We start from the raw sequence: 576,716 nt of genomic DNA, 5'->3' as shown, positions 1-576,716 counted from the left end.
CTGTACTGCCCGGACTTGAAGTACACAGTGAGAAGTGAGCTTGTAGTGACATCTAAGCGGTGAAGGTGGAGGCAAGGGAGTGTGACTCAATGGCAGAGGACATGCTTATCGTTCCTGCAAGGCCCCAGGTTCAATCCCTAGCACCAAAGAAAACCGACAGCTAAAGTCAGCAGATGCCAAAGGCATTTATTTCCTGTCATTAGAACACAATTCTTCAGAGTGGACTTCAAAGACATCCATAGACGACACTCATGGGAAACAGGCTGCAGATTATCCTACAAAAATGAAACAGTCCTTGCTTCCCTCAATTCCTGAGTGTGACTCTTTCTACCTAGATATTGTTCTGAAGTTATTGTTTTAATTCCTAAAGTCATAACTTCAATATAGAAATTATATAAACTTGAGTCTCATTAGCTGCTATAGCTGTCCTAGCCAATGCTGAATCAGCTCAGGCCCTAGAGGAACACAGAGCAAGGCTCCCACAAGCCTCTGGCCACATCAGCTGAGCAATATACAACCTTGTTTTCTGTGTGTCTGTGTTTACAGATGCCGTCTTTGCTATAAAGCGCTCACTCATTAGCAATGAACTCGGAGCCGGTGGTGTCATAGTTTGTGCCCAAATGAAGCTTTTATTATAACACATGCCTTTTCCCCATAAGGCGCATCACAGCCTCCGTGCACTTAAGGATCCTGACAGTGACAAAAACACCCCAGCACTGCAGATACTCCACAGCCTATGATGAGGTCATGTCCTGATAAACCCATTAGGACTTGAAAACAGTCTAAGCTGAAAATGCGTGTACTATGCTCACCTGACCATCGAAGCTCAACAGGGCAGAACACTGTGTAGCACCAGCGTTCACTCCTCTGACCGCAAGATAACTGGGGGCTGGGGTCCACAGACACCATCCCACATGCTGACGGAGGATATTACCAAGCACACTCGCCCGGGGAAAAGACCCAACTTCAAATCTCCAAGTCGTCTCTACTGAATGTTCAACGCTTTCACATTATCGCAAAGCTGGAAAGTACGAAGTTACGGTAGCCAGTCACACCCTCGGCACCATTTAAACTGCAAAAACACCAGCAGAGGGCTGGAGAGACGGCTCAGCAGGTAAAGGGGCCTGTTGTCATGTCCAACAACCTGACACCTGAAACACACAGGGTGAAGAGAACTGACTCCCCAGAGGTGTCCTCTGACTTTCACACGCCCACTGTGGAAACACACTTGCAGACATATATATGCAAATGAATGGATTAACTAATTAAAAAATACTGCCAGAAAGTTGTGATGTTAACTAAACTGTGAGGAGGACACTTCTTTACAGAATAAAAGCTGACAGCGGAAGTCACTCTTACCTTGGTGGCCCTCAACTGGAAACTCTGGTCTTTCAAATGACCAGGAGGAACAAAATCTAGGACTATCTCCAAGTTATAATAAATTTGAGTGAGGAGATGAATCCTCAAGCTTCAAAAGCCAAGGATGGCTGTAGGCTAAATTACTTTTAAGAATTACTAGATAAATATGGTGGCGCACCTAGCTCTCGAGAGGCTGATGCAGAAGGATCGTGAGTTGGAAGTTAGGCTGGGCTACATAACAAGTTCAAGGCTAGACTGGACTGCAAAGCAAGATCATGAATTTAAAAAAAAAAAAGTTACTGGGCACTGATCTTTGTGCCACTGTGCTGTCCCACAGGCAGGTCCTAACAGAGCTAAGCCATGGCATATATGGTCCTGTCCTTGGGGAACTGACGGTCCACAATGTTCCTCATCTTGTAACCTCCTGTGCGTTCCTGGGAACTACCTCCCAATCCCTCTGCCAGTGAGCCTCTAAGAGACACCCCAGGGTTTGACAGCTACTGCACCCATATATGGGCCCTCTCATACCTCACAGCAGCACAAGCTCCTGGACCCAGGAACACCATGCTGGAAAGGAAGAGGCTAACACATCAGCTGGAAGCATAATAAATAGCCTGGTGCTCAACTCAGAAGGAGTTCAAGGAGCGGAGCGGGGCATAACTCTTCATACAATCCCAGCACCAGGAAGCCTGCAGCAGGAAGATTGCAAGTTCGAGGACAGCTTGGGCTACAGAGAGTTTCAGACCAGCCTGGGATACAAGAGTGAAACCCTGTTCAGGGAGGGCCTGCCGTAGTGTTTCTCCAGCTCAACATATTGATTTACTTAGACACAGTTTTATTGCTGTCACATCCGGAAAAGGGATGAACAACTGAACCTCAGAAGTGATGAATATTCATTATCATGGACAGGACTGGAGGAGGGTGAGTAGGAGAAGGCTCCACCCATTTCAGCAGGAAACATACTCTGCATCCTGCTTTTACAGTACTTACAGAATGTGCACTTGTATTCAAATGTATAATAGCATTAGCTTAGCACTGGGGTAACCATATACCTGGCTTTTTAAAATATATTTAGACCCTTACAGACAGAGAAAATTTAATTTAAACATATACACATATTTTTGCAGGAATAAATATGATATCCCAGGATAAAATTCCACAGGGATAGAATATTGATTTAAAGGAAAAGAAAAACAGGTAGAAATTCCAATGGTTAAAAAGAGCTAGTACTTTCTAAGCAGATAATGGCAGGTATCAAATGTCTATGGCATTTGGCTTCCATTTAACCGGTTACAGTAAAAATGATGATGTCACTGTTTCACTTAAAGATGTCAACATTCACAATAAGAAAATAACATTCTTTACCACTCTTAAGTTATGATATAAAAATATTCAGCTGTCCACTGGAAGGCTGTGTGGATTGATGGCTTCATGGAACTATTTAGGGATGACTGAGGAAAAGAAGACGCAGTGCCCATGAGAAGGAAGCCTACCACCTTGGTTCCAACATGCTCCAGGTCTTAAACATTCTGAGAGGAGCTGGACATCTAAGTTTCATTGTTAGAATCAGCCTGGTTTTCACATATTGGTTCTTAAAATGCTTCGGCAGAGTTCAGGCCAAACAAAACGCACTTCTAGGCCAACATTTTTCTTTGACTTTGCCTCTAAGCAACCCTCAACATCCTGTATCAACTTTTCCATACACTTAAAGGGGAATCTGCTCACTCAGGAAGCCCTCACAGAACACCTACTGTGTGCCAGGCACTCTCCTAGGCCCTGGGAGATCAGGGGAGACACCAGCCCTGTCCTTAAGGAGGTCATAGCATGGGGCCATACTGACAGACAGGGAAATGTTTGCAATGTGTTGGATTAAATTCCATGCTAGTTAGCCTGTGTACACTGGCCACAGGGCCTTTGCTTATATTAAATCAGAAATAAATGGTTTTAATTGCAAAGAAAAACCAGAGCTAGAAGAAGTTCTGCTGGTGATTCACCGTGGATATCTTGGAAAGACACAACAAACCAGAATCAAGGCCATGGCTATCCTAGGCTGCCTGAAAGGCATGAACGCACACAGTAAGATCAAAGCCCACCCCTCCTCATTTTCAGTTTTTATGCTAAAAACAGGCATATGATGGAAATAAACCACTGAGACAAGATTCAAAAATAAGTTTAACTGGGTACAAAAACTCATTTAAAAAAAAAAGTTCTTATTTTAATCACTTTTGTAAGGCAGCTGAAAGGTACAGACACCAGAACTCAGCCTGGGGAGCAATCAGTTTAATCTGCCGCTTTGAAAGATTAATTTACACAGAGATTACCAATAGCTGCAGATGAGCTGGGTCGGATGGTGGGGCACGGCGGAGATGAAGGAAAAACTGTGAAATCACACAAACACAGCTGCAGGCCAAACATGGAGATGGCGGAGCAAATCTCCTTCCCGGGTCCCCAACAGAACGCTAAAGGACAGTGCTGAAGTTAAACACCCAACCGTCAGGAACAGCATGTGAAGGTACACCAGGCTAGGAACTGCCTGCGGCCAGGACAGCAGGGATCATGTGACCTGACCTAGGGAGCCACAGCAGTTTGGACAGAAAGCCCAACCAGGTGGCTGGGAAAAGGACAACGGACCCATTGTTGATCTTTCCTCAAAGCAGATTCTAAGTGCTTCTTCAAGCCACTTCAAGAGCCTGTTCTGCTAAGCCCCGGACAGGCGGCAGAGACAAGACAAAACTGAAAGAGAGATCAAATATGGTCACTACAGGGGCCTGGAAGAAAAACGTGCTCCATGCAGAGCGACCCCCACCCCCAATATACAAAAAGGAGGTTCATTTGGAGACCCTTCTGGGAATTCCGGCTGCAGGAGTCAGAATTTGAACACGTTATCATTGAGAACAGCAGATTAAACCCTCAATAGCACTCACCGGAGGTGTGGCAACGTGGGCAACTGTTCCCAGAGCGTTTAGCTCTCCAGGAGGGAGGGCAGAAGACAGACTGGCAGGGAAGAGGACGTTAGGGCTCCCCCACTTTAGTCACACAACCGCGGTTGTGTTGTTATTGTTTGCATGCAAAACGTCTGCGGGGAAGGTGATGAGGCCAGAGAGAGCACAGAGGCTGTCTGCACCCTACGCTTTATCTCGTCCCATGTATCCTCCCTATCCGACTGTTCTGAACGCATGCTTTCTAATAACTTATTAGTAAAGCAAAGCAAAGCGTTTCCCTGAGTTTTGTGAACTGGCACAGCAAAGAGTGCAACCTGAGGAGAAACTGAGGGAAAGCCTGGATGTACAGCCAGTGGGTCAGAAGTACAGGCCTCACCGGGGACTTGTGACTGGGAACAGTCCTGGCAGCCCTTTGCCTGCAGGGCCTGTACTTAACGTAATGTAATGACATAATTAAGTTGGTATGACATGCTACTGATGTCTGGAGGACTGAGAATTGTTTACCATGAGGAGAAGCCATACACATCTGAGAAGTGAAGTGCCGTGTGTGAAATTTTCAGTTCTGCCCTCTACCTCCCGCTGTTTATATCCTTCTACCTCCCCTCAAAGGTGTTCTGGCCAGGAGTGTTTATCCTAACCATTCTCCTCCCCTCAAAGCTAAAACTCCACATGCCTCAGGAATTGCCTCATATCCTCACCCTTCTCCCAAGTCTCCCTCATCATCCCCGACAGAATTTTAGTCTCCAATTTCCACCTTGCATAGTGTTGACCTCTACTTACAGAAAACTAAAAAAGGGTCTTCTCAAGAGCTAGGCCATGATCCCAACTGGAACACTTACCCAAAACTTAAATCTCTTAGCCAGTCTCACTAAGGTCCTAAGGATACACAATAAGAACATCTATAAAATGACTGGCATTTTAATTTCACTTCCCCCCTCTCCTGCACTCATGTTCCAAGTCATACTTATTTAGGTTTACGAGGATCTGAGTGAAGTAATTTTTGTCTTTTTTCAAAAAGCTTGGCACAATAGATTATGCAGAGAAAGAGCTAACTGAAAATGTACTTCCTGTAAAGGAAATTCTCTTTAAAATTGATCTCATTCAAATAGAGAGAAAAATAGTGAATGCCAGGGATGGGGGAAGAGTTGGGGAGATGTGGGTCAAGGATACAAAATTCCCATTGGAGGGAATACATCCAAAAAATTAAGAAATAACGAGAGGGGTGTGTGTGTGCATGTATGTGTATGTGAGTATGTATACATGTGTGCAAGAAGAAAATTCTACCACAAGCTGTTGGAATTCCAAGTGGGCCAGGCAGGCTGGTGGTGGACTCCTTTAATCCCAGCATTCAGGAGGCAGAGGCAGGCCATCTCTGAGTTTGAGGCCACTCTGGTCTACAAAATGAGTTCCAGGTCAGCCACATACAGAGAGAAACCCTACATAGAGAAACCCTGTCTCAGAGAAAAAGGAGGAGAAGGAGGAGGAAGAGAGGAGGAGGAGGAGGAGGAGGAGGAGGAGGAGGAGGAGGAGGAGGAGGAGAAGAAAAGCATTCCAAGTGATAATCCAGTCACAAATGGGCAAAATCACTAGACTCCACTTTCCTAAGATCCCTAAACCTGTCAGGCTCACAGAGACAGATAGCAGAATGATGGATTCTGGGGACTGATGGGAGAGGAAATGGGGACTTCCTGTTTAATGAGGACAGTCTCTGGAAAGATGATAAAGTTCCGGAGAGGGATGGTGGTGATGGCCGCACAACGTGAACATACTGAAGGCATGGAATCAGACACATGAGAAGGTTAAGATGATAAATTTTTATGATCTACACATTATACTACAATAAAAAGAAAAAGAAAATTTACTCAATGAATATGTGGATTGGCTATTTTATAACTACTGTGGGTGCTATTTTTCCAAATCATCTCCCCATTTTAATTTATACTGTGGGTAGTAGCTAGCCCATTCATTTCATATAGCTGTCACAGATTTTTCTGGGGAGGCGTTATTTTCAACCTGGAAAGAGTCGATCTCAGTCATCTAAATGTATTTGCATCTGTGGTTACTATATGCTGTGTGAAGGAAGTATCATTCCTCTCAAACCCACCATCAGGAACTACAGGGACTTTTTAATAAGCCTCCTGGGTTCCACCAACCAGCATGCTTTGTTTTTCTTTAAGAAACATTTGAAAACCATCATCCTGAAGAGGCATATTTTATTCATGCCAGTTTAAGTAGGGACAGCGAAGTATTCAGTACTCAAAATGGAATGAAAAAAAAAAAAGGTCAGGATAAATTCCCAACAGCATCTGGAAAGTTGGCAGAAGAATTAAGAATGTGGAGGCACCCCTGTGATCCAGCTGGGATGAGATCGCCTTGCTGTGGACACCCTGAGAGCAAGATGAGCCTCTAAAATTGATTGCTTGGGGCATTTTCTCTGTATATGATACCAACAACGTTAAAAGCCCTTTAGGAATTCCCAAAGACAGAGTCTGCTGGAACATTCATTTACAAAGCCAGGCTAGCTTAATCAGGAAAAAGTACACCTTTAGCTTGTCCCCAGAGTCCCATCCAGCCTAAAGTTAAAGTATTTAATTTTACATTGAGAATAACAAGAATCCAGGCAAAAAAAAATCTGACTTCAGCCCTGATGCCCAAAGACTGAAGATACAAAGACACACCCTCCCTGAGAAAAACTTGGCCTTAATCTTGACAGGAAACAGGTAGTTTCTCAGTATGAGGGTCTAGAACAGTGGCTCTCAACCTTCCTGTTATAAATCGATGTAAATATTTTTGGAGATAGAGAAGTTTGTCAAAAGGGCCATGACCGACAGGTTGAGAACTACTGGTCTAGATTCAGCCAGTGCTAAGCCTGGAATGAACTCTGTCTCTTTCTCTGTCTCTTTCTCTCTCTCTGTCTGTCTCTCTATCTCTGTCTCTCTCTGTCTCTGTCTCTCTCTCTCTCTTACTCTCTCTCTCTCTCTCTCTCTCTCTCTCTCTCTCTCTCTCTCTCTCTCACACACACACACACACACACACACACACACACATATCCCATATGTACTTCATGCACACACCTTGTATTCACACTCCCTCAATGTTGGGCTCTGGTAATATTAGTCAACCCTTCATCGAAGACTACTCATCTGCTTCTTTCTTGTCATCTGCTTTATATTTTGAGAAAAAGACTTATTCTAGATCAGACTGCACTGGAACCCACTTTGTAGCCCAGACTGGCCTCAGTTTCAAGCTCCCAGTAATTCTCCTGGTATTATAGGCATGTGCCACCACTCTGGGCTCCCATTCGTTTGATTCTCAAAGTTCAGACTATGTTCAACCCCCTGTATTCACCTATCAGGAACCTAAGGGCATTCTGACTGCTCCATTGTGGTGGCTGGACCAGGCTGGGCCACTCAGTGCATGGCCTTGGGCAGGGTCCTCACAACCTCTGGGCTTCCTTATTCTCATGAGTCAATTGTATATTACATGGGCTGCTTCTGCTTTCACTGACCTTGACCATGAGAGCCACTGAAAGATGGTGGCACATGCATCCTTCAGAACTGCTAAGCCCATGCTCTCCCCTGCCCTGAACCCTGGATTTATCCCGGCATCCCGAGCTAGTGCTGTGATGCAGAGAAACATGCTTAGACTGCCTCTGTGCCTGTTTCTCTGTATGATTAGGGGACAAAGAAATGTTGACAGCCAGGTCTAGTGGTGCAGGCCTATTCCCAGCTACTAGGGAAGCTAAGTCCGGAAGATGTAAAGTTCAAGGCTAGCCTGGGCTACAGGGTAAGTTCAAGCCTACTCTAGTCAATTTCCTGAGATCTCATCCCAAAAATGGAAGGCTGGAGAGGCAGCTCGGCAGTTAGAAGCATACAACTGCTCTCACAGGGGACCCCAGCTCCATTCCTAGTACCTGCATCTGGCAGCTCAGAACCACCTGTAACTCCAGCTCCAGCAGATTCAACACCTTCTTCTGGCCCCCTCAGTCACTTATACTCACATGTATATAGACACACTTACACTTTATCTTTTAACTTCAGACAGCAAAGACAGAATTGGGAATATAGCTCATGTGTAAGGACCTGAGTTCAATCCCCAGCACATCAAAAAAGGAGATACAGAGATAGTGGAGACACACACACACACACACACACACACACACACACACACACACACACACACACACCATCTCTTCCAGCTCTAGAATAGCACATATAAGGAAATCTCCTTTGGTAAGAGTGTCTGTGTTTAAAAAATAAGAAAAAAAAACCCACGGAATTTGTCTGGAAATCTCACCTACTCCGAGGGAAAAAGAGACTGAACTACTCCAGAGATTCTCAGGTACTTCAAGGTGGACCGTGAAGATTCCTCATTGGCCTTGAACATGAATATACAACAGGGTGCTGGTACGTCATAAACGGTCACAGCAGTATTCACATCATGGAGTCGCCACCCTTTGGTCACCCACATGACCCTGAATGAAATTACACCCAGGACCACCAGCCACCTCACCTCACACAGAAGGGGTGGTACCTTCTAGCTGAAGATCAAGGAGGGCATCCACTACAAGTGTGTGTGCTGAAATTTGCTCCCTCCCTCGACCTAAATCCAGACGGAGGGCATCAAAAGGAAAGAAAGAAAAACTCCCAAGACAACAGATGACCATCAAAGCCACAGATTTCGCTGCCACTTTGTGCTGTCCTCTTCTCCAAAACGGGAGCAGCTTCAGAAGATGCTACCTGACAAGGACATAGTTCGTCAAAAGAGTCTCCTTATAAATAAAACTTTCAAGCCCATGGCCATTAACACTCACCCAAAGGAAAATGGACCATCGCCAAACAGGAAAGGGCAAGTTACTAAAACTGGCCCTCCAGCCTCCAAGAGGCCCGGCAGAATTCTTGCTGTGAGCAGGGAAAAGGAAGTGAAGTCTGGTCACTCTGCCAGCATGCCGAGAGACACAGTAACTAGGTCACGTTCTCACTCGGGCCTGGATGAAGCCACTTGGCAGCTCCGGTGTCTCCATGTACTGTGCAAAGGATGAACATCATTCTCACACTCCGCATCCCCCCTTGAAACCTCCTGGCTACGCAACCCCCCGAGTGATGCAGTGTCAGGATGTCCTTGGACTCCATGATATCCCGAGGAGCCTATCCCTGGAGCAGTGGGGAGAACAGAATGTCAGCTTCGATCTCAGTGCCTAGGGCTGGTACAGCATGGAACACAGGGACCACCAACAACAACCTGCTCCTCTAACCCTTCATCCAGCTCCATGTGCATTTTAAGCAGGAACAGGAACACAAACTCTGATGACACCCTAGTATGCAGAATGCTCCAATCTGGAGCTGGCATGGATCCCTAGAAACCTGCATAATTAGCCCTTTCTCTAGCAGATGCTAATAAACTCACCCAGACAGCCCATCTTGAGTCCTCTCCCAGATCACCCACCAAACAGGAAGGACACGGCGCCCCCGGAGTTCAGTCCTTAGATAGTGTGATTTACATGGACAGCTTATGTGCCTGCATACTTAATGGCAACGCACTTCACAATTGAAATCCCAAGCCTCACCTTCATCTAAGGCTCATGGAGCAGGTTCCCCTACCCCACTGGCTTTTCAGAACACTCTGAATGCTTCTTCATCAGGACATAGTTACAAAATCACATCAATGCCTGCATCTCATCATTTCCCAAACAATTCGATGTTTTCTTAGCATCACAGACAAACCTCGACATTGCCTGAAAATTGCCGGCACCTCTATCCTGAGGCAATCGCAGAGCTGACTGTGAGGACCTCCAAGATCTCCCAACTAAGCATGTTTTAGCAATTTATTAATTTAAAAGGCATGCTAGATGGGAGTGTTTTTGCTTTGGCTTCTAACCTTTGCAATTAGCAAAAAAGGTAATTCTCCTTGTGCCTTTTAACAGCCCCCAACAGAGATGACAAACAGTCACACTGCCGAAGAAAGGTTTACCGGTGAAAAAAAAGCACACCAGCGAGACCAGGCTTCCCTGCTTCTGGCCAATTGAACCTGACACCGTTGTTGGCGGACCACAGGACCTAAAAGCTGGAGTCTAGGGGGAAAGCTGAAAGCCAGAAAACGAGAAAACGCTGTAAGTTTCAAAGGTGACTCCAGTAAGAGTCTACACTACCAAGGGCTCAGCACTGTCCTCCCCAAGTCCTGCTAAGACTTGGAAATGACCTGAATGTGTCCCTAAAAGGCTTATGTGCTGGGAGCCTGGTCCTCAGCGTGGTAAGGTGAGAGGTGGTGGGGCCTTGAAGAGGTTAAGATTCACTGGGAGCTCCCAAGACTGGTCTCTCGCCCTGGCTCTGCCTGCCTCACCTGAACCACCTTCCCTCCCAAGTTCTTGCCAACTGTCCTGAGGTGATAGAGCTAAGGGCCCCTTGCCAGAGCTGTACTGCTTCAGCCTCTATAGCTACTAACTAAATAAACCTCTGTGTGTGTGTGTGTGTGTGCGTGCGCGCCTGCCTTTGTGTATGTTATACAAGCATATGTATATATGGGGGGCGGGGGGTTCCCCTGTGCATGGGGAGGCCAAAGGCTGATGTCAGGGTATCTTTTCCAGTCAATCACTTCTCGATCTGGTTTAGTTTTGTTTGTTTTTTGTTTGGGGGGTTATTTTTGTTTGCTTGTTTTGCTTTGTTTTTGTTTTATTTTGTTTTGAAACAGGGCCTCTCACAGAACCTGGATCTCACTGTCTCGGCTAGACTGGCTGGTCAACAAGGCCCCGGGATCCATATATCTTTGCCTCCCAGCACTAGGGTTACAGACTTGCATATACATCCAACTTTCTATGTGGGTCCTGGAATCAAATTCAGGTCCTCGCGTTTCCGCAGCAAGCGCTTTCCCCACTGAGCCAATGACTCCCCAGTTCCACTAACTTCGTTAATGAAGAAACTACTTCAGGATTTATATTCTGGTAGACAGTAAGGCAGAGCACAGTGGAACATGCCTGTTTACCCCAGAGTTCTAGAGATTAGGATCACAAGTGCAAGGCCATCTTGAGCTATAGAGCAAGACTCCCATCCCAAAGCAGGGGAGAGATATCAGCTATTAGATATGTAAGTATACAATAATGTGTGCTTATATGCATCGAGACTCCCATGTTAAAGCTGGGATAATGTCACTATCCTGAGACTAATAATAATTATAAAATAAAGTAAGTGAGAATGAAGTTATCAACTTGGTTAATACCTGATTATTCCAGAAAATTGAGAATGTACAGTATGGTAAGAAGGAGAAAATTGAAGTCATCTACCATGTCAACCCCTCAGGATAAGGAGTGTTAATGTCGTTAATGTGTGTGCCTTCAGGTTTCTCCCACACATATGACAAATGTTCTTTGATAAAATTAGGATCTTCTTATCTCATACATCCTTCTTCACCCTAAGCAGTATCACCAATTATCCATATCCTAATTCACAATTTAGCACTGACGGCTATCCCATTATATCGCTGCACCATGGCTTATAAGTCTCCTGTTGAGTTGTTTCCAACCTCCAATTATCATAGCTAGGATGAAGAAGATCACTTTCTTTTTCCTACGAAAGTTCATGTGTGCATGTCTTACATGCTCATGTTGGGAGTTGGGGGGAGGTGTGCATGTGAACATGTGTATGGGTATATGTGGAAGCCAGAAGACAACTTCTGGTATCATCCTCAGGAAGGCTGCCCTCCTCCTCCACAATGTCTCTCGTTACCCTGGAGTTCACTCAACAGTCTATCCTGGCTGGGAAGGAAACCCAAGAATCTTGTCTTGGCCTCCCTACCACTGGGATTACAAGCCACCAGACCTGGCATCTTCATCCCACATTATCCTGCCCCATCATCCTCTGCCTTATGCCCTTGAGACATGGGAACTTGGAGCTAGGCTGGCAGCCAGAAACCCCAGTGATCCTCCTGCCTCTGACCTTCATAGTGGAGGTGGTGAACGGCACACAAGGACCACACTTTTTACTTAGGTACTTTTCCGCAACTTCTACAGCAAGCATTCCTATCTTCTGGGCCATCTCTCCACCCCCTGCTGTGAATTTTAACTGCAGACAATGGTATGTCTGTCTAAAGAATACAGGAATTAACCCAAGAAGGTCAAGGTAGTGATCTTCCTTCTAGAAGGTTGCTGGACACACACCCTAGATCATTTATAATCTTCTGTACAGTACTGAATGGCAAGACCAGGCACTCTTGTCTTATTCCTGACTTTAGAGGAAAGACTCATTCTTTTGCCATGAAGAATGAGATTTGTTGCACAAATAATTGTTTTTCTTTTTTTGTGTGAGTGTGTGATCTATGCATTTGGTTTTTTGGTTTTGCTTTGTTTTTGCATGTGTTTAGATCTAGATGCGTATGGGTGCACATGTGTTTGGATGCATGTACACAAGTGTGTGTACCTATGAAGGCCTGAAGTTGTCTAGAATCATCACTTCTTGCTCTTCCCACTTTGTTCATTCAGGCAAGGGCACTCAATCACACACCGAGCTCACCAATGCAGTTAGTCTTGCTTGCCAGTTGGCTGAGCGACTCCCCTCCCTAGGCTGGGATGACAGGCAGAACCATTATCACATCACCAGACAGTTACTCACACTTTGAAGATCCAAACACCAGTCCTCAGACTTGCCTGGCAAGTACTTAACCTCTGAGCCCTCCCCTCAGCTCCAGATTTTACTTATTTATTTATTCGTTTGCTTATTTATTTTAAGAGACAGTGCCTTACCATGTATTCCTACCTGGCCTGAACCAGGTTAGCTTCCAACTTAGAGATTCCCCTGCCTCTGTCTCCCACTGCTAGGATTAAAGGTGTACACCATCAAACCCAAGCCAGAATTCTCAAGTCAACTTATTTCAAAGGCTTTTAGAAGGCTCTCTCAGTGTATATGCATTCATAAGCTATCCTAAGCATGTTCATTTCCCAATGCACAACCTCCTCAATGTTTATTTCTCTAACAGAACTTTAACATTTGTTATGCTTGTCAGAAAGGGGGAAAAAAATGACATGTTGAAAAAAATTCCAGCAGTTGCTGAAGTCCGGGTAGAATTGAAATGGACATAGTTAATAAAATCCATGCCTGTACCTAATGGAATCAGCGGCTGCTCACATGTCCAAGCGGTGAGCACCATGTTAAAGTTCACCTGGCATCTCCCTACACTGCCAGCCAGCCCGTCCGACTCACTGCGGAAAGGAAGACTTTATTCTGAGCACGTCCTGAAATTCTGTATCCATTTTTCCTGCTTGGATGTTCTGTGAGTTCTCATTCTGTTACTAACCAAAATTAGTTTTACCACAAAAGGCTCTTCATGACAACAAAAAAAGGAGAGAGAGAGAGAGAGAGAGAGAGAGAGAGAGAGAGAGAGAGAGAGAGAGATCTATTCTAATTGTAGCTAACTTTGTAAACCCTAAAACAAAGAGGGATTTGGTGGTTACCTAATTTGATTATTTAGGCAAATGAAACACTTGAGACAGAAAACTGCATCCTGGACCTGGATTGTGTAGGCTGACTCCCCAAGTGCATTATACGAAAGCAGCACCTTCTTCACTGGGGCACGTTTAGAAAGATCAGAGAAAAATGGCTGGACTATAAAAGAAGGAGGTTAGGACCCCGGATCTCCTCATCACTAGCTGCGTACCTTAAGGGATGTTCTGGAGAGTAAAGGATAGCTTACTCATGACAAGCCTAGAGCCCAGAAGGTGACAGTGAATGATGCATTAGCAGGAGCATGTTTTAACTAAATTCTTCCAGAAATGGTCCAGTCCTTTTAGGTTTCTGGTTTTCAAACTCTTGTAGTTAACCCTCTTCCTAAACCTGTGTATAGAGTTCTGTGATAGCAAGCTTTACTCACACACACAAAGCTGGCTCCTAGCCCCAGCCCTGTAAAAAATAAAATAACCTTTCTTAATAACAGTAGGGAGCTGTTGCTTTTTTAATATGGCAGGAAATACATCACAGTACACAGAGAACTGTGCTTCCTTTCTCCCTCCAGTGTTCCCTACGCACAGTCTCCCGTAAACTACCCCAAAGGCTGCCAGGTTCATCCACGTGTAGCTTGGAATCCAGTGTGAATAAACCTGCTGGGTACCATAAGGAGTTTACAACGTAGGGACTCCAGGGAAAGTCCTCCTCCACCTTCTGCAGGTTCACCTCGATAAACTGACGAGGATGAAAGGAGCAAACGCTCACAAACTCAGTAGCATGCAAGAAGAGAAAAACCACAACCCAGAAGGGAAATTCAGAGGCGTGATTATCTGTCTGCTGACATTACACACCAACTTATACACCCCCTTTGCTACACAGAGAGGGGAGAGGGGTGGGTGCCGATCCTGGGGCCTTGGAGATGACTACTCTGGGGGCAACATGCTTTGGAGTTTGAATGAGCCAGCCTTCATTTCTTTAGATAGATGAGCAGAGTCGGAGGCAGAGAGGTCTGCAATTGTGTTCCCTGTTGCATTCTAGACTTAAGGCAGGGAAGAGGAATCCCAGAGTTTCCCTTTACATCACTTCTTCAGTCTGCCAAGACGCCAGATTCAGAGGGAGTTGTTCAGCACACGTGATTGTTATTACACGATTCAAATGCAACCTGGGAAGAGCATATAGCCAAAGATTTGGCATACATTTTAAAACACGGTTTCCATTAATACAATCCAACTATTACCTTATGCAATATTTTCCTTAATGGGATAACACAGGGGAAAAGCCAACTGAGCGTGTAGTATAATGAAAAACACATATTTGGTATCTGTCCCTCATTCCTGGTATAGGGCTCCTAAGCCTGTTGTAACTTCTGAGAGACAGAGGTGAAAGGTTCATCTTTTGTCATAATACTTGGTCTTAATCCTGGCTCCTGACGGAAGAGATCCCCTGACTCTCAGGAGTGATGGGGGTGTTAATGAGAGGGTGGAGGCAGGAAGGGACTCTTGGGTAGCTTCTGGATGGTGGTGGGTGCAGCGGGTAACCCTCAAACAGGTAATGAGACGGTTGGGCCACTAAGCCCTACCCACCAAGCTCAAGGAAGGGAGAAGGGCTGGATAATGGGCTCTGAGATTTAGGTTGTTTCCTGGTTGGTGTACACATCTGTGTGACTGCCAGATAGTATCCCATAAATTCACAGTGACTGAGGCTTCTGCATCCAGGACATTTCTGTCCTCAGCCAAAGCACCTGCTCCCCTGAATGCCCATCTGCGTGTTCACCAGCACCCCATGCAGCCTCTTTCGCGATAGACTGAAAAACGTGAGCAAGGACTTCTGGAATTCCAATAGTCACAACAGCAAACTGTCAACCTAGGGAAAGGACGACAGGAATCTTCTGGTGATAGCTGTGCACTCAGGACAGATCACAGCCTGGGGTCTGGACCTGGCCCAGAAGTTGGGGCCGTCTTTTCGGACTGAGCCTGCCACTGTAGCCCTACAAAACCAGAAGGAGTTGCTATTAGAATCAACCTGTGTAGCCGGGCGGTGGTGGTACACGCCTTTAATCCCAGCGGGGAGGCAGAGCCAGGAGGATCTCTGTGAGTTCGAGGCCAGCCTGGTCTACAGAGCGAGCTCCAGGACAGGCACCAAAACTACACAGAGAATCCCTGTCTCGAAAAAACAAAAACAAACAAAACACAAAAACTTGTGACACTCAACTGATGTGTGGAATGGGAGTGTCCATTGGTGTGGGAGAACACCAGTTGTCAAAACATGGTGACTGAATTCAAAAACCAAGGTGGTTTTCTTGTTTAAAATGTGTTTGGTTTAGTTTGGTTTGGTTTTTCAAGACAGGACCTCCAATTGTCTATGTAGCCAAAGATGGCCTTAAACTACTGATCCTTCTGCCTCTACCTGGATTAAAGGCATTCACCGTCCAATTTACATGGTAATTGGTATCAAAATCAGGGCCTGGTGAATTCTGGCCAAGCACCCTACCAAGTGAGCCATATCCCCAAAGTTTCACTCTAAACTCCCAAGCTACCTAGAAGGCCACACCCACAACCTAAAAACTAGTCCATCGACGGCAGTGCTAGATTTATCATTCTACCAATGAGAAAGCTCCTGGCACCAGCTAATTGGCACATCTGGAATTATCTAATTACCTAGACAGAAAACTGATGCAGTTGCAGAAGAAACTGGAGCCATTCCCCAATGCCACACCCTCCCTTTGGAGAACTCTGCCTGCACCATCCATTCCGAGAAGCGCAAGTTGTTTCCTTAGAAAGGCTTGCAAGTGAGTTTCGGACAACATATTTTCTCAGCCACGAACATTAAATGCACCTCACTGGGGTTTAGCATCATCCTGGCAAGCAGAGGCAAAATCAGGGGCCCAGACTTGGTCTGCTTCACAGAAGTTCTTACAAGAAGAGCTAGACCCAGATACTTATTCTGTAATCACAGCCCGGCCACCTCCTGCAAGTCCCCAGTGCCAGGTTTCTCTGAGCTGAGAACTCGTTAACAGACAATGTAAATGAAGCCAGCATAAAATGTCTACTGTGTGCAAAGACAGATGCACACACACACACACACGCACATGCACACATACACACCACACACACACACGCACACACACACACACACACACACACACACACACACACACAGGGCTCTCACGTGTCAGCCACCAGAGACTACTAATCAACAACTGAAAATTACCAAGCAGTAATAAAAAAAAAAAAAAAAAAAACCAAGCCCATGCTAATTGAGCAGATAAAGGGTTCCTCCTGTGTTCGGTCTCCGGGAAGAAAAGCAGCCCTCTGGAACACAAAGCCAGAACAATGACAAAACAATCATTAGGCACATCAAACAATGCCCACGCCATGTCACGCTGCTGACTGGAAAGGTTGGCATGGGTGAAGCACTGAAGCTGAAGCAGGTGCCATGCTAAGAACTCCGTGTTTGTTAGCTTACTTCATTCTCCCAACAGCTTGAGACAGTTTACCACACTCCGTCCCTGACTGGGCTACAAATACAGCAGCAGACTGGAAGGGAAGAAAGACAGAAACCATCTCACTCTGACAAAGGAGCCCCTCTCTGAGTTCCTTCCTCTCCTCGAGTTCAGCATCTGGAGAGGTGTCTCAGTCAGCAAAGGGTTGGCTGTACCTGAGTTCAACCACCAACACCCACGTAAAAAGTGGGGAATGGTGGCACATGCTTGCAACCTAGTACTGGGGTGGTGGAGAAACACAGAACCCTGAAGCTGGCTGGCCAGCCAGGCCTAAAAACAAGGTGGACTGCCCCTGAGGAACAATACCTGAGGGTGACCTCTGGCCTACAAATACTCTCATACAGGCACACACACACACACACACACACACACACACACACACACACACACACACACACACCTGAACAGATATACATATATGCACACAGCCAAAAGAAGATTAGCATCTGAAATCCCAAGGAAATTATGGAATGTCCCCTGGGAACTCTGAACTCAATCTGTCACCCACATGTGTGGCCTTATTGAAGGTCTCTAGGCCTCTGCTCTCTGGAGTTGACCAATGAACAAGATGTTTGCAGGCCCTCTCCAGCTTGAACATCCTCAAGCTTAGAAATTCCAAAATGCCCTGACGTCCCCTCAAAGTGAAGCAGGGACCATGGGAGGCACTCTTCTGCTGAGCCCGCTTGCCAGAGGAACGTCATTCATTACAGGTTCTACAGTGACATGTGATGTTTTTCCAACTTCCAGTTTCTTAAGAAACAGTACCCAAGATATCTCTTTGAGGGATTCCCATTCTCAACCCAACCGACCTGCCGGGACCACACTAGGAAGAGGGCCGCTTAATTCTTTGCCTTTATAAGGTACAGGCCTATTGTCAGAGCTCAGTGTATACAAAAATGACCTTCTTTTGCTATTATTGTCAAGGCACAGCCCGGTCTTTCTTTTCACTTCCATCTCCATTTTTATTTCCAAGTCTAAAGGGGAAAGGAAGGCTTTCAAACTAAATCAAAACGGAAGAGGTTTATGAAACGCCTTGGCTACAGGAAAGCCCTTCCGTTCTCATCTGAACCTCAAACTATTCATGCTAACCCCAAAGAGACGGAGAAGTGACCAGCTGGCTAATTTTATCAGTACTAAACCTATGAGCCTTAAATGAGTTCAGAAACGTTCTTAAGCATACACTGACCGGGCAGCATCTGCCCCTCTCCCCAGAACGTCACTCTGTTTTATAAGGACAACAATCACATGAAAAGCAGAAGTGACATGATGTCATCTGCTTCATAAAAGGACTTTCTTTGGCCTCCTTTCTGTTGTCAAACTACATAATTGTTGTATAAACTGAGCTGTGTGTGACAGGTTCCTTGAAGCACTAGCAACCTCCACTCTGCCATTTAAAATCATCGATTCCCTTCATCGGCGGCTGGAAAAGGACTCACTCACCGCTCTGCTGGATTCAGACCTGAACAAATAAAAGAGCTCTACCTAGATGCTCACCAAATGCCAAAAGGATTTGTGTGTGTGTGTAAATGTACGCATAAACATGTTCTTGTGGGAAGGTGTGCATGTGAATGTAGATGTGTACACATACGTCAGCTCATGTGTATGGAGGTGAGAGGTCAACCTCAGAAACCATCCCCATTGTTCTTTTGAGACAGAGTTGCTCATTGGCCTATAGTGTGCCAACCTATCTAGGCTAGCTAGCCACCTGTTTCCAAAATCATCCTGGTGCTGGGATTAAAAGCCCATGCCACAACAACCAGTGTTTGTTTGTCTGTTTGTCTGTTTTTCCAATGTGAGCTCTGGAACGTGAACACAAGCCCTCACACTTGAACAACAAGCACTTTGTTGAACAAGCCGTGTCCCCAGCCCTCTGACGCCTCTTTACTGGGCCCCCATCTCGCCTTCACTGCAAGCTGCCTCAGCCAGATGCTGACACATCTGTCACTCACACCCCTATTCCCACACTCTCCGCAAGGAGGCCCTACACTTCACTGTTGGGGAAGCACAATGCAAAACACAAGGGGAGGGACTCGGAATCAAGATTATACCAAGAATTTGGAGTTGGAAGGGCTGAAGAGATGACTTATTTGGTAAAGCATCTGCCAGATAAGGAATCGTGAGTACAGGAGTTCTAATCCCTACCAGTCAGTAAAAAGCTGGGCACAGTGATTCATGCACTGGGAAGGCAGACAGGGGAAGATCCCTGGGACTCACTGGCCAGGGAGTCTTGATGATCAAGGAAGTTCAAGCTTAGCAAAAGACCTTGTCTTAAAAAATGACAATCAAGGAAGATACCCTGTGTTGGCCTCTGACCTCTACATGCACAAGTGCGCACACACACAAGTGCACACACATACACGCACAAATGTTCATAGCCCACACACACACAAAGAATTTCAAGTCGGAAAGAGTATTCAAGACACTAAATGTAGCATAAAGCCCTTTGCATGTGGGTCTGTGCACCTGAGTAGGTGGAATAACTCTGAAACTTGTCCCAGAGGGAGATACGTCCAGAACCTCAGAGGTCACACTGGACTCCAGAAGACTAAGGCGCGGGCACCTGTGAGCTCAGGTGCTCCTGCTGGAAGCGTGCTCAGGATGAAGGGCAGGCAAAATTGGAATCAAACCGGAACGTTAAACAGCTTGGCTTCTGATACCTCTGGATGTTAACTCAACATCAGATACAGTTTTAACTGCTTCTTATTGCTAAGAAGTTCCTGTGACAACAGGAAAAGGTCACCTTCCACACAAATCATTAGAGAAACAGATTTCAAAACATATCCTAAACAGAAACAGTGAGTAACCGCCAATCAAGCTGCCAGCTCTTTCTTAACAGAGTAAATGCTCCACATTTTTAATCTTCCTATTGCTTTTCTCCTGGTGCTTTCCAATTATTGAGAATATAAAAAACTGCTTGAGGTACATAATATATGATGAGTCATTTATACACAATAATAATGATGATTCTTCAAAGTTAAGGAGCCCTGAGAAAAAGTCACTGGATTTAATAACATTTTGAGTAACATTTATAATACATTGTGATATGAAAAGAAAAAAACTACTTTAGAGTAAGAATTTTGAAAATTGAATAAAATAAAATACCTTATGTGAGGGTAATGTGCCTGGCATCAAAACATATCTGTCCTAGCCTCCTAGATATTTATGTTTATACCCATAAACTAGTGTACTTCCCTCAGGCTGGTCACAGAAGCCTCTCTGCACTGAATGCTGGTGAACACAGAGATTCACGCTGGTCAACGTGTTGAGAACACATGACTGGTGAGTGCTTAGCCTTAGACTGGATGCCCATATCACCCTCTTCAAGGTTCAGTGAACACGGTGGAAAAGAAGGCGGAAAGAATGTATGAGCCAGGAAATAAGGATGGGGCCATAAAACACTGCCCTAGGCTGATGGCATGGTCATGGCATTCATGAAGTCAGAGCATCTGTGGCTGCTGAAAAAGACAAACACAAGCCAGAACCACTAAGGGTTTAATCATGGATGGGAAAGGGCTCCCAGGGCACAGACCCACTCGAGGGAGCTCATGACAGCCAAAGGCTGTTGAAAGACAGGAAGTAGCATAGCCACTGGTGACTTATTTACTCATGCTCCAGTGGCTAACTCCACACCACGCCCACGTGAGCAACTCTCATTAAGTCTAGCAGGTCACACACACAAAAAAAAGGACATGAAAATGGAGTGGACACTTGGTAGGAGGAGGGGTGAGTTGGTAAGGGTAAAGGGGTAAGGGGGTGGGACAAGTATAAGCAGAATTATTAAATACATGTAGGAGATTGTCAAAGAATAAGTTAATTTTTAAAACTTATCTGTCATAGTTGAGATAAGTGGCCAGCTCAGTACCAGGTCATACAAAAAGGACAGGGACTGGCCAGGTGGTGGTGACATGCCTTTTATCCCAGCACTCAGGAAGCAGAGGAAGGCGGATCTCTGGGAGTTCAGGGCCAGCCTGGTCTACAGAGTTCCAGGACAGCCAAGACCACATAGAGAAACCCTATCTCAAAGAAAAAAAAGGCAGGGGGGGCAGGGACTGACATGGTGGTCCTGTACATGTTTAGTCATTTGAGAAAACTAACCAGACTTCTCTGCATTTCTGGATATATGACTGAATTTCCTGCGGCCCTTTGTCGACGGACACCTAAGCTGTAGATGGCATGCATGTGCCCAGTTCCGGCGACCACTACACTGTGCTTCCTACAATCCTAAGAAAAGGCTGTAGTTGGGTTTTATTTAGGATTTTGTTAAGGCTGCCATTGCCATTGTTGGTGTACATGTGAGTTATAAATCTCCGCTCTCTGGATGTGTTACAAATTACTTTCTTTGCCTGGAAGATAACTCAGTCAGTACAGTGCTTGCCTTATATGCAAGGCCTGACTTTAATTCCCAGAACCCACACAAAACTGTCAGCCCTGGAGGTGCACACTGCTGGGTGGATGGCACTAGCCAGCCTGCTAGATGAGTCCCAAGCCAATGAACTCAAAATACAAAAATGTCTGAGAACCTTGTCCCAAAATACAAAGGTGGAGAGCAGCAAGGAACAGCAGCTACAGCTCTTCTCCAGTTTACATAGCCTGTGCACACAGAGAAAAGGGAGGGGGGAGGGGGAGGGAGGGAGAGGGAGGGAGGGAGGGAGGGAGGGAAGGAGAAAGAGAGAGGGAGGGAGGGAGAGAGAGAGAGAGAGAGGGAGGGGGAGAGAGAGAGAGAGAGAGAGAGAGAGAGAGAGAGAGAGAGAGAGAGAGAGAAGGGAGGGAGAGGACCTGCTTCATTTTGCCAGGATAGAAACAACAAAACAGTAACAAAATGTATTCTTGACCCATAAAATGGTTATTAAGCCCATTTCTTTCCTCAACACAGGGTTTTTTGACAAGCACACACCAGGTCAGTTTCCGGACCTACACTCCACTGCAGATTGAGATGAACCCATCTTCCAGGTCGGGGCTCCAGGACAAGCCCAGGGGAAGGGTAAAATTCTGAGCATGTGACAGCAACAGAACCAAAGACTCTGCACAGAGCCCCTGGAAGGTCCCCCAGGGAACCTGTAAAAACAAACCAGTGCCGGGGGAGGGGGGGGTGTCTATAGGACACATCCTGGAGGAGAGGCACAGCCCCATCTCAGTGTGCTGTGAGCCGAACAGCCTTCTAGAAATTTCTTTAGACAGATCTAAGTTCAAATCTTTCCCGGGGACTTATCCAGTCAGTTCTCCTCATCTGTCAGTCAGGATTTAATCCACAGGGAGGCACACTCATTAAATGACCTGTCACAAAGCCACGTGTCCAGGGAAGCAGTGGCCAGAAGACACTCAAATACCGGAAGCCTCACTTCTCTTTACCATGCCATCCTCACACCTTCCCACTACACCAGTCCTTTGACCTCTCCAGAACACCTAGTACCACAAAAAAATAGATGTTGGCCAAAGGGAACTGTGGGGTTCCTTTTTACTAAGAAAGCTCGGCCAAGGTACTGAGGACAAGGACTTTTACCTCAGAGTCAATGAATCTGGGACACTGAGACAAAGAGCCTGTCAAGTTTTGAGGAATAAAAAATCAGGAGGTACTAACTGTAAATGCCTAGAAGTTTCTCTTTCAACAGACATCACATTTTTCTGAAGAAAATTAATGCAAACCAAAGCATCATCTTCTGGCTTTAGGTGAACTGGCATGCAAAAAGAAAAAAAAAATGCAATCATAAAATTGTTAAAGTGCCGGGGCTGGGGATTTAGCTCAGTGGCAGAGCGCTTGCCTAAGCAAGCACAAGGCCCTGGGTTCGGTCCTCAGCTCTGAAAAAAAAAAAAAAAAGAAAGAAAGAAAAGAAAAAAAATTGTTAAAGTGCTCAGTTTATGAGGGGAAAAATAAATAAATAAGTAAATAAATAACGAAAAGCTGTGGAGACAGCTCAATCATCGAAGTGTTTGCCACACAAGGGGGAAGACCTGAGTTTGATTCCCAGAACCACATTAAAAGGATGGGTGTGGTGACACATGCTTGTACTCCTAGCACTGGAGAGACAGGGACAGATGGATTCTGGAATTTACTGGCCAACTAGCCTAGCCTCATCTCAGAGCCCCGGGTCACAGTGAGAGACACTGTCTCAACAAACAAGGTTGACAGTTCCTGAGGAACCACACCAAGGCTGACCTTTGGCCTCCATATTACATGTACGCATATATGTATGCACATCTGCGCATACATCTGCATATATGTATGTACAAAACAGAAAAGGCCAAACACACACTGTTGCTGGAGATAATCTCAAGACCGTAAGAAGCCACACTGGAAAGGATGGGAGAATGCTAAGCAGGAAAAGCAACAGAAAAAAAAAATCAAGGGATGCCCACAGACACAGCCAGCCTTGGTTACCCAATTAACAGAAGGGTGGAACCATTCATAACCATTCATCATTCACATTCACCTTCCACGCTATGGAGCAAAGAGCCGTTTTGAAGTCCTACTATACATCCTAAAGTTATTGCTCCTCCCATTCATCTTCTTCCCCTTTCAGATGAAGGGCCTGAAAACTGACTAGCGAGGAAGTGAAGCGAAGCCCATGGATTAAAGCTTCATGCTGGATAATCTGAACGGTGAGGAATCCAAACATGGCAAATGGTGATGATTTAAAGAAGAAATCCGGAGGGAGAAAATCTGAGGGAACATTCTCCGGGGCTTAGGGCTAATGAAAACATTTAGGAAAGCAGGCTCCCTCAGTGACCGCAGAGGTGCTTGCACTGCTTAGGACCCAAACTCTGCAGTGGTCAGTGTGCTGGGTATCCGGGGAAAACACAGAGGCAGCGAGGGTGAGAACACGTCTCTGCATGCACAGGGCTTCGGGTGGCACCAGAGAACAAATGCACAAAGGAACGAAACAACTGCTGGGGACCCAGAGCTCAGGGTGGGAGCATCTGACAGGAACGCACGAGGCCCTGGGTTCGGTTACAGGGAGGGAGGGAGGGCGGGGAAAAGCAGGGAAGGAAAAAAGTCAGTTTGTGGAGCTGAGGCAACAGCTCAGTTGATAGTGATCACCCTGCAATCAGGGGGGTCTGAGCTCAACCCCCAAAAACACCCACAGAAAAAAAATGAAAAAGCTGGGCATCGTGGTACACATGGTAACCTCACCGCTGGGGAGGTGGAGACAAGAGCATTCCTAGTCTAGCCTATCTGGCCAACTCTAGGCCAATAAGAGACCCTGCCTCAAAACAAGCAAACAACAACAAAAAATACCTAGGTGGACAGCTTCTAAGGAATAACACCTAGAATTTGACCTCTACATGCATGCAAACGTGTGTACAACACATATGAACACACACACACATACATGACAACTGATCCTCAACAGTATGAAGGAACATGGGTGGTAAAGACCACAGGATACTGCATGTAGCCACAGAACTCAAGCGAAGGGACCAGAAAGCCATTGTGGCCTTTCTTTTCACCTGAACTATATGAGCAACCGAGGGCAGCCATAAGACTGATGCTCTCAATCAGGACCCAGCATATTCTTCATGTGGCTTCTTCATAGGCCATTGTGATGACAGAGTCCAGCCATCACAGGCCACGGGGATAACATGCAAGAGTCTCCCAGTATTACTCAGCCCAGAGGCACTCAAAAACTGATGACTGAATGAGTGATTGAATGCTTCCATCATGACTACCCAGCCTCCTCCTTGCCATAATCCACATGACCATCACTCTTTAATTCCAGTCCAACCCCTTGTGATATTTCAATGTCTTCTCAATCTTTCTCTAAGCTCATCCCAACAAAGCAAAGTCTTTTACAATGATCTCTAAAGGGCTGCTGTGATAATTAACATTGATTGTCAACTCAATAGGATGAAGAATCAACTAGAGACAAACCTCTAGGCATGTCTGTGAGAGAACTGTCCAGACTGGGTTAAGTGGGGTGGGAAGACATTCCATGTACATGGACTGGGGACTTGGATGGCATGAAAAATGAAAACAAGAGCTGTTTCTCTCTCTCTCTCTCTCTCTCTCTCTCTCTCTCTCTCTCTCTCTCTCTCTCTCTCTCTCTCTTTCTCTCTCTCTCTCTCCCTCCCTCCCTCTGTTTCCTTATGTATCTGCTGCCACGGCTTCCCCCATCATGACAGACTAGAAGCTAAAACAACCCTCGCTGCCCTAAGTTGCTTCTGTCGGGTATTTTGTGGCAGGAACAAGGAAAATAACCAATAGCTCTTTAATGCTTACTTTCTTATTCTTGAAAACATAACGTAGGTCCCAGGAATGAATTTCCGCCAGTATTTCTGAAGGCACCAGATCAAAGTCTTTCCACTGAAAGTAATCACATGATGGAGTCTAACATCCACCTGCTTAAAACTCATTTGCACCCTTCATTTTGCACCCATAATATGGAGCATTCCTACATCCCCCCAAAATTGGTTATGATAAGATCCTCATCATAAGCTGGAAAGATAAACTGTGATCTTCAGCTGGGCATGGTGGTCCATGCCTTTAAACCCAGTCTTAGGGAGACAGAGGAGGATCAAGAGTTCAAGGTCACCCTGAGCTACAAGAGATCTTGTCTCAAAACATGCAGAGGAGTAGAGGGCAGTGAAATAGTTCAGTGGGTAAAGGTGCCCGCTGCCAAGCCTGGCAGCCTGAGTTCAATCTCTGCCACCCACAACATGGAAGGAGATAAGCCCCTGAGTTGTCCTCTGACCTCCACACAGTGACATGTATGTGCCTACACACACACACACACACACACACACACACACACACACACACACACACACACACAAATGTAATAAAAATTTTAAGACAAAAAAATTAAAAATTAATGTAAAAAGCAACTTGGTTGATATAACTCAGTCAAGGCTCTAAGTGGCACCATTGAAACTGGAAAGTCATTGATCTAATCAAAGGCAATGTTGCTTTTCTTCCACTCATCATTCATTTCCCCAACAATCCTTTAAGCATTTACTAAGCACACTGGTATTCCAGCTGAGCTAAGTTCTGTCCCTGGGTAAGACCTGCTCCCTGAGGACACGGGGACATGTGTACCCACATCAGCATAGGAGTATAGGGACCCAATATATGCTGCCCTTGGTTCCAACTGCCTCCCTGGCTGGCAGACACATGGCCTGGGATCCACAACACAGCACAGCGGGAGGAAACCAGGCTGAGAAACCAAAGTACTGACTGCTCTCTGCATTTTCTCAGCAGCCCATCCCATCCTCAGAATAATTCACACCTGCAAAGTGAACCCCAAAGCCACAGGCGTGTGAAAACAATGACCAAGGCAGGCAAAGCCCACAATGCAGCGTGTCCTCTGGGAACCATGGCTGCCTCGGAGCTGGGGCCGGTGCTTCCCAACGTTCACTTTCTACACCAGCGTGACATGGTGGGAAAAATCTCAGCCAAAGAGCTCATGGCCTGAATATTTCCTGGCTTCAGCATGAGACCTTGGACAGGTCACTTCATCTCAAAGCTCCTGGTTTCACAGCCTGGGTAAGAAGACTGCTGGGCCTCCTGCTCTCCTTGCAATAAGAAAGTCACCATCATCTAATTGAAAGATGGAATGATTCTGAAAATCTTCTCAAGGGAATGTATCAGTCACCTCTGTCACCGTAACAAACACCAGAGACCAAGAGAAGGGGCTCTCCTTGGGCTCATAGTTTGGGCAGTGATGGGTTGATAGCCACATTATTCTTGGAACTGTTGTAAAACAGCACATCACGGTGGAGCAGATGCTCGCCTGGTGGCCAGGACCCAAGAGGGAAAGAGAGGCAGAACCTGGAGTCCCGTTATCCACTTCCAAAGACCTCTCTTTGGGACCCAGCTTTTGAAAGTTCCATCACCTTCCAACAGTATCAAGATAGGAACAAGCCTTTAGCACGGGAGTGTTTGGTAGGCATCTAAGATCCAAACTATAGTGGCTGGGGCTATAGCACCTGCCTAGCAAGCATGGGACACTGACTTCAATCTTCCATGCCACGTAAATCCCAGCACTTGGAAGGTGGATACAGGAAGATCAGAAGTTGGAAGTTATCGATGGCTACATAGCAAATTTGGGGCCACCCTGAGCTACATAAAAAAACGCTATCTCAAAGAGGAAAAAATGTAGCTAAGAAGTTGACTGAAAGGTATGAGGTATTTGTACTTTGTCAGAAGAAAGGGCTGTATATGGAATGGTATTTATTTTGTGTCATCTGTCAGGAAGCAACTGAGAAGCCACGTTCCCATATCTTGCCCTATCAGGGACAGTCAGCCACACTTGGACATGACTATTGTGTATCTCCTTTTTCTCAGGTATATTATTAGCTCTCTACAAGCCAGTTAAGCAGGATCTCATCTTGGCACCAGGTTCTGTCACACTGCTGAGGCTGGGGACATGTTTATAAGTGGTGATAAGGGCAAAAGAGGTGACCATGACAGTAAGTCAAAGAATACGATCACCACAACCACCAAGCTGGCACAGAACACTGATACACTTCACACGGCCAGTCACCCGTGGCATTTAACCAAGACTGCCACTACCACAACCAGAGCCAATAGCAAACCCATGCATAGTGGCCCAACCACAGCCGCTGGTAGAATGACAAAATACCAATAATATCACCAATCAGCAAATAGTCACCATCCTACCACAACTAAGAGGCTACCTCCATTAGCGACCTCTGGGACACCCATCCCCTTGAGGAATTGAGTGCCCAGGGTTCATCCAGCCATGCAGTTACTTCTTTATACCTGCTGTTAGGTGTGTCCCCAGAACTCACATGCAGAGATTGAATGCACAAAGCCATCCACTAACAGTATTTGGTGGTGGGGTCTGTGTGGGGGCCTGTGGGAAGTCATCAGGATGGAGTAAGACCATGGGAGTGGGTCTTCCATAATTTCAATAGTGGCTTTCTAAAACAACAACCCCTGTGTGTGTGTGTGTGTGTGTGTGTGTGTGTGTATATATATATATACACATATTGACCTGTGCTACTTGGAGACTTTCTGGAAGGTCTCCTTCCTGAAAATAAAGCCCACCAGATACCAATCACATGCATTAGCCATGCTCTTGGAGCTCCAGAATTGGGAGTCAAGTAAACCTCTTTTCTTTATAAACTACCTACTCTAGAGTTTCCTGTTATAGCTACAGAAAATGGACCAAGACAATACCCTTCCATGATTCTTGATACCTTTCAAATTCTCTCACCAGATAATATTTGTTTTCATAATTTCTTTTTCAAAGTCTCTCTTAAGGTGTCAATCACTTAAAATCTGAGACTGAAAATAATAATGATAATAATAATAATCACCTAGGTAGGGCCAGATGAAATATACTAAGAAACTTTGGGAGCAGATTCAAGGTCACTATATGACCAATTTCTATGGAAGACCTGCCCAAAAGATAATAGCTACCTTTTCAAAGGTGAGCATATTGCTAACACACCTGGGAAAAGCTCATTCACAAAGCTATAATCTTTATAATAGAGTAACACCTTCTGGGTGACATAGGCCTCCCTGTATACTCTGCTTCACACCTGGCTTGGCTCATTTGGGACTTATAAAATGTCTGTAATGTGAGCATATGATTCACATGTATCAAGGCAATCAAGTCACACAGATGGTAAGCTCAAGATTTTGGTTCCTAACTGACAGAGCTAAGCAGAAAAGCCTGGTTCGTGCCCTCTACATCCCCATGTTATTTGTCCAAGGAGAACTTTGCTCAGGAGTCTTGCAAGTGGCTTACTAAACCATGAGTGGCATGAAATGGACCCAGATGGGAGTGTCTTGGTAAGGGCTAAAATCAGCAATCCCTCCCTACCAGTAGTTATGACACACTGCTGTTCTGCCACAAGCATTCATCGAAGGGTGCTGGTTTGGTCCCCTTCTTTATGATCAGCACCTCCTCTATGTTATCAGCTTTGTTAGCATCATGAGATGGGAAGAAAAACTCAGAATCAGGAGCCAGAAGCCTCATCTCCACTCAACAGCATTTTAACCTGAGTCACTCAACCCCTACGACCTCTGGTTTTCTTATCTGTAAAAAGATGATAACTATAGTTCATTTGCTATGAAGCTATTTGAAGAATCAGAAGGAACCAGAGCTATAAAAACTACTTTGCACACTGTAAAACAGAAAACTGCATGGCAGTACGTCCAAACAGAATCATGGGGTGTCGGGAGATGGCTCAGCAGGTGAGAAGGATTTTTTACTCTGCAAAAATGAGGACCTGGGTTTGAATCGCTGGCATTCACATGAAAAGCCAGCCATGGCCGGCAGAGTTGGAACATCAGTACTTGGGGACAGAGACAGGCAGATCCAGAGAGCTCACTGGCCAGCCAGACTAGTCAGAAATAACAGTGAATTTCCTGTTCAGTGAGAAATCCTGTCTCAAGGCAACAGAACTGAGAGTGACAGGAAGACACCCAACATCCTGCTACAGCCTCTTCAGGCACATGTATGGGTGAGTATGTGCACACACATGTGCATGTTTCATGTCCATGCAATGCACACTAAAATAATTAATTCAATTAAAATTAAGCATGGTGTTTATCTCATATCTCCCATGCATGAGACCCTATGTTCAACCACCAGCACCAAAGCATGGTGGTTCACACCTGTAATACTAGCACTTGGGAGATGAAAGAAAGAGAATCGGGAGTTCAAGGTCATCCTTGGCTGCCTAGAGACATCAAGGCCAGCCTGAGCTAAATAAGAACCTCCCCTCTAAAATGTGTGTGTGTGTGTGTGTGTGTGTGTGTGTGTGTGTGTGTGTGTGTGTGTGTGTTTGTGAGGCATGGACCTATCATATGATCAGCACTGGCACTTCTGTATATGTGCCCAAAAGAATTGAAAACATGGTCTTGAGGAGAGATTTGCATATCCAGGTTGATAGAAACATTATTCACAGTTGTCAAGAAGTAGAAACAGTTTAGGTCTAATGATGAATAAATAAGCAAAAATGCAGTATATTCATACAGTGAAACATGAACACTTTACAAGTTTGAGAGTCCCACTGCTTGCTACAGCTTAGGAAAACCTGAAGACATTCTAGGTAAAATGGGCTTAAACACACAAGTCCACAGGCCATTTATACAAGGCATCCTAAAGAAGTCAAAACCAGAGAGATAGAAAGTGCAATGGTGATTGTCAGTGGCCTGGGGAAGAGAAAGAGGAAGAGGAAGGTATTAGTTAATGAGTACAAAGGTTCAGTTTGGGAAGAATAAAAACTTCCATAGCTGGGTGGTGGTGGCGGTTACCCAACACAGATGTTCTAATGTGGACTATACAGTTAGAAATGGCTACAATTGTTTAAAGTTATACATTTAACCACAGTTGTTGAAACAAAAAGAGCAGGAAGCAAATGTGAAGCTTGTTATTACATCATAGTTGTAAAAGGGGCCAAAGGGGCCACACAAAGCCAACACTTTTTTCACCTTTACTAAACACCAAGTCTCTTGTGTTCATCTCATGGTCTCTGGGGCTATCTCTCAGCCTGAGCAGGACCCCAATTACCATGTAAGATTTCACTCTCTAGAGGAAATTTGCCTCAGAGAACAACCCTGAAAGCTTAGAATGAAATCTTAAAACAGACTCATGGTTCTTGGTGTTTCGTACCTGTTAATGTGGTCTATAACAAGGGGCTCATTAACCAGTAACTTCCTCTTTCAGGGGCTGCCCAAGGCTTTACTTATTTAATATGATGCTTTTGGGATTCCATCTGTAACACTAAATCCAACTCATTGCAAAACTGGTTCCAATGACCTGAGGTGTGCTCATGAAAGACAGAGAGACATCCTCTCAACAGGCAGCGCAGGAACAGTTGAGTTCCCAGCAGACTATGACACAAGACACTGATACAAACAAAGGCTACAATAACAAGGACAATGTCCAGTTTGGAACCCAGCTCCAATGCGTCAGAGCCTGAGAAATTCGGAGCTGTTGAGATCGTCTCCCACTTCCCGTCTCAAAACCCCAACAAGGACAGCTTATAACAAATTCTTCCCTGTGCTTATGTGGTGCCAGCACAAAACACACTAAACTAAATGCAGTACATAGGTATCTTAAACTATACAACGACCTGGGGTCTAGCTCAGTGGCAGAACACTTGCCTATCACATGCAAAGCCTAGTAATGCCAGAGCTTCTGTTTGTGCCTGGGTGACAGAATCTAAAGTCGCCTGGCCTCTGGGGGATTACCTTGACTGCACTAATTGGGGTGGGAATACCTGCCTACTGTGAGCGGCACCATCCCCTGGACTTCATAAACGGAGAAAGGGAACTGAGTAGCGGCATGCATTTATTGTTCCCTGCTTCCTGCTTGTGGATGTGATTGGGAACAGCTGCTTCCAGTGCCTGATGCCTGACTCCCCTGCCATCATCCACTGTCCCACTGAACCGAAGGGTGAAATGGACCCTTTCTCCATCAAGTTGCTTTTGCTGGGATAGTTTCTCATATCAGCAGGAGAAGGAACTAAGATACTGGGCACACCTGCACATGAATGTTTGTGTGTGTGTGTGTGTGTGTGTGTGTGTGTGTGTGTGTGTGTGTGTGTGTGTGTGTGTGTGTGTGTGCAGGTGCACATGTGTATGTAGGTGGATGTGAACATGTATGAGCATGTTGTTGAGGCCAAAAGACATCCTCAGGCGTCATTCCTCAGGTGCTATCTACTTGTTTTTGAGACAGCGCCTCTCATTGGCCTGGAAATCATCAAGTAAGCTAGGCCAACACGCCAGCATGCCCCAGGAATGCATCTGTCTCTGCCGCCCAGTTGTCTCTGCCTGCCCAGTACAGGATTTACATACACATGCCTTCACATCCAGACATTTTTGGTGGGTTCTAGAGGTCAAGCTAAGGTATTCCCAACTGAGCTATCTCCCCAGCCTCAAACATTGTAAACTACACAACTGTGATGAAATGACATTTTAAGTAAGTGACTTCAGTCATCCAATTAAAATACTATTCTCAGAGCTGGGGATACAGCTCAGTGGTAGAGGAGTTGACAAGCATGCATAAGACCTCGGGTTCCATTTGCAGCACTGCAAAAAAATAAAAAAGAGTGTTCACGTCTGTGTGCACATGCGCGTACGTGTCACGTGCAGTAAGAAACAAGGCGGAAGCAAACAGCTGGCCTAAAGGAACAGCAGACTGGTGCTGAAGAAGAGCCACAGCAGCGCGAAGACCATTGGGCATCTACGAGAAGAAGACTCTTCCACCAGCTGATGCAGACTGAGTTTTCAAACTCAGCCCAGGAAACAGGAAGAGAGTGGAAAATCTGGTTAGCCAGCCAGAGGAAAGGATGTAGCAAACTAGGTCACTCCAGCTTATGAGCTGGCCTGGAGAATGCTTTCAGGCTGAGTCTTTTGGTTAATGATAGCACTATATGGTTTAATCACCTCCTGCTGGCAACAACTGTGAATGGTCCAGTGCCGTCTCCAATAGCGTCTGTGGAGCAGAGACTAATGGGCCAGCTAGTGTCACCGAGCCTGACCTCATATACTGTTCTTGGTGGTTCCCGAGCACTCTCCAGTCCATCTTCATCGCTACCTTCATGTTAGGTCCTCTTAGTACCTGGTTTTCTGGAGGAAGCCACAGGGCTCAGAATGGTCAAGAAAGACCAAAAACCACACAGCTAGGAAGCAGTGGAGCCTGACAGAACTTGCACTCACTCCCATGTAACCTCTAAACCAGGTTCATCGCTGCTCAATGTACCTTGAAGAACAATCAGCAGGTGCTCTGCCCTAGCTGAATGAGAGCTTGTCTGTGGTTGCTCAAATTAATTTTTCTGAAAGGTTAAATACACATTCTCCATATTTGCCACAAGAGCGTCCAAAAATCAATTTCCAACAGATACTAGCATGCTCTTCTCCGCTGGTCCTGGCCTGGATGGACCTTAGGTAGTCAGCCCAGCTGCTGAAAGCAGCTCCAGTCTAGATGTCATCAAACCCCTAAACAACCCAGGAGGCGGTACCTTCTATCTCCACCTTGATCCAGAAAAATTAAGGAAACACCTAGTGTCACAGAGCTACCAACAGCTGTGCTGATGTGAACTTTTTATTAATTTTTATTGCCTCCCCTACCCAGGCTCAGCAAATAAACTCTCTTAAATACTTGTCCCCAGGATTCAGTGCCAACCAAGAACAGCATCTGTAGGGCTGCAGAGATAGCTCAGCTGGGAAAGTGTTAGACCTGAGTTGGGTTCCCAGAACCCACATTAAAAAGCCAGGTATGGTAGCATGCACTTGTAATCCCAGCGCTGGAGAAGCAGAAACCAGGCGGGTCCCTGGACTCACTGGTCAGCCAACGTAGCCCTACCTAGTGAATTCCAACCCAGTGAGATGCTCTGTCTCTTAAACTAGGGGGACAGGCACGCACATGGGGTGGGGGTGGGGGGTGTCCCTTCATTAACTTTAGTCCAGGTGAAACACACAGCATCATAGCAGAAGTCATGGAATCAATGTGGTCTGCCACAGAATGAACTTGACCTGTGGCATGCACTTGGAGGTTATTCTTGGTGTGATTAGAGCCGAAGGATGAACTTTGTATGCATTGTATATACGTTGTCCAATAAAGCTTCTTTTAAAAAATCCTATAGAATCTAATGAAAAGCCAGCCAGAAGAAGAAGTGCTCTCTAGCACCACAGGAAGTCAAAAGGGCATAACCGACATGGACTGAGGAAAATAAAATGTTGGCATCCCTCCCAGAGTCCACGTGTCCTCCTGTTTTAACTACATAAGCCCTGAATTGGCCATAGTGGGTCAGAAAAGAAACCTGGCCAGCCTGACTCTGCCACCAGGCTTGTGTTAGCCACCTATTAGAAATTCCTTCATTAATTAAAGGAATGTGAATCCAATGGGCTCTGGGTTCCCTGCTGACTCCTGTGAAATTGGAGCTGTAAGAGCTCAGACATGAGGTCCAGGAGCCTGACGCCCTCAGGCAAGTTGACCAATAATATGACAATTCACCGCTGATCTACCACCTAAGCCTTTGGAGAGGGGAGAGGAAGAAAGGAGGGAGAAGAGAGATTGGACTGGATTTGAGGAGATTTATCTGGGGAAAGGAAAGATTAGAGGGATTTATGGAGACCCGGGCAAAGAAAGGTTCAACAAGTTAACCCCTCGCATCCTCCTAGAGTGTGTGAGTGTCGGCCCCGACACCAACCAAGCGAAATTACTGAGCACTCAGTTGACAAGCTTAAATCACAGATTGGGACTTGAGACCCAGCCACTCATTAGTTCCTCTGGGGAAGAGCTCTAGCCCACAATTCCACTTCCCAGACCCCAGTAAGCTCCACATAGGAGCACCAGAGTGTGTAACCCCAAGACCGCTCCCCCATCCTGCAGCACTGTTTCCACTCACCTAGGGTGCAGTAGGAGAAGGTTCCTGGTCTCTCCACCTTTGCCCTTGAGCCTGAGAGTCAGCACTCACCACAGCAAAGCCAAGCATCACTCCTCTGCTCAAGCCCCTCCAATCTGGAGCCCAAGCTAAAGCGACCCAAGCCCATCCATCACTTCCTTAGCCCCTCCCCCTCCCCTCTCACTTCCCTCCCAGCCTTAGCTGGACTGGAACCATCACAGCTTGACTTCTTCATCTCTTTTCAATTTGCCTAGCACATAGCAGGTATTCCAGGGGTAATCTTAGATGCATAAACTGAATATTTATCATGCCTCCAAACCAACAGAGAAATCCAAACTAACAGCAAATACTGCAGCTGGGTTAGCCTCCCAGAGAGACCCAGGCTTCACAACCCTCCTTCTCTTTCTAATCTTTCAAATGATCTTTTAAAAAATTCTAAAAAATCTGACTGATCTCAGAATCTGCAGATAACCAGAAGTACAAATATGCAAACTACCCCAAGGAGTTTTGCATTCTTTATACACACGGACACCCCACCACCACCACCACCAAAAAAAGAGGCAAATCTATTTCCCATCTAGGGTTGCAGACAAATCAATTACTTTTGTCCTAAACAGGTGTATTTATTGAGCAATTTCAGCAGTGTAAGGATGAGACAGGTAGGAAATACCCATTTATTCTCCTCCTAAAGCGGCCCCCAGCAGGAACTTGGGTAATGGAAAAGACCCATTGCCACTCCCTCTACTCGGGAAAGCAGCTGGCCTGGACTGTTCCAGCCTCTGCTTGAATGGTCATAAAAATGTCCCTCCGTGGGGTTGGGGAAACAACTTGGTTGGTTACAATGCTGGCTGCACAAGCCTGAGGACCTGAGTTTGATCCCCAGCGCCCACATAAAAGCTGGGCATTATGCTCCATCGCCCAGCACTGGGGACAGGCTGGCTAACCCAGCGAAGAGGTGAACTCCAGGCCAATGAAAAACCCTGTCTCAAAAGCCAGGGTCCAAGGTTGACCTCTAGCCTCCATGTGCATGAAAACACACATGCTCACTCACCTGCATGAACACACACACACACACACACACACACACACACACACACACACACACACCAAAAAAAAAAATGGCCCTCCAAAGAGGTGCACGTAGTCACACAAGGCAAACCCCGGGGAACAACAATTAGAAATGCCTTCCAGATACAAGTGAACCACAAATACTGAGTTGTCGGGGCATTTGAAAACCTTCCATATCCTTCTCCGAATGCTGGACATGAAGTTTCTGTTTTTTCAGAAGGTGCTTAAGGATATCTCTGGGGCTAGGGAGGTAGCTCAGTCAGTAAAATGTTTGCCTTGCAAACCTGAGTACCTGAGTTCAATCCCCAGAACCCACATTTTTAAAATTTTAAAAATAATAGAAATAAAACGCTAGGCATGGCAGCATGCACTTGAAAGCCAGCTGGAAAAACAGACCACAGGCTGGTTCCTAGGGCTGCTGACCAGCCAATCTAGCCTTGTGAGTGAGGTCAGGCCAGTGGGAGACACTGTCTCAAAACAAACAAACAAACAAACAAAAAACCAGCGGTTGTGGCCTGAGGAAAAACAGCCAAGATTGTTCTCTGCCCTACACACCTACATGTGATGTGCACATATGCATGCATCTGCACATAGACGCAGACACACACACACACACACACACACACACACACACACACACACACACACCCCTCCAGCAGAGATGACTCTAACAGCCTAGCAAACACGCCAACAGAAATGTTTACCATTCCTAATTTGCTGTTACACAACATTTATTTGCTCTCACTGTGTGCCAAGGATCTGAAAACATGTTGTTGATTAATAAACAGTAATTAAGTCTCACCACCTCACTCAGAGATACAGTTAGGTTCTGGGATCCCCCTTTGCAGGAGACTGAAGTGAAGCATAGGGGTTGACAGCATTTCCTGGGGCCTGACTTGAAGGTGCATTAGACATATCCATCCAGGAGCCTGCCCCTCTCCCCTCCCTCCATCTCCTCTTCAACCCTCCTGATCCAGTTACCACTCGCTGGGCCCCCTACTCAGCAAGGTCCCTCTAAGCACACTGACAAAAGGCCCTGACCCTCTTCTTCTAACATTAGACATTCCAGCCTATGAGGAGAGATACCAGATAGACTGCCAAATACAGGATTACAAAACCTGCTACTGAATCCTCCTCTGGGTTTGTTTTGTTTGCTTTTTTACAATGTTTTATTTCAAAAGCATTTTGACCAGTTTCTGGCAGGGCTTTCCTGCCTTAGGATCTTAAAGATATTTGGTAAAAGTGTGGGGAACAGTATGACTGGAGCTACATGGATCTTTGGGCACTGACTCCAATTATTCAATTATTGTTGTCTACACCTCTGATTCCTGCTGGACTTCATTATAAATAAGAGAAAAATTCTAGATATAAAACCCACACCGAAGGGACAGAAAGTAACTTCTACAGTAAGACTTAGGCCAAGGTCACTAGACTTGGCTCAGGGTGAGCCAGACATCCTAAACTTGGGACCACTTCTAGCAAGTTCAGGGAGATGGTACAATGGTGATGATCCAAGAACTCTGAAGTCCTTGCATATTTAGATAGGAGGTTATTCATGATAGTCTCTTATGTGTGTCCTTATTAAAAGTGGCCTTCTATATATGAAAACCTTTTTTTATAATTATTTGTAGTCCTGGGATGTAACCCAGGCCTCACACATGGTAGGCAAACACTCTGCTACTCAGCTACATTCCCTATTCTCAGGTTAAGTTATCATTTTTTAGGCTATAAAGTAGCTGAACAGCATTGAGGATCACGGAGAGTTGTTCTGGAAATAGAAAGATGTCTCAGTAAGGAAAGGGTCTGCCACAGGAGCATGAGGACCTGAATTTGCATTCCCATCACCCACATAAACGCTGGGCATGGCCGCCCTCATCTGTAATCCCAGTACAGTTGAATCCCTGAAGCTCGTTGGCAGCTACTGTAGCCAAATGGATAAGCTGCAAGTTCAGTCTAAGACCCCGTTACAAAAGGAAGGGGACATCCAGTGTCGACCTCTGGCCTCCACATGCACTCCAACACACGTGTGCACACACATGCACCTCTTCTGCCTAGCTCTGAACATTATCTCCATCACTTAGTAGCTAGCTCGTTAGCTCACGGTCTCTCTCATGCCTCAGTTTTTTTGTCTGGAAATTATGGGTAGCACTACATAATTATGTCATGAATTTTGTGTGTGTGAGTTAAAACGGATTAATACACACAAGAAACTTAGAATAAATACCTAGTGGTTAATATACTTTTAAGAATGTCAGGGGTTGGGGATTTAGCTCAGTGGTAGAGCGCTTGCCTAGCAAGCACAAGGCCCTGGGTTCGATCCTCAGCTCAAAAAAAAAAAAAGAATGCCACCATAATTATCAATACTATTATGTCATTCATTTTTTTTTAAATCTTGATCATTGTATTTCTAGTACCAACCTAGGTACCCTGTCAGCATTACACCAGAGAGTTTCTTTGCCAAGAATTATTTTCAAACAGAAGGGACCCTAGGAAAAGAACCAGCTCACAGGAGCACAGCTCAAGTCCATGAAGCTGTTGTGCCTGAGCTCGGGTCAGCATGAAGTCAAGGCCCTGTCCTTCCCAGAAATGGACGCCACTCCAGTGAACCCAAGCAGCATGCTACACAGTACAGTCTGTTCGAAGCCAGCTCCATCTCAGCAGCCTGGCCACTGCAGAGGTGCAGGCATGGCGTCTGGCTTTGCCAGTGAGGACAGTCAGTGAAGGGAGATTGTTACGTGAAGGCTGCAGGCAATGGGTTCCTGCAGGTAAAAGACATGTAAGGGGATCTGTTCACACAGGAGGGTATTCCTCAATCTCCAACCACGTGCCAGGTCCCTGCCGGACAAGCAGAAGGTACATTTCTGTTTGCCTGTTAACTCATGCATCTCAAAGTCACAACCTCAACCTAAAATACAATTTTGAAAAGTTGGGACCAGACGTATCCTCTTAACTGGGAAAGTTAAAAGCTTAACCCTCTTTACTGAAAAGCTAAAAGCCCCCTTGTTTTATTTCCACAAAGACACAAAGTAGGTGCACAGAGATGCCTTCCCTGGTGCACAGCAGCAGCAGCAGCAGCAGCAGCAGGGTGACCCTGTTCTAGAGCTCAGCACACTGCACAGGCTGGCCCCAGGAATCTGGGAGCACAGCTGAAAATGTCACCCTACAACTTCTCTCTGGGGGACCCACTTCAGGTGGGGGCGGGGGAGGAGAGGCATGAAGGGAAATCATTAGCAATATTTCGCTGTGGAACTCTGAGTTTAGAGCAGATTTTAAAAACGGGGTCCTGGAAAAGCAAAGCAAGTGCAGAAACAGGAAGGTTGAGATGGCATAAGGAAAGACAGAAAAGCACCCAGCCACACAGACATGCCCGGGAAACACCCCCTCTTTTCTCTGTGTCACCAACACCTCCTAAACCCCAGCAAAACGCTCATTCCAGGCAGCCCGTGTGTAACTGTATCTGTATGGACATATACTGATCAAAACCAGAAGCTGATCAAGTAGGGGGAGAAAATAACTTGAACTTCAGACTCATTTGGCAGCGCTGAATTCTTTCACAGCCCTTGTACCTATCTGAGGCGCTTCAAAACAAAACAAAACCAACTCATGCGCAGGAAGGGAACTGCAGCTGTGCTGAGAGGCACATGTTCAGAGCACTGATGACACACACTTTTGATTATTTCTGCTTTCTTGAGATGTAACCATCAAGCATGAGACTACATTACGTGAAGCCGCGCAGAGAACCGCCTCTGAAGACTCACTTAACCCTCCTCTCACCCGGACATGCATTCCAGTGCGTGCGGCTGACCCTATGTGAGATATACACTCAGATGAGGCTCTGCCCACATGTCACTCTGAATACTGCGAAATTCTTCCCTCTCACCATCCTGAGGCCATCCAAAGTCTTGCCTACACATAGTACGCGCATATGTCAATTCCATAGGATTATATGATGTAAGGGCAGGACCAAAAGCTTAATTTCCTCGTGATCACTTTCGTCGACCCAGTGCGCCCATACATACGGTAAGTGCACACAGCCAGTGATCAACGAGATCCACCATACTCAGCCCACAGTCACGCGTGGGGAGAAAATCGGTGGAGGGCGGTGGTGGCAAGGGAAATGGAAAGTCGCCCGCCCGCGTGGGCTGTTCTCTGCGCGCCCAGCGCTCCCCTCCCCCGCCCAGGAGAGGTGTCACCCGTGGGCGCAGAGGGTCCCCGCAAGAGCGAACCATGGGACAATGAGGACACGCAGCGACCAGTCAATTTCTGCCGCGGCGGTGGCGGCGGCGGCAGCAGCAGGAGCCGCCGATGCAAAGCTGCCGCCACCGATGCCACTTCCACCCTCTGGTCCCCAGCACCCACTTACGTTCCGAGGGTCTCCTTGAACTCGAAGATCTTCTTTATGTCTTCCGCTTGCTTTTTCCAGGAAGAGCTGCTCTCGCCGTTCTCCCGGGCCATGGCAGACTAGCGCGGTGGGGCGACCGGGGGTGCGCTGGGGAGGGGCGCCGGGGGCGCGGCGCGGGCGCAGGGGGATGCTGGGCGCGGGGATGCAGAGCCGGAGGATGCGGAGCGCAGGGAGACTCGGGCTGCGGCAGAGCTTCCTCTTCGGCAGTTTCCTCTTTCGCCTTGGCTGCTGCCGCTGCGGTCCCTCCCTGGCTCTAATTTCTGCTGCTCTCCGGCACAGACTTCCTGCCTCTGCCGCCGCCTGCCAGCCTCACTTTCTGCTACTTTCTTGCCTGGCTCCTGCTCCCTCCCCGCCGCCCGCCCCACTCCTCCAGCCCGCCTCCTCCCGCGGGCTCCCCGCCCTCCCCGTGCACCCGGCAGCCTCCCCGCCTCCCGCGAGGCGGCCTTCGGGGATGTCCCGCTCCCCTCCCCACGAGCGCCGTGCCCTGGGCGCCGGGGTGCTGCACTTGACCACGGGGCGACGCACGCTCCTGGGCTGTCCGCGCACCCAGAGTCCCCCAGCGAGGACCGGTAGGAGAACCCGGCAGGTGCAGGGCGCTGGAACGCGCGGGGGAGCCCTAGCCTTTGGGGAGCTTTATTATGAAGTCAAGGCTGGGGGCGCCCGGGCTTTCCCTGTTCGGGCAGGAGGGGGCGCCTCTGCGTGGCGCTCGGAAGCTCCCGGCAAGGTGGGGATGCGCGGCTCACGGAATCCGGGCGCCCAGGGCGGGGCGCCTTCGCACGCCCAAGAGCCGGTGGCCCAAGCCTGCTGTGCCGGAGGGCGGGTGGGAGCTGGTTGTCAAGGCAATGGGCGGCGGCCTGGATGGAGCCAGCGGCCGGCGGGCGTTGACTCCCGGTCACAGCTTTGCCCAAGCCGGCGCTCCCAGAGCTCGGCAGTCTCCTCCCGACACCGCTGCTGGAGCTAATTCGCATTGCACCAAAATCGGCCTCAGGTCAATTTCGGGACCGCTAAAGGGAGCCTCGGTGTGTACGGGACAGGCACTCCTAGGGCAGGCAAATCCTTGCCTGGTGGTCTCTTTGGAAGCAAAACTCCTGGAGATATTTGGCGGCCAAGTGACGAGTGAATGCGGGACACCGTGGCTGCCCTAGCCCAGGACTGGAGTGATTGGGCTGGCTAGCGTTTGAACCCTTCTGGTTTGCTCTTTCTCGCTTTGCTCCTTCCTGATGCTCTGCGGCTGTGGCCAAAGCCTAGTGATTCTGTGGAAGGGCAGTGTCTGGTGCCTTTCCTTACCTCCTTCCCCCACCGGCATACCCCGCAGAGGGCTTACTTAGTAGGTAGCAGAGGCAAAGAAACAAAGAATTTCCTCGGGCCTCTGACCTCCAGAATGAACTTTGACCTGGCCAGCTATTCACCTGTTAGACAAGGACAGCCAGCAGGGTTCCTTGGTCTTGTGGCCTGCCACTGGCAGGGACTACCTCTGGATCGGAAAATTTAAGTTTTCTTTGTAGCAAGATTTCCTCTCCCCGAGGGCCGCTCTGCTGAGTTGAGTAAACAGCCCTGTCTCTTGATGAGGGACACCTGTCCCATTTTCCCAGGACTGTTCCAATTTGAGAAGGGGGAGGTGTGAATCTGCTTTCAGAAAAAGAATCTTCCCCCATCACCTCCCTTTTGGGTCGGAGACTGGCCAGAGGCTCTGCCTTCAAGCTCTCTGGTGACCCCCAAGGAGGTCAGAAGACAAACCATCTCTCCCTGGAGTCTGAGTGCTGTTTTCCACCTTTCAGTGGCCGTTAGCTCAGGAGCAGAAAGGGGGACACCTGAGTGGTTGTATGATCATCATGTTAAGTGTATTTACACAGGCCTAGATGGTGTAGCCTACTACACACCCAGCCTGTGGGATCTCTCTCTCTCTCTCTCTCTCTCTCTCTCTCTCTCTCTCTCTCTCTCTCTCTCTCTCTCTCTCTCTCTCTCTCACACACACACACACACACACACACACACACACACACACACACACACACACACACACACGACACACACATTGTGGGGGTGGGAGGAGAAACCACCTATTGCTCCTAGGACCAAAATGAACAAAACGTGAAATTAAATCTAGCACAAGACAAAATGATGCAATCAAGAGGAACAGTAAACACAAGACAGAAGAGGGTGCTGCCAGCATAATATAACAAACTGACTTACAGTCAACTCCTTTTCACAAGTAGAGGGAATGTGTTCTAGAATAAAAAAATTCAACACAGTAAATAGATAAAGCAGTAAGAATCATCTATCATCAGGCATTATTTACTTAAGTAATGTTATCTGTAGTACTTCTAGGCAAGGTACAGCTCTGTGGGTCTGTTTACACCATTACCACAAACACATGAGTAATGGGTCACACTGTGATGTTATGACTGACTTAGAGGTCACTAGGCCGTAGGAATTTTGCAGCTTCATTATAATCTTCTGGGACTAACCTCAGAATGCTATTATGCCTATGTGACTACGGTTGCTGTTGTAAACCCAGAAAAGAACCTACAAACTCAGTATGTAAGAAAGAAAGAATTAAGGAACTTCTCTCAAAGATGGAGACATCCCCATAGTCCAGAGCATACAGCATCCCCATATATATATGAACTCTATACAGAGATATGCAGTAAGGACAAGCAGAAGTCTACTTCGAGCACAGCTGACACTCTCCCATCCCCCTTCCTGGTTGTTTTTTTTTTTTTTTTCTCCTTCTCCCGCTCTTCCTCTGTCCCATCAAAAAGAGATAATTTCACAGGAAAAAAATCAAAGTACAAGGAAAAGTAGCGGGAAGGGCCTGGGAGGTGCCTCAGTAGGTGAAGTACTTGCCTTGCAGATGTGAGGACCTGACTTTGATCTCCAGAATCCAGGTGGGTTTGGGGTTTTAGGTTTGATATTGTTTTGTTTGTTTGGTTGGTTGGTTGGTTTGGTGTTGGTTTTTTGTTGTTGTTGTTTTGCAATAATAATAATAATAATACACCAGATGTGGTGGCAAACACTTGTAATCCCAAGGCTGGGAAGGTGGGGATAAGTGGATCCTGGGGTACAATAGCCAACCAACCAGTCAGCCTAACCTTCTTGGTGATTTCTAGGCCAGGAAGAGATGATTTAAAAATAAGAAGAAGAATAAATTAAGTGGGTAGTCCATGAGGAGTGGCACCTGAGGTTGCCCTTTGCCCATCACATGTGTGTGCATACACTGGAGCATATGGACACACACACACACACACACACACACACACACACACACACACACACAGGAGGCGTGCCTTTTCCTACCAGGCTCTTGGCATCCCCATCACTGCCTGTATTACCAACATACATTCACTGTAATTTATACCTGGTGACTGTTCCATAAAGCAGTGTGGAGTAGATAAAGAAAGAGACCTAAACACTGTTTGATACTTGTATTGCTGGTAGCAATACTGTGAAGAAGCTTGCTTTCTTGTCCAAACTCCATAATGATGTTGGTTCATTGGTAAAAAGCTATTTCTGTCTGGACTAGATTCCTGAGGGGGGTGGGGACTAGCTTTTTATTAGAGAGCTGGCAAAATCACACCCAGAAGAGCAGATCCAGTGGCTTGTAGACAATCGAAATGCCAAAGGCACATTCGTTTGGGCTGAATTATTTTCATTTCTCCCTTACCAGATGCCATGTAAAATAAACAAAAGCTCTTGATCCTGGAAAGAGCAATTAAAAATCAAACCTTTCATCCTTTTAGAATGCTTCAGGGGCTAGAGAGATGAGATGGCTCATTGGTTAAGAGCACTGGCTGCTCTTCCAGAGGATTAGGGTTCAATTCCCAGCACCCACATGGTGGCTTACAACCCTATGTAACTCCAGTCCTAGGGGATCTGACACCCTCTTCTGGCCTCTGTGGGCACTGAATGCATGTGGTACCCAGACATGCATGGAAGCAAAGCACCCATATATATAATATTTTTAAATAAAAATTTTTAAAGAATATTTTAACCTTAGTGCTGTAAACACCACAGTTCTGTTTCCTAGAGGGCCGTGTTCACACTCTCCTCCAACATAGCTGACCGCTCCTTTCACATTTTTCTGGTGGAAGAACTGGCAGCTGCCATTCACCTTCTGGATTGCCTCCCTAAGTCTATTCTCAATAAACTACAGTCTGTCAGTCAGCAGGTGTCAGTTACTCCACAACTCTATTTCCAAAAGCTTTGACAGAGGGCTGGAGAGATGGCTCAGCAGTTAAGAGCACTGGTTGCTCTTCCAGAGAACCAGGTTCAATTCCCAGCACCCGAATGGCAGCTCACGATTGTCTGTAACTCCAGTTCCAAGGGCTCTGACACCCTCACACAGACATGCACCCTGACAAAATACCAATACACACAAAATAAAAAAAATAAAAATAAAATCTTTTTTAAAAAAAAAAGCTTTGTCATTTATTTGGATTACTAAGGCTTGGGTTCTGCTATAGTCTGAATGGTAAAGGTACTGCAAAGGTCCATGTTTTAAAGCCTTGGTCCCTACTGTGACATTACTGAGAGGCAGTGGAACATTTGAGAGGTGGGACCTAATGGAAGTACTTTAGGTCATGGAGGTATAATCTTGAAGAACAATATGAAATACAGGCCTCTTCTTCCTGCCTCCTAACCAAAGGCACACAATGCTTCTAACATGACATGTGTCTTAGCCAAGGCCAGAGGGAGAACTGGTGTACACAACTGTGGGCCTTTGTTCATAGGTTCTTTAGTAATACAAGTTTATCATTTCATGTGTTTAGGGGCTTTTCTCTCCCTTTCTTTGTTTGTTGTTTACATGGGGTTTTGTGTTGTTGTGGTTAGTTGGTTGGTTGGTTGGTCGGTTGGTTGGTTGGTTGGTTTTGTTTTGTTTTAGCTTTGGTTTTGGTACTGGAGACTGAAGCCAGTGCCTCACAAGTGCCAAGCACCTGCCACTGAGCTACACCCTTGGCCCATCTGGTATTTGTTATAGTGATGGGATGATGAGTAACAGAGGTTCAAAGTCTTTATATTTTCTTAAAGCCCTTAACATTTGTTTAGTTAAAGAGCTCAAGGAAAAGGCATTTTAATGACCCATCATTAAAGGGTTACTAATTTTACACTCAAACTTTCCAGCTAACCCCTAATTTATATGACCCGGGTTGAGTACTGAGAAAATGGTATTGGAGAAAGAAAGACTATGCTACCCTAAAGCAAATGCTCAGGTTAAATTTGAAAATTGCTAAATTACCCCTCTTCAGACTATTGCACCTAACTTGATACACCAGCTAGGCAAGCTGGATGATGGAAAGAATTAGAAACTAGAAATGAAAGCCAGGTGGTGGTGGTCCCACCCCACCTGCATCCCAGCACTGGGGAGGCAGAGGCAGGTGAATCTCTTTGAGTTTGAAGCCAGTCTGGTCTACAGAGCGGGTTTCAGGACAGCCAGGGCTTTTACACAGAGAAACTCTGTCTTGAAAACCCAAAGAAAAAAAAAGAAAGAAAGAAACCAGAAATGAGGCCCCAGTTCCAGGTCTTCCACTGGTTTGTGCATGTGCTTGAGTGGAATTCAAAATAGTATGTAGACAGGCCAATGGCATCAACTAGACAGATGATTCTTAGACCATCTAAATCAGTGTATGTTTTCATATGATGAAAAGCTTATCCACAGTACTATTACTTTATCTCTTAAAATGTAATAGGTTTCGGTTTTGGGGTTTTTTTTTTTTCCGTTGTTGTTGTTTGTTTTGCTTTGCCTAAAAAAATGTATTAATCAGAGGCTGGAGAGATGGCTCAGCAGTTAAGAGCAATCACTGCTCTCACCGAGGACCCAGCCTCATTCCCAGCACCTACCTGGAGGCTCACAGCCTTCCATAACTCCAGTTCCAGGGGATCTGACGCCTCTTCGGACCACTGCAGGCACCAGGCACACACGTGGTCACAGTCGTACATGCAGGCAACACACCCATACATAAAAATAAACACAAATCTTTGAAGGGGCGAAGGGAAGAACACTTGGCTGGCATATGTAAGGCCCTCGGGCTGATCCTAACCTGGAGGGGAAAAAGAAAGAAAGGAGGAAGAAAACAAATAAAACAAGAATATATGAATGACCAATACCAAATGTCCTGATAAAAATTGACTTATCTCCGAAGAGATACTTGAGTTTTCTTTAAAAAGTCAATTCACATGTATTATGAAGATAGACATTTATATTTCTGTATCCACATATCATCCTGTTGCAGACTTTTCTTTTTTTAAGTATTATTACTGAGCGGTAATTCACTTTCTTTTTCACTACTTAAAAAAAAAACAATGTTTTTTAGATTCATTTTATGTGTGTGAGTGTTTGCCTGCATGTGTGTATGGGTATCACATTCGTGCCTGGTGCCTGCCAAGGTTAGAAGAGGGTGTCAGAGCCCCTGGAACTGGAGTTACAGATGGGCATGAGCACTATTTCTGTGCTGGGAGTCAAAGATGTGCCCTCTCAACCACTAACCATCTCAACCACCAAGCCTCCTTACTTAATATTGTTAAGATAGGCTTTCACTAAGTTTCCCAGATTGGCCTTGAACTTACAGATGGCCTGCTTCAGCTTCCTCAGTGGTTGAATTACAGGCTGGTGCCCCCAGACCCAGCCCTTTTGCAGGCTTTCTAACGCCCATGCCTGGTGACAGCCAGTGACTAGGGTTAGAGACAGGAGTTCAGTTGTGCTTTACTTGCCTGGCATGCATAAAGCCCCGGGTGTGATCTGTAGCACCACAGACCTAAAGTAAATAATACAGTTTCAAAGATGCACCTGCAATTATAAAATAAAGCTGGGCTGAGGAGTGTTTACCATGTAAGCATTAGGATCTGAGTTTAATTCCCCCAGAAGCCACATGAAAAAGCTGGGCATGGTAGTGCATACCTGTAATCCCAGTGCTGGGGATGCCAAGGCTTACCAGCTGGCCAGCCTAGCCAACTTGGTGAGCTCCAGGTTTGGTGAGAGACCCTATCTCAATAAGTAAAGTGAAGAGTGATTGAGGAAGACACCAGACATCAACCTCTAGATCCCCATACACACACACACACACACACACACACACACACACACACACACACACACACACACCTGCATGTTCACAGACACAGACATGCACACCCTTGTGTGTACACAGAGACATGCACATGCACACCTGTGTGTGTGCAGAGACATGCACATGCACACCTGCATGCACACACACACACCACAAGAACAACAATATATGGATAAAATTAAATCCCAAAGGAAGGGATTTGTAATATAGGAACTTCACAATAATAGTTGAGTTCACATTATGCAACAGGCCCTGGTCTAAATGCTTTGCCAGTCTTCAGTTCTTAATCTCCACGCCACATTCTGAAGTCATTTCATTCCCCTTCTACGGAGGAAGAGACAAAGACTTGGTAAAGGTAAGTCACATGTCTCAGGTCACATAGCATGAGTGAAAGAAACCCTAGCAGCCTGCTCTAGAGCCATGCTCTCAATCAGTACACCACAGAGCCTCTGACAGCAGGAACCATACAAAAATCTTTTAAAGAGAAAAAACACAGAAAAGAGAATTTATAGGTCAAAATCAAAATAAGATTACTATATCTCCAGAGGTACATTTTTATTATCCAAACCTTTTTCCAAGTTTCACTTTCCTTCCTTCCTTCCTTCCTTCCTTCCTTCCTTCCTTCCTTCCTTCCTTCCTTTCTTTCTTTTTTTACTTTTTATTGATTCTTTGTGGTTTTCACATCATGTATCCCTATCCTATTCATCTCTGTCCCTTCATATCTGCCCTCTGCCCTTGCAACCTCCCCCCAAAATAAAATATAACAAGATTTAAAAGGAAGGGTGAAATCTCATCATGGAAGCTGTAATGTGACACATGAGTCACCCAGCAAACCCTTTTGTCCATACATCTTTACTTGCGAAGTGTTCACTGCAGAGTCATTGTCTGGTTCGAGACCTCTGGCTTCTGCTGCTACACTATCCATACTGGGCCCTCACTGGAACTCCTCTTGGATATCCTGTTGTTGCCCTGTGCTGTGGAGATCCTGCAGCTTTGGGTCTGCATGAACGGCCCCTTCACATTCTCCAGTTCATAGATGAAGTGGATGTTGGGTGGTCCAACTCAGAGCCCTGGTTCCAGGCCTAGGTGGTAGCTGGGTTGGTCAGCCCACCAGCTCTCCACCACTGCCCCAGCTAGCTCACTCAATGCAGCAGGCAGTGAGGGGTGGGGCCAATTCTCCTGCTCTTATGGCCCAGAGGGCCTGTCACCAGCACCCATACCACCAGGGCCAGCTCTACTGTGCTGCTCCCAAGATGACAAGCAGGGTTCTTTCTCTTCCTTCCTTCCTTCCTTCCTTCCTTCCTTCCTTCCTTCCTTCCTTCCTTCCTTCCTTTCTTTCTTTCTTTTTTTTATTTAACCACAAGGGACTTTTAAATAAACATAGCCCCTTAGGTATTTACGTAGAGGACATTATCCTGTGTCTGTGTGCCTTAGATCTAAGAAAAGTGCACACTTTCCCGGACTCTCTCCCAGATGTGCATTTTCTTCTTCTGCTGACTGGCACTGAGACACGATCTTGTCAGTTCATATTAGAGTTAAGAGTCTATTCTTAACAACTCAATGAAGTGCATTTAGCAATACGCATAGATGTGTTTTTAGAATTAAGAACAGTAAATATGCTGCTGCCTCTCATGTAGAGAGCTAGCCCTAAGAAATGGGATCTCCTCTGGTTATCTACCTGGAACTAATGTTTACATCATGTGCTATAGGCACTGAGAATCTTACCCATTTGCTGTGGTGTGTATGTGTTGTATGTGTATGTTCATATGTGGGCACACGTGTGAATGCACATATGCATGTATATATGTGCTTGTGGAGCCAGGAGGTATCGACCTGGTGTACTTCTCAAAACTTCTCCCCCTTATTTTGTGTGTAGTTTTTATTTTTATCTATGTGTGTCTGTGTGACTCTATGCCATGTGACCTTGTTCCTGAGGTGGCCAAAGAGAGGGCTGATCCACTGGAGTTACAGGCAGTTCTGAGATGCCCAGTGTGGGTGCTGGAGCAGATCTCAGCTCTTTAGGAGAACAGCAGGTGCTCTTAACCACTGAGCCATCTTCAGCCTCCACATTATCTTTGGAGACAAGATCCCTCACTGAGGCTGAACCTTGTTTCTGCTAGACTGACTGGCTGCCAGCTACAGAGCGGCTTCTGTCCCGTCCCCCTGTACTGGGGTTACAGATAGGCCACCCCACAGGGCTGGGGATCTAACCTCATGTTTTCACAGCAAGCATGTGACTAGGCCACCTCTCCCGCCCACACTTTGGAATTTAATAGTATATTCTAAATAGCTGAGGAAGATAGAATTGCTAGTCTGCATGGATACACTATGAAAATGAAAGACATTTAACAATGTTTCCTTCTACAATGTAAAAATCACTCTAAAAATAAAGAAAAAAGAAAATCTGTATACTCATCTACATAAAGAAAATTTTTATTATCCAAGCCACATTTTCAGTTTTGTTTTCTTTTTTCTTTTTTTCCTTCATTTTGTAAGCAGAAATAGACTTAAACAACCACTAGGGACTTTTTATTTATTTATTTATTTATTTATTTATTTATTTATTTATTTATTTATTTATTTGGCTACACGCTGTGTAGCCCTGGCTGTCCTGGAACTCAGAGATCCACCTGCCTCTGCCTCTCGAGTACTGGGATTAAAGGTGTGTGCCACCACGCCTGGCTCTCTAGGGGCTTTACACAAAACACTTTTGAAGTTTTCCCTCAAAAAGTTCATCTCTCTTTTAAAAATCTTTTCCCATTTAAAAAAACTAAATTGAGCCGGGCGGTGGTGGCGCACGCCTTTAATCCCAGCACTCGGGAGGCAGAGGCAGGCAGATCTCTGTGAGTTCGAGGCCAGCCTGGGCTACCAAGTGAGTTCCAGGACAGGCGCAAAGCTACACAGAGAAACCCTGTCTCGAAAAACCAAAAAAAAAAAAAAAAAAAAAAAAAAAAAAAAAAAAAAAAACTAAATTGTAAGTATTAGAAGAAGAAAGTATGATTTTAATTTTTTTCTTTCAAGTAATTGAAGTATATAGATAATAATGTTGGATCAAGGAAAAAATATTTAGTTTTAACAAATATCTTCCACAATTTGGCAAATGCTAAATTTATCAAATTATCAAGCCACTGTATATATTATCTTTTACCTGGGAACGTAAGGACTATAAACTTCTTTCCTCAAGGCCTCCTCCCCCGACTCCCTTGAGCAGGGTTGAGGATTGAAGCAAGTTTTGTACATGACAGGCAAGCAAACCTTCTACCACTGAGCTACATCACCAGACAGCCTAACACTGAGGTGCAGCCCTCAGTATGTCCTTCAGCATTTCTGAGAGCCTCGATTGCTCTGGGAGGCGTTCATTGAGCTTGTGGCTTAAAATAGACACTATGAATAGAAAAGGAGTGGAGTACAGTTCTTACCCTGGAGATGTTTAAAGTCTAAAGGGAAAAAAAGTACATAAATAACAATAATAAAATAGATATCAGCTCCATAAATAACAATAATAAAATAGATATCAGCTCCATAAATAACAATAATAAAATAGATATCAGCTCCATAAATAGCAATAATAAAATGGGATATCAGCTCCATGGTGGTCAGTCTTCATTGTCAACTTCATGGGGTTTAGAGTCACCATGGAAATCCATACCTGGGATGTTTGTGGGGTTATCTCCAGAAAAGTTTGACTGAGGAGGAGTGTCCCACTCAAGTGTGGGTGGCACTATCCCATGGACTGGGGTCCCAGACAGAATATAAAGGAGGAAGCCATCGGAGCACAAGCAAGCATTCATCTCTCTCCCTCGGCTTCCCAGCCTCAGATACAATGTGCCCCCCTACCTCATGCTCCTGCCCCATGCCTTCCCACACAATGATGAACTGTTCGCTTGGGTGGTGAGGCAAAGTAAACTCTCTCCTGCTTACATTGCTACTGTCCAGTATTCATCACAGCAGCAAGGAAGGTACCTAGCACAGGCAGTGATAGAGATGCGGCGCACAGCAATCGGTGCCAGTGCAGGCTGAAGGGTGCCAGCATCCAGGAGGCATCAGAAGCAGCTGTGCAGGAAAGATGCCTGATAAGGACGGTCTGGAAGGACCAGAGAGAAGCTGCCAAGCAGGCAAGGGTAGGGTGTGGATTTAAAGATGGAAAAGCATGCAAAAAAAAAAAAAAAAATACCAAACCAATAATGGTGAAACCCTCAGAATAGCATAGTGTTTATTCCAATCCCCAAATTATACTGGGTGATGATGACAAAGATTTCTTTCTCACATCTGTCATGAGTTGATTAGGGGCCTGAGTGCAGCACAATCTCAGACTCTGCGAGCTGCTACGTCTAAAGGAATCTAATTCAGGTCTTGAACTAGCAATTAATTGTTGTATCCCCAAAGTGACACATATCACTGCCACTTACAAGTCATTGGCTGCTACCAGTTGTATAGCCCCACCCAACATATAGGAGCCAGAAAGTGGCAAGTCCGTCCTATCATTTGTACCCAGGAGATGGAGAGGTTGAAACACCGCCATCCCTTGGCATTCTCCAGGGATCGGTCCATGGATCTTCCTCCTATCTCCAGGATACCAATATCTGTGGATACTAGAGTTCCTTATGGCATAATATTTGCATAAGACCCACACACTCCTCCCATTTACTCTAGTTGACTTAACGGTACCTAACAAGATGTAAATGCTGCATAAATAGATGTTACACTGTACTGCTAAGGGAATAATGACAAGGAAGAAAGGTCTCTACATGTTCAGGACAGATGCAATTTAAACAAACAAATATTTTCCATCCACAGTTGGTTGAATCTGCAGGTGCATGGACACAGGATTGAGTATATTTGGCAAACACTGCTAATGCCACCAAAAAAGTATCACATTAGCCTCTGATTTCAGCAGGCGTGTGGTGTGCATTGGGTTAGAGAGCCTGGCAGGAGGTCAGCAGCCGATGAGCCTAGACAAACTTAAAAGATCTATTTGGGAAAAGGCCTGGTTTAGACAAACATGACAATGCTAAGTGCTTTGATGAGTGTGACAATCAGGACTTGCAGCATAGCAGTACTCTACACTGATTCTGTCACCAATAGGGAGGACGGGCCCCTGTGGTTACTTTTCTGCCCTTGGTATGACTTCACCTTAACCTCAATAAATACTGAATGTCTTTAAGGAGTTCAGACCAGTGACTGCAGAGAAAGCCCTGATTGCTGCCTCTTGAATTCCTACACTGGGCATCAGTAACGAATCTCAGTTTCTAGCTTTAAGGGGTCTTCAAGTGTGGGTTGAAGTCCTGAGGATTTGTCAGAGACAGCCAGATTACTCAGCCTAATTAGCCAGAGTTCCAAATGCAATCTACCATTGTGACATCCCTCCAGGTGATACGGTCTCACAGCGAGGGTTCATTCATGATTCCGCAGAACTGTGCCTTAGCATCCTGTGGCTGGTGAGTGGGCTGGTGCCCTGCTAGTAACTGACTGCAGATAGTGTGATGCAGGAAGCTAGTCAGAAAGTAATTGGCTCCATCAGTCTGCCTGGCGAGAGCTGTTTGCTTGTTCAGGCTTTTGCCTTAGGGCTACAGCGAGAATCAGCCTGCAGGATACAATAGAGATGGATTTTGTTTGTTTGTTTGTTTTAACATGACTTAGTCTAAAGAGAGGCACCACCCTGTGCCCCAGAGTTGGGTGCGCTAAATACAGAACCGAGCAAGGTGTTGTGAAAAATAAAAGAACCAAGATCTCCTCTGACATCTCACACTCTGCTTGACTTCAGGCATTTCCCGGCACTTTTTTTAGCCAGGAATAACATATGGGGACAGCGAGATATTTCTGCAAAGCACTTGGAACCTAAAGAGAAAGGCAGCCGACAAACATACAGTATTGATAATATGCATCTTTTTTTTTATTAAGTGTCACATCTGGCTGTTGGGGGGGTTGCTTTCCATTTGGATTACAAAATAAATTATTTTAAAGGGAAAAAAACCATCCCTGAATCACCCACCTACAAGACTTGTACTAGATGGGTGCATTTTATATTAGATGTAAATAATCCTGGACTGTCAGAAGACTCCAGCAGAGGTTCTCTAGCTGGAGCAAAACAAAACCAAAAAAAAAAAAAAACAACCTATCAATTAACAAGACCCTGTCAGTACAGCATTCTCTGAGTGCCTTGACTCTGCAGGCATCAGCTCTTTTAAATAAAACCTTTGCAATCTCTCACTGTTCTACATATATAGTTCATAGCATGCCCACAGACATAGGTTCAATCCCCAGCACATACAGACTCTAGCAGCAGAAACATATGGCAGTTTTTCTACTTAAGCCGTAGACCTATCCATAAGATCGGTGTTTTTATTTGGGGAGTGCTGGAAAAGGAACCCAGGGCCTCGCAAATGTTAAGCATGCACTCCACTACTGAGCTATACCCACAATTTTTTAGTAAAGGTAAAATGACTTATATCTTCTTAAATAGGAAAGAAGGTGAAGGGGGGAAGAGACTGGGTGTGGCAGCCCACGTTTATAGTCTCAGCACTAGATTAAGCGGAGACAGGAGGATTCCAGCAAGTTTGAGGCCAGCATGGTCTACTAGGGAGTTCCAGGTCACCCTGAGGTTACATAGCAAGACCCTGTTACAAATAAATAGAAAAGAAGAAGGAAGGAAGGCAGGAAGGAAGGAAGGAAGGAAGGAAGGAAGGAAGGAAGGAAGGAAGGAAGGAAGGAAGGATAGGATAGGAAAGAAGGAAGGATAAGAAGGAAGGAAGGAAGGAAGGATAAGAAGGGAGGAAGGAAGGAAGGAAGGAAGGATAGGAAGGGAGGAAGGAAGGAAGGAAGGAAGGAAGGAAGGATAGGATAGGAAGGAAGGAAGGATAAGAAGGAAGGAAGGAAGGATAAGAAGGGAGGAAGGAAGGAAGGAAGGAAGGAAGGAAGGAAGGAAGGAAGGAAGGAAAGAAGGAAGGAAGGAAGGATAGGGAGGAAGGAAGGAAGGATAGGGAGGAAGGAAGGAAGGAAGGAAGGAAGGAAGGAAGGAAGGAAGGAAGGAAGGAAGGAAGGATAGGAAGGACGGATCGGACAGCTGGTAGAGTGCTTGCCTAGCACCATATAAACCAGGATGGTGGTACACTGTAACCCCAGGGGGGTGTAAGAATATAAAAAGTTCCAAGTCATCCTCAGCCAAGAGGTGAGTTTGGGGCTAGCAGGGACAATAGGAGATTGTCTCAAAAAGGAGGAAGCAGGGTGATTCTCCTCTGAGTTGACTGGGCTGCTGTGGTTTTTCAGCTTGTCTATCATTTCTGAATGCAGCTGAAAGATGAGAGAAAGTAGCCATCCACAATGTTACAGAGCCACACAGTTGAGCCAAGTGCTTCCCAGCAATCCTGGTCTGGCTGCTTTTTCCAGAGTTCACGGAGGCATCTGTGGAATTTACACCTCAGATGGACACAAGCATTCTGGGAGCCTCTGAGGATAACTCCTCCCGAGTGCAGGTACACTCTCACCAAGGCACGGGGGCCCTTACACTGACAGTTGGGAGAGATTTTTAAATTGTCAGCCTGGACGGGAGCCTTTCTCTTGATGAAACTTGTACTGGAACTAAGCAAAGTGAAGAACTTGGGCCCCTTAGCCTTCCCTTCTCTGCCTCCCTGGAGAGCCCCAGGCATCCAAATCTCAAACATCTCCCGGTCCCCTGAAGGTTACCGAAGCTATTTCCCGCTGAAGCAGCCAGAAACAACACCAGAAGTGGGTTTATTTTTACCCTACGCTCTGTCATCGATCATTACTGAAAAACGAAGAGACAGGTTTTGGCTGAATATCCTGTGGAATATTCAAGATCTCCATGCAGAGTCTGGCCCTCTGCCGGCTGCATTTATCTCTTTTGGAGTGGTCCCCTCCCTCTCCTGCCAATGTCCCTCATTAGCAAGATGATTTGGATTCAAAACGGGACACTGTCGGTCTTGGTCAGGCACCAAAGGGATCCTGTGATGACATCATAATGCAGCACTTGTGACGTCATAGCTTCTTTCATGAAAATGCGTCTTTACATTTTTAGAATGTCTTTTTAGTGGGGGGAGGGCATGAGCATGATGGTGAGTGGGGAGGTCTGAGGACAGCTTTCAGGAGTCAGTTCTCTCTTTCTACCGTGGGTTCTGGGGGTTGAAGTCAGCTGACCGGGCTAGCACAGTGACCCCTTCTACTCACCGTGCCATTACACTGGCCTGTAGCAAACCTTGAGTGCCTTAGATGATCTATTTAACCAAGGGGACTGTAGCTTGGGAAACAAATTTCAACTTGTTTTGTTTTTGTTTTTGTTTTTTGATACAGAGTTTCTCTGTGTAGTTTTGGTGCCTGTCCTGGATCTTGCTCTGTAGACCAGGCTGGCCTCGAACTCACAGAGATCCGCCTGGCTCTGCCTCCCGAGTGGACCACCACCGCCCAGCTTCAAATTTCTTCACTGCAGAGGCTAAGGTGAAAAAAAAATGTTTTAAAGGGGAGTATTTTCTCTGGATTTAAGGATAGTTTGGTTTTGGGAAGTACCTTTTTCCTGACTCCTAAGATGGAAATCCTATTGCCTTCTGATGAGATGCTTTTCAGGACCGTGAGACACACACAGCTGGGACTCCGCAGCACTTTCTCCACACTACATCACATTGTTCTTAGTTTCCCGAGTCTTCGGTTCATGCAACTGTGTCCCCTCTATGTCATCTTCTTTTCCAACCTAGCAAACTTGATTGGAGCCTCTCAGAGCAAATCCAGATGCCAGATGCTGTCGTGTGTCGCAGGTCCAGGCCCTGCCCTGGCCTTTTGATCTCCTACTTGCATATTTAATTTCAAGCTTCCTCCTGTACCATATTTAACTTCTTCATAAGAAGTGCCAAACTAGTACCTGCCCCTTTCAAACACAGAAATACTTCTTTCAGAATAGCTTTTGACAGATAAGGAAACTGAGGCATCAGAATTTTCGCAGGGTCGCGGGCCTGGGTCGAACACAACACAGACTACAGTATAGTCCCAGGGAGAAGTGGAGAGTGGTAACAGCTCTCAGTGCCAACTTCATTGGGTCCCAGAGAACCCAAGTTAGGCCCGGTCTGATAGGGTGTCTTCAGTGAGATTAGCGTTTGAATCAGTGGATTCCGTACCCCAAGGCATGTGGGTATCACATAATCCACACTGGGATCTGCATACAACAAAAGGCAGAGGAAGGAAGGCACCCTTGGATTGGGATTTCCATCCTTCACTTTCTTAGTTCTCAGGCCTTCCGATGTGGACTGCAATTATACCATGGGTTCCTGGGTCTCCAGTTCAGACAATAGATTATAGGATTTGTCAGCCTTCAGAATCACATACCTTCTGGTATCTCAATACACACTGTTCGTTCCATTCCTCTACAAAACCCTGACTTGGGCTACAGAGATGGCTCAGTCAATAAAAGTACATGCCATGCAAATAGGAGGACCTGCGTTCAGATCCCCAGCGTGCACTTAAAAAGCCAGACTGCATGTCTGTAACCCCAGTGCTGGGGGGAGGGGGGAGGGGCAGAGACTGGCAAATATCCGAGGCTCACATACCAGCCAATCTACCCACTCAAACTGGTGAGCTTCAGATTCCAGTGAAGACCCTATCTCAGAAAAATAAGGTGTAGAAGGACTAAGGAAAACATCGACCTCTGGCTGACACACATAACACACACACACACACTCACACACACACATCTGACTCATGCTTGGGCTTTAACTGAAAACCGAGGTTTACCATCCATGATCTTTAGAATTTGTACATTACAAATCTCATCCAAAAATCTTCATGACAAAACTTAGGCTTTGCACACAAATTCATGTGTTATGTGAATAAGTACTAAAGCCTTTTCAGTATAGAAACACCTGGAAAGACGGTTCAGGCCTGTGGATGTCACTGTCTCCGGCAGAGAACAGCCCAGGGGTGTGGTCATGCAGGAGAGGAGGTAGTTGTTGGCCTACCAAGGCCTAACTGGGACAAACAGCTGTCCTGTTGAGAAATGAGAGGATCACAATCAGGTTCTCTGCTCTGCCTAGTACACTGGCTGCTCACACACTCACCTGGACCATTGTTGCCCAGGCTATCCCTCAAAGGGGGTTATGTCACTGGGCAATTGAAACCCAAGACGCTGGGTATGTGTGGTTGGGAGTTTTGAGTCTGGGCAATCTGATTCAATACCCAATAATAACACGGAACTCCACCACTGCTCTGAAATTCCCGAGCTTGCTTCAAGATGTCACCTGCAGTTCCCAAGCACAACACCCCAGCTTTCTTCCTTACCAGTCCAGCACATTTATCGCTAAGTAAACAATCTCAGCGTTAGGATTCTCTCCCAAGCCCTCCCAAAGCTCCTAGCAGAAGGTCAGTACTGGTTTTTCCCCTAGTGTTTGGCTGACTCAGATCTCTTCTCTCTTCATGGTTGCCTTGAGGAGGCCGCAGTTCCAGGTTTTCTGGTTTCAAAATAAATTGGCAGAAATCTGAAGCGATGCCAATACCGCCCTCCTGCCCGCAGGCAGCTGGGTCCCAGTGGGAGGTCTCTTAGCAACCGGGCTCAAATCAAATATTTGGGCGTCTGGACACATTCTGATTGGAATGAGATCATGAACAAAAACTTCTCTCTTTCCTTCAACCCAGCTACCGAGGGTTACGAAAGGATGCTGCGCCCCTGTGCTGGCTCCCTGAGCTGGGTAAGTGTGACTCATGCGAGCCCTTCAATTAGAGCCCATCCACACACCATCGCGGTCCCAGACTGGCAGGCCACAGCTCCGACTTCTATTTCTGGCTTCCTATATACTTTTCGTTGTTGCTGCTGCAGCTACTGTGCCTGCATAAAGCTCAAAGTTTTAATGTGATCCCGTCTGGCCCTCGGCACACAGCCCTTTCCGAAAATCAGATGTTCCCAGGATCACAAGGGCCGCAGAGGCAAGTCCAACTCAGAAGGTGCCCGGAGGAAGGAGAGCTTCGGGTACTGTCCTGTTTCATCTGCCATGTCGTCCTTCCCTCCACTTCCCCTGCAAGTAACAAATGGCAAATGAGTGGGAGAAGTGGGCAGACAGATGCCAAGACAGCTCTGCCTGCATCTTTTATTTTCCAACCTCAAATCCTGATTTCACTCTGTTCTTGTTCGTTCAGGGAAAATGATCTGCATGGAATCTGGCTTTTGTTGCTATTTGAAATAAATATTTTTATGTACAGGGGAGGCTTTATTTCTGTTTTTGTCTATAAACTGAGCTTTTAAAAACCTAGTCTTAGCCGGGCGGTGGTGGCGCACGCCTTTAATCCCAGCACTCGGGAGGCAGAGCCAGGCGGATCTCTGTGAGTTCGAGGCCAGCCTGGGCTACCAAGTGAGTCCCAGGAAAGGCGCAAAGCTGCACAGAGAAACCCTGTCTCGAAAAACCAAAAAAAAAAAAAAAAAAAAAAAAAAAAAAAAAAAAAAAAAAACCTAGTCTTTAGCCAGGTGGGTGTGGTGGCCCATGCCTTTATTCCCAGAACTTGGGAGGCAGAGGCAGGCAAGATCTCTGTGAGTTCAAGGTCGGCCTGATCTATATAGTGAGTTCTAGGATAGCCAGAGCTACATAGAGAGACCCTGCCTCAGAAAAACAAAATTTTAGTCTTTTAAAAATTAATTGACAAGCCGGGCGGTAGTGGGGCATGCCTTTAATCCCAGCACGCAGGAGGCAGAGGCAGGCGGATCTCTGTGAGCTCAAGGCCAGCCTGGGCTACAGAGTGAGTTCCAGGAAAGGTGCCAAAGCTATGCAGAGAAACCTGTCTCGAAAAAAAAAAAAGTTAATTGACATTTTCTTACATGTATATTATATATTCTGGTCACACTTGCCCCTCTACCCTTCTGAAATCCTAGTCTCTGGTTGAGCCCATGAGAGATTGGTGGGTGCCTCAGCCCAGCATGCTCAGCCTGTGGGTACTCCATTGGTATTGAGCAGACCACTCCAGTCCTGATGTGGGTTACTTCTGTGTACACAGATGTCCAGCCTCTTCATTCAGTCCTAATGGCTGCTATCATGATGTATGGCCTTTATCACTTGGTGCTTGTGCATGCTTGCATGCACTTGCCCACTCATGTGCTTGTGCAAGCAAGTGCACATCGAGGCCAAGGGTGAATGACAGATGTTTTCTCAGTCATCTCCATCTTGTATTTTGAGACAAGATCTCTCTCTGAACCTGGAGCTCACCAATTCTGCTAGACCGGCTGGCCAGGAAGACCCCGGGCCCCTCCTATCTCTGCCCCCTAACTCAAGAGCCACAGGTGTTACCATACCACACTCTTTACATGGGTTCTGAAGATCCAGACTCAAGTCTTCATGGTTCCATGCAAGTGCTTTACCAACTGCGCCATCTCCCCAGCCTCCCTTGTCACCTTTTAAAGGCACAGCTAATTTTAAGTAAACTAAGTCAACACTCCATGGATTTAACTGACACTCAAACCACACAGAACTGTCACTTTTTCTTTTGATAGCAATGGAACATCGGTATCCAGAAAGCAGGAAGGTAGTAAATGGGGTGCCATTGGTCTGTCTCCTCTTGATGGCTTTGTGGCCTTGGGCAGGTAAAACCATCCCTCCAAGCCTGTTTCCTTGCCCAGAAAATGGGAGTGGCAGCATTCTTTGTTAGCTGGAATGCTTTAAGATCACCAGGCAGGGAGTGACCACAAAGAATCTGGCACAGGGGAAGCCAATCCACAGTCCAGATCAGAATTGCCATGGCTTTTTCACTTGAAATATAGAGTCTTTGGGTCATTGGGTTGTGACATAAAACCATGCTTGGGTTATTTAAATGTCCTGATTATAAATTCTTATCTAAAAAGCTAGAGGAGTATAATAGGAGCTGGCATCCCAGCTTTGGTGGTTGAGGGGAACCCAGGTTTACTAAATCAACCCTTGGTTTAAAACAGACAACAGACAGACAGGCAGACAGACAGACACACACACACACACACACACACACACACACACACACACACACACACACACACACACACACATGCCAATGACTGATAGAACTTTTGTTTAAATAATTCTGATCAGAAGAAATATTTAGGATAAGGACTCTATTAAAACACCACATTAAATGAAAAACTAAAACAGAACCAAGTTGACATTGGTCAACTTTATAAAATAATAAAAAGGAATAGGGTCCTTACATAGACATAGTAGATGCTTTTAATAACTTAATCTTGAAGCATATATATATGATTTTCATATATATATGAAAATCATATATATATGATTTTCATGACAGGGTTTCTCTATGTAAGAGCCCTGGCTGTCCTGGAACTCACAGAGATCCACCTGACTCTGCCAACACACCCAGCATGTTTTTGTTTTTAAATAATAGGTACTTTGACTGAGTACTTGGTTATCTTTACAAAGTAACCCTTTCCCACAGTTCATGTTTGCTGTGCAGCTTCTCTGTAGCAAGCATCACTGGGGGGAAGAGACAATAGGGGTCAATACACCATTTCCATAATCCTGGAACTTTCGTTCTACCTTGGGACACAGTCAATGAACACTGTGCTGTTACTGTACTCTACTTTATCCAAACAAAAGCTTTCACTTTCAAATTGTACAACCACGAAGATTAGTTGGTAGGGTTTAATCTGTGTGTCTAAGCTAGAAAGAGGCTAAATGGGCTAACCCCAGCCAGCAGCAAATAACAGCTGGGATGTGAACGGAAGTTACTTTGTAGGTCTCCTTTGGCCACAGTAGGTTGAGTGATTAAGATCGTCCCTCCTACCAAAGGCAGCTTGCAAAACTGGATGAAATCTTGTTTAATTTTCTTAAAAGCATCAAAGCCATAATGAGATAGTGAAGAAACATCTGCCAGAGTCAAGGAGCAGACAAAGCCAAAACAAGTTATTCCTGCTCACAGAGCTTCCAGCCTGAGGCGTGGGTCAATCCCAAAGAAAAGCAAGCTGGAGATGAGCTCTTCGCTTGATGGGTAAGGGAATAAAATTCCAAAGCCCAGTGACAAAGTTCAGAATCAAACCCCTCTTCACTTTAAGCCAGGTCCTCAGGGTTGGGGGACATTTATTTTATATTCATCTTTACATATACTCCCAACTCATACCTGACACTGAATCAGGGTCTGGGCTATCACAGGAATTCAGCTGTTAATTCACAAATGAATAAATCAGAAGACAAAATGAAGCAACTCTATGAAATACATACCAAAGTCAGGGATATTGACTACCAGGAAGGTCTCAGCCAAATGGGAGGTGTGGCAGCAAGGGGCAGGAAGCTGAGGAGTCCCCTCTTGACCCACATGCACAAAGTGCAAACTAGAAACAGCCTAAGTCTTGTATGTATGTATGTATGTATTTACTTAATTTTATGTGTAAGAGTGTTTTGCCTACATATTTGCTTATGCACCATGTCCTCATGCCCATGGAGGCCAGAAGGTGGCATTAGATCCCCTGGGACTGGATTTACAAATAGTTGTGAGTCACTGGGAGGGTGTTGGGAATCAAAACTGGGTCCTCAGGAAGAGTAGCCAGTGACTTAACCACTGAGCCACCTCTCCAGTCCAGGGCTGTCTTTAAAACCTTGAAGTCTCCTCCAGTCACATACTTCCTCCAACAAGGCCACACCTCCAAAGCTTCCCCAACCAGATCCACCAAACGGGGACTGACCATCAGGTCCAAAAGAAACTTGGGATAAATGGCTAACTGTGGTGCCTATTAGCATACCAAAGCACATGCTGGCCTCCTGGCTCTCTCCCATGTACCTGTTACAAAGTCCATGCTGGCCTCCTGGCTCTCTCCCATGTACCTGTTACAAAGTCCATGCTGGCCTCCTGGCTCCTCTCAGCTCTCACCCTGCTCCCTATCATAAGCCTCTCCAGCTCATGGGCTTCCCTTCCCCCAGCTTCTCATTCCTGTATAACCCAGCCTTTTCGGCCATGTTCTCTCTTGGTTCTCTGGGCTTTCTCTGGGTCCTCTGTCTTGGTCTCCTTTGCTTCCTCTCTCTTTTCTTCCTCTCTCACTCTCCCCACCCTCCTCCTCTCACGGCCTGGTTCAGTCTACTGGCCCTGTTTTCTCTCCCTTCTCTGGACCCTCCCAGATTCCTCTCCCTTCTCTGGACCCTCCCAGATTCCTCTGGCTGTCTTCTCCCTCATATCTACAATAAAAACCTTCTCCTCAACCATACCTTGGAGAGAGATCATGTCCTCGTTTTATGTATCTAGTGCCAAAACCCCCACTTTATACAGGGCCTAAGAGTTCAAAAAAAATGAGTCTGTGCAAAACATTTTCATTCAAGCCGCACAGTAGGCTGACCCCTGGGAAACAGAAGAACTCAGAATATAATTTATTTAATGCCCCCCTCAGTGCCATTATACATTATCTGTGGCAGTTTCTGAAACTACATTTTTTTTCCAATCCCTACATCCTCCCCCACCCCCACCCCCACCCCCACCCCACACACAATCAATTTAGGATGAAAATAGACTTATATCTATTTTTATACAAAATCAATAGCTTTTGAATTCCTTGAAAAGGTATAGCCAAGCTTGGCGGCACTTGGGAAGCTGGGGCAAAGATTGCCAGTTTGAAGGTAGCCTGGGCTACACAGTGAGTTCAAGACCAGTCTTGGCTCTATAGTAAGACTCTGACTTGAGGAAAGAGGAAGAGAAAGGGAACAAGGGCATGGACAGGAGAGAAGAGGCAAGCTACCCTGTCCTTAGTACTTCACACCAGCACCAACCCCTTCTACACCTAACCAACCTCCCTTGGGGTCTCTAGGTCCTATCCTCCGGCAACTTATAGCATCCAGTCATCCATGAAGACAGGCTCCCTGCTTGGGGTGTGGGAGCACACAGGTGCAGGTGCTAAATTGCAAATCAGGGTGTGAGATTCTAGATGTGGCACCGAAGACTCCCTCCTGTTACCGTCTCTTCGTGCACCAGAGATCTGGCGCTCACTTCCCGGGTCCCAGCACCCCAGCTGTAAGATCAAAGATTTAAAATTGAGCCACCCATGGAGGAGTGGAGGCATGAGTGGGGACAGTGGCATTTCCCAGACTTTCTAAGTAATGGGGAAGTATGTGTATAAACTGGTGACCATAATGGCTGCTCCATGGTATGGCTAAGGGAAAGGGTTTATTGTAGAGATGCGAGAGAGAACAGCCAGGGGCGTCTGGAAGAGTCCAGAGCAGAGAGAGAAAGAAGCAGACTGGACATGGCCTGGGATATCTGCAAGGGATGGGAGAATAGCAGGGGATAGAGAATAGAGAAAACACGGTGAGAGAAGCAGGAACAGAGACAGACAGACAGACAGAGAGAGAAATATAGCGATAATAGTAGGGTTATAAGAAGAATGAACAGCTGGGGAAAGGGAAGCCCATGGGTTAGAGGGAATTTAGGGTAGGGAAGGAACTGTGAACAGGATACCAGCTTGGACTTTGAAATGTGTAACAGGTACTTGGGATACTGTGAGCTTAGAGGACAGCATCCACTTGGATATGCTAATAGGCACCGCAGGTAGCCATAGGGCCACCCAGGGTCCAGACTGAGCTCATTTCTATTTGGAGTTTGGGGAACTGGAGTTTCCATCGGATCTAACAATTCGTAGTGGACCATTGTTTTGTTGGGTTCTTTCCCAGACGTCCATGCAAAGAGGACCGCTGCCTCAGCCCCTAGTGCAGTGCTTCTCAACCTTCCTACTGCTGCAACCCTTTAGTACAGTTCCTCATGTTCTGATGACCCACACACACACCATAAAATTATTTTCATTGCTACTCCATAACTGTAATTTTGCTACTGTTATAAATTGTAATGTAAACATCTAATATGCAGGGTATCTAACATGCGACCCTTGTGAAGAGATCTTTCAACCCCCTAAAGGGGTCGTGACCCATAGGTCAAAAACCGCTGCCTGGAATCATGTGCTCTGAGGGTCTCAACCACATTCTCCCTGCTCCCTGCTCCTCCACTCCTGGGTCCACCCCTGTCAGAAGTTGGAGGGGTAGAGTTTACACAGCAGATCCACCCCTAGCTCTGGCCCCAAGCTTCATGGGCTGCACCAGTACAACAGATCCCAGCAGCTGCTGAAAGGCCAGGCAGCAGTTCCCAGAGCCACTCTGGGGGGCAAACCAGCTCTCCAAACAAGCTAATTAGCAGTCAAAATGCAGCCACTTCAAGTAGCTTTCCAGCCAATCTGAGCTGACAGCAGAAGGACCCCACAGGCAGTCACTGGCAAGGCCTGGTTCTCTTTCTCTCCTTTCTACAACGCCACCATGTCCTGATGTCCTTGTCACCTCAAGAGCTTAGAAGAGCCTCTTATTCTGAACATGAAATGGTACCCAGAAGTAATTCCATCACTACTGTGGGAGCCGTCACAGTTTCTGAACAGCATGCACAGTGTGGAAAACCTGTAGTTCTAGAACAGAGCATTGAGCTTCCAGAAGACCTGCCCTCCATTGAAGCAGTCCTGTAAAGATCCTCTGACCTCCCCGGTTGCCGTCTACAGAGGAAGCCAAACAGTTGCCGCCTTCAAAACTGATGAGTGGCGAGGAAAGAGAAGAGTCATGTCACAGGGCCTGCCCGCGGTCACGTGACTTTGGTGCTCCGTCCGCTGGGCGCAGAGTTAAGCCATCTTTGCCTCTTGTGGGAATGAACTCGTACCAGTTTGTCTATCCACACCTTTGGTCAGCCCTCCGGCCTTGTGACCAGGAGCAGATATTCTGAGACTGTCTGGGAGCTGGCGACAGCAACGGGAAAGATCAAAGCTCGCTGGTGTAGACTAGCTGCACCTGTGTTTCATAGGCAGCGGAGAAGCGGGGAGGTTGGACGAAACCATGGAGTCACTGCTTGTATTTAGCAATTCTGTAATTCCTACAGAAACCAGAATCATAAGAAATCCCAAACAGAGCCAGGCGGTGGTGATGCACGCCTTTAATCCCAGCACTCGGGAGGCAGAGGCAGGCAGATCTCTGTGAGTTCAAGGCCAGCCTGGTCTACAGAGTGAGATCCAGGATAGGCTCCAAAGGTACGCAGAGAAACCCTGTCTTGAAAAAAAAAAAAAAAGAAAAGAAAAGAAAAAGAAATCTCAAACAGGTGATCCATGGGCCCAGGAGAGTCTCTAGATGTAACTTGTGCAGCCACAGAGGGTGTTTGTTGTTTTCAGTGGTCAATGTTTAAAATACAGGTTTCTAGGGGTTGGTTCCATGATTAGGAGCACTTGTTGCTCTCGCAGAGGACTCAGGTTCGATTCCCAGCACCTACATTGCAACTCACAACCACCTGAAACTCTAGTCTCAAGAGATCTGACACTCTCTTCTGACCTCCTTGGGAACCAGACATGCATGTGATACACATATATACATGCAAGCAAAACACCTATACACATAGAATACTAAATCTTTAAAAAAATGTCATGTAGCTCTTATACCAAACCCTGGATCCCTGCCTTGGAAAAATGAGAAGCTTGAGAAGCACCTCTGTTTAGCTGTCACCACGGAGAGCTGAATAGTCCCACTGGCTTAGGCAGGGACAAGCCAGGGAACCCGTTAGACCAAAGGCACAGCAAGGCTTCATGGGCCCTAAAGCTTACACATTTTGGATCAAAAACTAATTAAAAAATAAATCAAAATTCAAAATACAAAGCTAGGGGCACCTGGAAAGATGGTTCTGTTGGCAAAGTTTTCTTGCACAGGCATGAGGACTGGAGTTCAGACCCCCTAAGCCACCCCCAGAGTCCATGTAAACACTGGGCCTCTCTGCAGTCTGAGTTCTGGGGAGAAGGAAACAGAAGGACCCCAGAGTTTGCAGTAGGTGACCTCCAGGTTCAATGAGAGACCTCGTCTCAAAAAATAAGATGGAGCCGGGCGGTGGTGGCGCACGCCTTTAATCCCAGCACTCGGGAGGCAGAGGCAGGTGGATCTCTGTGAGTTCGAGGCCAGCCTGGACTACCAAGTGAGTTCCAGGAAAGGCGCAAAGCTACACAGAGAAACCCTGTCTTGAAAAACCAAAATAAATAAATAAATAAATAAAAATAAGATGGAGAGCTATGAGGAAGACATCTGACATTGACCTCTGGCCTAAACACACACACACACACACACAGACACAGACACACGCACACGCACACGCACACGCACACGCACACGCACACGCACACACACACACACACCAAAATGGTTAGGTTTTCTCCACAGGCCTAAGCAAATAAGAATTCAGGTCGCTCTTCCACAGTAAATCCACCACAGTCCCACCCATAGCCATACCCAGTGAGATTCATTATAGGTATCTGCGTCTGTGACTTTCTGCCTGTACCTTATAGCCACCCGCCCTTGCTACCCTCCTAGCTCTGATGTCCAGTATCAAATGCAGCCAGACCCTTTAAACTCCAGCAACTCAAATGAATTTCATTTCACGTGAAAAGCAGTAAAGAAGCCATTATTCTTTACAGTTTCTTCTTTGCTAAGATAGATAAAAGAGGCTGAAGGCTGAAGGTGTGTCTTGGTAGATCACTTGTTCAGCATGGTGAGACCCTGAGCTCCATCCCTCTGCCCCAGGAAAGAGTCCAAATATCTGTCTAGCATTAACACATCAAAGAGAAGTATGAAAAGCAACACAAAGCAAGGACAGGGAGAAATGTCTGTTTAGTCTACAGTCTAATTTCTATTCATTCTGGAGTGCTCCTGGAGTTAACAGAGATTACCTCTAGTCTGGGCTATCAGTCTCTAAGTGGATTTGTATTGAAAGGTAAAGGAGGGACATGGGGAAAAAATTTCCAAATGCACAATCGGCCACATTGCCACAAAGAGAGTAACAAAGAGACTGGCTGTAGTACTTACTGAGCACCTGCTGTATATGAGTGCTACCGTAGTAGACATCACTAGCGACTGCCCCAGAGGTTCTTCCAATCTAGTTGCAGAAACAGATGCCCATGGAGAAAGCTAGAAAACAGACCTGTAGCAAACAAGCTCTTGCAGGAATTCAGAAGCTGGACTGGGCAGATATCCCCGGAGTAGAGAGGACCTCACGTGAACCCTGGGAGCTAGAAGTATGTGAGTGGTGTTGGGAAGCTAGCGGTGGAGAGAAGAGCACATGCCCTAGGAAGATGTCTGCAGAAGGAGGGGGCTATCGGGAGGAGTCAGAGCCTGGGCTCAGGAACCACTGGAAATAGGAAGAGAGGCAGAGAGCCAATATGAAGGGACCTGAATTCTAAATGAAGAGTTTTGGACTGTCCACTGCAGTGATACGGAACAATGAATACAATAAAACTACATGTGGGACCTGTCAGTTCACTGATAAATTTGGCTGCTCATAGGATTCCTGTAGAGAAGACAGAAAAACCTAGAATTCACCAGTAATCCTATCCAAGATGACTAGTTAATTTTTTTGCTTATTGTCCTTCTGTTTTTATTTCTAAACATATTTTTTCAAAAATAGAGCCAATGTATCTCTTTCTCTCACAGTTCCATAACCTGAGAACTCATGTATTTGTTCTGTGAGAATAACATATTTACTAGTTACATAATATTCCATTTTTTTATCTTCTATATTATTAATGATTATTCTCTATTGAACATTTGTTACTTAACTAAATAGGTAACCAATTAATTAATAATGCTGCAATCAACATCCTAGTGTATAAATATTGGTCTACATCACTCTAATTAAGTCGTGAAATAAAATTAAGTATACGAAATATTTTTAGGAACTGATATATATTGACACACTGCCCATGGCTCCAATGGATGCCCCATGCCCATGCACATGTGGCCAGCACTGACTGGACTCACAGAGTTAAAAATAAACAAATAAATACAAATTATAAAAGGAAGGCATGCAATTGGAAGGGAGATGTGATGGGGGTCCTAGGGAGAGTTGGAGGAGGGGAGAGAGGTGTGGATTTCATCAAGATACATTGTGTACATGTATGATATTTCAAATAATAAATATTTTTTAAAGCTTGCCAGTTTACACATTTGTCAGTAGTAAATGAAAGGGCTGTTTTCCTGTGTACGCACCGTAGCACACAGCTTCTTAAGCATGAGTTGCAGTCTCATGTAAGGTCACACAGTTTTGATGTTGGGGGTCGTGAAAAATGTGGCTGCAGTAAAAGATTTGTGAATGTACCATAATCAAGAATGAATTCAGAATCAAGCACACAATGAATCTGACTCCCACCTGCTCATGTCCACTCTGCCTGTGCATGCCATCTCACCAAATATCAACCATTACTGCCTGAGAACCCTAGCTCAGAGTCAAGATGAATGTAAGCTGTGTACTGCAATGTTTTACCAGTACACACAGTGTTCTGCTCTTCTAACGGCGTAGTGGGTTCATTATGGAAAACCAGGGCTTCTCACATTTTTTTCCTACTGTCATTCCTGAGCATAAAAGTATTAGATTTTGAATTGTTTTCTGTCCAGAACATTTGATTTCTAAAATTGCTATTTGAATTGCTGACTTAAGATTTATTTTTAAAATTGTTAAATGAATTTTGGCTTGGGATTAGGACAGAATTTCCAACAATATCTGAAATGGCCCTAAACACACTTCTGCCATTTTGTACTATATATTTATGCAAAGTGATGTTCTCAGCACTGACAATTACAAAATCAAAATATTGATCCACTCTGAAAAACATTGAAGATGCTCTGTGTCCTGCAGAATCAAACATTCAGCCAAGACTTAATGCTTTATGTAAGAATAAGTGCATCCATCTCATTAGTATGCAAATTTGCTTTCATGGTTAATAAATAGTAAAATTATATTTATACCAAAGAATTGTTTCAAGATAAATTTCTTTATGATTTATTATCAGTAAATGTTTGAATTGTAGACTTATTTTACATACCCATATACCTGGGGTCACATAAAAATTCCTTGGGCAAAAATGGTTCATGAGTAGGGAAAGCTTAGGGAGCCCTGTCCTAGACTCAAGTACTTTTTAACATCTTTGCTAATTAGGAAGTGAAAAATGAATTCATGAAATTGCATCTAAGTAACCACTTATAATATTTGAGTCTGAATTTTTCAAAATATATTTTTGTTAATGAATGTTTCTTTGAAATATCTCTATTTTGGCTCATTGTTATCTTTATCCAAAGCAGTTATTATTATTACCTGGTTTTCTTCAGTACAAAAACAAACAAACAAAAAAACATGACAAAGAAAAACAAAAGGCTCAAGAAGCTGGGCTATAGTAGCCATGGTGGTGTATGTAGTTCCACCCCCTTGTGAGGCGGAAGCAATAGATTGAGTTTGGAGTTCAAGGCCAGCTTGAGCAATATAGACAGATGCTATTAGAAAAAAGAAAGAGGAAAAGAAAGGAACAAAAGGGGAAAAGAACAGAAAGAAAAGGTCTGGGTAGACAGCCCAGCAGTTAAGAACACTGGCTGCTCTTGCAGAGGACCCAGGTTTGGATCCCAGCACCCACATGGTGGCTGACAGCCATCTGAAACTCAAGTTCCAGGGATCCAAGCTGTCTTTTGATGCCTAGGGGCTCTGCATGTACATGCTGTCCATATATACATCCAGGGAAAACACCTATATATGTACAATAAATATTTTTTTAAATAAAAGAAAGAAGAGAAGGAAGAAGGAGGGAAACACATTTGATGGGCATTCATTATAATGCGTGCTTTTAATATGCTTATATTGTGACCAAAACTGGTTTTTTATTAAATGTATATATGTATTTCTAATGTATTCATTTTCAACTTTTCATCTATTCCACTGATTTTCATTATGATATCTTCAATTCTATGATCATTCATGTTTTCATTACTGTTTTCTTAAAGTTTCCTTTTATGGATTACTTTTTTTTTTTTTTTGGTTTTTTTTTTTGTTTTGTTTTTCGAGACAGGGTTTCTCTGTGTAGCTTTGCGCCTTTCCTGGGACTCACTTGGTAGCCCAGGCTGGCCTCGAACTCACAGAGATCCGCCTGGCTCTGCCTCCCGAGTGCTGGGATTAAAGGCGTGCACCACCACCGCCCGGCATTATGGATTACTTTTTAACCTATCTTGAATTCAATTTGATGTGACTTTACCCTTGGTAGTGAAGGTAAACGCTTCTTCATCCTCCCATCAAGGTTCATTACATAATTCATCCTTTTAGTAATCATTTGTGAAGTTCTTCTATCACAGACTTTAATTCTATTTCCTGGCATCTGCTTGCATGATTATTGCTACAGTTTGTTTGATCTTAAATGCCTTCTGAAGCCCCTGTGCTAAAGGTTGGGTCCTCAGCTTCGCACTCTCAATGGAGCCTTTAAGAGTTGGAACCTAGTAGCTTTTAGACCACTGGGAATATGCCTTTGAAAAAGATTGTAGGGCCCCTAGTTTTCCTCACCATCTCTTTACACTCCTCCCACCACAGGTCAGCTTTCTACCACCACACCAGTATGAAATACTGCCTTCCCACAGACCCAACTGCTGCGGGATGGTCTTTCCGTACGCTGTGAATATGTGTTGCTCCCATTGGTTAATAAATAAAGCTGCTTTGGCCTATGGCAAGGCAGGATAAGAGCCAGACAGGAAATCCAAGCAGAGGTACAGGAGAAGAAGGGTGGAGTCTGGAAAGTGAGATCCTGCCTCCCATGGAGCAAGATGCCAGCAGACCTGTAATGCCACAGCCATGTGGCAAAACGTAGATTAATAGAAATGGACTAATTTAAGATAAAAGAGCTAGTTGGCAGTGAGCCTGAGCCATAGACCAAACAGTTTGTAATTACTGTGTTTACTTCCTGCAGGACACAGGAAAACTTCTGGCTACACCCAAAAGCAAAATGGGCTCAATCAGCCCTCAACTGAAACCTCCAAACCTAATGCTCTCAGCAACAGTAGTGGAAACTAGCAGTTTCTGTGTTCTGTTCATGGTTTGCCATTCCTTCCAACAAAAATCTTGATTACTGTATTCTTATTATACCCATACAGTATTCTGTTCAGTTTTATTTTCATGGTCTTAGTTACCTGTGGTGAACCATAGTCCAAAATATTACATGGGAAATTCTAGAATGAGACAAATCCTAAATTTTAAGAGTGTTGTTATAATAGTTTTATCCTATTAGTTATTATGATTAATTCTTTACCATGTGCCTTAGTTATTCTATCACTGTGAAGAGAAACCATGACTAGGACAATTCTCATAAAAGAAAGCATTTAATTGGGGCTTGCTTAGAGTTTCAGAGGATTAATCCATTATTATCGTGGCAGGCAGGCAAGCAGGCAGGCATGGGACAGAGCGCTTGTATCCTGTATCCCAATCCACAAGAAGGCAGGCAGGCAGAGAAAGAGGGAGGGAGAGAGGAAGAAAGGAAAAGAGGGAGGGAGGGAAGGAGGGAGGGAGGGAGGGAGGGAGGGGGAAAGGGGGAGAGAGAGAGAGAGAGAGAGAGAGAGAGAGAGAGAGAGAGAGAGAGAGAGAGAGAGAGAGGAGAGACTGGTATAGGCTTTTGAAACCTCAAAACCACTCACACCTACTCCAACAAGGCCACACCTTCTAATCCTTCCCAAAAGGTTCCACCTAAGCTTACAGATAAATGAGCGTATGGGGGCCACTCTCATTCAAACCACCACATCATGCCTAATTCATAGAATGAACTTTACTATGATTATGTATGAGTAGGAGAGTATGATACACAACTCCATATTCTTTGTAGTTTCAGTCATCCATTGAGGGTCTTGGGACACATTTCTTGCAAACCCAGGGGGCTGCTGAGGGGGGAAGCTTGTCCCTGCTTTAGAGATCTGGTGTGCTTTTATAAATAATCCCCCATGGCAGCAAAGATCATCTATTTCTCTCGTTTCTTTTTGCCTAGTTATTACTCATGTAAAAGACAAATGTTCTTCAGAGAAACAGATGTCTGGACTGAGCCTAAGAAAGGATCTCACAATTCTATGCCTCTTTTTTGTTGGAAAAAAATAAAAATAAAAAGCATGTCCTGATTTTGCAAATGGAACACTTACTGAGTTGGAAAAATTCAAAACAAAACACTAGTAAAATCAGACCATAAGCTTGCTTCATTTTTAAAATTGGGAATGGATGTGTTAACCTCAAGGGCGCCAGCATCCATAAAGGGAATGGATGTGTTAATCTCAAGGGTTCCATAAAGAAAAGAGAGGTTCTGATCATATGGACGGACTTTCCTAAATATAAACTGTTTAGAATAAGCACAGAGCCCGCAGAGATGGATTCTTCCTACCCTGCTCTTTAGGAGCCACACATGAATCCTTAGCTCCCCTTTGAACGTCATCTACTGGGCTCACATCATCATAAAGCAGTGGTGGGCACCAACTCCTGTGCAGCACCCTCTGTGAGCAGAGAAACATTTAGGGAACACTGCTTCATCCAAGTGTCCAACTTTGCACAACAGCTTGAATTGTAGCCTTTGCCGCCATTACAAACCGGATCACAGCTGCGTCTAACCAGCCTTCTATTCAAACATGCTGCCAAAGGGACTTGGGCTATAGATGCTCCCAAGCTGGGGGAGGCTTTCTTGCAGCCCCATTCAACAAGTCTTGGGAGAAGAGTGTGCTGGTTCACCAGAAAGCTCTAGGGAAGTTGTGGGTCTGCACAGCCCATCACCGTCCCTAGAAACCATGTCTATGTACCCATCCTCTTAGGTGGAATCAGGACAACTTGCCTTACCAGCTAAGCATCAGTAGAGGCTCATAAAGGCGTAGTAAGTACTTTATTCAGTGAAGCTCGAACATCAGTAGATGTCCCTTGGCAGTCAATCATTACATGCTTTTGGGAGGAAGAGAGGGAGGGAAAGAGGGAGGGAGGGGAGGGAGGGAGGGAGGGAGGGAGGATTGTGAAAGGCAACATAGATCAGTGCTCCAGACTAAATAGTAGTTCGTTGTTCAGCATGGGTTTTGTTGTTGGTTTTTTTTTCTTTAAAGACAAGGGCCTCGTTATGTAATCAAAGCAAGCCTGATTTGTAGCCATCCTCCTGCCCCAGCCTCCCCATTGCTGGAATTACAGGAACGAGCCACCATACTTCAGTAGTAGTCTTTATCAGTCAAATTTATGATCTTAGAAATACAGAAACTTTCACATGCCCTGAATATGCATGTAAATATATCTATCTTGAACTGCAAAAAATAAAAATAAAATGTTACAACAAAATTGTAAAAAAAAAAAAAAAATGTAATGAACAACCTGCTTCACATCCTGGACTCCTTAAGGCTACAAAGGAAGCCTGGTGTTGTTTCTTTGGGTGAATTATTGAGGTTGAGATGAAGGAGAGGTGCTGTGGGATGGTCTGTATATCAAGTGTGTTGCTGATTGGTCAATAAATAAATCACTGATTGGCCAGTGGCCAGGCAGGAAGTATAGGCGGGACAAGGAGGAGAATAAAGCTGGGAAGTGGAAGACTGAGTCAGAGAGACACTGCCAGCCGCCACGATGACAAACAGCATGTGAAGATGCTGGTAAGCCACGAGCCATGTGGCAAGGTATAGATTTATAGAAATGGATTAGTTTAAGCTGTAAGAACAGTTAGCAAGAAGCCTGCCACAGCCATACAGTTTGTAAGCAATATAAGTCCCTGTGTTTACTTGGTTGGGTCTGAGCGGCTGTGGGACTGGCGGGTGACAAAGATTTGTCCTGACTGTGGGCCAGGCAGGAAAACTCTAGCTACAGAGAGGGATGGGTGGGATGGGGGAAGTGACCTTATGGGAGAGCCAGTATGCTAATGCTCGCCTGTGAAGAATCACACTGGGTGAGGGGGACAGACCACTGGGGCATATATAATGTGAGTTTTTCAAAATTGTCTTTGGGTTGGGTTCTTATGGAAATTCATGCTCCTGAAGAACATCTGAAAAGATGTCATCTACACCCAAGCCTCCTTCTAGCCCTAAAACCACATGGATCTAGGGGCAGCTGGTCTTTTCCAAAAAGGAAGTCTGAGTGGGGAATCAAGCCATGTACAGCAATTAGTTAGGTTTTCCTTCATTGACAATCATGCCTTCAGTCCTCTGTATACACCATAAATTTGTGTTCTACACCACTGCACACCAACTATTGGCCGTTACTAAGCTATTGTGGGTACAATAATGAAACACTTCAGACACAGTCAAACCTCATTAAATCAGAAGGAAGTCTGATCAAAATCACAGAAAGATTGGCCCTGGCATTTCAAAGAGAAGGGCGACAACCCTAACTAGCGGGTTGCATACTAACAGCCACCTCTGCAAGGGCCATTTTAATAAACTGGGAAAGGAAACGAACTTAATGAACTGTATATCCAAAGCACAGAACATTCAACAAAACCATTTTCTCTGGACCAGCCCCCACCCCATGTTTTCTTATTCACTTGCATGTCTTTAATGAAATGGACTTCTTCAACTGGCTGATGCTGGCTTGTTGATTCCAAATAAGGAGTGTCTGAACTAAATGAGTCTAACTGTAGATCGAAGCTCATCACTTTACCATTCACTGTAAGCCAGGTTTGTGCAGCCAACCCCTGGTCACCTACTTGTATAGCCTTCATCTTACCGGGTCAAGGAGGCTGATATTTTGGGTTGGGTTGAGTTGGGTTTTTTATTTTTGTGTTTTGAGACAGCATCTTGCTTTGTAGCTCAGGCTTGCCTCAGGCCTGCCCCACCCCTCACCCCAAGTGCTGGGATTACCTGTGTGTGCTATCATCTCTGGCTTTAGGAGTTTGGTCTCTAAATTCAGTCTCATTTCTCCCTTGCTTCCCAGGCTCTGAGCTCTTCATTCAACCCACTTCCCTCCCAGCTGCCAAACCCTGAGCTGCTAGAAACACAAAATGCAAATTTTTGTCCATAATCATCCAAACAAACCCAGTCAATCCCAGCAATGGATTCCAGAGGCAAGTGGGAATTTTTGCAAGTTGCCTAGTATGCAGATTCACCCAGGAACACCCGCTTCATCCTTACTGAGGACCACAGCAGCTGTAGACAAGCTAGCCTAGTGGGCAGGAAAACAAATCTTCAAAATGAGACAAGCCGGAATTTCAACCTCTACTCTACCTGTGGTGTAAGTCCATCCTCTAAACTTTGGTTTCCTTATTGGTAAAACTGAGAGAATGCACACAAAGAGCTGGACATGCTGCCCAGGACATGGAGCAGATGCAAAAAAATAAGAGCTATTGGCAGCAGCAACTCTACAATTCCTTACAAGGAGATACTGTACTCAGCCCCTTCTTAATAAGGGCCAGAAAGGACACAATTCTCTTCCATCTCCCTGCTGCCGACCTGTGAAGGGAGTATGGAAAGTGCTCCCATTCAAGTGACAAGTAATAGTTAAAATATTTGATAATCCCATGAGCCACCCAGTAAATCAGACCTCCCACGTGGGAGCTGATTCTTGAAACAGCACAGCTGTCTCCAGAGGGTTATGTGTGAGGAGCCACTGGAAACTAGGCCAGGTCAGGTGGATTGTCCAACACATACAGCTGGAGGCCTGCCAGAGCTGCTAATGTGGAAGAATGAGTGAGCCCCAGGATGTACAGGGAGTAAGCACCCTTTTAACTTAGCTCAACTCCACAGAGGCTCAACCCCTGCCCCCCCTCCCCCCCCCCCCCCCCCTGCTAATCACCAGCAGCAGTGACTTTCCAAAGGAATCTCTTTCCAAAAGTTTGAAGAGAAGTTGACTTTGGGAACTGGAAATACATGTTCTTCCAGAAGGTGTTGCAAGAGTCATTTGGATTCTCTAATCAGGTCCCCAAAGTCTCTACCATCAAAGGTATAACTGAAGTAGAAACCATGAACTTGAGCTGAGATAGCCAGTGACCTATTTGTTTGAGTCACAACAGCAAAGCAGCAAAAGAAAGCTTCCATGTGCCTCAGTTTCCCTCTCTGCAAGTTGTGCAAGTATTTCACATAGTTGCAAAGATAAAGCAAGTTGACTTGCATAAAGCATTTAGATCTCGTGGTGCATGCTCACTGAATAAGTTGTGATTATCATCAAATCTATGAGGTCACGATTAGGTGCTTCAGGTGGCTTGGATACCCAAGTATCCAAGAAGAGTTGGGGCTTACACAAGAGCCCTGTGGCCAAGGAGAAGGCAGTCAAGGGGCCAGGCTCCTAAGGCCCTTACAATGTTCCACGTGTGGCACTAAAAGCTTAACAGGTTTCAGGGGCTTCCTGGGGACTAGTTTGGGAATAGTTATCACTTCCAGTTCATCCAAGAAGAAACTTGGACCCAGGAAAGCAAGGAGATTTATTTAGCAAGACTGATGTCACTTCCTTTTTCTACCATTAGATCCCGTCTCATGGTCCCACTCTGGTGCTGTGCCAGAAAATGAGTTCCCTTTGTAAGCAGGATGTTTGTCAATTTTCATCTTAAACAAAGTGCTGCTGGGTGGTGGTGGTGGTGGTGGATGCCTTTAATCCTAGCACACGGGAAGCAGAGGTAGCTAGATCTCTATGAGTTCGAGGCCAGCCTGGTCTACAGAGCTAGTTCTAGGACAGCCAAGGTTACACAAAGTAACCTGTCTCAAAAAAACCTACATAAATAAATAAAGTGCCAAAAGACTCACACAACAGAAAAGAAAAAAGGCTTAAAATATATACCTCCAAGGAGCATCCTTCCCTCACTCTGACTCCCCAAGAAATCCCAATGCCCTAGAGCATTTGGCCAATGTCTTCTTGGAGGAGCCTCTGAACACTGGTACTGTTCTATTGACTCCTGAATCAAGAGGTGTTATTAAGTAGGGGAGGGGAAAATTGGGGTGATCCGGGGCAAAGACTGGCACCAACACTTCTAATATTCATAAACATAGCTGTTGCTTCTACCTATGCCGGTAATTCAGAAAGGAGTCCTCACTGGTCATGAAGACACATCATTGAGGAACTCACATCATCATTCTGTTAGGAGACAAAGAAAAGAGGCTGCAGATGCAGCTCAGTGGTAGAGACCTGCATCCAGGGCCCAGTACCACAAAGAGACAGACAGAAATAGGATTAGGAACCAGAAGGAGGGAGAGGTGGGAGTGGGGGAGAGAAGAAGGAAGGAAGGAAAGAGTCTGACAAAAGCTGAGCCACTGGAGACACAGAGGCAAAAGGAATTCATCAGGACTTTTAAGCCAACAGGCCTGGAAAATTCAGTCCAGAGAAGATGAGCAGGGTGGAGAAATGCAAGTGCATCTGAGGATGAAGGATAAAGCTCTTGTCATCCATAGAAGGTTTAGTACTGGCAAGAAAGCATTGTTCTAGCTGCCTGGAGAGAAGGAGAAAGACAGATGAGCATTTACAGCTAAATAACGAGAGAGAGAGAGAGAGAGAGAGAGAGAGAGAGAGAGAGAGACAGAGAGAGACAGAGAGAGACAGAGAGAGACAGAGAGACAGAGAGAGACAGACAGGGACAGACAGAGACAGAGAGACAAAGACAAAGATGGAAGAGGAGGAAGAGGAGGAGGAGGAGGAGGAGGAGGAGGAGGAGGAGGAGGAGGAGGAAGAAGAAGAAGAAGAAGAAGAAGAAGAAGAAGAAGAAGAAGAAGAAGAAGAAGAAGAGGAAGAGGAAGAGGAAGAGGAAGAGGAAGAGGAAGAAGAAAAAGAAAAATTTCCAGCCTTTTGGTCTCATGTAGGACATCTGGTTTACTTAAGTGAGAAAAAAAATTTTTTTCCTGAAACATGGCCTCATCTATCCCATGTTGGCCTCAAACTCACCATTTGCGGAGGATGGCTTTGACCTTCTGCCTCTTACCCACCAATCCCACTGCTGGGATTATAGGCGTGTTTCACCATACCTGGCTTTATTCAGTGCTGGAGTTCAAACCCAGGCTACCAGGTATGCTAGGCAAGCACTCTGCCAACGGAGCTACATCCCCAGGCACCGAGTAAACAAATCATTAGTGGGTATCGACCAGGGGCCCAGCACAGGGAGTGTTAGGAAGAATTTGATGGCTGCCATTCACTGAAGCATCTTAGCCCTGGGACAGAGGTAGAATCTCTTCACTGGGCGGAATGACTCATCTGAGAAGGCTCAAGACGAGTTCTGGCCAAAACCAGAAAGCGTTTCTCTCAGCCGTTTCCCCAGAGCTCAAAGCTTTATTTTAGGAGTTGAAAGTCATAAGCCTAGGGATTCTGAGGGGGATTCCTATTTTGACATTCTATCATTTTGTTCTTAATGGCTGTATTATTGCTTTTCTCATGGCTCTACTTGCCTTTTCACGGTTTCCAGTTTTCCCTTATTGCCGTGGTTGTGAAGAAAACATCTTTAAAGCCTTGAAAACCAAATTAAAGTCAGGAGTTTTGTTTTGTGTTTTTTCTACTTAATATTTTTAAGAACCGTTTCCAGAGAAGTGCCCTGGCACCCAGTCAAAACTCCTCCTCATAAACTGGAGAACTTTCTGGAGGCCGAGTATCACATGTTTAACAATGAAATCTCTGCTTCATACATGATTTTTTTTTCCTTTTGTTTTCTTCTTTTTTTTTTTTTTTTTTTTTTTTGGTTTTTCGAGACAGGGTTTCTCTGTGTAGCTTTGCGCCTGTCCTGGATCTCGCTCTGTAGACCAGGCTGGCCTCGAACTCACAGAGATCCGCCTGGCTCTGCCTCCCGATGTTTTCTTCTTAAATAAGCAACTTTCCTTCAAAGGTGCATTTTACTAAATCCACAATTTGTTGTGCAGATGGAAATGGACCAAAATATCTTGGAATAATACGAATGAAACGATGGAGGTTCTGTTTTGTTTTTTATTGTTGCTTGATTTGGCTTCTTTTCAGTTTACAAAAAATAATAAAGCAAATATATACTCAGTTCATTTGGGTTTCCTTTGCTCCACTGTTTGTGAGCTTGAGACAGAGTCTTGCTATGAAGCCAAGGCTGGCCTCAACCTTTTAATCCTCCTTCTCCAGGGCCCCAAGTGCTAGCGACAGGCATGCACTACTACACCAGGGTTGGATCATTCTAATGGCAAAATACTGCAGTAAGTACTTTAAAGTAATATAATTAGTGGAAACAATGCTTTATTTAACAATTTTCATTTAAAAGTTAACCTTCTTGAATTCACCACATTGCCTCCTAGAATCAGCCACCAGTTTTTGAATAAGGAAGAAGAAAACAAATTTTAATCCTTGCCCTCAGGGACCTAAATTCTACACGTGGATCCTGAACTATTCTAATGAATACAATGAAATAGTACCAGCCTTGATTAAACCGTCCTTGGATTAGCCTAAGAAATAAAACAAACAGGAAGATTATTTGCCTTAAAATTGTAATTGATTTGATCCTTAAAGCAACTTACACAAATGGACCTACTGGGTATTTTGTTTGGTTGCTAGCATTCAATCCACTTACTCCACGTTTATTAAACACCATGCCAAGTGTGAAAATTTACCAGTGGGCAAGTGACCCTGTGGCTTGTTTCAGCTGGTGTATTCTACCAGCTTCCTTTGTGATGGGGTGGAGTAACAATGGGGGGGGGGTTCCCTAGAGCGACTGTGGCAGCCAGTTCTTCATCACTGTGATAAGTACAAGAAATTATTTAAAAGGAGGAATGATTTCAGTCCATGGGCATTTGGCTTGCTGTGTTCTGGACCGTGATAAGTCAGGACACCATGGTGGAAGAATTTGGAGGAACAGAGTCATTCACCTCACAGAATGCAGGAAATGGGGAAAACAGGGAAGAATTTGGGACAAGACATGGCCTCTAAGGACACGTACCCAGTCATCTACATTCTTCAAGTAGGTGCCACCTCCAAAAGATCCCATCATCTCCCAATACTGCCATCAGATGAAGATTGTCGATGGATTAATTCACTGGGAAGTCAGAACTCTTCTGAACCAATCACCTCCCAATGGCTGGATCCACCAGTTCATAACCACGCCGTCAGCACCTGAACCTTACAGGGAAACTTCTTATCCAAACCCGGCAGCAACACTGAGATAGGTTCCCTTCTCCCCATCTTACAGTGAACTGTGAATCTGGAGGATGTCCAAGTGTCTGAGATGAATCCTTCTTCTCCACTCTACCATTTTCTTTGACAGAAACTCTTAAATTTGCAAGGAGCTGGTTCTATTTCTGCCTCTAAATGGCTTCAAGTGTCCCCTGGTGTTTCTACTTAGTGAGTCCCTCTCTGGAGACCAAATGTCAATTAAATAAAGTCTGATATACCCCACAGTTAAGACCATGCAGAGCAGGGCTCTTCAAAGAGGAGATTTACACTGTCTCTCTTCAGGAGTGGGATGTCTTGGGGGAGGCATTGGTAGAGGTTGTGGCTAGTGTGGTGGCCTTTGGCAATTTCAGCTTCCAGGTGCCCAGAGATGTGATCTTCTCCAAAATTAAATCTGTTAACATGGAAATGTTCTATTTATGAGATTAAAAGGACCCAGATCTTCTCTAAAAGTACGTTGATAACTTGTCCTTCCTTACATGAAAGGTAAACATCTTTCTTGGAAAGTTCCCAAAGCTTTGGAAATAAATTTCAGTGTATCTTTTAGGAGGCCTCTCATAAGCTTTCATTTCAAGCTCTAGGATATGTATTATCAATTCTTTTCAACTGATATTATTGAGCATCTACTGTAAAGGACATATGCCAGGATGCTGATAGATACAGAGCCTTTGATTGGGAATCGGGACAATGATGGGACTATATTGAACTGAAGTTTGGGTAGTGTATGCCCAGATCTATGGGAATATAAAGAAGCAAGCAGTCACCTCCTGAACAGATCTAAAACCATCAGTGAGAATTCCCCAACTGAAGGATGGCACCCTTCTAGACAGGGGCAACATCATGAGCTAATGGCCATTTGAGGAAGTATGGTATTGGGGGAACTTTACTGTAACCATGCATAAGGTACACCTAGGAACTTGGAAGAGATGAGAATAAAAGACAAGGTGGTTGAAAGGGCCCTGAGTATGCATCCTGCTGTGCATGTATTACACAGCTGTTACAAACGGGCACATGGAGGCTGGTGCGTTGGCTCAGTGGCTTAAGACGTTTGCCACCAAGCTTATAGCACCTGAGTCAGCTCCTTAGGACCCACAGGGTAGAAGGAAAGAGCAGACTCCCACAAGTTGTCCTCTGACCACCACACACACACACACACACACACACACACACACACACACACACACATACACACACACACACACACACACACACACACACACACACACACACAGATAAAATGTAATAAAAATATGTTAATGGGTAAACAGGTATGCAGGTACTCCTGATGCACATAATCATGGGTTCCCCTCCCTCAGGTGAGACTGGGGGAAGAAACCTACCATTGTTCTTCCTGTGAAGGCAGGACTGAAGAGAAAGAGAACAACTCGGTAGCAGAAGAGGCTGAAGGTCTTTGGTGACCAACAGTGTCTGCCTCTTGTCAATGAAGCCTGCTTCTCACACCGCAGAAGAAAGCAGAGTACTTCTTGGAGGACCTTGTTCACAGATCCCATCCCTACTCCAGAAGCCCCTCCACCAGAGCACCCAGGAGGCCCTCTGCCGTAGTTTGGATCAAATATGTTCCCCGGAGTACCACATAAGAGAGACTCAGTCTCCACAGTGGCACTATTTGAGGAGGTAACAGAATCTTTACACAGTGGTGCCTTGTGGAAGGCACTTTGGTCATTGGACACTGTGCTTTCAAGAGGATTGAGGGGCTCTGATCTCTTCCTTCCTTCTGCATCCATCGTGCATCCCCACCATGACGTGCTGCCTCACCACAGGACCAAGAACAGCAGACCAATCAACTGAAAACTGAGGCCAAAAATAAGTGCTTCCTTTTTTAAACTGACTGGGCCGAGTGTTTAGTTACAGTAACAGAAAGGCTACTAACACCCTCTCAACACCAAGCTGCCATCAGATGAAGTTTGAATGAAGGGGGCCACCCTGTTTGTGCTGGGCCTTCACTTTAAAAATATGAGCGCATGCTTATCAGAACTTCAATCGTGGTCCTCACAGTCCTTAAAATCCTGATTACCATCATATGTGTACTGTTTAGTAGCCTATGTGGCCTTGCAAAGTCCCTGAGGATAGTACAGCATATGAATGAGAGGTGTCATCAAATGAGAACTCATTTAGCCCCGGGGATGTAGCTCCGTGGTAGAGCACTTGCCTAGGATGGGCAAGACCCTGGGTTCCATCCTCAGAACCACAAGAAAATGAGAGGAGAAAGAAATCAGAACTCACTACAGTTTCCATGTGGGCTTCTTCCACAGATGCCACCATCTTGGTGGTGTTAATGTCTCAACAGAGTATTCATACCATCTTTCCAACCCTCGTCCTGAGTGGTTGAAAGCACTGAGTACAAATCCACGTTCCATTGCTGCTTCTGGACTGTAGATAAGTACTTCACTGAATTCTTGGGCAAGTGCTTTTCCTTTCTAGATTTCACGGGGGGGTGGGGGGGGGGGGGGGTGGGGGGGGAATGTTCTAAACTCAAGTGGTTTTGGTCAAGACCATTTGAAAAGACTCAGAATGGATTATAAATTCAACATGATATCAAATGTCAGCTGCTATAATAGTACTATTACCTATTACCAAATCTCATCAGATAACCCAGGTTTGCAGTTTTGCATAAAAATAAGAGCCCATGTTCATAGTCATCAACAAAGTCAACCAACAGAAGAAAGATATTCAGGTTTCCAGTTAATGGCATCAATCTCATTTCAGATGTATCATCTTAGGATTTTTTTTCCCTTTTTTTGGCAGAACTTCTAGGTCCAAAGCACAGTTCAGCATAAGCAAAGGCCTGGCTCTTCCCCAGCATACTAATCAATGAATTAATTCTCGCCAGCTGTTAACCTTGGGCCTGACACAGTGACTTGGCTGTGGCAGCATTAGGGGCCCAAAGCCACTGTAGAGAGCAGCAGGGGGCCTCCAGTCTCCTGAAAGGGTAATGACAGCTTACCTGTGCTTTCCAGCATTCTAGAACCTTCTATGGAACACAACAGTGAGAGAAAGGGAGTGCACTGAACTTGAGGGTCACAGCCTGTGACGCGGGTCAAGTCCAGCCACCTGCCCTCAATAAGCGAGTTAAAGAGCCACATTGAAGTAGAAAGCAGAAAAAAGATTTACTCCATGTGGCCACACTGGGAGGAGAGACAAAGAGTCCAAGGAATCCCCCAAGTTGATTTTCATGCTTCTGAAGTAAGATTAGGGTTAAAATAGATCAAGGATTTGCACATCGAAGCAACCCTGGTCAAGGTATGGTCCCTTCCACCACTAAGCCATCCTTGTCTGGATTTCACTCTTATAAGGCAGTATGACAAATGGTTAGTTCTATGTGAACTCTCTTTCCTAGAGATGCATTCCCCTTCTGACTGGCAGCTTTTCCTTCTCTCAGCATAAGATTCCTTGAGAAATTCCCACTTATTTGGGCCCATTGATTCCTAGATCTAGGTACTTTTATTACCTGACCTGCTTTTTTTTTTTTTTTTTTTGAGACAGGGTCTCACTATGGGGCCCTGGCTGGCTGGCCTGAAACTCACAGAGATCTTCCTGCCTCTCCCTCCAAAATGCTGTAATTAAAAGGGCCAGCCTTGCCAGGCAGTGGTGGCACACGCCTTTAATTTCAGCACTCTGGAGGCAGAGGCAGGCAGATCTCTGTGAGTTCGAGGCCAGCCTGGGCTACCAAGTGAGTTCCAGGAAAGGTGCAAAGCTACACAGAGAAACCCTGTCTGGGGGGGTGGGGAGTGCCAGCCCCAACTTACTTCTAAACATTCACTTTTCAGAAATGAATCTTTGCTTTCTAATCTTTCACTAACACTTTTATTGTGATTTTTTTTAACAGACTTAATTCACTTTATTTTTCTTGTATAAAAACCTTGGGGGCTGGTGAGCTGGCTCAGCAATTAAGAGCACTGACTGCTCTTCCAGAGGTCCTGAGTTCAATTCTCAGCAACCACATGGTGGTACAGAACCATCTATAGAGGGATCTGATGCTCTCTTCTGGAATAAAGGTATACATGCAGATAGAGCACTCATATACATAAAATGAATAAATAAATCTTTTTTTTAAAAAAAAAAAACCTTATGTGGAGTCTCTGAATGGAGACTCTGGTGTGGATTTTCACAAGATGGCCAGTGAATTCCTGACAAGGAGACTTGGTGGACGCAGTCTCTTTCCAGAGGTCAGGGTTAGGTAGATGTAAGTCTTAGAGATAGCGTCAAAGGTGGCATTGGCAAAGGTGGCCAGGGTAGCAGTGCAGCCCTGGCTGATGTCTAGCAACCATCAATACCAGCCAACAGCAGCAGATAATTGGGCACGAGAACGGAGATGCTGCTGGTGCCTCTGGGGGCAGGGATGATGGATACCAGCAACAGAGCCACAGCAGCCTGTCACCTCACATGGAACAGTGCAGGAATTGTCAATCTTGTCATTCCCATCCCCCCACCCCACCCTGTAGCCTCTCTGCATGTCAGGAGCCAAGTAGCCTAACTGATTCTCATGGGAAAAAGCTGTGTACCTAGCCTTCCGTTAACAGTTTCAATAGCAACCATTTTTCAACAAGACCACAGTATGTACCTTTTGATCAACTCCCTAAAACATAATGGTTTGCTGTATGGTCCGTTGATCAGGCCCTGGAACAAAGAGACCTTTTCCTGAACCCTACCTTACCCTAACTTCCTCCTAGTAACTTTCCATACCCCTATCTACTTCTCCTAGCCCCTAGCATATATAAACCTGATTCCCCTTGCAATAAACGAGACCTTGACGTGACTCAGACTGACTTTGTCTTCTTTTATGCGCCTGGTCTCCTTTCTCTCTCGCCCCCATTGATCTTTCAGGAGGTGCCTCCTCAGGTCTCATCAAATAACCTGGCCCGCGGGACGGGGCATCTGCACAGGGACAATGGAAAGCTTGGCCAAGATGATGGTCTCTAGAACCGCCTTGGAGCATTTAGTAGCAAGACCAACATGACCACTGTAGTCCCCAATAGTGACAAAAGCCTTGAACCTGGTCCAATGGCCAGCTTGCTTCTGCACTGACATAATCTTTAGAACCTCATCCTTTGGGGATGTGTCCAGGAAAAAAATGCAATAATCTTAGATTCCTTGATGGGCAGGGAGAACAGGTAGATCTCCTCCAGGGACTTGATCTTCATGTCCTTGACCAGGTGGCCCAGCTTAGAGATGGGGATCCAATCCTTGTCGTTGACTTCATCTCCACCTTCGTCAATCACTAGTACTTTACGGAGTACCATCATCATCATCACTGCTCCAGCTGCTTTATGGTTCTGGATTCATCTCCGTTCAGCCCCTAGGAAAACAAGCATTCCTTTCTGTGGTGGCGTTTTCCTCAGGGCACACTTGAGGGTTGCTGAAGCTGGCACTGGTTTGTAAATTTGGAGCCATTTCAGACAGGAGGGGGCATTTCTTGACATTCAGCAAGGCCCAGCAACCAGACCTGTGCCAGTTTCTTGGCAAATTCAGGAAGGGTGACCATGACCTGCCTTTGCTTATGGAACTGACCATCTACATGGTAATTAGTTACCAAGGCAAGACAGTGTTTACTTATTTATTTATTTATTTATTTATTTAATTTTAGTTGTCTGGGAATTGAACCCAGGGCCTTGTGTATGCTAGGCCAGCTGCAGCCCCCAGCCAAGACTATATATTTAGCCAACACACTGATGGTAGAGCCTGTATCTGGGAGAGCTAAGAAAATCAAGTCTAGTGTGACTTGACATCATGAAGGGAAGGCTCATGAAACATTAGAAACTCCATGCTAAGAAGGCAGTTTGGGTAAGCAGAGGCCAGGCAGTAAGCCACAGGGTGGCGTGTGCTGGGACAGGCGAGGAAAGAATGTTTAAGAAGCCAGGCCATATTGCTAGGAATTCAGTGATGATGGCTGGAGGTCAGCCCAGCGGTGGATAGTTGGGTGAGTGGGGTTCAGTGGTGGAGAGTTGGGTGTGTGGGGGGGGGGAGGTCTATCCCCAGAACCATAAAGAAAAAAAAAAGCATTCAGAGATGAGTCTAGAAAAGTGAACTTAGCCGGGTGGTGGCGGTGGCGGAGCGCACGCCTTTAATCCCAGCACTCGGGAGGCAGAGACAGGAGGATCTCTGTGAGTTCGAGGTTAGCCTGGTCTACAGAGCAAGATCCAGGACAGGCACCAAAAAAAAAAAGAAAGAAAGAAAAGTGAACTTATTCCGAATTAAGGAAGGTGGTAAAACCTACTCCCTCCCGGCCGACAGGGAGGGAGAGCAGCTCGCCTAGGGCGGGAGTGCAAGCCTGGAGCAGCTGCCACATGATGAAAGCAATGTTTCACCAGGCAACCAAGTTCCTCGGAAAGATTTTGAGGCTGGCTAATTGCTAGGAAACCAATAAACACATGGAATCGTGTTCTCCATCTCCCAGACAAGCCCACATGCCCTGCTTTACCAATCCTTTGCGGTTTTAAACCATCTAAAACAACGTCTCCCGTTCACCTCAGCCATCAACTCGTTTTCCTGCTTCCTTTAATCCACATGCGTTTTCCATTGCTTCACACAAATTCCCCCAACAGGAAAAACTGCTCCACCCTCCCTCCAGCTAGGGAAGTCATCTATCTCTACCTGGAACAAGACCATAGTGTGGCTCCAGCATGTTACAGACTGGGTGATCCAAAACAGCAGCTAAGCTTTCTAGACCACTCTCCCGACTGCTCACCGAGTCCTTCCTGAGCTGGGCGAACACTCTTCGGCCTCCTGAGGAACCCGGGCAGCGGGCTCCCAGAGTGTTAAAGGGGACAAACCTCCGTCTCTCCTTGGAAACACGGATGCTCGGACACGGGAGTCAGCAGGGCTGTAGGCAACACAACTGAACTACTTCTGCCGGGCGGCGGTGGCGCACACCTTTAATCCCAGCACTCGGGAGGCAGAGGCCAGTGGAGCTCTGTGAGTTCGAGGGCAGCTGGGGCTACAGAGTTAGTACCAGGACAGGCGCCAAAGCTACACAGAGAAACCCTGTCTTGGAAAACAAAAAAAAAAAGTACTACTCCTGACCTAAGGAGGGAGACAAAAGAGCTGCTGAACTTGCAGGGAATCACCTGAAAAAACCTACTGGGGTCTCAGGCCTTGTGGTCCTTGCCTCAGTTCTCTTCTCCACAACCCCGCCTGGCAACTGCGGGTAGAGCTCAATGGTTGTCTTAGTTTGCCTCAACTGTGAGCCTCGAGTCGGAAACCGATAGAGGAAGTGCCTGTATCAGTCAGCTCGGCCTGTTGGCATGTTTGGAAGAGCGAGGCCTGGGGAGACAGCTCAGTCAGTAAACGACCAGCTGTGCAAGCACAAGGCTCTGAGTTTAATTCCCACACAAAAAGTTAGGTGTGGTGGTGTGCACTTGTAATCCCCAGGACAAAGAGGTAGACATAGGAGGGTCCCTGGGGCTTATGGGCCATCGGCCTATCCCAATCTGCAAGCCCCTGACCCCATTGAGAATCCTTGTCTCTGGAGTGAACAGGTGACTCAACAGGTAAGAGCTACTCCTTTCCCAGAAGACACTGGTTCAGATCCCAGCATTCACATGGTGGCTCACAAACACCTATAACTCCAGTTCCAGGGGATCTGACACCCTCTTCTGGCCCTAGGGGGTACTTCATGCATATGGTAGACACACATACACACACAACCAAGCACACATATACACATAGATAAAAATAAGCATTTTAAAAAAGAAATCTTGTCTCATGAAAACAAGATGGACATCATCTTCTAAGTAACAATATTGCAGGTTGACTTCTGACCTCCACATATACATATACACATGTGCACATGCACACATATGAACACATACACACACAGAATGTAAAATATTATTGAGAAAAATTAAATGCTCAAATACATGGATAGTGTTCATATTTATAAGTCAGAAAACTCAATTTGTTAAGGTATTTTCAGCTTTCCTCAAATCTGTCTGTAAATTCAATATTAATCCAATCAAAATCCTTCCAAATTATTTTTTTTCTGAGACAGGGTTTCTCTGTGTAGTTTTGGTACCTGTTCTGGATCTCACTCTGTAGACCAGGCTGGCCTCAAACTCACAAAGATCCACCTGGCTCTGCCTCCCGAGTGCTGGGATTAAAGGTGTGTGCCACCACCGCCTGGCATTTTTTTTCTTTTTCCAAATTATTTTTGTGAAGATTAGCAAACTGGCCCTAAAATATGAAAACTTATCCAAAATGATCTGGGTAAAAAAGAAAAAGCAAGCTGGGAGATTTACACCACTCAGTATTAGGACTTACTATAAAATTGTAAGAGAGCATGGTATTGGAGAAAAGATCAATAAACAGATCCACAGAACAGAAGACAGAGCACAGAACTTTGTCTATGTGTGTATATCCCTGCATACAAGATGTATAAAATGTGTCAGTTGATTTTCAACAATGATTCCCAGGTGATTCAGTGGGGAAATTCATTTTGACAAATTATTCTGGAAGTATTAAATGTCCACATGGAGAAAAAAATAAGCCCTGAGCCCTGATCTAAACAATGCTGGCCATTATCTATACATTCTTATTTTTATTTTTATTGCTAACTTGACACAAGCTGGAGTCACCTGAGAAGAGTGAGTCTCGAATGAGAAATTGCCTCCATCGGGTTGGCCTGTGGACAAGCATGTGGGGCATCACATAAGAATTATTTAAGATTGCTCTTAGATCCCCAAAGTCAAAACCAAAACTAAAACACCTCTAAGGAAAAGTACCTAGGACATCCCTGTGATAGGGAGGTCTGTAGCAGTTTCTCAGTCAAAAGAAAAAAAGGAATAACCATGAAAGGAAAGACTGATAAGTTCAACATAGTCAAATTTAAAATAAGCTTGTTCAAAGTATATCATTAAGAAATTGAAAAGCACAAGCCACAGTCTGGGAGAAAAATGCAATATGCACACCTGGCAGTGGTCTTATATCCAGCATATAAAAAGGACTCCTCCAGGAGATGGAGAAATGGCTCAGCAGTTAAGAGCACTGGCTGCTCTTCCAGAGGACCAGGGTTCAATTCCCAGCACCCACATGGCAGCTCACAACTGTCTGTAAATCCAGTTTCAGGAGATCTGACACCTTTACACCAATGCTCATAAAATCAAGTTAAATAAATTTAAAAAAAAAAGGACTCCTCCAATCAAAAGTTTTCAGGCAGCAGGAGACTCTAACAGCCGTTCCTCAGAAGCTGCTGTATGCAAATGGTATATGGAGGGTGTGCAGAGTCCTTAGTTCTCAGGTAAACGCAAAGGAAAGCCAGAGTTGCATGCTACTTCCCACTCACTCGGGGCTGAAACGAAAGAGACCAATGCTAGTAAATATTGACAAGAAACCCTACCAACTGGAATTTGTACAGTATTAAAGGGACAATAGTGCCCCACATGCTTGTCCCCAGGCCCGCCTGATGGAGGCAATTCCTCAACTGAGACTCTCTTCCAGGTGACTCCAGAGTGTGTCAAGTTACCAAAACAATCAAAATGTACTGACACTGACCAGCATTGCTTATATCAGTTTTGTTGAAAATAGTCCGGAAATTAAAAAAATACAAATGTATATAAACCAGATGACTTAAGACATTTTGATGCATTAATATAATGGAATACTATTTAAGAATAAAAAGGAGGAAATTGCTAATACATGGGACAACATTCCCAAATTTCAAAAGTATTGTGGTTGAAAAAAAGATGCCAGACACAAAAAGTAAATACTAAATTAAACTAGTCTACCTACATGAAAATTTAAACTAGACAAGTGAACACTAACTGGTAGAAATTAGAATGCTGGTTGCCCCTCTTGTGGGTAACTAGCTGGAACTGAGTATACAGGAACTTCCTGGTTTGACAGAGTTTTTTATCTGGAGGAGGTGGATAGTACGTGAGTATGTGCAGATGTCAGAACTTATCAGACGGTACACCTAACACCTACATGTTTTACTATGTGAAAAAGACACCTTAATCTGTTAGGTACTGAATAAAGAGATGTGTCTTATATGTCTTTTTTTTCAGTCCCAGGCTTAAGGTTGGCAGCTAAACCAGCCCCTAAACAGATTAGCTGATCCCCAGTTCTGTGTGTCCTGCAATATAGTTCCTCATTGGGCTTTGACGGTTCTCTACAAGGTCTCCTGGATAGTGGGAACTCATCTTATTTGCACAAAGCATCTTATTTGCATAAGGTGAGTTCTAAAGGAACCCTTATACACTATTGGTGGGGATGTAAATGAACCCCACCACTAGGGAAATTAGTAACACAGTTCCTCAAAGTGTAAAAACTACCATATGATCCAGCTGTGGCACTCCTGGATATATACTCAAAGAAATCAGAGGCAGAGGACAACAGAGATACCTGCACACCCATGTTTACTATGTAACTATTCACAACAGCCAAGCTATGGAATCAGTCTAGGTACCCATCAATCGGTGGATGGATAAAGAAGGTGCGGCACACACATCTTTTTAAGGAGCAACATTCAACCATAAAGAACAAATTTCAGCTGGGTGGCAGTGGCGTACGCCTTTAATCTCAGCACTCGGGAGACAGAGCCAGGTGGATCTCTGTGAGGTCCAGGCCAGCCTGGTCTACAGAGCGAGATCCAGGACAGGCACCAAAGCTACACAGAGAAACCCTGTCTCGAAAAACCAAAAAAAAAAAAAAAAAAAAGAACTAGTCAGCTGAGGAGATGACCTGTGGATAAAGCGCTTGCTGCACAGTCATGAGGACCTGAGCTGAGATCCCATGTGAAAGCAGGGCATGGCAACCTGCGTGACCTGCTGGGGGACAGAGGCAGGCAGCTCCCAGAAGTGCACTGGCTACCTAGTCTAGGGGAGAGTGGCAGAGGAAGGCCCTGAGTGACCTCCACAAGCACATGAGTGCACGCTCATGCACACGCACACACAATAAAAAACAAATTAATAAAACAACAACAAATTTCTGTCACTTGCAGGGAAATGGATGAAACCAGAGACTACTGTGTTAAGCAAATTAAGGCAGACTCCAAAAGACAAATTTCTCCTGGTCTCTCTCACGTGCAGTTTAGATTTAAAAAGAAAAAAATCATGGAAGCAGAGAGGAAATTACTTGGGAAGAGGAAGAGAAACAGATAGAGCTAGAGGAAGAGAGATTAACAAGAGGGGTTGGTATGATCAAAGCCCATTCCACATCTCTGAAAATGTCCCAGTGAAACCCACTATTTTTAGTAACATATGCTGATCTAAAGCACAAGATGTGTTCTAAGAAATGTCCACTGGATTGAAGAGCGTGGGGGTGAGCCGAGAGACTAAGGTATCTGTGGTTGTGACCGAAGGCCTTCTAAATGGTGCTAGCAGAGGTGTGATCTGGGAGTGAGGAGACCAGGGCCAGTAACTGGGGCAGAGTGGGCAGGACAGAGAGGTTACATCATATCAAACACCATGGAAGTTTCAGATAGTTCGCTTTGGGTCCCAGGACTGACTCCAGGGTCTCCAGCATCGTAAACACAAGCTCTGTCATGCCACCCGAGGAAATATATTTTAGCAGGAGAAACTAAAATATGAAACAAAAGTTGGCAGAATGCTTAATAAAATGCCTATGATATACTCAACAGGAAAAAATCCAATTATAAAAATTACATCTACAAAAATTTTAGTAGACTATCTCCTTCATCCCTCTAATAAATTATATGTGACCACAGAGAGCCCTAAAAGTATCAAGACAATAAAGTTGAATTGATGTGAAATGACTTCAGTTTTTTTTTTGTTTTGTAGCTGCCTATAAAGTGTGTGTGTGTGTGTGTGTGTGTGTGTGTGTGTGTGTGTGTGTGTGTATTCATATAGCAGGAAAGGCCCTCTTATCAAATCAACAAGCCTATTTTTTTTTTCCTCTGTGTAACCCTGGCTGTCCTAGAACTCGCTCTGTAGACCAGGCTGGCCTCGAACTCACAGAGATCCACCTGCCTCTGCGTCTCGAGTGTTGGGATTAAAGGTGTAGGCCACCACCACCCAGCTAAATCTAATTCTTGATAGAGAAGAGTATTGGCCCCTGTAACCCATTATTCAGGAAGCTGAGGCTATGACTTTGAGATCAGTTTATACTATATAGTGAATTAAAGGGCAATGTGAACTTGACAGCAGGTCCCTGCCATGCTCCAGAGAGGGCAGAGCAGAGAAAGAGAAAAAGGGAAAATAAAGGGAGGCTAAATCAGGCAGATCCCTTCCTTCTTGGTTGACCGTGACCCCAGCTGTGAAGCTTGTCACTTCCTGATAGTAACTGTGCTTTGCTTGTGGCAGTGGGCCTCTGAAGCCTAACTCAAAGCACCATCTTGTAAAGTTTTCCACCTTACTGTTCATCATTACCTGTCTCTATTGCTCCTGCCCTTACAGAGTCTGTTCCTATCTCTACTGCAGGTAAATGAAGGGTCTAGAGAAGACAGACCACACTCTGGTGTGCCTTCTTCAATCCCCTGCACCAGCTGCTACCCAGAAGCCTGTTTCCTGTTAGTTCGAAGCCCTCTGCCTCTGCTAACCAGGGTGATTGAACAGGACTTTGTGTTTAATTGTGCTGTGTGTTGGTTTCATCCGTAGGACCCCAAGGTGGTTCTGATTTGCCTTTAACATGCTTGATGGAACCCAGGCCTTTGCCCAGGTTAGGCAAGCTCTCTACCACTGAGATCTATCACAACTACAACACCAGTATTTGGTTTTATTTTCATTTTTTAAACAAGGTCTGCTCATTGGAACCCTGGCTGGCCTCAAAGTCATGATGATCCTCCTGCTTCTGCCTCTTGAGTGCTGGATTACAAGCATATATCATCATGTGCAATTCCCAATACCAAGTTAAGATAAGTGGTTTGGTTTTTTTTTGTTTTTTTTTTGGTTTTTCGAGACAGGGTTTCTCTGTGTAGCTTTGCGCCTTTCCTGGAACTCACTTGGTAGCCCAGGCTGGCCTCGAACTCACAGAGATCCACTGGCCTCTGCCTCCCGAGTGCTGGGATTAAAGGTGTGTGCCACCACCGCCCGGCAAGATAAGTGTTTTAATCAGTAAAATTGGGACCACAACCGAGTTACCACTTCAAACTCAGCTACTGTTTGTAGGAGAGAATATTCTATTAATTTTTTAATATAAGTAGCTAAAGGTAGTTGTGAATAAAACCTTATTATGAATGTTCTAGCAAACAAAACCTGTGACATTATCCATCCCAGAAGCTAAGGTATAATTAAGTCCATGATTGTTTTATTCAGTGGAGCATCTAATCGTCTTCTGATCATTTCTCTACCACAAACAATTCTCACATGACCTACTGATCATGTGTTCCAGGCATCCCGTATATTTTGGGATCTGACATCTATTACCACCAATTAATAACTCTTACCATGAAGAACTCCGAGGTTCCCATGGCAGTCCATCCTTCTCTTAGCTGGTCACAACTGCTAGCACGTTCTCCCTTGGGCTCATTCATAATTCCCACTCCTGACTGCCACGTGAGTTCTGATCAGCTCTTGCCCTCCACAAAGAAAATCAACTTGCCCCTTTCTCTTATTAGCTAACCTTCTACCATATGACTCAACATAAGCTGAAGGTTGTTCTTCTTAGACCTGGAAGTTGACAGTTTGCCAAGGAGCTGTTCTGTTTTCTGGCACTCTGTCAGAAATGTATGCTTCCTGGGTCATTCAAACAATGTGAAAGTGCTGGAGTTTGGGCTTCTGGCTGCTGTTCGGCCCATGTGATCAGGAACACAAGAGGAGCAAATTAATCTTTTGGGCTCCTGGTGGTGAGTCATGAAATCCATAAAAGGTCCAACTTTTGGCCCCTGGCATGGAAGATGGATAGCTTTTCACCCTGACTGTGATCCCCTTTATCCTCCAGAGGCAGAGCCTCTCAGAAGGACCGCTGATGAAAGTGTTTACTCACCCTACTATGAAGAAATGCCCTGCTTAAGTAGAAGAGGGTGGAGAGATGGCTGAAAGAGCTAGGCTGAAAGAAAAACACCAAGTTTTAAAACTTAATTATGCTTCAAGACAATAAAATAATTTGTTCAAAATGTTTATGGGAAATGAGTTTGAATTTAGATTCTTTCTCACTCAAATGATCAATAGCATGAGGGGGGCAAAAAAAGAACTTCGTTTTCCTACCCATGTGCCCACCGTGAAAAAGTTAATCAAGAAACGACTTTGGCAAAGCAAAAGAGAGTTGAAGAAAGAGAATGAAAGAGGGTCAAAGGAACAGTGTCAGTCAGATGTGAACCAGAAGGGGAAGCCATTAGGCTGGGCAAGCAGAAAGTTCTAGAACCAGAAGACTGAACTTCTGGGCTCATTTACATTTAAAGAAAGGCCCTTCTGGAATAATTCACAGCCCTCTGGAAATATTTAGTTCCATTAGCAGGGCCTTTGATCCATCTCATCTTCTTCCACAGTTCCAAACCCACTGACATGGATCGGTGGCACACACTGTGGTCGGCATCAGCAATTTCCAGACCCCAGCCTGGTGCTTTGCCAAATGATCCATCTCTAGCCATCTCCTAGAAAACTTCCTACTACAAGGAGAAGAACACGGCTGAATTCAAAGATCTTGAGCTTGTGCTATTTTTTTTGAGGCAAAAATTGGTACATAAAACCATACTGATAAGTAAGATTGTATTTTTCAGAACCAAACAGACAGAATATTTAAAATCAAGCATTCTTGCAAATTCAGGACAAATGGGACTAGTATTGTTCTGGGGTACGTGAGGAAGAAACACAAGATGAAAATCCGAGGCACTCACCCGGGGGCTCCCTGGTGGCTTCCTTGCCCAGGGACCCCTCTCATCAGTTTCCCCATGCTCCCAGAGACTCACGCTCCTCTTGACAGGGTGAGTACCCATGGTGTTCCCACTGGCTCACACCTGGGTTCACCACAAGTCCACATTTCTTACAGATTAGTTTGATGATTGCATATGACAGCCTGGATCAGGGACAGGTGGCCATGTGGAAAGCGTCAAACCCAGCCTCTTCTCTCTTATCCCTGCTTTAGCTCAGGCCCCACATTGTCTGCCCTACCCAGCCAACAAGTTCTGCAGCTGGCAGATGTCTGGGAAGCTCAGGAGTTGTGATGCTAGTACGATCTTGGGAGTAGAGTGGGGTGGTGGGTAAAGCATCTTACTTAATATCTGAAGTCACTTAGCCAAGTGTTTCTGCCTACCTCTTACAACATTCTGCTTAGATTCTGGTCCAGCCTAGGTGTAATGACACACACCTGTAAAGCCAGAACTTGGGAGGTAGAGGTAGGAGGATCAGAAGTTCAAAGTCATCCTTGATTACATAGTGAGTTCATGGCCAGTCCAAGGCCATGAACTCAAAACAAACAAATAAATAGTCTGAAAATTCAAATTTTCTATCTTATTGCAACCTCTGTACTGTTTTGGTGTTTCTTATAGGGTGGGACCCTCAACAACCATAGAGCTAATTGGTGTACCTCTCAATGAATTCTGAACACATTCCCTCAGAACAGCAATTCTAATGGTTTACACGCACAACATACACTTCTAGCCCCACCTCTTGTTTCCAGGGCTCCTTCAAGTGACTCATTGGTCTTGGCCACCAGAATGCCCTGGTGACAGCTGAGAGACAAAGATAAGAGCTCCAGGCCTCCCTTCCCTCAGGACATTGTGTCATATTCAGGGAGTTCTGCCACAAGAAGTTGATAAGAGCTGGGCAGACTCACTTCCCCACAGAGATTGTTTCATACCCAGTGATGCTGGTCCTGAATCCAGAGAGGCAGCGGTGCCTTACAAATATTTACCTTGCCACACGGCAGCAGGGAGGCACTGGAGAAGGGTCTAGTTCACTTTAAGGACATATGCCTCTCATTCCACTCTCTCAACAAATAGAGGAAAATGTGGTCACTGTCCCAGAATTGAAAATCATGTGACTACTGAACTCTTTTAATTTCTAACTCATCAGCTAATCCAGGATTTGAATCCCGTGGAAGTAAAATCAGGCTTGCTTGCACATGTGTAGCTAACAGCACTTACCTTGGAGTTCAGACTCCTCCTTCCCTGCACAAATGAGTTGTCACAGGCTCCACAGATTTTTCTAGAGATGCTGCCCATTTTCCCACAGACGAATGAAGGAAACCAAGGGTTTGAGGCTTAAATCAACAACTACAAAACACAACAGAGAGTGGACACAGCACATGACCCTCCAGCATACTCCACTGGAAACTGGGGAGAAAATCCAGTGTCTTCAGAGACCAACTTAACCAGGATTTTCTCAGAATAAGGAGTCACAAGCCAGGTGTCACTTTAGCAGCTGTGAATAGAAAAGACTTAGCTGAAAGGCAGAGCATGGTTAAAGGATATAAGAGGAGAATCTCCATCATTAAAAACTCATACAGTGATTCAGACTTTTGTCTCCATGGAAACAACATCAGCTCTGCCAAGTGTCCCCACTTAGGTACAAGGACCTAAAGTAGGGAAGGCCTTTCATTAACTACCACACGCCCGGCGCCCTCTTGTGGTGTCTCTTAGTAACAAGGAGCCACAGGTTTTTTTTTTTTTTCCCCAAAATTGTCTATAGTCGACAATTTTGACTAGTTTAAGAAAACACCCTGAGCTTTCCCTTCCAATTAAAAACTGAAAAAAGAGCCCACAATGTGTTCTCCCCTGGATCGAAGAGTTAATAAATATCAGTTGTGATTTCCTCACCCCGAAATCAGCAATCTTTAAAAAAAGGAAGAAAATTTGAGGAACTTGACAGTTTTACAGAAAAATATTCTTTAAATGACAATTACCCCTTTAACTGGAGAAAAAGCTTCCCCCAGAGTCTCAGGGTCTGGGCACTGTTGTACTGTCTCCTGTCTGGATGGTTCAAAGGGAAGAGTGTATTCCAGCTACAGTCATGGACGGAGAGGTATCACACAGCCTGGGAGGGAACCTGAGATCTGAAAACATGGATCCTGGGTTCCTACTTGTTTTGACTTTCAGAAAGGAGTAACCAGTGTATCTTATGAGTACCAGGTGCAGGTGATCCACTTGCTTATGAAAACACCTCATAATTGACTATACTAGCCAGAGCAGGGTAGAATCTAAGGTTCTACATTCGACAGTGGCTATCAGTGCTCACATTTACACACTACACCACACTGGTTAGAGGTGGCGTTAAGTTCTCCATTTTGTGCGGTTATGATACCAACGTGTTTGTTGACAGACTGTCATGGGAACTAGGCTATTCTCGGTGTTTTGTTACCCCACCCAGCCTCCCAGCAGACAGACTCCCAAATTCAGTCACTATAACAAATACCCGAGACCACCAAGTTAAAGGGAGAAAAGGTTTGGCCCACGGATTTGATGTTCTAGTCCATGATCAATGGTATCATAGCTTTGGACTTGTAGCAGGGCACTGCATCATGATGGGAGTGTGTGGTGGAGCTAAATACCTCACCTCATGACTGGCACATAAAAGAAGGAGGAAGAGGCCAGGATTTCCCGGCCCCCTTCAACGGCACTTATCCAATGTGCTGAGGCATCCCACTAGGGCCTATCTCTTAAAGCTTCTTCCACCTCCCAAAAGTGCCCTTCAGGGACCAGGCCTCTATAAGCATGTCTAACCTGGGACCCACAGCCTGCATGCAGCCCCATTCTGCTAAGTATGGCTCTGAAAGTACCCTAGCACAAAATCAGAAACTTAGTGAAAGCATTAAGAGGGGTGTGTGTGTGTGTGTGTGTGTGTGTGTGTGTGTGTGTGTGTGTAAATGTGGAGGCGGGAGGACAGCATCAACTGTCATCTTCAGATGTCAGTCTCCCCTGTTTGACACATCAACTAGGCTACACTGACTAGGCACTGAGGCACAAGGATCCGCCTTTCTCTGCCTCCAGAGTGCTAGGGTTACAAGTACACACCAACATGCCATTTTTAAAGTGAGTTTGGGGAGACTGAACTCAGACCCTCATCCTTACAATGCAAAGTGCTTCTGCAACTTTTCACTTCAGTCTCAAGAAAATTTTTGCAAGTTTTGTGTAACTTAATTATACATTTTTTTTTCAAGCATGAACTTCATAGATGATCCTGCCACTTCATGCCTGCAACATATGAACCTTTGACAGTTTTGCAGAAGAACATTGATTGGCACAAGACCCACAGATTTTTTTCCTTTGGAGGTGGAGGGTATAAAGTTTTTATCAGTCCAACTATAGCATTCATTAGCTTGTAAAACCACACAGCTCTCCCACCAAAGCTTTATATGTCCTTCTCTTCCTTCACAGCCATATCAGAGTAGAGTTCACAGAAGATGCTCAGAGGAGGTTCATGGCTGTCTGGCAGTTGGCATGCCTCATTGATGAGCATCAGAAGAAGCTAAGGCCACAATAGCATTGAATAAACGAACACTCTGTTGATTATATTACAAAAAAATTTAATCAGAATTCTTATCCCAACTCTGAGTTCTTTTCTTCAAGATTAAGAGCTAACAAGGATTTATAACTACCTACTGGTGTGGACCAAATACAAAGATTCTTGAGGGCAGATCTGGAGAGCCAACAGGACTGACAGCCAAGACAAGGGCAAAGCTTTGATGTGACCCCAAGCCGCCTGCCTGCAAGTAACTTCCGGGTCAGAGGGGCATATGACTTCAGCTGTCTGGAAACCAGATGCTGGCCGTAACTAAAAAAGTGGGACAAGGAAGGCCACAATGCCATCTGGCAGGTAAGAGACAGAACTAGGGTGTGGTTAGAGGAAAATAAGATCAAAGCAACAGGGTTGGGAGTCAGCCAGCCGCTCCTGAGGAGGGGGGTCCTTCAAGGGAACCTAGCGCCACCACCACCAAGGAGCAAAAATTCTGGGGAAGAACCTAGGTGGGGAAAGGTAGGAGACTGTGCTGATAGATCAACTAATTTGGGGGTTCTATAGCTCTCTCTCTGAACTCCATCCCATAATTTCACTGTTCCCTAATAATTCCTGGGTGAGAAAAGAGATCAAAAGTCTAAAGCCAGGAGATTTGTCTTTTATTACCGAGGATGAAATCAGGGCCTTGGGTGTGCTCTACCACTGAACTACCCTGCTGGCCTGAAACACGCATTGTCATTGGTCTTAGCAGCCAACATAAAATGTGAGGTTGAGGCCAGGTGTGGTGGCACGCCTTTAATCCTAGCACTGGGGAGGCAGAGGCAGGTGGATCTCTGTGAGTTCGAGGGCAGCCTGGTCTTCTACGTAGCGAATTTCAGGACGGCCAGGGCTCCATAGAGAGACCTGTTGCTGGAATCTAAGCTGGGATGAGAAAGAGTGTTAAAGCTGTCCTCTGCCTTGCGCACCGACGCAGCTTGTGTGTTTCTGATAGAAGCAGTGCATGAGGCTATTGACTGGAAGGATGGCTTACAGAGGTTTCCGACTGTGTTGCTGAGTGGCCCTAGATGGCTCAGAGCTTATAAGTATTTTATCATTTTTTGTAAATTCGTATTTTCACCGTGTCCCCATCTTCACCTTGGGTATTAGCGTGCTAGGGTTAACAGAATCTCATGGACTAAGTGGCCTGAACAACAGTTACTTCACTCACGTTCTACAGGCAGAGAGGTCCACTCTCAAGACATCAGTGGAGTCATTTCCTGAAGCCTCTGTCCTTGGACTGAAGATGGCCACCTCCTCTATGGTTTTGTCATGTCCTTCTTTTCTGCGCATGTGCACCTCTGGTTGCTCTCTCGGTGTCCGGACTTCCTCTTCCACAGCCAACAGCCATCCAAATGGCCTCATTTGAATCCACTTCTTTAAATATAGTTACGTGCAGCCAGTAGTGGTCGCGTATACCTTTAATTCCAGCACTGGAGACAGTTGTGAGCCAGAGGCAGAGACAGGCCGATCTCCGAGTTCAAGGCCAGCCTGATCTACAGAGTGAGTTCCAGGCCAGCCAGGGCTACACAGAGAAACCCTGTCTCAGAAACCAAAAAATAAAAGTCACATTCCCAGGTGCAGGAGGGTTGGTGAGTCAACATACAAATCTGAGGAGGACACGGTCACTTTTAACACCGTCTTCCTTTCTTGTCTCTCCCCAGTCTTTGTGGAACATCCTCAAAGTAATTAGCCACTAGTTTGGACAACGTAGACTGTGTTTCTCTGGCAGTTTAAAGAAAGAAGAAAATTGAAGGCACAGCGGGGGGGTGTTGGTTGGGCACAGGAGAAGTTTATAGATAAATGCACGAGGTTTAATATTTAAATAGTAGTTCTGAACCTTAGCAATATATTAGAATTACTTGGGGGATGTTTGGAGCTTGTGGGCTTCAGAGATTTCAGTTTAATTAGACTGATGGGATCTTTTACCATTGAGACACATATGCACTTAAAACTCTCCAGGAGACCAGAACACACAACCAGTGCTCAGGACTGCTGGCTCAGTGGATGGATGAGGCAAAGGAAGACACTCTAGGAAAATAGGAAGGCATAGAACAGAGATCTCCAAGCCAGCATAACCTGGAATACTTGAAGGACAAGCACTCTGACTGCTCAGAGCTGAGGATGCTTTAGGGTAGTGGTCAACAGATTTAGATAGGCCAGAGTGAAAATATAGTAGGGCTGGTGAACTCTGGAGACATGGAGGAAAGACGGGAAGTTGGTTGAAACCAGGTTAGCAGTCCCTGCCAATTACTTACTAGACTAGTAAGTGTAAGGATATGAGTGCTTTTACAGGCTGGGGTGATGGGATATAAATGCAGAAATGGGCAGAGAAAACACTGTGAATGAAGATTGGCAGGGCTTGAATACGGAAGCTGGGTGGTGGTGGTGGCACACACCTTTAATTCCAGTATGCAGGAGGCAAAGGTAGGTAGATCTCTGTGAGTTCAAGCCCAGCCTGGTCTACAGAGCAAGTTCCAGGACAGCCAAGGCTACACAGAGAAACCTTGTCTAGAAAAAAAAAAAGTAAATGAATATGGGTGTTGTGGTAATCTGAATGTAGTTGGCCCCCATAAGCTCATTGGGAGTGGCAGTATTAGGGGGTGTGAGTTTGTTGGTGTAGGTGTGGCCTTGTTGGAGAAGTGTGGATCAAGATGTAAAATTGAATTCTCAGCTCCTTTTCCAGCACCATGCCTGTCAGCACGCCACCATGTCCCACCTGATGACAACGGACTGTAAGTGAATTCTCTGAAACTGTAAGTGAGCCACCCAATCAAATGTCTTCCTTTGTAAGAGCTGCCTCTTCATAGCAATAGAAACCCTACCTAAGACAGGCGGTAAGAGAAAGTTTGAGGTGCAAATGACTCCAATGTTTCAAGGCTGATGGTCAAGAAATATGCTGTGGGCGGGGGAAAATGAATTGTGGTGTGGAGGTAAGAACGTGAACTTGGTCAGCTCACAAGCTGTGCTCCCTGGGATTTCATCTTCCTCAGCAGAGCCAACATCTTATCTGTTCATATTCATGATGGCTTGGGTGGGACAACCACTTTTGTTGGTGAGATCCAAGTGAGGGAAATTGGGAACACCAAAGTAGTCATCCAGCTGTGAAACTGCATGAGACAGGAGTTAGGAATGAACACCAAGGACACAGGGAGGGGCCCTTGAGCACTCCTGAGCCCTCCCCACGGTAGGTTCAGAGTGTCTAATAAAGATTGGTAAACGACTCTTTCATTCTACCACAGAGATACTTCATCAACCATATTCATTGCTTCTCTGTTCATAATGGTCAGAAATGGAAACACTCTAGACGTCCCTTAACAGATGAATGGATAGAGAAAATGTGGTACATTTACACAACGGAATATTACTCAGCTATTCAAAAATGAAAACATGAAATTCACAGGTAAATGGATGAAACTAGAAAAAAATCATCCTGAGGTAACCCAGACCCAGAAAGCCAAATATGGTTTATATTTACTTATATGTGGATATTAGCTGTTAAGTCAGTGATAACCAAGCTATAGTCTGTAAAACAACCGAGGTTAGGGATAGAGTGAGGGGCTTGGGTCATGGCAGATAGAGCTCCCTAGGAAAGGGAAATAGAATAGATAGTTCTGGATGGATGGGAAGGGTTGGAACAGGAGGATTGACTTGGGGAAAGGAGGAGAGAGGGGACACAAGGGAGGAATAGAGGGAGAAAGAGCTAAAATTAGGAGCCATTTGAGGGGTAGTGTGAAAACCTAATACAGTAGAAGCTTCCTAAAATATATACATATATGAAGGCGATCTAAATGACATTGACAAATAACGGGGGAGACAGAGCCCCAATTGGCCATCTCTGGTCACCAAATAAAGCTTCCATCACCGAGATTTGGTTACAGCTAATTGAGTTGTTGGCCAAAAGGGTCCCATGGGAACCCCCAAACAACCCAGACTGTTGCCAAGACTAGAGGTTGCTCTCCACAAACTGACAGCAAGGCCTGATGGCTAAAGACAGCACTTATACAACTCATTGAATGGGAAGTTGACCTGGTGCCTACACAGAGCCTTCACCCAATGTTCTAGTATCTTTGGTACAGGAAGGTACTCGGCATGCTACAAAAGGAGAAACATAAACACCAACCCAGCCACAAACCCTTTGATCTACAATGGTGTCCTGCCTACAAGATGTGCTAGTGCAGTGATGGTTCAAAGTTTGTTCCCACTAACTAATCAACATCTGGTTTGACTTGAGGTGCACTCCTTAAGACGGAACCCATACCCAACACTGCTTGGATGACCAAGAACCTGAAACCAGACACCCCAGGGACATAGGGTAAAATCAAATACTACTGTTCTAAAAAATAATACAATGTAGCAATAAAATAACTCCTAATGACATCCTGCTATACTCTTCGTAGATCAGTGCTTTGCCCAGCCATCATCAGAGAAGCTTCCTCCTACAACAGATGGGAACAAATACAGACTCACAGCCAGACATTATGCAGAGAGACAGATGTTGGAACACTCAACTCTAAATGGGATGTCTCCATCAAATCCTTTCTCTCAGGGATCAGGGAATCCTGGGGGAAAGGAGGCAGAAAGAGCATCCTTTGCGAATATATTATGATTTTCAATTTGGTGCTTTTTTTTAATTATTACTATTTTGGAGCTGAGGACCAAACCCAGGGCCTTGTGCTTGCTAGGCAAGCACTCTACCAATGAGCTAAATCCCCAAACCCCAGTTTGGTTCTTTTATGGGATTCCTGACTGTGTGAATGAGTGGGTCTTTGAGTCAGAATCTGTTTCTCCTGCCTTTTCTTGGGTTCTTCTCCTTATGTTTGTTTGTTATGTTCTATTCCAATGCATTTCACTTGGTTTATCTTATTATATTTTATTTTATTATTATCCTTTAGAAGTAGTGTTTGTTTTCTAATGAGACAGAGAGGGGAAGGGTTCAGATGAGAGGGAAGGTGGGCAGGAACTGGGAGTGGCAGAGGGAAAGGAAACTGTAATCAGCATAGATTATGGGGGCTGTATTTTCAATAAAAGGGAAAAAGGAGGGAGGGAAGGAGAGAGAGAGAGAGAGAGAGAGAGAGAGAGAGAGAGAGAGAGAGAGAGAGAGAGAGAGAGAGAGAACTGAGCATCTCTGGCAGACTTCCACAAAGCATCCTCAATCCCCCTGGCCCACATACACTGATGGCCAGCTACTATTTTTGGCACATACGATCACTCCATTTTCTGGTAATGATTCAGTTTTCCTTTATGGAAAATCCCCTGTCTGAGGGCATACCGTCTTATTGACACTATTCATCAAATGCTGTGTCCCGCTCTGACTAGGTTTCAAAGACAACACTTGGACACGAAACCTCAGGAATAACATGAAACCTTTTTTCTGCCCTGGACCTTCCCAAAGTCTGTCTCCATCTGCCTTGTTCTGTGGATCTCTAGGGAAGCAAAGTCCACACTGTTCAAGCCAATATTAATTGGCTTCACATAAGCAGGGCCAGCCCCACCTCATCCTCAAGTCTGAATCTGGTCACCGGAAGCCTGCATCTCTCTAGTGGCTGAGGCCTGGAGTCGCTTTCCATAAGGTTTTTCTGGTCCCTGTTCTCTCTGTGGCCTGCTGCATCAATTTCCTGAGAATTCTCCAAGGTACATCACAGCCTTCCAAGACTTCCTCCACTGCGTAAGTCAGAGGGGTTTTCCTGTTGTTTGAAGTTGAAGATTACAAACTGTCCATGTCTCCTGCCACGATACATCCTGTTCTGGGCACATAATTCCAGAGATCCTCACTTGAATTTCAGAGAAGGTAACTCAGCAACAACGGATGGTTGAGAAGGCACCCTCTGACATCCTCCTGAACTCCATTGACTTCCTCAGGTCTAAGTCCCTGCCGAGTCACCTTCTCCGCAAACCTACCTGAGATACAACCCTGCATCTCTTCTTGCTTGTGTCCTTTTGCTTTCAATGACCAGATTTAAAAATCACCAAGGAAGGGGCTAGAGAGATGCCTCAGTGGTTAAGAGCACCTGCTGCTCTTACAGAGTGTTGGAATTCCTGGGCACTCCCCAGCTGCATGGCCACACATGCGCTGTTCAGAGTTTAGTCATTCCAGGGCTTTACGCCCTATGTAATCCGTGCGCTGCGTGGTTGTGTAATTTACATGCAGCATGATCACTCAATCTATGCCTATGAATGGGGTAGTTCCATAAGCCCATTTGCGCATGTGCAGGGGAATGCATAAAAAGCGGGTCACAGAATCCTCCCCCTTCTTCTTCTTCCCCCTCCCCCTACACATGTCTTTTCAGCAGGTCTGACCACATTCTGTCCTGTCCCTCCTCCTAATAAAACTCTTATAGTGAGTTTTGGTGTGCCCTGTGACTTTTCCTCACAGGGAAAAATCTCCACATAAAACCAATACAGAGGATCTGGGTGTTGATTCCCAGCACCTTCTTGGTGGCCCACAATTGTTTGTAACTCCAGTTCCAAGAGATCTGACAAGCTCCTTCTCTGGCATGAGGCATGCACATGGTACACAGACATACATGCAGAAAACATTCATACATATAAAAGAATAAATAAACCAGGCGGTGGTGGTACATGCCTTTAATCCCAGCACTCAGGAGGCAGAGGCAGGTGGATCTCTGAGTTCAAGGCCAGCCTGGTCTACAGAGTGAGTTCCAGGACAGGCTCCAAAGCTACAGAGAAAAAAAAAGAAAGAAAGAAAAAGAATAAATAAATCTTTAAAAGAATAATTAAAGGAGTTAGAGGTGTATCTTAGTGATAGAGCATATGTTTAGCATGCCTGACTGCTGAGTTACACACACACACATACACACATACACACACACACACACACACACACACACACACACACACACACACACTGCAAAACAAATAAATCAACAACACATTGCACAAACCTAAGGATGCTAATGCCATTATCATTACCAGTACATGCACAGGAGCCATATTTTTCTTGTATGTGAATAGGAGATAAATTCTGGCTAAGAAGTTTGTGCTTTCACTGGACAGAGATATATGCCTTTACCCCGGAGAAAACAAACACCCTGAAAAGCGATAATGTCACTCGATGTGGGTGCACTGTTTTTCATCTTCAAAGCAATTTGTAGACATTAAAGAATTGACTGCCAGCTCTTCTTAGATAAGAATAAATATATTCTGCTGGGCACAACCCTATCCACGTCTTCAGACCTAAGCAATAGTCTGCTGATACACTGTGGCTGGACAAGACCGCTTCTTATGAAGGTAGATGGGGTCGGGGGTGGGGAGGGGGAAGCCAGAGGAATGAAAAAAGCAAGCGAGAAAGAAACACAGAAAGACCGGCAATCCATCTACTGACTGCTGTGAGTCTGGAAGGACAGTTTGGAGAATCCCTGCAGCAGGGTTCTGGCCTGGCTCTGCTTCCATTTACCCCGCTCTGTGATTGCACACTAGTCTCCAGAGAGATCATGTCATTGCCGAGCATCCCTAAAGCTGCAGCCTGTCCTCATCTCTGATGCTCCTTCCTCTGTGTGCCTGGCACACATGCCTCCTTATTCCGGATTCAGGAGTTGCGTGACATAGCCAAGGAAACCAGTATTACCCTAGCATGTGTGTGTGCGTGTACACATGGGATGCTGGTACTTTTTCTTGCTCTCTGCTCCCCTTCACTTTTCTTATTTGGGGCTGGGGGCTGAGAGCTGGGGAGGTCAATACTGCACCGTGCCTCTTATAAGGTTCGATGTTTTGCAATGATGCAGCTGGAGGGAACACAGTGAGAGTAAGGTCTGGCTTACTTTTCATAAATCATCCCACCAAACCAAAGAGGAGCCTGCACCTGGTTAGGGAAACACTGGCAGAACTTTGGAGTAGCTGGGCACCCGTGAACGGCACACAGGCTGGATGTGAAGCTAGGGCTAGGTCTTCTCCCAGGACCCGCTCATCCCTTTCTGTGGGTAGCTGTTTCAAAAAACAGTCCTTCCTGGCAAGAAGGGGGAGGTTCACAGGACACAGCAAGCAAATGAAACTTAGGAGGCTCAGGAAGCGACTTGAGGTTACTCTTCACTGTCAATTTGACTGAATCTGGATCATTTAGGAAATATACTTCTGGGTATGTTTGATAGAGCTTGCAAAGAGATTTATTAAGAGGGAAGACCTAGTATGGATCTGGGGGTGACCAGGGTGTCAGATGGAGTAAAAGGGAGAAAAGATCAAAGTCAGATGAATACCAGGATTCTTCTCTCTCTGCTTCCTGGCTGAGGACACAGTGTGACCAGCTGCTCATGCCCCTGCCTCCAAGCCTCCCCCACTAGATGGACTATACCCTCCAAGTGTGAGCCAAATTAAGCCCTTCTTTCCTTAGGTGGCTTTAGCCAGTATTTTTGTCTCAGCAATGGGAAAAGTAACTTAGATCTCAAAGAAACCCCAGACAGGTCTCACTCAGTGCCTGTGGCTCCTCCCTGCACTTCCCACCCTCTGTGGACGCTAAACCTCTCCCTCCCAGGGGCGGGGCTTCGCTTCCCTTCCCCCAGCTTCTCTGATTCCTATATAAAGGCAGCCATTTTGGACATGTGGTCTCTTGCGCTCTTTGCTCCTGGCTGGCTCGGCTCCTGGCTGGCTTGGCTCCTGGTGCTCCCTTGGTCTGCTTGCTGCATCCCATCTCCTCTTCCTCTCTTGCCGCCCCACCAGCACCAGCACCTAGCCCGGTTCAGTCTGGACCGTTCCAGACACCCCTGACTGTGTTCTCCCTCATATCTACAACAGACCTTCTCCTCAACCATACCCAGGGGCGGTCATGTTCTCATTTTTTCATTCAGTAACCATTGTGGGAAACTGGTACTGAGAAGTGGAGCCTTTGCTATGATAAAGTTGCCCGTGTAACTCTTAAGCCTTCAGAACTGGCTCGTGGGAAGAATGCAGAGGAGTTAGAGCTGCCAGATAGAAAAAAAAAAAAAAAGCCCTAGAATGTAATCGGAGCATACGGGGTCATTCTGAGGGGTCTAGATGACAAGAGTGTCAACAGAAATGCGGACAGTAAAGGCCAGGTGTGTGAGGTTTCAGAGGAGAACAGGACTTCAGGAGAAACTTAGTCTAACCCATTCGTGGTAGATTCTGGCAAAGAATCTAGTGGTGTTATGTTCGAATCCTAGGAATTTGAGCGAGGCTGGATTCAAAAGTGAGTTGTTTGGCAGAGGAAATTTCAAGACAATGTAACTCCTAAGTGGCATGGTTACTGCTCACTGCTCTTATCCAGGTTTATAGGGAGACAAAGCAGAAAATGTGAAAATGAGCAGTTTGACAAGGAAAGAAGCATTTAAAATGTTTAAATTGGAGGCAAGGGGGATGAGAAAGAGGAATTTACAATATTAGTGCCATTAAAGAGAAAAACTTCCTGGCCTTCACTGAGGTGGGTTGGGGCAATAGGAAAGATACCCTAAAAGTAAGATCCCACCCATCAAAGACACCAACATGTGAAAATGGAAACTCATTTGAAAGGGAAGAGATTGAGCTAAGAATGTTGCTGAACTAACTGCCCAGGAGAAAGTGTTCTCTGAGATTCAACCCAGTTCACAGAGGCCTCTACAGCAGAGACCAGACTACATCTTGAGCTAGCAGCAGAGCTTAGCAGCATAGGCCATATGGTTTTGCAAGCATGCAAAAATGTAAGAATCATGGAATAATGCAAGCTTATACCAAACCCACTGGGCCCAGGCAATGTGCAACAGAGTTGGATTCCTGCAGGGATTCTAGAAGGTCATAGTGTAAAGCTGTACAGGCCAAGTCTACATTGTAATAGAGACTCTAACATGTTGGATGCCAGGACTGTCAGATATTTGCTGAGGAAAGCTATAGGTAGGTAGAGCTGGAGTAAGAGAAAAACTATGTATGCTGTAGGAAGCAGAACTGAAGAGTAGGAATACCTAACCTATAGGAGCCCAGATGATGTCACCAGTTGCTACATATGCTGGACATTGAGCTATAGAGTTTGGTGTTTACTCTTGGATTTCAGTCTTTCTTTTATTCAGTCTTTCCTTTCTATCCTCCCTTTCCTCCCTTTTGGAATGGAAAAGTTTACTCTGTCCATTGTATATTGAAAGTATGTATTTAAAAATATAAAATAATATTTTACAAGGATCATAGTTGAATTTTGTCTTGAGTCTCAAAAGACACTTTGAACCTTGAGCTATTAAACAGTGTTAGAACTGTTTACATTTTGGGGACTCTGACCAATGAACTAAATTCACTTTGCATAATGGGATAGTGATGAGCCTTTGAGAAACAAGAAAGAAACATTATGGTTTAAAGTGATGTATTTAAATGGTAACCTGACAAGGAGTAGACTTGTCATGTTTAATTTTCATTGTTAGCTTGAATGAATTTGAAAACAGTAGAGAGACACCCTTCTGGGCATGTATGAAAGAAGTAACTGAGGAGGAATGAATGCTCTGAAAGCAGGTAGCATCATTTCATGGACTGGGGTGCAAGACTGAATAAAAAGGGGGGGAAGGAGAAAGCCAGCTGAACACAAGCATTCATCTCTCTGCTTTTTGGATTCCAGTTCATGAAAGCAGAAACAACCTGTACTAATGTTTCTCAAAAATCTAGAACTGCTATAAGACCCAGTTATACCACTGCTGGACATGTATCCAAAGGACTCTACATCCTTCCAGAGACCCTTGCTCATCATGTTCAATGCTGTCACAATAACCAGGATATGAAACCCAACTAGATGCCCATCAACAGATGACTAGATAACGACAATATGGAACCTATGCACAATGAAATTTTATTCAGCCATAAAGAAAAATGAAATTTGCAGGAAAATAGATAAAACTAGAAGTATGTTAAGTGGTATAAACAGGCTCAGAAAGAGAAATACTTCATATCCTCTCTCATATATGTCCTAGCTTCTAATTTTTATATACATATTCATGTTATAGGTCATAAAACTAGAAGGCGGATCATGAAAGGGAAGAAAGAGATTTTTTAGGAAGTGGGGTGTATGGAATAGAACACGTGACACGAAAGTGGAAAGAATTCTGGGGACAGGAGGACACAGCAGGTGTGGGGGTGGCCAGAGAGGTAGGAGAGAGAATCAGGGGAGGAGGACCAGCAGAAACCAAGTATGGGACCAGAGAAATGAGTCAGTGAGTGCAAGCATGTGCAAGCTTGCTGTGCAAGCATGAGGACCTGAGTCTATAGTATGTTTCTAGAACAAATGGCTAGAAATAATAACTGTCCAAGTGTATTCATAGTTTAAGAATCAGTCCATGAAGTGTTGTGAATGCCATAAAGTACCAGATTGATGACTTGGCTTAGTTAAAAAAAAAAAAAAATGACAGGAGCTCTTTGGTAACCTTTCAGAGTGGTGGTCCCACAAAGTGAATGAAGGAGACTGGTAACATAGAGCTGGGTGTTGAGTTACTCATTGGTCAGTAGTTTCATTGATAGATAATTCTCGGATAACAGGGAGATCTGAGTGTTGAGTTACTCCCTGGTCAGTAGTTTCATTGATAGATAATTCCCAGGTAACAGGGAGATCTGGGTGTTGAGTTACTCATTGGTCAGTAGTTTCATTGATAGATAATTCTCAGGTAACAGGGAAATCTGAGTGTTGAGTTACTCCCTGGTCAGTAGTTTTATTGATAATTCTTGAGTAACATAGAGAGCTGAGTGTTGAGTTACTCCCTGGTCAGTAGTTTCATTGATAGATAATTCTCGGGTAACAGGGAGATCTGAGTGTTGAGTTACTCATTGGTCAGTAGTTTCATTGATAGATAATTCTCAGGTAACAGGGAGATCTGAGTGTTGAGTTACTCCCTGGTCAGTAGTTTTATTGATAATTCTCAGGTAACAGGGAGATCTGAGTGTTGAGTTACTCCCTGGTCAGTAGTTTCATTGATAATTCTTGAGTAACATAGAGAGCTGAGTGTTGAGTTACTCACTGGCCAGTAGGTTCATTGATAACTAGAAAACATCTGCATGTGGTGGGGATGGTTACAATTACTTTTTCACTTTGAGTAATTTTAAAATGTTCTGACTGAGTGAGCGCACCATACCAAGAACTGTGGAGAAACAAGAGAAACCACACTTGCCCTTTCTCAGTCCTGTAAAGCTGAACAACATTGTAAGCACAAAAGGAATAGTAGTGATGAAATGCTATGGGAAATTCCAATAGGGGTCACTTTACAGGGGACATGACACTTGAGCCTGACCTTGAGCCAGCCTGGCCTCTACAAACTAGAAGCCTGGGCTGGGGAGGGCAGGGGAGGGCAGGGGAGGGGCAGGGGATGGCAGGGGAGGGCAAGGGAGGGCAGGGCTGGGCAGGGGAGTGTAGGGCTGGGCAGGGGAGGGCAGGGGCAGAAGAGGGCAGGGGAGGGGCAAGGGAGGGCAGGGGTGGGGAGGGGCAGGGGAGGGGCAAGGGAGGGCAGGGGCAGGGGTGGGCAGGGCAGGGGCGGGGGAGGGGCAGGGGAGGGCAGGGGCACATACATGGTGAAAAGATAAGCAAAATGGGGTTGGGGATTTAGCTCAGTGGTAGAGCGCAAGGCCCTGGGTTCAGTCCTCAGCTCCAGAAAAAAAAAAAGAAAAAAAGAAAGATAAGCAAGATGAAGATAAGCTATGTTGAGTCTTCATGTTCTGAGGATTGGGGCAACTATGGTGTATTGTAGAATATTATTTTAACTACATAAAGATGTGTTACATTTGTTTATACTGCAGAATATCACTTTAACTATGTGAAGGTGTGCTACATTTGTTTATGCTGCATTTGTTAACTTAAAGATGTGTCGCATCTGTTTCACCTTGCCTGCCTCAGGCACCTGATTGGTCTTACAAAAAGCTGGACGGACGATAGCTAGGCAGAAGTGGGATAGGCGGGGCTGGCAGGCAGAGAGAATAAACAGAGGAGGAACAAGAGAATGAGGAGAAAGAGGGGGACACACCAGGGCAAGAAGCCAGCCGCCAGGCAGCCGCCAGCCAGCCGGACTGGAAAAGCAGTGAAAGCAGGATGTAGAGAAGGAAGAAAGGTAAAAAGCCCTGAGGCAAAGGTAGGTAAAGAGAAACAGGTTAAGTTAGAGGAGCTAGCCAGAAATGAGCTAAGCTAGCCCAAGCATTCAACACTAATAATAAGTCTGTGTCATGACTTGGGAGCTGGTTGGTGGCCCAAAAGAAAAGGCATGGTACAATGGTGCAGGGCTCTGCATGCTCCGGGGAGGTCTGTGTTTATCCTATGAGAAATGGGAAGCCACAGGGGGCCTTGAGCTGTAGAACTTGACTGGCACTTGTGTCTCTGAATGATCAAGGCCCTCATCAGACATCCCTGGACTAAGGCTTTTTGAAGTGGGCATCTAGACTTGAGAAGACTTTGGAACCAAGTTTGAGGAAAGAAAGGTGTTGTGGTGCTGTATAACCATCCTGAATAAAGCAGTAAGGCAGGATTTCCTCTGGGGCTCATCAGTAGGGTTGATGGACCTTCTTCTGCGATTTGAGTAAAACCTATGTTTTTCATGGAGTAGTGTGGAGCCATAGTGTAAGGGCACATGCCTGTGATCCCAGCGCTAGGGAGGCAGATGGGAGAAGATTGAGTTTGAGGCCATTTGGTCTACACAGGAAGATCCTGTCTCAAAAATGAACAAATACTGACCGAGGGCACAGCTCTGTGGTAGAGTGCTTACTTGGCACGTGCAAATCCTAGGATTCCAACCACAACACTGCACAACAAAAACCCAGTTGCCCAGTGATTTGCTCCTTAAAAAAATAAAACAAAATAAACTAACTGGTTACCTTAGCAACACTATACTTTTCAAAGAAGATCTGCTGCAATCTGATACCAGAGCTATCCCCTGCAAGGACATATCTTCTGTGTGACAGCTTTGATGTGTGTACTGGGTGCCTACCATCCCCACTTGTCTCAGCTAGTATTCTTTTGCTGTGAAGAGACACCATGAACAAAGAAATTTGTCTTAGTTAGGGTTTCTGTTGCTGCGAAAAGACACCATGACCAGAGCAACTCTTATAAAGAAAGCGTTTAACTGGGGTGGCTCACTTACAGTTTCAGAGATTCAGTCCATTATCATCATGGCAGGGAGCACGGTGGCATGCAGAAATGGTGCTGGAGAAATGGCCAAATGTCCTATATCTTGCAGACAACAGGAAGTCGACTGTGACACTAGGTAGTATCCTGAGCATAGGAAACCTCAAAGCCCACCCCACAGTGACACACTTCCTCCAACAGGGCCATGTCCCACGCCCACTCCTGTTGTTGGTTGTTTTTTTGCTCTTTGTCTCTTTTGGGGCCGCTAACCAGCTCCCAAATAAATCACACACAGAAGCTTAGTCTTAATTATGAATGCCCGCCCTTAGCTTGGCTTGTTTCTTGCCAGATTTTCTTAACTTTAAATTAACCCATCTGTCTTTTGCTTCTGCGCTTTTACCTTTCTGTATTTTTGTATACCTTTCTTTCTTACTCCGTTGTTGATTATGCAGCTGGGTGGTTGGCCCCTGATGTCCTCCTCCTTCTCTTGCTCCTAGATCTCTCCTATTAATTCTTTCTGCCTGCCAGCCCCACCCATCCTTTCTCCTGCCTCGATATTGGCCATTCAACTATTTATTAGGCCATCAGGTGTTCTAGACAGGCACAGTAACACAGCTTCACAGAGTCAATTAAATAAATGCAACATAAACAAAAGTAACACACCTTAAAATAATATTCCCCCCAAAGAATAAAAAAATAAAAAAGAGAAAAAATAAATTAAAAAAAGAAAAAAAAATGTAAAAAAAATATTCCCCAACACACTCCAACAAAACCACACCTCCTAATAGTGCCACTCCCTATGAGATTATAGGGGCCAGTTACATTCAAACTATCAGATTCCACTCCCTGGACCCCATAAGCTTATAACAATATCATAATGCAAAATGTATTTAGTACATTTCAAAAGTCCCCATACTCTATCCTAGTCTCAACAATATTTTAAAGTCCAAAGTTCAAAGTCTCTTCTGAGATTCATGCAGTCTCTTAACTGTAGTCCCCTGTAAAAGTCAAAAGCGAAAAGCAAATCACATACCTCCAACATATAGTGGCACAGGATATATATTACTGTTCCAAAACACAAGGAAGGGAGCATAGCGAGGAAATACTGGACCAAAGCAAGACCAAAACCAGCTGGGCAAACTCCAAACTCTGCATCTCCATGTCTGATGTCAAAACACTTTTCAGAAATCCGACTTGTTTCAGCTTTGTTGACTGCAAAACACTTCCTTCTCTTGGGCTGGTTCCATTCTCTATTAGCAGCTTTCCTCAGCAGGTATCTTGTAACTCTGGCGTCTCTAACATCTTGGGTTCTCCAAGGCAATCCGGGCTTCAACTTCACGGCTTCACACAGTAGCTTCTCTACTAGGCCCCCATTCAGGGACACCCCCTGACACAGGCCTGGCTTCAGTGGCTTTCTTTTGGGATGAAGGCAAATTCCATAACCTGTTTCTTCTGTCCTTAACTCTAAAGCCAGAACCATGTGGCTGAAGTTGCCAAGTTCTGCTGCTTACTGTGGCTGGAACATGGCCCCCTCATTAAATTACATCTTCACCAGCTTTTTTTTTTTTTCCTTCACTGCCTAACTTGGCTGTCCTGAAACTTGCTCTGTAGACCAGGCTGGCCTCAGACTCAGAGATCCACTAGCCTCTGGCTTCCAAGGGCTGGGATTAAAGGTGTGCCCCACCATATCCAGCTCTAAGCTTTTCTTTAGTTCCTTTTCACAAGTTGAAAACTTAACTGGGTGGGATCTTACCCTAAGGTCACCACTCCCTATATTCCATTTCTTTATCCATTTTTCTCCTTGAACACAGGATTTAGCTCCCTTCCATTTCCTGATGCCATTCTTCTCCTCAAAATTTACTTTTTGTAATATACCCTGCTTAGCTTGCTCCTTTTCATTATAATCATCATTAGAGTTACCACTAATAACCACACAACAGAATCTATACTAGGCTGTTTTGAGATTTCTTCTGCCAACAGAATTAATCCAAAACTCTTAACTTTAGCCCCAGGCAGACTCTTTGGCAAGGGCAAAAAGCAGCCACTTTCTACACCAAAATATCACAAGAATGATCTCTAGGCAACATACTAAAATTCTTCTCCTCTAAAACCTCTTAAATGGGCCCCTGACAGTTCAAATAACTCTTAACATCTCTGTCTTCCATGCTCCTACTAGCATGGCCTATTAAACAGTGCTTAAAGCATTCCACTGCTTTTATAACCCAAAGTACCAAAGTCCAAATTCCTCAAAGCAAAAGCATGGTCAGGCATATCACAGCAACATCCCAGTCCCTGGTACCAACTTCTGTCTTAGTTAGGGTTTCTATTGCTGTGAAAAGACAACATGACCACAGCAACTCTTTTTTTTTTTTTTTTTTTTTTTTTTGGTTTTTCAAGACAGGGTTTCTCGTGTAGCTATGGAGCCTTTCCTGGAACTCACTCTGTAGCCCAGGCTGGCCTTGAACTCACAGAGATCCACCTGCCTCTGCCTCCCAAGTGCTAGGATTAAACACTAGGGAGGCAGAGGCATGTGGATCTCTGTGAGTTCGAGGCCAGCCTGGTCTCCAAAGCGAGTACCAGGAAAGGCGCAAAGCTACACAGAGAAACCCTGTCTCGAAAAACCAAAAAAAAAAAAAAAAAAAAAAAAAGGCATGTGCCACCACCACCTGGCTCTTTTTTTAAAAAAATATTTATTCTATGTATGAGTGCTCTATCTGCCTTTATGCCAGAAGAGAGCATCAGATCCCTCTGAGATGGTTGTGAGCCACCATATGGTTGCTAGGAATCAAACTCAGGTCCTCTGAAAGAGCAGCCACTGCTCTTAACCACTGAGCCATCTCTCCAGCCCCATAGCAACTCTTATAAAGAAAACATTTAATTGGAGTGGCTTGCTTAGTTTCAGAGATTTGGTCCATTATCATCATTGCAGGGAGCATGGTGGCATGCAGGCAGATATGGTGCTGGAGAAGTAGCTGAGAGCTTTACATCTTGACCCACAGTCATCAGGCAGAAAGATAGACACTGGACCTGGTGTGGGCTTTTGAAACCTCAAGGCCTACCTCCAGTGACACATTTCCCCCAATAAGGCCACATCTACTCAAAAAATGCCACACCTCCTAGTCCTCCTAATCTTTCTCAAACACTTCACCAACTGGGGACCAAGCATTCAAATAGATACACTATGGGAGCCATTCTCATTCAAACCACCACACTAGTTATCCAAGCAAACATGTCCAGGTCTTGCTATGAAGGGACCTTTACAGATGTACTTAAAGCCTCTATCAGTCAGGAGAGGATATCTTCCTGGGCCTGACTCAATCCACTAGAGGGCTATGAAAGCAGATCTGCTGGGGGATGTCTTTTGGTATGCTATGAATATATGTCGTTCCCATTGGTTAATAAATAAGCTGCTTTGGCCTATGGCAAGGCAGCTTAGAGGCAGGTGGGAAAGGAGGGAGAGGAATGAGAAAGGTGGAGTCTGGAGAGACACTGCAAGCCGCTGCCAGAAGAAGCAAGATGCATGAAGGCACAAAGCTGCATGACAACTTATAAATAGAAATGGGTTAAGTAATAAGAGCTAGCTAGTGAGAAGCTTGAGCCATAGGCCATCCAGTTTGTAAATAATATAAGCCTCTGTGTGTTTACTTGGGACTAAGCAGCTTTGGGATGCAAATGGGAGAAATTTGTCCTGACTGCAGGCTGGGCGGGACACAGGAAAACTTCTGACTACACAGATCTGTGGCTTTTCTGTAGGAGAGGCAATCCTACCTGGACAACAGGTAAAGCCAATGGCTGTGAACTTCCAGACCACGTTTCCCTTCCTGCCTGCCCACAGATCTCCATTGCTCAGCCAGCCTCTCAAAGGCAGAGGTCAATCTCTTATGACAAGTACACACACATAACAGGGACATTTTATATACACATGCATGTGTTATAGATGTTTATTGCACCCTAGTCAGCCTCTCTGGTTGAATTCCAATACATAGTTAATTACCTTGTTTATGAAAGCTGGCAAATTATGCTGAGGGACATGTACTGTAAAGGAATTAATTATATCAGCATCATGGTTAGAAATTACAGTCACTAGTAAAGCTGGGGCTTTTCATTTCTTGCAGTACAGTCAGTAAATATTGTGAAAGAGCCCCTGCCCTGCCTGAAGGGTGGGCTTCTAATCTTATTTGATATGACTTAACAATGCGTTCTCAATCAATGATCCCTAGAAACTGAGTGCAAAATCATTCTGAGGAAAGTCTGTGTGCTTACCAGATTCTCAAAGATCCATTTCTTACCAAAATAGAATAACAATGGTGTATGTTGAAGTTATGTCATTTATACTCATTTTTCCCAGTGAATCTATCTCTATACCTTATGAATGGGACGTCAGTCTTTCTATTGCTTACCTTGTTCAAAAATTGCTACTGGCATTTTAGTTGTTGTTGTTGTTATTATTATTATTATTATTTTAAGAAAGGGGTTTGGAACAAACCACTTGCAATCAGGAGAAATCCAGTTTAAGTCTTTACTTGATTAAAAGTCCATAAATACAGGGTGAGATGATAGCCCCTAAGAACACTACACATTAAATATAGTCTCAAATAAGGAAGGTAGTCATTGATGCAGAAAATACAATTTAAGTCATCTTCAGTTCATATTGAGCCTGAACAAAATTAAATGATGATAAATTAGAGAATTTCAGTAGTTCTGTAGAGCCAGCTTGGTGGTGGACACCAGCAATCCTTGTGCTCAGAGGCTGAGGCAGGGGGACAACAGTTTAAGGCCAGCTGAGCTATACAGGAGGATTCTGCTCAAGAAAATAATAAAACAAGGGCCGAGGAGATGGCTCAGTGGGTAAGAGCACTTGGTATAAAAGGAAGAGGACTAAACTTAAAATCTCCAGCACTCACATAAAAGCTAGACATGGCCATGAGCACCTGTAATCCCAGCATTGGGGGACAAGACAGGCTGACTCTGGGAGCTTGCTAGCCAGCCAGCCTACTTAAAACTCTGAGTTTCAGTAAGAAGATCCTGTCAGAGAGAGAGAGAGAGAGAGAGAGAGAGAGAGAGAGAGAGAGAGAGAGAGAGAGAGAGAGAGAGGAAGAGAGGAAGAGAGGAAGAGAATGGTAGAGGCAGACATTGGACACCTGTGGTGGTTTTAATGAAAACGGCTCCCATAGATCTACAGGGAGTGACACTAGTTGAGAGGGATTGGCCTTGTTAAAGGAAGTGTGTTGATGGGGATGGACTTTGAGGTTTCAGAAGCTCAAGCCAGGCCCAGTGTCACTCTCTCTTCCTGCTGCCTGCTGATCCAGATGTAGAACTCTGTTACTCTCCAGCACCATGTCTGCCTGTGAGCTGCCATGTTTCCCACCATGATGATAATGGACTAAATCTCTGAACTGTAAGTCAGCCCCGATTAAATGTTTTCCTTTGTAAGAGTTGCCATGGTCATAGTATCTCTTCACAGCAATAAAAACCCTAATTAAGATAATACCTTTCTCTTGCTTCATTGTGCATACACATGAGTGCATATATTGCCCCCTGCCACACACACACACATACATACACCACATATATACACAAAATCAGACAGGAAGAAAAATTAGATTGCTAAATATCCTTCATTTCTTTTGTTTGAAGAGAGATTTGTACTGGATATATTTGAAAAAACAACATGAGCGGTCTAAATCCACACTAAACAATCCCCTTAGGACATTGAGTCATTTCATAAAAGATTATAGTGAAGTTGTTAGAATCAAAGCAGATTCATCTATGACCATTTTAACTATGACAATGAAAAATAAAGCCGGAAAGTTTGAAGAGAGTGTTCTCACAGTTGCCTGATTAGAGTTAACCAATCACGAAGATTCACAACCTTGCACAGAAAATAATTCTGTAAGCTGTCTATTCAGTTTTGGACTGTTACAAAATTTGATTCAGCCTACCTGTTAAATTCTATTTACTATTTTGTAAAATCTTCACCAAGATAAGTACTGGAATCATTATACCCAAGAAAATAATCTTAATTTCCTTTCCTAACTGGTTATTCTCTCATTCTTTCCCATTCTTAAAGGAATAAAATCATATTTGTACTCATTTTTCATTCCTATGGCAAAATGCCTGAGGCAAACAAAAGGAGAAAGGCTCACTTTGGCTCAGAGTTTGAGAAGTTTCCATCTATGGCTGCTGGGCCTGTGTTTTCGGGTCTGTGGCCCATCTCTGCAGAAGTGCATGGGGGAGGATCTCCATTTACCTTGTGTGGTGTAGCATTTACCTCTGAACTGAAACATTTCCATCCTGCAGGGAGGATTGTTAAGACTAGGAAGTAAAATAACTGACAAGTCTCAGGAAGTCCCTGAAATTTAGGGTTCGCAAGGTTCCTCCCTCCACTAGGCTATATACACAGAAGACTGCTGGGGAGAGAAGGGACTGTTTGGCTTGTTGAGCTGCCTGTAAGTCATGCAGAAGCTTTTGAGTCGACACCTAGGGTAGGGTGGGCTTTCAGTGATGCTGCTGCCTTGAGTTGTGCATGCTTCTGTATGTCACCCTAACAAAGGCCAGGTGTGGTAGCACACACCTTTAATCCCAACACCCAGAAGACAGAGGCAGGTGGATCTCTGTGGGTTTGAGACCAGCCTGGTCTACATAGTGAGGTCCAGGACAGCCAGAGCTACATAATAGAGAGAACTTGTCTCAAAGACAAAACAAAGCAAAACAAATTAACCCTATTGGTTCACCAAGTTGGACTTTAATCTGTTGCTTGTTCCCTCCCTATCTGGGGTGAGTAGCCATTTGTTCATGTCTCCTCAGGAAGTCATACAGCACCTTCAGACTGGTCTACTGTTAAGGAGAGGGAGAGAGAGAGAGAGAGAGAGAGAGAGAGAGAGAGAGAGAGAGAGACTGAGGAGATGGCGCATTCTGGCTGCTCTTTCCAGAGGACCTGGGTTCAGTTCCCAGCACCCACATGGCAGCCACAACTGTTTGTAATTCGCTCAGGGAATTACCCTCTTCTGATCTCCACAGGCACTGCACACACACACACATGTAGGCAAAACACCCAAATATACAAAACAAAAACATTTTCTTAAATTTTTTTTTCAGAAAAAGGAAGAGGAGATGAGGTAGAAAGAGTGGGAAGTGACTAATATCCCAACATTCTCTTTATATCCCAAATAATCTAACTTCTGTCTAAAGATTCCACCATCTCCCACGGGCTATCAACCACTCTTTTAGCATATGGAATTTGGAGATCATTTAAGATCCAGACAACTTAAGAGAGTATGCTCTACCCACTCATCTACATCAGACAGTTCTGTACCAGTCCTGGCCCCTCTTTCCCCTGAGCCTGTTAGCCCACTTCCATTGTGGTAACTGAGTCCCCAAGGGTTTGCCTGAAGACTGGGAAGCGCAGAACCAGAAAGTCACACCTGACAAGGTCCACATGTTCCATCATAACATGGCAACAGTGACGGGACAAGGTGGAGCACAGGGAAGGGTGTGGGGAGGCAAGAGAGGTGACCTGGAAAGCAGGAACTGATCTACTCTTGTGAGAAATAGTCAAGTCTCTTCAGGAAGACATGAAATCCTCCTAAAGGCCCTACCCTTCACCACTGCTACAATTGAAACCAAATCCCAATGTGAGTTTGAATCCCCAGCACTCATGTGAAAACCAGCATGGTGGCATCAAGTGTAGCCCGTGCTCTGTGGATGTGGACAGGAGGATAACTGGGGCTTGCTGATTGCTAGCTGAGCTCTAGGTACTGTGAGAGACCCTGTCTTGAGGGAAAAGGTAGAGAGCAATGGATAAGGTGGAGAAAGGACATCTGATGTTCTCCCCTGATTTTCATGGGTGCACATGAAGTTCTTGTGGCTACTTTCTGCTCCATGTGTCTCAACTAGAGTACCTCTGCCTGACAAGTTCCTCTTCTCATCAAAGTGGACATCTTCATTAGTGTTCTCTGTTGGTCACTGTGTCAACTATTACTTGTTTGTTTTAGTTAGGGTCATACAGGCAAGGACAGCCTAAAATTCCTAGGCCCAATAAACATTTGCTGAATGATTGAGTCCCTGGTATAGTACACAGAACTTAATACTCTGTTTGCTTTTCCAGTTTAATTTGTATTCAGAAGTGTTGCATTATTTTAGGTTTCTCCGTTTAAAGGAAGTTACATGTGAAAGAATTCTTTACATAAGACTCATTGTCTAGCTCCATAACATGGAACTTTTAGCCACTTCTACTATTTCCCTACTGTGCCCTACATTCTTCCTTCTCAAGCCTCTTCTCAATGCATACACAATATGTCTGATTATGAATGAAGTGGTTGTTGTGTAGTCTACTTTTGTAACATGCCAATCAAAACTGTTCTTTATAAGCCAAGACATCCATGTTTATACAGTAATCTTATTTTTAAAATGTCTAAACACAGCTATGCCACTGCTCAAGATCAACCTGGTTAATGGTAAACACAAAACCACACTGCCCTATCTCACAAGGCTATTGATTTCTTCACTTACTTTCTCTTTGATTCCTTCATTCAGATGTGTACAATGAATCTGTACTTATGTTAATCTTTTTTTTTTTTTTTTTGAGACAGGGTCTTACTGTGTAGGCCTGACTGTCCTGGAACTCACTCTGTAGATCAGGCTGGCCTCAAATTCACAGACATCAACTTGCCTCTGCCTCTCAAGTGTTGGGATTAAAGACACGTGCCACCAACACCTGGCTTTTTTTTTTTTTTTAACTTATGTTGATTTTTAAAAACAATTCTTTGTTGAAAATCCCAATGCAATAATAATAGTTGGTCCTGCTTGAAACTCATCTGTAGGAAAATATTAAGACTAAAAAAATTTACAGAAAATTGTTAGAACACAAAGTTTTGCCCTGGTTTGCAACTATTAAGTTTTGAGACATGCCCTCCTCTGGGCAGCAGTTTTCCTGTACGCTAAAGCAAGACACTAACAAAGGGCGAAGGAGCAATCATGGGAGGGAGCAAGGCGAAGAAACGGCTGAACGATCTCTGAGGTCACCACGCACTCCAAATTCTTGACTCAGTTAAATGGAAGTTGATCTTAGTACAGAGGTCCAGAGTAGACAGATAATATTGTCACACCGTGACAGGCCCTTCCCACCGCTGTACTGCACAAGAGCTCTGCACATGCTAGCTCATTTAACATCTATAAATATTTGATTATTCACTTCCCACTTTACAGTAAAGAAAAAGTAAAGACCAGGAACACAACCATGTAAAGTTACACAATGTTCTTGGCCACCAAAATGACAAATGGCTGAGTAGAAAGTTGGATGATTTCAGAAAGTGCAAATCAAAATGAGACTTAACATGGAACTCTTGGCAAAGCTTACTGTATTCAGGAGGCCCCTGCTGCGTGTCCTGGCCAGCAGCAGAGTAGACTGGTTTACCCGTCCCTTTCCAAATCAACAGTCCTTGTTTCTCATCAGAAGGCAAGATTTCAGAACTCACTATGCACCCACATTCCAAATCTAATACACCTCAAAGAACAAATCAGAGTAACCATGGAAAATTCAAAACTAACCTTTTGCCAGGCATGGTGGCACACATCTATAATCTCAGCATTTCGAAGCAGTGACAGGATTAGGAGACCAAAGCTAGTTTTGGTGTCTTAGTCATGGTTTCTATTGCAATGAAACACCATGACCAAAAAGCAAGTTGGGGAGGAAAGGTTTTATTTGGCTTACATTTCCAGATCATAGTCCATCATTGGAGGAGGTCAGAACAGGAACTTAAGCAGAGCTGGAACCTGGAGGCAGGAGCTGATGCAGAGGCCATGGAGGGGTGCTGCTTACTGGCTTGCTTCCCATGACTTGCTCAGCCTGCTTTCTTGTAGAACCTAGTACCACCAGCTCAGGCATGGCACCACCCACCATGGGCTGGGCCCTCCCGCATTGATCAGTAATTGAGAAAATGCCTTACAGCTGGATCCCATAGAGGCCTTTCCTCAACTGAGGCTCCTTCCTCTCTGATGACTCTAGCTTGTGTCAAGTTGACACACAAAACTAGTCAGTACACTTGGCTATCCAGTGAGTTCAAGGCCAGCCTGAGCTACATAAGACTCAAAAAGTAATCAACCAATCAAATTGAAACTAACCTTTAAGCAGTCAAAAATTATATTGGAAATGAGATTATTTCCTGCATATTATCATGCATTTAACATTTACACTAGGATTATTAGTTATATTAGGTTTACTAAGGAAACAACATACGCATTTGTGATGGCTATTTTTGGTTGTCAACTTGACTGTATCCAGAATGAACTACAATCCAGAAATGGAGGGCACACCTGTGAGATTTTCTGCTTGAAGTGGGTAAGTCCACTTCTAGTCTGGACCTTTGAGGTAGGAAGATACACCTTTGATCTGGGCCACACCTTCTGCTGGAATCCTATATAAGGACATGGAAGAAGGAAGCTTTTGCTCTTTGCCTGTTTGCCCTCCTCTGGCTAGCACATCCATTCCTTCACTGACATTGGAGTCTTCTTCAGAATGCAGAAGACCAGCTGAGACACCAAGCCTGTAGGACTGAGCAACTGCTAGATTCTTAGATTTTGCGTTCACAGGTAGCCATTGTTGGACATGCTGGACTGCAGCCTGTAAGTCACTGCAATAAATTCCTTCTTTATATATATTCATTCTGTAAGTTCTGTGACTGTAATAACCCTAATAACAACATTTTAAAGCAGAACAAAGGGTAAATGCCATAGTTTCATTATCAGGAAAATTGATGTAAAAGTTGAATGTGTTTTATACCAAGAATTGTACTGTTTATAATGCCTTGCCATATTTTGCCTGGGTCTTTTGATCTTGTCTGGTCTGTTTTCCACACCTCCATTTTTTTTCTTGTGCATGTGTGTGATGCACCCACAAGTGTGTGGGTATGTGGTGCCTTTGCATGTACCTCCTGAGCCCAGCAAGATGTTGGGTGTCTTCCTTCATCACTCTCCCTGGGCCTGAAGCTTGCTCTGTCAGTCAGGCTGGCCAGCAATGAGCTCCCAGGATCTGTCTTTGCCCCCCAATACAGGGATAATGGGCAAACACAGCCACACCTCACATTTTACATGGGTGCTAAGGATTCTATTCAGGCCTTCATGCTTGCACAGTAAGTGCTCTTACACACTGAACCATCTCCCCAGCCCCTTCCATCTTTTTGAACCAGTGACGTACCACTTGACAAAGGTAGTTTCCAGAGCTATGTTTAAATCAACTCATAACACGAATTTCCCTCTATCGTGGGTTGAGGCACTGCTGAGCAACTGAAAAAGAGCAACATTTCAAAGCACATTTACCACAAACAATTATTTCTTAAAGGCGGTTGATATGCTGAATTCAAAGACCAAGTGCTGAGCATATAATGCTATAAAGATAACTAAATAACAAAACAAAACATCTTTAAATCATTATGCATGATGTCAAACATGCTCAGTAAGGGGAATCTGCTTCACATTTGTGTGTATGTACATATATATATATGCATCTTGTATATGCAGAAACATACCTGCAACATTTACAATATTCATTGCAGCACCTTAGACAGACAGCCTGGGAAACTAATGTCTGTTTCCTTCCACTCACCTGGGCAGACAGCGAGTCCAAAGCAAACGAGGCTCCTTTTAGGCAGGAGAGAATAATTACTAAAATGGTGGGTTTTTAATAAAGCGGCTCTATCACCCTCCAAAGTCCAATATATTTTTAAAAGGCCAAATTACAATGAAGTCTATGATAATTTCACTAATACATGTTGGAATAATTATCATAAATTAAAGATGTCATGGTTGCTTGATAGTGAGAAATCTCATATTTGTCCTTGTAAGTATGCCCACACTGGAGTTAAACTCGAAGGAAAATTAGAATTTTCAAGTCAAGAAAAACATTTCCTATCGTAATATAAGATCCTACTTTTACATGGGAAAGTAAAGAATAATCCACTTCTTTTTTTTATTTTAAAATTTGCTTATTTATTTTATGTGTGTGTGTATGTGTGTGCACGTGTGTGTGCACATGGTGTGTGTGTGAGTGCAAGGACGTCAGAAGGCATTGGGAGTCAGTTCTCTCCTTCCACCATGGTGTCCAGGGATCAAACTCAGGTCAGCAGGCTTACGCACCTTTACCACTGAGCTATCTCAGTCCACACTCAGGTCGCAGGCTCACATACCTTTACCACTGAGCTATCTCAGTCCACACTCAGGCTCACGCACCTTTACCCACACTGAGTGATCTCAGTCCACACTCAGGCCGCAGGCTCACACACCTTTACCCACTGAGCTATCTCAGTCCACACTCAGGTCGCAGGCTCACGCACCTTTACCCATTGAGCTATCTCAGTCCACACTCAGGTCGCAGGCTCACGCACCTTTACCCACTGAGCGATCTCAGTCCACACTTCTTTACTTTTTAAATGAATGATTTTAGGTCAGCACACAAAATAATGTGTTTCGGCATGGCAACACCAGACACATATATCATTATAGTTTGTTCTGTCATTCCCCTGCCCAGCTCTACAGGCCCCTGCCCTGACCCTCACACTGGTCCCTTTCCTTCCCTCAGCACTCACTCCTGCTTTCTCTTTACATGACATCTACTACCCTCCCCTTCCCACATCATTCAAGCTCTCTTCTTCCCTCTCACCATCTCTTACTATTTCTGTAAAGCATAACTCTGACCACTGACCTGACAGGTATAAAGATGGAAAGAAATGTATTTCATAAAAGTCATTTTATTATCAGAACAGTATGCTTCCTTATGTTTAAGGTCTGTTTATTATGTGATTTTTTTTTTTTTTACGAGTACCCAAGTGCCTTCATCTTTCCCCAGGTGAACATACAGGAATATAAAAACCTATGACTTTGCACACTGCCCTCGACACCTCTGTCTCGTTTGAATCACTGGGAGCTGTGTTTCCTTCTTCTATTTATTCTCAAGGCAGCACTCAGTCGTCCTCTTGCTGATTTCTTTTCTGTAAAGGAAACCAAGAGTATGTTGAAGAAGCATATTCTAACTGGAATGTTTGCCCAGCCAAGGTCACTGTTTCTGTCAGAATGTGTCATTTTCTGGAGGTCTTCACAAAAGCTGTGGCTACAAATTATGGAAAAAACATGCTTTAACTAATTTGACAGTGACAACCCTCAGGCATCTGAATACTTTCTTCTTCTCTTTCTTACATGGTGCACACACTCCGACAAAGAAACATACATGGAAACACATATATTCACAATCACCATGTAGTAGCAGAGGAGACTTGGTCTTCAGGCCCCACGACAACATACATACTTCAAAGCTGGCAGTATGCAAATTTTTCAAAATGAGTATGTGTCATAAAAGTATCTTCTGCCATCCCTTCAGCTTGTAGTTCCTATTTACTTACAAAGTGGCCTAATTCTTTCACTGTGGTCCTTTAATTCATAATTAGCAATAAAAGTCCAGGTGGTCTAGGACTAAAAGGAAATGTCACAGAGCACACTTGAACCCCAATTGAAAAGGATGGCCAGCACATAAACTTCCATATACTCTACCAGCTTAAGAAAATCAATGAGCTTGTGAGCATCCTCCCCGGTGGAAAGGTCCACGAAGTCCTTGGGTAGTCGGTAGCTCAGATAGGGGCTGGGCTGTACTGTGACTTCACTGTTTGTACAGCGGAAAGCTGGTGAATCCTTTACAGAGAGAAAACAGCAAAGTCTGTCATTGTTTTTTAAGGTCTATTTTCCAAACTTAAAAATGACACTAGCACAATCTCAATGCCATTGTTCTCTTCTGTACTACAGAAGGAAGAAAACAAGATCCTAAAGTAAGAGAAGGTGCCAGAATTTAAAATAATTCTACATGGTCACTAGAAAGGGAATAGAAAGCCTTTCAAAGTAGTGTTCCATTTAGAGCTGAGTGGTCTCTAAGAGCTGCCTGCGTACACCACGGTGTGCTGTGGAGAAGCTCCTGAGCAGGACAGGGCCCAGTATTAGTACCCTCGGTGTCCAAGCACTCTCATACAGGCCAGAATTCTGTAATAATTATCATTTTCTACAGGTGTGCAGTTGGGAGGTATGCTCCTGCAAGTACTTTGCCCTTGGGGAAGTAATTTGCCCTTCATCGTGAGGGCAAATGAGTACCCTGGATTCCATAATCTTTTTATACCCCTCTTAAATCATCTGCCATCACACTGTCTATATGAACTGCAAGTTCATAGGTCACTAGTCTTCCAACTCATTCTTTAGTATATTTGGTCAAGTCTTGCATATGATATTTACATGTTGCCTTGTGCCAAAAAGGACTCCAGAGACAAAAGGTCTTGGCTTTAGACTTCCCAGGTGGCAGTTATCTAGGTGAGGATGGTTGGTGTCCAGCAGAGGAAGACAAAACAGGAACCTGAACAGGTTGGGACCAGGTAGCCCTGAAAAGTAGGCCACACCTTACACAGATAACCCAACTACTTGAGAAGTGTCATGTGCTCTGTGCGGGCTTTGTTCTGGGAATGGGAGATAGAGTGGGGGACCGGGAGACAGATGGTCAGTAGTGAACAAATCAATGACCAGACTATGTCAAGACAGTGAAGGAGTTATGGAACCAAAGAGCTATGTGCTAAGACAACGATGACCATTTTAGAGGGATGATCTGGAGGCTCTTTAGAGAGGGGCCATCTGGGCTGCAAGATGAACAGGGAGCAGAGCAGGCTTTGGAGCCCGTGGAGATGACTAGATCAAAGACTTTCAGGCAAAGCTGGGCTTTTCAGGCTTCTTAGGTCTCTAGAGTAGAGGGGAGTCTGGGTCTCTATGGTCCAAGGACAAGCAGGGCAAATACTATGGAAAGAGCCAGGAACCAAGTCCTGTCAAGTCTCAACCTCTAAGATTTAGAAGTAAATGAAAGACTGTGTGGAGAACAACCGTGTAAAAGCACTTCTGTTGAACAACTATGTCTCTCCTGCTTGGGTAAGTAATTCCGTCTTTCGGTTTAACAGCTCATTACTCTAAAATACCAACAGTGACAAAGTTCCTTCACTGGTTGATATGACACACACGAGCAGTGTCTGGCACTGTGTTAGCCCACAGATGTACCAAGGACAGGAGAGACACCATCCTTAGAAACCCTGAGTGCAGGAGGTAGCACATCAACAGGTGCTTGAAATGGTTTGGCAAGGACCACATTTGGCTAAATATCGATCTCACTCAGAGGTGCAAAGAGAAGGCCAAAGAGGGCCCAGGTCAGAAGAATGATGAGTAAGGGAAAGCTGAGTGAACTAAAACTTGCTCCTCATAAAGGCAGAGAAGCAGCTGGAAGAGCAGGAAGAGAGTGTGTATCCCTCCAAGAAAGAGATGGTGAGAACAGGAGGGCACCTGCCAAGCATCAGTAAGAGAAGGGCTGTGTGTCTGTTATCAGAGGTCAAAAGTCACTTAGGGCCTTTGCCAAAGGCAGGGTCTACGGAGTGCCAGAAGACTAGGAATGTGGGGACAGGCAGCAAGAGACTAGGGAGGTAGGCTGTGATGAGACACAGCTCCCAAGCTCTTGCAGCAGTTCCCTAACTGGATTTAGTTAGAGTTGGCTGTTGAGCAAGGGTGAACAAAGGCAACTTAACTGCAGCCTCCATTTAATAGAACTCTTCCTCTCCCAGCAACCATTTACCTTGCCTGTAGCTCCTCAGGCAAGCATGTTTAAGGATAGAAAAAGGTAATACAAATCTGTTTAAAGAAAGGTTAGCTGTGAAGATGGGGAAAAAGGATGAGTGTAGTTGCATAAATAAATGTGGTTAAAGAAAAAAAAAATTAAGATGGGAGCTACATGAACCTGGCTGAACCCTAACAGATAGGAGTAGACAACAAGAGGGTGAAAAGGCAGAAAAGAAGAGGGTGAAAAACACAACATGCTAAGTTCAGCAGAAAGCTCAGGTCTTAGGGGGGCAGGCAGGGGTGAGCTCAGGTCTTAGGAGGGCAGGCAGGGGTGAGCTCAGGTCTTAGGAGGGCAGGCGGGGGTGAGCTCAAGTCTTAGGAGGGCAGGCAGGGGTGAGCTCAGGGCTTAGAAGGGCAGGCAGGGGTGAGCTCAGGGCTTAGGTGGGCAGACAGGGGTGAGTTCAGGTCTTAGGAGGGCAGGCAGGGGTGAGCTCAAGTCTTAGAAGAACAGGCAAGGGTGAGCTCAGATCTTAGGCGGGCAGGCAGGGGTGAGCTCAGGTCTTAGAAGAACAGGCAAGGGTGAGCTCAGATCTTAGGCGGGCAGGCAGGGGTGAGCTCAGGTCTTAGAAGAACAGGCAAGGGTGAGCTCAGATCTTAGGCGGGCAGGCAGGGGTGAGCTCAGGGCTTAGAAGGGCAGGCAGGGGTGAGCTCAGGGCTTAGAAGGGCAGGCAGGGGTGAGCTCAGGGCTTAGGAGGGCAGGCAGGGGTGAGCTCAGGTCTTAGGAGGGCAGGCGGGGGTGAGCTCAAGTCTTAGGAGGGCAGGCAGGGGTGAACTCAAGTCTTAGAAGAACAGGCAGGGGTGAGCTCAGCTCTTAGGCGGGCAGGCAGGGGTGAGCCCAAGGCTTTGCAGACAACTGAGCTGAGTAACTTGTTCCTCTAGAGGGACTGAAAGGATCTGTTAAGAGGAAGACAGGAACAATGGCTGGAAGAGGTGGAACCACCTGGAGACTACTGAGATGAACGCTGACCAGGGACAGGCATCACAAAAGAAAGCAGAGGTCACACTGAAGAGACGCTGCTCTGGGTAGACATGCAGCCACTACTCTCTGTGAACACTCAGCAGGAAGCAAGGACCAGAGAAGCGGTGGTAAGAACTGACTGAGGGTCAAGGTTCTTCCAAGTGAGCATGACAGGCAGAGCGAAGACAACTAGAGTAAGTAGAAAAACTCTGCTTTCCAGGTAAAGGAATGAGCCACATGGACACTCACTCTGACAGGAAGTAACAGCTAGCAAAGCTGTGTCTACTGGACTCTGTCCCAGTGGTCCAGGTCCTGCCTACTCAATCCAGGGCGTGGTGAATGGACTGAAAAGGTTGGTCTTACCTGCCCCTGATCATCCCCTTCACTGAAGTCACCTCTTAGGTTGTTCTCAGATGTCAGCTCTTCCCAAGTAAACAACAATGAGTCTGTGACTTCCCCAAATGGATTAAAATCAATCAGCCATATCTTCCCCTAGAGCACAGACAGAAAAAAATCAGCTAAGTATAAAAGAAAAACAAACACAACCTATACTCTTTCATTAAAAAGGCATTTTCCTATTACGGTCCCTTAACTATCATCTTAAACTCTTGGGAACTATTTAAAAAAATCATTCCTCAGTGTCCCATCCAGGAGTCCCCTGTCAAAGCAGACAGAGCTAAGGGGCTGACTGATGTGGAGGGAAGAAAACCAGTCAGAAGGGCCCCATGAGGGCCCACTTAACACACTACAAAGAGTACAGAAATTTTATTTTTTATTTTAGTTTTCAATGTAGCATTTAGTTTGCACGTATGACAGATCTTGAAAGCACATGAAGGGGAGATGAAAAAGATTCTATCAGCTTTTGAAAGGAATTTCTTCTCTTCACAGACAGTCTACTAGACGCTCACCTAAGGGAAAGAATGCTCTAACTGTTCAACTGTGCCAGAGTCAGGGAGAGCTGAGCAGAAAGTGGCCAATAGAGACTTATCTGAACTGGGAATGTGTGCAACCCTAGGAAATCAAAGCCAGTGCATTTGGTCACAGAGCCATTTGGGACAAAGTAGACATGTTTACTTGAAATTTTTATCTTTCTTCTTCTGGATTGCTCTCTCTCTCTCTCTCTCTCTCTCTCTGCGTGTGTGTGTGTTGGTTAGGGGTACATGTATACAAGCCAGAGGGAGATGTCAGCTGTCTTCTTCAAATGCTCTCCCCTTATTTTTTGAGACAGAGTCTGTCACTGAACCTGCAACTCACTAATCAGGCGAGACAGGCTCAGCAAGTCCCAGGGACCGTCCTGTCTCCCTTCCCCAGTACTGGAATTACAAGCACATGCCACTGCACCCAGCTTTTCATCTGTGGGTTCTGGGAACCAAACTTAAGCCCTCATGACTGTGTGACAAGCCTTCTGAACTGAGCCTTCTCCCCAATCCCTGGTTTTCTACTGACATGTTCACTTATTATAACAATTAGATGTTTTATTATAAATGTGAAACTCTCATGTCTTGATCAGATAGCTGTATGTACAAATTTGGACATGCCAAAGGAAAGAGAATGCTGTTTTCATCTAGGCTAAAACAAAATGTTAGAGACGATGAGATACTTTAATAGGGCTTACTTCAGAAATATCCAGTCAATGGCACGGAGGCATTGAGAAGTTGTCACCACATGTCATGTGAGCAAGGTTTCTATTTAATATAACCCCAGGAGAAATCCTACAACTTTCTCTTGCCACTTGAGTCACTGGCACATCAGTCTGGCACCCACTTCTATATTCTGAGACCATGTGAAACAATACTGGCCATCAGTCAGCCTGGCATGGCACCACACTTCTTTGGGGGCTATGCGTAAGACAGCTTTAATACACTGCCTGTTTTAACAACATGGTTATCTTCCTCTCCAAATTCTTCCTTCTTGACTTTTGCTGGTTTGTTTTTTGAGACAGGGTTTTTCTGTGTAGCCCTGGCTGGCCTGGAACTCACTCTGTAGACCAGGCTGGCCTTGAACTCAGAGATCTGCCTGCCTCTGCCTCTGAGTGCTGGGATTAAAGTGTGCCACCACTGCCCGGTTCTACTTGACTTTTTATCACCAACAAAACTATCTCATTATCAAAAAGAGGAACTCTCAAAAGTGTGATACGGGCTGGAGAGATGGCTCAGAGGATAAGAGCAATGACTGCTCTTCCAGAGGTCCTGAGTTCAATTCCCAGCGACCACATGGTGGCTCACAACCATCTGTAATGAGATCTGGTGCCCTCTTCTGACCTGTAGTCATACATGCTGTATACAAAATAAATAAATCTTAAAAAAAAATAGAAAATGCCTTTTTAAAAAAAGTGTGATACCTGTTAGCATAGGAATATTGAGTTCTATAAACTAAACTATATCTCAATATAAAAACCAAAGTAATCTAATTTAAAGACAAAAACAAATCATCATTGGTAGCTGGCAGCATTTGCTCCAAAAGCCAGATGCCATTTCTAAAAGCCCCCAAAATAAAGTAAGGCAGCTGTATCGATGCATAAAACTGTGCAGAATTTTATGGTTGAACATGGTTTTTATGTGACATCTCAAGTCATCCTGAGCAGATAATTCCATTTAGGGAAATTCATAAGAAACAGTCAGACTAATGTTTCTTGTATCAACCAAATGACCACTCATCAAGCAAATGTCTCTGAACTAGGCACTGCATACTGCTTTGGAATATAAAGACCAATCAATAACAAGATCACAACACATTTCCTAAACAACCAAAACCCAACACCACCCACAATAAGGAGCACACTGGTTGGACAGAAGCAACCTCAGGGTGTTTACACCTGAGATTACAGCAGAGCACAGGATCACCTGGCTGGCTGAGGGACTGAGACCCACCCTGAATGTGGGCACAAAGTCTGAAGAATGGGGCCTCGGAGGGAGGGAAAATAAAAAGCAGACAGAAGCCCACAGTGCAGCACTGGGCCCATGCACACTCTCTCTGTTTCTCTGCTTCCTAGAATCCACGAGATGAGCAGCTCTGCTCTAGCACCTCTTTCTCTGATGTCTCAGTCACCAAAGGCTCACAGTGATGGTCCAAGTGACCATGGACTGAAACCTCTGAAACTGTAAGCCAAAAATCCATATTTCCTCCTTTTATTTACATCGTATGTTTCTTCAAAATAATAAAAGGCTGACACAGAAAAATTAGTGTTATCTAAGAACATAACTTCAAAGTATATTACTTAGAAACCAACAAAATTAGAAAGCAAGATATTTTAGCATACATTGTTGCTCAGTAACTAATAAATCAAGTAGCCAAAAAAAATAGGATTTTTCCATGTGATGAAGTCTACACACATATAAAAATAAACAAATAGCACAAAAGACTCCATTTTCTCCTAGTCAGTGCATCCGTTTATCACTCATTGCCAATACTGTTCATCAGTGTTGCCATCCCCTCCCCCAAATGTGTTGATTTTTAAGGGATCCTCAAGCACCATTTCTTCCAGGAGCTACAGATTTTAGCAACAAATGTGATCTAGATATAGCTACCAGTAGAATACAGCACGCACAAGCCAAACCTCCTTTGGCAAGCGCATACAGAAAGTTTCCAAGGGCATGATCAAGTTACAAAGCCAAACTTACAATAGCAAAACTCAAAATTAAACATATATTCTGTCCAGAAAGGAATGAAACTGCAAGTTAATAACAATACAGCACATCACAACAGAAAAGATGAGAGAGGGACAAAAATGATTTCTTTAAGAGTCTAAAATAAGAGGCAGATAGATCTCTGCGAGTTTCAGCCCAAATTGCTCCACACAGTGAGTTGTGAGTTCTAGACCAGGTAGAGCTACATAGCAAAACCCTGTCTCACAAAAAAAAAAAAAAAAAAAAAAAAAAAAAAAAAAAAAAAAAAAAAAAAAAAAAGAATGTACATAATGACTCTCAATTCTACCAGTATATTATCATCCCTGAGGGAGCTTCTGAAAACGTTTTTCAGTGCCCCATCTCAGACTTATTGAATGGGTGGGTCACCAATGTGCCGAGCACAGAACAGTAAGACTATAGCACTGAATCAACTTGCCCAACCACAATAAACACAGACGTGTCAAAGTGTCGCCAGGTACAAACTCATTTCAGTTGTATTTCATGAACCAGACCACTTACATACGTGAGTTAGCTTTCTACAAGAATAGCCACACAATAATATATTCAAGAAAGTGTCTAACAAACTCTTATATATGTGCCATTGAGTAACTGCAAATGAGTTTTACAATATGGTCTAAACCTCTGAACAGAAACTGTCATGATGTTTAGACTGGCGTGCTTCTCACTTTTAAAAATGTAACAAGCTACGGCAGCAAAAAAAAAAAAAAAAAAAAAAAAAATGTAACAAGCTTCAGATCCTCAAGATCTCAGCTACCATTACTCTTGTACTTGTCCAACTCACGTTAAGAAATTCCTCAACTCTTTTACAGGCTAAACAGCTGCATCTACCTGTCAGCCCTACTAAGTCAGTGATCAGGACACTTGCCAGGAACAGAAGAAGACAGCTTGCCAGATTCCAACATTTTCAACTGCCAGTGTATGAAATAACTGGTTTAGTATCTGTACAATGTGGGCAGAGAACACATACCTCACAGCATTATATAGAGAGATATGGAATTAAATGATACTAAAAGCCCTTTGGGAAAAAAGCATGTTCTAGACAGTAGACTGGGTTTATCCTGCTCTAATTGCCTTGATGCTGCCTGCAGCAGGCCACTCCTCACAAACATTTACATGTTTGCCACTTCCATGTCAAGATAATAAATTCCTCCACTGTCTGAGATTGTCTTGTTTGAAGCTTCCTGTCAGAATCGCAGCAGCTAGCACAGCACAGATTCATAAATGATGGCCCTGTGAGTGATCTGCCAATGTCTGTAGTATGAAGCAGAGCTGAGCGATAGCAGGGACTCTTGCCTGTAGGATCAGATTTCTATTCATAAACTACCCTCGCCTCTCACTTTTCTGAGGTTTATCTCCACAAAGCTGAAACTTCCTAAAACATCATTCCTTGTCTTTACCCCATTTCATCTATCCTTTTGTGTATGTGTGATGTGCATACATGTGTGATATGTGGTCACATTATGTACATGTATGTACACATGGAAACCAGAGGCTTACATCAAGCTATCTTCCTGGATTTCTCTCCGCTTCACTTACTGAGGCATGGTCTCTCACTGGATCCAGAGCTGACTGATTTGGCTACTCTAGCTGCCAGCCTGTCCCAGGAACTTCTCGTCTCTACCCTGGAGAGCTGTGTTTACAGGTGTTACACCATGACCTTCTATGTGGTTCTGGGGACTGAACTCCGATCATCATCACTTGCACCACAAACACTTTATCCACTGGATCCTCTTCCCGGCTCCTAATTCATCTCATTTTATAACCCTTTCTATTGCTTAGTATCTACCATCACTCTAGAAGACAGAGAGGTGAAGGACGGGAAATGTTTTGACTTAATAGGAGGAAACAGCTAACAGTTACTAGGAGGCATGATTCTATGGGCCACAGTCCCTTGGTCAAAAAGAATTCGAAGTTGTGACAGGCACCACAGTCACAGTGGAGCAGGAATGAGATACCTGATGGTGAACAGGCCAGACATGAGAAAATATATTTGCTATCTTCTAATAGCTCAGTCATCAAGTAGGAATCACAGGACAATATTCAGACCAAGGCTTCTCTGAGATCATGTGGCTTAGACAGTGAACTCTCTGCTGTGGGAAGCTTGGATTAAGTCAAGCCTTTGTTTTCTTCTCATCGAATCAGTTTGCAACACTTTTAAGATGTTAATTGAAAGTGTTAGAAATTTCTCAAAAGAAGACATACAGATGGCCAACAGACACAAAAAAATGCTCAAAACCACTCACCAGAGGTGTGTAAATTAAAGCTCCAATGATATACTACCTCATGGCAGCCAGAGCAGCTGCTATCCAAAAGAACAAAGGTAACAAGCGTTGGCAAGGATTGGGGGACAGTGAGTCCTCATATATTGCTGAGAGCAATGCAAGCTATCCCAGCCCATGAGGAACAGCATGGAAGTTCCTCAAAAAGTTAGAAATAGGCCTGCATCTCAGCCTGTAAAGGCTCTTCTTTCTGACAATGCTGATGAGCTGGGTTTGACTCCTGGAACCCACATGGTGGAAAGAGAAAAGCACATGCAAGCGCATCTGCACTCTCACACATTATCAATGTAAAAATAAAATAAAATAAAAATGGAAGCACCGTCCGACCCAGCAATCTCAGTCCTTGGCATACATCCAAGGAGGGGAAGTGAGTGCCTGAAGAAACTGCTGTCCTCCCATCTGTATCTTCAACACTACTCACAACAGCCTGGAAGTGTGGACAGCCTAAGGGTCAATCAGCTGATAAATGGATAAAGAAAATGTGATCCAAATACACAACAGAATAGTGTTGAGCAATAAAAAAATAAAAAAAAAAAAAAAAATTGCTAGCCAGTTGTCTGAGCCAATACGGGTGAGCTAGAAAGCTTTACATAAGTGAACTAAGCCAGGCAAGGGCAAATACCATATGATCTCATTCATATTTGAAATCAAACCTGGGATCTCACAGGAGTCAAGAGTAGAAAGGTGGCTACCAGAGGCTGGGTGGAGAGCAAGATGGGCAGAAGTTGATCAATGTACAACGTTAATAAAGAGGAATAAGAAGTTCTGGTGTGCTACTGCATATCAGAGTGACTATTAGGATGGTCAACCTTTTAACATTGAGATAGGATATTGTCACTTCAAATGTACGGGGTCCCATTCATAGCTATCCTGGGACACATGTGACCACAGGCTGCAGTTTGGAAATGCCTACTAGATAATGATGATGTACTGTGTGGTTCAATGAACCAAGAGAATTTTGAATGTTCTTACCATAAAGAAATGACAAATACTTGAGTAGAAAGATGTTTACACAGAACTAAACATTACACAGTGCAGACATGTATTGAAACGCTGAATTCGTTTAATTTTTACATTTTTATGTATTAGATAAAAAATAAATTTAAGTTTAAAATGTCAGCCTGGGGCTGGGGAGATAACTCAGTTGGTAAAGTGCTTGCCTCACAGCCATGGGGGCCCAAATTTGATCCCCAGAAACCACAGAAAAATGTCAGGCATGGTTGGCACACATGTGTAAGCCAGTACTGGGGAGGGGAGACAGGAAGACCCCTAAGGCTCACTGCCCAGCCGGCCTCATTTAATTGATGAGATCCAGGCCAATGACAGTTGCTGCCTTGGTGGAGACAGGCAGCATTTCTGAGGATGCTACCAGAGTTTATCCTTTGTCTATGTGCACAACCCACATCCACATGAATACACATAAATACACATGTGCAGCTTTCACACACACACTTGAAAAAATTTAAAGGATAAATCTATTAAAGGAAAAAATAAAGAATAAATGTAAACAAATTCACATCTTTAGTCTAAAGCAAGTCATACAAAAAACCTTTCAGTTGGCTTTTAAAAAAAAATTAAGGCCGGGCGGTGGTGGTGCACGCCTTTAATCCTAGCACTCGGGAGGCAGAGGCAGGCGGATCTCTCTGAGTTCGAGGCCAGCCTGGGCTACCAAGTGAGTTCCAGGAAAGGCGCAAAGCTACACAGAGAAACCCTGTCTTGGAAAAAAAATAAATAAATAAAAATAAATAAAATTAAGTACCAAATGACAAATTCCTGGCCACTTAAACTGTGTACAATGAATCATTTTCAGCAGAGCCAGGTCTCCCCAAAATTGTGAAGAAAGACATAATGTAGCCACTTATTTATCTACTTGTTCTTTTACTAGTCCCTGCATTTAGGGCACATGGTCATAATCCTAACACACAGGAGCAAGGGCAGGAGGGTCATGAGTTTAAAGCCAACCTGGTTCCAGGACAGCAGAGCTACATGGAGAGACTGTTGCAAAACCAAAAATACTGAGTTTATTCGTGTTGGGTATACTACTGTAAGGAACAGCCTCGGCTTGAGGACACATATCCTGAGCAGCAGGCCTTTCACAACCTTAATGGCTGGGAACTATTCTCCTGATTTTAAAGCAAGTTAACTACAGGCTACTTACCCTACTGTCTCTGTATATATCGAACACAACTGCAAAAAAGAAAAAGCTCAGTTACTAATAAACTAATACTTTTATAATTAATATCTCTTTTTTAAACTCAAGTACGCTTTATTACTAACACAGCAGATCATTAGCCTTGAATACTTACTACTTCTAAATCTCCAAACTCAGTCAGTAATGGTGGCCCATGCTCCTTAGCACTGGGGAAACTAAGGCAGGAGGATTGCTGCAAGGTAAGGGTCAGCTTGGACCAGTGGTATCCAGGCCAGTGGACTACAGTGTGAGACTGCCCCAAAATCACAACCATTGACTCACTGATGAAATAAAATTCCAGACATAAAAGCGCCCTGTGCTGTGTTCCTTGTGTGACTGCCTCCTCCTTCTCTGCAAACGAATGCCAACATCATCTAAACCAGCTGCTTACATGGGCAGAGGAAGCTATCACCAAAGAAATACTAATAAAAGGAGCATCCATCACTTATCTGAGACGTGAAATGAGTAAAATTTGTCATGAGAAAGCACAAAATGTAATTATGAGACAGCACAATTCATCTTCTTTTTTAATTAAATCTGCTATGGAACCCAGTCGTGGCAAGTAGAAAAGGCATAAATCATAGGTCTAATTCTAGGTTATTCAAAAAACTCTCAATATACCACAAACTTTCAGTTCCTCAAAACAACCCAGCTGTTTGCTCTGCAGTCACTGCTGTCTTTGATTATGCAGACAGAAGCTAAAAGGAGAAGCACTCTGCTCTCCACACAGATCCTGTGAAATGCACAAACATCTCCAAGCACGAAGAGAAAACTGCCTTAGAATCAAATAACATTATCTAATTAAATGAGGTGAAATGGACACAGAAATAATCAGGGATAACAACTGGTAATATAGTAACATGCTAAAAGCACGGACCTTTGAGCTGAGTGTTAAAAATGGACCATAGTGTGTGAGGCTCAGTAAGCAGTCTCACGTCACTGCACCGACAGAGAATACTCACAGTCTTCATCTAAGAATTTATACTGTATGTGCTTCTTGAAAAAGTCTTGAATGCATCTGCAGATTTCTTCTTTTTGTTTTGAAATATGGTCATAGTATTGCGTGTAGTCTCTTTGAGAAATACCTGACAAGAAAACATTCCACGCTGTTAGTATACAGTACTCCTAAAGTGCCAACATGTAATTCAAAGTAGAAATCATGTAGATCTCATTCCATTTCTCTGTCATTGGGCGATCCCTGTGTCTTTCTTGGGGTCCTGTTTTCCGGGTAGCCTCCCTGGTGATGTGAGTAGCAGACAATTCATCCTTGTTTCATGTCTAGTATCCTGCTATGAGTGAGTACATACCATGTTTGTCTTTCTGAGTCTGGGTTACCTCACTCAGGATGATTTTTTCTAGATCCATCCATTTGTCTGCAAACCTCATGATGCCATTGTTTTTTTCTGCTGAGTAGTATTCCATTGTGTATATGTACCACATTTTGTTTATCCATTCTTCAGTTGAAGGGCATCTGGGTTGTTTCCATGTTCTGGCTATTACAAACAATGCTGATATGAACATAACTGAACAAGTGCTCTTATGGTGTGGTTGAGCATTTCTTGGGTATATGCCCAAGAGTGGTATAGCTGGATCTTGGGGGAGATTGATTCCCAATTTTCTAAGAAAGCGCCATATTGATTTCCAAAGTGGTTGTACAAGCTTGCATTCCCACCAGCAGTGGAGGAGAGTTCCCCTAGCTCCACATCCTCTCCAGCAAAGCCGTTAAAGCTGGCCAAAAGACCAAACAGGTGAGCCCTGCAGCACAATGACTCAACTACAAAGGTCACGTGGACAAGTAAATCTTAAGCTCCGTACTGCCATGCATTCTTAATTTTGGAAGTAGTTATTTTATTAAGGAGAATGGAAAGAATTCAGTTACAAAAAGGCTTGTTGACTAAAACATGCAAGTGGCAATTCTAAACCTGTGCGTATATGCTTTTATTTTCCTAAGACAGTCTCTTCAAATCGAGATCCTCTTCCAGTGTGGGAGGGGTAAAACAGCCCTCTCACACACCTGTCATGTGCAGTGTGGGAGGGGTTAAACAGCCCTCTCACACACCTGTCATGCACACGCTGTATTTATAAAGCAGTCTACTTTTCCTGTTTTGGGGAAGCTATCTGTCTTCAGAGGCTGATCTTTCAAGCTACAGAAAATCAAACATTCCTTTTTTTAAAAAAGTGATTTCCAAATATACTGAAGGGGATGTTGTATGAAGCCCTCAATATATTTAAGTCCTAGGGAAAAGGTTTCTGCTGTAAAGAAAGGCTTCCAATTCCTTAGCCACACACTCAGGTCTCTCTCTTCAGCATTCTTAAACTAAGGAATATCTAACAGTTAAATGCCTACATTTATTTCAGTTAGGGAAATGAACGCCAATGTCACATTCAATGAACAGTGGCGAGCATTCAGTTACTCTTTGTCCCTTTTGTTAACAAACTTATTTTATAGAAAACATGCGTTAGCTGATGAGAACCAATGCAGAGACCCACAGCCAAACATTAGGCAGAGCTTGGGGAATCCTGCAGATGAAGGGGAGAAAGGATTGTAGGAGCCAAAGGGGTCAAGGACACCACAAGACAGCCCACAGAAACAACTAACCAGGGCTCACAGGGGCTCACAGGGACTGAACCACCAATCAGGAAGCCTGCATGAGACTGACTTAGGCCCTCTGTATATGGTTTACAGCTGTATAGCTTGGTCTTCTTGTGGAACTCCTAACTGTGGGAGCAGGGGTTGTCTCTGAGTCTTTTATCAGCTTTCAGGACCCTACTCCTCATACTTAGTTGCCTTGCCTAGTTTTAATACAAAGGGAGGTGCCTAGTCTTACTACAACTTGATATGCCATGTTTAGCTGATATCTATGGGAGGCCTGCCTTTTTCTGAATAGAAATGGAGGAGTGGTTTGGGGCGAGGGTAGTAGGGAGGACTGAAGAGGAGAGGAGGGAAATGAAACTGCAGTTGGGATGCAAAATAATAATAATAAAAATCACTAAAAACTGCACTGGAAAAATTTTAAAAGAACAAATTATCTTCAGCACTTAGCCTGAATAAGTGATAGCTAACAAAATAATAACCTCAGAGGTAAGAAAACAAGCAATGCACTTGTTTGTTGAATATATTTTCTTTTGCTCATGTAATAAATAGTGCCCTAATAACAAAACAAAGATTGTAGGGGACATCTTAGGACTCCCTGTAGCTTCAACTCTGGGCAGATTCTGTAGTAGAATATTATTTTAAGGTGTATTACTTTTGCTCATGTTGCATTTGTTTAGCTCTGTAAAGCTGTGTTACTGTGCCTGTCTAAAACACCTGATGGTCTAATAAAGAACTGGCCAATAGTAAGGCAGGAGAAAGGATAGGCGGGGCTGGCAGGCAGAGAGTATATATAGAAGGAGAAAACTGGGAGGAGAGACCTGATCTAGGAGCCAGAGAAGGAGGAGGACTCCAGGGGCCAGTCACCCAGCTACACAGCAAGCCATGGAGTAAGAGTAAGATTTACAGAAGTAAGAGAAAAGCCCAGAGACAAAAGGTAGACAGGATGATTTAAGATAAGAAAAGCTGGCTAGAAACTAAGCCAAGCTAAGGCTGGGCATTTATAGCTAAGTATAAGCCTCCGTGTGTGATTTATATGGGAGCTGGGTGGCAGGCCCCACAAAAGAGTATAAGATCCAAAAAATTCCAACAATAAGATTCAACACTTCTGGCCTCCATGGGTATCTGCACTATGTGTACATACCCCACACACAGAAACACACATACACATAACTAAATAAAATAAATCTTTAAAAAAAAAAGATTGTTAAAACTTGGCTAAGATGTTTACAACAAGCACTTTATTGCTAGTAATAGAAAACTTTCTTTCTTTTCTTCCCCCCCTCCCCTTTTGGTTTTTTGAGATGGGGTTTCTCTGTGTAGTTTTGGTGCCTGTCCTGGATCTCATTCTGTAGACCAGGCTGGCCTTGAACTCACAGAGATTCGCCTGGCTCTGCCTCCCAAGTGCTAGGATTAAAGGTGTGTGCCACGGCCACCCGGCAGTAATACAAAACTTTCTAACAGCAAGTAGGTAATATTACAGATATTGTGTGTTGAGCACAGTTAATAGCTGTGCCCTCCATCTCTAAAGTCCAGACAAGACTAACAGTGCTATCTTCCTGTGTGGAAATTGAACATATGATCAGGACCCTTAGTAACACAGAGCTCAAGACTCAATACCAAACAGAGGCAGCAGCTGGCAGCAAAACTGACCATTCCCCTGGTCACTGAAGTTATTCCCTTCAAAAGCTTGCCTTCTTTCCTTTGGTTATTTTATTTTTTAATGAAACATGATAATTGTACATATTTATGAAACAGTGTGACATTGTGATAGATATGATAAAAATAATAAATATTAATATATTCACATAATGAAATACAATTCAACCATAAAAGAACAAAATTCTAAAATTTACATCATAGTTCTCTTCCTTTTTTAAAATAAAAATATTTATCATTGATTTGTTTAACGTGTGTGTGTGTGTGTGTGTGTGTGTGTGTGTGTGTGTGTGTCTGCCTGCTCATGCACGTGTGAACACACACCTGTGAGCAGACAAGTCCGTGTGGTAGTCAAAGAACAACCTATGGGAACTAGTTCTCTCCTCCCACCACGTAGGCTCCACCAGACTTGGTGACCTGTACCCACTGACCACCTCACCAGCCGTCTTCTTTTGAAGATTACTTTGGAACTAGGGCTAAAACAGAGCACTTGCCTAGCATATACCAGGATCTGGGTTCGATTTCTGGAAACATGAACACATTAAAGATCCCCTTCAAGGATTAAAAAGAACTCACCAATAAGCTTGTTTTCCTTGACAAAACATCGGAATTCAGCCCCAGGAATTAATTCACACCATTTTCGGAGGACAAGCTGTAGATAAAAAGAATAAATATAACAGAAGTCTACAAGAAGACCCTTTCACACCAAGACCTTATTATGATTGCCTTAAAAGTGGTTTTGAGAAAACGAGGCCACTCAAGACAGGAGATGTGACAGGAGATGCAGGCAACAGAGCTGTGACCATTACTCTAACAAGGAAGATTTGTTCTGAAACACTTTAGGACAAAATGCATCCTTGTCAAAATTGTGTGTATATTGTGCACCTCTTGAAGAGTATCAAAAAATAAATAAAATAATTTTAGCACTGAGGCCCTGTGTTCGACTGAAAAACAGCACAGTGTTTTTAAAAGCTTTAAGATGGTCTATGAACTACTTATGAAGAGTCTCAGTCTCCCTCCTCTTTCCTCCACCCTTCTTCTCTCCTTCAAGAAAGGAAAGGACCAAAATGTTATCACGGACGACATAAATAAGTAGTGTTTCCTCAATTTTTCTGGTATTTAAACTTCCTGGTAATAACTTCCTCTTCTTAAAGAAAAGTAAGTTTTTTTATTAAATGTCTTAAGACTTCAAAATGCATTGAGTCCATCATTTATTATTGTGAGCTCTGGGTTGAGCCTTGCAAATGTGGTATTCTAAGGAAAGATGGTTCAGCAGTTAAGAGTACTTGTTACTCTTGCAGAGAACTTAGGTTCAGTTCCCAGCAGCCACATGGAAGTCCACAACTTCCCATAGCTCCAGTTCTAGAGGATCCAATGCCCTCTTCTGACCTCCATGGGCACCAAGAACACATATGACACATATATGATGGTACACATGTATACATGATACACATATGTTGGTATAAAAGAAAATGAAAAAATTAAATTAACAAAAAAAAAACCTGTGAACCTCAAACTAAAATATTATACATTCTTATGAATTAAAAGTTGATCTTGGGATAGGGTGTGTGCAATATGGCTATGTAAATTTTATTTAGCAACAAATAAGCAATTGTAGCACACTAACAGCAACAAATAACACACACAGTAGTTGATTTCTAAAGCACAAAGGATAAAGCCTTTCTCCTTGCCTAATCTTTCTGTTGTCCTCAGAAGCAACCAGAGCTGTCTGGTTCTTATTTGTCTTTCTAGAAGTAGTCCAGGAATACATAAGTATATAGCATATGGAAACACTTTTAAAAATACAGACAGAGGCATATGCTACACAGCATTCTGCTTGCAACATTTTTCACTTTAATTACTTGAGGAATATCACTTCCCTAGCCTTAACTCTCATGTCTTACCATGATGCTGCTGTATCAAAACAAAAGCAATACAACAGCAAAGGACTGGTAAGCAGATCTTAGCTTTAAATGACGACATTTCAACCAATATTATACCTCAGTGAAAGACAGTTCTTATGCAGCTAGCACCAAGTGCCAACACAGAGCAGGTGCATCACAGGAAGTTGTTCAGCAAAGCAGTAGGTGTAAATATGTAATACGCATACAAATAATGCTATAAAAGATTGGATGATGGCATGGGTAAAATACACTGTGGAAATCAGTGGTGGAAAAGCTCACATTTGCATGTAAAGATCCCAGGAACAGACACTATTAACTGTTTAGTGGCCTAATGATGAATTCAATGTTCTACAATAATCAGTATAGCTATTCAACACAAAGAATATTCAATACAGTGAGTATCAGTGGACAATATTTTTTCTTTGTAATGCTGGGGACAAACCCAGGGCCTAAAGCATGGCACACAAAGTAGGTTGTATCCCAGTCTGTAGACAAAAAATGTGTATTATATAGAGATGTCTAGAAGCAAATAATAAAGAAAAAAATTTAATCATGGCACTAATTCTAAGATATTATAAAACCAAATATGAAAATGTTCTGCAATTAACAAAGAAAGGTGATCACACTTGCTTCAAAATTTTCAGAAACTGTGTTTTAATGATGCAAATTCAAAACCAATCAAGAGTAATTACAAGTGATAGCCTACTATGTAGCATCTAAAGGACAAGAAAACTCCAGATTTAATTAATTAGTTAAGAAATTAGCTGTATTTAACAACAGTACCCATTTGGATATTTATATGTACATTTTCAAGAACTGGAGGAAAGCCTGGAGTTTGCAATGATTACAATCGCTACTAAAGCGGCGTCACTGCCCTCCACTCTTCTCATGTCCTCTGTAAAATGAGAGAATGATGTAAAGAGGTAGAGGGAGGAGGATGACTTTCCTGTGAGCGCAGTTTGGACCCTACTTTCAGGGCTTGATCTCCCTCCGGCTTGTGGTGCTGTTTTGAAGCTATGGAGGAGCTGGTAGGTGGTGGCCCTGGCTAGCAGACACAGGTTACAGTGCGGTGCAAGCTCTGAACCAGATTTGGTGGGTGAAAAGTACAAAGGCATTTATTTTATTCAAGAATGTGTATATTCTCTGTGTACAGTATTCTATATTCTGTATATATTCTAATATATAGCCTATAAATAGTACAGACTCATTTTCTTTCTGTGGTGGCTTGAACAAGATTTGAAAGCTTGGACACCAGGGAGTGGCTCTATTAGGAGGTGTGGCCTTGTTGGAGAAAGTGTGTCACTGGGGGTGGGCTTTGAGGTTTCAAATGCTCAAGGCAGGCCCAGAGTCTCTCTTCCTGTTGCCTACCAATCTGGATGTAGAACTCTCAGCCACCTCTCCAGCATCTGTCTGCCTGTGTGCCACCATGCTTCCCACCGTGACAATGGACTAAAACTCTGAAACTGTAAGTAAGCACCAATTAAATGTTTTCTTTTATAAGAGTTGGCCATGGTCATGGTGTTTCTTTACAGCAACAGAACACTGACTAAGCCTCTCTCTCTCCCTCTCTTGTTTGTTTGAGATAGGGTCTCACTGTGTGGACTTGACTAGCCTGAAAACTGCTTTGTAGACCAGGCTGGCCTTGAACTCAGTGATCTGCCTGCCTCTGCTGGGATTAAAGATATGTACCACCATGCCCCACCTGAATAATACATATTCTTCTATATGTAGGACAAATTTCTTAAATTTAAAAATTTAGTGTTTCTATGCTCCCAGAAAAATTAGTTCATTTTTTTTTATTCATTTACAAATAAACAGCACTATTCCATGACCTATGACTGGGACTCTTAGTGTCATAAAAGGGAAAAAGATGCTTACCTCATATTCTATACAAGGATCTGGAGAATCATCAGTACAATGAATGAACCTTTGGAGAGAAAAATGCAATTGAGTATATACAAAGCCATTGGGAAGGCCAAGTTACTCTAACTTAGCGAGGGATTAAAAAGGAAGGGACGGCTGGAGAGACGGCTCAGTGGTTAAGAACACATACTGCTCTTTGCAGAGGACCCAAGTTCAATTCTTAGAACCCACATCAGGCAGCTTACAACTGCTTGTAACTCCAGCTCCAGGGGATGGCTTTAACCTCAGATACATGCACATATACAGGCATACACACATGTAGACGTAAATAAATAATAATAATTTTTTTTATAAAAAGGAATGACAGAGTGACCGGGATGCCTCTGGGATCCACTGGTTAGTACAGGAGGAAAGCAGGTGGTGCACAGTGAGGACAGAGCAGACTGTTGGGGCAAGGAGAGCTGGAGACTGGGAAACCAGAGAGAAGCTGAACAAGCCACTAAGACGAGGAGACCCCAGAGAGAGGGGAAAAACAAAGGGATCTAAGAGCTGAGCCAAGGAAGGAAACATGACAGATGACAGAATCCTGGAAACAGCAACATCTAAAGAGTGAGTGACAGAAAAAACCTCAGGGAAGAGTAAGTGGGAAACATGAACTGGCACACTGAAAGGCAAAGGTTATACAAAGAAAATAGTGGCCAGAACAATTTTTAGAGGATGCCCAAAGTCGGGACTGGGGAGATGGAGAGGCCAGCAAGGGTGGGAGGTAAGAAAAAGGAAGTTTGCCCTTAGGAGCAGCTTTACTATGGAAGGCAGGACAATTCGCTGAACCCAGAGCTTGCCAGTTCAGCTAGACTGGCTGGCCAGTAAGCCCTATGGATCTCCTATCTCCCCAGAACTACAATTACTGGTGTGTGCCACCATGTCCAGCTGTTTACCTAGATTCTGGGGGTCCAAATGAACTCAGGTCCTCACACTCCCATGGCAAGCATTTTACCGAATAAGCCCTCTCAACAGCTTGTTTTTATTTTTCGTTTAACAGTGACATGAACCATTGGATATAGTTTGACAGATTGGGAGCTAAACAAAGGATGGTTGTGAAATGGCTTGTACATGTACATAACTTGTAATATATAATATACATAACTTGTAGTCATATATAATATACATAACTTATAGTCAAGAGGTATTTGTGAAAAAAATAAGCATGAACAAAACAGAAAGTACTTTCCCCCTTTGTGGCTATCATGGTTTGAATATGAGATGTCCCTTACAAGCTCCTGTGCTGAACACTTGGTCTCCAGTTGATAGTGTGGAAACTAGCAGGTGGGGTCTAGCTGACCATTGTGGGGATGGGTACTTGAAGTCCGACCCATTCTAATCCCTGTTCGGCTCTGCTTCCCAGGCACCATGAGGTTCGTACCTCTCCACCATGGCACTGCCTTACCACAGGCACACAGTCATGAAGCCACAACTCCTGGGATTAAACCCACACACTGTGAGCTGAACTAGACCTTTTCCCTCTTGCCTTCTCACAGCAGTGACGATTCAGCTAACACAGATGTGCTGGTGACCAAGTGCTCTACCAATGAAGACACAGAAATTCTCTGGCACCAAAAAAAAAAAAAAAAAAAAAAATCATTTTAAAGGTATCTTGAGCCTGGCGGGTAGTTAGGTATTAAGGTTCATGCTTAGCAAATAGGGAGACTTGGATCCATTTTGGAGAAGGGGAGTGAGCGTCAAGTCATTCAAACGCATACCCAAGTGTGAAAGCCTTTTACTTCACTGAATGTGTGGTCATGTTGGTACATCTGCAATCATTTGTTTTACACTGCAAACAGTAATAATTTTAGCATACTCGATTGGCTAAAGTCTAGAGAAAGCAGACGTTTCTAACCACTAAACTGGGAAGCAAATGATCTAATCTACAACACATTTCAAAAGGAAAGCACACAGTGTGCTTGGTTAAGCGGCCAGAGGACTGTTTTCACAGTAGTGAACGTTTACATGTGCCGAGTGCCACTAGAAGCCTTCACACTGCCATCCCATTGAAACCTTACAGTGAGTGATGTCATTATCATCTCCATTTACCAACTGAGCGACCAAGGCTAGAAGGGTGAGGTGATAAGTGGGAAAGAAGCATCCAGTCTCAAGCCACACCGTGTCTCCCAGGGACAGAGGTGCTGGCACTCTCATTGAAACTGTTAAGTTTAGTGAGTAGGCAGAGAGAGAGAGGTATACACACACACACACACACACACACACACACACACACACACACACACACACACTATACATACCGACAAGACTTTAGCTTAAAGCTGTACCAGTGTTAAGAAAAGAAGCTGGGCTGTGGTGGTGCACCCCTTTAATCCCAGCACTCAGGAGGCAGAAGCAGGAGGATCTCTGAGTTTGAGGGCAGCCTGGTCTACAGAGGGAGTTCTACAGAGAGCTACACAGAGAAACCCTGTCTCAAAAAAAGTTTAAAAAGGGAGGGAGGAAGGGAGAAAGGGAGGGAGGGAGGGAGGGAGGGAGGGAGGGAGGGAGGAAGGAGAAAATCTATCATTAACCAATCTTATTTCCATGAGCAAGTTGGAAAACCTGTTTTAACATGCTCCAGCACACACTGGTGCTATCTGAAGACCTCATTTTCCCTTGAAAGCAAAAATCCCTTGCTTCAAACTCAACTAAAGTATGTTACCCAAAGGAGCTATACTTCAACACCAGCTTTGAGTATTTTTAAAATTTCTTAAGCAAAAATAAGTCTTACAGGTTGCTTGATGTTAATCAAAATTGAAGCCATGAAATGTCAGGTTAATAAAGATTAATACACTTGTTCCATTCTTTAAAAATAACTACCCTTTCCCCACCAGGACCAGCGGCATGATAGACTAAGAATATTAATAGAGTTCCTACGTTTTGACAGCCAGTCACACAGAGACAACTAAGTACTCTGGATTAGATTACCCACAAAAATGAGAAGACGAGGAATTCAATGCATGATAACAAAACAGGAACTGCTTGGTGTGGTGGTACATGCCTGTAGTCCCATGACCCAGGAGGCTGAGGCAAGAGCACTACCATGAGCTCTAGGTTAGCCTAGACTACAGAGTAAGTTCCAGACCAGCCTGGGATAAAGTGTATAAGAAAACGAAACTAAAAAGGGAAGTAAGGAAGAGAGAGGAAAAAAAGAAGAGAGAGAGAGTAAGGGAGGGAGAAAGGAAGGAAGGGAACAATCAAAGGACCAGAGGTCAAAAAAAGAAAATAATAATCAAGGCCTTAGGTTCTATAGTAAGTGCCTTAGCTACTTTTCTATTGTCAAAACACCATGACCAATTTGGGGATCACAGTTCCAGAGGGTTAGAGTTCATGATCATCATGGCGGAGAGCACAGCAGCAAGCAGGCAGGCAGGCATGGCAATGGAGCAGTATCCGATAATTTACATCTTGATCCACAAGCACAAGGCAGGGAAAGAGAGACAACGGGAATGGTGTGAGCTTTTGAAACCTCAAAGCCCACCCCCAGTGACACACCTCCCTTAACAATCCTAATCTTTCCCAACAGTTCCAACTGTGAACCAGGCACTGAATGGCTATACTAGCTAGTCATCAAGCCCATGTCTCACCCCTCTACCCCCAGGGCCAGGGTTTCAGGCAGGAACCACCATATCTGTCTTTTAATTGGGTGCTGGACACCCAAACTCAGGTCCTCACGTTTGCACTTTATTGACCAATTCATCACCCCAGACCATTTTTAAAAATGCTTCTATATTCTGACAAATACTGATTCAGACTCTTAGTCATCATATTACTACTCAAAAGTAAGTGTATTTATATACATATTTACATTCTACCACCTTATAACATTATTTTTAACTGGTTTAACATTTATGTAATTTTTAAAATGAGTAGTTTGAGAACATATGTGGTACCGGAGGTTATTGCTGTAGCTTTTTCTTACTGAGATGATTAAACAGATGGCCAAGTACGTTTATGAAAGGAGAGGGTGGTGCTGAGCTGTCTAGAGGCTGAATAGAAAAGTCAACAGGAGCCTGTCCAGAGGCTCATCTTGAGCAGATGTCAACCATATCATAGTAAGACCTCTCTATTCAGAAAAGAAAAGTTGGAAAATTACAATATTGTGCTTCACACTAAATAAGGTCTAACTATATGAAAAAAATACATCATGGGCAGAAAGACAAAGAACAAATTTTGAGCAAGGAGAAATAATGTATTAAAGTTTTGGTGGTATAGCTTTTCTTGCTGTTCAGAAAGGCAAAGCAGAAGTTTTGGCATACAGATGCCATTTCTTTAGCGTTTTCAACTATGGTAGAAAGGGAAAGATAAGAGTGAAGTAAAGTGATTAGATATGTTCATTAAATTTTTCATTGATCTTTTCTCCAAAGAGGCAAAATACTGTATTTAAAAATTAAACCACCTATGGTGGTTTGAATGAGATGTCCTCCATGGTCACAGACATTGGAACACTTGGTCCCCAGCTGGTCACACTGTTTTGGGCTTTTTAGGAGGTGTGTTCTTGCCAGAAGAAGTCTATTATAGGGTGGGGTGGTGGCAGAGGTGCTTTGAGGTTTCAAAGCCCCACACCATTCCTAGTTAGCGTTCTCTACTTCCTGCTCATGGTCTACAATGTGAGCTCTTAGCTGCTCCTGCCAGCATGCCTTCATTCTGCCATCAGACACTAACCCTCTGGAACCATAAGCCCAAATAAACTCTTTCTTTAGTCATAGTGTTCATCATAACAAAGTAACCGAGACACCACCTAAAGCACATACACTGTCATCTAATAAATAAGGCTGAAAATAATAGTGGCAGTTATATTAGGTCTACTTGTGCACAAAATTTTACTCCTGAGACTTTTGTGGAACTCCATTTAGAATTATAAAAGTCTTATCAGCAGTTTTAGTTACCTGTGATTATAATCATTTATTTAAAAAAAAAATTCCAGCACAGCAGAAGCCAGCCAGCCGATCCCACCTCACCAGCTGGGCACTACTACAATGAACGAATGTGTGATGGAGAGGTGGGAAAGATGGGAAAAACAAAGCTGTATATGCACTGTGGAGAGAGGCAGGACTGGAGACGAGATGGTTGTGTGAGAGACCACTGAGGTTGACAGTGAACAGGCCATTGTCCAGCAGGGTTGGTGGGGTGGTGTGCAGCAGCATGGAGCTTACAGACACACTGAGTCCCCAAACACACCACTAGACTGTGGGATCCCCTGGCTCCGGTCAGTGATGGAGGCCCAAGATGAGGACAGTTCACTTTCTGGACTGGACCTCCTTGAAGGACCACTGTGGTCCACGATGCCACCAGAGGCCGTGTTGGTGTATGTGGTCCATGCTGCTGCCCTAGGCCATGATAAAGCCTGAGATGAACGTGGATGCATGAGGTCTGTGCCGCTGACTGAAGCCCTGGTGATGTCCTCCACCTTTACTGCCTCAGGGGGCCATGTTGATGTGAGTGGCCTGAACTGCCACCTGAGGCCATGGTGATGTCTGGGTCCAGGGTCCCACTGCAGCCAGGGTCTGTGTTGATGTCCATGGCCTGTGTTACCACCAACGACCACTCAGATATCTGTGGTATGTGCTGCCACCTGATGCCTTGGTCTGTGTTGTTGCAGGGGGTGGGGTGGGTGGGGGCGGCAAGGCATACTGACCTGAATGGCCTGCACTGCCACGTAAGGCCATGGTGATGACCAGGCCGTGCTGCTACCAAGGGCCATGTCTAGGCCTATGGTCCTATGGCAGCTGTGGTCTATGTTGATGTCCATGGCTGGGTCCATGATCCTACTACAGCCGGGGGCATGTCTACAGTCTGTGGAGGCCCATGATTCCATTTTCCCACTGACTGTGGCTACTTCTACTATGATACTGATGACTCCAGAAAATAATTGAGAGGGGGAGATGAAAGGCTTTTATGACAACCACCCCGCCCCCAAAGTAACAGCCTAGACAGGAAGCCACCAAAGAAAACTCTTGAAAAAGTGTGATGGGGATGCTGAAGTATAGCTCTGCACAATTGATGGTTTCTGGCAGGGGTGCAGGAGGGGAAGGACTCAGTTCTATTTAAGGGGCAGGCCACTGAGAGTTTGACCATGCCCCCATGAGTATATAAATAACACATATTGGACTTGAGTTTTTTTGCTTGTTTTTTCTAATTTTTTAAAAAAGATTTATTTATTATGTACACAGTGTTCTGTCTGCATGTATGCCTGCACACCAGAAAAGGGCATCAGGTCTCATTATAAATGGTTGTGAGCCACCATGTGGTTGCTGGGAATTGAACTCAGGACCTCTAGAAGAGCAGCCAGTGCTCTTAACCACTGAACCATCTCTCTAGCACTGTTTTTTCTTATTTTTTATTCTTATTTTTATCTTTACTTTTTTGGTGGGGCAGACATGAAAAGATTGGGAAGTGAGTGTAATTGGGGTACATGATACAAAATTCCCAGAGAATCAATAAAAATGTTACATTGGAAAAACAAAACAAAACAAAAATTAATAGCAATTAAAAAACGTTGGGTTTTAAAAAAAATTTAAGCTGGAAAAACCATGCTTACTACTCCTTTCAAACATTGTCTTGGGAAAAGTGAAGATTTAAAAAGTTGATTTTTAAAAAAAAGTGGCCTTCCTCATGCCCTCCTGCCTCTGCACACTCGCTGACCCACACCATTCTCTCAGATCATCCAATGATCACGGGAGAAAAAGACTGAGTATCTTATTCTTTACTGGTTCAGTCAAGCAACTGCTCTTTGTGAATTCAAATAAACATACAATACAGTAAGGGCTTCTTAAAAATAAAAACAACAACAATATATAAAATAAAAGAAGAAAAAGGAGGAGGAGGAAGAGGACTCAGAATACTGCCTGTGCAAACCAGTTTTTCCAACTTTACATAATAAGTGGTTGTGGTGTTAACTCACAGTTCTTGTCTACATTTCCCAAACAATGCCCATTCTTTGACCTCATCATGATCTCCATCATTCACTCATGACTATCTTATAACTGATTTAATCTTTTTCTCATATTCTCAACATTATTTCTTGTACAGACTTTCACATCACTAGTTTATTTGTTTGTTTTTGTTTTTCTGTACATAGAACCTCAGGGGGGAAAAAACTAACTTTTAAACTTGTATAGCAGTCTGAGGTAGAGACATGGTTCACTGGTTTAAGAATAGTTACTGCTCTTGTAGAAGACCAGAGTTTGGTCCCCAGCACCTATATAGAAAGGTTCACAACCTTCTGTAACTCCAGCTCCAGAAGATTCTATGCCCTATTCTGAACTCTGTGGTTCAGATATACACATAACTTTGAAAAATATCTTTAAAAAAAAAATTCCAGAAGTAAACAACTTCCAAATTTTAAGCTAAGAACCCTTCTGTATTTTGTTGTCTTGCTCCATACTACCGAAGATGAGACCTTGTCCAGGGTGTCTACTTCGTATATACTACCCACTTGTTAGTAATGTAGTAGCTATTTTAGTTATCAGTTTGACTACCTTGGTGTTGTGATGTTTATGTTCAAGTAACCCCATTTTACATAATAATAATAATCCTGAAATGCTAGCAAGTTAAATATGCCAAGAGAAGCCATAACATGCCTCCTGGAAGTAAAAAAGGTGGCGTTTAGCATAGTCACATATATATAGGAAAAAAAAAACAGTATGTATGGCATTTAGTACTCTCTATGGTTTTCAGGTATCCACTGGAGGTCTATGGGCATATGTCCTGCAGATAAAGGGGGACTTACTGTAATAACCAGTTTTGTGATAATACTAAGAAAAGTATTGCACTGAATGTAGCTAAGTGTAAACTGCTAAGACAAACAAATTTCCCTGGTCAAATCTGTTTCTCTTTAATCTGAGCCCTTCATGAATGGATTTACTTTTCTACCCACTCAGCTTTTTCTTCTAATTGTTATCTGAACATTAGGTGTTTCTTTTTTCTTTTTTTTTTTCATATTTGTCCTACTGAAGTGACGATCAATAAAACAATTAATGAAAGCAGTCTTGCGACTCAATAAGTTTAATCACAGAGAATGCTGATGTGTGGGCAAATAATGCAGTCAGCAAATATTAGGCAGATTCATTATGTTATAATTCAACCTCCACTTTTTTGTTTGTTTGTTTGTTTGTTTGTTTTTGTTTTTCGAGACAGGGTTTCTCTATGTAGCTTTGTGCCTTTCCTGGATCTTGCTTTGTAGACTAGGCTGGCCTCAAACTCACAAAGATCCACCTGCCTCTGCCTCCCAAGTGCTGGGATTAAAGGCGTGTGCCACCACTGCCTGGCTTCAACCTCCACTTTTTACAGTCACCAAGTAAAACACAGGAAAAACCGAAGCCAGAACTTGGCATTCTATGGGAAATTTTGCCTATAGCAGACACTGGGTAGATGTTCCAGCTATTCCCGCCTGGCAGCCTTGCTAACAGAATCTGATTGTCCAGACCCTAATGCACCTGTGCTTCACAATCACCCCGATATAGCTTGACTCTTGAACACCCCCTAAAGCCCATGTGCTAAGGGAACTCAGTTCATGTGTCATGGAGAGATAGTGGAGCCTCTAGTATGTGGGACCTCCTAAAGGAAGGCAGGTAACTGGGGTGTGTGCCCTTGACAGAGATCTTAGGACCCTGACCACCTCCAGTCTTAACTCTGTTTCCAGGTTGCTGTAAAGTGAACAGGCCTCTTCTATCACACATTCCTGCTATGATGTACTATGCTGCTACGGACCCAAAAGAAAATGGGGTGAACCAACCACCAGCTGAAACCTCTAAAATTGTGAGTCAAAATAAAGTTCTGCACAAGTTGTTTAACTCAGGTATTCTGTCCATGACAAAAAGCTAACTAACACATCCCTACTTCCAGGGATACACATATTGAATCATATAAGCAGCCCTCAAAGCACAAGCCTGGAACTGCCAGGAAACATGTTAGAAATAATATAGTCGGGGCAATAAACCCTATGTCTGTAAACTATTTTCAGATGGCTTTTGCGAACTTAAAACATAGGGAGGGACTGGATAGAGAGCTTGGCAGTTAAGAGCACACACTGTTCTTAACTCCTTTGTGGACCTGGATTCAGTTCTCAGCACCCACATCAAGCAACTCACAGCCACCTGTAATTTCACCTCCAAGGGATCTGATGCTCTTTTCTAGACTGTGTAGGCGCCTGCACTCATGTGCACATACTCCATCACACAGACATATACATAAAATTAAAACTTAAAAATATCCTGTGTTATAGCTGTTCTGCCTATGACCTTGAAGTACATGCCCTGGGGCGTGGCCTCTTGGTGACCCTTAAGACCTGAGATGCACGTAGGCATCGCTCTCTTGGCTCCCTTATGGGACTTGGATGCAGGACTGATTCAGGCAGCTAGAACAGCGTTCCAGAACCTGTGTCAATTCTGTTCTGTATAGTGAGTTTTCCCCCTTAATAAATTCTTTTGCCCGTTAAACAGACTCTGTGAATTTCTCGTTATATCCTTGACTATATCACAATATGATTTTAGTCAAGGTAAGACTCAAAATAGTGTAAACAATACAAATTTATTTTTATGATACAGTAAAAATTTGCACAGATCAACAATTGTGTATTAGAATAATCACTGATATCTCATTCTATTATATAATTTAATGGGAATTCTGAAAAGGACCTATAACTGACAGTAACCAGCAGGGGGCTTTGAACCACAGAACAGACGTAGGCCTCAGCAGAGTAAAACAGTGCACGATCTTGCCGAACCTAAAGGATTACACTCTTAATCTCTGAGAGCTTCTGAAAGACATTGTGACAAAAGTTCCTTTTGATTTTTTCTACTTTGTACTGCTAGGAATCAAACCCAGGGCACCAAGAAGGCTAGGCAGCTGCCCTACAGCTGAGCCACACTTCCAGGCACAGATCTTCATTGTTCACAAGTTTTACTAATAAAGAATTTTGTTATAATGACATACACACTGTTAAGTACTTGGCTTATTGCTTGCTATGCTAGTGATTATCAACACTATTTCTAGGAACACATCAGTAATGCCCAACTAAAGGGCTGGAGGCTGAGTGCACAGCAATTGTTCTCTCCAATACCCTAACTGGTGATAGTAGAAGCATGGCCATTTATGGGTGGGCACCCTAATCCAAGGCCTCACATTGACTTGCTGACTTTTCCTTAAAAGTCAAAAAGAACAAAATGTAAAACATGACTGATAGTTTTACCATCCACTGATGAACGTCAAAGCTGATTTTTAAAACCATCAGCTTCAAAATGAAAAGTAATGTGAAATTATTTTTGGAAAGGCCAAGATGTCCTCACATTCTTACTGCACTGAATACTAAAGGTCTGTAAAAGTCTGCATCAATTAACAGATACAAAGCAGTCTGAATGTGATAATAGTTCAAGTTCTCTTACTCAAAGCATTAGGTGTTTAAAAAAAAAGCTTTGGGGGGGGGGGAGTGAAGCAATGACTTTCTTTTAACCAGAGGAATCTGCCAGAATACAAATGCTGCTGCATTTATTAAAATGAAAACTGAAGGCCACCAACTCCCGGTAATACCTGTGCCTGTGCGGCCACAAAAAGTCAGCAACTGCATGTTAAAACAACACGTGAAGCTGGGCAGTGGTGGCGCTCGCCTTTAATCCCTGCACTCAGGAGGCAGAGGCAGGCAGATCTCTATGAGTTCAAGGCCAATCTGGTCTACAGAGTGAGTTCCAGGACATCCAGGACTACAAAAAAGGAACCCTGTCTTGAAAGACTAAAACAAAAACAATACATGCTTGGGTTTTTGTTGTTGCTGTTAATTTTAATCATTTCTATAAAGCCAGAAATGAATGGCTATAGAAATTCCTGGATAACTCTCTTCCCTCTATACGCTATTTTTTATGATGCCAGAGAATGAATGAAGGGCCCCATGCACGCTAACCATAAATATATAATGACTGAACCACACCCTAAATAATAATAAACTTGGGATACAAACACACTCATCAATGGCTACAACATATTGTTTTCTCTTATCAACACTATAATCCCATATACAGAGCCCAGGTATAACAGAGCTGATTGTGACTGTCAGGCAGTGGACATACCTAGCCATGCCAGGATCCCTTCAAAATAGGAGCTGAGGCTGAAGCAGAGTGAACTGCCAGAACAGACCCTACTGCATGGTTAGGAATAAGGGTGTGCATCCACATGCAAACACTGTATTTTTGCAGCTTATAGCAAACTTACAGACTAGTTTAACTGAGAAGATGTTTAGAAGATTAATAGGAGGGATGTCAAGAATGGCTGTTGTTTGGTGATGAGACAAAAGAAGATTGGGGCGCTCTCTCTCTCTCTCTCTCTCTCTCTCTCTCTCTCTCTCTCTCTCTCAATGGTTGGTGCTCTGCCTTGCTATAATTAGCAGCAGCAGCTCAAGTTCTGTTCTTTTTTTTTTTTAGACAAGGTTTCTTTGTGTAGCCCTGGCTGTCCTGGAACAATTCACTCTGTAGACCAGGATGGCCTCAGACTCACAGAGATCCACCTGCCTCTGCCTCTCACGTGCTGGGATTAAAGGCTTGTGCCACCACCCGACACAGCTCAAGTTCTTTAGCCACACAGTTATCATCAAGTAATTCTACTTAAAAAAGTAGATATATCTATCTATCTCCTCAAGATTTACTTTAAGGATCTTTATGGAAGAGCTTTATAAAAGAAAAGAGAATTGCTCAAACACATCATGCTACTAGTATCTAGTGGCAAACCATCGAGATCAGATAAAATAATGATAAATGTAAGCATTTAAAGACACAGAAAGACGTCATGATATGCTGATAACATACTGTCACTATACACTGCAAACAACCTACAGAGCAATTTGAACAACTGGATCCCAATCTTTAAGTTGAGCTGGAGAATTGGCTCAGCAGTTAAGAGCACTGGCTATTCTTCCAGGGGACCCAGGTTCAATTCCTAGCACCCATATAACAGCATACAATATCTATAACTCCAGCTCCAGATCTGATACCTTCTTTTGGCCTCCAAAGGCACCAGGTATGCATATGGCACACAGACATATACATGCAAGCAAAGCACCATATACATAAAACAAAAAAGTCCAAAAAAAAAAGTGCTAAATTAAAAAAAAAAAATGGGGCAGGTGGGCTGGCAAGATGGCTCAGGAAGTCGATAGAGGCAGTTGCTCCCCAGCCTGACAACCTCAGTGCGACCCCTGGGGTCCATATGGTGAAGAGAGAGAGAGAACCAAGTCCTATAAGTGCGACCCCTGGGATCCATATGGTGAAGAGAGAGAACCAAGTCCTATAAGCCGCTTTCTAACCTCCACAAGTGCTCTGACCTGTATACATACACACACACACACACACATACACACACACACAATATACATATGAACAAGTGAAATAATCCTTAATAGACAAAGACAGGTATATTTACATTATATCTATGAATCAAAAGAAATCTGGAAGTATATACAGTTGATTATATAATGAGCTCACTATGCTTTCCTGTTTTTCCTCATTAGTAGTTACTAATTTTTTTATAAGCATATTTGAATTTTATAACAGGAAAAAATTACTAAAATGTTTACTATACACACACACACACACACACACACACACACACACACACACACACACACACACACATATATTCTTGATAGTTAGGCATAGCCACTGAATAGGATTTGCTGTAAAAGAAAACGAAAGGTTTGCTTTAAAATGCCACTTGAGGGCCACAAAGCAGCTCATGACACAGAAATGTTACAGTACAGCTCTAGAGAGTAGAATTTTACCAACAGGAGGCTACTCACAAGACACTTACGGCTGTGTGAAGTCACGAGTGATGAAATCAGAACTCTTGAAAAGCAGGAAGATGTCACTGAGAGTTTTACACTTCAGAGAACTGTTCATTGCTATCCAGTATGCATCCTAAACAATAAACATGTGTGAGTTAAGACACACCCCACAGCTGCAGCACATAAATGAAAACAATAACGCACTTTACCTCAAGGGTTTAGAGAACACAGCCAAGCAAATTTTAGCAGAACCGTCAGATGTCAGATATACTTCTCAACAAAAAGAGCATGACCAGTGCACGCCAGCTACTCAGTTATGCATACTGAAGACCAAGACGGTTCAGTAGGTAAACACTTCCCAAAAGCCTGGATCACCTAAGTTCAGTCCCTGGGCTACCCATGGAAGGAGAACCAAGTCCTACAAATTGTCCTCTGACATTGAAGTGTGCGTGCACAAATATACCCACAAAACAAATAAACAAATACAATTTTTTTAAAAAAGTGTAGTTATGCACACTGAGATAGTAGGATCCACACATTTCAGCCCAGGGCAAAATACTTTCCAATGTTTTTCATGTTAACATGGAAGGCAGGTTAATGAAGTTACATACATCAGCTAAAAGATTCAAATGGTAAAGAAACAGCTACTCTCCAGAATAAAAGCAGTCATTTCCATCCTTCCTGTTTAGGGAGACCGACAGACAAACATCCAGACTTGGATGGTCAGCACAGTTAAGCCCCTATTTATTCGAACAGAAAGAAAGAAAGTGAAACAGTCTCAACCATCGCATCCTAAAACAGCGACTGTGCTGGACATGAGGACATATGGGAACAAGGTTCAGTGGGGTGTGACTAAGTCACACTTCCATAGACAGACCAGACACAGGATAAAATACACACTGAAAAACACTGGTGATTACCAAAACTACCCAATCATCCACACTACGTGGAAGAAAGCACCGGTGCATACAAGTCAATCAATAAACAAATGGACAAGGAATTTACAACCAAAAATAATCTTTTCCAAAATTCCATCTTAATTGGAAAACAAAGAAATTTAAAACATTACTCATACAGACATGAAAAGTTGACTGAGAAACTAACAATGAATTTAAAAAGTTCTACATGATATAAATTTCTCCCAATGAAAAAGACAATAACTTCTGGTTAAAGAACGTATACCCATCATATTTAATTCTACTAAATATGGTTTACAAATATGCTCTGTATGTACACAGCAAACCACACAGCTGAATAAAAAAAGAACGCAACTGTCAACTCCAAGGAAAGTAAAATATAAAATAAGAAAATGCTAATAATTATAGTAAATGTACAGCAGGTGAGTACATGGTGTTTGCAAAATGAAACCCAGTGGAAACACTGACTACTGGGAGAAACAAAAGGCACCCCCAAAACGAACATACACTTCCTGCCGCTGTGCACAAGCTCGTGTGTGGGAACCAGGTGTGCACTGATGCAAAGATCGGAGAACAACTTTCAAGAGTTGGCTCTTGCATGGCGGTGCTGGCGCACGCCTTTAATCCAGCACTCAGGAGACAGAGGCAGATCTGACCTCTGTGAGTTCGAGGCCAGCCTGGTCTAGAGAGTGAGTTCCAAGACAGGCTCCAAAACTACACAGAGAAACCTTGTCTCTAAAAAAAGAAAAAAGAAAGCCGGGCGGTGGTGGCGCACGCCTTTAATCCCAGCACTCGGGAGGCAGAGCCAGGCGGATCTCTGTGAGTTCAAGGCCAGCCTGGGCTACCAAGTGAGTTCCAGGAAAAGGCGCAAAGCTACACAGAGAAACCCTGTCTCAAAAAACAAAAAAAAAAAAAAAAAAAAGAGTTGGTTCTCTCCTGCCTTGTCGGTCCCCGAGATTAAACTCGGGTTACCAGGCTATCCCACTCCAGTCCAGCATACTTAGAACTTTTCAACAGAGAAAATCTTGCTCTACTGAGTAGGTGATGTTTAAAACATGCAGACGATGAAGAGAAGGTGGATTCTGGCACAACTGACACCACAGGAGGTCAGACTGTCTTTGGGCAGAATACATAGTATTGCTCAGACCCAGGGTAATACATGCAGAAAAATCAAGAGAAGAAAACAGAGGGAAAATATAATAAACTCCACAGATTTTTTTCTGGAATTAGGAATATAATCAGATCTTCCATGGAGCTATAAAATGAAATAAAGAGCAAAACAAACAAGTACTCAAATAATAAGATTTTTTTATGTGCGCCTACCCTTGGGGCACTCCAGTTAAGCTTAGGGAAGACATTACCCCCCAGCAAATTGATAGCTTCCTGGACTTGAGTGTTGAACTCAGGAAATTCTGGTGCCTACAGAGACAGAGAACAAACCATGAGCAAGTCAACAACACCAGACATGGAAAATATGATCAATAACTCAAGGTTGTAGTCAGAATGTTAAAAACAGAATTATTTAGGATACAAATTATTGTTCTTATTCCCCCACTTGATTAAATAAAATCAGCAAGGAAATAATATTTACCAGAAAGAGAAATAATCAACTTCTCAACAGGTACTTTCCAAAACAATCAAAACTCCTATCTCTGAAAACACAGCTGTCCCCGAGTACATGGTCCCTGAAGAACAAATCACTGGTTCTTTCTGAAGACTTACATAACACCGGCATCTAAAGCCATCTCTGATGCCATATGCCCTGAAATCCCACCACTTGGCAAGTAGAAGCAGGAATTAGGAACTCAAGACCCTTGGCTATATAGCAAGTTCAAGGTCAGTCGGGGCTAAGGCAGTGTGTAAGTGCGCTCTGCACAACAAGAATAAAGACTTCAGTTTAGACCCTCAGTACAAAAGCCAGGCATGGCTACCCACACCTATAACCCCAGCACTGGGAGGGCAGAGACAAGCAGACTGCAAGAGCTCACTGCCCAGCCAGCTCAAGTTTATTGAGAGACCCCCTTTTAAAGGCAATGAGATGAAGAGCAACAGAGGACCACACCCAGTATCTTCCTCTGGCTTCATGAACATGGACACACACACACACACACACACACACACACACACACACACACACACACACACACACACACACACGGACTAATGAGAGCTAGTATTTTTCGAAAGAAGAGACTGGGGTATTGCTTGTACATACACTCCGGGTCCCAGAAATAGCACCCAATATTTAAATGGGAAATGTTCAGTGAAAACAAAAAATACATGATGTGATAAACTATACCTAAATGCTACTATTTACAGGCAAGTTTTAATACAAGCAAAAATCCCAAATAGTACCTCGGTAAGTTAAAATGTCCTTTTCTTTTTGGTTAGAGACAGGCTCAGTCTAGTGTTTGTTTCAACCAGGAAGTGACAGAAATACTACTATTCAACAGGAAGATAGGCTTGACTGCCAATAGGCCCTGCCTTAGGCTTTAGGTAAATATCAAGGGGGATGGAAAGAGGACAATCTCTTCTGTCACTCTCCAACTGCATTTGCCTCTAGGGAGGGGGTTGCTGCCCCCTACTGGGCAACTGCAGGTTCTGAAAAAAATTAACCAAACTCCATAGTAGAAAAATATTCTGACAAAGTCTAAAATTATCTACACACTACAAAACCCAGATGGCTCCTATGGACTCTCAAAGATCTAGCTCAGTGAAGAAAAAGAAAAAAACTGAGAAGATTCTGGGAAAAAGGCCAAAAGAGTAAGTTCTTAAAAATGGAAATGTATCTCCCAATTAGAAACAACTCTGGTAGGTTTCGTTTGATTTGTGGGCTAAGACTTGATCCCTGGCCTGTGCGTGCAGGCAAGCACTCTAACACTAAGAAACACTCTCAGCTCTAGAAAGGGTTAATTGTAAGCAAGATGCCAACCTATAGGCTGGTTAACAAGTTCTTTCACTATTTGATAGACTGTACCATATCTCTCTTCCACTAGACTACCATCAACTCAGCTTAGACACAGTCATGAAGAGCTGTCTATGAACATTTGAGTTAGGAATCCTGTATTCCCACTTGTCTCTCCCTGTAGGATCACTGTAGGATTGGTGTCATGCAAATTACTTCCTCATAATCACCAGAAGCTGCTGGTCTGGCTGTCCTCGAGCTGTCAATAAAAGCCACTTATCTAAGTTCTGCATCAGCAGTAGTTTCTATAAGAGATACAGTTGGGGCAGTAGAGATGGCTCAATGGTTAAGAGTACTGGCTGCTCTTCTACAGGACCTGGATTCAATTCTCATCACCCACATAGCAGTTCACAGCTGTCTGTAACTCCAGGTCTAGGAGATCCTAACCCCCCTTCTGACCTCCACAGGCAACAATCAGGAATGTGGTGCACAGAAGTAAAAGCAGGCAAAACACCCATACACATAAAATTTAAAAATAATAATTGCAAAGACAAAATAATTTCATTTTCCCACTCCACAAAGCATTGCACAGAAGGACTGCTATATTTCATACATTTTGCTTTGGTTTTTGTAGTGCTAAAGATTGACTCCAGGGCTATGTGCACTTTAGGCAATCTGCAAAAACCCTTGGGTTTTTTGTTTGTTTGTATTGTTTTGCTTTTTTTTGAGACAGGTTCTCAGGTAGCACAGACTGACCTAAAAATCACTATGTAGTCAAAACTGGCCTTGAACTCTTGACTCTCCCTCTTGATCTTCATTTCGCTGGAATCACTGCCATGCACCACTATACCCAGGTCTGTTTATTACATTTTAAAAGATTTGACTGGTTCTCTCAATCTTCAAAAGCATTCAACCTTATGAAATACTAAACCATGAATCGTACAGAAAAATATAAATTATAAAAGTTGACATATAGCACACCATTATGTGATTTTCACTGTGAACAACTTGGTAAACTATAGCTAACTCATAATGATGAGAATGAAGTCCTATGGGTATCCTGAAAGGGATCCAGTTACCATCTCTCCCATCCCAGAGGATTACAATTCACTTAATACTCCTGATCATTATGCCTTTTCTTTACATTCTATTTTTAACCAGTTTTAAAACCTGCACCTGGTTCCTCCAAAAGTTAAAAGTAAAATCTTTAAAAATGTGTTAAATAAAGTTTCATATCTGCATCGGAATCACGATTTTTTTACTCTGAAAATGACTAATAAACAGGTGACATTAATATTATTGTTTCAAGCTCACAGCTCAATTGCCAGTTTTGAACACAGACACCAGTCAGTTGTCCAGGGGGAAGTTCCCATTGTGAGTGGGATAAAAACCCACACATTCATTTTATATCCCTAGACTTTCTGATATCTCATCAGCTGCCTTTCTAACCTCAATTCCGCACCACAATCATTCAAAGGCTAGGTTTCTTTTTTCCTTTTTCTTTTTTTGGTCCTAATTGTTTTTAAGAACTACAAAATGTATATAAAAAGTTATATTTGCTCATGTTCCTAGATTGAAACATTCAACAATCTGGCATATTTAACTCGAACCCTTAGGTGTTTTGCTTGTTTTACTTTTTCTTTATCTAGTGAAGCAAAGCTAAATTGTTAGTTGTAGATTTCTTTTTCTTTCTTTTTTTTCTTTGTGGAGCTGAGGATCGAACCCAGGGCCTTGCGCATGCTAGGCAAGCACTCTATCACTGAGCTAAATCCCCAATCCCAGTTGTAGATTTCTTAAAGGAAAAATGTTCCTGAGAGCAATAAAGATCCTGACCATCATTATAAACCTAGTGCATATTCTTCTACATTCATGACTTTAACTCAATAATACACATACTTATCCATAAATATGGCATTCTAAGAATTTTATATAATACTATCACTTGCTATGCACACTTTTATTTTTTTAAGATTTCATTTTTTTTTATCTTATGTGTATGACTGTTTTGTCTGTATGTATGTATGTACTGTATTGTATCCAAGTCTGGCACCATAGAGTCCAGCAGAGGTCAACAGGTCGTTCAGAATAAGAGTTATAGCTGGCTATAAGCTGCCATGTGGGTCCTAGGAACCAAACCTGGGTTTGGAAATGCAACCAGTGCTTTTGACTGCTGAACCATCTCTCCAGTCCCTATGCACACTTTTAACAACTTGATTTGGAGGAGGAACACTGAGATGAATTCAAGTTGCATTGTCTTTTAGCTGTATTTCCCAATTACAAGTTCACCATGGTGCTTTTGAAGTCTTGATTATTACTTCTCTTTGTTTTTGAGACAAGGCCTAGTTTTTCAGCCCAAGATGGAGCCCAGATTGCAGTCCTCATACCTGAGTCTCCTGAGCGCTAGGATTATATGCATGTTGATTCATACTCATTCTCTCTTTGGCATATGGGGGTGTTCCTCATTTGATAGCTTTTTAATTATACTAGTGAATGATTTACTTTGGATTTTCCTTCACTGGACCAGGCTTCAATATCTCCTCGACTAAGAGTTATCCATCCATGAGTGTTCCTAATGCCCATCTCTACTTAATTCTACCTGGAGAACCTAATTACTTAAATAGACATTAGCTTTTTATTGTAAAATGATGTCAAACTTCCAGAAATGTAAGATCAGCAAGAATGCTCACATACTATTCAGACCGTCTCCTTTTCACCCCATCGGCTTTATCATGGTTCCCCAAGCCCTATTCTCTATGCATGTCTATTTATTTATCTTTACATTGCGTAATGAATTCTTTTCCCATGCCATCTTAGAACACACTGCAATCACTAACTCCCTTTATCCCTAAATATGAATATTCATTCCCTAAAAAGCTGTTTAAACATTCTTTTACAAAAGAGTAAAGTGATCGCAATCAGGAGGCTTACAGAAATCGAACACCATTGCCTACTTTCTAGGTTGTATTGAAGCATGCCCACTGCCCTAACAGTCTTTTATAGCAAAAAAAAAAATCTGAACTTTTTTCCTTATCTAGAGTCCAGTCCGAAGCATCCGCTGTAGTTAGGTGTCACGTTTCATTAATTTCCTATAACCTCTAACAGTTAGTTCCTCTCTCTGTGGTACTTACTGTTCATGACTTTGATATTTTTAAAGAGTATATAGAGAGTTGGTTTCTGGTTCTTTTTGTCATGTCCCCATCATCCTTTTCCATTTCCTTAGTTTCTGGCATAGCAAGCTACTGTGGGTAATCTTACTTTCCCAACTTCAGTCCTAGGTTTCTCTAAGAAGTTTCAGTTTAGTGGTGAAGAGTATTCAGAAGCAAGCATAATGGCATGAAGTATGTTCCCTGCTACCATGAAGAATGACACTGATTCTGTACCTTCTCAGTACACAGGAGCATGGAAAACACACACACACACACAGGAGTATGGAAAACAAACACACACACACACACACACACAGAGAGAGAGAGAGAGAGGGAGAGAGAGAGAGAGAGAGAGAGAGAGAGAGAGAGAGAGAGAGAGAGCACTCTGATTTCAAGACTTGTCTATTTATTTATTGTATGAGTTTACATGCAATATGTGTGTAGGGGTGCCCAAAGGCCAGAAGCCATATAGCATGAGATCTCCTGGAGCTGAAGTTACAGGTGGTTATAAACCACCTGATATAGATGCTGGAAACTGAACCCAGGACTTCTATATTAGCAGCAAACATTTTTGCCCACTGAGCCATCTCTCCAGTTCCCACTGTTCTGATTTTAAAGTTTGTGTTTCTCCAAAATTCATATCAAACCTTAATCCCAACCACAGTGATATTGGGAGGTATGACGTTTGGAAAGTTAAATCATGAGGGGCTAGCTATACCTTCATAAATAGAGTTAATAGCTGCAGAAAGGACATCAGAGAATCTTCCAGCTCTTCATCTTCCCTGCCTCCTTAGCAATAAGGGGCTACCTTGAAGCAGAGATAACCTCTCCCCAGACACTATGTGTACCTTGTTCTTGGGTTTCCTCTGAGAAACAAATCTCTCTTGTTTCTAAGTTACTCAGTCTGGGAAGGGGACACATGACATGAGAGCAGAAAGAGAAGCTACTTGAGAAGAATGGGAGCACAAGGAGAGGGAAGACACTGGGGAAACAAAGAGCCAAGTATGACAACACACATGCATGGAGAGGTCATGATGAAACCCATCTCTTTAGATATGGGAAGTACATGCTTTCCATGAGCGATCCCCAGAAGTCACATAAAAACTCAAGGCCCCCATCAAGGTAGAGTGGGAATAGGAAGAAACCTGGGGCTTGCTGGTCAGCCAGCCTAGCCTAATTGACAAGTTCCAGCCAATGACAGACTCTGTCTCAAATGAAGTGAATGATGTTCTCTCTCTCTCTCAATCTCTCTTTTATTTCTTGTTTTTTTTCAGACAGGGTTTCTCTATGTAACAGTCCTAGCTGTTTTGGAACTCACTTTGTAGACTAGGTTGGCCTCGAACTCATAGAGATACACCTGCCTCTGCCTCCCAAAATAGCATTCTTAATAATGATACCCAAGGTTGTCCTCTGGACTCCACATGCACATGGACATGTGTGCATGTGCACCTATATACATGTGCACCTGCAAACATACACATAATGAATAAATATTAACAAACAGAAATAAATTGTCCAGTTATAGTAATACATTGTCTATCCATCTATATTATTTAAATGTGAGCTCATATACTAATTAAGATCCAGGTCAAACGTATCAGTGGATGGATGGCTCCGTATCCTAAGTATATACATAGCACAAAGTGGGTGGGTAATCAAAAAGAGGACATAAAGTTGGGGGTGGAGATGGCAGTGGGTCTGAGAGTCAGGAGGAGAAGTAGATACGAATATGACCAAAATGCACTGTATGTAGATATGAAATTCTCAAAGAGTTCATAGAAATATTTTATTTTAAAAATCCTGGCCACGGGGCTGGAGAGATGGCTCAAGCAGTTAAAAGCATTGCCTGCTCTTCCTAAGGTCCTGAGTTCAATTCCCAGCAACCACATGGTGGCTCACAACCATCTGTAATGAGATCTGGTGCCCTCTTCTGGCCTGCAGACAGAACATTGTATACATAATAAATAAATCTTAAAAAAAAAAAAAATCCTGGCCACATGTTGCTTCCCATTGAAGCATTTCTAGATGCTCCTGGTTAACTGTTCCCTCTGTTTTAAAATCCTGACCATCTCCCTCCTACCTTAAGTCATCCTTCTCCCTGGTTTACAAACCCTCTGATGGCAGAAACTGAATAAATACCTTTGTCCCACAGAGCCCAAGTTAACAGCCTGAGTATGATAGAATCACACTGAGCTGAACAGGATTTTCACATATAAGAGTGATATGTATGGCATCTGGATTAAACAAGACAAAAATTCCCATCTCCACATCTGTTGGCATGGTAATCTAAGGAAATAGCATCACTTTTAGACATCTCCATGTCTTCTCATATATCCTTGAAATTGTATCTCTTTAATTGAAATAAACAAAGTACTTTTGAGTAGTACTTCAGTCTCACTTGAAAGAAATAACTTTATGCCATTTAAATATCTTTGAATAAATGAATACAGACTTTCTACTTTAATTCCTCTTCATCTGGGAACCTCAGAGCTAATATCTGGCTTGATTCCATCTTTCAGGATCTAACAGAAGTAAGTTGAGCATCAAATATGTACTCTTGATATTTCTTTTGTAAGGAAAAGGGGAAGAGGGCAAACTATGCTTGCCTGTTAAGCAATGACATAAGCTGTTTCTACAAACAGTAAGTGATCACCCACAGACAGTGAGGCACCCCAAGGCATGCTCATCACACTCAGAGGCAGGCACTTAAGCCTTGAGGCCCATTCTTGTGCGACAGTGTGAGGCTGCCCCATGTTGGTGCGGCTTTGCTCTTACCGTAAGTGTCGTTGTGTTCTCATCATCGGACCACTGCATGGACGAGGAGAGAAAGAACACATTCAATTTAAATACCATACTGGGATAACAAAGGCAGTATGCTACCTAAAAATGACACACAGGAGACATCTGTCCCTGAACATGCTATATGAGGAGACGGCTCAGTAGGTAAAAGCACTTGCTACTCAAGCATGAAGGCCTGAGTTCTAATCTTCAATTCCCACGTAAAAAGCCAGAAGTGGCTGAGCATGCCTGGAACCCTAGTGTTGGAGTGGGGTTGAGGGTATCCCTGGGGCTTGCAGGCCAGTGTTAGCCTAGCTGAAAAGCAGTGAGCTCCAAGTTCAGCAAGAGAACATCCCAAGGAAATACAATGGAGACTGACAGAGCAGCATACTGGATGTCCTTCACTGGCCTCTGCAATGCACACATATGGGGCACATACATAGTATGCACAAACATATATACCACACACATACACCATGGATATGTATCGATGACATATCTATGTCAAAGTAAGACTTTCATGTAATAAAACGTAAGGTAAGATCTGTCAAAAGCATTTCAGAGATTGTCTAAATGAGAACAGATACTAAACAGACTGTTCTCTACTGACCTGTGTTTCTTCTGCTTCATTGTCACTGTCTGGCTGGGAACATGTTGGCGGATCTTCCCTAAGAAAACATAAAGCAAAATTTAACTGAGAAAAATACTTTGGTGCCATGAAGTCATAATTTCAAATGTACTGAATTTATAAATTAGTAAGTAAGTAAATAAATAAATAAGATAAATGCAAAACAGATAGCTTTAGGTTTGGAGAGTAATATAAACAAATGTTCACTTCTTGAGACAGAAGCTAATAAAAATATGGAATTAAAATAAATAAAAGCCAGGAGGTTGTAACGCACACCTTTAATGCCAGCACTCAGGAGGCAGAGGCAGGTAGATCTCTGAGTTAGAGGCCAGCCTGGTCTACAGAGCAAGATCCAGGACAGTCAGGGCTACACAGAGAAACTCTGTCTCAAAAAACCATAGACAGATGAATGTATGAATGTATGAATGAATGGATGAATGGATAAATAAATAAATGTGGAATTAATGGGAGTATACTGCCAGTAAGAGATGGCAGAATAAAAATGTTCTGCCTGCTCAGAAATCACTCAAAGCAGGAAGAAAAAAAAAACAAATTCCATCTCTATTAACATTGTAAGAATAATGTACAACTTTGATCCAAATATTTGAGGAAGTGGTAGTAAAGACAGGGAAGACAGACAGGATGAGGACAGATACAGAGGGGAAATGGGAAGAGCTATCCACACAGCTAACGGAACAGCACTAGGCACAAAACCAAGACTTCTTGTTTGTACAAGGAAAAGCATGTGCGATGGCATCAAGATTACTCTGGATCTACACAAGGAAAAAAGTAAAAGGCGGGATGGAGAGAGGAAAGGAGGCAGGCAGGCAGGCCCACAAACTTCCCACATATTTCTTTGCAGGGTTATTCTGCCTTTCCACACATCACATTCCAGAATATATTTCCCCATCCCTCTAATTTAGACTAGCTTCAAGACTCATTCTGACCCACACAATTTATCGAAAGCAATAGCACCTGATTCTGTACTAGGCCACCAGTAGTCCTCACAGCCTCCTCACACCGCTCTGTAAAGAAGCTAATGCTCGTCTTACTGAGGATGAGGAGGTCCACACGGAAAAGGAGACCCAAGTGACAGCTTTAACTGTCAGACATGTGAGGTAGTCCATCTTATGATGACCCACCTCAGCCTGGTCACCAAATGACTACAGCCATGTGACTTTAGCAAGACCAACAGAAGACTTGCCCAGGGCTAAAGGATGAAGAAGATCAATTTTTCCATATGTACCAGTTAACAAGAGCACCGCCCACAGTTGGTTGGACATTAGCAGATATCATGAGATTCCCGACTCAGAAACAAAGGGCTGTTACTCACAGGACAGCACAAAGCATCTCTGAATTAGTTCCCTCTTGACCCTCCAGTCTTACAGGGTCAGCACAGAGTGGCCCGAGTTTGCAGGACAACTGAAGGGCCGTCCTCTTAAGGAGTCTCATCTTTTACAAAGAGATCCAAGTACACCTGCTCCATGCATAACCCAGGGAGATATCTAAGCTGCTTTTATTCTGGAGGGAGACACCCTCTCTCCTCCTCAGGCTGCCTGCTATGTATAAACACTCCTGGAAAGATGGTCAAGAACAAAAGTTGGCCGTGATTCTGCTTGCAAGATATGCAGCAATGTGAGAGACGCTGCCAGGAATCAGTGACAAACAAAACGGGCCCTGGTTTAAGCTGCAAAGTTTGAGGTGCTGTGTTATGCTGCAATAGATAAGGGATCAAGACGATTATTATGCAATATGAAATATAGAACATAAAAATCCCATACCATTTACCTAGAAAAAAAAAAAGCAAAAACCAGAATGACGTGGGACTTTTAGATCGAAAGATAGCGAAAAGGAGAAAGACAGAAACATAGGATAGCTTCGGGACCTGGATCAAAATCCAACAGTCCCTTCTGCCTCTTCAAAAGGGCGTTTTTTAACAATGCCAAGGGATGAAGCAAAAGACCTCCCCCTTGCTAGATCACAGCACACCGCACAGCCAAGTGTAGACCCTTCCAAAGTGGTCAAATCATCCCCTTATGCAGCCTTGCTGGGTAAAGCAAGCTCAGATTCTTAGATCCTGAGTAAGTTCTTACTAGGAAACCTCTGTGGGTCTCTACAGGTACTACATTCTTGTTTCTCTTAGTTTACCATTTTATTGAAACAAGCTCTAAAATGCATACGGGAAAAGTTTTTGAATATATACATATATGAAAACATTTTTATTCCTATCTCTCATATTCATGTTGGTAGTTGGCTTAATATGAACTTCTAGGCAGAAAATTGCTCAAATTCAAACTTTGAAGGCACAATTCACTGTCTTTCAATATGCTCTAAGGTCCCATGTACTATGTTCTACAGTCCCAGCTTTGTGAGCTGTCACCTGTGCTGGGATGGGCATCTGGTGATGCAGCTGACTGTGAGTCATTTCTGCTCCTGGAAGTAACCCCTCCCCCATATTCTTCTAAGTGGCTCCAATATAACAAATTAGTTCACCAAACTGGACTTAGGTCTGTCACCAGTCCCCTATGTGGGGTGAGTAGACACCTGCTTACATCTCCCCATGAATGGTGTTACAGAATACTCTCAACTAACACTGTGCATTCCACATGGTGCTTGCCAATACCTGAGACTCGTGCAAGCATCTGACGGATGAAAAGTCAATACAGAAGGCTCTTCAATGTCCACAGCATGGAAGTGTATAAAATGTCTTCTAACATTAGGGGTCAGTACTACTGTGAGTTATTATATATACTACACTTGGGAGTAGCAGTTTCCTTTTCAGTGCACAAGATTCAACTCAGACTGAAACTTACCATGTTAGCCAGAACCCTAATACTGAGCTTGCAGTCTTTTTTTTTTTTTAATTATTTCCTTATCCTTTAATTACACCACACTAATGAGACTCTACTTTAACGATTTTCAAGTTATTAAAATGTTATCAATGGCCAGGGAGTGGTGTATCATGCCTGTAATCCCAGCACTCAGGAGGCAGAAGCAGGCAGATCTCTGAGTTTGAGGCCAGCCTAGTCTACAGAGCAAGCTCCAGGACAGCCAGAGCTACACAGAGAAACCCTGTCTTCAAACACAAACAAAAAAAGAAAGAAAGAGGGGGCTGGAGAGAAAGCTCAGGGGATTGGAGAGATAGCTCAGCAGTTAAGAGTACTGGCTGCTCTTCCAAAGGACGTGGGTTCAATTCCCAGCACCCACATGGCAGCTCATAATTGTCTGTAACTCTAGTTCCAGAGAATCTGGCAGCCTCACACAGACAAAACAATGGACATAAAATAGGAATAAATAAATAATTAAAAAAAATTTTTTTTTAAGAAAGAAAAAAACAAAAAAAGAAAAGGGGTAATCAATGCCAGAAATACAATCCAGAAAGCTACACTAAAAATCCAGCAGGCAATAACAAGGCCAACTTGCATACACAGTAAAGTTCAGGCCAGTGTGGAATATGATAAAACTGTTTCAAAAACACAAACAAGGGGGCTGAGGAGGTGGGTCAGGAGCAAAAGCACTTGCTGTGCAGCCATGAGGACCTGAACATCAATCTCAAGGACGTGCTTATTTGTTTATTTACTTTGAGATAGGCTTTCACTGTGTAGTACAGGTTGGCCTGGAAATTGCTGTGTAGACCAGGCTGGCCTTGAGCTCACAGAGGTCCATCTGCCTCTGCCTCCTGAATGAAGAGGATGGTATGCCTAGGCTAATCTATTCACCCATGCAAAAATGTTGACTTAATCGGTACACCATTTCTTTATGATTATAAAGAATTGTTTTCTGATATACTTTACCTTCCTGAAACCACCAGAGTCCCATCGTCGAGTAAATAGTCTTTCACATTCTGAGGAAGTGGGAGAATGACACTGGAAAAAAACAAAATATACCAAAAAAGGGCATCATTTAAAAGGACTAGCACAGAGGAGAGATGCAGACAGATTTTTGGGAGGGGAAGGGGCATCAGCTCATTTAAAAAAAAAAAAACCACGGAGACTTACTATTAATTAGGAAAGCTTGGATTATAGCTTAGGCTTGTTTCTAACTAGCTCAGTATATGAATACACACTTCAGTTTACATAATTACCACAGTAGTTCTTACAGTGAAATAAGAAAAAATACCAGCTAAATCCAGAAAACCAGATAAAAATCACAACTGATCAGAATGCTGAGAATGAGTGACTATGGAATGCTCACCTCTAAACGGGACATCTATACCACCCTCACTCCTGAGGCTCAGGGGACATTGCTAAAGAGTCAGCGGGTGGGGAGGAGCACTAGGGAATGCTGTTTTCTGGACAGGATGTGGCACTGCACTCATGAACTCCCAGCAGCTGTGGTTACCAACAAAAGATCAGACAGACAAAATCCCAGCATGAAGTGGGGTGGGGAGCTCACAAGCCCCACTCCCAGCTGAGAGCTATTGACAATCGATGGTTGCTGTGGGAAAAAGGGTCATTTTCTTAGGTGATGTGGCTACTGGAAGATTGCCCAAACTCCAGTGGGTGGCCTTACCCCCATGCACACACAGGCATCACTAACTGAACTGAGATATTTAAAAAAAAAAAAAAAATACAGGATAGGAAGTTGGGAGGTAGACTGTGTTACTTAAACCTGAGAGTATAAGGGGGAAATGGCATGAATAGGATCAAAATACATTGTATACATATATGAAGTTCTCAATGAATAAATAAAAATTATTTTTAAAAATAAATTTGCATAATCAGCTCTGAAGCAAAAATAATGAAACACTAAATAATAATTCTAAGACAATAGTCAGAAGGTGTATTTTCAGCACTAAAGCAGACAACGGCTGCCATATGCCTTCACTTGATTTGTCTGGATTGTGGAAGGGCTGTCTTGTTAAGTGCTAGTGGCATCACCAAGTTAAATAGAGGAAAAGGTTTCAAAAAGAATACATGTTTTTAGTCTGGACAGGTAAGAAGGCTTAGTGGGTAAAGGTACCTGTCATCAAGTCTGACAATGAGGTTCAATCCTCAGGACTCACATGGTAGAAGGAGAAAACGGACTCCTGTAAGTTGTCCTGTAACCTCCAGATGCCCAACACACACACACACACACACACACACACAAATTAAATAAATGAATAAATAAACATTTTAAAGGTGGGTTTAGGTAACACAGCTTAGTCATGGACTGCTTAGTGATGCCATAAAATCCCACTTATTGGCTTATTTCCACTATCATCTTCATATACATGGCATACATTTTAAGTGGATTAAAATATTAAATCCAAAAGGTAACAAGCAACATTTCTGTGTGTGTTTACTATATATTAGAAAGAGCAGCAGCAGTTTAAGTATTTTATTTTATGTAACACTCATGACAATCCTACTACTTGCTGCGTTTTCCAAATGAGGTTCAGGGAGATGAAGTAATTTGCTGAAGATGCTGATAGAACCAGAATTCAAACTCAGACAGATGGTTCTGACTCTAGAGTCTGACTGTTAATCACTGTATGCTTATTCTGCTTAAGGCGAAGGTACACTATGTCAGAGGTTACAACAGACAGTTACACAGACACCAAAGGATAGTTCTTAAGAAAATTCAGGGCCGGGCTGGGAATGGTGGTGCAGTCTGTATCCCCAGCACTTGGGAGACTGAGATAGGAAGGTTACCAGTTTGATAACCAGACTCTTCCAAAAAGATAGACAAAATGAACAAAAAAGGATTTTCAGCACAAAAATAACTGACAAATTCACAAGTGAACCATCTGTCATACCAACACCAAAGAAATAATCCAAACAATATTTCAGACCCACAGCTTAACTTTAATTATGTAAGTTAATGAAGGACTGGAATTTCAGCTAGGAAAGATAACTAGTGACAGACAGCAATTACTGCTGCATCAACAGCTCTTCTTTGATGTGACTGGCCATCTTCAAATGCAAGAATTATTTTATGTTACTATACATTCCATTATAACATGTATAACTAGAAAGAGAGCCTATGTCTGAATAGCATGATGGAAAAGAAATGTCTTTTGAATAACCTTGAAAGTTATTCCAAGAGCACTGGAAAGCAAGTGCTCTTCCAAGCCTTCAAAATTCAAAAAGAGGACAGAATGAAAAGGGAAAGATAGTTGATGTCCAAATAAGTGACAATCTAGGTAAGTCTAAAGGAGAAGTGAGTAAAATGCAGGAAATCCTACCTACCCATGGATACCCACGACCTTTGGAGATATATATACTATCTATCCCTGTTAGTGAATGAAAGCCTTACCTACATCTGGAGGCAATTCACCAGAGGCATTCTGCAAACCTGAATAGACTCCTTGTTCTAGGCCAGGGAATTAGAGGACAAGTATGATCCCATTCTCTTTCCAGATGGATTGCTGCTTCTCAGAACACTGGGTCATCAGTAGCAATGTTACCATCTAATGCTCCCTATACACTACCATAACGGAGCTTCACAATAGACTTAAGGTCGGGTCAGAATCCCTGCCCTCATTTTACAGTGATGGAACTCAGTAACTGTTACCAGTCAGGTTAGTCAATGGCTGTTGTAGAATATTATTTTAAGATGTGCTACATTTGTTTATGCTGTGGAACATTTGCTTTAATGATGCAAAGATGTGTTGCATTTCTTTACGTTGCATTTGTTTAACTCTGTGAAGCTGTGTTACTGTGCCTGTCTAAAACACCTGATGGTCTAATAAAGAGCTGAACGACCAATATCGAAGCAGGAGAAAAGGCGGGGCTGGCAGGCAGAGAGAATAAATAAAAGGAGAAATCTAGGAGGAGCAAGAAGAAAAGCAAGCAGAGCAAGACATCAGGAGCCAGCCACCAGCTACACAGCCAACCACGGAGTAAGAGTGGATTAAGATTTACAGAAGAGAAAAGTAGAAGCCCAGAGGCAAAAGGTAAGACGGGATAATTTAAAGTTAAAAAAAAAAAAAAAGCTGGCTAGCAACAAGCCAAACTAAGGCCAAGCATTTATACTTAAGAATAAGCCTCTGTGAGTGATTAGTAAAGAGCAAAAACAACCAACAAGCGGCAAGGTGGACTACCCAGTTTTGCTTTGTTTTGTTTATCACCTTGTGCTTCTGTCAATTCCAAAAGTATCGATCTCAATTTACGCTGCCTATGACCCTCACTGCTTTCCTACCTCTCTTGAAACGCTCCAAGGACTCGCAACGGGAAGCATGGTAAATTCTGATCTTCTTTGCTAATCTTGCTACCTCAAATCTAAGAAGTCGACAGCTCAACGCCGTCGCTCCCACTGAGTCGTTAGAGGGCCTGCCTTTTTTAGTTTTCTGAAGGAGATGGGATTAGCCCAAACACTGCAGTTCGCCTCCAGGTATCTTACCTCTTGATGGTAAGGCTTCGGAAGAGCGGGTACCAGGCGGAGAACTGACAGTGACTGACATGCTCCTTCTTCATCCTCCACCCGCGGCGTGAATCGCTGCCTTTCTCCACTCCCGCCAGTACTCTCCGGGATCCTGGCGTGTCACTTCCGGAAGTGCCCACCGAGCTATGTTGAAAGGGACTCTTCCGGTCCATAAATGTCAGGAGGCGCTAGAAGCTAAAGTAATGGTGGAGAGTACGCTTAGCATGACCGCACAGACTCACGAGACACAAAAAGAATTTGAGTCCGGGAGAGGGGAGTCACGAAAGTGTAGAATTTTAGGAAGCTTACAACTCCTCTTTCGTCTCTAAGCACCTCGACCCGGAAGGTAATTTTCCGAAGCTAGGAGTTTCTACGGGTGCCGGGAGGAGGACGTGTGCACAACCTCCTTGCACCACGAGAGGCGCCGGTGTCTTCTAGTGGTAGCTACTGCTTCTAAGAAGAGACTGCGGCTTCTGTCTGATTGTTTTTCCTTTCCTCCTCCATCCCTTCCACATCCCACAGCTTAGTATAGGTAAGTGGGCGCAAGCCAAGCTCGGTACTAAGTGTCCTTGGAGAGGGGAAGGGAAAGGAGGGCGCGAGCACCGCTGATGGTGCTTAGAATGCTGCCCGTCGCGCGCGTGTCTCCCAGTCCGCGCCTGAGCGCGAGAAGCCGAGATCTAGGCGAGCCAGCCTAGACTACTAGAGGAACTAGGAAACAGCACAGTGGACTTTGGAACATATTAGTCGAGGCATCTACAAGAAGGGTCCCTTCTCATTCGCGAAAGTAGATTTCAAGAGACACGGGGAAGAAATCCCGCATGTGCGATCCTAGGGAGGAGGGACGTATTTTACGGTCCTGGAGATGAAAGAGGCGATGTTCGTCTGAGAAAGCAAGGAAAAGAGGAAAGTTGTCCTTTAAGCTTAAAGTTCATTTAGTCCAGTTTCGAAAAAGTTACCAGTGTGGAAAAGCACAGATTTTTATCAGAGTCTCTGCAATGGTGAAATAAGGTTGAAAGAGTTCATAGGTGGACTTGTGGTATTTTTCTCCCTACTCCTTTTTCCATCTACCTCCCTACAAAGTTCAGTTTTGTTTTTTAAAAGAAGGAAAAACCACCAGCTGCAAGAGATAGGCCTTTAAAACCTATCTCTTGTTGCTTCCTATAATTTATAAGTCTTGGGCTTGTTCCAAGCACGTATTTGTCGAAAAGCACCACATTTCAGATATCCGCCCCCACCAAAAAAATGTTTTTTGCACATTTCTCCCAGCCTGCCTAAGCAGTTTAAGTTAGAAAGATAAAACCCCAGCCACTGTTGACTTCTTTAGAAAGGTATTTGTCACAATTAATCAATAGAATACTTTGTATTTTGAGTTAGAATACACACATACCAGAAGTATAACTTGTTTAAAAAATACAGGTGAAGTGGTTGGAAATATTGCTTAAAGAATATATTTTCAAAGCCAAGATAAATGTGTTACAATGTTGCAGTGTACGTTGGTGGGTTATGGATGGCAGAGATTCCTATTTAAGTACTTTTGAAATCCAGAATTAATCAGTCCCGCGTTTTTGTTTTGTTGTTGTTGTTTGTTTTGTTACTTTGAAACAAGGTTTCTATAATCCTGCCTGTCCTGGAAGGTTCCATGTCAGTGGTTCTCAGCCTGTGGGTCGTGACCCCTTTGGGTCATATGACAGATATCCTGTATAGCGTATGTTTACATTACGATTCATAACAGTAGCAAAATTACAGTTATGAAGTAGCAACGAAATAATTTTTTTTTTTGGCAACGAAATAATTTTATGGTTGGGGTCACCACAGCATGAGGAACTGTATTAAAGGGTCACAGCATTAGGATGTTGAGAAACACTATAGACCTCAAGTTAGCCGCAAACGAGATCCGCCTGTCTCTGCCTCCCCGGTGCTAGGATCAAAGGCATGCACTGCCAAGCCTGGCTCATCCTCTGTGTTTTGAAGCAAAGCAGCAATAATCCTTATCTTCCTTTCCCTTTTTCTGGAGATGGTGCTTGCATAAGTGAGAAGCCGCTAGTACTTGTTTTTAATTGACCTGGAAACAAAGTTGCAGTGGGAGGAAAGGTTAGCACTGGAGTGTATTTGGGTAAAGTGTTTTTTGTGGAAGATAGGAATTGATATACGGGAGAAAGCAGATCCCAGGAATGTTACTCATTTTGGAAAAGCAATACTTCAACAGCCCAGCAAACATTTGGGCCCAGAGACTGAGACAGTTATTTGTAGAGAATCAGCTAAATTGTAAACATCAGGAAGAGGACAGGACAGAGAAGGAAAGTGAAACAGAGTCTTGTATATTCTGTGGCTTGTTTGTTTTGTGGTTTTTTTGAGACAGGGTTTTTCTGTGTAGCCCTGGCTGTCCTGGAACTTGCTTTGTAGACCAGACTGGTCCTGAACTCACAGAGATCCACCTGCCTCTGCCTCCAGAGTGCTGGGATTAAAAGTGCCCAGCCTACATTCTGTGTTTTCAATAACTGTTTTTAGTGCTGCAGTAGGTTCTGCTACAGACTTAGCCAGAACTCAATAAACTGACACCACAAATAAAAGATGCTCAAGTTTTGAACAGTAGGGCTAAATTATCTATTTTTAACTACCATGTTTGTTTTTATATTTAATTTTTTATATTCATTTTCTTCAATAAAAACCTTACAGTACAATGGTGGAAGTAACCATATTTAGTATGTGCCAGTGCAGGTGGGCAGTGAGCAGGCATGTGGAGGTCAAAGGACAACTTTTCAGCTTTTGGGAGTCAGTACTCTCTCCACTGTGGGCTCCTAGGATTCTTTGAATACTCAGGCCTGCACAGCAAGCGCCTGCTGAGCCATGCCACCAGCCCCTCAGGTTTGGGGGTTATTTTTGTTTGTTTTTTTTGGTTTTTTGGGGTGTGTGTGTGTGTGTGTGTGTATGTGTGTCTGTTTTAATGGTTTTAATGTCAGTATTGTTAGGGGCAAGGGGATTTACTCAATGATTCCAAAGTAAAAAATCCCACTTTCTTCCTTGAATTCATAGCATAACTTCTAGATAAATATTTCTAAACCAACAAGCTCAGTGTGTCCAAATACAAACACTGACATCTTTTTTCTACTGTTCCAGTCTCCTTTAAAATCTTCTGGGAACCACCTTGTATACACTTCCCTAAAATAATTCACTTTTAGGACAAAATAGTAAGTTCTTGTTTGTTACTGCTAATACCCCACCACACACTCGAATCCGAACTATCTCTTGTCTGAACTATCACAAGAAGTTCCTTACAAGGCTCATTATTTTGCAGCTGTAATCAATTAACCTACCCCAGGGTCATGACCGTCAGTTTCCTTTTGCTCATCTAGAATTAAGTGGTGTATTAATAAACTGGGGTAAATGATTTTTTAAGTCCCCAATCTCAATAAATCTCAGTCCCTTTCCTTCCTACCTATTGCCCATCCCTGCCGGGAGAAGGGGCACATTGTAAACTTGAGTGGCATCCCACCCTTACCAATGTGAGTGATCTCTCTATTAGACTGAGAAGAATTTTCAGTGAAGGGAAGGGCACTGAAAGCCATTTGATGTGGGTACCAAAATTTTACCATGTATAGTACAAAAGAGTGTATATTTTCTGTTTTTAAAAAGTAAACTTTTAAAGTTGTGATACTAGCTAAAATTATTTAATATTTTTATACTAATTATTCCATTCTTGGTTCTCTATTAAATGATATGACTTTTCTATTTTTTTAATTAATTCATTGACATGTATATCCTGATTACCTTCTGGTTACTGTTTCTTCAGACCCTCTCTTATCTCCTTCCCATCCATGCCAACACCCCCTCCTCCCTACCTATGCCTTCTCCAGATTCATGACTTTAGGTTTTGTTGTGTGAACTTTTAGTCAGAGTCATCTGTGTGACCATTGGATTAGGGTTGTCCATTGTAGCCTGGAGGGGGTCACCAGTGGTTGCTCAAGTGATGACAGTGATTCCTTCTTTCCCTGAATTTATATGTAGAAAGTAGTTCAACAGTGATGGTTAGGGACCCCCGAGTCCCTTCTCCATCCTTGTCTGGCTGGTGAGCAGATTCATTGCAGTAATCAGTAGTTTGGAGGAGTCCTTGATCGCAGTGGCTGCCATAAGATGGCATTTTGCAGCCCTTCTTCCTGTCTGCCAGCTTTTTCTTTTCTCCCGTTCTTCCACAGTGTCCCCTGAGCTTTGGCAGGAATGCTATAAATGTACTGCTTGGGGTTGAGCACTCAACCGTGATTTACTCTCAACACTATATACAGTCGTAAAAGTTCATCTCAATTCACTGAAAAGAGGCTTCTGTTTATTGAGAATGGTGATTGTCTATGAGTATATATATATATATACATATATATATATATATGTGCATTTAGTCAGGCAGTGGTGGCACATGCCTTTAATCCCAGCACTCTGGAGGCAAAGGCAGGTGGATCTCTGAGTTCTGAGTTTGAGGCCAGCCTGGTCTACAGAGCAAGTTCCAGGATAGCCAGGAATACAGAGAAACCTTGTCTTGAAAAACCAAAAACAAAAAAAAGAAAAAAAAAGTGCATTTAGACCTATGTTCTTCCTCACTACGAGCTTTTGAGCAGGTTTGCAGTACCAATAAGGATTCTCTCTGTGGAGACTAGGTCTTCTCAAATCCAATAAAAGGATAGTTGGTTGTCCCCATAACAGTTGTACCACTATTGCCTAAGTGGGCAGGCACATCTTTGCCTGGCAAGCTGGTGTCCGTTTGTGGGGCTTACAGCTGAGTGAAACTGTTGATGACCTTTCTTCCCCCAGCAGCCTGCATAGCACGTTCTGGCATTATAAAAGCCAGCAAGGAGGCTTCCAGCTCAGTTCCAGCTTGATTATCTATGTCATGCAGCCAAGATGTGTGGTGACTTTAGCACGAAGGGCTTATCACCTAGTTAAAGTGGGCAACCAAGAGCAATGGCAAGAACCTGTATTGTTCTGTGGGCCCCTAAGGCCTCCCTCACTAGCAACTCATAGTGAGTTGCCCTGAATTGGACATGGAGACTTTTGTTTGACAAACCATTTCAAGAAGGAGCCTTTTTTTTTTTAAAGCCTTGCAGGATATCCAGCTTAAAAAAAAATTTTTTTTGGTGGGAAGATTATAGGTTTCTATGTGGCTTTTTTATACCCCTTTTATTTTGGTTGTCCCTCCCTCTTATTAAAAAAAAAATTTAGTCCATGCATATGAGAATGTATGCATACACAGCATGTGTATGGAGGTCCTACCTTATATCTTGTTTGAGGCGGGGTCTCTCTTGTCTGCATATTTCATGGTAGTTGTCCTGCAAGATTCTTGGGGGTGCTCCTGTCTTGGCCTCACAATTAGTCTTAGGAGTGCTGCTGCTACAGAGATGGGCCACCATGTCCTGCTTTTATGTGGGTACCAGGGATCTGAACTCAAGTCATCAGACTTGGCCAGCAAGCGCTCTAACCCAGTTAGCGATTTCCTCACCCAAGTCATTTATTTGGAGGTAGGTTTTTTGTGGGCCAGGCTGGTCTCAGACTCACCGTAGCTGATGATTTTGAACTTCTGTCTTCCTCCCTTTACTACTTGAGTGCTGGGAGGACAGACCTGCACTACCACACTCAGTTTGTATAGTGCTGGGACTTGGACCCAGAGTTCTGTGGGTGCTGGCAGAGCACTCTACCAAGTGACCTGTAGTCCTAGTTCCTTCGGGTGTTGTTTTTCTTAAGACAGGATCTCGCTGTACAGCCCTAGCTGGCCTTAAGCTCACTGAAATCCCTCTGCCTCTGCCTCCCAAGTCCTGGGCTTAAAGACATGTGTTGCCAGGTGTGGTGGCACACGCCTTTAATCCCAGCACTTGGGACGCAGAGCCAGGTAGATGTCTGTGAGTTTGAGGCCAGCCCAGTCTACAAAGCAAGTTCCAAGATAGCCGGAGCTTTTACATAGAGAAACCCTGTCTCAAAACAAAACCACCAATCATACTCAATTATTTCTTCAAAATTTTTAATTGAAGTTTTTTAATTTATTTTTTAGGGCTAGGAGATAGCTTAGTCAGAAAGCGCTTTCTATTCAAGATACCTGAGTTCGATTCCCAGCACCCTTGTAAAAAGCCAGGGATGCTGGTTCAATTTGTAATCTCAGAGCTCAGGAGGCAGAGACAGGGCTTTCTGGAATATGATGCACAGTCAGCCTAAGCTAATGGCTAAGCCTGAGGTTCCACAGTGTCAAACCTTGTCTCAAAAAATAAGGTGGGCAGTTCCTGAGGAACAAACACTGCAGGTTGACTCCAGGCTTCCACACGCTTGTGCACATGCATGCATGTGTGCACACAAGCTTATATACACCCCACACAGAGACGCAATTTTCCCCACTCTTTCAAAGTGCCTTGTTGATTTCTCTATTGTTAGATAACTGTCTCAACTGCCTGTTTGTCAGTCAGGGCTTTGCTTCTGGTTCGAACTTCTACATTCTTTTTTTCTTTTTTGAGCTGTTATCTCACCATATTATCCATGCTGGTGTCAAAGTGGTGGCCTCAAGCCATTCTCCTGTGTCGGCCTCCTAAATGGTAACGTCCTACTTCTTAGAGAAGACGCCGATGACATTACTTAGATTTTATCAAAGAGAATGCAGTGAACATGTTATCTCTTGTTAAGATTCTGTTTCACTTTCCATTTTGAACAAGCTGCAGCAGTTCAAGGAATGGTAGCAGTGAGCCAGGGTACAACTCCACAACCTAGCTCTAGACTCTGGTTTCACTTCTCACATCTTAACTCTCACCTGCCTCTCTTTTATAATTTTTTAAATTTTCTGAGATTATAATATAATTACAGTATTTCTCCCTTTCCTTTCCTCCCTTCAGGTCCTACCATATTCCCTTCCTTATCCTTTTCCAAATCCATGGCTTCTTTTTTCATTAATTGTTATTGCGCATTATATTCCTAAATAGAACCTGCTTAGACCATATGCTGTTAACTTGTATGTTTGTTTTCAGGACTGACCGTTTGGTATTGGGCATCTAATCGGTGTGTCTTCCCTGGGGAGATGATTTCTCTCACTCTTGGCTTTCTTTAGTTGCCTACAGTTCTTTGTGCTGAGTTGGAGCCTGTGAGATTGGAGTCAGGCTTTTTCTTTGGCCATCAGCTCACAAAAAACAACACACAGACAGACTTATATTAATTATGAAAGCTCAGTCTTAGCTTAGGCTTGGTTCTAACTAGCTCTTATAACTTAAGTTAACCCATTTCTATTCATTTATTTTCTGCCTCACAGCTTTCTCCCTCATCCTGCTTGCTCTGTGTCTCCCGGCATCCCTGCCACTTTGTTCCAGTGTCCTCTCTGCCTGAAAATCCTGCCTAGCTATTGGCTGTTCAGCCTTTTATTAAACCAATCAAAGTGGCACATCTTCACAGTGTACAAAAGGATTATTCCACAATATGAGATTGTGTCCCCCACTGTCTTAGTGGGGGTTTCGATTGCTGTGAGGAGATATCATGACCATGGCAACTCTTTTAAAGTTAAAGTACTTAATTGGAGTGGCTTACATTTTCAGAGGTTTAGTTTGTTATCATCATGGTACAACATGGTGCTAGAGAAGCAGCCGAGTGTCCTGCATCTTGACTTGCAGGTAACAGGAAGTAGTCTGAGACACTGGGCGATATCTTGAGCATATAAGAGACCCCAAAGCCTGCCTCCACAATGACATACTTCCTCCAACAAGGCCACACCTCCTACTAGTGCCACTCCCTTAGGGGCCATTTTCTTTCAAACTACCACATTCCACACCCTGGCCCCCAAACTCTTGCAACAATAACATAATGCAAAAATGTATTCAGTCCAACTTCAAAAATCCCCCGAAGTCTATCACAGTCCCAAACTTATTTAAAAGTCTAAAGTTCACTGTTTCTTAGATTCCTGCAATCTCTTAACTGTAATCCCCTGTAAAATCAAAATCAAAAATTGAGTGATTTCTTCTCAGTGGAGTACTCCCCTACTTTCTTGGCCTCTGATCAACTGTCACTATTAAACCACCTTTTAAAAGTTTTGTAGTCTTTTCCTTAAATGTGTGTGGTTGCCCCACCTCTAAACATCCTAGTATTAGTTGGCGTGGTGGCTCACACCTGGTTTCCAGGCACTTTAGGATGTAGCAAGTCCCAGGTTCCATCAATCCAAAAAAAAAAAAAAAACCTAAAGAAAATTGTTAAGGAGGTAGGACTTAGTGCAGGCATTGTCTACCATTCTAGACAGTTGAATTTGTCCATTCACTGGGGCTGCATGATTGCCTACAAGTTATTTTTCTTTAAAATTAGAATTCAAAAGTTTCCTTATATTAGCACATTTCCTTGCCTGCTGTGTGTTATTAATTAGAAGGAATGGATATCTAGAAGATAAAAGGACCTCTAGCCAGACATAATGGACAACAGGCTTTTAATCCCAGCATTTGAGACGTGGAGGCAGGAGGATCCAGTGTTCAAGTCCAGCCTCTGCTACGTAACAAGTTCAAGGCCAGCCTGAACTACATGAGACCGATGTAGCAGGAATCATAAAAGTTCTTATTAATAAAATCAAGTTCTTATTAATAAAATCAAACCCGGGGCCAGTTATTGGGGTGAAATGCTGGATGGTCAGAGAACCAGAACACCTCGCCGGATCCTCAGCTGGTCTTGTTTCCTCAGACTGGAGGCCTCTGAGTCCTCATCCAGAATGGATCTCAGCTGAACTGCTGCTCAAAAGCCTGAATGCTTAACCATGCCAAATGCTTCTAGTTTCTGGTCCTCACGCCTTATATATCTTTCTGCCTTCTACCATCACTCCCTGGGATTAAAGGCTCGCTTTCTGGGATTAAAGGCGTGAGTCACCATGCTTGGCTGTATCCTTGAACACATGGATTTCTGCCTCTGGAATGCTAGGATTAAAGGCTTGTGCTACCACTGTCTAACTTCTATGTTTAATATTGTGGCTGTTCTGTCTCTGACCCCAGATAAGTTTATTAGTGTGCACAATATTTTGGTGAACACAATACCACCACAGACCCTGTCTCAAGAAACAGTCTACAGTTCTTTTATGTGAGTGTAGAGTGTGCAAGCTGATGTCACTTTCTGCCTTAGAGGGAGGGGTGTGTGTGTGTGTACATACATACATATATAATGCATATGTGTGTATATAATAAAAAAAAGGACTTGCCATTCAGGCTAATGAGATAGCCCAGTGAGTAAAAGTCTTCCCACACAGACATGACAAACTGTGTTTGATTCCCAGAAACCATGGTGGAAGGAGAGAACTTTGCTGTGGGATGTTCTGTATGGCAAATGTGTTGCTAATTAGTCAATAAATAAAACACTGATTGGTCATTGGCTAGGCAGGAAGTGTAGGCGGGACAAGGAGGAGAATAAAGCTGGGAAGTGGAAGGCTGAGTCAGAGACACACTGCCAGCTGGCAGGATGAGAAACAGCATGTGAAGATGCCGGTAAGCCACGAGCCATGTGGCAAGGTATAGATTAATGGAAATGGATTAATTTAAGCTGTAAGAACAGTTAGCAAGAAGCCTGCCACGGCCATACAGTTTGTAACCACTATAAGTCTCTGTGTTTACTTGGTTGGGTCTGACGGCTGTGGGACTGGCAGGTGAGAGAGATTTGTCCTGACTGTGGGCCAGGCAGGAAAACTCGAGCGACAGAACTTACTCCTAAAAGATGTCCTCTGACCTCCAGAGGCACACCATGGCACACATGTACACCCACACTCATACAACAATACAAAAATAAGGAAATACAGCTAGGGATGTTCCTGGAGAAATGGTTCTTCAGTTAAGTCCTTTTCCAGAAGACCCAAAATCAGTCCCTAGCACTCACATCAATAGGATTACAATCCCTCCAATTCCAGCTCTAGAGGATCTGATGCCCACTGTCTTCCACAGGCACCCGCATACACATAGCACACGTAAACTCACACAAGCACACATGTATATAATAAAAATAAATCTTTATTCGAGGGGGAGAGCATATAGAAGTAGAGTGTTATGGAATATTAAAGATGTGTTACATTTAAAAAAAAAGATTTATTTATTATGTGTACAGAAGAGGGTGCCAGATCTCATTACAAATGGTTGTGAGCCACCATGTGGGTGCTGGGAATTGAACTCTGGACCTTTGGAAGAGCAGTCGGTGCTCTTAAACTCTGAGCCATCTCTCCAGCCCAAGATGTGTTACATTCTTTTGTGCTGTGGAATGTTTGTTAATGATGCAAAGATGTGTTGCATTCTTTTATGTTGCATTTGTTTAACTCTGTGAAGCTGTGATACTTTACCGAAAACACCTGATTGGTCTAATGAAGAGCTGAACTGCCAGTAGCTAGTTAGGAGAGGGATAGGTGAGGCTGCCAGGCAGAGAGAATAAATAGAAGGAGAGAGAAAGGGAGGAAGGAGAAAAGAAGAGGAGGATACCAGGGGCCAGCCACACAGCCGACATGGAATAAGAAGGAAAGAAAAGAGAGAGGTAAAAGCCTAGAGGTAAAAGGTAGGCAGGATAAAATAAGTTAAGAAAGTTAGGGCGGTGGTGGCGCATGCCTTTAATCCCAGCACTCAGGAGGCACAGCCAGGTGGATCTCTGAGTTCAAAGCCAGCCTGGTCTACAGATATCCAGGACAGGCACCAAAACTACACAGAGAAACCTTGTCTTGAAAAACCAAAAAAAAAGAAAAGAAAAAAGAAAAGCTGTCTAGAAACAAACCAAGTAAAAACAAGTCTCCATGTTTTGTTTTGTTTTTTTCTTTTTTGGAAGCTGGGTGGTAGGCCCCTAAAGAGTGAGGGGGGCGGGGACTGCAGTAGACTATTTGCTTAGCATAAATAAGGCCCTGGGTTCAACCCCAGCACAATGAGGAAAAAACAAAACAGAAACAGACATAGAGCCTGAAGTTATTGAAATGTTAATTTGGCTTGCCCCAGACTTTTACAAAGGAGACGCGCTGAGAGGTAGAAGTGCCATCCCTAGACCACACTGTAAGTTTAAGTGTGACGGTGCTGCCCTCACTGAGAACCCCGAGGCAAGGAGTCAAGAGTCTAAGGCAGCCTGGGATGCACTGCAAGACTTTGCCTCAGAAAAACAGCTAAACTGTAAAGTATTGGTAACTGACCATAATGAGAAGTGGGTATGGACAGCGGTGTGTCATCCTTTGGTGGTTTTTCTCTGGAAGAGTGGAATTTAAAGTGAGCAAACCTTAGTGGGAATGGACTCTGGTTAATGCAAACTGAATCTAAGTAGGATGGCTTTGAATTCTTGCCTGGACGTAGTAGCTTCTGCATGAGGCAGTTCTCCGAGTCACATTCAAGAAGATGCTTTGTTAGTAGATAATTGTTTTAACTATTCAAGTACTTTGACTAGTGACCATGTTTGGGGAACCTGAACAAATCTCACTCTCTTACAGCGGAACTTTCCACCTGAGGACTTCAGAGACCAACTGGATTGGAATGGAGAACCAGGAACCCACAGACCCTCCTCAGAACACCAGACAGCACCTCATTTCAGAGGAGGTAAAGCTGCTTTTTCCTGTCCTTTCCCTTCCCCACATAACACTAAGTCTAAAATGAATGTGCAGGCGTGTTTTTTTCTTTTTAGTGCCATGGGGTTTTCATTCTTGAAGATAGTTTTCAAATTATTTCAAGGCCAAGCCACATTTTGCTGTTGTCTGAAAACAGTGGTTTATTCATTAATTAGATGTATTAATGAAATTGAGAATAAGTGGATTGTGGCTCCTGATAGAAAATTTCTTTCTAAAAATCACCCTGGATAGAAAAACAAATAATATGTGGTTTTGCACATAATAATGTGGTTTTGAGATTTCATATTTAGTAATTACATCATAAGTGTTTGTCATCCCAGCATAAATGTTTAAAATAATAAAAACTTAAATTGTTCATCATTCAAATTGCCCTGAGTTCTAGAATTAATATTATTGAACAAAGAACTAAAGTTACTGAATAAAGCTTTTAGGGCCTTTTCCTCTCAAGAACCAATTGTTGTAGTGGATAACTTTTAAATATTCAAACTGGAACTCTGGTCCTGAAACTTTTCTGGAATTCTTTTTGATTTAGAATCTTTCCATGTTGTCTGTGAACAGATCTGATAATTGGGTCGGTGTTGGCCAGAAGGGGTGGGTAGGGGCTAATGAGAAAAGGCTATTGCTTTAAGTTCACAGTGAACATCATCTCAGCTCGGCCTGGTGCCACAGGTGAGTTACGCTCCCAGACTCCTTGGTGTGTGGGCCGAGCGGTTCTGATGCCTGTCTTGGATTGGGTGGGAACTTGGTCAGAAAGAAAATCTAGTCTTTATTTTCCTAGTGAAATTTTACACACAACTACACACAAGTGTGGCCAGCTTTGCACATATACCTGGGGTCAGAACTTGAACAGCCAGCTCTCTCCCGGATGTACTCCCTTACGTTACCATTTTCTTCCCAGCCCAGTGTTGCTTGTTTTTCAAGTAACAAGTGCCTACTCTCACCGAGCCACACCTGCTGTACTCACATCCCTAGACTCTTTCCCCTCTTAGTTCTACCTGAACCCCCCCAAAAAAAGCCCCACCCTTAGAGAAACAACTTTGAATACCTATTCCGAGCTAGAAACTTGCCCACAAATAATATTGGGAGGGAAGCAAACTGGGGGGGGGGGGGGGGACATAGAGAAAATTTGAAAGAAACACAATTTGATTTTTTTAAAAAAGACCAACTTGGTTTGAAAATTTCCTGCCTTCTAAATATCTGATTTTGTTTTAGTTGATTTCAGAAGGAAAATGGGTCAAATTTGAAAAAACAACTTACATGGATCCTACTGGGAAAACGAGGTAAGCGTTTCTCTTTCTGTCTGGTTTCTCCAGGTCTCTCGGGTATCTGCGTAGACACTGGTGTTTCATCGTTGTAAGCTCTTCTAAACAGGGTCGAGGCCAGCTCTTCCTCCATTGCTAGAGCGTTTGGGTCATTGATAACCTCTGAATAAAACTGAATTACAGTTGTTACTATACCTAATCTGGAACCCATTTTAACTCTATTCTCCATAGTATTGTGGACCTAAAACTTGTGATTCTGGCTTAACAAGCTACAGAATATTCAATAGTGTCTACTGCTTCCTTCTAGTAAAACCAAATTTTTTTTTTTTAAAGATTTATTTATTTATGTATACAGTATTCTACCTGCATGTATGCCTGCAGTCCAGAAGAGGGAACCAGATTTCATTACAGATGGTTGTGAGCCACCATGTGGTTGCTGGGAATTGAACTCAGGACCTTTGGAAGAACAGCCAGTGCTCTTAACCTCTGAGCCATCTCTCCAGCCCCAGAACCAAATTTTTAATATAACACTTGCCTAGCATGGACAAAGCCCTGGGTTTGATCCCAACCACCACACTAAAAAATGTAAATCAGAAAAGTAATGTATTAAATAATAGGTTTACTATTTACTAAATGAAATGTAATAAGGAATAAAATAAAATACAATAAAATGATTTTAGTATCCAGACTATATCATACCAAATCATTAGAAAAAAATTCCATTTGCTACACAATCATGGAAGAATTGTGTTTTTGTGTGAGCAAATGCTTTTCTCAAGGTGACAATACATAGATTTGTTGATGATTGAAACAAATTTTAACTGTTTCTGCTGAACTAGCACAAACCTTACTAAGGCCCATTATTAGAGAGCTCTGGAGGCATCCTAACAGACAGCAGACAGACTAAATGTGGAGTAAGCAGAGGGTGGGTGCAGACCGAGGACAAACCTGTGGCAAGACCTGAGAGGCAGGGAGTGCATTATGTGCAATGGATTTATACTGTGAAATATGTAGACACTAGAACTCAGGATTTGAAATAGTTTGGCTCTGTTTCTCTGAAAATGAAGTTTATAGCACAAAATACAACCTTTAACACTAAGAAATCTAAAGAATATATGTCAATTCACGGCCTCTAGTGTCTTCACCTGATCAGCCTTCGGGTATTTACTGATGAGGAAGATATGTCTAAGTCATTGTCCCAGTTAGGGCTACTATTACTGCAGTTAAACAGCATGACCAGAAGCAACCTGGGGAGGAAAGAGTTTATTTGGTTATGCTTCCATATCACTGTTGATCATCAAAGGAAGTCAGGACAGGAACCTGGAGGCAGGAGCTGATGCTGAGACCCTGGAGGGGTGCTGCTTACTAGCTTGCTCTCCATGGCTGATTTGCCTGCATTCTTATAGAACCCAGGGATGGCACCACCCATAATAGGCTGGACCCTCTCTCAGCGATCACGAATTAGGGCCTGCACATTTTCTCAATTGAGGCTCCCTCCTCTCTGGTGACTCATAAAACTACCCAGCACAGTCACTGGGGGATATTTTCCCCAGGATTCCTATTTCTAGGTTTCATTCCAAAGAGTCTAGTCTTTAACTTGGGAATGAATTTTTAAGTCTAACTACCATGTTTTTGCTGCCTGTGTAGAGCATATTTCTTCCTGGTCTTTGACGAAGGGTTATGTACAGCATTAATAGCTCTTACCATGGTGTCAAGCTTTCAAGTATGACTATAGACCATGTTTCATTAATTTATAAAAATTCATTCTGTTACCTCAAAGAAAAGCATATGTATAAAGGATAAAAATAGCTGGAGAATGATTTTACTAGTCTCGTTCATGGAAGAAGGGATATGGAATTAATCCTAGAAGTGTTCAGTACTAGTGTTAAGTCCTTACATTGACATTCAAGATGGGGCTGAGTTGTCCTTTGCTACCTCCTACCTCCTGCACCAGTGGCTAGAGGTAAACAACTACCAGGTCTCTAACAAGAGACCAAACGATGGAGTGATTTAAAAGGAAACCCAATCCTAAAGCTGGAAGAGATTTCTCCGGATGGTTTACTCATTCCTGAATTGCACAAAGAAGGAAGCTGTCATAGCTTTTGATTTAGCTGGAGGACAAGTAGAGACTAAGCTTTTCTCCCCCGCGAGGATATGTCTGTGAGTTCTAGGACAGTGTCTGAGCTGTCTGGGGCATTCTTGCTGTACTGTCATAAATGTTTATATTCTACTGCACATGCTGTATGGCTCCTTACTGCTCGTTTCCTTCACCCTGACCGCCGTAATGATGCTGCTCTTGTTCTCCTTGTTCCTAGCGTTTGGGATGGGACCTTCAGTGCTCTTCCCAGCACTGTCTCCAGTCTTTAGGACTGACCTAAGAGGCAGCAGAGAACTAGGACAAAAGGTGTTTTGTCTCTTGTCATCTCTATTACTTATGGAAATTGCTTGTTGGTTGGCTTTCTTGCTACTAACAGGAGCGTTAGGCTACTGTGAGTTGTCACAGCAGTTTGATTTTTATTTTCACACGTTTGTCTTGTAAAACTTGGTGTAGTGCTGAAAGGTGTATAGTTTACAGAAAGGGTTTTTGTTTATTCTTGTTTTAAGCCAGATTAAATATCTGGAACTTTTTGTAGAAATGTGGTATTATCAGATCTCAAGGACACCGGGGAGAAAATGTATGAGCAAGAGGGTCCGTTAGAGTAGGGTGTTTATAATTTACTGTACTTACCCTAGTCCCTAGAGCCATCCAGATTATAACCCCACAGCCTAATATTGTTCACCTCCCAGCTCCATCGTTGGCTTAGCATTGCTCCGCCCACCAATATATGAGAACCAGAGGAGGTGAAATTTCCTGTTATCCCTCCCCCTTTTGAACAGTGTGTTTTGTTTTTTTCCCCCTGTAACGAATTTCCCATATAACTCTACCTGATGTTCCTGTAAGAGCAGGTAGAATGCAGAGATTTTACCAAAACCTGAGAACAAACAGCCAGGAACAGATCACTAACACACAGTGAAGCCATAAACGGGAGCAAGACTATAATGTCAAGCACTTCACTGCTTCCTCTAGGGACCCATCTTTTTTTTTTTTTCTTACATAAGGCCACACATAAGGCAGAGAATCTAATTCCTCAGCTACGTGGAAAAGATCTGCTTTCTTGAATTGTATAGTTTAGTCACCTATTTTAAACCTGCATAATTTCAGTGGTTCATGTTGTGCATGGCATCCTTTGTTCTTGGAAATGCATCTGGAATGTCCCTAGGGGCTGACTGCATCACTGTGGAAAGGCTGGACAGCTGCACTACCAGCTTATGCTGCACACTTTACCGAAGTATTCTGAGGGTACAGTGACTCCAGTGCTCTGCCGCTCTCTGCTTAGATGGCAGCCAGAGGCTGAGGTGGAGGGTGACAACCGTTTTCTTTCTAGTCACATGTACTACAAGAAAGCACAGTTGATCTTTACTGTGGTCCTTGACTGTTTCATTAGCATATTTGCATGCATTCCATTTATGAAGTTGTGCTAGTCAACAGAAAACATAAGGAGATTCTTCCCATTGCCACTAATGATTTGTTTTTCTTTGTTCTCTGCCTGCATAGAACTTGGGAAACAGTGAAACTTACAACCAGGAAGGGGAAATCTGCTGACGGTATGACTATCATAACTCTTTCTGAAGGAAGTTAGCACATGAATTGTAAGATGGTGTTTAATATAACCAAAGACCTCAAAGCAGAATTACCTTCAATTAGGATTTTTTATGTGTGAATCTCCTGGTTTTACAATGCTATGTTCCAGAGCTTTTTATATAAGTAACTTCCGACTCCCATTTTCTAAGCTAAGAACAGTTTTGAAAGAAAGATGTGTTAACCTTTATAGCCAAACATGTCGGTATAATTTGAAGCTACATGCTGTGTCTTCGTATGTGAAGACCACTGGAGTCCTTTGTACTCGGAAGGTGAGTGCCTTTGGGTGTGGTAAAATGATCTCCCACCTTCATGCTTCAGTTGAGAGGAAAGATTATTGGGAAAGGGCTCCCGTTCATCTCCCCTTGCAGGCATACGTGGTTTGGCTGCAACCGCATCAGAAACATCCTGTAGCCACATGTGGTCTGGAAAAACTGAGCTTTTTGTTTTTCCATCTTGATTTGGTTTGTTTTTATAGGAGACAAACAGTTGCTTTGCTACAGCTGCTCTTCACTGTTAAAGCATTTGGGAGCTGCTAACAATCATCCCTGGTGGTGGCTTTCTGGTTTTGTTTTAAGGCCAGATTATTTAGAGGGAAAGAACTTATATTCTAAAACAGCAAAAGTTGGTCTGTTGACATAGAAGACATGGTGGGCCTCCACTGGCTTCTTGCTTAAGGGACCTCTAGCAGCATGCAGACCACCCTCTTCACCAGCTGCCACTTCAGTGGCGGCTGCTTGGGGAGCAGGGGCTTCCCATCCTTGGCCCTGTGTGACATGTTCAGTTTCAATTTTGACTTCCTTAAGAATGTGGCTGGGCCTGGTGGTGCACACCTGTAGTCCTATACACTCGGGAGGCTGGAGCAGGAAAATCAGGAGTTTGAGTTAGCTTGGGCAGTAGAGACAACATAGTCAGACTCCATCTAAAATAAATAGAAAAAGGATATTGTGACAACTGAAAACGATCTTTTATAATTAAAAGAATATTTTAAAAATCTGATAGAAGTGTTACTTTTTGTTGTTGTTGTTTTTTCTTAGTTTTCTTTTGAGACAGGGTTTTTCTATGTAGCCCTGGCTATCCTGGAACTTTGTGGACCAGGCTGGCCTCGAACTCGGAGATCCACCTGCCACTGCTGGGACCACTACCACCTACCTGGCTTCCTTTTTACATTATTAAATGAGACTAGTTTCAAAGTTGGCTGCCAACACAGAAGATGAAGTTCATTGCTCACTGCTTCAGCAACATATTCAGAGTGATGTGGCTGCATCTTCGAATCTGGAGTTTGTGTCGAATTGCTGTGGACAGGTTGCTAGCCTGGCTAACCTTTCTCAAGGGTTCCTTAGCTTTGTTTCTGTTTGACAGCCGTGTCTATCATCCCAGTGCTGCAAAGAACTCTTCATTACGAGTGTATTGTTCTGGTGAAGCAGTTCCGACCCCCAATGGGTGGCTACTGCCTGGAGTTTCCAGCAGGTGAGTAACTCTACGTAGGTCCTTGGCCTGGGACTAGCAGTGCATTGCTTAAGTCTTAATTGCTTATATCTTAACCTCTTTTCATCTATCCCAGTAACTGAAAGTAAATAATAAATATTTCTAAGGCTAGGGAAATGACTCAGCCATTAAAGCACTTGCTATGCAAGCAAGATGACTTGAGTTTGGATCCCTGGAACCCCATGTCAAAGCCAGGGAGGTTTGGAGGCTTCTCTAGAATCCAAGCCCTGGAAGGTGGACAAGGAGCTCCCTGAAACAAGCTGGCTAGTGAGACTAGCCATATCAGTGAGGTGTAGGTCTGACTGAACAGTGTTGGGTGGAAGAGTGATTGAGGAAAGAGTCTTACATCAACATCACTCCTCGACATGCACACACACAAATATATAAAAAGAAAAAATACCATGTTTCTATAATGAGGCTCCTTCAAGCCCTGGCCACGTTTGGGGTTAGGCAAACCTATGTACATGATGTGCAGCTCAGTGCCACCCCCTTTCCACATAGCTCTCTGACCTCCATCTCCCAGTCACCGCTGTCAATCATTTAATCTCCCCTCTGTCACCCGCAGTCGTTCACAGGAATTTAACAGGAGTCAGTAACTCAAACTCTAAATGACAAAGGTCGTGCGTAACTAGAAGACACCTTGGTCTGCCATAAACAAACAGGTCGAGAAAACTGTCTTGATTTTATCAGAAGTATTTTTCAGATTCATTGTAATTAAAGAAGCCATCCAGAATTTGATACACAGTATTATAGCAATTTATCGGACTGTACCCGTATGAAGGAATGAATAAACTCCATGTATTTATGGAAGGTAGTATACTTTACAGCCAGGTTTATGAAGCCCAGTAGGCTTTAGGTACAGTGTTTACCCAGCATGCACAAAGCTCTGTGCCCCGTTCCCAGGACTGAAGTGGGGAAGCCCAGTTCACACTAATATATAGTTAGCTCTTTTCTTTCTCACTGGCCATTTTATTAAGAAGTTAATAACACCAAAAGTGACTTAAAATTTAACCTACATTTTACTTGTTCTTTACACAGTTGTATCCCATTCAGGAAAATGAACCTGAGTTGTTACTTTCCCTGTTTGGTCTATCTGTTCCTCATATGACCGTACAGGCACTCCCTCCTGGCACTTCATTGCTGGGCCGAGGTAGTTTTCTGTGAGGAAGGAAAGCAAGATAACTGTCACCCTACAAAAAAAAAAAAAAGAACCAGCCTCTTGTACTATAGTCACATAAACTGGCTCCAGAACCTAGGCCGCTTGGCCGCCACCAAATCATCTTTCCTCAGTGCTGTCCCTCTTGTGCAGAACATGGTTGAGATGTTCACAAGAAACACCTAGATGTAGGCAGGAGGCATGAGTAGTACCTACCGTAACCTACTCGGGATGCAAGGGTCACTGTGACTTTCCAACTGTGAGAAAGCTGTTCAGAGAACACTGGCTTCCTTCCTCCTGTCCTCCAGGGCTCATCGATGATGGTGAGAGCCCAGAAGCAGCCGCTCTCCGGGAGCTAGAGGAAGAAACCGGCTACAAAGGTGATGTCGCTGAGTGTTCTCCAGGTTCGTATTGCTTGGCGGGTGTCATTTTCTTGGACATGAATGAAGCAGGAGTTCCTTATGGAGTCAGGCGGAGAGGAGCCAGGGATTTAGACTGGTTTCCAGCCACGTGCAGTGTAATTCTAGTCTGCCAGAGCTGAGGCAGGATTGTGAGCTGAAGGTCAGCCTGGGCTACACGGTAAGATAGTGTTTCATTTCCCTTCCCCCAAATTAAAAAAGGAGGGTTATTCTCCATCTGGGAGTGAACTGCTCTTCTGCACGAGAGCAAGTTGGAGGACCTGAAATTGGAAAATTATGAAACCAAGTTGTCTTCAGAACATAGTAAACCTTGCTGCTTGCTTGCCTGTCTCGGCCATACTCCTCACAGGGTTTGTTTGTCCCCATCAGAACACTCCCTCTAACCCCTCCGAATTCCCAGACTGATGCAAGAACTCCAGGAAGTTTGAGAGCTTTAGGAGTTGCACACATGTTCTACAGTCTGGTGGTATCTACTGACTAGATACCCGCTGAATGACCCCTGAGCCCCAGCTCTTCTGTGACATTAGTGAGACAAGTGGCAAGGGACTAAGGCACCTGCCTCATTTCTTAAGACAGTTGTCACTTTTTTCCCAGCTGTGTGTCTGGATCCAGGCTTGTCGAACTGTACCACACATGTTGTCACAGTAACCATCAATGGAGATGATGCGGAAAATGTAAGGCCGAAGCCCAAACCAGGTGAGGGTGTGTTGGATACATTCAAGCTGGTTTAGCTGCATTGAGGATCTTGCTAAAATAAGCATAGCTTTCATTGAAAGAATCAGTCTGCCACAGGTTCTTTGTGGGTACTTAATTGTCTGCTTCCCAGTGTTGGATAGGTGTTTTGGCATATTCTCTTTAGTATGGCATTGATCTTGTATGTGTTTTGTTTTGTTTTTATAAAATGTTAAACTACAAAAGTTATAAAATATATGTTAAATTTTATAAAATGTTCAATGTCTTTTTTTTTTGGTTGTGTGGAAAATTGATTCCCATTTAATGAGCTACAGACCCAACTAGAAAGTGAGAAACTTCAAAATCACCTTGGTTTTTGTCTTCATGTGTAAGAACAGCATATGTTAAAGGCTGTAGTCTTTCAAATTTATAGAGTTTGTAAGGTTATTCTTTGCACTAAAATATCCCCTAGCAAGTTGGGGTCCAAAAGCATTAATATGCTATTGATTCCCTGTCCTTTCTCCTAACCTTTTGAAGGTGGGTTGATGGATGGATAGATGGATGGATGGATGGATGATCAATACACATGGTTATCAGTACACACACACACACACACTATAGTAAATCATGTTTGAGTGGTAATTTCTTATCCTTGTAAATTATTCCTGCATGTTTCATTAGTCTCTTGTAGCCAGTTTTAAATGCTTAACTGTTTAAACTACAAATATTCATAAGACATGGAAGACATTTAGGAGCCCCTCAAAGTTAAATATAGAACTATCTAAATTCTGTTACATGTGGTAGCACATGCCTTTAATCCCAGCACTCTGGAGGCAGGGGTGGGCAGATCTCGGAGTTCAAGGTCGGCATGGTCTACAAAGTGAATTTCAAGACAGTTTGGGCCATTACACAGAGAAACCCTGTCTCCAAAAACAAACAAAAATTATCTAGAATCCAGTATTTCCAAAGAAATAAACTAAACTAAAAACTGAAAGCAAGAGACTCAGATTCTAATATATTTGATAGTATCATCACTCAAAGCAGCCAGAAGTAGAGACTAGTCAGGATTCTACCAGCACTTGAATGGATAATGAAATGTAGAATTTTGATAAATGCTATACTATGAATGAACCTTGATAGTATTGTGCTAAGTGAAAGAAGCTAAGTGAAAGGGCAAACATGTGATTCTATTGACATTAAATACCTAGAATAGACATTCATGGAGACAAGAAAGTGGAAATTGCCAGAGATGGAGAGTTACTGTTTAGTGAATTCCAACTTTCAATTTGGGGTGACAAAATTGTGAGCTTAAGAGTAGTGATGTTTGTACAACTCTTAATCTTGCTGAATTTTAATGTAAAAATGGTTAAAATGATAAACTTTGTATTGTGATTTATCCACAAGTATAAATGTAGCAAACATGCAGTACAGGATATACTTTAGATTTTGCTGTGAAATGTTTGATCTGGAGAATAACAATGTTATACCATTGATACCGACTTTACTATGATATAGTTAATAGTCCTAGGTTTCTGTTAGATTCTTCTCCAGTCTTTATATTTGCACTACAGTCTTCCAAAGGCTTGCCGCAGCAAGCTGTACTAAAACATATATGTTCTTCCCTCTTCTTATTTTCAGGGGATGGAGGTATGCTATTCAACTCCCAGTGGCTGGCCCTGTGATGGCTTAGTGTAGTGGTAACGATGGCTGCGGACATTTGGGGCTGTTGGGGTTCACTCCTGATCTTCAGCTTTGTTTTACTGTATTCTGTTTGTTTAGAATTTGTGGAAGTGATTTGTTTACCAAAGAATGACCTGTTGACTAGACTTGACGGTAAGCACCCTGAGCTTATTACCCAGCCCTCTCTTGGTTCCCTGCCCCCATCTCTGTCCACTATGGCATTAGTGTAATTCCTTCATCTTCATCTCTTAATGTCAGACACCTAGAAACTGTTGACCAATGCTAGTTTTCCTTTTCAAGTGATGTACAGTTTAAAATTTAAGAAAAACATTCTGTGTCCAGGGAAAGCTTTAATAGGGGCCTTTTAAAATTTTTTCCCTACATAATAGTGATTTTCTTGCTATCTAACCAAAACTATTGACTGCTTAAGATCTTTGATCCATACCAGTGCCAAGGTGTAAATATGTAGCTAAGCTATGCTGGTATGTTAGGTAGTCTTTGTAGACAGTCAAGTTAAAGACTCTTACAGCAGTTCTCCAACACATACTTGACTGAGAAGCTGATGTAATGAACCCTAGTAAATGTAAATCAGTGGTCAGTTGGTTAGATCAACCCATCCCACAAAGACAGTGCAAAAGTCCTGTTAGATTCCGTAAGAGATAATGTTAATGAAGAGGTGACAGAGATCCTCCGAGGTGCCCCAGCTTTGTGGATCCCCATTCACCCATTTGTGAAGATCATTTCATGATCCCAACTTCTTATGTGTTCTCTGCCAGGAAACTAATAACATTTCTTCTACTGTTTTTAAGTAGCTCCTTTGAAGATTAGCACAAAATGACAAGTATTCATTGACCTGAGACTCTAAGAGCAGTCTTTGATTCCTCCCATGCCAGTGGCTTATGGCTTCACTTGAGAAGCCGAGAGCTCTATTTTGAAATGTCTGTTACTTGTTTGAAAAGTTAAGTGACTATCTTTCAAAAAAACTATAATTTTATATTCTCAGACAGCTTCAATTTCTTTACCTTTTCAAAAGTAGAGCTGAGATAAAAATCATCACAATACCTCAAAGCCAAATTAAATGTCATCATTTCTTCAGATGGCAGCCAATATTAGGGAGGACAGCTAAAGATGGGACAGGCCTGATGGGTTTGTGGTCTGCCACCGTTGCATTATCAGTACTAGCCTCTCGTTTTCCCAAATCAAGTGAGCCCTTCCGTTGAGGATGCGTGAGAAAAAGGAAACAGATAATGAATGTAAGTGAAGCACTTGGCCCCCAGGTGCTTAAATAGTGTGTGATGGATGTTTTCTGTACTTACAGAATATCCCTTTTAGAATTCCTTCTCTCATCACCTGACTCCCCTTCTGGTCTTAGAAGGGGATAATTCAGCAAGAAAGAGGAGAGGGAAACAACCAATTTACCTAACCAGTATAACCAAACTATAGGATCCAACTTTCATCTTCTGCCATACACAGGTGAACAGGACATGAACCCTGACTCAAGGGTCAGTTGTCTTTGAGCTTATCCCCAAACTCGTGGCTCGGAGACACTGAGCCACTGAGATGGCTGAGTGCTGAGCCTGATGAGGCATCTGTGGCGCTACTTTTAATCCTTTACTCTAATTTTAGTGTCCCCAGCATCTAATATAGGAACTGGTGGAGTGTGAACAGTGATTGACTAGGCTCTCCTGTCATTGTCTCTAAACTGTCACCTTTGCTTCCTTAGCTTTGGTAGCAGAAGACCATCTTACAGTGGATGCCAGGCTCTACGCCTATGCTCTGGCACTGAAACACGCCAACTCGAAGCCATTCGAAGTACCCTTCCTCAAATTTTAAGGCCAAGGAGGACACTGGCCATGTTTTGTAAATGAGACCATAAGGCCTTCACTATTCAATGTATTCAATTAAGTTTAATGTAGATCAGAAATCAGCTTTTTCATAAAATAAAAGCAGCACAGACTGCATGTGGTATGGAATTATAATTACAGAGAGGATGTAACCTTCATTTAAACTTGTTAAATGCTCATGAAAAAAGAACATAAATGTAGGTAGGTATGTTAAAATTTCTTACCTTCACCTAGTCTAGAAGGTGAGGGTATTTCTCAGGAATAGACTTGAGCTCCAAATTAGGTCAGCTATTTCCACCCTCAACTCCTAAAATAAAAATGATGTACTTAGGTCTGCAAATATTTTGAAACATGAACCTAATAACTAAGAAGATTGGGATTTTGTTGAGACAGGGTCGCTGGCCTGGCACTTGCTTTGTAGACCAGGCTGCCTTTGAACTCCCAGAGATCGGCCTGCCTCTGCCTCTCCAAGTGCTGGGATTAAAGGTGTGCACTACCACACCAGGCCAAAATAAGTTTTAAAAGAGACTCTGATAGGGACTTAATTGGCTTCTCCCAATTCTAATTGACTTGCCACATGGAATTTTATTTGGGTAGTAGATTTAAGATCAACAGAGAATAACATTTGTGGGAAATATGTAGATACTTGTCATACATGGCTTGTAATCCACCTCCTTGGGAAGCTGAGGCAGGAGATCATAAATGTGGCCGGCCTGGGCTGCATAATGAAACTATCTCAAATAATTTTTAAAATGTATTTAATATCCTTATAAGGCCATTTACTTCCTAAAAACATACCAAGACTAATGCTTCAGTAGTGAAGATTGTTAATTCTTAATATATTAAGGCTAAGCTAAGGCTGAAAACTCAGGGCCCTTCCCTCAAGTGTACACATACTTTAATTTCCTATCCTCAGAAAATTGTTTTCTAAAGCTACATCCATAGTCAAAAGATTGGCATGGACTCTACTTGTGTATGAATGTTAACAGTCATAGGTATAGGCAGATATATTAGCCAACTATCTGAAACATAAAACAAACGACACTGGAAATGCAGCAGTGGTTTCGAGTGCATGCCATACCTAAAACTTATCACCCGAGAGTTCTGGGACCATATCCTTTTTCTGAGGAGCTCCGCTAGTATCTGATTACTGTAGCTTCCAACAGCTCAAGGATTGTCGTCTTGCAGTTCAGCCACTAGCAGCACTCAGCATGATGATGTTGGCCAGCTCAGTATGTCTGCAGCTGGATCCAGGGTCAAGGCGGAGTCAGAACCTTCTAAGAGCAGTTTTCCCATGTACAGTCCAATGCTAAGTGTTATCACCAACAGGTATTTATGAACAAAAATGTAAGGTCTTTATACAAATCTTTATATTGGACTTCTTAAATAAGGATGGAAATAATTCTGGAACTTTATAGACCAAGTCTGCTTTCCTAATGAATGTGAAAAATAAGACCCACCCCTTTACATCACAGCCTTCCCTGTGATTCTAACCCTCTTTTAAAAAAAAAATCTTTTTTAATCATGCGCATTGTATTTCTCCAGTGATACTAATTTTTCCCATGAGTTCCTCAGGATCTCTATTTCTTGGTGTTGCTTCCATCCTTTGAAATGAAGACACAGGCTCCACACATTCACCCTTTCCATAGAGCAATTCCAGAGCCAGGTGCAATGGGAATGCCTTTGGTATTAGCCAGGACACAAGATTTGTCCCATTCTCCCTGGCCTTTGGGTCTTTCCTCTAGGAGTGCAACTGAGCAGTGACAGCTACCTCCTAGACTTGTCCTTAGTACCATTTGTATTACGTATGCACCTTGGAAGTCCTGCCTTGGAGGTGAAGTCAACTCAAGCGAGCTGGCCATCTGGGTGTCTGCACTCCTCACACTGTTTATTGCCTACATTTTTAAAAAGCTGTCCTTTTTGCATTCGTTTGTAAAACACACAACGTGGGTTCTAATACCCCAGGGTGTTTCCCAGTGCCTGACCTTCACTCATGTCTTGCCTCCATATGACTTGTGATCCAAGCTAAGGCAGTCCTACCTCCCATTCCTACTAAGGAAATCAATGACTGAAACTGTACTTCTGAAAATAACTTAAAAATTAAATTTGGTAATTTTTTTTGGAAAATAAAGTATGCACTCTAAAAGTACTAGAGTATGTTTTGAGACACTTTGCCTGCCCCTTTCAAATATGCCATGAGTACCCTTCAATTGCTACTGTCTTTCAGTAATTTAGATTTGAAGGATGGTTACATTTAACTACTTTAAGCCTATGTGGATGGGTTCCATATAAAATACTCTGAGCCTACAGAAATAATCTTAGAGAACACTTAATACCACATCTCTTTATTTTTCCAACACAACTGCAACAGTTTATTAAATAAACATTTATTGTCTACTGTTTACTTTTGGGTCCTGCTATGCATGTAACAGACAGTCCTAGTATGAATTATTCATTGTTCACTTCCACTCAACTACAGACACTGCTTGAGAACTGGATCTTGCTTTAGGGACCTGGGGAAGGGGGAAAAAGTACTCGTGGGGCATCATACTGAGTGACTGTTGGAAGTAGAAGGCATAGCCAATACAGCTGGACAGCGCTCAGCTGTCACTGGGAGGACAAATGAAAAGCAGAAGAGGAATTAGAAGCAATTGTTTCCAGTGACAGAAATAACTTCAATGCTTGATTTTTGCCCATCCAGGCTGAGTGGCAGTTTGAGGATAGGACAAATAAAGAGGGGCTGGGGAGGGAGGGTAGAGAACATGGATACGATGAGTTAAAAAAGTATAAAAATTATCTAAAATATACATTAGATATAAATGCTCCATAACTCATTAGGGAAGCTCAAAAATACTGGAAAGTGGCAATTTGCACTACATTTATTTTTAAACAAGGGAATATTCCGTGTTCTGAATGTTGTGTGCAAAGCTAATCCACGTCACTGTCTTGCTAAGCAGATACACTGCTTCCCAGCATCATGGGCAACACTAGATGGACAGTGTCAACAAATAATGTAAACTTCAGTTTTAAGGCAGCTGGTACTAATGCTGCACACAGGCTTAGCTCAGTGCCCATTTCAGAATGGGACAATTAGCACTGAAAACAAACTGAGGGAAGAAAGGGGAACCAGCGTTGTTTGACAGAAACAGGATGTCAAAGTATTTTCCCTTTCACACACGCAAAGAACTATATGAACATTTAGAAAAACAAAGCACCCATCCCTCCAACTTCAGCCTGTTCCTTAACAAATATTTCAAAATACTGATAAATAATAGTGACTGCAAGCAGAATCCCAGTGCCAGAGCCAATAGCCCCCAGGAAGTCTGCTAACACTGACAGGGCACCAATGCACAAACCCCCAAAGGCAGCTGCTGTGGGGATGTACCTGAAAGACAAAAGAACTTTCATCAGGCAGTGGGGGGGGAAAGGGGAAGAACACAATAGCTAGAAGCAATGCAATGTCCAGTTATACCCGAAATGGTTCCCTCTAAAGAGAGAAACTGGTCAGAATAGGTCCTCACTACTGAGACACTGTACCCAGCAGATGGGAGATTAAGGCAATGATTTCAAAACGTTAATACCTGCAAGGCAATGCAATTTTTAGGACAGATCATTAGATTTTAGACTGAAATTTATTATTTGTTATCATACAAATGTATACATTGTATATATTCATACATATGGAATATATTTTTGTGTATATATACAAAAATATACTCTATATATGTACATATATGTTAGTGTATATAAAGTATATATATTTTTTCAGACGTGTCTATAGCCTCAAATTGGCCTAGAAATAGCAATCCACCTGCTTCAGCTTCCAAGTGCTGAGATAAACTACCACATCTGACTAAAATATGAGGTTTTTTCGTTTGTTTAGACTGGATCTCATGTAATGAGGGCTGGCTCTGAACTCATCCAACCTCCACTTCCAGAGTTTCAAGATCAGAGACCTGTGCCATCACATCTGACTAAATTATGTAATATTCTTAAGCAGGTATCCTTTAAGTTCCCTCTTGTAGGATAAAAATAAATTTCAAACCAGGCACGTATATAAACACAGAGGCAAAACACTCATCCACATCAGATAATTGAAGATAGGCACACTAGTGCCAGTTCAAGAAACTGCTGAGCAAATGAGCCATGGACAAACAACTGAGTTACACTGTACTAGCTTGGTACTCATTAGGTAGCCCAGGCTGGCCTTGAACTTGTGGCAATCCTGAGCCTCCCAAGTGCTCAGGTTAAAGATGTGGACTATATATTTCAACTGGATATATTAAGTGGTATATGAATTTTTTTTTTTTTCCCCAAGACAGGATTTCTCCGTGTAACAGCCCTGGCTGTCCTGGAACTCACAGAGATCTACCTGCCTCTGCCTCTCAAGTGTGCCACCCATGCCCGGCTGTGGTACATGAATTATCTCAATAAAGCTGTCAAAGACCAAATACCTAATGCCTGGTAACAAATCTTATTTCCTGGATGTGAGGGTACCAGTGTTTTAGAATGTCCCTGGTGGCTCATGTGCAGCCAGCCAACACTGAGAACTGCTACTATGCATTATTTTAACACTGAGGTGTGAGCTATGAAAGCACAGTTTCAATTTAAAATTATATAGGCTGCCTAAACAAAACCTGTACAAGGACACCACCAGTAGACATGCTAACACAGAAGGGGCCCCAACCGTAGACAAACAACTGTAGGCAACTAAGGCATACAGAGAGCAGAGAAAATAGCCCTCCCCAGGGAAGAGCCCAATTGGTTACCCAGTACCAAATGGTCAGCTCTAAATCATGTATATACGAATAACATAAAGACTGAGAAGACTGCTTATATATTTAGGAATGAATATATATACTTATTTAGGAGTGTGTGTGTGTGACAAAATGAGGCAAGATGCTGTGAACCCAAGAGACAGCAGGTGGGGGGAGTACTCTGGAGGGGAGAAAGGGAAAATATTTTCAAATAATTTTTTTGAAGATTATAAAAGGGCCAATTTTTATGTGGAGAACAATTCAGATTTAGTTAAATTTTAGTTGTCTTGTGAAGAGTAGAAGACTATGACTTTGAATAAAGCAAAGAGCCTTAGAGATTTAAGAAATGACCTTGTGAGCTTACCTGTTCAGCTCGTGGACCATGGAGGTATCTCTGTGGCCTCTCATCACCATCTGCTGCTCTTTAAGCTGCTTAGCCACCTGGCCAAGAAGAAAGAAAAACTTGAAATTAAACTCCTCACATTTTGTTGCTTCCTACATTGAAAATATGAGAGCCTATACACTGGCATTGTATCGCTCATATTAAACATAGGGAAACTGAGGTCTCAGTTCTGCCAAGCATATACTAGCCATGCCTTACATCTTTACTCTCAGCATTTTTGTTTTTTTTTTGAGACAGGGTTTCTCTGTGTAACAGCCCTAGGTGTCCTGGAATTCACAGAGCTCCACCTGCCTCTGCCTCCTGAGTGCTGGGATTAAAAGCAACTTACTTTGGCACCCAAATACTATGATTTTTACAAAAGTTTTTTTTTTCTTTTAATTTTTATTTTATGTTCATTAGTGCTTTGCCTGCACGTATGTCTGTGTGAGGCTGTCAGAAGCCCTGGAACTGGAGTTACAGACAAGTATGAATTGTGCTGAGAATTGAACCCAGGTCCCCTGGAAGAGCAGCCAGTGCTCTTAACAGCTGAACCATCTCTCCAGCCCCACATACGTATTTTTAACTAGTCACATACTTACATCTTTGGCTGAGGAACCAGACACTTCTATCCATGTCTTAGAAAAGAATGCACATGATCCCAGCATGAAGATGATGTACACAACCACATGGACAGGATCCTCAAATATGGCACCCATGGACTCAGGAGGAGATAGGTAGTAACAAAGGCCTCCAACAGGGTAAGAACGAGCAGGTCCTCCCCCACTGACATCCTATCAAACAAGAATAAAAAAGAAAAAATGGTCAACCAGACTAGTTGAGAATACTAGGGTTTTTGTTTGTTGTTGAGGATTAAACCCAGGGCCTTGAATGTTAAGCATGTACCATACAATGAATTGCACCATAAACCTTAAGATTTGTCTCCATTTTGAGATGAGGTTTCACTATTTTGCCCAAGATGACCCCAAACTCTTGAAGTGATCTCCTTCCTGCTTTAGCTTCCTGAGTATTTGAGATTATAGCTGTCATGACCATATATATGTTTGAATTTTTCAAAATTGATGACGGTTTAACTTTTTAAAACAGAAGCTTTATTATTATTATGTGAGTATATATGATGCCTATGGGTTGGTCTGTGCATGGCACAGTGCATACATGGAGGTCAAGGGACAACTTTGTGGAACTGGTTCTCTCCTGACATCCTTTCATGGAATCTGGGGATCAAACTAGTGTTAGACTTACACAGCAAACACCTTTACCTGCTGAGCCACTTCACCAGCCCATGATGTTTTGAAACACCTACAGCCAACAAGCCCATATAATTTAGGGAGTTAACTTTGCATCCTTCATTCCTTCAAAACTATGTACTTTATTTTGTGCAAGACACTGTGCACAGATCATTAACAGAAGAGTGAGTTTTAAAAAATATAGATCTACGAAATCCAGAGGATAGAAATACAATTTATAATTAATTTGATTATATTTAGAATCTGAATGTTTCAACTCTAGAGATGACCATTGCATTTTGCAGTATTAAGAAAACAATCATGCGGGGCTATAGAGATGTCTCAATGGTTAAGAACATTGGCTGCTCTTTCAGAGGACTAGGGTTCAATTCCCAGCACCTACATGGCAGTTTACAACTGTAACTCCAATTCCAAAGGATCTGACACCTTCATATAGACATACATGCACGCAAAACACTGATCAATGTTCATAAGAAATAAAAGTAAATAAAAAAAATTTTTTTAAATAAAAGAATACAATCATGCAAGCCAGGCTTTAATCCCAGCACTCAGGAGGCAGAGGCGGCAGATCTCTGAGAGTCTGAGGCCAGCCTGGTCCACAGTGAGTTCCAGGACAGCCAGGGCTACACACAGAAACTTCACTGAGGCAGGCAGCCTGCCTAGTCAGCCTGGGCTATAGCGTGAGACCATGTCTCTAAACAAGGACTACAGAACAAAAATCACTTTTGTGAAAGCAACGATTTTTAGCCTAAAAAACTATTCAAATGATATATGAAAATGCTTTCCATATAGTAAAATATTAAAAACTACCTGGCCAGCTGGGTGGTGATGGCTCACACCTTTAATCCCAGCAGTGGGGAGGATCTCTGTGAGTTCAAGGCCAGCCTGGTCTACAAAGTGAGTTCCAGGACAGGCTCCAAAGTTACAGAGAAACCCTGTCTCAGGAAAAGAAAAAGAAAAAAAACTACCTGGCCAATCTTACTCTTAGAACATTTATCAAATTTTCCAAATAACAAAATGGTACAGGTAAATAAATTCCAAAATGCTTCAATATCTATCAGTCAGTTGAAAATACAACTATGAAACACCAATTTTAAATATTTAATAAAAATAAACATACTCACGGCCCACTGTCCTAGTAAGTTTACCAAGAAGTTGCCACTAAATCGAACAGACAGCATCTGGGAAATGACATACAAGTTTGAAACTAGGGCAGACTGGAGGATTATGGGAATATTCGATGTGTAGAAGAGCTTGATGGGATAGCTACTGTACTGTCCTCGATACCGGGCCGACTTAATGGGCAAGTCAACACGAAACCCCTGAAAAGGAAGTCAAGAAAAGAGGAACTGCACGTCAGGGAGCAGACAGAGGAAGGGTGGCAGCAGAGAGTTGACAAAGCAGCGATAAATCTGCCCCTCCCCAAAGACCCCTTTTCTCCAATTTCATAGCCAGTATTTCCCACCTTCAAATTTGGGCTGACTGGTTCTTGAAAAACTGACTATACCATCCTTTCAAACAGCATTACTTTCACAAGAACAATAAGCAGTTTCAGCAGTGAAAAGGTCATTCTTACCTGGAAATATATGACAACAGCAAACACGAACACTGTGGCAATGAGGTTCATGAGATTGGGGAGGTTCTGCCGATAGAAGGCCTCCCTCAAGGCTCGGACTTTGTCTGTCCTGGTGGCCAACAAATGAAATAGAGCTATGACTGCACCCTCAAACTCCGTACCTGAGAAATCAAGACAGAAATGAACTGTGGATGCCTCTTCCAAAGTTGCCTCAAAAGTCTAAACAAATAACTTGAACCTCGAGTCAACTGACCAATTTATGACTCTATATTGTATCTATGTTGTATGGCTTTATGGCATAGCCATGTGTGTGGGTTCTAAACATATTTCTATCATGGAGGCAAGTGTCAACATAAATCTGCAATTTTCACTCATAAAGGTTTGCCTCTCCTTTACTCTAGGGAAAAGAAGGAAGTACTCTTAGGGATAATAAAAGCAGCAGCAAAGCAGAATAAAATTGTCAGAATCAGAGCAGGTATGTTTATCTACCATGCTTGCCTTTAGTTGACTGCACCAAGAATGTTAATAAATTATCAGTACTATTTTCTTAAGTCTGGGATCATAGTTAGACACTGAATACTTAGGACAGGATGATAATAAGAAGTGGAAAAGGATGCGGGGGGGAAAAACAGAATGAAATCTTTCAAACCTTAGATGCTATTATAAAGCCAGTTACAGAGGCAAGGGTATGAGTGCTCTCAGAGGACGGCCAAATCGTAATCCACTACCTTTCTGTCCCTCCGGTAAGGCTGCAATCGGGGAGGTAATTGACTCTGGCAGCAATGGCTTAAGCAAGGTCAACCAAATTGTAATACTGTTCGCAACCACTGGAACTTTGAACGAGCAGAGGTTAGAATGCACTCTCTTGGACTTACTACTGCATACTTCACACATCTCTGCTCGCTGAGTTTTAACAGTTAGCAGTCGTGGTCCCCTAGGGTGGCAAACTGAGTGGCTCCAGGCATGTGCTACTGCATTATTGACTCATTTTCAGCATACATCCAGCAAAACTCGTGCAGTTGCAGTCACTGTGCAATGTACCTCTGCCAGTGTTAATGGTAGTGGGACTAAAGGCCTTCCAGACAATGGTTTCACAGATGTTGGTGGCAATAAAGAGGGAAATACCAGACCCCAAGCCGTAACCCTTCTGTAGCAGCTCATCTAACAGCAGCACAATCAAACCAGCAACAAACAACTGTGGGGAAAGAAATGCACGTAAGCGGAAGCAAGAATCAACTCAGGAAGGGGCAGACGAATGGCTATTTCACAGTCTGTGCATGCCCAATACCAGACCTACGCATTGCTCCTCACCACTGCGGCAGCTGCAGCGTCTGACCTGCTCTAGTCTAGTCAGGGGCCAGTTCTAAAAATCAAAGGACTGCTGCCTCATTACATAGCGAACATTTCACCACAGAATTCTGTTTACACCAGCTTACAAGTTTCAATTGTGCCCATGGTGGGGGGCACTAAATAATAATTACAGCTTAGAATTTGAAAGGAAGAAACAAAATATTACAAATACCTCCATGTAAGTAAAAGGCCAAATAAATTACAGAAAAATTAAAAGAGATTCTTCACTCCCTAAGGGATAAGAATAAGATTGACATTTTTTTACAAAGTATTACATATATCTTTTATATAATATAATACATAGAGAATAAGCCAAAAACTAGAGCACAGCTGAATATACAAATTGTACTATAAAAATTCATGCTATACTTATTATGACCAAGATTCCATTGAAAAGTTAAGATTTCACCATGTTTTCTAGCTCATCTTTTTTGTTTGTTTTGTTTTTGGAGACAGGGTTTCTCTGTGTAACAAACAGTCTTGGCTGTCCTTGAACTCTGTAGACCAGGCTGACCTCGAACTCACTGAGATCCACCTGGCTCTGCCTCACAAGTGCTGGGATTAAAGGCGTGCACCACCACCACCCGGGTCATCTTTTTTTTTTTTAAATGAAAACATACTAAACTTAGCTATGGCTATTCTTGGAGAAGATACATTATAAAAACATGTATCAGCCGGGCGGTGGTGGCCCACGCCTTTAATCCCAGCACTCGGGAGGCAGAGGCAGGCGGATCTCTGTGAGTTCGAGGCCAGCCTGGTCTACAGAACGAGATCCAGGAAAGGCGCAAAGCTACACAGAGAAACCCTGTCTCGAAAACCCAAAAAAAAAAAAAAAAAACCATGTATCATAGTGTCAGTCATGTGGCTGACTGGAATAACCTTATCGAGAGGGAAATAAGGCATGCTTGTGAGCCCCAACCTTACTACCTCACAGGGCTCCCTACTCTACACTCTCCCCTACAGAAACAAGGAAGTAGTTCCAATTCCTCCCAGATCAAGGAACTCACCCTGATTACATACTTTACCTATTATCACCTGTCAATGAACACATCAAACTGCATTACACCGTCTGAGCATGCTTACCTTACACACTGTAGTTGGTTTTTTGTTTTTGTTTTCTTAACTGCCATTTCGCTTATATGAAGCCTGACTTTTTTTTTTCGGTTTTTGGTTTTTCAAGACAGGGTTTCTCTGTGTAGTTTTGGTGCCTGTCCTCGAACTCACAGAGATCCACCTGGCTCTGCCTCCCGAGTGCTGGGATTAAATTCGTGAGCCACCACCACCTGGCCTAACTTGTCTTTTTAAAGTTTCTAGTTTGAATTTCCAACAACTGGAAAAGGGGCATAATTCTCAAACTCCTAAGAGAGGTCATGGGAACCTTTTACTGTTTGAAAATCAAATTTGACATTTTGATAAGGGAAGAGAGAAGTTAGGGCTGGGTTTTATTTTGAGTACAGTTAGGTAATGAGCAAGTTGAGTATTCCCAGTCACAAATACAGCAACCCATCCCCACTGAAGGGGAGAGTACCTACTCATAAATCAGCCAGTCATGGTTCTAATAGCTAGATGGTCTTTCCAAAGGCACAAGCAGCCCTACAATAACTGAGGTCCCCTGTGCAGAATAATGCTGGCCTACAGGGTAGTTCATGAATACCTTTTGAAAATGAGACCTCTTTTCCCAGGAGGAGTAAGAAAGTATAAATAAATCTAAATGAGAAATAGTTTGTGCAACTTGAGGACTAGGAGAAAAGATAGCAAAAAACCATGTATGCTTATGAAAGAGGAAGCAGACAATGACAGCAGCATCTCCATGAAGCCCAGTGACAACAGACCCGTGACCAAGCAGACATGTGGAATGCACACCATGAACCTCTGAGTGGGTGTAAACTGGATGTCAACCTTGGGCAGGCATACTCGCTCCACTTAGTTTGACAAAACATACTTACCTTTACTATGTGCCATGCACAATGACACTTTCTAGTTAGTTTTTAATTTCAATCAAGACCCAATTTAGATTTCAAAGTCAATTAGTGGAAAGAGCACTATGTGAGTGAAACAGAAACAAAGTGAGAAATACCTTCCATAACAGCATGCAAACAGTTCTCAAAAACCTATGTTTCTAGGTGAACACACACTGATCCAATCATAGCTCTTCAGTGTAGCCACATATTCTCAATGTTAGCAAGCCCTTGAAAAGACACAAATGGGTCACTGCCCACCAACAATCAAACATGACATTTTTCTTTATACATTAACACTAAAAGAATTCATCACAACACAGATATTTATATATCAGAAGTTATGTCAAAAAGCTAATACATATTTGCTCATTTCATTCTTAGAAATAATGAGATTTCTGATTGTGCAAAAGAAACATTGAAATAGCCTGAAGTGCTGTAAAAGCTACCTCACCGCAACCAGCCTAGAGCTGCTAAACTACATTCCGTGACTCTAAGCTTTTGGAAGATTCCAGAGAAGTTACACTGGTACAAAATGTTCTGAGGGCTTGGTACTTGTTCTGAGTGTCTTTTTAAAAAAAATTCAAGGCTACTTTATGCTAAGGGAGTATTGCTGTAGTAGTGCATATTTAGTGTTTTCAAGGCCCTGGATTCAATCCTCAACTCCAGAAGAAAACAAAAACAAAAATTAAAACAAAAAAAACATAAAACTTTATTTGCTGCAAATGCTTTAAAACAGTGGTTCTCACAGGGCAGTGGTGGTGGTGGTGGTGGTGGTGGTGGTGGAGGTGGTGGTGGTGGTGGTGGTGGTGGTGGTGGTGGTGGTGGTGGTGTGGTGGTGGTGGTGGTGGTGGTGGTGGTGGTGGTGGTGGTGCACGCCTTTAATCCCAGCACTTGGGAGACAGAGGCAGGCAGATCTCTGTGAGTACGAGGCCAGCCTGGTCTACAAAGTGAGTTCCAGGACAGCCAGGGCTGTTACTTGGGGAAGCTCTATCTCAAAAACAAAAATAAAAAACAGTGGTTCTCAACCTTTCTAATTCTGTGACTCTTTGCTACTGTTATGGATTGTAATATAAATATCTGATATGCAGAATTTCTGATATTTGACCTGTGTCAAAGGGTCATTCGACACCCCCCGCCGTGGGGTCATGACCCACGGGTTGGGAATCACTGCTTTAGAGAAACCAAACCAAGCTTGAGGTTCTATGGATAACATCCTCAGCCCTGCACCAGCATCTGAAGAAACCCTAAGCACTGAAGGATACTAAGTCAGGGTCCAGAGGATTCTTCTCTGCCCATCCTCTGCATCTCTCTCTTCTCCAGCTCCCAATGGCTATGTCAAGCAAGTATTTGTAAATGGAGAAATAAAGGAACCATTATTCTCTTGGGAAACACATCTTATGCTGGAAGAGAATGCACTAGGCCTCAGCAAGTTACCAAAGACCCAATAATCCATTAAAAATCCTGCCCTAGAGCACAAACAAAATAGTTACAACTCATTGATGGGCATCCTTATTAATCATGTCAACAGATTCTTGATAATTAAACTCTCTGTCCTGAGTCAGGGTCACTGAATACTCTTTCTTATTTTACTTGCTTCCTATATAAGGTTTATTTTTTTTTAAAAAAATAGGTAAATTATGCACATCTGAGATAGTCCAATTTCTCAAATACTGGCATTTGAGACTATTTTAAAAATATTTTCTGAACTTGATCTTTTGAACTATTAAAAAAGAAAAACCCTAAATTAATTCTAATTTCATATAATAGATAAAATGAATTTCCCACGGTAACCAGGACCCCAGTAGACATATTTTATTAACATAAAACTTTAAAAAGAAAAAAACTCTTCTGAACATTATACACACTCAAAATATGTTGGTCTTTTAAAAAGTTCTATTCCAAAATACTCATTTTGGAACTCCATGGGGGGCTGGGTGGAGCTAAACTGGCAGTTGCCTACTATGCACAAGCTCTAGGTTAGATCCCTAGTACTGCAGAAACCAGATAATGGTATAGCGTATGGGTAATGCTAGCCCCTGGGACATGGGGCAGGAGGACCAGAAACTGAAGGTCATCCTCAGCTCAGCTACATACTGAGTGTGAGGCTAGTCCAGGTTATGACACTGTCTCGAGTAAATACATAAATAAATACCTCCATAGAACACTTGTACGTGAGTATATATGGTATTTTGCAGGCACTAAAATTATTTAGAGCATCATAGTTTTGTATTCCACCAAGGAACAAAAGAATACTGTTAGATGCCTTGGTACACACCTAAAATCTGAGCACTCAAGATGCGAGAGGATTCCAAGTTTGAAGCCTGCCAGTTAAACTATGACAAAATATCTTATTACAACAACTTAGGTATTTCAGACTTAGCTGTTTTTCTGTAGACTACATGTTTTATTTCAGTAACAATTTAATGTTGCATAGCTTGTTTCTAATTGGTGGTTCAAGAACTCCTCCCCTGCAGCTTCCCAAATAACTCACACTAGAAGTCTGTACCACCGTGCTGGGTTTTCCGAGGTGACTTCAGCCAACAAGTAACCTCAGATATCTACTATACCAACAGTGCATACAGTAACCAACAGCTAGGCTGCTAATCTCAGCAGCTTTGGCCAAGCTGACAGCCACAGAAGGGTGCTGCATGCCCCACCACTGCCACCTGGCTGGCAACAGCAGGAATGCACTGTTAACTGAGGGAATACAGCAGGATTTCAGAGATATCAGAATGTGGAAAAAGCATATCAAAGAACAATCATGGAGAGATATCCATAACTCTTTAAGTAACAGACTATGAAGCTATTAGAATAAACTTTTTTTTAATCAAAACAACATATATACTTCAGTAATAATATTGTAATTAAATAAAATGACTCAGAAGAAAATGATTCTATCATTCACCTAAAGAACTGTTGAACAAAAGGGACCCAACTTGTATTAGCATATGAAAACACAGTATGTCTTACCTGTATGATGATAAGGAGACAGATGCCAGCACCCATTTCCGCAGGGTCCCCGTACATCCCCGTCATGACATACACAATGGCTTGCCCAATGGTAATGATCATACCAAATACTGACAAAAAAGGAGTACATGCTTACAACCAAAGACAAGAAACAACACAACCAAAAAGCTATAGGAGACATCTTTCCCACAAACATCCTTAAATTTGGAAAAAGCTCTTTAATTGTATTATTGCTCACGTTTCTGGGCTCCATTGAACAGAGCTCTATCTTTGGGTGTATCTCCAACTTCAATGATTTTGGCTCCAGCTAACAACTGCATTATCAAACCAGATGTTACAATTGGGGAAATACCCAATTCCATCAATGTTCCTGTAAAGGAAGGAAAATGAGTAAACAACTTCTGTACCTAATACAGATCAATTTAAATCATCCCACGCCTGAACAACATTTAATAAATGTGTTTAAATATTAACAAATTTCCACTGATTCCTTAAACATTAATAAAAGATCATTTATTAGCAAACCAGCAACAATGCAATGGATAAAAAGTGCTATTCCATAATAATTTTAATTTCTATAAATTATAAACTTAAAATACTAAGTCCTCTTTAAAAGAAACCTTCTGGGACTAGCAGGTACAGCAAAGCTGTAGATAACATGAGGCTCTGGGTTCAATATCCAGCTTCGAAGCAGAATAAAAAGGTGTCAAGGCTAAGAGGCCAGGGGCCAGCAAGATGACTAAGTTAGTAAAGGCACTGCCACCAAGCCCAACACCCTGAGTGCAACTCCCAGCAGCCACATGGTGCAAGGCGACAACTCGCTCCTGAAAGTTGTCGTCCGACCTCTAAATACACGCTATGACATGCAAGCGCACATACACAAATACATTTTTAACTGTTGCGATATAATATAGCTTTGTGATAGAGTGCCATCTGACATGTAAAGCCCTAGTATTTAATTACCAGCAACACAAAATTAAAAAAATAAGTGAAGAGGTGGGGTGTAGGTAGAGGACTTGCCTGGAAATGTAAAGCCTTATATTCAATCTCCAGCAAAGAGAGGGAGGGACAGAGGGAGAGAAAAAGAAGCAAGAGCTTCCAAGACTTCTGTCTAAATCATTGTTTTTAAAACTTACACTAAAATTGGGGGTTATTTAATATTTTATCATATTTACTTACTTATTATACTCTATTTCTCTTCAGATCATACAAACCTTTCACCTTTTACTTATTTACACTATTTATTTAGTGTTTGAGAAAGTGTGTGTCTGGGCTCACACCTGACACAGTGCGTATGTGGAGGTCAGAGGGCAACATGTATTCCGTCAATTCTCGTCTTCCACCATGTGGGTCCTGGGGAATACAACCTCAGATCACCAGGCTTGGTGACAAGCCTTAACCTTGCTGAACCATCTCACCAGACCCTATTTGCTTCTCTGACAGAGGCTTGGTATTTAGACCAGGCGAGTCTCAAACCACATACATGGATAGAGGTGACCTTGAAGTTTCAATTCTCTTGCCTCCAATTCCTAAGTGCTAAGATCACAGGTGGGTACATCCTTAGGAGGCTCAGGATGTTGTTTCATGTGCTACTCTACACTTAGCAGGTGGTACATCATAATAACTCAAGAAATGCTTGTTGAATCAGTGATGAAATAAATTACATTATAGCCTCATACTGGAATATGCCCATTAGATGAAGTGACTCATTAAAAACATTTAAAAAAAAAGTACATATAAATGTGTGAATATATAGATTTGGGTATATATGTATATCCTATCTTTCGAGCATATAAATTTAAATGTAAATGAATATGTAACAAAAAGGTCTGGATGAATATTTGAAATTTATCAACATCCCAGGAACATGCATCATATATATTTTGATGCATTTTTATACATGTTGATGCACTGAAAAAATAATAAACCTTCCAAGAAGCAGCAACTGCATAGACCAGTGTGCTATGCTCAGCCTTGATAAAAGCAGCTCCTCTCTACAGGGAAGAGGGCTTATACAGAGACAGATGGCTGGCCAATGTGCTGGAAACAAGTGACGACTGAATGTTCAGCCTTCAAGAGGAAGAACCCTATTACCACCACCATCCCCATGCTCAGAGAACATCTCAGAAAAAGAAGAAAGCTGTGAAATGCTGTAGTATGTACATGTTATGGCCATGGCACTCATTAACCCACAGCAGAAACAGAGCTTGTAAACAGTCTGAACAAAACTGAACCACTGAACATTTGTCCTCAGTGATGTAGCCACTGTGATTTACTCATGTTCCAGTGGATAGCTCCACACTCATGCCCTGGTTAAGCCCACTAGGTCACGAAGCAAAAATAAAAACAAGACGGCTGGAGAGATAGCTCAGCAGTTAAGAATACTGACTGCTCTTCCAGAGGACCTCAGTTTGATTCCCAGCATCCAAATGGTAGCTCACAACTATCTGTAACTCCAATTCCAGAGGATCTTGTGCTGGCCTCTGTGGGCACTAGCCATGCATGTGGTGCATAGACATATATCCAGGCAAAACACCCATAAATATAAAAATAAACTAAAGAAAGAAAGAAAAAAAGGGGGGGGGGACATGAAAAAGGGATGGGACCTGATGGGAGGATGGGGCTAGTAGTGATGGGGGTGGGAGGGTTGATGAGTGTAACCAGAATATACGAAACTATTAATGAATTTGGGGGAGAAAAAAGGAGAGGGTGGTGCTGGTGAGATGGCTCAATGATTAAAGGCTTTGTGGCAAGCCTGGCAACCTGAGTTCAATCCCTGCAACCCATGTAAAGGTGGAAGGAGGGATCAGCTCCACCAAGTTGTCCTCGGACCTCCATATGCTCATTGCGACGTGTGTGTGAGCATACATACAAACACGCACTTTTATTAATAAGTAAACAAACCAATATTACTCCTATAATCTAAAACTACCAAAAAACCTGCCATCTGGTCAAAGCATTTCCCTCAAACATGCACTCACCAATTCTAAAATTCAAGAGGCCTCCCTGACACTGAAAATCAGGAGATTTTAATAAGGAAAAACCCATAGGATACGGTTGAGGAGATGGCTCAATGGGTAAAGCTCATGGCACAAGCTTGAGGTACAGAGTTCAGATCTCCAGCACCCACACAAACACCAAGCTGGTGTGGTGGCCCACCTGTAATCTAAGCTCTCAGGATACAGACATGAGTTGTCTAGAGTAAGCTGGCTAGCTAGACCACCACAACTGGCAAGCTCTGGGCTCAAATTAGAGACCCAGCCTCAATACATAAAGTAAGTTGGGCATGATGGCACATACCTTTAATCCCAGCACTTGGAAGGCAGAGGCAGGAGGATATCTGAGAGTTCAAGGCCAGCCAGGGTTACATAGTGAGACACTGTCTCAAAAATATATACAGTAGAGAGTGATCGAGGAAGACTCTAGTCAACATCTGACCTTCAATGTGTACACACACATATATGTGACCACACACATTCAAACACACACATATACAAAACACATACAATAAACTCAGTGTTGTCATTATTTCAAGCTGGTTTCTCCTCCTAAGCAGTGGGTTTCTGTTCTAGCTCCCCCATATAAAGCTATAAAACAGATGTTTGCTGGCAGGATGGAGGTCAGAAGTGCATACCTCTGTTGGATGCAAGAATAACTCTCATCCAGTAGAAGGGATCTGCAGAATCCGATGACATGATCCCAAACAGCGGAATCTGAAACATCATATAAAACACTTTAAGAAATGACAAGGGTGCTCTTAATTTAAAATGCACTTGCTTATGACAATGCCTGTTAGCTACTTCTTGTGATTTCTAATAAGACAAGCTTACCTTAAAAGTCTCTAACAAACACCAGAGATCATTACTTAGTAAATACTCCTGTAAGTACAGAGGAATATGCCGAACACTGCTATACATTTAAAAGTAGCAAAGAATATCAACTTTGTTATTTTTTCACCACAATTTAAAAAATACTCCTAACAGATTAACACATGTATTTGTCAAGGCATGTAACAACTTTGCAAAACTGAGACTATTCACCAACTAGAATGACCAAGATCCAAGGAGATGTATAGACCTGGAATAGTATGCCACCACTAAGAACAATGCCTATGAAATTGTCATCATATTGTAACATAAATGCTTCCTCAAGATAAGAATAAAATGTTGGTTCTCAATCAGGCATGATTTTCCCTTCAGGAGAACATTTGAAAGTAGTTGCATGGCGCACGCCTTTAATCCCAGCACTCGGGAGGCAGAGGCAGGTGGATCTCTGTGAGTTTGAGGCCAGTCTGGTCTACAGAGTGAGTTCCAGGACAGGCGCCAAAGCTACACAGAGAAACCCTGTCTCAAAAGAAAAAAAGAAAAGAAAAGAAAAAAAGTAGTTGCAAACATATTTGGTTGTCACAACTTGGTGGAGCAGGGTAATATTGGTACCTAATGAGCAGACATCCATACCCAGGAACAGCCCCCACCACACAAGGAAGATGTTGCCTAAAATTCGGTAGTACCAGTATTAAGAAATTCTGAAATAAAAACTAAAATTCAAAATTGTATACAGTATAAGTTCAAAACTAAAAAAAGTACAGAAAATAATACTGGAAAAACATCCTTTTAAGTGCTAAATACTGATTACATCTAAGAGGTAAGATTATGATTGCTTTTTCTTCCTTATTTTTTTCAGGAATTATCAAATATTCTATCATAAGACATCATCTCCCACCCAATTGTTTTGATAAGGTCTTTCTCTGTAATACAGGCTAGTCCACAACTTGCTATGTAGCCCAGGATAGCCATGAATTTGGAGCAATCTAAAACACTCAGAAACACATTAACTTTTAATGAGAAATAAACAAACAAAAGCCCTTAGCGAGACCTGGTGGGTCACACCAGTAATCCCAATACTTAGATAGGAGGATTGAGGCAGGAGTATTACTACAAACAACAGCAGAAAGAAAGAAAGAGAGAAAGGGAAGGAAGGAGGGAGGAAAAAACTCTTTCCTTTCAATTTTGCCCATGATAGGACTCTTGTTTAGTTTCCTTACCATACTGGGGAAGAACCAAGGGCCTGGCACATGCTATATCTCTGGGCTATATATCTCCATGCGGATTGCCGCATATTAGACACAGCATTTAGTGATACCTCCTTCTTAAACATGATATATTCCTTTCTCAAAGTGCAGTTTCAGCACAAAGAAAATTATATTGCTAATTTCAAAAGTCTATAGTGACTGAGGAGATAGCTCAGTTGTTAAAAGTGTTTTCCACACAAGCATGAGGTTCTGAGTTAAGGTTCCCAGTACCACATGAAAAGAACCGTGTGCCAGTGCATGCCTGTAACCACAAGGCATGAAGAAGCAAAGACAGGAGGATGCCTGTGGCCTGTTGACCAGGCTCTCTAGCTAAGCAGGAAGCCATAGACCTCTATACCTGCACACCCACAATAAATACAAAAAGAAAAACTGTAAAGCAATTTTAAAATGTTTTTAAGTTCCAAAATATGCTGCCAGAAATTTTAAGTGCCTGAATCTCTGGAATATTTGAACTCTTATTAAGCTAGGCGACAGAACTGGTAACACGGAAGGCACAGCTAATTTGTGTGCACCCTGTATCTGTGAGAAGTGAGGAGTAAAGAAATCACTGTGTAGGAACCCACTAGCACTACAGGGACAGTCCCTATCTGAGGCCCCTGGAACAGAACCCTCTATATTTCCTCTGGAGCTCTTGGATTGAGTCCTTAAATGTCCAAATAAGTCACTAAGTTTATTTTCTATAAAGACTTTCTTTTAACAAACCTGACAAAATATTAATACAATACAGTACTCTGGAGAACCCAAACACTCCATGTTCTAATGGACACCTGAGCTAACCATATGGAGATACAGAAAATGAGCACTAGAAGTCTTCAAAAGCAGTGGGAAGTCAAAGCTAAAGAAGGCACGTCTGGGATGGGACTGCATGTTGCAGGCCTGGAATGTGGCTTGGTATTTGCCTAGCATGCTCAAGGGTCAGGGTTCACCCTCAGTGCTGAAAATGAAGAAGATGGCAAGTTACAGTTACATTAGGGGACTTCCCCCCTCTGGCACATAACAAAACAGAAACATGAAAGAATAAAAGCTAATCCAAATTTTAAAAAGCTGGAGGAAAAGGGGAAAAAATCTCCAAAGTGGCTGTGATGTTAAGCTTGACTGTTAACTTGGCAGGATTAGAATCACCTAAGAAACAACTCAAGTAAGTCTACAGAAGTACTTTAACTGAGGAGGGAAGAGCCCTCCTGAAAGTGGGAAAACCACCCCATGGGCTGGGCCACAGAGTCAAGCAGGCTGAGCATCAGCATCATCTCTCTCTGCTTCCTGACAGCAGACACAGTATGACCGCCACCTACGCTCCTGTCACCACACCTTTCTGTCACTGTGGACTGAACTCTCAAGCTGGGAGCCACACTAAACCATCCCTTTCTTCAGTTGCTTCTGTCTAGTGTTTTGTCGCAGCAATAAGAAGAGTGACTAATAAGCCACTACACAAGAAAAAGGTGTAGATTCAAAACACCAATAGCCTCGGTGCAACCTACTGAAGAAGATCAATAGACAGCTCCTACCTATTACCATGCGATGCTAACAGTCCCCCAGAATGCCTACTAACATTCCAAATGTGGAGAAGGAAACTACAGACGCCTTTATTCTTCCTTTTCATGAAGAGAAAGGAGAAATCACAGCTGAGAAGGAAGGGAAGGGAAGTTGAGCGATGAGGGTGAGTCTGTGGGATGGAACTGAAGATTGTGGGACTATGCTAAATTTGAGAACTGAGGAACAATCAGAGCCTAGAATGGAGAATAGACCTCCACAGTTAGCTTGTGAGAAGCTTTCAAGACAGCCCGAAGGGGGGAAAAAAAATCAAAGCAGAGCCCTGGAAGCATCTAATGTAATGATCTCAGCTTATCTCACCTCCCACCATTCCCTCAAGCTAGAGAAAACTGGCTAGAACTTGTTTTATGTTCAGTTGAAATCACCCACACTGGGCAGATCTGCCCAAACGTGAGAAAGACAAAAAGCAGCCATTTAGCAACTATATAAACACAGGGAAACTAGGTAACACAAAGGCGTAAGTGGGCCACAGCATGAACCATTCCTGAGAAACAACACTGGTTTCTAGATAGAAATGTTGGGGGGGGGGGGCATTTTTTGTGCCGGGAGACTGAATGTGGGGCTTACATAACCTAGGCAAACACCCTAAGGAATCAGGAGAGAAAGCGTTTTTTGTTTTGTAATCATTTTACCTTTAGAGACAGGATCTCTCTACGCTGTCCAGGCTGGCTTTCAACTGGAGACCCTCCTGCCTTAGCCTCCAGAGGAGCTAAGATCCCAGGCCAATGACACTAGGCCTGGAGGTCATTCTTCTATTTATGTTTCCTTCTTGGGATCTGGGTAATGATTTAAGACCCAAAACTCCACTCTGTACTTTTACAGGTTAAAGTTTGCTGACCCCTATATTAGAAGATTCAGTATTTTCAAGATGACAATTCTCATAAATCAACCTAAAAATTCTCATAAATCAAGCTAAAAAGTCAAAGCTGCATATATATCTCATATTCCTAATGGATTTTCTTACAAAAATACACACAATGACTCTAGCTGTTTCTATGGAAATATAAAGGACCTAGAGTTGGTCCTTCTCAATAAAGAACAAAGCTGCAGAACTTTTCCTAACTTACCAGTTTAAGAATGCAATGTCAGAATCCAGTAGCTGCTCAGAACACAATATATCCATCAGCTTCCCCCCGTCATAGATACCAACAGGCATCCTACTGAGACATTTGAGTCCCGAGCTAACAGACTTCCAGGTGCCAACATCTCTCTGGCCTGAGAATTAAGTTTACATCAAAGGGAGCACTGATGGACACCCATCTTGCTCCTTATCCTCTTCCCTGCCTCCTGCTTCAGAATGAAAGAGCCTGATTGTAGGCTCAGGCTGTGCAACCTTCTCCATTCTCAGAAACATATAAAAGGAGACCCACACTTCTGCCATGGGGGAGGATTCCCTTCTTCAGAGACCCCACCAGGCTGTCTCTGATACTGGGGCCTCAACTTTCCTCACAGCCCCCACTATGCTATTGCCTCTCTTTCTATCCATCTATTGCATTAATAACTCATATTGCCTGTATTAGTTAGGGTGTCCACTGCTGTGAAAAAACATCATGCCCAAAATCAACTTGGGGAAGAAAGGGTTTATTTCATCATCTACAGAAGTCAGAGCAGAAACTCAACAGAGGCCGTGGAGGAGTGATGGTTACTGGCTTGTTCTGTTTTCTTATGCTATCCTGGACCATCTGCCTCAGGATGCACCACCCACGATGAGGTGAGCCCTTCCACATCAATCATTAATCAAGAAAATGCAAAGGGCGTGGTGACATGTGCCTTTAATTCCAGCACTCGGGAGGCAGAAGCAGGAAGATCTCTGTGAGTTCTAGGCCAGCCTGATCTACATAGTGAATTCCAGCCAGATACCTAGTGAGACCCCTCTCAAGAATAATAGTATTGATGTTGGGCAGTGGTGATGAATGCCTTTAATCCCAGCACTCGGAGGCAAAGGAAGGCAAATCTCTGGGTTCAAGGCCAGCCTGATCTACAGAACAATTCCAGAACAACCAGGGTTACACAGAGAAACCTTGTCTCGAAAAAACAAAAACAAAACAAAAAAGATACTTTACCAAATATGCATCACACAAAAAAAGTTGCTCACTATCATTTGCCAAGGGAATTCAAACTGAAACCGCTCCTATTAAGATGGCTACTATTCACAATAGGTGAGCTAGTTGAAAATAAGCAAAAACTTAGCAAGACACAAGGGAGTCTCAACTAGGGGTGCATAGGCAAAGAACACTGAACATAGTTACCATGCAGACCAGCAACCTTTCCTAGCCATGCACTCCTTAGAGCAGAAAGACTCATACCCAAGCATTTATGGCAACCTGTTTTCAGCCAAAAGTTACACACACACACCGAACATCAACACATAAGTGAATGTGCTGATATTCACATAGAGAAATAAAAACTGCTGACAACATGGCTAAATCTCAAAAATACTGTAAAATCAGACTCTAGACACCCTGACTACATATATGTGAAATTCTAGAAAAGACAAATTATAGTGATGAAGGGATATCAGAGCTTGCCTAGGACTGGGGGTAAGATGATAAACAGTGAATGAAGAGTTACAAGGAATGTAGGAGGGTAACAAAAATGTTCTGTACCCCCTTAGGTAACAGCTTCTTGAGTGTACACATCTGCAAAAATTCTTCAGAATGTACAGTTAAAACTGTTACTATGTACATAGACCTCCCTAGAGTTGACTTTTTTAATGGGGGTACAACTTCAGAGATGTCAAATGCATATGGTAGAAATATAAATGCCTGCTTTTCTCTCTGCACTTTCTGTGCGGTTTTTTTTTAAACTATTCTCTCCTAAACATCCAAAAAATAAATAAATAAAGTAGAGTAGTAAAAGTTCTTTAATGACCTGATCATTTCATTCTTCAACACACATGGACCAGCAAGACGGCTCAGCAGGTTAAGGCAATTACAACCAACCCTGCTGACCTGAGTTCAATTCCTGGAACCCACAGGATGAAAGGAGAGAACCAACTCCCACAAACTGTCCTCTGATCTTCACACACATACCATGGTATGCATACACACACACACACACACACACACACACACACACACATATTTAAAAAAAAAAAAAAAAAAGCTGGGCAGTAGGCATATACCTTTAATCCCAGTACTTGGGAAGCAGACATGCTGATCTTTGAGTTCAAGGCCATCCTGGTTTACACAGAGTTCCAGGACAGCCAGGGCTACACAGAGAAACCCTGTTGCTCACGGTAGGGGGTAGGAGGGGTGGATTTCTGTAAGTTTGGCTACAAAGTTAGTTCCAGGACAGCTTTGAAACATCATAGACAGAGAAAAACTGTCTCAAAAAAAAAAAAAAAAAAAAAAAAACAAGCAAAATAATAATACTGCTCAGCTTATAATGTAACTCAGTCATACAGTACTTGCCTTCTTGCACAAGGCCCTGAGTTTGATCCCCAAATCACAAAGAAATAAAACCAGCAGAACTCGGAGCCAAAGAGATGGCTCAAATGCTAAGAGTCCTTGTGCTTTTCCAGAGGACACAGGTTCAATTCTCAGAACCGACATTAGATAGATAGCTCACAACTAACTGTAACACCAGCTGTAGGGGATCTGACACCCAATTCTGGCCTCCATGGGCAACTGTACATATGTTTTTTACACACACACACACACACACACACACACACACTCCACATAAATAAATCTTACCAAAACAAGCAGCACTCAATATAGCTCAGTATATTATTTTACCAGTTTTCAAATCCTCACCAATCAAGACTTAAAATGATACAGACGTGTATTCAATGGTTTGGTTACATACCTGACAGCAGACTAAGAAAATGAAGAGTGTTATAGCCGTCCATAGTACCTTCTCTCTAAACTGAATCTGTACAACACAAGTACAAAGAACCATCAATCAAATTCAAAGCAAACTCCATAGTAAGGCACCATTACCATTCCCCAATGCGCATGCTCACTGTTTGCACACCCTAGCTTGTTCCAGCTAAAATCAATAGCCAAGCATCTCAAATGTAAGTCTCTTCTTTTCCAAAAGGAAGGTATTACTTGTAAGCTTTCCGTGCTTTTTGTATATCCTAGATAGTAATTCACAGTCAGTTGTACAGCCAGGAAGAATTTCCTCTCGTTCTGTTGCTGTCTCTGCATGCCTTTCCTTTGCTGTGCAGAAACTTTTAACTTCATGAAAATTCCATTTGTCAGCTGTTGGCATTACCTTCTGAGTGACTGGAGTCCCACCCAGAAAGTCTCTGCACATGGCTGTATCTTAAGGTGCTTTCTTTACTCTCTCTTCTCACAGTTCAGAGTTCCAGGTATTACACTAAGGTTTTTGATCCATTTGGTGTTGATTAAATTTGAAAGATTGACTATAGCTTGTAATAGTTAAGTCTATATCTCCAACTAGCTCCCATGTGCTGCCACAAAAAAAGATAATTTAAATATAAGTATGCTTCATGACTGCCAGGCAGTGGTGGCACATGGCTTTAATCCCAGCACTCGGGAGGCAGAGGCAGGTGGATCTCTATGAGTTTGAGGACAGCCTGGTCTACAGAGTGAGTTCCAGGACAGCCAGAACTAAGACTACACAGAGAAACCCTGTCTCAAAAAACAAACAAAACAAAACGAACAAAAAAACCATGCTTCATGTATACTGTTCAAGGGAAAATACCTGAAGAGGAGGCAAAGTAAAGCAGATCTAATGCACGTTTCAGTCAGAAAGGGAACTGCATGAAATACTGAACAATTTTACACAGGAATCCTAGGATATCCACAAACTATGAAAAGTTACACTTTGGTATGCCTAAAGTAAAACTGAGTAGCCATCTCTACCACCTCAAATCATTAAAAATTAAAAGTACTTCTAAATAAAACAGTAAGCCCAAAAAAAGCTTTATCAATCTCTATGACCCTATTTTGTTATTAATTTCCTAAGAACTAAAAGGACGGACAGGATAGTCTAAGAACTGAAAATTTTGAAATTAATATTATTTCTGGAGTTTTAAATACCTCAGTTCCAGATATGCTCAATGATTGAAGAACAATGTGATTTAGTTATGATACCTTCTAAACACATTGCTGCTATTTCTTTCCTAACAAGAAATTAAAATATGGGAGGTATATACTTAAACAATTGCAATTTATTATGTAAAACAGTTGGTACTCACTAAAACCTACCCAGCAGATCATAACATCAGCTAGCAATATATACATCCTACACTAAAGAATTATAAAGTACCAACATGGCCAGGAGAATACTGTATCTTAACTAACACACAGGTCAAGAAGAACTTGGGTTGGATACATAACTTAGAGCAACATTTCTGATAGAATGAGAATCCTACCTACTCTTAAAAAAGTCTATAACAGGGCCAGCCAGACAGATGTGGTGGTTTGAATGAGAACAGCTCTATAGGTTCATATATTTGAAAGCTTAGTCCCTAGTTGGTGGAACTGTTTTGGGAAGGATTGGGTGTGGCATTGTTGGAGGAGGAATGTCACTGGAGGTGGGCTTTGAGGTTTTAAAAGCCCATGCCAGATCCAATTCTCTCCACCACCAGACCCACATGATGAGAGAAGAGAAACAATTCCCAAAAGTTGCCCTCTGACCTCCATATGTACACCACAGTACACTGGTACAGAAGTGCACATATATACATATGAGAAAAATTAATATAACTTAAAAATTAAAAACCAGTCTATAGTTGTTTGCAAGATGAGGAAGTAACATTTTTCCACTTACAACCAGAAATGGTTGGAGTAAGCAAATCAACCCTGGTGGTTTGGCAGAGTAATTCACCCTGTTACCTGCTGATTTACTAAAATATTATACTTACTTTCCTTTCAGGCTTCTGGATTTCTGGTAGAACTGCACAGAAAGGTTTGATAACTTCTAAAAACTTGACTGTAAAAAAAATTATCAAGTTTAAAAATGTATCTTTTAACAGTTTGAAAAACAAATTGTCTTTAACAGCTGTTTATCCCGTCCACCCAAATTAAATAATCATGATGTTCTCAAGTTCAAAGAAGTAGGTCTGCAATAGATAAGACCATCCAAATGGCTAGTGAGTAAATACTGAAGGAAAGTCAATAATGAACCAGGACTTTGCTTCTTCATGCTTAAACCCAATCCTTGTATATATACAGAACAGGAAATATTCAGATCACCACTATGAAAAATAAGTAAATGCAGTTTACTACAATACTTCGATAATGCACTAATAGATAGCGGGACAGAGGGAGCCTTTCCCAGGGATGCTATAGTAGGAAATGAGCTTAACCTCAAGTACTGACTTAAACAGCTTAAAGATGGCAACATTCACTAGGCAAAGAAAGAGGAAAAAAAAATCAGGATCACTTCCTACAGGCAACTTTTTAAAGCCTACCAACTCTACTTCATTTCAGTTAGCCGCATTTCACAGCTTGGTCATTCTCCAAGTACTTACACACAAGAATCAGCTCAGAGAATGGCAATTACATTTCATTATAAAGTATTGCTTTCCCAAGCTACTTCTGAAGTAATATAAAGTAAGATAAACCAAGGTTTAGGGATCGATGCTATCTCCTATGTCCCGCTGGACTCACAAAGGTGGAAGTCACTGATGTCAGTTAGAATTTATAATTGTCATGTTTGCTATCTAAGTACAAGTTTGGACTATTTAGAAAGTAGATCTAAAATCTGAAAACATTCACCTGTAATAATAATAATAATAATAATAATAATAATAATAATAATAATAGTAAAACCCACAACTATGGGTCACATCAGGAAACTCCCTAGAGTCTCCTTATTCCTTTTCCAAGCGACCCTCCGGGATTTCTTGGCATTTTATGATTCGCTGTACTGGCGTTCAGGTTCAAACAATGCTGTTGCGTGCCGCCATGTATTTTGCCTATCCTGAGAATTCCATTTATCATTCGTAATTCAAGGCCAAGGGTCTTTTATCTATTCCCTTTTCCAAATGTCTACCAGTTGTCCAATTGGGTGTATCGCTTGGACCTTCAGTTAGGCAACCCTTTACACACAAACGTGTGAACTGCTAGGTTAAGTATTTGCGTGAATACACATGAGGATGAATGTTTGGGGCAGGGCCCTCGATGGATCCCCACCATACGAGGCCTCGTCCCTACCGCGCGCACCAACTTACAGTTTTCAATGAACACCATAGAATGACTGGGATGAATATTTCAAGGAAAATGCTGAGCTACCGATCACACGCCTTTCCTCCCCTAAAACACATGCTATGAATCACATTTTTTTTTTTAAAATGAGGGAGACATTCATCGCAACACGCCAAGGAAGCGTGATTCAGGAATTTAAAAAAAAAAAATGAGCTTCCTAAGATTCAGAAAAATCCCAAGTGGTCCAAGCTAAGGAGAGTGTCCTAACTCCCCGCCCCCCAGCCAATGGCCTCCCCGCGCCATCCACGCTCCTAGCCGCCTAAGGGACGCAAACCGGGACCTCTGGGTCTCCGTGACCCGCCGGGCAAGGCCTCGCTGACCGGAGGCGCCTTGGCGGAGGCCCCCAGCTCGCGCCATCCGCGGCGACCCCGGCGAGGCCTGCGTATCTTCAGCCCCCCTAACGACCCCAAGGGGGAAGCCGCTCCACGGCCCGTAGCCCGGAGGGACCCGCGACCCTGAGGTCCCCGCTCCCGCCACCACACTCACTGCCCATGGCGGCGGCTCAGGACACCCGGCGAGGAACGGCGGCCTCGCAGCTGCTTTCGCTCCGTTCCTCACGACTCTGGCCTAGGCGACGGAGGCTTGGGACACGCTTCGTCCGTCCCCGCACAAGCTCCGCCCACGAGTCATGTGACACGCGCTCTCAGCTCCGCCCAGACCCGCCCCCAGATCTGGCCCCAGCCGTTGGACGACGGCCACCGCGTTGCCATGGCCACCACTGGCGCGGCGGCAGGGGCGGGGCTGCCACAGTGGGCGTGTCTTGGTTGCCCTACCCAGTTCCATGGCCTCCCAGAGACAGGCCTTGGGGACCCAGGGTTTTCCTTTTCGGAGCTGTTTTCCCAGATTAGGTTTCCTAGTTCAGGCATCCTGCTGGTCTCCTGAGGCCTGGGGCTGAGCTTCCAGAACCAACCTTTTCTTTCGGCCCCATCTTAAGTGTAACTTCTTAGAGATTTGTAAAAATTGGTGACACACTGTGCATTCAATAGCTTACAAAAGTACTCTCCAGTTTACTACGACGTGCTTTCCCCATCTCCAAAGTACAGACATCAAGGTTTTATGCCTTCTGAGATTGAGGAGTTCACTGAACTCAGTTCTTTGACCCCTCTGCTGGCTCCTCCTGCTTCTCCAATTTGTGTCTTCTTGGACAGCCATGTGGTTAAAAAAAACAAAAACACAGTGTTAGAATTCAGTCAGCCCTACATTTTAATCTCCAGGAAAGTCTTTGGGCAATCAACCTAGATGAGCTACTTTGGCAAAATACGGACAACAGCAGCCACCTTATGCGGGTGTAAAATTTAAATTGAGACACTAGTATACACGAAGGCCCTTAGATTAATTTTCCTTTCTCAAACTTTAAACCACTCCTCGAAATCAAGTCTGTGTTCTAATGTCTGCTGTAACAAGCTAAGTCGAAGGTGACATCCTATACTCAGTCAGTCATCAGTCAAATCCAAAGATGTGTTCTCCTGTTCAGATCTATAACCAAGAAGGAAACAAGGTAAGCACCTGGAGTGGGGGTGGGGACCATTAGGGTTGTCTTGCAGGGGCCTGCAAGGGTTTTTCTCACTGTGTTTGTGGCCAGCTGGGGAAACTCAGAGGATTAATATTTGCATTTGCAAAGGCTCTCTCACTCAGATCCGGCCATCAGTGCTTATTGTGAGCATTGGCACGTCAGTCCGTTTGGCTTCCCAGTGTGTACTGGGCCTCCTCACAACATTGTAACTTAGTGCCAAGGGATGCCATTGGAAATGTGTCTCAGTTATTGTAGTGTGTGGAGGCAGCCAGGAAGGTCTGCTCAAGTTCTGGGAGAGGAGAGAAAAGACACCATCTCTAGGGGAGGGTGTGACACAGCCGGAAGACCTTGAGTGATCTCCATCCTTTGAACTCACCCTGATTTCATCCCTACTTTGTTAGTCATTCTTTTTCTTCCCCTCACCTCACCCCTGTCCCTCCTCCTCTTTTTCTTAAGAATCTCATGTACTCCAGGAATAGGTTGATCTCACAGATTAACCCCTCCACTATTCTTCAGTCTTTCTGGACTTCCCAAATGCTACCCAGACCTTCCTTGACCTATATGTCACCAAATCTCTGTCTATCCGGAATATCATTCTACCTTTAGTCTTCCAATTGTTTTAGCAGATCCACCCAGGAAATCTCTTGGGTTGGAGAGATGGCTCAGCAGTTAAGAGCACTTACTGCTCTTGCAAGGACTTGGGTTCAGTTCTGTGCTGGCTAGTTTTATATCAACTTGACACTGGCTAGTCATTTGAGAAGGAACCTCAAGTGGGAAAATGCATCTATAAGATTAGCCTGAGGGCAAGTCTGTGCAGCATTTTCTACATTGATGATTGATGTGGGAGGTCCCAGCTCACAGAGGGCAATGGCACACCGGTCCTGGATACTGTAAGATAGCAGGCTGAGAAAGCCATGAGAACAAAGCCATTAAGAAGCATTTCTCCTCAAAGAGACCACAGAGACTTCCTCCAGCGACTGATGGAAGCAGTTGCAGAGTCTGACAGCTAAACATTAGGCAGAGCTTGGGGGATCCTGCAGGGGAGAGGGAATGATTGGAGGTACTGGAGAGGTCAGGGACACCAAGAGAACACAGCCCAATCAATTGACCGAGACTCATGGGGGCTCACAGAGACCAGGGAGCCTGTAGGGGTCTGACCTAGGTCCTCTGTATGTCTGTTATGTCTGAGTAGCTTGGTGTTCTTGTGGGATTCCTAACAGTGTGAGAGGGGGCTGTCTCCGACTCTTTCGTGGGCTTGTGTGACCACCCTTTCCTTCCTGCTGGGTTGCCTCATCCAGCCTTGATGTGATGGTACGTGCCTGGTCTTATAGTAGCATATTATGTGTGTTTGGTGGATGTCCCTGGGAGGCCTGTTCTTTTCCGAGGGGCGACAGAGGGAGGGTGGGTCTGGGGGAGAAGGGAGGTGTGGGAGGGGAGTGGGGGAGGGGAAGGAGGGGAAACTGTGGTCAAGATGTGATATATGAAAGAATTAGAAGAAAAAGAAGAGGAGGAGGAGGAGGAGGAGGAGGAGAGGAAGAAGCATTCCTCCAGGGCTTGTGCTTCAGTTTCTGCCTCCAGGTTTCTCCACGTTCAGTTTTCTGACTTCCTTCAATGATCGTCTGTGACAAGGAACTGAATGCTGAAATAAACCCCTTTCCCCTCAAGTTGCTTTCGGTCACAGTGTTCTATCACTGCAGTAGGAAAGCTCCCAGGACCCACATGGTAGCTCACAGCCATCCATAACTCCAGTCCCAGGCGATCCAAAGCTTTCTTCTGACCTCTGCAGTCACCAGTCATGCACATGATACACATACATACATGCAACACATACATGCAGCAAAAACACACATACACATATACATAAAATAACAAAACAAATTTTAAAAGCCCCTCTTGCCAGGCATGGGGGCACACACTTTAATCCCAGCACACAGGAGGCAGAGGCAGATCAGACCAGCCCGATCTACATAGCCAGTTCCATGGCACCAAGAGTTACACTAGGAAGCACTGTCTTAAAAGGAAAAAAAAAAAAAAAAAAAAAAAACACTTTATTTATTTATTTATTTTTATCCACAGACCGCTACTTTGTCAAGGACCAAAGCCGCCTAAAGCAAAATAAAAATAATGTTATATGTAGAATATTTCTTGATGAAATATCTTTTTACTCTTAAATTGTTGTTTCTTATATTCTGCTGTTCATTCACTATATCTGGCTGTCCATATGAGTAAGAGAAGATAGTGAGCAATACTAAAAATAAAAAAGTTCAGTAAAAGTTTTCTAAATTAACAGATCTTGTAATTTAGGGGAATTAGTAGAGATTTGGGGTTTTGTTTTTGTTTTTTGCAACAGGGTTCCTCTATGTATCTTTGGAGCCTGTCCTGGAACTTGCTCAGTAGACCAGGCTAGCCTCAAACTCACAAGAGATCTCCCTGCCTCTGCCTCCCGAGTACTGAAATTAAAGGCATGCAGCCACCACCACCCGGCTGGAATTAGTAGGTTTTATGTTTCGTTTTATCAGATGTCAACAAAAACATGATAGAGTTGTTAAGGGGTTATTTGTACAGGGTATGTTATATATTTTATGTAAAATGAACTCTCTGAGAAGCTGCGATAAAAATTAGACATCCAAGTATATCCAAGAGAAATGTACAGAAGCTTCTGGAACGTCAAGACTAAAAAGCATTGATCCATAATCTGTGACTTCTTTCCTGGGCAACTCCATTTCCTTCCATTTTGTAAAAGAAATACTGTTTGTATTGCCATTTCAAGAATCTTCAAAATGGAGAATTCAAGCTTAGTTCTCAGCCTACACATCTGGCTACTTACAACTATCTGTAACTCTAGTTATAGGGGATCTGGAGCTGTGGCCTCTGCAGGCACCTGCATTAACATGCATACACACACACACACACACACACACACACACACACACACACACACACGAACACATTCTCTATCACATAAATAAAATAAGTCTTTTTTAAAGTAGTAAAACTTCCAAGATAATACAGGCAAACTAAGGAAGTTATTTTCACAAACAGGAAGAAGTATATGAAAAATTGAACAAAATGGTTTTTATAAGGTAGAAAATTTTATTTTACTAAGAATAATGTATCATTTCAAGCAAAATTGCAGTTCTCCCATGGTTGCTAATATTTTAACTTATTAACTACATAATTTAAGTTCTATTCCTCAGTGAACATTAAACAAGCATAATTATGGGTAGTAGATATGAGAAACTAATGCCTCATTTTGAAGAGGAATAAAATACAGTAGTGTATGTTTGATTTGAATTCTTCAAATGGTCCCTTCTGCAAAACAATTCAAAATGTGGTTGAGACAGAAGACACTCTCATGACTCATGCAGGTAAAACCATAACAAGAAATAGTAAACCTGTGAGGTAAATTGTTATGAAGAAATTCAGAAAGAGCAAGACAATTTTATTTTATTTTCTTTCCTTTCCTTTTCTTTTTTGGTTTTTCAGACAGGGTTTCTCTGTGTAACATCCCTGAATGTCCTGGAACTCACTCTGTAGACCAGGCTGGCCTTGAACTCAGAGATCTGCCTGCCTCTGCCTCCTGAGTGCTGGGATTAAAGGAGTGTGCCACCACTGCCTGGCTATGACAAAAATATTCTTAAATATATTAACTTCCATCTCATTTTATAATTAGTTTTAAAATCTTTTAAGAAACCAAGAGATCTGAGAATAAAGATATGTTATGCTTTTTTTCTACCTAAATATACATTATTATTGTTATTCAACAGGCCTTTGAAATTTTACTGATTTATATAAGTAGTACTAAGTTACATGATTTATAAGGTGTGACACAGGAAGAAGGACTAAGGAATAAAAAAAGAAAGAAAAGGCTCAATGGTAGAGTTAGTAAGCACAAGGCTCTGGAACTGATACCCAGATCCAGATCCAGAGAAAAGAAAGAGAGGAGAGAGAGAGAGAGAGAGAGAGAGAGAGAGAGAGAGAGAGAGAGAGAGAGAGAGAGAAAGGGGAAGCAAATACTACAGAAATGTTAAATAAGTACACTAAAGAATTATTTTAAAATGTAACTTGTAGTCTGGCATGGTGGTGTGCACCTTTAATCCCAGCACTCAGAAGGCAAAGGCAGAGAGATCTGAGTTCCAGGCCAGCTAGAACTGCACAGTGACAACCTATCTCAAAAACAAACCAAGAAAAAGATATACATTATGAACTATTACTAATCTAGAAGTGCCTATACATTAATGATGTAAGACATGGCCCATTGCTGGAACAAGTGGAAAGGAAACAGATACATTCCAGCCCTTCATAGTCCCCATCACCTTTTAGAAACACAGTATCATAAAGCAAGAATAGTACATGGTAAACGCTCCTCAAGACCAACTCAAATGAAGCCACACAGCTACTGTTTAGATTTGCTCCCAACATTAGGTTTAACACCAAATGGAATGGGTCACTTGGTGACCTCTGAGGAACCCCCAGACCTGACTTTGGGAAGGCAGCTAAAAATTAATGTACTTAATAGCACAGACATACATCATAGTTGTACCTGGAACTTTTAGAGACTAAAGTGATTAACCTGATACTGAAATCCACCTATCAGAAGTTAAAAACATCACAGCAATATAACTGGGGGGAAGGGGAACTTAATGGTAAAATAAACCACAGGTCAGTTTTAATACAGCTAACACTTCATAATTTAAAAATTATTAGCGGCCAGGGCTGTAGCTCAGTTGGTAGAGTGCTCCCTACCATTCACGAAGACCAGGGTTTGCTCCTCATCACCAGCACTAACTAGGCATGGCTGAACAAATAAATAATCTTGGCACTCAGGAAGTAGAGGCAAAAAGATCAGAAGGTCAAGGCTGGTCATCCTCAGGTATACAGTGAGTATGAGGACAGCCTGGACAACATGAAACTGTCTCAGAACACTGCTAGAAGATCATACAATCAGAAATCTGTATTTAACAGAATTTACTTGTAAGGATAATGGATAAAACCTGAAAGAACATGAATCCGGAATGTTCTAATTTTACTGGTGTCGGATGGAACATTTCATAGAGTGACTCAGAGATGACATAAAACAAAAATATTGCTGTTCAGAGGACTCTGAAATGGGGGAAATTAGGAAAAGTTATATGTGTTAAACTAATTAAGTGGTAGTGTTGGGACTGCCTCTACACTGAACTTGCCCTGGTCAGTTATAGTGGAGTCTGAATACATCTGGTTAATGACCACCTTTTCCAGTTCATTCATATCTAACCAAAGCATAACAAACACTATTGTGCTGCAAAGCATAAAATCGACTATCTGTTCCATTACTTATAAAATCAGTTTCCCCCTTATTCCATTTATTCCAAAGTCAGTTGTCCAAATTACTCCAGACTTCCATGCTAGCTAGGGGAAAGGAGAAAGGGTGGGGGAGGCAGGTTTCCCTTCACAGCATTTTTCTTAAAAGGCAATCCTGTTTTCTCAAAGCACATTATGAAGCGAAGCTCTTGGTGAGGGTGTCTTCATGCTGCTGCTGGTGCACTGTGCCAATTCCCACCGCAGGTGCTGGCAAAGGGGGCCGGCTTACAAGACGGAGCTGTCATTGGAGCAAAGAAGAAATCAAGTAACGTTTTGAGTGCATCGGAGTTCTGCTCAGTTCCACAAAAAGGTATATATATTCTCCATTAGCTTGTTCAAGCTAAGAAGAAAATATTGAATTACAGAGAATAGATTAGAGGGAAATATCTACCCTGAATTCCAGGCATGATAAGGTGAAAAAAAAAAAAACTCTTTTGATCTTAGCTGTAGTTTCTTTAACTAGATGTATTTCATGTGAAAATGATTTCCACCTAGCAAATTCATACTAAATGAATGAGCTACGTTCTAATGAACATAGAATAAAAAGATAAGCAGAGGTGTAACTATTCTTATTGGTTCTCCTTTCCTGAGGAAAATAAAGACATACAGTCTAGCAGCACTATAATCATGTCTACAATAAAGTGTTAACTGGATGTTTCTGGCACCAAACTGAAAAAAAAATCATTCATGAACATTTTTCTCTGGTACTTGGATGAGACATGATGAGGAAATAGTAGAAAAAGTAACAACATGCAAGGTTCATAGTTTTTTGGGATACAAACACATTTTAACATAATATTACAGGCTGAGCATCCTTAATCCAAAATCTGAAATTCTCCAAAATCTGGAATTTTGAAATTATCATTTCAGCCCCTAAAAGGTCTTGGGTTTTGAAGCATTTCAGATTTTGGAATTTTTTTGTTTGTTTGTTTTTTTGTTTTTTTTTTTTGAGACAGGGTTTCTTTGTGTAGTTTTGGTGCCTGTCCTGGATCTCGCTCTGTAGACCAGGCTGGCCTCGAATTCACAGAGATCCACCTGGCTCTGCCTCCCGAGTGCTGGGATTAAAGGCCACCACTGCCCAGCAGATTTTAGAATTTTTTGAGGCTTCTCAGCCTAGAAAATGTACATAAATACTCCAAAATCTGAAAAACTCACATATCTGAAATATTTCTGGTTCTGAACATTCTGGATAAGGGAGACTCAACCCTGTAATCTGAATACATAGACAGCTCCATAAACTCAACATTTTCTTCCAAAGGAATAATCTAAAACTAGATTTTTATTTTTATTTTATCTCCCTCTTGCATGTATCAGGATCTGACTATGTTGCCTGAGCTGATCTCAAACTTATAAACTCAAGTGACCCCAACCTTCTAATACAGGCATGCATCACCATGACCATCTTAAAAATAGAGTTTTTTAATTTCACTTTTTCTTTAAATAAATGAGCAAGCTGGTAATAGAAACCCTTACATTGTTACTCCAAGAGAAACGAAAGAGAGAGAGAGAGAGAGAGAGAGAGAGAGAGAATATGAATGAATGAATATAAATATAAGAATGGGCACTCACCTTGCAGGCCAGTTGTTTTTCAAACCTTGGAGAAACAAAAAACCATGGACCCATGTTCTGAGGCTCCTCCTGACTCCAAATGATATCTACAAAAAGAAACAATTTTTTCAACACCTCATATAAACTTATATACCAAGAAGTGGGGTAGAGGAATGGATGGATGGATGGTAAATAGATTTTAACTTCAATTAAATATATGCTTTTCCAACATGTTAGCAACTTAAAATTTTTTATTAATATGTGTACATATGAATGTCTGTATAAATGTAGGCCATGTGAGCAGGTGCCCAAGGAGGCCAGAAGAGGACATTGGGTCCCTTGAAGCTGGAGCTACAGGTGGTTGTGAGCCACCAATGTAGATACTGGAAAGGACTCTAACTCCTGGGCCATCTCTCTAGCTCCTGATGTTATCATCCTTTTCTCTTTCTTTCTTTTTTCCTTTCTTTTCTTTTCTGGCACGTACACCAGAACAGTCCTGATGCAAACTAGTTCTTTCACCCCAGTCTACTCATCCCAATTGCTTGCAGTCAATACACTTCCGAGTCCCAAATGTCAGCAACAATCAGTCTTCTCTGTCTACTGGGCACTTTCACCTTTACCAAAACACCATAGAAACGGAGTCAGACAGTGTGCAGCCTTGGGGTCTGACGTGAATTACCAAGTTCTTGTGGATAGCAACAGTTCATTCCTGAGGCTCAGTGCTAGCCTGCTTACTTTTAGCATTCTTGAGGCCCCGCACAGCATACAGCACCTCCTTCCTGTTTTATTGAATATGATATTACACATATTTCTTGCTAAGGGGAACTGTGTTTATTCATTCCCTAGCTGAAGGACAGTTTGACTGTTCCCAGCTTGAGGCAATTACAAATAAAGCTGCTGAAAAAAACATAAAACAAATAAAGCTGCTAAAAATATCTGTATGCAGATTTTCCTGTGAACCTATTTTCATTCTCTAGGTAAACCAGCAGTGGGGATTCTGAGTTACATGGTAAATTGGGGATTCTATAACAAGAAACTATCCTCCAGAGCTGTTGCAACCACTTTCGATCCCAGCAGTGGTGAGTGAGGGTTCCAGTTGCTTTGTATCCTCAGTTTGGTTTATTCTTTTTTGTGGGAGGGGGGGTTGTGTTTTGTATTCTAAATATATGTGGGGTATGGGTGTTTTGCCTGCATGTATATCTGTGTACCACATGTGTGCCTAGTACCCTTGGAAGCCAAAAGAAGATGTCAGATCCTTTGAAACTAGAGTTACAGTTAGTCATTAACCACCATGTGGGTGCTGAGAATTGAGCCAGATAATTTGGAAGAGCATCTAGTGCTCTTAACCACTGAGCCATCTCTCCAGCCCCTACAATAATTTTTACAATGAAAGTTTTTCATGTTGATCAAGCCCAATTTTTAATGATATAATGGAAAATTTTCCATCTAACAAAATTCAAAGAGGTTTTCCCCTAATAGTGTTACAGTTACATTTAGGTCTGTAATTACTTAATTTCTATAAGGTGCATACAGATACCAAATTTTCCAATCCTAAGTACTGAAAGTGCTTTATCATTTACAATTATATTGCAATTATTACATATGATGGCACAGCACTAATGACCCACAAATTCTCAAGAAATTATGTTTAGATGACAGTAGGCAGACTGAGTGGAACACCAAGAGAGACATGGCCCTAGGTACTTCAAAACATATCCTCAGATTCCATGAGATTTGACTTTCTAGTACCTTTCACTTCCCCTACCTCTTTCCATCTGAAGTAGCGTGAACAGGTTTCAGGTATCTGAAAAGCAAAGGGCCCTAACAGGAGCAAGTATTGTGGAATATTAGTTGAAGATGTGTTACATTTGTTTATGCTCTGGAACATTTGTTTAATGATGCAAAGATGTGTTGCATTCTTTTATGTGCATTTGTTTAACTCTGTGAAGTTGTGTGACTGTGCCTGTCTAAAACATCAGATTGGTCCAATAAAGAGCTGAACGGCCCTTAGCTAGGCAAGAGAAAGGCTAGGTGGAGCTGGCAGGCAGGGAGAATAAACAGGAGGAGAAATCTGGGAAGAGAGATCAGGGAGCAAAAGGAGAAGGAGAGGGGGCACTCCAGGGGCCAGCCACCCAGCTACACAGCAAGCCACGGAGTAAGAAGTAAAGAAAGGTATATAGAATAGAGAAAGATAAAAACCCAGAGGCAAAAATGAGATGGGATAATTTAAGAAAAGCTGGCTAGAAATAAGCCAAGTTAAGGCCAGGCATTCATAAGAAAGAATAATTCTCCGAGTGACTTATTTGGGAGTGGGGTGGTGGGCCCCCAAAGAGCAAAGGGTAAAAAAAAACCTTTACCTTTAACATGTTTGTATTTGTTCATCTCTTGTTGTAATGAATCCAGCGGGAATGGGCAAAGTTCCTCTATTCGAATGATGGCAAAGTCATGCTTCTTGGTCCCCAAAGATTCTCTTTGCTTCAGCAGGGCATAAAAATGTTTGCCACAGCAGAATATGAGGGTTTTCACGCTATTGGGGACAAGGGAGGTAATGGGGTGGAGAGAAACATCCTTAAGGATTGTGTCAGAAGAAAGAGGATTCTAGATTTCAATGTGTTGCAGCAAAGTTGCTTGGGCTCTGCTTCTGGGTTCAGTCATCTGCTGAGTCCTGCAGTTCTCCTTCTGCGACACCTGTCCCCAGAGTTCATTCATTCATACACACTCCCTTAACATGTGACTATAAGGAGAGGGGCCGAGACATAGCTCAGCAGCATAATACTTGCCTAGCGTGGTAAGGCAGTGTATTCAGTCCCTTACATGTATATACATACACACAACACACAAAAAAAATTTTTTAACATGATATAAGAAATTTTGTTCACTTATTAAAAACCCATACCCAGAGTAGGAAACAGAGAAACATCAAATTACTTTTTTGGATCTACTGATGAATCACCAATGACAGGTTTGAATGCTGTTCCTGGGGCCATTTCCTCAAGAGTTGACACAGCTGCCTGAGGGAGAGAAACAGCCATACTCATGTCAACAAATGCAGAAGAGCTACAGCTGTAACTCAGAGCAGATCGTATGAAAACAGTTTCAGAATTCTGGCATAGAACTGCACTCAAGCATGCCCACTAACACAGTGTTCTCCGAGATACAGTTCTGTGTACTTCAAATTAAAATGATAAGAGCTTGCCTTGTCCCTACCATAAGACAGTTTTCTTTTGTTTTGTTTTCTGAGACAGGGTCTCACTATGCAGCTCAGGATGGCCTGGAACTCACTATGAAGACTAAACTAGTCTTGAACTCAAGCAATCCTCCTGCCTGTGCTTCTGCACCCAGAAGAAACTGACCATTGTAGTAATTTATACTTTGACTTGGCTTGAAACTTCTGTTTCAGAATATCTGTATCAGAAGAGCCCTTCCAGAAAAAAATAATAATAAAAATAAAACAACAGCAACATACACACACACACACCCAAAAACCAAACAGCAACAACAAAAAACAAAAACAAAACAAAAAACCCCCAACCTGTCCTAACAGGATTGTATGACTTTCCTTGAATTTCCTGTGATGTCTCAAGACCCCTGAGAATATTGATGAAAGAAATCACAGAGAAAGCCACAAAATAGCTTCTTGGGACTGAGCGATAGCTCGAAGATTAACAGCACTTGCTGCTCATCCAGAGGGCCTGAACTCAGGTCCCAGCACCCACACTGACTGGCTCACAATCACCCTTAAGTCCAGCTCCAGGGGATCTAACACCTCTTGTGGCTTCTGAGGGTCCCTGCATATACATAGCGCGCGCGCGCGCGCGCGCGCGCGCGCGCGCGCACACACACACACACACACACACACACACACACACACACACACACAGAGCAAATAAAACTTAAACAAAATAAATATGGTTAAATACAGAACATAGAGAAAATAGAATACAAAAAGGGAGGAAGGAAAAAAGCCTAGGAGAGAGCTCTTTCTACTTACAGGGTACCTGAGTAACATCTTGGGAGAAGCCACGATGAGAGGTTTTCTGAAGTTCCGGACCATCTGTCTTCTGAGCAAGTGGAAATACTGAGCAGGAGTAGTTGGGTGGACCACGAACATGTTCACAGTGTCACTGTCCACCCCTTCTTCTGCACTGTCACACATCTAGGAGGGCGATGGGAAGAGAACACAGGCGCACTGAGATCATCTACTTTAGTCCCAAACACCCCACTGGCTAAGGGGAAGCACATATTCTCGGGCAATAAAGGTAGTTGTCCCCATTACGTAATAGAAAGGTATTAGAAGGCATTTTCCCTGACCCATAAAGTATTAACTAAATAAGAGGCAGAGGGTTGACTCCATCCACTCATGTCTAAAACAGCTACTTCCAGACAAGGCTGTTTGAAAAAGGCATCTGGGAAAGAGTTTTTAAAAAACATATTCTGGCGACTTTCTCTTGAGCAGTCAGTACCCACACATGGGTTTGGAAGGTAGAGGCCAAAGAGTCAGATGTCCACAGTCATCCTCAGCAACAACTGAGTTCGCTGCTAGCCCAAGCCACATGAAAACCTAAAAAATTGGATTCTCTGTCCTTTGCATGTTGTGCTTCTATCCTTTTCCCTCCCCTGTATGAAGTTAAAAGCAATAGTTATTTGGCACACTTGTTCTCTGGTGCGTCTTACTTTCTTCTGAGTGCCTCTCCCCTTCTCTTAATGCCTGTGTTTAAGCCTATATTAAAATATCATGATGCCAGGTGGTGTTGGCGCATGCCTTTAATCCCAGGCGGAGGCAGGAGGATCTCTGAGTTCGAGGCCAGCCTGGTCTCAGAGCAAGTTCCAGGTCATCCAGGACCACACAGAGAAACCCTGTCTCGAAAACAAAACAAAATCTTTCTGCCTCCACCCCCAATCTTCTAGTTACTGTTAGATTAAGACGGTAAGAGGGAACACCATCAGAATTTCATTCTCTTGGTGAAATAAAATTGTAGTGTGCACATTTCAAGACAAAAGAACAAACAAATGCAGATTGAGTCAGGTGTGAAATCCCAGGAATTAGAAGAAGAGGGCTGGAGGGAGACTGGAAGGCTGGGATTTCAAGGTCAGCCTTGACTACAAGAGTTTGCCCCCCCCAAAAAAAAAATTAAGATGCATGTTTAAAAGTTGAGAGCAAAAGAATAACCTCAGGAGATCCTGCTGGCCCCAACCCTAATTTAGAAGCAGTGTGGGAATGGAAATGGGATTGAAAAAAACCCTAGTATCTCAGAAGAAAGGCAGTAAGGATCACTCTGGGAAAAGTCAAAGGCACAATCCTCCCTAATAGGAAGCCCCTACAGAGCCTAATGGAAGTGACATCCATCCCCGCAGGGAAGGTGGATGTTTGTAGGCAATTACTGAATCTCAGAGGAACACCCAGTCCAAAGAGTTCTTTCCCAGCTACATCCTCAGGACCCAAATTCTGGAGCCTGTCCTCAATTATTGTTCTAAGAGAATATATTGTACCCACTGTTCAGGATATATAGAGGTTCACTAATGTGGATTGGAAAACAGAGAAGGTCTTTGAAGAGGGCTACACAACCAAGACAAGATGAAATGAAATAACATAAGGATAACATAAATACCATGTAGCCAAATAACTGTAAGAAGGAGGAAGAAAAGAAGAGAAAGGAAAAGGAACGGAAAGGGAAGGAAAGGAAAAAAGAAAAGGAACACAGCAGGCCAAGGGCAGAATTTGAGGAGTTTTTGTTGTTTTGTTTCGGGAAGGATGAGACAGAGTCTCATATAGCTCAGGCTAGCCTCAAAATCACTCATACCTGAGGAGGATCTTGAATGTGTAACTTTCCTGCTTCCGCTTCCCAAGTACTGGGATCACAGGCATGTGCCATGCAACCATGCCTGGTTTTGTTCAGCACAGAGACTGAACCCAGGGCTCCAAAGCATGATGGGCAAGCACTCTACCTGCTGAGCTACATCCCTGCCCAGGACAGAGAGTTTCAAAGAGAACAGAACAAAGTCAGACAACAATGAAGAGCATAAAACGAAGAAAACAAAGTGAGAACTCTACTCTGAAACTGAGGTATTAACTAAAGAAGAAGTAACAAGAACAAGTACTGGCGAGGTGCTTTGGTGGTTAAGAGCATTTGCTCTTCCTGCAGAGGACCTGGGTTCAGTTTCCAGCACATATATGGCACCTACCAACCATCTGTAACTCCATTTCAGGGGCTCTGTTGCCCTCTTCTGGCTTCCATGACACTAAGCATGCACATGGTGCACATACATATATGCAGGCAACACTCATATACATAAAATGAAGTTAAAACAATGTCAAGAACAGACAAGGCTGAAAATATAAATGACACAGAGCTTGGCATAACAATGAAAGCAGAAGAAATAAGCAGACATTTATATGAGCAGCAAAGACTCTTCTAAGTCATTTACATACGTGAATCTTTTTGCAAGGCTGAAAATAAAATTAAAAATATAAACAAAGGACTTGAGATAACCATAGTGACGGTAGATGAAATGATAGCAATAAAAATAAACAGCAAAAACCCAGAGTCAACTGGTTTGTTTTTCACTGAGTAGCCCTGGCTGTCCTGGCTGTGGACCCTGGCTAGCCTCTAATGTGCCTTCCTCTGCCTCCCTGAATGCTGGCATCAAAGGCATGTGCCAACACTCATACCTACAATTTTCAAGTATTATAAGAAAGGAGCTGTCAAATCCTCAGGGATGAAGTTCTTGACACTCAAAGCTTAAAAGCCATAACACTGGGGAATGGGGCTGGAGATACGTCAATATGTCTCAGTAGTTAAGAACACTGGCTGCTCTTCCAGAGGGCCCAGGTTCAACTGTCAGCAACCACAGGGTAGCTCACAACTATCTGTAATTACATTTCCAAGGGATACAATGTCCTTTCCTAGCCTCTGTGGGCAATGCACGCAGTGGTTCACAGACATACATGCAGGCAAAACACCCATACACATAAAATAAAAATAAATACATCTTAAAAAAAAAAAGCTGTAACACTGGCCTTTGCTCCCTTGTTATCAATGCTAGTTGTTGCTACAGGGCATGGACCACTACTAGTCACTGAATATAGGGCCAATAGTCTGTGGTGGTTTGAATGAGAATGACTCCCACAGGCTCAGTGCCAAGAAACTGGGTAACTTTTTATGTTACGGTTTAAGACAGTCTTTCATGTAACCCTCAGATGTATTATATATATATATATATATATATATATATATATATATATATATATATATATATATATATATATATATATTTACTATAAATATACTATATATTTACTATATAGTCAGATGGCTTTGAACTCCTAATCCTCCTGCCTCTACCTCCCAAGCGTTGGGTTATAGGTATGTTCGACCATTCGTGGCTAAGTCCAGATTACTTAGGAACAACATAAATGTATTTCTCACATTTATGGAGGCTGGAGAGTCCAAGATCATGGAGTAAACCTAGTGTCAGATCAGGGCCCATTTCCTGACATGGTGTCTTCTCACGTGTCCTTACATGGTGTGAAGAGCTAGAATGCAGCTAGGGAGCTCTTTAGCACATTCCCAACCCTAAGAACTTTATCTTTAGAACTTCATCACTTATCACAGGCCTCACCTCCTAATTCCATCTCCTGGTTTTGGATGAGGGGTATAATTCAGTGAATGAATTTAAGGAAAACACATACAGATTATGGCACAAGATCTTTGAAATAATCAACAGGATTTTCTCCATAAGCTCCATTTTGTGCATTCCCCTTTCTGATCACTATTTTTCATCTTTCTAGCTTATTTTTGAAATCAAGTTTCTCACGGAACCTGGATCTCACCACTTGGGCTAGGCTAGCTGGCCGGTGACCTTCAGGGCTCCAACCAGTCTCTACTTTCCCAGAATTGGGAGGATTCCTCCTGATCCTCTCCCCCTCCACGACCCCCAAACATGTGGCTGGTGCTAGGAATGGAACTCAGGGCCACTCACACGCTAGGTAAGTACTCTATCACAGAGCTACAACTCCAGCCTGGAATCATTCTGTACCTGTGAATGTGTGTGTTTTCATGTGGGTGAGCATGTGTGTGGGGGTGTGCATACATGTGTGTAAGCCTAAGTAGGACAAAGGTAAACCTCGAGGATCTTTCCTCAAGTGCCACCTACCTTGTTTTCTGAAATAAGGTTTCACTTGGCCTGCAACATCCTGATTGGGCTAGGCTGGCTGGCAGTGAGCACCAGGGGTCCTCCTGTCTCCTGCCTCGCCTACTCTGTTAGCACAAGCCTGCTTTCACTGGGCAGGTGGTGGTGGTGGTGCACACCTTTAACCCCAGCACTCAAGAGGTAGAAGCAGGTGGATCTCTGTGAGTTCAAGGCCAGCCTGGTCTACAAAGGGAGTCCCAGGACAACCAGAACTTCACTGAGAAATCCTGTCTCAAAAAAACAAAAAAAGAAAAAAGAAAAAAAGCCTGGCTGCCACCACCCCACCCCACCCCCGGCCCCCACCCCCAAGCCCGGCTTTTAAATGTAGATGCTGGAGATCAAATTCAGGTCCTTGTGCTAGAGCAGCAAGTATTTTACTAAGCTATTTCTCTAACCTGCCACCTATCCCCAATTTATTTGTTTGTTTGTTCATTTGTTTTATTGAGACTGTATCTTCCTATATAGCCCCAGGCTAGTCTAAAACTGAAGGAAATCATTCTTCCTCAGTCTCCTGAGAACTCAAATCACAGGCATGCACAACCATGCTTGACTCCAGAAACCATTTTATTTTCCACAGAACTGTGATATTATAAAAGCCAAGGCATTACGCTTCCAAGGAACAGTCACATTGTACTGAGTTGGTTGCACTTAACTACAGCATCTTACAGTTAGAGTGCACATGAAGCTATCTATCTACAGGAGGTAGTCTAGGGAAGGGCAAAGCACCGGAAACAGGAGAACATTTGTTAGAACTCAGTGCACTCTACATACCTGCAAGAAGCGCTCGATCCGACAAGACGAGTGGTCAGGTCCAGCCCCGTCATAGCCATGTGGAAGCAGAATGACAATGCCACTCTGCAGGAGCCACTTGGCCTCTCCTGGGAACACACAAGACAGGGATTCTCTGTGACGCAGAACAAATTACACACATCTTCTAGCACTGTTCTACTGTACTTAAGTGGACATGCCCATCCATCACATGCTTCAGGCTTTAATCACCGGAAGACCATTTCAATGGTGAATGTCCCAGTGCCTCAGACAACATGTGGCACTCTGATTTCACTATACAACAACTCTTCGCAAAGACAAGCCACTCCTGCCATGTTCATAGCACAACAGACAACATTGGCCACTGTCCTCAAATGGAGAGCAGTGGACATTTGAGGACAGTCTCTGGGGGCAGGGAAGACAGCTCAGTTTATAAAATACTTGCTGTGTGAGAACGAGGACCTGAGTTCAATCCCCAGCACTCACATAAAAAGTCAGGCATGGTGCACACTTGTAATCCTGGTGCTAGGGAAGCAGAGAGGTGGCTCCCTGAAGCTTAACTGGTGAGTCCCAGGTCCCAGTTAGAGACTCTGTCTCAAAAAACAAGGTGGACAGCTCCTGAAAAATAACACCTGAGGTTGATCTCTGACCTCCATATGTTACTACATACACATGCGTGGACACCAGCACACACATGAAGACACACACAAATAGTTTCTGGACATGTCAAAATCCAGTCTCCTCAAGCATTCTTCTTCCTTCTAAAAAATTTCAAATTTTCAAGGGAGTGATCAATCCCAACCATAAAGTGTCGCTGTGTCACCACAGAATGCTGGCTCATTATGCTACTCAACACTCCAGGAACAGGCGCAGAACCACACAGCCTAGGCGCTGCCAGGTACATCTGTGCTCCCTGCAGCTAGACACATTTCTTAGGAGATGGGGGACAATGAAATGCTGACAGAAAGCTAAGACACACTTCCCAGAAGCTCATTAGACTGCCTGAAGGCTGCCACGTGCCTAAAGAGAATAGGTTGATTCTCCAAACTCTCTGGAGATGCTGCGAGACAGAATCTCAGAGGCAGTGATGGCCCTTTTCCACTTATTATGATATGAGATTGGAACCACTCACCACCCAGCCACTCACTCACACCAACCTCCAGAGATGAATGTGTCAAAGATGATCTGGGCACCATTGAAGAAATCGCCAAACTGAGCTTCCCAGAGGGGCAGCAACTTTGGGCTTTCAATGCTCATTCCATATTCAAATCCCAGGACAGCCTCTTCTGACAGGGGGCTGTTGCTAACCTAACAGCAAAGAAGAGAATCAGACGCTGATGTGCATGAGAGACCTGAGAGAAGCTGGCAAAAGTGAAGCCCCACAAGGACACAAACCTCTCAAGAGGAGGAGGGGCATGGGAGGGGGCTTTGCTCTCACTCATCACCTCATTTCTTTGCAAAAGGAGACCCACTGCTTAGTGTCACTGGCGCATTTGGAGAAAGTTAGGACAAAGAGAGGAAAAGAGAAGACATTGGAATACAGTCATTCAGGATTTTCTTCAAGAATAAGTAGTACAGGGCTAGGAAATGGTACAGTGGTAGAGTACTTGCCTAGCATTCATAAGGTCCTGGGTTCAATCCCCAGCACCACCACTTTAAAAAAAAATGAGAAAAAGGAGGGAAGGGGGCTACTTAGGGGATAGCAAGATGGCTGAAAAGGTATCACTAAGCCTTAGAACCTGAGTTAAATCCCTGGAAACCAGAAGATGAGAGAACCAACTCCTGAAAGTTGTCCTCTGACCACACACACACACACACACACACACACACACACACACACACACACACACACACACATATGTGCAGGAATTATATAATTTTTAATTACAGCTATAAAATGTGATTTATATAGATAAGAACTAAATGACAAACATAAAAATGTCAGTGGATTATTTTCTAGCATGGTGAGTGGAATCATGCTTAAATTACTCCTTTAGACATCCGTTCTGACTTCAGGTCTCAGGTTGATGTGTGTTATAAATGCATTTTAACCCGGGCATGTTGCATGTATCTCTCTGCTCTCACTTCCTCCTTGCCTCTATTCTTATCCAAGATTGACATGCCCACTCTCAATCCATCCCTTCTTTCTTCTGTTCCTTCCTTTCTGAACTTTATGTCACCAAAGAGGCCATCAAATGCTTAAAAATAAAACAAAAAGAACTGACCTGAGCTCCCTCAGCCATTGTTTTGTTTGTTTGTTTGTTTGTTGCCTCTTTTCAAACTTCTAGAAAGTGACTTCATCGACTTGTCTTCAACTCTTTTACTTCTATCTACCCTCTAAGTAAGTACAGTTGCTCTGTGACTTGTGATGGGGTCATGTTCCAGTAAACTCAGTTTATTGGTTTGAAAATAGTGTAAGCCAACTGGGCTAGAAACATAGCTCAGTGGTTAAGAGCACTGGCTGTTCTTCCAGAGGACCTGGGTTCATTTCCTAGCACCCACATGGTGGCTCACAATTGCCTGTAATTCCAGTTCCAGGGGAGCCAATATCCTCTTCCAGCCTCCTCAGGTGCCAGGCACACAAATGGCACACAGACATACATGCAGGCAAAGCACTCATACACAAACAAATAAAGGTTTAAAATATACGTCAAAAATGTACTTAGCATCTAATGAGGGAGCACCCTACCTCACCCTCACCACTACCTGATTAAACAGGAGCTGTGGCTTGAGCCATGGCCCCGCAATGTATCATAAGTGATACTAAATGACAAATCATAGTTCAGTGAAAGCCTAATATGAGGTGGGGTGGACACTACACACTTCTACCCTGGCTCATAAATCTGATTTGACACAAAGACAGATTTTAGAAAAATAAAGGGATGCATCTCCTTCAAGTCACCTTGGAAGCATGCGTGAAAAGAGGAGGACCTTGAAATCCCACACCTTCCTTCACCACTTTCCACCTTATTTTTGGAGTTAGATTATCTCACTGGACCTGAAGCTCACAGATTCTGCAGGACTGGCTGGCAAGTAAGGCTCAGATCCTTCTATCTTTACCTCCGTAGTGCTGGGATTGCCATACCTGGTTTTTTACCAGGTGCTGGGGACTGAACTCATATCTGCATAGGAAGAACTTTATTGACTGAGCTATCTCCCAGCCCCACCAAACACACAGGTTATATTCTCAAACCAACAAATGGAACAGGAAGGAAGGCAACAAGTTATTAAGTTTACCTTAAAGGAATAATTTGTTTTCATAAATATCATGTGCTAGCCGGGTAGCGGTGGCTTATGCCTTTAATCCCAGCACCCAGGAGGCAGAGGCAGGCAGAGCTCTGTGAATTCGAGGCCAGCCTGGTCTACAGAGCGAGATCCAGGACAAGCACCAAAACTGCACGGAGAAACCCTGTCTCAAAAAAAAAAAAAAAAAATCATGTGCTGTTCACTAAAGTGATTGTTGAAGAAACAAAAATGAAAAGACCCTATTCTTAAGATCTATAAAATCCAAAGAAATGCCTGTTAAACTTTAGAGAGCAAGATAACCTGGAGGAAGTGTTTCTGTTGTATTCTGTTTTGTCTTAGCAGGCTAGAAAGGTTGGCTTACTGTCCACAACTTTGACTAAGTTTAATAAATCAGACTGCAATGTTGATTTTAACTGGACAGAATTCACACCTAGGTGACATTACATAATTACAGGTAGGCAGCCAGGGTAATTGCTCTAGTCCTCAAGTGCCAGCTCCAACATGGCTCTCATTTGTTTCTTCCATTCCAAATTTACAGACCTCCACTGCCTCAAGTATTGAACATAAAGTTTCTGACATCTGAATTTAGTTGCTTTAAGAACCTAACTGCTTTAAGAACCCCCTAACTGCTGAGTGTGACAGTGCACATCTATAACCCCTAGCACTTGAGGGACAGTCAGAAGAATCAAGAGGAATTCAAGGTCACCCTCAGCTACTGGGGAATTAGAGGATAGCCTGGGCTATGTGAAACTTTGTCTCAAAAACACAATCAAATCAAATGTTATAACTGTAACAGTTGGCACACCGATATATGGACCTTATATATAAATGTCTTACCTCCAGAAAGCCCTTCTGATTGGGGTCCATATGGTTCAGAGGAATGTAGGCATCGTCTGTGTTCTGGCAAACCACCATTGCATGCCTTTGACTAAAAGTTCCACGGCCAACGTCTTGACCACTCAGACGAACGTTGAAACCTGAAGCAAGCAAGTGGGGGAAGAAAAAAGATTGCCATGAATAACCAGCACAAAAATAAGACATGGTAGCCCTGGAGTCCTTTTTGTTTTGAGACAAATCTCTCAATGTTGTCTACACTGGTCTTGGACTCCTGGGCTCAGTCTCCCTTGGAACTTGGCTATAGATATATACTGTCTCACACAGCTATCTAATATTACACACTGGCTCATTCCTTAGAATATGAATTTTCCTTAGGATAATAGATTCTCCCTATTAAAAACATATCTTTCCTGATGCTGGAGAGATGGCTCACTCACTGGTCGAGAGCACTTGCTACTCTTCTGAGTTCAGTTCCCAGCACCCATATAAAGCTGCTTACAGCTACCTATAATTCCAGCTAAAGAGGGGTGTGAAGACTCTGACCTCCTTGGGCACTAGGATACACAGATAGCCATATGCAGACACACAAGTACACATAATGAAAAGCAGTATGTCTTTATATGAGTATATGTATTTATCTTTCCTATTTTAGAAGGTATATTGTCAATGTAATATTTGTAAGAATGGAGAGTCAATTTTTAGAGAAACATCATTCCAGTACATCCAGAAGTGAGTCCTGTATATCCCTGTTATGGCTGCAACTTTGTCTATATGCTAATAAAAATGCTCAACATGCCTTATAACTAAGAAATATTGTTAGGTAAGATATTTTAGAAACCCTTGAATCAATGAATGTGACAAGTGGCCATTGAAACTCAGAAGATCATGTATAACAAATGTAGCTCAGAGCATTTCCTACCAGCTGTGCAGCTAAACAGAAATGTCTTACCTTGAGCAAGTAAGGAGCCCAAGGCAAGGGTTTCTGCTGTGGCCCAGTCTAAATTTGTTCCACTCTTCACTTTCTCCATTCTTGACTGGAAAAAAAAAAAAAAAAAAAAAAAAAAAAAAAAAAAAAAAAAACAGAAAGGAAGAGAAGGAAACAAACTCTTAAGAATCCATATCCTGTCTGGCAGTGGTGGCGCAAACCTTTAATTTCAGCACTCAGGAGGCAGAGGCAGGTGGATCTCTGCATGTTCCAGGCCAGCCTGATCTACAGAGTGAGTTCCAGGACAGCCAGGGCTGTTACACAAAGAAACCATGTCTCAAAAAAAAAAAAAAAAAGAATCCATATATTGAGGACTGGAGAGATGGCTCAGCAGTTAAGAATACTTCTTGCTCTTGCAGAGGACCCAGGTTCAATTCCCAGCATCCATCTGTAATTCCAATCCCAGGGGATCTGATATCCTCATCTGACCTCCACAGGTGCCAAACATAAAGGTAACACATATGCATATATGCAGGCAAAATACTCACACACATAAAATAAAATGAATAAATCTATTTTTAAAAATAATTTCTAAAAAAACCCACATCCTTTTGCATCTTTTTTTTTTCTTCAGCATTGGGGTCTGAACCCAGGGCTTTATATCTGGTAGGAAAATACTCCATGTGTTATACACAGTTTTAAAACAGGCAAAATAAGCATGACTCAGGTAGTGGTCACCTCTGATGTGGTTTGAAGAGATGGAAGCAGAGAGGAAAATTTACTCATGATGTTCTTTTTTTTTAAAGATTTATCTATTTTTATTTTATTTTACATGTATAAGTATTTTGCTTACATGTATGTATGTATACCAGGTGCGTGCCTGATGCCCACAGAGACTAGAACAGGGGTCAGACCCCTGACCTGGAGCTACAGACAGTAGCTACCATATAGATACTGGGAGCTGAACCAAGATCCTAGGAGGAAACAGCCAGTGCTCTTAACTGCTAGATCATCTCTCCAGGCCCAAATTTTCTATTTAAGCCAGATGATGAGTGCATTTTGTTTGTAAGAGTTCTCTAAAATAGGGTAAAAGAGATGGCTCAGAGGTTAAGAACACTAGCTATTCTTCCAGAGGACCCAGGTTCAATTTCCAGCACTCACATGGTAGCTCACAACTGTCTTTAACTCCAGTTCCAGTGGATCTGACATCCTCACACACATATATGTAGGCAAAACACCAGTGCACAAAGTCAAGGCTTCCCACCTGAACATACATCTTGAGAAGGTGGCTGTGCAATTGGAGTTCCTCTGGAACCTCCACGGACTTCACACCAATAAACCGAAGGAGCTCTAGAGGCACACCTGTGTTCCAGGTGGTGATGCATGCTTCTGGCTGCACCAGGCCCTGCCAGTGGGCCTGCAGGTTAGTGGCAGGGGGACTGTAGTGGGCCATGTTGGTTAAGTGGTCATTTAACTTGGTATAGTAGGAGGTTTTTATGTCAGAAACCTCCTCCTGGGTCATGAGTCCACTGGCAATGAGATGCTCTGCATAGGTATCAGGTATGCTCTTTCGGGCTCTGTTGGAAAGAGATGGGGAGTAAGGGATAGAGATAGGGTCAATCGAATACATACAATTATAAGAGATAATCATTGCCAAGGGCACTGCAGGATGTTATCACCTTTAAAAGTCACTTGAGAAATGTTTTGGAGGGACTGGGGAGTTGGCTCAGAGGTTGAGAGTACTGGCTGTTCATTCAGAGGTCTTGAGTTCAATTCCCAGCAACCACATGGTGACTCATAGCCATTTATAATGAGATCTGGTGCCCTCTTATGGCATGCAGGCAGAACACTATATAAGTAATAAAAAAATAAATAAAAAAGAAAGAATGAAAGAAATGGCCGGGCGGTGGTGGTGCACGTCTTTAATCCCAGCACTCGGGAGGCAAAGCCAGATGGACCTCTGTGAGTTCGAGGCCAGCCTGGTCTACAGAGAGAGATCCAGGACAGGCACCAAAACTACACAGAGAAGCCCTGTCTCGAAACACACACACACACTCACACAAAAGAAATGTTCTGGAACTAGATAGATGGTGGTTGTAAAATACTGTAATATATTAAATGTTACAGAATTGTTCTTTTCAAAACACTGCAGGGGGATGGAGGTATACCTCAACAGTTTAGAAATGTTTGCTGCTCTCTCATGAGGATCTGAGTTCAGATCTCAGCATCCATGTCAGGTGGCTCACAAATGCCTGTAACTCCAGCTCTAAGGAACAAGACACCTGTGGGAACCTGCTCACACACATGTGTATACATATTCACACAGATAAACAAACACACATAAATAAAATTAAATAAAACTGCTGTGGATGCTAGCTAGTCTAATCTAATTGGTAAACTCTAGGCCACTAAAAAATCCTGTGTCAAAGGAGATAAGTGGCATTCCTTTAGATGACTCTACTTCTCTCCCCAACCTACCCACACACAAATTAAAAAACAATTTCTCAAGCTATTTCCTCTTAAGGTAGAAGCAGGTCCTTGGGTACAGTTTAAAGAAATGAATCATGGAAGTCCTACTCCTAATCCTGCCAGAGTATTACTAACTAGCTTCAAGCAAGGTTTTACTCAGTCCTCTTACCTAAGTCTTGCTATCTGCTAAGTAAGTAGAGTTGTCCATTCTCTACTTAATGAGGAGACATGAAGTATGAAGAATATGGGGCACTCTGAGCCTTGTAAGATGACCACTCTGGTTTCTATAGGACAGGCACAGTTTAGCTGTTTGTCCCACTTCCAAGTATCCATCAGAAGGTAATGGAGCCAGGTGGTGGTGACACACACCTTTAATTCCAGCACTTGGGAGGCAGAGGCAGGTGGATCTCTGTGAGTTTGAGGCCAGCCTGGACTACAGAGCAAAACAACAACAACAATAAAACAAAACACAAAAGACGACAACAGTGGGGACACAGGCTGGCAAAATGGCTCCACTGATATGGGCACCTGGGTTTGTTCCAAAGGACCAACATGGAGAGAACCAACCACCACAAGTTGTCCTCTGACCTACACACACACACACACACACACACACACACACACACACACACACACACACACACACACGCCTAGCATGCACATGGCTCTCATTTGAATTTCCACTACCACAAAAAATGACGACTGCTTGATTGACTGAGGACGAGGAGGAGGAAGTTAGCTTGTATATTAGAGGAAGATTCTAACGGTACCTGATGATTTTGTACATGACGGGGTTGGTGAAAAAAGGTTCATCCAGCTCATTATGACCCCACTGCCTATAGCACAACAAATCAATAATTACATCCTTTCGGAATTGGCGCTGATACTCAAAAGCAAGTCGTGTGGCTCGAACCACTTCCTCTGGACTGTCTCCATTGACGTGGATGATGGCACAGCCTACCACCTTTCCTAAAGAAGGTAAGACCAAGATAAAAACGGCCAGTTAACATGGGCTAATATTAGCCATTTCCCAAGACCTACTTGCCTAAGTGGGAAGACAGCCCTGTAATGCAGAGGTAGTTTAGCCTGGGTGTTAAGAATGCAAGCTGGGTGGTGGTAGGATGGTGGCGCACGCCTTTGATCCCAGCACTTGGGAGGCAGAGGCAGGTGGATCTCTGTGAGTTGGAGGATAGCCTGGCCTACAAAGCAAGTTCCAGGACAGCCAGGGCTGTTACAGAGAAACCTTGTCTCAAAAAAAAAAAAAGCAAGTTTTGGAGTTCAGCTGACTAAACTCAGCTCTATGACTAACTGTGTGACCTTGGAAAAGGTCAAAATCTCAGTCTAGAAGCTAGAGAGCATGGTTAAGAGCACTGACTGCTCTTCCAGAGGACCTGGGTTTGAGTCCCAGCACCCACACAGTAGCTCACACTGTCTGTAATGCCAGTCTCAGTGAGACCCAACACTCTCTTTTGGTCTCCTCAGTTGCTGCATGCACATGGTGCACAGACATACAATCAGGCAAAACACCCATATACATACAATAAAAATAAGATAAAAATTCAAAAATAGCCGGGCGGTGGTGGCGCACGCCTTTAATCCCAGCACTCGGGAGGCAGAGCCAGGCGGATCTCTGTGAGTTCGAGGCCAGCCTGGTCTCCAAAGCGAGTACCAGGAAAGGCGCAAAGCTACACAGAGAAACCCTGTCTCGAAAAACCAAAAAAAAAAAAAAAAAAATTCAAAAATAAATTACAAAAGAGTCTAGTCTGGACTCTGAGTGACATTGTCAAGGAACAAAGGAATATAGTGTCAGTGTTTGAAAGTGCCTTATACAATGACAGTTATCACATATTTTGTTATTGTTATCATTATGATTATCTTCCTTCATGAGACAAAAGGTCATTAAAGCATGAATCCTAGGAAAAGTTTTTCTCCCAAGAGAGTTCTGGAAAGTATCTTCCCTGTGTCAAACAATTTAAAAGGCACCCAGTCCAGACTCTAGTTACAGAACTGTCTGACAGTGCCTATAACAGTTTGTGAACTATGGGTGGACAATGAAAGTCCTGACTTGTGCTAAGATGTTATTTCCACAGATTCAAATAAGTTGACTTTGATCCTCTACAACTTTTTGTTTGTTTGTTTGTTTTGAGACAGGGTTTCTCTGTGTAACCCTGCCTGTCCTAGAACTCTCATAGACTGGGCTGGACTTGAACTCACAGAGATCCAACTGCCTCTGACTCCCAAGTGCTGGGATTAAAAGCGTGAGCCAGCACTGCCTGGCTACAACTTATTTCCAACTAGACTACTTTAGCAAAGTTACTGAGTGAACACAGCCTTTTTTACTGAGACTCTGAGCACTCTAAGATTGAATAGTCCAAAAGTAATTACTCTAGTATTGTACCAATGGCACTGCTCTTTGGTTTCTACCAGATAAACCAACTGACTATGTAAGCAATATGGGATCGAATACTCTCGGCGCCATCCTTGTCTAATATTCTTTGATTAAAAGCTGACAGTTGAGGCTGAACTGTAGCTCTGTGGAAAGGTGCTTGTCTAGTATGTGTAACACTCTAATGCAGTTCTGTGGTAGTGTGCTTGCGTACCATTCACGATGCCTTGTGTTCAACTAATATTATATGAAATAAATAAATAGCATACTCAAACTGAAAAAAAATGAATGTTAATTCGGTAACTTTTGGCAACCACTGACCATATCTAACTTCAAAAAGTTAAAATGGCTGGTAGTGGTGGCACACACCTTTAATTCCAGCACTTGAGAGTGTGGTGGTTTGAATGAGAAAGGCGCATATGTTTCAGTGTTTGATTCCCAGTTGGTGAACTGTTTAGGGAGGATTAGCAAGTGTGGCCTTGTTGAAAAGGTTTGTCACTAGAGGTGGGCTTTGAAGTTTCAAAAGCCAGGCCCAGTCTCTCACTCTCTCTGCCACATGCTTGTGGGTCAGATGTGAGCTCTCAGCTACTGCTCCAGCACCATGCCCACCTGCCACCTGTCATGAGTCCGGCCATGCTGGTCGTGGACTCACCATCTGAAACGGTAAGCAAGGCCCTAGTTAAGCACTTTCTTTTATAAGTTACCTTGGTCATGGTGTATCTTCACAGCACTAGAACAATAACTAAGACAGGGAGGGAGAGGCAGGTGGATCTCTGAGTTCCAGGCCAACCTGGTTTACATAATAACAATCTCCAGGAATTAAAATGGGATAACAAGCAAGACTCATTGTTCTAAATGAACTAGAAGTTTCTCTGCAAATTCCTGGTCTGACTAACATAGCAATGCCAAGTCTAATGTGCTACATACCAATATCACTGCTGTATAAGGAAGACCTTCCTCTTTCTGCTGGCGTGGTGTAACCCAGCTGGTTATTGACTATTAGATGGATACTCCCACCAATTCTGAAATGTGGGAGATTAGAGAGCGTGAAGGTTTCAAGAACAATCCCTTGACCACAGAAGGAAGCATCACCATGAACCTAAAACGTGTGTGAGATGGAGAAAATAAGGAATTAATAAGCTTGGGTTTTCTGATTGAAATAGACTGTTTTAAAATACTAATAGGGGCCGGGCGGTGGTGGCGCACGCCTTTAATCCCAGCACTCGGGAGGCAGAGCCAGGCGGATCTCTGTGAGTTCGAGGCCAGCCTGGGCTACCAAGTGAGTTCCAGGAAAGGCACAAAGCTACACAGAGAAACCCTGTCTCGAAAAACCAAAAAAAAAAAAAAAAAAAAAAAAAAATACTAATAGGAATACCAACAACCACTGTCTCATGACTCTCCAGACCTAAAAATATGTAGGTTTGAGGACTTTAAAACTTCAGGATGTTTAAACTCATCTCACAGCACTTTTCAAAGATACCTTATCATTTCTCCTTGTTAACACTGTACCACTTTATCCACCCCACCCCGAATCTGACTCCTCACTTCCACAAGCATCCTAGCTTCTACAGCAGCACCACGGGAGGAATGGCTACTACATATCCAGTGAAAGCATCATTCTAGGGAATTTTTTTTCTGTGCTAGGGATTGAACCCAGGGTCTCATGCCTCCTAGGCAAGCACTGAGCTACAGGTCCAGCTTCAGCTCTAGGAAATTTTGCGTGAAAATAGCTTTACGGTATGAGAAACAGGAGCATGAGATGACACAGGGGGTAAAAGTCCTTTCCTCACAAACCTGAGTTGGATCTTTGGAGCCCGGATAAAGGTAGAAAGGCAGAACTGACTCCACAAAATTGTCCTCTGACCGCCACACGCATATTGTGGCATGCATACACCCACACACATCACACACAGAAAGTCTAGGAAGAACAGTGCACACCTCTGAACTCTTCCTCTCCCCCGTCACTCACCCGTGAAAGGAGACAGAGAGAAGTAGCTCCCAACTCCTCCGAATCCTGCCTGCTATCATGAATATAAGAGAGTAAGGTGATGGCATACAGGAAAGCCAACGTGCAGGAAGAAAGACAATCACATATAAGTAGAAGAGTACTATTTAGAAAATCAAAATGTTATTATGAAAGGATGTCTAAAATATGCTAATCTTTTAGAATATTCAAAGCTGCTAGATTAAAATATCACCATGAAACTTGGTAGACAAGGTGGGTGGGGTGGGGAGTTTTTTTCTAAACCTGCTGCAAATGATAAACATATCGTGGAAATTTTCAGAAAAAAAAAACAAATAAGCCCCAGAATCCTCTTTTCTCAAAATGTCACTTCACTTCACTTTCCACTTGAACATCTGCAATCTCCTGTTCCATCTCCCAACCCAGACATCATTTCTAGTTTCCTCTTTCTCTCTTCTCCAAACTCAAGTACCTTAAGGCAAATGACTTTGTCCCCGGGCTGAGCAGAACTGTGCAGTGAGTAGTCACCATCTTCCCGAGACTGCTGCCTGCCACGAGTTTTCCCCACAGCCACGGGGTTAACAGCTTCCAAATGTGAGGGATTGGGCAGCATCGTCACATGGAGGGGACGGTGGGCACCAAAGTCTAGATCCACTGAGGAGGTCAGGTGGGACAGGACATCTCCAATGGCTGAGACATTTTCTGGAAATTCGCTTAAGCCTCGCATTTTACGGAACATCAGCTATTAGAACAAACATATTTGGTATCAAACAAGTCTTATTACAGTGGAGTCTAAGGTAAGCTTAAAGAAAGTTAAGTATTATGTACATTCTTTTATAGTTATTATAAACATGCATTATTCAAAGATAGGCACAGAGTTCTAACTGCTGGGTCACTCAGAATTACTTGGAGGTCTTCAGAATCAAATGAGTGTCACCATTTTTTTACATTATTTTTATTGTTAATTAGTTGCATATATGTATGTGTACCTGTGTGTAAGTGCACATGAGCCCAGAAAAAATTGACTCTTCTGCCAGAGAAACACTTCCCTGAAATGTGGCTGGTAGGTAGTTTCCACCAGACACTCCAGTAAGACTCCCTGGGGCCCACCACCATGGGTACTGAGAACTAAACTCAAGTCTTCTGCAAATGGGTTCTTAACTACCTATACATTCCTCCAGACTCTAGAAACAATATTTTAAGAGGACTCTAACCCAAGATAAATAGTAGTTACCTCTGCCTTATGTAACTTTTAAAATATGTAATCATTAGCAGTGATTCCAGCCACTGTATCTGTATCTCTGTAAAAACCACAATTTAGTCTTTTTGTAACTCTGTTTGAGGAAGGTGGAAATTTTAATTAGCTTTCTACCCAACCAAATTTCTTCTTTGAAATTTCCGCAGTCTTAACCATATTAAAGCACTACTATGGCTTCAAAGAAGCTATTGATTCTGAAGTAGTAGATTTTGATCCCGTTGACTATGTTTTAAACGCTGCTTGGGTTTTCCCCATGGCTTCTGGAGTGATAAGGTCCTCATGCTGCAAGCAAGCACTTCAACAGCTGGGTCGTCTCCCCGCCCATATCTCCTTTTTCTAAGTTCTTCTCTTCTTTTTTCTGGGTTTTCAGCAAACTCCTTTATGTCACTTCTCCAGTCATGTCACCCAAGCGCAGGAGGCAGGTCCCTGGAGGGAACGTGCAGGGTGCTTAGGATGTGTTGGGACCATGCACCTCTGGGATGTCCACTGAGATGATGAGTGCAGAAGAGCCTCATGTGTCTGCCTCCTTCTCCCTCCTCATCACTGAGAAAGCCGGGGGCCACATCTCACTCAAACGTGTACAGACCTCACAGCTTTTCCCACTAGATTCTGCTTATTTGCGGAATCTGAACATTAATTAACACGGGTCCTGCAGATACGAGGACCTGCCGACTTCACTCTACTCTAGACACTGTCCATGTGACACCATTCCCAAAAGGACGTTGAGGATGGTGGGGAGGGGACACTCGCACATACCAGCTAAACTTGGGCCTTTCGTTCACAATGCTAACAGTGTGTCTTTATAGGAGACCAAAAACCCAGTGCAGTGACCATGAGTCCTCAGAGTTTGTAGTTCTCACCTGTGTTTGCTCTTTCTCTGTCTCTCTCTGTGTCTATGTCTGTTTGTCTGTCTGTTCCTCTCTCTCTCCCCCCACCACACACACACTGGCTTGGGTCACCTGCACAATGACAGAGACACACAATTGACCCTTCCACTGCCCCTGAAGCTTGCATTTGAACATTTATGTACAGATAGATTAAAAACTCACAGGAAGCACAATCCCAAAGCACAGTGGGTACTCTAGTGAGATCTGGGACCCTTCTGCTAGAAAAATACTTCCTGAGATGTAGCTGCAATGTGGTTTCCACCAGACACTTTTGTGCTGTGGGATGTTCTGTATGGCAAATGTGTTGCTCTGATTGGTTAGTAAATAAAACACTGATTGGCCAGTAGTCAGGCGGAAATATAGGCGGGACAAGGAGGAGAATAAAGCTGGGAAGTGGAAGGCTGAGTCAGAGAGACACTGCCAGCCACCACGATGACAAACAGCATGTGAAGATGCCGGTAAGCCACGAGCCACGTGGCAAGGTATAGATTTATAGAAATGGATTAATTTAAGCTGTAAGAACAGTTAGCAAGAAGCCTGGTATGGCAATACAGTTTGTAAGCAATATAAGTCTCTGTGTTTACTTGGTCAGGTCTGAGCAGCTGTGGGACTGGCAGGTGAGAGAGATCTGCCCTGACCGTGGGCCAGGCAGGAAAACTCTAGCTACACTTTAGTAGGCTCAAAGCCTAGCAAAGGGTTATTCCCAGGCCTGTTCAAGCATTAGGGTTTCAGCAGGCAGTGAGGCAAGCAGATCCACACTCTGTGGCTGACCCAGAAGCCCTTACTCAGCTCTCCAAACACCTTCAGCTGTATAGGAAGGTCCAAGTCCCTCCAGTCAAGTATCCTGGTACCCTAGCCCACATAGGTCTCAGTTAGGAGTGATGGCGACAGGTTGTCTAGGCCTCTCCTAAAGCCAGCTGAAGTGTGGGCTACAGGCTGTCCCTGCTCTAACACAGGAAAGGTTCCCTGGGTGTCACTAGCTCTGGAACACTGAAAAAGATCAAATGGGTCTGTATCATGGACTGAGAACACTGAAGCCTGCCCACTGCCAAAGGAACTCACTGCAGGCTAGAAAAGTATCCTAACAAATAACTGGGAGGGAAAATAAATTTAGGAAGCACCCACTAAATGTTCTCTGACAGAAGGAAAGAGGACCCTGTCATGACAGGAAACCTCCTGGAGAGCACCTGGCTGAGGCTGGTTTCTGAGCAAAGATTCTGGGTTGGACTGCCTATATGGGCCCCTCTTGCAGGCTCCAGCATTGGAAATGTTCTCATTATCCTGGACCAAAGATGAAGCTGAGGGCCTTCTTGGTGGCTGTGATATTGGGATACCACAGATCCACCACAAAAACCCAGTTATTGTTGGTTGAACTTTTGTGGCACATATCACACAAGGAAGGAGGAGTCAAAGACCAAGCAGCTGCCTTCTGCTCAGTACTGATTCACCCACCCTTCCAGCTAACACACACTGAGTCTTGAGACCTAGGGAGTACCCATGGATGTTGGTGGGTCTACAGTGCTCTGTGATCACAGCCTTGGGGCTCAGCACAGAGAGATGCATTTCCCAAAAACACTGTTTCTAATACAGTGGTACATCTATACTACTTCTGATAATTCCTAGGGATGCAAACACCCTGGTTGACAAAGTAAAAGGTGAAACACTCCCTGTGGAGAGTGCTGTGCACTTTCCAACAGGTGGGAGGCTTCAATTTGAGAAGATGCTTATGAGAATACTATAGAAGAAAGTCTAAAATTCCACTCTATCAGCTTCACATTGGGATTCTGGGCATCCTGGGAGAAGTAAGGTGTGGTCCAGAGGTCAGAGAGAAAGAAGATCCCAGATTTCTGGATAGAGAACCCTGCTCCCAGGTTCAGATGCCCACCCTGATAAGATCTTTAGTACAGTGTACTCAATGTGACCGAGAATCCCATGCACTGTAAACACTAGGAGCACATAGCATCAATATGTAGTCCTTTGGTATCTATGTTCTGTAAGATCAAGTTGAACAAGGCATGGTACTAGGGCTACTCTCCACACATGGGTAATAGTACCACATGAATAGGACCAATAGGCAGGCCACTATGACAACAGTAGTGCTGAAGTGAAAATGCAGTGAGCCAGGCCATCCAGAGACCAGCTCTAGTCCAGCAGCCATTATCTTGGGGATTTGGTACTAGGGGCAGGGGACAGTAAAGAGGACTCAAATCATCAGTCCTCTGGGAGTCTCTAGGGCACCCACACCATATGGTTTGTGGAGGAGTGCTTCTGGAGCAGCCATTAAATCATTGTCCCTCTAATCCTGATGGGTGGCAGGTCAGCCAGCCCTTCATGCCAGTCTCAGCAAAAGTCACTGCAATTGGGTCAAGGATGCTAGTTTATTTCACAGCAACAAGTGCATCTGACCATGGGAAAGGATATTTTAAGAAGTCCAAACCTGCCCCTAGGTCTAAAAGATGGGGCAGCTGTAAGGACCCAGGACATACTGGAGGGTAGGACATGGGATGTTCCCATGAAGTCCCCTGCCTTCTAGACCCTTGAAGCCATTGCCTCTGGCTTCCATGGTTGGTCTGTGGTGGTTTAAATGAGTGGCTTCCGTAGCCTCATATTCGAATGCTTGGTCCCCAGTTGATGGAATCATTTGGGAAGGATTAGGAGGCGTGTCCTTGTTGGAGGAGGTGTGTCACTGGGGGGTAGGCTTTGAGGTTTCAACAGCTAAGCCATTCCCAGTTAGTCTTCTCACTGCCTTGTGCTTGGGGGTCAGATGTAAGCTCTCACCTACTGCTCCAGCATCATTCCTGCCTGTATGCCTGCTGCCTCGCTCCCCACCATGATGGCTGTAAACTCACCCTCTGAAACTGTAAGCAAGCCACCAATAAATCCCTCTATAAGTTGCCCTGGTCATGCTGTCTCTTCACCGAAACAGAAAGGTAACTGAGACATGGCCAATTCTTCAGTAGCCGGAACCTAAGCTTTGTGGCAACACTGTCGATAACAATGTGCTGTGCTCCACCAGGTACTTTATTTTTTCTTTATGTGCTGTGTGTGTGTGTGTGTGTGTGTGTGTGTGTGTGTGTGTGTATGTGTTGGGGTGGGGAGGGCAAAGGACAACTTCGCTTATCATTCTTTGACCACCATGCATGTTGAAGAAGCAAACTAACCTTTAATTTCCCTGGGAGAAGAAAGAATCCATGCGCACATTACAGAAAAGTCAACTTCAGTTCTACTTGTCAGCATAGAGTTCCACCCACTCACTAAACTATCTCCCCACTTACGGCTCATAGGCTCCATTAGTTTCTAAAGGAAATTACCACCATCAGTTTTATTCTGCTCCGCTCCTACTCTGGCAAGAACCACAGAGAGTCTTCTAGAGATATCAGAAAAGCTACGTCCATGAAGTCTCCCCAATATGGCCACCTAAACAAGATCTAACCAACATCAGTGGGCATGCTAACATGGAAGGAGGGAAGCTCCAGGGCCCTCCACCTGACACGAAGAACTACAGGCAGCTGAGGAATGCTGAGTGTGAGAGAAATGGTCTTCCCTCAGGGAAGAGCCTCCATTTGGTTACGCAATACCAAGTGGTTCGCCCTAAGATCAGATACATCCACGTAACATTATACGGACCGAACAGGTTGTCTGATGTATTTAGGAGTGTAGGAGTGTGGTATAGGGTAGGGTGTGTATAGAGAAAAAGAGGCCATGAATTTGAAGGAGAACAAGGAGGTACATGGGTGGGTATGAAAGGCGAAGAAGGAAGGGGGAAAATGATGGGATTATAATTTTTTAAAAAGCTAAAAAATTATTATAAAAAGATATGGACTTTAAAAACAAACAAACAAACCACAACAAAAAAAGACATAGAAAGGAACCTTACCTCTGGAGGCAGCTGCAGAAGGCCTGTCAACAAATTCAGCCTTCCTCTATGGGGCATCCCAATAATGACATCAGTTATACCGCCATAGGCTGACAATTTCAGTAACTCATGAAAAAAGCCCATCATGCTTTCGGCCCCTTCACCTCCATATCTCTTCACTGTGGCAAACTTGGTGGCCAAAAAGTGGTCAAACTCCTGTGGAACAGACATATTAGCGGCTGGAAGACAGTCAAGTGCTCGGACGAAAGGAAGGTAAGTTCTGTGTTGTAAGAAGGCCCCACATTATTCCAGTGGTCATATCTGTCCCTTCACTACACATCCACGAGAGAGGCATCACGATATAGCACAGCTCTGCTAAGGACCCTTGACACAGAAGAAGCTGTAAAGAGAAGAATCTGAGCGGTAGAGTCATGCATCTGGGAGCAACCTCCTTATGTATTTGTTTTCCCAGACTTGAGGCCAGGCTTAGCTTTCTGCTGCCTTGCCCAACATATCAGTTTTCACAGAGGCTCTATGGTATTATGTAACCAAGGTCTAACACTATCCAACTACTCAAACTGGTGGGAAGCAGCTTCCTATCAGTTTGACGTGCCTGAGCCCTTACCACAGCCCTGGTGATGATTTGGTTCCACTAACTGACATTGAGAACATCTGCTGAGCAGTTTGTCAATCTCTCCAGGAAACAAAAGGAGCTGTACAGTCTTAAGGACTTTATTAAGTTTTATAAAATAAGCATAGGAAAACATTAGCAGACTTTGATGCTGAGGAAAACCAACAGCTCAAATGTCTGGTGATCTACTTTGCTTGGGGTCAAGCGCTGTTCAGTCTGATGTGCTGAAGCGATGGGGAGGTCCAGGGGCAAGGTCTAACGTCTTCCTTTCCTTTCTCCAGTAGCTAACTATCTTTGCAGGAAGTGAGAAGAAGACTTGGTCCACTAATATTAGCTAATACTTATTTCTACATTTGTTTTTACCATTTCTAATTTTTATAGTTGTGTGTATCTATATGTCAGTATGTGCATATGAGTGCCGGTGCCCTCAGAGGCCATAGGTATTGGATCCTCTGGAGCTGGATTACAGATATTTGTGAGGCACCATGTGGGTGCCAGGAATTGAACTTGGGTCCTCTAGAAGAACAGCAAGTGCTCTTAACCACTGAGCCATCTCTTCAGCCCCTAGCTGATACTTTTTATACCTGAGATTCTAGCAATAGTTTTGCCAGGTATTTTCGCTCTTCTGTGGTAAACGTCTCCTTTTTCAGCTCCTCAAGCCTTCTGGCAAACCAGTCTTTTTCCTCCTGGCTCTGAAGCTGGGTGGTTTCAATAGAAATTGGCCCGCAGTAGACATGGTTCAAATAGGCTAGTACTTCCTCAAGAGAAGCCTCTTCTTTGTCCATGTTCAACAGTCCTATGAAATAGAACAAAGGGATCATTTCAAATAATAATCAACCACACAGAAGATAAGTTGTGGAACAGAACAAACAGTGTTACTGCTTCAATTCTGAGCACTCCACTACAAACTGAATCGCTATCAATGATTATTCATATTTCCTTTAAAAAAAGATTGGGGAAAATTATATCCAGGATCCCTCACATAACAAGCAAGTACTCTGCCACTGAGGTACAGCCTCTGAGCCATCTCGGCCTTTTCTAAAGGCAAAATTAAAATTATGGTTGATGGCCATAGGTAGAAAACTAGATAGGGAGAGGACCTTCTCAAGGACACAGCTCTATCACATTATACAAGTTTTGATACTATAGTAATTTCAAACTAAAACTTGAAACTCCTGGGATAGGAGTACATCTCAGTGGTAGAACTCTTGCTTGGCATTCACAGGATCCCAGATCTCATCCTTACACCACAATAATACTAATAAAATAATATAAGTAACACGAGATAAAACCCTAACACCATGACTTGTGATCCAGGCCCAATGTTTTGTTTGTTTTGTTTTGTTGTTGTTTTAGTGCCCAGGCTGGGAAAGAAGTTGGAATGAGGGGGCTTAGGCTCTGGAATGAAATCAGACCTAGGATGTTTTCCTGCCTCTGCCATGTAGCACCTACATACTCCTTAAGTTCTCTGAATCTGTTTCCATCTGTGGTAGTTTAAATGAGGAAATCCCCATAGGTTCAAACATTGGAATACTTGGTCCCCAGGTAACGGTGTTGTTTGGATAGTTTAGGAGACCACACTGGAGGAAGTATGTCACGAGGAGCGGGCTTTGAGATTTTCAAAGCCATATGCCACTCCTTGATGGGTGCTCACAGCTTGTTGCTCCAGCTTCATGGCTGCCTACTGCCACACTTGCCCTCTGTAATGGTGATGGATTCTTATCTCTCTGGAACCCCAAGTCCAAACAAACCCTTCTTTCTGTAAGCTGCTTTGGTCAGTGTGTTTTATCACAGCCCTGGCAAAGTAACTAAGACATTATATTTAAACTAAATATGGTAATAATGACTTTTAGGTGCAGTTATGAAAATGAATCCGCATCCTATATGCAAAGTGTTTGGCACCTATATGTTTGGATTTTTTTTTTTTTTTGGTTTTTTTTGAGACAGGGTTTCTCTGTGTAGCTTTGGAACCTGTCCTGGAACTCACTTTGTAGACCAGGCTGGCCTCGAACTCACAGAGATCGGTCTACCTCTGCCTCCCAAGTGCTGGGATTAAAGACGTGGGCCACCACTGCCCGGCTTGGATTTTTAAATACTGTTATTATGTATGGGGGGACAACGTGTACATTCCATCACACATGGTCAGAGGGAAACTTTGGGAGCTGGAGCTCTCCTTCTGCTGTGTATATACCACTTGGTGGCAGACACCTTTACCCACTGAACCATCTTGTCAACCTGCTCGATATGTTTTTAACCAGAGAAACGACCACTCTAGAACTTCAAGACAGCTCCTATGTGAAGACAACTCAGTGTGTCCTTCTTTGTCCCTTCACCTGATGCATCCAGGGCATCCAGTTCTTCAAGAACAGAACAAGACACTTCATCTGACAGTTCCCCTCTCACGTGGAGGTGCCGCCTTACCTGTGGTAGTGAAGGGTCCCTGCAGTGTCTGTACGAGGGCTTGGATTTCAGGCACAATATCCAGCAGGGCTTGTCCAGGGAAGAGAGGGTTGATCTGGGCAGCTTTGTGGCCATGCTCACAATACACTGTCACCAGCCTGGCAAGGGCATGATCAACTACATTGGAAGAATGAAATAGCACAGTTGAGGAGATGCTCAGAAACTACAGAGACACTTGCCATGGAAGAAAAACATTTACCTCACAGTTCCTACTCACAACACCAGTGGATTTCAGGGTTAAAGACTGTCAGATGCTAGGTAAGCACACTTACTTTCTTAAATTTATCTCATGGTAGCTAAAGTCCAAGGAAGCAAAACAAAAGAAAACAGGAAGGAGCTAGAACCGTGAGCGCATATTTGTAATAATAACTGCACATGTGATAAACATTAGGAAAGAACATCTGAAACGGAGAAGCATTATTTCCACCCTGACATTAAAGACATTGTCCCCTTTCTTTCCTGGCTAGTGTTTTTAGATCTTAGAATGAACAGTAAAAACAGGGCTAATGTTGGGTGTGGTGGCACTCAGGAGGTAGAGGCAGAGGCCTGCGGGTCTCTGTGAGTTCAAGGCCATCTACAGAGCGAATTCCAGGACAGCTACACAGAGAGACCCTGTCTCAAAAAAACCAAACAACTAACCAAACAAACAAACAAACAAGAAAACAGGGCTAGAGAGATGGCTCAACAGCTAAGAACACTTGCTGCTCTTGCAGAGGACCAGGTTCAACTACCGAAATCAACATGGCGGCTCACAACCATCTGTAATTTCAGTTTCCAGGGACTCAGAGACCTTTTCTGGCCCTTTCAGGCACCAAGCACATGCATAGTGCACATACATACATGCAGGCAAAACCTTCATACATTCATTCAAAATGAGACTATCTATATTTATCTATCTATCTATATTTATATATCTATCTATACCTATATATCTTTCTCTCTGGTCGGGGGTTACACCTGCCTTTAATTTAGGAGTCAAAGGCAGATGGATTAAGTCCTACATGGTAAGTTCTAGGCCAGCCAGGGCTATATGGTAAGACCCTGTCTCAAACAAACAAACAAAAACAACAGCAATAATAAAGCTAGATAAAACCCCCAAATCAATGTTACATTTCCTTTATCCCCTGCTCAGTGCTGGGAACAAAAAAATCCAGGGCCTCACATTTGTTAAGGCCAAATACCCAACCTCATATGTCCCTTGTTAAAAAATGTGCATTTATTATTTTGGCAAGAGGCACATGCATGCATGCATGTGAAAGTAAGAGGACAACTTGCAGAAATCTGTTCTCTCCTTTTACCGTGTCAGTTCCAGGGGCCACATTCAGGTGCTCAGGCTGGGCAGCAAGCACATATGTCCCATAAGCCATCTTACTGGCTCTCTTCTTATAGACTCCAGACATAGTTATTTTATAAAACTGTAGACAAAGAAAGAACCTTAATTATCTTGTCACTCACATAGTGCAAAACTACAGATAAGCTGGCCATAGTGGCTCACATCTGCAATCCAGGCATTCTGAAGGATTGCTATGAGTTCAAGGCCATGCTGGACTACACAGTGAGGTCCAGCACAGCCTGACCTACACAGTAAGCAAAGCACATATAGACCAGGGAACGGGACTACAGCTCAGTGGAAGAGAACTTGGCTAGCATGTGTGAGGCCCTTGATTAATCCCAGCACCTAAATAAATAGTTTTTTCATTCATTAAAACAAGTAAAGTCAGGCTGATGCGGTGATACATGCCTTTGATCCCAACACTCGGAGGGAGAGGAAATGACTTTCTGTGAGTTCCAGAACAGTCAGAGTTACATAGTGAGCCCCGTCTCAAAAATCAAAGCTTTTCAAATGTCTGTTTTATGAACAATTACAGCCATGGAATGGCTTCCCAGAAATACAAATGCTTCAGGCTGTATTCCATGTGTTCGCCTCTTCACATGCATCAGGCACAGTGAGAAGAGAGCAGGGATGATAACATCAGAGGACATCTTTGCATCACTCAGGCAGCTAGGCAGGTCCACAGTATGCCATATGGCCACAGATGGCTCTGGTTTGTTCCCTTCCTGAGTCTTTTTTTATTTTTTGTTTTTTGAGACAGGGTTTCTCTGTGTAGCTTTGCGCCTTTCCTGGAGCTCGCTCTGTAGACCAGGCTGGCCTCAAACTCACAAAGATCCACCTGGCTCTGCCTCCCGAGTGCTGGGATTAAAGGCGTGTGCCACCACTGCCCAGCTCCCTTTCTGAGCCTTAACTGCTGAACATGTCCTCTAGTTTGAGGAGACATCCTTGTAGTTTTCAGATAGCATTCTTTGCTTAAGATAGCCAGAGCTGGGCTCTGTTGCTTGTGACTGACAGAAACTTGTCGAAAACAAAAATGTTTACAAAAGACTATGGTAAAAACATCAATCTACATTGATTACTTTGTTGTTTACTATAAATAAAAATGGTAGTGAGGCATACTGACCACAGTGCTGTTTCAAGAAGGAAAATGCCAAGTTAGCCAGCATGAAGTACACTATCAGCTAATTTAAACTAAACTTGGTATTTTAATTAAAAGTCAGGCACAGGGGAGATGGCTTAGTAGTTAAAAGTACAGGCTGCTTTTCCAGAGAACCCTGGTTCAATTCCCAGCACTCACATGGCAGTTCACAGCCTTCAACTCTAGTCCCAGCAGATCTGACACCCTCTTCTGGTCTCTGTGGGCAGTATGTGCCTCCTCCCCTCATATCCAGACTGGTTTTTTAGGAGGCGTCAACTTTTCAAGTGCTAGGATTGTAGGCATGTACTACCATGTTTGACACGTTTGTTTGTTTGTTTTGCCTTTTGAGACAGGGTTTCTCTGTGTAGCCATGGCTGGTCTCAAACTCAGAGATCCCTGAGTTCTCTGCGTCCCAAGCGCTAGGATTAAAGGTACGCGACATCACCTCTACACCACCACCTCCCAGTTAGGTTAAGTAATTTCTAAAAAGTGACACTGGTAATAAAGAAGCTGGAATTTGAACATAAGTATATTTGACTTCAACGTTCCATTATGCGCGCGCACACACACACACACACACACACACACTTTTTTCCTTGAGACAAAAACCTAGAGCCCCAAGCATACTAAGCAGGCATTCTGGCACTGAGGCCAATCCCCATCCCTTCATCTGTTACAGCAAAGTTGAAGAGGGTTGTCTTGCACCTACAGAAAATAATGATGAGAGAACCAAATCAGTAAGCCGTCTTTTTAAGTACAAGGGCTAAAGTTGTATACTTTTTGCATCTGCATTAGTATTTTAGAATTTTCTACAGTTTTGAAAATCACTAACGCTCTCAGTTTTTTCAAACTATTTCTTTACAATTCCAATAAAGGCCCCGGTGAGTTGTAATACACAACACCCCCACAACTGTAGCATGAATCTTAGAGAGTCTTATTAATAAAATCAAACCTGAGTCAGGTAATGGGGTGAACACTGGAAGGTCAGAGAGACAGAACAAGCCACAGCTACCTCACCTCACCGGATCCTCAGCTGGTCTTGTTTCCTCAGACTGGAGGCCTCTGAGTCCTCATATCCGAATGGCTCTCAGCTGAACTGTGCTGCTAGAAGCCTGAAAGCTTAACCAGCCAAATGCTTAACCAGGCCAAACGTTTCTAGTTTCTGGTCCTCATGCCTTTCTGCTTTCTACCATCACTCCCTGGGATTAAAGGCTCGCTTTCTGGGATTAAAGGCGTGAGTCACCATGGCTGTATCTTTGAACACATGGATCTCTGCCTCTGGAATGCTAGGATTAAAGGCGTGTGCTACCACTGCCTATCCTCATGTTTAATATTGTGGCTGCTTGGTCTCTGACCCCAGATAAGTTTATTAGCATGCACAATATTTGGGGGAATACAATACCACACACAACCTCACTTCAACTATCAGAGCTCAGTGACAGAGACACTTGTCACTGAGTAACAAGTAACCACCAGCCTTGGTTTAGAATCCAATGGCTTCCATCTCTTGAAGGTCTCTGTTACAGGTTGAATGGGAAATGTTCCCTATGGGTTTATGTATCTGAACATGTTGTTCCTAGCAGGTAGTGCTGTTTGGAGAGAGAATAGAGCATCTGGGCTATGGGGACTAGTGTTGGTGGATGTAGGCCCGTTGGGCCAAGCCTTTAGAGTCAGAGTCACTGCTTCCTGATCCAGCAAGACGTAAGCAGTGGCCACCTCATACTCCTGCTGCTATGGTGCTGTCCAGTTGCCATGCCTTCCCTCCAAAATGGACTGTCTCCCCTGAAACGGGAGCCAAAATAAACCCTCCTCCTTTGACCTGTTTCTGTCATGTACCTTGTAATGTAAATAAGAAAAGTAACCACAGTCTTTTGTTCTTTGTTTTTTGGTGGTAGGGTTTCTCTGTGTAGCCCTGGATGTCCTGGAACTCACTCTGTAGACTAGGCTGGCCTCCAACTCAGAGAGATCCACCTGCCTCTGCCTCCCGAGTGCTGGGATCAAAGGCGTGCGCCACCACGACTTGGCTTCCAACACAGTTTTTGAAAGATGCTAAAAAAATAAAATACAATAATCAGACGGTGGTGGCTCACGCCTTTAATTCCAGCACTTAGGAGGCAGAGGCAGGAGGATCTCTGTGAGTTCCAGGACAGTCAGGGCTACATAGAAAAACCTTGTCTTGAAAAACCAAAATAAATAAATAAATAAATCTACAATCCTTCAGGATAAGATTTATATGTGAGAATCACTACTCTTAACCTCACCTCCACTGCAAATTGGGAATTTAAGCAAATAAAACCAAAACTGATGCATAATATTCTAGGTTTGATACCAAGCACAATATAATAAAATGACTTAGCAACTAAGGTTTCCAGAGGCTAAAGTACAAGCCATTACCAAGAGTAAACTACAAAAAAATACTCAGCCTGGGTCAAAGTTTAACTGCTGAAAACACTAACAATCACCTCAATCCAAGAGGTTTCTAAAGGCAAACTGAATATTTCCTTAAATCCTCCGTACAAAGGAAGGCTTAGCGAACGGCATGGGCACCTTAGGGAGGAACTGACTTAACCAAGACAAACATTTGAAGGGTAACAAAAGGGATCGAGGCTGTGTAGCCTTGAGCAGCCTTCACTTCGTTCTCTCTTGGTGCTTTTCCTTTAAGACACAACCCTGCTAGGCTGGCCTTGAACTTGTCATCCTCTTATTTCAGCCTGTGAATTAATTACAGGCATGTGTCACCAGCTTGACCACTGTGTCACTTCTGAAGTGTCAAAATGTCCATTTCCAGAAGGGTTTGTCTTTTATTTTATAAATACCCCAAAGTTAAATACATGATCCATAATAGAAAATCATTCCTCTGGATCTTAATCCAGATTGCACTCTCTTTGTTGTTGTTGTTGTTTGAGACAGGGTTTCTCTGTGTAACAGTCCTGGCTATCCTGGAACTCTCTTTGTAGACCAGGTTGGCCTCAAACTCACAGAGATCCGCCTACCTCCGCCTCCCCCAGGTGCTGGGATTAAAGGTATATGCCACCACCACCCGGCAAGATTATACTTGCATAGCAACTGATTAAGAGAGTAAAAAACATTATTATCCTTCCCAACAAAATTCCTTAAGCCAGATACTGCAACTGTGACACAAATAACTGTGTCCATCATTGACTTTGCTCTTCCTTCACAGTGTCCCTAACCCACATAAGGTCATACCCATGACCTGAAGTTATAATTCAACACTGAACTTTCAGATGTTACCAGGTATCTCATAATAAAGCAAGTTCTCTGTTAGGAGGACGTGGAAAGCCATCTGATGATAAGGGAAGACAGAAGGGCTTATACATAAAATCAACTCCAGAGATATTTTTCTAACCATACCAGCCTGAAGTCCCCAAAGTGATTCTCAAATAATTTTCCAAATAGTAACTATTAGCCTAGGTTTTTCCATGACAAGCATAATTCATTAGGTCAGTAGGATGTGAAAGAAAAGCCCAAAGGCAATCACAGTAGCTGTACATCGAGTGTCCACAAACAACCTTAAAGGTTTTGTCCCTTAACATACAACATATATCCCTGATGACTAGCCAAAGGTGGACAGACACACACACTCACATAATTCCTAGGTTGAGGGGATATGCAGCTAAGTGGTACAGAGTTTGCCTAGCATGCACAAGGCCCTCAGTTTGATCTCCAACACTATAAAGAGAAAAGGGGAGAGGTGTTCATGTTTCTGAACCTCATATAAGGTCAATGAATCAGGGTAAAGAGAAAAGATCCAGAGTAAGGAACTGGCATTCTAAGCACCAAAATCACTGTTAATAGACATATAAGTTTAAGAATAACGGGTAGGAATTATAGGGAGCTGAGGAATAGCTCAGCAAGTACGGTTATCGGTTTGAACAACACAGAAAAAATTCTACACACCGAATTTGCAATGGGAAAGAAAATATCTATAGCCTTGCAAAGCCAGAATTAACAATCTAGGTGGTCAAAATGCTTTCCCTAAAAAAATTCGACTACAACTAGGTGTGGTGGCCCATACTTTTAATACCAGCACTCAGGCAGAGGCAGGTGGATCTCTGAGGTCGAGTCCAGCCTGCTTTACAGAGTGAGTTCCAGGACAGTCAGGGCTACACAAAAGAGAGATATGAGGTATATTTTCAATGGTCCGAAGATAAAGAGCAAAATAACTAAGGTTCCAATGTGTGAAGAGTCAAAGGGTCTGGTCAAGCGCTTTTTTAAAGTGTGAGGATTTGTTTGCTTGTTTTTGTTATAGTGGAAACAGGGCCTCCCCATGTAGCCCCAACTGGGACTTGCTATGTGACACAGGATGGCGTTGGACTCACAGAGACCCAAGTTACCTTTGCCTCTCCAGTGATAGGATTAAAGGCACGTACCAAGCCTGATAGAGGGGATTGTCAACATTAACATTAGGATCAAAGATACCAATTTGGGGTGGGAGTGGCACACACCTTTAGTTCCAGAGCTTAGGAGGCAGAGGCAGGCAGATCTGAGTTTGAGGCCAGCTTGGTCTACACAAGTTCCACACCAGTCAAGATTCCATAATGAGACCCTGTTTCAAACAAACAAGAAGCTAATTGGGGCTGGAGAAATGGCTGAGTAGTTAAAAGCATAGTTGCAAGGGACCGGGGTTAGATTCTCAGCACCCACATGCTGGCTCACAATCATCTGTACCTCCAGTTCCAGGGAATCCAATGCCTTCTGTGGACACCAGGCATGCACATGTTATATATATATATATATATATATATATATATATATATATATATATATATATATATATATATATATCACATAAATAAATATGAAAGGTAAATAACAAACAAGTAAATGCAAAAATTTTTTAAAGATGCCAACAGTTTTCTCCAATTACCTGCATTTTTCTACTGTATGAGAACAAATAATGAAAGAATAACTTAACTTTGTAGCGAATACTCGAAATTATTCTTGGACACGAGGCTGCAACATAGTTCCAAAAACTGATATTCACGTTGGCTAATACGTCAAAACACCCCAGCCACATGGTTGCGAATTCAGCAGAGTTTTAAATCGCAAATAAAGTGAAAGGCTAGCTAGATCCAAGGGACAAAAAGTACCACTGTTGTCTAGGATCATGTGCCAACTGCCCTCCTGCAAGTAGCACAGAGACGTCATCTGTATGTTTAGCTGGCCCTGGAAATATGTCATCCGGTTAAGAGCTGGGAGATCTTGGAACTGTGTCTCCTTCCACAGACCCATCTCCAAAAGGGCTAAATCCCCACTTGTTGATGGGTGAGGAATGGAAAAGAGAAGCTGTCCCCAATCTAGGACCCAACAAGAAAGACAGGGAGACTACGTGGAAACAAAGCCCAGGGGTGCCCAACTGTGGAAGCTAGAGGGTGGGGTGACCTCGACACTGACAACTCCCACGCCTTCCTCCTACTGTCTCCTCAGCTCTCCCAAGCTGCTCTCCTTCCCAGGCCAGAAGCTCCCAGGTGCCCAGGACCCACAATCAAGAGCACCTCACCACAAACCGCACAGGTAGGTCCCCGCCCTCCACCACAGTGTCCCGCCGCATCCCTAACCTGAGGGGCGTGCACGGTCGCCGGGGGGCTCGCTGCTCTCGGCCTTCCTAGGCCGGTAGCCGTAGACGCCCCTCTCCGTCTGGTAACCGCGCCGGAGAAACGGGACAGCCAGGCAGAGCGCTCTCCTTGCAGCTGCCATAGTGGCCGAAGCCATGTCCAGTCGGGGCCCGAAGACGCTGTGGAAGAATGGAAGAAACAGAAGCTGCAGCCGAGGCTAGAGCCAGGGTCGCAGATGAGGGAGACCCTGAAGGCACCACGTGAGCCTGAGGATCCGCCCCCAGGACAACGCCCCCGAGCTTCATTGGTCAAGGGGTCGGCCTCTCAGAGCCAATCAGAGGCTGGAACCGGAGGCGTAGCAACGCCCAGTATCCAGACTGGTCCCTGGGCGACTCCTGGGCCAAAGGCCTTCTGGATTTGGACCCTGTGCAAGGCTGGCAACCCAACAGGACCAGCTTTCTGGTGCTAACGTAGAACTATATGTACATCCTGAAGTCTCCGCCTTAAAATGCACCCTCTGCTGGAAGCTCCAGAGTACAGCAATGTAGTTTTCCTTACAGAAAGGACAAAAAAAAAAAGGGTGGGATGGGGTGGGTGAGAATACAAAAAGAAAGGATTTTGGGGAAAGAAGAAAACTCAATTTCACCATCTTGTTTAAAGTTAACCTATAAAGGGATGAGTTTCATTGCTGCATTTTCATTCATGCTTTGTTCTCAATGATCCTCCTTCCTTACTCCCCTCTCCTTCCCCCCCCCCCCTTTTTTTTCTTCTGGTTTTTCAAGACAGAGTTTCTCTGTGAAACAGTTCTGGCTGTCCGGGAACTGGCTCTGTAGCCCAGGCTGGCCTCAAACTCGCAGAGATCCACCTGCCTCTGCCTCCCGAGTGCTGGGATTGAAGGTGTGTGCCACCAGCACCACCCGGTGCATTTTCAAGGTTTTTATACTATTTTATGTCTGTGGGTGTTTTGCCTGTGTATATCTGTGTACCATGTGTAAGCAGTGCCTGTGGAGGCCCAAAGAGGGCATTGGCACCTCAGGAACTGGAGCAACAGATGATTGTGAGCCGCCATGTAGGTGCTGGGAATTGAAGCCAGATCCTCTGGAAGAGGAGCTCATGCTCTTAACTGCTGGGCCATCTCTCCAGCCCTTAATCATCTAGAATCTACATATGAAGGGAAAAAAGGAAGTTTTTTTCCTTCTGAGCCTGGCCTACTTTGCTTAACTTGATGTGGTGGTTTGATAGGAATGGCTTGATAAACTCACAGATTTGAATGCTTGGTCACTAGGGAGTGGCTGTTACTTGACAAGGATTAGGAAGTGGCCTTGTTGGAGTGGGTGTGGCCTTGTTGCTGGAAGTGTGTCACTAGGAGTGGGCTTTGGGGTCTCAAAAGCTCAAGCCAGGCCCAGTGCCTCTCTCTTCCTGCTGTTTGCTGACCCAGATGTACAACTCTCAGCTAGCATGTCTGCCTGCCTGCCACCACGCTCCATGAGGGTAATGGACTGTAAACAAGACCCAATCAAATGCTTCTCTTTATAAAAGTTTCAGTGGTCATGGTGTCTCTTCACAGCAACAGAACATTGACTAAGACACATGATAGTTTTTATTTTCCCCACAAATGACATGATTTCATTCTTGATGGCTGAATTCTCCTCTCTCTCTCTCTCTCTCTCTCTCTCTCTCTCTCTCTCTCTCTCTCGTGTGTATGTGTGTGTGTGTGTGTGTGTGTGTGTGTGTGTGTGTGTGTGTGTGTATGTGTGTGTGTGTGTGTGTGTGTTTTAATGACTTTATTCATTCAACAGCTCATAGGCTGATTACATAGCTTGGCTATTGTGCATGCTGCCACAGTGAACACAGTGTGTAGGTATCTCTGCTATATGCTGTCTTTGATACTTTTAGGTTTATACCCAGGAATGGTATAAGTGGATCTTGCAGTAGTTTATTCTTAGGGTTTGTTTGGGAATCCTTAATTACTGTTATATTGCTGTGGAGAGACATCACAACCAAGGCAACTCATAAAAGAAAACATTTAATTTGGGTCTTGTTGTAGGTTTTGGAGAGTTAGTCGATAACTATCATGGCAGGACCACGGCAGGAGGCAGGCTGACATGATGCTGGAGCAGTGTCTGAGAGCTTATATCCTGATCCACTAGCAGGAGGCAGAGAGAGACTGTGTCTGGCGTGGGAGAGTGAACCCTCAAGCCCACCCAGTGACACACCTCTAACCAGATCACACCTCCTAAATCTTCTAAAACAGCTCACCAACTGGGGACCAAGTATTCAAACGCAAGAGCCTATGAAGGCCATTTTCATCCAAGCCATTACGAACCTCCATGCTCATCTACTCATTTCCATAGAGTCTACAATAACTTACATTCCTCTTAACAGTGTATAAAAGTCCATGCCTTTTCCATCCTTGCCATTGTTGAGCATTTTTCCTCTTCTTTTTTGTTCTTAGCTTTTTGAAATAAGGTCTTACTCCATAGCTCAAGCAGGCTACCTCCCCAATGCTTCGATTACAGGTGTGGTTACCATGCCTGGCTTTTTGTTATCTGTTTCTTTGATTATTAATGTGTTAGTCATTCTGACCAGGTCTGGCTAAAGATCCTGAGCACTTTAAAATGTATTTATTAGCCATTTATAATTCTTCTTTTGATATGTTTAATTTATATGCAATTTGTTGGTTGGATAGTTTGCTGTTTTGTGTTTAATTTTTTAGTTATCTATATATTCTGGACATAATCCTATGTCTGATGAATATCTGACATAGATTTGCCTCCCATTCTGTCGGCTTTCTCTTCCCACTGTCAACTGTTTCCTTCATTGTTTAGAACCTTTTTTATAAGTTATTTTTATTTTATGTTCATTGGTGTTTTGCCTGCATGTATGTCTGTCTGTGTGAGAGTGTCAGAAGCCCTGGAACTGGAGTTATAGATGGGTGTGAGCTGCCATGTGGGTGCTGGGAATTGAACCTGGGTCACCTGGAAGAGCAGACAGTGCTCTTAACCACTGAGCCGTCTCTCCAGCCCCTGTTCAGAACCATTTTAATCTGATGCAATCCCATTTGTTAATCCTTGTCCTTGGTTCTAAAGAAAGCTACAAAATACTCAGAGAATAAGCAGTGGGAACTAGGGCATTTAATATCTTCATTGTGTCCCGGGCACTGTCCAATTGTTTTCCCTGGAGGAGCTTCAGTTGGTGGGTTTAAGGCAAACAGGCACCTGGGTTTGGTAATGCACAGTTGTAATCCCAGCACTCAGGTGAATGAGGCAAGAGGATGGCAAAGTTGAGGCTGGCAAGATACATGGCAAGATGTTGTCTCAAAATAGCAACAAAAACAAAAGTAAAAAACAAAGCAGGCAGGCAAGCTCCAGATCATGCTGTAACTGAAGGATGGCTGCTTGGAGTTCTTGGGCAAATGGTGAACGACCCCTTTAAACAGAAGTGGTGGGAAAGCAGGGATTCCAGCCTGGGAGCTGCAAGAGACGCCTCAGAGGTTTATCTCTGGCCACCAGCTGGCTCCATGCTGGCGGGGTCTACTAGAGACTCGGTCAAGGGTGACCGAGGGCTGCTTCTGCTATGAGGATGCTAAACTTAGGATGCCAAGGCTATATAAAATTGTCTGTACTCACTTCAGAAATACATCAGACCTATCAAATACATGGGTATAAATGTATGTATATGAAATATTAAAATAACAATGACTACTATTGTTTTTGCTTATCTATTACCCCACAATTTAGAGCTTTGAAACAACAAACATATTACCTGAAGTTTTTATAGGTTACTACATCAGACAGTTTACTTCAGGGTGTCTGGCTCAAGATTTCTTATGAGGACACTGTTGAGTGAAATTTCCATTCATCTGAAGGTTCACTTGGAAAAGATCAATGTCCACATTTATTCATTCACATGGAAACTGGGAGACGTGAGTTCTTTGTTGGTTGTTGGACAGTTCCTTGCCATGTGAACCTCTCCAAAGTGTACTCAAAAGCAGCACCTTTCTTTTCAGTGCACACCTTTAGTCCCAACACTTGGGAGGCAAGGGCAGGCAGATCTCTGAGTTTGAGACCCAGCCTGGTCTATAGAAACGATGGGGGCATGGAGGTATGTAGAAAAATACCTACATGTAGAAAATAAGTTCTAAATGTTAGCTGTTACTATTATATTGAGTTGTTGGTTTGCTTTCTTTGTTGTTTTTTGTTTTGTTTGTTTGGTTTTTTGAGACAGGGTGTCTCTGTGTAGTTTTGGTGCCTGTCCTGGATCTCACTCTGTAGACCAGGCTGGCCTCGAACTCACAGAGATCTGCCAGGCTCTGCCTCCCAAGAGCTGGGATTAAAGGCATGCACCACCGCCACTTGGCCATTGAGTTGTTTTAAAGTAGAGAACAAATGTACAGAAATTGCCCCATGTTAAGTACCCAGAGGATGGCAGTGATTGTTATTAGCTTATTAATATTGATATTGACCTTTTAATGTGAAAACATTAATACAAAATATCTATATTTAGATGAGTCTTTCATTAAATAGGAGACAATGGATTGGCTCTTTCTACAGCTTTTATGGGGAAATAAGATTATTGTGTCTGCAGCGTAGTACCTTCCAGAAGAAACACATGCTAGAAATGATAACTTGGTCTTTATCTGACACACAAAGTGAGACTGTGAAATACTCTCTTGGAAAGAACTTTTTTTCCACTGAAATTTTCTCAATGCAACAATGTCACTGAGTTATGAACACAACCACTTTGCTTTTGAATTTTAAAATACTTGGAAGCAATGATGATAACATGTTGCTAGGAGCAAAAATAATGAAGTCTAAAATTCTAACTTTATGCCTAAAATAAGGCACCTGAATCACAAAGTTACAGTGACTTGATTTCTTCTGTGAGCCACCAAGTCTCTGAAGCCCATATGGAAGACCACAGGTACATGCACCGGGCCCAGCTAAGATGATAATTGTAAAAAATCTCACTTATAATATACTTTATAAAGAGATATTCTTTCCAAGACTGCAAGAAGAGTGTTTAACTCTCAGAAGGCTGCCTGCTAGAGATGGTGTTGACAAGCTGATAAAGAGCTGGCTGTGAAAGAATTCACCAACACAGAAAAAAGGCAGAAATAGAGTATATTAAATACACTGAAACTGGGCATGGTGACACACACCTAAGGCAAGCCAATCTCTAAGTCCAACGCTAGCTTCGTCTACAGAGCGAGTTCCAGGACAGCCAGGGGTACGGTAGAGAAACTGTCTCCACAGAGGTATTGGAGGGGCAGTCCACAGGCAGTCAGGCAGTGTTTCAGAGTCATGGTTAGGCGTTAGGGAGTGAGACAAGTATGGGCCACTAGGGGGTCAAAATCCTAATGATCTGTGCATATTTATTTTTATTTCATGTGTATGGGTGTTTTGGCTGCATGCATTTGCCTGTGAGGCCACATTAGGTCCTCTGGAACTGAGCTACCATGTGGATACTGGGAATCAAACCTGGATCCTTTGGAAGAGCAGCCAGTGAGTGTTCTTAACCCTTGAGCCATCTCTCCAGCCCCAGTGCCTGCTCATTAAAGAGTGAGTTCTTGATGGGCGGTGGTGGCACACAATTTTAATCCCAGTACTTGCTGGGGGGAGGGGGGAGAGTCAGGTGGATCTCAGTGAGTTCAAGGCCAGCCTGGTCTACAAATCAAGTTCCAGGACAGCCAGGACTGTTACACAGAGAAACCCTGTCTCAGAAAAAAAAAATAAAGTGGGTTTTAGAGTATACCAGGATACCCTAAGACAGGGTACAGCCAGGCTTGTTAGGGTTCACTTCTTGACCCTGGTACTGTGCTCTGAGCCCAGCTTGTTCTGAAGTACAACAGCCTTTTTCTGAGGCTAGAATGGCTCACTGCAGCCAACTGTCTTGGAATGGCACCCATAAAATCTACTCACCATATTAACTGATCACCGTTGACAGCTTTCTAGCTGATGTGGTGATCCATACCTGTAGTTCCAGGGGAGGGTCAGTACTTGAGCATCATCGCTGGCTACATAGTAAGTTTGAGGCCAACCAAGGCTCACAAGTACACACAGCAATGCCAATATGGAGAGTAGGTAGGGGTGAGTGAGAGGGTACTCCAGCTGAGCCCATTTGAAGGATGGTCCTGGGCCTGAAGGACTTTTGTCAGGCACCCTTGCCCATATGGCAGCAATTCTTTTTATTTATTTATTTATTTATTTATTTATTTATTTATTTATTTATTTATTATGTATACAGAAGAGGGTGCCAGATCTCATTACAGATGGTTGTGAGCCACCATGTGGTTGCTGGGAATCGAACTCAGGACCTCTGGAAGAACAGTCAGTGCTCTTAACCTCTGAGCCATCTCTCCAGCCCTATGGCAGCAATTCTAAAGGGGAGGCCCTGAGCTTACCTTCCCCAATCAGACTGAGGACCTGGTGCCACATTTGGGCCCTACAGAAAGTACTTGGAATGCATCAGTGGAGTACCTGAAGAAGAGCTGGAGGGAACAGGGGCAGGCTTGGTGGGTTGCTCCCACCAGCCCCTCAAATAATATCCTGGACAAGAAGATGTGGAAATGGCACCCGTGACTGAGGAAGGTATCGCTGGTCTTGTAGTTGGTGATATCCAAGACCAGGATCCAGGCCCTGGGGTTCCATTGCCAGACTCACCATTAGAGGGGGTTGAAGATACATAGGGAGCCTTAGCACTGAACAGGCACAGAAGAGATAAATCTGGTGGAAAGAATGTTGAGGGAAAGCCTCCCTGCACCAGGGTTCCTGTCTGGATCCATGGGGGAGATATCAGTGAAATGTGATACTAAGAACCCCTCAAGCCTGGCAGGCATCTCCTGCCTGGACAGAACGACACTGAGGGCTTCCTTATCTCCCCACATCCCAAGTCCTATCTCCACTCCATTCCAGAACCAGCACTGAACACTTCCTTGTGTGTAACAACCTTTTCCATCTTTCCATCTCCCTTTTCAAGGAAAATTGAACTTCTGAGAGATCCACTTTATTTAGTTCTGTACATATGTTGACATTAGCCCAAGTCTTAGCACATAGCACTTTGTGGTGAACAAAATGTCCAACACAGACACAGACACAGACACAGACACACACACACATACACACACACACACACACACACACACACACACACACAAAGGTAAGTGTGATAGGAACCAGTATTCAATTGCGTTGGAAATTTTAGTTCTCAATTATGTGTGGAATCACAGATAGCCCACACCAGGGACCTAGAAATTTCCATGACTCTTAACAAGATGTGATTTAAACTGGTTAAATTAAATTGAGCTGGAATGTAGTTCAGTGTAGAATCCTTGACTAGCATACATTAAGATTCTGGGTTTGATCCAGTCCGTGGAAGGAAACAAACAAAACAACAATGAAACGAACAAAAACACAAAACCCCAAACTTGGTTATGTACGTAGCTCTAGTTCAGACAGACACCAATACTGGAACCAGGCCTTGAACTCATGCTGGACAGTTGCATGGCTGCAAATTCATTACTTCCCATCACTGCTTCCCAAAGAGTTCTCTTCCATACTCAAATTCACTGAAGTTTAGGGTCCTCTTCTGTCTTCTCTGCAACACTTACTCCCATTAGCCTGCTTACCCACCCCCACCCCCACCCCCCGCCCAAACACACACTCACGTATTCTTCATTTGATTTCTCTTCCCTCCTTACCCAGCTTCAATCCCATGCCCGTCATTTTCATCCTCTCTCGTAAATGTTCTCATTCCCCTTACCTTCCCTTCCTCTGGCATTTCTCTCCTGCGGCACGAAAACACGTCCTCAACCACGATTAAATCTACCTGTCCATTTCTTCCAGAGAAATTGGCATATATTATCTTGATGGTCTTCCTTTAAGTTAATGGTTATAAAATTCAAGGAGGGCCTCAGCCTGGCATGCCAATCCACTGCTAGGGAGATGTGAGCAATTCCTCACAGTGTGTTTCACATGTTCTCTCATTTCATATTTCCCCACTCTCGTCCCTCACCCTCCTCTTAGCTGATGACTTTGCTTTAAATATATCACTAATTAGGAATCTCTGGCATTCATGAGACTATGGATTTGATGCTGAGCAACTGTCAAAAATGAAAGGGAGTAAAAGAAAAATATGAGCGGATTGAGGAATCTCAGTGAAAGTGTTTGCCACAAAAGAATAGGCACTTGGCTATGATCCCAGCACCCATGTTAAAAACAAAAACTGGGTAGGGTTTATGCCTGTAACCCAGGGCTGGGGAAGCAGAGACAGGACTCCTGGAGCTGTTGGCCAGCTGGTCTAGCCAAGTAGACAAGTTACGGGTTTAGCGAGAGCCCTGTTTCAAAAAATAAGGTGGAGAGTGATTAAGGAAGACATTTGACATCAATCTTGGGCCTTAACATGTGCACTCACATACATCCAATAAGATCAAGGAGAAAGTCCTTCCTAAATTCCCTCCTAATCTGCACACTCACGTTTACAGGCGCCTATTGCCTTTGCGGTCTTCTACCATAGAAGGCCTCTGCTTCAACTCAGGGTACCACTTTCTGCTGCACTTCCAAGTCCGTACCTTCATTCCAACACAAAAGTTGGCCCCTACAGTGGCCTTTTTGCTCTCTTCTATATCATCAGAAATTTCCTCCTGTTTGGATCATTTTCATTAGACTATATTCGACATTTCTTTCTTTCTTTTTCGTTTTTCAAGACAGGGTTTCTGTGTAGCCCTGGCTCTCCTGGAACTCACTCTGTAGACCAGGCTGGCCTTGAACTCAGAGATCTCCCTGCTTTTGCCTCTCAAGTGCTGGGATTAAAGGCATGCACCACCACCACCCACCATTTATCTCATTTAAAAAATACGTAAAGGGCCGGGCGGTGGTGGCGCACGCCTTTAATCCCAGCACTCGGGAGGCAGAGCCAGGCGGATCTCTGTGAGTTCGAGGCCAGCCTGGTCTACAAAGTGAGTTCCAGGAAAGGCGCAAAACTACACAGAGTAACCCTGTCTGGAAAGACCAAAAAAAAAAAAAAAATACGTAAAGGAAAAAAGCAGGAATACAGTGTAGCTTTGTGATTGAGTACTTGCTGAGCATGTGCATGAGCATGGGCTTGATTCCAACACTTAGCTACAAAAATCAGACAAAACTCTACATTCTTTTATGGCTATATTTTTTCTACTGGTCTTCTCCATAAAATTCCCCAAATATGTCTTTTTCCCCTCTATCTCCAACTTAATCTTCAATGATCCTAATATAGTTCTATCATTTTTTTTTGTTTGTTTGTTTTTCGAGACAGGGTTTCTCTGTGTAGCTTTGTGCCTTTCCTGGATCTCGCTCTGTAGACCAGGCTGGCCTCAAACTCACAGAGATCCGCCTGGCTCTGCCTCCCGAGTGCTGGGATTAAAGGCGTGCGCCACCACCGCCCGGCAGTTCTATCATTTTATTAAGCTGCTGTCTGCAAGGTCAATATGGTTCCTGAGATGAGCGCTTGTCACTGTGGTCTTCATTCTCTCAGTGACCCTGACAGTTACTCACTTCCCCTCCCTGAAGCATCTCTTCCTCTGCCTTTCATGACACCAACACTCACGGCTTTTCCCTCATCTCCCATTACAAACCTAACTTTTATATATTTAGAAGTTTCTCTGGGACTAGTCCTGAGCCTTCTATTTGATATTTTCTTTGACAACCTTACCCATTTTTATGGTTGCACAGATGGTCCCCAATGTAACTATGGTTCAACTTAAGAGTTTTGACTTTAGGATGGTACAAAAGTAAACTTACATTCAGTAGAAACTCACATTTTGAGTTTGATTTTTCTTTTTTTAACTTCAAGATAGCAAATTTAGCCTGGAAGCTAGGCAGTTGCAGTTCCCAGTTACTTATGTAAGTGCTCATGAGAGGTAACAACTAATACTCTAAGCATATTGTGCTGCTGAGCTAGAATGTTTACTAGGTTAGGTAGGTGAAATATTTTCAGTTTATGTTAAACTTAACACAGGTTTGAAGAGGATGCAACCCTGTAAATGGAGCAGCATCCATGTTTACTTGATGATTAAATTTTCATCTCCTGGGTAGAATTCCTTCCCGTGTTTCAACTGTCCTCTTAATTATATCTATCTGGATAATTCAGGCTTTAGTGTATTAAAATGCTATGATTTAGTGCTGGGGAGTAAGCCCAGGGTTGTTTGCATGCTAAGCAAACGCTCTACTACCGAGCTGTATTTCCTCTTCTCTTTTGATCCCTGTGTTTACAAGGTTTCATAATAACACCTGTTAAGACATGGGTTGACTTGTTTAGGATGAGAACTTGTTCATCAATACAGGGGTAAGTCTTTTCTTTTTTCTTTCTTCCTTTAAAATTCTTTTAAAAATTTATATGTTTGTGTGCTTAGAGGTATACATTTGCACTGCAGAGGCCAGAAGAGGATGTCAGAGCCCCTGGAACTGGAGTTAGTAGTGTTGGTTGAGCTACCATGTGGGTGCTAAGAACTGAACCCAGCCCTCTGCAAGAGTAGTAAGTGATTCTAACTGATGAGCAATCTCTCCAGCTCTCATTTTTTTTTTTTTTTTTTCTGTTTTAAAGTGGGATCCTGAGTTGGAACCCAGGGTTTCAGGCAACATAAGACAATGCTCTAAGCTATATCCCCAGGCCCAAGAAATACATACTTTGTTTGTTTTGAAATAGGACTTTGCTATGTGTGCCAAGCTGGCCCCTAACTTGTGTCAATCCTCCTGCTTCAGCCTCCCATGTGCTGGTATTACAGATGTGAACCACACTAGATCTGGAGCAGGATAAGACAGTGAGACAAAATAAGAAAAGGAAAGTGGAGAAAAGTGTTGTCGTCACTTGTGTGGTGTCATGAAAAAAAAATCTCATAATTATTTATCAATGGTACAGAATGGCAGTATTCCCCTTTGGTACCTTTATGTGACTGACCTAGTGGTTGTTTTGAAGAAGAAAAAATTAACACAGGAAGCGCACAATTTGAAAGAGGATTTACTTGCTACTAACGAAAGGGTGTAAAAAAAAAAAAAGAAAGAAAGAAAAAGAAAAGCGAAACCAAACGGGCAAAGGCTGAATAAACAGGAGCCTAGACATCTCAAGTAGCTGGCTTGGTAGCACATCACTGTATGGGCTTGAACATTGATGGGGCTCCTGGTGTAACGCAAGATTCCAGGCTTGTTTTGCACCTTTGTTCCTTTGGCTACGGGCCAGCCAGAGCGGAACCATATGCACAACCTGGCAGATCCACAATTTCAACAAAAATTGGAGGTCAGACGCACAATTACATTCTCTTAGGAAAACAGTAGGTCGGGCAGTTGATAACGCATTTCAAAGTCTATTTGGTTCAAGTTCGTAACCCCATCCCTTTAAAAAAGGGTGATTCATTCCACTGTAAAATTTAAAATGCTTACAACACAGGACTTTCTAGAAGAACTATATGGGGGAAAACCTTGATTCTTCTCCAGGCAAGTTGTTTTTCAGGTCCAACACCTGAAACTGATTCTGGAAAGTCCCCCACGAGACCTTCAGTCTAGTCTTATAAGCAACCTCTACCTCCCTCACCGGCCATATTCTTTTGCTTCTCCAGTTTTCAATTTCTTAAATCTTCAATCTTTCGGTATTAGTCCAATCAAACTTTGTCTCCTTGAACCTCTTCCTTACGTTCACCAGGAAACTCCTCCGAGTTAAGTTGACCAAACTTGTCCTCGCTAGCGCTCCGTAATTCTACTATCCCACCACTCTTCCTCGCCTCCTTTTAGTTCCGCCCCGCCTCATTCCGGCTCTCCCCCCCCCCCCCCTTCCCCGCTCCCCCCCCCCTCCCCGAGAAGGGCTTGCGCCTGCGCATCTCCAATTCAGGCGCTTTCCCTTCCCTGACGACCAATCCACTTCCCGCCTCCGGTCCTTGGAACACCCCTCCCCTCTGCTGAGGCCCTGGTTGGAGGCGCTGGTGGCAGTTGCCCTGGTCATTGCCTGTATAAAAACATCCATCGATAGAGGAATTTGAACGAGTCCCTGAGGCGGGTGGCCTACTTTTGAGATTTCGACCCCTATGTATCACTTCAGAGCCAAAATGAGAGCCTGAGCCCGGAGCGAGGGCCGGCGACGAGGGGCATTTTGGATTGGGTAATAGGACGGGCAGCCTTTTCCTTTTCCCCACCCTCCGCCCCGCCCCCCTGGCAGCCCGGCCGCGCTGGTGAGTGGCGGGCGGGAGGGCCGACGGGCGGAGGGAGGAGGGGGAGCTGAGGGAAGGCGGGCCCTCGGCTGCGAGATAGGTGGGGGGAGGGGAGGGGAGAGCCCGAGCGCTGGAGTTGGTGCTGGGAAACCCGGGGCTAATGTTGACAACAGGCTCTAGGTGAGTCCCAGGGAACCTCCTTCCCCTCCGCTCCGACGATGGGGAAGATCTGGCGCTGAGGGGTACCGGCCTGGACTCCTACTCCCTGAGGGACCCGAGAGGCGGGCGACTCCGCACTCCAGCTCTCCGGGGGCGGCGAGCAGTGGAGGGACCAGCGGGTCGGACGTCGTTCTCCCCAGACCCCTCTCCCGGAGGGGCTGGTCAATGTGGGGGATCTCTCGGCCGGGCCGGGCCGGGGCCGGCGTGAGCGGCGGCAGAAGAGATGCCTGCCCCACATGCCTGGGCCGGGCCTCGGGGCTGGAGGCGGGGGAGCCTGCCGTGGAGGGGGAAGGTTTTCGGGGGCGTGGAGGAGTGCGAAGGGAGGCTGGGGCGAGCTCGGGACTCCCGGAGGGAAGCGTGGACGAGGACGCGGGACGGTGGAGAGTAACCAGACGCACCGGAGAGGCTTCGGGGCTGAGGGAGTGTGGGGCGAGAAGTTAGGGTTAGGGCTAGGATGCCCCCAAGGAATGGGAGTTGTGGCCGGGAAGTATGTCAGTGGTGGGACGCTGAGCCACAGCGGAGGTTTGTGGGAGATTGGTGGGCGATGCGTGTGCAGGGGAAGAAGAGGCTTGGGGTGGACCCGCGGATGGTGGCAGCGGGGCTGTCAGGATTTACTTCCTTTTAATCAGGTAGGCAGGTTGATTCTTCGCCTCTTCCCTAAGGCTCTCAGTGCTCTCTTACTAGTACTGTTGAACTAAGGCGATCACATGATGTTTGGTCTGGTAAGCCAAGCAGAGGCTGCTTACAGGTTTGGGGGTACGCATGGTAGCGACTAACCCTGCCCTCTTAAAAAACTTAAGTGTAGTGACTGACACATTGGACGAAAGTAAGACTGTTACTGACCCTTCTCGTTTGTCATAGTTTTTAGGTGTTCATAAAAGTCGTACAAATCGACAGGAAAGCCATTTTTGAGCTGTGAAATTTCTGAAAATTGTGAATGAGTCTCATATATATAAGGACTTTGTAAAAGAATAAAGTCAGAGACTGGAAGATATCTCTGTGCTGTTCTACCTTTAGAACATTTTGAGTTCAAAACACAGACTTGAAAGGTAAACTAGCATTCTCTTACTCTGTAGTATTTTCAGAGCAGTCTAATTGTGATTTCATACATAGACCATATGGTACTTAGCAAAGTTATGGCTTTATTAGGGAAACACCTCCGTTCTCTGTCCTCTCTAGTACACTGCACTGGAATCTGTTTTACTAGTAAAATCGTTTTTACTTTCTTTTGGAAGTTTAGAATATATTTAGAAGACCAAATAAAATAATACAGACCAAGTGTCAGGGTACTATTTTGGGAGCTAGAAAGGTGGTTTTGAACCATACTTTTTTAAGGGCTGTCTGAATAAAATTGTAGTCAGCAAAGTAGTTTGTAAGCGTTATTCATATTTCAATTTTAAGACCACTAGCTTTTATATTTTCATATAATATTACATGGGAAATTTGGAAACACCTTAGGTGAATTATTTAGCTGTTGTTAAAGTTTGAGTTATTAAAGTAAGAGTTTATTGTTTTATTAAATATGTGCTCAATTTAATTTTTTAAAATTGGAAAGATACAAATGTGTACCCATTGGATTCATGTTTGGTTTCTAGTTTATTTGGTTTTTAAAATCCTTTGAGTCTGTGAATGTAGTGGGAAAGAGAGAGAACTGGGTAGCCACTAAAGCAGTTGAGTAATTTTGGGCAGATCATACTGCCTTCGACACTCAGTGTAAAAGCTGGAGCTTGGAGTGGGTAAAATCTGACAGTCCTGATTCTAAGGATCTCTCATCTTGTAATGGTCTTTTTAGTATTAGGCGTGAAAGAATTGACATTTATTTAATGGCTTTCTTTATGGTAGCTACTGTGCTCTAAGTTTAGTAACTCTTTAAGATAGGTAGCAATAGCTCCATTTTATTGATGAATAACTAGAATGAACAGAGGAGTTAAGCTGCCTAATTTCCAGAACTAGTAAGGTACGGAGTTGGGATGCAAACCTGAAATCCGACTTGAAAGTTCTGTTTTCACAAGTTGCATTGTTGCCTGTACTTTTTGTTACAAACTTGTTAGTTGAAATTTAGTTCTACCACCAAGACTTACAGATCTTATTGGAAATCTGTTTTCTCATCCTCTGAAACATGATTTGTCTCAATTTGTCATTGACTATTACCATCTATTAGTGTGGTAGTTATTTACATTTAAATGAATATTGGAGAGTCATAAAAGTTTGGGACCCTGTTGAGCTTATAAATGATGATCTTTCATAGATTTGTCAATGAAAACGAGTTTGTTGATACTTTAGAAGAATTTAAGATTTAATTTGTAAGTAACACCTTAGCTATAAATTCTGATGTCCTCATTTTTGTTGCCTGAGATTTGTATGTTCTTGTCATCCTTGAAATATCTTGTTGATACTTCAAGTCACAAAATTCAAATTTCCTAACTTTTTTTTGCATTTAATGATTAATACTCTTAAGTAAAATTGTATTATTACCTTAGACATGATGTTGCCTCCGTACTTTTAGCCAGTGTGCCAGTAAGTTAAAACCATTATGTAGCAAGTGCTTAACCATTATCAGAGACTCCACTGATCTTCACAATTCTATGATTTGTCATAGTCAAGTGTCTGTGATCAAGTCTTCCATTTCACAGTTGGGTACTCGCAGAGTTCTTAACTTTGTTAAGACTGTGGGTTCACACTCCAGTTCTACCACCAGCTGTGCAGACCTTGGTCAAGTTACGTGCTTAAGTCTCAATTTACTCATTTATAAAACAGGGAAAATAATACCCACCTCATAAAGATTTTAGTATCAAGTGAGAATGTACATAAAATGTTTAATGTGGTACCCATGACTAGCTATTGGTGGTATACTGTTTGAAAGTTTATTTTAGAGTGTAGCATTTTCACAAGGTGAGTATATACTGGAAATAAGAAAGTAAAAGAAAATGGGGGAGGCTGAAGGAGGTGAAGACTGTGACTACTAAGCTGTCTATATACCTTCAGAATTCTGGTCTAGGTTGTCTTTCTGGTATAATAGTTTAGCATGTTTAAGTAAATTCCTTATTTGTTTATACTTTATTTATTGTTGCAAATGTTTTAGCAATTAACCTGGGGTTTCGTCCTGTAATTTAAATGCTATAGTTGAAAATATGTAAGAATACTATGTATAGCTTTAACTTTTACTAAGACACCAAGAAGTTTAAGTAATTTTACACTTTGTAAATTAAATTGTAGTTTTCTTATATGGAACTTATAGATTATTTAGAAATTAAAACATAAAAGTATTGCCCAAAAAATTATATAACTAGTTGTCGGTAGAGAAATATATTTAAAAAAAAACTCCTATGTTTTGGTGAGATATACAGATTTTTCTCCTTCCAATATTTGTAGTTTCCAGTTAAGGGTGTGAGTTTGTTTAGTGCTGTCCAAATAGCACTTTCTATGATGGTGGAAATGTTCAGTATCTGTACTGTTCTGCTAGGTAGCCACTAGGCACGGGGAACTGGGGACTTGAAATATGGTAGTCCTGAGGAACTGAATTATAGATTTTATGTTTAAGTGGCTTAGTGCAGTGGTTCTTCAGCCAGTGATACTTTTGTCCCTCAGGAGCATTTATTAGTATCTGGAATAATTTTTGTTTTCATATCGGTGGAGAGACTGCTGCATTTACTGGATGGGAGGCACAGAGGTGCTTAGTTGCTTTAGGGATATAGGATAACTTTTCAGTTCTACAAAGAGTGAATTATCCTGTAGGCTGGGGATACAGCTCAGTGGTAGAGTAGTTACCTTGTGGGCAGAAAGCTTGGGTTTCATTTCAGTTCTTTATCTCTGCTAACAAACAAACACCAGGCTTGCTCCAAATGGTAATAGTGCTGAGGTTTAGAAACTCCTATGCTACTGGCTACCCTACTGACAGATGTAGAACAGAATATACAGATTTAGTAATCATTGTGTTTATAAATATTGCCTTGTACTAATGAGATTGAAAGCATGGTCTGATTTTAGATAATAAGTTTTTTGTTTTAAAAGTTTGATAAGATTATAGTAATGGGGTAAAATTTGTGACTCTTCTTTTCTCTGTCCATTAATTTGTAGGTAGCAAGCGTTTTTTGCTTTATACCTATTCTCTTGTATAAACACATCCCATGAATTTTATATAAAATAGTAAGACAGTATCTTTCTCTCTTCCCTTGTCCTTTGGGGTTGTTGAGGGTTGAACCAGGTCTTCACTATGCTAGATAGCATTCTTTCATGGAGCGACAATCACAGCAAAAAGAGACAAACTTCCTTACTTGTTTCACTGTGCCAAGGATCAAATTCAGGGCCTAAAAAATTCAGGGCTTAGTGTTCTTCCACCGAGCTGCATCTCCAGTGCTCAGTTTCTTATTCTTTTAAAAACTTAAAAAAATGATTTACTTAATTTATTTAGTGTATGTGGAGGTCAGATTCCAACTTGTAAGAACTCGTTCTCCTTCCACCATGTGGGATCCTGGGATGGTCAGACTTGGTAGAGCCACCTTGCCAGCCTATCTTTTTTTTTTTTTTTTTTGTTACGGACTTAACCATATAGCCGAAATTGGTGTGCAGTTCACTATATAACACAGGCTGACCTCCTAACTCATGGCAGTCTCCTGCCTTGGCCTACAGGGTATTGCTCTTAATACACATAAAAAACTTGGGTTAAAACTTACTCTTGATGTTTCCAGTTTCAGTGATGAATTGTTTTGGAGTTGATTGTGGTTGGAGCTGGATAATGTATCTAGAATTTCCAAATGTGCTACCACTATTTTGTTATGCTTTGTTTTTTGAGACTGGGTCTCCCGAGCCCTGGTTATCCTGGAACTTGATATGTAGACCAGGCTGGCCTAGAACTCATGGAGATCTGCCTGCCTCTGCCTTGCAAAGTGCTGAGATAAAAGTGTGCACCACCATGCCCAACCCACTTTTATGCTTGAATGTTTCCTTAATTAAAGAGTAAAAACCGCCGGGCGGTGGTGGCGCACGCCTTTAATCCCAGCACTCGGGAGGCAGAGGCAGGCAGATCTTTGTGAGTTCGAGGCCAGCCTGGGCTACCAAGTGAGTTCCAGGAACGGCGCAAAGCTACACAGAGAAACCCTGTCTTGAAAAACAAAAACAAAAACAAACAAAAGAGTAAAAACCAAACCAAACCAAACAAAAATACTTAGATATAGGAATAACTAATAATGATAAAATGTGGAATGTAACCAACAACTTTTTTAGTGTTGCTGGAGATTGAGTCTTGTGCATGCTGAGGCAAGCTCTTTACCACTAGTACACCCCTAGCTCCCCAAGGCATTATTTTTTGTCACAGCAATATTAATTTGAATGCATTTTAAAATTTCATAGTTGCCAAGCTTCATATGTTTGTTTAAAATATAATGTCATATCATTAAGTAAAAGCCTCTCTGCCCACAGTACTGACATTCTTTTACTCTTACAGATTGTCCTGGGTCACATAATGCCAGCTGAGCGTAAAAAGTCAGCAAGTATGGAAGAAAAAGAATCTTTACTAAACAACAAGGAGAAAGACTGCAGTGAAAGGCGGCCAGTGAGCAGCAAGGAGAAACCAAAAGACGATCTCAAGATCCCTGCCAAGAAGGAGGTCAGTAAAGTCCCTGAAGACAAAAAGAAGAAACTTGAAGAAGATAAGAGAAAAAAGGAAGACAAGGAACGCAAGAAAAAAGAGGAAGAAAAGGTGAAGGCAGAGGAAGAATTAAAGAAGAAGGAGGAGGAAGAAAAGAAGAAACATGAAGAGGAAGAGAGAAAAAAGCAGGAAGAGCAGGCCAAACGGCAACAAGAAGAAGCAGCTGCACAGCTGAAGTAAGAAACCTTAGTTAGGCGGGAAGGAGTGAGTGGATGGTTGTTTCCGATAAAACACTGCCTGCAGCTTCGTGGGGTTTGGGAGGATGTTAGCTTGTTTTATTAGTTCTCCTCCAGACTAGGGCCGTGTTTGAGGTGCTTTACATATTGCAGTCCTTAATGTTTTATGAGGTCCAGGGTGAGCTGGGATTTTTGTTTGCAAAAGCTTTTCTTATGGAGCTTCCCCCTTGCCCCTCAGTGGCAGGGATTCAACCTTGAACCTTCTACAGGGTAGGCAAGTACTCTTCCACTAAGATTTACTTTGCAATACACTTTACAAACCCTCAATCGCTCCTTTATGTATTTTAATATATATATTTTTATTTATGTGTGTGTTTAGTGTGTATCGTGTGTGCAGGTGACCCAGGAGGCCAGAAGAAGGCATCAGATTCCCCGGAGCTGTACACAGGTGTTTGTGAGTCACCTGATATGGGTCCTAGGAACCAAGCTTGGGTCCTCTGGGAGAATGGCAAGTCCCCTTAACCACTGAGACATTTCTTCAGTCTCAGTCTCTCCCTTTTTAATAAGAGAGGTCTGGAAGGCAGTAGTAGTGGCCAATTTTAGAATATTCACAACCATCATTCTTAAGAATTTCTCGCTTATTTACTTTTCTTCCAAAACTAAAAATTTTTTTTTATCATTCTCAGTTGTCAGGCTTGTGTTGTAAGCACTTTTACCTGCTGACCCATCTAGCTGAAATTTAATTGGTAAAACATACTTGATTTCACAGTACTTTCCTTTGCCCCTTCAAAGTTAGTTTTGTTTGTTTGTTTGTTTGTTTGTTTTTTTGAGACAGGGTCTCATTATGTATGTAGGTCTGGCTATCCTGGAACTCACTATGTAGACCAGGCTGGCCTCCAACTCAAGAGATTTGCCTTCTCTGTCTCCCAAGTGCTTGGATTAAAGGCGTGCACCGTAACACACCTGGCTTCAAAGAGCTTTTAAAATAACTGAAAACAACCATTTTTGTGGTTGTTTTTGGAGATTTTTATTACTTTTAATATTTTATGTGTATAAGTGTTTTGCCTGCATGTATGTCTATGCACCACATGCACACAGTGCCAGCTGAGGTCAAAAGAGGGTGTTGGAGCCTCTGGAACCAGTTATAGATGGTTGTAAGCCACACTGTGGGTGCTGGGAACTGATTCCAGGTCCTCTGGAAGGACAACTGGTGCTCTTAACTGCTGAGTCAACTCTCTAGCCCCACTGCCAACCTTTTACTGGAAAAATTTTAAGTATTTACAAGAATAAAATGTTATGACAAACAAGTCTTAGCCCACATTCCTCTCTGTGCTAATCAACAATTACCTACTTTTCTCCAAGAAATTATTTTACTTTTCAGTGGTGTTGGACTTGAACCCAAAGCCTTAGTGTTTGAAAGGAAAGCACTCTGTCATGGAGCTGCATCCCCCAGTCCTTTCTAAAATATTTTAAAGCATTGTGTTATTTGCCCATAATTTTAGCAATATGGGCAATACAGGAGAAAATTGATTTGCTTAATTCAAATACATGAGTTAGACTTTTGTTTTTTAATTTTCATTACAAGTCCTGTAGTTTATGTGACCGAAAGATTTCTATATTCAAATGCAACCAACCCCTCTAATAATACATCCTAACTCTCAGCAGGGGGTAGGAGTGGGGCATGGAGCTAGAGCTATTTAAGAAGTGATTAATGTCAGGAAGAGGAAAATTACTTTTTTGCAGATTTATATTTTAAAATATATATTCTAAAATCCTAAAATCAAATTGTTTCTTGTTTCCACCACTGGCCCAAGTCTTAACGGGTGTCAGCTTTTAGCTAGTCTTTTAGGTTAAATTGAGTTTATTTGCATTCATTCAAGGAGTTTAAGCTGGTAGAACTTCCTAAGTCATTGAAAGGAAATTGAAGTCAGCACTAGATACCCCAAGACCAAGTTCTCAGCACAAAGGAGATTTATTTGCCCCAGAGGGACAAAGGGCAGGGAGTAAGAGACAAAGACAGGAGACAGAGGATGAGGGAGAAGGGAAGAGGAACAAGGGAGATAGGGAAGGGGTGTTTGCCCTGGGGGACAAAGGACTGCCTCTGGATGGAGACAGATGGACGAGGCTGAGTTGGTTTATTTTGATTGGGCATGTTAAATAGTATAGTCAGCCGGGCGGTGGTGGCGCACGCCTTTAATCCCAGCACTCGGGAGGCAGAGGCAGGTGGATCTCTGTGAGTTCAAGGCCAGCCTGGGCTACAGAGTGGTCCAGGAAAGGCTCCAAAGCTACAACAGGGAAACTCTGTCTCAAAAAAACCAATAATAATAATAATAATAATAATAATAATAATAATAATAATGAAAACCAAAATAATAAATAAATAGATAAATTGTATGGCCAAACGGGGGCTCTTGATTGCTATACTTCAATACTTTGATAGCTGGACCTTGGTTGTCAGCCTCAGGAGGAGGGACTGGCCAAATAGGGAATAGACCTTGGTGGCTAGCTTTAGGAATATAATCTAACAGTTTAGCAAGGCAGAGGGAATAGGGGAGAAAGGTAAGGTGAAAACTGTTAGAGTCATAGTTGCCAGCTCTGTCAGTCATGGTTTTTTCTTTTTATTGATGTTCATGAAGAAAAAATTTGGATTTTATTTTTACTTTATGTATATGAGTGATTGCCAGGATGTATGTCTGTGCACCACATGCATGCAGTGTCTTAGGAAGCCTGAAGAAGGCAAGAAATATCTGGGACTCGAGTTCCAGATTGTTGTAAGCTACCATATGGGTGCTGAGAATTGAACCTGGGTCCTCTGGAAGAGTAGCTAGTACTCCTAACTTTGAGCCATTTCTCCAGCCCAGGATCTTCCTTTCTTTTTTTTTTTTTTTTAAGGCAGTTTTTTATGTAACTCTGGCTGGCCTTTACTAATGGTTTGATAAATGCTGAGTATGGAAAACAATTCTTAATAATTCAGAACATTTTTCAAGACAGGGTTTCTCTGTGTAGTTTTGGAGCCTGTCCTGGAACTCGCTCTGTAAATCAGGCTGGCCTTGAACTCACAGAGATGTCCCTGTCTCTGCCTCCTGAGTGCTGGGATTAAAGGTATGCGCCACTGCTTCTCAGTTTAAATATATTTTATAATTAATGGTTGTTCTTTAGCTGAAATGTTTCTTGTGTAAATTTTTTTCTAATTGCCCAATGCTTCTGTTAGACATTTTATATCATTCCCAGGCATATCATTCTATATTTTACATATTGAACCTTATTTCTTAATCAGTTGAACTTGCAAATTGACAGAATGAGTAACAATTTGGATTAATTATTTAAAATCATTCTACCACAGTTGTGTGCTACTTTACTGTGCTATTATTATATTGAGTCATTAACAAGATACCTTGGAAAGTAATGAAAGAGGTGATGAATGCAGCTAGTGGTACAGTGCTTGCCCAGCATACGTAAGGCCCAAGGTTCTGCTGTACCACAAGACGAAAATATAAAAACAGTAATAGTCTTTTTGCACCTTTTGTACATCTTGGATTCTTATACTTAGATCATAGTAAGTTTTTCATTGGCTTTTACTTTTAAGTGATTTATAAATGATGCTTAAAAATGTGTATTTCTATTTGTGTTTTGTCTTTTACATAGAGAGAAAGAAGAATCCCTTCAGCTTCATCAGGAAGCTTGGGAACGACATCAGTTACGAAAGGAACTCCGTAGCAAAAACCAAAATGCTCCAGACAACCGACCAGAGGAAAATTTCTTTAGCCGCCTAGACTCGAGCTTAAAGAAAAATACTGCTTTTGTCAAGAAACTAAAAACAATTACAGAACAACAGAGAGACTCCTTGTCTCATGATTTTAATGGCCTGAATTTAAGCAAATATATAGCAGAAGCTGTCGCTTCCATTGTGGAAGCAAAATTAAAAATCTCTGATGTGAACTGTGCCGTGCACCTCTGCTCTCTCTTTCACCAGCGGTATGCCGACTTCGCGCCCTCACTTCTGCAGGTGTGGAAAAAACATTTTGAAGCAAGGAAAGAGGAGAAAACGCCTAACATTACCAAGCTAAGAACTGACTTGCGTTTCATTGCAGAATTGACAATAGTGGGAATTTTCACTGACAAGGAAGGTCTTTCCTTAATCTATGAACAGCTAAAAAGTATTATTAATGCTGATCGGGAATCCCACACTCACGTTTCTGTGGTGATTAGTTTCTGTCGCCATTGTGGAGATGATATTGCTGGACTTGTACCAAGGAAAGTAAAGAGTGCTGCAGAGAAGTTTAATTTGAACTTTCCTCCTAGTGAGATAATTAGTCCAGAGAAGCAACAGCCTTTCCAGAACCTTTTAAAAGAGTACTTTACGTCTTTGACCAAACACCTGAAAAGGGACCACAGGGAGCTTCAGAACACTGAGAGGCAAAACAGGTGAATTTCAGATGTTTCTCAGAATTGAGAATTTATTGTGGAGCTCGTACTTAAAATGTGTAAAGTCTTCATGCCACTGAGAGAACTTACGGAAAAGGGCTCCTTACAGGTGATTTCTTAGCATTCCAGGAAAATGTCAACAGTATCATAGTCTTAAGTACTCATGTGTAAATGTGACTCTACAATAGATTTCATTTCTGATTTTTAAAAGAAATGTGGCAAAAAGGTGGTAATTTTTGCTTTATTGATATGTTTTCTTCCTGTGGTATAAAAACAAACAAACAAACAAACTCATGAATGTTGAGGAGTAAATTTTCTGTTTCTGTCACTTTAACTGACCTTTGTTTTCCTTTGTTTCACTGTGTCTCCTAACAGGTTTGCTTTCATTGTTTGTATTTTAAGTTGTTACTGTCACTGCTGCTACTTGCTCTTGTAAAGAAAATGAGTCATTCGTTAGCAGTGGTGCTTCAGATCAGAATTTTGAGAAATAGTGTATGAAGTTAGCTGTGAAAACTGTCCCTGGATAAGTTTTAAAGTGCATTGACAGGACTCTTCTTCCTGAGGGCTGCTATTTACAATTTTAAAGGAGTTATGTATTGTGCCTGTGGTCGTTGGTAAAAACACCCTTTTAAGGAACCAATTAAATTGTTAGAAGATACTGTAGTTACTAATGTCTGCACTGAGGACAGTTTGTGAGCATTGGGCCAACTTTAATGGGGGTGTTGGTTTGATGGAGGGCTGGGGTATGCAGAAAGGAGTATTATCAGTTCCATTTAGCTGAATACTTTACCACTAGTTAAATTATGTGCTTAGGAGTCTAGAATTTTTATTGATCAACGATTAATGAGAAGACATACCTTTTTATGTTCTCCTGAGCTTGCAGCAGGGAGTACTAGTGTAAGTAATTACCCCTGGATGGTGATTGATTTAACCAAAAAGACAGTGATTGTGTATGATAGTAGTAGTAGTACAGGGTCATGTTGATGTTCAGACTATGTGAAAAGTCCTAGTGGCCAAAGGTCACTCAGGTGAGAATTAGACTCTCTGGGCAACATAGCAAAATAACATCTCAAAGAAAAAGTAAAATGGAAACAGAATTACTGTTCTTGTTTATAGTTTTGAATGTTAATTTTCACATATTTAAACCTTCTTAATTATGATTTGCATAATGCTTTGTCATTTTCATCCTCCTTTCCCATATATGGTCTACCTAATACATCACAACTGACTTTGTAAATAACAATTGATGAGTTTTATTGACTTCTTCATGGTTTTATAGGTTACTTTAGAGTTTATGTATTTAGTTTTAGCCTTGTAGCATCCTAGTAGAGAGAAACTGCAGTGATTTAATGCCAATATGAGACACAGTCTCTGATTCCTGTGACTTCAATTCAATTGCATATTTGCTGACTGCCAGATGCTTTCTTTTTGCAGGATAGCTATCTTCAATTCTATATTGTTCCAGTCATCTTCAGACACTCTCACTATCCCTAGGGCATTATTATTTTAATTAATTCTTTTCTGTGACCACAATTGCTTTTGCTTATTTAGCTGTCTTGTCATTTGTCTTTTTGTTAGGCCTTTTTACACTGAAGCCTGATTTTCAAATGAACTCTTGTTGTTTTTGTTTTTGTTTTGTTTTTTTTTTTGGGAGACAAGGTCTCCGTAGGTAGCCTTGGCTGGCTTCAAGCTTTCCCAGGCTGGCCTCATCCTCTGAGTGGTGGGACTAAAGGTGTGCACCACTACACCTGGTTCAAGTGATCTGCTTTTAAGGTAGTTCTTTACTTTGAACTAGTGCAACTTTTTATCCTGATTATACACTTGCTGAACTCTTTATTTTTTGAGGTGGTATCTCACTCTGTTTGCTTAACTCAGACTTATTTAGATGATTGGATATGCTATTTTAGCCTAATGATTTTGCAAATGATTTTATGTGTGTTATTAAGTACTCAGGTTAGTAAATGGGTGGGTTGATTGTTTTTCGAGACAGCGTTTCTCTGTGTAGCCCTGTCCTGGAACTAGCTCTGTAGACCAAACTGGCCTTGAACTCACGCCACCAACGCCCAGCAGTAAATGGGTTCTTATCTGCTTGTCCACCTACAGTTTTGATAGACATATCTTCTGTTCATTTATTATTGTGGCCTTTCTTCAAAAACTTACCTGCTTTGAAAACAGAACTGTTTATTTTTTATACTTTTTGGTTTTTTGAGACAGGGTTTCACTGTGTAGATTTGGCTGTCTGGGAACTCACTCTGTAGACCAGGCTGGCCTGCCTCTGCCTCCCAAGTGTTGGGATTAAAGGCATATGTCATCACTGCCCAGTAATAACAGAACTATTCATCTGTAGTTTTAGAGTTTACTTTCAGGGTAGATTGACATGTAACATCATGGAAGTCATTTGTACTAGCATACTTTGTCTACTTACAGATGCAATAATTTGGGGATGTGAAAATCTTAATAGAAAATATTTGATATCTGGCTTAGTAAGTTACTTAGGGCTCAAGATACTTTCAGTTGCTAATAACTTCAGTAGTGAAGATGCAGATAACCTCACTGAGGAAAAAAAATTAACTTGGGAAATGGATCAGTGCAGAATCCCTTTCTCCTGAAAAGGCTTATTACAATTTACTTCTGAAGTAATCAGTTTTTAAAAGTTTCTCCTTTGAAAACATGACCTAGTACTTGCTTACATAGGAAAAAAGTCAATCATGGACAATAGTTTCTCTTAGGTGAGATATCCTAGAAAACTGAGTATTAAGTGAATTGATACTTCAGACTCACATGTAATTAAAATTTTTTTTAATCCATCCAGTGTCTTAGGAAAATCATATGCACTATTTTCAGTCTAAGAGTCATAAATGCTTTTAGTAATTTTACTGTTTAACTTGTTAGCACTGTTCTTAGAGTTTATGAAATCTTACTCTGTGCATTAAAGTTTATACTTAAAATTTGATTCAACCAATTTTTTTGTTGTCTTTTGGAGTCAGTTTTTTTGTGTAACCCACACTGGCCTCCAGCTCAATATCCTCCTTATTTTAACCTTCCAGGTATTGATATCAGGTGTGTGCTACCAGACCAGTTCTGTCCATCTAATTTTTTTTTTTTTTGGTTTTACGAGACAGGGTTTCTCTGTGTAGCTTTGCGCCTTTCCTGGAACTCACTTGGTAGTCCAGGCTGGCCTCAAACTCACAGAGATCCGCCTGGCTCTGCCTCCCGAGTGCTGGGATTAAAGGCGTGCGCCTCCACCGCCCGGCCCATCTAATTTTTTAAACATAGACTGACTCAGAATTTCTGGTGCTTTCTTGGCCAGGCTCAGTTACGCACACATTAATCCCACTTGGCAGGCAGAGGCATGCGGATCTCTTGAGTTTGAGGCTAGCCTAGTCTATAGAGCAAGTTCCAGGACTACACAGAAATCCTTTCTCGAAAAACAAAACAAAAAAATGAATTCTTATGCTTTTTTAAAGTCTCTGGAATGAATGACTATTAGTGATAATGAGTTTTCTAAGTATTCTTTTCTCATACGTTGTCTATAGTATATACATTAATACTACTTCTTAGCTCTGAAGAATTTAGTTTTGACTAGCAGAGTTAGAGTAAGGTGAATTTTGACAAATTTGAATTATAAATTTTTTTTGCTTTACAAATATCATGTTTTATTATACAATTTGCTTAAGTAATCTTAAGCAGCTCTGGGAAGTAACAGCATGTATTGATTTTAAAATTAATATTTGCCAACTGGAGTTTATATATAGCTTTATATATATGCTTGGTAAGTGTTGCCTTCTGTTGTATGCAGCGATCATTATGTTATAGAGGTCTTACTAGTTTTTGACATTTAATGAAATTGAAGAACTACTTAATTTTTAGTAAATATAATAATGTTATGATTAACAGAAAATTTTCTTTAGTAGAGTGAAATAACATATTGAAGTATTAAGTAGTAATTTTCAGTACTTAAATTTTTTTTTGGGGGGGCGTGCTGGGACAAAAGACAGGGTTTATTCAGGTACCTCTATCACCAAACCCTAAAGAAGCAGTTTTCAGCCTTGGGTCATGACCCCTTTGGGGAAGTCAAACTATCCTTTTACAGGGTAAGACCTGTAAGATGCCTAAGATCATCAGAAAACAAAAATATTTACATTATGGTTCATAACAGTAGCAAAATTACAGTTATGAAGTAGCAATGAAAATAATTTTATGGTTGTGGTCACCACAACATGAGGAACTGTATTAAAGGGTCTCAGCATTAGGAAAGTTGAGAACCATTGCCCTAAAGTTTATTAATCCCTTCCCACCCTGGTAATTGATGTAAAGAGTAGCAAGTTTTGTTTTAACACCTTTAAATTAGTCCTGTCCTGATTGCTCATATCATTGGCAGTAAGTGATTTGATTTTAAAGTTTAGTCAAGGATGTAATGAATGTAAACATTCCCAATTGTTAATAAAATCAGAAAAGTAGTACTAGTTTGACTGATGCTGAAACTTAAATATACTGATTTAAAATTAAGTAATGCTTTTACTCTAATTTCCTTCAAGTGGGTTTTACCTATTCTTACAGGTTGATCAGTTCATAATATTTACACACTATATTTCAACAGGTATAGTTTAATCCCAGCACTCAGGCAGAGGTGGGCAGATCTCTGTGAGTTGGAGGCCAGTCTGGTGAGTTCCAGGGCAGCCAGAGCTACATAGTGAGACCTTGTCTTGAGAACAGCAACAACAAGGAACGATATTGACTCAGTGAATTTTCTCCTTAAGCAAGCTCTAACAGTGTTAAATGAACCCTACATTGTTACCTCTTCTTAGATTACTAACTTTGTTTAAATGAATTTGACATAGTAATTGAACGAATATTTGATTAAGTACAATTGTATTGCTAGTGTCTTTTTATGAAATAAAATAACCATAACCAAATTAAAATGAGATTGTAAGAAATTTAGTATAATTCTAGAGCATATTTTTATGATGATTTGACAATGCAGGAGCAGATGAGATGTTAAAAACACAAAATTTTTCTTGGTTTAGTCATGACCATATTTTCAAGTTTTTATGTGTCCTATTCTTTTTTTGGTTTTTTGAGACAGGGTTTCTCTATATAGCCCCGGCTGCCCTGGAATTCACTCTGTAGACCAGGCTGACCTTGAACTCAAGAGATCCACCCGTCTCTGCCTCCTGAGGGCTGAGATTAAATGTGTGTGTTCATATAGCCTGGCAGGGATGTTTGTATTCTTGCTGAAATTTTTAAAAATTTGACTTCTAGAAGATCAAAATAATATTTGGCATTTAAGCTTTTTACCTTTTACAGTGGCATTGGTACTTTTTCCTCCCATGAAAACACCATTTTCTATCTGTATAATGTGTCATATGTATAGTCTTACTGATGTCTTCACAATATCCCTAAAAGAAATACCTGTATTTTGAAGGTGACTGATGGAGGAATTTGAGGACTTGCCCAAGGTAATGTGAAGAGCCAAAATGACAAAATCAAGTTCTTTTTTTCAGTGCTGTATTTCTCATAGCTATATAGCACCCATTGTTGTCACTACAGGTACTATTTTATAAAATTTCTGGCTAGTTACTCAGTCCTTACCAACTCAGATGCCAGCCAGAGGGAATTCCTTTTTTGGTTAAAAAGAGGACTTAAAGTAAGCACCTTGCTTTTGGTATGTACATTTAAGAGGGATTGTAATTCCAATATAATGTCCAAAATAGATTAATTTTAGAGGCATCATAGTCTAGTTTTTAATAATGCAGACTCTAGAACTAGAGTACTTGGGTTCAAATCCTAGACCTGTCATTTGCTCTGTATTCTTGGACAAGTTACCTCACACACTTGTGCTTCAGCATTCCTATCCTTCAAATGGAGAAAATAGTAGTGTTCTACTTCTGATGTAAATGTGGGTCATATAGTGAATTCATATGTGGAAAAGTACTTTAACAGCATCTGTCACTACTTTAAGAGCTTTGTGAACATGTTTGTTACTTATATTGACAGTTTGATCTTTCTGAAAAACATCTGAGTCATTATTGTTTTGAAAATTGGTATGTTAAACTTTTTTTGTTGGTTTTTCGAGACAGGGTTTCTCTGTGTAGCTTTGCGCCTTTCCTGGGACTCACTTGGTAGTCCAGGCTGGCCTCGAACTCACAGAGATCCACCTGGCTCTGCCTCCCGAGTGCTGGGATTAAAGGCGTGCGCCACCACCGCCCGGTGGTATGTTAAACTTTTTAAACATCAATGTTTAAATGTTGAACTCTGATAGTCTTACCTCAGATTTGCTGAGCTATGCTCATAGCTCCCTTAAAAAATTTATTTTTAAGACAATTTAAAGCAAATAAATAATCTATACAATAATAAAAAGTAATAACAAGTCCAATTATAAAAGTGAGAAATCGGAAAAAAAAAAAGTATGCCTTTTATTATGAGGCATTAATGGGTTAATGTTTGATTCAAATGTGAACTACTTGATATTTCCTGTCAGTATTACAATAGTAACATTAAAAAACCACTTCAGGCCGGGCGGTGGTGGCGCACGCCTTTAATCCCAGCACTCGGGAGGCAGAGCCAGGTGGATCTCTGTGAGTTCGAGGCCAGCCTGGGCTACCAAGTGAGTCCCAGGAAAGGCGCAAAGCTACACAGAGAAACCCTGTCTCGAAAAACCAAAAAAAAAAAAAAAAAAACACTTCAGGGTTGGAGAGATGGTTCAGTGGTTAAGAGCACTGGTTGTTCTTCCAGAGGTCCTGGGTTCAATTCCCAGCAACCACATGGTGGCTCAGAACCATCTACAATGGGATCTGATGTCCTCTTCTGTCATGAAGATGTATAGGAAGACAGAATACTCACACACATAAATCAATCTAAAAAAAGAAAAGAAAACACAAAACTGAGTGTGGTAGCCCAAGCCTTTAACCCCAACACTCTGGAAGCTAAGATGGGCAGAGCTCTGGGAATTTGAGGCCACTTTTGATGATTGGATTCTGTGCTTAAAGTCATAATAGTCTTATTGTGTGCTGTAGATTCAGTGAGCTGTTTAATAAGTGTGTTAGATAAGTGATCAAATTAGATAGCACTTTGGGTTCTGTTTGAAACAGAACTCATAATTCTACTCTTTGGTATCCTGTTCTGTTTACTAAGTTCTCCGTGTATGATGTAGTTAGAAAACAAACAAAAATCTTGGTTTTGATTTTCCTAAGAGCTCTTTTACTGAATACTTAACCTAAATACGTTTTTTTAAACAATTAGATAAACTAGCGTTGTTAAAGAATTTGATCATGGTCTGGGTTTGGTGCATGCCTGTGATCCATAGCATTCAGGATGCAAAGGCAGGAGGATTGCTGATTCCAGACCATCTGGGTATTATATTTAATTGAAGGCCAGGCTACACTACAAGGCCCACTGACCTCTCCCTCCGTCCCCTCCCTCCCTCCCTCCTTTCCTTCCTTCTATACTAGTGGTTGAGCCTAGGAGCTCATGGGTGTTAGATAAGTGATCTACCACTGAGCTATAGCCCTATCACTGAGACCCTGCCTCTAAAACAAAACAAAACAACAACAAAATAATTAAGATTTGAGGGGGGGTTAAGGAGTATCTCTGAAGTTTTAAAGCTTTTTTAAGGTATATTTTATTTTATGTGTATTTTGCCTCCATGTATGTTTGTTCACCACATACATGCATGGTGCTCACAGAAGTGAGAAAAGGTGTTAGATCCTTTTGAATTGTTACCGATAGTTGTGAGCCACCATGTGGGTGCTGGGAATCCAACTCAGGTTCTCTGGAAGAGGAGCAAGGGCCCTTTACTATCGAGCCATCTGTTTTTATTTTATTTTATATGTATGGATGTTTTGCTTGCATATGTGTCTACACTACATGTATGTTTGGTCATCCCCAATTTTAAAGTTTTAATTTGGTCCCAGTGGAACTAAAGGAGAGCCAGAATCTAGATACATGGAATTAAATTTAATCATTGATTTGAATCATGTTCAGTTGGTAAGTGCAAAGTCCCAGGCAAGTACTTGAAGTTCATCCTGAAGTAGCTCTGTTTTCAGTTGTGATAAAAATGGCTATCACTTCACTTTTTATGTGCCAGAAATTTTTAGTATTGTTTATTTTAATGGACTTTATGTATGCTCTTCAGATGACCAGAAGGTTAAAACTTCTTAAAGAGATACATTTCTAGACTGTGTTCTAGCCTTCCCCCAACCTGGTTTTATTTTTATGGGATCCCCCCCCCCCAAATACTGTAATAGTGTTACATCTTTCTTTCTTAAAAAGAAATTGTGTGTGCATGCACAGGTGTTCTATAGTGCATGTGTGGTCAGAGGACAGCTTGTGGAAGTTATTCTCTTCTTTCCTCGTGTATATCCCAGGAACTTAACTTGGCCATCAGACTTTGTGGCAAGCACTTTACCCTTTGAGCCATCTTGCTGACCCCAGTGTTGCATGGTAATTTTCTTTAGCTGTACTGAAATGTCTTAGAACCATGATTCTCTCTCCTAACAGAATTTACATGAGAATGAACTCCAGTTTTTATCACCTCTGATAATAATTTTAACATATTTACTACATTTATAGATGTAGTGTGTGTGTGTGTGTGTGTGTGTGTGTGTGTGTGTGTGTGTGTGTAGGTGTGTACATGCTGCAGTGCACATCCAGTTTTCTCTTTAACTTTGTGGGTCCCAGAGATAGAAGTTGGGTTGTCAGACTTGATGGCAAGTGTGCTGGCTGACTATTTTGACAATCCATTGTGAATATTTGAATCCTTTATTTGTTTTAACTAAAAACTTTTCCAAATTTGTTTTAGAACTGACTAAATAGTCTAAGAAGTTCATAGTAATATTAATAGTTTCTTTCATGAATATACATATTTTTGTTTTAATTTTTTAAATCCATGAGCTTGTTGAAATAAACTTTTATTTTGCTTATCACATTACTTTGAAGTAAATAACGGAAAAATTTTAAGGCAATAGTTTTGGTCTTTATTGAGAAATGTCTTTAGCCTAGATAATCGTGGTTAAACTGTTTTGACAGAAGTTGCTAATACATTTTTAAATCATAAGAAAATTAGTGAAAAATTTTAATTTATTTTAAGCATATCTGATAGTAAATTATTTTTCCCTCCATTACTCTCTCCATTGTGTTCTTTTTTGGTGTTCCTATGGTTGAAGTTCAGGGCCTTGTGCATACTAGGGAAGTGTTCTCCCACAGAGTCACACCCCTGATCTCAAAATTTCTCACTGTAAATCCTAATAAGATTTGGGAAAGTAAAGAAATGATTGATTTAGTGAATCCATGCATTGATGTGCTTATAATGCCAGCTGATACTCCAAATATAAAATTAGTATTTGTTACACACAGAAAAGGTTTTCCTAGGTGAGTAATCTGGGACGTTTGGAGATTGTTCTAAGTGGGCGGGGAAAAGTGAGTGTAGGCATGGTTTTCACTTTATTTTCTGTGACTTTTAAGGGGATAACACCTCAAAAAATAAGTATTTATTTAGTTTATAAGAATACTCAAATGCTAAGCAATAAACTTTACTTTTGGGAATGCTTTAATTTATAATTCATAGTTGGCTTTTAAAAGCCTATATTGAAAGTTGGGTGTGATAGCACATCCCAGCACTTGGGGGTGGGGACAGGAGGATCATGGAGTTGAAGGCCAGCCTTGGCAACAGTAGTGAGCTTGAAACCAGACTGGACTACTTGAGACCCAATTTCAGCCAACCTATAAAACCTTTGTTGTATATACAGTATTGTTTATAAATACCAGTTGTACTACTATATACATATTTAGAACAAATTGAATCCTTTTGTATAAGTCTTAACTGTTTATGTTAATATGGTGGGAATTTTGATTTATACATGTTGGTTATTTTCTAATAGTTTTACATTAGTAATCAAGAATGACTTATTGGTACTTTTGTGAAGTAGGAAAAATTATGTCCTTGGGCTTCCCCATGAAAGCCTAGACTTGAGTAAGTGGGCTGATCATTTACTGTTTATCCATTGAATAAATAGTCAGTACTGTAAATTGAAAACTGACTATATTGGAAAAATGGATTTTTACAAAAGGTAATCTTGATTCAAATCATAGAAGTTTATGGATGACCAATTCTGATTTTGAACCTGTTATATTTAGAAACTGACTTTTATGGATGTGAGCATTTTTGGGTAACAGTATGTCTTAGGAAAGCATAGTATAACAAAATAACAACATTAGTTATTTTACAGTAAATTGTTAAATACATTTTCTTATGAAATCATTGTTGAGATGTAAGGATAATTGTTTCTTTTCATAACATGTTGCTTTTAAAACCAGTTAGTGAATTGGAATAAAATTTTTGGTGGACCATATGTCAAAAGGTTCTGTACTTGTAACCGAATACTAAATTATCTTTTGTTGTTTAGTAAAGTTAAATATTATGGTGATTCTGGATGCATACTTCTCAATCTTTGAGTAAACTTAATTGCTTGGGTGATTTTGTTGTTGTTGTTGTTGTATTTTAATTTTCAGATATAGCCAGAGAACGTGAGATTAAAAAAAAATAAGTTAGCAAAGATCATTATGTTAAATTTCTGTGGTAAGATCAGATTTCATGGACTATTTCCCATGATCTTGTCTACTTTGACAAACTTATCAGTTTATTTCATCATTTGTTTATAGGCGTATTCTGCATTCTAAAGGCGAGCTAAGTGAAGATAGGCATAAACAGTATGAAGAATTTGCAATGTCTTACCAGAAGCTGCTGGCAAATTCTCAATCCTTAGCAGACCTTTTGGATGAAAATATGCCAGATCTTCCTCAGGACAAACCGACACCAGAAGGTAAGATACTACCCGGGGACTCTGTGTGTGTGTGTGTGTGTGTGTGTGTGTGTGTGTGTGTGTGTGTGTGTGTGTGTGTGAGAGAGAGAGAGAGAGAGAGAGAGAGAGAGAGAGAGAGAGAGAGGACACAACTTTGGAGTTCTCTGCTTTCACTGTATAACCGTGAGATTGAGCTTGAGCTCAGGTCATCAAACTTGGCAGCAAGCATATTTGCCCATTAAGTCATCTTGCCAGTGCACTATATCCTTAATCATGATATTTTTTTAAAGCAGTTTTTTTGTATATGTGTGGGAGAGTGTATCTTTGTGATGTATGTGTGCACATGTATGTGAAGGGACACAAGAACATGTATGTACATGTATATGGAGTTCAGAGATAAATGTCAGGTGTCTTCCTTAGTTTCTACCTGTTTGTGTATGTGTGTGTTTGGTTTATGCATTTATGGATGGTTTGGTGCACATATGAGTTGAAACCAGAGATTGATGTCAGATGTCTTCTTGCTCCTTCCTTCCTTCCTTCCTTCCTTCCTTCCTTCCCTCCCTCCCTCCCTCCCTCCCTTCCTCCCTCCCTTCCTTTCTTCCTTCCTTCTACACTCCTTTCCTTATTTCTTCTCTCTTTCTGACAAGATCACTATATAACCCTGGCTGAAAGGCTGAAGAGATGGCTCAGTGGTTAAAAACACTTGTTATTCTTGCAGAAGACCTGGGTTTGGTTCATAGCACCCAAATGGTCGTTCACTTCCATCCTTAACTTCAGTTCCACAGGATACAAAGGCCTCTTCTGACTCCCTCAGGCACCACATGTGCACGTGTTACACATAACATACGTGCAGGCAAAACATACGCATAAAATAAATAAATATAAAAAAATTTATAGTCCTGGCTGAGCTCAGAATCCCAGAGATCCACCTCCTCTTCCTCTTGAGCGCTTAGGTTAAAGGCATGTACTACTATGCCTGGCCACCTTAATTTTTTAAGATGATTTCTTGTTGGGCCTGGCATGTACTGATTTGGTCAGACTGACTGGCCAGTAGGACCTAGGGGCCCATCTGTATCATCCCAGTTCAGGATTGTAGCTAGAGTTTTCCTGCCTGGCCCACAGTCAGGACAAATCTCTCTCACCTGCCAGTCCCACAGCCGCTCAGACCCGACCAAGTAAACACAGAGACTTATATTGGTTACAAAATGTATGGCCGTGGCAGGCTTCTTGCTAACTGTTCTTACAGCTTAAATTAATCCATTTCTATTAATCTATACCTTGCCACGTGGCTCGTGGCTTACCGGCATCTTCACATGCTGTTTGTCATTGTGGTGGCTGGCAGTGTCTCTCTGACTCAGCCTTCCACTTCCCAGCTTTATTCTCCTCCTTGTCCCGCCTATACTTCCTGCCTGGCCACTGGCCAATTAGTGATTTATTTATTGACCAATCAGCAACACACTTGACATACAGACCATCCCACAGCACAGGATGGCAGGTGTGTACCACCACACTAAACTTTGATGTGGGTGCTGCTGGGCATTTGAACTCAGGTTTTGAGGCTTGCATGGCAAGTACTTACTAACTGAGCAGTCTTCCTAGCCAGCTCATGATTTAAAAAAAAAAAAAAAAAAAAAAAGACCACTTACTTTCAGGTCTGTTATATTTGCATTAATAAAAATTTAGGCTTTATAAATAGCTTCACATATTTTTAAATTAGATATTACAATCTAATAACCTTCTACCGCTACTTGAAACACATCCTCGAATAGAAAAGACTCTGTACTTAGAGAATACTCTTTTGCTTCTATCATATTATGAGTTCCTTTAAATTCTTTTGTTATAGTTATCCTCAGATGATGTCCAATAGGGACTTGCCTCCAGCAGCATTTAGGGTTACAGAAAAATTTATTATTGTCAGATGTGTAATAAGAAAGTAAATTCAGTATTGCACTTCTAATATTTCTGTACTTTTTTACATTTACTTAATTATGTGTGTGTACAGGTCAGGGGATTGCTTCTGCAATTCAGTTCTTTCCTTCACACCATGTAGGTTCCAAGACCAAACTCAGGTCATCAGGCTTGATGGCAGACACTTCTACTTAGATCTTGCCAGTCCATGTATTCTTATTTATTGTTCCTAAATTTTTATTTTTAATTATGTATGTGTGTGTATAGTATGGGTTTGTGCACATGCTTGCAATCCCCTCAGAGACCAGAAGGGAATGTCAGATCTCCTGGAGGTGAGGTTGCAGCCAATTGTGAGCCACCCATGTGGAGTCCTGATACCTCTACCAGAGTAGTACATACTCATTAACTGATGAATCATCTCTCCAGCCCCAAAGGTGTATCTATTATTATTATTATTATTATTATTATTATTATTATTATTATTATTATTATTATTAGTTTGGCCTTCAAGGTCTAGAAGAGGGTGTTGGATCCCCTGGAAGTGGAATTATGGACAGTTGTGAGCTGCCGTGTGGGTGCTGGGAATTGAACTGGGGTCCTCTGGAAGAGCAACCAGTTCTCTTTAACTGCTGAGCCATCTCTCCAGCCAAGAAGTTATTTTTTTTCCCCAAAACAGAGTCTGTATATCCCTAACTGTCTTAAAAACTTACTTTGTAGACCAGGCTGGCCTCAAACACACAGAGATCCATCTGCCTCTGCCTCCTGAGTGCTGTGACTAAAGGTGTATGCCATCACAACTAGCTGAGAAGTTAAATTTTTAAAAAATTATTTCTTGCTAGCCTGTTATTTTTTTTAAGATTGATTGATTGATTGATTGATTGATTTAATGTGCACTGGTGTTTTGCCTGTGTATATTCTGTGTGAGGGTGTCGGATCCCCTAGAACTGGAGTTAGAGACAGTTGTGAGCTGCCATGTGGGTGCTGGGAATTGAACCCAGGTCCTCTGGAAAAGCCATGCTCTTAACTGCTGAGCCATCTCTCCAGCCCCCGTCTATTGTTTTTGTATGTGTAAAATACTTGCTCATATTTTAGGATAAAAAAAAATGAGGATGGGTGGTGGTGGTGCTTGCCTTTATTTCTTTCTGTAACCCAAAATATATGTAGTCTGATAGATATAAATGTAGCTTTTAAAAACTTAAGTAGAATATTGTTTTGCATGTTTTTTTCAACAATTATTTTTGAGAACTCCTTGGCTCAGTTCATGTAGAATTATATTATCCCTCACTAATTCAAATAATACATCATTAATGTTACCTAATTGGGAGCTGGAGAGATGACTCGCCAGCTAAGAGTACTTGCTACTTTTGCAGAGAACCAGTCTTCTATTCCCAGCACCCATGTGGTGGTTGACAATTGTCTGTAACTCCAGTTCTAGAGGATTTGCTATCCACTTCTGGCCTTTGGGCACTAGGCATGCATGTGGTGCACAGACATAATGCAAGTAGAATACACATAAAGTTTAAAAATTTTTTTTTTTTTTTTTTTTTTTTTTGGTTTTTCGAGACAGGGTTTCTCTGTGTAGCTTTGCGCCTTTCCTGGAACTCACTTGGTAGCCCAGGCTGGCCTCGAACTCACAGAGATCCGCCTGGCTCTGCCTCCCGAGTGCTGGGATTAAAGGCGTGCGCCACCACCGCCCGGCTAAGTTTAAAATTTTTAAACTATTACTTAATTGTCTTAATCTGTTCTAGCTGTTGGAACAAAGTATTGTGGTTGGGGTAATTTATAAATAACAAGTTTAGTGCTCTAAGTTCTGAAAATTGGTAAGCCTGAGATTACAATGTCAGTATATCCAGGGACTTCTTGTCACCCTGTTACTTTTGAGGTATGCATTCTTTGAAAGAATTTTGTAGAAACAAAGATATTTCGTAATCTTAAAGGATTGAAGTGATAAATGTGTGTTTCTTACCTTTATCCTGATTAGTGCTGAGATTTGTTATTCTCTTTTATTTACATGCTTGGACACTATCAGTTTTTGTCTTTTATTAGTATATAGATCTCTTTCTCAAATACACACACACACACACACACACACACACACACACACACACATTTTCTACATTCTCCCAAAGAACATTACTGTTGCCATATCTGTGGCATTTTTATCATACTAACCAATTCTCTGATATAATTTGTATGAATTTTTCTTTTTTTCCCTTTTTATTTATTTATTTTTTTTATTTTTTTATTTTTCAAGACAGGATTTCTTTGTGTACCCCTGGCTATCCTCGAATTCACTCTGTACTGTAGACCAGGCTGACCTCAAGCTCGCAGAGATCTGCCTGCCTCTCTGTTTAAAGAGTTCTTGGATTAAAGGCATGAGCCACCACCACCTGGTATAATTTGTGTATCTTAAACTTCATTTCGGAAACTACCTAGAATTAGTGTTAACTCTCACAAAGAACTAGATTCCTGCCAGGTTTGGTGGTGCTTGCCTTTAATCCCAGCACTTGAGAGGTAGATCTTTGTGGATTCAAGGCCAGTCTGGTCTATATAGTGAATTTCAGGACAGCCAGAGGTATATGGAAAGATACCCTCCCAAAATACCCTCCCCACTAAAGGACTAGAATCCTCTTAATTTGTTGTTTGTAATAATTGTTCAGGAGTCCCCACCTAAGATGCCACTGCAAGTCTGGCCTCTTGTTCAGGATTCTAAGCAAGGTTTCTGTGGGTACCTTGTGTGATTTGATAATTTACAAAATGGCTCCTAGAACTCAGAAAAGCATTGTAAATTTACCAGATTATAATGAGAATTGTAAAGGATAGAGATACACAACCAAGAGGATGTGGTAAGAGACTGTTCTTGTGTAGTGTGGGTGAGTAACCAACCCTTTTTGTGTATAGAAGTGTTCTTTCACCAACCTGGAAACTCATCAGATCTCCCTGTTCCAGGGGGTTTGTTTTGTTTTCAAGAGAGGGTTTCACTGCACAGGATTTCCTCATACTTTCAAATTTCCTGTTGCAGAACTTTTTAAAGCTAATCTTAATCATTTTAAGGTCTGTGGGTACCCTTTTTTTTTTTTCCTGGTGACCGCACTTATTCTGAAGTTAAGTGCCCCACTCTAATTTATACTATTAGCATAACCTCAAGTAATATAAACTATGAATAAAAATAACATACCTCAGGGAATTCCAAGGGTTTTAGGGGGGCTTTATGTAAAGAATCAGGAGCAAAAACCATGTTTTATTATAATACACATATGTAGCTTATAAATAACTTTTTATCAGTGTTATCAGTATTGTCTAGTTTGTCTTTTGCTTTTGCTTATATTTTTAATTAAATAAAACTTGTGAATCTGTCAGTGTTTTCCTTTTTGGTGTATGGGTTTATTGTCCTGTTAATCCTCCATTAAAATACATTATTTATAGTAAGTTCAGAGGAATTAAGGAACCAGTGTTTTGTTTTGCTGTTCTTTTTCCTGTTATTTAGTGAATAATTTTCTGTGGGTTTCATTTTAATCCATAGGACTGTTTATAATATTTATTCATTTCGTGTGTGTGTGTGTGTGTGTGTGTGTGTGTGTGTGTGTGTGTGTGTGTGTGTGAAGAGCTTGCATGTGTCAACAGCGTACATGTGGAGATTAGTGGACAACTCTATAGGATTGGTTCTCTTTTTCCACCCTTACATGCATTCTGAGGATCAGACCTGTGTGGCAAATACCTTTTACCCACTGAGCCACACCTCACATGCCTGATTATTTATAGTTTTAGTTTGGAGAGAAGTACAGAAGAAATAAAGCCTATGGGTGGCCTCCTGATTATAAACTAGGAATTTCCTCTTTTCTTTCTTTCTTTTTTAATGTTCTGTGCTTATTACTCTGTGGTTATATGTAAGGAGAGATTGAGGAGGGGATAAGAATGAATACAGACATAGTTTTCCATTCTCTGCTAAGTGATTATATTGGGAGGGGAGGCTGGGGATAATAGTTTATTGATAGAGTGCTGATTTTGGCATGCCCCAGGCCCTGAGTTCAATACTGAGCACCTCATAACCCCAGGAGAAAAGAAAGATTTATATGTTTATCTTTCATCCCTCTTTCCAGCTATTTATTTATCAATTGGTATCATATATAGTAATGTGTCAAGGATTACACTAAGAGGAACGATCTTCTGAATTCAGTATTTATGATGGTCTTCTGCTGTTATCTGATTTGGAGACTTAACTAAAAACTTATGACTTGCCAAGTGGTGGTGGCACACGCCTTTAATCCCAGCACTTGGGAGGCAGAGGCGGGCAGATCTCTGTGAGTTCAAGGCCAGCCTGGTCTACAAAGCTATTTCCAGGACAGCCAGGACTGTTATACAAAGAAACTCTGTCTTGAAAAAAGAAAAACAAAAAATAAAAGTATGACTTGATATTAAAGATGGTCACATGCTGGCTCAGTGGGTAAAAGTACTTGCCTCACAAGCCTAGCATTCTGAATTTGGTTCACAGAATCCTCATGAAGTTGGGAGGAGTGAACTGACTCCTGAAAATTGTCTTCTGACCTCGAACATACATTTGCCCACATGCACACACACATGAAATAATTATAATTGCAATAATTATAATTAAAAAGATGGGCCTGGCAGTGGTGGTTTACACCTTTATCCCGGCACTCAGGAGGCAGAGGCAGATAGATCTCTGAGTTTGAGGCCAGGTCAGCCAGAGCTATTAAAAGAGAAACCCTGTCTCAAAATACCAAACCAAAAAAACAAACAAAAAAACCAAAAACATCACTGGCTGGAAAGATGGTGTGGTTAAGAGCACTTACTTACTGCTCTTCCAGAAGAGAGAGGTTTGATGCCCAGCACTCACATTCAGCATCTATAATTCCAGTTCCAGGGAATCCGGTATACTCATGCAGGCACATGCACACACACATACACACAAATAAGAACAAATAAATAAATCTAAAAAAAAAAAAAAGCTGAACATGTTGGCACTAGCCTTTAATTCAGCATTCAGGAGGCAGAAGCAGGTGGATCTCTGAGTTCAAGACTAGCCTGGTCTACAGAGTGAGCTCCAGGAAAGTCAGAGCTACACAGAGAAACCCTGTGGGCTTAAAAAACAAAACAAGAGCCGGGCGGTGGTGGCGCACGCCTTTAATCCCAGCACTCGGGAGGCAGAGCCAGGCGGATCTCTGTGAGTTCGAGGCCAGCCTGGGCTACCAAGTGAGTCCCAGGAAAGGCGCAAAGCTACACAGAGAAACCCTGTCTCGAAAAACCAAAAAAAAAAAACCAAAAAACAAAAAAAACAAAACAACAAAAAAAGATAATCATGTGTAATCTCAAGTGCTTGTTGATTGAGAAATTCTAGTCAGTTGAAGCAATAGAGATTCAATAACTACAAAATTGAAAACAAAAAGTATAGTGCTATGTCTACCATAGTATTTCTGAAATTATATTATCCACTCATGGTTTGTTTTATTGTAGAGCATGGACCTGGAATCGATATATTTACACCTGGTAAACCTGGAGAATATGACCTAGAAGGTGGTATATGGGAAGATGAAGACGCTCGGAATTTTTATGAAAACCTCATTGATTTGAAAGCATTTGTTCCAGCCATCTTGTTTAAAGACAATGAAAAAAGTCAGAACAAAGATGCTAACAAAGATGATTCCAAAGGTAAGTTATTTTTTCAAATGTTATTTATTATTATTATTGTGCATATTTAATGTGTGCCAGGGGCTGGGGGTAATGCATGTAGATCAGAGGACATCTTTACAGAATCGGTTCTCTCTACCTTCATGTGGATTCCAGGGATCAAACTTGGTTTTCAGCCTTGCAGGGCAAGTGCTTTACCAGCTAAGCCATCTTACCCTCCTTCCAAAGGCAAATTCTCAGTGAAACAGCTGACATTCCATGTGGTAGGAATGAGCTTCAGAATGGTATGTGTTTAAAAACAGTGTATGTGCATTAGATTAAATGAATGAAGTAATAATGAGGAACAGAGCATTAAAAGGTGTTGGTTACCATGTTTTGGTTGCTGTGTAGATGTACAGGCCCATGCCCCCATATGAAAAGTCAAAGGAGGATACAAAAAGTCTTTTCCATGTTACTTTCCACATTACTCTCTTTAGACAGGGTCTCTTGGTTTTTCAAAACAGGGTTTCTCTATTTAACAGTCCTGGCTGTTTGGAACTCGCCCCATAGACCAGGCTGGCCTTGAATTCACAGATCTACCTGCCTCTGCCTCCTGAGTGCTAGGATTAAGCGTGCAGCACTACCACCGGCTTAGACAGGGTCTCTTGCTGAATGTGGAGCTAAGCTGGCAATCAGCAAGCCCTCTTGTCGCTGCTCATGTCATTATTTTGTGTCTCCCCCTCCACACCCATAGTGTTGGAGTTAGAGGTTTAAGTGGCCAAGTCTGTTTTTTATGTGGATGCTGGGGATTAGAACTGATGTTTGTACAAGTGCTCTTACCCACCGAGCTATCTTCCTAGCCAGGGAACATACTTTTACTAGAACCAGTATCTTCACACTAATTCAAATTGATTTGGAAGTGTTTATTTTCAGTATCTTAAAATGAAGTCATATGAGATCTTAGAAGACAAGAGTTTCCCCTGAAAGCATAGGTTTTGTATAGTTACCGCTCTACATAATGTTCTTTATAGGCTAGATCTAGCCAGGTCTCTGTGAGAGAGTTAATTGGCAGAAATCTAAAAGTCTGAAACTACTGATAAGAATAGGAGGTACTGGCCAAACCTTGTTTCTCAGATCCATCTTTATGCTTCTGTTCTAAACCAAACTACTCTCCTGTCTTTGTGTTCCTACCTGGATGCAGTTTTAGCTATTACTCTTTTCTTAAGAATTCTTTTTAATCCTCTTAAGAATTTTTACTCTCCTTACTAATATGTTTTTAAGATTTATATTTATTTTATGTGTGTGAATGTTGCCTGCATATATTTAAATGTCCCATGTGTGTGTAGTGCCTGAGGAGGACAAAAGAAGGAGTTGGACACCCTGAAACTGGAGTTATAGGCAGCTATGAGCTGCCATGTGGGTTCTGGGAACTGAATCTGGGTCCCCTGTAAGGGCAGCAGGTGCTCTTAATTGTGGAACTATTTCTCCAGCCCTCCTCACTATTACTATTCCCTTTTTCTTTTTCTTTTTCCTTTTTTTTGGTTTTTTTGAGATGCGGTTTCTCTGTGTATTTTGGGTGCCTGACCTGGATCTCGCTCTGTAGACCAGGCTGGCCTTGAACTCACAGAGATCCACCTGTCTGCCTCCTGAGTGCTGGGATTAAAGGCATGTACCACTGCCACCCCGGCTTCCTTTTTTTCTTTCTTTCTTTATTTTTTTTGTTGATGTTTTTTGATTTGTTATAGGACTTTTTTTTTTTTTTTTTTTGAGACAGGGTCTCACTTTGTGTCTTAGGGTTTTTATTGCTGTGAAAAGACACCATGACCATGGCAACTCTTATAAGGAAAACATTTAATTAGGGTAGCTCACTTACAGTTTCAGAGGTTCAGTCCATTATCATGATGGGGAGCATGGTGGCATGCAGGCAGACATGGTGCTTGAGAAATAACTGAGAGTCCTATATCTTGCAGGCAACAGGAAGTTGACTGACAAACTTGAAGGTATCCTGAGCATAGGAAACCTCAAAGCCCACCCTCATAGTGACATATTTCCCCCAGCAAGGCCATACCCACTCCAAGAAAGCCACACCTCCTAATAGTGCCATTCCCCATGAGATTGTGGGGACCAGTTACATTCAAACTATCACATTCCAGTCCCTGGTCCCCATAAGCTGGTAACAGTATCATAAAGCAAAATGCATTTAGTCCAACTTCAAAAGTTCCCATAGCTATCACACTCTCAATGTTTAAAGTCCAAAATTTAAAGTCTCTTCTGAGATTCATGCAATCTCTTAACTGTAGTCCCATATAAAAAATCAAAATAAAAAACCAGATCACATACTTCCAACATAAAATGGCACAGGATATACATTACTGTTCCAAAACACAGGGAAGGGAGCATAGTGAGGAAATACTGGATCAAAGCAAGACCGAAAACCAGCTGGGCAAACTCCAAACTCTACATCTCTGTGTCTGATATCAAAACACTCTTCAGATTTCCAATTCTGTTCAGCATTTTTGACTGAAACACACTTCTTTCTCTTGCACCGGTTCCACTCTCTGTTAGCAGTTCTCCTTGGCAGGTATCCCATGGCTCTGGCATTTCAAACATCTTGGGGTCTCCAAGGCAATCCAGGCTTCAACTTCATAACTTTACACAATGGCCTATCTAGGCCTCCATTCAGGGACACCCCCTGACACATGATTGGCCTCAGTAGCTTTATTCCATAACTCCTTTCTTTTATCGTTAACTCTAAATCCAGAACCATATGGCCAAACCTGCCAAGCTCTGTTCTTTCTGGGGCTAGAACATGGCCCCTTGTTCAGTTAACATCTTTACCAGCTTCCTGTCCTTCACTGCCTAAGTTTGGCTGTCCTGAAACTTGCTCTGTAGACCAGGCTGGCCTGAAACTTAAAGAAAATTAGCTGCCTCTGGAGTGCTGGGATTAAAGGATGAGCCACCATACCCAGTGATAGACTCTCCCCCAACCCTTTTTTTTTTCCTATGTAGCCCCAGCTGTTCTGGAACTCAAGAGATCTGACTGCCTCTGCCTCCTAGTGATAGTTTGAATGGTTTAATGGCTTTACTCAAGTTTGGAATACAGTTTAAAATTGTTATCTTTGTCTCTCAAACACTGCATAATTTGTCTCAGACTTAACTACTTCATCATGTATATTATACCTTGACTTTTCTGTCTCTGAGTAAGCAGGTCTTGCCTTGCACCTTTCACACATTACTTACATGTTCCCTACCATACCCCACTTGACTTCTTTGTGAATATTAGTTTAACTTCCTCAGGTAAGTTATACATTTTCTAAGCATAGGAGTCATATTTTCAGATTTTGTTTCCTCTCAGCATTCAGTAGCTTAATGTAGTTGTGAATGTATAGTAGCTAATCAGTAAATTTGTTTGTTTGTTTTCTTTTTGGTACTGGAGATTAACCCTGAGTTAATTGATAACTAAAATATATTAATAAGGAGAGGGCCTGAGGCATGCTAGGCAAACACTTTACCACTGAGCTATAGCCCTATACAGTAAATGCTTTTGTAAAATAAAAAGATACTTCTTCCTTCTTTTTTTCCCTGTATGTGTACACATGTGCCATGGCACACATGTGGCAGTCAGAGGACTACTTCTGAGAGTTGGTTCTCTTTCCATAGTGTTGGCTCCAGGGATCAAAATCAGGTTGGCTTGGTAGCAAGGGCCTTTCCCTGCTGAGCCATATTTCCAATCTATAAATACTCCTTTGATAGCCAGATGTTATGTTTATTACAGTCAAGTTATATCTTTGGTGTTTAGAACAATATATAGTTGAATAGTAGGAATTCAGCAAATAATTGCTGAATGAAGAAATGAGCCAGTGTAGTCTCTACATTTAAAGGCAGCCAAAGCTTTCCTTAGAGCTTTCTTACATCTTTGGTTATAGCATTGAGTATCATGATATAAAGCATTTCTTCCTTCATTGCAGAATTTAGAGGATAGAAGACATGAAACTGATAATATTTTAGGTGATTTGAGTATACATTTAAAAATAGTTTTTATTTTGTATATATTTTTGTGTATGAGTATGGGTACATAAGCATGAATTTTTGAACTTGAATTCTTAAATTTTATTTTATTTTATTTTTTTGAAACAGCATCTCTCTCTGTAGCCCTGGATGACCCAGAACATTATCCTAGACTGACCTTGAACATGTATTAGCCTTCCTGCCTCAGTCTCCTTAGTGCTGGTATTACAGGCATGAGCCACAAAAGCACACATTTTCATTCTTATTCTCTCTCTCTCTCACTTAATAGATTTTTTTTTTTTTAATCTCAAGGAGACAAGAAAGGCTAGTATGGTGAACTCATATTTACCTATCACTCAACTTCTACAGATATCAACATTTTGGCAATTTTGTTGAAGTATGGTTTGGTTCTATTTTATTTATTTCCAGCCATTTTTCCTATGTTAGGTCCATTTGTTTCCTCTAACCTCTTTCCTGATTATTTGTTCTCTGTATTTAGTCTTTTCTAATTTATTTAGTATATTGGTACTAAGTTAATTTTTATATCAAATCATATTTCAGTGTACCTCCTGCATAACCCAGGAAAGATCATACCGCATATACAAGTAAAGAGAGGGAACTGGAGAGATACCTCAGTGGTTAAGAGCTGGCTGTTTTTCCAGAGGACCCAGGCAGGTTTGATTCCTAGCACCCACAGAGCAGCTTATAACCATCTCTCACTTCAGTTTCATGGGATCTGACCCTCCTCCAGTCTCCACAGACATACATTCAGGGAACATATCCATACAAAGAAAATAAAATTTAAAGAGAGAGAGAGAGAGAGAGAGAGAGAGAGAGAGAGAGCTGGGCGGATGGACAGACCTGAATTTATCTTGGAGTTTGAGAGCTTTCCTATGTGAGACCACTCTAATGAACTTTATCTCCTATCTTTAGCATAGATCCTGATAGCATGTAAATTAGCTAGTTAGCCTGCCTCCATCCCTCCCTTTTCTTTTTTTCTTTTTTCTTCCTCTTTACATTGAACAAATACAGAACTGAAGAAGTTTGGTAGCTTATTTTAATGGGCACTAGGAACACAAATATATATATATTTATATATATGCCAAACACTCATACACATAAGATAAAAATTTAAAAAACATTAAGAAAACAGCAGAATTAGAAAGAAAAGATCTGTATTTTTATGGATCAATAAGCTCAGTCTATTTTATAAAAGTCTCGGGCTGGAGAGATGGCTCAGCCGTTAAAGGCTAGGCTCACAACCAAAAACATAAAAGTCTCTAGTTTTCATTCAAATTTGCCAGATATATACCTAAGTTTTTAGGTAAGTCATGTAATCTTGTCAAACTTTATTTATTTATTTTTTGTAGCAGGTTTAAAAAATTTTTGAGAGAAGTTATACAGATTTTGTGAATCTTTAATATTTTTATAGCAGAATTAAAACATTTTGGAGAAGTTACATAGAGTTTGTGAATCTTTAATATTTTTGTATTAGGATTTTAAAAGGTTTTTTTTATGTCTGGATATTTTACCTGCATGTATATTTGTGTTCCACGTGCATGCCTAGTGCCCTTGGAGGACAGAAGAGGTGTTGTATCCCTTGGGACTGTGTTACAGACAGTTGTGAACTACCATGTGGATGCTGGGAACAAAACTTAGGTCCTCTGGGAGAGCAGCCAGTGTTCTTTAGTTGCTGAGCCATCTCTCCAGCCTTGTACAGGATTTTGAATTGACCTTGAATTCAAATATATTTGTTTGTTTTTATATATTTTAATTTTTGCTATATTGAACCCAAGGTCCCCTGCATGCTAGGCAAATATTCTGCCATTATACCCCAGTTTCTTATTCTTTGTTTTTAAACAGAGGCAAAAGAACCAAAGGATAATAAGGAGGCATCAAGTCCTGATGATTTGGAACTTGAGTTGGAGAATCTAGAAATTAATGATGATACCTTGGAGTTAGAAGGTGGAGATGAAGCTGAAGATCTTACAAAGAAACTCCTTGATGAACAAGGTAAATGGCTATTTCATCAGTTTTTATTTTTTGTTATTTTTCACACAAACCTCTTGCCTAAAAATAAGGATCTTTTCTTTTTAATTCTGTTATTTTCTTAATGTTTTTTAAAATTTATTTTATTTTATGTGTATGGCATGTATGTATAATGTCACCATTTGTGTTCCTGGTGCTCATGGAGTTCAGAAGAAGGCATCAGATTTCCTGGAATTGGAGTTAGGGAAGGTTATGAGCCATTGTCTGGGTGATAGGAACTGAACCCCAGTTCTCTGCAAGAGTAACAAGTGTTCTTAACCACTGAGCCATCTCTCCAGCCCCAATTTGGTCTTTAATTATCTTCTTTTCTGTTGTCTTTACTTAGTTGCTATGTAGAATTTGATTTAGGATAGAATCTTACTTAATAGTATGTGACTATTAGCTTTACTGATCATGTGTATTTCAAACATTGTAATTATAAATATGTTAAAATATTTCTTAATACTTTCCCAACAACTTGCTAGCATTGTCCTAATATTTAAATTTGTGTGTGTGTGTGTATTTAGAAATCAGATGACAACCTGGAGTGTTGGTACTTGCTTTTCGCCTTCTTTGAGACAGGGCCTCTTTTTTGTTCTCGGCCTCTTAAGCCAGATAGCTAGCCTGAGTTTGAGGATTCTCCTGTCTTCAGCTCCTGTCGTTCCCTAGGAACAGTGAGATTTACAGATCGGTGTTGCAGTGTCTGGCCTCATGTAGATTTCTGTGGAGTCAAACTCAGGCTCTCATACTTACTCCCAAGTACTTTACCTACACCGAGTTACTCCCCAGCCTCAAATATTTTGATTTTATTACAGTCTTTATTAGGACTTGCCGTAAATATGTTCTAAAGTTACCCTAAAATTGTTGAGATAGAAATGACTAGAATTTCATTGTGTCAGTGTTAATTTTATGTCTTTTAAATTGAGTTGTTTTCTACTTATTAATTAAAAAGCACATTTGTTTCTAAACATTTTCTTTTGATTTTATTTTTAATATCTTGTTTTTGCAGTATAAGGGAATCAAATCCAAGGCCAGGCAAGTGCTAGGATTCTTTTTTTTAAAGAGTTATTTTTATTTATTTGTACGTGTATGTATCCATGTGAATGTATGACACGTGTGTGCAGGTGCTCACAGAGGCTAGAAGAGGGTGTTGGGTTCCCTAGAGCTGGAGTTACAGGCAATTGTGAACTGTCAAAGGTGCCTGCTGGGAACTGAATTACTGTCCTCTAGAAGCACAGCAAGTGCTAACTGCTGAGCCATCTTTCCCTCCTCGTTAGGCTTTTTAATTGGAAGGATACCTCCTATTAGTATGTATTTTCTCTTTGTTTGCTTCATTGTTTTACATAGCAGATTTTGTTTTTCTGTATCAGCAAGGAGAGGGATGGCATGGCTAGTAAATTCCTCAGGCCTAAATCATCATACCAGCTAATGACATCAAAAGAAGAGTTTCTTTCACTGACTGTGTATCACTATCACAAGGACTTTAGTTCTATGCTGTGCTTAAACAGTTGGTCCATCGGATGATAGTGTGCTATGCTTTGGCAGCGTCTACCCTCAAAGTTACACAGAATGGGGAGGCTTAGTTCTTTAAAGGCAAAAGTTGGTAGAACTGTTAATTGCAGAACGTGAGAAAATAAATGTCAGGCAGATAAAAATACTAGATTTATTGTAAAGCTGTATGAATTTTTTGAATATTTTTTGTGTATGTTTAGGATAAAAGTTGTTTATTTATAGTTAGTATCTGAAATAGTGACTTGATAGTATGATTTTAGGGCTATCCAATATCCTTAGCCCTCTAGAAGTACTTTACAAAAGGTTTTTTTCTGGACTGGAGAGATAGCTCAGTGGTAAAGAATGCTAGGACCAGAGTTTGGATCCTAGCACCTGTATAACATGTTGGACATTGTCTTCCTCACGCTTATCACCCCAGTACTCTGGGCAGCAGAGATAGGCTTATTGGCACTTGGGGTGTCAGCCTGGCCAAAAGACATAAGTTCCAGATTCAGGAAGAGATTGGACACCTGACCCCTCCGCCTCTCTGACCTCTGTACAGGCATGCACATCTGCACATATACATGTGCATACACCATACCACATATCCTCTAGATAGTCCATTTTTCAGATCACTTAATAGTTGGATACTTTGTTCTTACAAACTCTGTTTATTTTTTTTTTAACCTATCCAAAAACTAATTTTGTATTAGAACAAGAAGATGAAGAAGCCAGCACTGGATCTCACCTCAAACTCATAGTAGATGCTTTCCTCCAGCAGTTGCCCAACTGTGTCAACCGAGATCTAATTGACAAGGTATTCTTTTTTTTTAAAATGACCTTTTTACTTAATTAAATTTGATAATTTTTAGAAAGTTAAAATTACATCATTTCCTTCTATTCCCTTTCCTTCCTCCAACTCCTCTTGTGTTGTCATTTCCCATGCTGTCATGTTCCTGGCTTTCTCCTTGTTACTGTTAGGTATATATGTATGCATAAATAAAGTTAGAGGACCTCTTCCCTGGTGTGGGGGGGACTGATTCTCCTGCTTTCAGCGTTCCTTAGTTGCCTATAGTTCTTTAAAAGATTTTCCTATCCTTATATAATTTTACAAAAGCACATAGACTTTGAAGAGTCTTACACTGCCAAATATCAGTGGTGTCCCGTTCTGTCCCGTCCGTCCGTCTGTGTGTCATCTTCCCCCCCAGAGGTAGGATACAGAGGTTGAAGATAGTCTGGGCTGTATATTTATTACTATATAGTAAGACCCTGTCTCAAAAGAAAAGAAGAGTAATTGTGATGACTGAGGTTTTTGTTTGTTTGCTTTTTCTTTTTTGCTTTTGCTTTTAGACATAGGGTTTCTCTGTGTAACCCTGGCTGTCCTGGAACTCGCTCGCCCTGTCGACCAGGCTGGCCTTAGAAGTCTGAGATTTGCCTGCCTCTGCCTCTGCCTCCTGAGTGCTGGGATTAAAGGCATGTGCCATCACTGCCTAGTGTAGTCCAGCTCCTTTTTAAAGCAGTATCTGCCATTTTTTCACTACTTTATTTTGGTAAATTTTAGTTTTTTCCCCCCTTAAAACATTTACTGAAGGTCAGTCAGTGGTGGTGCATAGCTTTAATCTCAGCACTCAGGAGGCAGAGGCAGGCGGATCTTTGTGAGTTTGAGGCCAGCCTGGTCTACAAAGCGAGTTCCAGGACAGCCAGAGATGTTAAACAGAGAAACCCTATCTCGAAACACCCCTCCCCCTACAAATTTACTAAAAGATTTATTTCTATTTTTAAGTGAATTTATGTTTTTGGAAACTTCTCATTGTTTCTAATATAATAGTTATCATTAAATGTTGCCTATATAAAAAGGTGGTGGCTCACATCTTTAATCCCAGCACCGGGGAGGAAGAGGCAGGCCAATCTCTTGAGTTTGAGGCCAGAGTAAGTTCCAGGACAGTCAGGGCTACATGGAGAAACCCTGTCTTGAAAAACCATAAAAACCAACCAAACAAACAAAAAACCAAAGAAAAAGGGGAAAAGAAAGAAAGAAAGGGTCTTTGAAGTTTTGAATAATTTTTTAGTGTAAAGTACTCATGATAGAAAAATGTATGTAACTATCATTGATATCCTTTTTACTTTTAAATCAAAAGTTATTCCTCTCTCTCCTATTCTTCCTCATAGTGCTTAGAAGATACCCATAGTTACATAATTTTTCTGTTTCTAGGCTTTCTTCAAATGATTTTGAGACATGTTAGTAACCTTTTATGTGATTGAAACACATTCTAAATTGGATCTTCTCTAGAGTTATTCAGTCAGTGTAGTTTTCAAAAAGTTAGTAATTGTAGAATTTATCTCTGCAATCCTTTTTTTTGACAGCGGTAAAGTACCACTTTTGTTCAAAGTATGTACAGTGTGATGAATATTAATTTTTTAAGCAGTCTGTCCCAAGAACTCTAACTGATGTAGAGAGGAAGCATCCCTCCTAATCTGAGATACTTTTCTAGTTAGAGTCATTACTGACAGGTTTATTGCCGGTAATCTTACAAAATTTATTCCTGATATCTGATGTTACAAACTTTAGTGTCTATAAGCTATGCATGATCTTTTGTATGTAACTGACATAGACCCTATTGTCTGATCTTTTCTTAATTGCCTCTGTTATTTCTTTTTCCTTCACCAAGACCTATATATGCCTTCTGTAAATGCATCCATTCAGTAAATAGAGAAGTAAACTGAGACAACGCTGTACATTCTTATAATCTACATATTTCTCACACAAGATACAGGTCTTGAGAGCTTCCTTATTATGGTTTTCCATTGGAGTGGGATTGACCTAGTTACCTGTTTATCTACTCAAGAGCACTGAGTAAGTTCTGTGATCAGTGAGGCAGATAGCAACTGTTGTCAACGTCTTCCTCCCTACACACTTCACAGAGCAGCTATAGCTGCCATGATTCCCTGTCTTCTTTTCCTTTTCCCTAATAGCCTTTCCACAGGTCCTTCTATCTGTTTGGAAGATGACTGAATCTGTCCCCTGCTAACTTGATACATTCTTTGGCTGTGTTTCCAGAGTGAGAGCAATATCTTGGCATTCCTGCTTACCACCACTCTACATTTTGGTTCGAGTATAAAGCTGCAGATGGAGAAGCAGCTCAACAGTAGTATATATTAGGTACATAATTACTACAACTCTCAAGCTGTACTCCCCTAGTTCTCAGCTTGGTATCAGAGCTATTTCCAATCAATTCTGAGCTAGCTCTCTGAGTGCCAGATAGAACAACAGGAGCCCATTTTTTTCTTTGGACCATCATTTCCTCTTGAGAGGATTTCTTCCATAGTTGCTGTCAGGGTGCCAAATGGCTAAAGAGGGAAAAATATTCGACAATTCGGCAGACAAGTCTAAGACTTTTTAAAATATAATTCAATAATTTTATGAAGCTACAAATAATCTTAAGCTGTATATTTATATACATAAAATAAAAGTTTATAAAGCCAAAGTTTTTCTTATGGATCTAAGTCTGTGCTTTCATTTTACAGATGTGAATGTAAGAGGCTCTCAAGATTACATAGGCAGAATCATACATGATCCAAGTACCTGATTTTATGTGTTATGCTGTGTTTATATTAATTCATCATTGTCTTTGAAATGTGGTTGGGCGCTCCTCCCCCTTGTTATGGAACTTGATTTGTCCTGACAAGATAAAAATACTTGGTTTGTCACTATCTTTATTGTGCTGTTGCCAATTAGAATTCCTTACAGGGTTCTAAGTATCAGTTCTTACACTCTCGATAGACTGAAGAAATAGGTCTTTAAAAGACATTTCCTGTTATATCTTTTTACTTATTTTGTATGCATGTGTGGGCACACAAATGCTGTGGCATGCATGTAGAGGTCAGAGGGAAACTTTGGAAATTGGTTTTCTCCTTCCATGTGCATTCTGGGGATCAATCGCAGATCACAAGCCTTGGCATCAAGAGCCTTTACCCGCTGAGCCTTAGTCTTATTTTTCCAACTTTCAAATGACAAGGATGAGGGACAGTAGGACCTATGTACCATTCATATGCAATGAACAATGTAAAATTATTTGTGTATATATGATGTCATTAACTATGAATATTTTCTTAGGTTATAATTTTCCTTTTAAAGTTTACTTATTTTTATGCGTATGGTGTTTTGCCTACATATATGTCTGTGTACCATGTGCGAGCCTGGTGCCCACAGAAGCCAGAAGAGGGTGTCAAATTCTCAGAACTGTAGTTACCCATAGTTGCAAGCCTCCTTATGGATGCTAGGAATTGAACCCAGGTCCTCTGAAAGAGCAACCAGTGTTCTTAATTGCTGAGCCATCTCATCTATGTTGTTATTTTTTGTAGTTTTTCTAATCTTTAAGTAAAAAGTAAATCAGAGACATTTTTGTGTTCTCTAGTTACTGTGTTATTGTTCTGAAATCTGCTGATGGAAAAATATTCCCAGACATGGGTCACTCAGTATCCATTCAAATGAATTCTGAGCCTACTTGATTCATATGTTGTTTCTTTCACAGGAGGTGAATCACTTTTGTGGATATTCACTCATAAGCAATTCACTTTTGACTTTTTAGTTTCTCTCATAGCTTATAATTATATATATATATACCATTTATCCCAAAGTAAAGAATTTTCTTAAGTGACTTCTGTGAAGAATGCCATTCTTTTTTGTCCCCCATGAATTTGATGACCAGAAAATTTATCTTTGCTTAAAGTAAAACATTGATTATTGAGTTCTATTTTATTTACTTGAGCATTTGAAACAAGTTTTCAAAAAGCTGTTTAATGAGTTGTCATGCAACAGACAAATCTGACCAACCTTACTTGCTTCCCATTTATCCTTATATGGCAGGCACTGACTGGCCTGGAATTTTTACCACCTTGCCTCTGTCTCTTGAGTACATAGGTGTGTGCCACCATGCCTGGATTCTTGGCTTTTTTTTTGTTGTTGTTGTTGTTGTTTTTAAATTATAAATGCTCGGCCAATAGCTTAGACTTGCTTTTTTTTATTTTATAATTTAATTTAATTTTACATATCAGCCACGGATTCCCCTGTCCTCCCTCCTCCCGCCCCCCCTCCCCCGAGCCCACCCCCATTCCCATCTCCTCCAGGGCAAGGACTCCCCCGGGGATTCAGCTCAGCCTGGTAGATTCAGTCGAAGCGGGTCCAGTCCCCTCCTCCCTTCACTCAGGCTGAGCAACGTGTCCCTGCATAGGCCCCAGCTGGCAGTGGTCGAGAGAAAGCCCGAATTGACCTACTCTGGTGATTGGATGGCCAAACACCCTAAACTCTCGTGCTAAAACTCTCATCCAATGACTGTTGGAAGCGGATGCAGAGATCCACGGCCAGGCCCCAGGTGGAGCTCCTGGAGTCCAATCGGCGAGAAAGAGGAGGGATTGTATAAGCAAGAATTGTTGAGACCATGATTGGAAAAAGCACAGGGACAAATAGCCAAACTAGTGGAAACACATGAACTATGAACCAATAGCTGAGGAGCCCCCAACTGGATCAGGCCCTCTGGATAAGTGAGACAGTTGATTAGCTTGAACTTTTTGGGAGGCATCCAGGCAGTGGGACTGGGACCTGTCCTTAGTGCATGAGCTGGCTGTTGGGAACCTGGATTCTTGTTTTTAAAGCTGTCTTCAAATATACTAATTCTGGTAGTTTTCCTACTCTAGTGTTTTTATTCATTTCACATAAACCCTGTGTGTACTAGATACTTACATTCTGTACTTAGCTTCTGATATGTGGAACATTAAAATTTTTTGATATATTTATTTTGTGTGTGTGAGTGTGTGTATATGTTTGTGTGTGTGTGTGAGAGAGAGAGAGAGAGAGAGAGAGGTGGTACTGCTACAGGGAATTTAGAGGATAGCTTATGGGAGTCGATTCTCTTCTACTGTGTATTAGGTCCAGGGGATTAAACTCAGATTGTCAGGCTTGGCAGAAAGTGCCTTATTCTTTTGAGCTATCTTGCCAGCCCCCCGCGTAGAACACTTTAACACAGCTTTCTGTGTGTATCCAACTGGCCTTTGATAATTACAGTAAGAAAAGTCTTAGTTGGGCAGTGGGTGGTACATGCCTTCAATCCCAGCACTCAGGAGGTAGAGGCAGGCAGATTTCTGAGTTTGAGGAAAGCCAGGACTACACAAGAAAAGTCTTTATTGCCTTGTCTATTTTCCTGAAATTCATTTAGATAGATAATAGAAGGTAAGTAGAGACATCCTTCTATTGGCTGGTTCCACCTCTGTAGATTCAACCAACCATAGGTATTAAATATTTTTTTTGGGGAAAAAACTGCATCTGTCCTGAACACATACACTTTTTTAGGTTGACATTATTATCTACAATTATAAAGCATTTATGTTGTGTTACTGTCAGTAATCTAGAGATGATTTAAAGTATATGGGAAGATGTGTCCAGGTTACATGCAAACACTATACTATTTTACATAAGCAACTTGAGCACCTGTAAATTTGCATATCCTGGGAGATTTCTAGAACCAATCTCCTGTGAATACTCAGGGACAATGGTACCAGCTAATTAATGTTTCTATTTTCTAAGAACTTTCTAGAATGTAAATCTTGTCTTGTTTTTCTTTTTATGTTTATATTGGATATAAGACATTGATGAAATACTAGTCTCAGTTTAGTTCCTAAAATACTGTTTTGGTTGTCTTTATTAGCACTAGTAGCTTTCTTTACTTATGTTAAATATTCTTGATGTAACCCAGGGCCTCCCACATGCTAAGCAAGCATTTTGCCACTGAATTGCAGCATAAACTCCTTATCCTAGTATTGATTCACTTGTTTTTAGGCACCGACTTGTCAAATACTCATGGTAGGTTTTAAAGCTGCCTTTAAGTTCTATTCTGCATACAAACTTGCATTTTTTTTTAAAGTAGGAAATATAAAGTTTTAGACTTGTAGAAAGAAAGGACTTTTAGGCTTAATGATTTTGTAGTTTGGGATATGCTTATTGTTTATAATACTAATGTCTTAAAAACTATTTTGGGATGTTTAAGAACAATTACAACATTGACTTAGGGTTTTTACTTTAGTAACTAACTCAAGGATTTTTTTTTTTTTAAGAAAATTGTTCTTTTTCCTTTAGGCAGCCATGGATTTTTGCATGAACATGAACACAAAGGCAAACAGGAAGAAGTTGGTTCGGGCACTCTTCATAGTTCCTAGACAGAGGTCAGTATTTAAAACAGTAATTTGTTGGTAGTAATGTAAGATCAACATTCTTATTGAGTTATTTCTTTAAAATGATCGTTTGACTTAGTTTTGTTAGTTCAATAGGCATTATTATTATTATTAACAGATTCCCAGGACTTTTATTAATTTTTTGTCTTGTTTTGCTCTTATGGAAGTATTTTCTTCTAACATTTACATTCTATTCTAAGAAAAAATACTCCATACTAAAATAACTTGGTGCATGTGGTGCTGCACACTGTGATCCCAGCACTCAGGGGAGCCTGAAGCTCATAGATGAAGTATTTGAGGACAGCCTGGGCTCTGCAGTTGAGACTCCTACCTCAAAACAAAACAAAACAGGCTGCAATTGGTGGCTTACGCCTTTAATCGTAGCACACTGAGGCCGAGGCAGGTGGGTCTCTATGAGTTCAAGGCCAGCCTGATCTATATAGTGAGCTCCAGGCCAACTAAGGCTGCATACTGAGATCCTGTCTCCAAAAAAAAAACAAACCAGAATGAAACAAAAAAATGCTCAAGTGTAGTGGTACACACACCTTTGATTTCAGCACTGTGAGGCAGAGGCAAATAGTTCAATTCAAGACCAGCCTGATCTACATAGTGAATTCCAGGACAGCCAGAGCTATGTAGAGAGATCCTCTCTCAAAAAACAAACAAAGCAACAACAAAAAACCCTAAATAATAAACTCAGTAAGACTAGAAGTAATTAGTTACTTAGTTTATATTTTTCCCCTCTGATAAAAATAAAACATAAATTATGTAGGTTTTTGGGAAGAATTTATATTTTGTATAGATAGGATGATAATTTAGTGTATGTAATTCTTAAGCTTAAATGGAAATTTTCAAGTTGTTTGAGTTATAATGTTAGAGAAGAGATAACCTGCCTAGAGACTTCACTCTGTGAAATTGAAAGCTACATTAATGATGGTGTTGTTAATAACTCAAGACACTCAGTTACATAACCCACAGAATATTTTGATGCTCTGTTATGCTGAGTGAAAATCTCTACCTGTATCTTTCAGAATTTTTCAGACCATTTACCTAGATCTAAAGGAGGTCCACTTCCATTTTTAGATTTTTTTTTTTCTCTTATGAGACAAGCTCTTCAATATCGAGACTGTCCTGGAACTCTTTATATGATCCAGTCTACCTCAAATTTGAGTTTCTCCCGCTTTAAACTTCTGAACAAAAGGATAATGGGTGTGACCACTGTGCCTGGCCATTTCTGTTCAGTAAAAAGTTAGGAAATTTGTCAGGGCTAGAGATGATGCAGTGGTTAGGAGGACTTGTTCTCCAGAGGAGAACCCAGGTTTGATTCCCAGCACCCACATGGTGGTTTATAAGTGTCTAACCCCAGTTCCAGGGGATCTCATTTAATGCCTGACTCTGCCATGACATTGGTGGGCACTAGGCACACATGTGGTACTTAGTACATGCATGTAGGCAAAATACTCATACATGTTAAATAGAATAAATGAATCTAAAAGGAAAAGAAGTTTGTTAACTACTGTGAAAGCTTATAGTGTAGCTAAGATTGGTTCATGCCCCCAGAGATAAGGATTTTATCGAAGATTTTCTGATCCATTGATACATAGAGATTAGAGTTACTTTAGTAATACTAAAATTTCTCAGTGAAACCAAATCCTTACTTTTTTCTTTATCTTAAAAAAAAATATTTTTTTGTTATGGGTTATGAGTGTTCTGCTTGCATGTATGTGCCTGGAACCCATAGAGACCAGAAGAGGTATTGGATCCCCTGGAACTGGATGTAGACTTGGTGGTGTGCTGTCATGGATGGGTGTTAGGAATCAACCCCAGATCCTCTGAAAGAGTAGTCAGTGCTTTTAACCTCTGAGCCATCTCTGTAGCCCCTCTTTATCTTTTTAGAAGTCTTTTTTCAGCAGTGTTATTATGAGCATGTTTTTTCACTTTAATAGGTGAGAAGGACTACTAATACAATGAGATAGTGATTAATAATTAATGTAATTTAGAAAGATGGCTTTTTGTTACCTTTAGCTATTAGATAGTAAATGGGGAGGGGGGGCTGGAGAGGTGGCTCAGTGTTTAAGGACATTAGCTGCTCTTCCAAAAGACCTGGGTTCAATTCCCAGCACCCACATGACGGCTCAAGCCTGTAATTCCAGTTCGAGGGGTTCTGACACCCTCATGTAGACATACACTCAGGCAAAACGCCAATGCACATAAAATAAAAATAAATAATTAAAAAATATATGAAATTGTATACTTAAACAAATTTAAGGTGCTACCAATTAATGTGTACCATTATCTTACGTACAAGTAAGAGAAAAATGTCAATATTATGGTTTTACTGTGAGGTTCTGATTTCATACAGATGAAAATAGGGATAATATATACACCTTGAATTGATGAAAAACTCAAAACAGTTTTCTCCCAATATCTTAGATTACTTTAAAAAAAAACTATATATACATACGTATATATAATAACATTTTATTGACTGTTTTGCGTTCGGGCATGTAGGTGGTACATGCACACGCTTGGTACAGTGTGTGTGTGGTAGTCAGAAGACAACTAAAGAGAGTTGGTTTTCTCCTTCTGTGTAGGTCCTCAGTTTGCACTCAGGTTGTCAGGCTTGGTGGCAGGTGCTATGATGTTGTCTTGCCAGCCCACTTGGACTAATGTTTTCAAGGAATGTTTGCTTTCGTGCTTTTTTCATTTGAATAAAGACATATATCAATACTTATCTAGACTTATTTTTATAACAGTAAGTTTGCAAAATAAAAATATTGTTTAATAGAAGAAACCATTTGATGATGTGGCTTACCTATAAAAGACCAACTTTTTTCTCTGTATACTGGTGCCTCCTCCTAAAAGAAAGAGATCTTTAAAAATTATATACTGTTATTATTGTGTGTACATGTGCACACATGTGGAAACCAAAAGTTATGTCCTCAATCATTCTCTACCTTTTTGTTTTGTTTTGGCTTTTCTTTTTTATTTTTCTTTCTTTTTTTTTTTTTTTTTTAAAGATTATTTATTTATTATGTATACAGTGTTCTGCCTGCACATACTCCTGCAGGCCAGAAGAGGGCGCCAGATCTCATTACAGATGGTTGTGAGCCACCATGTGGTTGCTGGGAATTGAACTCAGGACCTTTGGAAAAGCAGCCAGTGTTCTTAACCTCTGAGCCATCTCTCCAGCCCTTCTTTCTTTTTTTGAGATATGATTTCTCACTGAATCCTGTTCTCAGATTCTACAATGGTAACTACCTAGTGAATTCCAGAAATTCTCCTGTTTTCTTCCTCCCCAGTGCTGGGATTTTAGGTGCATGCCAAAGCACCCCCTTATTCATATGAGTGCTGAGGTGAAACTCAGGACCTCATGTTTGTGCAGTAGGCACTTCACCAAGTGAGTCAGCTCCCAAGTCCTATTATTTGTTCTTTCAGAATGAAGTTTATCTGCATAACTTGTGAGTAGAAAGGTGTAATAGTTCCATTCTGCTAGAAACACAGACTTGAAAATAGTAGGAATTTACAAGTTGAGAGCAGTGATTCTTAACCTGTGGTCCTCGACCCCTTTAGGGGACAAACAACCCTTTTACATGGGTCATCTAAGACCACTGGAAAACATAGACATTTACATTATGATTCATAACAGTAGCAAAATTACAGTTATAAAGTAGTCATGAAAATAATTTTATCGTTGGGGGGTCACCATAATACGAGGAACTGTATTAATGGGTCACAGCATTAGGAAGGTTGAGAACCACTGGTTTAGAAGAAAGAAGAAAAAATGTGAAAGAAAAAGGATACATTTAAATTGGGCATGGTGGTACAAACTTATAATCCCAGCACTTGGGAGATACAGCCTGGAAGAGCAGAAGTTCAAGGTCATCCTCAGATGTATACAATGTTCCAGGCCAACCCAAGATACACGAGCTTCTGTCTCAGATTTTTTCTTTTAATTATATAACATCTTAAAACCCCGAGAAGTAGACTTTGTGGTCTAATATTACCTTAAATGTTTAATATAATAATTTAAGTTGGTTACTTAAACATAGAAAGATGAAAGTATGTTCTAAAATCTAATCACTAAGTAATTAATTAAAGGTCAGCTATATGCTGTGATTATTACAGAAGATACAGTATAATAGTGAACAGCTTGATTTCATTTCTGTATTTGTGTAGTGTTTAAAATTTAAAATTTGGAGGGAAGATAGATTAATAATTCCAAGTTCTATTGTCGAGAAGAGAAAAGCATGACATGACATACTTTAAAATACAGAGTAAGTGGAATTTGAAGATTTAGTCTAGGGCAACTCGAGAAGGTTGTATGAACCAAGGGTTGTTTAATAGGCATACCAAGGAATTAGCTATGCAAAGGATGGTTAAGGAAAGTAAATACAGAGTGGTTCTGATAGATAGCAGTCTGTGCATAGAGATAGAAAGATCATGGCCTCAAACCATAGCAAAATCCCTTTCTTGGATTCCCTCCCATGTCTGGAGGACATAGTTTTGTATACTGTAAGCTGTAGGAAGGAAGCCATATTTGCTGCTTTATCGCTAGCACTTAACACAGTGTTTGATATGCAGAAGTTGATAAAATTATGTGACATGTTTAGTTTTAATGCCCTTTTTAAAAATGTAGTTTATAGATTGAATCTTAATTCTTTTTTATTTCCGAGACAGAGTTTCACTGTGTAGCCCTCGCTGACCTGGAACTCGCTCCATAGACCAAGTTGGTCTTGAACTTAGAGATCTACCTGCCTCTGCCTCCCGAGTGCTGGGATTAAAGGCAGGTGCCACCACCTGCAGGCTCAATCTTAATTCTTAATTCCTCTTTTAAAATCCTGATATCTATAGAGTGACTTCTATAGAGTGACCTAGTGAATATCCTCTGTTTTCCCCACTTCCAGAGGGGAATGCTTTCTACTATGTGGGATTCCTTTGTTTTTTATTGGGAATGGTGACTCACCTTTAAGCCTTATCACAATAGCTGTCTAGCTGAACAGCTGCCCTGTTTTCCCTTGTGTAAAATAAATGTAGTGTTCTTTAGTGTCCTTCTAACGTTTTTCCATGGAAGAAATCAGGTACATTCTTTTACAGTTGGTTGACTTGCTAAATGTATTGTTTCCAGACTATGAAAACAATCAGCTCTTCAGGAGACAGAGAATAAAAGCTTTGAATTTTGCATATATCTGTAAATAACTGGGTATTGTAGTATGTGCCTATAAACCTAAAACTTGAGAGGCTGAGGCAGAAGGTTTGCTCTAAGTTTGAGGCTTGCCTGAGCTAAATAGTAAGCTAAAGGATAGCTTGGGCCACAGAGCAAGATCCTGTCTCAAAATGAAAAACAAGAAATAATGCTTTGTTTTAAAATATTTGAATTAGTTTTATATACTATTTAAAAAATTAGTTACGCTGGGCATGGTGGCGCACACCTTTGAACCCAGCACTTGCGGGGCAGAGGCAGGAGGATCTCTGTGAGTTTGAGGCCAGCCTGGTCTACAAAGCAAGTTCCAGGACAGCCAGAGCTGTTACACACAGAAACCTTGTCTCGAAAAACCACACACATACACACACATTCCCCCCTCCCATAGTCTCAATACCAGAAGTCTAACACATCTTTTAGTAAAAAGTGTCCCTCATCTCATCTCCCTATTTACCCAATTTCCATGTCTGCTAGTGGAAGACTACTGTCTTGGTTCCTAGATATATCCTGCTCAGGTTTCTTTTTCATATACAAGAAAATACAAGTTTAGATTCTTCTTTTTACGCAAAGAGTAACCTCTTATGTATATCTTTCATTACTATGAAAAGATCTCCTTTATTCATTTTTATAAGGCTGCATGCAGTGTTTCTCCTCATGGATGTATCATATTTAACCATTCCAGGCTTTCTAGCCTTTTCCTGTTATTGACAAAGCTATATTTGTACTTCCTTTCTCTCTTATTTGTATTAGCCAGTGGCTTATCAGTTTTGTGGGGTTTTTTTTCCTATCAAAACTTCCCCTAGCTTTTAGATTTATCATTAATTCTATTGTTTTCTATTAATAATTTTTGGGGCCAGGCGGTGGTGGCGCATGCCTTTAGTCCCAGCACTCGGGAGGCAGAGGCAGGCAGATCTCTCTGAGTTCGAGGCCAGCCTGGTCTACAAAGTGAGTTCCAGGAAAGGCGCAAAGCTGCATAGAGAAACCCTGTCTCGAAAAACCAAAAATAATAATAATAATAATAATAATAAATTTTTGGCTTTTATTTTTATTTATTTCCTTCTTTGGGATTATTTCATTTATTTTGTTTCTTTTCTGTTAACTTCATATATATCTTGGCCTTTGAGTGTGGATCTAGCTGTTCTATAATTTTTACATATGTTGACTTAATGTTTTCTAGAAATTCTGCATCTTTCTATGATACATGTATAATTTGGCTTGTCTCTGAAGAAGATGGTCTGGTCCCTAGTGATGCTAGAATTACAAGCACCCGCCAGTCTCTTGTTATTCTAATTCTCAGTCTCCTCATTCCCATAAATTCAGAAACTTCTTTATCCCTTGAATAAGAGAGATAACTGGAGCTCTCAAAGGTGGTTAGGTGTCGGGGTTGGAAGAGGTGGGGGAAGAACACGAGTGGGGTTTAGTATAAGCTGGTTAGACTATTCTGGGCTAAGAATTGTTAGGGATAACTCTTTGAGCTATCTGGATCCTATAAGGTTGGCTTGAACTCTCTTGAAAGAGCAAGGAAATTTTATCTGTTTAGAATCCTGGCTTCCTTAGCCATCCATGCATATATCTTCTTTGGGCCTCCTGCTTTAAAATGCTCCTCCTTCCTATTCCTTTTGTTCATCCTCCTCCCTAAAGAGGAGGTATCCTACAGAGTGTCTATTCTTTGCTGTGTCTGGGATTCCTTTCATCTAACTGACCTGGCCAAAAGTATGCTAGCAAAACCAGAATAGATTGTTTAGTAGTTGTTTTACTGACTATGACCATGAGTCCGTAAGTTATATGTGGATCATGGTAGCTGTTTTATCTAGTCTATACAGTTTGTTGAGGAAAATGCTGAACTCTTAAGGACTTTTATCCTTCTTTTCCCTTTTTAAATAAGAACTTCAGGGACTGGAGAGATGGCTCAGCAGTTAAGAGCATTGGTTGCTCTTCAGGAGTACCTGGGCTCAGTTCCTAGCACCCACATAGCAGCTCACAGCTGTCAGTAACTCCAGTTCCAGGAGATTCTCAGACATACTCAGAGATCCTCACACAGACATAAATGCAGGCAAAACACCAATCAATGCTCATGAAATAAAAATAAATGAATCATTAAAAGATGTAAAAATATGGCTGACTACCATCAAAAAAAAAAAAGAACTTTGTAGAGAAGTAATTACTGAAGTATATGACTTGGGGTTGTAAGGATATGCAACCACTGCAAATTTGTTTAAAACATTTTTGTATTCTAAAAGGAATACTTAAGACCATAGCAGTTTCCTCTCTGACTCCTTCTGCAGCTCTAGGGAACCACAAGTCTGCTCTGTTTGTATGGTTCTGTCTGTAGTGGACATTTCTTTTAAGTAGAATCATACAGTACATGACCCCTTATGCCTGACTTTCCTTTAACATAGTGTTTTCAAGATATACAGATTTCCTAGCAGGGACCTGCGCTTCATCCTTTCTGTAAAGCAGTAGTGTCCCATTGTTTTTCAGCATCCACATTTTGTCTGTTTATTAGTTGATGTTATCAATTTGGTTATTTGTACTTTTTTTAACTATTTAGAATAATACATTTTTGATTTTTTGTATAGGATTGGTGTAAACATCTGTTTTGGTTCTTGGGTATATACCTAGGAGTAGAATTACTGAATCATACAATAACTCCATTATTTATTAGTCATTTTAAGTAATTGCCATATATTTTCACAATGGCTGTGCTGTCTTATATCCCCACCTGCAATGTGAGAGATGTAGTTTCTCTCCTTAAATTTTTTAAAATTTATTTTTTTAGTTGGTTAGTTTACTTGTTATTAGTGTGCATGTACATGTGACTAAGTCACTGCACTCATGGAGGTCGGGAACAGTTTTGAAGAGCTAGTTCTCTTCTACCACATGGGGTGGAACTCAGGTTATCAGACTTGGTGCCAGGCTCCTTCACTCAATGAGCCATCTCACCAGCTGGAACCTAGTTTCTCTGTGTTTTTTGCCCACAGTTGTTACAATCAGTTTTTACATTGCAGCCATACTAGTGCCTATGAAGTGAACCTCATTGTGTGTGTGTGTGTGTGTGTGTGTGTGTGTGTGTGTGTGTGTGTGTGTGTGTGTGTGTGTGTGTGTTTGTGTTTGAATCTTTCGTTTTTTGAGATGAGGTCTTGCTGTTGACCATGCTAGTCTTGAGCTCATGGGGAGTCAAGAGGTCTACTTCCCTTAGCCTTCTAAGTTCTGAGGACACAGATGCAGAACACCATAGCAGAACTCATTATGGTTTGGATGGTAATATTGCCTGATGGCTAGTGATGCTTTTTTTTTTTTTTTCCATAAGCTTGTTGGCCATATATTTACCTTTGGAACAATGTCAATTTGACATACACACTTCATTTTTGTCTTTTGTTTTGTTTTTCTTTTGAGGTAGGGCCTTTTGTATCTCAGGCTGTTCTTGAACTTGCTAGGTAGCTAAGAATTATCTTGGCCTCTTACCTGGACATGTGCCACCATACCTGGTTTTATACAGAACTGGGAATTAAACCTTGAGCTTCATGCATGCTAGACAAGTACTTTACCAAGAGATCTATATATATCCCTCTCCCTTCTAATTGTATTTGTCTCCTTTTTAATGATACTCAAAATACCTTCCCCTCATCAGATACCTAATTTGCAAATTTGGAGTGTTTTGTTGTTGTTACTATTTTTTGAGTTGTCTTTGTATTTTCATGATGTAATGTGTAGGACAAAAAAAAAGTTTGATATAGTCCATTTTTTACAATTCCCCCCCCCCCCCATACAGGGTTTTTCTATGTGCCCTGACTATCCTAGAACTCACTGTGTAGGCTAGGCTGACCTTGAACTCAGATCCACCTGCCTCTACCTCCCAAGTGCTGAGATTAAAGGAGTGAGCTACCACTGTCTCATTTTTTACAATTCTTAAAAGGGTGAGCTGAAGCAAGATTTAACTTTCAGTTTTGTTTGTCAGATTGTGGTGAAAGCTTTTCTACAGGCTGCTGTTGTAGCTCTTACCTTATTAATTTGAAAGACTCCTCAGAAATGAAGCCTAGGAATTTTCTTAGACATTTGCACATCATTTTATAGTTAATTTGTAATAGCCATACCACATAGAGAATTGAAGCTTTACATGAAATATTTAATCTTTAAATATACTATGTATCTACCACCCAGATCAAATTATGCAACATTTTCATCATTCTGAAGGCCATTTACCTAAGCTAGATTTTGATTTTAAAGTGAGAATCAGGGAAAGTACCTTAAAAATCTTTTCCCTTATTTTAATTACTGCTATACTGTGTGTTTCTTTTAGTGACTTTAAATCCACATGGAGTTACAAGTATTGAGAGGTAGATGTGACGAATATCCTTAGAGTGATGTAAACACAACACTCTTCACATGTAAAATTTACACTGGATTCTAGAATAGGTGTTGTTTTGTTTTATTTGACAGGGTCTTTCTGGCTGTCTTGGAACTCACTGTGTAGACCAGGCTGGCCTCAAACTTACAGGGAGCCACCTGTCTCACTTCACAAGTGCTGGGGTTAAAGGCCAGCTGGGTTTTTGATCTTTTTGTGAGATTTTTCAAATTGGCTTTCCTCCCTCACTAAACTTAAAATGGAAAGAATCAGAGATTTTTTGATTTGGTTTTGCTTTCTCCTTTTACTCTATTAGTATGCTATACCACATGGTGGCACTGTTTTATTTAGAATATCAGGACTATAAGAAAAAAATGAACAACTTACTTGGATTTCAGAGAAAATGATCCTAGTCTTTATTTTATTTTGCCACTTTTGAATAATATCATACTTTAGTATTATTTTCTAACTGTGTGTGTGTGTGTGTGTGTGTGTGTGTGTGTGTGTGTGTGTGTGTGTGTCCCAGCTAGGCCACAGCATATGTGGAAGGTATATTGGACAGCTTGTGAGAGTTTTATCCCTTCTTCCACCTGGGTCCCGGGATCAAACTTAAGTTGTCAGACTTGGTGACAAGTGCCGTTTCCCACTGAGCCATCTTGTCAGCCCCTATTGTAATATTTCCCAAGCTGAAATTTTTGTTGTTATTGTTTTGTAGTTTTGGAATCAAATATGGGGTCTTAGTCATGCTAAGAAAATTCTCAGCAACTCTGAGCCCCTCCAGTTTTTGTTTGTTTTGTTGTTTTGGTTTTGGTTTTTCGAGACAGGGTTTTCTATGTAGCCTTGGCTGTTATGGAACTCTGTCTTTAGACCACAGTGGCCTCGAACTCACAGAGATCTGCCTGCCTCTGCTGGGATTAAAGACATGTGCCACTGCCGCCACCATCTAGCAGCACCCCTCCAGTTTTTAAATTGAGCTATAACAGTATTCTTTCATATTCAGTTTTTTCCAAGGCAGTTTTGAGAAGAGATAAAATTAATAGCTTCTAACAGTTAAAGAAAATTGTAATTTTTAAAAAAGAGGTAAGCTGAAGCAAGAGGTTTGTGAGTTCAAAGCTAGTCAGGCCTAGGAAGGTAGCAAGTTTAAGGCCAGCTATATAGTAAGGCTCTACCTTCAAGGGAAGAAAGAAGGGGAAGGAAGAGTATTTATTTGAAAAAGCTAACTCATTAGTAGATTAAAATGCCTGAAAGACTTTCTCCTCAGGAACAAGTATGTGTGAATTCCTGGTATTTGTATTTCTTGAGCTTAGTGACTGAATGGTGATCATTAACTGCAATAGTATATGTAAGTTTGTGATTCTTGGAAGTACAGGTGAGGTTTTATTGTTTTAGGAGATTTTGTTTGTTTTTGTTTTTTTATGAAAGAATTTCTCTGAGATACAGTTCTGGCTGTCCTATAACTCACTTTGTGGACCAGGCTGGCCTCAAACTTACTGAACTCTGCTTGACTCTGCCTCCCAAGTGCTGGGACTAAAGGTATGTGCCACCAACACCTGGAAGGAGAGTTGTTTTTTAAGTCATTCACTATTAACTATTAAAAATAATTATCAGTATCAGAAGATCATAGAATTCAGCTTTGAAAAGAAGGATCTAAGTTATTTCCCATTTGCTTTTCAGAAAATTCAAATTAGATGAACTGTTAGATGGACTGTGTCTATGACTTTATTAGATGAACTGTCTTGCTTTTAGATTTTATTGCACTGTATTAACATGTAAAAAATTTACTCTTTGTGAGGCCTAGTAACATGGGGCTACAATCCCTGATGTTTCAGATGAAGCAAAAGAACCTCAAGTTCAGGGCCAACTGACCTTGAGAGAGTTTGGTCAGCCTTTTCAACTTAGTAAGACCTTTTCTCTTAGAAGCAAAGTGAGGTTAGGATGTTTGCTTAGAACAAATGAGGTCCGAGATTCAAATCCCTGTTGTGGATGAATGAGGGAAGGAGAGAACAGAGAGGAGGGAAGGAGGGAGAGAGGAAGAAAGGGAAAAAAAGAAGTGTGCTCCATAAGTTAATTAAAATACCTCATTTTGTAGTTTAATAACTTTAAAATGGTTGATGCTATGTTTTGCATTTTAGCCCTGTTACGCTTGTATTTATTCTTAGGAAGGAAGGACAGAGCATTCTTAAGTGTTCTGCGTTGTCCACAGAATGATTTATGATAGCCACGCTTTCTATTTTGAATGAATGAGTTATTAGACAAAAATAAAAGAATAACTAGCAAGTGGTAGATTTATAGAAACAGTAGATAAATAGCAAAATGTCATCAAATCAGGCAGAGACAACTAGAATAGCCTCATAAGTAATCCTGCTTGAGTCTGGGATAGGAGTCTGCTTTCAATAAGCTTAATCAGCACGTAACAGTTTACTAATATAATGTACAATACAGTGAACCATGACTGGCAGTGAGCAAGTAGCTCACTATCTTATTTCCAGTGAAGGAATTTTATAAAGTAATGAATGACACAGAACTGAAGCTACAGCGGGGTAAAATTTAGTATAAGCTATCCATTTTATAGGACTAGAACTCTGAGAAAATGGAATAATTTGCTGCTACATGAAACAAAAATTAGGATAACTAACTACCTGGAATAGTTTAAAAGATGAACTGTTCTTAAATCTCTAAGCCATTTAAAAAATCCTCAGTATAGCCAAAAGCACTTATTGTGTGATTAATCTGCCAATCTGTGTCTGAACAGATAACACAAACTACTCACTTTAAGATGAATAAATGTAAGCACTTTTGTTTGGACCAGGAAAAAGCGTTCAAGTAGATTCAGCTAATTGGAGAAAGAAGAAAGCATACATATACTGCTGGCTATTCTTAGTTGCCAACTTGACTGCATCTACAATTAACTAAACCAAAATGGCTGGACACTTTATGAGGGATTTTTTTTTCTTAATTAAATCATTTAGGGTAGGAAGATACAACTTTAATGCAGATCTTTTGAGGTAGGAAGATCCACCTTTAATGTGAGATAAATTCAAGAAAAATTCTTAGAAAAAATCCAGGTAGATAATGCAGAAAAAAGATATTAAATCCATATATATATCAGACTATGTTATGTTTGCAATATTTAAGAGCCACTTGAGGACTAGGGAGATGGTTCAGTGGGTAAAAAGCTATTGCTGTATAAGGATGAGGCCCGAGTTTGAATCTTATTTTTTTAAAAAAGGGTGGTAATTATTTAATATGGTGGGGCAATGTGCATTTTAGAGAACATGTTAGCAGTGCACTTGAATGAGATTTGTTTATAGAACACATGAGCATAACATATAAAATATATAACCTTTGTTCCAATAACCACATTTGAATGTTGGTAAACCACCTCCATGGTAAGTGGCAAGAAAGATAAAAACAACTTAACAAATAAGTAATTTATATATGAAGTTAAAAGATTCTTTTGTTTTTTAATTTTTTATGTATAGATATTTTGCCTTCATACATGTCTGTGTAACACAGAGGCCAGACGAGGGTGTCAGATCCCCTGGGACTGGAGGTACAGATGGTTATGAGCCACCATGTGGGTGCTGGAAATTGAACTCAGGTCCCCTAGAAGAGCACTCAGTGCACTTAACCATGGTGCCATCTCTCCAGCCCCTAGTTTTTTGTTGTTGTTGTTGTTTGTTTTTTGTTTTCTTATTTTGAAACAGAATCTCTGTGTATGTATGGTCTTATCTGGCCTGGAGCTTACTATGTAGACCAGCTTGGCTTCAAATTCATGGGCAGTCTTTCTGCTCTGTCTCTCAAATACTAGGACTATGGACATTTGCCATCACACTTGACTAAAATTCCATTTTAAAAATGATTACAGGATAAAAGGTGGAGAGGGGCATCAGAGATAAAGGCAGATTTACAAATGCACTGGGATATTCAGAATGACTTTTACTGAAGTGGCTTGGATGCAGTGATGGAATAGAGTACAAGTGTTGGGGAAAGTATATTCTACTTAAAAGGAAGGAAAAATGTCAAGGATTTGAGTGAGATTAATGAATACTAGCATCAGGGAGAGAACAGAAGGCTTGTCAGGTTGGCCCTGGAGTCACAGAAAGCTATTTGCAGTGTCTTAGCCAGGTTCTTCTGACTTCTAGCTTATTGCTCTCTGTTATTCTACAGCCTCAGCTCTTGAATCTGATCTGTGCTTATGATGTCAAGAGAGCAAGTGATCCAATGCATTGGCTTAAATTCCTATATTTGAATTTATCCATGGATTATTTTTTAGACTTATTTATGTATATGAGTAGTTTTTTTGCCCGCCATATGTGTGTTTGTACCATGTGTGCCTGGTACCCTGAAAAGTTAGACATGAGTGTTGGATTCTCTGGAGCTAGAGTGTGAGCCTGAACCCTGGACCTCTGGAAGAACAGCCAGTGTTCTTAAGCACTGAGCCATCTCTCCAACACCCCTGACAATTGATTATAAATTGAAAAAGAACATTTGCTGTTAAAATGAGTATAGAAAACAAAGAACCTAGTATTTTAAAGTAATTTATACTTTGCAGGTTAGTGTAAATCCATCTGTTAATACAAGAAAATAAAGAGTTTATTTCAGGTTTTTAAAAAATTATATATTTCAGCCAGACAGTGGTGGCGCACGCCTTTAATTTCAGCACTTGGGAGGCAGAGCCAGGCAGATCTCTGAGTTCAAGGCCAGCCTGGTCTACAAAGCAAGATCCAGGACAGGCACCAAAACTACACAGAGAAACCCTGTCTCAAAACAAAAACAAAAATAAATAAATAAAATAAAATTATATATTTCATATATATGTAAGTATGTGTGTGTGTATATGCCTGAGTGTGTGTTTATGTGTGTATACTGTTTCTGTGCATGAGCCATTGGAAGTCATAAGAGAGAGTTAGATCCTTTGGAACTGGAGTTACAGGTGATTGTGAGCCACTGTGTGGGTGCTGGGAACCAAACCTGGATCCTTTGCAAGGAGAGTAAGCATTCTTAACTACAGAGCCATCTCTTCAGTCCTCCAGGATTTTTTTCTTTTATTTAAAAACACTAGCAATACCCAGGAAATCTTAAAGGAATACCTTAGTTTTGTAATATCAAGAAGTGATGTGGCCCACATCATGTCCATTTTGTATCTCAGATGCTTAATTTTCAACAGATAAGCCTTTAAAATATTCTAAATAAATATCTAAAATTTGATTATAAATGTTAGGGTTCAAAACACTTTCAAATTTTACTTTTAAAAATAATGATTTTTAGCTAGGCAGTGAGCACTTGGGAGGCAGAGGCAGGTGGATCTCTGAGTTCGAGGCTAACCTGGTCTACAGAACGAGTTCCAAGACAGCCAGGACTACACAGAGAAACTCTGTTTCAAAAAACAAAAACAAAAATAGGATTTTTAAATTTTATTTAAGACATGAGTAGATAGCTACCATAGTCTTCCGTCTATCTTGTTATTTCTGAGTTGGTGACTATAATCGCCATCTCAGAGAGAAGGTTATTACTATTAACAAGTTGAATAATACGTGTGTGTATATTATAATTAGGACTAGTCCTACTACATTAGTAATTTTTTTAACTTTCAAGTTTTCTTTGAAAACAATTTAAACTACACTCATTTAAATGTGTAACAGTGTATGTGTGAAGGTTAGAGAACAGCTTGGAGAAGTTGGTTCTTTCCTTCCACTTCGTGGATCATGTAGGTTGAATTCAGGTCTCCTGGCTTGGCAGCAACTACCTTATTAAGCTACTGAGCCATCTCTCTGGCTTTCAGGTTTTGGTGTTTTCATTTACAAAAGTATTTGCCTAACTTAAGAATAGGCAATCCTCTTCCCTTTTTATAATGATAGAAATTCTGATGTTAAGGGACAGTCTGTCACTCGTGAAAAGGTTTTGTTTAAAAAAAAAATGTTGCCGGGCGGTGGTGGCGCACGCCTTTAATCCCAGCACTCGGGAGGCAGAGCCAGGTGGATCTCTGTGAGTTCAAGGCCAGCCTGGACTACCAAGTGAGTTCCAGGAAAGGCGCAAAGCTACACAGAGAAACCCTGTCTCGAAAAACCAAAAAAAAAAAAAAAAAAAAAAAAAAAAAAAAAAAAAAAAAAAAAAAATGTTAAAACACAAATAAATGTTTTAAAAGAAGTTATAGAAGTCGAAGAAAACCAAGTTTTTAAAATTTTAGCTATGAATTTACTTTTCCTTCCTTAACGCCATCTCCTTTACCCTCCTTGTCTCAGGGTCAATCTAATTCTAATTGCAAATCTAATTTGTAGCCTGCTATGACAGGTATACCTTTAGTAATAATGACCTATTTTCCTACACTAGTCAGTAATACAAGCATATATTTGGGGATAGTTACGAACTGTAGGATTATTTGTTTGTCTTGTAAGAGCTTCCAGCTGGCACAGTTTCCAACTGCTCTTTGTAGTGTTTAGCTTCCCTGTCTCTGTGTGATCTTTTGAGTGTTGAATAGCTAAATAATCAAATCATGTAAGATAATAGCTGTGATAGGAATAGAAAATAAATTGTAGTTTGTGTGTTGATTCCAGTTAGCAGTAATTGCCTGGAGTATTGGATGAAATAAGATGGATTCTGGAGCTGCAGCCACATTTGATGGGACAGAGTGCTCTGTCAGTGGAGTGAGGTGACAGCATGAATGCCACATACTGCAGCAGGCTAGAGTGAGATCTTACATGAGGATCTGAATGGGTTTGGTTGATGAACAGAGATTATTTGCATCTTTTGATATTATGTTAATATCTTAGAGGTACTTTTTGGTTCTTGGTTACTTTCTTACTTCAGGAATTGGTATTTCCAAATGACTTACCCCTGGATAAATGAAGGAAGTAGTTTGAAAGGATTCTGACTTGCAGTATTTAAGTCGCCCTTAGGTTTGTAAATAATCTGTTACTGAGTAATTATGTAATTAAAAATTTAAGCCATGTCAGAATGCATTTTCTTCACATAGCATTTCATGTATCAAAATTACATACCTAATCAAAATACAGACTAAAAAATGCCAGGTTATTAATACACTTTTACAAGGCTTACTGAATTTTCAGAAACTTCATAATGGCAATAAATTGGCATGTGTAAATGATTAGCTTTTTAAAAATTATTTACTATGTGAGTAAATCTGAGAAAGTTTAAGTTTTAAATGAATTATTTCTGGTATGTCTTTCCTTTTATACATATCACATATAACTTTTGCAGGTTGGATTTGCTACCATTTTATGCAAGATTGGTTGCTACATTGCATCCCTGCATGTCTGATGTAGCAGAGGATCTTTGTTCCATGCTGAGGGGGGATTTCAGATTTCATGTATGTATTTAAGCGTTTATTTTGTAATATGTATATATTCTAGTAAGTTGAGTGAGGGTTCTTTGGTTGAACATAATAATTTTGTTGATAAGTGTACTTTTGAAATTGATAGTGGCATAGTAGTTGAGAATTTATGGAATTTAAAATTTTTAAAGTGTAGGTGTACTTAACAACGCTTAAAGTTGATAATGCTGCTTCAGCTAGGAGGGGAGCTGTTATTTTGTCCTCCCATTATAGGTATTGTATTTTTTCTTTTTACCAATTAAAAATCATTCTTCAAGGTCAAGACACAGGCCTTATTGTTGACCCCAGAAAAAAGAGAATTAGCCCCAAAGAAAGTTGGATATGCTGCGTCACAGGTGCCTCTTGAGGTGCTGAGTTCCACAAGTGGGAAGTATAATAGCTTTCATAAATCCTAAAATGTCAGTGAATTCTTCTGTTGCTGTGTTTTATTGATTCTTGAAGAATTTTATCTTGGATACTGTTAAGTTCTTTAAACAACTCTCCGGTGAATACCAGAGATCTCTTACCAGGCAGCTTCCCTTCCTTTCCAGTTCTGCAAACCTGAACAGACTTTATTAGTAATTCTCCTGTGTCTTAGTTACCCAGTCATCTTATGGGAGTGATATGATAGGGCCTCAAATACCAAGTCGGTGGGTGAAATGACATTGCTAGAGACTGGGAGACTTTGAAACAACTTAAGTTTAGATGTTACCATAGCCACTGAAAAGTTATGTTTACAAAACTTTACAGTAAGTTGTTGGGAATGCCAGTAAAACTATTGTTTACTGTGTTACAGTAAACACTATTGTACTCAGGATTTACAAGTCAGTAGTATTGCTGAGCACTCAAAAAAGATTAGATGATTCCTGAGGTCAGGAACCTCACTCTATAGCTCACAAATAAGATGTAAATATAAAAGCAAGAGGAAAATAATAAATTATGATTGTGCACTTACAAAATGGCTTATTGGGGAGTTCAGAGCAAGAAAATCTCATGAGGGACAGATTGATCTCTAATTACTTCTTGTAGTAAGTATTTATTTATTACTATCTTTGTGATTAAGATTTTCCTGGACCATGTTTTGCTTAAATGTGTTTTAGATTTTCATAGGCAATAGTGAGCCAGGTAAGGTTTCTGTATTTAGAGAACTTGGGAAACACTGAGCTTATTAAAGCTTAACAGTTTTGTTTTGTCTTATTATAAAACTTATCAAAACTTCATGAGGGTAATTGTGGTCTGTGAATGTACTAGAGGAGTATGAGTATATATCCCATAAAGAACACACTTTGATAAATGCTGCTACTTCAGGAATAGATACAGCAGACGTCATATTCTTGATGATGTAATTGATCTCTTATACCAATGAGGATCTATTATACCAGTGAGCACTATGAAGATGCTATGTCAATTATATGCTTCAATCTCTCAGCCAAACCCTAAATTAAGTAAATTGTTGGACTAAGTATGATTAGTGCATTTGGTGAAAAATGTACAATTAAGAGTATTCTATACATGCATTCTTCTCTTACCCTGAAAATTGAAGCAGAAGTTGAAGACATTGGCATAATTTATACTGCTGCAATCTTGGGAACCCACTGTTCTCAGAATAGAAAAGAAGGTAGTTGAAGTAATCGATTACTTTCCATCTCTCCCAGGATCTCTCCTTCCTAACTTCCTAATCTGCAAACTCTTACCTAACTTATTTCTGTTAGTCTTTATATGTGTTTAATGTACAACTATTATCAAATGAAAACAAAGTAACAGCTACAAAACCCACGTGTGTCAATCAGGTTAACACAGTACACCCTACAACACCCATCTTTCATTTCTTCCTTATTTTGAGAAAGGGACTCATGTATCCCAGGCTGGCCTCCAGTTTACTGTGTAGTGGGGGTTGACCTTGAACTTCAGATCCTCTAGCCTCTACTGGGATTATAGGCATGTGCCACCACATCCTGTTGTTTTGTTTGTTTGGTTGGTTTTTTTTTGGGGGGGTTGTTTGTTTGTTTTCCTTTTTATTGGGATTTTTAAGATACACTTTTGTCTTAAAACCATCATAGCAATATTCTTAATAGAGATCACTAAATATCATGATGTTGATGTCCTTGTAGATTCTAAACCACTGGACTCTCCTGATTTTTTAGAAGACATAATTCTGGTTCCACCATGTTAACATTGTGACTAGAGCTTAGTTACTCAGATGTTAAACAGGTATATTTAATGAGAATAATTTTGCTCTTTGAAGCATACTTGTCCTAAGAATTAAATGAGATAATCTATATATAGTACAGTACCTAATATAAATATCATTATCCTGGATTTTATGTTTATTATTGTTAATCTTTTTTAAGGTAGATTTATATGTTGAAATTCATTAATCTTCTTTTGCATCGCTTTGTTGTTGTTGTTGTTTTTAGAGACAGGGTTTGTAATTTGGGCCAGCTTTAAACTCATAATTGTAGCAGAGGCTGGCTTTGAATTAATCCTCTTTATTCCACTTTCCAGTGTGTACTATTTCCAGTGTGATTCCAGGTGTGTACTACCATACCTGGCTCAGTCCTGTTTTTTTAGTGGGAACACAATTGTCTGGCTTCAATTAATGCTTGTTTCCCAACAACTTCATGTCACCAAATGTGTGTATCTTGCTACAGCCTGTCCAGTGCATAGACAGTATTTTTGTCCTTCTAGAAACCAGTTGTATCCACAAAACAGACTGATTATTTTCTTCTAAGAACATCTTTATATTTTACTTCATTGAATGTACTTCTGTATTTTCACCATAAATACAGTATATTTTATTGAACTGTTAAGGTTCTCTCATATTCAGTATCTATGTTCACCTAATTCTTGTCACAACATTCTGAAACACTCTAGTTCTAGCTACTTCTCATCATACCCGCTGCCACTGTCTTTCATTATCCACAGCTTGAGTTATGACAAAAGCTCTTTAACCAGGTTTCCCTGTCTCTGTCTTCTATCTAGGTCCAATATATTGCCACAATATGATCATATTTGCCCCCTTAAGAATCTCAGCTGAGAAGTAAAGCTGATAAAACTATATGTAGTCAAAGAAATTCTAGTTAAACAATGGATTTGCTAATTTGACAGATCAATAAAGCTAATAGAAGTGAGAAATCAACATTCTTATATACTTCAATCAGGTAAGAATTTAGATAAAACAGTTCGGCAATATGTTTCAAGATCCTTAGAGACATTCATAGATTGAACAGCTCTGAGAAAAAGAAATTAAAAAGCTTTGTTTACATCATGAACTGTACTAGGAGAAACTGATCATCTCAAAGCCCAACTGTAGGTTTTTGTTTTGTTTTTAAAAAGGGCCAGATAATCATGGTGCCAATGTGCCACACTAAAAAACGATTTTTTCATAAAATTTTGTGTTCTGATAGTGTAACTATGAGGAGTATTTTTTAAAATTTATTTTGATTTTACATGCATTGGTGTTTTACTTGCATGTAGGTCTGTGTGAGGGTGTCAGGTCCCCTAGAAATGAAGTTACAGACAGTTGTAAGCTGCCACGTGGGTGCTGGGAATCGAACCTAGGTCCTCTGGAAGAGCAGTCAGTGCTCTTAACCGCTGAGCCATCTCTCTAGCCTAAGAAGTATTTTTGTTTCTAGTATTCTTGGTCCTCCAAACTTTCATCAGAGTCTCCTTCCTAATTGAAGAGAGGGCAGCTTTTGTTTAAGCAAATCATCCTCACTGACATTCTAAAATATGGTCTTTCTACTTTGTTTAATTAAAATTCATTATTGGTACATTAGCTTTTCACAACTGACCCGAATACCTCACATAAACAACTTAAGAGAAGAAGGGCACATTTTATTCATCTTGGAGAGTTGAGTTGATGATTGCTTGACTCCATGTGTTTGGGGGAGAGCATCATGGTGGCTGGAATGTCACAGTGGAGGGAACTAGAGAAGGAAGAAGAGAGCAGGAACCAGGTATACCCTTCCCAGGCACAGCCTCCCCACCCCCAGTGATCTGCATCTCCTCCCACTTAGGGCCTCCTTCCCAAAGTTTTCCACAGTGTTCAACACATAAGCTTCTAGAAACATTCACAGTCAAACTAAAACAGTTGGTTAAGATAAGTGGAATACAAATATGTTTATGCAGTATATCTATATTTTTATTATATATATATATTATTTTAAACTTACATTTGCAATTATAACATTTTATGTACAATATAGAACTTAAAAAAGTAAATGAAAACTATGAGGCAAAGTATGTGAGTAAAAGTTTCAAATTTATCCTCACCTTCACTCCTAGTCCCAGAAGATTGACTGTAAACTTTTGAGACTAATGTTCTACCAAATTAAAAAATATATATGTAAATTATGGCAAATTTACTTATTTATAGGCTCAGAGCAGATTACAAGGTTAGCATATAATAGATTTGTAGAAAAGTGTATTGAATTAGTGGGTAAAGTTAAGTCAAAAGAACAAATTATAGAGGGAAAAAGTATCTTTTTGGACAAATATCTATTAGCCCTTCTAGAAGGACCAGCAGTTTCTTTTTTACAGGGGAGTAGTAAATGATGCGCATAGAAAAGTTTTAAAGATTTATGGGTGGAGATTTATGAGGTTATTTGGTGTTGCACACTAACAATAATAAATTTAGTTTTATCTATCTTTAAATAACTGAATTGGAAGCAGCATTTTTGTTAAAGATAATGTAAGGAAAAGTAATATAAGTAATGTAAGTAAAATCTTACAATAGTAATCACTGAGCTGATAATATATAAACAAATGCATATTGTTGATCTGCATTTAGTTTTACAGAAGTATTGGTTCTTAGTCTTTTGGCTAAGAAAAAGTACAGTTTTGCATAAATTTTTTGATATGTCTTTGATTATAAGTTTTGAAGAAATGATAGTGAAGAATACTGAATGAGTAGTTAGGATAAGTCAGTGGGGTCATTCCCCCCATACCATTACAGTCTTTTAAAATGTTTTCAGCTTCTTTTCTGAACATCAGGAATGGAGATAATTGGTCTTCATTTTTAAAATTTACATAGTTTTGAAGGGAAGAAAAAATAAATCTCAGAGAAATAGGGAATAAAATAGTGATTTCTAGGTCAGGAGGGATGGCTCTGTGGTTAAGAGTACTGGCTCCTCTTGCAAAGGACCTGGGTTTGGTTGCCAACGCCCACATGGTGACTTACAGCCATCTGTAACTTCAGTTCCAAGGGATCCAACATGCTTTCCCAGCCTTACAAGCACCAGGCACACACATGGTGCATATATATACTTGTAGGCTCTTGGACATACACATAAAATAAAAATAAGCATTTTTTAAAAGAGTGATTACCAGAATCTGGGAAGGGGTGAAGGCGGGGAGAAATGCAAAGAGAGTATCTAGTAGGTATGTGGAGTGCAGGTGGGTGGCAAGAATAACTCTTAATGTTCCACAGTACAGGAGGTTAACTATAGTAGGTACCAAATTTCAAAATAGCTAATAAGGCTTGATAGGAGCTCAGAGATAGAACATGTACTTGTTCTGCTCTGGCTGTATTTTCTGTTTGTCTCTAACCACACATATCTTTTTCTGGAAATAATATAACTAAAATGAAGTTTTCTGGCTCGTTTGTGATTTTGTTTTTGCTTGATATACTTTTGTTGATACTTCGGGTTAGGTTTAGTATTGATGACCTCCTGGTTTGCTCTGGAATTTTAATAAACATGATTTTACTTTAAAGTCATCACTAAAGAGACTGGATATGGTATCACACACCTATAATCCTAGCACCCATGAGGCAGAGACAGGAGGACTGTTGCAAGTTTAAAACTATCTGGTCTATATAGGAAGCTTCAGGTCAGCCAGGGCTACATAGTAAGACCCTGTCTCAATCAATCAATCAATCATTCAAATCACTAAAATTCTAAAAAGTCTAAATACTTACCCATTTGCTATAGAAAGTAGATGCCTGAAAGTCAAAAATTCCATTGCATGTTTAGTTGTCTGGTTTATAAAAGTTCAATAAAATAATGATCATGAAGTATATGGCACTGATGAGATTAGCCCCTTTTTTTAAACTTGGAATTCCATCATATTATGGATGAGTGAAGTAAATTTCAGTTGATAGTTGGGAAATTTGAATCTTGGTATTCACCCTAGTCAAGTCATTTGACACTTTTGAGATCTTTCTCCTTCTTTCTCCCTCTTTCCCTGTCTCTCCACCTCCCTTCCCCTACTGCACCAGAAGAGTAACAGCTATCATTTATTTCCCTGAATGTTATCAATGTTCTGGATAAAATAAGTGGGCAGTATTATGGAAAGAGCATGGAATTAATTGGAGATGCTACCATCTTATGGTCATTGTTTACATAATAGATTTCTAGACTGTAAATTTGGATTTTTAATGAAAATATAATCAATCCTACAGTTAAATCTAATTATACTTATCTCAGTGTATCCATATTAGGCTGTTTTAATGGAATTTTGCTACTTATGATTTTTTTTTAATGTATGCATCAGTGTAGAACTCAAACTTGCAAAGGATTTGAGCTTTGACACATGATTATTTCTGGTAATGAAAACAACAGTGAATATATTGCATGTTTCATTGTAGTAAATTATACAAAATATGTAATGTAGTTCATAGTATAACAACATCTGAAAATATTTTTTACTTAAATGAGCTTTCAGCATTATTATTTTTAAAGCAGCATTTCCTAAAGTGTGTTCTTAAGATATTGATCTGATGTGCTGTTAATTGATAGTGGTTAATATTACATAAAATTGCCTAGATTACTAAATAAACTTGAGAAATACTGATTTAAATTAAACGGGTTACTTTGAGATCTTCTTTAAGCCTGAAAAAACAATCAGTTGTTTCCCCAAATTACTTGATCATGGAGCAGTTTTGCAAGCACTTCCTAGTACTGGTGTAGACAACATGGGCAAATTTTTCCTTAACTTAAAATAATTTGAAGACAAGAAATCTTTCCTAATTTATTTGAAATATTTGAAGTGAATTAAAATATATTAAAGTAGTTCTTATCACAGATATTCAAAATGTTAATTATCTAAGCAATGTCTTTTATAGGTACGAAAAAAGGACCAGATCAACATTGAAACAAAGAACAAAACAGTCCGTTTTATTGGAGAACTAACCAAGTTTAAGATGTTCACCAAAAATGATACACTGCATTGTTTAAAGGTAAATGATGCAATGTTTTTAATAGAAAATGTTGTTTTATATATAAATTATAGATAAATGAAATGTTTAAATATTTGATTAACTTAAATCAAAGTTAATTTGTCAAGAACAGTAAAAAGGAATATTATTAAATATGTGATAAAATAGAAAACAAATGGTAAGATGGTAGATACAAATGCAGATATTTCAGTAATTAAATAAAGGACAAAGTATATCAAGTAAAATCCATATAAGTACAATACTTAGTTAAAATAATTTGATGCTACCTACAAGAGGGCTGATCTTAAAGCTATAGACAAAACAGGCTAAAGTAAAAAGACAAAGTGCACTGTATAAATACTGGTCAAGAAGACTGGTCTCAACAGACTGTTTTCAAAGTCTGTGCAGCAGAAAGCATATTGGACAGAATCACTCTCCTTTATGGAGAGGCCATCTTAACAAGAAGGTATTATGCATCTGGCAGCATAACTTCAAAATATATGAAGAAATAATCACACTAATGAGTAGGAAGAAACAGTGTATACTATTAGAGTTTGATGAACAGTTTACCAAACCTTTATCTAATTGACATTATATTTGACACCAAGATAATCTCTTCAGATGTGCATGGATTGGTTACTGAAATACTTCAGATTATGTTTTCTGTCCATAATGAAATTAAATTAGAAATCAAATAATAACATTAATTATATGTGGTAAAGTTAGAGCAGAATTGATAGACCTACATTTTAAATAATCATTCTTTTTCTAAAATTCTTTTTTTCCTAAAATAAATTTTCTACTTAAACTGCATGCTTTTAATGTTTAAAAATACTAATATTTAGAGCATTGTAAATATTCAGAGCATTAAGCCTCCTAAGCTTCCCTAGGGAGTCTCAAGAAAGTGCTTAGCAGCAGAGGATGTCTCAGGCAAACCTCAGGCAGCTAAGAGTGACTGGAAGCCACGCCAGAGACTGTTTAAATATATTAATGCATTTTTGTGTAATCTTAAATTATGCAAACCTATGTAGGAAGTATACATGTTTCCTGACATAGAATTCTGTTTCTAAGAATTCATTTTAAGAAAATAATCATCAGTATATGCACACATTAATCTGCAGGGATTTTTATCATAACTTTTTGTTTTGTTTTTTTAGTCTCTCAAGCGTACTATATTCTTGCCTTGAGTACTAAGATAAGAGGCATGTGACACTAAGCCCAACTTTCATACCATTTTGGGGTTTTGCATTTGTATGTTTTCTGTCATTTTCAACAAATACTTCACATATGAAGGCTGGCTTTCTGTTTTACTCAGTCTTTAGTGAGGGTTTCTATTGCTGTGAAGAGAAACCATGACCATGGCAACTCTTACAAAAGAAAACATTTAATTGGGGCTGGCTTACAGTTCAGAGGTTTAGTTTAGTCCATTATTATCATGGTGGGAAGCATGGCAGCGTGCAGGCAGACATGGTGCTGGAGAAGGAGCTGAGAGTTCTATATCTGGATCAGTAGGTAGCAGGAAGAGAGAGGAAACCACTGGGCTGGGCTTGAGCTTTAGAAATCTCAAAGTCTGCGCCCAGTGACACACTTCCTCCAACAAGACTTAATCATTTCGAATAGTGCCACTTCCTAAGAGTTTATAGGAACCATTTACGTTCAAACCACCACATACTCTTGAAAAGATTTACATTCCTACCTTTTTTTTTTTTTTTTTTTTGGTTTTTTCGAGACAGGGTTTCTCTGTGTAGCTTTGCGCCTTTCCTGGAACTCGCTTTGGAGACCAGGCTGGCCTCGAACTCACAAAGATCCGCCTGCCTCTGCCTCCCGAGTGCTGGGATTAAAGGTGTGCGCCACCACCGCCCGGCTATTCCTACCGTTTTTAAAGTCAGTGTTTTGACTGGCATACAAAGAAATGGGTTTTACTTTAGCATTTTTATACATATATATTAGTATACTAATTCCTTTTTACTCCTCCCCACTATCCTCTCTTCTCCGTTTTTCTTAGTCTCCTTCCTCCCTCCAAATAATTACCCCTCAGCTTTCATATGTTCTGTTCCTTTCTTATTCCCTCCTTACTGCTCTTTAGACCTCTTTCTTCTTCCTCATTGTTCTCTTTCTGCATATATACACACATAAACACACCATTCAATCTAGATTTCACATGATAGAAAGCATGTCTTATTTCTCTTAACATAATCATCCATTTTCCTATAAATGATATAATTTCATTCTTACAACTAAATAAAAATTCTACTGTGTATCTTTACTGTGTGAGTTCCATATCTTGCCTATTATATACAACAATACAACAGTAAACATGGATGTTCCAGTATTTCTGTAGTATATCCATTGGCCATATGATTAGGAGTGGTATATAGTTGGTCATTTGGCAGTTCTGTTTTTGGTGTTTTGAAGAATACTGATTTCCATCGTGGCTACACAAGTCTGTATTCTTACAAGCTCTAAATAAGAGTTCCTCCCTGCCCAGTTCCTCATCAGCCTTTGTTGTCATTTGTTTTCTTTGTTTGTGTAGGTACCTGCCTGTGTGTATGTGCATGTGTTGATGGTAGTGGGGATGTGCCAGGTTGGGTGTGTAGGTCAGAATGGACAGCCTTTTACCTTGTTTTAGGCAGGGTCTCTGTTGAGCTTCCTGCATGTTAAACTAGCTGACTCACAAGTTTCTGGGAAGTCTCTTGTCTTTGCCTCTCTTCTGGCTGCCGGAGTATTGGGATTACAGGTCCACCCTACCATGTCTTGGGGATCCAAACTCCAAAATTTTTAAGATTCATTTACTTTTATGTGTGGATGTTTTGCCTACATGTTTTGCCATTTGTGTGCCTGGTCCCTACAGAGGTCAGAAAAGGGCATTGGAACCAGAGTTACAGATGGTTGTGAGCCACCATGTGAGTGCTGGGAACTAAACTTGGGTATTTGAAGGAACAGTCAGTGCTCTTAACTGCTGAGCCATCACTCCAGCCCTTGATGTAGTTTTAATTTGTGTTTTCCTAATGGCTAAGGATCTTGAACACTTTTTCAAATATTTCTTAGTCACTTGTATTTCTTCATGTAAGAATTGTCTATTCGGTTTATTAATGAAATTGTTGATTGGGTGTTTTGTTTTTCACTATTAATTTCGGAATCTTTTTATAGATTGTAGATATTGCTCCCTTGTCAGATTTTCATTTGTGCTTTATGCTGTCTGTTCATTCTGGTGTTTACTTCCTTTGGTGTGCACAAGCTTTTGTTTTTTTTTTTTTTAAAGATTTATTTATTAATTATGTATACAATGTTCTGTCTGCATGTACGCCTGCATGCCAGAAGAGGGCGCCAGATCTCATTATAGATGGCTGTGAGCCATCATGTGGTTGCTGGGAATTGAACTCAGGACCTCTGGAAGAACAGCCAGTGCTCTTAACCGCTGAGCCATCTCTCCAGCCCCCTGTTTTTTGTTTTTTGAGACAGGGTTTCTCTGTGTAGTTTTGGTGCCTGCCCTAGATCTCGATCTGTACACTAAGCTAGCCTCGAACTCACAGAGATGCACCTGACTCTGCCTCCTGAGTGCTGGGATTAAAGGTGTGCACCACCGCTGCCCAGCTGTGCACAGCTTTTTAAAGTTGTGTGATCCCATTTGTCAGTCCTTAATGTTGGTTCTTGAGCTATTGGAGTTCCTTTCAGTTATTTTCTGTGCCTGTATGTTGAAGTGTTTTGCCCATGTTTTCCTCTAACACTAAGGTCTTTGATCTATTTTGAATTGATTTTTGTGTAGAATGGGGGGGAGAGGTAGATCCAATGTGTATGTGTGTGTGTGTGTGTGTGTGTGTGTGTGTGTGTGTGTGTGTGTGTGAGAGAGAGAGAGAGAGAGAGAGAGAGAGAGAGAGAGAGAGAGAGAGAGGTGGATCCCGAGTGTGTATGCTTAAAAGCGTGCATGTACATGTGGAAGCCAGAGGTTCATGTTAAGTGTCTTCCTCTATAGTCTCTACCTTATTTTTGTGACAGTCTTTTCAGTGAACCTGAAACTCATTCATTTGGCTAGACTGGCTGGCTAGCAAGCTCTGAGGATCCAAATTCAGGTCCTTAAACTTAGAGCTAAAGTGTTTGGCCCACTGAACAATTTCCCCAGGCCCCTTGTTCATGATTTCACATATGTCTGTCCAGTTTTCCTGGCACCATTTGGAGAGGTTTTCTTTTTTTTAATTTATGCTTTTGACACTTTCATCAACGATTAGGTGAGTATGTGTGTGAGGGGAGGGGGTGAGGGGAGGTTACTTTTGGGTACTCAATTCTAGGCCATTGATCTATGTGTTTGTTTTTGTGCGAGTACTTTGTGCTGTTTCTTACTTTGTCTCTGTAGCATAGTTTGAGGTCAGAGATTGTGGTACCTAGTGTTGTTCTTCCTGCTTAATAATTGCTTTGACTGTTTAAGGTGTTTTGTGCTTCTTTATGAATTTTAGGATTTTTTTCATTCTGTGAAGAATGTCATTGGGATTTTGATGGGAATTGCATTTTGTCTGTAAATTGCTTTCAATTATATAATCAATTTTTTTTTTATTATGTATGAGTGTTTTGCCTGCATGTGTATCTGTGCACTGGTTGTATGCCTGGTGCCTTGGAAGTCAGAATAGAGTATCAGATCCCCTGGAACTAGAGTTACAGATGGTTGTGAACCCACCATGGAATTGAACCTGGATCCTCCAGCCCCTAATTATATAATCATTTTCACATATTATTTCTGCCAGTCCATGAGTATGGGAGGGCTTTCCATCTTCCAGTGTCATCTTCAATTCTTGTTTTGACATTTCAGATTTTCATTGTAGAAATCCTTCAATTTATTGGATTACCTCCTGCCTCAGGTTGTTCGTTTGTTAAGCTTTTGTGAATGGGATTTTTTTACCCTCCGATTTCTTTCTCAGCAAGTGCCTTTAGCCACAGAGCCATCTAATTAGCCTGGTTTGTAGTTATTTTTTTTTCTGAGAATTTTTATATTTATGTACATCAAGGAAATTGGTCTAGACAATTTTTTGTTGTGTCTTCATCCAGTTTTAGTATCAGGATAAGACTGGCTTTATAGAATGAGTTTGGTGGTGGTCTTTCTCCTGTTGTAGGGAACAGTTTCATGAGCATTGGTATTGGCTCTTCTTTAAGCACTTAGTGGAATTTAGCAATGCAGCTGTCCTGTTAAGGGACCTCTACTATTTCAGTCTTGTTGCTGGTTAAGGGTCTGTTTAAGTTGTTTGTGTCCTAGAATTTTACTTTGGTATGTGATGTATACCTGGGAATTTATTTCTTATATATTTTTCCAGGTTCTCTTGGAATATGAGTTTCAAAGTATTCCATAATGATATTCTGGATTTCAGTGGAATCTTTTCTATTTACAAATTTTTATTTTAATAATTTTGTTTATTTTACTTTATGTATATGAAATTTTTCCTACATGTGTGTGCACCATCTGGTGCCCACATAGTTCAGCATCAACTCTTCTGGAACTGGAGTTAAAAATGGCTGTGAGCCATCATGTGGATGGTGGGAACCAAACCCAGGTCCTCTGCAAGAGCAACAAGTACTCTTAACCACTGAGTCATTGCTCTAGCTTCTCCTTTTCCATTTCTATTATAATTAATTTGGGTCTTATTTCTCATTCTTTTGTTTAGATTGTCTTCTGGTTTGTTGCTCGATCTTAAATCTTTTCTTTTTTTTTTTTGGTTTTTCGAGACAGGGTTTCTCTGTGTAGCTTTGCGCCTTTCCTGGAACTCACTTTGGAGACCAGGCTGGCCTCGAACTCACAGAGATCTGCCTGGCTCTGCCTCCCGAGTGCTGGGATTAAAGGCGTGCGCCACCACTGCCCGGCTCGATCTTAAATCTTTTTAAAGAACCACCTCTTTGTTTTATTGTCTGTATTGTTCTTTTATCATCCATTTTATTAAACTTCTCCCCTGATTTTTAATTCTTGCTATTTACTCTTTGTGTGTTTGTCTTTTCATTTTTCTTATACCGTGTGTGTCATTAGATTATTTATTTGATATCTCTGACCTTTTTCAAAAGATTAATTTGTGTGTGTATGTATACATGTGTGGCACATGTGTATATGCTACCTGTGTGTGGGTGCCTGCAGAGACTAGAAGAGGGCATTAGATCTCTTGAAACTGGTGTTACAGGTTGTTGTGAGCCACCCACTGTGGATGCTAGGAACTGAACTAGAGTTCCTTGTAGGGTCAGAAAGCACGTTGAATGTTGAGCCATCTCTAGCCCTGATATCGCTGACTTTTTACTGTAAGCCCTCATAGCTGTAAACTTTCCCATTAGAACTATCCCAAAAGTTCTGGTAACTTTAACTTGCATTTTCGTTTGATTCTAGGAATTGAAATTTCCTCCCTGATTTCTTCAGTGACCTACTGGCCATTTAAGAGTGTATTGCTCAGATTGGGCTTGGTGCATGACATTAATCCCAGCACCTGAGAGGCAGAGGCAGAGACAGGAGGATCTTTCCAAGTTCGAGGCCAGCCTGTTCTCCATAGTGAGCTCCAGGACAGTCAGGACTATATAGAGAAACCCTGTGTCAATAATAGTATATTTATTTTTAAAAAGAGTGTATGTGTGGTTGATGTCTAATAGTATTTCATTATGATAAGATATAAAAATTACATTTCTTTTGTATTTGTTATGACTTTGTGGCTTAGAATGTCATCTGTTTTAAAGATAGTTTTACAGGCTACTGAGAAGAATGTATATTTCATATCTGTTGAATGACTGTTCTGTAGATATTTGTTATATTGATTTAACCACAGGGTTTTTCTGTGTAGCCCTTCCTGTCCTGTAGAACAGGATGGTGCCATCATAACCAGCTTCTAACTTAATTCTTAAATCTCTTTGTTGATATTAGTTTGCCTGACTTACGTAAAGATGAGCATAGAGTTTGAAATCGCCTGCTGTTGTATTAGGAACTGTTTTGTCTTTTTTACCTATTAATGTTTGTTTTATGAAATTAGGAGCTCCCAGTGTTCCCTACATATCTATTCACTATTGTTAAATCTTTTTTATTGTTGTTATTTTATATATATATATATATATATATATATATATATATATATATATATATATATATTATCTTTTATTTTGTTTTTTTGTATGAATGTTTTGCCTGCATGTGTGTCTGTCTACCTAGTGTGCCTAGTCCTTGTGGGGGTCAGAATTGGGCATTAGATCCCCTATGAGCCACTACATGGGTGCTGGGCATTGAACTCTGATCCTCTGCAAGAGCAGCCAGTGCTCTTAACCCCCGAGACATCTCTCTAGCTCTATTTTTCATTGTTGTTACATGTATATTTGTGTGTGTGTGTGTGTGTGTGTGTGTGTGTGTGTGTGTGTGTGTGTGTAGTCAAGGTTGATGCCAGATGTTTTCCTCCATCTCTCTCCACTTTGTATGTTGAGGCAGGGGTCTCTCATTTGAAACTAGTGCTTGCTGATTTAGTTATTCTAGCTAGCCAGGTTTCTCTGGGAATTAATTATCTCGATCTCTGAAGCACTGGAATACAGGTGGCCACCATATCCAGTCAGCTCTTAGGCTGGTGCTTGGAATCTGAACTCTGCACTCTATTCCAAGTGCTTTACCTGCTGAGCTATCTACCCTATCCTAGCCCCTGTTATGTGCTTTTTGTGAATTGTTCATTTCATTATTATCTAGTTGCCTACTTTATCTCTTTTGACTAAATTTGGTTTGAAATCTATTTTTCTTAAGGTAAGTCTACTTTATTTTAATTGTTACCTTGACTTAACCTAGAAGGAAGTCTCAATTAAGGGATTGCCCAGATCATATTGGCCTGTGGGCATGTCTGTGGGGCATTGTCTTGGTTGGTAATTGATATAGCAGGACCCAGCCCCCTGTGACAACACCATACCTTGGGCAGGCGGTCCTGGACTGTATAAGAAAATTAGTTAAGCATGAGCCTGTGACTGAGCCAGCAAGCAGTAGCCTTCTTCCATGACTTCTGCCTCAAGTTCCTGCTTGAGTTCCTTCCCTGACTCCCCTCAATAGTGTACTATAACCTGTAAGCTGAAATAAACTCTTTGCTCTTCCAAATGTGGTCAGAGTGTTTTATTACAGTAACAGAAAGGAAACTACTACAATGAGGTATTGGAATAGCTTTGCCAGTTTGTTTTCAGCTTTCATTTGCTTTGTATATTTGTATATACATTGATTTCCATCCTTTACCTAGTCTGCATCTTTGTTAGTGAGATGTGTTTCTTACAGACAAGTAGTTAGGTCTTGTTTTGTTTTATTTAATAAGCTAGTTATATTTTTTTGTATTGATAATATGAGCCCATTTACATTTAAGGTAAGCCATCTATATGAATGCACACATATACATAAACTACACACATACATAATAAGGAAAAATAAATACATAATATCTAATAAATATAGAAAAGGATTTGATATCAGTTTCCTTTTCTGAAAAGAAAAATGTTAAGTATATTTGAATTTTTAGTAAAAATTTGATGGTGAACAAAATATTCAGCAGTAAAACTTACTAAAGTAGGCTTGATTTTCATCACTGACATATTCAGAGGCATGTATTTTCTTTCTCTCTTAGAATTGATGTGTTGTCTTTGTAGTTTTTCATCATTCTTATTATTCCAGATGCTTCTGTCAGACTTTTCTCATCATCATATTGAAATGGCGTGTACTCTACTGGAGACCTGTGGACGATTTCTTTTCAGATCTCCAGAATCACATCTGAGGACCAGTGTGCTTTTGGTAAGGGCTTGTAGATCCTGGTAAGAAGTTGAGGGTCTTGATACCTCAGTGATTCAAAGTATTAACCAGTGTTGGTTGTCTTCCTCTGCCATTTGAGTACAAGCATTTCTGCCTAACCTAGAACATCCTACACAGATGAACTGCCGTCCTGGAAAGTCAGGAATTTTTTCACCTTGTTGCCAGTTCAAAGAAGAATTAATGAGCTGACAATACAGTTCAGTGGTAAAGGCACTTGCTGTGTAAGCCTGGTAACATGAGCTTGATTCCCAGAACCCACACATAAAGATACGAGAGAACCGATTCTATAAAGTTGTCCCCTGACCTACATACATGTGCTGTGACACACGTACACATTGTGCATGCATGTGCACATATGCATACACATACTAATAATATAATTTTTTATTAAGGGAGAATGAAGTTACCCCATAAAAACAGACAAATTATTCAAGTGAGTAGGTATTCAATACTATTAGGTAGAGATCATCTTTGGTTGTGCTATGTTTTTACCCATTTCTAATGTGTCATGTAAACATATAAAGTATAACCTAAAAATTATAAAATTAATTTTTATAATGAAGTTATAAAATGGGGCTGGAAAGATGGCGTAGTGGTTAAGACCACATCCTGCTCTTACAGATGACCTAAGTTTTGTTCCTGGCACATGTTTTAAGTGACTCACAGCCTCCTGTAACCCCAGCTGCGAGAGATCTGACACCCTATTCTGGCCTCTACAGGCACCACACACATATGCACATGTGTACAAACCCATATATACATAAAAATAGATTTTAAAATTAGAGGAAAATCATAAAATATAGTCTTAAATTTTTAATTTGGAAGAGACTTTGTTTGGCTGATTAGGATTTGAAATGGCCGTCAAGTTTATTAAGCATTATTACATTTATTAATGATATCTAAGCATCTGCTTAAAGACTTTGGTGTAAAGAGAAAGATAATGTGTGTAGGAGAAGTTAAGTAGATTCTGTAATATAACCCACTACACATGTCTTGGTTGTGGCATTTTATCTATCTTTATAGTCTAGTTTTGAGGCTGAATAGTTTTCTGGTGAGATTTGAAATGAAGAAATGTGGATTTTTTTGTATGATTTCTTGGCAGAAACTGTTCATGTAATGACCATCAAATGAAACCAAAATGCTCTTATTCTAGGATTCTCTATTCCTAGCTTAACTTCTGTTCTCAATAGTAAGATTCAAGGCTAAAAAAGGGGAGGTGGGCAAGGAATTCACTTAACTTCTCAGGATGTAAACTATTGTGCTGCTGTAATTTTAGAACATACTAGTTCATGACTACTTGGCCTTAGATGGTACCCCATAAAATAGTAAATGAGTACTGCTATAAATGTGACTTAATTTATAACTATGCAAGCCTGTATTAACCCTAAGGAGTGTAAGGCTCAAATGTGTAAGTGAAATTAAGGAATAAGAATCAAATAAAAGTGCAACTCTGACTTGAGCTGATCTGTGTGTAACTGATGATGAATACCTTCTCAGAGTTTATGCCATCCAGTATACCATTTAATCTGGAATATCTCTACAGACAAGAAAACTATTAGCCCCCACGGTCTTAGAACTTAGTGTGCTCAGCTTCAGCTTGAAGTGTGATGAGGTCTCATCCTCACCAGAATTTTTAGCCTCTATACCATTGCCTTTTCAGAGCAGGTAAGTGGTTTTATTTCGTGCATTGTGGAATGTTTTGGTTAATCTAGACATTTTGTTCTAGGAGCAAATGATGAGAAAGAAACAAGCAATGCATCTTGATGCACGATATGTTACAATGGTTGAGAATGCATATTACTACTGCAACCCACCTCCAGCTGAAAAGACAGTGAGAAAGAAACGTCCTCCTCTTCAGGAGTATGTCCGCAAACTTCTGTACAAGGATCTCTCTAAGGTCACTACTGAGAAGGTAAAATCTGAATCAGATCATTTAGTAATAGATGCCTTGAAATTTGTGATGCTACTACACTCATATATATTCTAGAACAGGTAGAGGTTGATCAGGGTTCTAGTATGAATAATTTTGTTCAAGTTATCCTTGGAAAGAATTCATAGGCTGCTACAGAATATTTAAGACATGTGTTTTATATTTTTTATAACTTTTTATCATTAAAATGTTTCACTTCTAAACTTAATTGTGATACTGTACATATTTAAAACTTTTTATCTTTTTTGTTGTTGTTCTTTTTGTGTTTTTGTTTTTGGTGTTTGCAGGGGTGCTGGTGTTAACCAGGGCTTTATGCATGCTAGACAGGTAACTGGTGCATGATCCCTCTGAAATTTCATAATTTGGGATATCTATTCCTTTTTTTCTGGAGAGGACCCCAACAGGATGATTTTTTTTTTCCTTCAGAAAAAGCTAAGAACCACTTACCTTAATTGTTGTGGTTACCTTGTTAAAAACTTTACTTTTACAATGGACAGAATGTTTCCTTGTTAACTTTACAAGTTGACACATTATAAAGTGCTGAGCTCCTTTTTGTTTAGGGTAGAAAATGATAAGAAATGACTACATCTTTGAAAATTGAAGCTGTCTTTCAGAGTTGTTTAAAACAGTTTTAGAATGGAAAGCATTAAAAGCTTCCATAGTGATGAAGTGATGACATTTCTAGTGAAAGTGATAAGGAGAGCATGCCCAGTACTTGAAAGATAGTTATAGAAAGCAGATAGACATGAAAGGACTGTTTCACAATCTGCTAGTGGTATGTTTTCTTCCATAGCAAAAGTGGAAACAGTCTGTCTTCAGGGAGAGCTCTGCTGATTATCTTGTTTCTAAGAAATTTTGAAATAGTAAAACTAGCATATAGATCATTTTAATTTTACCAGACACTTCAATATGCACTGCACATATGTTAACTAGTTTAATTCTGTGAACTAGGAAATAAGTGTTAGTACTTTTATTATTTACCATTTTACACACAAGGAAACAGAGGTTATCCTCTCTCTTAAGTGACTTAAAACATTTGTGTATGTGTGTATGTATACATGTTTGTGTGTGTTCATGTATATGCACATGCATGTGGAGGCCATAAGGTTAATGATGGTCAGGTGTTCTCTCTTGCTAAACCTGGAACTCACAAATTGAGCTTTCCTGGCTTGCCAGCAAACTTCAGGGAGCTCCCTGTCCCTGCCTTTCCAGCATTGGAATTGCAGGAGTGTGTGGTCATGCCTGGCCACACTTTTTTTTTTAAATTTATTATTATTACTTTTTAACATATGAGTGCTCTGTCTTCATGTACACCTGCATACCAGAAGAGGACATCAGATCCCATTATCGATGGTTGTGAGCCACCATGTGGTTGCTGGAATTTGAACTCAGGACCTCTGGAAGAGCAGCTGTGCTCTTAACCACTAAGCCATCTCAACAGCCCCCAAGGTCACACTTTTTTTATGTGGACTTTGGGGGCATCAAACTCAGGCCCTCATGATTGCATAGCAAACACTTCATAGCTGAGCCTCTTCCCCAACTTGATTTTTAAATTTTTTTAAGTTATCAAATAATGGGTCTCATTATGACTTTTTCATACATAATGTGTCATTATATTTTCTTCCTACTCCTACCCTCCCCTAAGCCCTCTTGTCTTCTTGATCCCCTTCTGCCCTCCCGTTAAACTTCTCTTCTGCTTTCATCTCATATATTCCGTTACCCTCCCTTATTCTACACTTCCCTTTCATCTATGTCTTCATCCCCCAAGTTTTCTTTATACTTTGTATCCTACAAATACACACACACATAAATTTAAATTTAAGAGTCCACATGGGAGGGAACATGTGATATATGTCTGAGCATGACTTACCTTGCTTAACATAATGATCTGTAGCTCTATTTTCCTACAAATCTCTTAATTTCTTTTTCTTTTCTTTTCTTTTTTTTTTTTTTTGGTTTTTTCGAGACAGGGTTTCTCTGTGTAGCTTTGCACCTTTCCTGGAACTCACTTTGGAGACCAGGCTGGCACCGAACTCACAGAGATCCGCCTGCCTCTGCTTCCCGAGTGCTGGGATTAAAGGCATGTACCACCACCGCCCAGCCTCTTAATTTCATTTTTACAGTTGAGTAAGATTCCATTGTGTACTGCATTTTTTTATTCATCCTCTGTTGGCGGGCATCTTTATTGATTCTCATAACTTAAACTATTGTGAAAAGTGCATCAGTAAACATGGATGTTCAGGTACCTCTGTGGTACAATAACTTAGAATACTTTAGATATATACCCAGGTGGTATATTTGGTTATATGATAGTAGTTCTGTTATTAGTTTTCTTGAAGAATATCCACATTCAATTTATTATGTATACAGTATTCTGCCTACACACCAGAAGAGGGCACCAGATCAAATTACAGATGGTTGTGAGCCACCATGTGGTTGCTGGGAATTGAACTCAGGACCTCGGGAAGAGCGGCCAGTGCTCTTAACCTCTGAGCCATCTCTCCAGCTCTCTTCCTACATTTTTACCAGCATTTGTTATCATTTGTTTTTTTGATGATAGTCACTATGATTGGGGTAACATGGACTCATAATGTAGTTTAATTTGTCTTTCTTTGATGGCTTAGGATTTCGAATACTTTTTCACGTATTTATTGCCATTTGTATTTCTTCCTGTTAATTTATTTATTGATTAGAAGATATTGTCAGCATTTAACTAAACAATAATAATCAATTCACATTCTCTCTATCTCTTCACTCTGGTGATTTTTTTTCACAACTCCTTTGTTAATTTTTTAGATTATTTCTTATGCTTATATAGTCCTTTCAAGAAGGCCTTTCCTATGCCTATGTGTTGATGTGTTTCCTCTGTTTTCCTCTAGCACTTTCAAAGTTTCAACCTTTGATTAAGGTCTTTAATCCATCTTAAATTGATTTTTCTGAATGGAGATGGATGGATCTAGTTTCATTCTTTCCCTAGTGGATATCCAGTATGATTTGCTAAAAAAGGCTGTCTTTGGTTTTGTTCTCTTTTTTTTTTTTTTTTTTTTTTTTTTTTGGTTTTTCGAGACAGGGTTTCTCTGTGTAGCTTTGCGCCTTTTCCTGGAACTCACTTGGTAGCCCAGGCTGGCCTCGAACTCACAGAGATCCGCCTGGCTCTGCCTCCCGAGTGCTGGAATTAAAGGCGTGCGCCACCACCGCCCGGCTTGGTTTTGTTCTCTAATGTGTGCTTTTGTGCAAATTTATTTCTAGGTCATCCATTCTGTTCCATTGGTCTAAACTTGAGGTTTTTGTTAGAAATTTATTTTTTAAAATAAGATTATTTATGTCAAATAAGGTATAAGAGAACACTAATTTTGGCAAACTTTGGCCTTTTTCTTTCATTGAGCTGAGTCTTTGTATACTGTTAGTTTGATTATTTTTTATTACATTTAAATTTTTTTATGTGTGTATATGCCATGTAATTAACTACTGAGTCATCTCATAAGAACCCAAATACTCTAGGAATTTTTGGAAATTATGGAAGGGTTTAGAGAATAATGATAATAAATTTTCATAATTAATAAATCTCATTTTACCTGTTTCTAAAGTAAGAAAACTGAACTATTTCAGATTTTAAAAGTTCTGTCCCCCTGCATGATAATAAAGCTAAAGTACTTGAATTATTATACATACTTAATAATTTAAGCAATATTTTCTTCATGTAGGTTTTGAGACAGATGCGAAAGTTGCCCTGGCAAGACCAAGAAGTGAAAGACTATGTTATTTGTTGTATGATAAATATCTGGAATGTGAAGTACAATAGCATTCACTGTGTAGCCAACCTCTTAGCAGGACTAGTACTCTACCAGGAGGATGTTGGGATCCATGTTGTGGATGGAGTACTCGAAGATATTCGATTGGGAATGGAGGTAACAGATTTCTTTTATAGTCACCAGAATTTGTTGAGAAAATAAATAGTCTCTAAATCCTACTATTGAAAATAATAATTTGAGTTGGGGAGTGGTGGCACGTGCCTTTAATCCCAGCACTCAAGAGGCAGAGGCAGGCAGATCTCTGTAAATTTGAGGCTAGCCTGGTCTGTAGAGTGAGTTCCAGAGCAACCAGGGCTACACAGAGAAACCCTGTCATGAAAAAACCAAAATAAAATAAAATAAATAAATAAAAAACAAAGAAAAAGAAAAATAATAAAGAAATAATAAAAAAGAAAAACTATTCCTTTTTTGCATTAAATTATTTGCTGCTCCTTGGGAGTTGCTTATGAGTAAATGTGTGTATTTGCTGCTCCTTGGGAGTCGCTTATGAGTAAATCATTAGTATTTTTTCATTCTTTTTCTGAAGTTATTTTAAGCTTATTTTGTCATATTATACTAAATTTTCGTTATTTCTAGGTTACTATTGAGACTCAATCTATAAGTTTATTAATTAAAAAATTCAATAATTATAGGAACTTTCTTTAAGTACTTTCCTTTTAATATAAATCTTACATAACCAGCTGCTTGTGTTTCTTGATTCATAGGTTACAAAGAAAACAAGTTGAATGGGCTGATAGGAAGAATTATAGTGTAGCTCTTAAGAAAAAGTTCATTTAATATTCAACTTAATATCTAACATGTTCTTTGTATGCCTAGAAAGTGACAGGATACTTAAAAGTGGCCACATTATTAGGCAAGGAGTAAGGAAAGTATCTTCATTTCTCTGTTGGATGTTCATTGAATACTTGATACTGTTAAGTTAGAATTAACCCTTCCAGTTCATATTGCTACCCTTCATTGAAAACCTGTAGGATGTTTTTTGTTTTGTTTTTCAGGTTAATCAACCTAAATTTAACCAGAGGCGTATCAGTAGTGCCAAGTTCTTAGGAGAACTTTATAATTACAGAATGGTGGAATCAGCTGTTATTTTCAGAACTCTTTATTCTTTTACTTCATTTGGTGTCAACCCTGATGGTTCTCCAAGTTCACTGGACCCTCCTGAGCATCTATTCAGAATTAGACTAGTGTGCACTATTTTGGATACCTGTGGCCAGTACTTTGACAGAGGCTCCAGTAAACGAAAACTTGACTGCTTCCTTGTATATTTTCAGGTATGTAAGCACAATATGCAATTTGGTAGCTTTGAATGAATATACAATAGAAATTTTAGCAAAGAAATGATATATTGTTTATATATGTTCATAATTACGTTGTATTTATTGTAGAGACCTTAAATTGTATGATGGATTCATACACAAACACACTCTAATTTTTGTAGCACTTATTATTGATAATGATTGGTTGCTAATTTTGAGAATTATATAGATTGTGAATTTGGCATAATATATACATTATGGTATTTGATACAGTAATTCTTAAAGTACCTGAGGGTTTGGGGGGGGGTGTTTGTTTGTTTGTTTGTTTGTTGAGAAAGTGTGTCACCATGTAGCCCAAGCTGGCCTTCAATTCATGATCCTCCTGCCCCAGTTTCCCAAGTGCTGGGATCATAGATGTGCAGTGCCACAACCAGCTACTTGCAACTTGATAATATTCTTCTCTCTTGTCTGTTTTAGTTCATATCCAAAATGCTTGTTTCTAAAAGATCCAATTTATCTGCTTACCTGTTTACTTACGTACCTATTTAAAGAAATAGCAGTTCATGTAAGCATTTATAATGCAAAAAGCAAATGTTTTTATTAGTAAACTCTTGGGTTGTGCTTTTTCATATTTATTTTTATTTATTCCATAATTTGTGCTTTAGAGTAAGTATGTTGTAAATTAAATTCAATACAAATATGGGGTAATTGTACAACTTCTGTAAATTTTGTATCACAGAAGTTAACTTCTAGGTTGGTTGCACATACTTCAATCATCATTCCCTGTAATATACAATATAATAAGTACTAATTAGAAAGGACAGCTCATCATCAAGTGCTAAGATGTTCCTTAGTAAACATCAATAGTATTTGATTCTACACAACCACAATTGTTAGCAATTTACTTCTTGAGAAGAAAGAAGTATTATAACTTGAAGCATCAGAAATGTATCCACATAGTAGCTAGGATTGATCTGGGAATAAATAATGTTGGGGGATTTCATTTTAACTTTCTCATACTCCTATACCTACGGCCTTATTTTACAAATTTATGAGCAAGAAATGAGGAAAGGAGTTTATAGGTTTGAGGGTGAAAGTCCCTGTTTTATAGAAGGACTGTCTTAAACTGGAGATGTCTATATTAAATACCTGAGTTTTGCTCGAAAGAGATGGTTATAAGTATTAATATCCAAGGTAGAATCTCTTTGAGAAGAGAATCCTTGTTTGATGTCTGCTATTCCAGCTTCAGAGAAAAAAGAGCTACTCAGAAATACTCAGAACTGAAAATTAACAAAAGTGTGTTTTCCAAGTTAATTTGACAGAAAAATATGGCAGAGATACATGTAAGGACTGAGAGTTTGAAATGAGTTAGGCTTCAGAGGAGATTATTGTATTCTGCCTAGAATATAGAATGTCAGTCCTCTGTGATGAGATTGTTATATCTCACTAAAATAGAGTACAGGTTATGCTTTAGAAGGAAGGTAGGAAGGATCAGCTGGAAAATGCTGAACTTCCAAGTGCATGTGTATTATATGGGATATCACTAAGATGGTTGGAGTTTAATCTACATTTCAGTAAGCTTCCTGGTGAGGCCTACACTTTGAATAGCAAGAACCTAGGCCAGGAGATGAAGGGAAGATTGAAGCACCCAGAAGAACACGTTTGTGCTACCAAATATATATTTTTATTTTTTTATAAAACTCATAAAAATACAGCCGGGCGGTGGTGGCGCACGCCTTTAATCCCAGCACTCGGGAGGCAGAGGCAGGCGGATCTCTGTGAGTTTGAGGCCAGCCTGGGCTACCAAGTGAGTTCCAGGAAAAGGCGCAAAGCTACACAGAGAAACCCTGTCTTGAAAAAACCAAAAAAAAAAAAAAAAAAAAAAAAAAAACCATAAAAATACATATGCTTAGATTGTGCTGCTTGTTAATATATATTAGGAAGTAGAACAAGAACAAGGTAGGATGAGGGAACACACTAGTATAGAGAAAAAATATCTACTTAGTGTGTATGTAGTAGCTGCTTAGTAAATGTTCATAATTTATTTTTATATTTTTCAAAAAGTTTTATCCTCAAATACTTTAATAGACCTTTTTTTTAAAAAAAAAATTGAAGCAAGTAGCAAAAGAAAAAAATGACAATTTATTAAAACTGTGGTATCAAAACTGCTTTTATAAAGTTAAATGTATCAACTCTGGGGTATGGAAGTAGGTTTTCTACCTTTGTTTCAGAGTACCTGAAAGTGTATTTGGCATTTTGTTTATAGTTTCTCCATGTCTTTTTTTTTTTTCTAAGCCTATGACAGCCAAAATAAAAAATGTTTAGACTAAAGTCAACAACTGTTTCAAAAATTTATTATAAATAAGAGAAAATAATTGGAAGTAGGGTCATTGCTGTTGACCTTTAACAAAAAGTATAGGTTTCTTGTTCAACTTTTTAACTTAGTTATTATAACTAGGTAACATCACAATACAACTTACTATTTTAAATTTTTGTTATTAATTTCTTATAGCTAAATTTATTTTTCATTTGTTATCAGCGTTATGTTTGGTGGAAGAAAAGTTTGGAGGTTTGGACAAAAGACCATCCATTTCCTATTGATATAGATTACATGATCAGTGATACACTAGAACTGCTAAGACCAAAGATCAAACTCTGTAATTCTCTGGAAGAATCCATCAGGCAGGTACAAGACTTGGAACGAGAATTCTTAATAAAACTAGGTAAGCAATTCATTACAGAGAGAAAATGAAGGGGATTTGGTTAGATTGTCTGTAGTCTGTTTTATAATGTTTTCAGTCAGAGTTTTATATTTGCATACCTGGTGTCTTTGATGTTGAGCACTGCATAATAGGGTTAGGTGAGACCTTTGTTCCCTAGTTAGTTTTACTAAGTGATCTCAAATTGAAATAAAATGGTCAAGCAGGACTTAAAGCAAGTGATAGTGAAGAAAAAATACAGTTTTGTGAACTGCTCTTAATTTTAGACTCTGGTTTCTGATCTAACCTTTGGATGAAAGTGTCTCATATGTATAGTGTATTTTTAGCTGCTGTTATTCCTGAGAACACACAGGCTTTGGAGTTTGGAAGGGAGTACCACTTAGAAACTTGAAATAACTCTACAAAATTTCAGATCTCATTCATTAGTGGAGTTGACTGAGTCTAGAGAAAATGTGCTGCTAAAAGATTATCTGTATGGTTCTCTTTATCCTTCTGAGTTGGCTACAGAAGACTTAACAACTTTGAACGGTACCCCCAGGGAATATAGCAGTATGTTAGTTTTGTCACCAGGTAACAAGTACAAGCTCTAGTCATACCAACCTAGTTTACATGCTAATAGCTCTTCTGTATTGTCTTGTTTTATTGTATTTTCAAAGTTTTCAGTTGGTGAAGCTATTTTATTTCTCATTAGTGCTTGGTATGTTCATGCACATCTTTACTTTCAGTTACACTTACACTATTACTTTATTGTGTTACATGTCTGAAGAACCAGCTCTAAAGTTAAGGCATAAACAATAGCCCCCACCTTACCCCAGGCATCCAGAGTATTGATAAACTTGCTATCTCCAAGGTAAATCCTCGTTTGGGGAATATGCTTATGCTTGCCTGATTTTCAAAGCCCTGCCACTGACTGTGCAAGTACTGACTTGTCGTATTGCTCACCTCACAAAGACCTAAGATGAGTCTTGGCTTTTCAGCCTTGACCTAGATTACCCAATTTCTTTTTCTTTTCAGATTTTCAATTACATAAGCAATCATTTCAGGCAAAGCATTATCATCTTAAGTATTCACATTCTCTGTATGTTTTGAAATTGTTAAGATGCAGCCTAAGGCCCAGAAATTTTCATAAATGGTTCAGCTGAATATAGGGGCATAAGGAGATTGAAAAGATTGTTTTGTTGTTGTTGTTGTTGTTTTTGTAAATTAAAGAGTAAAAGACTTTGACCTTCCTACGAGGAGCCCGAAGAGGGAAAAATGAATCACTATTTATGGTTTGAAACTCTAAGGATGGTGGCACTTAAGATGGGTCTGTGCCCAAGTTGTCTCCGTTTTCCTCCTGGTTTTAGAGGTTAGATAAAAGATAGAGGTTGTCTGCAGACAATATTTTTTAAGTACGCTTTCTGTTGATAGACCATAGCATCGTGCATTTTTTGCCTTTCATTGTTTGTCTTTAAGCACCTGGAAACACCTCATTTTAGTTTTATAGCATCCAGTGCAAAGAGTGAAGCTAGTGGGGAATACTAAAATGATTTTTAATGTCTGAAACTATTTACAGTATTGTCGTAGATAATGTTTATGGCAGTAATTCTGAGATTACAAAGAAAATCATCTGTATTGCATTCAGAAAGAATGATGCGTTAATATAATTGGTATTCCTTTTTTTAATTTTTCATGGTTTTTGTAGTTTTCTAACTGGACTTTTAAATCTTTTTTTTAATAGATTATATTTCTTTGTTTGGATATTAATTACTTAATTTTATTGTTTGACTCTAAGATTTTCCCAATTTTACGTCATTGTGTTATTTTTTTTAAATTGACTTTAGTTTCTTTAGGTAGATAAAAAGAAAAGGGGGCTAAGATATTTTTCTTTAAATTACAAAAATCTTAAAAAGCCAAAATGATTATCATTTAATTTTATTTTGGAAGTTCCAACTAGTACTGCAAAGAACAGAAATGAGAGAAGTAAAAATAAGATATTCAAGCCAGGTGGTGGTGGCGCACACCTTTAATCCCAGCACTCGGGAGGCAGAGGCAGGCAGATCTCTGTGAGTTTGAGGCCAGCTACAAAGTGAGTTCCAGGACAGCCAGAGCTACACAGAGAAACCCTGTCTTGAAAAACCAAAAAAGAAAAAGAAAGTAAGGTAGTCATATTAATAAAAATATATTTTAAAGCAAAAGAATATATTTCTTAAATTCTAAACAAAGCCAAAAAACTATTAAAGATCTAAAACTAATTCTAATTAAATATAAGGCAATTCAGCATATAATGAATACAGATTCTTGAAAATAGAATAAAGAAAACCAGTGAACCAAATGGGTTGAATATTTATTTTTTAAAGGCTTAAAAATGATCTAGTACTAGTGTTTCCATTTTAAAACTGTAGAAGAATGTACCCAAAAATAATAAATTTGGTTGCTGGAAAATTTTCATATATGTGGTCCAGTGGCATATACACCTGTACTCTCAGCGCTTGGAAGGCAGAGGCCAAGAGTCAAAGGCCAGTATGACTATTAAGGGAGACTCTGTCCCAGAAAAACAAAATAACAAACCTACAAAACCGCACAAATGCACACATTTTATACAATTTGAACTTAAGAGAAAAATTATTTCCATGCCAGGTTATTACCACTTTTATATGAACTGCACAGGCAAACTGATAGAATAGCATCTGTAAGGATAGGTAAATGAATATGACATATGTAAACCAAGAAAGTTTGTTTTAATGTGTATGATTTGTTTGCTAGAATGATTCAGGTGTTATTTGTGACCAACAAAGCTCAAATTAAAGCACCAGTTAATATATAAGACAGGATAAAAAAAACACATGCTCTTAGCTCTTTAATCCCAGCACTTGGTGGGCAGAGGCAGGTGGATCTCTGTGAGTTCGAGGCCAGCCTGGTCTACAGAGCGAGTTCCAGGACAGACTCCAAAGCTACATAGAAACCTTGTCTGAAAAACATAACAACAACAAAAAAAAAAAACCCAAAAAAAAACCAAAAAACAAAAACACATGCTCTAATGACTTCCAAATATATGGAGGATAACTTCAGCTAAGCAGAGAAATACAAGTTAAATGACCTGAAAAGAGGCATTGTAGCTATTACCACTCCTGTGATGAGCAAGAAAACTGAATTATCAAGCAATTGAAGTTGAAAGATAAAATGTGTTTTATTTTGTTCCCCAAGTATACTTCTAACATTTTAATATTCTAGATTTTGTCTGTATTTTACATTTTGTTATCCATATGTCCTTTATATGGTTCATATATATATTGTTTACATTGACAGTTTCCTAGGTATTCGGAGTTTGATCATTCTTACATAGTTGAGCAAATGCAAAACGCAGTACTTACAAATTGGTTTTGAAGCTTTGTTGCAGTACATATGTAAATGTTAGAAATAATATTATTTTTCCTGATACTTTGGAAGCATGACTATCAAAACAGTTGCTTACATAATGTTTTCTTAGTGATGCATATTTAAATGAGGGAAGACAATAATGTGATAATGTTTCATATCACATAAGTTATCACTGTGTTGATATGTTTACTGATAACATTTAGATTGTAAACTCCTGGCTTTGCATTGTTTGCCTTTGATAATTATTAGTCAAATTTTTTTTATTATTATTTATGTGCATTGGTACATTGCTATGGGTGTGCGGTCCCCTGAAACTGGAATTACAGACAGGTGTGAGCTGCCTTATGGGTGCAGGGAATTGAACCTAGGTCCTCTGGAAGAGCTGATGGCTCAGCAGTTAAGGATGCTTGCCACCCAATGTGACCTTGACTTTGATTCCTGGAACCCACATGGTAGGAGAGAACTGATTTCTTCAGGTTGTCCTCTGACTTCCACACTCATGCCATGGCATGATATACACGCAACATACTTATACGCATACACAAATAAATCAATATTTTAGAATCAATCAAACATGTACATGTATAAAATCTGCAACTTTTACGTATGAAAGCTAGTAAGCAATAAGTAAATACTTTTATTAATGGAAAGGTAACCTGAGACACCATCAGTTTTTCTTCAGTATCAATTTCACTTTAAAAACAGATACTTCTGAGCCTCATTCATCTATTCTCCTTTTCCATCCAGACTGAAAATAGGTACTTTAATTTCTCGGTACTTGTATAATTTCACCACTTGCTTAGGCTTAGAGAACTAGAGTAAATTTCTCTTGTTACTGATTTGTCTGGTTATTCAAACTCTCACATTCAGTATTCATAAAATGAAAAGACAAATACACATTACCAGTAATTCTTCCTGTATTTCACTAACATTCTGTGAGTAACTAGAATTTATTTACTAAATATCTATTATATTACCAATTTATAGCCTCTGCTATAAATTTGAAATATGTAAACTAAGTTCTTTATCCTTAATGGTCTTATGCAACATTTGTGGAATTATTAGAAAAGAAGTAAGATGTCATAGCATCAACATGTGCTTCAGGAACAGGCAGTAGGTAATCTTACACCAGATTGGAGGAACAGATGAGATCAAGCAGCATGTTCCATTATACTCCATTGGGAAGGATAGTGAGTGGATGAACAACATTAAAGACAACGTGTTCTGTGCAAGGTGTGGGGAAGAGTTGGGAAACAGGTCGGATAAAACTGTGTCATGTGTATCTTCAAAGTAGGACAGTTGGTTGGAATTCAGTCCAGTATGAGGAAGAGCTGCACAGTGAGATGGAGAAGTACACAGGAAGGGAAAGATTTGGGCCAGTAAATTCCCTGAGGAAGAAAATGCTGCTACTGAAGAAAAACTTAAACTGTGTAACAAAGCTGTCATGTCCTTTTGCCTCTTTCCTCTTAAAAGTGTATTCAGAGCCAGGTGGTGATGGGCTCACGCCTTTAATCCCAGCACTCGGGAGGCAGAGGCAGGTGGATCTCTGTGAGTTCGAGGCCAGCCTGGGCTACAGAGCGAGAGCGAGAGCGAGATCCAGGACAGGCTCCAAAACTACACAGAGAAACCCTGTCTCGAAAAACCAAAAAATAAAAAATAAAAATAAATAAATGTATTCAGATTGATAGCCAAATGTAATTTCTCCATTAAAGTGACATGATTTTTATTCACTTATTTATTTTGTAGTTTTAGAGATTGTTGAACTATTATTTGTAGAGTGTGGGCATGGGGTCGGTTCTATATATGTCTGAGACTGAGCTTAAACAGGATAATCTTTTAAGTAGTCGAAGCTATAAGAAAGGGGAAAAGAGGTATATATACATATTATTTTTCTTTTTTTCTAGTCTGGTGGCTTAGAAATGTACAGTTTTTTACAGTGTTTCTCACAATTATTTTCAATTCTGATTATTTATTGTTCTGAGAAAATGGCTATTATTTAATTCATACTTTTTATGTGAAGTGGTATAAAAGCAATAGTATAGCATTTATCTTTCTAAATGTATTTTTCTACTTTTGTCCTGTTTTCAAGGCCTAGTAAATGACAAAGAGTCCAAAGATTCTATAACAGAAGGGGACAATCTTGAAGAGGATGAAGAAGAAGAAGAAGGAGGAGCTGAAACTGAAGAACAGTCTGGAAATGAAAGTGAAGTAAATGAGCCAGAAGAAGAAGTAATTACTTTTATTTCTAACAGATAAGTTTGTGGATATATGTGTAGAAGAATATTTTGATTGAGTAAATATTTTTAAAGCTTTTTTATTACATTAGTTTGTATATATGTACACACACACACACACACACACACACACACACACACACACACCCTGTGCCACAGCACCCAAGTGGAGCTCAGGGATCAATTTGTAGGAGTAAGTTTTCTCCTCAGGTTTGAGGTTGTACTTAGGCCACTAGGTTTGGCAGTAAGTGCTTTTCCATGCCGAGCCATCTCTCCAGCCTGAGTGAAGACTTCCTAATTAATAGAGATCTTCTCCTTAGTTTTATTGCTGAAAATGTAACTAATATATTTATATTATAACATCCCTTGATTAAGGGTTTTTATAGACACTAATATTAGGTTGATCATAGCATTTTTATTTAATTAGCAATTTGAGAAAAATATTGTTTTGATCTCCTATGTATCTTAATCTTATTGTTGAATGTGGACAATCTGTGGGCTTTACAATATGAAAAACAATTGTATTGACTAAATATTCATATATTTTGCTTTATTCTTTTTTTTTTTTTTTTTTTGGTTTTTCGAGACAGGGTTTCTCTGTGTAGCTTTGCGCCTCTCCTGGAACTCACTCTGTAGCCCAGGCTGGCCTCGAACTCACAGAGATTCGCCTGGCTCTGCCTCCCGAGTGCTGGGATTAAAGGCATGCGCCACCACCGCCCGGCTTTTGCTTTATTCTTACCAACTTGAGTAGTTCTGAAATCTGAAGTTCATTGAACATAATAATTAGTTTGCCCTTTTGGTATTTATGACTCTTAGGCCAAAGTATGTGAAATTGCTTCTCTGCCATTTATGATCCACTGAAATGTTTTCTTGGTCCTGGGAAAATAGCTTACTTTGTGATATGCTTGTCATGCAATCAAGAGTACCTGCATTCAATCCCCAAAATACAAGTACAAAAAAAATTTTTTTTTAATACAAACAAACAAAACAGGCATGACAGCATGTGTCTTTAATCCCAGCACTTGGGAAGCAGAGGCAGGCAGATCTCTGTGAGTTCAAGGCCAGCCTGATCTAGATAGTGAGTTCCCGGACAGCTAGGGCTACGTAGAGAGACCCTATCTTTTTTTTTTTTTTTAAAGATTTATTTATTTATTATGCATACAATGTTCTGCCTGCATATATGTCTGCAGGCCAGAAGAGGGCGCCAGATCTCATTACAGATGGTTGTGAGCCACCATGTGGTTGCTGGGAATTGAACTCAGGACCTCTGAAAGAGCAGTCAGTGTTCTTAACCTCTGAGCCATCTCTCCAGTCCAGAGACCCTATCTTAAAACAAACAAACCTAAGCCAGATAGGGTAATAAGTGCTTGAAATTATAGATCTGGAGAGTGAAGACAAGTGGATCCCTGGAGCTCATTGCCTAACCAGCCCTGCCTACTTGGTGAGTTCCAGGCTAATGAGAGACCCTGTCTCAAATAAAGAAAGGGTAGGATCTGGAATGACAGCTCAGAAGTTAAGAGCACACACTGTTCCTGCACAGGACCTGAATTCAGTTCTCAGCACCCACTTCAGTGACTCAGAATTACCCCTAACTCCAGCCCCATGTCCTTCTTCTGGTCTCTGTGGTCACATACATATACCTGTACACAGACAAACACATGCATGTAATTTAATATAAAGTAGAAGCTGGAGAAATGACTCAGTGGTTAAGAGCACTTATTACTCATATAGTGAACACAGGGTCACTCCCTAGTACCCACTTATAGGCAGCCCACAAATGCCTATAGTTCCAGTTCCAAAGGAGACAGCTCCCTCTCTGTCCCCAGGCACTAGGCACACATAATGTACATATGTGTATACAGACAAAATAGTCATGCAGATACAATGAAAAAAATAAATCATACATATATATATATATATATATATATATATATAAAAATAAAAAAATAGGACTTTTTTTTTTTTTTTTTTTTTTTGGTTTTTCGAGACAGGGTTTCTCTGTGTAGCTTTGCGCCTTTTCCTGGAACTCACTTGGTAGCCCAGGCTGGCCTCGAACTCACAGAGATCCGCCTGGCTCTGCCTCCCGAGTGCTGGGATTAAAGGCGTGCGCCACCACCGCCCGGCTTGTTTGTTTTGTTTTTAAGTAGGCTAAATATAAGGTAGAATAATAATGAAGGTAAAATTTAAATCAGAAGTTGAACAGTTGTTCCCTGACTTTTGTATACATCCAAATCACAAAATCATTATGATTTAAGTGTATATGACTTTTTGTGTTGAGTGCTTAAGGCATTTATGATAGTGTGATAGCTTAGAAGTGTGATTTTCATTCAACATTGAAAAAAAGCTTATAATTAATACTTAAGTATTTGAAGAAATTGAGTTTGAGTTTCAAAGTTTTGGTTTGAGTATATGGAACTTAGATATTTAGAGAATATATGTAGTTTAGTGTTTAAAGGAATATTAATTGTTCTTAGAGTCATAAAGTAGATATTTTTAAAGCTCCATTTAGAATTAAAGAGTAAAGGGCCCAATAATTTAAGGTAATTAAGATTTTCTGCAGGGAGAAGTGAAAATCTGCAAGACCATGTTTTCTTTAAGCCCGTAAGTTCTCTGGCTGTTAACAAACATGTGGTGTGATTTAACTACACAAGTAGTTTTACTGTTAGTTAGAAATGAATGATTGTGAAAAGCAGAAGAGTCAATATGTGTGGCTTTCATAATTGGCTAGTATTCATAGAAAGCAGGAATGTACTTTTTAATATTTATGTGCTGCTGCTTTCTCTTTCAAACCTACAGCTCCCTTAAAGTAGATAAAAAATAAATTAACAATTGAAAGCTGGAGTATGCTTCCATAATTGGTTTCAGCATAATAGACAGACATTATGTTGATTTATTTTCAAAATGAAATTGTTATAGAAAAAATTCTGTAATATAAATTTAATTGGCATAAGTACTTTATATAACAGAGGGAAATGAGACAGCATTTCCTTTTAGATTTTGAGACTAATAATTGTCTTCGAATTTTTCTGTGTGATTAATTAGATGGACAAAGGTCTAATGAATCTAACATCCTCAGTATAGATGAAACAGCTTTCTTACGTGAAGAATGCAAGGTGTCTTTTTCTTTTTAAATGCATTTCTTTGTTCTCTTAAAACTTTTTTAAAAGATTTATTAATTTAATGTACATTGGGTTTTGCCTGCATATATGTCTGTAAGGGTGTCAGATCCTCTGGAACTAGAGTTACAGACAGTTGTGAACTGCCATGTAGATGCTGGGAATTGAACCTGGGTCTTTTGGAGGAGCAACCAGTGCTCTTAATTACTGAGCCATCTGTCTCTCCAGCCCCCATTTCTTTGTTTTCAATATTGAAATTTTTGCTTTGGAAGGGTATTACTTATATTTCAAATCAAAGAAGGTAACATTGCACATGATATATCTCTGCTAAGGAGAAATACAAACAAAATGTTTAATTGCAGGGGTTATGTGGCTGTCTGAAAAGATGTTGTTGACTTTTGAGAAAAATGAGATTGGAATGCTTCTCCTCACCCTCCAAGGTCATTGTTCCCTATAGCTATCCTCCAAATCCAAGCAGGGAAATTATTGAAAAAGAAAGATGTGTTGTGGAGTAATAAACATGGGGAGGGGTATTCTAAGACTGTTTACAGGAGGGCATCATAAGGATTTAGCTCAGTGGTATATATATGTTTAGCATGTGTATAACCTTGAGTTCAGTTCTTCAGTACCCCTCTCAACAGAGCTACTGTTCTGTTTTCATCTTGGTTCTATTTTTTTATGTGTATGAGTGTTTTACTTACATGTATGTATGTATGTATGTATATATGTATGTATGTATAGTTATACCATGTATGTGCAGTGCCCCCAGAAGCCATAAGAGGGCACTGAGCCTTTACAGCTGGACTACAGACCATTGTGAGCTGTCATGTGGGTTCTAGGAACTGGACCAGGATCCTCTGCAAGAACAGCACGTGTTCCTAATCATTGAGCCATCTCTCCAGCCCCATCTTGTTGTTTTATATGTCTTAGCATCTCCCAACCAGGATATTTTTTCTTAAATATCAGCTATAAAACTCGAATAACTACTGAAGATTAAGTAGATGATCTACTAAAACATAATTTTCTGCAACATGTAATTTATCAAAAGAAAGTATAAGATTCATTGTTATAATAGCAATAATAGTTATTTACTGAACATTTGCTATTCTGTTCACTATCATAGGTACTGTATGTGATTGTTTCTTATGAATACAGTTGATATTAGTGAGAAACTAAAGTACAAACAGGGTAAATAATTTGCCCACACTCTCAGAGTAGTAGCAGAGCCAGTATACATCATGGGCACTTTGTTTTTTATGTTGCCTCTCCTTACCAGCTCAGGTTTTATGGTGTATTAACGATCACTTTATAATTTTACCCATTATTATGTTAGTATTTAGGGATATCAGGACAGATGTATTCTTATTTTTCAAAAATGAATGTTTTTATCCAGTTGGCCCTTCTTCTATACATTCAACTATTCACATATAAAAAATATTCGAGAATCATACATTTGTTCTAAACATGCAGACCATTTTAGTCATACCTGAGAAAATGCTGTGTAGCACTTACATTGCATTAGATAGTTTAAGCGATCTGGAGATACTTGTACTCTGTGGGAGTCCTTGAACCAATCCTGAGATGCAGTTTTATAATCTGAGAAATAAGAGGGTGGTGTTAATTCATTTAGCTTAGTTTAATTTAGTTTTTTAATAGGAAGCATCTTTTATTATTAATGGATTCATGGGAGGGGGCTGGGAAGATGGCTTATTTGGTAAAGTGCTTGCCTTGCAAAATTCGAACACCTGAATTTTATCTCCAGCACCCACATATAATCCCAGTTCTGAGGCTGAGATGAGATAATCCCAGAGGATCCCTGGCCACCCAGTCTAACCAAATCAATGAGTTCTAGATTCATTGAGAGACCCTGTCCCCTAAAATATATTATACACACAACACAAACAATAATTCATTTTCTTCAAGGGCAAATATAAGATGAGCTTTTTGTTTTGTGTGTTTTTGTTTGCTTGCTTGCTTGTTTTTGAGACAGGGTCTCATGTACCCTAGGCTGCTCTTGAATTTACTCTGTACCTGAAGATGACCTTTGTCCTACTTGGGTTTTTGCTGTTGTGATAAACACCACCATCAAAAGCAGCTTGGGAAGGAGGAAGGTGTACTTGATGTTACAGGTTGCAGGCCTTCATTGCGGAAAGCCAAGACAGGAGTCTAGATGCAGAGAGTGAAGCAGAGACTCTGGAGGAATACTGCTTACTGACTTGCCCAGGATTTTGTTTGTTTTTTGTTTTGTTATTGTTGTTTTATGTGCATTGGTGTTTACCTATATGTATGTCTGTGTGAGGATGTCAGGTACCCTGGAACTGGAGTTACAGACAATTGTGAGCTGCCATGTGGGTGCTGGGAATTGAACTCAGGACCTCTGGAAGAGCAGCCAGTGCTCTTAATGCTGAGCCATCTCTCTAGCCCTGCCCAGTTATTTTTTTTTTTTTAAATAATCCAAGACCACCTGCCCAGAGTGGCCTGGCCCATCCCACATCAAATATTAATTAAAATAATGCCCCGTGCACATGCCCACAGGTCAATCTGATGGAGGCAATTACTCATTTGAGGTTCCCTCTTCTCAGGTGACTCTAGCTTGGCTCAAACAGAAACTCAACAGTATAACCTTGAACTGACCATGCTCCCTTAGCTACTGGGATTTATTTAAGCATATACACTATGCCTAACTAAGAACATCATTTGTGAATTTAATTTTAAATTGCAGAGCTACCTTAAATAATTCTTGCATTTAGAAAATAAAGTTTATGCTTTAGTGGTTTTTTTTAACTTTTATTATTTATTGGAGGTGGTGGGTAGGTATGGGTGCATATGTACCTCAGCACATATTTGAAGGTCATAAGACAGCTCGTGGGAGTCAGTTCTTTCATTCCACTACTCCAGGGATCAAGCTCAGGTCATCAGGCTTTCTGGAGAACACTCTTACTTACTAGCCATCATATTCTTTATGCAATCTTTCCATGTATAATTCTAAAAACTTTACAGATGTTTGTAGTAAGAGTATACTTTTGGGACTTTGGAATTATTTTTTAGACCTTTGGAATAAAGTTCTGGGCTGGTGGATAAGGATCCAGGCCCACTTGAGTCTATCCTGTGTTTTCTCTCTGTTTTTCTCCCCTCTATTTCTAACTAAGTCTCTTATACTTTATTCCTCAAGAGTCCATGGGGAAAATAATGGTGGCAGCTGGTCCCCCACACAGATTTAAGTCATTTATTTTAGGGAGTATTTCTCACTTATCTTGGCACATTGAAAAGCAGCTGAGTTTAGGATAGTGGACTTAAAACTTTTATTGACACCTAGTTGACCTAGTTACTGACTGTATTGTTTGTGATACCTAGATACACTATGTAATGATCAGGTTGGTAATTATCAATTCTCTCTCAAACATTGATGATTTCTGTGGTTTAGAAGAAAATATGGTATGCCTACATTATGAAACGTTAATTCTCTTCTATGAAAAATGCTGTCTTGTCACTTGTGCCAGTGTGAATGGAACTGAAGGATATTGTGTTAAGTGAAATAAGCCACAGAAAGAATAACATATGTTTTCACTCATTCAGGGAAGCTAAAAAGAAGAAAAAAGGAATCTCATGTTTGAGAGTAAAGTAATGTGTCTATTGAGTAGCAGTGGGTCCTTGGGCAAGTTACCTAACTATTCTGAGCTGCACCGGGCGGTGGTGGCACACGCCTTTAATCCCAGCACTGGGAGTCAGAGCCAGGCGGATCTCTGCGAGTTCGAGGCCAGCCTGGTCTACAGAGTGAGATCTAGGACAGGCACCAAAACTACACAGAGAAACCCTGTCTCGAAAAATTAAAAAAAAAAAAAAAAAAAAAAAAAAAAAAGTAAACTATTCTGAGCTGCAAATTGAATTTTTATTCTGTTTTTACTGTAAAAAGTGGGAACAATAAAGTACAAGATAACATTTCTAAACTAAAGCACCTTGTAAAATTTAGTGCTATATTATGGCTTTTAACTGGTGATATTAAATTTGAACTTTGTAGAATTAGATGAATATTAAAAAATAGCTACAGTGAGAAATTTCCTTAGAGGTGAGAAAGACTAAAAGTTCAGGAAATGCTTTCTCGTGTAATTCAGGTTTATGCAACAGCTCTGTGCACTGTTTGACCTGTGACTAGTTTTTAGCTTCTGGCATGTAGGAATGTTGCCTTCTGACTTTGTCCTGTCATTCATTTTGAACAGACTCCATATAAGGAAGCTTCTTAAGGCATGTAAAGTCCTCTTTCAAAGGGTTTTAATCATCTACTGATGTTAATTTCAGGAGGGTTCTGATGATGATGATGAGGGAGAAGAAGAGGAAGAGGAGAATACAGATTACCTCACAGATTCCAACAAGGAGAATGAAACTGATGAAGAGAATGCTGTATGTATGGCTGGATTGTTTTTTAATTGTGTAGTGTTTTGAATATTTGAATTTTAGCCTGTGATTATGGAAAAAAAAATAGCTTTCTTGGGAACTTACTTGCACTCAGTTTTCCCTTTGGTAACAAGTTCTTTTAACCTTTATTCTTTGGCTATGTTGACCACATCTGTATAGAAAACCTCTGACCTGTGAAGCGTCACAGTGAAAATTTGTTGTGGCATTTTCTTTGTTTTGATAAGGAGGTGATGATCAAAGGAGGTGGACTGAAACATGTCCCTTGTGTAGAAGATGAGGACTTCATTCAAGCTCTGGACAAAATGATGCTAGAAAACCTTCAGGTATGAAATATTCTCTATTTAAAGACTCTTTTGAACACAAAACATTGTAGCGCACAAAATTCTGATTGATGTGAGAGTCCTTGTAAACAACCACCTCTGTAGCGTATCTCCCTCATGTACATAAGTTGTGACTGCCAGCACCTCCTGGGTCCCTGATTTGCAGTTAGGGGAGAGAAAGGGAGAGAGAGAGGTAGGAGGATAAATGTAGTTAATGTAAGACTGGGAACAATCATTTTTAAGAGCATGCACTACCCTTACTCAGCTTGGTTCCCACCATCAGTGTTGGACAGTACCAGGAGATCAATAAATCTTTATGTTCACAACATTAGTAAACTAGATTTGCGGGGGAGGGTGAGACAGGGTTTTTCTTTGTGGCCCTGGCTGTCCTGGAACTCACTCTGTAGACCAGGCTGGCCTTGAACTCAGAGATCCACCTGCCCAGCTAATAAACTAGATTTTATCAGAACTCACAAGGCTGTTTGTTTTTGATTTGGTATGTAATGCTGGAGCTCAAACCCAAGACCTTGTGCGTACTAGCTGGACACTGAACTGCATCCCTAACCCTCCGTATAGTAATTATTAAAATAACATAGTAATTTGGAATAATTACATTTTTCTATAATTGAAGAGAAAATCCTTTGGGTTGTTTGCATCTGCTTATTAAATTACTGTCCCTCTTTGGTGATATAACAGTGCTTTAGTTAGAACATGGAGTTGGTGAGGAGCAAGCGCTGTGGTAGGTTCAGTGAAGGGAAGAAGTGACAATGTTCAATGTAGACAAATATTGATCAGTCTCTGCTAGAAAGGGAAGAGAAACAGGGAGTGGCTAGGGTAGGCCATAGAGCAAGGTGGTTTCTTGTCTTGTTTTTGGTTTGTTTAAGATATTAAGTCACGGGGTTGGGGATTTAGCTCAGTGGTAGAGCGCTTGCCTCGCAAGCACAAGGCCCTGGGTTCAATCCTCAGCTCTGGAAAAAAAAAAAAAGATATTAAGTCACTATATAATGATGAACTGGTTCTTTAGAGAAGAAATACTGGATTTTACTAATGACACAGTTATTGAAGGGTTCAACATATCTCCTTCATCCCTCTCCAAAGTATTAACAAAGTATTTATTATTAAGTTTATAATATCATTATACATATATTAGGTATTAGGCCAATTTGCTTATATATTCAGATGTTCTGGTATATATATTTGGGGGTGGTGATGTTTGGTTAATTGGGGTTTTTTTTGTTTGTTTGTTTGTTTTGTTTTGTCTCCAACATAATATTTTTATTAATTATTTGGGAATTTCATACAGTGTACCCTGAACACTTGCCTTCCATTCCTCCCAGGTCTACCCTCCCACCCCTGTGCTCCTTCCTCCAAAAAAAAAAAAAACTAAAAAATAAATTAAAACACCAAGTCCAATTTGTGTTGCCCATATATTCACTGACACTTGGTCATACTCAGTCCCTTAAAGAAAACTGAGTCCTTTCCCACCCCCATTGCCCCCCACCCCCACCAGAGGCCATCAGCTGTGAAGAGCTACACTTCAGCATCTTTATCAAAACTTTTAAGGGCCGGGCGGTGGTGGCGCACGCCTTTAATCCCAGCACTCGGGAGGCAGAGCCAGGCAGATCTCTGTGAGTTCGAGGCCAGCCTGGTCTCCAAAGCGAGTTCCAGGAAAGGCGCAAAGCTACACAGAGAAACCCTGTCTCGAAAAAAAAACCAAAAAAAAAAAAAAAAAAAACTTTTAAGGACTTTCTTCAATAGCTTCCTGTCTGGACTGTTCCTTCCCTTTTTTTGGAGTGGGGAGGTTTTCACAGAAGCCTTCAGTGTTTCTCTGGTTTTTGTTTTGTTTGGGGGGTGTTGTTGTTGTTGTTGTTTGAGGCAAAGTCCTATTAGGAGGCTGAGGCTGGCCCCAGACTTATTAGCCCAGGCTGGCCTTAAATTTATGATCTTTCTGCTTCAGCCTCCCAACTGTTTGAATTACATGTACATACTACTATAATTAGCCCAAAAGCCCTTAATTTATGAAGTAAATCTCATGTCATTTTAGAGGCATGTCAAATAAAGCATAATTAATTATTCTGATCTTCTGAAAGAGAAATAAAATAGTTTGTATAAAGAAGCTATGGAGTCAGTACCATTTAATAAATATTGAGCATCTACTATGTGACTAAGATTGTACAAGTAGTAAATAAGACAGACACGCTTCCTGTTCTTAGAGAGGATAGATATTTTAAAACTACCAAGTACATTACTTCTAAATTGTGGTAATTGGTAAGGATAGCATGTTTTAGTTTATAGAAAAGGAAGATCCTTCTTAGGTGGGATGGTGGAGAAGACAATTTTAATATCACAATGGAGCTATTTAAAGGTGGACTGGTGAGATGGCCTGACGGTTAAGAGCACTGGCTACTCTTCCAGAGGATGTAGGTTCAATTCCAAGCACCCCTGAAACTGGTGTACAGTCTCATCTAAGAGTGTCACCATCTGTACACCAGTTTCAGGGGATCCAACACCTCTGCAGGGACCAGGCATACAAGTGGTACAGAGTCACATGAATGCAGACATAATATTTACACACATAAAATAAATTTTTTTAGTTACGGGAAGGTAGAGAAAATTTCAGAAGTCTTGAGACAGAAAAGATCTTGCCTTTGAAAACTAAATAGAAGCTTAGTATCGATGAATATAATCTACAGGAAAATGGTGACAAGAACAGAGAACCATGATGGGAACCCTTGGAAGAACAAGTCCTATGTGGAGGTAGTTCTGATGGGGCAAGACTGCAAAAGCTGAAAGCCTGGGTAGAAAGCTATTGGTAATTGATAGGATAACAGATGGTGATCTGTCTAGCACAGTATCAGGAAACAGAGACATCGATTTGAGAGCTTTTCAGTTTGTAGAATGAACTGGATTTATTAGTTACTTGACTGGATACAGTTTGTGGGTTCGATCTTTTGCAGCTGTGACAGATGTCTGAAAGAAATAGTTTGAAGGAGGAAGAATTTGTTTTGGATCATGGTTTCAGTCCTTGATTGCCTTCATTACATTTAGGACTATAGCAGCGCAGAAGCATTATGAAGGAAGTGCATGGTGTAGGAAGCTGTCATCCCAAGGAAACATAAGGGACCAGAGACAAAATACGTTCCTAAGAACATGCCTCCAGTCACTTGCTTCCTGCAGCCAGCTTGTATTGGTTAGACCTTTTGTCACTGTGACAACCACCTAAAAAAACAACTTGTAGGGAAGAAAGCTTACTTTTAGCGCCGTTTCAGTCCATTTCTGCTGAGGCATGGTAGTAGGGTGTATGATAAAGACTGTTTACCTCAGAGAGGCCGGGAAGCAGAGACAGAAGGGGTCAGGGTAAAGACTCTTCAGAGGTACTTTCTCCATAGTGCATTTCCTCGCAAGTTCCCACCTCCTAAAATTTCCAATACTTGCCAAAGTGACACTCTTAGATGGGACTACAGAATGAGTTCAAGGCCACCCTGGGCAACTTAGTGGGTTCAGACATGTCTCAAAAAAATAATAAAAGGGTTGAGGATGTGGCTCAGTGGTAGGATGTACCTAGACGTGTTCAAGGCCCTGAACTCAATCTCTGGCACTACAAATTAATCATATGTGTTTAATGTAGGACAATTTGCTTAGAACTGGTTGTTTGATTATATGTGTATGTTAGCATATGTAAGAGAAAGTCTGGAGGAATATAACCCATTGCTGATGGTGGTTGCATCGTTGGCTGAGGCAGAGAGAGGTAAGATAAAGGAATTAGTCTATACACTAATACATTTTTGTATTTAAATATCTTACAAAGAGAATGTATTAATTTTGTAATCATTAATAATTTAAGAATACAGGTCAGGATTTGCCTAACAACACTTTTCATTTTTTAAGTAAAAGATCTTTATAAATCTAATGAATCTGGGACTATATCAGGCCGGTTCTAATAAAGCATAACTTAGAAAACAAAAATCAATAAAACTGTCATTTTTTTTGATTGGCAAGTCTCTTGAATATATGAAGCTTGTATCAAAAGATGATTTAGATGTTTGAAGAACATTTTTGAGACCTTGAAAGGAATCAGGCCTGCTCCATTCATCAGGATGTAGACAGGAATTTTTAGCATAAATTTAAGATTCCCACTTCCTTAAATACATCGTTTCAGGTCCCTGCTTTTGCACTTGTTCTTCTGTTTAAATTTTTTTCTCTATTTCCAAAATTGCTATTTTACCATCTGCTTGGTAGAAGTTACACTAAATCTTTAATATTCTCAAATGTCCCATTTCTGTTCAATCTTTCATGAAATTCCTGTACCTACCTACTCGCAGTTAGGCACAACTAGTCACCTCTACACAGGCAGTAAGTACCTCCATAGCGTATTATAGCTTATGTGTATGTCTCATTTAAAAGTTTACAAGCTTTCTGAAGGTACACTAAATAAATCCCCCACCCTGCCCTGTGTGTGATTGTGTGTCTTGTCTGTCACTCTTCACATTATTTTTTGAACCTAGAGATTGGCTTAGACTGTCTGGTCAGTGAGCCCCTGGGATCTTCCTGCCAACTCTGGGACTACAAGTACTACTATACCCAGCCTTTTATATGGGTGCTAGTGATCCAAACGTAGGTCCTCATGCATGCATGGCATGCACTTTACCTACTGAGCCATCTCCCCCACCCCTTGACTAAATCCTTTTACTACCTCCAAGCTTAACACTAAGTAAGCATCAATGGAGGTCCGTGTAATTAATCATTTGGAAAATTCATTGTAAATTCTAAAATCAGTTGATACTACAACCAAGAAATTAATATGAATTGCTACATATTTCATTTGTTCTTGAGTGTTTGAGCCCCTCTTGTATGTAAAGTACTGCTGTGGGTGCTGGGGAGAGGGTAATAAGCACTCAGTCTAGTGGCAGAGTCAGACTTCACACACTGAGATTTTCTGGTAATTACAAAAGCAGATGTGTGGCATGAGAGTGAAAGAACAGAATGCTTTTGAAGAGCTCAGTCTATGGGACCTGCAGTGCTGTGTGCCTATGGGAGGCTGGTGCAGTGAACAGAAGCCAAATCACATGGTTCCTTGGAGATCAGACACAAAGGCTTTTTAGGTAGTGAGGAGAAATAGTCCTTGGCATCATTTGTGTTTCAAAGTCCCTGGATCTTAGGGTTGTGTTTTAAGAAATACCATGTTGGCTAGGAGGTGGTGGTGGCGCACGCCTTTAATCCCAGCACTTGGGAGGCAGAGGCAGATGGATTTCTCTGAGTTTGAGGCCAGCCTGGTCTACAAAAGTGAGAAATGTTGTCTCAAAGAAAAAAAGAGAAAAAGAAATACCATTGTTTGCAGTTTATGTTTATATTTCTATGTGTTTCAGAATATTTATATACTTTTTAAATTTCTGTCTTGAAGCAGAGAAGTGGTGAATCTGTTAAAGTGCACCAACTTGATGTTGCTATTCCTTTGCATCTCAAAAGCCAGCTGAGGAAAGGGCCCCCACTTGGTGGGGGGGAAGGAGAGACAGAGTCTGCAGACACAATGCCGTTTGTCATGTTAACAAGAAAAGGCAATAAACAGCAGGTAAGAAATGTCCACTGTGTAGTTAATAGTTGGTTATCAGGTGTGAGAATTAACTTAGTTTAATAAATTTTAAGTTATTCTTTTCCTACAAAAAGAAATGGAAACTTTTAAAACATTCAGTGGTAGAAATATTGTCCATTATATGTATGGAAATGCATTGATTGACTTTTACAGAATGGATATGAGTTAATGGAAAGGACATTTAAATCCTAAGTGCATATATATTCATTAGAATATATAAATTTCTTATCTTTACGTGGTAAACTATATATAAAGAAGCTCAGTATGGGTAGAGAAGAAGATTGACTAACATCTCAAGAAAATGCTGAGCTGCCAAACTTTTCCTTGAAATCTGTTCTCTGACCCTGTGCCTTCTCTTATAGTCTTACTATACTCTCTTTCTTTGCCATATGTTACATGTGGTCCCTCAAAATCATTTCCCTGGCTATTAAGCCATTATTTTAGGGATTCATGTGTTCACTTAGCAGATATTTACTGAGCATCAACTCTGAGCCAGTAAGCATGTATATGTGTCTAGGTCCTAGGACTATAGTGACACATGAGGGAGTATCTGTCCTCATGGGTCTTATATCCTACTGAGATAATAAGACATGACATACAAGGATAAAGGCCAGCTCTCAGAACAGCTCCTGGATGCACATGTATCGGGATCTTTATGTTTTATCATTTCTTTTTTTTTTTTTTTTTTTTTTTTTTTGGTTTTTCGAGACAGGGTTTCTCTGTGTAGCTTTGCGCCTTTCCTGGATCTCGCGCTGTAGACCAGGCTGGCCTCGAACTCACAGAAATCCGCCTGCCTCTGCCTCCCGAGTGCTGGGATTAAAGGCGTGTGCCACCACCGCCCGGCTGTTTTATCATTTCTGATGTCAGGTTAGTTTCTAAAGTTGATTAACTCATGTAATAATTAACATATTTTTCCATTTTAATGATAAGTAAAATAATGGTATATATTAAAATTAAATACTAGATTTTATGAAATAAGATAGCTGCCACAGGTAGAAAAGTCTGATCCTTGGTTTTCATGTTATTCGCGTAGCCCTTTGTCTTTTTCTTTTCATGCTATGCCCTTTGTATAGAGCGTAAGTTAAGCAAATTCTTCCTCTCTTGGAGCTTTCATTCTGGTTTAGGGAGGTATATAGTAAAGAAATTTAGTGTCAGCCTGGGGTACTGTGAGGGTACTAAAGCAAGGTGGAAAGAGATAGTGACAAGAGTAGGGACAAGGAAACTTTAAGTGATTGTCATCTGTGATGGAAAGAAGAGTCTATTCAAAGTAATGATACCAGCATAGAGAGATGGCTCAGTGGGTGAGTTCAACCCCAGAACCACCTGAGAAGAGAGAACTGACTCCCAGAGATTATCCTCTGACATACACACTCTCTGTCTGCCTGCCTGCCTGCCTGCCTGCCTGCCTGTCTGCCTGTCTATCTATCTCACACATAGAGAGACAAATTGAATTTAAAACAAAAAGCAAAGGTCTTCCTGGAGATGGAGGCTGAAAGTCCCTAGGCAGAGGATAATGGTAAGCAGGAGTCCCTGAAAGATTAGCAGGGCTAGCTCCTAGTGAATGTCCATAATTTCTTGTTTAGATAAGGGATCATAGAAGTCCTACTTTATACCATTCTTTTGCTAGCTGGTGTATAAAGAGGTCTCAGTAACAAAATAATAGGGCCAGAGACTTCACATGGATGTCTGCTTCTCTGTCCCTTTCTCCTCCACAGCCCTAGGCCCAGCTTGCCTCCCTGCTATCCTTTCAGATTTAGTTCCTTCTGGATCTAGTAGCTGAGGCCCAGTCCTGTCACGTAGAGGACAAAGAGCCACCTTCCACAATCCCCCAGGTCTTCCAAGCTTAGCTCCAGCCCCGAATTGGCTTCTTGAGGACAAAGAACAGCTCTACAGCACTATCCTAAGTCACCAGTGCCAACAGATGGAAGCCAAGCAAAGATGCTGACTCCTTGCACACACCTGCTAAGACCTGAACCTGGAACTAGCCCCTTCTTGAACCTGGGGCTCAAAATGGGCAGCCACCTACATGCCCTTAGCCTTGTGTAGTAAGAGTTCTAGAACCTAAAAACTGTCACACTGCAGTATCCCTCTACACCTTTCCAAGGAACTGGAGTGCAAGTACTCAAACCTTGGGAGTAGGCAAGATAGCGGAGTCATTTAGCTCCCTAGGCAGGAAGAGGAGCCCTGACTCTTGACCTCCAGGAGTCTGGCTGGGAGTCTCTATTCTTAGCTGTCAAGCTACTAGGCAGGTATGAGGGCTGAGGGCCTGCTCCTTGGAAAAGACAACCCCCACTTAGATAAGACCTGATACCCTTTCCTTCTTTTCCAGTTTAAAAAAAAGGGAAAAATTAAGACAATCACTAGCACCCTAGCCCCAAGGCTGAGGGTCACAGAGGCTTGAAGAACATTGCAGCCATGCTCACCCACCCTCCACACTGCTGCTCTCAGTCTGTCTGGTGTTTGGGCTATGTGACTAGATAAAATTCCCCTCTGCATTTTTTTTTTTAATTTCTAAATGAGTATCTCTGTTCTTGTCCATAATTTCTTGTTTAGATAAGGGATCATGGAAGTCCTACTTTATACCATTCTTTTGCTAGTTGGTGTATAAAGAAGTCTCCATAATAGCAAAATAATAGGGCCAGCAAGGACTTCACATCATGACTAACATTAAAGTTAACATGTTAAAATCAAACACTAGCTTCCTTCATCACCCCCACCTTCTCTCTGTGCAGGTATGCATGTGTGGGCATGTACAGGTTTCCTTGTGCTTTCAGAAGGCCCACCTCTCTGCTCTCTGTAGACCAGGGTTGTGCTTTCTGTGTTCACTCAGTCTCTAAGGAGGGAAGTGAGAGCCGGTTTTGGTAAGAATCCTAAATTAGGTGTTGTACCCAGATCTTTGCCAAAACTGCTTTTCAGTTACCTGAAGTTGCTAATTTACCACTGTAACCAGGGTTTTCAAATCCCAGAGATTGAACTTTTTCCCCTAGGCCTACTTAGTTTTTGAGCTAGACTTTCTTAAAGAAAATTTAGTCATCACATTTTAGGTCTCCCTTATTCTCCTCTGTGCTCTCTCTCTGTACTCCCTACCCATGCCAATGGCTTTTCTTGGCACAAAAAAGTAAGTCTGGAAGTCATTTAGTTCTAACATTTTAAGGCATATACAATGCACAAAGCCTTTACATGTGGAGGAGGGCACAAAGGGCAGTGTTTAGCAACTAGAATTAGATATTTCTTGGTTCCCATTACTGTATAGCTACTAATGTCTTGGCATGTACCTTGGGTCCTGAATTTTTTTAACTAAGAGGAAGCTTAGTAATATCTTTTCTGAAGAAAAGCTATAAAAACAATAGTTTTCCTCTTTGTTGCATTCAGGTACGCATAAAAATCTGTTGTCATCAGCTTGCACATGCTGTTTAGTTCATATACAACTTGTAGGCTTTGGCGGTAAATCAAGACGTACCTTAAGGCCAGGCATGGTGATACACACCTATAATTCTCAGAGGCAGAAACAGGGTTATTGATTTGAAGGCCAGTTTCAGGAAAATTATTTGAAGAAGCATCATGGTATTTTCTGGTCTGAATAAGTGTATTTTGTTCTGATTTTTATTTTCTTATTTGGCTTTTGGGTGTTGGCCTTCTGGTGCCATGGCTTTTCTACAAGTGTGAAATTTGTTGCTGTATAAGAATGTTTAATTCTTCACTTCAGTGAAAGATCTCTTTGTGTACTAGATTTCTGTTTAGAAAAATCTTACTGTGGCAGTCATCTGCAGAAAAAATTCTATCAATGAAGTGAGTTGGTGACTAGAACTGAAAGAAAAACAATATCAACAATTAATGTCTACATTTATGTATTTATGAATTTGATCATTAAAAATATTTTAGCATAATAGCTCTGTTATATAATTCAGCATATTTTTTTAAATACAAAGTAAGCTGGCAGTGGTGGTACACACCTTTAATGCCAGCACTCAGGAAGCAGCAGCAGGTGGATCTCTTGAGTTCCAAGACAGCCAGAGCTATACAGAAAAACCCTGTCTCGAAGAAGAAAATAATAGGGATTAGAGAGATGGCTCAACAGTTCAGTGTTTACAGTGCAGTCATGAGGACCGGAATTTAGTTCTAAGCACCCATATAACAAACCAGAATCCAGTAGACACCTGTAACTCAGCTCTGAGGAATCCAGTTTCTCTCCTTTACAAAAGCAAATGTGCAAATAAAATAATGTTTAAAAAATGCAAAGCATGCCAGGCGGTGGTGGCGCACGCCTTTAATCCCAGCACTCGGGAGGCAGAGCCAGGCGGATCTCTGTGAGTTCGAGGCCAGCCTGGACTACCAAGTGAGTTCCAGGAAAGGCGCAAAGCTACACAGAGAAACCCTGTCTCGGAAAAAAAAAAAAAAAAAATGCAAAGCATGCCGGGCGGTGGTGGCGCAGGCCTTTAATCCCAGCACTCGGGAGGCAGAGCCAGGCGGATCTCTGTGAGTTCGAGGCCAGCCTGGTCTCCAAAGCGAGTTCCAGGAAAGGCGCAAAGCTACGCAGAGAAACCCTGTCTCGAAAAAAAAAAAAAAAAATGCAAAGCATATTTAACTTACTACTGGAAGAGAAATCACTGTTTTGCAACCAGTACCCATAAAGAATTATGATTTGTTACATGTTTTGATTAGAATAATTAGTACTTACTGTAACCTGAGGCTTTATATTATATATACACACATATAGTTTTAAAATGCAGCTGTTACGATCCAGCTTAAAATAACACCTTCAGTTCCCCGCTGTTACTCTTACTGACACACATGCTCCAGAAGCTCAGTGAGTGATCATGCCTTTGATCTAGAGTCATAGATGAAGTCTCATGATAGTGCAACAGAGAATTTCAGTTATGAAGCACCTTTGTTTTATGCTTAGCTGGTTAGCAAATCTTACTTAAAAAATTTTCCAGGGATCCATGAGCCATAATTTTATAGATTTTTATCTAGGTTTGTCTGCCATTTGCATTCCTAAGCTAGAAACATCTTGCTTAAAACAAGCATTCCAAGAAAGGGAACTGGATCTCTGGGTCAGTTGCTTCATGCTCATCTTCAAAACAAAAAAGTGCTCAGAATGCTGAAGATGGGTCAGATTTGCCCTATATGGTTTAGGAGGCAGGTAGAAATGTAAGGAATGTGCCTTTCATTTTGCTCTGTAAAAGCCTTTTGAAAGTTGTTTACATATGACAGGTCTGCAGGATGAAAAGTTGTCCTGTCTCTAGGTGTATGCTTCCAGACAACTGCTATTCATGAAGTCAGTCAAACTTAGTGGCCTTCCAGTTCCCATCCACCTCTGATAGGCTGTGTTTTTTCTTAGAATAATACAGGTATCTTTTGAACTAAATCTGATTTATAGTGAAGGGTAGATAGTATTGGGTTTTTTGGGGGGGTTGTTTTATTTTTTGAGGGGAGTATTGAGACAGGGTTTCTTTGTATAGTCTTAGCTGTCCTAGAACTAACTATAGACTAGGCTGGCCTGGAACTCACAGAGACCCGCCTGCTTCTGCCTCCCAAGTGCTGGGATTAAAGGCATGTGCCACCACTGCCTGGGCTGATAGTATTGTTTTCTAAACTAATATATTTAATTCTACTTAACTGTTTTATCAGACTATTTGTGATTCCAATGTTATTTTCCTCCAGTTTAAGATTCTTAATGTGCCCATGTCGTCCCAACTTGCTGCAAATCATTGGAACCAGCAACAAGCAGAACAAGAGGAGAGGATGAGAATGAAAAAGCTCACATTAGATATCAATGAACGACAAGAACAAGAAGATTATCAAGGTATAAAATAATTTATAGGCCAGGAATGGTGGCATGGGCCATAGGCTTACAGTGCCGTCACTCTGGAGGCTGAGGCAGGAGGATCACCATACATTTGAGGACATCTTGGGTTACATAGTAAGACACTATCTCAGAAAAAGAAAGAAACCTGTTAACAATGTAGAGGGGCTGGAAAGATGGTTTAGCAGTAAAGAGCACATACTGCTCTTCCAGAGGACCTGAATTTGATTGCTCGAAACTACATCTGGAGGCTCATAGGCTCATAAACTGCCTGTAACTCCAGCTCTAGGAGGACCCACTCCTGTGGTTTTCCTTGGCATTCATGGGCACAAAACTCTCTCACACACACAGTTAAAATTAATTTTTTTGGAGGTCGGGGGCTTGGTTTTCAAGACAGGGTTTCTCTGTATAGCCCTATCTTGGAACTTGTTCTATAGATCAGGCTGGCCTTGAACTCGGGAGCCACCTGCTTCTGCCTCCTAAGTGCTGGAATTAAAGGCATGTACCATCACTCCCAGCTATAAAAATAAATCTTACCAACAGCTGGGCAGTGGTGGCGCACGCCTTTAATCCCAGCACTCGGGAGGCAGAGACAGGTGGATCTCTGTGAGTTCGAGGCCAGCCTGGTCTACAAAATGAGTTCCAGGAAAGGCGCAAAACTACACAGAGAAACCTTGTCTCAAAAAACAAAAACAAAACAAAACAAAAAAAAAAAGAAAAAAGAAAAATCTTACCAACATAAATAAAAATGTGGAAAATTGGCTATGAAGTTCAGTTTGTACCAAGCTGAGGACTTGAGTTGGAATTCTTAACACCCACATAAAAAGCCAGGTGTGGTGATTAACGTCTGCAACCCCAATGTTGGGGAGGCAGATCCCTGGGGCTTGCTGGCCAAGCCACCTGAAGTAATAGGCAAGGCCCAAGTCCCAGTGAGAAACCCTGTTGAAAAAAACAGGATGGACAGAGTGCCTGAGGAGGAACAACACCCCTAGGTTGTCCTAGAGTATTTGAGATGTAGCTATCAAAATTGTTACTTCCTTTACGTTTTCATGCTTTCAATACTTCATAATTGTTAGCCTATATAATGCTCTTTTTTGCAAGTTGCTACCTACATACAAACACCAAAGTACTTAAACTCCCTGGTGTTTTGTGCATTTGTAGAAGTGTGTATTCACAAGAGCTAACAGCATTGTTCTCTTTGCTCCTCATCACAGAAATGTTGCAGTCTCTTGCACAGCGCCCAGCTCCAGCAAACACCAATCGTGAGCGGCGGCCTCGTTACCAACATCCAAAGGGAGCACCTAATGCAGATCTAATCTTTAAGACTGGTGGGAGGTAAACAGCCTTCACTTGATTTTTCTCACAAGAGTTTCTGTTCATGTTTTTGTGAACAAATTGAGAGTTTGGCATTAGACTCAACACAGTTAATTTTATTGAAGCCTGTTACGTCACTGCTAAACATGCAAAATAGCTTAAAAGGCAATGAGAAATATTAGTTTCTTGCCTATTCCATAAAGTGTATGTTGTCGTATTGAGATATATATATATTTGTTTTTGTTTTTTCTGGATCTTGCTTTGTAGACCAGGCTGGCCTGAAACTCACAGAGATCTTCCTGCCTCTGCCTCCCAAGTGCTGGGACTAAAGGCGTGCACCACCACTGCCTGGCCTATCTGTCCCTTTTGTAACGTCATCAGAAACCAGAACTGTAGAATGTTTTTATTTTGATATTTACCATAATATTGACATTTCCATTTGGTAGGCTAACTTCTCAGGTATTCTTGTCAATATCCAAGACTTTCTCAACTCAAATATTGTCTTTTTATCATTTTTATATGTTGAGTTGTCAAAAAGTATAAGAAATCAGTTTCCATACCCTCAAGGCTGGAGTCCATACCCCCAAGGCTGGAAAATGAACCTATAAGTACTTGAAAGTTAATTCTGCCCTAGCTGTTTTTGTTTTGGGGTTTGTTTTGTTTTGTTTTTGTTTTGGGATTTGTTTGTTTTTTTTTTTTTTTGGTGGGGTGCCGATGTGTGGGTGCTCAAGACAGAGTGTCTCTGTGTAGCTCTTGATACCCTGGAGCTCACTGTAGACTGGGTTTGCCTTGAACTCAACATCTGCCTGCCTCTGCCTCCCAAGTGCTAGGATCAAAGGTGTATACCACAACACTCAGCTTAATCATTTATTTAAAACGAAACAAAAATTAAAAGACTTAATACAAAGTATTTCCTAGGAAGTAGGAAACAGATAAGAAATGGGGAAATAGATAACTAAATATATAAGTGCATATATAAACACACTTTTTAAAAAAATTTCACATGCATTGACCTTTAGCGTGCATGTATGTCTGTGTGAGGGTTTTGGATTCCCTGGAACTGGAGTTACACTTGTGAACTGCCATGTGGTACTGGGTATTGAACCCGGGTCCTCTGGAAAAGCAGTCAGTGCTCTTAACCGCTGGGCCATCTCTCCAGCCCTGTTTATGCCTTTCTTAGTCTGTTGATGGTGTTACATAGTTGTCTTTCCAAAATTCTTTAACGTTGTTTGGTTTCCCTCTACATTCCCCATTGAAAGAGGTAGCCTTGTTTGTTCTTCCTTTCCTCAAAGTAAGGCTATGACTTAGCATTGCGGGCTCACTGAAGCTTCACTGGGAACCCTTCCTGCCTCTTGGGTATTGTCTTAGTCACCCTCACAGTATAAGCTTTGTTTTTTGGTTTTGGAGATTTAAAAAAGTAAAAAAAAATTAATTTTATGAGTGTTTTGCCTGCATGTACGTCTGTACACCACATACGTCCCTGGTACATGAGGAGTTTAGAAGACACTGGATTCCCTGGACCTGGAGTTCGGGATGGTTGTGAGCCACCATGTGGGTGCTGGGAATGAAATTGGAATCCTCTGCAAAAACAACAAGGCCTCCAAACTGCTGAGCCAGCTCTCCAGCCCCTCTCCCCTTTTATTTACTTATTTTGAGATAGGGTCCTACTATGTAGCTCTGGTGGCCTGGAACTTACTATGTAAACCAAGCTGGCTTTGGACTCAGATCTGCCTGCCTCTTCTTCCTGAATACTGGATTAAAGTACTGCCCCTTTTTTCCTTATGTACCCATCCCTTGGTTTCTGTGACTGCTGGTCTCTGCTTTTTTCCTTCTCCAATCCCCGTAACTATGAGCATGGATTGACAGTAAATGTCCTTGTTCCTTGGACTCAGCCTTCTCCTTGCCATCTATTCTCTGGAAACAGTTCATCCCTGCTGTGGTCCATTTGCAATCCAGAACTCTTACACCCAAACCTTGAGCTTGAGCTTCTGACCAGTCAACTGTATATTTGTGCCCTGGCCCAATCCCTTCTCCCACAGTATTCTCCAACTTAGTTAGCATAGCCAACCCCATTTGTCTACACTGAAAAGGAGGTTTGGGGTTTTGCTCATCCCTTTCCTTCAATTCCCTTGTCTACATAATAAATTCATTTGTGTTCTTCTACTAAGTAATGTTTTCTACATGAGTGCCAAGATTTAGATTACTGCCAAGGTTTAGATCAAGAGCCCACCCAATTGGAGTACTGCAGCATTGCTCTTTTAGCTAAGATCAAGTGTAGATTGTTATTGTAGCCCCTCATCAACTTTGTAGTCTGTTTCAACCCTCCCAGGTCATTCTCTTCACTATACTTAGTATTCTGAGATGCAGTCTGCCATATGACTTAGTGACCCCTTCTACTTAAAGCCCATCAGTGGTCCCTCATGCTGAGCTTATAGTATGAACTCTGAATTACACAACTTGGTTAACATTTCTTGTTGTTCTTTCTCATATTCTCAGCCAAGCTGGCCTCTTGGTTAACTGTATTCCTTTCTCCCTCTGAAGCCACCATATATTGTTTCTCCCCAACCACAGGAGCTCTGTTCCTCTTTTAGGGCCTGCCTTGATATTCTCAGGACTGACCTAAGTAAATAAAGATCTGCTGCCATAACTCTGTGTTCTACAGAGCAATGCCTGCTTAATTACCTGTTAGCTTGCTTCCTCCATTTCCCCAGGAGATTGCTGTAGGGGTAAGGACTGTGCTTTGTCTTTCCTTGTATCTCCTACGTCGCACTTACTTGCTGGCATCTAATTGAAGCATCTAACTGAATAAATAGGAGTTGAGTAGATAAAGGGACTTTTTACAATCTATGTTTAATCACTTAATTTTCTTCAAGTCTCCTCCAAGCTCATTCCTTGTATCCTTTATTTGTGAAAGTCATAACTCATCAGCTAACTTCTTTAGCCTATTTTATCTAAAACACAACTTTAAAAAAAAGAAAAGAAAACCCTAACTTAATCCATTTCCTTAGTTAGGGTTTCTATTGCTGTGATGAAACACCACTACTAAAAAGCAAGTTGGGGAGGAAAGCATTTATTCAGCTAAGACTTCCCAAATTACTGTTCATCACTGAAGGAAGTCAGGACAGGAACTCAAACAGGATAGGATCCTGAAGGCAGGACCTGATGTAGAGGCCATGGAGGGGAGCTGCTTAATGGCTTGCTTCCCATGGCTTGCTCAGCCTGCTTTCTTATAGAACCCAGGACCACCAGCCCAGGGGTGGCACCACCCACTATGGGCTGGACGCTCCCCCATTGATCACTAAATGAGAAAATGCCTTACAGTTGGATCTCATGAAGACATTTCCTCACTTGAGGCTCCTTCATCTCTGATGAGTCTAGCTTGTGTCAAGTTGACACACAAAAGCAGCCAGCACAACTGACCCCTTGTCGACTTGACACACAAACACATTGCTATTAAGCCACAGCCCTTCCTTTCTTATTCACTCCCAAGATGTCACATTAAAAACCTAAATAATTTTAAAAGTCCCACAATCTTTACAAATTCAAACACATTAAAATTTCAGTCTCTTTAAAATATCCAGTCTCTCTGAAAATCCAAAATCTCTTAAAAGTTCAAAGTCTTTCAGCTGTGGGCTCCTGTAAAAATCAAAATTAAAGCCGGGCGGTGGTGGCGCACGCCTTTAATCCCAGCACTCGGGAGGCAGAGCCAGGCGGATCTCTGTGAGTTCGAGGCCAGCCTGGTCTACAGCGCAAGATCCAGGAAAGGCGCAAAGCTACACAGAGAAACCCTGTCTCGAAAAACAAAAACAAAAAAAAAAAAAAAAAAAATCAAAATTAAATGCTATCCTTTTTTTTTTAAAGATTTATTTATTTATTATGTATACAGTGTTCTGCCTGCATGTGTCCCTGCAGGCCAGAAGAGGGCACCAGATCTCATTACTGGTGGTTGTGAGCCACCATATGGTTGCTGGAAATTGAACTCAGGACCTCTGGAAGAGCAGTCAGTGCTCTTAACCATTGAGCCATCTCTCCAGCCCATACTTTCTTTCTTAAAGAGGGAAGAAGCAGGGCACAGTCACAGTCAAACCAAAGCAAAACCAAACTCCAGCTGTGTGAGTGACACAATGTCCAATGTCTGGGATCCACTCGCACTCTTTTGGACTCCTCCAAGGGGCTTGGGTCACTTCTTGTGCCCTGCCCTTGCAGCACACACAGCTGAGACTCCGGCTGGCTCCATGCCACTGCTGCTGCTGCTGTCCTTGGTGGTTGTCTCGTGGTATTGGCATCTCCAAACTGGTGGGGTCCTCTGCTGCAACTGGGTTGCACTTTTCACCAATAACCTCTTATAAGCTCTCTTCAGGGTGCCAAACCTCAGCTGCTCTTCATGACCCCTTCAGTCCTGGGCCTTGAATGCTACTGAGGCTGTAGCTTCATTAATGGCCTCTCCAGGCTTTTTACAGTGCCAAACTTCAGCTGCTCTCCATGACCTCTTCATGCCTTCAAAACCAGTACCACCTGGGTGACTCTTACACTACCAAGTTCTGCTGCCAGCTCGAGATACAACCTTGGCTGCCTTTGGAATACAGCTTCTGTGTGCTGACTCTCAGGACACACTTACTTGAAGATTTCACCTTAGTGAAGCTAGTCTCTTCTTAATCACCACTAAATTCTCACCTCCAGCTGACCAGCAAGGCAAAGGTTTTGCTTTAGTAGTTCTGGTATCTTGTTAATCATAGCTGACACTTCAGCCTAGCTAACCAGAACTACAGAATCTTAAATCAAAATAGCAGATAGCCCTGATAGAGTCTTTAAACTTCCCTCTGAAATTTCACAAGCCAGGCCTCCATCTTCTGCATTGCTCTCAGCATTCTTAACTTCCAAGCTCCTACAGCCCATCCCACTGAGCTCTCAACACTCAATGGCTTCTCGAGTCCAAATTCTAAATCCTTCCACATCCTCCCAAAAACACGGTCAGGTCTGTCACAGCAATACCCCACTATGCTGGTACCAACTTGTCTTAGGGTTTCTGTTGCTGCAATGAAACCATGACCAAAAAGCAAGTTGGGAAGAAAGGGTTTATTTGGCTTACACTTCCACATTGCTGTTCATCACAAAAGGAAGTTAGGACAGGAACTCAAGCAGGACAGAAACCTGAAGGCGGGAGCTGAAGCAGAGACCATGGAAAGGTGCTGCCTACTGGCTTGTTCAGCCTGCTTTCTTATAGAACCCAGAACCACCAGCCCAGGGATAGCGCCTCCCACAATGGGCTGGGCCCTCCCTCATCAATCATTAATTAAGAAAATGCCATACAGCCCCATTTTATGGAGACATTTTCTCAATTGAGGTTCCTTCCTTTCAGATATCTCTAGCTTCTGTATCAAGTTGACATAAAACTAGCCAACATATCCATCATCTTTAAGAATGGCCCTCTGAGCCTGTCATGGTGGCACATGCTTGTCCTAGTACTTGGCCAGGCAGAAACAGGTTATTACTTTGAGTTCAAGGCTTGCTTGATCATAGCAAGTTCCCTGTCTCTAAAGGGACGGGGTGGGGGTGGCATGTGGTGGGAGAGTACTTGGCTCAGTGGTTCGGAGTACTTATTGCTCTTTCTGAGGACTTGAGTTTGGTTGTGGCAGCTTACAACCATCTGTATGTAACTCCAGTTCCAGGGGATCTGACACCTTCCTCTAATCTCCACGAGATCAGGCATGCACATGGTACATATATGTACATACACACAGGCAAAACATTCACATAAAATAAATCTTTTTAAAGGTCCTTTGAAAGTCTAATGAACAATTTAAAGATGTAGGTGTGCCGGGCAGTGGTGGCACATGCCATTAATCCCAGCACTCCAGAGGTAGAGGTAGGCAGATCTCTGTGAGTACAAGACCAGCCTGGTCTACATAATAAGTTTCAGAACAGCTAGGGCTACCCTGTCTTGAAAAACCAAAAAGAGGATGATGTAGGTGTGAATAAACATTGTAAAAGAGAAGGCAAGTGTGTAAACAAGAGGTGTTGAGCCTTTTGGAGTACCAAGTGGTCTCTGGTTTTCAATTTTAAACTCTAAGTGAATGGGGGCTGGAGAGATGGCTCAGAGGTTAAGAGCACTAACTGCTCTTCCAGAAGTCGTGAGTTCAGTTCCCAGCAACCACATGGTAGCTCACAACCATCTATAATGAGATCTGGCGTACAGGCAAACTTGCAGAAAGAACACTGTTTATATAATAAAATAAATCTTAAAAAAAAAATCTAAGTGAAGAGGAGAAAACAGCAGGATGGAATCTTCTGGTGGTTTGGGTCCTATTTGTTTTCTTTGGTTTTCACTTCAAGATAGCATTGGTAAAAGAATGTGGCATCAACAGGTGTCTTAAGTGCGCTGTAGTAAGGGGCTTTTTGTGTGAAGGAACCTTGAGCCTACATGGTAAACACCTGAGAAACTGCCTCCAAATAGATTCTTAAGTTGATGGATTGTTTTTAAAGTCAGTTTTTAATATTCATGATTTTACATGTCAGTTAAATGAGATTTCCTTGCAGATTGGTTACTGAAGTAGTGGCAGCATCTTTGCCTAGGGATTTGATAGGCCTAATCAAGAGTTGATAGGACTGTAAATTAAAACTTCAGCCCTTGAGAAAATTACAGGCATTTACCTTGAATGGGGTAAGATGCTTCAAGTAAAACTATTTTCTAAATTTTTCTGTAGTGCTGAACAAGTTGCTTTCTATTCTGTTAGTGTTGAAAACTGAGAGTGTGGTGTCTTTCACAAGTGTTGGTACTAATGTCTGGATGCTTCAGTTTCATGTGGATTATTCCAGTGTTCTTCAAACTTTGCAGATGCACATCAATTATTTCCTGAAATGCATCCTGCCTACTCTTGTTTTTGTTTTGAGACAGGGTATTGCTATGTTGTCTAGGTTGATTTAAGTAATCCCAAGCCTAGTTCTCCCATCTCATCTTTTCAAGCAGCTAGGACATCTGGTTTACAACTTTTATTAATACCTCCCCCCCTCCACGACCCCCCCCCCCCCCCCCCCCCGACACACAAACACATTGCTGGATAATTAACCCAGCTAGGCATATGTTCTACCATTGAGCTAAACCCCCAGCCCATAGTTTTTTTGAGATAGAATCTCTCTGTGTAGCTCAGGAAGGCCTTCAGCTCTCATAATTCCAGTACAGAGACTGGGGTTGTTTTGTTCCACCACACTCCATGTAGGAACCTCTTTATTAGTTATTATGAAATAGTATACCTCCTAGAATAACATTAACCCAGTGTGTGTTAGAAATACTTTTTTCAGCTCTTAGAATCACTCTGGATGATTCCTTGCCTGTAAACTAGTCTAGTGACGCTACTAAAAGTCTGTCTTACAAAGATTTTCAACGTTTTCTCCTCTCATCCACTGCACTTATTCCATTTTATACAGTTGCTTTGTGTTTACTTCAGGAGAGACCTTTGCATCTTTGAATTCTTTCTTTTAGGGAATGGTTGTGTTGATATCCCGACACACACACACACACACACACACACACACACATACACACACACACACACACATACAGTTGCTTTGTGTTTACTTCAGGAGAGACCTTTGCATCTTTGAATTCTTTCTTTTAGGGAATGGTTGTGTTGATATCCCGACACACACACACACACACACACACACACACACACACACACACACACACACACACCCCGTTCAGTTAGTTCAGTTTTGGGAGGTTTGTTTTTTTTTTTTTTTTTTTTTCTGGTAGGTAATAGCTCAGGATACACTTCTCCATGTTCATATTTTATCCCTTGAAAGTTTCTTGCTACTATAACCTGCTGCTTGTAAAACATAATGTAGAAGTTCTTTCAAGCTGCCATGAAGTGCCACAGATTGAGTGGTTTCAGCAGCAGAAGTTTGTTGTCTAAGTTTTGGAAACAGGAAATGTGAGGCCAGGGATTCAGCAAGGTTGATGTCTTCTGAGCTGTGAAGAACATATTCAGGCTTCCCAGCTTCCAGAAGCCTTCTGGCTGTCCATGGCTTGTAGATGTATCACCCTAGTCTGTGTCTTTATCTCCACATAGCATTCTTTCTGTGTCCATACTTTCTTTTATTTCATCTGTGTCCATTCTTCATTTTATAAGAACATAATCATGTCCCACCCTATCCCAGCATGGCCACATTTTAACTGATTACACATGCCAACAGCTGTTTACAAATAAGATTACAGTCTGATGTTTTATAGGTTAGACTTCACCATATGCATTTTGGTGATACACCACTCATAAACTGTGATTTCTTAACATCTTAGTTGTAGAGAGCCAATATGGTGGCACATGCCTGTTATAATCCTATGACTTGGGAGCAGAAGACAGGAAAATCAGGAGTTCATAATTATCCTCAGCTACATAGTGAGTAGAAGGCCAGGTTGGGCTCCATATGACCATATAAAAAGTATGGGAGAGGGAGAAGATGGAAGACAGAGAAATTAGCTGCAAAAGAGTGTAGGGACACACCTCCTATAAAGAACGTGTATGATCTTCAAAAAGTATTTACTTGGAGAAGTCGATGTCAGGTGCCTTACTCTTCCTTGTCCTGCAGTAGTAAAGTTCCTAACATCACCCTGTTTGTACCTTTAGGAGACGTTGATCCAGCAGCACGTGTCATTTCATTAGGTCCTGTATCTGATGTTGTGGATAGTGGAGTCCTCCAGCAATTGAATGAGAGCAGCGGACACATCTCAGCATGTCGGTCTAGAGAGTTGCGAATCTAAACCTGGGACAGGCTGGGGCCAAGAGGCAGAAACACCAGCCTCTGCCAACACCGGAACAAGCCGACGCTTCCAGACAAGGCAGAAAGGCCTTTTGTAATGGAAATCACGTGAGGGTTAATCTTCTCTTGAGAATGGCAGTCAAGAAATGAGACGGTTCACTTGACTACTGAGCAGTTACACCAGGAAGAGCGTCAATGAGATGACTGAGCCAGAGAAGACACGGTTGAGATGGGAATGGTATGGGGGAAATGAACTTGAGTTTTAAACTTGATTTAAGTTACAGTGTCTCTGAATTGAACATCCCATGTTGGAAGAAGATACATTTGGGGGCTCCAGGACTACAGTAGAAAAGTATAGAGCAAGCAGTAAAACCTTCTAGTAAAAACTTACATGCAGGACAACAAAATGATGAAAGATATACAAATGCCAGATAAGCCACCAGGAAGGGTTTTGTTAAGGAGTTTGTTTTAAGAGGAACAATGGATGAGGGAGGGAAAACCTGTTTTGTCCATCAGAGTCAGTGATGTAAAATTGCCTATTATAGTGAAAGAAAATGTGAAGACTGTTAATATGCAGAGCATTAATTCAGATGGTTTAGAAAAGTCTGACACCAGCCTAAGAACGGGGATACAGTTGAGCCCATTGTAAGTATCATTGAAAACCAAGCGTGCCAGGGAGCATGTCACGGAAGAGCGACAAGGACAACAAGAAGTGGATCAGAGTCTTTTGTTGACCTTCATGGGTTTACAGCCTCTGTGTCTAAACAAAATATGGAAACAAGTAGAGCTCTTACTTTGCTTTTGTTTTCCTTTCATTTTGTTTTCTTCCCCTCCCCCCAGTAGAAATGAGGGTTCTTAGTCTGTTTCTGACAGTCTGTTAATTTATTAGGATAGGTATCTTTCATTTGCTTTCAATAGGCATAGTGATTTAGTTAAAGAACACATCTGTATGCTACAACTTGATTACATCTTTTTTTCTATTTTGCATCTTTCTTTTACCATGTTTCAGTTTCTGCATGTAGATTTCAATAAGAAACAAAACTTGTAAAGTTGTAACATTTCACATGGAAATGCTGCCCAATCTTCACCAGCTTCAGAAATCTGACCTTTGCCGATGCTGCAATAAAGTGTTGTAATTTGGATTTGGCATGATTTGTTTTATTTGGTTTGGGAAACCTATCAGCTGATCAGCTAGGATCACCCATGATCGTCTTCATGCTTTATAAAAATATTCTCTGATAGATACGGTCGTACATGACTAATCCCAGAACTCAGTATTGAGGCAGGAGGATCACAAGTTGGAAGCTAACCTGAGCTATATAGTGACCTGAGTATATAGTGAGACTTTGTCTTTATTTTGTTTTTGTTTTATTTTAAATAAGGTCCTCCTATAGCCTTGGCTGTTTGTACTCATTCTGTAGACTTTGGAACTCAATACATAGACTTGGGAATCTGCCTGCCTCTGCTTCCCAAGTGCTGGAATTAAAGGTATGTGCCACCATGCACAGAAGACATTGTCTTTAAAAACCAGGTAGTAGGTGTAGGTGTCTTGCCTAGCATGACCCAGGCCCTGTGTTGCATCTCTAAGAAATATGAAACAAACAAAGGGAAGAACTTCCTCCCAATGTTGCTAAGTTAGTCCCTCACACATGCGCATTTACCAAAGATAAACAGATGTTCACAAACCCAGCTGTCAGACTTCTTCCTTCCTTCCTTCTAGTGATCCACCTTTAAGAACTAATGAGCTTAGAACCCATCTGAGAACCTTTCTCAAGGTAAGCCCTGCACTTCCTAGCAGGGCCTCAGACACCCTTACATGTATTGCCTTTGCATGAACTGCATGAACATGCCATTGCAGAACTGACCCACTTAAAACCAAGCAGCCAGCCAGGGGGATCATCATAGGCAGTAGTACATGGTGGGAAGAACAAAGAAGGATACGATGAGAAAAGTGGAGGAGGAAAAAGAAACAAAAGAAGCAGCCCAAGGAGCCCAGTAATGGGTGGGATTGTAACTGTCAAGCCTTAGATTTGAACCCCAGTACCACAAATAACAAAAGTTAGGACTGCAATAAGCCCCGTCCTGCCAGTAATAATAATACCAACCCAATAAGCCAGTGGGATATTACCCTGGAATATAAAAATTAGTGTGGAGAGAAGCATTCATTCTGCAGGTGAGTCATCCTGAGAGGTGTCTTGTCAATCAGTGTGAGTACTTGTTGGGAATCTAAGGTCAGCAATTGTGGAGATGGCTGCGGGATGTTTTGTATGCTGTGAATATGTGTTGCTCTGATTGGTTGATAAATAAAATGCTGATTGGCCAGTAGCCAGATAGGAAGTATAGGCAGGACAAGCAAATGAGGAGAATTCTGGGAAAAGGAAGGAGGCTGAGTCAGGAGATGCCAGCCCGCTGTCCAGGGAGCAGCATGTAACGGCACACAGCTAAAACCACAGAACGCGTGCCAACATATATATAGATTAACAGAAGTGGGTTGAGTTTAAGTGTAAGACCTAATCAGTCGAGTAGTTTTAGTTAATATAAGCCTCTATTTACTTGGGTCTGAGCGGTCAGGTGGGACACAGGAATTTTATAAGTGGGACCTTAGTTCCAGATGAACACAGGAAAATTTCATCTACAGGAGATTTTTTATTACTACAGCAAATAATTTCACTGTAGGAAGTAAGTGCTAGAATATTGAGAATACTTTACTAGTAGTAAAGAGAGAGCCTCCAGGCTTCCTAACGATTCCAACTGTATATAAGATCTTTATCCATAGTGAGAAACTAAAGGGCAGAGATTATGTGCCCTAGGTCCTCATTGGAAGTGATCTTAAAGTATTTAAAATACTTACACTTTCAGGGGATGGGAGAGATGGCTCAGTGGTTAAGAGCATTGGTTTTTTTTCTTCCAGAAGACCCAGATTGAAGTCCCTGCACCTACATGGTGCCCAACAACTGTGATTCCAATTCCAGGAGATTTGATAACCTCTGGCCTGTGAGGGCATACATACATGGTACATAGATGTACGTGAAAGCAAAACATTCATATACAAAGTAAAAATAAATTATAAAAAAATTAAAGTGTTTATGCCTCAAGGATTAACTTTGAGCTATCTAGACTTCAATATGTTATTTACTTAAAAGATAATTTGAGTTTGCTTAAAGCAAAGGTGATTATTATAAGGGTTCTAAGTATAAAGCAGTGTTCAGGAATCCGTGGACGTTAGACAAGTAAGTGCAAGCAGAAATGTGCTCTGCTCCTACCCATTGTTCTGCTCATGGTAGACTGCTCTTGTTACTTAACAAAACGTCACAGACTGGGCAGTTTAAGCAATGGCTCTGGAGGCTGCATGTCCAACGGTAGGCAGGGTTGGTTTCTCCTGCAGCCTTCTCTTGTTCTGCAGAGGCTTCTTCACTGTGTTCTCACACAACCTTTTTATGTACAACATCTCTTCTTTTTTTTTTTTGAAGACACATAGCCCACTCTTTGGTTTCGGTTTCTGGTTTTTCGAGACAGGGTTTCTCTGTGGAGCTTTGGTGCCTGTCCTGGAACTTGCTCTGTAGACCAGGCTGGCCTGGAACTCACAGAGATCCATCTGCCTCTGCCTTTCAAGTGCTGGGATTAAAGGCGTGCACCACCACCCGATGCCCATTCTGCCTTGGAACTTGGTATGTAACAAAAAATCGTCTTGAACTTCCGATCTTCCCAGGTGCATGAATCACCATTCTTGGTTTCTGTAGTGCTAGGGATCAAAGCCAGGGTCTCATTCATTTTAGATATGCACTCTACCAGCTAAGCCACCTCCCCAGTCCTTTCTTCGCAACAGTGCTCAAACATCTGAGGGGTTGGTTTTATTTTGAAATGGTCTCTATATAGCTCAGGCTGGCCTTGAGCTCCTGGCCTGTGCCACCATACCTGGCATTTCCATAGGTGCAGAGACCTACTTAATGGACCGCAACCAAGTATGACTATGAAGAACGGCTGGCTGGCGTGGCTGGGACATCTCTGGACCTGTGATCTGATCCCAGGATCCCTGTGAACTTCCCAAAGGAAGAATGCTTTGTATACTTGAGCTAATACAAAAATTTAGATGTGAAGTTTCCCACATAGCTGTAAGTTTCATTTCTAACTCTCAGTTTTTCTAGCACTCCCAAATATTGTTCATAAACAACTCTAAATATCCTTTCACTCTGGATGGCTGACACCGCCATTGAAGCAGTCAAACCAGGGCTTTAGACTTTAGGCAAATATAAAATACAGGTAAAAATCAATTTCAAGTTTTATAAATCCTTTTGTGTAAACATGCATTGATGTTTTATATTCTGCTTCATATATAACACTAAGAATTAGGTTGTGTTGTCAGCCTGACGTTACGATTCATGAATTTAAACATTTCTATAAATACTTGGAAAGGATGGGAAAACAAGACAAATGTTTATGCAATCTGTTCTACATACCAAGCACTGTTCTAAGTAATGGAGATCCAGAGGTAGCGGTTGAGGGGTGTTTCTCCCTATAATGGATTAACTTGCTAACAAGGACACAGAAAAGTAATGTAAGCAAGTCAGTGAAACGAAGCAAGATGTTTTCTCTACAATGCTTGGGACAGCATTTGGCCCATAGGAAGTTTGTTTTGTGGTTGTTGCAGTTACTCACTTTTTCATGTGATGTCTCCCCCTCTGGAGTATCTAACCTGCCCTTTTTGGCCTGGCTTGTCCTACTTGCCCTTCAAGGTCCAGTTCAAAGCTGAGTATGGTGGCACATTGCCTGTACCAGCACTTGGGAGGGTAAGGAAGATTTAGTCCTAGGCCAGCCTGGTATATTCAGCAAGACCTTCCCTTCTCTTACTGATTTAGCTCAAGCACTACTCTTCGGGAAAACCTAGCCATTATCTTTTCATTATCTTTTTCAGGCATAAGCATACTCTTGTGCCTGCTGCCTTCCTGCCCCTGGAGGAGACAGAGAGCACAGCCCATGTGTAGGGATGTAAGACAAGGAATAAGGCGCGCCCAACAGATGCTCTCCCTCTGGCTTCTAAGGAAATGTGCTCAATCCCAAGGAGAGGGTTTGTCATGCCCAGTCACCTGCTGGCCTCCTTGGTTTGGAAAGGGCCTTACTATTCTACAGGTTCAGGCTCCCTATCTAGTTTACCTTGACTAGTTGAGCTCATAACTTGGAAAATAGAAGCAAGTGCATGGGTCTGTTTCTCCAGCTGACACTTGACTCTGGATGGTAGCATGGCCATGATGACTTAGAGCCTATTTGGGTCTGTCAGTGCTAGCCGAAAGCATCTTCATAGGCAGAGAACAGCATTCTGATGACGTGAACTGAGGCAGTCAGGCCTCAGAGATGCTCTGATCTAGAACATTTCTACAGGGAAACCAAAGGCAGAAGAAATGTTTTCTACATTCAGGGGAACAGAGGAAGAAGCAGGCTGGCCAAGGTTACTCTTTTTGTATGTTGAGCATCAGCTGCAGCACTGTCAGTCTTCATAACTTCCAGGAGTTACTGGCCTCAAACTTTCAGCTTTTTCATCTGTAAAGTGGGGAAATTTAGGGTTGTGTGAGAAAGGAATGGGATGATGGGCTGGAGGCTCAGCACAGTGCCTGAGTGCTCCAGAGACATCAGTGTGAGCAGTTGTATGATTTCTTCAGCATCTGTCTGCCCGATACAGTGCATACAAAGTGAATCGAGCAAGCTGTGTCCTTGACAGTCTCATAAACCAAGTACACAGAGCCAATATGAGGTTCAGTCCTGGCAGCCAAAGTCACACAGGCAGATCCAACCAACAACTATTCTTCATTGCTCGTAGTAAAGTGTTTGAGCAGCAATGAGTATACTACCCTTTGGATGAAGCTAGGTTGGTCAAGCTGTGATTCCTTGCCAAGTAATATCCCCATTTCCCCAGAGAACTGCAGACATAAATCTTTTCTTTTTTTTTTCTGTGCACATCTCCCCTAACCAATAACAATGGCTGATAGTTAAATCAATACTATCGAGAAGTATGTAGTAGTTACAGCTTATGATTTCCATAACCATAAAGATCTTGACTTTTTTTTTTTGCTGAGCTCTCCAAAATACCAGTCAAGAATGCTCTGTTGTAGGGCTAGGTAGATATCTCAGCAGGTAAAGGCACTTGCTGCCAAGTCTGACTGATGACCTGAATTCAATCCCTGGGACCCAGATGGTGGAAAGAAAGAACCTATTTCTGAAATTATTTTCTGACCTCCATATATACACTGTGACACATCCCACCCACCCCCCACATACAACACACAATAAATACATAAATGTAATTATAAAAATAAAAAAAATGGACTGTTAGGCCAAATCACTTTGGGGTTTTTCTAAGAGTCAGAACCGGCACGATCCAGGGTGTATCTTAGAAGGCTGGAGAGCCTTGAAACCCCACAGGCTGGAGGCTTTTTCTTTCAGTAAACAGTGGACCAAGAAAATGCTCAGAGTCATCTAGAAATTGTGAAGATGGGGCTTTACTAGGCTTCCTTAAGAGTTGGCAAATAATTAGAAATAAAGAGCAAAACAGGACAGTTTTGTTCCTGAGTTAATTTTGACCACTTGTGTTTCCAGCTCAAAGGGACATGGCAGTTCTCCATTCGGTGAACCCATGTTTATGACAGTCTCTGTTCTGGGGACATTGTACTAACAATTGAGTCTCCGAGGGATGCTACATGTCTTTATGATTTGCAATCTGATTACCACATCCAGAATATTCACCTTCATCTTGCAACATAGAACCAGCTTTCTAACTGTCTTTTTCCCTCATTCCAGTGTAGTAGAAGGGACGCAGGCCATGGAGTTAGAGGAGGCTGCATTTTGAATTTGGACCCTTACCATTTCCTGAATAAGTTTTGTAAGCCGAGCCCCTTTTAACTCAATTATACAATGGGGGGGGGGGACGACAAATAAGTGAACAAACAGCTTTTCCAGGGCATTTTGAAAATTGGATGCAAAGTATTCAACACTTTCTGTATGCTGGCTTTACAGTGATGTGCAAGGCAGGCAAAGCCCTGCTTCTGGGGAGCCTCTGTTTCAGGAGGGAACACCACTTGAGCAAGCATGAGGCCATCAAACAGGAAAGTTAGGGTGGACACTGCCTCACTGCCCAACCATCTTTGTGTAAACACTTGCTCTGAGAGCTACAAGGTGTGCACTTGGCCAAAGGTGGCCCAGGAAAGGTTCCATATAAAGACATTAATGCAGGTTGACAAAGGTCTGGTCATCCAAGGCCCAAGTCAAAGCAACTCTGAAGGGCCAATCTGAATGCAAAGCTCATGGTATGTCGTCAGGCCCATGACAGCAGTTCTGTGACAGGTGTCTATGGAGATGGGAGACTGTGGAGTAGGAGGAGTCCTCTGCTCTGAGAAGGCAGAGCCAAGACCTGAGTAACCAGCAGTCAGCCCTTGGACAGGGCATTCACTCTTGGTGAAATGTTCAGAGGAAGGAACAAGAATGGCCATCAGAAGAGCCAGGGAAAGAGGAGGAATAGGTAGATGGAAAAGGGACTGGAGAGCAGGACCCATGCCAGAGAGGATCTTGTAAGCCAGAGCAAGAACTTTAGACTTCTAAGCTGTGGGTACAGGTTTGACTGCTTTTAAAGGCCGACTCAGGCTGTAGATTGCAGATGGAGTTAGAGAAGCAGGTGGGAATATAGCCAGAATCTAGACAAGGTACTGTGGGGTGATGTGGACGGAGGCAGTCGGGACTGTGGGGTGATGTGGACGGAGGCAGTCGGGACTGTGGGGTGATGTGGACGGAGGCAGTCAGAGTCTGTCTTCTGAGGAGTTCTCACTGTCTTGATGGTAATGGGGTAAAGGAAGGTAGAGTAAAGGCACTCAGGGCCCCTGGACTGAGCATGTGAAAGGTGGACTGGGGGAGCCTGTAAAGAAAGTTCCCAGCTGTGTCACTCACTGAGGGTAAGAGCTCATACTGCTATTCATGTAGTTTGTGGACCTGGCACCAGGCCTACTATTTCTAGAGGCTTTCGGTGAAAATGGCCATTACCAAATGGACCTGGTCTCCAGAGACTCCCCAACCTGCAAGTCTTCCAGATAGTAGAGACTACTTTGCTTCCCAGAGAGGCACAGGAGGCACTGTGGTGGGGCTGAGTTTTCTGTCAGAACTGTTGCTCAACAGTGAGACTTAGGGTCTCCCTGTCCTCTTGGGACCCATGGTTCAAGGCATGGGGCTTGAGGGAGTGAAGAGAATGTCCTCTTCAGGGACAGAAACTTCATGAGAAAGGGGGCTGACTGTAAGTCAATTCTTGTTGACCTGCATTTGCCTTTCAGTGGATTTGACTAGTATTTGCTTGCTCACTCTGTGTTTTGCATTGTTTTGAGGGAGCCTCGTGAGACTTCAGCCAAGTGGTCTATGGTGACAGTGTCTGTGCATGTTGTACACCTGGATCAAGCCAGACTCCCAGCCACAGCCTGCTGTTGCCCCTCCTACACACCCGAGCCTCACTTAGCAGCCCTTGTTGCCTGCGGCTCGGGAGGCAATGTTTTGATTCTCACACTGAGTTTGATATTAGGTAAGAGCTCCATCTCTACCTAGCCCTTGTCTCGGCAGAGGCTCTGCTCCTTCCTCCCCTAAGTTTTATATTTTGCATTCAGTACTTAAGTGATCAAACAAGTTATTTCTTTGAGTTGTGAGATTTAAGTATCTGTGTCACCCCTCCACACATCCCATGGTCCAAGGATCAAACCCAGAGCATGCTAAGCAGTTTCTACCTGAGCCAGCCACCTCCTAGGTTTAGACTTATTTTGGCCCAAGAATATCTAATTCCTGCAGTTTAAGGAATTCCTGTTTGAAGGGCTGTCCCCCACTGAATAGCTTTTGTACCTCTGTCAGTCGGTTGAGCATAGCTGTGTGGGTTTATTGTTCTGCCCCTTTGATCTCTGAGCCATCTTCTACAAACACCATACAGCCTTGATAACTGTAGCTAAACAGTAAGCCGTTTGGGTGGAGTGACTCTTCCCACTTGGTTCTTTCTCAAGATTGTGTCAGCTTATCTAGCTCCTGCTATACAATATGACAAGTTGCCTATGTCTGTGAATTCCTTCCTGGAATTTTGATAGTAATTACGCTAGTATTTTAGGCTAGTATAGGTGGAATTATTTCCTTGATTTCATTTCCAGATTCTTCATTGCTACTATGTAGAAATGCATTTGACAGCTTATGTCTCCTATAACATTGCTGGACTCCTTAGTGCTGGTAGCTGTTGTGTGTATTCCTTGAGAACTTCTTCAGACAGGAGTGTGTCTTGCTTTCCAATCCAGACATCTTCTGTTTCTTTTCTCACCTGGTTGCACTGGCTAGAATCTCTAGTACAGTGATCATTAGAAGAGGTTTGTGCTTACCTTGGTTCTGATCTGGGGAGAAAAGCATTCCTCTTTAGCCCTACAATGTAAACAAAGAAAAACATCGACCACCATGTAAGATTCAAGAAGGAAAACCATGTACCACCATGAAGATCCAAGAGAGGGGAGGTTGGGTGAGGACCATTAAGGAAGATCAGCCCACTGAGGGCAGGAAGTTCATTGTTCCAGTAGATGAACTGTCCACAGGAGAAGGGAGGCTTGGTACGGCTGACTTAGCATGGTTTTGCTGTGCCTTCTGATGGAGAAGATCTGTTTTCTATTCATGATACCTTCAGGAGGGACAGCCACAGAGCCCTCCAGAGCAGCTGCCAACACTGACTGCAGCTCTACCCCATCACTCTGGCCTGGAGCCAGCTGGGGAATGAACAAGAGATGCTTCCCACTGTTCAAGAAGAGAAATCCAAGACCGAGCCTATGAGACACATTCTGAGGCACCGGGTGCCCTTGGGAGCCTTGCAGTCCGCCTTCTGTATTAACCTGACCTTTACCTGTTCCTTCACATGTTCCTTCCTTGGTAACACATTCATTTGTTTCTTGCACTTGAATTAACATGGACATGTCAAGGTATCTGCTGAGGCACTGAAAAGCCCAACATAAATGGACAGAACCTTATTCACCAGAGATTTATCAGTTACAGCAGAAGAAGGAATCTCAAATAAACTTCGTGGGCAATGTGAGCTCTGTGGTGAAAGAGCCATTGCTCTGAGCACTCAAGAAACCAACAGCTCAACTGGGTGGTAGTGGTGCATGCCCTTCATCCCAACACATGGGAGGTCGGGGTAGGCGGATCTCTGTGAGTTCGAGGCCAGCCTGGTCTACATAGTGAGTTCCAGTACAGCCAGGGCTACACAGAGAAACCCTGTCTAAGAAAAGAGAAAGAAAGAAAAGAAAAAAAGGAAACCAACAGCTCTTCTAAGTGTGGGTAGCTGCTGGGAGAGGTAGCTAGAGTAGATAGGAGACCATACACAGAATCAAGCTGTGCCCTAGAAGATATGAGATTTTTTGCCTCTCATCCCTCTAACACTTAAGAACCTGAGTCAGGAGAATCAAGAGTTTGAGGCCACCCTGGACTGTATAATGAGAGCCTGCTAAAAACAAAGCAAAAAACAAAAACTCCCCAGAGTAAGTTTTCCTGAGGGATGCAGCTCTTAAAAGACGTCTCGGTTAGGTTTTCTATTGCTGTGATGAAACACCACTACCAAAAAGCAAGTTGGGGAGGAAAGCATTTATTCAGCTAAGACTTCCCAAATTACTGTTCAGCACTGAAGGAAGTCAGGACAGGAACTCAAACAGGATAGGATCCTGAAGGCAGGACCTGATGTAGAGGCCATGGAGGGGTGCTGCTTACTGGCTTGCTTCCCATGGCTTGCTCAGCCTGCTTTCTTATAGAACCCAGGACCACCAGCCCAGGGGTGGCACCACCCACTATGGGCTGGACGCTCCCCCATTGATCACTAAATGAGAAAATGCCTTACAGTTGGATCTCATGAAGACATTTCCTCAACTGAGGCTCCTTCATCTCTGATGAGTCTAGCTTGTGTCAAGTTGACACACAAAAGCAGCCAACACAACTGACCCCTTGTCGACTTGACACACAAACACATTGCTATTAAGCCACAGCCCTTCCTTTCTTATTCACCCCCAAGATGTCACATTAAAAACCTAAATAACTTTAAAAGTCCCACAATCTTTACAAATTCAAACACATTAAAATTTCAGTCTCTTTAAAATATCCAGTCTCTCTGAAAATCCAAAATCTTTTAAAATTCAAAAAAAATTGAGGTTCTTAAGTGTTAGAGGGATAAAAGGCAAAAATCTCATATCTTCTAGGGCACAGCTTGACTCTATGTATGGTCTCCTATCTACTCTAGCTACCTGTCTTAGCAGCTACCCCCCCCCTGCAAAAAAAAAAAAAAAGAGCTGTTGGTTTCTTTTTCTTTGTCTTTCTTTCTCTTTTTTAAGATAGGGTAACAGACCTGACTGTCCTGGCTCACTCTGTAGACCAGGTGGCTCCAGTAAAATACTTTCTTACTTCAAGAGGGAAGAAGCAGGGCATGGTCACAGTCAAACCAAAGCAAAACCAAACTCCAGCTATGTGAATGACACAACATCCAATGTCTGGGATCCACTCACGATCTTTGGACTCTCCCAAGGGGCTTGGGTCACTTCTCCGGCTCCACTCTATCACACACACAGCTTGTCTTCTAGGCTCCAGCTGGCTCCACTCCACAGCTGCTGCTGTTCTTGGTGGTCATCCCATGGTAATGGCATCTCCAAAACTCCAGAGTCTTCTGCTGCAACTAGGCAGCAATATCCCCTCATAGGCTCACTTCATGGTGCCAAGTCTCAACTTTTCTGCATGACCCCTTCAGTCCTGGGCCTTCAACAGACACTGAGGCTGTACCTCACCAATGAGCTCTCCTGGCCTCTCACAGTGCCAAGCCTCAGCTTCTTTGCATGATCCCTTCATGCCTTAAAAAACAATAGCACCTGGGTGGCTCTTACACATCTACCAGCATGAGGTACAACTGTGGCCATCTCTGGAACACAGCTTCTCTGTGCTCTCAGGAAACACTTTTCAGAAAATTTCACTTCAATGAAGCTGGTCTCTTCTTAATCACCGCTAATTTCTTAGCTCCAGCTGACCAGCATCAATTGTCCCAGTAACACAAAGATTTCACTTCGGTAGTGCTGCTATCTTGTTAATTGTGATTGACGCCAGCCCCAGCTGACCAGAATGACAGAATTAATTCAAAATAGCAAATGACCCTTATAGAAACTTCACAAGCCAGGCCTCCATCTTCTGCACTGCTTTCAACATTCCTATATTCCAAACTCCTTAAAAAAAAAAAAAAAATGCTCCACTGAGCTCTCAGTGGCCTCTCTAGTCCAAAGTTCTAAAGTCCTTCCACAATCCTCCCAAAAACATGGTCAGGTCTGTCACAGTAATACCCCTCTACACTGGTACCAACTTGTCTTAGGGTTTCTGTTGCTGCAATGAAACACTGTGACCAAAAGGCAAATTAGAGCGGAAAGGGTTTATTTGGCTTACACTTCCATATTGCTGTTCATCACCAAAGGAAGTCAGGACAGGAACTCAAGCAGGGCAGGATCCTGGAGGCAGAAGCTGATGTAGACACCATGGAGGGGTGCTGCTTACTGGCTTGCTCCCCATGGCTTGTTCAGTCTGCTTTCTTGTAGAACCCAGGACCACCAGCCCAGGGATCAACTGGGCCTCCCCCCATTGATCACTAAGTGAGAAAATGCCTTACAGCTGGATATCATGGAGGCATTTCCTCAACTGAGGCTTCTTCATCTCTGATGACTCTAGCTTGTGTCAAGTTGACACACAAAACCAGCCAGTACAAAAGGCTAGCCATGCTCCAGTATATGGCCCTACATCTGTACCTCAACAGGCAGCACTAAGTGGACTTAGTGAATTTAAAAACAAACAAACAAAAACAAAACAAAACAAAAAACAGTACATGATGGTAGAAGGGCAAAGTAATAGTGGGGTTGGAGGGGAACTGTAGGGGAGGGAATGGGGGGTGGATTTCATCAAAACACATATGCATGTGTGAAGTTCTCAACTTTAAAAAATCCAAAACTGATATGGCATGTGTGTGTGTGTGTGTGTGTGTGTGTGTGTGTGTCTGTCTGTCTGTCTGTCTGTCTGTCTGTGTGTATGTGTTGTCTCTGTGTATGTCTGTCTCTGTGTGTCTGTCTGTGTTTGTGTCTGTGTGTCTGTATATCTGTGTGTGTGTCTGTGTGTATCTGTGTTTATCTGTGTGTGTCTGTCTGTGTGTATCTGTGTGTCTGTCTGTGTATATCTGTGTGTGTGGTGTATGTGCATTATGTGTGTATGTGTGGAGGCTAGAGGTTGACACTAGGTATATTCCTTATTACTTTCCATCTTATTTTTTAAGACAAGAACTCTCACTAAACCCGGAACTTGCTGATCAGCTAGACTAACCAGAAAACTCCAAATACTCCTGTCTCCACCTCCCCAGTTCTCAGATTACAGGAACACACTGCTGCACTGGATACTGGGGATTGAACTCGGGTCCTCATGCTTATGAGGCAAACACTCTCCCAACGGAGTTACCTCCACAGGTCCTATATGAGACTTTGACCGACAACTGGCAAGACTTTGGGGACACCCTCTAGCAGTGATGCTCCATGTGGACGTGTCTCAGTCGAGAGCTTCTGAAAAGGCAGTCTACTTCAGTGGGCCTGGGATAGGGTTTGATTTAGCATTTCTGACAAGCAAAGAGGATCCTGCAGATCCTAGGATCATAGTATGAAGAGCCACTTGGTAGAGAACATTTGATGTGAGTTGGCTGGAGAATAGTGAGTGAGAAGAGCTGGGAGGGGAGGTAGAGGCCAGATCGAGCTGAGGAGTTTGAACTGTATCTGGCAAGCAACACAACTTCTGAAGGTATTTGGGTCATGAAGTGAGCCAAGCCCAATTTAAGAAGATTAGCTTGGGAGCCGGGCGGTGGTGGCGCACGCCTTTAATCCCAGCACTCGGGAGGCAGAGCCAGGCGGATCTCTGTGAGTTCGAGGCCAGCCTGGGCTACCAAGTGAGTTCCAGGAGAGGCGCAAAGCTACACAGAGAAACCCTGTCTCGGAAAACCAAAAAAAAAAAAAAAGATTAGCTTGGAAATCACTCAATAGACTACAGCAAGGACAACTCAGAAATTTGTCATTCACCCACCCACTCATCCATCCATACACTTACACGCCATCCCTACCCATATTAGAATATTCTTGGGGAAAGATGAAGAGGACCGGGCTGTTCCCTAAGGGGTTCCAGGGTTTGCATCAATGAGCCACATTATATGAACAGGGTTGTTGGCACAGACACCCATCATGCAGCATTGTGAACATGCAGCATTGTGAACTCTGAGACAGAGGCATAAGCTAAGTGCTGTGGACATTCCAAGAAGGAAAATGGCACATTTAGGAGGGTAGGGAAGAGTCCCCTGAAGGAGGGGACTGGGAAACCTCCTGGGAACGTTCAAATAACAGTGAGATATATTTGGGAAAAGGAGTGTCCAGTTGAAACATCTTGAGCAAAGGCCAGAAGGAGAGGCAGACAATGGGGGAAGAGAATGCTTTGGGGAGCTTAGAGCTGCTAGAGATGGAGAAAAGCAGCTGTGGGGCCAGAGAAGTACAGTGGTCAGGGCGCCTGTTTGCAAGGGACAAAACTGCTTCGTCTAATGTTGGTGTGTTGGTAGCTCGCCAACTCACTGGTGAGTAAGCTTAAGTAGGCGCTTAATGTCCTTCCCTGTCCCCCTATCTCTAAGGATTGTCTCCAAGAGGGAAGGGTGGAGTCAGTTGTCTTAGGGTTATTATTGCTATGCTAAAATAGCATGGGGGAGGAAAGGGTTTAATTTGCCTTACACTTCCATTTTGCTGTACATCATCAAAGGAAGTCAGGACAGGAACACAAGCAGGATAGAAACTGGAGAAAGGAGCTGATACAGAGGCCCTGGAGTAGTGCTGCTAACTGGCTTGCTCCTCATGGCTTGCTCAGCCTGCGCTCTAGGACCACCAGCCCAGGCATGGAACCACCCACAATGAGCTGGTCCCTCCCATATCATCACTTATTAAGAAAATGACCCACAGGCTTGCCTACAGCCTGATCTTAGGGAGACATTTTCTCAATGATGCTTCCTCCTCTCTGATGACTCTAGCTTGTGTCAAGTTGACCTATAACTAGGCAGTATGTCAATGAAAATGAGTTATCCACCATTGGAGACTGTAATAATACCTGGGATCTGGGGCATTTCCACATCCCTGGCTCTGTGCAAAGCACTTCATCACACAAATCATCCTATGGGCTGTTCCCTGTAACGTAAGGAGTATGGTCTCTACCTTTAGGATGGGGAGAGTTGGGCTTCAAGAGATTTGGTGGTTTGCCCAGAGTGACCCAGCTATCAGGCACTGGAGCTTCAAGCAGAGCTATCTATTGGGAGTAAAAACTCAGGAGAATGACCTAGAAGGAGGCAAGCCCAGGCTACTGAAGAGAATCTGGGTGGGGCCAGGCCCAAGTCCAAAGGAGTGTAAGAGCTGGGAGGACAGTAAATAATGTGATCACTGATGCAGATGTGGCATCGATCTCCTCCATCAGGAAGAGCCAGGAGCGACCATACATTAAGGGGACTAGGCAGAAAAGCAGGATGGTGGGCAAAGAACAGAGTGTTACAGGTGCTCTGGAAACAGCAGACTCCTGGGATGTGGAATCAGGAGAGAGGTTAGAAGTCCCTAGCAAGAGGGCTGGAGCTTGGAGACATAGGAGAGCATAGAAGCCAGGAATTGGCACTTTATATCAGAACTGAAGGCTGTGTACAGCCCAATGCCCTAGTGTGTGATTTGGGCCAAATGGTACACCCAGAAAAGTTTGGAGGAGACCCTAAAAGAGAGAGGGAAGGGGTACTTAGCATAGATGATAATGAGAAGGGGATCGGGCCAGAGCAGGGATTATAGCACAGAAGCCTGCAGAAGTAGCTCGCTGGACACTGCTTAGTGGCCCATCCGGGACAAACAGCCTCTGCATACGCACTCTTTCTGTCTCCCCCATCTGCTGTGCCTTTGTGTGTCCTCCATATATTCATGTGTTGGGGTCATAATTCTTCAGTGGGATAGTGTTGAGAGGTGGGGGTCTCATGGGCTTAGGCTAACAGCTTCCTTCCAGGAGAGAGTTCTCTGCAGGACGGATCAGTTACCACCCAAAGCAGGTTTATGTAAGGTTCTGTTTTCCTTTTAATTTATGCCATGATTTGGAGCAGCATGAGGTACTTACTAATGGCACAATGCTAGTGGACTTCCTAGACTTCAAAACTGTGGTCCTAAGTATATTTTCCTTATGAATGCCCAGTTTCAGGTATTCTGTTATAGTAACAACAGAACTAAATAAAACCAGGCACTGTACTTGATTCTTGCAGCCCTAGCTATCAGGGAGCTGACACCGGCAGACTGCTTGAGCCCAGAAGTCTGAGATGAGCCCGGACAACATAGTAAAACTATGTCTCAAAAAGAGTAGGGAAGGGCTGGGCGGTGATGGCATACGTCTTTAGTCCTAGCACCCAGGAGGCAGAGCCGGGGGGATCTCTGTGAATTTGAAGCCAGCCTGGTCTACAGAGCAAGATCTAGGACAGGCACCAAAACTACACAGAGAAACCCTGTCTCAAAAAAACAAACAAACAAAAAAAAAAAAAAGAGGAGGAGAGGAGAGGAGAGGAGGGGGGCTGTGGAGATGGCGCGATTTGCAGTTCCCCAGAGCTCACTGGCTACCCTGTCTAGCCAATCTGTGAACTTCAGGCTCAGTGAGAGACTCTGTCTCAAAACCTACTGTGGAGAAAGATTGAGGAAGAAGCCAGAAGTCTACCTCTGGCCTTCTCACATGCTCATGCACACACATGCATACTCGTACACACACACACACACACACACACACACACACACACACACACAACAGCCTGTGTCAGAGAGGTGTTTGTGGAAGGGGAGATTGAGGTGATGTGTGGGACTGGTGAAGAATGGTAAGTGATCTATAAAAGCAGGGACTACTTGTCAAAGTTGACACCAGAAACAGGAGCCCTGGCTAAGACTGTCCCAGGAGGCCCTGTGGGAGTGTGTGCTCTGCTTTTCTCTCAGGGCTGGAGCTCTTGCTAACTCAGAGGGGGGTGGGAATGGGCAGCAGACACACTGCCCAGAGAACAATGGCAGTCTGCTGGTTAGTCTGCATCATCTAACAAAGGACCACACACTGGGTGGCTTGAGCCACAAAACATTGTCTCACAGCTCTGAAAGCTGTCAGTCCAAGGTCAAGGAGCTGGTGGGGCTGGGCCCTGTGGCTGCCCCCTTGCTGAATCCTCATGGGTCTTTGTTCAGGGCTTACTCAGCCTGGGTGAGGAGGGAGGCCTCTGGGGTATCTTCCTCTTCCTTTTTATTTAATTTAAAATGTATTTATTTATCTGTGCATGTGTGCACACACCTTGCTTTTAGAGACACTCACGGAGCCTGGAACTTGCCAAGCGGCTAGCCAGTTGGCCAGTATGCTCCAGGGGTCCTCCCGTCTCCTCCCCCTCCCCCACCAGTGGCAGACTAGACTGGTTTTACTTGGATGCTGGATCTGAACTCGTCCTCATGCTTGCACAGCAACCACTTTACTGACCGAGCCCTCTCCCCCACCCCTCTTCCTCTTTCTGTGAAGACACCAGCTCTACCCAGTTATGGTCCCACATTCATGACCTCTTTTAACCCTAGTCACCCTTATGGCCTCATCTTCGGTATAGTCACACTTTGAACAAAGACTTCGAGGGGCGCTCATCCTATCACAAGGACCAGGTAGTTCAGGCCCTTACTTTACCAGAGGGCACACTAAAGCTTAGGGGGACGTTAAGGGATTTGCACAAGGTCACAGAGCTGATGGGACCCAGTCAACTATTGTGGCGTGGATGGGGAGCACCCCACCCCCATCCCCACCCCACCCCACCCCCATCCCCACCCTACCCCACCCCCACCCCCATCCCCACCCCCAACCTCACCCCTGAGCACACCCTTCAGGAGCCAGTCTGTTGACCTGAAACCACAGAAGCCGGGAGCAGGCCTATCCTGAAATCTGAAGTAAGATTTGCCTGGACTTTGAGGAGACTTCCTCTTGAAAAGATGTGTCGTTGGAATGTATGGAGGATGTCAGTTGCGTGGTTTCTCTTGAAAATGAATGAGAGTTTGGAAGAATTTGATACTAGATCTCATAACTGCTCGGAGATTCTTCTAGACTTGAGTTTTCATGGTAGTTATGAAAGCTCTTGAATGCAGGAGTCTTGCCAGGAGGAAACAGGAGGGAAAAAAAATCTACCCCTGTGTTCTAACTCTGGCTCAGCAGCTCGACCTTGGGGGTGTGGGCAGGGACCAGCAACAGCTGTTTACCTTGGTTGGGTAACACAGATAAGTGGCCCTTTCTGTTTGTATCTGCAGATAGGGGGCCAAGTTTTGGTGAGGAAGGTCAAGCCCAGAGCAGGCAGGAGGAGTTAGGGAGCTGGTAACCAGGTCAAGGTCTGTCAGTGAGTGATGGGAGAGACTCACATTCAGCTAAAGGTCTGTCCTCACTGTGGGGACTGCTGTTTGCCTACTCACAAGGACAGTGTACCCTTCACCTTCCTGTACTGATTCAGTCCAAAAGTTTGGACTTTTATTTTTCTTTTCGTAGGAAATTTTTTATTTTAAAGAAATGTATCAAAAATAACAGAAGAGAAAAAAAATGTGTTAAAATATAAATTTAGACAAGGCCTTTCAGAGCCACAAGTAACATTTTGTAGGAAAATAGGGAGGGCCTCTGAGACCCACCCTGCCGTGTAATACTAGCTATTGACCTCTTAAACAGTCAACAGGGTTCAGGAGAATGTGGTTTCGGGAGAAGCCACATCAAGATACAGCACTAAATAGAGTGAGTATTCTTTTTACAGCCTCATGGTGACCTTTGCTCACGATTTTCTGACTTAGTGTGATAAAGCTACGCCCCCTTTGCAAGCTTGGAAAAGGAAGTTGAAAATGAGGAGCACAGTTTCTACTATTATACCTCCAATGGTGCTGCCTGTCCTGCATCGTTCAAAGAAACAGCGCCCCCACCCCCAACGCACACATTAGCACCACACACACACACACACACACACACACACACACACACACACACACACACACTGACACTATTTACAAAACATAAATCCGTGCTGGGAGCCTGGCTTAGCTCTCTAAGACCCCTGGACTTCAGACTCCAGGGAGACTCCATGCTGCACCCAATTCACACCTGCAGGAAAGCTTATCTGCCTGTTATCCTACAGGATGGAGGCTCAGCCCAGCATGAGCTGAGAACCCCAGAAGTGAGTGCAGAGGAGGAAGGAGTGTTGCTCTTTCTGGTGACCACAAGGACCTGGGTTTGATACAGGTGTGATTTCTGCTCCCACTGTTCCCAGGGGCAACTTTGGGTTGCAGGCTGTCAGTTTGCAGTGTGGTCAGTTGGACAGACTCCAGGCAGTGTGGAGTCTGCTCCTGCTCATCATGTTGCCTTGTGAATGTGGGGTCCGGCCGGGTGCTTCGCGACTATGTGGGCTCCTGTGAGCACAGGGTGAAATAAATGTGGCACTGCCAAGGGGGGAATGTAACCTCTTCAAGTTAACTCCTTTGTGTTGTTGTTGTTGTTTTGTTTTCTGTTTGTTTTTTGAGAGAGGGTCTCAGTTTGTAGCCCAAGCTGGCCTCAAACTCACAGCAATCCTCCTGCCTCAGCCTCCCGAGCCTGAGGATTACAGGCCTGCCAATACTCCTTACCTCTTATAACGAGCTCTTCTATGCTTTTCATCAACATCATACCCAGAGGGGCACGGGAGACTGGATGATACCACCCACCTAGCCATTCGACTTTGGGTGTGTCCATGGAAACTAAATAACATACTGTTGAAACAGTGTCCTGGGGCATCTTTATTCCACCTGGCAGTTTAAAGATCTAGGTGGATGATGAGTGCAGTAGAGTCTGATGGCCAGCTTGTGCCCTGTCAGTCATTCCCTGCCTCTGTGACCTTGGAAGATCCTCCACTCACGGGTTCTTCAATGGAGAAAATCAAGGGCCCACCTAGCCACCTGTCAAGAGAGTGAGTTTGGGGGACCCACGCATGACCGTTACTGATGTCCCTGGTATACACACAGTATATGCTCACCCCTTGACTGTCAGCTGCACCCTGACATTGCCCAGCCAAGGTGGAATCACGATGACGTTGGCTTTTCTTGGGTAATGGGAAATGTGTCTGCATTAAACAGGCCATTTGGATGAAGGGACAGCACTGTCACTCAGTGTGGGGAACTGGCTTTAGTGCCATCTGGTCTTCAGGGGGCTTCATTCCCCTAAATGATGACCGTAACTTGAGTGAGTGGACTCCCGAAGCACGGGGGACCCTGAGGCCCAAGTGTGACCTTGCAGTTCCCAGCAGGCCCATTGACAGACAACCACAAGGCCATGGTTCCTGGGGCCTCCAGGGCTAACTGAAAGGTGGCTCTCCTCTCAGACAGACCCTTCTCCAAGATACTCAGACTCAGTACAGACAGCAGCCAGGGACTGACAGAGAAGGCCAGTAAAGCCAGTGCAGACAGAGGAGAGTCCCTCTGCCTTGGAGAAGAAGCGGAGCTGGGGCTCCAGATGCACCGGAGGAGCGAGGATGCCATCTGGCCTGACCTGTAAGTCACGTTGGATAGACCAGGTCACCCCATCTGAGGACCTCTTCCAGGGAGGCACCAGGCAGCCCTGAGGCCTGAGGCCTGAAGGGGAGTGAGAGATGCCTGAGGTGCAGCAGATGGGAGATGAAAGGCTTGCAGGGGAGGCAGGGGAGGCTGATAATTGCTGGTTTGAACTCCTAGCCAGGACCCAGCGGGGTCTCCCTGGGGCTTCACTCCTTGCCAGAGCTTGCTCTGCTCCTGGCAAAGGGCCTCAGAATGGAATGTTCTGGGGCCAGCAGGTGTGAAGCAACTGCTTTGAATACTTGCTCAGTGATGTCGGCATCAGGGCTGGAAGGAGGCCAGACTCCCTGGAGTGAAGGGTGCCTGGGCCAACCCAGGTTCCCTCCCTCCCCTTTGCTGCTCTTCTTGTGGTCTGGTGGCGGTGTTTTGTTTCTGACAAGGTCTCACTGGGCTGACCTCGAACTCTCAAATCTCAGATTCTTGCCTCAGGCTTCCAGGTAGCTAAGGATTAGAGGCGGGCACTGCCATGCCCGGCTCTGTGCCCTCTTTCGTGGTTCTCTTCCTTTCCTTCTCCCCCACTTTAAACTATTTCCCTAGGAAAGGAGTGTGTTATACTGTAATGCAAATGACTAACAGCGCGCCTCTGTCCTCTCTCCTTTCTCTCTCTCCTCAGCCTGATTGACAGGCCTTTGATCTGATTTGGATCTTCAGGAACTACGACTCCTTGAGATTTTGTGGATGTGAGCCAGGAAGTAAACGAAACCACAGGCTAACTTGCTGTGCTCTTTGGAATGTCAGTTTTATTAAATAATTAGAGAACAATTATCTATTACAGCAAACATAAGCACAAAAAACACAAACAAAAATGGTAGAGAGAAAAGAAGGGTTTCCCTCTTAAATTTTTTTCATTTTTTTTTTTTTAAATTATATGCATTGGTGTTTTGCCTGCACGTGAGTGTCGGGTACCCTGGAACTGGAGTTATAGACAGCTGTGAGCTGCCATGTGGGAGCTGGGAATTGAACCCAGGTCCTCTGGAAGAGCAGCCAGTGCTCTTAACCACTGCATCATCTCTCCAGCCCCCTCTTGTTGGTTATGCCCGCGGCGGCCATGCCCGTGGAGGAGCGTGCTGATTAAAAGAATCATAGCCATGGTTACCTTTTTAGAGCTTTATTGGGGGGCGGGGGAGAGAGAGAAAGACAGAAAGAGAGAGAGAGAGAGAGAGAGAGAGAGAGAGAGAGAGAGAGAGAGAGAGACAAGGGGGGGAGAGGGAGAGAGGGAACCGACGGGGGCGGGGGGGGGGGGGAAGGAGCTCAAAGGAGAGGGGACAGAGAGAGCCCACAGAGGGCTCACCCACTTTTTAGGCTGGGAAGCCGTCGAAGGCTGATGACGTAATTAAGGACGTAAATAAGGACCCAAACCTTACACCTCTTCCTGAAATTTATTTTTAGTTTATGTATATGAACGTTTTGCCTACATGTGTGTATGGGTACCACATGTGTGTAGTGCCTGTGGAGGCCAGAAGAAGGCATCAGATCCCCTGGAATCAGAGTTACTGTTGGTTGTGAGCTGCCATGGGGGTGCTGGGGATTGAACCCAGGTCCTCTGGAAAAGCAGACAGTGCTCTTAACCACTGCACCATCTCTCCAGCCCCATGGCCTGACTCATTTAGCAACAACTTCACACTTTCACAGAAAGGCTTGAAAGTAGAATTTGCTTTTTGTTTTGTTTTTTTCAGAACCATTTGGGAAAAGCTTGTGTCAGGGTCCCATCACTTTCAAATACTGCGACATACCTTCCTGTGTCACCACAGTCCAGGTGTCAAAGCCTGGACGTTGACCATCACTGCCCATCCTTCGAGTTCTCCCAGTCTTCCCGTGATGTCCTTCGGAGAACGTGATATGGGCTAGAGAGATGGCTGTGGTGATGAAGAGCTTGCCACACTAACATGTGGCCGGAACTGAAATCTCCAGAACCAGGTTTTTAGAGAGCAGAGCGTGGTGATGTGTGCTGGTAATCCAGTGCTGGGAAGGCAGAGGCAAGTTCCCGGGGTTCGCTGGCCAACCATCCAGCTTCCTTGGTGAACTTCAATGAGAGACCCTATCTAAAAAAATAAGAAAGAAAACTCTACACGGTGAGAATAGGGACAGCTGGGTAGTGAAGTGCCTGCCGTGGAAGCCCGATGGCCTGAGTTTGACCTCTAGAACCCACATCCGGTAAAGAGAGAGCTGACCCTGAAGGGCTGCCTTCTGACCCCACACAGACATCAGACACACAAACGACAGTGATCAATTTTTAAAAAGTCGGTGACACCTGAGAAGGACAGCTCGGGTTGACCTCTACACACTTATATGCACACAGAAACCCACACACAAGCACCCCACGTGTACAATGTTTAAACATGCATGCATGTGTACATGCACACATACACACACATACAAAAACAGTAGCAAACAGTTGTGGTATTTACTAGGAATGATCAGAGCATTACTGTGGGACTATGTACACCTTCGGAACTATGGCATGTTTGAGGAGACTGAAGCTAGCGGATGTTTGTAAACAGAAAATGGGGGAGGATTACGCCAGATGTTTTCATTACCAGAGTGCTGTCAGTCTAAGTGAGACAGGCATTTCTCGGCAAATCCTGAACTAATAGAAGTAGGTTTTATAAATAACCTTCCATTCATAAACCCCCAGTGTGTGTGTGTGTGTGTGTGTGTGTGTGTGTGTGTGTGTGTGTCTCTCGCATGCACCCAGGTCCCTGTCAGTTGTCTATCTCAATCACTGTCTTATTTTAGGGGCAGGCTCTCTCACTGCATCTGGAGCTCACTGATTCAGGGAGGCTGACGAGCAAGGTCCTAGAATCCGCCCGTTTCTACTTCCCTGGTGCTGGGCTTGCCCTGCTTTCACGTGAGTGCTGAGGATCCGAACTCAGGTCTTCGTGCTTGTATTGCAGGCTCTTTACCCACTGAGCCATCTTCCCAGCCCATAAACTTCCAGCTTCATGTCCTTCTCTGATTGTTAAGGTTGACACAGATAACACCATTTTGAACTTGACAGCTTTAACATTTTGTTCACATAAGCAGAAGGATCCAGAGCAGAAATGTATGGTATTTGATTGTCTTTTATCTCCCTTCAGTCAGGGAGTCTCTAATCTTTTATTAATTTACAATGATAGCATTGGAGTATTGCTGAGCCAGCTCGAGTTTTCTGTTTTCTGGTGTGTGGATTGAATGGAGGTTTCAACTCTGGAAGGAACAGTATATGAGACACTGTGTCCCCATGGCATGATTTCTGTCCACTCCATCCCTGGTGTGACTGTGCCACTTGAATGAGGTAGTGTCTACCAGACTTTTCTTTTCTTTTTTTTTTTTTTAGGTTTTTCGAGACAGGGTTTCTCTGTGTAGCTTTGCGCCTTTCCTGGAACTCACTCTGTAGCCCAGGCTGGCCTCGAACTCACAGAGATCCGCCTGGTTCTGCCTCCCGAGTGCTGGGATTAAAGGCGTGTGCCACCACCGCCCGGCCAGACTTTTCTATATAAAGTTTTTTTTCCTTTGTAATTAGTTAAGTATTTTATGGAGTGGTACTTTGAAACTACATAAAAATCCTTTTACTCATCAAATAAATCATTAAGTTAATAATTAATGGTAAGTATGTTTATGAATGTAACTATGACTAGTATAATTAATGTATATTTGGCCTCACATGGATTCCCTTTTTATTTAATGGGTTATAATGGGCTATAATCTATTATCACTATTTCATGCTCCAATGATGTCAGATTTAGTCAGTGGGAGCCCCTTCAAGCAGCTTCTGTGTGCTGCATGTCACCATCACTCAGACATTTCTCCTCCTCCTCCTCCTCCTCCTCCTCCTCCTCCTCCTCCTCCTCCTCCTCCTCCTCTTCTTCTAATGAGGTCTCACTGTGTAGCCCCGGTTGATCTGGAACTCTCTGTATGGACCAGGCACTCCAGACTGGCCTTGAACTCACAGAGATCCACCTGCCTGTCTTCCATGTGCTGGGATCACAGGTTTGCACCACAAGCTACATTATTTTCTGTGTTCTCTGCTTTCCCTGCCCCGGCTCTGGACTCGCCTCCTCTCTGTAGAGCCCTTCCCTGACCAGTGGAGCATGAATAGCATCAGAAGGCAGCGGCTCTGTGAGCCTGTGGGGATCAGGTTGTGACTGTCCCCAGGCCTTTAGAGACTGAGCTAGGAGACACAGGTCTGTCTATGCACTTGGACTTGCAGATACACATCCGTGCCCATACTTTCTCACTCTTTGATGATGTAGACTGAAACTGGAGTTCACATCCGTGTCTCCAGTTCCAGGCCAACAGCAAAGAGGTTCATTCTGGGCTTCTCCTTTCTATGCTTATAACCCTCCCCTGATAAGAGAGACTGGATCCATGGTCCTTCAGATCCTGACTTAGCTGGTCACACCCTCTGTAGAGATTGGCCTCGTAACCCTTGCCTCTTCTGTGGGAATGCTGTCTACTCTCCTCCAGCACCAGGCCATACAAAACCCCCCCCCCCCCACACACACACACACACATTAGCCTTCTCATCCTCCACTGGGGCCACTGAACCTCTGTCAGCTGGAAACTGGCACCTCCTCCAAGTTGCCCTTCATCTACCCCAGGGGCCTCCTGTCCCCCCTTCTCAGACAGACCTGCACCTTGCCTGGTTCGCCCTGTGGCCTGTGAACAGACTTATTAGGGAGAAAGCCAGAGAACAGCCCATGAGCTACTCCAATGGCAGAGAATATTCTAGTCAGTGGTGCTGGTGATTTTTGAGATTTACAAACCCAGCTAAGCATGGTGCCCAGCACTCAGGAGGCAGGTGGATCTCTGAGTTTGTGGCCAGTCTGGTCTATAGTGAGTTCCAGGACAGCCAGAGCTGCATAGTAAGACCCTGACTCAAGCACACACACACACACACACACACACACACACACACACACACACACACACACACACTCCCATACAAAAAAGAAACACAGCCTGGGTGATCCCTCCCTCAGATGGCCTTTCAGTAGTGATGCTTTCTGGAGGGTCACTTGTGACTCTGTGCTAATGATAGTACCCAAGAGTAGAATGGGCCCTTACTTCCTCCTCAGGCTGCATGCTGGAGGCTGGGTGGGTTACCTCCTCCTGCTCCACCAGCTTCCTGCCCACAGGGACTTTCCCATCTCCCCTCGGGTTCTTCTTGCTTTCTAAAAGCAGGCATGTGCCAGCCCTTCCCACTTGAATCACTCCCGCTCCCCGCAACCTGCACCCAGGCACACCCAAGGGGCCACATCCCACTCTGCACGGAAGAGATAGTGAGGCCAGCTATTTTGGAATTTTCCTTCAGAGCCCCTGAGCTGGCTCTCTAGGGTGTTGCTTCACTTTTCCAGAGAAAACAGACATAGAAGGCAAACACTGAGGAAGCCCTCCCTGGTTGAGGTAAGTTTTGCATTTTGTTGCTGTTTGGTTTTGTTGTTGTTGTTGTTTGTTTGTTTGTTTTTGCTCTTCAGACAGAGTCTCACTGTGTAGCCGCGGCTGGCCTGGAACTTTTTGTGAAGATCACGCTAGCCTTGAACTCACCTGCCTGTGTCCCACAAGTGCTCGGATTAAAGTCATGCGCCATGCCTGGCCTCTACTCACTCTATAAAATAAAAACCCCCAAGTCGTCTAAGCTGCTAGCCCCACAGCCTGGGCCTGCCTTGTTCATGTACTCACCCACGGGAGTCCTAGGCTCAGCCCATCCCAGAAAAGAGAGAGAGTGCCTAGGACAAGGCCCCTCTGAGGGGGACAGCAGCTCAGGGTCACAGCAAAGAGTGGGATGGCTGGGCAGCTGGGTTCGCAGCTCTGGCCCTGACTAGGTGGAGGACTCTGTGGGATCCTAAGTGCTCCTGCCTCAGTTTCCTCCATGATGCATCCCTCTCAGGGTTGACCTGTGTGTTAAGTACAGATAATTGGTCTGAACCCCCGGCAGCTCTCAGAGACACTCTCTCTCCATTCTACTTATAAAGTTGATGATGCCATAAGACATAGCATCCTGGAGACTCCATGGTCTTCTCATTCCGAAAAGGCAAAGTCTGTTCCAGAACTTCTTCACTTCATTTAGCCAAGCCCTGAAAGCCTGGTGACGGGTGTCAGGATGGATGTCCTGGACTGCTTTGCCAGGTTAGTGGTCTGGCCTCTCCCATCACAGCAGACATGATCATACCTCAGCGGTAGGAGACAGAGCCCGAAGGCCTGGCCCTGAGCTCCCTTCTGGCCTGGTCCCCACACAGTGGTTTCCTGCTGCACATCTCTTTTCAGCTCAGCTCAGTGATGTCACACACTGGAAATTGGCCCAGCTGAGTAGGTGTATGTAAGGCCTTGCAGTAGACAAATACTACAAATCAGAGCTTGATATAGTTATTGCTTTGTAGGTGGGGCTACATTTGAGAAAGAGATAAAGAAGAAAATGTGAGTGAGGCAGATTAGCTGAGCCATGTGTTATACCTGAATGCAAGAGAGAAGAAATCTTTTTTTCTAGTGTTTGAAAACTATTACCCAATTCACTAAGACCTTGCTTAATACATTTAATTTTTATTTATTATTTATTTATTATGTGTACAGTATGCCTGGACACCAGAAGAGGGCACTAGATCTCATTATTGATGGTCATGAGCCACCATGTGGTTGCTGGGAATTGAACTCAGGACCTCTGGAAGAGCAGCCAGTCCTCTTAACCTCTGAGCCATCTCTCCAGCCCATAAATATAATTTTTAATAAATACAATTTGTGTAAAGATCACATAGCAGGTCTAAGGACAATAGATCCTTAAAGATTTACTGATATGGATATTTGTGTGTCTGTGTGTCTGTGTCAAGTGTCCAAGTGTCTGTGGAGGCCTCAAATGAGAGTTCTCAGGAGCTGGACTTACAGGCAGCTCTGAGCCACCTGATGTGGGTTCTGGGAACTGAACTCAGGTCCTCTGCAAAAGCTATCCAAGCTTCTAACCACTGAGTCATCTCTCCAGCCCCTTAAGGACAATACATTTGATGGGAAAATTAAAGGTATCGATTGAGACCTAAGTCCATTTGTCAAATCATGACTGAATATGTTTGACACAAATCAGTGAACAAGTTATATATGAATCACCTGGGTATATAGAATTTACAGTTAGGATATTATATATTTTAGCATTATAAATTGTCTATTCTCCTTTATACCATTAGAATTTATAAGAAACACATATTTGGGGGTTTTGTTTTGTGTTTTTAAATTGTATGTGTATGAATGTTTTGCTTGCATGCTTGCACATATGTATGTATGTGTACTACATGCATGCCTGGTACCCAAGGACTCCAGAAGAAGGCATTGGATCCCCCAGAGGAGGAGTACATGTGATTGTGAGCTACTGAGTGAGTTCTGGGAACTGAACCTGGGTCCTCTGCAAGAGCAGCCAGTACTCTCGACCACTGAGCCGTCTCTTTGGCCCCAGAAACACACAATTGTGTATTCATACACAGATGCGTTTTGGCGGGGGGTGGGGGGGCAATTGCTAAATCACTCTTGCCCTCTCTCCAGGCCATACCCCCTGTACCAGGACTGTAACTGCTGTGGCTCTGTGTGTCACTCACTGGACTTTTTGAGGACAGCAAAGAATCAGTGGCTCCAACATGTAACTTTGCCTGCAGCTTATTCCAGAAAGGAACATGAATGAAAGCATTCAGGAGGGGGTGCGTGAAGACCCCGCTCCCTGCTCTCCACAGCTCTCCACATGCTCTTCCTGGGGAGACACACTGACTCCTGACACCTCATGGTACAACAGCGAACCAGATCCGGTGACCGGTGTTAGGAGGAGAAATGTCAGCCATGCTGGGCCTACTAGATGCTCTCCATGCCTCATCCTTCTCTGCCACAGGGATACTGTGAGCACAGTTGTAGTCTGTCCCATGCTGCTCTTCCAGAATACCACTGCCTGGTCAATTATAAACAAGGAAAGTTCAAATTGGCTCACAGTTTTGAGGTCAGGAAGTCCAAGGTGGGGAAGCTGTGTCTGGTGAGGGTCTTCTCTCTGGTGAGAGGTATTGTATGGCAGGAAGACGTGCCAAAACCAGCAAGAAAGGGCTGAGCTCATTTACATAACAAAAACTGGAATTGGGGGTGACACAGTCAAACCATAGGCTGGTCCCCCCAGTCTGATGAGGAAGGAATACCAGACCTACAGGATGGCTATAAGTCAAATAGACTTCATTTTGTTAAGCCACTGAGACTGTAGGGGTTTCTTATCATAGCAGTGTCTAATTGCTCTTGGCTAAACCGTGAGGCCTGGGGAGATGCAAAGTGGGCCGGGCTGCACAGCACGTTCCTGTCAGGGCCAGGCCCAAGCACATCTTTAGTTTCACAGATAGACCAGTTTCCACCTCCAGGCATGTCCTCCTCCTTCACACTTGTTCAGAAATACCAAATGAGGGGCTGGAGGTTTGGGCTGGGTGGTGAGGAGTGGGTTCTTGGAGGACCGAGTTTGTTTCCCTGCCTGCTGCTCGTAGCTGCCTGTAACTTCAGCTCCCCGGGACCCAAGGCGCTCTTCTACACTCCGCAAGCATCTGAACCCACATGCGCACATATCCACACACAGACCTGCACACACGCCTAATTAAAAAAGAAATGAATCTTTTAAAAAGGTGTTCCAAAATACAAAATGTGAATCCCAGGTAAGTTTTGTTCAAGGCCCCATTTCAGCCAATCTGATCAGGGTTCTCCTGTGATGACGCCTCTGAAGGCGGCCAACCCATCCGTCCTCTGTCATTAGAGGATCAGCCAGTGCGGCTGCTGTCTGGATCTGAGGCTCCATCTTCCATTAAGTGTTATTAGCCTGATCCGCAGGCCCCTCCCTGCCTGCCATTCACCATTTGCCTGGATGCCGTGTGGGAACTGGATGGACAGAGATCCAGTTTTAGAACTAGCACTTTTACCATGAGACTGAGACCCCACGTGCCGAACCCAGCAAATGGGCCTCCTTGGTCTCGGCTGCGTAAACCTTGACTCGGTTCTGAAAACATTTGCTAAGCAGTGTTGCGGAGCAGAGTGAGAACAGCATGGGGGCGTGCAATGGCTGCTGCACGGTGGAGCTGGTGGAGCACGGGGGAGCTGGTGGAGCACGGGGGAGCTGGTATAGCACAGTGGAGCTGGTGGAGCACGGTGGAGCTGGTGGAGCACGGTGGAGCTGATGGAGCACGGTGGAGCTGGTGGAGCATGGTGGAGCTGGTGGAGCACGGGGGAGCTGGTGGAGCACGGTGGAGCTGGTGGAGCACGGGGGAGCTGGTGGAGCACGGGGGAGCTGGTGGAGCATGGTGGAGCTGGTGGAGCACGGGGAGCTGGTGGAGCACGGTGGAGCTGGTGGAGCACGGGGGAGCTGGTACAGCATGGGGGAGATGGTGGAGCACGGGAGAGATGGTATAGCACGGTGGAGCTGGTGGAGCATGGTGGAGCTGGTGGAGCACGGGGGAGCTGGTTGAGCACGGTGGAGCTGGTGGAGCACGGCATCGCATAACATGGGTAGTATTTGTTATGTTTTGTTCCTCCCAGGAAGCTTGGACATTTTCCCTTTCTTCGGCCACAAGCAGGGATGTTGAAACCATCAGCTTGGGGTCAGAGAGTTCAGGTGACTTGAGAGTTGACTTGGCACATCCCCAACTCCTAATTACCTGTGATGACACAGCCCTTCTACACCTGGGCCCCACCCACCTGTCCTGTCAGGAATTCCAACTATGCCTTGGCCCAGGTGCGCCCCCCCAATATTTTCACCCTTGTTTTCTGTCTTCAGCACTAGAATAACAAGCTCAAGAACAGAACTCCCCCTGCGCCCCCCCTTTTGCTTCTATTCCACTGTGTCCCCAGCGTACAGAATGGTGCTGTTTGTTGAACTGGGTTGTAGGGCCTGCGTAGACAGGGACCATGGCTCTTCCCATAGGCCCTGCCTCACTCAGGGGCAGTGTTGTCCAGGGCCGTACAGGCCGCTGTCCCTCACACACCCTCCTCCTCCTGACCTGCTCTGGGTCTTCTCCAGTGCTGTTCCCCCTGCCTCCTGAGCACACCCTGACTGACTTTCGGTCCCATTAGCTCTGGCTTGTCCTTCAGGCATCAGCTTGACCATCTCCATCTCCGCTGCCCTCAGTTCTGGAGTTCCCACAATTCCCCTTTTGCAGTATGGCCACACCTCAAGATCAGCCTGTCTGCCCTCCTCCCACCTGGGCTGTAGGCCTGGGGAGGATGCAGCCTCACGGCCTGCTCACCACTGTGTGCTCAGCTCCCAGAACAGCACAGCGTAGGGCCGGAAATGCTAGGAGGGTGAATCCATGAAGGGCTGGCCACAACTGACAATTCACCTTTCGGTCCATTCAAGGTAAACCCAGAGGCCACGCGTGGAAGATGCAGGAACCATAGCCTGGCCCTTGTCAGAGAAGGGGGTCTCCACTGGTCATCTCCCTCTGGTGTCTTCAACATGGCCTCAGCCCACTGTCTACTCTGTCCCTGCATCTCTCCCCGTGTCCTCCGAGCCAGACTGTTTCTGCTAAGGGAGTCAGACCCTTGCTGTAAGGTCTGAGCTGCTCCTCTTCTCTCACAACTATTCAATTTAATAGCTGGTTTTTATGTGCCAGATGCCGCATCAGGTACACCGTAGCTGCAGACCTACGTGTAATGTGACCCCCACCTCAAAGATACTGTAGTCCAGCACCCATTCTGCACCTTAGGGTACTTCTTCCATGTGCACCCTGGCAGAGGAATACTCTTTCTGTTTTCTGGCCATGCATCACAGTCTCACAAAGGGCCTCTGAAACTCTGGACTCTGCCAGGCATGGTGGTGTGCGCCTTTAATCTCAGCACTCAGGAGGAGAGGCAGGTGGATCTCTGAGTTCCAGGCTAGCCTGGTCCACATAGTAAGAAAGTGGTGTATGTGGGACACATCTGAGGGCCATTGCTGGCCACACAGTGCCCCAGTGTTCTGGCAGAGCTGGGCTGGCATTGCCTCCAGGGAGGAGACCCAGAAGGGAGGCTCTGGGAAGAGTGCCGTATCCTCCACGGGCTGAGAAAAGAGACATGAAGTGTGAGCTCAGATGCGTGGCTTTATCCAGCGTTGGGCTTCTGAGCAGGAAGCCAGACAAACCCAGCCCCAGAGAAGAAAAATAAACTCTGGACACATATTTTTAGAAAGTGGGCAAGCCCTGCAGCTCAGTTCTCTGTGGAACAGAATCTAAAACAATTGGTGTGTCTCTAAGCGGGGAAGCCAGGACCCACAGGCTGCGTGCTGGATGGGGACCTCTGTGGAATACCAGAGGGCCCTACCCTGCCGCAGCCATCACTCCAGGGCTTGCTTCAGGACCCCAGGTCCATGAGGGACTTCCCTGCTGTCACCGTGGTGTGGACAATAGCTATGATGATGGAGGTGTGAGCCAGTCATGGACTAAGCCTATGATCCCACTCAGGCCCTTCGATGACCCTGAGAACTAAGTATGGCTCATCCCGATCAACCCCCGTGGGGCTCCAAGGGTCAGTCCCGTAGTAAGCAGCCACAGGCTGGGGACTCAGAGGCAGGTGATCCTCCATGTGGGTGGAAGCCCTTCCCCCTCCAACCAGTCTAACAGCTACCCGGTTCACACCAGCCCTGGGGCCTTTTAGACCCTCTCCATACCTAGGTTCAAGGTGCTCAGTCCTTTCAATACCTCTTTCCTCCTCACTAACATGCTGTAGAATACTATGTGGAATCAGAAATCCAGTGGCCAAAAATTTTGAGATCATGTGGCACCGATTTGTTTGTTTGTTTGTTTGTTTTTTGGTTTTTTTCGAGACAGGGTTTCTCTGTGTAGCTTTGCGCCTTTCCTGGAACTCGCTTTGGAGACCAGGCTGGCCTCGAACTCACAGAGATCCGCCTGGCTCTGCCTCCCGAGTGCTGGGATTAAAGGCGTGCGCCACCACCGCCCGGCTCGATTTGTTTGTTTTTGTAAAGTCTCGTGTAGCCCAGGCTGGCCTCAGACTCACTATTGAGCCCAGAATCACCTTGGACTCCTGATCCTTTTGCCTCCACCTCCCAAGTGCTGGGATTGCAGAGGTGTGCCCACACCCCTGGCTGGATCTCATTTTCAGAAATAGTAAATCATTCCTAGAATTAAGACTGTAGGAGGTGGATGACTGAACTGAGGGAAAAAAAAAAAAACTTAAAAGGAAATGGTGAGGTGTTCTTTTTACAATCTGGCCTAAAGGCACAGAAGGTAGTTATTGCCAGAAAAAATGTACAAAAATAGCAACAAGCTTGGGCGAAGGGTAGAGCCTCCCAAGGCAGGAAACACTATGTGCTTTGATGCAGGCACATCCCAGCAGAATGGGATAGACGTGTCAGCAATACCATTTACAGACACGGGCGCAATTGTCATTGTCTGTGCCAAGATGGTTAGAGGGGCCAGAGTTTGCACAGCGGTTATACCATAAAGGAATGGGGCTAGATACATGGGGTCCATGTACCTTCTCACCCTTGTCCTCTTGGAACCTGCAGCTCTGGCTAGAGCCCCACACTGAGGCCTCCCCATCTTTCCAGTAACTGCTGTGACTTCTAAGGGCTTCAGGGGGCAACTAGGCAACCCATCTAGCTGGTTAGGAGCCCTGTGCAGAGGGCAATTCTGAGTTTCAAATCAAGGCCCGGGGGTTAGCGGGGAAGGGATGGAAGCAGGGAACAAAGACCTTCCCTTGACGTGGTTCTTCCAAATCAGAGGTCAGAGGCTCCTGCCCTAGCTGCAGGGCCTGGCACACTGCCTTCCTTCTCCCTAAAGACTCAGCTGTGCAGGCTCCAGGCCCAGATTCAAGATGACCCAGGCTCATTCAAAATGAAAAGCCCCCCTGGTCTGCTGGTACGAGGACCAGAACTCCGAGTCTGGGAGAGAACAGGAAGTGACTCCAGGGAGATGAGACAAGCGCTGTAGAAAGACACTAGACAGGATGCATATAAACACTCCCCCCCCCCCCGCCCCGCCCCTTGGTGACCACACCTAGGAGAAGAGAAGGAGAAGGCTAGGAGGAACAGGCCTGGTCTGGCTTGAGCACCAACAGAGGTGTGGGAGCGCAGGCAACTGCTGCCAGGGACCAGGGCAGTGGCAATAGTGGCCCCAGGAGGACCTGGTGGGGCGAAACCTCCCTGTGAGTGGCCACTGCACACACCCCTCCCATGGCAGGTAGTCACAGGACCAAAAAAGATATTTATCACCACTCAATGCCCATCCTATGGAAGAGACACAAGGCTTTGCTGAATTAAAAAAAAAAATTGATATAATTTGGCACCTACTGGTTTACCTCTCAAGCTTTAGAAATTAAGAAGACAAGTTTTGCCAGGCGGTGGTGGCACACTCCTTTAATCCCAGCACTCAAGAGGCAGAGTCAGGTGGATCGAGGCCAGCCTGGTCTACAGAGAGAGATCCAGAACAGGCACCAAAAAACACTACACAGAGAAACTTGTCTCGAAAAACCAAAAGACAGAGAGAGAGAGAGAGAGAGAGAGAGAGAGAGAGAGAGAGAGAAGAAAACAAGTTTTAAGTAGAGCCTGATGATGGTATCCCTGTAACCCAAGCTACTCCAGAGACTGAAGAAGGAGTGTAAGGTCAGCCTAGGCTACATAGTGAGACCCTGTCTCGATAAACAACAAATAAATAATGTTCTTTAGTTGTGGACTCTCCCACTGCCTGTTTGACATCATACACATTTTAATCCTACTCTTTGGGAGTGAACTGAGGATCCAGATGTGATGGTACACACCTGCAATCCCAACACTCTGGAGGGACACAGAGGAAGACTGAAAGTTTGAGGAGAGCCTGTGGGTGATGGTGGCTTGCTGGGGGGAAGAGTGCTTGCTACTCAAGCATTAGGAACTGAGTTCAGATCCCCAGAACCCACATAAAAAGTCAAACATGGATTTATGTGCCTGTAACACCAGCACTGGGAGTCAGGGGGCCGGAGCAGGGTGGGGTAGACAAAAGGATTCATGGGGCTTGCTGGCTAGCTCCAAGGTCAATGAGAGATCCAGAGACCCTGTATCAAGGGAATAAGGTGGATAAGGGTGATAGGAAAACTGATACCTTCCTCTGCCACCCCCAGGTGCATACAAACATATATAGTACACACACACACACACACACACACACAAGAGTACACTGAAAAATAACCTTACAGAAAGCTTCAGAAATATATAGATATGAACATAAAAGAATATGGCTAAATTTATAATGTAAGCATTACAGTTTGGATAGAAAGGTATCCTGGCAGCCAGGAGCCAAGGAATACCACAAAGTCCACACCGCACAACAAACCTCACAGAAGAGATTTATTGGGAGGGAAAGAATCAGGAGGATGGCTGCCTTTGCTTGGGCGAGAAACAGCAGCCAACTGAACAGGAAACAGGCAGGGCTTGTTATACAGCTTCATGGGAAGGGGTGGAACTTTTCAGGGTAGAGATTGGTGGGATTTTACGTCCAGAGATTGGGCTTTTGACTCTGTAGGGTGGGGGCAGGGTCCAGCAGTTAGGGCAGTTAGAGTATTTTTGGGTGGAACGGGTCAGTAGGAGGTCCTGGGAGAGGGGCCTGGCCTGAGGGGCTTACATATAAGATAAGAGATAGGCAGGAGGTACTCCAGTTAATACAGTGTCCTGGGCTCCACAAGCCTTTTTCTATTCTGCCTCACAAAGCAGAGACCATCTTCCCCAAACTCAAATGCTCACACACCAAACAAGGAGACAACAAACAAAGAAACAAATGGACAAAGTCTACCTAGTTTTGTGGGCCAGGAAACTGTTGGGCAACAGAATGGGATGGAAGCGGACCAGATCTTTGAAAGTTGCTATCACAGCAGTCTACATCCTACAAGCAACCTGATGTCAGGGGTACCCAGGGCTGATGTCATTTCCCAAAGGCCACAGAGACCTAGAAGCATCATTAGTAACAAGGTCAGGCCTCTAGCTGTATGTGGCAACACTCAAGGCCAATATACTCACCTAATGAGCACAAATCAGAGATGCCAAGGGCTGAAGTCAGCCTGATCGCTCTAAAAGAGCGTACGCATCCACACACGTGCTTGCGCACACACAGGCACACGAGCCAACTCCCTGGCTTAGGGTTTCTTGTTCATTCAGCCTCACCCTTTGAAAGCATTTCCAGAATTTTGGCTAGTACCCTCGACAGCTTTGCTGCACACACATCCTCAGAAGTTAAGAGTTTATGGAGTGTGACCTGTTTGTCAGCGATTAGGTTCCATGAGGTTCAGCTTTCAACTGTGAATTTTCACCCATGACTACAGCAGGAAAGTTACAGCCTGCCAGAGGGGATTGGAGCCCTGAACCTATAGCTTGGAGTTTCCCCTTCCAAACGCTCCAGAAGCTCGGAAGTATGGCCCCAGTGAGGAAATAGATGGCTCTGAGGGTTTTAAGGCAGGCTTGGGATTCGAGCCTATATTAAACATACACAAGACCCCTCCTAATCTGCCTTGGTCTAGATCCCAGGATACCTTAAAGCAATGGAGCCTGGCTGAGGACCCAGGGCAGACCACTCAGGGGACTGGTAAGAGACTTCTGAGACACATGACACTCTGAGCTGCTCTGCTCCTCCAGGCTGGAGAGTATCTGGTGGGTCGCATAGACTTTTCTGGAAGTCCTCATTATGCCTCCTTCCTCCTTTAACAGTTGCACAACAGAAAGTTCATGTAGTTCAGAGGACAAGGAGGAAGACTAAAGGAAATAGTTTCTGTTCCGGGGGGATTGTTGGTGGCTGCCCACCCTCCCTCCCTTCCAGGGCAATCACCGGGAGAGGGTGTTGAGCCTGCTGTCACTGGGGTGATGGACATTTCTGAAGTCTTGCTGTTTTGGGAGCCTGAGTCTCATGAAGACCTCAAATTTGCTTTGTAGCTGAGGATGACCTTCTTAAACTCAGCTGCCTGCCTCCACCTCCCGGAGGGGGGCTAATACAGCGCTGTACCACCATGTCCAGCCGGAAGTCTCAGGAGACAGGACCGCGGAGGGCAGTTTTGCTGTATCCTTCTGAATCAAGGCACCTTTAAAAGCACTTCAGCTATCATCCACAAAGGCTAATTCCTTCTATGCTGAAAAGTATGTGATGGCTCTAGGCGTCTCCAGAGGCAGATTCCCAGCCCTGCTTCTCCTACGCCCCTCCCATCCTAACCCCCACCCCCACCCCCCACCCTGCCAGGGCTTTGATGCCCAGAGAAAGCAGGTGGTTCTGGTGAGAAGGGGGTGACTGGGAGGCCAGCAGCTGAACTCAATTTCCAACTGGGCCTCCATTTCAAACTCAGTCACAAAGAGCTGCGACATTCCCAGGACACAGCAGCTTACAGCTCTGGCTTCTCTGTTCTCAGGTATGTGAAAGCCTGGCTTGTCCGACGAGTAGATTAGAAAAGGATATGGGGATGTGTCCCCATACTTTAAAGCCAAGGGGAGAAAGCCTAGTGAAGAGAAGACACAAAACCTGTTTGGTGACTTGTCACTTTAGAGAGAACAGAAACCTCTCCAGGTGAACATTCACAGCCCTCCCCTTCCTCCTTCCATCCAGGAGCCTTGGCTGGAGACTAGGGTGAGGACAAGGGACCCAGAGAAGCAAGGCTACTGCTCATCCAGACTGCACCACTATTAGATGACAGAGGTTTGAGAACACAGTTTAGGGCAAAACTAAGTTTATTAACCTTGCCAGGTCATGTCAATAAAGTAGCCAGAGAGAAACAATGCCTTCATTGTACATGTATCAGCTAGGAAAACAGTTGGGTAGCAGACACACATTTTTTTTGATAAGAGCAAATTGTTGTCATATTTATCTTCTCTTTCTTCCTCTTTAGTACATGTTAAAGAGCTGATATCACCTGCATAAAAAAAGCTGCCACTAAATCCTGGGAAAGTTCTGATCCCCATGGCCAAAGCCCTGGGGGTTTGGGAATAATGTCCTTCTCTTTGGTTTGTTTTGTTTTGAATTGATACTAGGGTTTCATAGGCCTCATTGATCAACTCCACCAAGCTCCTCATGAAAGCTAGTTCCCAATGGGGTCCTACCCACTAGCAGTGTGTGCAAAGAATTCTACCATCAGAAATCTGCTTCTGTAGCCCTGCCTGTATGCCCCCTGATTGCAGAGGGCTTCATGATCAGCTGCTGTGCATGGCAGGGACCTCAGCATGTCTGGTGGGTAGCATCCTATAGTCTGACTCTTCCTTTCTCCTCAAGCAGCGTTACAAGAGGATGCACCCTTAGGAAGGCTGTGAAGATCAAAGGTTCGGCCATTTTGTAAAGATGAGCATGCACACTAGGTAGGGTGCGGATGTAGAGAGGAGGCAAGAACGGGAGCCGACGCTTCTCTCGGGGACTGCTGGGTCGGGCTGTCTGTGGCTGCGAGACTCTAGTTTGGACATCTGTGTAGAGAACCGTTTAGTAAAGAAAAGGAGAAACTGTTTTGTTTGTTTGTTTGTTTTCCTGACTTTTACATAGTACGATAGAGTTTCCTAAAAATGAAGAGCTGTTTATAAATGTCACTTGAGGAGAAACTGGGAACTTCAGATCAACTTTCCTTTTTATTACACTCTTGCTTTGAAATATGGTCCTTCAACGCTGGGAACTAGACGTCAATTAAGAATGTCACATCACATAACTACTAAAAGGAAACTGATTCTTTTCAGCAGGCAAGACACACAGCAGGGCCCTCAACACTCACAAAAATGGGGCTTTAATCATTAGGGCTTTGGACACACGAAACAAAGTAACAGTCAATATAATTATGGATTAAATAGAAAGAAAACATGAATAAATAGAAGAAAAAGCAGTAACCCTTTAAAAGGAAATAATATAGTGCATAATGTAATACAGTTGTTTATAGGTAAGATAAAAATGTGTTTTTCAAAAATGTCATTACGAGAATATATTAATATATAGTTAAACTCATTCTACTCACAATAAAGTCATAGGAAAATCCTCTATAAAGAATATTTGTAACAGCTGTATTAAGACCTTCAATTATTAAACACTGTGTATGGCATCTCACTTTGTCAAAGAGAAACCTCCTGACTCCGGTCAGCAAATCCATCATAAGTAGGAGCAAAATTAAAAGTACTTTTGAACGTTTAAAGCCCTTATTTAAATTAAGATTGAAAAAATGTCCGAGATAACTTCAGGAGAAGAAGAGCTGGGTGAGTTGGTAGACCATGGTTCTGAGGAAATAAAACCTAATTGTCCATTTTCTTTAACTAACAAGGTAAGTGGAGTCCCGTGAACATGGCCTTCGGCAGCCCATTTGGAAGTCTGAGTCTCAGTAACTCTCCACTGGAAAAGAAAGGGGCTCTGTAACGGAGCTGCTGAGGACCTGTGGGTGTGTCTCTCAGGCCAGCCCTTCCCCGTCTATTTTTAGAGGTTAGAAACGCCAGCCTTAAATAGTTTTGATAATAACACTTGTGGCCACAACTCTGCAAGACAAAGTCTGGGAGAGAAGGAAACTTCATGTTGCATAACTGAGTTCACAGTTTTCTCCTTCAAATGAGTCCTGAGATGTTGCTCACAGCACATAACCAATCAGATAGTTTCCTTCTGCTACCCTTGCAACCCAAAACTAGTGAAGTGACAAAGATTTTAATTTTTCTTTAAATGAAAAAAAAAAGTTCTTAAGTAAAAACAGGAACTATCTTGCTTATTTGAAAGCAGGAAATATTACTTTAATTGGGAACAGAACATACTGTTGAGGAAAAGGTACTTAGGGTTCACGTGTCCTTAGCCAACTTCCATAATAGGAAGAATTCTTAGTGCCTCGTCACAATGCTGAGGTGTCTGTGACAGAAAAGGAAGTGTTCACATCCTGTAGTTAGATAATGGTGTCTTCAGAAGCAGATACTTATGTAGTAATAAATGTGCATACACAGACACACGGTACTCATGTATACGTTAGCATAGGAACATATATTTATACACAACAGACTCATACACATTCCAGGAGCAGATGTTAGAGTCGCATGAGATTGCTTTTCTCGAAATTACCACCTTTTCCAAACTCGACCTCCTGTTTTACTCTCACAATTCAAAGTTACAGTAAATCTTACTCTAAAGGGTTCGTTTAGATTTTCAGTTAAGAAAATGGGGCAAACCAGGGAGGCAGAGGCAGGCAGATCTCTGTGAGTTCGAGGCCAGCTTGGTCTACAGAGTGAGTTCCAGGAAAGGCACAAAGCTACACAGAGAAACCCTGCCTCGAAAAACCAAAAAAAAAAGAAAAAAAAAAAAAAAGAAAAAGAAAATGGGGCAAACCAAATTATGTCAAGAAAAAAAAAACCAGATTGGTAAAGTACCATCTCCCACCCTCCAAAAACAAACACACAAACAACTAGACTTCCAAGTGTATATTGACACTGTAAAAATTTAACAAGCATTCTTTTTAATTTTCGAGGAGGCGGGGGAATCCTGAGCGTCAGAGAGCTACTACATTGGCTTTCAAGTCCTGCGTGTGGGATAAAAGGCCTGATCAGAGATCCTGGACCAAGTCAAGCCAAGGCCGTCCTCACATATATAAGCCATAGATCATCTGCAGCCATGGAAACCCACAGGTCCTAAAGGTTATTCCGTGACCCCAGCAAAGGAAGAGGACTGCTCGGGGGCCTGGTCCTTGCTCCGCTGGCCTGACTCCGCGCTGCCCGGGACACAGGGGTTGGGGCAGAGGTTTCTTCCCTGAACATGCAACCCTTTGTGCAGTCCGGCTCCTGTGCTTACAGAACGGGACACCCAGTGCCGGCATACAAGGTCTACCCAGCCACTCCGACAGTCCCACCCCTGGCCCTCACAAGTTCTCCTTCAGCAGCCCGAGCTTGCGCAGGGCCTCACGTCGTGCTTCCTCCGTGGAACCGCGGCCGGAGAACTGCACGGTGATGCCCTGTGGCCGGAAGCCCCCAGCCCGGGGGAGCGAGCCCGTGCGCTTGCGGGCGTCCTGGGGGCCATCCAGGCGAGGCTCGTACAGGCTGCGGCTGGCGTTCTGGCGCGCCAGCTTGCCGGCCACAGCGGGGTCTGGCCGGAAGGTGATGGTCTTGCTGGTGGGGGCGAAGGCGCTGGGCTCGCTGCTGCGTAGAGCCTCATGCACGCTCTGGAAGCCGTTGGCCAGCGCCGGCGCCGGCGGAGGCTGCTCGGTCTGCACAGCCCGGGACTGCTGCGCCCTGGCTGGGCCTCCTGCACGCGGCCCCCCGGGCTCCCCGGCCATGCCCACCCTGCCCTGAGCGCGCCCCCCGTCCGCAGAGCCGCCCCTCTGCTCCTCCGCCTTCTGCCACCGCTCTTCCGACGACGTGTCGCCCACGGCGATGAAGGACATGCCATTGATGTTGGCCAGGACCTGGGCCTTCCGCTCCTGCACGTTGACCGCCGCCTTGGAGATAGTCTTGTTGAAGTCCTTGCCCGCGCTGTTGGTCACGCTTATGTTGCTGGGGAAGCGGTGGACCTTGGGCGCCGGCTGGGCCGTGTGTCGGTGCCACACGCCAACCTGGTCCCCATTTCGAGAGGCTATCAAAGTCGGCGTCCTCCATTCCCCAGGCCTGCCCTCCTTCGATGGGGACGTGGGGGACAGGGCTTCGTTTCCCGCCAACTTCTCAGAAATTTTCTGAGCGATCACCAGAGGAGTGGGCACGGAGCGAGGCAGTTTGGGATGCTCTGCCGGAGGAGAGGGGGCCATCAGCTCCTTTCGGGGGGCAGAGGGCGCAGAGACAGGCGAGGAGGGTGGCAGAGGAAACATCTCGGGATCCCTGGAGTCTGGTGGTGGCAGGGAATTCTCAGCGGCTTGTTTCCCACCTTCAGGAACAGGAGTGCCCTGCTTTGTAACAGATGGGGCCCCTGAAAGAAGAGAGGTCTCTTTAAGTTTTCACACCAGTAAAAGTAGACACGTGGTGTTCCTGCCCACTGAACTTCAGAGAGTCACCGTGGGACACACTACCAACCTCTATAACGCCTAATCAAAATGCTGGTCCTGCGGCCCGGACTGGTGAAAGAACGCAGTCCATTTATTCTCAGGGCCATACTCTGAGAACCAACAGATTCTGGAAGGGTGGTCAAGATCTAGAGCCAGAAACAGCCAGTTAGGAAGCAGTCTGGAAAGGTATGCTTCTGAGCCCCACCACCCGGGGGTCATGTGACAGGAGGCAAGCAATGGCCACCTCATCAAGGGTCTTTACAACGAGACACTGAGTGAAGGATGAGGGTGCCCATCTTGAATCCCAGCGCTCAGGAGGGAGGGAAGGTGGATCTCTATGAGTTCAAGGCCAGCCTGGTTTACACAGTGAGTTCCAGGACAACCAAGCCTACATAAAGAGACCCTGTCTCAAAAAACGAAGATATAAAAAGAGGGGGTTAGAGAATCTCTGGGTACCAGTGCTGAATTTTCCAAACCCATTTCCTTTGGTGTGACTATATGATCTAATCTTTTTAAGGACCAGCTGGTTCAAATTACTTTAGGAACTATGCTTCAAGGCAGAAGTGTAAAAAAAAAAAAAATGCAAAATTTATTGTCTCTTCTCTCAAGGGTTGGCTGCAAACCCTTCTCTTTTTGTATGGAATCCATGACTGCAGGATGTCAATTCTGAGTAATGCAGTTTGCTTCAAAAGGAAGCACACACAAGCCAAGTGTGGTGCATACACTGTAATCCCAGCGCTTGAGAGGCAGAGACCAGAGGGCAGAGTTTGAGGTCAGGCTGGGATACCCAGCAAGTTCCAGGACAGCTGGGGATCCTTTTCTCACAAAGAAAGACTCCCCCACTCCCAGAAGCTTATGACAAACACCAGTCTTTACAGTCTGCAGGGCACAAATGTTTTCTTTCTTATTTCTTTCTTCTCCTGTCTAGTCCTAGGTGCCTCCTTTTTTTAATATCATTTCCCATCAGCAAATAAAGGCTGTAAGAAACTTTTCACTGACCATTTCCTTCTGGTTCTATCCCATGACTCAATGGGACTCAGCATACCTACCTCCTCATTGGTGCTGCTCATGATGCAGAGCGTGCAGAGTAGGTGCTGGCCTGCCCCTCTCTGCTCTTTCTACCTCACAGAGCCATGTGTTAGAAATGGGACATAACCTTGCAGCACAAATCAAGTGCCCCGAGACACCTAAACACACACACACACACACACACACACACACACACACACACACACACACACACAATCTGTGTGTTCATTTGGTCTCTCCTCCCTCTCTCCTTTCAGTTGGCCTTCTTTTTGGAGTTCCCTTGCTGGAGAGACTACCAAGAAAATGATTCCCCCTTCTAGAAGCTGAAAAGCTTCAACAGCGTCTGTACTGACAAGCGTAGGCCAACAGCGGGAAGTGCTGGTGTGCCTCGGGTGCACCACCAAACCAGGTCAAAGGCTGGGGGACCTGTGTGTACCTGCTACTTGAGGCGCATCGGCAAGACTCTCAGCTTCCCCAGACACAGGTCCTGGCTGCACTAAATCGATGACATCTTCGGGGTCGGAGTGACTGGAAGGACTCTCTTCCAGAGACTGTGGAGAGTGGCAATGAATGCCACTGTCGCACAGGGCCGGCTCATCAAAGTCGTAGTCCAGGGAGTCGAGAGTCTCTTCGAAGAACAGGATGACGTCCTTCTCCTCGTGTGTGAGGTGCTTCAGGCTCTCATCGTCCTGCAAGTAGGTTTGGGGATTGGTGAGAGATCAAGAGTGATGTCAGCAAAGAGGAAGAGTCACAAAGAGGAGCAGTCAATACCTAGTCTAGGGGAGACTTCTCTGGGTCCTGGAAGGTCCCTGCCATTTGAGTCACCCCACTGAAAAATGACCTGTAAGTCCCTCACTATTTTACCTGCATGAAAAAAAAAAAGGTACTGTGAAGACATGCAGATAACCCAAAGCCTTCACCCCTACCATGAACTCTAGCAGGGGTTACCAGTGAGTCAGCACAATAGAGGAAGTCTCCAGGAGTTCCGCTACCAGACATACTGCTGACTCCATGCTAACAAGGGAGACTTCTCATTAAACACTGGATTCAACTCATTATCTCCCCTTCCTCCAGAAATGCTGCTAAAACAACAAGGGGCCTTACTAGCGATTAATTATTTTATGTTTATGGTATGAGTGTTTTGCCTGCAGATATGTCTGTGCCCTGTGTGTGTGCCTGGTGCCCACAGAGGCCAGAAGAGGGTGCTGGATTTCCTGGAACTAGAGGCTCAGAGAGCTCTAGGCTGCCATGTGGGTGGTGCTGGGAATCGAACCCAGGTCCTCTGCAAGAACAAGTGCTCTTAATTGTTAAGGCATCTCGCCAGCCTAGGACCTTATTAATTTCCTTAACTAGGCATAAATCACAAAGATAAAAATAACAGGAAAAGAGACAATGCCAACAAATGGGAGGTGGAAAGCAGAAGGAAGGTGGTGACGTGAGAGGAGCCAGGGCTGCGGTTTACATCAGTGCTGGGAACGCCTGTCGCCAGCCTGCTGGGTGCTGTATGACCTGGACTGAGCCCAGCCAGGAATAGAGTGAAGGGCTCTGCTTCAAGGGCAGGGCTGGCTGGAAGTCTCCCTCAGAGGCAACTGGGTCATCCCAGCAGAAAATGAAGGGTTGATTCTTAAAGGAGTTCGTGGTAGAGAGAGTGAAGCTGAGTTGATGGGGCGGAACTGTACAGGAAATGGAGGAGGGGGGGGAAATGAAGCCAAATGGATTCCCTGGAGACAGAGCACTGTAAGAGCCTTTGGCAGGGGAAAAAGGGGGTTTGAGAGGCCAGAAAGGATTCTTCCAATCTTTAGCAGTATTAATTTACAGGTGGAGGCCAGTCAACACTTCCCACATTAGAATTTCAACCAGGGGCTGAAGAAATGATTCCTTGGAAAAGGGAACACACTGTTCTTTCCAAGGACCTGAGTTTAGTTCCCAGCACCCATACTGGGCAACTCACAACTGCCTGTAACTCCATCTTCAGGAGATCTGATGCCCTCTTCTGGCCTCAGTGGGCACCGTACTTATGTGCACAATGCTCCCTGCCCATATACACATAATTAAGAATTAAAAAATAATAAAAAAGAAATTTCAATCCATATTTTTCAGACAGTCTTGAGAGCTAAAGGTGGCAATGGGAGGGGAGGGGATGGATTTGTGAGTTATTTGGAAAGCAGAATCAGCTCCTCGTGTGACATCTGTTTGCCCTATAGCTGCTGCACACCCACGCTCTTCCCCTCTATTAGACCTCACACTTGAGAATCACATTCTAGGGGCTGGGGAGATGGCTCAGCCGTTAAGAGCACTGGCTGATCTCCTAGAGGACCTGGGTTCAATTCCCAGGACCCACATGGCAGTTCAACCTGTAGCTCCAGCTTCAGAGCTTCTGACATCCTCACACAGACACACATACAAGCAAAACACCAACGAACATAAAATAAAAATAAGTTTTTTATAATATATAATATATATAATTTATTATATTATAAATATAATAAAATAAGTTTTATATAATATATATTATATATGTTAAAGAATCGCATTGGCTGCAGGTTTTCTTGCATCCCACAGGGAGTTATTGTGACCAAAATGTCAGGTCCCTCCTCACCATGTATGTCTGTTCTGACCTTTTGACGCCTAGAAAAGCTTCTAAGAAATCCAGCAGTATTCACTTTGTCATTAAAAAACTTGTGTATACACAATACACATACATATATGTACATATGTCTGTATGTGGCAGGAGAGAAAGCTCGGTAGTTAAGAGCACTTGTTGCTCTGGTAGAGGACCTGGATTTGGTTCCTAGCACCAACACGGTGGCTCACAACCATCCATACTCTAGTTCCAGGAGAGCGGATGGTGCACAGACACACATGCAGGCAAAACACTTGTACACATAAAGTAAGATAAAATGAAATCCCCCCCACACACATTGGTGGGGACATCTGAGTGTCACACACACATACTGTGGGGACATCTGAGTGTCACACACACACACTGATGGGGACATCTGAGTGTCACACACACACATTGTGGGGACATCTGAGTGTCACACACACATACTGTGGGGACATCAGAGTGTCACACACACACATACTGTGGGGACATCTGAGTGTCACACACACATACTGTGGGGACATCAGAGTTTCACACACACACACACACACACACACACACACACACTGTGGGGACATCTGAGTGTCACACACACATACGGTGGGGACATCTGAGTGTCACACACACACATACTGTGGGGACATCTGAGTGTCACACACACACTGTGGGGACATCTGAGTGTCACACACACACATACTGTGGGGACATCTGAGTGTCACACACACACACTGGTGGGGACATCTGAGTGTCACGATGTATGGCATTCCCACCTCATCTCTTCACCACACACTTTATTTTTGTTGGACTGCCTGGTCCCCACACTCCGCACATGCTGCCCTCAGTCACAGTGTGACAGTTCTCGGCCTTCTACCCACACTGTCTCTTTTTTCTTTTTCTTTTCTTTTCTTTTTTTTTTTTTTTTTTTTTTTTTTTTTTTTTTGGATAAGGTCTTTTTGTGTAGCTGTTGAGTTCTAGAACTTGCTACATAGACCAGGCTGGCCTTGAACTCAGAAAGATCCTCCCAAGTCCTGGGATTCAAGGCGTGCTCCACCAAGCCCAGCTCATTCATTGTTTCAACACAAGCACTGCAAGCCTAAAATCATTAGGACTCTTGGCATAACGAAGGTCCCTCTAGTTAAGTTTCACCCGTTATGGATTTTGTCAGGGTGATATCACAGAGATAACAGCCATTACACAAGTGCTGACCTCCACTGCTGAAACATGGAGTCTAGAGAAACAGATTCATGCTCTCTCCCCTACTGTGACCTTTACGCAGGGCACTTCAGCAGATGCATGACATTTAAAAGATTTTTATTTTTAATGATGTGTATATATATGTATGTATGTATGTATGTATGTATGTATGTATGTATGTATGTATTGGGGGTACATATGAACACGAGTGCAGTGCCCATTGAGGCCAGAAGAGGACACTGGATTCCCTGGAGCTGCAGTTACAGGTGGCTGTGAGCTACCTGAAGTGGGTGCTGAGAAGTGATACCCATCCAGTCCTCTCTGCAAGAAGAATATGCACTTTGAACCGCGAGTTACCTATCTCTCCAGCCCTACGCATAACTTTTGGAGTCTATTTCGGTTAGGTGTAATCATTCTCCTTGGCTATGTAGCAGGACTGAAGTTGCACTAGCCTGGCTGTGGGTCTAGCTCAGTGATAGAAAGCTTGCCTAGGATGCTCAAGGCCCTGCATTCTATCCTCAGTACTATAAAATAAACGTAACATAAACATTAGGTAAAAGTTTTCAAAAACAAGGCCCTAGAATGGACCTTCAGCTTAAGATACATTCCGATTTCCCACAAGAAGACGGCAAAGTAAGAATGGACTCTAAGGGCTGGAGAGATGGCTCTGCGGTTGAGAGCACTTGTTCCTGCAGAGGCCCTGGGGTTTTATTCCCAGCACCCAATGGTGGCTCACAGCCACTTGTAGCTCCAGCTCCAGCAGATCCAGTTCCTCCTTCCGACCTCCGCAAGCACCAAGCACATATGTGGTGTACACACACACACAGGTCAACACTCACAGACATTAAAAAACAAAAGGATGGGCCATGTCTAATCCAAACTGAAAGCAAGCAGTCCCAACATGAGACCGCATCTGGAAAACAGGCTTAGGAAGGTGCTCCCCACGTGCCTGTTCATGCCTGCACACTATGGAAAGGCCTGGCATGACTTTCCAAGGGTCTCACCACTACGTCACCTTCTGTTTCGCCCTTTCTAATCCTATTCTAGCAAGTGCCGACAGATCTTACAGAGATGCCTGCCTGAGTCTTGTGCAATTTACCTGGGGGTTCTTCAGTTCTCTTTTCCTTTCACTAATTACACAATGTGAGATACAAATCAGCTCCGGCCAGTCTGCTCAGGACAAGACCCCCAGGTCACTCAGACCCTGGCATCCTCAACCTGGGGGCTTTCTCTCTAGGGTGGGGCCTGAGTGAATGGCAAGCTTTCTTTGCCGTCAGCCTGGCCTGGAGTCCTGGATTGTGGCAAGGTCAAACATGCTGTGGGTTCGGCGTGTTGCCCAACTTCTAAGACCTGAAGCTTTCTCTCAGTGAATCTGGACTCTGCATACAGCCAGGTACACCAGGCCTGGAAAAGGGGCACTTGGTACCAGGCCAAGATGGCTCCTGTCTACTCCTCCCATTCTGGGGAGATGCTGAACACTGCCTCTGACAGGGATGTAAAAGGAAGACATTCTTGGTCCTGAGGGAGAGGTTGGGCAGTAAGAGATGTGGTGGCTAAATATATCCAAAGTCAGAAAGGAGGCTATGGCCAGGAGAGTAGAGCAGGACTGGCACGTGACTGAGAACGGGCATAGGCTTTCCTTAGGGGAGATGAAACGCTCTAGAACCGACTATGGTGATCTCTGTACACAGAGAAACCATTTAGTTTAACTGACACACAAAACATAAACATTGTATACTTTAACGGGGTCCCATGTAATACCAAACTAGGCCGGAGAGACTCATTTCTTCAAACATTTTTCACTGTGGTGAAAACTTTCACAACTTTTCTTCTAGGTTCTGCAAGCTTAGTGCTCGTTGTTGCTGTCAGGGTCAGCTGGGCAACAGCACACCAGAACTGGTTTCTAGCTGACTGTAGCTTAGTAGCCCTGACCAGTCTCTCCCCATTGCGACCCTCCCCAGCCTCTGGTGACCACCACTCTGTCTGCAACTTCTGTGAGACCAACTTTCTTTCAAAAACTTTTCCTTTTCTTCTACTTTATGTATGTGGGTGTCTTGCCTGCAAGAATGCCTATGCACATGTGCATGTCTGGTGCCCACGGGGGCCAGAAGAAGGTGACGGATCCCTTGGGACTGGAGTTACAGATGGTTGTAAGCTGCCACGTGGGTTCTGGGAACTGAACTTGGATCCTCTGCAGGATCCAAGTATTCTTAACTGCTAAGCCATCTCTCCAGCTCCAAGATCTATGTGAGTGAGATCATGCGGTGCTGGGCTTTCTGAGCCTGCCTCATTTTACTAAACACAATGGTCTGCATCTGGTTCCATGCATGTTGCTGCAGATGACAGGATTTTATCTTTTTTATGGCTGAATAGCATCCCATTATGTATATGTAGCACATTTTCTTTATCCATGAAATGGATGACAAGCACTTGGGTTGTTTCCATGTCGTGTGTGTGTGTGTGTGTGTGTGTGTGTGTGTGTGTGTGTGTGTGTTTGGAGATGGGCTCTCATTTTGTATCCCAGGTTTGGATTCACTACGTTACTCAGGTTGGCCTCAAACTCATGATCTCTCTGCCTCTGCCTCAAGACCTGGGATCAAAGGCATGGAACACTATGCCTGGCTCTTGCATTTCTTAGTCACTGTGAATACTGTCACCACTGCCATGAAAACACAGAATGTCCTTTGATATACTGAACTGCTGGGTCATAGAGCAGATCTATTCTTCATTTTTAAAGGAAACGCCCTCCTGTTTCTTATCATAGCAATGCTAACCCCCACACATGCTAACAGTAGGCTCCCCTTTCTCTACACCAGCACAAGCACTTGATGTTTCCAGTCTTTCTGATAATATTCTTACGCAGGGGAGGTGCTATCTCATGGTGTTTTTGATTTGCCTTTCCCTGATGATTAATGATGTTGAACTCCCCCCCAACCCCAATACCTGTTGTATGTCTTAAGAAACATCAATTTAGGGCGATTGTTCATTTTTCAATTGGATTTTTTTGTTGTTGAGTTTTTGATTCCTTATGTGTTGTTACTATCAACCTCTTCACAGATGAATAATTTGTAAATGTTTTCCCGATTTTGTAGGTTGTCTCTTCACGCTGTTGCTTCTGTAGAGTTGGTTTTTATAACTAATGAGAAACCGGGTTCATGTCAATCTTCTGCAGGCGGGCATCTGATCCCCAGTACCACTGACTAGAATGCCCGTACTTCCTCCAGTGTGTGTGTCTGTAGCACGTTTGTTGAAAGTCAGCTGACATGTGTGTAGGTTTAATTCTAGGCCCTCTATTGTGTTCTGCTGGTCTGTATGTCTGTATTTACGCTAACACTACGCTGATTTTTGCATGTGTGTTCATAGGGAGCTAACAATTAAACCCAAGGCCTTGTACATACGAGAGAAGTCATGTGCCCACTGAGCCATACCCCCAGCCTCTACTAGGCTGTTCGATTATAACTCTATAGTATACTTTAAAAATAATATGTATGGCTACTTTTGCCTGTATGTATATCTGTGCACCCCCTGCATACAGTGCCCATGGACGGCAGGAGAGGGCATTAGATCTAGAGTTATAGGTGGTTGTGAGCTACCGTGTGGGTGCTGAAACCAAACCTGGATCCTCTGCAAGAGCAGCCAGTGCTCTTAACCACTGATGTGCCTCTCCAGTCACTCAGAGCTATGGTATAATCTGGAGACAGGTGATTTAACAGCGTCTGCTTTGTTCTCAAGAAAGCTTTGACTATTTTTTATTGTTGTTTTTCACATGCATTTTGGGTCGTTTTTTTCAAGTTCTGTGAGGAACGAACGTCATTGGTGCTTTGCCTAGGGTGGCATTGAATTGAATATGTAGATGCCTTTGGGTAGACTGGACACTGGGTAGGATAAAAGTGTCCTAAAAATGACAGGTGATGATTGCACAGGCCTGTAAATACAGTAAAAATGGTTAAGTGGTACACTTCAGGTGAGTGGACTTTAAAGAATGTGAGTTACACTTCAATTTCTAAAAAACAAGGCAGTGGAATAGACACCCACATGAAGCGGGGCAGGAAGACTCCACAGTGGCCTCCCTGGAGTGGCTGGTTTGGAAGCTGTTTTTGATAATCACTTAGGAAAGAAAGACAAATATACATGTCTTATTTATTGGGTCAGGAAGTTATAAAAAAAGGAAGTTTGTCTGCATTAATTATGAAGGTTGTATGACACAGGGGAATATTTTAATGACGTCCCTTTCTATAAAGGTTATTTTTAATGTACCAATAATCTTCAGATGCTAAAAACAGTGTCTGGAAAACCATCTCTCACTTCTTCTTAGCCCAGCATGCCAACCTCAGGTGAGGTTTACCAGTCTCTGGGGGAAAACTCTGCTCAAGACATGTGAAGCAATCTCTCCCCTAAATGTGTATGTTACCGTTTTTTGAAGAAATAATCTATGAACTAATTTTCAGATCAGAAAACTCCAAGTGCTGAGTATATTGGGTGATTAGAATACGCACTGAACAAGTCTCCTGCAAAGAACACAGCCTTCAGCGGGCGATGGTGCCATGCACCACATCTCTACTCCCAGCACTTGGGAGGCAGAGGCAGGCAGAGCTCTGTGAGTTCGAGGCCAGCCTGGTCTATAAAGTGAGTTCCAGAACAGCCAGGGCTGTTACACAGAGAAATCCTGTTTCAAAACAAAACAAACAAATAAATAAATAAAAAAGAAGAAGAAGAACAAAGCCTTGCCAACCACCACTATTCACTCCTGTAAACCAGCGGAAGAGAGCTCTCTAGTCTAATTCAGAGGGGAGCACCCAGATAAAAGGCAGAAGACGGGCTGGAGAGATGGCTCAGAGGTTAAGAGTACTGACTGCTCTTCCAGAGGTCCTGAGTTCAATTCCCAGCAACCACATGGTGGCTCACAACCATCTGTAATGAGATCTGGTGCCCTCTTCTGGCCTGCAGGCATACATGCAGACAGAACACTGTATACATAACAAATAAATCTTAAAAAAAAAAAAAAAGAAATTAAAAAAAAAAAAAAAAGGCAGAAGACAGTGGGAAACGTCACAATAAAACTCATCACTCAGTACAATTAATACATACTTTTTGTCACCCTGGCTGTCCTGGAACTCACCACGTAGACAAGGCTGGCCTCAAACTCACGGAGATCCACCTGACTCTGCCTCCTGAGTGCTGGGACTAAAGGCGTGTGCCATCACGCCCGACCCCTGTATATACTAATTTTTTTAAAGGTAGATGACAAACTTTTCTTTGGTGTGGTGTGTGTGCGTGCATGCTTAAGCAAGTGTGAGTGCAGGCATGCACGTGCCGTGGTAGTCCTATGGAGGTCGGAGATGAGAGGACAACCTCAGATGTCAGTCTTCTCTTGTTTACTGCTGCACACACCAGGCTAGCTGGCCCTTGACCGTCCAAGGATCGACCTGTCTCTGCCTTGCCTCACACAGCAGGGACGACGGGAATGCAGACACACAGGACTGCACTTGGCTTGACGTAGGCTCTAGGGATTTGACCCCAGGTCCTGATACTTGCATGGCAAGCCCTTTACCCACTTAGTCAGCTCCCAGCCCATGACAAGCTTTAAGTGAATGACAGCAATCCAAAGTCAGTCGTACAGATCTGTGTTACGACAGGCTAGGAATAGGAGCGTTTGGGGTGGGAGGGCGGGGGAAGGACACTAGAGAAAGGAAAAAATCCAAACCTTTGGTTGAACTGAAGACCTGAGAAGACTTAAAATAGACACTCTAAAATAACCTCTACCTTAAAAATGACTCACTTTTACTCCTATAATTAAGTTAGGCCTTTCTTTTTCCTTTTGTTTTTGTTTTTCAAGAAAAACATTTAGTTGAATTACAACCTGACGAATGCACCAAGGAACCAGAAAGACCAATGGAAAGAAAGTACATATTGTAAAAATGAGGACAACCAGAGCCCGGTGTGGTGGCACATGCCCGTGCTACCGCACTCAGGCTGAAATAGGAGGGTCATCAAAAGTTTGAGACCAGCTTGGGCTACATGTAGTTATTTCCATGCCAGCCTGGGCTGCATAGCAAGACTCATTCACAAGCAAGCAAGCAGGCAGGCAGGCAGACAGCAGGCAGACAGCAGGCAGGCAGGCAAGCAAAGGTGACTAAACAAATATCTTGAAAGGCGACCAAGACTCTTCACTACTTGTCCCCCAGGTAGGCAGGCAAGGATATTTTCTCTTGGTGGAGTCTGATTTAATGATCACGTGTTCTTTTCTTTTTTCTTCCTCCAAGATTTAATTTTATTTTATATGTATGGGTGTTTTACCTGCATGTATATAGGCATACCATATGCCTAGTGCCTAGGAGGTCAGAAGAGGGTATCGGATCCACTAGAACACTAGATAGCTGTGAGCATCCATGTGGGTGCTGGGAACGGAACCCAGGCCCTCCGGAAGAGCAGCCAGTGCTCTTAATTGCTGAGCCATCTCTCCAGCCAGATCACATGTTCTCAAGGACAACAAAGACCTGCAGACATTTGAGCAATGCTTTACTGATTTAATTATGTAAGTTGATGCCAAAACGGAATGAAGGCAGGGGGAAGACTCGCAGCTTCAATGTTGTGCTGTCTCTGGCAACCCGGGCCGAGCCACCATAAGTACACATGGCACTTCCCTACGGCAGAACAAGGGCTTAATTATGCTTATTTCTAACTAGACACTTGTCATTTTTTTTTGCTGGGGCTGACTTCAACCTGTACTTCTGAAGTTAGGAAAAGGACACAAACAAATCAGCAGAGAATGAGGTCTGTGTACAGTTTTGATTATAGAACTGCAGGGGAATGGCTTCAAAGGCTCACAGCCGGGCGCGGCGGCGGCGGCTTTACAGTTCTTTACGCTGGCCATGGAGCCCTTGATCTCTCATCTGTCTGATGTTCGGGGAGCCTCATAAGCTGTGCCACCCGCCCTAGCTCTATCCACGTCTCGATGCGGTCCTGAATAAAAGCATGTTTTATTCAGTTCTTGTACCCACTAACATCTAACGGATTAAACGGAAGTTCTTTGGCTATGTCCTCAAATAGTTTCTGGTCTGGTGTGGGGAAGAAGCCAGCCCCGGGTCACTTACCGACCAGACTGCATATCTTCTTCTTCTTCTTCCTCTTGAAATTACAGAGCAAATGGCTTATGAAAATCCTAGGGCATTGTGTGCATTTGGGCCTCACCATGAGAAGGGCAGTCCCCGCAGCTCAACAGTCCTCCACCCTCACTCTGTGACCAAGGGGTGTGCAAGTGGGTAGCTCATGAGCTGGTAGTGCCGTCTAATCATAGATGTTCTGTGACTCTAGGACACAAAGTCCATTAGCTTTGAGAGCTTGGGTGGGGGCGGGATTCACGAGAGTTCACTCTGTATTAAATCTTAAAACCTTGCCAAAGAATTTGGATCACTATTTTTGCCCAAGTCATAGATGAAAATGATTAGGGAGCATTGTGGGGTGCCCCCAATCCTCAGAGGGTGGACACAGATTAGGGTTAAATTCCTTAGGAATTAACCCTATGAAGACCTCTCTCTTCTTTCCAACAATCCAAAATCCCATTATTTTCTAGAGGATGCTCCAATGTGCCCTTGGGTAGATTAGGCTTCAGGAACACATGAAGAATAAGAACTCAAGTGAGTTCCAGGACAGCCAAAGCTATACAGAGAAACTCTGTCTCAGGGGGGGAAAAAAGAATAAGAACTCAAAACTGTGAATGTGGTTCTGTTCCTGGAGTGGACACGGGATGTTTTTATGAAATGGTATGACCACTGTGCCCCCTGAGTCAAGAGGTTAAGGATAGCTGGTCTGCCGTGCCAAGACTGGGAGTACTAGAAAGGGAGTATCTGTGAAAAAAACAACAAATCCTTCAAAAGACCTCCAGTTCTCAGCTGGTTAGCTCTGTGTAAGGGTCTGGATCAGAGAGACTGGGCTTTGTAAAGGCCTTGGAGTCTGCCTGAAAGTGAGCTGTCTTTACCCCGCCCCCCCACACCTGGGTTGTCAGTGATTGCAAGCATGGTCCTTTCTGGAGATAAACTGCCTTGAGTTATTATCTGTAACCAGAGATTTGCTCCGCTGCCATGTGCAAAATTTAAAATGATTAAAAAGAAAATGCCAGTTCACAGAGAAGTATTCCAAGACATTCAACAGGGCTTTGTAAGCTGTTCCTCAAAGGGGTGAAGGGCTGAGGCCAAATCAACCAACCAAAGCAGCTAAGAGTTTTAAAGAAAGCAACCACTCACCAAAGTGAAGCTTCTGGACCGAGAGCTGCTGCTCCGGCTCTCCAGACTGCCACCTCTGCTCAAGTCACTGAGCCTGCCGCTTGGCGACATGTCAGAGTCCATCTCCAATGACTCTGGTTTCTGCTGGTTCCCAGGCATCCCCACAGAAAGCTGTCACTGGTTGGCTCACAGGAAATGGGGTAGGAGCCGGGGTCCCATTCTGAGGCAGGGGAGGTCTTCTAGAGAAATCAAACACAGCAGCAGCAGTTAGTGACCTGAAGAGTGCCCGACTGCTCCAAAGTAGCGTGTGTGGAGGCCAGAGGACACACAGATTGGAAGAATTAACACTGTGCAAATGCCTGTCTTACCAAAACAATCAACAGATTCATTACAATCTCATCAAAATTCCAATTCTGTTTTTTTTTTTAAACAGAAATAGAAAAAAAATATTAAATTGCACCTGAAAACACAGAACCAACACCTCAGATAAGCAAATGAGGGTATGCTGGGCCTACGGAGATGGCTCAGTGGGTAAGAGGGCCTACGGAACAAGCAGAAGGGCCTGGGTTTGAATCCCCAGCACTAAGTAAAAAGCCAGGTACTTGTAACCCTAGTGCCACAGTGTGTGTGTGTGTGTGTGTGTGTGTGTGTGTGTGCGTGTGTGTGTGCGCGCGCGTGTGTGCGTGTGTGTGTGTGTGTGTGTGTGTGTGTGTGTGTGTGTGTGTGTTAGGGTGGTCACTGGGGCTTGGTGTGTACGTGTGTGTGGGTGGGTAGGGTGGTCACTGGGGCTTGGTGTGTATGTAGGGAGGGGCAGGGTGGTCATTGGGACTTGGTGGCCCAGACTGAATAAGAATCTGTCTCAAAGATGGAGAGTTACAGAGTAGGACACCCAGTGTCCTCTGGCTTCCACACAGGTAAATATAACCCATCCCCACAATTAATAATGCCAGTGGTATCACCATACCTGATTCCAAATTATGTTACAGAGCCATAGTAACAAAACTGCCATGATATGGACACAAAAACAGATACGTAGATCAATGGGACAGAATGTAAGATACAAACACAAACCCATTGATTTTTGACAAAGATGCCAAAAATATATATTGGAGGAAAAGCGTCCTCTTTAACAAACTGTGCTGGGAAAACTAGATATCCACATACAGAGGAATGAAACCAGATCATTCTCTCACCCTGCATGAAAAATAACCCCAAGTGGATCAGAGCCCTTAATGTAAGACCTAAAACTTTGAAAGTTCAAGGAAAACGTTTTAAGATACAGGTACAGGTAAGAACTTCTGAACAGGACTCCAGTCAACAGCTGACATATGGGATCTCATGAAACCACAAACCTTCTGCTCAGCAAAGGAAACAGATAACTGGGTACAGAGAGCCTACAGAATTCGAGATGATCACTGCTAGCTACACATCTGACAGCGGATTACTGTTCGGAGAACTAACTCAAAAAACTATAAACAAGCTGGGCATAGTGGCACACGCTTTTAATCCCAGCACTCTAGAGGCAGAGGCAGATGGATCTCTATGAGTTTGAGGTCAGCCTGGTCTACAAAGTGAGTTCCAGGCCAGTCAAAGCTACAGAGTGAGAGCTTGTCTCAAAAAACCAAACCAACAGACCAAAACAAACAAACAACTATCCAAAACTCTAAACAAAACGACTCACCCAATCAAAAAATGAGCTATGTAACTGTAGAGAGATCTCCCAAGGAGAGGGAATCCAAATGGCCAGTAAATACTTTAGACATGCTCAACACCCTGAGCCATCAAGGGAATGAAAATGAAAACTATCCTGAGAGCCGGAATAGCAGTCATCCAGAACACAAATGACCACAAACACTGGCAAGGATGTGGAGGAAGAGCGCCCTTTATCCGCTGTAGGTGGGAGTGTAAACTCACTATGGGAATCAGGATAGACGGGTCTCAAAAAACTGGAAACAGAACTACCGCATGACCCAGCCGAACCACTTGCAGGCAAACACCCAAAGCTGTTATATCCTACTGCAGAGAAACGCGCACTGCTAATAGTCACTGCTGATCTAGTCACAGGGCTAGGAAATTGGAACCAGCCTATATGTCCATCTACACATGAATGGATAATGAAAACGTGGTACACATACACAAGACATAAGAACATAGAGATATTTTTGAGGTAGGGTTTTACTATGCAGCCCTGATTGGCCTGCAGCTTGCTATGTAAACCAGGCTGGTTTCGAACTCACAGAGATCCATCTACCTCTGCCTCCTGAGTGCTGGGATTAAAGAAAGGTGTGTGCCACCATGCCTGACTAATTTTTTTTTTTTTGTTTGTTTGTTTTTCGAGACAGAGTTTCTCTGTGTAGCTTTGCACCTTTCCTGGAACTCACCTGGTAGTCCAGGCTGGCCTCGAACTCACAGAGATCCGCCTGGCTCTGCCTCCCGAGTGCTGGGATTAAAGGCGTGCGCCACCACCGCCCGGCGTCTGACTAATTTTTATGAAGGGATGGAAGCATTACAGATGACATTGTTGCTGGGAACTTGGTAAAACATCTCTGGCATCTTCCTTTGCACCGAGGGTCTGTACTCCGGCTCCGGTACATTCTCTAAGGCTTTCCTGGCCTTTCTGCCTCAGCCACCACAAAACAGGTTCCTTCCCCAGGTCACTGCCCTTTAGAGTTAAGAGGCTGGGAAATGTGGTTGACATCTCCAAGGCTCAAGGGCATCTGAGGCCTGATGACATTGTTCTACAGAAGGTGTAAAGTATTTCAAGTTGACCCTACCAAGGAGGTCATGTCGTTATTACTTTCAGGAACAAAGGCATCCATGGTTAAGAGCATTTACGACTCTTCCACAAAAACTAGGTTTGGTTCCTGGTACCGACATCAGGTGGCTCACAACTGGCTTAACTCCAGTTGCAGAGGACCCAGGGACCTCTGGTCTCTGTGGGCACTTGTACACACATGGTGTATATAAACGCAGGCGCAGATAAACACACAGGTAAATAAAAATAAATCAGGGGATTCTCTGAGTCTGGGGAGTAAGAGAGCAAGCCTCTCTATAAGAACAGATTTAAAGAGAGATTCCCACCTCAGTTCTCTTCATGTCTCAGTGATTAAACCCAGGTCAATTCAAGAGCAAGGTTTGGAAACAGGAAGACTCTGAACATATATGCCTTTTAGACTATACCAGTACTACAGATAGTGTGAAAGCGACTCAAAGTGTTAGAAGTCTACAGCTGAGTATTCTGGCATATCCAACACTGTGTGTGTATGTGTGTGTGTGTGTGTGTGTGTGTGTGTGTGTGTGTGTGTGTGTGTGTGTGTGTATAGAAGATCACAAGTTGGAAAACAGCCTAAACTATATAACAAGACCCTGTCTCAAAACAAAAACAACAGAACTAGACGTGGTGGCCCATGCCTGCAGTTCCGGCAGTTGGAAGGCAGAGAGAATCAGAAGTTCAAGGCCTCAGGTACATAGCGAGTTCAAGGCCAGCCTGGACTGTATGAGAACCTATCTCAAAAAACCCAGCCAAGAGCCGGGCATGGTGGCACACACCTTTAATCCCTGTACTCAGGAGGCAGAGGCAGCGAATCTCTATGAGGTCGAGACCAGCCTGGTCTACGGAGTGAGTTCCAGGACAGCCAGGGCTACACAGAGAAATCCTGCCTCGAAACAACAACAACAGAAACAAAACAAAAACAGAAAAAACCTAACCAAAGCATCATCATAACAAAAGCAAAAAGGTTTGAAAATCATTTAATAATATGTGACCTTAAATATCTATGCCTAATAGCATATAAGTCAGGCTTTTGGATACACAAGGTCAAACTCCAGTTTATTTCGTCTCCAAAATCTAACATCTACCTGGCATCTAGTACTAAACACATGCTGCAGACCTACCAAGAAGGCTGAGAGCAGGGGCCAGTGCACTCGGCAAAGCCCAGCAAAGGCAGATACATGTGCTACAGCTCTGCTCCTGGACCCAGGACGGGCTGGAGTCAGGCTAAGTGAGCCAGCCCAGGCAGCGAAGGCAGGCTAACTCTGGTATCCTTCCTGTGGATTCCACCCACTGACTCAGCTCAGACTGGGTCCTGACCTGAGTGAATCACAGCTCCAAGGAAAGGCGAGGAACTGGAGTGCAGCAGCCCTCCCCAGGAGTCAGCAAGGTGAGGGCAGGATAGGAAGTGCTGATTCACCCACACAACAGCCTGCAGGAAGGAGGCTCTGGAAGTGTGCCCGTGTGGGGCCGTGAGGGCGGTGCACGAGGTGTGGCTGGAGGTTAGCTGCTTGCCGTGCTTTTCCAGCAGACACCTTTGGATGTGTTGCTGTAATTTTAAAAACTAGGAAACTGTAACATTTCGATTTCTGTATGCTGTTCCCTCAAAAATTGGATGAGGAAGCTAAGCAGGGTCTTCCACAAGTCCAGGGTGGTGTAAGGGAAGGCAAAACCCTGGTTCCACTTTCTTTATGGCCATAAGACATTAATCATTGATTCCTAAAAGACCAAGAATTTGAGGCTTCCTGGGAACTGAACACACAGATTTCGTGGGAAGTCCACTGTGAAGAAGAGGTTTTCTGAAGGGCTGGGCAAAGAGCAACAACCTCCATCTACCCTGAAATGGGACACACTGAGACAGGGACTCTTGGGCCGGAGCAGACAGGATGGCAGTACTGACCACGGGTCTGTGAGGGTCATTACCATTTTGAAATATCTATTGTCCTCGTCCAGTCTAGGATCTCTCTGGCCTTACAGGAAGTACAGTAAGCAAGGCTGGGGCAGCGGAAGGCATGAAGAAACTGACTCTTCTCAGGCTTCAGTAAAATCTCAAAGCTTCAGTAAAATCTCAAAGTCAGAAACACAATCATGTCTCATATTTTTCTATTTCCTGTATTTATTTCCCATTATTTATTAGACACACCCACAACCCCCAGTTTATCCTTTGAGCAAAGAGAACAAGGCCAAGGTCATTCATCATATTAATGAGTCTGTATCTGCCCAGCATGGTTTATTCACGAGAACAGACAGCAGCCAACTGAGGGGGAGAATATTGAGCTAGACTGTAAAGAGGCAAGTGACCCCCTACGGTGAGTTTGCTGGAGCCAGAAGAAAAAGGCATCTCATTTCCTTCTTACTTGGACATTCCAGAAAGACCTAGCAAGACCTAGAGGGTCTCATTCTTTTTTATACTTTCCTGGCATTATTACACTGGATCAAAGTAGGTATGCTACTTGGATGTCACCACTCTCCTAAAGCAATCAACTCTAACCCCCTCCCTACAGACTTCAAAATCAAACAGACTACAGAAGACTCCAACAGGTTAAAGGTTTGCTCTAATCAATGTTTACAGCATACCAGGATATGGCAACTTCATAATATACATTCCATCAACCAGGTATGGTGGCACTCCCCTATAACCTCAGTACTTGGGAGGTTGAGACAGGAGGCAGGAGAATTTGAAGCCATCCTGAGCTACATACCCGGATACTGCCTGCAAACAACAAACATTCCTTTAATTTCAAAAAGATACGTGAAAGCTAACATAATTGTACACACTCCTCAATACTGACATTAAGAAACACTCTTTTGCTGGGTGGTGGTGGTGCATGCCTTTAATCCCAGCACTCGGGAGGCAGAGCCAGGAGGATCTCTGTGAGTTCGAGGCCAGCCTGGGCTACCAAGTGAGTTCCAGGAAAGGCGCAAAGCTACACAGAGAAACCCTGTCTCGAAAAAAACAAAAGAAACACTCTTTTTCTGACAATGTAATTGTATTATATGTAGTAAAGATAACTAGAAGAATTCATGTGTGTAGTCATTAAGAGTTGAGTTCTGGGGTTGGAGTGATGGATCATGTATTAAGAGTACTTGCTGCTCTTCCAGAAGACCTGAGTTCAGTTCTCAGGCCCCATGTTGAACAGCACACAAACACCTGTAACTCCAGCTCTTGAGGATCTGAGGTCCTTCTCTGACCTCAGAGGGCACACAGACACACAGACACAGACACAGACACAGACACAGACACACACACACACACACACACACACACATACACACACACACACACACACGTGCATGCAGCATATGCATAAACAGATACATAAACATGAAGTCTAAAAAAAATCTTAAAAACTTAGTTCTAAATAACTCTTGGAAACTGTATTAGAAGCTAGAGAGTATTTCTGACTAAATGGTCAGAGGAATGTGGAAACAGACACGAGGATGCAGTCAATGCTCACAGCATCAGAAAAGGAGGCAGAAACATAATGAATCAATTTCATTCCAACTTAAGCTGGAAAACAAACAAACACACAGAGTGGATGGGCAGAAAGGTATGAAAACAGAGAAGCTGGGTTAAAACAGAAAAACACCGTCAGATTAAAGCAGGACCCTCGAGTCACCTAGGCCCCGCCCTTTGTGCCTCTCACCCCTTCCGTCCCCCATTCACAGAGATTTTGAGAACATATCTCCCAAAAGCTAAGACAAAACACAACCTAGCAAAGAAATGATCTTTAACTCGGTCCTGAAAAATCTCAATATGATGACATAATAACCAAGTGACTTCTAAAAAGGTATGTTTTTTTCTTGACCTTCAAAGACATTAAAAAATGCAAGTGCTCCACAGTAGCAGCCGTTTAGAAGGGCCACAGCTGATTACCATGAGTGGGCTTTTCATATAGTTAAAGTGGGTGAAATAAAGACCAGCAGACACAAAGCAGCTATTGTGGGCTTTTGGACCAGTGGCTCTTGACAACATTTATTCCTATGAACAGGCACCCGAGTGGCTTCTGTGTGACAGGCACTTTGCTGTTTTTCCACCAAGATGGGAATCCTACTTTCATAGTCCCTGTCTGGCTCTGCGTGTGTGTGTGTGTGTGTGTGTGTGTGTGTGTGTGTGTGGACAGATAATGTGTGTTAACCAGAATGAGTTTTGAATGATGCTTACAATTTCAGCAAATCAATTCTTGATAGAAAACTGAGCCCCAACATCCTTTTCCATTATTGAAAAAAAAATTGAAGAATTAAAAAAAAATTCTTAGTCTATTTTCTTTTTTCCATTAAAAATAATTTATAAGCCACTTGCAGAAAACAGCTTTACTTCGGTCAGCACAGCACACTAGTTATCCCTGAACACAGTTCTCAGCTCACTTAGAAAAAAAATGTAGTCTGACTTTCCACACCAAGCCAGAGTGTGTGCCCTCCGGTTCCTCCCGACACCCAGGCTGCCCCCTCAGAAACCCAGAACAGACCTAACCGAAAGGTAAAAGCTGTTGTTGGTTCTGGGACTCATTTTCTTCTAAGAATTTCTTCTTTCAGAACCTTTCTAGGCTGTGAACCAAATAGTACCACGGTCCCCAGCAACCTGCCAAGTGAACAGCCCTTTGAAGACTCCAGATTGCGCTCGGAAGCAGACCCATCAAGCCCACAGCCTCTGGGTTTTCCTAATGTACACTGCCAAGGAACCTCTCTGTAGGCACATAGGCTCAGAGCCATCCTCTAGACCTGGCCTGTCCTTACCTCTTCTACCTAAAATTTCACGACACGAACCTCCTTTTTAGCCCAGATTCCTATAACACGCCAATCCCCACGGCTTCCTGCTGCTCTTTTCCCGGGTTTCTGAATCCAGCTGCATCAAACCTATCACTCCTTCCTCCATGATATAATCATATTCTCTCTCCCAATACACACACTCAAGTGCTTGAGGCATGGTCCCGTGTAGCCCAGGCTGGCCTCAAACTCTCTATGTACCACATGAAGGCCTTGAACTGCTCCTCCTGCCTCCATCCCCCGAGTGCTGGAATGAAAAGTGTGCACCACCATGCTCAGTTTCTTCGGTGCGGAGTTGAACCCAGGGCTTTGCGCATGCTAGGCAAGCACTCTACCAACAGAAGCACACCCAGCCCCTCCTCCCTGACCTTCCTACTACCCTCTCTACTCCATCCTTTTGGTCTTGCTGTTCGTATTCCATCACTGTAACTATGTGACGACGCCTCTCTCATTCTGGAACAACTGATCTCACTGGGTTTCTGCATGTGATCCTTTTTGCTTCAATTAGATTATACATTTTTTTTTTTATAGGCAGAGGTGTGTGTGTGTGTGTGTGTGTGTGTGTGTGTGTGTGTGTGTGTGTGTGTGTATGCATCCACAACATTTTGGATGATACCTGTCACCAAATATAATCAATACCCATTTACTTAACTACCTCTTCAGCATACACACTTCTTTAGAAAGGTTCTCACTACGTTGAACCAGCTGGCTACAAACTCACAGAGACCTGTTTGTTTCTGGCTCCTAAATGCTGGGATTAAAGGCATACACCAGGGGCTGGAGAGAAGGCTCAGTGGTTAAGAGCTCTGGCTGCTCTTCCAGAGGAAGGGTTAAAGTCCCAGCACTCACATGGCAGCTCACAACTGTCTATACCTCAGTTCTAGGGGTCAGGCACCCTCACATAGGCACACACACAAACAAAACACCAATATATTAACAACAACAACAACAAAAGAACATGGATTCAGTTCCTAGCACCCACAGGCTAGTTCATAAATGTCTATAATCCAGTTCCAAGGGATCTGATGTCCTCTTCAGGCCTTTGCAGACACTAGGTATGCACACAGTACACATACATGCATGCAAACAAAACACCCATATACATAAAATAAAAATAAATAAATCCTTAAAAAAAAAAAAGGGCATACACCCCCATGCCCTAAAAACCACATTTTAAGATTCTAAAACCATCTTATTTTCTTTGGGGGTGGGGTGGGTTGAAATCCTAAATTAGGTTCGTTTTCTGACAGGGTCTTGTATACAGCTCAGGATGGACCCAAACTCTCCACCTTCCTGCTCCGGGTTTTTTGGTTTTGTTTTTAGCAGTGTGAGCGTGCAAACCAGGGCCTCAGAGCCCTGTTCGTGCAAGGCAAGGACTCTGTCACTACTGACCTTCATCTCCAGGCCCCTGAAAACAGACTTTTTGAGTTTGGCATTTGTAATCTCAAAATTCAGAGGAGGTTGAGGCAAGAGAATGAGAGTTCAAGGCCAAGCTGTAGTACACGTAAAGACACATTGCTGTCTGTTTTCAGTGCTGTCAGCTGGACCCCAGGGTACTACAGACACACACACACACATACACAGACACACAGACACAGACACACACACACACACACACACACACACACACACACACACACACACACGTTGTACCCTTGAGCCTCACCTTTCCTTTGAATAGGGCTACCCCTCCCCACCCAGCACTGGGGACTGAACTCAACCTCTCCCATGATGCTAGGTAAGCTACATCCTCAGTCTTTTGAAAATTGTTTTTTTGGGTCGAGATAGGGTCTAAGTTGCCAGGCTGACCTTGAACTTGTGATCCTCCTGCCTCAGCCTCCTAAGGACTAGAGCTGGGATTAGAGCCCTGGGCCACCAGGCCTGGCAGTAGTCTCTTAACTTCTGACACAGTTTATGTAAAAATCAAAGACTTTCAACTCTAATAGACACTCAATGGAACACAATGAAAACACTAAGATGACAGCTAATTTGCTCTTTGAAAGCAGACACTTTCATCTAGATTTCTGATTTTTAGAAAAACTCTGAGCAAAGTAGAAAAACAGTCATGATTCCAAATTGTCTCTGTTACTAATACTTTCAACTACTCGTAGGAGGTAATAACTAAGTGACGGTCACACATGAAGGTAACTGATGGACCTACACCCTCGATGGTGAGGCAAGCAAGCTGGCCGGGCAGCCTCAGGTCTGCAGGCTGAGTAACAGCCCATGAACAGAGGTCTCTTGTCACTAAACTGACCATCTCTGAGCAAGAGATGAAAATCAGATGTCCCTAAAAATGAAAATCTCACCTGAAGACAGCAGGTACAAACTCAGTCTGGAAAACGAAGTGCAATGGAGTCTCCGCCCAGACAGACGTTGCAAATTTCCACTCAGCTCACATTTTAAAAGCTGACATCTTAGATGCCTATTTTAGCTGGGTGTGTGGTTTAATTCCAGCACTCAGATGGAGGGAAGCAGATTTCCATGAGTTCACGGCCAGTCTAGTCTACGTATCGAGTTCTAGGACAGCCAGAGCTATATAGAAGGAACCTGTCTCAAAACAAACAAACAAACAGAAAACACAAAAGGCCTATTTTCTTTCTAGATACTGGGGGCAAGATTTTTAAAAACAGAAGAAAACACCCAGATTAGGCTGTCCTCTTGAGAAACAGTGTTGTGTGCTTTATTCAGCAAATACTACTGAGCACCCACTACCTGCTACCTGGTGAGATCATGCAATCCCTCTAACTCAGAAGCAATAATACCTTCTTGTTAAGCCCTTTGTTCCCAAGAAGCTTAGAATTCTCACCTGAGGTTTTCTCCAGTGGAGTTTGTTTACTGGTGTATTCATAACACCTGGTCAGACTGGAAGTGGCCATCTCCTTTACACGTCTTATCTCAAGTGAGTAGATCCGAATCAAAACCAGGAGAAAGCTCATACAAGCCCTCCTGCTGGGCCCAGCTTTTTTTTTTTTTTTTTTTCTTTTCTTGCCCGGGCCTTTGCACGTTTGGCTACTATTTACGGAGCCCTAGCGTAGAATTTTTAACAGCATCTCAACAAAACTTCTTTGCTAGCTTTTGTCCGTGAAGGGAATGGGGGCACTCTACCTGGGGATGTATACACAGGTTCCTCCTCCCTAGACTCTTTGCACATACATGTTCAGGGAACTCCAAAACAAATTCTTCAAGCACCCACTTTATCTGCTGGCCTGTGAGTACAGTTCACAGCCCTGCTTTAAACAAGGGTCTCTTAGCTCTTTGTTAGGAAGGACCATCAATGTGGATGGAAAACACTCAGTGTTTAACAGTTAAGATGTTGCTATTTTCAGAGTTCAAGGGCTTGTCTATCAGCCTCTCTAGGAAAAACAGAGCACCTTCAAGTAGTTCAAGGGTAGAGTTGGATAATGATTCAAATAATGAAAAGGGTCAGTTGGCTGCCGAGCAGTCAGGCTTGTAACCTGATCAACATCTTGGAAAATAAACACACAACTCACATCCCACCAAGAGGAGACCAGCTAAGCAAGACAGATTTAAATATTCACTGCAGGCTTTTTTTTTTTTTTTTTTTTTTTTTTTCTGCAGAATGAGGGATTGAGCATGCCAGGCTAGTTCTCCATCACTGAGCTACAGCCCGAGACCTTATCCAGTGTCTGTCTATGATTTTTTCAAAGTCACTGGCTAAATTCTTACCGTGGCTGAAATAGGAAGGCCTGCTAAGTGGTACTGTCAGATGTAGTCGCCATGTGGGCAGGTTGAGGAGAGCTGAGTATCAGTCACCAGCAATCAACCCAGTCTTTTTACAACTGGGTTGAAGTTAATACTGTAAAATAGTGCAGTGCACCTTGAAATGGAGTTCTGATTTTTTTTTCCTTTGATCCTCCTGCCTCAGCCTTCCTGGTGTTAGGATAACGAGTGTCTGCCACCACACCTGATGCTGAATGTGGTTTAATTATTTGTCGATGTCAACAGCTTTCCCACAGAAAGTATCTCTAAAATCAGACTAGGAGTCAACAGTGAGGAGGGAAAGGCATGCTGACCACAGTTTAAAGACTTCTTGCCGGGCGGTGGTGGCGCACGCCTTTAATCCCAGCACTCGGGAGGCAGAGCCAGGCGGATCTCTGTGAGTTCAAGGCCAGCCTGGGCTACAGAGTGAGTCCCAGGAAAGGCGCAAAGCTACACAGAGAAACCCTGTCTCGAAAAAACCAAAAAAAAAAAAAAAAAAAAAAAAAAAGACTTCTGACTTACAGAGCAAACACCGGGGCCTTGAGGGAGCTTCTCATCATTCCCTTGTATACTTGGAGAACAACTTACCCTACCACAGGAGGCAGCAAGTTCAAGGCGGTTGTGCCTAGCAGGTTCATGGGGCTGCTTTCTGGCTGTCCACCTCTTGCACAGCACTTTTAAAAACTTTTGCACCAAGAATTCTATTGGACATTTTTCAGGTGGCTTCTCCTGTGCACAGTATTTCATCTCTACATCTTCATATTTCTAACCCTTCCTCATTCCTGAGCATTCTGTGTAAAAGTCCACTCCACAGCAAATCAGCATCTACTATTTCAACCATTCTCCTGCGCCTTGAGCGGCTGGTGCTCAAGGCAAGAGCTGGACTCTGTGCAAGATGATCAAAGCACAGCTCTTCCATGTGAGCCCCCTTCCACTCTCCCCTCCACCCCCAAAGATTTGTGGGTATCTTGGTTATCAGTCCATACTGATAGCAGCATGTATCTTATTTTCTTTAATCTCAAATTTCTGGAACAATTTCCACTGTGCTGAGTATGAGAGAGGGGAGCTTTTTTATTTTATTTTATTTTTTGTGAGACAGAGTCTCTTGTAGCCCAGGCTGGCCTTGGACTCACTATGTAGCTGAGGATGACCTTGAGCTTCTGATCCTCCTGCCTCTACTTCCCTAGTGCTGAGATCACAGGCTCCTGCCACTATCACCAGTGCTTTGTGCAAGCACTCTGCCCACTGCTCCACACCCAGCCCACATGGGAGGAACCTAAGCATCCCGTAAAACTTCGTCCCCCATTTTAGGAGGCAGCCAGGGGCCATTCTTAGAGCCTAAAAGTACCCCGCCCCCAACTTATAATCAATACATATAAAATTGTTTGAAATATCTGCAGAGAACTGAGTTTGTAAAGGAAAGAGTCTTGCATCTCAAGGTCTACAGAGACCCTGAGAAGTCAGAGTCCTACCCCAAACTACAGAACAGAAAACCAAGTTACCGAAGCTCCAAGTGTGACCCCTAGGGGTACACGGCTCTCTGGTGGTGCCCGAGCCAAGCCCCTGAATTCCAGTGGAACGTGGCTCTCCTTACGCTCTCCTAACCTGTCCATTTTAGAAATAAATTTGTAATGTGTACATATGTGTTTGTCTGCCCGGTGACTACTTCAGGGTTCAGCACATGACAGGTAGCAGGACAGGCTACAAAAAAATTGCCGAAGACACAAACACCCTAGAGTTTTGGATAACCAAAGCAGGCAGAAGATTAAATATTCTGCAGCACCTGGTCAGACAACTGGCCCCTGAGAAAGAGAAACAGTCTCAAAGAGAAAGCAGAAAAACAAAACAACCCCCAACAGAACAAAGCGTTGAGAGAGAACCCAATACTGCCCTTGCATTTGTATGATTTTGGTGATGTAAAAAAAGCTAAAACAAAGCAGAACTACAGTTTGCATAGGCAATGAGCATCTCCCACAAGGGCTCAGGTGTTGGGAGCTTGGCTCCCAGCGGGTGAGGTTGTCTGGGGAGTATCTGTGAACATTAGGAGGTGTGGCCCAGATGAAGGAAGTAGGTCACCAAGGGTAGGTTCTTGGGGAGTACCGTGTCCCAGGCCCCTTCCCGTCCTTCCTTTCCCTCTCTGCTTCCTGTCCACTTCCACCAGACTCTGCAGCCATGATGCTCTGTTCAAGTGCACTGGCGCCACACTAACCTTCCCACCTCGGAGTTTGTCCTCTTAGGTGGCTTGGTCACAGCAACGCAAAAGTAACCGACGAGAGAATAAAGTCCTCGGCAGACATTTCTCTGAAGATGTGGGGAAGGTGGCTGGGCAGGGCGAAGCGCTCCCCGTGCAAGTCTGATGACCCGAGTTCCATCCTTGGAACTCACAGTGAGAGGAAAGAACGGACTCCAAAGTTGCCCTCTGACCTCCACATGCACACAGTGGCATGAATGCACACACACACACCTCATACATACACACACACATAAATAAATAAAATAATAAAAAGATGTATACAGCAGCCTTCCCCTTTATCTGGAGAGGACACTTTCTAAGAACACCAACAAACGCATGGTACAGACTAGCGTACTGTGCCAGGCGGTGGTGGCGCACGCCTTTAATCCCAGCACTCGGGAGGCAGAGGCAGGCGGATCTCTGTGAGTTCGAGGCCAGCCTGGTCTACAGAGTGAGTTCCTGGAAAGGCGCAAAGCTACACAGAGAAACCCTGTCTCGAAAAACAAAAACAGACTAGTGTACTGAGCCCTATAGAAAGTGCTTTTCCTGTGTACACATATATTCAATGATAGAGTTCCGCTTATAAATAAATCAGGAACAGGAAGAGATCAATAGCAATAGAGCAATTAAAACAACATGCTGAAATAAAAGTCACATGAACACGCCCCTCTCACTTCCAAACTATCTGTACATTCCCTGCATTAGAATGATCTTATCAGGCTGCGGTTGGCCAGGAGCAAGTGCACTGTGGATGAGGAGGCTGGGAGAAAATGCAGTCAGAAAAGTACCTGCCAATCACGAAGGCCTGAGTTCAGACACCCAGCACCCTCTAAAGGTTGGGTACCTGAGCACACATCTACAACCGCAACACTAGGGGCTTCGGGGAGGCAGCCCAGCTCCGGGCTCAGTGAGAGACCCTGGGTCAAGCAATAAGGGGGGGGGGGGGAGTGGTTGAGGAAGACACTTGACATTGACCCCCGCCCTCCCTCCCCATACCCCATCTCTCACATGTATATACCCCCACCACACACACACACACACACACACACACACACACACACACACACACACACACCCTGCAGATGAATATGGGAATGGCCAACAAACACAGGAAACAGTTCTCAACATTGTTAGTCATTAGGGAACTGCAAAGCAAAACCTCAATGAGCTACTGCGACATACCATCAGGATGACCCTAACAAGCATAGGATGACCCTAACAAGCATAGGATGACCATAACAAGCACAGGATGACCATAACAAGCACAGGATGACCATAACAAGCAACACGTGGCCTAGACATACAATGGAACACTGTGCACTCATAGAGAAAGGATAAAAGACCAACACAATGCTGATGAATCCTGAGCCACAAAGGCCAAACATTTTAAGATTCTGTTTGTATGAGAATAGGCAAATCCAGAAACAGAAAGCAGATCCGTGGCTGTCAGGGCCATGGAGGAAGGGAGGCTGACTGTTCTGTGGGAAGGGTGATGGAAAGGTTCTAGAACCAGACGGGCAAAATGGTTGCATGCCACTATCAATACACTTAGTGTCATGCTTTAACAGACCTTAAGACAATAAATTGTATGTAATTATGTACTTTATATTTTACTACAATAAAAAATGATAATTGGCCTGGAGAAATGGCTCAGTGGGAGAAGGTGCTTGCCACCAAACTTGACAACCTGAGTTCTACAGCAAATACTCACATGGTGGAAAGAGAGAACCCATCCTTGTAAGTTGTCCTTTGACCTCTCCATGCACACTGGGGTACACGCATGTGCACGTGTGTGCACACTAACACACAGATGCACAAATAAATGTAATGAACTTTTTTTTTTTTTTAAAAAATGAGAACCATTTCAGCATTTGGGAGGTAGAGATAGGTGGACCGGGAGCTCAAGGTCATCCACTGTCGGGTACCAAGTTCAAGACCAGCCTGCGCTAAATGAGAACCTGATAGGGGCAGGAAGGGGAGATGAGAATCCTGTTTTCCCAGTGCTAAAGTATCTAGTGTGGTGATACGCATTCATAAAAGCATAGCAGACCCTGCTCCAAAACCGTAGGATGTTAATTTGCACAGGCCATCAGTACAACTCCAGCTGTCGTTAAACTCTCGAATTTCAAGATCGGTGCTGTTGCTGAGATGAGAAACTTCACTGCGGCTCTTCACAGACTGTTATCAGGGATGTCACTGCAGGCAGACATGGACGTCCCAGCATGATCAGAGGCATTCAGAAAGGGGGCAGAGACAGCCCATCCTCTGCGGGGCACACAGGGGGAAGCCATCACCTCACCCCCAGAAAGTGCTGTGGACACTGAAAGGAAATGCTGCCCTTGAGCATCCAAAGTGCTCAAGTTCTGGGATGCTCCTAGGATTCCCCCGGCAACCTACCAATGGCCTCGGTGCCGTTGGCATTCATCCCGTAACAGCAGCAGATAAGATGCGCTTGAACGTTCTGTTCCAGAGGATTCCCTGTGCTCTGTTCTCCTACACCCAGGCCTTTCACTCCCCTCCCTTCAGGTCTCAAGGCTCTGGTCTGCCTCTAATAGTCACCTGAGCTGATCTTCAGATCAACACACGGTGCCAACTGTAGGCTCCTGAGGTGTCTGAGAACTTTGGAACCAAGGCCAGGTGTCTCGTCAGCCACTGACGAAGGCAGGATTACCAGATCTGGGTTTAATCAGTTTGGACCATATGGCTCTTATCTAGAAATTCTTGCATGTGCAGTGGCAAGTCAGGGCTCAGCACACTGGAGCTGGTCAAACAGCCTACAAATAAAACCACCGAACGTAAGAATAGCTACACCAGGCCTGCACTACCACAGGCCAACCCCTCCACAGCAAAGAACTGTGAGGTCAAAACAGGCTCAATTATTTTCAAAAACACAACTCCTCTTTATAACTGCCACTTATTCTAGTTTCAAATTTCTGGTTTCTATGAGTGGAGAAGATGTACTTTAAAATTATCAGCATCCAAAAATTTTCCAGGGGAAGCTCATTGGAGGCACTATTAGAAGGGACCTATCCAGTCACTGAAAAGAAGGCTACTACTCGTCTGGGCAAGAAAATACACAAGATTCCATACATACACTGTCAAGCCTGGCAAGAAAGATCTTAGCTGACTTCCACCCTTCCCACCCAGCCCCAAGTAAATAGGACATTTGTTTGTATTTCCACATTGGCTGCACCAACGAAAATACCTCCTCCACCTAGAAAAACAATCCGGGACATTCAGGCATGGAATATGAGGGCAAAGTTTCAGCACACACTGGAGCACCTCACAGAAAATGATTTTTCAGAAAAGTCTATCCTGCAAGCACTTTCCCCAAGTTTACACTTAATACCTGGTTTGTTCTTTCTAGATCGTTCCGGGACAAAGCTTTTTGTTGTTGTTGGGTTTTATTACAACTGGAACCAGAAAGAGTCTTCCCATAGAAGGACTTCAAAGTTTTACTCTGTTTAGGGGGAAATACACACACACACACACACACACTCTCTCACTCTCTCTCTCTCTCTCTCTCTCTCTCTCTCTCTCTCTCTCTCTCTCTCTCTCTCTCTCTCTCTCTCTCTCTTTCATTTTCTGCTTTGCACTGAATAGGTTCAGGCAAAGAGTTAAAAGTTGTCCTGCGGTTAAGTGGCAAGGGGAGGTGGGGTTAGTTGCTTAAATTTAGAATCTGTAAAACAATGCAGGGAAACTTTCCGTCTTGGAGAAACGCTGCAGTTTGACTGCCTTTTGTTAAGTCGTGTCCCATTAGGCACATACTCTTTCTAATCCTGACGCCCCAGTTCACCGGGCAGATCTACACACACATCCCTGTGCGATTCTGTTACCTGCGGGAAACTGGAGGGGCCACGGAAACCTACGGAAAGATTCGCGCAGGACCCCGGTTTAACAGGTGGCTCTGGCCATCTCCCGGGTCTCAGCCGCGCAGGGGACACGGTCCTCACACGCAGTCTGGCGCCGATCCCCTCTCCGGGCTCCGGGAAAGGGCAGTGGGGACCAAAGCCTGGGAGTCGGGGACCTAACGCAGTCAACACGCCGCGAGCCCCTGAGCCCTCGCCTTCGGGAAAAGCCCGAGGTGGGAAGCCACGCGCCGCGACCCCTTAAGTCCCGGGATGAAGGCCATTGGGTGGCACTGACCTCGGCGACGACGGGCGCCCAGCTGCGAGCAAAGGATTTCCCCCAACTTCAGAGACCTGGACCCGGCGCCCTCGACGATCCCGACAGCCGCTGCCGAGCCCCGCGCCCCGCGCCCGGCCTGTCCCAGCTCGGAAGGGCCGAACTCACCGAGCCAGGTCCCCTCCGCGGGCCGCAGGTGTCCACGCCGACTACGACCCGCAGCGCTCACACCGTCCACCCGTCCGCAAGCCGCGCACGCTCGCCGACCGTCCGGGACAGCCCGCCGCGCGCTCCCCAGGGCGCCCGGCACCTCCCCGCCGCGCGCTCCCGGTCGTGCGCGCTCCGCCACCCGGCTGCACGCTCCGCACCTCTGCCGCGCGTTCCCGGCTTCGGGACTCTGGTCCTCCAGCGGTACTCTGCGCGCCCCCGCGATATTTAAAGGGCCAGTGCCTGCAGTCCCTAGCTGTGCCTCTGGCCACCTTTCAAGGTCTTGGTCTACTTGTGCGACTGAATGGAGGGATAGCAGCGTGACATCGTTATGCGGATGTGCTTTTGAAGTCCTGAATGAAAGGGGACTTCTCCAGCAACTCTGTGACCAACTCTGAGAGTTTCATTGATGTCTGTGTTTTGATGTAGGGTTTCACCATGCAGGATAACTTCAGATTTGTGATCCTCCTGCCTCAACTTCCTGACTTCTGAATTACAGGCATTCAACAGCAACACTATCTTGAAGAGATTATTTTCATTTAATAATAACAACGACTGCTAGTTATGGAATACTTATACTCTCAGACACATACGTTATTTCATTTAATTCATTTGGGAAATGCTTGTTGTATTTTTTCCTATTCATTTTTTTCGGGGGAAGCGGTGTAGATTTTTGTTTGTTTGTTTTTGTTTTTTGAGAAAGGGTCTCACTATGTAGCCTTGGCTGGCCTGAACTCACTATGTAGACTAGGCTGGCCTCCAATTCAGAGAACTCCATCTGCCTAGCTGGGATTAAAGGCGTGTGCCACCACGCCCAGCTTTATTTCATTTTTAATAAGAGTTGCATATGTTTGCGAGGTACTTGTGAGATGTCCCCATACATGTGCACATTGAACAGAGTTTTTAGCAGAGTAAGCATAGCTAGAGCTCCTTAAATATTTATCTTTTTTTTTTCATGAAAAAAAATGTCAAAATACTCCTTGCTTTTTTGAGAGCTCTGGTTTCTTTTGGTACATTCATTCATTCATTCATTTTTGTGTGTCTGAGTTGCTGCACAAAAGTGAAGGCCAGAGGGCAAAAGTGAAAAGGTCAGAGGACAAAAGTGAAGGTCAGAGGGCAACCTTCAATTTCCAATGCAAGGGCTAGAACCCAGGGCTCATGGCAAGTGCCTCAGCCTGATGAGCCATCTCCAGGGCCACATCCTTTGGCTTCTTATGGTCATTTTGCAGAGAGGGGATACTGAGGCAGACAAGGTGAAGAAATGCTCCGGTTTTGACCCTGCCATTTGTTGCTGTGTCTTTCATCACCGGAAATACTTCTAAATAGCTAATGATATAGCTGACTGTGGGAGCCGTTTGTAAGTGGGTGAAAGTTAAGGTGACCAGTGAGAAAGCCTGTGTCTTTTTAACTATGAGACTTGGTAGGGGCTTAAACGACAGCCATTGTAACAACCTGTATTCCCAAAACGTTTGTGTTTGTACCCATTTCACAGAAAACTAAGAAAAGAAGTGGCTGGCTACACAAAACGCCTGCCTGGGTTGCAGGCAGCTGCCAGGGCTGAGTCCAATTCCTCGGCCATTAGATCATACTTTGGCCCTCCCCAGGAAGAAGAGGTACCTGATTAAAGGGAAGACATTTTCTCTAATAACACATTGGCCTCACCTAGCTCCCTGCATCTTTAATTAATGTTTACAAAGCACTTTAATCTACCCAACATGCTAGTTAATTAGGCAAGTATTATTATCCCCTCTTTCTGAACCAAATCCAGGAGAGACTAAGCTGACAGTTCCCTGGTCCTTGCTGAATAAAGTTTTTGTGGCATGTTTCTTTCTTGTAGCTGAAGTAAAAGGGAGGGAAGGGGAAGGATGATGGAATTAGGCAGGAAAAAGATGAAAGCAGAAAGAAAAAGATAGGGAGGGGAGGAAACATACAAGAAAGCAGTTAAGACCAAGAAGACATTTCACCCAAGAGGCCCCTCCCCCTAGCAAACACCAATGTTTGTGCGAATTAATCCTGAGTGCCTTTACAGATGAACAGGAACCTGCTCAACTATGGAGAACGCACTGGCTTCACTTCCGGCGCACCTCCTGTCAAAAAAACCCTGTGCCAACCAGACACATACACGGGACATATATGGTGAGAAAAGACCCAAAGTGAGGTGGAGAAAAATAGATATACAGTTTAGAAGGGTCTTTTAGGACAGTTATAAAAATACTTAATCTCTAGGAAAGAAACCTCTGGAACAGTGGTTCTCAACCTTCCTCGTGTTGTGGTGACCCCCAACCATGAAATTATCTTCATTACAGTAATTGTGCTACTGTTATGAACATAATGTAAATATCTGTCTTCCGATGGTCTTAGGCAACCCCTGTAAAAGGGTCCTTTGACTTCCCGATGGGTCGAGACGCAGAGGCTGAGAAGCACCGTCCTAGATGGTGTTGTCTATAGTAAACTTACTGCTTTTATTTTTCAAGTTTTACCATCCTGAATGCCAGGATTATAGCTGTGTACCTGTGCTCTGCTCCGTTCCCTCACACCCATGCCTTTTTTTGGTGGTTCTGAGGATGGAACCCAGAGCCTTGCATTTGATAGGCCACGGCTGTTCCTGTGAAACACATCCCTAGTCTTTGTCACTGCTTTAAAACTCAAGAAATTTGCTGAGCAGGGTGGCGATTGCCTTTAGTCCCAGCAACACGGTAGCAAGCTGTTTCTTTGTGAGCTGGACTCTGGCTTGGTCCACCTAGCTAGTTCCAGAACGGCCAGAGCTACATAGTGAGACCCTGTCTCAAAAACAAACGAACAAAACCTAAAAACTAAAGGCTGGAGAAATGGCTCAGCAGCTAAGAGTCTCTTACAGAGGACCCAGATTTAATTTCCAGCATCCACATGGTAGCTCGAGGCTGTCTATAACTCCAGGGTTAGGGGATCCGAGACCCTCTTCTCACTTCTGCAGGTAACAGGCACCCTTGTAACTTTATAAAACTTATTTTGAACTCAACTTCAGGTTTTTTTTTTTTTTTTTCTTTCATAATGCTGGCAATTCAACCTACATGGCAATCAACCACATGCTTTCTAGGCAAGTGCTCAACCTCTGTGTTCCAGACCCCGCTGCAGTAGGGTCTTCTTCTTCTTCTTCTTCTTCTTCTTCTTCTTCTTCTTCTTCTTATTATTATTATTATTATTACTATTATTATTATTATTATTATTATTATTAAATGTCTTCTTCAGCTGGCTTTTGCTAAGATCATGATGTGTGCTACGGTTTGGAGCTGGAGCGTCTCCCAAAGCCCTGTGTTCCAGCATTATCATTAGCCTATGGCACCTTGGGGAAGTAATGGGACCTTTAAGAGGTGGGGACTCGTGGGAGGAATCGAGGTCTTGTGTGCCTGTCCCTAGACCAGATATTGGGACACTCACTCCGTGGGCAGGGGTACCTTCTTGGCTGTCTCTTGTTTCTCTGTACCGGATGGTGAGCTCTGTTCTACACGGGTAAGGCTTTTCTTCCCTGCTGGGACAAGGCTGTGAGGAGGAAGGCCTTTCCTAGAAACAGTGTGCTGGAGCAAAGACATCAGCTGCCCTGCCCTGCGGTTTTGAGTGTATCCTCTATCCAAAGCCTGAAGTAAGGTCAGTTGGAAAAGTGCTGCCCTAGCCTGCAGGAAGCCCCAGGTTACAGACCCATCACTATATAAACCAGGCAGAGTGGCTTACATCTGTAATTTCAGCATTCCGGAGGTGGAGGCAGGGGAATGAACAGTTAGAGTCATGCTTGGCTACAGAAGAGCTCAAAGGCCAGCCTGGGTTGCCTGAGACCCTGTCTCAAAAAGTAATACTAGAAATTGAAAACAGGGGCTGGTGAGACGGCTCGGGGTCAAGAGCGCTGACTCTTCTTCCAGAGGACCCGAGTTCAATTCCCAGCACCCACATGGCAGCTCACACCTGTCTGTAACTCCAGTTTCAGGGGACCCTGACACCCATGGCAAAAACACAAATGCACATAAAAATAAAATAAAATATATTTTAAAAAAAGAAATTGAAAACAGATTCAAGTATTAGAACTCTGGGTATGGAGGGTGGGTTATCTTTCCATATATATGTGTATATGGGTGTATAGATATACACACATATATAATTTTTTTCTTTTTAAGCATCACTGTTAACCTTCTTGAAAAGTTGTTACTGAATTATTTTCCAGGGTATATCCCTCAAAACGTTAGAAAACTTTACTTTTCATTGTTAAGGTGGAAAGGGGACAGGAAAATCCACTCAGAAGGTTACGTTTTACAGGTTCTCTCCCAGCCTTGTCAAGGGTTTTTAACTCTCAGGGTCCTGATTCTGAAAGAGCGTCTAAAGAGAACTTGAAGAACTCTTGGGTGGGTAGCCTCTGTTCTAGATAGGCTCCTACTGTGATGCATTGCCTCGCCTCAGGTCCCAAAGCACTGTTGCCAAACAACCATGGACCCAGAATGGTGAGCAACGACCCCCATCCCCACCCCCACCACCAATAGCTTATTTACAACATTTTGTCACTGTCCCGGAAAGCTGATCGACACCCGAGTTCCAAATTGGAAACAAATACAAACTATATAAAAATAAAGATTTTAAAAGTATGCTAAGAGGGGCTGAAGATGTGTAAACCTGGCATGGAAGCTCCCTAGCACTGTGTCAACCCGCCATAGTACCTCAGAGGATCAGAAGTTCAAGGCCATCCTGGGCTACTTGTTAAGACCAGCCTGGGCTACAAGAGACCCTGGATGAAACAACAACAAACTAGTAAATTAAGCTAAACATGTTCTCACTTTATAAGAGAAAAAAAAATCACATGCTATGTAGTACCATTTATGTGAGTATGGAACTTACATGATCTGTTTAATTTATACCACCCCGTGACATCATAGCTTCTCTAATGTATGGAAATGCACAGTGGTGTCCACACAGGGATGAAATCACCCACTGACACACCCAGTCAAGGCATATTTCAGCATTTAAGCTTTGGAAGCGCACATGAAAAGTGTACATGAAAAGACATGAAAGAAATATGTCCAAAGGATGAAGTTCCTCATTCTGGGGGTGATTATGGGTGATTCTTCTTACAGTATTTATACTCTCCACAAAAACTAATGTGTTTTAGTTTTTTAGGTGAGTCAGTAAGTGCTAACGTGGAACATGTAGAATCTGGCATCTGTCGAACATTGAGGGTCTCCAGGCAGTTTCTCCTCACATGAGAGAGATACCCGGACACATAAAGAGATAAAGTACGGGAAACAAAACCAAGCCCCAAATGTGCAGGTGTTTGCTGGAAGGAAGAACGGAGACTGATTCGTTTCAAAGTTAACTTCAGTGAAGTTTTCACTACAAAGAACTAATGGGAGGCTGGACGGATGGCTCAGTGGTTAAGAGTGCTTGCTGCTCTTGCAGATGGCCAGAGTTTAGTTCCCAGAATTCCGTTTGGTGGCTCCTCACCACCTGTAACTCCAGCTCAAGGGGATCTGATGTCATCTGCCCTCCACAGGCACCCACACGTGTGCACACATACATGAATAAAAATAAAGCCTAAATCTTAAAGAATTATTCTCCTACAGATGAGGAAATTATGACCTGGGGATTTCAGGGTAGTAGATTTTTTTTTTTTTTTTTTTTTTTTTTTTGGTTTTTCGAGACAGGGTTTCTCTGTGTAGCTTTGCGCCTTTTCCTGGAACTCACTTGGTAGCCCAGGCTGGCCTCGAACTCACAGAGATCCGCCTGGCTCTGCCTCCCGAGTGCTGGGATTAAAGGCGTGCGCCACCACCGCCCGGCGATTTTTTTTTTTTTTTTAAAGCTAGAAAAAGATAGCCAGATGGTTTCATAATCTACTAAATGCATGATGTTATACTGTCTGCAAGGTCAATGTTTTGAAGGGGATAGATGGGAGAAAACAGTAAGTTACATCTAAATTAATTAATTAGCTAGTTAATTAGTGCTTGCTAGGCAAGTGCCTACCACTGAGCCAAACCCCTGGTTTCTCAAAGTTTGTTGATTGGTTGTGTTAGTTTTGGTGTTTTAGAGATGGTTTCTTTGTGTGGCCCAGGCTAGCTTTGAACTTTCGATCTTCCTGCTACTAATGTCTCAAGTGCTGGGACTATAAGCATGTGCCCCACACCCAGAGTTCTGAAAGAGAAACAAGACTCCAATAATCCTTAGTGGAAACCAAAACCCCATAAACCCCATGAAATCAAGATAAGTGGTACTTATGTAAATGTTAGGATTACTAATTTTTCATGCACAAATCACTTGTGGCTTGTGTCCTAAGTGTTCCCTCGGGTCAAGTGGCAGAGATGCAAACGTAGAGAGTAGAGGAAGTTCCCTATCTGCGTGGAACATGCAGTCTGGGAGGAGTTGGGGGTGTCCAAGCTAGAGGCCCATGGAAAGACTGTCAGTTGTTATCTGTGGGTTGACAGCGTACAAAAGATTCTGCAAGTGAAACAATGAGGAGAATGAGCTGCGTGTCCCACAGAAGAGTCTGCTTACAGTGTGGCGGAGAATGACTTGTTTGGCTTCTGATCTCGGTTAGCTTGCCCTAGGAAGAGTTTGAAGTTCTGATGGGGGTTTGGAAAGGCCTGCGGTCTTCGGAAGCTGGGAACAAGGCCGCGGCTGACACACGGGGTATTTGTTTTTGAGGCAGGGTCTCACTCTCCATCCTTGACTGCTCTTCAGCGCACTGCTTCGGTGCTGGAATTGCGGAAGAGTACGACCCTGCCCTGCCAAAGAGACTTTCAAAGAGATGTGAGGTAAAGTTTCCTGGGCAAGAAGTCACATAAACCATCTCCATTTCCCCACCAACCTTCTTCAATAAAACCTACTTTCCTCCCGACTGCTCTGGGAGCAGACTCTCTTCAACATGCCTGAATATGGCTTGAGACTGGTCTGGGTGAGCAACAGGTAATAAATAGGAAGGGCCCATTTTCAGCATAGGCCTGGTCCGTGTAGATAAACGTGGTTCCATATTGAGTACGAGAAGTAGAGTAATTAGCACTTCGAGTTTGTACCACCTTCCTGCACAGCTGAATTCTGGTTTTGTTTGTTGAAACAGTCTCCTTTAGCCCAGACTGGCCTCAGACTCCAAGGATGACCCTGGACCTCTGATCCTCCTGACCACCTGGAATTGAAGGCCTGCACCACAAGGCCGGGTTAGAAGTGGTGCTGAGCATTTGGTGCATGAGGCAGGGCCTCGTGCATACTAGGCAAGCATCCCACCGGCTGAACTACACTCAAACTTAATTTTTTTGTCTTATTATTTCATTGAAAGTACTTGGAAATTACAGATTTCTGAGTGTGAGGGCTAACATTTCCCCATACAACTTAAACCTGACTCAAGTCATCCATTGCTATCGGATGTGACCTGGAACACAATGATGTTAATTTCATGGGTTCTGCGTAAGCTCTTCTCCCTGTATTGGGATGTTTGCCCAAATAGTGTGACAGTGAGCCCCAAGTGTGATAACAACCCTGTTCTCTTCATGTCCCCAAACCATGAGGTTAGGCTCCCATGCAGCAGGTCTCATTTCTATTTCCTTTTTTTTTTTTTTTTTTTTTTTGGTTTTTCGAGACAGGGTTTCTCTGTGTAGCTTTGCGCCTTTCCTGGAACTCGCTTTGGAGACCAGGCTGGCCTCGAACTCACAGAGATCCACCTGGCTCTGCCTCCCGAGTGCTGGGATTAAAGGCGTGCGCCACCACCACCCGGCTCATTTCTATTTCCAAATTACAGTTTCAGCAGAGAGGAGGCTAAGAGACCCTTATTGACAGTTCTCTGAGATGCTTAAAATATCGTATTTCATTTTCTAAGTTGGTAAATGGATTCAAATAAACAAAGTCTTCCTAAAAGAATCACAACAGGAAGACTAAAGGGAAACCACACAAAATTCCTTCATTAAGTGGCATTTTCCTGTTACCCTAAAATTGCAACAGAGTACTAAACCCTCCGGGCCAGGAACAGGCATTTACCACCCCTTAACATTTTAAATTTAGGAAGCCCACCATAGAGGGGTCAGGGTGTAGTGGCTCAGTGGTAGAGTGCTTGCCTAGCATGTGTAAGGTCCTGAGTACAACACACACACACACACACACACACACACACACACACACACACACACACACACACACACACGAGTCCCCAGTGGCTAAGCCTTCAAGGACTGATAGTCAACAAATACAAACTGTCCCCTCCAGCAGCTGCACCCACCACCACTCCCGTTTCTGTAGCCTTTTGAGGGACACTCCCATTGCATATGCAAACTGCAGTTTTTCTATTAATCCACAGATGACATTTGGGAGATTTCCATCTTTGCACTGTTGTGAATGAGGATGTATAAACATTGCTATACAAGTAACGTTTGTGTCCCCACTTTCAGTGACACTGGTACCCTCCCAGACATGAAGTTGCTGAAGCATATGAATCTCCAATGTGTAACTTTTTTTCCCCCTGGGAGCTGAGGACCGAATCCAGGCCTTGTGCTTGCTAGGCAAGCGCTCTACCACTGAGCTAAATCCCCAACCCCGCTTTTTGAGGAACTGCCAAACCATGGCCTGACACAGACACACCGTCTTACATTCTGGCTAGTAATATGTGAAGGGTTCAACTTCCTGGAGGCCTTGTCAACACCTATTGTTCTCCTTAAAAAAAAAAAAAAAAATTAGACTGAATCTTAAATACATAACTGAGTCTAGTGTGATAATAAAAACTTAGGAATTGCTAATTTGGGCAGTCTGATCACTGAGGTGTAGAAATGGGAATTTGTTGGAAACTTGCTGGAGACAAGATATTGAAGCAATAAAAGGATTTTATTTTTATAGCCTTAAATAAACCAGTTATAAAAATAAAGTGCTCAGCAGAGGGAATTCCCCCCCCCCCCTTGGCTTTTTCTTAAAATTCTTATTCACTTCAATAATGCTTCACAAGAGGATGGGGCAGCCCAAATATATTTATGGCCTTTACCATTTTATTTTCCTCTGACGCCTGGCTTCTGTTCTCACAGCCATTCAACAGCAATAATTTTTTTAAAGCTCTCATCATTTTCATTCACTAGACAGTTTGGATCATGCATTCAATGTGACCATTTCCCCCACAATTGAATGTGTAGCGCGGCGTCCAGACAGCTCTTCTCCAGCAAAAGCACGCATCACCTCAGCTCCGGCATCACCTCAGCTCCGGCATTACCTCCATGACGGCCCGGAAAGTCTCCACCGAGGACATAGTTTGTTTCAGTTCATAGTTGGGCACCTACTCTGGTTCTGACTGAAAGGCTTGTTTGAAAATTGTTGGCCTAACATCACATTCATTAAATTCATCCATCCATCACCACCCTTATTTGGTTGTGAAAGGCAATGCTCTCTCTTTGGAATGCTGGAGATGGGAGAAGTGGAGACAGGGAACAAACTCAAAATAAACAGACCCAAGTTCAGTCCTTCCATACGAGACAGAGAAGTCCACCGGAAGGCTGTTCGCAGCGCTGTGGTAGAGCACTTGTCTGGCATATTTGAGGCTTTAGGATGGAGACGGAGAGAGAAGTATTTTAGAGGCCAGGAAAGTAGCTTAACCAGTAGATTGCTTGCCTAGCATGTCCATAGCCTGGGAACAATCCCCAGCACTACATAAAGCATGTGGTAAGAGCAGCATTCAGAGGTGGAAGCAAGAGGGTCAGAAGTTCAAGGTCATCCTTGACTACATAGCAAGTTTGAGGCCAGTCTGGGACACATGAAACCCTGTCTCAAAAAAACAAAACCAGAACCAAAAAAGTCCTTTGGAGTCTCACAAGATGAGAACTGGGACCCTGAAGAAGGCTCTCTGGAGGAAGAAGGGAAGAGCTAGCTAGAGATGCGATAGAAGTCCAGGTCTTCATATAGAGACATGGATCTAAAGACGTCTCAGGGAAGGGAACACCTAGGCTTTAAAACAGCAGTGATATCTGACATTCAAATCATGCAGTCATTTCTTCTGATGCTCAAAAGGCTTCAGTCACCAGGAGTAAACAGGAGAGTCAGAGCCCATCTTTTTCAGAAAAGCAAGCAGAAGCTGATACAGAGCTGGGAGGTTCTGACAGTGTGGAGAGGATGTAGACTCCCTTGTTTTTTAACATGATGGAAATGGGAGAGTGTGTTCTAGACTATGACTAATTAAAATCAAATGTGTCCCCCCACCTACTCCCAGTGCTCAGGGATTGAATCTTGGGCCTTGAACACGCTAGGCAAGTGCTCTATGATAGAGTTACATTCCCAGTTTGCTATTTCATGTTGGTATTAAATAAAACAGTATCAAGAAGTTGGAAACCAAAGAGATGTTTGGGTTGTATCAATATCCACATAGGTAACATGGGTCAGTGGCTTAGATGTCCCTTCTTCATACATGTCAGCAGGCTCCTGTGACTGGCCTCTGTCTACCACTACTAAATGCTTCCTTTTGAGCTTGTAATCTGTCATCTCAGACCTTTGATCTTCTTTTTAAAGTTCTCTTAAAAACATGGAGCTCCTGGGCTAGAGAGATAGACAACTTGGTGGGTAAAGTACTTGCTCCGCAAACACGAGGACCTGAGTTTGATCCCCCAGCACTCACACTTAAAAAAAATGGAGCCTGGTGGTGCTTACAGTCCCAGTGCTGAGGAGGTGGAGACAGCTGGATCTCTGGGGCTTGCTGGCCAGCCAGCCTAGCCTACTCTTGAGAGCTCCAGGGCAATGAGAGTCCCTTTCTCAAACAAAAACAAACCGAAGGTGGATAGCTCCTGAGGAATGAACTCGAGGTTGATGCAGGCTTCCATATACACACACATGTGCACTCACATGAACACATGCACACATACACAAACAAACAAACAAACAAAAAAATCTAGAGATCTTGTTCTCACATTCATAATACAAATACCATAACACCTTTATATCGTTTTACAGTATACAAAACTCATTCACACACATCTGATTCAGTAGCCTTGGAAGATGTTCCCATTTTACAGATGAGGAAACCAAGGCTCCAAAGGGTTTGATGACTTTCTCAGGGTGGTTCATGCAGCAAGCGGCAGGTTGATCATGGAGGCTACTGCCTTGTTTGCCCTTCGCTAGAGCAGCTGTGGTGAGTAATCTTCATTGTCACTGTGACTGGATCTAGAATCACCATGGAAACACATCCCTGAGTGTTTATGAGCATGTTTACAGAATTGTTCAACAGAGTAGGGAAGACGCCCTGTGTGGACAGCACCATCTCACTTGTGGACTGGGGTCCCGGGCTGAATATAAAGGAGCAAGCAAGCTGAGCACCAGCGTCCATCTCTCTCTGCTTCCTGACTGTGGGTGCAGTGCATGTATGTTCCTGCCAGCATGGCTTCCTGCTGAGATGGACTTGGCCTCAAACTAGGAGCCAAAACAAACCCTTCCTTCCTGGAGTTGCTCCTGGCAGGTGTGTTACCACAGCAACTAGAAAGGGAGCCCACAGAGCTGCCCTTCACAATTCTGTGGTTACCTAGCGTAGCGTGGCTTGCATTTTCACTTTTTGGAGCCAATTAAGGTATTTGTACTCCAATTATTGACTATTTTCAAGCTTATCAAATTAGTCTTGGGAAAAAACACAACCTTTACGAGAGATGAAGGAATGGTAATAAACGTTACGAGTGTGAAAATCTCATTACAAATGTGGAAGTCTTCCTTTATTAAATATTCATCTGAGTGATGCTGCGGAGGAGATGCTAAGAGAAGGGGCTACAGGGATAACAACAGAAGCTGCGTCTTTCAGCTGGAGGGTGAGAGCTACAGGAAAATCCAATAGGATTTTGATGGAAAGCCTCAAAACCTTCTCTCAAGTGTTCAATAAAGCGTAACTAAATACCAAGTATGAAGTAACAGTATATAGACTTATAAAAAGATTCTGTGCTTCCCCATACCAATTAAATCTAAAACAGACTAATTCCCCAAGCACAATTAACATCTTGTCCCAAGACAGACAAAAGCCCTTCATTCAAGCAAAACCACAGAAGCAGCAGAGAGACCACATCTGGGATTCCAGCTCCATAGAACTCATCATTTTACAGGCTAAGGGAAGAGCTGGTCCCAAACACAGGCTGCTTCACTCCTGAATTCTCCCAGCAAGAACAGATGGGCCGTCCTTGTAAACTACTTGTTATGGTGGGGCACTGATTCTCAGTGGGGCATTTACACATCCCATTTTCAAGTAGTGTCTGGAGGTTAGCAAGGATACTTGATAGGCAAACAATTCCATAATGGGTCTGAGTTCTGTATGCCACCAGTCTACTTCCCAACTTTACTAAAAGCAAAATGAACTCATTTAATTTCCATTGATTTTCCTTTTGCCTTTCTCTCCTAGGAAGACGCCCTTATGGGCTCTAAAGAGGAACAAGCCTGGTTAGGGTCATAATTTGAAAGCATCAAGCAATTATGAGTTGATTCCAGAGCTCCACAGGATGCCCAAGCAAGGAATCATCTCCTTTATGGAGTGGGATAACAGGTCATTTCTAGATCGCATTATGTTAAACAATTGTCTCGGGGCTGTGTGTGTGTGTGTGTGTGTGTGTGTGTGTGTGTGTGTGTGTGTGTGAGTGAGAGAGAGAGAGAGAGAGAGAGAGAGAGAGAGAGAGAGAGAGAGACTCAATGAGTAATGTGCTTGATTTGCAAGCCTAAAGAGCTCAGTTCAAACCCCAGGATCTACGTGAAGCCCAATGTGGTGTCTGTGGTCCTGCTGCTCCGAGGAGAGAGTGGAGGCACAGGCAGAAGAACTCTTGGAAGTTCCCAGCCCTCCGAGTGGTTGTATAGGGAGAGACTGAGTCAGACAAGGTGAGAAGTGAGGACTGGCACCCACCTGCATGCACACACCTGGATGTACACACACGAAAGATAGAATTGTTTTTCAAATCCGAGTAATTAGAGCTAGGATTGTGGCTCAGTTTCTAGACTGCGAGCACAAAGCCCTAGGTTTGATCACCAGCTTCTCATAAACCAGCTGTGGAAGCACATGGCCATAACCCAGCATAAGATGTTGATACAAGAGAATCATGATTTCAAGGTCATCCTTGGTAGCCAAGGATATGTAGCATCTGGGGTTCTGGACCATATGAGACCCTTTTCTCAATAAATAAATAAATAAATAAATAAATAAATAAATAAATAAATAAATAAATACAAACCTTGAAACATGCTGAAGGGAAAATATTTTTATTTCATAGATGTAGCTGGAAAATTTCCTGTGTCCTAGCAGGTCCCGCAGCCATTCAGTCCCAAGTAAACACATAGAGGCTTATATTAATTACAAACTGAGAGGTTTATATTAATTACAAACTGTTTGGCCTATGGCTCAGGCTTCTTGCTAGCTAGTTCTTTCAACCAAACTCAACCCACTCCTCTTAATCTATGTATTGCCACGTGGCTTTGTGGTATTACCTGTTCTCTCACATCTTGCTTCTCCTGGAGGCGTCTCTCAGTGTCCCCTGACTCCACCCTTCTTCTCTGTCTCCTTTGGATTTCCCACCTGGCTCCATCCTGCCCTACCACAGGCCAATGCAGCTTTATTTATTAACCAATGGGAGCAACACATATTCACAGCATACAGAAAGACATCCCATAGCACATAGATATTTACTAAATTGTGAGTTCTTTTGATGTGTTAAGAGCTAGGGATGATGTGTCAGGAGCTAGGGATATTTCAGCCATAGGATGCTTAAGAATGCTTAACCAGCATGTGAGAGTTCCTAGGTGTGAGCCCAGCACCACACCACACACACACACACACACACACACACACACACACACACACACACCCCTTTTCATGTTGAATGGTTTGTGAGCTTTAAGTGAGGTTTCATTAAATAAGGCATTTTGGACATTCCTTGCATATATGAAATTCAGAGAACCCATCTCAACCCTCCCATGGGTCTAATTCCAAGAGAAGGCAGGCAGGGTGGTGGTGGTGGAGGGGATTCAGATTACACACAGCTTTGGAAGCACACTTTACTTCTTTCTGTTAAGATGAGCTACATTTAACTCTGGACCTAGAATGGTTTTCATGCATGAGTCTCAAAAGTATCTTTCAGAATTAACCAGATGAATTATATATCCTGTTTTCAGAGGAGAATTGAAGACCCAAGAGAAACAGGAAGAAAGTCAGGGTTCCAGACCCCAGTCTGCCTTTCTTTAATAAAATACTTCATTTTTAGGGACACTGCTGGACAGGTGGAGTTGTTGTGAAATGCTCATATCTAAACAAGGCAGTATGACAGGCAGTAGTGGCACATTCCTTTAATCCCAGCACTCGGAGGCAGACACAGGCAGATCTCCGAGTTCCAGGCCAGCCTGGTCCACACAGTGACAGGACAGCCAGGGCTACATAGAGAAATCCTGTCTTGAAAAATCAAAAATAAACAAATAAATAAATAAAAGCAAGGCAGTAATAGAATAATCTACCATATCTTTTCATCAAAATGACTTTCAGGTAATTGGGGAAAGAAAGCCGTCCACTTTAGTAGGACACAAAGATATGCAAGCATATATTCTGACTATGGTCTTCATCCTGCTGCCCAGGGAAGAGATGTGTATAGGGTGGCATTGGATGGGTATCTTTAAATTAGTGAAAAAGTATCTGGTAACTGAAACAGGAGGACTACACTGTGCCAAAGCAGTGTGACATTTCAGCACCAGCCTGGGGCTGACCACACTTGCTGAGGATCTCTGTCCCTGACCGGCATTGTTCGCTATCTCAGAGGCCTTCCATTTCAGCCAGGCTTGCCTTCCAGGATCAGCTCTGGGGAAGGAGCCTTCTTGGCAGCCCATTCCAGATGGCTGAGTGATGACCCACTTCTCTCAAAAGTCACATTGGGAGAGAGCTGCTGCTGGGGGCTTCGGGACAGCAGCCAAGGAAACCAAAGGATTTCAGTGAGGTCGGAGAGGGGGAGGGAAATGATCTGCCTTCACCCCCAAAGTTCATTTCTTTTTAAAATAGGGAAGAGGGCTGAGAGACAGTAAAGGCTTGCCCTACAAGCATGAGAAATTTTGTTTGACTCTGGAACGCCCCAACACAAAAGCTGAACATGGTGATGTGTGCATATAATCCCATACTAGGAAGATAGGGACAAGAGGATCCTTGGGGATTTCAGGCCACTCACATAAATGCCAAGAAAGAGTGGCAATTTGCCTTTAATCTCAGCATGCAGGAGGCCGAGTCAGAAGATCCCTTGAGAAAGCCAGCCAGTTAGACTAGCCGAATCTGAAAGCTCTGGGTTTAAGTGAGTGGCCCTGACTCAATAAATATGGTGAGAAATTGAAGAAGACACCAACCTGGCCTACACACATACACATCATGTGCACCTGCATGCACATATGTGCTATACATACCCCCCACACGGACATGTACACACACATACACCACTCATACATATACATACCCCAAAACAAACAACAAAACTTCCCCCAAAAAAACCCAACAACGTGGGCAGTACCCAATGAATGACACCTGAACCAGACCTATGGCCTCCATACACACATGTACAAACATGCACACACACATACACATACACTTGTACTTGCATATTCACCGACACACACATAAACCAAAAGAAAATTCTGGAGTCTTTACTAATTACAGTGCAGCATGGCCACTGAATTTTCCCTTTTTCTTCATTAGTAGGCAAGACCAAGAGGCTTGGCATAGGCATTTTGAGGGGAGGCTACACGTGTAATTAGACCTTGGTGGGAGAAAGGCCAAGCTCATAGGGATTAGGGTTCTGCTGTCTCATGAGTTCCCACAGTCAAGGCCCTGTCAGAAATGCTCATTGTCTCATCAACTTCAGTGGACCTCTAGGTCTACGTTCCTCTGCTTGGTCTACAATTCTGCTTCATTCCAATCCCTTGTGTCTCCTCTTGCTTAGACATTTGTGCCTATGTTCTCCTGAGCTCTTCCCGTGCGTTCTAGCTCCAGGCCCTGGCTTGTACTCTTCCCGTTCTGGGTCTTGTAGAAATCTTGCTATTATTTGAAGCCCTGATTAAACACTGTCCCACAAACAGTGTTCTGATTGGTGACTGGGATGCTTCTACATCTGCCTTATTCTGTATCCCCAGGGGATCAGAAACTCTTTGATGGTTGTAAAGCTGGGGACCATGCACTCATTCACATCAGGACCCAGATTATGGACCAATGGACTTATTGATTAACAAGTGAAACTTATTAATGGGAATAACAGAAGAGACTTGGGATTAAAGATGTGCTAAGTCTGGTCCCTTGGCCTTGGAGAAGACAGCCAAAGCATGTCACCACACTTTCTTCTCCCCCAAAGTGACTGGCACCCTGCTCCTTAAAGAAAGTTACCCAGGGATGCTAAGAAGAACCTGAACAGACAGGCCTTGCTAAGTGCCCCTCCTGGTATTTATTGCCACTAGAGCAGACCTTCTCACCCTCCAGTCACCCTCACGACTGCCAGCCGGGTGTGTGGGTGTACACCCGTAAACCTGGCACTCAGCGTTGGGAGGCAGAGGTAGAAGAGTCAATACAAGTCAAAACCTAGCCTGCTCTATGAAGTGAGTTCCAGAATAGGTAGGGCTACACAGCAAGACCATGTCTCAAAATATAAAGCAACAACAAACCAGCACAGACTTCTTTGTTTCTTTGAGTCTTAATTTCTGATGGTTCCAGTGGGACATGAAAGTTAAGTTTTTTTAGCAGGGTAGTGGTGGTGCACACCTTTAATCCCAGCACTCGGGAGGTAGAAGCTGGTGGACCTCTGAGTTCAAGGCCAGCCTGGTCTACAGAGCTAGTTCCAGGACAGCTGAGGCTACACAGAGAAACCCTGTCTAGAAGAACAAAAACAAAACGAAACAGTCAAATTTGTTATGCTTTTCTCTTGCTGTTAAATCTTGTTAGAGGGGTTTTATCTAAGCCCTTGGGGTGGATAAAGAAAGGAGAGTGTTCTCCTCTGCACAGGTCAATGAGAGAAGAAAGAAAGTTGGTGATAAAAGACAAGAAAAAGAGAAGTTAGGTGATTGTTAAGTGAAGACCATTTCCTGACAGGAGTCACAAGTGGGAAAGAGCTGTGGGCAAGGATGCCATGCAGATTCTGGACAGAGAAATACTAAGTGGACTAAATGCTACACCACAGCACTGCTCCTTAAGATGTCCCGGGGATTCAGGGGACATTCCTAATGGCCCAGGGCAATAGCATCTTAGAGGGACATCATAACAAATGTGTCACCTTGAACAAAGCACAGGTCCATGTCTTGTTCTGTTTTCTTCTATTATAATGGGATACCACGTGCTGGCAAATATATTGAGAAATGAAGTTTGTTAAACTTGTAGTTCTGGAGGCTGTGAAATCCTAGAGTGTGGTGCTGGCATTTGTTTAGCATCTGATGAGGGCCTTGTATTCTAGGATAATGTGGCAGAGCTCCCACATGGTGAGAAAAGGGAAGCATGCTAGCTCAGGGTTTCCTCCTCTGGGAATAAAGCCACTGATGTCATCACGGGGTTCCACCCTCACAGCCTCATGTATTCCCACTCACCTGCCTGAATAGCCTCTTCTGAAGATCCACCAATATTAATTTTATGACTAAGATCTCTACCTCTGGACATTTGAGGGACACATTCAGATCGTGAGTCTACATTCCCGAAGCAACTCAAGCGTATGTTTGGGTGATTCCTGAGAAGACAAAAAAGTCAAAGCAGGGTTGAGCAAGATGGCTCAGTGGGTAAAAGGTTTGCCCTACAAGCCTTGTGACCTGAGTTTGTCCCCAGAGAGCACAATAAAAGAAAAGAACTGACTACCGAAAGCTGTCCTTGGATCTCCACATGATGCTAGCACATCCTTGTGTATTCTCTCTCTCTCCTATTGAAAGTGAATAAAATAATAATAATAATAATAATAATAATAATAATAATAATAATAATAATAATAAACAACTCAAGACACCCAGGGCAATTGTAACAACAGCTCACGGTAAGTCTGTAGGTTGAGAGGTCACTATTGAGATGAGCTGCATCTATAATGCACTGATGCTGAGGGGAGACTGTGGGGCGGGGCCACATCACGGAGGGTATACATAGGACCCTTGTCCAGTGCTGTTCGGTAGCATCGCAGCCAGGAGAAATTATTTATGAAAAGAACTGACCTTGTACTTTCTGTACTCTGAGGAGCCAGTGTTAGGGGTGGTGGGTGAAGAAGCCAGATGGGCTGGAGGGACCAGAAGCCTCCATTCAGCTGAGGCTGAACTCTGTTTACCAGAGTAGGAGTGTAAGTTATAGAAGCAGGAAAGGAGGGGCTGAAAGACCTGGTATTGCTCCTCAGAGTGGGGCCTCAGAGTGGCGCAGCTCCATGAGTACCTGCACTATGTGGGAGAGAAGAGCCACGAATAACTCAGCACAAACCTGACTGGGGGCCATTCTTCTAGGTATGAAACCTAGGTGGTGAAATCTGAAGGGAGCCTGAGGGACAGCCTTAAGCAGAGAGCTAGCTAGTCTTTGCCAGCTTTGGGTTGCTGCAATCCCTAGGGTTCAACCAGGAAAAGAAATGGGCTTTGTGTGTGTGTGTGTGTGTGTGTGTGTGTGTGTGTGTGTGTGTGTGTGTGTGTGTGTGTTGGGCTCGGGGGCAGGGTCTCATGTAGCTCAGGCTGGCCTTGAACTTGCTACATAGTTTAGGATTACCTTGAATTCCTGATCCTCCTGCTTCCACTTCTTGAGAGCTGGGGGGACCACTGTTTTGATTTCGGTGGTGATATTTTTTCTGATCCCTTCAATTCAGAAGGGCTTTAACTTATAGTCCATTGCACTGATTATATCATATTAATTTTATTAATTTATGGCCCCATTGCACTGATTAGTAACTGTTGATTCTCTGCTTGGGTCTTAAGCACCTAATTACACCTCATGGGATGTTTTATATCATCCCAAAGCTTTTGAGGCCATCATGGAAATACCTTGATATCTCTCCAGTATGCATGGAAAAGCTCAGTGTGAGAATAATGGAATAAAGGCAGTCTAATCTGGAAATACTGATGATGGCTGTCAGCTCATGCTGAAGCCAGAGGCCTGGGAGCCTGGAGTACTGAAAAGAACGGTCGTGTCTTCACAGGCTTCAGAAAAATCTCCTTCCTCTACTCCTCACCTGTGTACCAGTGGACAAAGGCAGCCTGGGCATGTATCAGAGTTGTGATCTAGGTGGGCCCAGCCTTCTGCAACGGCTGTGGCATTGCTCAGCATGTACATAGCTTGCTATACCCTGGCCAGATCTCCACCAGGTACCATGGTAAGAATCTGGTGATTAATGCCAACCTTGAAGCCAGCTGGCACCAGCCCATAGATGAGACCTCTGCTCCTGGTCTGAAGGTAGCAAAGGCAGTGTGCCTGTTTGTACTGTGGTAGTATAAGCCCCACCAAGGAGCCTAGCTCTAATGTTGACAAAACAAGCCTGAGAGTGGGCTGAGGGTCTGTTGCTCACCCTAGAGGACGGCTTCACCAGAAAATCCTGCCTTGGTGAATCTGGTCTCTGAAGGAGATAAATGAGACACAGATTGAGAGACAGGGTTTCAGGAGGGGAGCTGAGGGCCTTAGAGGGCTCCTCTGAAGTCAGATATTGTAATAAGCTGATACTACAATTGTGTCCCCTCAATTCATATTTTGGCATTTTAAGCCCAGTGCCTCAGTGTGATTCAGTGTAGATGGTCCCTCAAAAGGAAATTAAATCAAATTGAGTCGTTAGAGTGGACACTGGTGTCCTGTAAGAAGATATTAGAACACAGACAGGCCAAGGGATGGCCATCTGAAGACACACAGAGAAGGTGGCAGTGGATAAGCCAGGGACGGAGGCTCAGAAACCAACCAGCGGACGCCTTGATCCTGAAGATCCAGCTCCACAACTGGGAGACAATTAACTAGTGTTGTTTCAACCACTCAGTTCGTGGTGCATGGTTGGGAAGCCTGTCAGTGGACCCAGGGAGAGAGACCTGAGTGAGGAATGCTTTGACGGCACGCGGGCAACTGGACTGTTCTGGATTAGGGAACAGAATGAAGGGGATGATTTTAAAGCTCATGTTTGAGGAAGACTGGGGTAAGTTGGAAGCAGCATGCTGGGCCGGCTCTCTGCTCTCCGGCTTCTTTCCCTCAGTCCATGTGCAGGTGCCACTTTCCCTAGCGGCCTAACTTACTGCTTACCAGTTAGGGACATAGTTGCTGCAATACCATCATGTCTCTCGGAAACACAGGCAACTTATTAGAGCATTCCTGAACACGGGAGTTCCATCTTTTGGGGCCTGTGTATGCTAGGCACGCACTCTACCACTGAGTCACAGCCCCAGCCTGATGATGGAGAAAGATCTCACTTCTCCTCCAGTACTCTGTACTGACGGATTCTCACTACAGTGATAGTAAAAGAATGTAGGATAAAGAGGCCTCCATATTGTATCCTATGAGGCTGCTTGCTTCTTCTACCCTGGAGCTGTCTTAATCAAGGTAAAACAGTCAAAGGACTAAAAATAGTATGTAAGGCAGATGCCAGATCTAGACGGAGTCTGGCGCCTGACTTGACTCACGTCCTTGGTTCATGTCCTGGGTCTTTTTCAGTTTTGTTTTGTCGAGAGAGAAGCTCATGTAGCCGGGGCTGGCCTCATGTATCCAGAGATGACTTTGAGCTTCTGACCCTCCTGCCTCCACCTCCTGAGGGCTAGGATTACAATTCTGTGCCACCACATCTGGTTTATGCAGTGCTGGGGACTCACCCCAGAGCTTTGTGCATGCTAGGCAGGCACTCAGCTGACTGAGCTACAACGCTACCCCTGCTTTGGCAATCCTAAAACAATCAACAAATGCCCGACATGGTTTTAAGGTGGGCCAATGGTGGAAGTTGTGTTACTGAGTACACTTAATTCTAAGTAAGTTATTCAGGGCTGGTGAGATGGCTCAGCAGTTAAGACCACTGGCTGCTCTTCCGAAAGGATCCAGGTTCAATTCCCAGTACCTACTTGGTAGCTCATGAACATCTGTAACTCCAGTTCCAGGGGATCTTCTACCCTCTTCTGGCTTCTGTAAGCAGAACACACATGTGCACAGACATACATGCAGGCAAAATATCCATACTCATAAATTATTATTTGTTTAATTTTTTTAAAAGTTAGTGAGTTATTCCATTAGTTTGCATCTTGGCTCTGCCACAAGCGAATGTGGAAGTTATGCGGCCCACCACTGCATTCCAAGTGAAGAATCAAGCTAAAACACTCTGCAGCTATTGAGTAGCTAGCCCACTCTAACCAAAGTGTCCCTTTGTAACCTTTGAGGTTGGAAAGGACTGCTTACTGATTTTTACGAAAAAAAAAAAAAACCTACTCATTTTGCTCATTAAATTGTTATAATTTTCTTTTAATAACAGGTCTGTAATAGGTAGAAATTCCTGAAACCTTGGAAAGAACGGCTTCTTGTTTCTCTATAATTTGGGTAATTATGGATGACAGCACCTAATGCGGTTGGCACATCTGAGGGAACTGAACCTTATCTTTTTGGTAATGTTGACAACTGGCATTGTTGTAGTATCATGTGTGTTGGGAGAACTCTCAAAAAGTCAGCTAATGTATTTTTCCTTCTAAATATTGTCCGTCTACACAGGGAAATGTTAGCTTCCAAGGTGGTAACACTAATTTTGTACTGAAGTATGATTCAGTGATATCATTAATGAGATACTGTATTGTCTGTGGCTGGCTAAATAAGTGTGTCTTTTGAGTCTACTTTGTGTTATTGCCTTTTTTTTTTTTTTTTTGTCGTACTGTCTACTCTGATTATGCCCACCCTCTTTCAGTAAGCTGGGAGGCCAGACTTCACGCTTATTAAGAATGTGTCACCGGGCAGTGGTGGCGCACGCCTTTAATCCCAGCACTCGGGAGGCAGAGCCAGGCGAATCTCTGTGAGTTCGAGGCCAGCCTGGGCTACCAAGTGAGTTCCAGGAAAGGTGCAAAGCTACACAGAGAAACCCTGTCTCGAAAAACCAAAAAAAAAAAAAAAAAAAAGAATGTGTCTATAACTACATAAAATAGGCTTGAATTATAATGCTCAGGATTCTATAGGAAATAGGGGTACAGTGGATGTTATGGATTGAATGTGTGTATCCCTCCCAGATACCTATGTTGAAATCTTAACAGCCAACATTATGGTTTTAGGAGGTGGGCTATTTAGGAAGAATAGAACCTTCATGGATGAAATCAGTGCCCTTATGGGAAATCTGAAAGCTTAATTCCTGTCTCTGCTCTGAGAACACAATGATAAGATGAAAATGTGAACATTGGGAAGGAAGCTCTCAACAGATATGGGGTCTGCCAGCACCTTGACCTCGAACTTCTAGCCCCTGGACCTGTGAGAGCTAATGTCTGTTGTTGTGGTACCCAGTCTGTGGTATTCTGGTATAGCAGTCCAAAGAAGACAGAGGGCATTGGTGAATACTTCCTCAGCAAGCACCACCTCCTTTCCCACTGTCTTTGATGTCTACTTGGGGATCTGTGTGTTTCTACCTAGTTTCCAGTGACAGAAGCCAGTACATTGCATTTCTGTAGGTGTGTGACTGGTCCAGAGGTAAACAGTAGGTCCATTGCATTTCTGTAGGTGTGTGACCGGTCCAGAGGTAAACAGTAGATCCAAGCAGGCCCAGTCAGGATGTTTTCAGCAAGCATCTCCAGCTCATAATTCTATGATAAAGATGCATGGTTATTCTCTGGACATGGAAGAAGACACAGGTATCCCTGATCTAGTGCCAAGGAAGGCAAGTGTGGAGAACAAATGTAGACAGTTTGGTGACATCACTAACCACTGGACCCACCACTGTCTGAAGTTCTCTTTACCATCTTTTCCTTCTGGAAGGAGATTAAAAGCAGTAACTAAAACATTAAATAATTAAATTCATTTATTATTATTATTATTATTACTGACCAATAATTAAAAGCTAGCACTAGTGCTGATGTCTCAGAGTGCTCTGCCCTGCCTTGTATTCTCATCATGGACACATCTGAGCTCCCTTTTCACTGTTTTCAAATAATGAAATATTTTCCCTGAAATAACAGGAGTGGAAAAGTAGTTTATAAAAACTGTATCGTCTCGTTTGTGTTTACCTTTTTTCTGTTGTCTGTTTGTCTGGGGACAGGGTCTCCTGTATCACAGTCTGTCCTACGCTTACTGCGCTTCTGATTCTCCTGCCTTCACCTTCGGAGTGCTGGAACTACAGGCATGAATGAGCTACCACAGTTTTTGTGACATTGAGAATCAAACCCAAGCATTAAAACATCAAACCAGGCCTTTGTGCATGCCAGGCGAACACTCTACCAACTCAGCTGCATCCTTAGCATTTCCTGTTGTTTTATTTTAAGAAATGGAGAGCAGCTACTGAATTATAATCTGTCTGATAGATGATGCTATGCTTTTCTCAGAAGACATTGGTTGTGCAAAAGAAAATCTTCATGCAAAAAAAGAAAAGCCATAGAAGATACAAAATAAATCATCTGAATATGTGTACCAATATTCTCATAACAAATATTAATATTTATGAGTGATATGATTTTCCAAGAAAATTAATAACGGAAAATTAGAAAATTCACCAGGTAGTTTTTCCAGTCAGAGAATTATGTACAGCATCAACTGCATTTCTTTACACCAGCAACAGAGAGAAAATTTAGTTAAAAAAGATAAGAAAAAAAAAGGCCAGGCAGTAGTGGCATACCTTTAATCCCAGCACTTGGGAGGCAGAGGCAGATGGATCTCTAGGAGTTCAAGGCCAGCCTGGTCTACAAAGCCAGTTCCAGGACAGCCAGGTCTGTTACACGGAGAAACCCTATCTTGAAAAACAACAACAAAAAGATACTTAAGAAGGTATGTGTCAAAAACATTTTCAGAGAAAGTTATGAAGTCCAATAAAGATCTTAAAGAAATAGGACGTGAATAGAAATGTTGTCATTATAAAAAGTAAGACTCAGTATCATAAGGAGGTCAGTTCTTATCAAACTGATCTATAGATATAATGCAATTTCTTTTCAAGTTTTGACTTGAAATGTTAGACAAGATGAGTTCAAATTTAAAATGAAATGGAAAAGTGCTGAGAATAACCTGATCTCTCAATCTCCTCCCCAGAGGAGAAGAGTCTGCAGGGCTCCTCCAGAGAACACATTTTACTACTGAACTAAAGTCAAGATGATGGGATATGGGGTAGGTACAAGGACAAGAGGAAAATACACTGGGGTAGCCGCATAATGGAGCAGACCTATATGAATAAGAAGTCTGGCATACAGAGAAGTAAAAGATGGGACATTATCTGGAGCAAATGGACCAGTCACACACAAGTCACACAAATCAATTCCAGGAGAATCAATAACTTTTCCCCCAAATGCAAAACAGTATAAATCTTTGGAAAACACTTATATAAATATATTTATATTATATTATATATTATATTAACATGTTATATATTATATATGTAAATAACTTAAGAGTTACAGAGGTTTATTTTTCATGTTTGATATCTTGGGTTCAATTCTCTAGCACACCCCCATCAAAATACAGAAAGAAGCCAGGCGGTGGTGGCGCACGCCTTTAATCCCAGCACTCGGGAGGCAGAGCCAGGCGGATCTCTGTGAGTTCAAGGCCAACCTGGGCTACCAAGTGAGTTCCAGGAAAGGCGCAAAGCTACACAGAGAAACCCTGTCTCGAAAAACAAAAAAACAAAAAAACAAAAACAAAAACAAAAAATACAGAAAGAAAACATTTCTTAAGACAAAAAGACCTATGTTGCAAAGGAAAAGACTGCCTGGCTTGACCTGGAATTAAGATCTTCTGTTTGAGGCAGGGATTCTGAGGCAAATTTGTAACCCTAGCGCTTGGGAGGCATTAAGCAGGACAACTTCAAGTTCGAGGTCAGTCTGCGCTTCACAGTGAGTTCAACCCCATACTGAGCTGCATAGTGAGATCCTCATCTGAAAACCATTAGGTAGGGAGGGGCCAGTAAAGTGGGTAAAGACACTTGCTGCCCAGTCTGATGACCCGAGTTTGATCCTTGGGACCCATATGATGGAAGGAAAGAATTGACTCCTGAAAGCGGTCCTCTAACTCCCACGTGTCTATGGTAGCAGGCCTCTAACTCAAAAACAAACAAAAAATAAGTAAATAAGCAAATAGATAAATGTATTTTTTAAAATCCAATAAATAAATATGGTTTAAAAATAGCTCCCAAAACAAAAGAACTTCGGTTTGTCACAAAATGTTATGAGAAGACAAGCCATGAGCTTGTAACCACCAGTGAGTTATTATGTAGAATTTCTCAAAACAATAAAAAAATTTCAAACAACCTAAAAAAACCCATACCTGGCACCATCACCAGGCCAAGAACCTGTGGCTGGACAGGTCCCAGCCTCTAGGAGAGAGCTGCTACTGTTGTTCTGGTAAGTGACGTAGTATTAAACTGACTCCTGATGAGTTATCATTACACCAATAGATAGAATCACTTCTCAACCCTCACCAGGGAAGTTCTGTTTACAGCCCTCTGTAACCAACACAGAGGCCCACAACTGGCCAAGGAGCAGAGAGCTAGAGACTGTAGGTTGCTCATCCCTAAACGGAACACATATACTGCACCCCCTCTCCAAAGGTTCAGGGGTTGTTGCAGAAGACGGGGCAGAAAGGATGTAAGAGCCAGAGGTGAGAGATGACTCTAAGGAAGCAGTTGAGTCCTGGACACTGCAGGGAAGCTGTGCAATAGGAAGGCACAGCAGTTGTGATGGCAGACGCAAGACCTGCTAAACCCAAGCCAGACCAAATCCCAGCATGAGGAAGGGCATTGGGCACAAAGCCCACTCCTAGCCCAGGAGCTATTGGCATTTCTTAGCTGCCGAGGGTGGAAGGATTGGTTTTCTCTATAGTGTAGCTCTTGATAAATTATCCATACTCCAGTGGAAGACCACTCATCCCAGAATATTTAGGCAGCACACATTGACCTTGATGGGGGGGGAGGGGCGGGGCACAGGGTTGGGTGAGAAGAGAAGTGAGGTAGACTAGGAAGTGGGGTGAATCTGGGAAGAGTTGGGGGAGGGAGGGTGAATAGGGTCAAAATATGTTCGAAATTCTCAAAGCACTAACTTTAAAAAGCATGAAAGGCACACATCGTTTCACAGGAGAAATGTGAATGACTCATAAGCAACTGAAAAGATGGCCAGCCTCAGGAAGTAACCAGAAAAATGCAGCTTAAAACACAGTGGGACCATCCCACATCCACTTGTCTAGTGAAGTCATCAGCTTCTTGCAGTGAGCCTCAAACTCTCGCGTCCTCTGGAAGGAGGTGGGCCGATTGTCTCGGGGAACCATACAAAGCAGAGACAGGCAAGATTCCTATAACAACAGGTTTGTTGTCTACAGTTCTGGAAGCTAGGCATCCAAGATCAAGGTGCTGGCAGGGCTGGTTTCTCCTGAGGACTTCCTCCTTGGCTTGTGGATAATCAAATTCTTCCCCCTCTTCACATGCCTTTCTTTTGGCTTGTACTTACAAGGACCCCAGTCCTGTTGGATTTGGGCCCACACTAATGATCTCATTTTAACTTAGTGACCACTTTGAAGACTATCATTCCAAATAAAGTCAATGGAGACTGGGTTAATGTTATGAAAAAAAACACACAAAGATTTAGGGAAATACATGGGGATCTGTTGTTATTTTAGACACCATGTCTGGGAAGACCTCTCTAGTGAGGTGGCATTTGAACAGCACACCAGGGAAGGAGGCTTGAAGATATGAGGGGGTCAGCAGGAGCTCTCCAGGTGCAGGGACCCGTGTGTGCAAAGATGCTGTGGTGAGAGCAAGTTGGTGTCCTCAAGAAACAGCATGAAGGGCTGGGGCTATAGCTCAGCTGGAAGAGTGTTTGCCTTGCATTCACAAAGCCGTGGGTTCAATCCCCAGCACCCCATAAAACTTGGCATGGTGGCACGTACCCGCTATACCAGAATTCGGAAGGTGGAGGCAGGAGGATCAGGAATTCTAGGGGAGTACCTTGATGCCAGCCTGAGCTACACAAGACCAGAGCTCCCCCATGAAGTAAGAGAAAGGGTTTCAGATGGGGGCTAAGAACAAGGCATGCTGTGCGATGGCAGGAACTGTGGATGACGTGCACGGTGCTGGGGAATGTTGGAGAGTTTTGAACAGGGCGTGTTAGAATCACCATGCCTCGAGAGTGAGGTGGACAGAGGGAACAGATCAGGACCTCTGAGGACGCCAGTGCAGACAAAGCCGCCCAGGTTAGGTGGTGACAGTGGAGTACTGGAAGATGGGCAGGGCCCAGATTGTCAGGTTGTGGATCAGCTCTAGCATGGAAGGCATTGAGGAGAATCATGAATGCTTCTGGGCTTTCTCCTTAGGAACTCTTGAAGACAGCAGTTTCAGACAGGACATAGAGATGTCTGCTTTGGACATGAGTGATGCCTGATTAGAACTCGTGGAGCCCTTGTAGGCAGTTAATTGTGGGACTTTTGGACACAGGTCAGTGTGTAAAGTACCTCTAGAAGTCAGCACTGCTTAACCTATCAGTAACTGGTGGAAAAGAAACACCCAGTGAACTTTCTTACGATGTCCAAAATGCAGTGGCTCTGAGGTTTTGGACGGCACTGTCCACAATTGGCTGAACCCTGTCCTTCATCAGGAAACGATGCCATCGAGGGACAGAAAACAGACGCCATGAAACCTCGGAGATGCGGTGGGGCGGAGCTTCCAGGCTGCTGCCTTTAGCAACCTGAGTGGGGACCCAGAGGGTCACTGCACCTTGTCTTTCCTCCCCGATGCCTTCCACACGGGAGGTTCTTCTACTTTGCATCAAATGTCACTTTTCACTAAGTAACTGGTGAGCCCATAAGCATAGCAGCCTTACAGGGAGCACATAATGACAGTCCCGCCCTGGATGCTTGGCCATCTTACCCTTCTATCTTCCAATGCCACAGAGCAGTCAGCGAGACACCAAGGGCCACGCTGGCCACTGGGGTTGACCTCCGCTCTCCACGGAGGCGTCAGTCAAGTGCATTCAGACCTCAGACCCTGGCTGCTTCTCTGCAAGCTGGTTTAATCTAATTTCAGAATGAAGAGCCAACACAAAGATTCTCAGAGCCAACGAGAAACACTCAGTTATCATAGCTGAATTCCTTCTCCACTTTCCAAGAGGGAGAGGGGCAGATACCTCCTCGGATGGTCCCCAAGGAGTCTTTCTGATGAGGAATTAAGGTCCCTTGGAGGGATGCCTTGGGATGTCCTCCACGTTAACTAATGAGACAATCCTCCTGGCTCAGCTTCCGGTTTGGGTCATAATGGCTGCTGTGGTCTTGCTAATCATTTCCTGCAGTCTCCCTCTCTCTGGCTGTGATAAATATTAATGCCTATAATTGGCCATTCCTCCTTTGGGCCCGAGCTTCTGGTAAGACATAAGTTTACTTGCTTTTGACTTCCTTGGAGACGAACAGTGCTCATTTTCTGTAATGGCATTTGCTAGGTCTGGTCTTTAATTCAAAACCTCCCCGCTTTGTGCCCCAAAGAGGAGAAGACTACAATTAGAGCTGGACCCTAGAATTTGCAGCTCTTTGTGGTCTCATGCCTTGTCCAATGTTTGTTTGCTCTTGAGAGCCCTTAACCTGGGCTTTGAAGGGGTGGGGGAATATGCTGAGGTTATATGCATGTTTTCTTTGAATGTGTACCTTATTTCCCCTAGATATAGTATCACAACTTTGTTTGGGTTTTCTTTTTCTATAAAATTTTTAATTTTTTAAAAGTTTTATGTGTATGGGTGTTTTTTCCAGCATGTATGTGTGTGCACCATGTGCATTCCTGGTGTGAGCAGAATCCAGAAGAAGACATTGAGGCCCCGGGAACTAGAGGCAGAAATAGTTGTGAGCTGCCATGTGGGTGCTAGGAATTGAATCCAGGTCCTCTGAAGAGCAGTCAGTGCTCTTAACTGCTGAGCCATCCCTCCAGCCTTCTTTGGGTTTTCAAAATGTGATACCAAAATAAATGGAAAGCATTTTGAAACACTGATTAACTATTCTGAGGAAGAATAGTTTTTTTGGAGGGTACTTCTGGGTGACCCCACCACCACCCCACATGTGGGGATATCAAATACCATCATATCTTCTGGACATAATAAACAGGGGACCACAGAGCCTCAGAACGAAAACTGAGGGGGTGGAGAGATGGCTCAGCAGTTAAGAGCACTGACTGCTCATCCCCAACACGCACATGGTGGCTCACAACCATCTGTAATCCAGTCCCAGAGACCCTCTTCTGGCTTCCTCCGGCTCCAAGTACACAGACATACATGCAGGCAAAATACCCATACACATAAAAAATAAATAAATTTGGTGGGACACGGTGGCACATGTCTTTAATCCCAGCACTCTGGAAGCAGAGGTGAGCGGATTTCTATGAGTTCTAGGCCAGCCAAGGATACATAGTGAGACTCTATCTTAAAAAACAAAACAAAATAAAACAAAACAAACAAAAAAGGAAAACTGATGTTCTTCTCCCCAGTTCCTCATTTTACACACCAGGAAACTGATTTCCCAAAACAGGAGATGGTTTGTCGAAGTCACATCCCCTGGAGTTACAGAGCTGAGTGCTAGAACTGAGTCTGTAAGTTCTTGATTCTGTGTTCTCCCCACCACTCACCATTAACCAGGAGTAAGATGATGTACAGCACTCCAAGTCTTGTTCTTCTTGTATACCCATTTACTCTTTTTAAATAAAGCAATTTCAGGGAAGTAAAAGTTCCTAACAGACAATTGCCAGCAGAAAAGAAGTCTCCCCAACTCTTTAAAGTGCTTGTGTTACCCACCTGAGAGGATGGGGCTTGTCTTTCTCAGCCCACAGAGCATTCTGTGCCAAGCTCGAATCCCAGGCTGGCGTGTGGTGAGTCAGCATCGTGTGTACCATGTGCTCTGTGTGCTCCTGCTTCGAATCTCCCTCAGGGTTTCTGAGTCCTGTCCTCAGTGCTCTTCTGAGATGCTCACAAGGGCCTTCAAGTCAGAGAGATGTTTCTGGAAGGATTAGCTAGCTGTATTTACAAATCACACTCCACTATTAGGACAATCGTTAAGTGTCATTCCTATGATTGTGGCTCCTAAGCTCTGGGACCTTCCAGGGACAGACAGCCAATGCAGATTAGTGAAGACCAGTGGAGGAACACAGGGTGATGAGAAGCTGTGAAAGAACCCCTCAGAGGCCAGACTCACAGCTATGGTGGTTTGTAGACATTAGGAAGTCTTCTCTTCCCTGTGCCCCATCCCCCACACTATAAAACTGATAGAGTGTGGTAAAAGTTAAACAAAAACTCAAAACCAACCCTCCCAGGGCTCTGGACACCAGCCAAAGGCAGACACCACATCAAAAAACACTAATCCTGAGAAACAGCTAGAACTTGAAGCAGGAGTAGAAGAAGCCCCCAGCCATCTTTGTCGGCTCTGCGCCCGACTCCACCCTCTTCCTTGGATATTCAGTCACTTTCTTAGCAAGGAGCCCAGCCAGTACAGACACCAGCCCTGCTGCCAAGAGGGTAAATCAATTCTGGGCAGAGGGCACCCCTCACCCCAAGATACAGTATTAACAGTGAGCTATAGAACTCACTAGAAAACATTTGAGAGAAAGTCCAGGCTTTGTAAACCAGAGGATGTGGTCCTGGCTGGGATGGGGAGTGACCAGCTGTGAACTGCACAGACATGCTCACAATGAGACCCAGAGGCTCGTTGGGTTCCACGTATCCAGTGTGCAAGTGATGCTTTTGATGCCCTGCTTAATAAAGCCTACATCTCCTGACCACTTCATGTGGAAATTACTATCATTTGCTTTCTTCCCTTTTTGTGGTCCTGAGGATGGAACCCAGGGTCTTGCGCCTCCTGTACAAGAGCTCTGTTACCAAGCCACAGCTCAATGATATTATAGTGGTCTTCCTTTCCTTTTGGTTTTGTTTTCAAAACCATATTCTTTTTTACTAGGGTGGGGTGTCTCTCTATTATTTAGCCCTAGCTATCCTGGAACTCTCTGTGTAGAACAGCCTGGCCTAGAACTTATAGAGATCCACCTGCCTCTGCCTCCAGAGTGCTGGGCTTCAAGGTATATGCCACTTTGCCTGGCTTTCAACATCATATTCTGAAAGCAGTCATTGAGATTGTTCAAGAACTTAAATTCCAAATGTTCAAACCAATTTTGAGGTTCAGCTCCTCTCCAGAATTAGTGATGATGAAAATGTACATTTTTATCCCCATCAGTTGGGGACCAAAGTATTTCTTTAAAATGCAACCAAATAGCATTCAGTATCTATAGATCATGATCTGATCTCACGGCATGCCTCCCTTGAACTTTGGATCGATCGATGGAGTCAATTGTACAGGGGAGTCTTCCTTTCTCTGTCTCTCTGTGTGTCTCTATATCTCTGTCTCTCTCTCTCTCTGTCTCTCTCTCTCTCTCTCTCTCTCTCTGTGTGTGTGTGTGTGTGTGTGTGTGTGTGTGTGTGTGTGTGTGTGTGTGTAAGGGAGCATGAATGGATGCGAAGAAATTCTCAGTTTTCTATGATGAAGGAATCTGGCAGCCATTTACCTTGTAAGTTAAGAAACTGGGCATCTCTCTTATCTCCTTAACCCTTTGTCCTACAAAAACACGTTCAAGGTGTGCCCGAAGAACCAGATGCATACTTTACAATGCCCAGTGCAAAAAGGAAAAAAAAAAAGGTCAAGCTATCAACTGCAGATCTTTAAACTACACGTTTGACCCTTCTGACTGGGCAGATCACATGCTCAGAACGTGCAGGTGTGTCTCTGACATGGCTCTTAGTGAAAGGTCACCCCTTCCCCAGGCGACTGTCTTCATGGGAAGAGTATCCCCTCATTCACTCCTCATCATTAGACCCCTTCTTCCCAGCCATTCTCTGGAGACTTGCCCCAGTTCTCTGGGGTTCTGAACTTTGGCTCCAGCTTCCTGTTTATCCATAGCTGGGAGGTGTGGGTGAGGCTTGCTTCAGTGAGCATAGTAAACACATCTCCGTCATGGCCTCTCCCACCTGGCTCCTCCTTCTGTGGTTGACTAACTTCTTGACCTCAGCTGGGTGTGGTAGGAAAATCATAAAGGTCCCGTGAAACAGAACGGCGGGCAGGAATTCTTGGCATGTGCTTCCTCCCCAGTCAACCTTTTTGGTTTAGTGGGTTCTGAAGGGTAGATGGAGGTAACTCACCTGCTGGGTAGTGCCAAGGGCCAGCCACTCCTGTGAACCCTGCCTCCCTGGCACTGGCTCAGAAAGACGGAGCACCCGACCAGCTCAGCTTATTTCTTTATTCTTTCTCATCCTGACTCTTTGCCTGTTTCTGGTCAACATGGACATTAGGCACTGGCGCCATGCTTTGGGGGTACACAACAGAGTCTCTTGGATGTTAGAAAGCTTCATTTTTCCTACCCAGGTTCCCTTCAGGGATGCCAAAAGGCAAGGATAAAGATTATTCCCAAGACTTCTTCAGTGATCTTCCAAGCTGCACCTTAACCCCAAGGTTCGAGCCTCTTTCTCTGAAGCGCCAGGCAATGCTGCGGGAAGGGGCTATGAGGGTATTGGGTGTATATGTGGGGGGTACGATGGTAAGTGACCACTGCGAGAGGAAGTCCTTTGCTGCTGTGTTTGAGCCTTTAGGATGCCCTTGAACCCGGGGTCTCCCAAGAGGATAGTTGAGACAGCTAGGGCTTGAGAGCTGTAGGGATATACATACCCACCCCCCCACCCCCCCACCCCCATATCTCAATCCTCCAAGCTTGTGATTATGCTAATTTACCCAGCAGAAGAAACTTTTTTTTTTTTTTTTTTGGTTTTTCGAGACAGGGTTTCTCTGTGTAGCTTTGCGCCTTTCCTGGAACTCACTCGGTAGTCCAGGCTGGCCTCGAACTCACAGAGATCCGCCTGGCTCTGCCTCCCGAGTGCTGGGAAGAAGAAACTTTTTACACCTCATTAAGTGAAGGCTCCTGGGTAGGGAGACTGCCTGGGTTATGCAGGGGCCTAATGGATCAAGATCCTTCTCAAGGGGAGGCAGGCTTGAGCATAAGATGTAACCAGGAAACAGAAGCAGGGATGATGCAATTGCCAGCTGATTCTTAAGTCAAAGAATGTTGGCAGTTTCTAGAAGCTGGCCAAGGATGAGGGAAGGAAACGCAATTATTTCCCTTGCATCTTCCAGAAGGAATGCAGCTTTGTCCACACCTTCACAGCCTAGGGAAACCCACTGCAGACTTCTGACCTCCGGAACTGAAAGGCAATCTGTGTCTCAGTGGTTAAGTCATTAAGTGTGCAGTTATTTGTCATAGCAGCAACTAGAAGCTAATACGTTCTACATCTGTGGTTAGGGAGCTTTCTGACTCTTCAGCTGGTGATTTCTTCCCCCTTCTAAGGTGTTTTGCTTTAGGGGGCATACGCAAGCACATAAAACATTTGAAAGAACATCTAAAGTAGCAATGTACTTACTGTTTTCCGCTGGAATCCTATGTGGAAGTGTAACACAAAACAGAAGTGCAGCTTCTTTGTCAGGTTGGGGACCCACAGCAGAGGAGGTGGAGGTGGCAACGAAGGAAAGGCAGGCACTGTGTGTGTAAGATTGATTGACAACTGCCCACACAGACACACACACACTTCATCTAAACTGGGTGAAGCTTAAGGCACCATCACTGTGAACGAGGTGCATAGGTATATTTTATTTGGGGTGCTGAATGCAAGATGAAAGAATAGACCTCATCTTCAAGCAATTTCTTTTTCAAGATTCTCATTTCAAATCTCGTCCTATCGGGAAGCTGGAGCAGGAAGGTCATGTCCCTTTCTTCCACGCTGGTTTTAGTCATAACCAGTTTTTCATAGCGATTGAAGTTGGCTTTTGTAGTCTCCTGAGTCCCTGGGGGAAGTCCCTCACCCAGGGCCCTTTCCATTTGATATTTTCCTGTTCACCTTAGAGTCCAGCTCTGCAGAGAGCAGGCGCAGAGATCTCCCTGTAGCTCTCGGTTGTAGCTGTCTAGAGTAGAGGACGTCCTGAGACCTGGAGATCAAATAACCCCAGGGTGAAGAGGGCAGCAGACACCCAGCTTTTCCTGTCGGCACCGACATTCTCTGGGAGGAGGCCAAGGACAACATAAATACAGCCGGGCTGTGAAATCAAAGCACCTTCTAAACATAATCAAACAAACGGAGTGGGCCAGGATTACTACTCCCTTATTAAAAGCAACCCAGGACGAGACAAAACAAACACGGAAGCGGAGGAGGGTTATTAAATGTAAATTCATCTTGTAGAGGAAAATCGCTAACGTGGTCACTTCATGAACGGACACAGAGGGCAAACTGAAACTCATGTATAAGTAAAATTCTCTTCATGTTGATATAATAAGTATCAGCTTAGGAACATGCTAAGAATGCAAGTTCCTGGGACTGGGGGATGGCTCAGTCGTTAAGGACTTCTGTGCAAGTCTGAGGATCCAAGTTCAGATCCTCAGAACCCACTTGAATGCCAGGTAGGCATGGTCTCCCTCCTGCAATCCCAGCCTCTGAAGGCAGAGGTAGGGGATCCCAGGAGCCTCTGGCTGGAACAGTGGTTCTCACCTTCCTAATGCTGTGACACTTTAGTACAGTTCCTCATGTTATGGTGACCTCCAACCATAAAATTATTTTGTTGCTACTTCATAATTATAATTTTGCTACTGCTACGAATCATATTGTAAATATCTGATATGCGACCCCAAAGGGGTCGTGACACACAGGTTGAGAACTGCTGGGTTAGTGAGAGAAATCGTATTAACGTGCTCCGGGTTTGATTGAGAGACCCTGTCTCAATTCTCTAGCATCCTCCTTTTTAACCCTCTATTCTACCTAACTTCCACTTGCGGTAACAGCCCTGCTTTCCCTCCGAGCAGGCCAACTGAGGCTCACAGCCACTGCTGGTCTCCATTGCTCAGGCCAAACTCAGAGTCTGCAGCAAGTTGCTTATTTCCCGGTAATAACTCTGGTCCCCACGAGGACTGGAGGCAAGCTCACGATCCTTGCCTCCCAGGTCCGTTTCTTTCAGGCTGGATCTCTTGTTTTGTACCTACTCCCTCTGGTTCCTTTAACTGTAAGACTCTGAGCTCCACGACTTTTCGTGGCACATGTGGATGGGTCTGTGTGGGTGTTCAGAACTCAGTATCTCTGGGCTGGATCCCTGGGCAAATGGTATACCTTCCCCTGAGCAAAGATGGCTCTAGTTTGAGGGGTAATTACAGTAGAAGGCTGGACACCCCCCCACACACCCCATACATACAGAGCAGGAATGTCTGGCCAGTGCACAAATCACACAGTCCAACCTTTTTCCTTCCTGGCCCTTGCCTCCCTGAATCTCATCTGCAGCCTCTTTGCCATCCTGATGTTATTCTGACCCTTGCCTTGGGAAAGGAACTTAGATTTTCCCCAAAGCTAATTCTCCCTGGGCAGCCCTCCAGTAAAAGTCTTCTCTCTTCCCCACTTTCAATGCATATGTGAGACATATATAGAATAAGGCATGTATGGGGGCTGGAGAGATGGCTTATAGGTTAAGAGCACTGGCTGCTCTTCCAGAGGTCCTGAATTCAATTCCCAGCAACCACATAGTGGCTCACAACCATCTATAATGAGATCTGGTGCCCTCTTCTGGCATACAGGTGTACATGCAGGCAGAACACTATATATATATAATAAATAAATCTTTAAAAAAAGATTTTTCTTCCTTCCTTCCTTCCTTCCTTCCTTCCTTCCTTCCTTCCTTCCTGTGTTTTGAGACAGGGTTTCTCTGTGTTTTGGCGCCTGTCCTGGAACTCACTCTGTAGACCAGACTGGCCTGGAACTCACAGAGATCCACCTGCCTCTGCCTCCCGAGTGCTGGGATTAAAGGCATGCGCCACCACCACCCAGCAGAATACAGGATATTTTCAACATGATAAGTGTGATATATACATGCACATATGATATATATCACACACACACATATATATAGTATATATATATATATATATATATATATATATATATATATATATATATACTATATATATATCTTACCATATATGTGGTAAAAAGAATCATAGGTACATCATGCCATGTGCAAAAAAAAAGTTATTGGAGATTTGGGAGGGAAATCATGGAGCCAGCAAACTTCCTCCTGCGTCTTTGTTTTCTCATTCTCTTGTGGAGAACTGTTTTCTCATTGACTTTGATTCTTTTCACAATCTTTTTACTGGAAGGTTCTCTCCATGCAGACAGACTGCAGCTTTGTCAACACCTGCTTAGACACCTCCGCCTTCCCGCCTGCCTGCCTCCTTTGCTTCTTTCCCTCTCTCTTCTGCCCTTCCTCCCCACCACCTCCCCTCCCTCCCCTTCCTCTCTCCCTTCTTCCCCTCCCTCCCTCCCTCCTTCCCTCCCTCTCTCTCCTCCCTTCATCCTCCTTCCCTCCCTCCCTCCCTACCTGCCTTCCTTTCTTCTCCCTCTTTCCTCCCACACAGAGTTGTTGAGCCTTGTCTGTACTAGGTTCATCCATCCTTACAGAGATGCAAAGGACGGACAGAGTGCTGTTCTCATGCAGTTTATATTCTCAGAAGGTGCCAGAGAGAGAGGGAATGGAGGAAAGATGGGGAAAGGAATGAAACCCAGAGTTCTAAGTGTCATGAAGAGATTTCAGATAGGATGGTGGGAAGGAGGATGACAGGGCTTCAACCAGGAAGGTCGTCCAAGCTCTGAAATCAAGGAATCATTAATGCCCTTGGGGTGGGGTGGGGGGAGGGAGCATACGATGGCATTCAGGAAGAAGGAAAATGAGTTTAGAGGACAGAAATGTAAGATCAGAGCAATCAAACCATATAAATGTGTCTGTATACATATATATGAATTTATATGTGTCTGCATACGTATGTATGTATGTATGTATGTATGTATGTATGTATGTATGTATACACACACATACGGAGTGTGTGGGTGTGTTATTCATATCTCCTCTGAAATAGGCTACTGAAAGTCAAAGCTGATGGTGGAGAAACACAGCTTAGCAGCAGAGACAACCGAGAAATGTCCAGGGGCTTAATGGAGCAGCCAGTGCTGACCGACTTTCTCCCCTGAACAGTCTTTGGAAAGAAAGCAGAACCAAAACAAAGCTGCTCAAACTCAAACCATGACAGCGACCCGAAGCTAAGCAATCCCACTTCTCCTCCCACAGAAATGACTGACTGCTCAGCAGCTCCTTCTGCAGCCGATTCCTGCAAGGTGGATGCTGTGCATTCGGTACCTCAGCACCAGAAGACAGGAGAAGAGGTTTGGGAAAGAGCACTCATGGGACCCCACCCGCCCCCTTGACAGTTTAGACAAACCTTGCCATTAAACGCTAAAAACACACCAACAGTGCGATGTTTGAACGGATCACTTGCTATTGACTATCCTGTGGGTCCATTTTCATGATTTGGAATAAATGTATTATTTAAACCAAAAGTTTGGCGACATTTCTTAAGGTGTCCCTCTCTCCCTCCCACATAGGCCGGGATGTTTGACATGTTTGTTCAGTGAGTACATGAAATTATACTGCTGGCCCCACAATAGGCAGGAGTCGTAACTGGAATGTTTTTACCCTCTAGTATTAAACTCTTGTTTAACCAAAATTGCACATATGTCAAGTGGGTACCTATCATATACATTCTCACCAAAATGAAGTCAGCGGCACCACACAGGCGTCAGAACTGAAGGGTGACCTTAACGGGCCGATGAGGCGTCGTCACCTTCAGGATCTCCTTCCTCCATAAAAATAAAATATGTGTGTGTTTACTACTCAGCTGCAGTAAAAAACGAAGCCATAACTTGTGATGCCACAATTAGAATTAGAGATCTTTGTGACTGGCACTAGAGGGTAGGGTAGAAAGACTGTCCTGCAGGCCTCAGTGCGCATGTCCGCACCCCGAACCAAGGACTGACTGGCCCCAAAGGTCCGTGTTGCCGAGGTTGAGAATCCCTGCACAGGCGTCCTCCTGCAGTTCCCATCCCAGGGTGAAAACCAAGGAGATTTATTAACAGCAGGCTGCATGGGCCGCTGGCTCTACCCCTAAAATCAAAATCAGCAAACAATTGTGTTTATGAGCTTGGTCCTTTCTCCTCTGTGACCATCTAAATAACTTGACTGTATGATACCCTAGATTGGTTATTTTTATTCTCAAGAGTAAAAAGCGAATGGGCATATAGCTCAGTCGTAGAGTGCTTGCCTAGCGTATGGAAGGTACTAGGTCCAGTCCCCAGTACCACCAAAGCCCCAACAAGAAAAGTGACTTTTCCCATCAAGTAACCTGAAGCAAGTTTCGGTTACGATTTCAATCCAGAGGTAAGCAACTACCGCCCTCTGCTGGAAAATCATGTAACTGCTACATTAAGTGTGGAGACGTCAAATGAACACGGGATTGCCATTTAGCAAGTATGGGGAATCGCTCACTTTCACCTTTGAACATGTAATTGCCTCCAAGGGTGGAGAATGTATTGATTTATACAACCAACGAATATTTTAAATAATAATTTTATTCTTTGAAAATTCACACATTTATGCATAAATCCATCCACTCCTCTTGCCTTCACACGCTCTTTGGTTGTTGTTCTAATTCCCTGAGTCCAATTAGTGCTGTTCATATGCACACGGGTATGGGGACATCCCTTGTGGACATGACCAATCTACCAGTGACCATGTCCCCAAAGGACGGTGACCCTCTCTCATCAGCCATCAACCGCCAAGAGCGCTTCTGTGTAGGTAAGCACAGCTACTGTGAGTTGATACACGCACAGGTATGTCCCATCCAGTGACATTCACAGCTCTCCTCTCCTCCACTGGCTCTTACGTACTTCCCTCCCCTCTTCTAGAAGTTTACTGAGTCTTGGATAGTGGAGGTGGATAATGGATAACCTATCCAGAGCTGAACACTTGAAGTTATTTCTACTCGGCTTTTTGACCAGCTAAAGGTCTCTGCATTAACAACTCTCTGCAGCAAAAAGCAGCCTCTCTGACCACAGTTGAGAGCAGCACACATCTATGGGTAAACACGAGTATTCAGAAGGCAGTTTGACCACATGACCACTCAGCAAAACAACAGCAGTGGGTCCCCCTTAGGGTCTCTGATCTCCTCAGCCTTGGGCTTCTGACCTGGCTTAGAGGACTGGGCATGACATTCCTCCTCTTTAGCAAGCCCCAGATCCAATCAGAAAGCAGTTTTATACCCTTAGAAATGTCATGCCACAACTACACCAATGGGCATATGTTGCCAGCAGGTCAGTATCATAACTTGCAGAGTCCAATGCTGAGTAAGACATTGATGAATCCCCCCCCCCCCCCACAAGAAGCCTGTAAAGCACTTCCGGTACTATGTAAGCTGGTTAGCAGGGGCAGGGTTTCCTGGTCAGTGTAGATTGATCTCTTTATGACTGCATCCAAAGTCAGGGTCTTTTTAGCAAGAGTCTTACTATCTAGCTATGGTGGGCAGCCAAGAGCAATGGTAATAGCTTGTGTTATTTTGGGAGCCTCCCGGGCCTCCATGACCAGTACTCATAGGGAGATAACACGTGGTAGGCACTGAGATTTTTCTATAACAGTCAAGGTCTTCTGGGAGCAGCGTTGTCCTCCCAGGGTACTTCTGTTTAAATTCTTCTTTTAAAAATATTTTAATTTGCTTACAAACTGGTGGATTTCCATAAAAGTTCTTCACGTATCCTTAGTTTGGTCTAACTACCAGCTACCCTCTTCCTTCAGCTACCCTCTTCCTTCCCCAATCCGCCTATAGCCACGTCAGCTTTCACCTTGAATATCTCCCCATTTCCTCTCATGTCACTTGTGTTGTACGATCCCTCTCTAACTGAGGTTTGTCTTGGGTTAGAAATCACAGGTTTCCATATAGCCTTTTCATGCTCCCTTCATTTTGGTTAAGGCTTCCACTAACATCTCATTTCTCCATTCCCTTTACATTTCTTTCTTATATAGGACCCACATGGTTTATGTGTTATTTGATGATGATGAAACATTCTGTCCCTCTCTAGGAGAGTGGCATTAATGAATGAAACAGTATCAAAGTTTAACGATAGTACACAGAAGTAGATCCTAGGATGCCTTAAAAATATTTTTTTTTATTTTGATGGGCTAGAGAGATGGCTTAGTGGATAAAGTGCTTGTCATGTAAGCATGCTCAATTTCCAAAATCCTCATTAAAAAAAATTCCATGCTTGGTGGTGCATGCTTATAACCGCAGTGCTGGGGAGGTCTTTTGGATTCTTTGGGCTTGCTGGCCAGCCTGCCTGGCCTAGTTGAACAGTACCAGGTCAGCCAGAGACTCACAAAACATGACAGACAGCACCTGAGGAATGACACCTGATGTTGTCTTTGGCCTCCACATGCATGCACACATACATGCATACACACCAGCACACTCACATACATACATACATACACACACACACACACACACACACACACACACACACACACACACGCCTGTGAGCACATATATACATATCTTTTTGCTATCCCACGGTAAAATTTATTTACCCTGCAGGCAGGCTTCCCCACCAACACCCCCCACCAGACTCTTCAATCTACAAGACCCACTCCCTACCCCAAACCCACCCATCCCCCTGTGATCTCAGCAGTTCCCTAAGACACAGAATCTGCCAGCTCTGATTGGACCAAGAGCAGCTCCCTGAGACACAGAATCCGCCAGCTCCAATTAGACCAAGAGTTCCGATTGGTCCAAGAGCACAGATTGGACCAAGAGCAGCTCCCTCAGACCTGAACATCACAATGTAGAAGAAGCAGAAGAAAGTGACCTTAAAAATAACTCTATGAAGATAATAGAGGCCTTTAAAGAGGAAATGAAAAATTCCCTTAAAGAAACCGAGGAAAAGACAAACAAAAAATTGGAAGAAATCAATAAATCCCTTAAAGAAAGCCAAGAAACCCAAGAAAAAGCAATTAAACAGGTGAAGGAAACAGTTTAAAACCTGAAAATTGAAATAGAAGCAATGAAGAAGACCCAAATCAAGACAATGCTGGAAATGGAAAATCTGAGTAAACGAACAGGAACTAGAGATGCAAGCATAACCAACAGAATACAAGAGATGGAGGAGAGAATCTCTGGTGTGGATGACACAATAGAGGAAATAGATTTGTCAGTTAAAGAAAACACTAAAGCCAAAAAAGTCATAACACAAAACATCCAGGAAATCTGGGACACCATGAAAAGACCAAACCTAAGAATGATAGGGATAGAAGAAGAAGAATACCAACTCAAAGGCACAGAAAATAATTCAACAAAATTATAGAAAAAAATGTTCCCAACCTAAAGAAAGAAATACCTATGAAGATACAAGAAGCTTATAGAACACCAAATAGGCTGGATCAACAAGCTAGACAAACCCCTATCCAAAATAACCAAAAGGCAGAGAGAGAGCATTAAAAAATCAGAAATGAAAGGGGAGACATAACAAGAGACAATGAGGAAATCCAGAGAATCATCAGGTCATACTTCAAAAACCTGTACTCCACAAAATTGGAAAATCTAAAAGAAATGGACATTTTTCTGGACAGATACACATACCAAAGTTAAATCAAGACCAGATAAACAATTTAAATAGACCAGTAACCCCTAAGGAAATAGAAACAGTCATTAAAAGTCTCCCAACAACAACAACAAAGCCCAGGACCAGATGGTTTCAGTGCAGAATTCTACCAGAATTTCAAAGAAGAGCTAATACCAATGCTCTTCAAACTATTCCACACAACAGAAAACAGAAGGAACAATAACACACTCTTTTTATGAGGCTACAGTTACCCTGATACCCAAACCACACAAAGATGCAACAAAAACAATTACAGACCAATCTCTTTCATGAACATTGATGCAAAAATACTCAATAAGAAGGAAGTTAGGCGCAGAACCCCAGGTCGCGGTGGCGAGGGACTCGGACCCGATGGCGACCCCAGAGGCCAGCGGCAGCGGCGGGAACGGCGAGGGCAGCGACCCCTCCGTCACCTACTTCCGGCTGGAGGAGGTGGCGAAGCGGAACTCCGCGGAGGAGACGTGGATGGTGATCCACGGGCGAGTCTACGATATCACCCGCTTCCTCAGCGAGCATCCTGGTGGGGAAGAGGTTCTGCTGGAACAAGCTGGTGCTGATGCAACGGAAAGCTTTGAAGATGTTGGCCACTCCCCTGATGCCAGGGAAATGCTAAAGCAGTACTACATTGGTGATGTCCATCCGAGTGACCTTAAACCTAAAGGTAGTAACAAGGATCCTTCAAAGAGCAGTACGTGCAAAAGTTGCTGGGCATATTGGATTCTCCCCGTCGTGGGCGCTATTCTTGTAGGTTTCCTGTATCGTCACTTCACGAGCGACAGCAAATCCTCCTGAGGAGACCGTGCTGAAGTGTGGGAGCGCATGCTCCAGGGAGTGAGAAGTAGAGACTGACTTTGGAGGCTGCAGCAATGCTCCCTCCTTGAATCCTGCCAGTTCCCCCACTTGAAGCCAAGATGGTTGACCAGATGTCTATCCTCCTTCGATCTAGGACCAAGGTCCTTCGCCAGCCAGAGCCTGATGCCCAGAGCAGCTACTCACATTGTGTCCTTGCCAGGGTTTCTTCTCACTGGCTTCCACTTGTTCCCTTCATTTCAAGAGTTAATACTGATGATTAGCGTTCCTGTGTTGTATTGACACGGCCTTTAGGGACAAGATATGATTTCTGATACTTTGAATTTGCATTAGATATATTTAAGGGAACAGTACTCTAGTTTTGAATCTTTTCCTGTTTTTCTTTTAAGTAAATTTATTTTTTTAATTCTGATTTAATTTTGACATTTATCATAAGGGGTTTAATTCATGAAGTTAAGATGTGTCTCTCTTAGTTAAAACATAGCTGCCAATTATCTTATTTATGATTATTAAAAGTAAGGGGCCTGAAAGATAGATCTTAGGGTAAAAGCAATTGCCACAAAGCCTGATGACCTGAGTTTCATTCCCTGGACCCACATGGTAAAAGGAGAGAATCAATTCCCAAAAGTTGTTTTCTGACCTCCACATGGATGCTGTGGCCCTAGTGTACACGACAGGTACACACTTTTAGACATAACACACACAGGCACAGGCCAAGCACACATTAAACAAATGTAATTTAAAAAACATATACAAAAAAAATAAAAATTAAAAAAAAATACTCAATAAAATAATGCCAAACTGAACCCAAGAACACATCAAAAAATTATCCACCATGATCAAGTAGGCTTCATCACAGAGATGCAAGGATGGTTCAACATACAAAAATCTGTTAATGTAATACACTATATAAACAAACTGAAAGAAAAAAACCACATGATCATCTCATTAGATGCTGAAAAAGCCTTTGACAAAATCCAACACACCTTTATGATAAAGGTCTTGGAAAGATCAGGAATACAAGGAATATACCTAAACATAATAAAGCAATTTACAGCAAGCTGGCAGCCAACATCAAATTAAATGGAGAGAAACTCAAAGCAATTCCACTAAAATCAGGAACAAGACAAGGCTGTCCACTCTCCCCATATCTATTCAATGTAATACTCAAAGTTCTAGCTAGAGCAATAAGAAAACAAAAGGAGATCAAGGGGATACAAATAGGAAAGGAAGAAGTCAAACTTTCGCTATTTGCAGGCAATATGATAGTATACATAAGTGACCCCAAAAAGTCTATCAGGGAACTCCTACAGCTGATAAACACCTTCAGTAAAGTGGCAGGATACAAGATTAACTCAAAAAACAATCAGTAGCCCTCCTATACACAAGTGATAAAAGGGCTGAGAAAGAAATCAGAGAAACATCTCCCTTTACAATAGCCACAGCTAATATAAAATACTTTGGGGTAACACTAATTAAACAAGTGAAGGAGCTGTATGATAAGAACTTTAAGTCTCTAAAGAAAGAAATTGAAGCCGGGCGGTGGTGGCGCACGCCTTTAATCCCAGCACTCGGGAGGCAGAGCCAGGCGGATCTCTGTGAGTTCAAGGCCAGCCTGGGCTACCAAGTGAGTTCCAGGAAAAGGCGCAAAGCTACACAGAGAAACCCTGTATCGAGAAACAAAAACAAAACAAAACAAAAAAAAAAAAAAGAAAGAAATTGAAGAAGATATCAGAAAACGGAAAGATCTCCCACGCTCATGGATAGGCAGGATTAAAATAGTAAAAATGGCAATCTTACCAAAGGCAATCTACAGATTCAATGCAATCCCCATCAAAATCCCAACACAATTCTTCACAGACTTGGAAAGAACAATACTCAACTTCATATGGAAAAACAGAAAACCCAGGATAGCTAAAACAATCCTGTACAATAAAGCAACCTCTGGAGGCATCACCATCCCTGACCTCAAGCTCTACTATAGAGCTATCATAATAAAAACAGCTTGGTATTGGCATAAAAATTGACATGTAGACCAATGGAATTGAATTGAAGACCCTGACATTAATCCACACACATATGAACACCTGATTTTTGACAAAGAAGCCGCAACTGTACAATGGAAAAAGAAAGCATCTTCAACAACAAATGGTGCTGGCATAACTGGATGTCAACATGCAGAAGATTGCAAATAGATCCATATCTGTCGCCATGCACAAAACTCAAGTCCAAGTGGATCAAAGACCTCAACATAAATCCAGTTACACTGAACCTGATAGAAAAAGTATAAAGTAGCCTTGAATGCATTGGCACAGGAGACCACTTCCTAAATAGAACAATAGCACAGACACTGAGAGAAACAATTAATAAATGGGATCTCCTGAAACTGAGACGTTTCTGTAAGGTAAAGGACATGGTAAATAAGACAAAAAGACAGCCTACAGAATGGGAAAAGATCTTCACCAATCCCACATCTGACAGAGGGCTGATCTCCAAAAATATATAAAGAACTCAAGAAACTAGACATCAAAATACTAAACAATCCAATTAAAAAATGGGCTACAGATCTAAACAGAAAATTCTCAACAGAAGTATCTCAAATGGCTGAAAGACATTTAAGGAACTACTCAACATCCTTAGTCATCATGGAAATGCAAATCAAAATAACTCTGAGATACCATCTTACACCTGTCAGAATGGCTAAGATCAAAAACACTGATGACAGCTTATGGTGGAGAGGATGTGGAGCAAGGGGAGCACTCTCCATTGTTGGTGGGAATGCAAACTTGTACAGCCACTTTGGAAATTAGTATGATGGTTTCTCAGAAAATTGGGAATCAATCTACCTCAAGACCCAGCTATACCACTCTTGGTCATATACCCAAGGAATGCTCAATCATACCACAAGGGCACTTGCTCAACTATGTTCATAGCAACATTATTTGTAGTAGCCGGAATCTGGAAACAACCTAGATGCCCCTCAACCAAAGAATGGATAAAGAAAATGCGGTACATATATACAATGGAGTACTACTAAGCAGTAGAAAACAATGACATCATGAAATTTGCAGGCAAGTGGATGGAACTAGAAAACATCATCCTGAGTGAGGTAACCTAGACTCAGAAAGACAAACATGAGCCTTCATTGAGTAACTGATGGAAGCAGATGCAGAAATCCACAGCATCAGGGTAAGCTCCAGGAGTCCAGTCTAGGAGAGGGAAGAGGGATTCTATGAGCAAGGGGCATCAAGATCATCATGGGAAAGCCTGCAGAGAAAATTGAACCAAGCTAGTGGGAACTCATGAACTAGACTAACAGCTGTGGAGCCTCAATGGGACTGGACTAGGCCCTCTGCATAAGTGAGACAGTTGTGTAGCTTAGTCTGTTTAAGGGGCCCCCTGGCAGTAGGATCAAGATCTATCCCTGGTGCATGAGCTGGTTTTTTGGAGCCCATTACCTATGGTTGGACACTTTGCACAGCCTTGATGAAGGGGGAGGAGCTTGGGCCTGCCTCAACTGAGTGTACCAGGCTTTGCTGACTCCCCATGGGAGGCCTTACCTTTTCGGAGGAGGGAATAGGGGGTGGGTTGGGGGGGAAGGCTGGGGGTGGTGAGAGGAGGGGAAAGAGGGGTATCTGTGTTTGGTATGTAAAATGAATAAAAAATTTCTTAATAAAAAAAAAGAGTGCACCACCGCCCTGCTGAAACTATTTTAATTACAGCATGTCCCGCTTCCGTTTCCTCCCTTCAACCCCTCTCATATACCCTTCCCTGTTCTTCAAATTCATGGCCTCTTTTTTATTAGTTGTATTGCATGCATATGTGTATTTGTGGATACACAAATATAGCCTATCACACATATTTTTGATAATCTAAATCTGATGGGGAATGGGCTGGAGAAGTGGCCCGAGGGTGTTATATTCCCTGGAGCTGGAGTTACAAATGGTTGTGAGATACCTGACGTGGCTTTTCTTCAAGAACAGTAAATGCTCTTAACCACTGGGCCATCTCCCCACGCCCAGTACTACATGTTTTAAAGACTTTGAGCAGTATGAAAGGACAACCAATGCAAAGGAAGTCTTCCTCACTCCTGGATCCAGAGGTGGACACTGTTATCCATTCTGCATATCTGCCCAGGGCTAGCCAGTGCACAGACACGCACAGATACTATGATAGTTAATTTTATGTATCAACTTGACTGGGCCACAGGATGCCCAGAGAGCTGGTTACACATTGTTTGTGGGTGTGCCTCTGTGTTACTCACTTTCCTTGTCACTGTAACCAAATACCTGACCAGAAGCATCTTGAAGGAGGAAATATCTATTTTGGCTCATGCTTTGAAGAGATACAGCCCACCACCACAGCAGGGAAGGTGTGGAGGCGGGAGCATGCAGCAGCTTATTTACATCGTAGTAGATAGGGAAGTACGGCGATAAGTCAGACGTTCAATCCCTTTCTTCTTTTCCTTTTTTATCTTATCCAAACCCCAGCCCATGAGACGGTGTCACCCACATTCAGGAGGTGTCTCCCCCCCGCCCAGTTAATATTTGAAATGTTCTCCCAGACACACTAAATCTTCTACGTGATTATAAGTCTAGTCAGGTTGGCACGATGAACTATTTCAAGTCTTCCTTTGTCAACCTGACATTCAAATGTGTCACTTTAATCCATATTATTTCATACTTGGCTCTCATAGGCTCATGGCTATCTTACAATGCAAAATGCATTTAGCCCAATTTCAAATGTCCCCATAGTCTTAACAGTGACGACACTGTTCAGAAGACCAAAGTCCCTTCTGATACTCAGGGAAATTTCTTCATTTTCCTCTAAAAATTAAAAAAAAAAAAAGTTACATCTTTCTAACACACAAGGGCACAAAGTAAACACTACATGAAAGGGAGGAGGGAGGGAGAAGGGCATCAGACGCCTGCAGGTGTGTGCCCAGTGTCAGGGGCTTGGGCAACCCCACCTCTCCAGCTCACAGTGTGGAAACATGGAGGCAGCTTTAGGTGGCCAGGAGCATGTGGCCCCTTACATCTCAGCAGACCATGAATGTTGGGACTCAGCTCACTTTTTCCTTTTTCCTCTTCTCTTCCACCCAAGGCGGCAACCTGTAGGCTGGATTTTTTTTTCTTGACATGATGGTCTCTGATTCCATGGATAGGGCCATTTTTGAGAATGCTGATTTGAGTCTCTGGTCTCTCTCCTGCAGAGTTGTGCCATTTGATTCAACCTAAAAAAGCATGTGCTCTTCCAGTTCCCTTCTTCCTGTCTCCCAGACAACTCTCTACAAGGTCAGTGGAAATGGCTGTGAGTTTCTGTTCATTTCTGGGAGACATGTCTTCCTGCTACTGGGGTTGAATACACTCCAGCCTCCTGCCCTAATCGCTGCCCTGCACTTCCCTCTGGTATCATTTTTGGAGTTCCCATGACCTCTTCTTCTGTTGGTTTCTTAGCCTGTGTTTGACCTGAAATCAGAGCTTAAGGCCCAGGTTTGCATGTAGGTGGTTTATTCTGTAGGGTGATCCCATGGGACAGGAGCAGAAGGTCACACAAGAGGGGAAAAGTATACACCAAGGGCGAGCTATTGAGTTGGCCACTGCAGAAGGCAGGTGAGGCTCCATCCTGATGGGGCTATCCAAGGCGCCTACTCCATCCCCTGGCAGTCAAGGCTTATAACAACGGATGGTCAGCCCCTTGTACTTCTGTGATGAGTACGTGATTTGGAGACTGCTGAGTTGCCATCTGTGCAAACGAGTCCAAGGTGGCCTGGGAAGAGACATGGCTTGACAGAGAAGCTATGGGGTTATTTGATTTCTGGTTTCTACATCTTCTTTCTTGGTTTATGCATTTGTTTTGGTGTTAAAAGGGAAATAATGACAACAGTCCTTTGAACTACCTGACTGCTAGTGGACAGGCTGGCTGCCTGTGACAATTATCTTCCTCCTACTTCACCTCCAGCACCCTTACCTGGATTCCCTTTTCATCCCAGGTGGGTTGAAATCCTGGTTTCTATACCCCTGCTTCTTCTTTTACATTTACCCCGTTGGGATGGATATTTCTCCTATCCTTTCTAAAAAAGGCAGATGGAGGAGGTCATTGTCTTTATGATATACATGCCTAGATAACATCCCTATTTTTTTTTTTTTTTTTTGGTTTTTCGAGACAGGGTTTCTCTGTGTAGCTTTGCGCCTTTCCTGTATCTCGCGCTGTAGCCCAGGCTGGCCTCGAACTCACAGAGATCCGCCTGGCTCTGCCTCCCGAGTGCTGGGATTAAAGGCGTGCGCCACCACCGCCCGGCTAACATCCCTATTTTTATTGCCACATTGTATGAGAAGATTGGAAATCGTGTTTCTTGGTTATTTTGGAGGGATCTACTCTCTTGTTTTCTTAGTTCTAGAATTGTTGCAAAGTTCAAAGTCAAAGCCTTTATCCTTAAACTTTTGAAGTGTTTTCTCCCCACTCCATACAGTCTGAAGAATGATTTGTGACAGTCACACTTCCAGTCTTTAGTGACTGGCTTTGTTAAGTATGTAGCAAGCCAAAATAGAATATTAAATAGCAAGTGATAGATAGATAGATAGATAGATAATAGATAGACAGATGATAGATAATAGATATAGATAGATGAGATAGATAGGTAGATGGATGGATGGATGGATGGATGGATGGATGGATGGATGGATGGATGGATAGATAGCAAAACATCAAATCTGGTCCTCAAAACATTCAGCAGAAACTGCTTGGGAAGCCCTGTTGGGGCGGTCAGTTGGTGTCCCCAGTAGAGTCCCAGGCAGAGCTGAGCCTTTGAGTGTGGCTTCCATATAAAAGAATACCAGCAGAAAGGTGACACCATCAAATTCGGGGCTTACAAACACCCAGTAGAAACCAACTGGGGAAGTTGAGGCAGTCAATTGGAGTCTCCAGTTGAATTTTATCTCCATAGTTGAGCTTCCCATGGCTGAACTTCCCACTGCCAGACTTCAGGCTTCTGGTTTCCACTGCAGGCACTTTTATATCATGGATTAAAAAGTAGGAACCTCTGTTGGAAATAGTTCCCAGCTTTTCTCAAGAACACAGTCTTATTACTCTTGAGCTGTATTGCTATTCTCTTCCCTCCTGGTCACAAGAGTTGGGGGTGGAGAATTCATCCCGCGACAAGGGGCCTTGGAGGGTATTTCAAAACAAACAAGATTGAATCTGAAATTGGCTGGGGGTGAGGGACAACCCCACTTCCAGAGCCAGCATCTCCATGAGCACAAACAACAGACACTGATTTGCCAATATAATGTCCACTACGATCCATGTACTTCTCCCACCAGCTTCCTGAATCTTCTCCCTGTTCTTGTCCTGAGATTTCTCAATGATTCAACCTTGATGTGGGTCAATTTTACCCATGCTCTGGGCAGACATGTCCCTTTAGCGTGGAAACTGTTATTCGGTTCTGGGGAACGTTGCTTTTATTATTTCCTCTAAGGCTTCTTTCTCCCTTTTCTCTGTTCTTATTTTGGGGAATTGCTATTGATCCTTTCAAATGTCCCTGCCCCTTCCCTAGTGTTTTGAGTTTCAGCTGTTTTCAAGAGATTTCCCTCAGTTCAATATGACAATTTTATTGAATTTATGCCTTTAAAGATCATTTAGGTTCTTGTATGTTTTTTCATATATATATATAAAATCACATATGATATATAATAATATATAGAACATAGACCTCCCTGTACTTGTGAAATGACTCAGTCAACAAATGCTTACCTTGCAAACAAAGAGACCTGAGTTTGATCACCAGAACACATTTTAAAAGTTGGGTGTTGTATTAATCAGGGTTCTCTAGAGGAACAGAATTTACAGAACAGAATGAATCTGTCTATTATCTATCTATTTATCTATCTATCTATCTATCTATCTATCTATCTATCTATCTATCATCTATTTACCCATCACCTACCTGTTTATCTAAAGTGGATTTATTAGAATGGCTTAGAGACTGTGGTCCAGCTAGTCCAACAATGGCTGTCTACCAACCGAAGGTCCAAGAACCCAGTAGTTGTTCAGTCCATGAGGCTGGATGTCTCAGCAGGTCTTCAGTATACACCAGTATCCTGAAGAAGTAGGCTCTAATGCCAGTGAAGAAATGGACTTGCCAGTGAGAGCAAGGGCAAGCAGGCAAAGAGAGCGAGCTTCCTTCTTCCATGTCCTTTATATAGGCTGCCAGTAGAAGGTATGGCCCAGATTAAAGGTGGATCTTACCACCTCAAAGAATCTGGATTAAAAGGGTATCTTCCCACCATAAATGATCTGGATTAAAAGTGTGTCTTCCCTCTTCAAATGATTTAACTATGAAAAAAATCCCAGGGGCTGGAGAGATGGCTCAGTGATTGAGAGCACTGGCTGTTCTTCCAAAGGACCTGGGTTCAATTCCCAGCACCCACATGGCTGCTCACAACTGTCTGTAACTCCTGTTCCAGAGGATCCAGCATCCTCACACAGACATATATGCAGGCAAAACACCAATGCACATAAGATAAAAATAAATAAATTATTTTAAAAAATCCCTCACAGGTGTGTTCAGCTGCTTGGGTTTTAGTTAATTCCAGATGTAGTCAACTTTACAACGATGAATAGCCATCACAGATGTGGAGGTGCACGGGTTCTGGGGACTGAACTCAGGCCACGCCCACACGGCAGGCAGGAGGCACTTTTACGGACTGAGTCATCTCTCTGACCCACTCACATTTTTTTTTTTCTCTTCTGTATGCTTTGTTCCTTCCAAATCTCTTTCTTGTGATACTACCTTCCACACTCGACTGTCCCCAAATGCGGGAACCCCAGTGGTCGACTGCTGCGGTTAAGACTGTCACCGTGGAGTGATCTGGCTGGGCCACGTGTAGGGAGTTTGGATGGGACCATCATCTGCGTGTCTTTCCCCATGCTATTTAGGATCCCTCGAGTGTGTTCTTTCAAACTGTTCACCATAAAGCGTTATCGTCCTTTTACGAGGGCCTGGGGAGGACGCGGTATTAGACGCGTGTTTCCCATCTGCTGCTTGGCTGTTCACAAGCACTTCCTGCAATTTCTCTCTTCCCCTCCATTTAGTCTCCTAATTCCCACATTTCTGTGTCTCTGAGGTTGAGAAAAGTGGTCTTTAAGAGCTTGGGTTAAAACGGTAAGGAAGTGTGAAATAGCAACCAGATCACCAAGCTGAACAACTCCAGGTGTTTGTGAAACAATTTATACAAGACAGCCTGGAACTCTGTAGCATCAGTACTGTGTGATGATTTAGTGCATAAGATGCAGACTACAACAACACACTTCACATCTCCAGTGAGGACCAATGAAGTCCTCAGATGCTCCCAGCTCTATGCAGAATCTCTGTGATCTGGAGACAACGGATGCAGTCTGCTCAGATGAGTAGGGACCTGAATACTCTAAGAAGCGCTGCATGTGGGTTTTCCAGATGGTAAATGACTCTTAGTAAAGTTCTAAACAACAATAAAATGAGTGACTTTTCAACTTACATAGTTAAACTTCTAGCACATTCTGTGTATAGTAAAGCCATGCCAACATATTATAAATTATACTTCTAAATGGAGTTATTTTGGATTTAGACCATTGCACCTGTCTGAATGAGTCCCGTATGGTGTGTAACATACTTCTTTGGCCTGGGGGACTGCCTCATGTTTTATGAGACATTTTATAGCCCTGGCCTTTGGTGGCTGAATGCTTATAGTGCCTCCTAGCCTTGGGCCGTGAAAACCGCTACACTGAAATCGCAGTTGCCCAGACCACCGGCAATTCTTCCAGTGAGACTCGCTGTAACCCTGCCACATTCTACTGGCCTAGGAAGCTCATCTCCTGGCTGATTCCCTGTAGAGGGCGTATCCCAAGATCCTCGGCAAAAATTGCTCCTTTGGGGGACCGTGTTCTCAGAGAGGCATTTACTGTTAAGCTGTGCCTGGGAAATGGTCAGGCATTAGTACCCTCTTATAAAAATTAAAATGTGGTCAGGGCTTGCTTTATAAAAGTCCTGGGTATGGGAGGGGTGGATGGGAGGAGAAGGAAGGCTGGCCATAAATTAACCCATGTTAAAAAGTGGTAATGGCCGGGCGGTGGTGGCGCACGCCTTTAATCCCAGCACTCGGGAGGCAGAGCCAGGCGGATCTCTGTGAGTTCGAGGCCAGCCTGGACTACCAAGTGAGTTCCAGGAAAGGCGCAAAGCTACACAGAGAAACCCTGTCTCGAAAAACCAAAAAAAAAAAAAAAAAAAAAAAAAAAAAAAAAAATGTGGTAATGGACCCGTGGTAGGTTTTTTTTTTGTTTTTTTGTTTTTTTTTTTTTTACAATTTCTCTCAATTTTTCCATGTGTTTGGAGTTGTTCACAAAGACAAACAAACAAACAAGCAAACCTTTTTGAGATGTGCCATTCCAGGTTAGATTCCTGTGCCTGCTGGTAGGGATGGTGGAAGAAGCATATTACAGTAGATATTGATGCTTATGAATGGCGGAAATGCCAGGAAGGCCTTCAGATGCTTTTCTACGTCACAATTATTTTAAGACAGTGCATTTGAGGGCTTAAATAAACAGCCTGTTAGGGACACTGGACACTCTTTCCCAATTCCTGCTAGCTTTCTAGACTTCTCCAAGGTAGACTCCTCGTCTTCTCTAAGATTATATCACCCCTCACAAGGAAGGTCTGGCAATTATTTTCACCAAGGTCCCATAATTTATTTTAAAAGAAACAGAATCAAAGCTGTAATCAGTCTTTAAAGGGGAGCAGAGGCAAAGTCCTGGAGCATGTGCGATTCATGGCAGCCTGGCTGTTTGTCTCAATTCCCTGTGCATGCTCCAGGGCAGCCGTCACCGCAGCGGGGGTGGGAAGTGGGTTATTGGAGCCTTCGCTGCTGCGAAGATGGATAGCTTCTAAGTGGGACCTCTTCTCCTCGCAGTGACCAGGCGTGATACTGGGCAAAATAATGGCCAGAATGAACACTGCCAGGCCTCTAATGAGAAGCTGTTGACAGAAAAATTGCTCTAACATTCATCAAAAAGCCAATAAATGCCAAGGAAGGGAGCGGGAATGCAGTGGCTGATAAATTCCTCCTCAAGGGGACTCTGGAAGGGATCTGGGGGCAGCACACTGCACTGCCTTCTCAGCATCTCTGAAGATGCCTCCAGAAAGCCTGTAACATCAACGTTGGCGTGGCTTACCTGAGTAGTTTTCATTTACTGATTTTTGAGGGGAGATTATCAACAAGGAGGCCACTCCAGCCTTTGGTCAGAGGATTCTGTACTGGATACCAACAGAGGCTGGCTCTCTAGCTCAGTCATGTGGCAGACTGTGCGATGCCCCAGTTTGGAAGCTTTACAGGAATGAAGTACTTTGCTCACTAACAAACCACATGGATTCCTCTGCGTTTCTGGCATTCCCGTTGCCCACACTACTCACTGTACAGCTAGCCCTATTGCTTCATGGTAGCATGCCTTCTGTGGTGAAATTTTTTTTTCTAATAGGGGGGATATTTACTGACTGCCAAGTATGACTTAGCTTCTTGACTTACATTGATTCCTGATGGCCATGCTGAAGGAGGGTCTTGTGGGAGGGAAATTGCTTTGGAAAGTGATCACAGGCAACAAGTGTGAGAGTTTGGGATCAGAGAAGGCAGGGAGGGATGGGGCAGTCAAGGTTGCAATAACAAACAGGTCTCCTAACTAGGCTCAGGGATGGATGGCTTGATAGGATCTGGACAGTGACTGCTGGCAGGTTTGAGATTTCACTTGGGGGTGTTATGATTTCAATGTGAGATGGCCCCATATGCTCATGTGTCTGAACACTTGGTCCCCAGATGATGGCTCTGACTGGGAAGGTTGTGGAACCTTTAGGAGGTAGAACCTCACTGGAGGAAGAGGGTCATGGAAGGTAAGCCTTGAATTTTTCTAGTTGGTCTCACTTCCTATGACTGACTACCTCAGGGTTCTTCCATCACGTCTTCCCTGCTATGGTGGAGTATGTCCCCTCGAACTACAAGACAAAATGAACTCTTCCTTCCTTAAGTTTCTTTTTGGGTATTTTGTCACAGCAACAAGAAAAGTGACTAATACAGGGGCTGATAAAAATGCTCAAAAATTGATTGTGTTACACCATAAGTCGAGAAGAGGAATAATTGAATAGTATGTCTTAAGTGGGTTCATTTCGTAGCATGAGGATCATATCTTTTTAATGCTATTTGTGTGTGTGTGTGTGTGTGTGTGTGTGTGTGTGTGTGTGTGTGTGTGTACATGTAGGTATATGTACTTGTGTATGCAGTGTGCATATGCAGGTGTATGTGCATGTGTGCATATATAGACGAGAGGTTGACATTGGGTGTCTTAACAGTGTCTACCTTTTTTTCTGAGACTTCGTCTCTATGAATCTAGGAATCTGCTTGTACTATGCCGTCCACCCCCAACATCCCTATGCACGCTGGAGCACAGATCCGTGTCACTATGCCCAATTTATGTGGGTGCTGGAGACACAGTCTCAGGTCTTCATGTTTATGAATCAGGTACTTTCACTAACTGACCCTCCCCCCCAGCTCCCTAATGAAATAAATATTATTATTTTAAAAGCACCAGTAATTCTACCACCCTGAGGAGTCCTAGCAACCTATAATACCTGTAATAAAAGTGAGGCCTCTTCCCCTAGACACCCCCTACTCTCTTCTAAAAAAATTAATGCTGGCAGAATACAGTGAGTTACATGTAATATCATATGTTATAAATGTGTGCCATTTTCTCATTCATAAAATGCAGCCAGCCTCTGTCTTCACAAGGGATCCTAACTTACCATTTGCTTTTAAAGATTTTGTAGATGTCACTTTAAAGATGAAGCAGGCTCACATGTCCTCTATCACGTTGACATACTGTTCTGTCTACAACACTGGTGTGTGGTTTTTTTTAATTCTTGTTCGAACAAAATTGAGAATTTATTTCCCCAGATAAGCAACTACGTCATTTAGGTTGTCAAATAAATAACTTTATACTTGCCTCCCCTGATTTTGAGGTAATGGGGATTGAGGCCATGGTCTTATGCATGCTAGGCCCTAATACTGAGCCATTGTTTTAGTCCTTGGCTTTATTTTTTCTTTTCTTTTTGATATTATAATATAATTACATCATTTCTCCTTTCCCTTTCCACCTTCCAAACCCTTCCATATATCATTGTGTTCTTTCAAATCTATGCCTTCTTTTTTCATTGATTGTTATTGCATGCATATATATACACATATTTATTTATTCTTAAATATAACCTGCCCAGTCTGTATAGTGTTACTTGTTTACCATTTTCAGGGCTGATCATTTTGTATTGGATAATCCATTTGTGTGTTCTTCCCCAGGGTAGATTATCTCTCCCACTCTGAGCATTCCTTTGCTGCCCATGGTTCTTTGTGTAGGGTTGATCCCTCGTGGTTCTGTTCCCACCCCATCCACTTTCAATCCTTGGTTTTTTTGAGGTAAGGTCTCCTTATGTAGCCCAGGCTGGGCTTGAGCCAGATTGGCTTTGAACTTATGACTCTCATGCCTCTGCTTCCCAGGTGCCAGGAATACATATGTGTGGGTACCACACCTGGACTGTACTTCCTTTTCATTTATAAATTATGTTGCTGCAAACCTTTGTCTGCTGGGTTGAGGGAAAGCATCCCTCCTCTCAAAACCCGGAATTCCTTGTGTGATGTTGATCAAATGTCTGACAGGGAAAAAAACATATGGAAGACCCTGTGACAGACAACTCTGAGGATAACTGAAAGATGCTTAATATGTTAATAAGAGGAGCATTTCGGAAATTCAAGCTAGTGGTTGTCTGTTTTGTTTAAGTGGCTTGCTAGTGTCCAGATGGTGACGGGCTCTTCCACGAAGGTGTTGAGTCAGCCTGACAGAATGTACTGCGTAAGTTCACACCAAGGTAGAACCCCTGATCCTCAAAGCTCAGAGACCCCTGCGGAGCAGAGCACATGGGGCTGGCTCTTTAGAAGGCCACTGGATGGAAATTTGGAGAAAGAAGATTATATGTAAGATTGATGTTTCACCAAATCATAAATTTAAAATTAACTTCTACAAACCATCAAAAAAAGTTGGAATTTTCCTATTCTGATCCTACTTCTCAATTAGAAATCATACATGGCTCCCCACTGCTTAGCAGGAGTAGCTTGAACTCCTTGGCTTTTTATCCTGGGAATCTGACTCTGAGCTAATCCACATGCCCCCATGGCCTCCTTGAGCAGACATCACATACCTAGCCCTCCAGGGACCTTTCATGCCTTCTGCTGCCTTGTTCTTGGTTCACATTTCTATGGTCCACAATTACTCATCCAGACAGCCTTCATGAGGCTTCTCTAGCTGGGAGGAAACACTTCTTCCTCTGAACTCTGCACACAGGTCCCTCTGTATCTGAGGGCATCTTCCTTGGGTTTCTTAGTATTTAGGGTTTTCTTATCTCCTCCAGGAGCACATAATGTAGAATGCTTTAGGGTGAGTATACAGAAGACTTGATTCGTTCTGACTCTAACAAGGATGTATCACCTCACATAAGAAGACACTGAGAGACAGGGTAACAGGGTCACACCCAAGTTCTCACCTCACTCTGCTACATTTTCTGGGGAAGCTTTACCTCCCAGTTGTCCTCTGTGCAAGATGTTCATAGCTAAAACATGAGAGATAGCATGTGACTTCTATGGAGGAGAGACCCAGGACCCCAATGCGTAATCATCCCTTGTGTGTGTCTTCCCCATGACCTGCTAACTGATAGAATATAGTAAAGGTGATGGGACATGTGTGATTTCATGCATGTGCTCATGTTGCACAAGACTGTAGCATCCATCTTGCTAGGAAACACTACAAATTGCCATCTGTGGAGAGCCTCACGTGGTCAACAGCCAACAAGAAACAGAACTAAATGTGACCCACAATCACAGGAGACTGGAAGTGATACCTTCCCCTGTCAAATCTCAAATGAGACTACAGCCCTGACTGATCCCTCTCTCCTGTGTGTGTGTGTGTGTGTGTGTGTGTGTGTGTGTGTGTGTGTGTGTATGTATGTATGTATGTATGTATGTATATATATATATATATATATATATATATATATATATATATATATATATATATATATGGAGTATGGATGCATGTGTGCACGATCTACATGTGGAGATCAGGGAACAACTTCAGAGCTGGTCTTGGGCACCTTCCACCTTTTTGTTTAAGACTAGATCTCTCAGCCGGGCGGTGGTGGCGCATGCCTTTAATCCCAGCACTTGGGAGGCAGAGGCAGGTGGATCTCTGTGAGTTCGAGGCCAGCCTGGTCTACAGAGTGAGATCCAGGACAGGCTCCAAAGCTACAGAGAAACCCTGTTTGAAAAGAAAAAAAAAAAAAAAAGCATGGATCTCTCACTGGTCTGGACCTTTGTTAGTTGGCCCCCAAGCTTTCAGGATCCTGCCTGTGTTCCCCTGTCATCTGGTTAATGCTGAGACTGCAGGTGTGTAACACTGTGCCCCAGATTTATTTTTCTTATGTAGATTCGGGGGACCTAATTCAGGTCCTCACACTTCTTTTTTTTGTTTATTTTTGTTTCTTATTTTGTGAGATGGAGTCTCTCTGTGTCTTCCTGGTAGTCCTGGCACTCACTATGTAGACCAGGCTAACCTTGAACTCACAGAGATCCTCTTGCCTCTGCCTCCTAAGTACTAGGATTTAAGTTGGTCCTCACACTTGTACGAATGCTTGGTTGAATGAGCTACCTCCCCAGTCTCCCGGCTAACACAGACATCTTTGTGAGACAGTGAAGCAGAGAAAAACTGAGTTCATTTGGGTTCAAGCTTTACACAAATGCAAGAAGAAATCCTAACTATCTCGACCCTTTCAACCCTCCCCCACCAACCACCCATTTTCTTTTCCTTTTTTGTTTTTTTGAGACAGAATTTCTCTATGTAGCAGCTCTGGCTGTCCTGGAACTTGCTCTGTAGAGCAGGCTGGCCTCGAACTCTCAGAGATCTGCCTGCCTCTGCCTCCCCAGTGCTGGGATTAAAGGCGTGTGCCACCACCGCCTGGCTACCATCCATTTTCTTAAATCTTTCTGGAGACTGTTGTATCACTAGAAGCCGAGTGTTTGGAGACTAAAATACACATTAGTCCTGCTTTACCAAAACAAGCCCAAACTCCCTAAGTCTGATTTTCTCCAAGTGGAGTGGTGCTACTCTCACATGTCACCTTTAATTGAAAGAGAAATACCAACAGACTTCCCTGACTTGAAAAAGAAAACAGCAATTTAATTCATGTTTCACTCTATAAAGCTGATTCAGAACATGGGGGCTGAATACTGCAGGAAATCTATCTGTGTTGCGTTGTGTATGGAAGGAAACTATGCACTGGCAACATTTAACATATAGCAAGGGACTCTGAAGGTCTGTTCTGTGCTAGGCATGTCAGGGATAACAATTCACTGTGCAGCCAGAATGGCCGACATTCCATCCAAGAGACACAGTACACACAGCTCAGATGGTTTGTCGGCTTTTCATGAGCCATCATCTGGAACATGAAAAAAAAAAATAAACTTTGAGGGCTGAGGACATGACTGGGTTGGCGAAGCTGTGTAAGAATAATGGCCTGACAGGTGGATCTCTGTGAGTTCGAGGCCAGCCTGGTCTACAAAGTGAGTTTCAGGACAGCTAGAGCTGTTACACAGAGAAACCCTGTCTCGAAGAAGAAGAAAGGAGAAGGAGAAGGAGAAGGAGAAGGAGAAGGAGAAGGAGAAGGAGAAGGAGAAGGAGAAGGAGAAGGAGAAGGAGAAGGAGAAGGAGAAGGAGAAGGAGAAGGAGAAGGAGAAGGAGAAGGAGAAGGAGAAGGAGAAGGAGAAGGAGAAGGAGAAGGAGAAGGAGAAGGAGAAGGAGAAGGAGAAGGAGAAGAAGAAGAAGAAGAAGAAGAAGAAGAAGAAGAAAGAAGAAGAAGAAGAAGAAGAAGAAGAAGAAGAAGAGCCTGAGTTTGCCCCAGAACCCAGGTGAAAAGCCAGGCACGGTGGAACATGTTCTAGTGCTGGCAGAGGGATCCACAGAGCTTTCCGGCTAGCCTCTCTCACCAACTGGCAAGCCCTAGGTCCTGGTGAGAGACTCTGCCTCAAAACACAAGGTGGACAGCTCCAAGGTTGACCTCTGGTTCCATGCACATGTCCATACACACACATACACACCACATACATGTACACATAAAAAAGAAAAATAAACTTTAAGCCTCAAATGATGAAAGAAAAATCTTTGCAGGATAAAAATTTGACAATTTCTTAAACGTTGATAAAAATACATGCCAACTTCAGTAATAGAGTTTAGCACATCAATATACTTGATTGCCAAGAAATCAAGACCTTTAATTAAGACACACTTGAATATCAGATTGCTCAATGCTTTCTCCTAAATATAAGAAAGAAGTATGGCAGTGGGTATATTCTGATGTTTAATGGGCTGAGCAGCTAAAAGCAGCAACATCTGGGGCCCATGGGAAGATTTTAAGAGGATTCTGGGCTCCCTTAGGTCTCTCTTCATTCCTTCCAGACCAATTGCAACTGCCCATGATTTCATCATGCATACTACATTGCTTCAACTTTACATTTACTTGTTTATTTACTTACTTGTGTTTGTGTGAACATGAACACACACAGACACACACAGACACACACAGACACACACACACACATACACACACCATGGAGAGTGTGTGGAGGTCAGAAAACAGCTTGGGGAGATTGTTCTCTCTTTCTACCATGTGTGTTTTGGGGAATAAACTCAGGTTGCCAAGTTAGGGGGTGCCTTAGTTAGGGTTATACTGCTGTGAAGAGACACCATGACCACAGCAACTGTTATAAAGGAAAACGTAATTGGGACTGGCTTACAGTTTAGAGGTTTAGTACATTACTGTCATGGTGGGAAGCAAGGCAGCATGCAAACAGACAGAAGGATAGAGAGGTAGCTGAGATTCCTACATCTGGATCCACAGGCAGCAAAAAGTGACTGTGACACACTGGCCAAGCTTGAGTTTCTTGGACCTCAAAACTCCATAGTGACATGCCCCCCAAAAGGCCACACCCAATAGTGCCACTTCCTCTGGGCCTACGGAGGCCATTTTTATTCAAACTATCACAGGGGACAAGTGCCCTGTTTGCTAAGACATCTTGCTGGAGCATGCTGGGAGGACTTAACTTGATGCCTCCACACCAGTGCAGGTAGTCACAAATTCAGCATGTGGCAGAATCTGGAACTCCTCTAAGGAATATTTTTGGAGCAATAGAAATAAGAGTGTTCCCTTTAGTTGGTCTAGTGTGAAGCCTAGGCTTCTGCATTTTAACAGTCTAAACTTTAGATGTAGGTGACCCACGGGCCACACTGGCAACACCATTCTTTAATTATATAGTACTATCATTTTTTTAATGTATGAGTGCTCTGTCTGCATGTATGCCTACAGGCTAGAAGAGGGCATCGATCCCAGTACAGATGGTTGTGAGCCACCATGTGGCTGCTGGGAATTGAACTCAGGACCCCTGGAAGAGCAACCAGTGCTCTTAAGCCCTGAGCCATCTCTCCAGCCCTGGCAACACCATTCTTAGTGAAATGGGGTTTCAGAAGAATGAGAGCGAAGGACGTGGGCTTCTGAGAACACCAAGACAGAATTAAGAGGAACGATCAAGTCCAGTGGGCTTTGGTTCTATGTGGGGTCCACTTTGCCATTGACATCCTTCACAGATTGTGGTGTGACCTGAACTCTCATGTCTGTGAGTGGACGTCTGGTTCCCAAATGGAATCATGTGTTTCTAGTGCTTTTTACCGCTCGGAGTCAAGTTCCTATCTTCTGCAATGACAGGGAAGAAGTTCACTGGTATTGTAGAATCCAGGATGTAGAAACTGGATGGACAAATGAGGGTGTTTATTGGTGGAACTGTCATGATTTCTTCCTTTTCCATTTCAGTCCTTCCTCCTCAGGCAGGACATTGCTGTGAGGTCCAACCTGGTTTGGAATTCTCAGTCCTCTTGCCTTAGTCTCCTGCATGCAGGATAAAACACGCATTTCCCAGCATGCCCAGCAGTGGTGGCACCTTTATGGGAAGAAAAACAGTGCTGACGGAGGCTGCCTCCCCTAGCAGGCCCACACATCTAGGACCAGCAGTCAGTCGCTGTTCTTGGTTGCCAAATGGATGCTTCTCCCCAGGTCTCCTTTGGAAAGTAGTGTTCCCTTTGCTCGGCCCCTTAATCTGGTCTCCTATGAGCACAGCTCTAGCTCCAGGCTGGGTGGCAGTTCTTGCATATGTTGGGAGGTATATGCTACAGCAGTTGGGAACATAACCCTCATAGTCATGCAGATTCAAAACCCACATGCTGGCTCTTCCAAGGGCCTTAGACATAGCATGAGGGAGAAGAATGGATTCTAGAGCTGTCTGGGACGGTGTTAGGCTCCTCTGAAGCCTCTGATGTTCTTTCATTAGCCTGTTTCTATTTTCCAGGGGCCAAGGCAGCCTTTGAACAATGCCTCACTCGGGGCTAGCAGAAATGAATGCCCATTCTACTGACTTGATAGGTACTGCTTGCTAGGGTATGGCCTGCTGGGCTCAGCTCAGCTCAGCTCAGCTCCCCAGAGGTAAATAGTGCCTAGGGAAAGATGATATAATAGGCTTTTCAAAAGCATGTGTGGTTATCAGGAAGTTTTCATTCAACATCCTGGTAAAAGAGGACAGATAGAAATAAACTGAGAATGATGTCAGCCTTGGGATAGATTATCTGACGCGGAGGGTGTGTGGCACATTTCTTGTTGGATTATTTTCTGCCCCAGTGACTACTGATATTTATAGCTAGTTGTCAATTGCGCATCAGCTCATAGGCTGGGGAGTTAGCCTAGAGGCCCGAGGAGCTCATAATTTGACGGAGCGGTGGTTGCTCCTATGGAAATGGGGCATTCCGTTTTCATTTCTGGAATGTGTGGGAAGGCTTTGTTAGCCTCACCAAAGCCTGGATCGTGTCTGCACATGTCTCGTCAGTATGATCCAGCACCCACCAGGCAGTAATCTGCTCAGCTGGAGCACCAAAGAGGAACAGACAGTGGGTGGCCCATTTCTTTTGGACTAACTGCCATAGTCAGTCCTTAGATTAACTAGGAATGTCAGCCTGCTGTCCCTTGCCTTATAGTAAAATCCCTACCATCGCCCTGCCAGTTAACAGACCTGCGCCCTGCCAGGTAACAGACTCAATGTATCCTGTGAGCTGGCAAAGTCCCTAAGACGGGACTCTGTCTTCCACTCTCTTTGTGAAGACGGTGTTGCAGAGCAGGGCAGTCATTTGTCCTGAGTTCAAGCCAGGCTCAGACCATCCCTGGGGATAGTGAGAGAGGAGCACAGCATGTATCCCACCCAACCAGGGTAATTTCCTGCAGAAACAGTTCCAAACTGTGCTCAGCCTCTGGAAACAAATTCAGACTAGCATCAGGCAAGCGAGCTCCCCAAGAGAGCAAGTGTGTGGATTGGGAACTAAACCTTTTCCTTTCTGGATTTTGGTCTAATGATCTGGAACATTTCCCATGAGGCAGTGCAGCCAGGGGACTAAAAACTATGGCTCTAGCAGGCAGACATGTTGGAATCCTCAAACTTCAGTCCTACTGCTTGTCTGTGGACAAAAATGACCCCCCCCCCCCCCCCCCCCCCCCCGCCTCAAAGCCTCACCTGAGGTGGGGATCACTGTGGGCCCTACTGAGGGCCACATGAGAGCAGGCAGAGAGGAGATACTTGGCACATTCTGGGTCTGCAGGAAGCGGCAGCTCAGATGGTCTCTGCCCATGGGGCACTCTTACAACAAACTCTTTTTTGCCGTCTAAAGCCTGGAGAAGGAAGCAACTGCCCATCCCAAGAGAAGCCTGCCACGATGATATCTGGGGACATCCATGCCACAAGCCACTTTTACCCTAGCAGTCAGAGTAGAAACCACAGGTTAGAACCATACAAGTCAGCCAGTCTCTGTCTGTGTCTGTCTGTCTGTGTCTGTCTCTCCCCTTCCCCTTTTCCCTTCCCTTCCCTCTCTCTCTCCCTCCCCCTCTCCCTCTTCCTCCTCCCTTTCCCCTCTCCCTTTCTCTCTGGTGTTGGGGATAAAACCCCAGACCTAAATACATTCTAGACTAGTGGCCACCACTAAGCTACTTCTTTACCTTTTAAATTTTTGTTGTTTTGAGACAATGTCTTGCTAAGTTATGAGGTCTGGCCTTGAACGTGTGATCCTCCGGCCTCAGATTACTTAGTAGGTGTGATTACAGGAATGTGCCATCACACTTTGTTCTATCTGACTCTTAGGTGACAACAACTGACAACCACAACAACAGCAAAACAGGACTGGGGTGCAGCTCAGTGGCAGAGTGCTTGTCTCGTGTACACAAGGTTCTGAGTTCAATCCCTAGCACTGGAAAGAAGGAAGGAGGGGAGGGAGGGAGAGGAGAGACAGATAGACAGACAGATGGACAGATAGATACTGATTGATGATTAAGTTTACTGATTAAGAAATTTTGAACACTTCTTGGGCTGCATTAGACCAGAAGCCAAAAAATATGACTAGGTCTAAACATTAGTTTAACTGGAGAACTGTTGTCAGTCTGGGTGGTGGGTTGTTTTTGTTTTTGTTTTTTTTTTTTTTTATACCAGAAGCTGAGCGCAGTTCAGAACTGTCTAGAGGAAGTGACTCATGGGTACTGCCTGTTCTGGGTCCTCTCACTGTCCCGATCTGCTATTATCCTCTGGTTTAGTAGTAACTGGAGGGCAAAGGACGTTCATTTGAAGACACGTGGCCCTTGCTACGTGCCCATCAGAGTGGACATACAAAGAGAATGTTCACTCTTTTCTTAGCTTGCAGTGAGTTAGAAATGAATGACCCAGCTCTATAAATATTTGATTTATTCAGATCACATTAGATTATTCCAAAGCCACAGGCATGATTATTTCCTGATAGAATCAAGAAGATTTTCAGTGTGGTGATGATCTCATGGAGATTTGAAACGTTCAACTTGTCATGAGCAACCAGAACAGACTCCACCTTAAGGAAAGTACAGGAGAGGGGGGTGGTATCCCCGCTTCAGGCCTCACTTGCCTGTCACCCGTGTGCGGGTAGCACCTCACATCTGGTGCCGCAGGCTCTGTCAGGTACCGGGCTTTCTGTCACAGCCAGCATACCTCAGTGCTCACTGACCTGGCCACTGACCAGCACTTCATTGACTCCCTGTATTCATTTCCCACAGAATCATGGCTTTTAATGTAGACCACCCACTGGGAAGCCAGTACCAGAGTCAGAAAGGCTGGCTGGCTGGCTTCTCTTACCACCAAGAGCGTGATTGGATTGAGAAGAAGGGCGGGCGACTTCCTAACTCCGGCCATCGGCTCAGCGCTTCTCATGCTGGCTCACTGTGACCAGACCGGCTTTCTCTTCTGGATGAAGGCCTCGATTCCTTCCTGCCCATCCTGCAGGCCTAGGTTGTCCACCATGGCCTGGGAAGCAAGGTAGTATGCTGTTCTAAGGTCTTGGGACAGCTGTTTGTAAAAGGTAGCCTTGCCTAATGCCACCACGGAGCGGCTCAAAGAGGCAATCTTCTTCGCTATTCTCATGGTCTCTTCCTCCAGCTGCCCCTCTGGGACCGCTTTGCTGATGAGGCCGTGGCGGACGGCCTCCTGAGCAGAAATGGGCTCCCCAGTAAAAAGCATCTCCAGGGCCACCTGAGGGAAGGACAATAAAACACAGTTCATATCCCATGCCTTCCTCAGACCCCATCCCTGTTTCCCTGTACCGAGACAGTCACGCTCCGGACTTACCTACATGCCTCAGCCCAGATATCTGTTTCCCCAAGTGACAACATGTCATCTACCACCCCTTGATGTTGTCAACACCTCTAACTCCCGCCAGGGAGAAGATCAGATGATGCCAAGAGCCAAGAAAATACAAGTGGCCCAGAACGGGTGGAGTCTCCCTCTGGGTCCTCTTGCTGCACCACAGATTTGATGAGTGGGCCCTGGCAACCCAGGAGATCCCTTCCATCCACCCCTTTAAAGGCCACTCACAGATGCGCCTGGCTGGACACAGTGGAGAGAAGGGGACCCAGTGGATCTTTAGGAGTTAAGGCGCAGGCTGAAAGAGGGCAGCCCAGAGCACTCTGGGGTGCTGCTCACAAGTTTGAGGACAAAATATTAGACTGTAGAAGGACACACGTCTCAATACGCATCTGTTTCTGCAATCCTGGGTTCTCTTCCTTCATCCCGGAAGACTGAGAAAGTATGAATGGGGTTTAACACTGCATATTCAAGAAAGACCTGCCTGGAGCAAGGTCAAAGGTCAGAAGAACTGTAAAGATCTTTTAACCTGCCTTTGGGTTCCTAATTCATCCTGCGGAGTTTATGCCCCTCTCTGGGGGTCAGTGTCTTTCTCTGCCTGAAGAAGCCATATGCTTTTACAGCATATTGACGTGTGTACATTTTGTTCACGAGGTTAGGGGTGACATTCACTGGAAAGCAGGTAGTTTTCCCAGCTAATCAGCACAATCTTTTTGTTTGTTTGTTTTTGTTTTTCAAGACAGGATTCTCTGTAACAGAGCCCTGGCTGTCCTGGAATTTGCTTTGTAGACTAGGCTGGCTTCGAACTAAGCAGCACACTCTTAACTTAGGGTCCAAGTTTTTTTTTGTTTTTTTTTTTTTTGGTTTTTCGAGACAGGGTTTCTCTGTGTAGCTTTGCGCCTTTCCTGGAACTCGCTTTGGAGACCAGGCTGGCCTCGAACTCACAGAGATCCGCCTGGCTCTGCCTCCCGAGTGCTGGGATTAAAGGCGTGCGCCACTACCGCCCGGCTCAGGGGTCCAAGTTTTTACATTGCGTGTTCCCTAGAAACTTCAGCTGAACAAGAAAAATACATACTCTCACCTTTCCCCCAATCAACTCACACTGCCGTCCAGGGCGGCTCCTCTTTGGTCATTCTAAGAAGTTGGTAAGTCAGTAGTTCTTTATTTCAGGTTTTTTTGTTTTGTTTTGTTTTGCATTAAAATAACAAGATGGATTTGAGGCTGTGGCTGAACCTGGACCTCAGATGATCTCATAGAAAGGACAGGTTTGGAGTCAGACACACCTGTGTAGAACTGTGAGGGTTAAGCAGGCCCTTCAGTGTCTGAGGCCTCTTTTGGACATGGGAATGAGCACCCCTATCCTCCACGCTCTGGTGGCTATTACAGATAACAGGTGCTGGATTCTCAGTAGACTCTGATTCAGTGCTGGATTCTCAGTAGACACTGACTCAGTGCTGGATTCTCAGGAGATACCAGTAAAGGGAGTGGCTAACATTAACATCCCCATTCCAACCGGACATATCCGTGACTCTGACTCTGGCTTCTAAGTTTCACAGCACCTGGACCAGTCAGTAAGGTAGAATGGTCACACATGAGGGGACAGTGTGCTGCGGCAATTCTGGCGTTCTCTGCTTATCATTTTGGTGGGCCCCGTGTCTATCCAGACTGCTAGAACAAAATACCATAAAACTGTGTAGCTTAGAAGGAACAGGAATGTCTCACACTCTGGAGGTTGTAAGCCCAAGTTCAAGGCATCAGCAGAACTAGCGTCCAGTGAGAACCTGCTTCCAGGTTCAGAGACTGAAATATCACTGTGTCCTACATGGGAAGGAAACGGTGAGTCGGCAACCCGGTACTCCTCTTCTATGGGCACTAATCCCAACGTGAGGGCTCTACTCTTGACCTAACAATCACTTCCCCAGGCCCCACCTCTGATGGCTGTCACGTTGGTGGTCGCATTTCAACATATGAACTTGGGAGAACGCCACGTTCAGGCTATGAGCACGGTGTCTGTCCCCTAGAGATGATGAAATGTGGGTTGAGGAGCTGCAGTGTGGAAGAGAAATGGGGCGGGGGAGGGTAGGATACGCTGCTGCAAAGCCCACCAGGGGTGCCACAGGTGACACACTCGATCACCGGCCTCATCTCACTGGGAACCTGAGGAAAGTCACTCAGATTCTTAGGTGCTTTTAAAGTGCATTTCCTAAATTCTGCTGGGCACACACATCGCTGCTGGACAGTATGTGTCGGGAGTGAGTCTCTGGGGGCTGTGGTCTGGGTGAGGTCTAATTTTCTTTCCAGCTTCTAAATCCCACTCTCAGTTAGACTGGCAGGTGCGCAAACACACAGTCAAGTGGGTAGGTACATGGAAGCGGGGATGTCTACTGTGGCGAAGGGACTGGTGTTGGGAAAGGGACTCAGAGTTTCTCCAGCTCTCCTGGGATACCCACTGCCTGAGGCACTGGCTCTGAGTGCGTGTGGCCAGCCCTGACTGGGGAAGGGAGCAGCTGGAATCCGCAGGGTATTTATATGGCACAATGAAGATGCATTATTTAATTCATGCAAAAAGAGAGAGACTTTAAAAATAAGGTGAATAATTCATGTCCTGGCACAGTAGACTCAACTCTATGACTTTTGCCCAGTAGACAAACAGCCGTCTTCGCTTTCCAACACAGTGGAGCAGTTCCCCAGGGTGTCCAGCAGAGGGAACTAGAGTCCAACACATGCTGTCCCAATCTATGGGGAAAGGGCAGAGACTTCCTGGCCAGGACAGTTTGCAAAAGCGTCTGCTGCTTGCTTCTCTGTGGATAAACACAGGGACAGTCACCTGTCACCAGCACATGATGGGCACGTGCACAGTGTGTTTGTTTGTTCAAGTTCAGTCTTCTTCTGGGGTCAGAACACGAAGAGAGACCAGAGATCTATGTAGGACGTGACTCTGCACGCACATCTGTGTTGTGTGTGCGTGCATTTGAGTGGGTGCATGTGTGCATGTGTGCTCAGAGGTCAGAAGTCAACCTTGGGTGTTGTTTCTCCGGAGTTGTTCACCTCGTTTTTTGAGGCAGAGCCCTCAGTGGGGAGAAGTTGCTGGTTGCTTGGACTGGCTGGCCGGTGAGCCCCAGGGCTGCTCCTGTTTCTGCCTCCCCAGCTCTGGGATTCCAAGTGTGCACTACCAGGCTTTGATCCGTGGGTTCTGGGATCTAACTCGGGTCCTCATGCTTGAGCAGTGGGCTCTTTGCTGACTGAGCCTTCTCCCCAGCCCCAGGCCAGATTGTCCTGACAAAAATAACTTTGGGATGGAAAAAGCCATCCTGGTTCACACAATGTCCCTGCCCTCATCTATCACACTGGACATTGTGCAATGCTGTTCCGGGAACTGGGCTTCCATGGAATTTAAGGGATATTTTGACTACATTTTTCCTCCCCGTTTTAAAAAACAGATGCAAAGTTTGATAAACACAATACAGTATGAAGTTTCTAGGAATTTTGATAAGCCCCGATTTAGAAAGCGTTCCTGACAATAGGGCTGATTTAAAGGCTTTAAATGCCTTGACCATGGAACCTTCCAGCAAGTCACATGTTGGAAGAGAATAAACCAGTGCAACAATTTCTAGCTCTGAGGGGCTTCATGGTTTTCTCTGCAGTCACAAGACAGTCTGTGAGTCTAACCAGAGATCTGTAACATATTTTGATTTAATGTCTGGGAACAAAGCAATGACCTAAGAAATATTCACTAAATAAATATGGATGCACTTAAGGCAAATGTCTATCTTAGAATTATCAAAAACATCCCCCTTGTGGAAGACACTTGAGCAAACGATCGCCTCTCGCAGCGTGTACCTGTAGTCAGCACGTTGGCATGTAGGTAACCACAGAATCTCCCCACGAGCACGTTTCTGTGGTAAGTAACAAGAGGTTCTATGGAAGGAAGAAATCCTCCCTGAAATGTCTCAACTCGACCGCTAGATTCCCTGTGGGTCTCATTTCTTTTGTGCCTCAGGCATGTGAGCCACTGTTAATTTTTGTACTTGTTTCAAAACCAGAGAATCCATGCTAGGAAGCAGTTCACTTCTTTGCTTGCTGCATATGTAATGTCGGCCCTCCTTTCCCAGATTTCCCACTGAGAACGGAATGCCTTTTTCCTAGAACAGACACTGTTGTCTTCCACTCCGGGGATGCTCACTAAATGCTATTATGTGAGGTCGCGGAAGGAAGAAAGCTTTACAAGGGAAATGGACTTGACTGTCATCTGTGATGACAAGACAGCCCTGACACGCAGCTGCTCCTTGGGCAGAGTCACACAGCATGGACAGGACAGTCCTGGTCTAACCATCGTGAACTCAACACCGTAAATCAGCAACTTTAAATCCCGTCTGGACTGAGGAAGGTTGTCGAGAAGTCATTAGCCAGAGATTCAGCCTCAGCCCCTTGAGGGTGAACATGTGTCAGCATGGTGCTGATTGTGTCCCGTGGGCAGCCATTTTGTGTAACAAAGCTGCCTCAATTGCACTTCAAAGAAGATCACACAAAGCTTATGCTTTTCCTGAAAATAAAAAACCTAAACAGGCCGGGCGGTGGTGTTGCACGCCTTTAATCCCAGCACTCGGGAGGCAGAGCCAGGTGGATCTCTGTGAGTTCGAGGCCAGCCTGGACCACCAAGTGAGTTCCAGGAAAGGCTCAAAGCTACACAGAGAAACCCTGTCTCGAAAAACCAAAAAAAAAAAAAAAAAACCTAAACAGTCCTACAATTGGCTTGTAAGATTGACATGTGGCAAGTTCACAGGCTGATACCTGGTGTTTGATGCTACAGGAACAGCACAGAAGGAACATTAGCGGCCTTTGGGCAGAATGTTTGATATAGAAGATAGATAATGTGAGTGTGTGTGTGTGTGTGTGTGTGTGTGTGTGTGTGTGTGTGTGTGTGTAAAAGCCAAGGCTAACTTCTGGTAGTGTTTCTCAAGTACAATACATCGTGTTTGTTTGTGTAGATGGGACAAAGTCTCTCACTGAGCTGAGCTCACCCAGGAGCCTAAGCTGGTTAGCCAGTAAGCTCCAGGGATCTGCCTGTGTCTGCCTTCCCAGAGCCAGGATTACAAGTGTTCACAACTACACCTGACTTTTTAATGTGGATTCTGGGGATTGAACTCAGGTCTTCATGCTCGTGTGGCAAGCATCTCCCCACTCCCTTAGAGATACTTTTCCCAAGCTAATTCTGCAATCTGAGAGCACTGAAAGGCAGCTCACTTACCTTCCTGGGCACTGCTCTCCCCAGAGCAACCGCAGGGGTGGAGCAGAAAAGCCCCACATTCACCCCAGGAGTGGCAAAAGAGGACTTGTCGCTCGCCACAGCAATGTCACAGCTGGCAACAAGCTGGCAGCCGGCAGCTGTGGCCAAGCCATTGACCATGGCAATGATGGGGACCGGATGGTTCCGTATCAGCATCATGACCTGTACGACAAATACACCCATTTCATTTCCACCAAGTGTGAAGAGCTGTGAACCTGACATCTCCCGTGACTGACTCCACAGAGCATGTGTCTCATGTACCAGTTCATCAGAGTCTGGGGCAGAAGCGGAGCCCTGTCCACCTGCATTACGTCTCCATGTTGAAGCAGACTTGCAGGATTTGGTGTTTTGGAAACCCATGAGCGAAGAGCCCTACTTAGCAACAAGGACGTGAAGCTGGGTGGGTGGGGAGCCATTCAGCCTAAAGCCAGAGAATGATGGGAAGTTGGTGGCAGTGGATCTGAGCCCATTGTCTCCTCCTGCCTCCTGCCTCCCCAATACCCTGATGGAGAACCATGGGGTTTTGTTTCTGGGGAGCAAGCAAACCCCTTCGCAAACTGTCAGCTCTCCACAGCTCTGGGCAGCCCTTGTGTTAAAAGTCTGAAATTGGCATTTGGTGCTTCCTTGGAAAATTAAGGTGGGAAGGGGACCCGAAGGCAATTTTCTTAGTAATTACTTCTTAAATTCCCATGCTGCAGAGTATACTCTCTCAATTCCATCAGAGTGGGGAGGGGGGGACACCCTACTGTCATAAAAATAAGCAAAATTCCTGAGACGGAGCCCTTGGCACAGAGAGGAGAGACACAGTTATGTTCGAGTGACCCCCACCACCACAAAGGGCCAGAGCTCTAACATATTTGAAGCTTATTTTTTTCTTGACACTCTAAACAGATTGTGTTGCCATGACAACTTCGATTTCTAAATTATTGCTCTTTGAACCTTGGCAAGTTGGGAGGGGAGATAGGAACTACATCTGGGCTTTTCCCCAAGGCAGCAATTGAAAGAAAAACGACCTTCACAGAGTTGAAGAGTTTTGCCTGGGAAACTTGTCTTTTATATTCCTAAACATTTGATATTTGTCGGGCTTTTCCCCCCTAAAATAACCAATTATATAGTCAGGCACTTATAACGATGTTTCTGGTCAAGTACAAACTGTACATATGATGGCGGTCCTAGAAGATTATGATGGCTAGGTGGGGAGATAACTGATTAGATAAGTGCTTGGTGTGAGGTCCTTGGTTCAATCCCCTGTCACACACACACACACACACACACACACACACACACACAGAGCCTGGCATGGGGACCTATGCTTATGACCCCAGTGCTAGGGAGGTGGAGACAGGAGGATTCCTAGGCATCACTGGTCAGATGGTCTAGCCTAATTGGGGAGCTCCAGTCCAAGTAGAGACGCTGTCTCAAAAGCGGTGGCTGGAGTTCCTGAGGATGGAATCTAGATTACGACAGGACTGATAATTCCTACCACATAAGTGACCATTCACCCTAACACTACAGCACAGTGTTGAGTGTTAGGAGACTGCAAGTGGCGGGAATGTCAGCAGTACAGTAAAGAGCAATGCATAATCCTCAGTGATATGGATACCATGCTGCCGCTCCACAGACTCACTGCACTAGATTTTGGTTTTGGTGTGCTGAGGATAGAACACAGGACCTTGTGCCTATCACTGCATCACATCCCCAGCCCTTCTGTTATATTTTGAGACAAATTCTCACCCAGTTGCCCAGGTTTGCTTCCAAACTTACTCTGTAGCCCAGGGAGGCCTTGGATTTGTGATCTCCCTGCCTCAGCCACCCAAGATTTTATGAATACACATTTTAAAGATAGTCACTGTAGGCTGAGTGGTGGTGGTGCATGCCTCTAATCCCAGCTCTCGGGAGGCAGAGGCAGAGACAGGCAGATCTCTGTGAGTTTGAGGCCAGCCTGGTCTACAGAGTGAATTCCAGAACAGCCAGGACTACACAGAGAAACCCTGTCTGGAAAAAAAAAAATAGTCACTGTAGAGTGTATTCCTTCTACTTTTTAAAAAGTTTCCTGGAAGCCTGACTGCATAGTCTACTACACTGTCCCATACAGCTTGTGTTCAGCTCGCCACTGCTGTAGCGTCCACCTGGGCTTCATTTAACCTTGTATAAAATCTACTTACTGCTTGATGGTGGTGGCACACGCCTTTAATTCCAGCACTTGGGAGGTAGAGGCAGGTGAATCTCTGTGAGTTTGAGGCCAGCCTGGTCTACAGAGTGAGTTCCAGGACTGCCAAGGCTACACAGAGAAACCCTGTCTGGAAAAACAAGACAAAACAAAAAATCTATTTGCTATTGTGTGGAGCTGGCTGTTCCATTTATATGTCATTAGTTTAGATGTAGAGTAGGCTTTCCCCTCTATATGCCATGTGGCCTGGTGTGGAGCAGGCTTTTAGGCTTCACCGTCTATATACCACATATCATAAGTGTGGAACAGACTTTCCATATCTACGTTATATTTTCTAGGTGTAAAGCTGGCTTTGCCATCTTTAAGGAATGTAACCAGGTTTGCAGAGCTGGCTGTCCCATCTACATACCACACACTCTGGAAGGTTGTCAAATGGGCTCTACTGTCTGTATGCCATGTAGCCTGAGTGGGGCAGGTTATCCCGTCTATACCATATTCATGTAGTGTAGACTGTACTGTCAATGTTTGTGTAAGTACAGTCTGCTGTTGGCTGGATTATGAAACCATCTACCCATGCCTTTCTCCAAACCTATCCTCATCATTAAAGGCTCATGCTTGTGTATTTAAGGGAATCCCTTAATATTTGATAGTAGCTTTTTATGATGCTTTTGGGAGGGCAGGGGTCATGTTTTAAGACTTTGATAAATGTTAATTACTCTGTTCCCAGAAAAATGCACATATGTATAAATGCATACAGAATTAACTGTGAATATAACTGGTTCCTGCCTTTCACAGAAGGCCGTGGGGGCAGGTTAGTGATGGGTCTTGTTCCTAGAGAGAACTGGAGTAAAGAGAGGAAGAACTCAGGCGCCTTCGAAAGCCTTGTTGCAAAGAAAAAAAAAGGTTTCCCTTCATTTCGAGCATTGTTTTCTTATACCTCTGGTCCAGGAATCCTCCTTGTAAGAACTCTGAAACAGGCAGAGCTCTATGGTCAAATTGTTCCCCAGATCATTACCTTACAGCAGAAGAAACTAGAAACGATTCAAGTGTACAAAAATGAGTAAGCTGGCCGTTAGTGAGACGGCTCCGTGGGCAGCGCTGGCCGTGCTAGCTAGCCCGGAGACAAGTTCAAAACCCACAAACCCCATAAAGGTGGAAGGAGAGAAGTGGCTCCGTGAAGCTGTCTTCGGATTTCCATACTTGTGTCATGGCATGAGTGCCCACACACACCATGCCCCCCCACACTATTAATAATAATAATAAGTCAAACAATTTTACAAGTAAATGCTTACTATGGCTTGGGTGGATGTTCTCCAAAAGTCCACCCATTAAAGATTTATCTCAGGGTGGTGTCATCAGGAGATGATTGAGCCAGGGAGAGTGGGTCTTTTGGGAGGTCCTTGGGTCATTAGCACATTCCCTCAAAAGGAATTGGGGTGAGGCTGGAGAGCTAGAGCAGCAGTTAGGAGCACTTCCTGCTCTTGCAGAGGACCAGGGTTCGCTTCGCAGCACCCGCACAGTGGCTCACAACCATCTGTAACTCCGGTTGCACAGGTCCCAACGCCCTCTTCTGACCTCCTCGCACACTGCACACACACGGTACACTCAGATACCTGAGGACAGAACACTCATACACATAAAATAAAAATCAATCTAAGGGGGAGACACGGCTCAGGGGTTGACAGCACTGACTGCTCTTCCAGAGGTCCTGGGTTCGGTTCCCGGCACCCACATGGTGGCTCACAACCATCTGTAATGAGATCTGGTGCCCTCTTCTGGCCTGCAGGCATACATGCAGGCAGAACACTGTGCACATAATAGATAAATAAATCTTTAAAAAAAGGAAATGCTGAAGTAAATTAAAATTTAAAAGTTTTATAAATTAAAATTAAAAAAAATAAATCTAAAAAATGTAAAGGAACTGTGGGCTCTTGACTTCCTTCTCTCCCTTTTCTCTCTGCTTCCTGATTTGGGATTTGAGTAGTTTTTTGTTGTTGTTGTTTTTTTGCATGCAAGTCCTCCCCTGGTCATCCACACCTTCAACAAGCTCAGAGCAACAGAGCGACAGATCTTTGTGTGTTCCAGACAGGGTTTCTCTGCGTAGCCCCGGCTCTCCTGGAACTCACTATGTAGACCAGGCTGGCCTCGAACTCACAGAGATCCACCTGCCTCTGCCTCCTGAGTGCTGGGATTAAAGGCGTGCGCCACCATGCCCTGCCCCAAGTTACCAAATCTTAAATTTGAATGTCAAAACCCATTTTTTAAAACATAGATTCATTGCCTCAGTTATTTCTTTAGAGCCATGTGAAGGTGACAACACAACCATGTGAAGGTGACAACGTGGCTATGCACACTGAACTACAGCTACTCAACACATGCAGCCTTCTCAGTAAATGAACATTTCTAAGGAGGAAAAGAAAACATTTGGGTGATTTAGAGCTGATACGGTGATATGCAGCGAGCCTGCTGGGATTTGATGCTCAATCTGCAACTACTCACTACCTAATAACTCTGAACAAGCCTCGTGACCCTTCAGTTTTCACAGCACTAAGATGGGTATAATATCAGCCCTAACCTAACACAACACAGCGGTTACATACGTTAGCAAACCTGGAGTATATTATAAAACGCTACCTGGCTTACTAAGCATGCAGTTGTAATCATGTAATATACACAATTGTATACTATAAGCATACCCACCTAAGATCATTCAAACAATTATGTGCTTAGGGAAAAATCACTAAAAGTGAATATAGCAAAATATTAAACTCTTTCTGGGTTGGTGTGGTCATACTGTGGTAAGAGTATCTTTTGTTTTTTAATTTTTAAAAATCTTCTATAATGCATACTTATTTTCATCAATTAAAATATTTTAAATGAAGCCAGAGGGCAGTTCAGAAAAGACAAAGGGAAGTTAGATTAAAAACAAAAACAAAAACAAACAAACAAACAAAAAACAAGCCAGGCTAATCAAAGCCACGGGAGTCAAGAACTGATACCGTCTTTCTAATGTTCCTGAATTAAGGACTGCTTTGAGCTCTGCCCACCCCAAAAGGTGGCATCCGCTGAGCTCTGCCCTGGCCTCATATAATGGCTTCACTGAGGGTCCGCATTAGTTTATTTTTCTCCCCACATTATTTTCTAAAGCAGTTCACTCTCATCTCATTGGTGAGGACAGGGAGGAAGGAGGGGTCTTCAGGGAAAGACACTTCAGCTGTCAATGCACTGGACGAAGAGAGACAAGAAATGAGTCTTTAGGCCACCCTGTCAGTGCCCAGAAAGTCCCTTAAGCTCTCCCATAACTAGTTCCTCACATTCTTTTTGTTTGTCCTCCTGATTGGTAAGTCATTAGCTGTCAGGCAGAATTTGTGGTCGTAACAATCGTATTCTAGCTCAGAGAGGCCAAGCCAAGGCAGGTCTGGATCCGCCTTTTAGAATCCGACTGTCCTGTGCGTGAACTGTGAAGCCTTGGCCCACTCTGCTCTCAGATCACACGAGGAAGCTGAAATTTTACAAAGTTCCTGCTGTCCACATTTGTCCAAGATGGTTTGAGTTTCACAGAATTAGTCTTAGAGAACAGCACTCAGGGCCAGATGATGGCTCAGCAGCTAAAAGCTTGAGTCTCTCTTCCAGAGTTCAGTTCCCAGCACCCTGTTGGGTGGCCCGCACTGCATGGGACTCTGCTTCCAGGGGATCCAATGTCTCTGGTTTCTGTGGGCACCTGCAATCATGTGCACCTGCCCCCTCCACACACATAGACATATTAAAAATAACAAAAAGAGCCAGGCAGTGGTGGCGCACGCCTTAAATCCCAGCACTCGGGAGGCAGAGGCAGGAGGACCTCTGTGAGTTCGAGACCAGCCTGGTCTACAGAGCGAGATCCAGGACAGGTAACAAAACAACACAGAAAAATTCCATCTCAAAAAAACCAACCAACCAACCAAACAAACAAAAAACCAAAAAGAAATATTCAAAAGAACCAGTATCCTTGAATTCTTGTTTGACGCTTAGGACTAAGTCCTATTTATGCGCTGAATCTTTTCTGATGAGCCAGAGGCATGAATTGACTAGAAGCTTCCAAGAAACCAGGCCTTTACCTCCTGAAGAAGCCCAGCCTGCCGTGTAGCCCTCTGCTAACCTGTTCAGGTCTCTGTTCATCCAGATATTGCAGCAGACAGATAAAAAGCAGCTGCTTTCAGGAGGTTACAAGGCATGTACTGGTTCTTTTAGATATTTTTCTATTTTAGCCAGGTATACTGGGAATTGGTAGAAAATGTTTTTGTTTTGTTTTTTTTTGTTTTTTTTTTTTTTTTTCAGTGTAGTGGACTGAACTCAGATGCTCTACGACTGACTTCCAGCCCTAGTGGGAAAATGATTTTGAAAGCATCAAACATTGGCAAACCAAATAGGATACTGTGCAAACAATGCTAACGTAAGAAACAAGAGATCCAAATCTTTTTGTTCTGCCGAGTAAGTGATGCACGCTTATAATCCCAGTGCCTGGGTGGTGGAGGCAGGAAGATCAGGAGTTCAACAGTAGCCTGGGCTGTGCAGCAACTTCAAGGCCAGCCTGAGCTACTTGAGACCCTGTTTCTATTTTGTCTCCGCTCCCCTGCTTCGGAGCTGAGCAAACCGAACCCAGGGCCACTGAGCTAAATCCCCAAACCCTGAGACCCTGTTTCTAAAACAATCGACACTCTACGTCCTCGCTCTGGTTTATTTCTACTCCTCCATAAAATTGAAAACGAATCACTTTTTCTTTTTGTCCTCCTGTGAAATGAGAAAATGATAAGCTGATCTGCTTATGGGTTTTTTGAATGGCAAAGGAAACAGTCTGTGCTCAAAAATGTACCTGATCGGTGGGGTAGACGGGTCAGTCCATAAAGTGCTTACTGCGCAAGCGCAAGTGCAAGCATGAGGACCCGTGAGGTTGGACCCGTGAGTTCGTCCTGAATGCACCAGCAATCCCAGCGCTGGGGAGGTGGAGCCTGGAGGATCCCGAAGCTCACTGGCCAGCATGTCTAGCCTAATCCCTGAGTTTACCTTCAGTGAGAGCCCAATCTCAAAACACAAGCGATTGAGGAAGGCACTTGGTGTCAGCCTCGGACCCCCACATACAGAAAATAAAATTGACGAGGTTAATTTCCTCCTTTGGAGGTGATAATTAGAAGGGTTGGCTAAACATTTAAAAGCAGTGTAATTTTTTCTATTTATGAATGCCCTCTTTTCCACTGACAATACTGTTTTAGTCTCTCTCTCTCTCTCTCTCTCTCTCTCTCTCTCTCTCTCTCTCTCTCTCTCTCTCCCTCTCCCTCTCCCCCCCCTCCCTCCCTCCCTCCCTCCCTCCCTCCCTCCCTCCCTCCCTCCCTCCCTCTCTCTCTCTCTCTCTCTCTCTCTCTCTCTCCCCATGTACACACATGCAGAGGCCAGAGGAGGCTGTCTGGTGTCCTGCTCTATCAGTCTGGACTCCTTAAGGCAGAGTCCCTCACTGAACCCAGAGCTCACTATTTTTGGGTACTCTGCAGCAGCAACCCTGAGGAGTCTGCTGTACCGTCACCCCTCACAGATGCGTCTCGCCATGACTAGTTTCCACAGGCATGTGGGACTCCAAATGCAGGCTCTCATGATTGTACAGCAAGTGATCTCACCACTGAGCCATCTCCCTAGCCCCCACAGTCACTTCTTAAAAGTCTAAACCAGTGGTTCTCAACCTTCCTAGTGCTGTGTGACCCTTTAGTACAGTTCCTCATGCTGTAGTGACCCCAACCATAAAATTATTTCATTGCTACTTCATAACTGCAATTTTGCCACTGTTATGAATTGTAATGTAAATGTCTGATATGCAGGATATCTGATATGTGACCCCTGGGAAAGAGTCATTTGACCCTCAAAGGGTTTATGACCCACAAGTTGAGAACTGCTGGTGTAAACCAAATTATCGCTTGGATGAGGAACTCAGCAATAACTACAGAGCATCTGGTAGCCATTCTCTAGAGTGGGCCCCCTGGATAGACTCTTATCTGAAACTAGAAGGCTGCCTCGGTATTTAATACAATGGTTTTCATGCTTGCAATGCTGGCTGTCACCTTAGCTTACCTCAGAGCAGGTCTGAAACACTTCAGTGTGATAATCGCGGCCTTGTGCATCTGTCAGCTCCTTCAAATCATGCCCAGAAGAAAACACAGGGCCCTCAGCTGTGAGTGTTGCCAGTTGAGAAAAGAAAAAAAGAAAAAAAAAAAAACCAGTCAACAATCAGAGGTAGCCAAGTGGCAAAGCTCAGTGACACAAGAAGACTCCGGGATCAGCGCCTTTTAGGAACTTCTGTCTGGTCTGATGATTTCAGCGTTGCACTCGGTCTGGCCTAAGTATATCGACTTGTGCAGGTCCTTTGAAATCTGCCATGCCTTAAGCAATGCCCCTCTCATCCAGCATAGGTCAGAGTGTGAACAGAAACATGGGAGCTACCTGGCTTTGGCTCTTGATTTTACAGAAAGGAGCTGAGGATGTGGCTGCCGCCACCATTATCCTTAACAACGAAGTGACACTCCACTGGTAAGTGAGAACATTCCCTCCCATTCCCCTTGTGACAGGCGACGTTAGCCTGCTTTCACAAGTGAGAAAGTGGTGTCGTTAAAATGTGAGCTGCCTTTTTGCTGGGCCCAGGTCACGCCTCATAGGTCTGCTGCAAGCTACTAATTCCAACTTCTTTTCCCGTTACCATACAAAACAGGTGAACATTCCTATTTGGCTGTTGCTAAGAAGGTAGCTCTGAGTGTCTCAGGAAACACTGATGCTCACACAAGCAAAGCGTCAGCAAACAGTGTCTGTTGTATTTTTCTCGGGGTGCATGAAGGTGCTGGTGTGGTTTTTATTATGCCATCGTAATACGCATGAAATGATTTTATCTTTTTAAGAATTTATTTTAAGTGTGTGTGTGTGTGTGTGTGTGTGTGTGTGTGTGTGTGTGTGTGTGTGTGTGAGTGCAGGTGCCTTTGGAGGCCAGAGGCCCTGGATCTCCTGGAGCTGGCATTATGGGGTGGGTGTGAGCTGCCCAACATGAGTGCTGGGAACCAAACTCAGGTCCGCTGTAAGAGTAGTAATTGCTTTTAACCTCCAGGCCACCTCTCCGGCTTCAAAATGATCATTCTATGAAAATTTCTACTAGAGGGGCTAGAGAAATGGCTGAGCACTTAGGATCACTGGCTGCTCTACCACAGGACTTGAGTTTGAATCTCAGCACCCACGTGGCAGCTCACAACTATTTGTCATGCCAGTTCCGGGAGATCTGAGATGCTCTTCTGGCGTCTGCAGACACCAGGCATCAAAAGTGGTGCACAGACATACATACACAAAACATCCATACACATTAAAAAAAATCTTATTGGAAAAAGGAAGGGAAGAAATGGACAAAGGAGGGCACACTTTTTGGCACCATTGAAGATGACACTACAGACTGGGACATGAGCAAGATTTAGCAAACAGAAGAGACAAACCAATCGGCAGTCCCAATAGCCAGCCTGTTAGCTGCCAGTGACTTATGAAGGGGATTAGTGACTAAAGCCATCTTATAAGGTCCATAAAGAAACTGAGATTTTTAAATTTAAAATTCTGTTTTAAACTTAATTTGTGTGTGTGTGGTCTGAGGATTGTCTGTGCTAGCAATTGCTCTCCCACTGAGCTGCATCCCAATCCTGATTCTTTAATCCTGTGTGCATATGCGTTCATGTGTGGATGGGCACATATATGTACATGTTCATGTGCAGTCAGAGCACAGCCTTGGGTGTCATGGCTCAGGTGTCTCCCATTTTTCCTTGAGACAGGGTCTCTCATTGGCCTGGAACTTCGCCAAGTAGGCTACGGTTAGTGAGCTCTAGGGAGTCACCTGTCTTCGCCTCGAATCCCCCAACCTCCATGTCTGGGATTATAGGCTTGCAAGACCACGCCCAGCTTCTTACATGGGCTTGGCACTTGTGAGGCTAAGAGCTTCGCCAGTTGAGCCATCTCCTCAGCTCCCAGACTGTCTGGTTTTGATGACAAGGAGAAGCCATGCTTTCACTGAGCCAAGGCCTTTGCTACAGTCCCCACAGCTAACAAGGACGGAGCCCACAGCATCACAGAAGTTTTCAGTTCCTCAAAGGGGGTCAGAGCAATTCTCCAGTGAAGGGAGGGAAGGGAGTCCCAGCTCATCAACACGTTTTGAGAAACCTTATGTGAGCACCACGGACCACTAACAACAGGCTTCAGAGAAATACCTGCAATTATAATGACTTTCAGGTCTTTGCTTTCAGCTTCATGAAGGATGTCACTTCGGAGAGATTTCAGCATGGCCAGTGACAGCGCATTCCTCTTCTTGGGATTGCTTAAGACAATGTTCCTGTGAAAAGCATTCGATAGTCCCTGGGTCATGAACCAGTCAAAACAAGCAAGGACCCCTGCAATTCCTTTCTAATTTAGGAGCAATTTTGAAACCCAAGAATAGAGAACTGCCAGGGCTTAGTGCCAATTTAGAGGGTCTGTCAGCACTCTGGAGTGACAGCTGAGGAAAAACAAGAAAAAAAGATGACCTGAAAGGTAGGCTAGCCTTTTCTCTCTGGTCCCTTGATTTGTTTTTGCTCTTTTTTCCCCCCTCTCTTCACATGTACTGTCAGACACCTGACTGCCACCGCCACAGCCAGGGTGAGTCACAACAGTCCCCACATCATCTCTGCCCACAGAGGATGTGAGTTTCAGGTGGCAGGGCTAGGGGAACCTGACAAACAGGCTCTACCAGCAACTTATTTCCAGGCGGTGTTCTTTAGAATGAGGTTAGGAAAGGAGCCAAGGATGGACGTTCCGTCCCCGTCTCCTCCCACCCACCCCAAAGAAAAGGCCGTGGAGGCTGGCTGCCAGGGCACACCCACTGCAGCATTTGTAAGGGTTTCCAGTGGGGTACGTCTGCAGGATAATCTGTGCAGCCTGAGAACAGATGATACACAAAGAGCAGACAGACAAACCTGTACAACAGACGCAGCCTCTCACAAAGAGACAGCACCCAAAGGGCCTCTTGGCTATTTGGAAACCTCCCACCTTCACAGTGAAAGCACCTGTATCGTCATCTTGCTGCCTTACATAGAAATGTCTTACGTTTGCTATCCTAAGAAATGGGCGGTGAACCAGACCAGCTTCTCACTACACGCTTTGTATTTCCTATCAGTCTCCACCCACACGTGCTCTAAGCCTTCATTCTTTTCTGAATATGGTATTATTTTATTGGTGCATGGACAATTGGATGCTCCATAAATAACATTTAGGAGAATTAAAAAAAAAAAACTTAGACGACTGACTTTATCTCAGCACAATAAGAATAATCATTCCTTTTGGGATATCATCCCAGTCTCGCTTCAGCTTCCAGGTAGCTGTAGGCTTGTTTTGTTTCTCATAAACAGCCTCTCTCCTGAGTACAGAAATTATGTGCAGCTGACCTGCTGATCCTCGGATACCTTTATCTGTGGAAGTCGTGGAGACTGCTTGTAACCTTTCAGTAGAATCGTGACTATGCTCACGGTGGCAAACAGAAAACCCTGTCACCCCAAGGCTGGGGAGACGGCTCAGTCAAGTTCTTGCTTTGCAAGCATGAGAACCTGAGTTCCACTTCTAGAATTATCTTTTTTTTTCTCTCTCCTGGTGGGGCATTGTGACATGTACTTTGAATCCTAATGCTGGTGGAGATGGACAGACTTTGGAACCCGTTTCAGAAGAAAAGGTGGGCAGCCTGGGAGGGGTGCCACTCAAGTTGGTCTTCTGGCTTCCACATACATACACATGCAACTGCACACACACACACACACACACACACACACACACACACACACACACACACACACATGAACACATGCATGTGAGAGTAATGCACACACAAAAACGCTGCCACCCCAGCAATGACATCAGCTTAAATTAAGTTCTAAGACCTTAAGCAAAATGGCACAGAAATGTTCCTGCCCAAGCGGAACCTGGCTGTTTGGTGGTATCTGCTTCCTATGGATCCCGTTCATCCTTCAGGACACACTGTCGGACAGTTCTCCCCACGTGCACACTTCTTTTCCCACCAGTCCACCGACACCCTTCTCAGTGGTCATCATCTGATTGCCAGGACCGGATGCACGGGCCACCTGCACCCCTCCCCCTTTTGGAAACAGTCTTCTCTGGGGAGGGGCTCATTCTTCTCTAGTCACTTCTTGCCTTCTTTTACGGGGGGCTCCCGGGTTCTGACAGGAGACCCTCGGTTCCATCCTTTGCCCTCTCTGGGTTCCGTGCACACTGCCCAGGCAACGTCAGTGGTGGCAGTGCCATCGACTGCTCCCTCCGTGCTGGCGTCTCCCAGTCCCTTGCCCTGGTCCCTCATGCCTCTCTCCAGAGCTCTGCATCTGTGCATTCACTCTGACGTTGGCCGCTGCTCCACCAAGGTGTGCATTGGGCACTTTCCTCTCCCAACCTACCCCTCTCTGAGCTGCTGCTCCGTCACCCGTCACCCACGCGGGAGCCTGAAAGTCATTTCGCATTGCTATGCAACTCTCCCTCATTTCACAGGACATCAAAGCTCCTCTCGCCAGCTTCTGCCCTCCCAATGGCTATCTTAGTTCCAAGTGTGGACCGCCTTAAGCCGAGAGCATCAGCAATACACACCCCAGCAAGGAGAAATTTCTTCCTGATGAGGTTTCTCCCAAGGCAACAACCGTGTATGGGTAAAATCGGGTCCCTATAAATGCTCCAATGAGCTATCTGAAGATCATCATCGTAAAATACCATTTATTTTTTCATGGCTAATGCTACTGAACGTGGTGGACTGGAGTTGTCTCACAGGCCCTCTCTACCATGATGGCCCATGAGTGGAAACAACCTGGGAGGCAGAGGTGAATCTCTTTCAGGCTGCTGACTCACCTACCTCCTGACAGGCGGCTCTGCACTTGACTGCCTCTGTGAAGAGGGGTGATAGCCACCTTGCAGGTCACTGTATGATTTAGAAACCTCGTAGAGTGCCTGACTCAGCACTTATTTCGTAGCTGGGCTCTCATGGCATGACAGCGTTATTGCTCTGTGGCACAGTTTTAAAAGGGGACCACTGAAGTGACTGAGTTGCACAAGCCCACCTGCTTAGTGCTTAAAATAGAAATGCTCTAATGCTTGACTCAGGGAGAATCTTAATATAGGATTCCTATGATTTACAATCAATTGGTCTTATCATCCCCCCTTTCTGATTCCCGATTCATGTCTAATTCTGAAGGACTCAGTCTCCTATCTTTTGTCAGAATTTTTGATCAGATAAGACCAGACTTGTTTTTTGGGGGCAGAGGTGATTAGTCTTACTATGTAGCTCAGGCTGGCCTTGAACTTGCTATGTAGTCCTGGTGGACTTTGAATTCAGGATCATCCTGCTTCGGCCTTTGAAATAGTGGGATTACAAGCCTGTGATACCACACCCAGATTACGATCATATTTTCAGAAGCAGAGCTGTTCTTTAAACTTGGAAAGAAAGGACCCTATGTGGGCCCTACACTTCAGAGCTCTCCTCTGGCTTTCTTGGGGAGTGTCTCCATCTCTGTTGATGAGCAAAGAGTCCATAGGGTATAGATTACCCCTTTTAAGATACACTTTAGTTAACTGAGCCCCCCAAATGCCTCCCTGTGGTGGCCACTCAGTGTTGTCGGTGGGAGTTAGGGGATAGACAGATACAGGCGCATCTGCAGACCTGTGTGCTAAGCCCGTCTAAGGCAGTAGGGGTAGTGAGGGTAGATGAAAGGAAAATTCGGGAAAAGTTGAAGGCCAGAGACTGGCTCTCCATCCTTTTTGGGGAACACCTAAGACTTTAGGCGCGGATTAAAAAGTTGGACATGGTCTTCTGGGATTAAGAAAGCCTGTTTACTGGAGTTGCAGAATACAGCCCTGTAACCCTTGAACATGGAAACCGGTTTCCTTTCATAGCCTTGTCCTGGCCAGGCAAACGGTCAGGCCTGAAAGGGTCTTTGTTACTCATGGTCCAGGTTGTGCACTGATTTATCCTTAAGGCTTTTAGGCTTGTTGCACAAAAGGGCAGAGAGCTGGGTATTGTGCACTTTATCCTACTTAGTGACCCGCTCCCACCCTGCACTTCCGCATGCCTTTACCCTGCAGCCTGCCGAAGTTTGTAAAGACCATGGATCTCTTTCGTGGTGGGTTTTCTTGGAGACCATAGCAACAGTGGGTGGGGTGCTTGTGCTGCCCACACCAGCAGAAACGTTCAGAAATGACTGGCGACTGGGCCCGGTAGCCCTGAGGGCTCAGGGGGCCACCAGGCAGTTGCACTTACAACCCTTCCACGTGCATTGTACTAGCGTGCACAGGGAAGGGACACCTGTAAACGCTGTGTGCAAGGATTCCTCCACCAAATATTTCTTTTTTTTCGAAATGAAATCTAAAAGACGAGCAATGACTGATAACTCAGGGTTAGTGGCGGCGAGGCCTGTTTATCCCGAGCCCTGGCACTGCCCGCAGGCTGACCTGATTCCGTCCAGCTGTCGCATGCTAGTGGGCCGTGGCTCCGACTCCGGCCGCGCGGTTGCTGCTGACCCCGGGCTGCAGAAGCCGGCGGAGAGAGGGGCCAACCGGCTGCGCCAGAGCCAGCTGGTCCCCTTCACCCCAAAGGCTCTTAGGCCGGGGACCATGGCCATTGCAGCCAAGAAACAGCGAGGTCGATGGTGCAAACGGCCTAGGCCTCAGGTTTTCGCTTTTCGACGAGACAGCTCAGAGGCTCGCCCCAGGGCCCCGCCCCCAAAGTCCTGCCCACTGTGTCCCTCTCCTGGAGCCAGCCCCCTGGAGCCCCGCCCTCTCCAACCCTGAGGCGCAGGTCCTGCCCACCCGAGTAGGTCACTGACTTGAAACTCAGGCCAGTTGCAGCGGTTTGTTTGGTTTAGTCAGGCTGTGAGAGAGTTTAAGGGAGGGGAGGACCGGGTTGGCTCGTTTCTTTCTGAAATAACACCAGGAATGTGCCGGATGTTATGAAACGAGTGTCAGCAGGTGATGAGTGGCAGGAGCTGTGTGTGTTACACATTGCTACACCCTTGCCTGCCACAGGAAACACTCTCATGCCTTGTGGGTGATCCTGGATCACAAAGAGTATTTAGCCTACTAGAACTTCGAATGTTTTGCATTTTCTTCCCGTGCAGACGCGGGAGACCCATATTTATAACTTGGGCTGTCCACATTCATCCAGGGCAAGCCGGGACTCCTTTTCAGGATCCCAGTGGCTGGGTGAGAGACACATCTTTAAGCAGAGGGAGACTACTCTTCTTGCTTTTTAGTAGTTCTTGCAAATGTGGGTATTTGTGGGAGACACAGAATAAACAATCTTAGCTTTTAGGATTTATGTTGTTTTTAGAGGGAGGTGCCATCCCGAGGAGCCTGCACCCTTTCCCACAGGGTTCGGCAAGGATAACAGTATACAAAATGCGTCCATTAAGTCTCAGAAAGTAAACAAAATTTACAAGTATCAGGAAGTTCCTGAAACTTATATGATCCACAAGGCCCCCTCCACGTTTTCATAAGTAGTAACAGTTGTTGGACAAAACAGACTGCTCTATAAGCTGATCTTATAAGCAAGACATTCAAGGAGCTCCAGGGTCACCGCCTTCTGTGAGTCTTCACTTGTGCTGGTGAGACATTTTAATCGATGCAGCTGCCTTTGAGTTATCCGTGCTCCTGCAAGTAGCCCCTCGCCTCTACTTCTGTAGGGAACCCCAACAGACTTACTGGTTCCCTAAGCTAGCCTAGGGTAGAATTGTTTCTTTGGTCTGTGGATGTCTTATTCATGTCTCCCTAGGATAAGTCACACACAAAGGCTATTAATGAAACACAATAGCTTAACATGAGTGAAGCCCTCATTCTCAGCTTCGTATGTCCATGGCAATATTTTGAAATATCTTTTAAGACTCCTCTACCATCCTTCATCCCTCCAATTTTTTTTTTTGAATTTTGCTCTATCCAGAAAGCTGGATAATTCTTTGTTTCCTTGAAGAAACCCAAGATCCCAAGATGCAGCAGAATCCAGGAGTTTAGAGGGTTGCAATTCTTGGCTTCTGAATTTTTAAAGCTTGGCTCTTAGGGATGAAAGAATATAAGCAAACATAATAGCCTTGCCTCATTGGACCAGACAACTGTAGCCTTGACCTGTGAGTTTTGGAATGATCTCCCTTACCATAGGGGTGTGGTGTGAGCAGTCCAGCAGTAGGTAGCAACAGGACCTGGATGTGTGCACCTAGAGTGCAAGGCAGAGTGCCAAGGGTTGTATGCCAGAGGGGGTTGTCTGTGGTAGGGCTGGGTGATTCAGAATAAAGCTTCCGGTCTGAGACCAAATTAAGATTTGGGGCAGGAGTAGGGCAAGTAGAGCCTATGGGAAAAGGAAGAAGAAGGTGACTATTATGGGAAGTTGGGAAAGAGAGCCAATCAAGGTACTCTAGAGGAGGGTGGAGGTAGTGAGATACCTCAGCTAGGAGAGAGGCAGCCTGGCTCCTTTTTTGGGGGGGGAGGGGAGTAGAATCTCAGAGAAGTCACAAGGACCCAGTGGTACAGAATGTCTGGGCAGATAGGCCTCAATACCACATAGAGTTTCTTGTGGCCTACAGAATGGTCTCTGTCTTCTGAGAAGGGCTTGGAAATAGTGTGTAGAATGACATGATGAAAACAAGGTATGAACAAGGACATCTTGGTAGCTTCATCCATGATATCACTTGTGCTGAAGTTTAGATTAGAAACGTCTCTCTTCCCCAGACCTGTGCATCAAAGGCTTGGTCACCAACCCCTGGTCTACTGGGAGATGGTAGAATCTCTAAGAGATGGGGCCTAGGTAGAGAGAATTAAGTTGTTGACAACATGCTTTTGAGAGGGATCTTGCTGTCACCAGGTGATCAGTCTCCCTTTGCTATTCCCTTCAAGATGCTAAAAGGTATAAAGCAAGAGGACCAAACAAGCACGGGCCAAAAGCTCTGAAATAGTCAGCAACTGGAACCCTTTCTCCGTTAAGGGGGTTAGCTGAGGTTTTGTTACAGCCATGCAGCGTTAACAACCCATATCCTTCAGCCATGCCAAGCTATGCTGAGGTAATAAAAGCAATAACAAGGAGGGCCATAAGTTCAAAGCCAACCTGGGCTGTGTAGTGAGACCCTTCCTCAAACAAACAAACAACAACAACAACAATAAAAAAACCAGAGCACATTCAATGGTTCAAACAACATGTCTTCCTGTACACTGTGAATATATGCTGCTATGATTGGTTAATAAAGAAGCTGCTCTGGCCTATGGTGAGTCAGGTTATAGCCAGGCAGGAAATCCAAGAGAGAGACAGGAAGAAGAAAGGCAGAGGTGGAGGAGATGATAGCCTGCTGCCCAAGGAGCAACATGCCAGCAGATCGGTAATGCCAGAGCCACGTGGCAATACACAGATCAATAGAAATGGGTTGATTTAAGATGAAAGAGCTAGCTAGCAAGAAGCTGAAGCTATAGGCCATGTCGTTTGTAAATAATAGAAGCCTCTGTGTGTTTACTTGGGACCAAGCAGCTGCGGAAAGCAGATGAGAGAGATTCGTCCCGACCACCAGGCCAGCCAGGACTGGAGAAACTTCCAGCTACAGAAACTCATTCCCAACAAGTGCAGTGTCTGCTGCAGATCAGCCAAAGGCTTTGGGTCACATCAGCATTGCCCTCAAGTAGGATCTTGCTGGGAAGTTGTTAGACCCCCATGGCAGAGGGAGAGCAGAGAGAAAGTGAACTTTTCTATGTGGGAAAATCGCGAACAGGCATTTAAAATGTCCTTCTGGACATGCCACATGTTCTCATGTTTTATTTCTGAAGCAAGCCATGTGGCTATACTGAAGTGGAGATGTATGGGAAAATCTGGAAGAAGGGCCCAGGATCTTTGCAAATAATCCCAGTGACTCACAGAACCATCTCAGAACAGTGCCTTGTTACGATAAGCTAATTTATGCTTACTATTCAAGGTTTGGTAATACAAGTTGAAATGGGCTTAGGTTAAGTTTTTGCCGCTGGGCCAAATGGGGTTTGGAAATAACATTAATCTCATAGAGCTGGTGGAATAGCTTAGCAGGTAAGGTCGCTGGCTGCCGAGGCTCATGACCTGAGTTTGATCCCCAGGACCCATACGGTGGAAGGACACTACCGACTCCTGAAAGTTGTTCCCTGACTCCACAAGTGTGCCAGGGCGTATGCAGGTGTGGAAGTGTACACAGATGCACACATTAAATGTAATAAAAAAATTTTAAAAATCAAGCTCATAAGTTATATTTTATAGTGACAGATACAGCATTGTGTTCGTTCTCTCTCTCTCTCTCTCTCTCTCTCTCTCTAAGCTTGAGGACAGTTTTATTAGAGTTTAAGTGGAAAGTCCCAGGGCAAGCAAGCTGTAAATCTTAGCAACCTGGAGGAGGAGAAGAATAGAGAAAAGAAAGAAAAAGCTAAGCTGTTTGAGTGACGTTGGCGTGGAGGTCAGCGCGTGGTGGCAGGCAGTCACATGGCAGGGAAGGGGCTTTAGACAAAACACAGGGGAGTGCAAAGTACCAGCGAAATCAAACTTACAACCGGCCAACATCCAAGAGAGACAGAAAAAAGTCAAAGTTGCAGCTTTTTGACTCAGAAAGGTGAGTCAGAGCAGAAACTCGTGGTGGCTTGTAGGGACTGCCATGTCTGTTCAGACTATCACCCCAAGAGATGCAGAGCACACGGAGCAAAGGCCTGCTCAGCTAATCGCATCATAGGCCAGTTGAAAGATGTCTCTTAGCTTACACAAGGCAGTTTCCCTGAGAGGACTGGACGGTTGGTTCGGGGACAATATAGAGATAAAGAGACTTCACCTCAATTGAGTTGGAGAAAAGGAATTAATACGCAAAGATCCCTTGATGTCTGGGTGGCTTGATTCTAAGACTCCTGATAGACATCCAAATCTATGGGTACTCCTTTCTCTTGCGTAAAATGGTGTGATACTCATGTAGAGCCTCTAAAATACTTTTAATAATCCCTGGGGTTCTTATAACTTAATATTATACACCACTTAGTTCCAGGGATTCATCATAAACACATAGTGTGGCAAATTCTTTTGTGGAAACTTTTTTTTTAGATGGGTTTCACTGGATAGCCCTCACTGGCCTGGAACTCACTATGACCAGGCTGGTGTCAAACTTGGAGATCTTCCTGGCTCTCCCTCCCAAGTATGCCACCACACCCAACACCTTTTTGTACATCTTACATTTTTCTAATTTTGAATCTGTAGTGCAGAATGTGTGGATGTGAGCAGGGGCTGGGGCTGGGGGTGTGTGGCTCATACTTATAATGCCAGCACTTGGGAGGTAGAGGCAGGAGTACCAGAAGTTCAAGGCAGTCCTCTCCCACATAATGAGTTCAAGTCCAGCCTGGGCACAGATTCTTGAGTTTACCATTTGCCTTAGACAGAGAAAACTCAGGAGCTTCCGATGAGGGATGAAGAAGAGTGATATAAATATGACAAAGTGTTAGTCTCAAAAAAAAACATGCAGCAAAAGTATGGACATGGAGGGTGGGATATATAAGCCTGAGAAAAGGAATAAATTAGAACTCTCAGAGTATGGACATCGTGGATGGAATGGAAAGTTTCAGCACTAACTTTCCCACAAAGAAGGATGTGGAGATGGACAGCTATTACAATATTGAGGCAGGAACCGACACATAACTGGGTGACAGTTGCATTATGCAGGCAGGAATTGGCATGAGCGGCTGAATCGCTGGGCTATCCTGAGGCAGAGCAAGGCTCTTTGTGAATTCAGGCTGCTTCTCCAGGCTCTGTCTTCCTCCCATTAATTTTTTCGGGGGCTGTCTGTCTTTATCCTCTCCTGTTCAGAGCCTTCTAATCTATTTTCCACCCTGTCCTTCTCACAGATACAATTTGATTTCCGGGTTGCTAGCAGGCTTCTCTCTGGCTTTGATTTATTCACCGCTTTCTGAGACCCATGTCTGTGCTGGAGGACGTGTCTTCGCTTCCTTGAACATTCCCTTTAAAGACCCACAGGTGCTTGGAGACCGCTGCAGAGACTGTGCTGAATAAAAAGAGAGTTCCTGGGAGCCTGGTGTCTCGGGTTTGATGTGGGCATGAAGGAAGATTTAGGCCTCTTCAGGGTGCAGAGAAAGAAAAGTGACGGGCAGATTTCTCGTTCTTTTGGAGTGATTTTTGAACTTTTTAAAAATTGTCTCAGTTCTCTTAGGAAGAAATGGGATGACGAGGTCGGAGGCACAAGGTGCAAGATGCAGGTAGGAACTTAGATGACCCCTCTGGCACCTGGCTGCCTCTGTCTTTCCAACCCTATCTTCTTTCCTGTATCTGTCTCCCATCTCCAAGGCCAGTAGGAGGGTCAAGCACTTTTCAACCAGAAAGGCTTCCGATGTTCATGATTCCCTATAGCCAAACATGCTTCTCAGTGCCCCAACACTATTATTTTATATTTTATTTATAATCCAGCAGCCAGCACCCAAATATCTTTTGCAAATTTCAATATCTTTATAAGGACCCATGCCTCAAGTTGAGTGAAAGTTAACAAAGAAACTAGGTAAGGGGAAGTGCACATGGGCGAAATTAACTTTTTTTCCCCCACTTAGCAGAGATCATTTTTGTTTGATTGGTTTTTTTTTTTTTTTTTTTTTTTTTTTTTTTTTTCGAGACAGGGTTTCTCTGTGTAGCTTTGCGCCTTTCCTGGAACTCACTTGGTAGTCCAGGCTGGCCTCGAACTCACAGAGATCCACCTGGCTCTGCCTCCCAAGTGCTGGGATTAAAGGCGTGCGCCACCACCGCCCGGCTTGATTGGTTTTTTGAGACAGGATCTCTACATAGCCTTGGCTGGCCTGGAGCTCGCTATTAGAGCAGATAGGCTGTAAATTCACAGAGACCTGGGTGCTGAGATTGAAGGCGTGCACACCACACCCAGCCTGTAGAACAAATTCATTTGCTTTAGATAGAACAGACTCAGCACCTTCAGGTGAGGGATGTGGAAACGTGTTATAAATAGGACAAAATGTGTGTTCGCAGCATTGTGCTTACAGATCTCTGGAGTCAGGCCCTTTCTAGTGCGGTGTGGAGCATATCGTACACCTGTTCCCAGATGCTATTTTTCTAACTGGTAGGGAGATCAAGCTGTTACACTCCCTGTGGTGCTAAAATCCATGCTCATTGCTGTGACTTATAGAGACAGTGGGGACCAAAATCGGTTTCGCTCTACAATACCCTGCCATCCTCCTCCTCTGTTCCTACTCTGCCTTCACACCAACCCCCTTCCCCTCATTTTTTCTCCCCAGCTTTATTAGGACAATTGACAAGTAAAATTGTATGTATTTTTATATTCTAGGGTGTATGGGGTGATCTGTGTGGGCTGTAGCACTTATTTATTTATCTATTTATTTGTTTGTTTGTTTGTTTAGTTATTTATTATTAAACAGGGTTTCATCCAGCCTAGGTTTAGACTTGAATTTGCAACATAGCTGAGGTTGGCCTTGAACTCCTGAACCTCAGCACTTTATCTCCCAAGTACTGGCAAGTATACATTTCATTTTTTCCAGGTCTTTTTGAGACAAGGTTTCACTGCACAGCACTAATTAGCCTGGAACCTGCTGTGTAAAGGAGGCTTGAACTTGCACTGATTCTCCTGCCTCTGCCTCCTGAGTGCTAGGATTTGTAATCAGATTTTTCTGTCCTTCCTGCCAGCTCCCAAATAACCACATGGAGACTTTTTATTCATTATGAAAGTCCTGCTAATAGCTTAGGTATGTTGCTAAATAGCTCTTACAACTTAAATGAACCCATTTTTATCAATCTACTTTTTAATCTTGTGGCTTTAATACATTTACTCTATACTGGCCATGCTGCTTCCTCTCTGTCTGGCTGGCGACTCCCCTTCTTCTTCCCAGCATTCTCTCTGCCCCCCAAATTCTGCCTAGCTATTGGCCATGTAGCTTGTTATTAAACCAATCTGAGTGACATTTCCTCACAGTGTACAAAAAGATTATTCCACAACAAGGATTGTGGGTCTGCACTACCACCTTAAGGTTGTTTTTGTTCTGAGAGTTGGGGATCTAGTTCTGTAGCTCAGGATGTCCCCATTATCTCAATGCCTCTGCCTCCTCAGGCCTGAGATTACAGGTATGCACTACCATAGCCAGCCTGATATATTTTTATAATTACATATTTATTTGTGTGTGTGTCTATTGTGTGACACTCTTCCTGGGAGATATGAGCAAATTATCTATTCACCCCAGAAAGGGAACCAGTGACAGACCAAAGTAATGATACCACCAAAGTCCAACTTAGTAAACAATGCGTTTATTGATGTTACTTATAGAAGTATGAGTGAAGGGTTACTTATGGGGGAATGCACTGAAAGCCTAGGCCCTCCCCCTGCATGAGTGATGGCTCATGAAAGCTAGATCCCTGGAGTTCACAGCACAACTTGCAGGCACCTTGACAGGTTAGAGAATCTTCCATGCAACTCAACTGGTCCAAGTCTCCTCAGCATCCCTTACTGATTATATAATTTTGGGGGCAGGGATCTTATACATCTGGTTTTAGGGACTTCCTGAGACTTGTGAATTGTTTATTTCCTGTATCTTAGCAGCCTCCCTTTAACACGTACTGAGTCTTGTTTATTTGTTTGTTTGTTTTTCAAGATGGGGTTTCTCTGTGTAACCCTGGCTGTCCTGGAACTCACTCTGTAGATTAGGCTGGCCTTGAGCTCAGAGAGATTTGCCTGCCTTTGCCTCCTGAGTGCTGGGATTAAAGGCATGCACCACCACTGCCCAGCTACATTTCCTGTGTCTTAATGAACTTTCCTCCTGGATGGGATGTTTCAATATGAAGGAAATTGCTATACAACTCAGTGTGGCTACGCACACATCCATGCCTGTGTGTGTGCATGCGTATGTGTGTAGGCTAGGGGACTACTTGTGAGAATCCATTCTCTTCTTCTATCATATGGGTCTCAGGGATAAAATTCAGGTCACTGGGCTTGGTGCTAAGCACTGTTACCTACCAAACCATCTCACTGGCCCCCCAGCCTGGTATGTCTGATATCTGTATACATTATGAAATGATCATGATAATCAAACTCATTAGCATATCCATCACCTATATAATTGCGATTTTCGGTATGTTATCAGGACACTTAGGATCTATTCCCTGAGCAAATTTTAAGTGTATGATCCAGAGTTACTAGATGCAGTCATCTTGTTTTCCATTAGGCCTCCCGAATCCATTCTTCCTGCAAAGGTGGAATTTTATGCCCTTGGACCGCATTTCCTCAATTCCCCACCCACTCTTAGCCCCTGGAAACAACCCTTCTACTCTCTGCTTGTAAGAGTTTGATCGCCACTTATTAGAGTTCCCCAAACACTTTTCTGCCTTGCGGTCTTTACAAGGGCGTGGAAGTGTCATCTCAAAAGTCCTTACTTGGACTTCACTGATGTATCCTTCAGGCCCCAGTTCCAGAACTGTAGGTATATTTCCTGATCATCTCTCTCCTAAGTGTCCCGTAAGTTATGAGAACAGTGGCAATATGTGTTTTCCTTACCGCTGTGTACCGGACACCCTGTACCTCACACTGATAGGCACACTATTTGCTTAATAAATGAACATTACTTCTCTGGCTTCCATTATGTTACTTAGATAAATACAAGTTCTTTAGTTTGATAAGCCAAGCCTTGATTATTTTTCCAAGTTTTTGTTTTGTTTTGTTTTTCATCCTGGGCATGGGATCCAGGGGATTGTACATCTGAGGCAAACGTCCTACACTGAGCTGGGTCCCACCCAGCCGTTGATGCTTTGAGGAAGGTTCTTGGGCTGTAGCTGAGTCTGACCTTGAACTCTGTATCTTTCTATTGCTTCTGCCTCCCAAGTGCTGGGATTATGAGTGTATACTGCCACACACACGCCCGCACGCACGCCCGCACGCACGCCCGCACGCACGCCCGCACGCACGCCCGCACGCACGCCCGCACGCACACCCCACCCTTTACCTCTTTAGTCTTTGCTATCCCACATAGATGCAGGCTTCAGTAACACAAAGCTAGCTATTCTTTCTCTGGTCCTGTGTTTTTCTTCCTTGATGCCATTGTCTACTGTTTAAAATGTTTCCTGGGTGAGGGAATGAATTGGTCCTGTATCACACCCACCCTTTAAAGCAGGTATTAAATGTCATGTCCTGAAGCTGTTCAGATGTCCTCAGCTGAAATTCAGTCCATCTTCTTCTAACCATCTCAGCGTTTTTATTTACAACAATGAAAAGCATCTCCCCACCTTTCTCTTCTAGCCCAGGCTGGCCTTGAACTCACTATGTAGCCAAAGATGACATTGAACTCCTGATCCTCCTTCCTCCGCCTCGTAAATGCTGGAGTTACAGATGTGAGCCACCACAGCTGGCTCTGTCATTTTTTGTAGTTTTTTTTCTCTCCATGTCTGCTCTTCCTCATGACACCAAGGATTTCTTGAAGACGAGCTCCATGCCCTCACCGCTCCTGTATCTGCTACCCTGATCTTTTAGACGTAGCAGGTATGCAGACAGAGAAGTGTGAAGATTCTGGGCTTCCAATTTAAATGACAGTTCTCTCCAGAGACACATGGTGGCGCCCTAACCAAGCAGACTTGCACAGATTCTGCCAGACACAATTTAGTTCCTCAGCAATTCTAAAGATAATGGCGACTCTTTTGAATGCTGTCTCACTGGTCATATCAAGCAGCTATGGATGATGGGAAAAGAAATATAAAAGGCAACTTAATGAGCAAAACGAGACAGGAAAACCAAACACAAAGACACTATCCGCAGAGAGACAAGCACCTGCTTTCTCTGAAGAAGGGGTCCTACCACCCCAGCTAAGGACATGACAGAGATTGTGGGCCTCCAGTGAAGAAAGGCTGTGCCCTGTATGCTGGGGGAGAAGCTACCTTTCAGATTTTCCCTCTTCCCACGGGAAATTGCTTGTTTATGTAACGAGTCTCAAGTACCCAGGCTGGCCCAGGCCTCCCTATGTAGCTGAGGATAGCCTTGACTCTCTCAGGGCCTCTACCAGGAAGTGCTGAGATGGCATGCACCAGCAAAGCCCAGTATTATTTGGTGTCAGGGAGCGAAGCCAGAGCCTCATAAATGCTAGGCAAACGCTCTCCCATGGAGCTCCACCCTACCTGTGAGTTCCTTCCTTTGTTTATGGTGGAATATTGTGCAGAGAATGAGCTATAACAGCTCTGTTGCCTCGGCTAAGTTGATACTCTCTTATTTTTCTAAGTGTGCAGAGCATGATGTATAATAGATACAAGAGTGTATGTCCTAGAGTAACCACCTGTCCCCTGCATGCCTGTATCTGTCCACCATCGCTTCCTTGACTTTGCCTTTCTTTCTCATGATGCTACTATAAGACTTCTTTGTCTTTTTAATGGGGTCTCATGTATCTCAGACTTGCTTTGAACTTGAGGTGTAGCAGGGATGACCTTTAACTTCTCATCCTTCTGCCACCACACCTGGTTTATATAGTGTTGGGGGTATTGGAATTCAGAGCTTTGTGAATACTAAGTAAGAACTCTCCCAATCGAGCCATGTGCCCGGCGCCACTATAAGACTTTTATAGTTTACCTTTTTATTGGAATAAACTAGATTGCATATTGAGTAAGCTGAAGTGTAAGAAGCTGAAGAAACCAACAGAATTCAAAGCTGTGTCAGGAAATGGAAGTCAAGATGTGGTTAAAAGCGGCTTACAAATTCAAGCCATCCTCGGCACCATGGTGAGACACTGTCTGAAGATAGCTGAATGAATAAATAAAGCTTTCAAAGCTAACACATAAACTCCTCCTTGCCTTTCTCTATCCCTGCACCACAAAATGCTTTGTGCTGGTGTGTATAGTCTCCCTCCCCAACCCTCTCTTTCTCTGTGCCTAATTATATAGTTGTATAACTCTTAGGGACCTGCAGCCTTGATGTGGACTGGTATCCCAGTGACTGGGTCAGCCATGGAGCAGTAGAAGATGCTGGAGGGACAGATACAGGCTGCAGAAAGCCCTCACTCTGAGTATAGCCTCATAGACAGTGTTGAGAGGATAGTCAACACTGGATCAATACAGAAAAGTCATCACAATAGGTGGTCTCTGTCAACACGTGCCTACCTGAAACAGACAGCTGTGCCTACTGGATTACTTCCTGTGCTTGCAAAGGGAAGAATTACCAAATCTCATTGGGTTTCCAGCATCTTATCTTTTAAGAAATAAGGCACAGTTCGAAGATCAGAAATGATTTTCTGGGAAGCAAGGAAACTTTTGGTTGCTACTGCAGATTTACATGATTATGAGGCAGCTTTAATTGCCATGATTCTCCTCCCTATCTGGAAGACTACCAACTGTCAGAACTTACTTCTGGAGTTGTGGAAGAGAACACATCCCCCAAGTCTGATATAATCCTCACTTATTCAGTGAGTATCATCTATATAATTTTTTTCTCAGATTGTCTTTTACTTTGTTTTTACAAACAACCTTCAAAATAAACTGTTAAAACATCAATAAATATAAATAAATTGCAAATGAGATGTTAATGGGATGACGCGGCAGGTGCAGGGGCTTGAG

The 576,716-nt window shown here is 43.1% G+C and overlaps 10 protein-coding genes and 1 pseudogene across 23 annotated transcripts in view; 5 read left to right on the top strand and 6 right to left on the bottom strand.

The window, feature by feature from the left end:
* Camk1d (calcium/calmodulin dependent protein kinase ID) overlaps positions 1-40,334 on the bottom strand; it is a 419,461-nt gene extending 379,127 nt beyond the window's left edge. The window contains exon 1 of one of the 3 annotated variants that reach the window (XM_052727099.1): positions 39,985-40,334. In XM_052727099.1, the coding sequence (XP_052583059.1) occupies positions 39,985-40,076 (92 nt within the window). In that variant the 5' untranslated portion in view covers positions 40,077-40,334. The remainder of the gene's footprint in view (positions 1-39,984) is intronic. The other 2 variants (XM_052727100.1, XM_052727098.1) reach the window with 2 other exon arrangements.
* Positions 40,079-75,575, top strand: LOC128103039 (histone-lysine N-methyltransferase 2B-like). Its single transcript, XM_052727101.1, has 2 exons — positions 40,079-40,592; positions 74,757-75,575. The coding sequence occupies exons 1-2, from the start codon at positions 40,151-40,153 to the stop codon at positions 74,804-74,806; spliced, it is 492 nt and encodes a 163-aa protein (XP_052583061.1). The 5' UTR covers positions 40,079-40,150; the 3' UTR covers positions 74,807-75,575.
* A 49,416-nt stretch (positions 75,576-124,991) lies between these two features.
* Positions 124,992-175,857, bottom strand: Cdc123 (cell division cycle 123). The gene is made up of 13 exons (XM_052729026.1): positions 175,549-175,857; positions 172,017-172,088; positions 168,205-168,262; positions 167,592-167,624; positions 160,089-160,184; positions 157,875-157,981; positions 145,056-145,104; positions 141,850-141,925; positions 137,984-138,106; positions 136,989-137,017; positions 129,268-129,396; positions 125,808-125,945; positions 124,992-125,251 (listed from the first exon to the last, which is right to left on the bottom strand). The coding sequence occupies exons 1-13, from the start codon at positions 175,740-175,742 to the stop codon at positions 125,225-125,227; spliced, it is 1,131 nt and encodes a 376-aa protein (XP_052584986.1). The 5' UTR covers positions 175,743-175,857; the 3' UTR covers positions 124,992-125,224.
* A 112-nt stretch (positions 175,858-175,969) lies between these two features.
* Nudt5 (nudix hydrolase 5) lies at positions 175,970-201,724 on the top strand. 2 transcript variants are annotated; one of them, XR_008215916.1, is made up of 9 exons: positions 175,970-176,101; positions 186,986-187,091; positions 188,333-188,400; positions 191,978-192,027; positions 193,424-193,531; positions 195,014-195,109; positions 195,719-195,820; positions 197,435-197,629; positions 199,200-201,724. XR_008215916.1 is itself a non-coding variant. In XM_052729027.1 (7 exons), exons 2-7 carry the CDS (start codon positions 187,029-187,031, stop codon positions 195,853-195,855), a joined length of 522 nt encoding a protein of 173 aa, XP_052584987.1. In that variant the 5' UTR covers positions 175,970-176,101; positions 186,986-187,028; the 3' UTR covers positions 195,856-197,426. The 2 variants fall into 2 exon arrangements, 1 of the variants encoding a protein (XP_052584987.1); XM_052729027.1 differs by lacking the exons at positions 197,435-197,629; positions 199,200-201,724 and having other exon boundaries at positions 195,719-197,426.
* On the bottom strand, positions 192,114-228,034 carry Sec61a2 (SEC61 translocon subunit alpha 2). 5 transcript variants are annotated; one of them, XR_008215914.1, is made up of 13 exons: positions 227,895-228,033; positions 226,064-226,131; positions 224,035-224,100; positions 217,216-217,294; positions 213,820-213,951; positions 213,582-213,691; positions 208,342-208,495; positions 207,301-207,461; positions 206,849-207,046; positions 205,059-205,250; positions 204,442-204,518; positions 194,566-194,707; positions 192,114-192,983 (listed from the first exon to the last, which is right to left on the bottom strand). XR_008215914.1 is itself a non-coding variant. In XM_052729024.1 (13 exons), exons 1-12 carry the CDS (start codon positions 227,899-227,901, stop codon positions 194,580-194,582), a joined length of 1,404 nt encoding a protein of 467 aa, XP_052584984.1. In that variant the 5' UTR covers positions 227,902-228,034; the 3' UTR covers positions 192,114-192,983; positions 194,566-194,579. The 5 variants fall into 5 exon arrangements, 3 of the variants coding, with proteins under 3 accessions (XP_052584984.1, XP_052584985.1, XP_052584983.1); XR_008215915.1 differs by having other exon boundaries at positions 192,114-192,918; XM_052729024.1 differs by having other exon boundaries at positions 194,566-194,739; positions 227,895-228,034.
* A 3,957-nt stretch (positions 228,035-231,991) lies between these two features.
* On the bottom strand, positions 231,992-274,099 carry Dhtkd1 (dehydrogenase E1 and transketolase domain containing 1). 2 transcript variants are annotated; one of them, XM_052728000.1, is made up of 17 exons: positions 273,739-274,093; positions 265,650-265,805; positions 263,813-264,024; positions 262,619-262,813; positions 257,069-257,338; positions 255,561-255,732; positions 253,018-253,216; positions 251,043-251,355; positions 249,803-249,887; positions 248,854-248,993; positions 245,928-246,078; positions 244,774-244,880; positions 239,804-239,968; positions 238,741-238,823; positions 238,170-238,339; positions 235,834-235,919; positions 231,992-234,502 (listed from the first exon to the last, which is right to left on the bottom strand). In XM_052728000.1, exons 1-17 carry the CDS (start codon positions 273,890-273,892, stop codon positions 234,398-234,400), a joined length of 2,763 nt encoding a protein of 920 aa, XP_052583960.1. In that variant the 5' UTR covers positions 273,893-274,093; the 3' UTR covers positions 231,992-234,397. The 2 variants fall into 2 exon arrangements, with proteins under 2 accessions (XP_052583960.1, XP_052583962.1); XM_052728002.1 differs by lacking the exons at positions 231,992-234,502; positions 235,834-235,919 and having other exon boundaries at positions 238,226-238,339; positions 239,811-239,968; positions 273,739-274,099.
* An 11,854-nt stretch (positions 274,100-285,953) lies between these two features.
* Upf2 (UPF2 regulator of nonsense mediated mRNA decay) lies at positions 285,954-408,034 on the top strand. 5 transcript variants are annotated; one of them, XM_052727473.1, is made up of 23 exons: positions 286,067-286,084; positions 286,985-287,172; positions 291,567-291,946; positions 295,592-296,371; positions 307,031-307,191; positions 314,551-314,745; positions 320,575-320,724; positions 322,944-323,047; positions 329,360-329,445; positions 346,224-346,332; positions 353,402-353,515; positions 362,130-362,246; positions 363,991-364,176; positions 367,899-368,102; positions 369,002-369,277; positions 371,802-371,985; positions 377,432-377,571; positions 384,989-385,090; positions 385,330-385,428; positions 390,827-390,994; positions 396,680-396,821; positions 398,036-398,156; positions 406,760-408,034. In XM_052727473.1, the coding sequence occupies exons 3-23, from the start codon at positions 291,585-291,587 to the stop codon at positions 406,767-406,769; spliced, it is 3,810 nt and encodes a 1,269-aa protein (XP_052583433.1). In that variant the 5' UTR covers positions 286,067-286,084; positions 286,985-287,172; positions 291,567-291,584; the 3' UTR covers positions 406,770-408,034. The 5 variants fall into 5 exon arrangements, with proteins under 5 accessions (XP_052583434.1, XP_052583432.1, XP_052583436.1 ...); XM_052727474.1 differs by lacking the exon at positions 286,985-287,172 and having other exon boundaries at positions 285,954-286,084; positions 390,830-390,994; XM_052727472.1 differs by lacking the exon at positions 286,985-287,172 and having other exon boundaries at positions 285,954-286,084.
* Positions 408,035-444,206: 36,172 nt separating this feature from the next.
* On the bottom strand, positions 444,207-479,449 carry Proser2 (proline and serine rich 2). Of its 2 annotated transcripts, none has more exons than XM_052728976.1 (4): positions 479,296-479,449; positions 461,531-461,748; positions 449,925-450,177; positions 444,207-448,383 (listed from the first exon to the last, which is right to left on the bottom strand). In XM_052728976.1, the coding sequence occupies exons 2-4, from the start codon at positions 461,666-461,668 to the stop codon at positions 447,347-447,349; spliced, it is 1,428 nt and encodes a 475-aa protein (XP_052584936.1). In that variant the 5' UTR covers positions 461,669-461,748; positions 479,296-479,449; the 3' UTR covers positions 444,207-447,346. The 2 variants fall into 2 exon arrangements, with proteins under 2 accessions (XP_052584936.1, XP_052584937.1); XM_052728977.1 differs by lacking the exon at positions 479,296-479,449 and adding an exon at positions 479,149-479,289.
* A 41,811-nt stretch (positions 479,450-521,260) lies between these two features.
* LOC128103428 (cytochrome b5 type B) lies at positions 521,261-522,539 on the top strand. The gene has a single exon (XM_052727826.1). The coding sequence runs from the start codon at positions 521,308-521,310 to the stop codon at positions 521,746-521,748; it is 441 nt and encodes a 146-aa protein (XP_052583786.1). The 5' UTR covers positions 521,261-521,307; the 3' UTR covers positions 521,749-522,539.
* A 21,147-nt stretch (positions 522,540-543,686) lies between these two features.
* Positions 543,687-564,856, bottom strand: Echdc3 (enoyl-CoA hydratase domain containing 3). The gene is made up of 5 exons (XM_052729108.1): positions 564,596-564,856; positions 560,335-560,456; positions 558,179-558,276; positions 549,874-550,074; positions 543,687-544,514 (listed from the first exon to the last, which is right to left on the bottom strand). Exons 1-5 carry the CDS (start codon positions 564,763-564,765, stop codon positions 544,203-544,205), a joined length of 903 nt encoding a protein of 300 aa, XP_052585068.1. The 5' UTR covers positions 564,766-564,856; the 3' UTR covers positions 543,687-544,202.
* An 11,254-nt stretch (positions 564,857-576,110) lies between these two features.
* On the top strand, positions 576,111-576,390 carry LOC128104536 (protein dpy-30 homolog; annotated as a pseudogene).
* The last annotated feature ends 326 nt before the right edge of the window (positions 576,391-576,716 follow it).

Source organism: Peromyscus californicus, unplaced genomic scaffold (assembly GCF_007827085.1).
Source record: "Peromyscus californicus insignis strain IS unplaced genomic scaffold, ASM782708v3 Scaffold_8__1_contigs__length_139910024, whole genome shotgun sequence".
Classification (NCBI taxonomy): domain Eukaryota; kingdom Metazoa; phylum Chordata; class Mammalia; order Rodentia; family Cricetidae; genus Peromyscus; species Peromyscus californicus.
Note: the sequence above shows the minus strand (reverse complement) of the source record. Positions and strands in the feature narration are given on the sequence as shown.

Bases quoted from the DNA above. Each gene is read 5' to 3' on its own strand.
- LOC128103039 (XM_052727101.1), top strand. From the start codon at position 40,151: ATGCTGGGCGCGGGGATGCAGAGCCGGAGGATGCGGAGCGCAGGGAGA. The intron at 40,593-74,756 runs GTAGGAGAACCC...CTTGCTTCCCAG, and splicing joins GAGTCCCCCAGCGAGGACCG to GCTCTGAGCTCTTCATTCAA.
- Cdc123 (XM_052729026.1), bottom strand. From the start codon at position 175,742: ATGGACCGGAAGAGTCCCTTTCAACATAGCTCGGTGGGCACTTCCGGA. The intron at 160,185-167,591 runs GTAAGAGCAAAG...CTGTCTCTGTAG, and splicing joins AGAACACAACGACACTTACG to GCACCAGAATTTCCTGAGTT. The intron at 129,397-136,988 runs GTAAGTAGCCTG...TCTGTGCTCTAG, and splicing joins ATATATACAGAGACAGTAGG to GGGAAGATATGGCTGATTGA.
- Nudt5 (XM_052729027.1), top strand. From the start codon at position 187,029: ATGGAGAACCAGGAACCCACAGACCCTCCTCAGAACACCAGACAGCAC. The intron at 193,532-195,013 runs GTGAGTAACTCT...CCTGTCCTCCAG, and splicing joins CTGCCTGGAGTTTCCAGCAG to GGCTCATCGATGATGGTGAG. The intron at 195,110-195,718 runs GTTCGTATTGCT...CTTTTTTCCCAG, and splicing joins TGTCGCTGAGTGTTCTCCAG to CTGTGTGTCTGGATCCAGGC.
- Sec61a2 (XM_052729023.1), bottom strand. The intron at 217,295-224,034 runs GTATGTAACCAA...ATGATGTTTCAG, and splicing joins TTTTCTTAGTCTGCTGTCAG to ATTCCGCTGTTTGGGATCAT. The intron at 213,692-213,819 runs GTGAGCAATAAT...CTTTTTTGTCAG, and splicing joins GTTCAATGGAGCCCAGAAAC to TATTTGGTATGATCATTACC.
- Dhtkd1 (XM_052728000.1), bottom strand. From the start codon at position 273,892: ATGGCTTCGGCCACTATGGCAGCTGCAAGGAGAGCGCTCTGCCTGGCT. The intron at 255,733-257,068 runs GTACTTGAGTTT...CACACGTTTTAG, and splicing joins ACAAAGTCATTTGCCTTAAG to GTTCATGGTGATGCTTCCTT. The intron at 251,356-253,017 runs GTACCGTTAGAA...TCTTTCCAACAG, and splicing joins GTCATGTACAAAATCATCAG to AGCCCGAAAGAGCATACCTG.
- Upf2 (XM_052727472.1), top strand. From the start codon at position 291,585: ATGCCAGCTGAGCGTAAAAAGTCAGCAAGTATGGAAGAAAAAGAATCT. The intron at 346,333-353,401 runs GTATGTATTTAA...TGTCTTTTATAG, and splicing joins GGGGGGATTTCAGATTTCAT to GTACGAAAAAAGGACCAGAT. The intron at 390,995-396,679 runs GTAAGAAATGTC...ATTTTCCTCCAG, and splicing joins GAAAAGGCAATAAACAGCAG to TTTAAGATTCTTAATGTGCC.
- Proser2 (XM_052728976.1), bottom strand. From the start codon at position 461,668: ATGCCTGGGAACCAGCAGAAACCAGAGTCATTGGAGATGGACTCTGAC. The intron at 450,178-461,530 runs GTGAGTGGTTGC...ACCTACTTGCAG, and splicing joins GGTCCAGAAGCTTCACTTTG to GACGATGAGAGCCTGAAGCA. The intron at 448,384-449,924 runs GTACACACAGGT...CTCTTCTTTCAG, and splicing joins CGATGCGCCTCAAGTAGCAG to GGGCCCCATCTGTTACAAAG.
- LOC128103428 (XM_052727826.1), top strand. From the start codon at position 521,308: ATGGCGACCCCAGAGGCCAGCGGCAGCGGCGGGAACGGCGAGGGCAGC.
- Echdc3 (XM_052729108.1), bottom strand. From the start codon at position 564,765: ATGGCCATGGTCCCCGGCCTAAGAGCCTTTGGGGTGAAGGGGACCAGC. The intron at 560,457-564,595 runs GTCAGCCTGCGG...TGCTTTTCACAG, and splicing joins CGACAGCTGGACGGAATCAG to GAACATTGTCTTAAGCAATC. The intron at 544,515-549,873 runs GTAAGTGAGCTG...TCCTTCCCTCAG, and splicing joins GGAGAGCAGTGCCCAGGAAG to GTGGCCCTGGAGATGCTTTT.